Source organism: Camarhynchus parvulus, chromosome 2 (genome assembly GCF_901933205.1).
Source record: "Camarhynchus parvulus chromosome 2, STF_HiC, whole genome shotgun sequence".
NCBI classification, from domain to species: domain Eukaryota; kingdom Metazoa; phylum Chordata; class Aves; order Passeriformes; family Thraupidae; genus Camarhynchus; species Camarhynchus parvulus.
In genome coordinates this window covers 27,322,217-27,858,442 of record NC_044572.1, presented here as the reverse complement: position 1 = coordinate 27,858,442, position 536,226 = coordinate 27,322,217, and the positions used below count along the sequence as shown (strand labels likewise).

General features: G+C 37.5%; 4 protein-coding genes and 1 long non-coding RNA gene across 7 annotated transcripts; 2 read left to right on the top strand and 3 right to left on the bottom strand.

Annotated features, from left to right (window-relative positions):
* Positions 1-6,279: 6,279 nt before the first annotated feature.
* LOC115901488 lies at positions 6,280-16,422 on the bottom strand. The gene is made up of 4 exons (XR_004060552.1): positions 16,280-16,422; positions 13,471-13,739; positions 12,387-12,444; positions 6,280-11,623 (listed from the first exon to the last, which is right to left on the bottom strand). It is a non-coding gene; the product is annotated as an uncharacterized LOC115901488 (long non-coding RNA).
* A 40,009-nt stretch (positions 16,423-56,431) lies between these two features.
* VWDE (von Willebrand factor D and EGF domains) lies at positions 56,432-100,332 on the top strand. Its single transcript, XM_030944037.1, has 31 exons — positions 56,432-56,519; positions 61,786-61,970; positions 63,264-63,495; positions 65,426-65,491; positions 66,228-66,487; positions 67,886-67,975; positions 69,115-69,259; positions 69,933-70,147; positions 70,468-70,541; positions 72,419-72,692; positions 72,774-72,982; positions 73,426-74,411; positions 75,616-75,752; positions 86,246-86,401; positions 86,988-87,092; positions 87,435-87,549; positions 88,873-89,123; positions 89,243-89,462; positions 90,002-90,139; positions 90,715-90,777; positions 92,304-92,984; positions 93,312-93,407; positions 93,497-93,592; positions 94,116-94,211; positions 95,453-95,548; positions 95,885-95,980; positions 96,466-96,561; positions 96,661-96,756; positions 98,022-98,117; positions 98,677-98,780; positions 99,887-100,332. Exons 1-31 carry the CDS (start codon positions 56,432-56,434, stop codon positions 99,905-99,907), a joined length of 5,583 nt encoding a protein of 1,860 aa, XP_030799897.1. The 3' UTR covers positions 99,908-100,332.
* Positions 100,333-105,504: 5,172 nt separating this feature from the next.
* Positions 105,505-113,076, bottom strand: LOC115917381 (von Willebrand factor D and EGF domain-containing protein-like). Its single transcript, XM_030971356.1, has 5 exons — positions 112,846-113,076; positions 109,886-109,981; positions 107,977-108,081; positions 107,473-107,568; positions 105,505-105,917 (listed from the first exon to the last, which is right to left on the bottom strand). The coding sequence occupies exons 1-5, from the start codon at positions 113,000-113,002 to the stop codon at positions 105,808-105,810; spliced, it is 564 nt and encodes a 187-aa protein (XP_030827216.1). The 5' UTR covers positions 113,003-113,076; the 3' UTR covers positions 105,505-105,807.
* A 32,294-nt stretch (positions 113,077-145,370) lies between these two features.
* TMEM106B (transmembrane protein 106B) lies at positions 145,371-162,143 on the bottom strand. The gene is made up of 8 exons (XM_030971592.1): positions 162,026-162,143; positions 158,861-159,082; positions 156,082-156,145; positions 154,603-154,762; positions 153,666-153,806; positions 153,516-153,565; positions 151,841-151,894; positions 145,371-151,115 (listed from the first exon to the last, which is right to left on the bottom strand). Exons 2-8 carry the CDS (start codon positions 159,078-159,080, stop codon positions 150,977-150,979), a joined length of 828 nt encoding a protein of 275 aa, XP_030827452.1. The 5' UTR covers positions 159,081-159,082; positions 162,026-162,143; the 3' UTR covers positions 145,371-150,976.
* Positions 162,144-202,184: 40,041 nt separating this feature from the next.
* On the top strand, positions 202,185-475,779 carry THSD7A (thrombospondin type 1 domain containing 7A). Of its 3 annotated transcripts, none has more exons than XM_030971359.1 (31): positions 202,185-202,300; positions 214,753-214,834; positions 285,600-286,136; positions 358,105-358,936; positions 374,138-374,386; positions 375,904-376,085; positions 377,769-377,837; positions 381,640-381,795; positions 384,183-384,386; positions 405,511-405,702; positions 413,648-413,882; positions 416,868-416,983; positions 419,168-419,300; positions 421,188-421,291; positions 431,685-431,879; positions 434,282-434,545; positions 445,553-445,731; positions 449,543-449,548; positions 450,249-450,382; positions 451,006-451,159; positions 452,008-452,149; positions 452,607-452,722; positions 458,079-458,196; positions 458,756-458,901; positions 459,473-459,647; positions 461,731-461,904; positions 462,895-462,990; positions 465,894-465,976; positions 466,306-466,516; positions 469,931-470,018; positions 471,676-475,779. In XM_030971359.1, the coding sequence occupies exons 3-31, from the start codon at positions 285,965-285,967 to the stop codon at positions 471,758-471,760; spliced, it is 5,010 nt and encodes a 1,669-aa protein (XP_030827219.1). In that variant the 5' UTR covers positions 202,185-202,300; positions 214,753-214,834; positions 285,600-285,964; the 3' UTR covers positions 471,761-475,779. The 3 variants fall into 3 exon arrangements, with proteins under 3 accessions (XP_030827219.1, XP_030827218.1, XP_030827220.1); XM_030971358.1 differs by lacking the exon at positions 214,753-214,834 and adding an exon at positions 249,154-249,279 and having other exon boundaries at positions 202,250-202,300; XM_030971360.1 differs by lacking the exons at positions 202,185-202,300; positions 214,753-214,834 and having other exon boundaries at positions 285,586-286,136.
* The last annotated feature ends 60,447 nt before the right edge of the window (positions 475,780-536,226 follow it).

Genomic DNA, 536,226 nt, shown 5'->3' with positions numbered 1-536,226 from the left:
TCACTGAAGTCAACCTCTCTTCTTATCTGTTCTGTTGCTGAATTACAAATCAATAGTTATTTCAGATTTACCCTAAATACAGTAAGTCAGTTCAAAAATCTGCACTAAATTTTTATTCCAATATTCATCTAAAAAATAATGATTAATGATAATGTAAGAGCTGAAGGAGAATTTGACTGTACACCTTTAAAAGCCATGTTATCAAAACAAGATGAAAGAATTACGTTACCACTTGCTAATTCTCTCCATTCTCATCATCCTTCCATGCTGTGTGGTAACTCAGCTTCAACTGGAGAGAACATGCTGAAGAAAGACTGAAAATTAACTTTCCTCCTTATTGGCAAGGTTTGAGTTATGAGGCTGCCAGATGAGAGGTATGAAAAACCTGGCATAACGGAATGAAGTCCTCCTTTACCTTCAGGACAGGAATCTAGTTTTAATCCTTCAAGTCTAGAGCAAATAAAGGGCCTCAGTGTGTAGCTTTGAGACAAGTGTTTGAGGCATAGAGAAGGCAGGATCACAGCTACACTGTATGCCCCACTTGGCTCCTACCTGCTTAGTGAGAGCTGTCACTAAAGAAGTGGCCTGTCAGGGACGGGTCATGAGGGGTTCTTCAGTGGCACCCACCACTCTCACCTGAGCAGGCAAGGACACCATGTGCCCAGCAGCTGAGCAGCTCTGACTCTCCAAATTCATCCTCCAGCAATGGGAATAAGTAGGACATGTAGAGAAAGTGATCTGAGTGTTGGCTTCAGTCAGAGAATCTAGGCAAACACTTTTATCACAGGGATAGTGAAGAGTGAAGTGTTAATTATAAAGTATGTTACAGCTCCCTGATTTTTTCTTATGTTCTTCCCTTGAAATATTCAATGAACAGCATAAATGTTTAACCAATAAATTCTCTCTTATGTTAATCTCAAGCCACAGTATTATAGCATTATTTATTATATTTCAAGAAGTCAGAGAGAGGGAATTGAAGCACTCCTTCACAAATCACCTATCTTCCAAAAAATAGGTCTCCTTTATTTTCTTGTGACATGACATTTCATGTGATGATCATGAGATTAGATAAGATTTAGAAAAATATATTCTCAGGCTCATAATTTTATTTTGACTATCTAGATAATGTTGCCATGATTTCCATCAATGATTAATCATCCTGTCCACATTACATGCTCATTTGGGCTACCAAAGGAATAAATCATGCTGTTCTCTATGGGGCCCAGTAACTTTCACCAAGATCATCCCACTGATCCTTAAATTTTCTTTCTTGTATTTAGATATAGTGGTCTCAAGTTCCATGGGGAAAAAGTTCCAGCCCTTTTCAAAAAGTTCAAATTTTAGTAAATCAGTGTATGTTTATTTAAACTACAAAAATGGAAAGGCCATTCTTTATTGAGAAATATTCAGAAATACTGGCCAGTAGGTATTAGTCAGAAAGTTTAATTAAAATAAGACTATTTTGTATCAGGTGATACCTTTGATTATTGCTACAAAGCCTCTTTCACATGCTTTTATAAACTTCCACAGTATTATTGCTGGGACTCAGGTGCACACTGCTTTGTGAAAAAAAATATTGCAAAGGATGGGAATCAAACTCTGATTTCTGTATTTATGTAATTATTTACAAAAGTTCAAATACATAGCCTACAGAGGGCTACTAGAAGGTAGTTACAGAATTTATCTGCATAGATTGATATTCTGTAAATGTCAAAGTGTATGATTATCCATTTTGAATTTGAAAATACTGTAAATTTGGTCTGACTATGATTTCCTAATGATGTGTTGTGTGTTAAGAAGTGATAATGGAAGCTTCTTATTTCTATATTGCAGCTTAATGTTTGGATGGCTTAAGTTATTTTTGAACACTTGGAAAAGAGGGACAACGAAACAGGCACACTTCCATTGACCATCAGTGCAGTAATTAAAGTTAAAAGCATCTAAGTAAAATTGAGAAAGAGAGAAGAGGAAGAGAGTTTTACTCAGAAACAAGAATTCAAGAACAGTTTGAAGAGAGCACGTCATCTTCTGGAACTATTTATTAAATATGCAACATCCACTAAAGTCAAACTCTCCAACAAGAGGTCTTTAAATCTGTTGAAGGAGTGCCTGAAATATTGCATGTGGCATTATGGAGAGTGCAGAGAACCCAGGGAAAACAATCTTCTCCATCTGTATAAGATGGAGAAGATTGTTTTCCTTGGGTTCCCTGATTCTTCTAGAAGTCTACTCACAAAGAGGGAAGGGGTAGCAATCAAATCTATAGAAAAGTGGTAATAAGCAAAACTGATGGTAGTTATCTAATTTGAGGGAAGATTTCAGTTTCATTTATTTAACTGCATTCTTAAATAGTAGAATAGTGTTTCCCTCATTATTTCCTTGATACTAACTTGTCTGAAATTAATATAGAAAGGAATAACCATTGTGCAATGTTAAACTAAGATCCTCAGAATCCTCTTTATAAGTTTCTAGTTGCAGGTGTGTTTTGAAATAAAGTCATTCTGAGCTTTTTCTCTTGCACGAAGACTATGTTAATGCATTTATGCATTTAAAGGTGCTGGGAGTGAAAAGCAGAGTAGTCACAGCATGTGCATCTTCTACCCCTGTTTAGCAAATAGTGCCTTAACTTCCTTAAGCTTTTAAAAATTTTCAGAATAACACAGTTTCACTGCAGTGGTATGGCTATTTTCTAAATACAGAGTAGCTCCTCATTTTCATAAAATCTCACACATAAACTTCCTGGATTTGGAAACCATGTATTGAAACTATTTTTTAAAAAAACATTCATTAACTTTCACATAAAATTTGAAACAGCTTCTAAAAGCTTGTATCAGCTTTTAATTCACTGATCATGAGCACTTACCTAAGTCACTAGAATATCTGAAGCAGAAAAGAAGGGGAGGAAAAGACGAAGAATTTCTCTTTTCTGACTTTGTGAAAAAAGTCTGCTTGAAGGTTTCTTGGATTGAGTACACCAGCTTGAAAAAAATAAACATTTTCTGGACTGTTCAAAACATCTAGCTCTTACCAAGCTCATATAGGAAAGTGGTTATGCGTTACATTTATTTTTTAAGCACAAGTGTACTGTTACACTTTCATTAATGAAAATGGTTTTAAACTCTCCAAGAATAACATGTTTGAGAATTATGGACTTTGTTACTGTGTGTCAGCATTTATGTGTTAGCCAAGCTGCCAACACAACCCCAAGATCACTAACAAAAGTCCTGTCACAGCATTTTGGAGTTAATAGTCTCAGCACTGCTTCAGTTTCAACAGGGCAGCAAAGCTTCCCTGATCAGCCTTCCCCAGTTAAATGAGTCGTTTCTCAGACATTTATTGGGGATCAGCCCATTGAATCTAACAGATCTGAAAGCAAAGTTCTCTGGAGAACAACGGCATCCAAACATCTGTTTCTACATCAGAGGCACCAGGTTTATGAAATTAACTTCTTCCTTTTCTCTGAGGTATTGAAAGTATCCTAATTTCCCCAAAAGCTGTTGACATTTGCAATCCTGCTGAAGGCATCTTCTAAAATAATTACCTCATGGTAGCCCATGTTCAAGATGAGATCTTGATATTGCTCAAGAGGTCTACAGAAAGATCTATTTTAAATCAAATTCCTGTTTCAAGTCTGAGACATGCTTACTGGAAACAAACCCAACCTCTTTGTTTTCTGATTAGTGCTATAGCAAGAAAGCATGGAGGTGCCTTGACATTAAATGTTGGTCTACCAACACAACATTTATTTTGAAGCTGCTTTCATAAGTCTAAGTGACAAGGAAAGGCAAGGAGGAATATATTGTTAGGCTTTTTTGCCACTCATCAGGAACAAGAGAGAAAGTCTGAAGAACACACATTTCCTATCATCAGAAGTCTGATCAGTAAATCATACATGTCCCTCAGCCTTAGTGCCAATGCAAAAGTTAATCTTACAGGAATCAATACACTTTCTCAGTGCCTTGTTTTAAGGAGCCTGTTATCCTAGAGAAGGCATCTCCTCAGGGACACAGTACATTATCTTGGCAGACCCAGTTCTCCGATTCCTCTTCCTATTTGATTGTCCATTGACAAAGGGCAGATACCAAATAAAATAAAACAGGGTAAAATGCATAAGTGATTTGAAAGAGTGAAATGTGCAGTTTATTTACACACTCTCAATCCCAGCTAGCATTAGGCATAACTCCCAGAATAAATTAATTTTCTCACTAAGAACAGACTTAAAACCTAATGTCTTTGATATTTGTCATCCCCTTACTTCCTTCACGTTAATAATGTGTGAGAGACCGGAATGTTAATGGCAATGACTCAAAACAATTGGCCATTTGCAAAAGCCACAGAGTGCTCTGCTGACCTGGGGCAAAGTAACACCCACGTATAGAGGGGGTGCACATCCACCAGGGGGCTACAAGCTGGGGTTTGAGCCAACTAAAGGAAGAGGCCAATAACAAGCACATCCTGCAAGGTGAGATAGTGCTTTTATCATGCCAGTGTACTCTCTTAGATAATTGGCTCAGATGCGAGAATTCCTCTCTGGGGAAGTACGAGGACATTCACCCACAGGCCATAATTCACTCAACTGTGCTGATGAGAGGCAGCTGTAATGTCTTAGAAGAGGCCATAAATCATCAAAGACCCCCAAAATGTTACATCATGCAGTGTAAAACTCCTCACCCCAAGAGGAGAGTATGTTAACCCATTCAACTTTGTGTTTTGTGGGCTTTCCCCATTCCCAATGGATAAGGAGTGCCACCATCACTCATCAAAATTGCAACCAAGTCTTCCTGCTGGACCCACAGATGGTAACTATGTATCTTTCTACTCTTATCCTCTCTTTCTTTTCCAGTATACATTTTCTTAAGTGTTATTTTTATGCTTTTTTATTATAATAGTTAATAACAAAAATGTCTACGTAGTGCTTTCCATTGTAACCAAACTGTTCTAAAATAAACCCTACAGATATATATATATATTTATAAACATTGGTCATTCAGTGTCATTTCACTCTAATACACTCCAAGGGATCTATTAACAAGTACCTGGGTTACCCTCCCCTTCTGGGGCAGGTTATGACAAATACTGTATATACAGGTGCTCCCAAACACATCTGCAGCATTCACTACTTCCAGAATAAAACTGTTGAACAGATACCAAGCAGCCTTTAGCTTTTCTTCCAGATCAGTAGTTTAGGTCTTTTCCCTGGGTCTTCAGTTTATCCTGCTAGCTTAAACCCCGTGCCACCCCCTGTGTGCAATGCTCTGAGGTCTCTGACATTTTCCTGTCCCATGTTTCCAAGCCTTCTTGACTAGACCTGTTAGAAGCCAAACATAAATATTATCTATATCCCAACCATATACCTCTTCCTATATGACTTCTGAGAGTACATTTCTCAAATTTCTATTTCTAAAAATAAAATCCTAAACAGTACCACAAAAGAATGAGTGATACCCAGTCTTACAAGACCTACAGTGTTGTGAAACTGTGATATACTGTGTGATGCTAGGAAAAAAGGAAACCACAACATACAAAATAAACAAACAACCCCCCCCACCCCCAAACCCCATCACAATAAAGTCAATAAATAAGTTTATAAATTTTGGGGCCTTTTTTGTTCAATGACATTGCAACAGACAACTATGTGCATGGACAGTGTGCTTGAAAGTGCAGATATGGAAGGCACTTAAGCCTTTGCCCTTCCTGGATTCGAGAGAAGTATTTTACTTGGTCAATCCAAAGTAGCCAACATGACACATTTACACAGCTCCTGCATGTAAAGGTTCTCATTTTGCATAGGCCGTGCCAGACAGCTTTTAAAGGCATAATCAGAAGGACATAATCAGAAGGACGAGTGCATATTTTAACATTTGTTCCAGTACAGGCCATTATATCCCCTTTCCTTCCTTGCCTTTTCCACAAGGTCAGAAAATTTCCTCTGTTGGGAACAGAAAAATCCCTTTGTTATCCTTTGATTTTCTCTGGTTTTAGTTATTTTCACTGGTAACATTTGGTTATTTACTTTCAAAAGTACATAACCATCAACAAGAACAATTATACTCACAGGAAAAACACACAGGAACACAGCTTGTTATGGCTGCCGTGTTTTGACATTCCACTGGCTGTCAGGCGATTGCTGTTTTCCTATCCATCTCTTGAGATGAACATTCAAGAAATAACCATCACAGCTTGACTATCATTTTCTTCATATAAGCAAGTAAGAAGCAAGTTAAAATAACCTGTTTCTCTTTATGAAGTAAAAAATGAGAGGCATAGTCAGTTGAAAAACACGTTATTACAGATAAGTTTATTTTCCAAAGCATAATTTTAGTACAACCTGCATGACAGACACTTCCTTGATTTACTTTTTCCAGCTAAGAAAAGGCCTCTGTGGAGGAAAAGTAGCGCTCCAATGTTATAAAGCTTGATGTTATAAGCAGTTATAGAATAGAGTTTCTGTGTTTCACACACTGTCTGTTGGTTTGTAACTTGAGGAAATCCTGGGGTACTGAAACTAAACTAACTCTTTATGAAAAGAACCATGTACAGGCAGCCTGTAGCCACAGCTGCCTTTCCAGCTATGCACATGCCATTGCCTCTTCCAAAGCCTTCTCCTAACGACTCCACAGCTCCCTCTTCTTTTCACAGTCTCACCCCTGCTTGTTGTCCTTCACCATGGTGTGCACAAAATTCAGCCAGAAGAGTCCCAGCACTTCCTGAGCTGTTACAGTGGTTGGTGTCAAAGGAAAAGAAGGCATTATTCTATTCTAAGTGAAAAGAGGAATACCATGATATTTTTCATTTGGCTTCACTCCTTTATTTAGCATTGCACAGGTCTCTATGTGTCTTTTGGGATGCAGTTAGTGCCTTATTAAAGACAGTCCTTTATTTAAAACAAATTAATATTTTTCTTCCTTACATGAACTAAATAGTGCAATGTTAGCTAACTGCAGTTGTATTATTAAGGTAATAAAATTACCCCACTGCTATCAGCACAACATGATAAGGTACAATTGCTCAAAGCAATACTCAATGGAGCAGAAAAGTATCTAGCAGAAAATTATTTTTTCAGGTTTTTCCAGTATATTAATTTTAATTGCAGTCAATACAAGATTTATTTTATTTCAAACCAACCTGCTATCTTTACTATCTTTTGTAAATCAGGCCTCAGAAAGATTTTAATAAATAATTCTTTAAATATAAGATTTTTAGTACATTGTTAAGTACATTATTTAGTGTCTTTTTATGATTTTGTTTCACAGGAAAGGCATAAAATTTGGTATTTCAAAGGCTCAGTGTGACAAAGATATTATCACTTTCAACAGTACTTAAAATTTGATGACAACCTGAATACTCTGGGTGTATGTGCTAACATTTTCAAATGCATGGGTTTGACATGGAGGAAGAATATAGAAAAGTGTATTTTAGTTGAATATGGGCATAAATTCATGGCAAAGAATGTAATCAAGGTTACACAAGTATTGAAAGATCTTAGATTAGAGTTAGGAGTCACAGGAACACAGAATCAACTAGGCTGGAAAAGAACTTTGAGATCATCAAGTCCAACCTACGACCTAACACCACCTTGGAAACTAGACCATGGCCCTAAGTGCCACATCCAGTCTTTTCTTAAAGTCCTGTGTGTAATTCAAACACTGATTTTAACCTGCATGGTAATCATTCATGAGTTCCAGAAATCACAGCGGACACAGCTAAATCTAACCCAAAGTATAACAGTTTTAGAGATAACATTGAATTTGAAGTATATGGGGGATGGCAGAGGATGTCCTGAGCAGACACCTTGAAATTTATTTTATTATAAAGTTTGTTTTATGATAAAGATATATAGGATAAGTTCTATACATATGCAAAATACTAGCATTAATAAGTTACAGAATCAACTGTTTTGTCTTTATAGAGTCAGTATGTGTGGGTGACAGATCTGAACATACTTTTGCGTAACATTTGGTCCTTCTGGTCATTTATGAAATCACAGTATTTACAGTTAACCTGTAAACCTGCTTCTTCCTTTCAGAATTTCAGAAAGTATCCACATTCTCTCTGCATCTATATGAGCTGCAGTGGTTTTCATAAAGCAGTTTCCAAAGGAACAATCTATATGAGCTGCAGTGGTTTTCATAAAGCAGTTTCCAAAGGAACAATCTCATAGTGCTGCCTAAAACAAAGTAATTCACCTCCATTAAGCCTGTTTCAAAGTACACTGAAGGTAATGGAAAAATAGATCAGTGACATTTTTGGTAATGGCTACTGTGCATTACTCATATGCTGGGCTAAGAGGTGCTCACACTGAAGTTGACTGTGTGCCCAAAGGCTGACATAGCTGTCAGCAGCACTTACAGTGCATTTTCACCCCCCACAATGAGCATGCAAAAGTAAAAAGAATGAAGAGCTTTTGCCTGTATCTCTAACTGCTGAGGCATGAGAACATCACTTTAGCGAGCCCTTGATACAAAAACCACATTCTGCTTCCTCTGAAGTTTAAGAGCTTTGCAAAGTGTGTCAGAGGAGATGGAGATCAGCCTGAATATCCAACATCTCTGCAGGGCAGTCTCCGGCCCCTTTGGACTCTGAGTTTGAGTGTGTAACATTGGGTGTGTAAATTGATGCTAATCTGAGGCCAACATGAAGAGCCTCAGAGCACTCTGCTTGGGTGCTGCACTCTTCCACATGCACCTATGAAACAGTGCAATGGGCAATGATGCAGAGACACAGCAGAATGCCAGTGACACTGCTCTCCTGCTGGGCTCTGCTGGGTGCTGCTGCCATGCACCAAGCCAACAGTGCAGTGCAAGCAGAACTGCTCTCTGGAGAGCCTCTCAGTCTCCGTGTTGTAAAGCAGCATCATCAGCATTTTCAGATCCAGCCACTGCATTGTATTGCTAAGCCTGGGTGGGTAATGGGGGCTTCTGTCTGCACAGCTGGATAACAGCACTGCAGCTGCCTTTCACAACAGCTGCAGCTGAGTGTCACACCCCTGCAGGAATTTGGAATCAAAATATCTGTCCTGCCAGTAGCAGTAATGCTCTTAAAGATGCTTTCTTGCGAGAATGTGCTATTGGAAGAAAAGAAAACTTTGTACTTCTTCACAGTGCTCTTAACAGGAATAGTTGGGTTTGTCTTACTTTTATATATATGGCAAAGGTATTTAGCATAAACAAAGTAGGTAAACAAAATAAGCCAGTATTTACAAAACACTCAGTTTATATTCTCAGGATATTTCTTATTGTATATTTGGGAGTAAAGAGGATTATCCATGCATAGATTTACAGTAGGCACCTTTGTTTCCTTAGTAACCTTTGTACACCAGGGTCTCCAGCAATTGTACTCACCTCACTGCACAGCAACTCTGTGTTTTTTTCCTGACTCTAAGTGAAAGAGTAAAGTTGCCTAAGCCAGGAAATGAGTGTCTGTAACATGTCCGTGTGTCTCACTCTCCAGAGCAGACTAGAACAAGGGGCTATCTCCATCTTGTTGGTCATAATGAAGATATCCACATTTTTAAAGATGAGGTGTCATGCGCAGAGGTTAAAGACAAGTTCATTCCTCTTTTCCTCAGAAGCATTAGAAATGCCTTCACATGTGTTATAAGAGATCAAAATTACTTGCAGGAGTTTGTCTGAAATTGACTGTTCCATCAGACTTTTGGTGCAATTAATTTACCTGCTCTGTGCCTCCTTTTCTCCATCTGTCAAAAGACCAATATCATTCCTTTGAAGGCCTTCCATGTGTGTCCTTAGATTATACTGCCACTCCTATCACTATGGGGAAGAGATAGGAGCAGCTAAAACTTTATCATAATCCATGATTAGTATAGATACAATACTATTATCTTATGATTAGGTCTAGCTCTAACAAGAGCTCCAGATCCTAACAACCTCTGAACTTTAATTTGTCCAGAGCCTTTCATTTGCCATGTACAGAGAAATCACCCTTTACTAGCTGGGTTTGTGTGGCATTCAGGAAATGAGTCATTTACAAGCAGACTGGGGACTTTATCCTTTCCAAACTAAAAATTGGGGAACTGCAAATTTCAAACAGTGTCTGGAGATTTATTTCAATTGACAGGAAGCTCTCTTGAACAAAAAATATGCACTTTTTATTGTCAATATCATGCATAATTTTTATTTTCAAGTGCTGCATCTGGGAAATCTTGGAGAAATGCCATCCTCCACAACAGTGCACACAGGGCCAGGAGATCCTTACATAAAGGATTCTTACTAGTGTCCCTAGCTATCCACAGTGCTATATAGCTCACTGTCTTTGGAAAAGGCAAAATGATCCAATATTCAATTTTCTGTGCTAAATCATTTCCTGGGGTCCATTTACCATGCAGCTTACACACAGTTTAAGTCTAGACATTTGTGTCCAAGTATGGTTCTGGATACACCTCCAAAGCCCTCAGCAATGCAGACTATGACTAAAAAGTGCTTCCCCCTGTTGCACACAACATCCACACACACTGCTTAGAAAAGGAATTGAAACTACCTGATTGTGTGGGGCTTTCAGCAGTCCATTCCCAGTAATCAGAGTCAAGAGAAAAGCAGATGTGTCTATTGAAGGAACAGGGAATGTATGAGGGTTTATTTTGGCACAGCCTGCTGATCCCCAGCTCCTGGGTGCAGAGGACAGGCAGTTTCCAAAGCAAGCTCTTGATGGCACTCAGCATCTGTAGTTACCAGGAGCTTGGTGGCTGTGCCCTTTCTTTTATCCCCAGATATTCAGGGGCTGATTATAAAAAGAATTAGTGATTTGTACCTGTTCGTAAGTAATTCTTAGCAATAGTGAGGGGAATTTGTTAAGTAGAAAGATATAATAATATTGATTTTCATGCTATTTCAGAAACTGGGGCATAAGGGAAAACACTCACTAATATACCAGACAAAGTGCATTAATGTGTTTCTGCTCCATGCTGGTATTTACAGTTATATAAATATATGTTATTTTCCCCTCAATGCTCTATTTGTTAATCTTCAGTGATGCAAAACTGGAGCTGTTTTATAAGCAAAGGTATTCTGGTTTGGAGATCTCTACATTTAAGAGTTTGGTGTGTATATATAAACCATAAAACCATCCATCCAGCCTCTGCTCATTCTGAAGTAGTCAGTGTCTTTGAACAGTCTAATATGGACATCTTGATTCCTAAAAAATAATTACCACATGCAGTACTGTGTAATTTTCTGCTAAAGGCTGAAATAAGAAAATGTTCTACAACAGACTATCTTTCCAACTCCATCAAAGCTCTCAACAAGAGCTAGAGAAAGAATGACACTCTTGAAAAGCTAGAGGAAATGTATGGGCCATGTCCCTAGATCTCCAGTACAGTGACATTTCCCTTAGGATATGCCAGATATCCTCTAAAGACTGGGTGATTCAAAATATTCTGAAATTAATATAACTTTTATTTTGTTATTGTTATTTCAAAATATTTTGATGCAGAGAAAAGCAAAAAGTGGTCTTTTAATTTGACTAACTGGCAGTGAGGCAGATTTAGGTGGCCAGGGACTACCTGGCAGTAGCAGCTGTGGATCCCACTTGCTTTCATGAGGCTTGCATGTAAGAAATCTCCTGTCAGAGTGCTTTTGCTTTCCTTTCAGTGGTTCAAGTTCAGGATCTGAAAATATTAAGCAAACAGTATTTATAAGCTACAGGAAAAATGATCTGGATTCTAGGATTTGCAAAGCTATGCTTATTGTTAATCAACTAGGCTCCAGAAAAAGGAGAACTCAGACATATATAACAAACATTATAAGCTAAAAATATTCTGTCCGTGGCCTTGCTGTGAACAAAGCCTTGCCTTTGCCTCCAAAAAAAGTAGTGTTTTATGCTGCATGGTATGTATGTGTGTGTACTTTAATTTATGTGTAGTTAATTATTTTCAAAGAAGCTGTCCTTACAGGAGGTGAAGCTATAGAAACACTAGAGGGCAGGCACCCCATTCTGGACGATCCACCGCAGCAGGAATGCAGATCTGGACTATTATATCTACAATGAGTACAGCAGACATTGGACTTGAACCAGTTGCCTGGGAATAACTCCCATTGCAAAGCTGAAATTGCAGTCTTATCAGAAAAATCAACATTAACAAGCAGTTTTCAGCTAGTAATGCTGCTTGTATCTGGTGTCCTTGGATTGAAGGGTCTTTGCATGAGTGAACTACTGTATTTTCTGTGATCTGAGTCTGTTATTTACAACTTGGAAGTGAAATTTCTCAATACTGAAACTTAGGGGGAAAATTACTCTTTGGTCTTCAACTTTCACCTAAGGCCACTTAAGACAGGTTTGAGGGTGCAGTGCTCTTATTCCTGCTCCCTACTGTTGAAGTAGTGTTCCTAAATTCTCTAACACAATAAATGTGTGCATTGTGAAAGACTCACCCATGCTATGTCAAATGCTGTGGTTTTCACTTCAGATTGCAAGGACCTCTGGCGTAACCTGTCACAGAATTTGGTAATTTAGCTTCATACTGCATTTGAAAAAGAAAATACATTTTCACATCAGAAAAGCCACCATGCCTAGAACTAAGACAATTGAAGTTAGCTGTAGAATAAACTTTACACGTTGCTTTTAGGTAAGATAAAAATATACCAGTCTAACCAAGCCTGGGCACCACCACAAAGGATGCCATTTTAGGGTTAGGTTAGGGGGTAGGGTTCTGTCTGTGGAGAATTTCCATTCTTGAAAGGAAATAAAATCTTAAAATAAGAGCAGGAAGTCAAACAAACAGTCTGGAAAGGACAGATGATAAAATCAAATGCAATTGGGAAAAAAAAGAAAAAGAAAATATGGAAAAGGAGTCACTACAACCAAATTGGGTGGGATGAAATCAGGTGGAGTGAAAAGGACTAAAATTTGCCGAAATTATACACAATGAAGTCTCGAAATCAGGAACCCAACTGAAGAGACAAAAGAAATCAAAGAAATGAAACTCCATTAAAAAAATTTTGAAACAAAGTGAAAACAATGCAATGGAAAGGAATGACATGAAGTGCAGGGAAATGGACCAAACCTTGTCAAATTCATACTCATTGAAATTGCAAGGTTTCATTTCCTTTGATGAAATGAAAGGAAATTAAATCTTGAAATCAGAGAACAAAGTGTAACAAACACTCTGAAATGGAGATACAATAAAATAATATGCAATTAAAAAAAAGGAAATTTGGAAATGGAATGAATACAATGAAATGGATTGGGATAACATGGAGTGCAGTGAGATGGACCAAACTTTGCCAAATTGATCAGCATTGAAATCATAAGATTGAAATTCTTCATTTCATCAAAGGAAATAAAATCTTGAAATCACAGAACAAAGAGTAACAGCTTTCTGGAAAGAAGATATGATAAAATCAAATTCAATTAAGAAAAAAAAGCAAATTTGCAAATGGAGTGAGTACAAGGAAATGGACGGGGATGACATCAGGTCCAGTTCCAAGTACTGAAACTTGCCAAAATGATACTCACTGAAATCTCAGTTCCCCCTTTCCCTTTCTTTGTGGCTTCTGAGGAAGGTTGGATGACTTACAGAGCTGGTATCTAAAATCAGGAGATTGTTTCAGCCATAAATCTTGTTGGCTTTGGATTGCTGCACTGTAGTTTGTTCTTATGTGAAAGGGCTGTCAAGGCTGGCAGAAAATTTTCCTTGAGTTTCAAAGAAAAATTTTCTCTCTTCTTGATGGAGGATGAACATAATGGCCTGATAATTAATTTTTTCTTCTCAAAAATTGCAGTCCCTGGCAAAAAGAAAAATAAAAACCCAACATACACACACATATACAACAGTACATTTATTACTGATTGCTACTTTCACTCTAACTATACTTGTCTGCACAACCCAGCACTTTCACTGAAGATATGGTTGTTGAAAATATGAACCACTGAAATGGTTGAAAATGTGTACAACCACTGAATGGTGTTGAAAATGTTGAAAATATGTACAACCACTGAAAATATGTGGTTGTACTTCAGTATTATTTTGTACCTGTGCTTAGATGAAGAAGTACTGTTTTTTGGTTCTGTCTTTCATTTCTACAAAGTAACCTGATGAAGGAAGCTCCTGAGCCCAGAGAAAGCCCATCTGAAGTCAAAAGCATGGATGTTAGGATTTTAGACATTCATACCAGCCTGTAGGAACAGGAGCTCTGAATTTTATTTTACCTGTAGTACTCATCACTGTGTAGCAACACAAATACACGCCTTTTTCATGTTTTAATTCTTGTCTCATTAAGCAGTACATGCCTCACAGGAGACTAAACCTGTGCACATTCAGGGCAGCACAGCAGGGTTTGGGGTTTGGGGCACAATGGGGAGCACACTAGTCTCACTTTGTACAAGCAGTAGTGACAAAAAGAACTTGAAGAGAGGGAAGTGTTGAAGCTCTGCTCTCCATTAATCCTGATGCATTTTCATCTTTCTCTGCATTCCTGGGCACAGCCAGGACACAATGTTAATTAGAGCTACCCCATTGCTACACCCTAATGTGTGCTTATGTCCTCCCACGGTGTTTCTGGTCAGCCAGTGCCATGAGCTTCATCTTTTTGCCCAGAAGCAGAGGAAGGCCCTTTCTCAAGGATGCCTCTGGGCAGGATGGAGCTCCATTGGAGCAGCATTAACACCCTAAATAGGCAGTAAAGTATTTCGCTCTGTGTGCAAACTGGACACAGATACTACCTTATCCATGTTTTCTGTTTTATCTCCGTGATCTAAAAGCCACTCCCAGACTGTTATCTTTCTTACACAAGAGCTCCTTTTATGCCCTGAAAATCTGAAAGAAAGACATGGATCATGAGGGTATTGCAGCAGGCCCAAACATAATATAAACATTTTTTCCTGCTCTAATATTCAATGCTCAGGAAACCTGAAGGAAAGCTCTAACATTACAACTTTCTTTTCTTTGTACATATTCATTCTGAGAACAGAATGGATTTTTTTCTAAAAGAAAAAGGATAGGGGCATATGGAAATATGTCCTTACCGACAAAGCTGTGTTTCTGAACAAGGATTTGAGTGGGCAGCTTACTGGAGATAAATCAAGTGCCTGCAAATTACTTCTGGAAGGTCACATTTCTGTGCTCTTTTTTTCAGGTGATTGTAGTTCCCAAGCCATGCTCAGCTGTGCTGTGCTGCCAGGACATGTTCCTTCCAGCCCAGGACCACAAGGCTGGAGCACTTCCAGCTGCAGCAGATCCCTGATCCAAGACAGCCTTTGGGAAGGGGCCACAACTCAGTCTCTACTTCACAGATTATACTCAGGCTATCCAAACACTGAAGCACAACCTGGGCCCATTGCAGCTTAAGAGGAGGTGAGTAGGCTTGAGCGGGCACTTTGCTTCTGCATTCTGAGGTGTCCCAGGCTTCCCATCAAGTGTATGTGGGCAGTCTACAGGCAAACCAGCTGCCCCACCATAGCCAGCTGCTGTGTTTACCTCATCATATAATAAATTTTGGAAAGAATTTGACAGTTGATTCTTTATACATGCAAAGCAGCCTTTTCTTGTTTTGCAGCTAAACCGAGATACTGGCAGACTGACTAGGCCAGCTTTAGGTCCGGGTAAAACAGGTACATGCCAAGGTCAGTGGGATGAATAGCACAAGTGCTTCTGTTCTTCTACTCTGTGCTAAAATTGTACTATCTGAAACTTTGCATTGCTGCTGTTGCCATCATGAAAAGATGATGTGTGCACCTGCCCCTCCACAGGCATCAGGAGCAGAAATGTTCAGCTCTGCAGAGCTGTGTGTCCTTCCCTTCCCCCATTCCTCTCCCCTATACTCCTCCCTCTCCATGGTAATGTTAGTCCCACCGTCTGGAGGCAGCAGAATTTGCCTATGTTCCCAAAAAGACTCAAAACTGCCCAACACTCAAAACTGCCTAAAACTGCAGAGATTGTTTTAAAAGGATAACTTTTCTCCATTTCAAACAGACAGGTAACAGACTACTAACATGTTAGTTGCATGAATGCACATTTCCTCCTTATCTCTTAATCACTACCTATTTTCTCTAGCCCTAGTTTCCTTCCTAAAATCAAGGGTTTGCACCCAGAGTTTCTAAAGCTATGCCATTCTATGACTCTCCATTAATTTCACCAGAGAAAGAAGTCTGTGTACTTTTACACATCCCAACTCTGCCAGCTTTGTTGCCGTTGATTTTTGATGCCTCTGTTTGTTTCTTTTAACTGAAATTTACTGATCCGAATTACCTACAGATGCATTTGCACAGCAGTGAATAAAGATCCCAGAGGGATGCAGGGAACAGAAAAAATAGAGATATGACTCACCCCTCTGTAAAGACAGGGACTTCCAGACAAACTTCATCTGCTGTACCACAGAAGGCTTCCCTTTCCTCTGTTCTCCGGAAAATTAAGTGAAGCAATGGACTTGCAGCACACACTTACTCAGGGAATTGTTTATTCTTCCATTGTACAAAAGAGGTGGAATATACAGTCTACCCATCTGTGTTGCTAAGAAACAGGGCACTGTTGCCTTGGGACTTGATTCAGAATTCAAAAAAGAGAAGAATGTCTCAGTAGACTGCATAAATGCAGCTTGAAACCTAGCAACAAGGCCAGAAGTTCAATGTGCTTCTCTTATATGCTAGAAAACAAGGGTATTAGAAGGAAAATATATGACTGAGGAAAAGAAAAAAGTAATTTGAAAACAAAACAGTGGTGTTCTATCACCAATTATCCTAATAGATGAAACGATGTTTTACTAAACATACTTTTATGACCCGTAAGATCTGATGGTGGCCTGTGCTTTGGGCATGCTCATATTTACTAAAACAACTGAATAGAAAGGAGCAGCAGTATTTACCCCAGTATTTCCTAAATATTCATCTTGCTCAGTATAAGTGACAACACAAGAGTCAGGATAGCAGAATTAATTTCCATTTGTATTTCAGTTTTCAAGCATTCTGCCAACAGAACAGTTTAATAGTTGCTACACACACCTTGAAATGGTCATTTGAAATGGCCTGGATTGTATAATTGGGTGCAATTACTTATCCACATACACATAGACTGTTTTCTCTATTTGCTCATGTGCAAGTGAAGTTTAAATTATGAATCAAAAATACATTATTCACTCTTTCACCTTAACAAATTGTCATTATATGCTGTTGGAAATTACTTTGGTTCAACCAGATATTTCATTGTAAAATCTGTTCTCTCAGGTTGCAGAATGTCACTACACCACTGGAAATTTGGCCAGCACTCCAGCAAGGAAGGACAAGTTTGAACTGGGTTATGGTTCTCAGCTGATTAAACAGAGTTCACTTGGGTTTTTTTCCCTTTCTGATGTTCCATCTTGAAATTCTAAGGAGATATTCTTCAGATTATATTACTGTGCACAAAATGGATTTAACTGGAGATGAAGAAGCAAAATTCAGAAGTACAAGTCACCTAGAGCCACCCAACAGTTATCACATTTGTTCCCTTGTTTTTCTTCGTACAAAATATACTACTACAAAGAAAAGAACAAAAGCTTTCATCCTTAAATATTTCTAAGTTTACAGCACTGCCATGCAGGTCCTTCAACATTTATATTTTTGAATTTTTCAGAGTCAGGACCAAAAGACTATCTGGGAAAATACATTTTTGTTTGGCTGGTTTTAAAGAACATTAAAAATTCTATGAGAGGGTACACCTTTTTCTCTGTCTTTAAGGAAATTTACATTTTTTTCAGGCTTTTAGCTGAAAAGGAGTTTGGAGTTGTAGTTGAGCTTTGTAATAGGACTTTGTATCTGTTCAAGTAAGAAGGATTTCACAGGGATCCTGAAGTAAATTATAAGATATAATTAAATGGTCCTTTGCACGTTTATGCTGCTTAGATACCTACAGTTTTACTGATGAAAAAATACCATCAAACAAACTTCCTTAAGAATTTGAAGACTTGTATTCCATAAGTCATTTGAAGAAATAAAATAATTTCTCATTGCCAGCAGATGGCAGCATGTTACTTACTTTGCAAAATATAAAGGAGTTTTAAAACCCAGGAAAGCCAAAGAGTAAGCCGTTTTGCTCTGCCATAGAATAGCAAGAGGCTTGACATTTTCCTACACAACCACCTCATCTATTCAGCTAAATATAAGCTGTTTGTAGACTTAAATAAGATTTAGGAGATCTTAAGAGTTCAAGCTGGAAAAAGCAGTAAAGCTAGTCAGGATCCTAGTCCGAGCTGCAGAATCGTCTTAGGGACAAGCAAGCACAGATGGAATATCATATCCAGATTTAACCTTGAAAACTGGGGCTGCAGCCAACAGTAGCTGTACTTTTTACCTTGAGAGAAGGTATTTTAGGGGAAAAAAAAGATATAAAAATCCAGAAAGAGCAAAAAAGAAAGTAAAATCTTCCCATTCATTATTTCTAAGTGGCGAAAGAAAAATGGGTGAAGTATATTTTTTTCAGTCACGTCATCAGTCAAACCAAGACTATAAGGAAAACACATCCCTTGACAGGACCATAAGCATGACCTTTGGAGCATGTTGTGTTCTTTGATTTTTTAGGGTTTTTTAAATTTTAATTGTTCTATGGTGTATTGATTCCAAAGAATCAGCAACAACAACAAAAAGAGGAAAGAAATAAAGAAAATAGGAAGTTCACTTTTGATTTTGAAAACAGATAGTTCTTATCACCACTTTCCAGCCTCTGTTAGAAATGGAATATTTTCTTTCCTTTTGGAAAGCTTCTCAGCTTCTTGGGGTAGTGACCTACTTTTTTCCTGGATTTCTGTGTCAGCTAAGAAAAAATATTTCAGGGCACTTGTTAGGGATATGTCCTAGCAATACTCAAAAAAATCAGAAAGGAGACACTAGGTATTTCTGATTAAGTCCTTGCATTCATGCAGAATCTGAGTATGCCCACTGAAGTCAGTGTAAAGGTAATGTGAATCAGAATTAATTATTGAAAACCACTGCTGGAGCAACAGGAAGAAAGATTACATTGCAGCAGTTTGCGTTCTGTATAAAATGCCGATCAGTATGTGATAACAGGATAATATTTCATTGTTCCTTAACTAGGATATGCAGTAGTGTTTGAGGTTAAATGGGGGCTTAGTGTTCCCTTGCTATAACTCATTTAAGTAAGGAACAAGCCTACAGATTTCATAAATCCACTTCTTACTTCTCAAATCTTATTAGACACTGAGTAGAATAAATCCTGGTTTACACTAAAATAACAGTTTCATTTCCTTCTCTCTAAGTAGCTGTTCATCAAACCAGGGAATGCAAGTCTGAAATATCCCAGCTGACTCCAGGATCAATGCCTACAGGTCCAGACCAAGATGACACATCCTTTGTTGCTAATTAGTCTTCTCATTCAGTGTCATGCAAACATAGCTCTTTTGCATTTCAGTGATGGAGTTGAGAAATGCAGGCCAGCTCAGAGCTATTTTAGGCTCTTCTGTACTGCACAAGGGGTTGTGAGGATAATTCCTTATCATCATTCCTTTCACAGAGATGAAGGAAAAATAGAACAGTCTCAAAGTCTTGGCAGGGGCAATTCCTATTTCTTGAAAATGTAATAAACATGAGAAACAGCTAGGATACCTAGAATAACAAACCAAACAATAACAAACCTGAACCCTTAAAGCTAGCATCAGCACTTGTCCAATTTGAGTCCTTATAAATTTCTGGGTATGCCTTCAAACATCTCAGTTATTGCTGATATATTGTAAGATATTGTATGACACAAAAATAAAAGTCTAATCAGGTTTCACTGTGAGAATTACCACAAAATTATTTCTAATGGAAAATTTAGAAAGTGGCCTTAAAATCATAAGAAAAAATATTTTGTTTTTCGAATCCATTGTGATAGCAATCTTTCATTCTGGTGTTTCCAAATAAGAAAGAACTGAAAAAATAAACACACTATAAGTCAGCAGTAGAAATAGCAAAAAAAAATAGCAAAAAATTATCTTGTGATTTGTAATGCCCTTCTACAGCTAAATTAAACCAGACAGCAATTTTCTTCCCCTTGTACTTCTCCTCTCCAGTAAGAGCAGCAAATATAATATCTATATGTGTATAAAATCAGATTGTATTTATTTGGTATTCTTGCACCTTAAAATAGTTATCACCTGTATATATTTAATGTTCTTACACCTTGAAACAATTATTATCCTGTAATCTCAGCCTAAGCCAAGATATGGCCTTAGCCTTTATCACCAAGTTCTAAATCCCTCACAAATAGGATTAAATTTAAAATTGCTGACAAAACCAAAACAGCAAATCTACAAGTGCTGTGGTTTTGAGTCATTGCATTAGTTGCTGATGAAATGTTCTCTTTTCTGAGTTGGAGTTCAGTGGGATTGTATTCTCTGAATTTTGAATTAATAAAAAGCTAGACACTCTAACAGATAGGCACAGTGATTCAGAATTTATAGATTATGTTTATTTGTTTAAATAATTTGACAGATAGGACATCCACAACTACTCTGGGCTGCCTGTTCAAATGCCTCACATGCATACACAACAAGAGTTTAATGAGTTTAAGCACAAGATATGAACAATGTATAAAACATAATGTCATTCCCACCTGCTGAAATAAGTAGGGAGGAGTGGGAAATATTTGTAAATACCCAGGAAAACGAGGGTTTAACCTCTCTTTCCAGACCTTGTCTTCTTTAAACCTCACAGAATTGTCTATCTGTATCAGATATTTATGACTCAGACCAACTGCTACAAATTAAGAGCAATGTGTAACAAAACAATCTCATAGAAATATAGCCAAGAACAACATTTCTTTTTAAAACAAGAAACAGGACACCAGAAGAAATCCTGTTTCTTGATTTAGGTGCTCCTACAGCCAACTGGATTGTTGCAAATTGAATCCTGGGAATCCAACTGTCCCTATACAATACACCCTGTCTCAGTCATATGAATCACTTCTATAGCCAGGCTTCTAACCTGAAGGCACTACAGCACTATGCAGTATAGCTACCAAAATATTCTGTTGGATACATCCTGGTGATTCTTCACACACCACTATCTTTAACAGGCTGCAAACTGGGCAGAGGAGAGAGTGAGCTGCAAGAAAAGCAAGAGGGAGTGGCCAAGTCCCAGAGAGCATCCATAGGCATGGACATGATATGGGAGGAGGAACTGAGACAAGTCTTGATTAGCTCTACCTTCAGGCTTGCAGACAGTGAACAAGAGAATACCTGTTGGTTCTGTCCACTGTGAATAAGTAGGGACCTAATAAATGTTCTGTGCAATTGTCTTTGAAAGACAGCTTCAGTCATTACTTTGTTGTCATTTGCTAAATACAAATAATTTTCTGGAGGATGTTTTTAATAATAGGAAACTAATTTCTTAAACAGCAGACAAAATTTTGTTTTACTAGAATTCAATAATTTCCTAATGAAGTTAATTCTTTAATTATATGTCATTTCCTCTTACAAATTATTTTTCCCACAATCCCCATATTTCTGTAATAGATGAAAATAATTATATTGGCTCTGCTGAATAACTTGAAGTCATTAAAGTCCTTTAGCTAACCACAGTTTTATGAAACAGCCAAATGAACACTGTCTTTGTAAGGAAGATCTGAAATCTCAAATGCTTCATAGTATAAACACAAAATTCTACATTTAGAGGTTAGATATATCAACCAGGACTCTTTCAGGTAAATTGACTAATGATTTTCCAACACACGAAATTTTAAACTGCACAATAAGGAGTTAAATGTACTGAAGTCACAAGAGTCTTTGTTCAGTGTTTCAGAAGTCAAATCAAGTATAATTTGCATCACTACAAAGGTGTTAATAAATATACACTGCTTCCAAAAGCTGAATATAAACTTAAATAGATTGTCTATATGCACAGCTCTAAATCAGATTAATTTATAAATGGAAATCATTTATTCAACCACTATATTATGTTAATATGTCACATTGTCTGACCTGCTATATATTCACATCAAGGTGGATGGAGTTTGTTTTCATTATTCAATATGCTTGGCCTCCAAAAATAAATGGAAAACAATAATAAGTCAGATTGATGTGAGCAGATCAGTGCATAAAAAAGCCAGGCTTTTATTTATTTAGCAATAAAATAATATTCAAAAGAAAATACTTATCTAACAACACCCAGATGTTGCTTTTGTTTTCTTAAAATATCTCTCTGCCAAGCTTTTCTTGTTGTGAAGGGTGTTGGTGAAAGCACCCTCTCACTTATGAACTAAACTTTTGTATTAGTGTTCCCTTGTGACAGAACCATGAAAACACATAGCCTTCACCACCCTTTGCTGAAATGCCAACTTGTTATTCTATTATTTTTTTTACAGTTTTATTTCTTCTTCTGTTTCTATTTTAGTCTCTTGCTTTTTGTCTTCTTTTACTTTATTCTGTCCCACTACAGCAGTGGTAGGATTGTATAACTTCTGTTGGTGGCTCTGCAGAGGTTGGACACCTTTTCTCTTAAGTCAGCTGAATGTTGAGATATTAGAGGCACAGCATTTTTTAGTGAACTGCTCCAGAATTCATGTCTTTATGGCCCATTATACAGGGACTGTTGCAGATGCAGGATGGGAAAGAAAGAAGCTGTTCTTCATAACACATTTGTACTTTGTCCTATCAAATTCAGATTTTTTCAGAGAAAATACCAGATTCTACAAGTCTTCCAAGTGAACACTTTCTCTGTCTGAAACTGTTGAATTTCAATATTTCCTTGTATCATCTCAAAGATGTTGATGTCACGTGGAGCTGGTACACACTACTTTGTACATGAAACTGTGCATCTACTAGAGCTTCACCTTGTATCCTCCTGACTTTTCTCTATCAAATGTCTCACATTAGCTGCTTGGTTCTCACTGAAAGGAGGTGCCACTTGTTAGAGTGATCTGTAATTTGATTATAACAGCAACACACTCAAAAATTTTTGTTTCTATCTACTGTTTTATTTTACAGCTTATGCAGCAATTAAGCACTAATTTGAGAATGCCAACCCCATTGCTTGGTGAAATGCAACCATGTACTTAAGAGATTCCCTGAATAAATATAAGTTTAATGACATAGATAAGAGTCTTACTGAATTGAGATGCTTTTCCTAAAACATGAGCCTGTGTGACACATGATTAAAACCTGCCAGTGCCCATACTTGCTGTGCCAAATCTGATAACAGTGTTCTGTACTTGGTATCTGTGTACGTGCTCTGGTTCCAAATGCAACTCTTGTAATGCAAGTGCAACACCATGTACTGGGGTATAACTCTCAGCTGTCTGGGCAAAAAGATAGTGAAAATTCAGAAGGAAGAGCTGTCCACTGAGCATCTTTATTTCTATGACTTTATAAATGCTATCTGTATAAAAGTAAAGCAGGGCAGCATCTTTGACACAATATTTACAGTCAAAAAAGTAAAGTTAAAATTTTCCACTTCACACCAAATTATGATACTGTCGCAGACATCTTTTTATGAAAATCCTTTCTTTAGGATTTTTTTTTCCTGAGGAGCTGTGATGCCTCAAGAACAAAATGTAAATAATGGTTATCTGCTGTTGTGGAATGCAACAGGTGAGTCTGTGATTGGTCTCATGTAGATGTTTAGAATTAATGGTCAATCACAGCCCAGCTCGCTTGGACTCTCTGTCCGAGCCACAAACCTTTGTTATTCATTTCATTCTATTCTTAGCTTAGCTAGCTTTCTGAGATGAAACTTTTTCTTCTATTCTTTTAGTATAGTTTTAATGTAACGTATATCATAAAATAATAAATCAAACCTTCTGAAATATGGAGTCAGATCTACGTCTCTTCCCTCATCCTAAGACCTCTGTGACCACCGTCACAAGATACATGCTCACATTAATAGAGATCAAATAAAAAACAAGTTTCTATTATAACAAGAAGGTCTAAACCTTGCATGGTTGGCTGACAGACAAACTCCCTTTAGTAAGGGTTGATACAGACAGTTAGTAAAATCCAGGGCAGTGAAGCAAAGCTTATGAGTGAAGCCACAAGGAGTAACCCCTAAATCCAGATTGGGATGTGTCATCTGTCAGGCAAGGCTTATCTGGGTGTGTGTTCCTCATTAGACACAATTTGAGCTGCTGTTCTTTAAGCAAGAGATCAGCTCCAAATATCCCTCACTTTTAAAAGACAAGCAATTCATCTTCTGGGAGGCTTCAAATACGACCCTCAGTTAGAGATATTCTGGAATATTTCCCCAGTGCTTCATCTCGAAAAAATAAATGGTACCAATGAATGCTAGCAATTAATCTTAGCACTCAATGAAACTACTACCAATGAGTGAAGTTACTACATATTAAAAATCACCTGGAAATTCATAACAGGCTTTATGCAGATCTTCTGTAACAGTGATTGATACAGCAGAAAATCAAAAGCCTCTCTGAGTTCAAATAGCTTTGAATCAGGACAATTGAATGTACAGATGAATAAGCTATTAACAGAGCTTTGAAGAAAAACAGCTAGACACTTCCATCTTGAAATGGAGTGGAAACACAATCATTGTCATAAAGTAAAAGGGAAAATAGAAGTTAGCAAAGATGGAAGTGCTCTTTTATGTGCTTCTGTGCTGAGGTCTCTTCACCTGCATGACCTACATATGCACAGTATGCGTACAGAGACACCTGGCTAAAAAGAGCTGTGAGTATAGCCATGCAGATGAGTGGAATAAATATTAATACCTGAAAACCTTATTTCTATTGTTAGCTCACTTTCTCAAGGATAATAGTGTTTGGTTTCTGGGAGGAAAAATGCATTGCATAATGAAGGGGAATTGACAGAGGAGTAGAGACACCAGAGATTTAGAAATTAGCAGTGTTTATAGAAGACAATACATGAATCACAGGTCTGAAGGATGCAGAAAAGTCCAAAGTTCTTTTGGATTATAAATTTGGAGGGCGTAGGTATAATATAAACCTTCATGAGAAATAACTCTGCCTATATTGTCTACCATGATGAGGTCGTGGGGGGAAAATTACAATACCTCAGGAAAGCCAGGATAAAGTAACAGGAAAATCTCTTTTGTCTCCTAATCTCACTCATAATGACAATCATAACTCATATTGACAATAAATTAATTTGCTGACAGACTGATATTGACTTAATTTAAGGATGTTGAGATAGATTATATTTCCACCTCAGAAAATGCCTTTTATTTTTTGGTCAGTGTAGTATTCCTGAGGATCTGCTTCAGACTGAGAGAGACTTGGAGCTGAATGGTATCACTCTATCTCCAGTTGCCACCAAGGCTTACTGCTGGCCTTACAGGTAACAACAGAGATGCTTTTCCTAATCTGTAAATACTGAAAAACAAACCAGAGATGGGCTGAGTTTCTAAATCAGCTGTTGCCATTTCAAAAGAAACACAAGAAAAGCCTTGTAGTGACTTCTCATTTCAGTCTGTCGGTAGTAAAATACCTGCTTTCTGCACAATTTCCAGCTTTGGTGTCTAGGTCCCACAATGTAATTCTGACCTCTAACAAAACTGAAAAAATCAACAGATTCAGAAAAGTTATACTTCCTTTTTGGGGTAGGGGTATTCTCTCACTTCCCCACCTCATGTATGTTGCAGCGTGCCCAGGTCTGGAGACATATTTTATTGATATGATATGTGAAGAGGATTGTAACAGTGTGGTTAAGCCTCTGGAAAGGTCAGAACCTTTAGCTTGCTTAATTCACACCTGGGTCTGTGCCAGGTCCTGCTCATGACACATCTGCAGTTGCAGATGTGATGTTGACTTAGAAATACAGAGCAGAGACAGCATCCACCAAAGAACTTGTTGTGCATCCTCACGCTGTGGAAGGGAGGAAAGAAGGGTGGAGCTGAAGCCATGGTTCCTAATTCTTAGAGAAGTGCTGCAAAGGAAAGCAGCAGAAGAGCTCTTAGCTACTTCACCTAGTGAAGCACAACCACCAAGAAATCATCTTTCCTGGAAGAACCAGGAATAAGAGAATGAAGAATTAATGGGCTGACTCCATCGCTCAGCGAAGGTCGTTGTCCTGGAAGATGGAATTTTGGATCCTCTTACGGAGGCTGTGTCTCCATATGAGTCATTGTAGTGATCTGTTTCCTGTGCCCATTACTCACCTCACTAGAGGCCACAACTTCCCTTGTGCTCTTCCTGTCATGTCTGCCCCAACCGGGCATGCAAGTGCAGTAACAAGAACATGGGTTATGTTGAAGACTGAAAGGTCTTTATGGATTTGTGCTTAAGCAAAATCAGTGTATTCCCAGTCCATGTCTTCAGAATTTGTGTTATATCTAAGTCAAATATGCTTCCCATGTGTTTACTCAGCAACAGACAGGAATTAAACAATATAGTCTTCTAGATCTTACAAACATCTGTCTCCACACAGCTGAATAGACAAGAGTTTCTTAAGCCAACCTATCATAAAATTATGGTTTCCCATGTCAGGAATTAATAGGCTTACTCAAAAAAAAAAAAAAGTACAGATTGTTTCCTATCACACAGGCCTTGCAGCTTCCTTTCTATTGACTAATAAATCCAGAATTTGACACAATGTATTTCAGTTGAATGCTCTTATGTTGCATACATAGAGCTGGTAGGATCATGGTTTTCAGTTCTGTGGCAAAACACAGGTCCTGAAAGATATCTGGAAATCACAATAGAAGCTTTATGTTCCTTTAAAATGCACTGCATTCTTTACATTATGTGAATTGCATAATTTTGAAATAGAAAACTGTCTGTTCCTTTCAAAGTTAGAAAGTTTTCTTGTATCATGATCACTGGAATAGTCAAACCTTCCCTATGTCAAAGACCTTAAAATCAATTAATTTTGTTGAAAGATTTATGACAGGTCACTGGTTCAAGACTAAATTCAGTTCACAGCTGAATAATTCCTGTTCTTGCCTATCTGTGAATGCAGCTGAAATCCACAAAAGCCTTGTGAACATCAGAAAAAGCTTTTAACTCCTCCATGGCAAAGGGCGATTCAAAAATTAGTCCTCAGTAACTAACAGCAATGCTTGGTCTGATGTCAGACACCTGTTAAAAGAGAACTTAATTTGTCACAATAATGATGTATCTGAGATTTGCTTTTTCAACTTCCTGAGGCCACTTTTTGACTTGTTAGCAAAGTTACAAGCATATAGTGTGCCAAGAAAAATACTGTTCCGTACATAAACCAGCAATATTTAGTTTTGTATAAAAGAATTTGTGATATACTGAATCACCAATTCACTATATATATTATATTCTGAATAAGGATATATAATAATTAGTTTAATTATGTAGTGTAACAATATAGTTTGCTTTTTCTAATGACTATTTTTCCAACTTGATTTACAAAATTTAACTGTGCATGTATTTTAATGCAAGGAAAAGCCATTCTGATTTGACCTCTTACGTAAATAGATCTCAAGAACTTTATTTTTTCGTGCTACCTATTTGAGCTAAGGGTTAATAAAATTATTTTATACTGCTTGCAAATTTCTGTTTGAGAATTTTTGGGTTTTCTACATGGTAAACTGTCTTAAGAAAAAGAAGTATCCTCCTTTACAAATGGAGTAAATACAATAAATAAAATACATATAGGATTAAAACCATATTGTATTGCAAGTCTGGGACAAAAATGGGAATGTTAAATTTTGTTTCCAAGTTGAAATCAGCTGTTTGTTTTTATGTGGAAGTGTAGAGGGACCACAGGTTGCCATATAGCGCAAATAATTTAGATTGAGCAGAGCATCATACTAATGCCAGTACAGGGTTTCCAGAACTAGACTCACTGGATTTCAGTTGTCTCTAATATTTCAACATATGGATATTTCTAATGCCTCAGTAAGACATTTACTATCAAATATCACTGAGATTAAAATCTGCACTTTTTCACCAAATCTTATCTCAAACAAAGTCCAGATCCCTGTTAGCATAAAATTGTAACAGCAGCCTGGTGGGGTTGCTCATTCACGTTGGTGTTTCTACCTGTAGTATCTGACTGCCTTACATCTTATTGTAATTAGGCATCCCAAAGTCAGGGTATAGCTGCCTGCATTTTATTGAAAGGTATTTGTCACACAGAATGTCTTGGTCAGGTAATGTAAGTGTAAGCATACATTTAGGTGTGGTCTAAGGCTTTCAGAAAAATTAGGAATATATGCAGAAAAGTCTTGTTTCTAGCAGGAGTAATGTGCTGCATTAAGAAAAATGAAATTAGTTTAAACTGACACTTTCCTTGGTATATCCTCCTAGTATTGTCAGTCCTAACATGGGGTGCAGCAGATGTCTTTCAAATCTCTCTCTCTAGTTGTGCTCAGATGGCTTTCTTTGCTGAATTTCTAGAATTCTTTTTTGAATGATTTAGAAGTCTGGGAGGCCAAATATTTGTTTTAATTACACAGTTTAAAAAAGAAGATTTTTTCTTTTTAACTGAAAACTTGATTTTTTGAGCAAATGCCCTCTAGTCCTTGTTTTCTGAGAATATTTTCCTATATATTTTCTTCACCACACTCAAGTTTGATCAATCCCTTCGTTTCCAAGCAGTAGAGTCCTACTGTGGAACAAAAAGGAATGCAAAGTCCAGGGCAAGGGCCAGGTGCTTTCGAGTGAGTGCTCCCATAAGTATCAGCTGGAAACCCAGGCTTGCACCTAATCCCTAGATCCAGAGGGTTTTCAGGCAAAGTCTTGTTTTCAGTGTTTCTCAGTGTCTCTAATCTCAATGCATGTCTGCTATGCAGAAGACCCTACACATGTTTTTTGCTTTTAGACATGTCAGGCACAGTGCCACAGCCAGCACTGTACCAGCATTCAGCAGCACCCCAGGGTTACCTCCTGGGGTTACTCTGTTGATTTCCAGCAGTTAAGCCTATACCTTCTACCTGTATTCCATTAAGAAAGGGAAATATTTTTGATGGAAGCAGAGGTATTTCTGCTCTCCTGCTGGCATCATACTAACTGAAACAAGAAACCAATGCTGAAGTGATGAGGAATAGAGATTGTCAGAGTTTCAAGGGGCTGTTTTTTATTAAATGTTCCTGAAAATATTTTAAAAATCTAATTTCCATTTGAAATGTTTACATTTTGCATTGGATGAGCCTGATTCAGTGAAACAAACACTGTTTGTCTAACAGGATGTAGACACTTGCAAAGTGTCCTGGTAAAACGAACCCATTATCTGAGAACCATGGGTCCATTTGTTAATCCCTCAGTCTTTCATCTTCAACCAAAGACAATGACTCTGTCCCAGCAAACACTACTCATCCAATGAGTCTTTTCTTTGGGAAAGAGGTTATACAAAAGGAAAAAAAAAACACCTTAATCCAAACCAAACATTCTTACTCTATCAAGTTCCTTCCTGCCATTGGTGTCAATGTCTGTTTTCACTAAATAAAGATTAGATATTACTTATATAGGGTAAATGCAAAATTGCAAGAGACATTTTCAATAAAGCCAGTGTATTTTGCATCTCAGGAAAGAAACTTAATCTGCATTCCATTTCAGTGCAACCCTTCCAAGTAAATTGGTGGAGTTAGGGAGCCAAGATGTGCTATATACCTGAGGCACTATCAAAACTTTTCAACTTGTACATAATACATACAATTTGTGGATCAGCTTTTCTAACATATGAGAAAAATGACAAACATGGCAGAAGCTCTAGAGAATTTTGTGATCAGTACCAAAACAACAAAGATTTAAAAATTAGGTGCTGTGAGTCCAGGAGGAAACCAGTATGAATCTTTTGCCTTCTGTCTTGGTTTCAGGACACCTACCAAGACTTTGGATTGCAGTGAGAGGAAATGAGCTCCACAAGGTAGCTGATTATTTGTAAAGATGGTGCATAAATGCCATTATAGCTTCTCTGTAATTGTAGTGTGTAATGACATGGGATTATGATGCATTTCAGGAAGTTTGTATTAGCAAATACAGGAAAACACTTTCTGTTGGAAAAGAAAGATGGACAATTACAGTTACAGAAATCCAGCCACGAAGGAAATTATTCTAGCATAGTTATTCCTGACTCAGACATAACTATTGTGTAACAGGTCAGAATTCTGCTATTCTGGAGTCAGAAAATTGGACAGATCAGCCCTGCTCTGATGCACTGCTTTGCTGGGGTTTCTTTGCCATGTCTCTGGCCACCATCCTTACTGCACTATGCACTGGCCTCTTGTCCCCTACTGTTTTGTTTTTTAACAAAATACAACAGTCCCTCCCTTCCCTGCAGCAGCAGCCTGGCTGCCCCTTTATTTACTCTTCATCTACAGAGATCACTTGGCTCTGAAGCCTGCCTGTCATGCAGCATGCAGGGACAGAGCTGTGGCTGCCTCCCAGCAGTGCCTGAGCAGCAGAGCATTCCCTTGCCAGCCATTCGTGCCTCTGTTGTCTGCTGAGAGTGGTGAGGGAGAGAAAATGCTCAGCAGGTCACATCAGGCCCATCTGCTGTGTACCCTATAGATGGATTCTAAAGGAATGTGTAAAAACTGCAAACTGTGCAAGCAAACAAGAAGAATTCCTCCTAGGCAGCTCTCCATAGTTCCAAAACCCCTGTGATTTTTGGGTTTTGTTGGCATTTTTTTTAACCTGTCTCTTTGCAAGACAAAACCTGTAAAAGTATAAGAACTTCAGAAATAGACTAAAGTGCCCAGAAAACTTTGGAAGCAATTTCTCAGTGGTAACTGCAAAACTGAGGAGTCTTCTTCACAATTTCTTGTTCATACTGTAACTGAAATATAAAATCTTAGGTTTTATTCTCCATATACAAACAGAAGTGTTACCACAGTTTGAACACTAGAATAGGACATTTGATTTAACATCTACTTGGAAAATGTAAAGCCTGCCATTCAGTTTTTGTTTATAAATAGTGCCAATATAATATATATTTCTTCATTTTCACATATCTTTCCATAACTTTTTTGAATTAATCTTATATTTTCTAATTCTTTGTAAAGAGGAAAAAAAATGGAAGGCATTACACATATCCAGCAGTACAGAGCCATGCTCCAACACTTTTACTTAGATTTATTAAGATTTTATTCTGGATGAATGAGCATTAAAAATTAGTAGAAATTGGTTCTTCATGTCTGAACAATCACACAAAAGCATCCTCTACTTTTACAAAATTGTACAAAAGCATGGAAGAGAATTGAGAATAAAAAGAAATTCCCTGGGAAAAATAATAAAGTCCTTGAGCATCCCCAAAAATAAAATTTCTCTCTTTTTGAAAAGATGATGACGTGAAGCATAGGCCTTTCACATTGCTGTCCTTAAGAATGATAGAATTATAGAATTATAGAATGGTTTGTGTTGGGAGGGACCTTGAAGACTCCAACCCCTCCTGCCATGGGCACCTTCCATTAGACCAGATTGCTCAAGGTTTGCAATCAACATGAAATAAAATCCAAAAGGCTTGCATGCTTCATATACATGATCAATACCATTTCCCCAGCAGCTACACACTGTGCACACCTGCTGTATAACCAACAAAACACACAACAATCTCCAAGTTCACCAGGCAGACACCTCTCTTATGGCACAGAGCCATTCTTCATTCCCAACCCAAATTACATTTTACTGGATTTCAGTTTTTCAGTAGCACACAGACAGTCACCATCTTGCATAATCCAGTGAACTCCACTACTCGTAGGTCTGTGCCAATGCCAGACCTACCATCCATCCAGAACTTTTCTGGTTTTTTACCTCTGAAATGTTCACCTCAGTTAATTGAGGACTTCAATAGTCTTTTAGCAGAGATCTATGAAGAAAATTTTGCAAAAGGCAAAAAAGTTAATAATTTTTAAAAGCAGTCTGTCCTGATACTCACTCTGGTCCCTACTGCAGTCGTGGTAAAACTTGTTTGAATGTTAATGGGTGCAAATTTCTCTTGTCATAAATTAAGAGATGTAAAAGAAAATAGCAGGAAGGGTCTGAAATGATGCAGTGTTTCAGAAAACTGAAAAAGTCATGCAGAGTGGCCAAGATGAGGGATACCAGAACTGATGTTCTCCCATAATATGAGCCTGTCACTGCCTGCAACTGGGTATATCTACAAATAGTAACTTCTCCCATTAATTTTAGAAAAGCCTTGCACTGTTTTTACTTCTGTGAGAAACTGCCTAATCAACAAAAGAAATTGTGACAGAAATCTCATGCTTAAAGAGATAATAGATGAGGTATTTAACATGCACAGCACTTGGGATCCAGTTAAATGAGGAATGTAGGCTGCAAATGCTCAAGGGGATCTATTAGCAACAATGTCCTGCAGTGAGAGTACCCAGCCAGGTAAGAAAATAATTTGTAATAAGGGTATTCCTCAGAAAAAATAAATCATTAATGTGCTCCTGCTGTGCTGGGAGTATTCATGACTTATGGAGAGACAGCAGTGGTAACTGGGCTGGAGGAGTAAAACAAGGAGTCCTATTCACAAGATCGATGGTGTTATTTTATACCAACCAGGTATGGGAGGGAGTAAAACCAAGATGTCTAATGACAGCTCACTAGAGGAGTTATTTATGCTGTGCCAGAAGATTTCAGATGCTGAACTTAAGCAGCCACCCACCAAGGAAGCGTGGAGAAAGAGCAGTAAGACTTGAGACTTAGTTCAGTTTCCAGGCTAAAAAGAAACTGATTTATTGGTTCTGTATAAACAGTGAGATTTGATGGGTGTTTGATCTTTGAGTTTCTCTTAATCAATATCTCATCATACTGTAAAAATTAGAGTTCATCAGAGGCTTAGCACATGACCCAGAAATCTCAAAATTTTGGAAGGGTTCTGCCTCAGCCTCAGTCACTACTCCACTGTACATGACCAAGGGTAAAAATTCAGTTCTAGATTCAAAAACTGCCACGACTTCAGATACTTTTTTCATCTTTTTCAGGCCATATTTCAGAAATCTTTGTGGGTATGGGAGCCAAGTCCCTTGAAAATGAATGGGAGAATTTTTACCAACAATAATGAGCATTTAATCAGAAGCTAAAAGGAAAGAAACTAACTGAATACATCAGCTCTTTCTCAAGTTATACTCTTTGGACAGTAAGAGTCTGTGTAATCTGTGACTGACTTTCTTCTAACACGCTTAATTTTTCACTTCTTTACTGAGGGATGATGTCCTTTGATAACAGAGTTAATGGATTTCCTGGCACTTAGAGACTTTTGAAAATTCTGACTATCTCCTTTGCAGAGAATTACTTAAACTTGTTTAATGTTTACTGAAGGCTTTGAATCCTCTGAAGGAAAGTTTTAGATAAGGTGTTGGGTTTTGTCTCTGATAGCTTAACTTGGGATTTGCCTTGATGCTGAACAGAGCTTTCAAGGGAAAGCTAGAAATCTTCTGGACTTTGGAAGATTCAATCTTACTTCTTAAGCAAGAGAGAGAAAAAAACCTTGGTGCTCATTATTTTCACTTCCCTATGCAGTTAAAATAGTTTAATTTGTAAATTCTGGGAAAACAAACAAAAATTTGACAGCATCTCTCACTAGTATCCTTTGAAAATGGTCCTGGAAGGGAAGAAAAAAAATTTTTGATTTATTCCAGAAGCTCAGAATTTACATGAACAGGAAATATATCCCATGATGGTCTATCACATGCAACTACTGAAAGTCAGGAAATGGAATGTATTACTTTATACTTTTCAACATGGGCTTTAGGAATTTAGAGAGTGACTCTGTATGAAAACATGAAAATTTCTCTTTTCCAGTACCTCTTGAGATTTGGGTTTCTTTTTTGCCAATGCAATAGTGTTGTGTTTTTCCTATTCTATTAATTCATTATTCATTCAGTCAGTCAGTCAGTTATATCAAAATAAATTAGTGTCTTTTTGAAAAATTATAAACAGAATGGAAAGACAGACACTTTCAGCATATTAATTAACTAGTCTAATAAGTCCATTTTATTACTCTCTCAGGTTTTTTTGCTTCCTGGTGTACATTAGGTTACCTATAGTCTTCACCCTTCAATCACTGCATGTGGAAAAGGGAAATTATTGAGATAAAAATTGATTAAAATAGTTTTTTTTTTTGCAGCACCACAATAGGATAGTAGCATTACCAAACCTTTCTGCTGCAAAAATATCCAAAATATCCAAAGTAGATTTCTGGCCTGCATTGATTTCTCCTAAAACTACCCACAGTTATTTCACATTTTCTAAAAGTTACTTGTGTGTAAGTTTTTCAGCCCTTGAAACAACAGCTCTGGTATACTGATTTTGGGGGTGATGTGATCATTTTGGAAAGTTGCTTTGGAGCTTCTGTTCTATTTTCCTTCCTATGTACCTTCTAATCATTACTGATGTAACAGCCCAGTGTCTGCTTATGAGCTCCTCCATACAGAAGAGTCATGGACACTCTGGAGCAAATCAGTGAAGGGTCATGGAGATGATTAAGGGGCTGGAGCATCCAGTGAGAGGAGCCTGAGAGCTGGGATTGTTTAGCCTGGAGAAGGAGCTCAGGCAGATCTTACCAGTGTGTAGAAGATAGATTTCTTCTCCATGCAGTTTCAATATTTCTTCCATAAAGGCTCTAGGGCTGCTTGTGGCAGTTAAAAAGTTTAGTGCAGTTCTGAAGTTTCTAAAACAGTATTCCATCAACATTTTCTTCTATTTCTTGACTCTCTGTTCACTCTTCCACTCTGAAAAGTCCAAGACTCTGCATCAGGACAGTTGCATTGAAAAATGTAAGATATTAATTTAGTTACAAACAAAGCAAACTCTTAATCCATGAGAGTGTGCTGAGGAATGCCTCTGAGCTGTGCCTCTAAAGTTCTGCAAATCCCACAATAAAAGACAGAGTGGAAATAAATATGATTGGACCTTGTAGACTGGGGGGGTTGGGGGGGAGAGCAAGCGAGCAGGCAAGTGAGCTGTATGATTCTTATTGTACTCCAGGAATCTGTGATCAGATGAAAACCTGTAGGCTAAGTGCCTTCTTCTGTATGACTTTTTTAGGGAACAATTGTTTGTAGCTGCATTTGCAATCATAGTTCAACAGACTTTTTCTGTAATCTGAATGCACGTTCAGGGACTTAAATGGGAAATCTCTTCAGAAGCAATTGCAGAACTAAATCCTTAATGATAAAGTTGGAACACAGCTATCAAAAATGATTACAATTATATGCAGAGAGGAGACTGAATTCTGCACTGCCCTGTGCTGTGCAAGGCATAAACCAGACAGCAAAATAATTGATATCTCAGAACCTATCCAAGTTATCTACTATTCATTTTTCATCTATTTTTGGTTTAATTTCTTAATACTTCTGATAGGAAAGCTGTCTGATAATATGCTGAAGAAGTAACTAATGATCTATACTGGAACATTATAAAGGAAATAACAGTTCTACATGAAAGATTCTGCAACAAACATTGTTTATGAAAGTTTTTAAATGGCATCATGAGTGTTACTGGAGAAAAAAGAAAAAAAGTGCAGAATGCTATGAACAAGAAAAGAGGACTGAAAACATCTGTGGAAACAAGTAGCATTTCTACAAATAATATTTTTAATGTCATTTTCCAATTCTTTTAATGTACAGAACTATCTGCTTGAAGCAGTGCAGAAGGGTGATAATGAATATATCCTCAGCACACCAGCTGTTGCTCCGCAGATAGATAGGCTATTTTATGCCAAGCAACACTTAGGTTTATAAGAAACCTCTGCACATGATTTTGGAATAGGTGACTCAATGGGATTCCATTGCCAGGAGCAGGAAGATCAAATATACTATCTCAGATTACAATTACCAACTCATTGCACAAGCAGGAATTAAATTTATAGTCAAGAACATCAGGATGAAGAGGCAATAATCCCACCCTATGAAGCCACCCTGCTGGTTTTTCTTAAGCAAACATAAATGGGTAGATATTCATTAAACTGTTTGGAAAGTGGTAACCTGCCAGCTCCACTGACCACACTCGATTTGGGTGGGTGGGCACCTCAGTGAGAAATCTGATTAGTAGGAGATAGCACAAAAAGCCTCAGCGAAATGTTTTGTGAAAAGAGACAGCCCTGCTGTGCAATATTGTTGTATCTCAGCCATGCCCCGCTGGGATAACAGATAAAGCAGGAGTAGTTATAGCTATAAAAATTTACCATATGACTGCAATGCAGCAAAAGGATTAAACTTCCTTTAGTGACAGCACTCAACTTTAATTGTATCAACATCACCAGAAGGGGAAATTCTGCTGAACAGAGAAAAGAGCCATAATTTTCACAGTTTTCAGTGCTGCTACCAAATACACGGTCCAACTGTGGCATAACCAAGTTCTTGGTCATTTTCACTTTTTATGTCTGAGGAAATATTTGTTGCACATCCAAATGGTTATCTGATTGGTATAAGTATGACAAAATTCACACTGTGAAGGAGTATAAACTTTTGAATACACACACTAGTGTGCTGATGTAAAAGTATGTCTTATGTACTTCCATCTGCATTGTGCTTTTTTCCTAAAATAGGCTATATTATGGTGAAAAAGAACAATTTTAACTCATTTTGTCAAGTACTTTGCCTCAATCTCTTGGAACATAGTCACTTGTTCTCCTGCACTGTCAAATCTTTGGGCTTTTGACACACGTTTAAAAATTTTTTTAAGAAAACAATACAGAAATGCCTTTATGAATGGATATTTTAAAAGCTCTGTGTCCCTTATGCTACTGCTTATATGCCACTAACAAAGACAAAGGAATGACTAAGAAAGACAGAGCCTTAAATTCCTATGATGAATTTTATCGGCTGACACTCAGCTTTCTGGGAATATGAGTAACTTGGTGGGCTCTGCCTGAGTTTCCTTCCTCCTTTAATTGGCAATGCATTGTGACATTTACTCCCAAATTTGATCCAGAATAGACAGGAGCAATTTTATAGCCATACTTTGTTAGGTTCACTCTGAGTGAACCTAAGCTTGATTGAACACTGCTTTATTATTGAAATCCAAAATGTTGCATCAAGGCAAAAACTACAGCAGGCAGAAAATACTCTTAGACATGTCCATAATTCAGTAGAGACAAAAAGAAATACATCATTAAAATTCTGGGACTTTAGTTGCTTCAGGTTGCTCAAGAAAAACTGCCGAGAAAATCCTTGCTGCCTATGTTCAGCCACCTTCTTGTTCTTGCTGGTTTTGGAAATGTTTACCAGGATGACTGGCTTCACCACCTTCCAAATGTTCAAGATTAGGCTGATCAGCTACAGCTTCTGGATCGTCCTTTGTGTACTTCTTGGAAACAGGGGAGACATTTGATTTCTTCCCAACCTCAGGAACCTCCCCTGAGGGCCATGACATTCCAAAGTTAATTGAGACATTGGCCAGCTTCCTCAGCACATCTGGCTGCTTTCCACACAGTCCCAAAAATTTATGTCCAGTTTGTTTAGATGTTCCCTAACCTAATCTTCCTTTTACTAAAGAGAGCTCATTTTGAATGATTCAACCAGCTTTATTTTTTCGATTTCAAACATTCAGTGTCTTCAGTACTTTCTTCATTTATTTCTGGACCTTACAGTAGCTCGAGTAAAGTGTTATCAGTTGTTGCAAAGCAATCTTACTAATGTTCTACAAATATTTTCAGGTTTCTACAAAAATATTCAAAATTTCAAACGCTACAGTTGCATTGCTACTGGAACAAAAGCATTAAACCAGAGTACTTTTCTTTCAGCTGTGATTTCACATTGGATGTATTCTCTGTACAGTAAATATTAAGACTACTTTTCCAATCTGAGAAAATTCATCTAAGTAAAAATAAAATGTATTTAACAATATATTAGCAGTCTAATAGGGCACAATAGTGACTTAAAATTTTGAAAAACATTGTTATGTGTAAATGCAATAATCAAGTTTCATGTATGAGACCTTATGTCTCATTCTGTGGAAAAATTCACATAATTCAATGAACACAAGGAATTGCTTATGGTTTTCTATGAGCTTTATGTAAAAGTGTAAGTTCATTTTAGTTTTAACAATGTGTATAAATTTGATTTTTCTTAAATCTTGAAGAACAGCTATAACTGTCTAGGCAGATCTTAGTGAAAGAAAATAAGGTACTAGAACATACCTGCAAAGTGCTTGTACTTAAATAAGCTGATTATAAATCTGTAGGGAAGTTTTACAGGTCCTCACTAATATAAGTGCATAGAATATATTGTTTTATCTTCTCATGAAGATTTTGTAACCGTAGTCCACGAACTCTAGAGGGGTCAAGGGATTAATAGATAGCATCAAAACTATGTAGAAAAACATTTCTCAGCTGCCTGGGAGCAGCACGTTTTGTCAGCAGTTCGGCACGAAGACGTGTCCGCTGTCCTTGGCTGTGTGTCCACCTTGCACTCTGCAGCACAGCCATTTGGCACTCTGGCTCTCAGTGGAGATGTCCCACACTGTAACTCTGCATGCATGTGTTGTTATTTCAGTGCTGGCTGAAGGCAGTTTGCCGTAAAAAAAAGAGTTCCATAAAAGCTTACTGGATAAACATTCGAGAAAACTTAGATGAGATAGTTGTAAGCCACTGAGACTCATTTGCACTAGAAAATAAAAACATCTGTATTTCTTTAAAAGCTCTGCTATCACAGGTTTCTCAAGCATATGCTCCAGAAAAACATAACAAAACAATAGAAACCAAAAAGCCTGGATATCTGCCATTTCTCATAGCAGTACATTAATGAAATAAAAGCGCCATTTTTGTTATTGGTAGGATGGCAATTTTTTCCTTTTAAAATGTTTTTTCTGTTGTGTATGTTTTTCTGTAAACAATGTAGGAGATAAAAAAGCCTTTCAGTCAGAAAGGTTAATTGTCTTTAGAAGCATTTGCAAACAAAATATCATGAGGAAAATTGAGTCATGTTTTCTCAAGTATGTAGAGTGCTTTAGGCCAGAATTCTACAAAAATGTAAGAAAAACCATTTTGACTACAAACATTCCAATTCACGTAAATCATGTGTACAGAGCTGCAGCAACATCCTGCAATGAAGAATTTCTTTCTCCCCTCTACACACTATCTTCTGAAGAATCCCCAGGCTCTTTAAGAGCTGCCACAAACCTGGAAGACTTTCAACACATTTCACACACACTCAGCCCTCAGTATTTAGATTATTTCACTGTGAACAATTACAGAGTAAAGTATTATCATCATTTAAGAAATGGGATATTTGAAAGAATCTTGCAGACTAAAATTAATATTAAATAAAAATATTGCATGAAATATGTAAGATATATTTTAATCTTGTGACTCAGCTTTAAGGCAAGTTTTTCAGACGAGACTTCTTTTATTACATTTATAGGAATCACTCTAATTTTGTGTGACTTTCTAAAGTAGATCTGAGTGACAGCAATGACCAAAGATGGAGGTAACCCCTCCATGATAATAATAATACTCCATAATACAGTAATTTCCTTTTCCTAGAAAGCAAAACCGTAATTACTCTAATTGGAAGTGGCTTTAATAAAAATTATGAATTCTTGGTAGATGTGAAAATCATTCCTTAGATATTATAGTATTTTAGTAATTTTTTTGTTTAGATGTCAGTATTTAACTACTTGAGGACTTTATTCTTAAGAAAATAAAATCTCATTCTCTGGCAACTTTTTGCATATCTCAAAAGTTCCTTCTAAATAGGACTAAGTAGAAATGCAGGAAGCATGAAGAATGCTGTGAGGATTTGGAGCACAAGTAGCTTTTTGTGAAGGATGCAATTAAAAAACAACTTTAATTATGGTCTTTAGACAGTAATGATGGCTTTGAAACTGTCTTGCTTTCTTAACCAATTCAAATGCAGAATGTTGCTCCAGGGTACTTGTTTTCCTGATCATCTCCTTTTTGGCCATGAGAATACAATCAGATTAAAGGGCAGTTGATTTCCAGAACTGATGAAAAACAGTGTAGTGATGGAGGATTTTACACAGAGCTCAAAAAATGGGCAAACCTGCTTGCTGAATGAAGCAATGTGTTACTTCACAGCTTATCTTGCCATTCAGCTCTTATTATTCAAAAGGAAGTGCATCTCCTAGTCACTGCTTGTCGTTATGACAATGCCAGCAGCAACTGAATTTACTGGGGAGAAAATTTTGTTCAGCCTCTGGTGCCCTTGTAAACAGATTCTGTATGTTGTAGTGATCTTTGCCTCTTCATTTTATGGGTTCCTTTAAAAAGAAAATTTTTCTTCTGTTGTACCATTCAAGGACATGATACGCTTAATTTGAATTTTGCAGCAAATATAACCTTAGAAATATCAGTGGCCAAGTCAAGTCCTTAATCTGTTTTGTGAATCTAAGAATATCTTTTATCTATACATGTATATATGAGGCAAAAGTACACAAACACATAGATGTAAATAAAAGCAAAGTTGTACAAAATACTCTTCACTTATACATGCAGAGAAAAAATTTGGCTTAGGGGTGAATCTGAAGCTGGAGGGTTAGAAACAACTATCAAGTTTTTTGTAGTCTCTACTCAGCCAAACCGCTCTGGCTTTAAGTTCTGTGGCAAAATAAAATATTATGGAAACCTGATTTGTACCTTTGTTTGTAGCTGTATACTTCTCTGTCTATAAAATCTTTTGGTTTTATTCCTGATCTCAGCTTTGGATATACATATTTCAACTCCACTCGGTCATCGTAAACATGCAGCTGTTGTCATATTCATTAGTAATGAATGCATATTCTCAGGTACATTTCTGTTTGAAAATGAGCTCCATTAATTGTTGCTGCGTGTGATTCATGAGAAGAATCTCCTCATTTAGCCTCCTTTGTTAGAACTGTTATTGCCTTTCATATCCAGAAATGGGTGGAAGGGGAAAAGTCAGACCACAGGACATCACTGCATGTGCCTTCCTATCTGGTGTGGGTGGGCTGGCAGTAGGCTCAGAATTTTATTGGCCATAAAGCCAGATAAAATATTCTGAGGGAATGACATTAAAAACCATGTAAAATGGATGTAAAATTCCAGTGAGGTAGAGATAACTATGTTATATTCATTCTAAGGTAGCCCAAAATATCAACATGGACAGGTCTGTAATTATGCTGTAATTAGGTCCCCAACTGTGCCTGCTTTCAACTCCTTCCATTTCCTACCAGGAGGTCAGTGAATGCATGGAACAAGAAAAATCTGGTCCAAATTGGAGCAGATTGGCAAAACTTCCAACAAAACAGTTTTTCCTGACAAAAAATACCTTAATTCCCGTGAAATTTCAGTGAAGAAATAATCTGGGTTTTTGTCAGGTAGGCTGCTTAGGATCCCAGGTCTCCTAAGTCTGTCCTTGCCAACAATTCCATCATTATTTATTCTGAGGCTAAGAATCGCAAACAATTAAACAGTGAAGCTAGAAGTACAGAACTCTTTAGCTAAGTGTAGAGAGTTGATTCCAAATGGCAAATAAGCCCATCCCTAGTAGGATGAGGGAGAGAATCAGAAAACAAAAATAAGAAAACTTGAGAGTAGAGATAGATTCATAGGAGATCGGGGGAAAAGAGGAGAAAAAAAGCAAGTGATGGAAAAGCAAATTACTCACTATCAGCTGACTGATGCTTAGTCTCTGAACAAAGGCAACTTTGGAAAAATTCCCACCAAATTTTACTGGTGAAAATGACATTATATGGACTCTCTGGCCAGCTGGGGAGAGCTGTCTCAGCTGTATTCCCTCACAACCTTTTGCCCATCCCCAGCCTACTGGCCTTTGGTGGTGTAGCAGGAGAGAGAGCCTTGACACAGTGCAAGTGGTGTTCAGCAGCAGCCAAAACATTGATGTGCCAACAACACTGTTTTGGTCACAAATCCAAAACACAGCTCCATGTGGGCTGTTATAAAGGAAATTAACTCAACCCAATGAGACCCTGTACATTAAGATTTTTACATAAGTGTTTGGTCTTGAATTCCACAAAACCAATGCCATTTCAATTATTACTGTTTTCTAAGGGAGACAGAGTGTTTTTGCTAAAATCCTAAATTCCTAGGAAATCACTAGGATGTTACATAAAAACAATTTTGCTAATCTGCCCAGTTTTCACAAGGAAGTGGTGATTGCTTGAAAACAGTGATGGCTACATATTTACAAATGACTTTTTTCTCAGTTGTAACCTCTCCTTCTCATGCATGTTTACCAAAGAGAGAAGTCAGGAAAACATTCCTATATTTGCAGCTTTTAGATTTAGATGTCGTATGCTATTTGCTATTTTCCACCTGCCTGTTTCTAAATCCCTTTTTTGCATACTGTTGAGGTTTGACACTGGCCAAACAACAGGCACCCACAAAAGCTGCTCACTCCCCTGCTACAACTGGGCAGAGGACAGAAAAATTTAAACAAAGGGTTCATGAATTGAGGTAATGGCTGTGAGAAAAATACTTCAAGGGCAAAACAGGCTCAACTTAGAAGTACAAAATGAGTTTATTATTAACAAAATCAGAGGAGGATAATGAGAAGTAAAATAAGCCTATAAAAATACCTTTTCTTGCCCCAACCCCTCCCTCCTTCCCACTGACAGTGCAGGGAGACAGGGCATGGGGTTTTGTTTAGTTCATCACCCAAGATCTTCTTCCACTGCTCCAGGAGAGGAGTCCTTCTTCTGTGAGGCTGTGGGGTCCCTCCCACGGGAGAGAGTTCACTGAGAACTTCTCGGCATGGGTCCACTCATGATCAGCAGCCATCCAGCACCTGCTGACACTTGAGTCCTTCCCATGGGCACACAGCAGGGCCCCCTCTCTCCCCAGATCTCCCACTGGATCATAGCCACCTCCAGGCATCCTCCTGCTCCAGCGTGGGCACCTCCTCCACAGGCTGCAGGAGGATCTCTGCATCCCCCATGAATCCCCAGGGGCTGCAGGGGCACAGCTGCTTCCCCATGGTCCTCACCACAGCTTGCAGAGGAATCCCGGCACCCAGGACTGGAGCACCTCCTTCTCCTCCTTCTGCACTGACCTCGATGTGTCCATGTTGTTTCTCTTGCATGTTCTCACCTCCTCTTCTTCTCTGGCTAGCAAAAACTGTACCCACTTTGTTTTGATTTTTTTCTTAAATATGTTACCACAGAGGCATTACCAACATCTCCAATTGGCCCAGCCTTGGCCAGCAGCATGTCCATCTTCAGAGCCATCAGAGATTGGCTCTGCCGGACATGGTGGAAGCTTCTGGCAGCTTCCCACAGAAGCCTCTGTGGCCCAGCCTGCTACCTAAAACCAGGCCATGCAAACCCAACATACAGATTCAAAGTGTAACAAATAACTTGGTAGTGTAGAAAGGGAAGGAACATAGCATGAGTCATTTCTGCAAAAGTCAGCATGAGGCTTTTGTATCATGGTTTAATAGGACTTAAGTGATGCACTGGCTTTGTACTGGTTTTCATACAGTGGGGACTGTGGGTCAGACTATTAAAGTTATGAATCCCTAGCTAAATATAAATACCTAGCTCTTCACTGGAAGTTAAACAGCTTCTGGGGACTTTAGCATCTTATTCATTTTTGTATGTGTCTTAAACATCTGGTATCATGTGGCTTTCAGATTTGGGATGTTAAGATTATTGTTTTCTTATCTTAAAGCTAAATTGATCCCACTTGAAATCTGGTGAAGGCAGTGGTGCCTAACCAATTTGCAGTTCATTCTCCTATAGGGTCAGTCCTTAAGGGTTCTTTTACTTTCCTGAATTAAGGTCTATTGCACTATGTACGTTCTATGTAACATTTTCTATAAGAAAAATAATGGATGGTTTGTGCTACTAACTACTATTTTGTTAGAGAAATAAAGTTCACAAATGTGTAACAAAAGTGTCACAAATACAGCCTTCAGATAAAAAGTTCTCTGTCAGCTACAGATGCATTGCCAGGTGAGCAGCCAATGACATGGGAAGAACTGATGGGTGGTGAAGTTATTTTGCTGCCTCACACACTAGCTCAGCTTTTAATTCTCTTTATAATTATATATGAGAACACATTATACAAGCAATCAGGCTCAGGGGAACTCCTCTTATTTCTCATCTGAATAAAGTACATTGACATTAAATAACTATCATGAAGAAGTAAGTCATTGTCTCCCACAGGAGAGCTGTTCTTTTATCTTGTCTCAGAGATTGATCATTTCAGAGCCCACAGACAGGTCTCATCTTCTTCACCATGTTTTTTCATTTACATATGCTAATGGCTACTCTGGAGATGGTACCACTTTCCTAAAGCCATTCTTACAGAAAATTAAATTTCTCTGAATTGATTGATGACACAGTTAAAAATGTAACTTTATTATAAGGTATAATTACTAATATGTGAGCTAACCTTGACAGAAAAAGTATAGCATAAGGAGTAAACTTAAATAAGTGCTATCACAAAAAAAAGCAATACAATACATTTATTTTGATCCCTCAGATCCCATATCTGATGAACAAAACAGCTATTCTGTTACTGTAAAGATTAGCAGTTATTCTCCTGAAGGAAATAAAATTAGTCCTTGATTCTTGTAAGTGGAAACATCACTGCCTACTTCAAGTTTTATAAGGGTATTTTAAGCTTTCTAGTGTAGTAGTCATAGATGCCAATACAATTTATGTTGTTGAAAGAGGAGGAAAGAAATATATTATGCAGAAATGCCTCCTTCACTACTATGTAATTTAACGTCATGTTTATTTTCTGTGCAAAGTGCTGTGCATTAGGGTTTAAATTTCTCATATACACATCAAAGAGGAGGGAAAGAAGGAAGTAGTGTCTGTGTGTACAGCTGAATCTTTTACTGAAACTTGTATGAAACATACATGAATTTCCAGAATCCAAAGAATATGTTGGCATGGAGAGGATAAAGTGGCACTAATCCCCATCTGTGATGATTTGTTTGCTGTCTACAGTTCCTATGTTCAAAGCTCTCCAGTTGCCCAGCTCTACAGTTGTGCCGAGTTCAGTAACAGATTCAGCAATATTTCCCTCTTGACTTTGCCAAATGCCAGCTCAGTGTCAAACCACAGTCATATTTTATTTATGTTCAAAAGCTGAGGCTGCATTTTGAAGCAAGATACCACATTACAAGAGATGGGGAAGAGAATGTCCTTAGGACATTGGAGGACTGGAGAGCATTGTTTAGTAAGTCTGCAGTGGCTAGAAGGAAGAGAGGACAGGTTTTAACTTATGTCTAGGGCTTCTACCAATCTGTCATTACATCTATATGTAAATAGCATAAATATATTTGAATTAATCAATGTTGAAATGGAATTGCTCAGACAAAGTACTCAACCAGGCTGGTCTTCATGTTCCAAAGGAACATGTCAGTAGGTCTTAATCTTAGAATTACAGAATTGTAGAATGGCCTGGGTTGGAAGTGACCTTACAGATCATCTAGTTGTAACTCCCGTGCCATGTACAAGGAGATGAAGATTGGACTGTTTCCGTGGTCCTTCATCTGTTCTGTGACAAGACTGGACAATACTTTCCAGAGCTATCCATGTAACCTTTTTTTGTGTGATTCTTAAAGGCTACAAAAAAAAAAAACCAAACCAAAAAAAAACCAACCAAAAAAACCCCCACCACCACCAACCAAAAAAACCACCACAAACACAAAAAAAAACCAGCAGCAAAACCCAGCAATTTTCTTACAGAAGATTTTAAAGATCTTAGCAGAGAATTGATAGTATCAGGTCATGAATGCAAAAAACCACTCCATATATATAAAAATTTATTGTCTGCAATGTGACTTGCATTTAACACAAAACTATGGTATCATCCAGTAAAAATTATGCACAATTGCTTTAGGCAGATTTACAGTTAAACCATAGGACAAAACAATAAGCCTATTATATCCACCAATATCATTAAGTATCTTTTATATGTGAAAGGTACGCGCGTATGCATTTACGCAGACATGCACAAGTATATTCTTTATATGAACTTATATACACACACATGTAAGTTACAATGAACTGCTTCAGACCAGCATTGAATGGAGGCACAGAGATGTAGAGATGAAATTTAAGATGAGAAGAAAAAAAGGAAATGGAATTTTTGATGGGTTTAACTGTTTTCTAATTTGTAAACTAAATCCTAGTCAATGGTCTGGAATATTGAAAATTGCCCAGAGCTTTGCTAGGCAGAACAGAATACAAGGAAGCAGTGGATAGTTTATAGAGCTGGACAAAAAACAAAATGTTTTAAAATTTCCACAGAATGGGGGGAAATGTTCTAAGAAATATTTGGCAATTCCTTTCTCTTCTTACTTTTTCTCCCCAGCAAGCTTATTCTTGTCATTACCATGTCTACATATGTAAGTTCATGAGTACACACATACACACTAAGGAGATTAGATCACTCAAACCAGATGATAAATCCCAGATGCAAGCCATGGATGTTCTCCATTTATACATAAAAGACAACCCCTTGGGGAATCTAGCCACTCTTCAACTGCAAAACATTTAATGGTGCAGAGAGGATGTGGATCTTGATCCTGCAAACACTTAAACATGTGCTGCAGTGTAAGCTGTTAAATAGTCTGAAGAAGTCAAGTGTGTAAAGCTAAGTACATAATTTAGTTGCAAATTGAAGGTTTTAAAACACAGCAGAATGTATTGCTTTTAAAACTGCTAATATTTTTTCCTTAGCAATACCACACAAAGCAGGAAGAGATTTTATAATTACAGCTTGAAAGTCTTTTAGTAGAATTCTTGTAAAACCAAAGATTACAGTCAGAAGGGGCAACTGTCATAACCTTTATGCTCACAGATGCCAAAAAGATGCTGGTGGTCTAGGGATTATCTTCAAATACACAATGCTAAGACTGAGTTTGAACAGCAGGATGTCTGCTCTTAGCATGGCAGCAAGGCTGGAATCAAGGAGGTAAGAACATCACAGAGTCACAGATCTGTAGAAGCAGAATTCCTAGTTCTGCAAAGCAGCAAATGTAAAAGCTCTAGATTAAGTCTGTGTCATCAAAGAGTAAAGAGGTAAGGTCTGACTGATTAGACTGCCTTTGCAGAGAGGGCTTAAAGACTGAATGTTTTAACTCCATTAAACATGCTGTTAATGGGTTGTGAAGTTCAAAATGACCCTTCATCCTCAAAATGAGGATGAAGCTGAGCTTCAGATGAGCTGGCTTCTACATATGCAGCAGTATTCTGAAAAGAGAAGCCAAGGAGGTTATTAAGGACTGGGTGGGAAAGAAATGCTACACAGGACATTTGCTTAAAAATATGTTCTTAGTTCTAAGACTGTCACTCTATGCAAGGCAAATAGCAATCTTTTAGCCTCCACTACATTATATTTCTTCTTCTTGACTGACAGTCCCTTTTTCTATGAACAAGTAGACAAAAATGAACACATTTTAAATCCTGTTCCTTTGTAATATGTGTAAGCATAGACCAGTCTAAATACAGCTGAATGAAAGGAAATATTTCATTGTATTAATTGCTTTTACTTCTAAACAATTCTGAGTGATAATCACATTAGACTAGTAACTAAACAAATCACATTTGCTTTACCACAGTTAAAGAACAGCATTGACCAGGGTAATTATTCTTTTCATTGGAATGCAGAGGGCATCAGCTTGGAATAGTCCTGGTGGGATACAGTAGATGTGTTTGAGATACGTTTTATCCATCAGTCTGTATGTGAAGCTTTAAACTCTGATATTTTACATTCTCACAAGGGACTCATAAGCATTAATTTCCATCACATTTCAGGGCAGGTTACAAAACACATTTTTAACAGGTGTTTGAGGGCTGTTGAAGATACGGGAACTTTTATTGTCCAGTGATTTTCATTGCCTTGGTTTTTGTTTTTATAGTCAAGGACTGTATTTTAAATTCATGATAGTGAATTCTGTGAAAGTATTATATGCAATGGAGAGCTAAAAACACACAAGCAGGACTGAAAGAAAACCCACTTAATGCAAATTCTTTTCCTAATTACTGGAACTGCATAAAAACGAGATAAATCTAGCGGCCAAATTTTATCATCTCAAAGTCATGTAGCTCCGTGGGGCCCACCAGTGTAACAGGGACTATTACAACAACCAACATTTTCCATTCTTTTCAAGCTTTTTCCCTCAATTTGCAATCAGATGTTTATGCAGTTTAACAGTATAACTTGGCTTTGATTTTTGCAGGTTTTTTCTGGTATCTTTTATGTTGATTTCATGTGACAGTTTCAGCAATGACATGCTGAAAGTATTCTCCAAGCCCCTGGGTGGTCTCTGAGCCATACAGAAAAGGAGTTGAAAACTGAACAGTATTGTGCAGCAATAGGCCTAACAGGAGATTATTATTAATAAAGCACATTTATTTAATTTTATATTTTCATAGCTCAGACCTACAAAGATGGAGATTTAGAATACCAATGGCAGTAGGATGCTCCAGTAACAGTAATTCTGTCACTTCTTAAAGCACTGCAGCTGCAAGGGTGATGCATTTTAAACTTTAAATTGAGAGATGGCAGGAAATTGGTCTGTTTTTTAGCAGCACTAGCCTTTCCACAGCTGACAGAAGAGACATAAGGGCTTATGGCTTTGCTCTAGTCACCTATCAAAACCCTCAGGTGTTTGTCGAAATCACATTTCCTCATCAGAAAGAGCACAAGCTGCCGACGTCTTCTGAATATTTTGAAGTTTGAAGGAGTGTTGTATGATACCACGTACATGATGCCTTGACATTAGTAATTATGCAACACCTATTAACTCAGGTTAAGAATATTATCTTTTTTACAGTAAGGGAGGCAAGTTGCTCCAACATGCTGGAGCAAATCTCTGCTTAAGGAACACAAAGAAGGAGTTCGCTCTTAACTCAGCTGCTTATGTGTTTTCTCAAACACAAACAACACTCTATCAAATGTGACAACAGCCATGATTTCCCTTTGTCAGGACCACAGATGTAGCAGCTCTGAAGCCAGACAGGTATGGTACAGAAAGGATGCACTTTTAACTGGAAAAAACCCAAGAAATTATGTTATGAGTATAGGGTTTGGGGAAGGATTAAGGCAAAGACAAATGTTTGCACATAGTTTTTGTAGGAGACACAGTTTGGGGGAAGCAGGTCCAATACAGCCCTGTGATAGCTGGAGAAATGAAGTAGCTGGTTTCTTGGTTTTTTTAAGTAGTGGTAATATCTCAGTCTAGATTTTATTGATAATATTGTTTTATTCATTCTTGCCCTGTGTAGTCATTGGAACAAAACTTGTATCATGAAAGAAAAAAAAACAAAAAGAAGCCATAAGGATTTATTTGTTCCCTCACTGACCATCATGGCTTTCGTTCTCAGATCTACTTATGATCTATTGCTAAAATGACAAAACTGAGATGATTAACAATATTAAATGTCAGAATATAGAAGTTAATTTTTTTATCCTTACTGAAAACTCTGTCTCCATAAGCCATTTAATTACCAGGTTCTGTCCAGTCCCATCTGGGTGCCAGAATAACATCACATTTAATACAGTTCATATCAAAATTCCTAACTATAGAAGAAGAAAGATAGAGAAACAGAACCTTCATGTTACAGTAACATTGAGAGAATTGCCCAAAAGACATACAATTTAAAAAAATTACACAGCATTTACCATAGTTATACTGCCAATAAAATGAGAATTAATATTTTAAACTAATATAATTTTTTTCTGTATCTCTCAGTACAGCTTTCCTTTCATAACATTTCTGTTCCTTCCTATTGTTAGCTTAAGAACCTGAGGTATAGATTCATGAGCCAGCTAAGGTTCCCCATTCAAATCTGGCAATGGTTAGGTAGCTGTTTACCTTGTAATTTTATGCAACCCTTTTTGTGCATCTCTACTCTTTACTAAAGATTAAGAGCATAACAAAAATCATACCATGTATTGCTCAATACCAGTGCCTGACAGGGACCAATACCATCCTGCTTAGAGAAAACAGAACACACAGGTGAAATAATTCCAAGTCATGTTCTCACTTTTGTTCAATCTGATGCTTTGGTTTTCCTGAGCCAGACACTGTAGCTGTGTTTAACACTTCATGTCTAACACTTCACCAGATTAATAGCCCTCAATTCCATGTAATTAATTTAGCACCAGCCTTTTAAATCTGGTGCACTACTGAATTAATATTTTAGTGGATTTTCAGATTTTTTTGTTTTTTAGAAATCAAATTAGCAACACTACTTTGCATTAATTTGTAAAATAGTTTTTGAACATTTTGTTCACTTCTTTAAAACCAGGTCTGTGCTTTGTTCCTGGGTCAATAGACTTCTGTCAAATCAAGTCATGCTCTATTTTTTTTAAGCATAATAAAAACCAATGGTGTTAACCTAAAAATTGAGATGGCCAAACCATCAGAGACAGAAGTTAACAGGACAGCAGACAGAGATTGTCCTTCCAGTTTCTTCAAACTACAGATGATAAAAAGCAAATTATTTTCATAATTTGCTGTGCCAAGAAAATTCTATCTGTAGTGAGATATTACTCCTATCCAAGAGAAAGACTTAATTGTATCTGGAGAACAGACAGGAAATATATTTTCCATGAGAGTGAGGCAGGGGGATCTGTTTTCCTGAAAATACTTAAGGGCCTCAACAAAGCCCAGTGGGAGGGGGAAAAAAAATCACATCTCTCTGTGAGCACACTTCTGTTTTTTCTTGCTGTATAAAGATACACATAAATACAGGCACGCTGGGTGAAATCCTCATCAAAATCCAGTGGAACTTCATGCAATAAAGTTAATTGAGAATCTCTGCTTCTGCTCCTTTAGAGTGCATCTGTTCTTACTGTCCCACCCCACATTAAGTCAATAAATACTATCTCTACAGTGCAGGGAAAGGCTTACAGAAAGCCACAGCTTAGCTCAGTGGAGTAGTTAAAGCTGAGGAACCCCTCTGCACATGCTTGCTTCCTTTTATGATCTTCAGCTGTGAACTCCCTCCTTCAGACACTATGGAAATTTTTCATAAAACAAAGGCAAAGAATGTGCTTTTCCTGGTTTGGTGAATGCATCTTTTTCTTACCAGGGCAGCCACAGGTTATTTGTTTTTATATTCAGGTTTATCAAATACCCTTGGATTATGCGTAGGATGTGCCCCTCATCACGGGTGCCATGTCTGTATTTGGATGCAGCCAGAGGTGGCTGCTCAGTGACCTTACTGACTCACTACCCAGAAAGCTGTTCCCACATATAAAGTAAAAGCTAGGAGGAGAAATGATAGGCCCAGAAAGAAGGGACACAGCTTTTAGCACTAGGATGTGGGATTTGGGAGATTTTTAATCCCCATTCTTCTTGTGGGACTTTACTAAAATGCATTTTAGTGTCTACATGATCAAAGGTTTTGGTACTAACAAAGGTAATCTAAGAAGTTGAGAAAAATATTCTATTATTTGTTTCTCATCTGCATAGGTTAGATATTTTAAGAATATTTTTTCTCATCTGCATCTTAGAAGACCACATAACTTAGTCAAGACTTTTACCCAGTAATATTAATTTTTATTTCACAAATATAGTGGTGAAATACAAATAGTGGTGCAAATACAATAGTGGTTCAAATACAAATAGATGAAAGCCAGTAAGACTGAGTATGAAGTACACTGTTACCTATAAGATCAACATTTTGCACCTTACTCAAGTAGCATTTATTCTATACAGGGAAAAGAATTAATTCTATGGTGGCCTACTTTTTAAAAATTGCTACTTAGTGAGCTGTACACACACAAAGACAAACTGCATGGGAAACAGAAAGAGATTAAATAGTAGTTGAGAATTGTATCATATTCAGCTTATCAATGTAATTATATGTCAGTGCTACATATTTGTTCAGTATGTGTAAAACAAAGATTATTCCATTAATATTCCACTAGCCAAGGGACTTCCTAAACTTCAAAATATTCTGGCCCATTTTGAGTAAATACAGCTGACAGACCATGAATTAAGGATATAAAAATACTTGAGAAAAATAAAAGAGTAAATGGCTAATCCAAAGATGATTAAGTTAATAGAAAGCCTAACACTGATTTTATTTGACTCTTATTAACTCCTGGAGACACATCTCCCATGATTTACATTAACTCTTATACTGCTTATCAAAGCCAAATTACATTAGATTTTTAAACTGAAGTCTTTTACTGCATAAGTCAAATATAGTATATACAAGAGGTCAAATATAAAAGAGAATTAGGGACTAAAACATACCAAAGATGTCATTACTTCTGAAAGTTAAACAGACTGTCAATGCTGAGTACACTTACATGGCAGCTTAAAAAATACCCTCTACAAATTTTAAAAGCATTTTGGAAAACAAATGTCACTCAAAAGCCCCTCAGTTTTCTGAAAAAGCCGCCAGCAGAATAAACATGAGTAAAGTTAACCTCTTGTGATGCTGCAATATTAGCCACAGAATGACCAAAATGAATAAATGTACATGACCATTACCTAGTCTCTGTTTCTCTTTATTTGGTGTCAAAGATAGGAAGGGGTATAGAATCAAATATCTCATTCTGAACTGGAACAAGCAACATGTCCTAGTGTGTCTTCCTATGTTTTAGTGATGTTTCAGGACATTATTTTCAGAGCTGCTAAACCATGTTTTTAAATCAAATGAACCTTACTTAAGTTAAAAGTCACACAACCTACAATTTGAAGGGAAGATTGGAATTTGACTTTAAGGGCAGAATTGATTAGACAAAGAATGTTAACAATTTATTGCTTTAGAAAGGATGACTTCACCTACCATTCACATACATGAACTGGCACAGGCAAAACCAAATTATTTTTACACAAAGAGGGAACTAAAAATATTAAGGGGAAAATGCAAGAGAACTCATCCCTCTCTGATCCTTTTGGATCTGCCCAGGGCTGCAGGCTATCTCTCAGCCATCTGCTCCTTACAGGAGGGATGTTATCTGCTAAAGGCAACTCTTTGCAAACATTCAGCACTTGGCAATACTGCAATAACCCTTTGAAGCTTTGCAGGGAAATTTCTCCCAGCTTCCAAGTTCTGCTCACAGTTTTATTTGGAGTTATCATCCATGCTCTATCTCTGCACAGATAACAAATACAACAACATAGATTTAAAGGGCTTATTCAGATTTACCTTGCCTTACACTACAGACATGCTTAATGGTACGGCATGAAAGAATCATTTAAGAAAGACTTCCATTTGTACTCTTAGCTACACAGTTGGAAAGAAAAGGTTTATAATTAATTAGATATAGTGGGCAATTTTAGCTTAAGCTTAATCAGATTCTTCTCTAAGTGTTTAACCGAGTTTACAAAACCTGGCCAAGAACTTCTGAGTGTCAGAGCGAGCAAATCCCAAAGTGTAAGACCTGGGGATTCATTGTTCAGGACAGCATCCACCTACCCAGCTGTCTTCAACTCTCACCCTCTGCTTTCCCTGCTTGTGCCCTACCATTCACACAAATTACTGATTATTCCAAGGAGCGGACCACAAGTACTGCCTTTCTTGTAGGTGATCCTCTTATTTACCTTCCAGTTGAGGGTTTGGATATAACTAGAAAAAAACATTCATGGCTTTGTCTAGAAACAACTACTTTTAAAACTCAAGGTCATTTTTCATTTCCAGTTTACACCTGAGCAGCTATGCACACCTATTTGTACACAATTTGGCAAACACTGCTGATTGTCCTTCTTAGCATAGTTACCAAAAAAAATCTTTAATCAACCTGCTAGCCACTTGGCTGCTGCTCACTCTGGACTGTTCCCCTAAATGCAATGTGAGATAATGACATCTTGTTAAATAATGTATAGACATGTACTTTGTATACATAAAGTTAATGATCTGAGGTGTACTGCTACAAACATACCACTGGCATGTTAGCAATAGAAGTGTCAGATGACAAAGTGGCTATGTTGGCTGGGTTTATGAAAAAAACTCCCCTTTTTCCCTTGGACATTTTTTTCCTGGGATGCCTGTTACCCATACCCACATGCTGGAGCTGCACAGTCATGAACTTATGCAGATAACCCTTAAACCAGAACAATCTAGTTGCAGATCCAAGAACTTAACATCAGCAGAGCTGCCTTCTTTGTTATCTGAATTTTTTAACTCTATTTTCAGCATTGCCCAAGTGGTGTTCCTTGTCATCCAACACATCTTTTTTCTTCAATTTATCACTGTGCTCTTCCCTGCCTTATGAGACAGTCATGAGTCAGCAAAAGCACTTCTGCACAGGCTTTGTTCAAATAATAAATTTAATTTATTCATAGACAGGACTTCAGAATCCACCTTAAAATAAATATATATTTAAAAGCTTCACCAAACAGGCTGAGATTACTAAACTCTCAGTTTTCAAAACCAAACTTAAATCTTTCTTTCTTTCATTGTTAATCATAAAATCCACTCTGGGAAATGCTGCTTTGTGCTGCAGCATCTAAATGCTCCCTAGAATTGATATCATCACTCCTTGTGCCATATTTTCAGTGGAATATTAAGCAATAACTTGGACTACATAACCATGATAGAATCTTAAATTCTTCAGTCAACACTCTTGGTTTTCCTCCCAAACATCCTGCTATTTAATAATATACACATACAAAATTGCAGTTTGACTTCACATTCCATTGTAAATGAAAGAGGTGTTTTTGGTAGTGCAACACCATTTTACCTAGCCTATGATTTACTTAATTGAAACTACGGAAATTACTGACAGAAACTATCTGAAATTCAACCTGCTGGAAAGCCCTGTTCTCCTATGATAAGCCCTGGAATTACTTTCATTTTCCATAAATTCACTGTCACTGACACAACTCTGTTACCATGAGTGCCAAGTACTACTTTTGGCAAGTTGTCAGCTCTTTTAACCACAATATGCTCTTTCTCTGCTGTCACTGTAAGAGGCTACAAGGCTGATAGTAGCAGAGGGAGCTGGCAGAGGAAAACCAGTCCAGAAAAGATGAAAGGTGCTTGTACTCTAGCAGCCATTACTGCCTCCTCTTTCTATCCCCTGAATGATCCATGACAAAAGGTGTTAATCCTCCTGTAAGTACCACTCCATCATGACTAGCAGGGGTCAAAGAAAGTAGCTTAATGTTTAAATTTTGTCAAAGTTTCTCACATCTCTCTTTCTAGCTCTTGACTTTGTAATTTGTTTTGTAAAATATCTCTTTCAACCCTCTTGTTTTCTTTATAAACATGTGGTTTGGGAAAGAAGAGAAGTAAAGCTCAAACTAATTTCAGTCATACACAGTATTTCAGGATAAAAGTATGACATATCTGCTGACAAATAATGGAGAGAGTTGAATAAACAGTTAAGAAAACTTGTTGTTAAAATTTCCCCGAATTTTTAAGACAGAAGTATCTTCCTTAAACAACTGACAGGATTTCAAGACACCAGATTCAATTCTCAGGCTGCGCCAGCAATTCCTTTAAAAAGCTCACTGCCATCATAGAGCTGAACTGTTTCTTGCAAGGAAATAGCTCAGAGTATGTGAACAAAAGATGACTGAGGTTACCCCAACAATGCTGCTCTGCCTCTGCCTTGACTCCAAGCCTTGATAGCTCTTCCTGCAGGGAAAGCTGCTCTGCAAAAGCCATCCAGGTCAGTACCCCGTGGAAGCCGTCTTTGCTGACCATTGTAGCCTGGCAGATGTTCAATGGAGGGCAGTAAGGTGTGTTTTAGTGTCAGCAATTTTTATTTTTTAAATTTAGGCTTACATATGCTACAGAGATTGTGAAACATTTCTGTGTGCAACATTGGTGCATGCAAAGTAGTTCAATGATTGTGCAACCTCAGGCCTACAGTGGAAAATACCAGCAGTGACAAATCTTATATGCTGAGATTTGTCCTGCTCTTTGTCCTCTGACAGACGTCTCTGAAGAAGAGCATCTCTTAGCAAATCTTGAAGCTTGGGCTCTTGGAACTGTTAAATATTTGATAAACTCAGTCTGCATTAATGGTAATGAAGATTCAATATAGTAACGGTTAAAGAAATATAAAACACTCTTGGTGGTCTATCGACGGACCAATTTGAAACCAGCTCTTCTTCAGCATTTTACTGCACATCAGAAAATAAATACAGTTCTGGGTTGGAGGGCAATAGGACATTGCTTACGATGCCAACCTACTTTGGGTCTGTTTGCATCCCTTTGGGATATGGACAAGCATCTTTACAGAGTCCCTGACAAGAACCAAGGACTGTTTGGTTCGTTTTCTTGCAGAGAGTCCCCACGAGGGAGCCCGGGGCAGGGGATGCCACAGCGGCTGGGTATAGGCTCCCGGCTGAGGCGGCCCCAGAGCCGGGCCGGGGCACGGACACCCCCTCGGCCGGGCCGGGCCGGGGCACGGACACCCCCTCAGCCCCGGCGGGGCCGGGCCGCGCCGGGGCACGGACACCCCCTCAGCAACCCCGGCGGGGCCGGGCCGCGCCGGGCACGGACACCCCTCAGCAACCCCGGCGGGGCCGGGCCGGGCCGGGGCACGGACACCCCTCAGCAACCCGGCGGGGCCGGGCCGGGCCGGGGCACGGACACCCCCTCGGCCGGGTCGGGCCGGGGGCGGGCCGAGGCCCCCGAGGGAGGGGCTGCGCGGAGGAGCGGGGTGGGCACGGGGAGCGGCCACAGGCGACGGGAGCTGCTGGCGGGCGGGGAGCGGATCGAATCGGATCGGATCGGAGCGGCGGGGCCATGCCGGGTGCCGCGCCCGCAGCCCCGCGCCTCTGGCTCGGCGCGGCCGTGCTGGGCTTGCTGGCGGCGGCCGGGGCCCGCCGGAGAGGTAAGGGAGCCCGGGCACCGGGAAGGGCAGGTGAACGGGCCGGAGGGGCGGGCGCGGGCGGCTCCTGTGGCGGGGACAGCGCCGGGCTGCCCCCGGCCCCGCACCGCCTGGAGCCCGGCTGCGTGCCACAGGTGTCACTGGAACGGGCTGAACTCTGTACCTGCCGCAATAGGAACTGCCCTTGTCACTGCGCACTTGCGGGGAAAACCTGCCCAGGGGAGCTCCAAGAGCGGGATGCTGGGTCTCCCTCCCTCTCTCCAGTGTTGGAGCACAGGCAGTGCCTTGGCACATCCTCACCTGGGAGCTCTGCTAAACCCGTGTCCGGATAGCTTCAAGTTTCGGATAGAAAATCTACATCAAGTGTAGATACAATAACGTATTGCAATGAGAGCTACTAGAAAACGTTCTATAAACATGTATGTTACAGTTTCATAAAACTTGTGAGATTTTTTACTACCTTTGCGCAGCATTTCGTAGGATGTGAACAGAGGTGTCTGAAAAGTGTTTTAACACCAGTCTAATGAGTCTATTTGTAAAGATGTATTAATTTGTGCATGTTGATTCGATTTTCTTCATTGGTCCATGCATAGGAGTCACCATGTTCCTGTTCCATGGGATTGCAATACTGTCATTGCTACAACAATTTTGCTCATGTTCTTTTATAGGTCTTATCAAAGAAAATGGTATTTTTTAGGTAGTTACAATAATTTTTATGCTCTCCTTTAAAAGTATTACTCTAAAAAGTTGTTCTGGGATAACTTCTTCCAAAAAGTGAACTTTTTTCTATTCTATTCTTTTGGAAGAGTTTAGATCCGCAAACACTTTTGTTAAATTCAGTCATAGCTGTAATTTTTGCCTTGAGATTTTGGTATGCTGTATACTTTGCAGTCAGTAGATGCAATAAAAAGCAGATTCCCACACGCAGTGGGCACTTACTAAAGACACTGTTAGTTTATCAGGGGTCGTTTGCCAGACCCAGCCTTTGGGCAGCAGGACTTATACACTTGAAAGCTATTTGTACCTAAGGGACTGGATTGCCAGTGCTGCCACTCTGCCCTTGCCTGTCTGTACTCTGCTGTGGCTCCTTTTCCCTTCTCTACTCCAGTTTGTACCCAGCAGTTCTCAGTTCCTTACTGTTCCATTGGGTTGGAAACCTTCTGGACAGGTGGAAAATCATTGACCCCCCTTTTGCACATGGATGGAATAGAGATGTGAAGAGGAAGTTGAAAAGCCCTTCCTTTGTGGAACTCATTTTCCACCCCAGTGCCTCAGAGATAGTCATCAGGAACCACTTTATATCTCTTTGTGGCAAATGAGCTCCTGTGTTGACTTCAGGAACCTCTTTGACTTTTGGTTAAGGTGTTCAGAGGTATTATGTGACTCAGTTTACAGCAGCCATGGTAGAAACCTCAACATGTTTGCAGAGATTTCATCTCTCCCAAAAGGCTCATCCTCTAGCACAAGGCTATCCATGTGTTTAAGATGTTGCAGTTTAGGTTCACATTTCTCAGTATCCATCAGGACCAAGGAAGTCTGGGATGGATCAACGCAAAGCTCACTACACTTATCCTGAAGACAGTCAGGAAAAAGCAAATATGGAATCAAATTCTTCCTGCTGTGCAGAGAGACAAACTGAAGAAAGGTAGAGAGCCATGAGCAGTATAAGGTATTTGTGAAAAAAAGCACAGAATATGATAAGTAAACTCGAATGCTAGGGAATTAGCTGCATATTTTCCCAGGATGGTCTGCTTTTTTCAGCAGACAGTGTTTAGTATCAGGGCCACCAAACAGAATGGGAGAGTTACAACTTTATAGAAACAAGTTTCTCCTAATAAGCTATTGATAACTTTTTGTGTGTATCTCCTAGTTTAAGTGAAAACACAACTACATAGTCTACAAAGGAGACTGGATATCATGGTCTTATTTCTCAAGTATTCATTTGTGTATTTTATAATTGGAATTTCACTATTCTATAGCAAATATTTAAAATGAAACTTATTAAATCACGAATACATTTAAAGGTCCATAAAACTAACTAAAAATAATATTTCCATGTATATGGAAAGGTTTTGTCAAGAACAATCATGAGTAAATGCTAAATTTTATTGAAACTTATATGAGTTTTCTGGTTTATGTCAGAACATGTTAGGATTTTTTGTGATTGTGGATGAAGTCAAGCCATGCCAGTAGCACAGAAATCTTCCCCTAATTTAATGTTGTCACATCCTGGGCAAAGCTGGTGGGCAATCCTGCCCTGTAGGTAATCTTCCTTAGCACTTCAAAGCTATCAGAGCCTGTTTTCAGATCCTTATAATTTTGTCAGATTTGAATCATCAGGAAGCCTACCAGAAAAATGGAGAAACATTATTTGCAAGGGTGTGTAGTGACAGGGCAAGTGGTGGTGATTTCAAACTGAAAGAGAGTGGGTTTAAATTAGATATTAGAAAAACATTCTTTGCTGTGAGAGTGGTGAGGCACTGGAACAGGTTGCTCAGAGAAACTGGCTGCCTCATCCATGTAAATGTTCAGGGTCAGCTTGAATGGAACTCTGAACAACCTGGTCTAGTGAAAGGTGTCCCTGCTTGTGTCGTGCAAGTTGGAACTATATGATCTTCAAAGTCCTTCTAAGCCCAGACTGCTCTATGAGTCTATAAAATTGCTGGGTGTTAGACAGAGGCAAAGCTTTTCTGGAGCATTTCAGCAAAATCACTATTCATCATTCTGAGCATAATATTTGAAAGAATGCTTATATCAAAATCTGTTTTTATTTAAGGCATTCTGAATAAGGAAATCATTATTTCATTGGAAAATGTAGCCAACTCCCTCTTAAATGCTTCTGGTTGGAGCAGATCTGTTCTGCAGGGGTAATGTTTTTGCAGAGAACATGACATTAATTTTTGTGTGTCTGTCCATAAACATGATAATTTATTTGTTTTTGCTGATGCTGAAGTTAGACAGCACTTCAGTTACACTCAGGTGTGCAGAAAAGTTGTTTTTATTTGTGTTATTGATGATGACAGTTATTTTTAGTTGTTTTTCAAAATGAAAAAGGAAAAAAATCAACCAGTGTTAACACAACATAAGATTTCCAAACAATAACTATGAAAATATTAGCATACTTCTAGAAAGGGTAAAAGGATACACTGGATTCATAAAGAGCTGGATGGCCTTTTAAAGTGATATGCATAATAATAAGAAACTTATAATTTGATCTTTAGTAGGATTTATAACCCTATTACAAGTGACTACAGTCAGCTGTTTTAAAGATCTATCAAATGATGATCTAATTAAACTGTGGAGGAAAAGAAAATAAAGACTTGTCTCATGTCTAGCCTGATATATTAATGGAGAAGGTAACAGATATTAATTGTTTCAGGAGTGATTCAGTTACAGGAAAGAAAACTAATGAGGGTGCTATATGAAGGAGAATTCCAGTGAAAAATAGAGAACAGGAAGAAACTTTCATCATGGTTCGTAAACTGCTTGTGCTTTAGCTTGCTTGGAAAACATTTCAATAACACACATGACTGACCTGTGATTCTTCAAGGGCTTTTCTCTAAATTCCAGTGAAGGGTAAGTTCCCTGTAAGGTCAAATTGTATGGACATGAATAGCCCACAGGCTACTACAAGAAACTCAGAAACACAGTGGTGGCACAGTCAATCACTCTGACTTCCAGCTGCCCTTAGAGGATAGAAGATAAAGCTATTGTTACCTGCCTGGGTTGCCTAAAGCTGTATCAGATTAAATCTTTAGTCTTTGAAAGACTGTAGGATTCTCATACTGTGCTGAGAGAGATAAAGTGTATTCCTTCACCAAGGCATCTTCTCCATTTAAAGGTGGGGAATTGCCTGATTTTGAAACTGTTTTATAATTGTGGTTATCTAGAACAACATGAAAAATGTGGAAGATAGTAAACTATTTTATATTAATAAACCAAAATGTTTCTAATCAGTGACACAATTATACCATGCAAAGTATGCAACAAATACAAACAAAGCTGGGAATGAAAGCTGGAGATCAGAGCATTCATATTCAAAATGTAACATTAGACAGCTTTGCTTACAGCTGCATCTTTAAATTCAATAGTAGCATAATGAAGGCAAAAATTAATATTCACCGTATCATTCAGTATAACCCAAATTTCTGTTCACAGCATCAGCTGGTATCTATTTTTAAAAGCAAGGTAAATAGATAGGTATACTTTTATGTCACTTATATATAAATGTTCCCTTACTTGATTTTTCCATTCTTTCACTTCCCAAGCACACTTTCACTTCTTTCACTTCTTGAACAAGAGTGACTATTCAGTATGTTGCATGCAAATATGCCATTAGCCAGAACTTTTGTAGTTACTGTCTTTGACAGAAGTCAACTTACCTGCCAGATCAGACTCAGGAATTCTGGCATTCTGCTTTATTTCTAAATGAGTTTGCATTAAAAAAAAACAAAACCACCAAACCAAACAAACAAACAAAAAACCCCCAAAACAAAACAAAACAAAAAAAACCTGATAAAGACTGCTTCAGATTCTGAACCTTCATTTTATCTTCAGATTCTGAACCTTCATTTTATCAGAAAATTTGAGAGATTTTTCAAGGCCACAGGGTCACCTAGATGTCAAAAAATATGTTTGGCAGTTGTGTTTCTTTATTATAATTTATTATGTCATTCATGCAAATTGACTTAAAATGTGTAATCAAGTATCTATGCATATTAACACACACTTTTGCTGTGTTCTGCATGTATATATGCAAACTGCATGCAACTATCCATCTATTTCTCATCCATTTGAGGGAAATATTTTTAATTTCATGCAGAGGAGTTCTGTAAAATGGTAATCTATTATGAAAAAGCCTTTGGATAAACCTTCTTCCTGAGGTAAGTTTTGTATTCTCATTTATCTGACACCTCATTTGTATTCAGGTTTCATAATTATCAGTAGAACTAGAAAATCAAAATTCATGTAGAATGTATAAACATATTCCTTCCCACTGGTTTTGCATCTAGGGTAAATGCCTATGTGGTTATTGCTGCATTTATTGTCCACTAAAAGAAGGAAAGTTATGACATAATGAATTCTGTTAAATTTCAAGAATGCTAACGTGCAAAGTTGTTGTTACTAAAACTTCAGTATATTCTTTCACAAATTTAGCTTTGCAAAATATTTCACCATATCTTTATTTTCCTTTAAAAATGTTTAACATATTTTCTAAAATACTTGTTAAGCATTCCATCTTGATACTTGAAATGCTCTTGCTCCACAGTTCTAGAATGCTTTCCTGGTGGACATCAGATCCTGCAGAGCCCTTACCGAAGTGTGCATTTTGATTCATCCCACCTCCAGCAATCAGCTATTCAGGATTTAATCTGTGACCATTCCCTGGCTCCAGGATGGTATCGCTTCATGATTTTTGATAAGCCTGCTGAGATGCCAACCAAGTGCGTGGAGGTATTGTTACAAATCACTTCATTCTGAGAAATAGATATTTTGGTGAAGAATTTTTCAGTAGGATAGGTATAAAAAATAGTATGATTATGGGGACTGATGTGGAGCAATACAAAGTTCCTATCTTCTCTAAATACTTGAATATATTAAAATGTGTTAACTGGAAAATTAAGTCTTAGCCATTGAAAATTTTACACTGAATGGGCAATAGCAGAGGATGATAAATTAAATCCCTTTTAGAGCACGCAAAAACTGTGATTTCCCCTCAGTGCTAAAGAAATTTTCTCAGTAGCAGCATAGCAGGGCAATCATGTTGTAAATGGAACTGTGTGATGGTCAGTGTGTCAGGAAGGCCATGTGAGAGCAGTATAAAGGCTTGTAGCCACATGAACCCAGTAATTGTGGAGCTTTTAAAGTCATCATGTCACAGAAAAGAGATTACTCCTAAAGTCACTTGAACTAACAGAGCTAATTGAATATTAGTTGCCTTGTCATCTGCAAGCCTCCAAAGACTCAAGAGTTGCTTGAAATATTTAATACTTCAGATGGCTAGTTCTTTATTTCAGAGCTTATTTGTAGCTTTATTTTGGAGCTTTGTTATATTCTAAGGAGATACATCTTTTTAGTTCCCCTTTTTAAAACATTTCCTTCCTCAACCTAAAAATGTCATTAGAATATTGTAGCCATGATTTTTCTACTGAATTGAAATTTCCTTGTCACAGTCTCCTAAAAAATAAGCTAAAATCCCATCAATTAAGTGCTTTTAAATGAATACAAAGCAGTTCAATCATCCTAGTGGATCAGCTGCCCATATCTCTTAGAAGAAATACAGGAGGTTAGTTGAGCCTTCGGTTGATGGCAAAGGGCGGATAAAAGGTGACAACTTTAACACCTTTAGTTGATACTCAGTGTACTCCTGCTCTGCACAGCATTTGCTGTGCTCTAATAGCATCCCACAGTCACTTACTGTAGGTTAATGGTGCAAAGTAGCTCACTAAGACATAATACAACTGTGAGCTTTTCTGAGCAAAACACTCAGATGTGGCTTCCCGTTAAGTTCCTTAGGCACTAAATTATAGCCTGTCTTTAGAAACAAACACAAATTCACTAGGTTCAGGAAAGGACTCAAGTCTCTTTTGTGTGCATTTGTATTCAGCCTTGAGAAGGAAAGTCAGCAATCCCTCTGTTATACTGGCTGAACTTTGCTAAAAGCACGTGCGAGAAATTAATTACATATGTCCCTCTAATTAAAGCACAGCGTTAACCATTTCCTGATGTTTTTCTCTGGTGCTGAAGATGAATCACTGTGGGACTCAGGCCCCTGTCTGGCTGTCTCTGAGGGAGTCAGAATCCATGCCTCGACCTGGTGAGATGAAGCAGTTAACAGCTTGTGCTACATGGCAGTTTTTCTTCAGCACTTCCAAAGACTGCTGCCTGTTCCGAATCCCTGTCAGGGTCAGGAACTGTGGGGATTTCTTTGTTTACTTTCTGCAGCCCACCCAAGGGTGCATGGGGTATTGTGCAGAAGGTGAGAAAATGCATGCTCTAACTCAGCTAAGTGTGTGTGTTTATGAGTAGGTGTTTTTCTGATTTATATCTGTCTGATATTTGGTGGAGTGGAAATGTCAGGAAATAGTTATGCTAAAATTTCTTGCAATCCTTGCTTTTAATATTGATATGATAAGAGAAATTATCTGAAATGGTGAGGTGGGTTCACTTCACCCCTCTTTAACTTACATGTAGCATTTGACTAATTTTCAAAGACCAGAAACTTAAGAATTGAAATTTTCCATATAATGAGGTGGGGTTATAAGACACATCTAGAAATCAAAATTCAGTATACCAAAATTCAGTGTAATTCATGGCACTCAGACTGTCCAAATAGCCATTACTGAACATGGATAGAATTTGTATCAGAATAAATTTTGTCTTAAGAACTTGAGCAAGCTGTGTTTATATCAATTATTATTTAGCACTGTTAGGAGTATTTTTCTTGTTGTTATTCTTATCATCTTTCTGGAGGGTATACATGTTGTTGCTAGAAGAAAATCCAACACAGAAATGCTCTACTGATATGCATTTATTAGTTCTATGAGAAAGGAGACCCTTTGCAACGTCTCCTACTGTCTTGGGCGCTTGTGCTGCAAAAGTATGTTGGTGTTGGCAGCTCAAAACTTCAGCATTTCATTATTCATGACAGATTTTTCAGATAACCAAGCCAGGGTTAAATCCTTAGAGTTATAAATACTGTGAAACAGTGACAAATTTGTGTAGTAGGAAATCCTTGTTAGCTCATATAACATGCCATTATGAAAATACTAGCAGGATTTTTATACATTGTATGCTGTATTGCTTGGAGTCATGTTCTCTGTTACTGACTACTTTCAAAAGCTTAGTAGCAAATCTATCAGTAGGCTTTCTGGTGACTTGTTGGCCCATCATTATACCTTTAGATCCAATTGTTAAGACATTCTCCAAGGGCTGAGCAAGCATGTACCTGAAACAATGAACTCTTGCACACTAGGACTTGCATTTACTTTGGATCCTGGTACATGATGAGGAAAGAAGATATACAAAACCACAGCTAGACAGCAAGCTAGCAAATTTTTACTACCTCAAAACAAAGCAGGCAAAAAGCATAATTCTGGCTTGCATCTACTGAACGCTGTAAATCTGAAACACATTTTGAGTTGAAATGCACATATTTAAGATGATGTTTTCATGTGAAGTACATTGTACTGTTGTACTGCTTTTTGTATCTAGGTTACCATGTGGCCAGTGTTTTTTCTTGAACACTTGGCAGCTCTAAATACCTGATGCAAATTTTCTGTTTGTCCTCTGCATGCTAAGGAATTCAAACATTATATCACTGAACTGTGGAACAGCAAAATCTGCTCTTTATTCTTTTTGGTGAATGGGATTTCCAGTGTTGCTGCTGCCCTTCTGATGTAGTTTGGGTAGAGTGACTAACTGGCGTTTTCATGTTTAAGTCAAGTTCTATAGCATTCAAAATACAAAACAATAGCAAGGCACAAGCAATTTTTCTTAGGCTTCTGTAAGAAACATGATTTTTTTTCAAAGCAGGTCTGCACTGAATTTTGCTGTCCAGGGTTACAGTTAAAGAATAAGTGTTCAGATGTGAATTTGGAGAGGCAAAATATATATTTAAGAGAATAGCATAATTCCTTTTTATTCACTAGCAACATGTGTAAGTATTGGCCGAGCACATCAGCAGTAAAGGTTGTAGAGGTGGTAGAATGTTCTGTACCCTTCCCCGTAGATGATTTCCAGCACAAGATGTTGTGCTAACTGCTCTCATAGCTGTTCATGGATCAGATTACAAGATTGCTTCTATTCTGAATTTTTGCACTTCAGTTAGTATTTTGTGACATTTGGTCTATAAGAGCACTGCTGTTCATATTCTGTATGTGAATATAAAATGTAAAAACACTTTATAGTTGTTTCAGATGCAAAGCCAAAGACCTGTGATCCTGAGGGAATGGAAATCGAAGGCATCTGTAGCAGTGAGTATTTTGTTTTGATTTTCCAGGTTTTCTGTGCATCTGTGACCCAATAATGTCAGCACTTAGTGATATTCTGACTTGAATAAAAACATGTTCATGTTATCAACAGTATTGCTTGGTTTGTGGTAAAATGAGCAGTTTGGAAGTAATTTGAGACAAACTTGGATTACAAAAGTTCTTTCTCAGAATATTTTGAGTAGGTATCAAAATGTCAAAAAGTAACTGTAGTGATGCTGAATGATTCTTCAGGAGTAAAATATAAGAGAAATCTACAAATCATATTGTTACTTATTCTGTTCCTTTCTAAATAGCCTTTTTCTTTCTCCTTTTTTCTTTTTCTTTTCTCCACTTTCTTCATAAATAGTGAAGTTATTCTTCTGTAAGGCACATTCCTTTGCATGTTGCTCTCTCCTGCCTGGTAAAATAATTAATTGCATTTTATTCTCTTGTTTATGTTTTTGTTTTAGGTTTATTTGGATTGGGTTTTTTTCCTTCTTTTTCTTCCTGTTATCTAGAATGTAATCAAAAGCTCATAGAGAAGTTTTCTCCATTTAATAATTATTAGCAGGAAAATAAACATTTTTCTTTGATTCTCTTAAGAAATTATGTGGCATTTCCACATATAAAAAAGGTAAATTATTTGGGTATTATTTGGCAAAATATATGTCAATGCCATTGTATCAAAATATGATTTTGTGCAGAATAAAAAGCACAGACCATGCTTCTGTTTGACTAGGTAACCTGGCTCCTACATCATCTCCATCTGTGTCACCACCACTTCCATCTGTTCCTGAAGTTGTAGCAGAGATGATCAAAGGCAGTATCTACCTAAGGTGTACCTTTGGTATTCCTTTTGCAAACAGCTCTGTTGGATTCATTGTCACTTGGTCAAGACTTTCTCCTGAAGGTGTCAAAGAAGAACTTACACATGAAACAGCAGTTCGTACCTTCTCACTTCTAGAACTTGATGGGATAAACATCAGACTTGGAGACAGAGTATGTTAAAACATCATTATGATTTCTTTGTGTATTTGTAAATATGGCTCAGTAGGCACTTGACAGTTTTTAGAGAGAGGTCCAGCACCTTCCTGTATAATCTTTCTTGGCAGGAGCCCACTGCCTCTACTTACTTACACCAACTGCCCATATGAATATGTAAATATCACAGGAATATAACTACCATTGCCTACCACTGCCTCTGAGGTTTTGAGACTGATTGTCTTAATGTAGTGCAGTGTCCCTCCAGGAAGATCTTTTATTTGACTAATGTAAATTAAGAGGATTTTTGGATATAGCTGCATCTCAGTGAGAGGCTGTAAGAGACAGACGTTGTGAGAAGCTGTGTTGTTGATTCATTAGATGTATATTTTTCTCTGGATGTGGGTTTGTGTCTAGGATTTATGTTTTAATCTCTGCCATCAAAAGCAGTGTGATGCCTTACCTTCCATTGTACCAGAATGAAGACTTAGGGTCTCATGGTAACTGAGAAGCCTAAGCATTGGAAATTCAATACATCTTTTACCTATATATACACTAAAATACAAGTTAATTTTTCCTGGAGGAAATAAAACAAAAACCATGGTTGGTATGCATATGTGTATGTTCAAGCTGAAGCCAGGTTGCCTGGATGACTTATGGACAGGAATAGCAATTTTTATTTCCCAGAATCATTTGGGGACTTTTGAAGACTTACCTGACGGTGTTGGCTTAGTGACAGTCAGAAGGAAAGGCACAATCATAAGCTACCTCCTGCTGCTATTAATCACTTTTTTTTTCAGGATCAGAAATACTACATGTACGGTCAACACATCTCAAAATGGATACAGCAAAACAAAAACAAATGCCAAAACAAACACCAAACCAAAGCAAAACTACTGTGTCCAGTAGCATGAAATTGGTTCAGTGGAGGGAAGTTGCACTGAATTCCTCATCTTGAAGAAGATTATCCAGATCTATAACATCAGGAAAAATATCTAAGATCTGATGGTCATTAAACAAAATTAAAAAGCAAAAGCTATGAAATACAAAAAAATAGTAGTGAATAACATGTAAACAGGTGTAAAATACATTTTCATAGATGTCATTGGTTGTAGAAATGCTCCAGAAAAGATTTTTAAGGTATTCATTGAATATTATTTGTATGCAGCCATTAGTTGAAGATATCTCTGCACCATTAGTAGAATATGCCAGGAAAATGTCCTAGGGTGCTCAGTCTGTTTCTGTTTTTTTTTTCTTTAGCAGTATTTACCTATTACCAGTGGCAACTGGTACCTTGTGGTGCAATCAGAAGACTGGCCATGGTGAATCATTGAACTGACCATGGTGGCCAAGTTTTGTCTTCATGTGACCACTTCATACCAAAAATATATTCTCTTATTCTGCTTTAACCTGCAGGTCTACTGTAGCAGTTCTTCTTTTTTCATGGAGAAGCCAGATATACAAAGCTCTTCAGTTGAGAGCAAGGAGTTTTTTGCTGGAATTAAGGTAACTTCGTAAAAACATAATGTGGTAGGAATTTTTGAGTATTGCTACAGCAGTCAGTCTTCTGACTAGATAGCACTTAAAATGTAGAAACTGTGAATTAATTGAACCTGTTGTCAGCTGAGGTGGACATAAATTTGTCCAAAAGCAAGAGAGTCACAGTTTGTGTGCTCCCAGGTACTCAAGGTGCAGGAAGGCTGAGTTGGCACCTTGCACACACAGTGCAAACCACACACAGGTTTCCAGCACTGGAGCTGACTGGTGCTGTGCTCATAAAGTTTGAGGGCACAGCCTGAGCCAGCCTGGTCTGGGCTTGGAGAGGGGTAGCTGGGAGATGGGCTGTGCTGTGCCGCCTGGTCAGAGGCCAAGCGCCAAACTAGTTTTAGTTCCTGCTGTGGATAGAGCTGTAGGGACCCATTTGCTGGCCAAGAATGAGACCCCAGTTCTGGAAGGACAGACTGCATGTCAATAATTACATATTGGGTACAGTCCTGCTGACTTAGCCTGAGCCTGTTCCTGTAGGATCAGGGCCCAGGTTTCTCTCATGGAGGTGCAGTTCTGCAGTGTACCCTGCAAGGAGGCAATGTGCTCTCTCTGTTTCCCTGTGAGGCTGCATTCAGGACCCCACCCATCCTACCAAGCTGAGCTGTAGGCCCCTGTTACTGATCTCTAATTGAGTTTCTGATTATCCATTTTCAGTGATCCATACTGTAAGCTTGCAGAGAGGAATCCCAGGAGAAATACAGTGCTTCCAAATTCTTTTGGAATTGTTACCTCTAGGTAGCTTCCTACTTCCTACCTCCCACTCTAGGCAGCTTCCCACTGCCTTCCACCCTCCCACCCACTCTCCACTTTGACAGTACACAAAGCTGTTTGTATCTTGACTTCCAAGGATTACTAATTTTTGTGGTGAGGATGTGGTTTGCTAACTCCCTCCTTTCTAGCTAAGCCTTTTTCTTGCCTTTGCCTTATCCTTGCCCCTTTACCCACCTCTTCAAGACCATGGCTGCTGTGTTTGTATCTTCTCCTCAATATGCTGCTGCTCCTCAGCCCATGTAAATAAGCACTCCTAGCTGATTAGGAAGCAGTGCTGCAGTTTACTCACAAAGATTGCATTTTAAGCACAATTTCTTCTGTGCTAGATACATCCAGAAACATATGATATATCAGAAGATGGGAAGGAATACAGACTGACAATAGAAAGTACCATTCCTATTCCTTGTCCTGAATTTAGCCAGCTAAAAAGTGACTGCAAAATCTCATTAACATTAAGCAGTGTTGATGAAGGTAAGTATTACCTTGATTTTGTTACATTTTTTGTATTTATTTTTGTATATTTTTTATAAATACTGTGCTGGTTTCCTTCTTCAGAGAAGTGATTACACTGTAAAATACTTTCTAAAATGTTAAAGTATTATGAGTGTGTATGATGCTGCTGAAAATATGAAAAAATTACTTGTTGAAGTTTGCAGGTGTTTTGGTAGACACTGATATCAGAGCTACATTCTTTAACTTGAATAGAATACTCTAATACTTGTAAAGTTTATAATTCAGGTAATTTTGTTTATGTGTTGCATTGCAAGTATTATATATGCAGTCATTAAGTCATCATTTTTTACTCTTATAGCCATTTTCTGTAATATTTTCTCAAGCACAAATCCTGTGAACCAGGAGGAGCCTTGCCTATTCAGACAACAATTTTTTTCACATTATCAAGCCTATCATGATTTCCATTTGTCTGTCAAACTGGGGAATGCAAAAACATTGTCTTGGGTGTGTATATGAAGAGGTAGAGAGGTTTTTTGCATGATCAAACCAAACCCAAGAAAAATGCATAATTATTTTAATTTATGAAAGTGTGTGTAAATAAGTTTATTGTTACAGATTCTCCATATGTAGTATGCAGAATGTGGCTTATTTAGAGAAGGAGCTCACTAATGATGTATTTTCTTTAAAACAGGTAAAGAGCAGTTAGGTCTAAATTTGGCTCTTTCTTCTTGTCATGTGGATCTTCTCCAGAAATCCTGCAATGATGGAATCTGTAGTCAAGCTGTAATTTATTTCAGTGCTGTGACAGACTTCATGCAGGATGGAGACAGGATTACCAGAATTGCAGTCGAACCTGTATCCAGTGAGAATTTCCTGTGGAATGGCTATGTTCCAGAAAGCACACAGGTTGAAAATCTTTGTGTTAAGATCTGTAACCTGTCCAGAAGTGTGTCTGGTGTTAGTGAAGCTTTTATTTCAGTTGTGACTTGCTGAGTCACACCAAAATTTCTAAGTGGTTGATTTTAGTTGCTTTGTTTTTTCTTGAAATTCTGTGTTCTTATTTGCATTTTTTGTCTTATATTTTAATATTGAAGTAACTACTAAGATTGATTAAAAGTATAATATAATATACTTATTAGAATGCAAACTACTATCATAAATAATGTAGCTGAGTGCATTTATTTCCTAACGTGACATGTTTTATTTTTTTTTTCTTTGTTTTGAAGATTACAGTTAAGGATCTACCCATTGCCTACTGTTACTCATTTACCGACCCTCATATAATTACTTTTGATGGAAGGTAATTAGTGGCATGCTGCTCTTAATTTTAAGTGTGTTTGGAGTATTTTTGGGTGGGTTTTGGGGAGTGTGTTTTATTTCTTTAATTATTCCTATATTTATTCTAAATTTGTGGTGGTGATACAAGTAAGCTGTAGTTTCCTGCAATTGCACTGAGTGGTTGACAATTTTTTTGACAATAAGGATTAATGTGCTTTAGTTGGTAAAATCTTGCCAGTTATGATGAGGTTTGTAGTATTTGCATTTCTAAAGGCAGGTTTTGTGGTTGTGGCAAGAGAATGAAGCAAATGGATAAGTGGAGTGGTAGCTGTGGAGTCTGTTGACTGCAAAAAATAGAAATGTTCATATATTAAATATGAACCATGACAAAATGATTGACTAAACAAAACTTTTAATGCAAAGATGTTTCCAAATAAAAGCATAGTTTCCCTATTTCTGTGTGTCAGTATCAGAATCCTTGTAAGGATCAAATTGCTAGAAGCTGTCGGCTGTCTGAGTAGCATTTTGCTGCATTTATTGGTGGCATTGAAAGCAACTTACTGACTGCTGTCACTTGCACATCACTGGCCAAAAAGGACTTTGAAGCGAAAACAGCTTTCGTAGCCACAGCTGGTTTTGGTGTGCTTCTTTCTTACAAGATATTACTGATTCACAAAGGATGTCTGAACAAACACAGGCGCCACACCTGGGAGTTTTATGTTCTTTGTTCAGCAGAAGCACATTTCAAGCAGCAGAGTGAGAAGGTGAGGATATGTTGCCTCCAAAAAAGGATGTTCAACCCATACATGAACTTTGACTACTACTACTAGTAAAGTCAATGGGCTTATCCTGATCTTTCTGTTTCTCCTTCAGTAGAAGTTTTAGGGATATCTTAACTGGGCATTGTAACAATGGATGCATTGTGATCAAGCTTTCTCATGAAGCAATGTTTTCCTGCAATGTGATCTGTCTGTAAGCATGATGCTGCAGAGAAAGAACTTTCCTTTTTAAGGATAAATTATGTTGCTACTTTATTTTACAAACTGAGGAAACAAATTACCTACTGAATTATGGACAATCCAATGCAGTCCCAGTAGTGCAGCCATCTGCAGTTTGTCTGCTGCCCCATTATACACAAAGCAAATTGACAGGCTACAATCAACTGTCAAATGCCATTTATAGCCAAGAGGCTATTAAACTTACAGCAAAAGTTTGGGGGTTTTCTTTCTGTTTTTTGCTATTTTTTTTCTTGCTGCTGAATCATTAAATTGGCTATTTTAACCTTGCTTCAGGGGACAGATGGCTAACCCTAAGGAAAAAAAGCAAGTTTGCTATTTATGGTTTTCATCTTAAATGATCATTGGGAATAAGCACTCCCCATCTCCATCTTAATAAAACAGGCCTTTTTAAAAGGATGTGACTTTCTAAATCATTTTGTCAAGGGTGCTTGTGCAGCTTTCAGCAGCTGCCCCCACATGCACACTGCTATGCATCTTATTGCTCTTGCTGCATAGGTGTACCATTGTAGACACACAAAGCTTGAGAAGTACCCTCCGTATGCACTGTTAGAATCAAAGAATAGCAGTAGCTTCATGCTTATGTTTCCATTCACAGCCATTGTCTATGTATATTCCACTCATGATCCTTCTTTTCTGCTGTAAAAACAAGATTTTTTTTTTCAACTTAGAGCTGTTCAGAGGAAGATATGACGGTGTTGGCTCAGGGTAAAGCTGTGTTTTGCTCCTTGAGCTGTAATGTTTTTTCTGACTTGAGAAAATGAGTTTCAGTATCAATGTTCGCCAAATACTAGAAATCTGTTTGAAAATAGGGTTGCTGACATGTAGTGATACTGTTATTTCACAACCAAAGTGATATCATGTGCTATTCTTTTGATTCCAGAGTCTATGACAATTTTAAAACAGGAACATTTGTTCTCTATAAGAGTACATCTCGAGATTTTGAAGTTCATGTTCGCCAGTGGGACTGTGGAAGCCTTCACTACCCAGCATCCTGCAACTGTGGCTTTGTTGCTAAGGAAGGAAGTGATATAATTGCATTTGACATGTGCAGTGGTCAGCTCCATGAATCACAGCCACACTTATCTGTAATAAACAGAGACACAACAGGAAGCAATGTCAGAATCACTGAATCCTACCTAGGAAGAAAAGTAACAGTAAGTGGTAAATAATTGCTTACAGAATAGGTAAAATGAAAAATCAAGTTTCTCATGAGGCTGTTTTCAATCTCATTTTAGGTTCTGTTTTCTTCTGGAGCTTTCGTTCGTGCTGATGTGAGTGAATGGGGGATGAGCCTAACGCTTAGGGCACCCAGTTCAGATTACAGACATACAGTGGGACTCTGTGGCACCTTTGATGGAAATGCAGAGAATGACTATCACACTGCAAGTGGCATGGAAATCCCAAACCATGCTAATGTTCCTTTTTCTTTTATTAAGGAATGGAGGTAAAAAAATGCTTCTCTTGATGAATCAAATGCCACCATTTTTGGTTCTTCCATTTCCTTCACACTCTTAAAAACTTGCCAAAATAAAAAAAAAAGACTTTGCTCAAGTTTAATATCTAAGTTGATATTAGAATGTCATAATTACATTCCATAATTAATATAAGAGAAAATTTAAAGTAAGTGTTTAACCTCTATGATGTAAGTTTAGTTTGATTAGGTTTGGAACAAAGAACCAAGGCATGCCGTAAATGTCCACTCGTCTCAATTCTTTTATAAATTACTCTTGAGGTTTTGTGTTTTAATTGCTGTTTAGATACAATTGTGTGATGCAGAATTATGCTGTAGAAGTATGAAACAACAAAGAACAAAAAAACGTTAATACTTTAGTAACACAAAGAAAATAGTTCAGATGATACAGTTTCACCTTTTCCTTTCCTCACTAGAATTTTACCAGGAGAGAGCTTGTTTGACAAGACACCTGCTTTGTTAACATCTTCTAGAAAAATGTTCTTCTGTGACTGTACACTTGAAGATGCTGGATTATATCAACCAGCAAACAATCTGGAGACAGTTACTCAGTCAGAACCTCCTCTGTCGTGTAAAGAAAGTGAAAATGGTAGATTTCTTTCTTTGATACCAGGACTGGATGTCACTGCTGAGTATCTTGGTCCTGCTGATCTTGTCAGGGGCTTAAAGAAACGTTCGTCTACACATGAAATGGATTCATCTACACTTCTGCAGAGGCAGAATAATCAAACCAAACTTCACAAAAAATCGCTATTAAACTCACGGCACTCTGCCATCTCAGAGGGAAATACTGATACAGAAAGAGAGGGAAGTTCAAGCTTAGACATTAGGAGGAATTCTCACTATTACAGCAGTCATTTTCACAAAACTCAATCTGCTACAAGTAGAGGGAAGCGCCAAAACTATTATGAATACCATCCAGTATTTGTCTTCCAGAGTCTCAGCCAAACAGATTTAGAGGGATATAGTTATTTTTTCCCAGAGGACCATGCCACTGACACAGATGAAAAGCTCCTTCCTTCTTGGCCCACACCTTCAGGCCTTACTGAATCTAGTGCTCTGTTCCTGTGCCAGCAGGCAGTAGCCAATTCCAGCATAGGAAGGTCCTGTGGTGCCCTCCTTGGCCAGCGAATAGGGGATGCCATCGATATGTGCCTTAAAGATCTGCTGCTGAAAGATGACCTCAGCTGGGCAGAAGCTTCCTTAGCTCTGCTGGAGAATGAATGTGAGAAAAGAATTTTCGAAGAAATAAATTACAGCCCACAGGAACTTGAAGAGTCAGTTGAGAGCCTGCTTACTGCTCTGAAGTGTCCCAGTCTCTGTAGTGGTAATGGAGAATGTACCGAATGGGGCTGTGCATGTTTTCAAGGCTACAGCTCATATGACTGCAGCATGCTGTCTGGTAAGTGGGGAGGGCATGAGATTTACTGCAATAATGTTCTCAGTGTTTGTGCAAAATGTATTTTTTTTGGCTTCCTTTCTCTCCTGCTTTTGTACATGAGCAAGGGTTCTCAATTGTTTAGTTACAGTTTACTACAGCTGTAATTATTTTGCATTCAGCCTTCTTGTTTCCAAGGCCAAAACATGAGGTTAGTTTCTAATAGGTCAGATTAAAAAGTCCCTTTGCCATGCAGAGTGTAGCCCCAGGAGACTGTCAGTGTTTCCACATGCTGTCTCCTTCAGGGAAAATACGCCACATTCATCACTCCCTTAGTTTTTTATAGTTTATGTGATTCTGCTTATTAAATATCAGTGGGATGTTTTTGTCTTCAGTGATGTTACATCTCTGTAAGCTAACTGTTAGATGGGATGGGAGCAGAATTGGTAGTCCAAGAAGAAAAAAGAGCTGTAGCAAATAGTGCTGGGCAGGGTTTTTTCCATTTTCAGTAGGTAAGATATTCACTAAAAATTCAGTTGAACAATTACACTGGAAAAGTATGAACAGTACTACTGAAGTCAAAACTCTTTCAAAAGAAAACCTGTTAATATTTTGTTTTGTAATCATGTTTTTGTTTTATTGACATACTTAAGAGCAAATAGAGAAAGAGGGAATAGAATAATAAGAAATGTTTGACTTCAAGAGGAATAAGATGGTTTTGCCTCATAAAAACTGTTTTTGAGTGTTCTGATCTGTCAGTTTATTTCCTGAAGTAACTTCCATCTGAGTTTTTTTTTAGTTTTTTGTTTGTTTGTTTGTTTGGGGTTTTTTACTTTTTAATAAAAAATAATTCCCATATAAATTATTGCTTAACTGCCTCCTTTCCAGTTCCTATTTCTAAGGCCTTAGTTTCATTTCAATTTTATTCTGGAAGTCTAATGTAAAGAACCATAGTTGAGAAAGCAAAACGTATTCACAAGTGTTTATCAATTGAAATTTCTATGCTTCCCAATACTGAGGTTCCAAGAGAAGACAGAAGCCTAGCTTTAAATTTAAAGTTTCAGTGTAACAATGTAGTCTTTCTGTTTATGCTTCCTTTCAGCTGGTCCCAGATTTTCTTGTTTACATAATTTTCATGGTTGGATAGAAAAATAAACATACTGCATGATGTAAATGCATATGAATGAGATTTCATACTAGCATTTATTGTCTAATCTCTGCTTCCAAGACCAGGCCCCAGAAATTACAGAGCTGGAGAATACTGGGCTGTGCGATATTCGACAGTATGACTGCACATCTGTGAGAGTGTTTGGACATGGCTTCAGGAACTCATTGAACCTGAAATGTGAAATCATCAAATTGCAAGTAGGTCTCCCTGAATAGTGACAATTACATTTTAAACTTCTTAGAGAACAAGGGACAAAATGTCAAACGTATTATTCATTGATGTGGGCACAGCCCAATGGTTTAGTGGTAGCTAAAAGCAAAGGCGCTCAGCACTTTGCAGCAAACACTCAAGACTTTGCAAGATTGCCATTTCCTCCATGATAGGAGAAATACAAAACATAATGGGAATGTTCAGCAGCTGGGAGGGAGATAACAGCACACAGCAGCTATCTGTCAGAAGAGGGCAAGGGCAGCCCTATTAGTAACAACCAGCACATCGTTGTATTTTTAAGTGCTTATGGAGAGGAATTGAAGTACCACTTCTTTGAAAAAGGACAGCAGGGTTAAAGCCATTACTAGATTTCTGTCTCAAATCTAATGCTTGAAATAGCCTTTTATAAACATAATAAATCTATTAAGAAAAGATAAAGGCATTTTTGATACATTGTCCATTTCCCAGAGGTAGAATACCATGGGTATTTAATGATATATGTCAGGTTTGAAAAGGAGATTAAAAAATGTTTCACTGTAAACTTAAGGGGAATTTGTGTAGAGAGACTGTTGTTGCTCATTCTTAAAAAGAATTTCAAGGTAAATATATAAGCAATTTACAAGTTGTAGCCTGGAATTAATGGTCAGCATACAATTTTTTATGTCATGTTAGACACGAGAACAAAAAAAACTAAAAGTAAAACTGTATTTTATTGGTATGATGATGGAAGGGGTGAGAGCTGGCAAAAGGGGAACCATTCAATGGGTTCCTGAGACAATAGTTTTTCTTAGCTATTTCCAGCAGATGCGGAAATTATTTTGACAGATTAGGCAATGCTAGCTATAGATTTTTCTTAAACTCAACATATATCCACTCAAGTTGGCTTGAAATGATTGTCAAGAGTAGGTTTACACTCCCCTTATATTAAAAGACTTTTAGACCAAGCTTGCAGTAAGACAATTTTTGGGAGTTCACTTATCACAGTTTGAAATGTGTCAGTTTTAACTCATGGCAAGATATTCTGAAATCTGTCTTGGTGATGCTATATTTGGCTCCCAACACAAAAACTTCCTAATTAATCGCTTTTAATGATGATCTTCTCACTGACAAGAGCCATTTTATTGCTGTTAGTTGCATTTGAGGAGAAAGCTGTGATTTTTTTCCTTGAGAATACAAAAGAAAGGAAGTTTGGGGTACTGTTTTTTATTTGGTTCTGAATTAGTTAATTTAAGGAAATGTCAATGGACTTGCAACAGTACAGAACTGCACTTATTTTGAGATTGAACTTAAATGATCAAAATTTTGTAGAAGAGGCATGTTGGCAGAATTTAGAATTTCTTTTTCTTTTCAATATTTTGACTTTTGAAATGTTAAATCAAACCTATTGTTCGTGGGCTGTCTTACCCAGTTTAGGGTAGATACTTGATACAGGTTTGGGTAGGAAATGGCCAGGAACCTACGATTACAAAGGTAGAGAATTTAAAGGTAGAGGATGAGAGTATGTTTAATCTCTCCAAAACAAAAATGCTGCGTTCCGTGGGTTTCTGGGCTTATATGAATCCAATCCGGCCAGCACGAATCCAAGCCCAGCACGGAACCAGCATAGACGAAGGACAAAAGACAAGGAGCGCTCTTCCTCCACGTGGGTGTAGGTATCCGTTTATTAGCTTGAGACAGGACGTGAGGTGATGCAGCCACCCAGGTGAAGCAAGAGACCCCAGACCGCCTGCTATGGGGTTTTGTCCAGGGGAGAGAGGGCGGGGAAAGAGGACCGTGGCCAATGGGGAGGGACCACCCATGGGACAGCCCACCGAACCAGGTATGGGAGGGGACAGCTAGATGCAATACAACACCTCCACCTTTTCTGTTAACTAAAACTAAAAGGAACTGTACCAGACTATTTCTGCTGCTGATTAGGAATTTGTCCACCACTCATAGTTTGCAGGCCTGTCAAATTGCTTTAGTTCCACAAACTCTGAGCGGTTGACTCCTGTGGTGCTGGAGACCAAACCATTAAAAGCCTTTAAAAGTATGCGGCATAGAATCCCAAATGCTAACATGACTAGGAAAGGAACAACAAGAAACAACAAAATTGTCCTAATTATAGAGGCCCACCACCCTGAGAGTCCCCAGTCCTTAGACAATTTGCAGAACCAGTCTTCGGGCTCCTGCTTGACTCATCCGATCAGGCCTTTCATTTCTCAGAGAGCTGCGTGGACGTTGGGTGCTTTTGATGTTAGGTTCATGCAGCACAGTCCTTCAAATTCCTGGCACTCGTGTCCATGCAGCAGCAGGAGGAAATCTCCTTTGCTGCTGCTGTGGACAGGCATATTGGAGTGTCTGTGCCAGGGTCACCCAGATGTTTGGCATGGCTGAGAAACGATCCACGCAGCTGTGCGACTGCTCAGCGTGAACAGGATGACCACTCGGGCAGGGCTCATCTTGAGGTTAGGTGGGAGGTAGATTTTCTGTTCTACAAAGGAAAACAAACATTTTCGAACAAGACACATACAAGTTCATGGGTCTGCCGGAATACAGCTAACTGGTTTAGGAAGCTTCTTCCTTCTTCTTCTTCGGCGTCTTCTCTTGGAAGCGACAGCTGCTTGCTTCTTCTCCCCATCTGCTGGAGCTGGGTTTTTGGGGACAAAAGGTTTTACCCACTTTTGGGGTATCCATCGAAGGCCTGAGGGGGTGGATACACACGCGTAACCACGCCCCCAGGTGACGAGCTCATAAGGACCCTTGGTTTCCCAAGTTTCCGGGTCCTTAATGAGAACTGGTGGACGCTGTGACAACTTAAACCGGTTGTTAGTATTGAAATGGCGTATTACCGGAGGATTCATGTTTTCAAAGGAACAATTGAGAAAATTGATAGTAAACAAGGCCTTGCAGAGCTTTTGTTGTGGAGTCATCCACGCTGCAGAATTACCCTGCCTGGCCAGGACCTCTTTGAGCGTGTGGTGGGCACGCTCAATCACAGCTTGACCTGTGGGGGAGTGGGGAATGCCTGTCTTATGCTCCACTCCCCACTGCTGGACAAACTCTAGGAACTCCTTGGAGGCATACGCTGGGCCATTGTCAGTTTTAATTTCCCTAGGGACCCCCAATACTGAAAAGGCTTGCAGCAAGTGCTGTTTGGCATGCGCAGCCCTTTCCCCTATGTGGGCAGAGGCATAAACCGCACCCGAGTATGTGTCTATGCTGACATGTACGTATTTCATGCGACCAAAACTGGGAATGTGTGTGATGTCTGTCTGCCACACTTCACAGCTCCCAAGGCCTCGGGGGTTAACCCCAACCCCCAGGGACGGCACTGCCTGAAGCTGGCAATTGGGACAGGTGGCCACAATGGCTCGAGCCTGACTGCGAGTTAGTTGGAACTGACGGATTAGACCCGGAACATTTTGGTGGTATTGTTGGTGGCTTAGCTTTGCCTGCTGAAAGGTGTCTGGAAGGCGTGCCATTTCTGCTGGAGTGGCAAGGGCATCTGCCTTGCGATTACCTTCTGCGATCTCGCCTGGCAAATCGGTGTGTGACCTCACGTGCATCACATAGAAGGGGTGCTCCCGCTGCGAAACCAAGTAAATTAGTTTTGAGAGCAACCTGTGGAGATGCCCATCTTTGATTTCTTTGAGAACTGCCTGCTCCGCCCTGGACACTACCCCCGCCACATAGGCTGAATCAGTAACCAAATTGATTGGCTCTGAGAACCTCTCAAAGGCTCTTACCACCGCCGCGAGCTCAGCAATCTGGGGCGACCCTTCCACAAACTCAACATCAGCTTCCCAATGCTGGGTCTGTGGATTTCTCCAAGTCATCACCGACTTGTGGGAGGCTCCGGATGCATCAGTGAACACTGTAAGCGCCTTGAGTGGCCTAAGACTCCTTTTCTCAGGAGCAATGAGGTGGAATTCCTCGTGGAACAGCTTGTGTGATGGGGCCTGGACTGATACCTGTCCACCGTAGCTGTCCAGGGATAGCTGGAGACTGGCATTGCTCTGGAGCAGGTGGTCGAACCATTTTCTGGTCAACCTCTCGGGAGAGCTCTTTCCCTCCTTAGAAAGGCTGATTGGAAGGTGAATACACTCAAAGTCACAACCGGCCAGCTCACGCAATCTTACCCTGGCCTTCCAGATCAGTTGAGCTATTAGCTCCTGTGGCTGTGTGATGGTTTTGGATCGCTGATGAGAGAGAAAAACCCACTCTATGATTAGAAGTGGATCCTTTTGTACTTCAAACCATTGGAATATCAACCCGTGTAAGTGTGGTAACTTTCCCAAAACAATGAATTCAAAAGGCAGCTCAGGCTTGTAACGGTGAGCCTGCCTCTCGGCCAAAGCCTTCTGCACTTTTTGGAGGGCGGTTTTTGCCTCTGGGGTCAGTTCCCTGGGAGAGGCTAGCTCTCTCTCTCCCTTCAGTAAATTAAGAAGGGGAGCTAGGTCTCTGTTAGTGAGACCAAGCCAAGGTCTGACCCAGTTCAAAGCCCCACACAAGGAATGGAGGTCTGCTAGAGTTTTGGGATCAATCTTAATTTCCAATTTCTGCGGAACAATGGTCCGCGCAGTGATTTGTAAGCCCAGGTAATTCCAAGGTGGCATTCTCTGAACCTTGTTTTCCTGCAGTTGGAATCCAGCAGAGGTTAAAACTTTAACCACTAGGTCAAGTGTGTCTTGGAGTATTATGTCATCGGGGGCACACACAAGCACATCATCCATGTAGTGTAGGATGATTGCTTCCTTTTTCTGGGCGCGTACTGGGGACAGCAACGAAGCCACGTACCCCTGGCAGATGGATGGACTACACTTCATGCCCTGAGGCAATACTTTCCAGTGGTAGCGCTTCATTGGGGCTTTTCGGTTGGTGGTGGGAACCGAGAAGGCAAACCGTGGCGCGTCCTCTGGGTGTAGGGGAATATGGAAGAAACAGTCCTTGATGTCCAGGACAGCCAATTGCCAATTCTGGGGGAGCATCGTTGGGGAGGGCATCCCTGGTTGGAGAGACCCCATGTCCACAATTCTCTTGTTTATTTCTCTTAAATCATGGAGGAGCCGCCACTTGTTCTTCCCTGGCTTTTTTATTACAAAGACCGGGGAATTCCAGCAGCTAGATGTCTCTTCAATGTGTCCTTTGGCCAATTGTTCTGCCACAAGCTCCTCGAGCGCCTCTATTTTTTCATTACTGAGTGGCCACTGTTTTACCCAGACTGGATCATTTCTCAGCCATGTTAACTTGTGGGCGGGGCGCTCGACAGTGGCCGCTTTTAAAAACCCTGGGGTGTTTTAGGGATGACCAATTTGACCCCCCACTGGGACATGGTGTCTCTACCCCACAGGGGAGCTTTGTAATTAGTAACAAATGGACGGACGTTGGCCAATTTTCCGTCTGGTCCCTCAATTTGCACGATGCTCTTTGATATCTTTGCCAATGTGAATCCTCCTACACCTTGAATTTGACCAGCCACAGGCTGCAGATCCCAATGTGACGGCCACAACCTTTCAGGTATGATTGTCACATCTGCCCCAGTGTCAAGCAACCCTTCCACGTGGAGGTGTTCTGTTCCACGCTTCAGGTTGCATCCCATAATGGGTTTGTCCTCGCCAACCACTTCTGCCCAGTATACACCTGGTGCCTTGTCATCTACTGAAATTTCTGCTGGAACAGGAATGGCCTGGGCGATGATTTGCCCCTGGGCCAACTGGAAGGGTGGCTGTGGACAGCGCGCCAGGAGAATGAGGTTAGGTATGTCCCCTCTGATGGTCATGGGGGCCACCTCAATCTCCATAGGTGTGTGTGCAGTGTCCCCAATGACAAAGTACTCACTGTACAATCTTGTGTGATCTGTGGTCAAATTCTGGAACTCTTCTGGCAAGTCCACTCCAATGACCGTCCACTGGGTAGACCTGAAAGCAAAAGCTTTGGTGGTCACAAGCCTGAAACGCTTGTGAGACCACCAGATTTTGCCCTGTAAATGGTTATTTTGTGTTCCCGCATCCCGCTTCCCTTCCTCCCCCTGTCCTGTTTTGGGGGAGGCCTCCCCCTCAGGGAAGCCCGCTGCATTTATGTCGAGGCGCCGAGCGGGTGGGCGCTGGCATCGGGGTTTTTTGGTGTGAAGGGTGTCTTTAGTTGCTGGCTTTGGGGGCAGTCCTGGGCAAAGTGTCCTGGTTTTTTGCATATGAAGCAGATGACGTGTTGAAGTTGCTCTGGTGACATGTGTTGCCTCCTGACTGCAGCGGCCACCGTCTCTGGGCTTGTCAGCGTTGACCCCGTCTCCCGTGCAGCAAACAGTTCCGCCTTCCTAGCACAGGCTTCGATCATCTCTGCCAGTGTAGGTGGGGGGTTGATGGGCAGTCCAAGGAGTACCCTGCTGCAGACTTCATTAGCATTCCTCTGCGCCATCTCTTTCACTATCTCCATCTGTGTGTTGGGGTCCCGAACTTGTCTCTCAACCTGTGCACGGAGCCGGTCGACAAACTGCAAGAAACTTTCTGAAGGAGACTGTTTAATGTCAAGGAAGCTACCACTAGCTTCAGCAGTTGGTAGCTGGTTAAAAGCCTTATGTGCAATATTTGAAACCTTATCTAGAATGAATTTTGATAACACCCGAGCCTGGTCTTCCGGCTTAGCCCACTCCCCCTCACCGCACAGATGTTCATAAGTAATGTTATTATTCTCTAAATCTTTGGCACCCTGGGGGGTTTGTTTAAGTTCTTCCACAAGATCCCTAAGCGATCTCTTCCAAGAGCTTTCCCATAGGTCGAACTCTGACTGGGTAAGCAAGCACCGGAAAAGATCTACAATGTCAGCAGGAACAAATTCAAGAGATGTTAACGTGGCTTTCATCATGCTTCTAAAAATTTCACTATTTCTCCCAAATTCTAATTGACTTTTACATAACTCACGCTTAGAGTGATATGAGAAGGGCTGGTATGTTCTAGGACCAGTCCTACCACCTGTATATTGGACAGGGGCTACCATGGGAATAAATCCTTCCTCCCGGTTTGGGACTCGAGGATTTGTCCCTTCAGCCCCACCCCCATGGGACCCGGTGGGGGGGCTACCCCCTCCCCATGCCGCACCGCCTTGGGGACCAGGAAGGGGACCACCCACTCCCCCACTGCGTGGAGAAGCAGGCAGGGAAACATCCTTTACCCCACCCCCCTGGAGACTGGGAGGGGCTACACCCCCTGCCTCTGCCCCCCCCACCCCAGCACCTTGGTAACTGGGAGGAAGGACCTCCCCTCCCCCTGCCCCACCCCCGTGGGAACCGGGCAGGGCCCCACCCCCAGGCCCTGGCCGCATCCCCCCAGCCCTCGACCCCACCCTCTTGGGGCCCAGGTAAGGGGGTGTGGGCTGTAGGCAGGGGGGCGGGGCAACCGTGGGAACCGGGGGCTGGGCAACCATGGGAACTGGGGGCGGGGCAACCGTGGGAACTGGGGGCGGGGCAACCGTGGGAACTGGGGGCGGGGCAACGGATGATGCAATGGGGGGCGGAGACCCGAAGGGAGGGGGAGGAGCGTCTAGGGGAAGGAAGGGATTGTTGGACCGGAAGGGGTTGGGGGAGGGGACAGGTGGGCCAAAGGGATTGTGGGAAGAAGAAGGGTGAGTGGGGGGCTGAAACACGTGGCTGCCGCCATTTTGTACTCCGGCCATGCGGCCAACAGCATTATGCATGCCCACCATGTGGTCGCAGCCATTTTGGGAATGGGGGGGAGGGCAGCAGCATTGGCAGCACCAGGCACCCCGTAATTGCCGGGAAACACCACTTTCTCTCAGTTCAGGGGCGGAGGGTTTGGGCTTGGGGACAGGGGAAACTGCAGGTGAGATTTCCTCTGGCTTTCCTTTTGAATCTCTTTGTGAAACCTCTTTCCGAATGACCAGGAACACAGGGAAAAACGGAGACACTGTTTTATCTCCCTGTTCAGCCTTTGCTGTTAACACCGCTCCAATTTTGTTCCAGGTAGAGATAGAGTTAACATTGTGCTGGGTAAGCTCAGGAAAATGAAGATACAACCAACGTGCAAACTGTTTCAGAACTGCTTTGGAAACTGTAACCTTTTGACTACTTAGGAGTTTTAAAAGCAGGGTATAAATGCTCCTCTGGGCTACAGAAGAATACTTAGCACCCATTTTTAGCTTTCTGTAGCACGTAAATCTACCTTTTCACAGCCTGTACAAACGAAAACCGAAAGCACTTAGTCCACAGCCAAACCGGGAAAGAATCCAGGCAGCTCCCCCCCCCGCCGCCTCTGCGGGGGAGACGAAGCTGTTTACGTAAGCCCGCGCGGCTTTTTAACAGGGCGAGCAGCAGCTGCTGGGCACCCCCCACCACGTGGCTGCCACGTGGTCGGCTGGAGCTCCTCCGTGCCGGGTGCCGGCGCCGCTCTGGGACCTCCGCTCCCGGCGAAAACACCAGCGGCAAAAGTCTGCCCCCCCCGCCCGCGCTGCCGCAGCGGTGGAACCGCGGATCTCGCCTGCCGCTCCCCAGCAGCAGCGCCGCCGGCCCGGGAGCCGCTCGCCGCGGGCGAACGCTGCTGGAGCCCCGAAGCCGCGCACGGGCACTGGGGGGGGGGGCCGGAGGGGGGCAACCGCCACGCGGAGACCGCAAATCCTCTTCAGGACTGGATTTTCCCTACACCGGGAGCGCCCCCCCACCCTCTGAGGGTCCCCCCGGGGTCCCCTAACAGCCGCGGGGAATACTCACCCCGCGTGGGGACTGTGGCTAGGCTGTGGTGGCTGTAAAAAGTTCCTCGCCGGAACCGGTCCGCCTCGGGCGCTGGGCGGGGTGTCGGTCCAACCTCGGGCTTTTCGCCAGCAAAAATGCGACAAAAAGGCAGAGGAAGGTGGAATTCCCAAAAGCTAACGTAATCCACTAGTGGGGAGTACCAGCCTCTTCGTGGTCGTCGTGGGTGACAAACACGTTGGGAGCCACCTGCTCCGTTCCGTGGGTTTCTGGGCTTATATGAATCCAATCCGGCCAGCACGAATCCAAGCCCAGCACGGAACCAGCATAGACGAAGGACAAAAGACAAGGAGCGCTCTTCCTCCACGTGGGTGTAGGTATCCGTTTATTAGCTTGAGACAGGACGTGAGGTGATGCAGCCACCCAGGTGAAGCAAGAGACCCCAGACCGCCTGCTATGGGGTTTTGTCCAGGGGAGAGAGGGCGGGGAAAGAGGACCGTGGCCAATGGGGAGGGACCACCCATGGGACAGCCCACCGAACCAGGTATGGGAGGGGACAGCTAGATGCAATACAACACAAAAATACAGTTTTATTTCCTTCTGTTTTACATTGAACTCCAATTTCCATGAACCTTATGAGCTGGAATGCTTACAGATCTGAAGGCTTTTTAATTGGTTTTTGAAAGGTTAAGCTGTTTCTGAAAAAATCATCTGAACTTGCCTCCAGCTAGTAACAAAAGGTTTCTGAAGAAGTAGACGATACACGTTTCAAAGGTTACAGTACTAAATGTGCTAAACTCAAAATTACATGTTTAGAAATATTTAGCTTTTATACTTACTTTTGCTGTGAATTTCTTAAATGAGTGTAGGGTGAAAGAAAAAAAAAAGAGTGGCTGGTACAGAAGCAGCACATGTGTCGTTTTAGCAAAAGTGTTCCTTTTTCTGTTTCTTAAAAAAAAGGCAAGGCCTTCACACTCTTCATGTGAAGATTGGGATTGAATAAATGTTTTGATTGGTTCCAGTAACTAAAAAAATGCAAGCTCAGTAAAAACTACTCAAGCTCAAAATCCTTTTTACTAGCTATTCTCTTGATTCTTAGTCAGCCTGGATTCTTAGTTCCATCTCATTTTATTTATTTTCCATATACTTAACCCTACTTCCACATCAATGCTTCAGTCAAACAGTCTTATCATCCTTATTCTGTTATCTTGAGCTTTCAAAATGGATCTTTGGATGGTCTGTCCTCACAGCAGTTTAGAAGAAAAGGCTGTGGGTGTCAAGAAAAGTCAATGGTGTCTTGTTCCATTGAACAACCCCTTGGCTTGTGCAAGGGATAAATGGCCATCTGCCAGTATTGCCCTGGCACCCAGAATGGTTCCTGAGCCCTGCCAAAACCCTCATCTGCTCCTTCGACTAAGGCCTGTCCTGGCATGGGAGCAGAGATGGAGTGGAGCAGAGGCACTTGCATGTCAGATCAGTGTGTTTGAGAATCACCCAGTGCTTCACTCCTGTTCCCTTCCAGCTGGAAGGGCTGTTTGTCCTTGGCAATGCAGTGCCAGAGGGCCGTGCATCAGGAAAGACTTCTCTGCCTGCTCCTCTACAATAGCAGGATTAGGTAAAAATCTGTGTGTGCAAATACTGTCATCTAATTTTGCCACTGCATTCTAATCCAGACACATTAGACTGGTTCAAACACTGTGTAATACATGGGGAGTTTTTCTCTGGTAAAAATTTTTGTGATGTATTTCAGTTTTCGTGATGTATTTCAGTGAAAAACAAATTTTTTGTCTTAACATTCAGTATAGTAATAGACAATGGATTCCTGGAGAACCTCTAACTGTGCCAGCTGCCTTCCAAAATGCCAGGACTGTTGAATGCCAGTTACCAAGTGATGGCCAGCAGTCTGATGTCATGGATGTGGTTGATGACAAACCCATTGCCAGATGGCAAATAAAGGTACTCTCTGAAATTTCAAATATTTACTTACAAATATTCCTATTAAGATGAAAATACATCACATAGATATTATCCTTTATTTAATGGTACTAAAGGGAGAAGTCAACTTGCTTAACTTGGGGTCTCAGTCTTGTCACCTAAGCTTAAGTGTCAAGTATTGTTTGACAGTCTTGTCCTGCAAGGGGACTGGTGGATACAACCTAGGGCCTGCAGAGACGCACATTCTTCAAGAGTAGAAGTTAAAGGCCAAGTAGTTATCCTAGAGTATTTCAAATGACCTTGGATCTATCTTTGGTAGAACTGAGTTGAGCTCAGCCACATGTACAAATCCCTGTGAGCAGATATCTGAGCTCTCAAACAGATGGAGTCAATAAGGTCAATAGAGCTTACACACAATTCAATTTACCTTACATACTGACATCTGCCTAGACTCCTTGGCAGATTTGATTAGATTTCTGATGACGTTTGTGAGGGTTTAGACACCTGCACGTGGGTGTCTATTAATGAATGGAAGCTCATGCTAGCAGACCAGGTGGGTCTATCAATACCTGTATCAGTTAATCCATTTTTACTGCTCACCTTGCAGGTTTCTAATGATGGATTTGTTTATAGCAACTCTAAAACAATGATATTATATGATGGAGCCTGTCACACCTGTGAACCACAAGAATCTGGGTTATGTATGTTAAAGGTATGTGTTTCACTACTCTCTATTATGAAAATATGCAATTTTTTAGGCTGAAAAAAATCTAGAAAAATTAGCAGAACATACTGTTCTTGTTTCCAGCAGGGATTTTCAATGCGCAGAAAGAGAAGCTGGTATGAGGCAATTTTAAATGTAAAAAATCAAACCAAAAGTTCCTCATATAATTACCAAGTAAAACCAAACTTGCTATCAGTTGTTTAGATTTAAAAGCAAGCTTAGTTGTCTAATAGAAGTGCAGAATGATTAGATTTTATTTGATACTTACAAATTCATAGCCAGTTCGATAACCAAAACCATTAATGAATCACATTTTCATTTCTCTGAAAGGAGAAAACATGCAACATAGATGGACTCTGTTATGGTGAAGGAGACACAAATCCAACCAGCCCTTGCTTACTGTGCAGACCTGACTTATCAAAGTTAACTTGGTCAGTTGTTGAAAGTAAGTTCTAAATAGGTATTTTTTAATACCAAGTAGTCAAAAGTCTGTGAAGTTTTAAAATTTATTATAATAATGATGTTTTAATTTTAACTAGGCAAGTGTTTTGACATCTCTATTAGTTTCTGAAAATTATATTGTTGTTTCCAGACCATTTATGTAATATTTTAATTTACTTTCCCTGACTCTTCTGCTGTAGCAATTACAAATAACTAATGAAGATTAACAACTTTCAGTCTAATTAGTACTTTGGAGTCTTGATATTTAGGACAGCTACACTCATATATGTTTGTCTTCAACGTACAGGTGTAACAGGTATTTTTCAACAAATTATTCTGATGGCAAACAAGTGGAGATCCCAAATTAAATTAAATGACATGTCATATTTATTAGACACTTAATATCTGGGCATCATTTACATTGATGGCATAGATACATTGCCTAAATCTAAGTACATCTAAGTCTGCTGTGCTCCAGTCCAGTTAGAAACCACACTATGAAGGAAAAACTTAAGTTTAAATTTTTCATTTTCCTTCTCTGTAGTACAAAGTTCCAACATAGAAGTTGTAGCTCTTTTGGTGCAGATACCAGTCTTTGGATATACACATCACCTTGGTCCCTTCACCAAATTGTATGTTTCTTGGAGCTTTCATATTAGCCATCCAGCCTGTCCTGCCAACCCCAGCCTATAACCTCACAAATACAACCATCCTATAAGTGTCTTTATGAGTGAAAGACTTATGAAATCAAGCCTCTGCCTTGATTAGGAAAAGTCCTGTCTGAATGGGACTTCTGGTGCCTGTCTTGATGAATCTTGTCCCAGTTCAAACTTGTAGTGAAAGCAAAGGTAGATATAACTGTTCTAAAAGGATGAGATGTGAATAGAAGGAATGAAATGAAACTCATCCAGCAGAGAGGGAGTCAGTGGATTTCCATGTTATAGCCATGTTATGGACTGGAGTTCAATACGGCCAAAGTCAGAAATGAGAGAAGAACGAAAACTGGAGGCAATACTCCAAACCTAAGGAGCACGACCTCTTTCTGCAAGGGAGGATGATGTTAGAAATGAGGGAGTTTAGCAGCTGAGACTGGTTACACCTTCTTCTTCCTTCATGGCTTTTGCCACAGTGGGTGGATTCCTGCTTGCAGCAGTCACTGGCTAGCATTGAAAGTATCAAGTGTTTTTCCTGTGCCATTCAAATGACATTAGAATTTTTAGAGAAATAAGTATGTGGGATTTCTTTAGTAGAAAGATACGTTCCTTTTAATTTTTGTAAGTATTTTGCAACTTTTCCTTAGAGGAGGAAAATATCTCCTTTGTTACAGGTAACCAGCCTCCAGTGCTTGAAAATTTTCAGCGTGTGCTGCAGACATTTTATGGAGAAAATTTTTTATATCAGTTTTTGGCTTCAGATCCAGAGGGCTCTGCTATTCATTTCACATTGGATTCTGGTCCAGGAGGTGCCAGTCTTTCCCCATCAGGTCTCCTTTCATGGAAAGCTGTGTCAATGAATGTCCACAAATTAACATTTTCTTTGACAGATGACTGCAATGCCACGACCAAGGTAGAAATAGAGGTAATGGATATTACAGTAAAATGACACTTACTAAAAAGACACCTAACTTATCTATTTTCAGAACTCATTGCTAGTTCATTAAAAAAATAGAAAACTGTCTTATTGGGCATGTCTTGTAGGTCAGTGTAAAATCATGTGATTGCCTAAATAATGGCTCATGTGTGACAAACATTAATTTCCCACCTGGAAGTGGAAGATATCTTTGTGTGTGTGTGGCTGGATTTGAAGGTGATCTCTGTCAAGTGAATACTGATGACTGTAAACTTAACCAGTGTGGTATTGGCAGATGTGTGGATGGAATAAACAGCTATTACTGTGAATGTCCACATGAACTTCAAGGTAAATTGCTGCTTTATTTCCATGCATTTATCATGTTTAGTGATAAATAGGAGTTTTTAATTTTATGTGTAAAATTTTCTTTTTTAAATTTTTCACTGTAAATAACTTACTGTTGTAAGTTATGTAGTATTATGAAGAAACTTTATAGTCTTGTGGTACAGATATATGACATACTTCAAGATTTTTCTTGCATGAATATAATAGTTGTTTATTTTAGTTCATTATGAAAGCTAATTTGCATTGTTTCCCTCTGCAAAGGTAAATTCATCAACACAGGGAAACACAGGAGATTTCTCCTGCAGATAAGCATGTGGTCCCCACAGCCCATCTTCTCCATATTGTACGATAAGCAAAATGCTTGGTATGAGAGGAAAAATGTGAATAGCAAACCTTATCAGCTGTTCCTATTAGATGTACTGAAATGAATGGTTGCACTTTTTTTTTTCTCGGCACTTGCATACATTGTATTTTTATAAATGCACCATCAAAGTCTAGTGACACAATATTATAAAAAAATTTAAATCTGTATTTCAATACAGGTAAAAATTGTCAAGAGGATGTAGATGAATGTGCATCCAGTCCCTGCTTCCCTGGAGTGTTTTGTTTCAATACTTTTGGTTCTTACTATTGTGGTCCATGCCCAAATAATCTTCAAGGAGATGGGAAGTCATGCCATGGTAAAACTATTTGATTTTCAGAAGAGTGGTATTGTCTTACTGTCATTCAGATAAAATATCTTTGATTGTGCTTCATGTTTCTAGCAATAACTTAGAACTCTTTTCAGTCAGTTAAGCAGGGCTCTGTCTCTGCTGATATCAATGTTAGACTCTACTGGGTCAACACAGCTGTAAAACACACTAACATAGAAAAAAACAGATACAAAACACATCCTCATTCTTTTACATTAATAGAGTGGAATATTTTTGGCATTTTTGTCATTATTTTCATAATATGAGAAATTATTAATAAAATAGTTATTGAAAAATATATTTTTATTAGTTTGATTAGCATAGAACTGTTTACCCAGGCCAAGAGAGCTGCCAAACATTCATTTACATGCAATTTCTGAAGAACTTGTGTTTTTAAAATACTCTGCAAAAAACTTTTAAGAAATGTTTTTTAAATTTTATCTACTTTCTGAATTTTGAGTTGTTTTTATGTAATAAAATTGTAACTCTGTTTGTAATTTATGTAAATTTAAAAAAATATAGCTACTTCTGTGCACTGCTAATGTGCCTTCACATTTTTTCAGAAAGCTTTGATGACACTGATGTTGAAAGGAAGGATTCCAGAGGAGAAGTTGGAGAAAATAAAGGTGATTTTTTTCCTGAAGAAAATAGAATTTCTGATTCACATGCTGATAAGAATATAGGTGGCAGATAAAGGTTCTAGTCAGTTTTATGCTATTCACTTTATTTTTCAGTTTGACACAATTTATTAATTACTGGGGTTGTATTCTGATCTGAAAAATGAGACTGAAATGTCAATATCAAAAAATCCCTTGGGTCACTCAAGCGATTTTATTAACAGTGTGATGTATGACACTCTTACAGTTGCCTTTTGTTTTAGTGACCAACCACTGACATAAAATAGGTAACATGGGGATAGGGACATCTGTTATATGAGATAAACAAAAGTTTATGGCATTATGTTGAATGCCATTTTCCTGCTTCAACTCAGAAGAGAGGTGAAGGATATGGCAAGTGAATGTCTTTATTCTGAAATTCTGTAAGTGCTGTTGCTGGCATTTCCAGGTCTGTGCCTGCGGGGGGTTTCACTGTTGGAAAGTCTCATGTGTCTTTTCCCTATGTCTCTGAATTGTTTTTGGGGGGAAGGTAGACTCTCACTACATTGCTAGGGCTGGATAATTCTTCATCAGCTGCAAAATGGTTTGCTTTTCAGCAGTGAGACCATACTTTGGGATGATTCAGTAAAGTTTAACATTTTGTAAACCATTTTCTAGTTATAAATAGGTTAGCGTTTTATTCGTCCACTGCCCCATAATGCTAAAACCCCATATGCAGTATTCTACCAGTCTGGGATTACAGTACTGTACTTCTTTGCCCAAACCACACACTTTCCCTGGGCAGAATATGAAGAATTTATCATTCATTTTGTGCTGTCTTGAATGAGGAGACTGAGTCAGTCTCTGATGTTTATTAAACAGTTGAAACATCCTACTACTAAAACCATGCAGAAAGTTTAATCAACTTTGTTGGAACCCTGGATGCTGAGAATTTTAAACTTTCTGTACTGAAAGCACATAAATTCTCAGCATCCAGGGTTCCAACAAAGTTGATTTAAAAGTTTGAAGAATAAAACATGGTAATACTTGTGCTATGAGTTAGTGGCTTATTCCCCTATAATATTGTCCATGGTGCATCAGTATGTATAAGCATCTACATACATGTGGTTTTATCTTTGCTTCTACTGCTTAGGCAGACTGATGAACCATATGCAATAACTTTTCTTTGAATTCTTTCAGTTACCTAGTTGAAAGGAATATATGGAGCTGATAATCTGCTGACAGTAAATCTGTTTACTGACCTAATATGGGAAATGTCTGCTCCTACAAATCGTGCTTTATCCTAATCTTCCTGCTAAGGAAAGGCCATGGGTAAGGGCAGGAGAGGTTGTAATCAGAATACCTCGATCTTCTTTAATTCTCCCAGTTAGGTTCTACTGCATACTTACATTGTGACATAGCACAGGGAGAGATTTCCTGAAGCACAGAATGAATGGGCTGTATGTTTATCTGTTCAGAAAACATTCCCCACCCTCAAAGGGAAAAGAAGTCTGATGGTATTCACATACTTATCTGCCCTTTCTAACATACTGCAGGTTTTCAGCCATCATCCTTTGAGAAGGTTTTAAGCATGTCAGGTTATATTCCCAGTTCAACAGATGTCCCAAAGAGATTTATTTCTACAGAAATGGTCGGTAGCAGCACACTACCAGTCTCCACAGTAAAAACAATCACTGCCTGGAAGACACCTGATTCTCAGAGAAGTGCTTCTGTACAACCTGTGGTTACTGGGAACATTGCTCATGCTCTAGGCACCATCAGTGGTCACCTTGCTGACATGGAAAACAGTTCTTCAGTACATGCTGTAAAGGCCGCATCTTCAAAGAGCCATGCTGCATCACCTGAGAATAAAACTAGGACACAAGTTGAGGCCTTCAGCTATTTTGAGAACAGCAGGAAGACTTCCCTTAGCAGCACAGCAAGTACAAGCAAAGGACATTCTTTGCCAAACAAAGCATTCAAAGGTGGAAATCCTCAAAGAGTTCTGCACCTATTAACTAAGCATCAAGCAAGTCATTTACCTTTTACCCTTGTGGAAGTCACTGTCCCACCAAAAATGCTTCCTGAAGAATTGAGCAAAACAGTGATTCCTAAAGCAGTGACCTGTTCTGATTTACCCTGTTTTCCTGGCGTTCCCTGTGAGCCAAGGCAGGATGGAAGTGTCAAGTGTGGTCGCTGTCCTTATGGTTATTATGGAGATGGCTTCACTTGCAGAGGTAGTACAAATTATTGCACTTAAATGCTTTGAAGAAAAGAATCTTGAGATGTCTTTATAATATGCAAGTATATTGTTACTGTATTATCAGTGGAAAGTGTGGTGTATTGAATTTCCTCATTTTCATTATTAATATTGGCATAGCCTAAAGGCTTTTAGTTGTATGGATGCACTTAAAAATTCCTGATGTGTCTTAGACTCTGCATTTATGGGCAGCGACATCATGGATTCTCTGCAATCTGTTCACTACATTAGGCAAGACACAATGTGCTGAAATGCCACTTTCATTTTCCTTATTCCTTTCTTTGTTTTCTTCTTTGCCTTTCAGCAAGATGTAGACAACCCTGTGGCAAAAATATGGAGTGTGTGGCACCCAATATTTGTAAATGCAAGCCTGGTTATGCTGGTCATAACTGTCAGGCTGGTGAGTATGCCATGTTAATTTTGCCTGTGGTAACTCATAGGCACAAATTAATGATTTACAGACTGTTGTTGATTTTTTTTTTTGTACAGCTCTATGCAGACCTGATTGCAAAAACCATGGGAAGTGCATTAAGCCAAACATCTGTGAGTGTTTACCTGGATACAGTGGCTCCACCTGTGAAGAAGGTAAATGTAGCAGTCTTTGTTTTTAAATCCATAGCTACCCAAAGTATGCTGTGAACAGCTCCCATGACTGTTCATGCTGACAGCATGAAGGTGTGTTCATTTTACTGTCACTGTAACAGAGCTCTTGAGTTACATTTTGGTGTATGTCCTGATTTTCTTGATACACACTGTAAATGTTGCTTATGGTTGGATATTCCTAAATTTAGCTTTCAGATTAAGTAGAGCAGTTCACCAGTGAATGTAGTTGCCTCTAAGCTAAACACTCCTGAAGAGTGGGAAGCACTGTCTGGAAATTGTGTCAGCTTTCTTTTATTCAAGGTAACCACCAATATTGGGACTCTGTACTGCTGAAGTGAAGTTGTTCATGTTACTTACTTCTGTCAAAAGGCATTGCATGTATCTGCTTATTTTATTTCCAGTTTTTTGCTCACTGGCAGTTACTAACATTTCATTTTTTAAAAAGCATAACCAGTCCATGCATCTTTCTAGAGGCAATTCCTTGAACTTAATTTTGTATCTGCAGCACGTTGTAAACCACCGTGTCAAAATGGAGGCACCTGCTTGGCCAGAAATCTCTGCACCTGCCCATATGGTTTTGTGGGACCAAGATGTGATACAAGTAAGCAAAAGAGAATAAGAGAAAAATATACAGTATTTTTCCTGTTCTTCAGGAGCAAGAAAGCAAATTATGGTTTAAATATTTTATGCCTTCTGTCTAATGCTAGCAAATGACATAATACCTGTGCCTCCGAAGGTGCCTATACCTGGGCTTTATAAACATCAGGCAATATTTGCACATAACTGTGAAAACATAATGCACTATAAAAGCTGCAGATAGTTTATATTTTATTATTCACAAACGTGGAGAAAATTAGTACATTGTGTACGTGATATTACCTTTAGAAAAACACGCAGATGTTTCATATGTCCTGACAGCTTTTTAACTTCCATTAGTTCAGTTTGATTAGATACTGGGGTATATTCAGAAGCTGGTGTGTCAGAAAGACTAGGATACAGGAAAATTGAATTCAGAACCACATTATGATGTCTTTTTTCCTTTTACCTGGCCTGAAAATTGAAAAATTTGCTGTGATCATAGCTGAAAGATTGGAATTATTTTGTCTCACGTAAATTGTCTTTGACATATCAAATCATGCATGCTGCAATTTGGCAACTCCAAATTTTGGATAGATTTTATATGGGTAATTTGTATCCTTCAGAGAATCCAAATTTAGACATGCTGTTTATATATTGTTCACCTCAATGTACCATTGCTTTATTGACCCTGAATTCAGAAAATCCTTTGTCTCCTCCTCAAATCGCAGGACTTCTGGTTTTCAGGTTTTCCCGTTCTAATTTCAATTCTGACAAAAAAATGCTACTCTTTGTGAAGGAGTACTAAAGAGAATGAGATGTTTTCCTGAAGAAGTGATTTATGGTTTTCCCCAGACATAATATTTTAATGTCTTTGCTTGTCAGTCTCATGTTCCTGTGTGCACGCAGCTGCTCTTGCATCACGCAACACAGTCCATTTGTCTCAGTATTGCATTTCTCATTTGGTTTAGAATTTTTATTTAAGCGTCTATGTTTTTAACACTAAATATAACCAGATCATGGATATTTGCATGGAAAGACATTTTATTTACCTTTGTCATCTATGTTTGCTATTATGGGTTTGAGACTAGATTACTCTGTTCAGCAATTCCTCTTCAGATAGGAATTGTATGTTACTTTCAGTGGTAATTTTTGGGAAAGAACTGAAAAACAAATCAAGAATAGTTTGTGATGTATCTCTTTCTTGTTCTCCCACTCCCTGTCTCCTCCCCTGCCTTATGTTTTTTCCACCTTCTTGGATGGCAGTGGTTTGCAACAGGCACTGTGAAAATGGTGGCGAATGTCTCACTCCGGACACCTGCCAGTGTAAACCTGGCTGGTATGGACCTACCTGCAGCACAGGTAACACCCTGCAGCTTCCGTGCTCCTGGGAGAGCATCCATAGGACCTCCCATTGTTTGAAATTCAGAACTGCATGGCTTGGGTGGCAGCAGTGGGCAGTTGCTCTCTATGCAGAGCCCCCACACTCCCCTGAGTCTCTGCAGGTTAGTTCTGCTGCCAGCAGCATCTCTGAGAAGTCTTATGCTGATCGTTTAATTTGGGGTAAAGATTCTATAGGAATGATGTTACCTGCAGCTATCTTAGCTGTTTAATTCCTGTTCTTGAAACAGAAACACATATTTTATAGACTTTATTTTGTTGTTATGCTTCCCACTCTTCCTGACCCTATTTCTGCAGCAATGTGTAATCCTGTGTGTCTCAATGGTGGTTCCTGTACTAAGCCAGATGTTTGCCTGTGTCCACATGGATTCTTTGGTGCCCACTGTCAGAATGGTAATATTTTCTTTTCTTCTTCTCCCTACTCCTTAGTTGACATTATGAGGAATCTGTGAGAAAACATTAAGATATAAAATCAACGATCAAGTCATGTACCTGAGAAGTGGTGTAAAACAGAGATTACACTATTTTTTATATTGTATGGCTGATTCAACAACTGTCCAAGGAGAGTGGAGACTCAAAATTATTCTTGTATTCCACTCAACATTTAAGCAGCTTTCATCCTGTTCTGTTGTATGTTATGTGTAGACTTATCACTTTTGTACAGTTACAGTTGCCAACCTTCACTCTTTTTTTATTTGCTTTTGTCTTTACTATTAATTTTTACACCAAACCACATTAATATGATTTTTAGAAGGCAGGCCTGATAGTACTGAATGTCCATACAAACTGTCAGAATCTTAGTGTTGCACTCTTGTTTTCCAAAAGTATATCACTAAGTCAAAATGCAAACTACGGCCTTTTCCTCCTGTACCTTTTAGCTGTCTGCAGCCCTCCTTGTAAGAACGGTGGTCATTGCATGAGAAATAATGTCTGTACCTGTCCTGATGGGTACACAGGCAGAAGATGTGAAAAAAGTAAGTCAGTCTTAAAATCTTCCTGTGATCCAAAAATAAACAATAAATTACTGTGTAGTCAGTTAAATGTGTTAAACAGCAGATGTTTTTGATTTTAAGGTGTCTGTGAGCCAAGGTGTATGAATGGAGGAAGATGTGTAGGTCCAAACATTTGCTCTTGTCCTTCAGGGTGGAGAGGACAAAGATGTAACACTCGTAAGTACCTTGTAGTTACCAGGAGAACCATACCTTAAAAATAATATGAGACTCAGGGCAACTCTGCCCATGCAAGTAATACAAAGTTAGTGCCAAAAAAAGAATATTTACACATTGAAAAAACAATAGTCTATATCTTGGCAGCAAAATCTAGGATGGAGAACTAATACCATGCAGTTCTTAGGCTAAATAATGGGACCAAAATATCTATGAAATTCTTGTATAGCAAATATTATTTGTTTCTTTCTGGATTCTTGTCTAAATAAAAACATCTGCATTTCTACAAAGAGAATAGTCAAAAAAGTGAAAGACATCCAATATGTGCTGTAGGACATAAAGCCAGATAGAATAGAAAAAGAAGTTCAGTGAAATATTGGAAAACTGGAAACAGTTGGATGTGATGTGAATAAATGATGCAGTGGGCATAAGCTCTTTAGGACAGGTAGAAATTGGACTGTGATGGTTGCACATCTCTGGGTCACATTTTAGCTTAAGAATGTTATTGATGGTGCATAAATAAATTGTGTCAGCATGGATAAAAGCACAGTCTGCATGAAAATCAGCGTGAGGATGGCTAAAGTGTTAGTGTCTGTCAGAGTACCCACCCAAGGCTTAAGAACTGATATGGACAATAAGCTCTCTAATGGCATGGGGGAAAAATAAATTTCCCTATATTACTTTCTGTAATTATTGGAAAGGGGTTGTTTTTTGAAAAAAAAACATTACCAGTATTTACAGGGGTAAGAGATATTCTTGGACACTGTGGAGGAGAGATTTGATTATCAAATAGTCAGCTATGAATGAATATATTTGTGGGGTAGATCATGGCTTAATAAGCGGGGATAAATGTGCAGACAAATGGGGCATAGAAAATAGCTTTGGATCAAATATTCTTGAGTTGATTCATTGGATGTTCAGTTGAATGATAGACAAAAGATCTCTCACCAAGATGTGTGCTTTAGAAAGGTAAATTTGGAAAAAATAAAGCTCTTCAATGATCTTCTCCTAATTCAGTATTTCAGGCTTTTGTAAAAATCTATGACACAGCAGAACCTCTGAATGTGGGTTTTGGTTGTAGGCTTTTTGTTTCTAGTTGTCTCTCTTCTTTAATATCTTGTTGGCCTTAGACGTATATCTGAGTGAAGATGATGTGGCTCATGTATGTGAAAAGCACTCCACCTCTTGTGAGAGCATCCTGAAATCTGAATAAAAACTCAATGTAATCACTTGGGATGTAACCATACTTTTTGGTGATGTTTGTGCAGCAGTCTGTCTTCAGGAATGTAAGAATGGTGGGGAGTGTATTGGACCGAGTACCTGTCATTGTCCTCCACAGTGGGAAGGATTGCAGTGTCAAACACGTAAGAATGATGCAACCTGAAATCTCTTGCTTCTGCACAGCTCAGAATGCTTCAGCCATGCACAGTGCAGACAAGTCCTCCTATACCTTGGATGTAGTTTATCCACATCTGTGTCAGAGGCAGGATAGAGTAGAGATGGCTCTGTTCTGAAGCCCTCCAGGATCTGATGGCACTCTGGGAGCATGGCAGTATGTGTTGGTTTGCTCCAGTGCTGTATGCTGCTGCACAAGCCTTGAGAGGCCATTGTGATAGCTTGAAATAGCAAGATGTGCCAAAAAACACCTTACTCATGTTCTTTTCTCAGTCTCTTTCATGCCCTCAGCATGTTCTCACATTAAATCTGCATCAAAGCAAAAGGGGGATGGGATAGACACAAGAACACTGTTGGCTCCACATGACCTTTAAGTGTCCTTGTACTGAGGGGTGTTACGCTGTGAAAATACCTTGCAAGGTCTTTGTTCCTATAACAAACAGAATAAGTATCTGGAGATAGCATCCACTTTTTCTTCACCAAGATGTGTCCATGAATAAAGCCTGATATGTACCTCTCTTGTTTTAGCTGTGTGCAACCAGAAGTGTCTGTTTGGAGGCAAATGTGTATTGCCCAACGTGTGCTCTTGTCGTCCAGGTTATACTGGAGTCCTCTGTGGGAAGAAAATTCAGGTATGTGTAGAGCCAAGACACCATCACAATACAGTGATTTGGGAGTTAATTAACTAGTGCACCCATATCCAGTGAAGCAGCATGATGTACACCAAATGTGTATTTTGTCTGATTTCTTCCTTTCACTCTGCAGCAAGGGAAAATTAATGGAATTTCTAAGAGCTTTTCCAGTAATTTTTAGGTTCTAATACTTACAGAATTGTTCTCAGCACCAAATGTAAACTTCTTTTGTTTCAAATTAAGCTGATTGTCTCTTGTCATGCAGTAGGAATTGTTAACTATCCTCTTCACAACAACCACTATTTTCTTTTCCAGCATCTGGCCCATTTTAGGGAAGAGTGTCCTACTGATGACTTTCTTAGCTTGCATCAAGTCAAGCCCTGATCTTTTCCCATCTAACTACGCTGCCAGTCAGTTCAAGTGTTACTTGGGAATAACTTTACTTTTTTGTATCAGAGGGAATGATGACCATTTCTCTGCTTTGTCATGCAATTTTCTGTTGGATTCCCTTTCTTGAGTGCCAGTGCTCACTCACTGAAGTAATTTGATTAAATATTTTGCTGCAACTAACTGTTTCGTGATGTCTGAAGTAAAAGCATTCTGCTCCTCTTGCATAATCTATGGTGTTTCTCATCTTTTAATTTCAGTGTATTTAGACACATTTGTGCTGCCAGCAGAATTGAGAGATGGAGTAGATTTGTTGCAGAAATTGAAACAAAGAATTGCTCATACATGTTTTGAAAACATGAAACTACTCGTCCTATATCAATAAGACTATAATGTTTGTAATATGGATTTCCATAGTGTGACCCAAAGAGAGAAATAATTTTGATTTAAAGGTTTTCTTAAATATGTCCTGCACTGAGTTAGTATATTTTTAGTCTCAAAAATACATATACTGTCAGTCAGACAGTGCTGTATCTTACATTGGTCAAAATGGCACATTTTCTTCATTAAATAAAACACTATAAGCCCAGGTTTCACTTAATGTTTTCATTCTGCATACCAGGCAAGCAGAGATTCATTATAATTGTTTAATAAACTTAATCATAATAATGTGTTGCCTCATTAAAGTCTGGTTTTAATATTTGTTTTCTCTCTCCAAGGTACAAAGACATCCTGGTTGAAGAAGTGTGGCAATTCAATTGCAATACTGCATGGATGTATGAGACTTGAAAATACCAAAAGGGTTGAAGGCAATTTCAGAGTCATTTAAATGAAAGGAATATTCAGAAGCCTTATTTTAAATGAGTCATATAATCACAAATGTTGGTGAGCTTCAAAACAACAATCTTATAGTCAGTAAAACATATGTATATTCCTGTAATTTTTTGCTACCTCATGTACAAACCCCACAGCCTCTGATGTCTTCACTGAATTCCCAGATCAGATGACTGAGCCCAAAATCCTGTAGTTTATTCAACTGGACTATGGAATTTCTGTTGAGGGAACAAGACTGTAGCAGCTGTTGGGTGACTCTAGCAAGGAAGGCAGCGCTTCTGCACTTGTGGATGGTACCTCCTGTTTACAAACACTGTTTACATAGATATTATTTGGCTACGGACAGAAGAAAAAGCAGAACTGGTTTTCCTTGTTTTGTATTTCCATCGGCCTTGTTGTAACAACAAGCCAGTAGCAAGGAAGGAGGGGAAACCAGAACTGAGGCTGCGCCACTAACAATGAAGGCAAGGCCTCCTGCCCTGTTAACAGCCAGCCAGATGCAGAATGACTCTGATTTATCTATGACAAGCCTTTGCAGACAGAAGCCAGATCCCAACTTTTCTGTTTTGACTTCATTACTTACAGTCATGAATTTGAAGAGCCAGCTACTGAATTATTCCTGTGTCTGTAAGATTTTTATGCCCCTGTCTGAGATGGCAGTCTGTAATATGAGGAAATTTTGTTCCCAAGACTCTTAGAGAATTTAACAATGCTTTCAGCAATGCTGATTCTTAAAATAGGAACCAATAAGAGGAGAAATTTGTTGTACATCATGCCATCCATACTCACCATGTCAGAAAGTATTTGTAAACACTTCACAGAGGATTTTTTTCCATTACCAATTGCTCCAATGAGCTGTTAGCACCTACCAGCTGCCAGATAGTTTTTTAAAAAATAAAATTCCTACAGAGGACTGTTATCTTCTCCTAGAGCTGAGAAAAACATTTCAGCTCCTGCCATAACAAACATTATAGACACAAACATCCCTTTAGCTGAGACATTGAAGTTTACTGCTTTGACTTTTTAAGCCAAAAATAAACATCATGACTTCCAGTTCTCCTGAGCAATATTCAGTTTATATGCACTAATTTTGAACAGGAAGAAAATAGAGGTAATTTTGCCATTTACTGCCATTCTGGGATGCTGATTACCGAATCATAGCTGTTAGCAGCTCTGTGCCTAGGTTTCTCCTTACCTTTTGATAGTTTCTTAAGTCATCTTGCAAAGTAAGCTGGCATTTTGAGAGCTTAGCATCATTCCACAATGATACCTCATGGATTTCCAAGTGCCTGACTGGTGTATTTAAAAAAGGTCCAATTTCCCACTTGCGTTTTAAATTTCAGTGTTTCCTTAGTTTCTTTCAATCAAGCATTGATGTGGCTGATAGCCTGATGATCTGGGAACCAATACATTGTTTAAAACCTACTCCTCTTGGACATTTCCTTTCCCACATCTCGCAAAGATGTTGATGAACAAAATCTGACTAGCTCTTGGAACTGTTTTGGATACACAAGGTACTGAAGAAGTTTTTAGAGTACAAACACACCAATATCACATAATGTCTTACTGTAATCACTGTTGTTCCGTGTGTCAGTTACAGAGGTCCCATGCAAAAAAGAAAGATAACATCTGTCTGGAGCACTGCTAATAGTACTTTGGTTAATGAGTTTGTGCAATCCTTCACTCACAAAACTTAATCAATACATATATGTGCATTTCTAGTATTTCAGGCTCAATAAAGGGGGTTTTTGTTATAATTGTTAGTGTTTGCTGTTTATTTTCAATGGTTTTAAAGGCAGAAATTATTTCTTTTACATTTTCCAAATGCAAGCTGTGCGAACAAAAGCACATTGAGAGTTTTGCTACAGTAGCTAAAAATGCTCAGTGGTAAGCTGTGCTATTTTTGCTATTTTCCAGCAAGCATATGATGCAGAAAAATTACTAGTACATGCAGAATGCCAGATAGCTACTTCAAAACTGCCCAGTAATTATGTGATTAGTTGAAACTGTTTTGTTACTACATTGTCCATCATACACATGAAACAGAATTCACTGTAATTAGAAAGCGCATGGCAACAATACAGTAAAATTGCCCAGTGTAACAAGATGTGGATTTATATAGAGGACTTGTGCGCAGAGGTTAACAGAACTGCTGAAATTGTAACCTTCAAAAGAGTTAGGGGATGTGGGAGTGGGGAGAAGGGTTGGAGTTGACACATTCCACTCTGGAGGATTGAAGGGCACCTTGTATCAAACTGAAGATTTTGCAGTGATTCTTACCACATTATGCACAACAACAGTACCTCTGTTGAAGTTTCTTGCATGATTTCTTTAGACACTAAAGAGTGCTGGAAAGTACCCATGTACATCATCCGTTTATTACCTGGTTGTACTACAGTTGCTCTGCAAGCCAGCAAAAATTCTCCCAAGTGCACATTGATTTTTGCCCCCGATCTTGAAAAGATCTTTCAAAATGCAGTACAGTGAATGTTCTCTGAAGGAAGGGCTTGTATCACAGAAGATAGCACAGATAGTCATGTTGGCTGTGATTTAAAAATAAAACAAGTGGGCTCTATGGGAAAGGCTCTTTGTTTTCACAAAAGTTAATTATATATTTTCATAGCTGAGAACAGACAAAGTTAACATTTCCATTTACCAAAAGCAACCTCATGAAGAAATATCAGCACAAGCCCTAAAGTAAATAGGTATAAAAACTGAAACTACGTGACAAATGGGCTACACCCACTCCATTATTTGTCCAAATGGAAAAATCCAAAGTTTAAATTCTCAAAACATAACATTGGGGTACATATACAAACCCAAATGTAGAGGTAAGAATGTTATGCTAATAACTAAAGTTGTTTATGCAATTTCTGTCATTTTAAGGTGTCATGTACTGATATCAGGTCATTTTACCAACTTCTGCCCACAGCTCAGTTTAGCTAGCAAATGGTATTTTACAGCTAAACCAAGTAAATCCATTCTTGCCAGAAGCACTTAGAGCAGAAGAGAAAACATTAATAAAAATTTGCATGTAAGTAAACAAAAAAGAAGAAACACCTCACCTTTCCATGCACACCCTAGAAAGACAGAGTATCAGAAGTGCAACCACTGTAAATACCCCTAAATTTTTACAGTTGTTTTAGTGAAAAATAGAGTATCTGTATAAGGTGTTACAGTTAGCTCTAATGAATAAGGGAGCTAGCATGTTCTGTGTTGCTTTTCTTGACCTTTGAGCTGCATGATTATGTATCTCCCCACAGGAAGACATAGCTATCTCCAAAAATTACATGCTCTAACTAGTATGTCCAATCCTCCAGCGAGCAGAAAACAAACAAAAGACAAGAATTACTGGCAATTCTTTTAGTCTTTTTAGTATGTTTAACTGTGGAAATAATAATCTGGGGACACAGACTGTCATTAATAATACATTCCAAGATTGTTTGACTCTAACTAACTAGAAAAATCACTTCTAAACTCACTTAAAGTTTAATTGAATGATAAGAAGAAATATTTCTTAAAACAAAAAAAACCCCAAACCCAAAACCATGAAGAACATTGTAGCCAGTAGATGGTGCTATGTTCAAGTAGTATTTGTGAAATATGCCATTGCATTCTGTGTGGCATCAAATTACTGCTTACTTCAATCATTTCTAAACAGGAAACTAAATTAGCATTTGTTTTGGCCTGTTCAGAAACACCAATTACAGATCTTTAAACGACTGCTTCTGGTCTCTTGCTCCTGACAATGCCAATATCTCTTCCAGCTTCTAGTTACTATTACTGTCACTTTTGTCTTTATTAGTAGAAGTCAGTCTTTTTGGGAATACTACTGAGATATTATGCTTCTTTGGATTTACATAGTACCGATTATTTAGTCTAAATTTTGGGTCTGGTGTAAGTAATTTTTTTCCCATTCATTCCTCAGCAAATGTTATGTCACCTAAGGTATAATATATATAAATTATAATATCATAATGCATATAATTACATAATGTATATCAGCCTAACTCCTGAATTTCTAAATTATGGTATGATGTAGTGGATTTTGACACAGAATTACATCATCATCATCATTATAAAACTACAGAACCGTTGATGAAACCATCTTGTTCCACACATGAGAATCACATTTTCACCAACAGATGTGAAATAGCCAGTGTATCCCAGCAAAAGCAGCACAAAAAATGTGCATTCCTCTTATGTTGTGCCCTGTCCCTGCAGGAAATCCTTCACAACATCTCTGCAGCAGGTTTCCTCTGAGCCAAAGGCAGCAGACTCCAAGGCAAGCCCAGGAGAAAGCTCAGCTATGCAATTGCTCAGAACAGGAAACAGGAGTCTCAGGAGCTAAGCCATTGCCTTTCAATTGCCCTCTGCACGCTTGGGCACCCTCTTGTAGAGAAGATTGGTGACTGAGAACACCCCATTACCTTTGCCTCTTTGCTCAGGGGCTTGTAATCCCAGGAGAAACAGGTCCACCTAAGTCACTGCCCATGAGAGCTACATATTCTGGTAGTTAAACACAGGTAAAATGTTCCAACAAAAAGTAATGCATAGCTAAGATTCTCTCACACACACATACACACACACACAAAAAAAATTCCAGTTACATCTAGAAGACAATGAAAATCAATCTCTCAAAAAAATAAAAACTGATCTGAGCATCATTGGAAAAGTTCACTGATTCAGTTTTTGCATTTTGGCAAAACCTTCCTCAACAGTACCATACAAAAAACAGCACAAATGAGACAAGGAACAATGAACACAGGAGACCCAGTCCATTCTGCAGGCCATTCAAAAGACTGCAAAACCTAAATGAAACCAAACAGGAACATCTCCAGAAGATAATGTCAACATCTCCCCCCACATATGTGATTTGTGACAGGCACAAATCCTGTGCTTTTCCTCACTGCTAGTCTGCAGCCTTCCATTATACTGCTCCCAGAACAACACAGTCTTGAATAGCATAGAATTATCAATGTCTCCAGAAGAAAAAAAATCATTTCCCTGTCTTACTGGGGTAAGGAAGAGAAATAATTGGATGTTGAGAGATGATCAGATAATATGACCTTAGAAGTAGTCAAGATAAGAACCCTTAGAGTATCAGCATGGATTAAGCTTTTAGAAAGTAACAGCAGAATTGACTGAAAAAGTATTGGTGGGGGAGTGCTAGTTGTTGGGTTTTTTTAAAATAACTGTTTAGCTGATTGAGATCCAGATCAGATTGGAGGGGGAGGGACAGGAAGCAGACATAAAGTGATAACCATGATTTAAATAAGATGCTTTGCAGTTTGGTAATGTTCCAGGAAGATGCAAACTCTGCAGGTTTCTTCTTGCAACTGTTTAATCTCAAGGCAAATTATATTTGAACTAGCATTCACTTCTGATGATGTGAATTGAGGGCTTTTGGTTTCATGTGCTTTTAAAAAATGTAATTATATAACACAGTAAGTTTAGTCAAAGGGGAGAAAAATCAAAAAGAAGAGCATAGATCTATTCTGACTTGACTTGAGGAAAATTTTATTTCAAGTGTATCAATCAAGAATAATACTTTTGCTTGTAAAGAAAAAATGAGGAGAAAAGGTGTCGTACACTGCGCACAGTTGGATATTTGTAGCAACTTTCTTACAATCAGCAATACCTTCTCTCATATAGAAAAGCATGTACTTAATATAGTGAGGACAAAAAGCTGTCTGAAATCAAGTTACCATGTTTATTTTAAGATCCCCCACTGCTGCAGACTTCCTCTCTGTATAGTCACATTAAAAAAAATGCAGAAATGCAGATTATCTTGGCTGAAGTTGCTTCATTCCTTCCTTTTCTTTGTACACTGTGGCCCAGAGTATGGCAGTCGACATCTACACACATTTGGGGCGATACATTTTCCTCCGTGCTGGCAGGGCAGTTTGCACACAGCTGAAATGAGACACCAGATACACAGCATATCTTCAGCACAACACAGGATCATTTTTCTTTTTGTCTCACTGCAGTAGCAGAATTGTTCCCTGCTGACTGCACTGGGACAGAATAAATAAAAGCATAATGGAAGAACTGAAAAGCAATGTCTCTCAATTTATGGCATTGTGGCCTTCACTGGAATACAGGCACAGTACGTCTAGTCTTATTCATGCTCCATTTCCCTTTTAAAATACTATAATTTCTGTTCTTTAAGGCACAGGCTTTTTTTGAGATGGATGCCCCCATAAAAGTGAGAGACCAATAAAATTTCCTGCTGAAACTTATTCAAGCCAGTGCTTGGATCCACACCCATGAGGAAACAGTCACCTCATCCTAACAGTGTCTCACATACTGCCGTCTTCTTCCCCCACAAGAGCAGAGGAGAGCTGAGTGGGCACGGTTTCAGCTCTCCCCTGCTACCCACCAGTTCAGCTGACAAGCCAGGGGCAGCAATTTATGTACGAGAATGTACACAAGAAGATGCAGATCTAGTTCGTTTTGATAATTTTGACATTAAGAACCTACCATTACTGCAGCTGCAGGGAGCTAAGTATTCTCTAAGTTCTCTGCAACTCTCACACTTGGCTTTTAATATCATCCTCTATCTCAATAAATTGATGAATATAAACCCATTTTGATGGTCAATGGGAGTATCAAAATATTACTTGTTAATGTTTGCTGGACCATCTACATTGTAGAAGAACTAACACTAGCTGATTTAGTGCCACTGCCATACCCACAGCCATGAGAAAATATCAGATGCAGAGGACTTAATCTAGAGACTCTGAACCCACAATATCCAGTTCAAAATCAATGTTTGGAACTGGATATTGCATGCATGAGTTTTCAGACTCCCAGAGACCAAAAAAGAAACCCTTGCCTTTTGTAGTGTCAGGATTATTGCCTTTAGCATCAGGGCAGTGCTGTTATAAGCATACAAGGCCCAAGAAGCAATGATTAAAGACTTTATAATCACCTGCTTTTGTGAATCAAAGTTTGTGAAAATGGAAGTGGTTGTTCAGCAAGAGTGCTTGTATTAATCCTGATTACAGGCAGCTTTCAGAGTTCTAAGAACACATGGAGTTGATTCTATCAACTTATCCTCAAAGTGAGAAGCAAGTTTAAATTTTACATGTCTATAAAATTTAAAGAAGCTTCTAACCCACACCAGTAGCAATAGTACTTCTGTAATTTTCAGTTCCATATACTGGGGTTTCAGTTTACAAACAGTATTTCAGAAATACCAACGAAACATACCAAGTAAGTAATTTGGTGACAACCAAAATCTGAATCTCTTTCAAAGTGAAAAAGTTATGTGTTTCTGACCAAATTGAACAGCCATCTACTCCCTGTACATACTTACAAAAGCCCCAGTATGTAGAAGCAGCTCTCAGTTATTATTCTAAGGTACTTTCCCTGGAAGCTTTGTTAGGCCCTGAAGATTTGAACACTTTGATTGGTAAATCAAACAAGCAGAGGAAAGGATAAATGAAAAATGTCAGAAGTCATTTACCTAAGTGACATGCTCTACCAACCCATCCAGCTGGACAGCTACAAATCCCAGGAGCCACACAAGCTCCATTATTCCGACAACCTTGAGGACAAATTGCTACAAGAAAAAGAATGGGTAAGTCAGCAGGATTTATAAAACTGATGTAAAAGAATCCTGACAGAATGAAAGATTCAGGATGATACAAGTCAAAATGGCAAAACACATTTTCTTCTAGGCCAGATATTCAACTGGTATAATTCCAAAAGCATTTCCAGGACCATGGAAATGGGAAAAAAAAATAGGTACTGTGTAATGAATCTTGGTTTAAATGTGAACAGCTGTACACCTTAATGCAAAATATTTTCACATTATTTTATCTGTGTAAGTACCCATAATGTAGGTCACTCATTTGTGTAGTAATGTAATAACATTTCCATACTTATTAGTCCCTTAATAAATTAAAAATGTTTTTGTTACTGCAGTTTTATAATTAATATAAATATCTGCATGAATGTAGACACGTACCTTCCTGGCATCTTGATCCTGTCCAGCCAGAAGCACAGAGGCACTTCACAACTCCATTGACAGAGACACATTCCCCACCATTCTGACAGCCTCCTTCACAGCTTACTGTGGAACACAGCATACATTAGGCATTTCAGAAGCAGCATAGGACTTCAGATAATTGTCTTTAAATAGCTCATCTGGCATCAACTTCTTGTTACATGTGCAAAAACTAAAATTTCAACTGTTCAGGGCAAGGCACTGTTGTACATCTCACCAGTAACACCACTATTCATCAGCTACACCACAGGAACTAACAACATGCATATTGGTATCAAACTTGCCAAATCACACTTGGTAGGCCAATAATGTGTGGTGAAGGATTAGTGTATTTCCTTACCTGACAGGACCTACAGGTAACAAGAGGAAGAAGAGAAGAGGGTATTACTTTGACAAATGAAACTACGACTACAGTCAAGTTAAGCAGTGCCCTCCCAAAGGCCAAATACTTGAGTTAGCCTCTTCATTTCAGAATTGTTCTACACATCAAAGCCCTGAAGGCCTCATTAATGAAATGTTATTTATGCCAGACATATGATTGGTATCAACTGTGGAGAGCACAATCACTGTTCTGTACAATCAAATGGTTCCTTTCACAAGTATGAATGTATATTCTATACCACCTTCACTGTACTGAAGAAAAACAACTATTCTTCAGTTAAAAATGGACAGTTTGGATGTCTGCTTGATAATTTGTAGATAAAATATCCAAATCTCTTGTTCAACTACAAGTATTGAGCACAATTTCAGCTAACAGATTTTTGGCACAAATACTGAACATGCAAGGACATACAAGTCAAACCCAGCACAGCTGGAAAAGCTCTTCAGTGTTTGTTTGCATGTTACTTTGTGACACAATGTAAGTTAATGTATTTAATATTGATTGCATTTGATCCATCACAGTGACAGAGAGTAGTGCATGAGGACTGTATGAAAGCAAATATTACTCCAGTCTTCTAGAAGGGCAAGAAAGACCCAGGGAACTACAGGCTGGTCTACCTCACCTCAGCTCCTAGTGGAGTACTACAAGGACTGACTCTGGAAACCATTTCCAGCCACATTAAGGACAAGGAGATCATCAGCAGGTTTCACAGAGAGGGTGACCAAATGCTGGTACAGCTTGCCCTGGGAATTGTGGAGTCTCTGTCCTTGGAGATATTCAAAAGCCATGAAGACATGGCCTTCAGCAGCTGGCTCTAGGTAGCCCTGCTTGAGCAGGGAGCTTTGAAATCATGACCTCCAGAAGTCCCTTCCAACCTCACCCAGACTGTGATTTTGTGAGATTCTGTAATAGCCCATTGCCCCACACCACAACTTTGTACACGTACAACAGTGTTTTCTTGGATTGCCTTTTCCAATCCATGGATATATCCAATAGGCTTCACAAAACCATCAAAAGAGGTCTATGCTACCCCTTCTCTGTCATCTCCCATTACCACTCATCAATACATTGCCACACATATCCTCAGTTACTGGCCCTCAATGTTACCATCTTGCAGATACTACATAAAAGTTTCAACCACTTAATGCAGAAATATATATCTACACAAGCCATCTCAATCAATTATTTAGAAAGAATCTGTTATAGAGCTAAATGGGATATTTACATAGCACATAAAAAGGGTATTTTCCCAGGCAAAAAACTCACTCAGAGTCTCACAACACATTTCAGGACATGTACTCCATCCCATCCTCCTGTAAGCATGCAGATCCTCGAGGCCATGCATGTCTTGATAGTAAGGTCAGAGATTTACAGAATTAAGGTCATTATTTGAAAGTGTGTTAGACCCAGGACTTGAGGCATCCTAAATTAATTTATTCTGCTTTCAAACTCCTTGTCTTTCCAAGCTATCACTTCCTTGGGTTTTACCTTTATGACAGTATCTACCCCCATACCCAGGAGGACATCTGCATTTTCCAGGTCGGAGGCACTCTCCCCCATTTTTGCATTTTGGATAACATGTAGCTGTAAGACAGACAACAAAGAAAGGTTGGATAAATATTGGTGAATCTTACTAAAGTTACTACTTAAATACATAAAAAATTTGCACATCATTATATTTTCATCAGTTTGTATTAATATTTTCTGAGATATACCAGCCATGTCATCTTACACTGCTGATAAGGTGAAATAATTTCCCTTCACAGGGGCACTCCACCACACTAAGTTTTTAAGCACTCAAAACTATGGAATGTTTTGGGCCTGGACAGAACAAGCAGAAGATAGACCTCTATTTAACAGGAACACAGCTGGACTGCCAAAAAAGCTTTTCATAACTGGAGAAATAACAGAAAATATGTGATAAGAAGAAACGATTCAATAAAAAGATGTTGCAACTTGAGAGGCACCATGTGATTCTTAAGATGAAACATCAGACTCTTTAATCTTTACCGGATTCCTACATTCATCTTCAGAAAAACTACATGCTCTGTTCCTTATACCACTTCTCTAAAATGTTTCCAGAAGGAAGTCAAGACTTCTTTCTCCCCCACACTCTTTTTTTCCCTTTTTTTGCTTCATCTGGCTTTTCAGAAACCTTTCTGAAATGTACAGTGTTTGTTTAGCAAGCATCCAAGATAAATGCAACTTTTCTCATAACTCTAATAATCTGTTGGGAGAAAAGCATCTCTGATCATCACAAATCCTGCAACTTTTTCATTGCTGACAGCTTGGACAAGTTTGATAAGGTATGAATAAAAATCTCAATTTTGCAAAATTCTGGATAAATCCATTCAGATTGCAAATGAATTACCTATCATGTAGACTCTTTGCAAGTCATAATCACCTCTGAATCAGCCCTGCTGTCTGAGAAAACATTGTTTATTCACACACAGGTTTTAGAAACCCATCTGTGTCTGGGAGTCTCATCTGAGTTAGATGCTGGTGTGAGGTGAGCTCTCTACTTATTCTTTGACTGGATGAAAAAGATGAACAATGAGTAACATCATCCTGATTTTGTCCTTATATACTTATTGCATTCTCAAGACACCCAATTGAAGAATAGAGGACTTTTCACATTAGTACCCACAGAATGAGTACTAGCAGGCAAAGAAAGGACAGAGATGTATGAAAAAAAAAGTCAGTGCTCAGCTCTCCATAACTTTTACCAGATGCTCTCATTTCTTGAGAAATGCCATACAAGAGCTCCCAATATAAGAAAAATTCTCTTTCTGTGTTATTTCACACAGTTTTCAGTTTTTTTTTTTTTTTTAATAGAACAAGGGATGAAGCTTCATTTATCCATTTTTTTTTCTACATTGATGACCTTATGAGCACAAGGATTCAGTGGTTTCCTTAACAATTCCAGACAGTTCACCTCTCCAGTTCAAAACTGATCTGCCTCTCCACCAATATTTCACCTCTCCCTAAACCCCAAAATGTCTAGGAACCAACAGTTTTTTGAAACAGTTCATACAGCATAGTTTTTAATCTCCACTACACAGCACATCAGCCACACATTATTTGTCACCACCTGCCAGCCTCAGCCTCAAAATGAAACAACACTCATGAACCATTACAGTGCTGAATGAAATTTTCAGCACTCATTTCAGAGTTAAAATAAATAAATAAAATCACATTTTAAATGAAGAACATTGAAAATTAGAACAAATATTGTACAATTTTATCACCTCTTCACATAGGACAATATTCAAAGCAAAGGAGCTCCAGACACAGTGATTTTTAAGCATTTAATAGCCACAAGACCTACAGTTAAACTTTTAAACAAGAAAATTGGAAATTCTATATGTTACATTGAACAGGGTTTAAACTAAAACTCTTCTTCACGATATTTGCTTTTGCATATTAGGTGGCATTTTCAAAAGATACTTTGTCTCTCGATGGAAATCAGCAGGAACAGACTCCACCCTAGCTTTACACCTCCTACCACGGAAATGGGATGTACCAATGACTCTGTGTGTCAGGTAACATCCAGCAAGGAAACAACAGTACTTTTACAAGCATAGTGTATTCCAAATAAAAAGAAATCCATAAAATAACCTACTTTCTACATACTTTTTTGATGCTTTTGTTAGTGACTAGTCCTGACTAATTGTACCTAGAGATACTAATTAAATGTTGCTGTGGCTTAGAATGCTGTCAAGACTCTAAAAGCATTGAAGAACCATCTGGATGCAATCCTGTGCACTGCGCTCTAGGATGACCCTGCCTGGGCAGGGATGTTGGACCAGATGACCTTCTGGTCCCTTCCAACCTGACTGATTCTGTGGTTCCTAAATACTTACAGGGAAGTATTTAAGCATGCAGTTAAAGCAGTAGGAGGAATAAAACACCAAAGCCTGTCCAGCGAGTGACCTCTTACCCAACAACCCAAGTGGCAAAGAGCTCTCTACGGACCCACGGCCATTTCCGACAGCAGGGCTGGCTTGCTAACGTGAGGTGCTCACCCTGGCTTTTTGGCCAGCGAACTCCATCAGTTCGCTATCACCGAGTGTGATACCAAAGAGTGCTTCCTTTAGGTCCTCCCCGGCACCTCACCACCCGCCTCACACCAGATCCAAACCCGATCTCCTCAGCCCTTCCTGCAGGGATTGCTGGCTGGAGGGCTGGCAGGACAGAGAGCGAACCAGCGCTTGTGCCCGTCCCTGCGGGGCTCGGCGCGTCCCGGCCCGCCTGACCGTGCTGGCCCCGGCCCGCCTTGCCTGCTGGCCCCGGCCCGCCTTGCCTTACCGTGCTGGCCCCGGCCCGCCTTGCCTGACCGTGCTGGCCCCGGCCCGCCTTGCCTTACCGTGCTGGCCCCGGCCCGCCTTGCCTTACCGTGCTGGCCCCGGCCCGCCTTGCCTTACCGTGCTGGCCCCGGCCCGCCTTACCCTGCTGGCAGCGCTCGCCCTCGTAGCCCTTGGAGCAGAGGCAGGAGCCGTCGGCGAGGCAGAGCCCGCCGTGCCGGCAGCGCGGGCTGCAGGCGGGGGCCGGGCCGGGGCACAGCGCGCACAGACACAGCCCCAGCAGCAGCCGCAGCCCCGCCATGGCCCGGCCCGGCAGGGCAGCCCCGACTCGTCCCGCTCCTCTCCGCTCGCTGCCCTCTCAGCCCCGCTCCTTCACGCTCCTCTCGCTTTTACCCTCTCAGTCCGCTCCCACTCCTCCTCCTCCTCCTCCTCCTCCTCCTCTTCCTCAGCGCCGGCCTCCCCGCCCGCCGCCCCCCGTGCCCCCCCGGGAGCCCGGGACCCCAGCAGGGCCGGGGCTGCCGAGAAAGGAGGCTCTGGGGTCACCTTGTCACCCTCTGCAGCTCCCTCAAAGGAGTTTGGAGCCAGGTGCGGGGGTCGGCCTCTTCTCCCAGGCAGCCAGCGACAGGACAGGACAAGAGGACATGCTATAAAGCTGCACCGGGGAGGTTTAGGCTGTACATTAGGAGGAATTTCTTCACAGAAAGGGTTTCTAGACATTGGAACGGGCTGCCCATGGAGGTGGTGGAGTCATCATGCCTCTGTTTGAGGAAAGACTGGATGGGCACATAGTGACTTAGTGGTGGTTCGGTCATAGATTGGATTTGATCTTCTCATAGGCCTTTTCCAACTTGACTGGTCCTGTGATTTTATCTGCAGGTCCAGAGGCCTCCAATAGCAGAGGAACAGCCACCAGGTCCAACACCAGGTGTGTTGGACAAGGAGCCCACCTTAGCGCCCAGCCTGCTGGCACGCCTGACATCTGCTGGCCCTGCCACCACCTCCAGGACAGCATAGCTCTGAACTCCTACCCTGTTTGAGACACCACAGACTCTGATTTCTATACATTTCCATCTTTATAGGTGCCAAACATCAATATCATGACATGATATTCAAAGGAGAGTTTCAGAGAGAGGACTGAGCGACTGAACTCACTGCCACCTGACCTTGGAGAGGAATACAAGTCTCACAGAATCATAGAATGGCTTGGTTTGGAAGGGACCTTAAAAATCATCTGGTTCCAGCACCCCTGCCATGAACAGGCACACCTTCCACTTCAAACTGTTATCCAGCCTGGCCTTGATCACTTCCAGGGATGTGCCATCCACAGCTTCTCTGGCAACTTGTATAAGTGCCTCACCACCCTCACAGTAAAGAATTTCTTCATTCTTCTAATCTAAATTTACTCATTTTCAGTTTGAAGACATTTGCCCATGTCCTGTCACTCCATGCCCTTGTCAAAAGTTCCTCTCCAGCTCTTCTGTGATCCCTTTAAGCACTGAAAGGTGCTCTAAATTCTTCCCAGAACATTCTTTTCTGCAGGATGAATAGCCACAGCTCTCAGCCTGCCTTTATAGAAAAGGTACCCCAGCCCTCTAAGCAGACTGCTCTTCTCTGGACTTGCTCCTTGCCATGCTGTCTCTGGGAATGGCTTGAGCACAATTCTGTGACAAAATAGCAATATATTTCAATTTGATCATGAAAATGTTTCTGTTGCAAATAGCACAAACATAGGTGATCAGAAAACATTTTTTTTCTCTCATTATTTCCAATATTTCACAAGTATTTTTTATAATTTCAAAAGTTACTCAGAGAAAACACACACTTTCAGCACCAAGACTCAGCCCAACAAAGCATTTTCAGATGCACTGGAATGAGCAGTAGTGAAAAAGAGAGATTATAAGCACCTACACAAAGTATCTGCAGAAAAATGAAATAAACCTCATCCCTTTTGAAAAACTAAGGGAAAACCAAGTCTTGTTGTTTACTGTGAGAGTTGACTTTGCGAGTGGCATAAAACAGCTTAATTTGTTTTCCAGATGAACCAGGAGTATGATTTGGTAACTGCTTTCACTTTGACTGGAAATTAAAATTTGTATGACTGCCTTGTAATTGACAGAATAAAAGCCAAAGGTACTTCTGTCGTAAAACTGGTTTTAATCCCTTTTCACACCTACAGAGCATGGAACATACAGCTCATAGCAGCAGTAGAATACAAGGCAAATCTGCTGCCAATAGCATGAGGTGCTGTCTGGCTTCTTGCAAAGGTTAAGGCACATATAACATTATCTTTGCAAGGCTGCATTTAGACTTTCAAGTAGCAAAATACCATTACATGATTGAACAAGAGTAACCTGAAACTTCAACACTGAATAATTGCCTAAAACATGCGCAATTCCCTTTTGCTTGTGCCTAGGCAACCAAAGCAACATTTAGAGGATACATACATTTGTCCTGTGCAAAGTCACATAGCAAATATCCTTTCAAGTAGTAATGATGAAGCAAAAAGCCCTGGTGATTTAATTACTCATGCATAAATTGTCATAATGTGTGAATTTGCTATCTAGAATAAGAACATCCAAACCCCATTCCTATTGCAGTTCCAGCTGTGGTGAGGAGAGCAGGATCTCCTATTCTCACATGCAGTATTCCTTCTTGCAAGGACAGGAGTAATAGGATTATGCAGTGATACCACTTTTAGTAAAACTACTTGCCAGAAATATATTGTGGAATAAATTCTTCCCAAAAGGAATAGCTTCCTTTATGCCCTCCCCAAAAAAGCAAAATGAGAAAAGAACTGAAGACACTGAATCTGGGCTGTATTGTTCTCTGAGTATATCATAATTTTACACCTCCTTGACTTTTGCCAATAATTTTGTGCATATTGATTTCTTCACAGAAATATTTTTTCCATTACTGTCTTTCCTCTATAAGACAGTTTTATGTGGAAGTGTGCCTTTCTGATATTAATACCTAGCAACAGCTCCTTCATATAGAATTCTTTTCAGATTTTAAGAGCTATTCTTCATTATACATGATTTTAAAAGCACTATTTATTTTCAGTTCCATATTCCATCTTCTCTATTCCAGCAAGATGACTTTTGGTGGCTCAGGTTAATTAAGACCCCCTTTTTATTTCTCTCCTGCTTTCCTTTGAGGATCTTAAAATAATTAATGCCAAAGAAAATCATCATATTTTGAAATATGGCAAGTGCCCCACCAGAGGGGATAATTAAATGCAAAGACTATATTAAATAAGCTTGCCCAGGTGTTTCATTGAATGAAGTAAATTTGTTTAAACATTATCTTCTGCAGGAAGGATTAGGCTATTTCTCCATTTTTGTGCATCTAAATTCATCTCAGGGCTTATCAAATTTGCTGAGTGCATGTCTGCATTTACAAATGATTGAATCATGTTAACAGAAGTTCTCACTGAAAACAGAAGTGTTTGCAGGCATCCAACATGCTTTAGCCTTAGAAGCACAATCTGATTAAAAACAAAAGGCAAAACAAAACCCAGCAAGTAGTTTGAAAAAATGAAGTTTTTAAGTAGAAAATTAGACAAAGAGAATTAAGATTCATTCACTATTGTCATAATGGTCATATTTAATACTTCTTTTCAAAATAAAACCAAAATAAGGCAGTTTTTGCAGTAGGACATTCACAGGCTCAATTTTGTGTCATCCTCCTGATGCACTGTATCATAGCAATATGTAATAGCCTCTTGAGGGACGCTGCTGTTCACTCCAGAGAAGACAGGGAAGAAATGAACTCTCCATTACAATCAGAGTTAAGGTACTCTGTGGAGTGGTACATTATGAGAATAAGGATGCTCACTGGAGCCTGGGGTTCTGCTCCATCTAAGGCAAAGCAGGTACAAGACTCGGGTCCCCAACAACCCTGTGGGAAGACACCACTTCTGGCCAGCTTAGAGCATGTACATGTGTCTCTTGCCTATTTCAAAGACTTTTATTTCATTTCAGTGTGAAAAACATTCAGGAAGTACATGCTCAGATCTTCGCATGCCATGGGAATTTATGAGCCAGCCAGCTGTAATACAGCGCAGACTCCTCTCAGTAACAGTAACTTCTAAGAAAACAATAAGCTTAGAACTTGGGATACAAAACCTTAGAGGGTGCTTGTGCAGAGGTGATGCACAACCACCTGATAAAATGTCAGTATCCCAATAATCAACTGGAATTGCTGGGATGAGAGGTAATATTAGAAGGTGTGTTACACAGCTGCCTCTTTACTAGCCCTGTGCAGTATTTGCAGTTCCAAGCTCTGGCACAATCATCACTGCACTGTTACAGCTGCACTGGGTGCTGTGCTTAAAAAATGTGTCATCCAGAGATGATGCTTTGTTTGTCAGTGTCACATCACAGGTAGAAACCCCATTTATGAGTGCTTTTCAGCATAACTTGGTCTCTGTTCTACCATGTGTGGGTGAGCCATCAGTTAATGGTACAGTTAAGTAGCATTGATCACAGCTGTATCTCAACTCAAGCCCGCATCAGGGCTGTCAGATAATAGGACTTATGACCAATATCAGTCTTTTTGTTGACAGCTTGAATACTGATCTGTTTTCCAGTGCAATTGGGCTTCAGTGGCATTTCAATGAAAGTCACTTTAGTTCTGCTAAAAGAAGGAAAATTATATATGGCTTTATTTTCAAACATGCCCATGTATGAATTAAGTGAGCAGAAATATTATACATGCACAGACTATGTACAAACATTTATCCACAACTGCCAGGCACATCTCTTCTTGGTGTCCAAAATTAGGGGCCTCTGTGGATTGCATATACAGATTGTCCTCATTAGTGCACCTAGCCCTGGTTCCATAATATGAAACCCTATTTTAATTTATATTAAATTAATACATTAATCCAAATGATGCCAGCCCTGTATGCAACTTCAAAACCATTATTCTAATAAGTAATTTTCTTCATATAACAAACTCTCAATACATGAGCTTTAGTCAGCAAGACTGATGTGCACTGAAGTGCCTGTTCACAGATTTATCTTGCTTACTAGATAGAAACATGAAAAAGGTATTTGTTAGTGAGATACTTCAGAATTAACACTTCAATCATTGCAATTAGTTATAAATCTCTCAGATTCCCAACCTTATGTAGGCATTTGCAATTAGAGTGCAGAATAACTCTGTGCCTGTGGACTCTGGGTAACCCAAAGCAATACAAGAGTATTGTGAAAAGACCAGCCAGGCTCACTCTGAACAGTTTAACTCTCTTTGAAGCTTTGTTCTGTGCAAGTCAAGGTCACCCAGTCACTACTCCCTTTTTGAATCTTAGATGTAAATTGCCTGACAGGAAAAGAAGCGACATTTCTTCTGCCCATTAAAGAGTACTGAGAAAAAAGATCAAGGCTTGTCTTGCTTCTTGGCAAACAGCACAGCTTTCAGCAGGAACCTTAATTTGTTGTTGGAACTGGTTCTATCTTTCAGGATAGTTTGGTGATGTCTAAGAAACCTTACATTTCTACAGAGCCAGCAGATCAGTGACTCTTTATCTTATTTCACAAGCATAAAGCGTTACTTCAAAATTTAAATTCTGTAAAAGAAGGCCCTAACATTCCACTGAAGGCCACCTTGGCTAGTTACTGCAACCAGGAGAGTCCAAATCTTTGCACAAATATAACACCCAATTTAAACCTGAAAGCTTTAACTTGAAAGCTAAGGCCAGATCACCTTAATTAAGGGATTTCCTGCTCATACTGAAGATGTTGAGATCAGCCCCATTCTGTAGATGCACCATCTGAAACATGCTGAGCAGATAGCCATCAATGGAACCCCAAACCTTTGATTAATACTCAAAAATTACTTAAGGACCAAAGTCCAGCTAAAGCAAGACTGCAAGACACTTAATTATCACATCCAGATTCTTTTAGAGCCACCTGGAAACCTCCTTATTTTTGTCAATACTGTAGTATCAGACCCTATATTATGGCAAATAAAAGGGTATGATGCTGCAAGGCTACTTCCAAGATTATCTTGAAATTCTATTCAGCCTGGAGTTTAGGGGACTCAGTATCTCACAATACCATCAAAGCCAAACTGAAATAGTCCTCTTCTCATCTGCTTTTCTTTCTGGATTGCATGAAGTTGGCTTGCAAGTAAATGAAAATTATTCCATTTTTTCACCACTCATGGGCTCTCAGCAATGTCCCTCAGCAATGTCCCTCAGAAATAAATATTGAGGGTTTTTTTGGTCCTGGAATCTTATATTTTTCCCTCAAATAAATTTAGCATAATATTCAGTGAAAAGAGTTACTGAATAGTACTTGGTGTAACTATTGAGTATAACTCAGATACCACTACTGAACACAGTACAAATACCAGGGGCCTAATGTTCTGTAAATCTGAAGTGGAAAGTCCATATTCACAATTCATCTTGATTAACTTGAGAAAAAAAAGCAAGAGGCAAAATACTAATTCTAATATAGGGTTTTTTTTAATATTGAGTAGTGAATTTTAGAGAATTCAGCTTTATATCAATCAACTTCCTGCAGGATCAAGAAGAAGTGATGATTTGGTATATATATAGTTGTTATTGTATCATAATTCCCATACACCCATACACACTTACACTGCTGTAAGTGAGAGAAGACACTACTGAAGCTGTCCCAGAGTAAAATTAGTGTAAGTGGAAGCATTCAGAAAATCATCCTTAAGAAATAAAGATATCACTTTGTCTGCCACAGAAACACTGCCAACTTTAGGGTGAATGTGGCTACTGTTCAGCAGGGCACAGCAGCATTACCCACCAGTATGAAACAGGAAATGAACAAAAAACCCCACATCTAATTGATATTTAAATATGGTAGGATGTAATTACTCATGCTGGAATTCATTCAAAGAATCAGCACTCTCAATGCTCCCTTATTTAAAAAAAGAAAAAAAGTACAATCAATTCTTTACTGTCCGCCAACAGAGAAGACTTAGATTTGGCAGCTGATTGTTAAAAAATTGGTTCAAGACATATTTCTCTGGTTTTCCTGTCATCATAATGTTTATTATGATTCAGATCTACATCTGAACACAGAAAGTGGTAGCTCAGTTAAACAGTACCTGGAAGTTCTTTCTTTACAAGTTTTAAATTAATTATAAATGTTTCCAGCTTGTATTCATTTTCACAGTACTTCTGAGGGAAAATTAAACAGCAGAACCACTTTACAAATGGTGAGACAACAAAAAAGTGCTTTGGCAATTCATATTTACAGCTAAGGTATTGTTTGGGCCACAATTGAAACATGACAGCATGACTAATGGAAATGTGTCTTCATGTGATCTGGGGCTGTCTGGCCAGGAAATTAATAAGTGAAAAGAAGGAAGTCAGACTGTAATTTATTTCTAAAGAGCTCTGTCATTCATCTAAAAACCACTGGCAAGCATCATCTTTCCTAACTGCATAGGTATGAGCATGTCAAGGGAGCACACCTCTAACTTAAACAGAGCTGGAATCTGAGCCCTAGAAACTTAGAAAGTGAGAATTCCTAAACATAAATCCTTAAAGACTACAGAGCAAACAGATTGATATTGAATTAAAATTCATGTTAGCCAACAAACAAAAAGGGAAAATGATCATTAATACCAACGAAAATGTCTCAAATGTACTCTGACTCATATATGTGTAGGTTACAGGTGGAGGAAATTAATATATCCAGAACATTTTAACATTTGTAGGAAAAATTCCATCTTTGTCATTGTTCCTCCTTAAACATCCCATTACATAGGTGATCTCCATTTATTCTGCTCAACCCTCTCTGCCATTTATACACCACTGTGCTCCACTTAAACTCAACCCCTTGATAGACACTAACTCTGATGGATGTTTTTGTCAGCACTGATTGAATTTTAAAACTTGTGACAAAGAGTTAGGAATGTAATCCTAGAAAACTCAAGCAGATAAACACAATTTTTACACTTTTATTTCAGTTTGTTTATTTATTTATCTGTGTGTGTATATCTTTTGAACTCCTAGGGTATGTAACAATATTCTTAATTTCACTTTTTATAAATGCAAAATAGCAACTTTGTACATACATGCACAGCTGGGAACACATATCCATGAAACAGAGCCTGAGGTGGCCTGGCATTCTAGCACAGCCCCAGTTCAAAAATCCTGAAAATCAGTCTTCCAAGACATAAGATTCTCCATTTGCTGATTTAGACATCCCATCTACAAGCACTAACAATGCAATCCCGTGCATTATCTTAGATGATTTAGACATGTGACTTTTTTTTTAACCCATTTCTTAGGCTGTATCTCTTCTGGGAAGCTTCCTTCTCTTTGTTATAAAATTACAATTGCAGTTGTATGAGAATCTCCAGTGTGGAGGCAGGACAATTCTCATTTTATCACATGATCATTTCACTTCTCAATTTATTCATTTTTATTCTTAAGTGGTTTAAATCTAGCACCAATATAGTTGGCAGATACCAAAGTCTGGGATCTTGGTCCCCACAAGTGGTAATTCAACCTAAATGAAAGAGATCTTCCTGCACCCAGTTGCCATCCATTGGGAGACTTAGAAGTCCTTGGGTGAAAATTGTGCCCATTTTGTCCCCATGGGCACAAAATGATGGCATATCTCCATCCTGATCCTACCCAAAGGTGTATAATGGAAGTTGCACCATATAAATAGAACTTAGATGCTGAACAGAAGAGTGCAGAGCTGTAGCAAACACAGCTCTGGCTTGGAACACAGTAGAAGAAAGCTCAGCAAAAATGTTTCAGACAATTTAAACCAAAACACTGACTGTACAAATTTAACTGAGTACACTTGATGAAGATGAGAGTAATAAAAGCCCAGCTGCTTAGCACTTTTGACTTTCAGCTCACACTGCTTGTATGCAAGATGATTTTGGTTCCAAACTGAATGTTGCTGGCTGAAGATTAATAGGTAGGCTGAACATATGCTGACTGTCTTGTTTTAGGAGAAAAGAATAACCAAAGTTGAAAATGTGAGGTCTGAAAACCAGCCTCAATAAGGCAAACAGATCTTAAGGCAGCATCTTCCTCTCTGCAATGATTAATACTAATGTCAAAATCTTTCATTTTTACTGATTTCAGTGATGAAAATTCCAGTCCTGCATTACTAGCCTCTTCTGTGCCTTTAACAAAAAAGCCAGACAATACCAAACAGACCTTCCCCTTTTTTAGGTTTTTAACATACTTTCATTAAGGGCCTTAGCAATTTTTCTAAGGCAAAACAGAATAAAACAGCATAAATACAATTTAGTTAATGTTGCTAGATTATGATATTTCCACCCTCTCTTTAGAATGTTGCCCAGTGGCAACAGTTTTCATTTCTAAAAATAATTTTGTACCTATAATTTTATTTTCCACAATTAAAACTAGTAACAAACATGTCACCAACAGTATTTGCCAGCAAAATCTTTCAAAAGGTAGCATATCTGCATTAAAAAATTGTGTAACATTCTCATACATATTTGCTCATTTTTGGAGATACACTGTTCTGTCTTAAGACCCTATTGTTGACGACAGAGGCTGACAAAAATACTACAGTAAAGAATGTCAAATGTTGCTCTGTGAAGTTATTTTAAGAGCCTGTTAAGGTGGATTGCAGAATTAATGTAGGTTGCAGGAACCTGTTTTAAGACAAATCATTATTAGAAGGTGCTTGACTTAATTTTTATGGGGCTGGTATTTTCACACTTTATACTGCATTAGCTTATGGGCTAAAATAAACCACATGGCTGATGAAGTGAAGATGAAACTTCTTTTTTTCTGTCTGGTAGAATTTCTAGAGTTGGTCACTTGCTTTGAGCAAGTTGGTGTCCTGCTGCCCTGGCACCTTAAATTAAGATGGTCCTGCATGTGCAAATCAATATATATATTTGCAAGGAAGAAATGACAAAACAGGCATGCTCTTTTCCATAAGTCATCCATCCTCCAATTCCGTTTCTTTGTAATGACACTCAGAGGAGCACACGGGCTGCAGATCACAAAAGGGGAGCCATCACTTCCCTCCCCAGCCAGCTCAAGGTTGGCATTCAAGTGTTCCAGATGCAATTCAAACTGCCCTTTACACTTGGCAATCAATGTGAAACATCACTAATGTCTGACTCACTATTAGAAGTGTTTTTACGCTGCAAAAAGAAGATAAGGCTAATGGGAACCTGCACTATCCCAACGGTTCCAAGCACTCTGGGTCACTTCACCCCTTCTTAGCCCTCTGAGCCATCCAGCACCAGCATCCTGCACAAAAACCTCTTGAGAGGTTGGAATCAACCTCTTGGAATCAACCTCTTGAGAAAATTGTATTGATCCTCAGAAAAAAAAACCAAAATATATGAAAGACATTGCCAAAGCTCTATTTGCTTAAACCTGCATGGAATTATCTTAGTGAAAAATTAGAGAAACAAATAGCCCTAAGAAGGGAATGTTTCCCATCATAAAGAAATACCCCAGCAGTGGGTCCCTGCCAGTAGAGACTGTGAGAAAGAGAGGAGGACACCAGCTCCTCTAGAGCACTTCAATCAAAATTAGCAGTAATTCTGCCCACTCAAAAATCACCCCGTTGGAGTCTCCCCAGTGCATATCCAGTGTGCTATGGCCCAGGTACTGGCCAAGAGCAGGCCAGTGCTACTATGTCTGGGCATGCTTGTGGATATAGATTTCATGAGTTACTGTCAGTGTCCCAGTGAGGCTAATCACAGAAATAAAATAAGCAGTATATAGCCAAAGCCAAGCAAGACGGATTTAAAAGTAGTACCAAACAAGGGAAGTTACCAAAATTAAAATTGTAGAAGCATGTGTTATGTTTCTGTTTTGTAATAGTAATAAAAATAGTAGCCCAGAAAAAGAAAGTTTTATTTCTTATTTTCAGTGCTAAGAACACCTACATGGAATAATTCCATATTCATAGTTGTTTCTCCTCTACAGCTATTATCTGTAAGCTGACATGGAAGCCAACACACAATACAGTCTAGTGCAGTGAATGGAGTTATTATGAGACTGTAAGAACTTTTGTCTTCCTTGGAACCCTCACACTAGCTACAGGCAATTATGAATTTGCAATAGAAGGAGAGGACCCAGCAATCTGCACAGCCCACATACTGCATCACATTGTCTCACTGGCACAGATTATGGACACAGCAGAGCTAAAGTGGAGTGTAAATACCTTAGTGTCTTTCTTGCTTATGTCATTCCTGGAGAGCCTTAGCTCTCCATCTGTAGAATATTGTCTGAGCTGCTACAGATATGTCTATTCAAATGTGTCTTAATATTCAGCTGACTGTGCCTTTTTGACATGTCCCATCAAATAGCCAATAATGATGTCTTTTTTGGCATTCCTAAAACTGCTCCCCATGTCTCTCAATTACTTGCCGCCAGCAAAATGGCTGCAGTTATTAGCTTGTGCTTCACTGTGTCATTTGTGTTTTTCCAGTTCAATGTGAAGTATGACTTCCTGCCACTTATTTGCTGATGGCAACTAGCTGCCTTTCCTTCCCCCCTGAGGTTTTGTTTCCCCTCCAAAACATACTAGATTTTTCACTTGCCAGAAGCATAATTATTCTTCACTGTCAGTAAATCCCTCAGTTTCTGTTCTGTTTAGGTTCTGTTCACATTCAGCATGTAGGTACTACACTTAGTAACAAATAAACTTCTAGAGTATAATTAAGAGGTATTTTCAAAGCACCAAATCCAAACAGCATACAATATACTATCTGACATGGTCAAAAAAAGACAGCCATAGAAAAATTACTTGGAACTTATGACTGTGATTTTTTGGTTGTTGTTGTTGATCACATTGGATTGTAGTCTTTGACTCCAAAATACAGTTTCATATTAACATATGCACAGTAATGCTACAAACTGCTTTGGCAGAGGTTTTTAGTTTGGTTTTGTGAAGAAGAATGAGCATTTAATTTAATCTTAGAATCAGCCATAAATAAAGCCTGCTGAAAATCATTCCTGTTTATGTTATTTCCATTTGTCAGAAGAATATAACAATTTTGTAGATTTTAAAAATTCAATCTCCATTAAACACTGGTTACAGAAAAAGTATTTTGTCTATTTCTGGGCATCACATGCAGCTATCTTGGAGTTTCTGATGAAACTGATGTGGGATTGTAAATGTCTAACAATGCACTGAAAATAAATAAAATCCAAACAGTGAAAAAACCCCAAGAAACAAACAGCTGAAGTCGGGATAAAAGGCAGTCAAAGCAGGGAGGCATGTCTATCCCACATAATCCCATGTTCTGGCCTACTTCATTATTCCCTTTACTGTTTTCTGTGCATTGCATTTCCAGACTGTGCAATTGGATGATTGATTGTTTACTGTACATATTACAAGTGGTACTTCAGCATTCTAGCATTTCCTGATCTGTTTAAATGACAAAGTGAGCCCAGGCCTCTCAGTGTTCAGCTTTGAATCCCCCCCTGTGCAGTCATCCTTCCCCTCCATACTCTACTTGGCAAAGTGGCAGCTCTAATCCTTCAAACAACAAATGGGTCTGCCACGATGAATTTGGGATGTGGTGAACCAAGTCTATAGGTGAACAGCAAGAACAGATATGAAACCAGCACAAAGATCACATTAAACATGTAGGTTTGTATTAAACAGTTCCAGGGACTATTACTAGGTAAATGATAAATTCTGTGTTCACATGATCAGGCTGGTCCCTGGCCATATGAGCCAGTGTTCTCACAGGCCACCCCAAGGACACTTACAGGGATGAACTCCTTGAGGACCATTCCCAGCAGGCAGTGTGTGCCCCACCACGTTGGTTTATGGCCTGTTTACATGGGCAGGGTAGGTTATGCCTGTTGGTCTCTTTAGCAGTAAACAAACCTGAATACTTTTAATGCCCTAACCTAGATGTAGCTTTACAGCCTTAGCATCCCCTAATGTACCATAGGGGTAGCTACCCTAAATTCACTATGATCCAGTATGTCACTGTGTTAAGATTTGGACACAGGAAAAAACACAATTGTGATCCATTTCTGACTGAAAGAGCCTTTTAGTTCAGTGGAACAGCAGCCAGCAGTTAAATTTTGCGCCATATGCTATTATATTTGTATATACTGGGTTAGATGTGTAAAGTATTAACTCCACATTATGCTGTCAGGGAAGATTCCTCAGCATTCATTTGATATTATGCACAATGTCAGATTTAAAAGGTTTAGGATGAGAAGTGTGAGAGAAAGTGATATAAACAGATTAATAGAGAACTGTTTAGACCATTTTTATGGTGTATCATCTAAATGGATATTTGTTTCGTTATTATTTATACTGTTGTTTAGTTGCTACAGTATTCATCTCACACTTTTTGTTTGATAGCAAAAATTCAGCCTCTGTCTGGACTGCATTTCAGACTAGAGAGTAGTAAAAATGTTCTGAGTAAGTTTCTTTATTACTATGACTACTTTTAGAGGGACTCCACAGCTTGACATGATTTGGGAAGAAGACATTCACAAGAAACCATGTGGAAGAATAAGAGACCTGTCATCTAGAGAGACCAGCTATTGACCTGAAAATAGAAGCAGGAGGAAAGCACCATTGGACTGTCTGTCACAGCTTTTTAGTTCCCACTTTTTTCTCACAGCAACACATATTCATTCCACTTACAATTTTCCCCTCAAATCAGGCTTACAGTCTGCAGCCTAACACAAAAGCAACACAGAAATAGTTGCAAGCTTTACAAAACAACACAAATTACTCTTCACAACATTAATCAATTGTCCTACATTTTACTGGGGAAAAGTCATCAGCATAGACAATAATCATTAAAAAAAAGAAAACAAATCTGTTTCTCCATCAGGTTCAATATTGCTAAAAAGCAAAGAAATGAGAAAACAAAACCAAGCAATGTGAAAACTGTTTATAACCAAGATAGCTGGGTAAAACAAGCAATTTGAATACATCCTGTAGGCAGCAAATGTCCCTCTAAATTTCCTGCATCTGAGGGTTCCCATGTATATGCAATTCACAAAAAAATCAATGTAAAGCTCCAGCTATGCTTTTTATTGCTCAGCAACTCAGAGAACTTCAGCGTGAGTCTCACAGAAGACAAAGAGAGGGTGAGACTTTTAACTTGGCACCTGTAATTTTACACAAAATATAAAGAAAATAGATAAATTTTAAAATGTTTTCTATTTGTTCCAACAACACCTGAAAAGAAAGGGTTGTAGACTTCAGTTTGAGTTCAGTCCTGCAAAGGGCTAAGAAGGAAATCCTGGTGTCACCTCAGACACAGCTTAAAAGGAAACCTCACATCTACCACTTACCTTACTTGTTCTAGGCTAAGGCTATATATCTCCTCTGAAATAAATGCAGCAAAAATTGGCTTCATTTTTAGCACAAGGAATTAGCACACACTGTAGAAAAAAATTCACCCTCCTTATCTGTATGTGGGGGGTTTGTGGGGGCACCTTCAAGCATTTCCCTGTAATGGTGCCGAAGGATTTTGGTAAGTGATTTTGAACAAGCTCCTCTGAATGAAGCCTGCTGAAGCTAATTGCAACCATATTAAATTAAGAGAATCAGATGGTAAAGTGGGGAGAAGTTAAATTTAAAGCTACGATGGAAAACTTGACCATTTCATTAGAAATTACTATCTATAATGCTGCAAGGGATGGAAAAACCTGGTTTTCTGTTGGCAAATTTATATCTGCTGTCCTAGGCAAAGCCCTTCTTAATTAACCAGGTGATATACATGTAGCCTTTGAAGTCAGGGTATCTGTCTACAAGGATTACTCCTGTTTCTAAAAGATACACTGATAATTAAACAAAACTTTTAGGGCTGGGCATTAAATAAAGCAAGAAGCAGAAGCTCCCTCACATAGCTCTGTTGCAAACAGCTTTCACAGCAGTGAGGGTTCAGCTTTCAAACAGTGAGAATGTCCAAGTGAGAGAATCTACCATTTTGGTACACAGTACCACTGGCAAGAGGGACAGGCAACAGGAAGGAGGCTGGGAGCTGTCCCTGACTGATGAGTAAAGCACTTCCCTGCTGTCTAGGAGGCCAGCAGAAGTTGAGATGGTGACTTTGGGAATCAGCATGTAGTCTATGAAATGGTTACAGCTTCTCACCTGTGGAGCAGAGGCATCTTGTACCCCAGCATGTAATAGGATGCAATTCACAAAATGCTGTCCACAAAATGCACTTGACCTTATCAATGCTCTTGGGCACAAAACAATGGAAGGGCCATGCAAACATGAAAGTGAGGTTAGGAAATTAGCTTCCCAGTTTAAACTGCAAAAGGGTGTATATTGCCCTAGCACTTGCTGCCCCTGCAGTTTGTTGAGCCTTTGATGTAGTTACCTGTGACATCCCACCGTGAGGCGAGGGAAACCTGCTAGGGGAGCTGCAGCTGCTGTGGGAAGAGGGCAGAACTGGTGAGAAACACCTCAAGCCCTTTCCAAGAGCTCTTTGGCAGAGTGGGAGGATGTTTTTCAGAAGGTTAATCAACATCATAGCCCAGAGATCTGGACTTTTACCTACCCCACATAAGCGGCTTAGTCTGAGGGGACTTGGCTATCTTGAAAGATGTGCAAGAAAATCTGACATACGTAAGGGGTGAAACAGTGGGATTGTTTGTGTCTTGTGGTTGAAATGAAAACAAATAAATGAATAATGTTTTTGTTTGTGTTGCATGGTTTGGCTGGTGTAGTTTATGGCTGTCAGCAGCTTGTGACATTGCAGAAACAGTCCTTGTGACTCTCAGGCAAGGTCCAAGTGACAGAGGTGACAGTAAGCAGTGTATTTCAGGAACCTAGTTACACTCCTCTCAGGGCTGCTCACTGCTTCAGCCCCTGGCACAGCACAGGTTGGAAAAGCAGGGCTATGCCCTAAGCCCATGTTTCCTTCAATCTCACACACACATCCCAAGCAATTCGTTTGTGCTTCTCTTCTTAATACTGAAGTTGTGGTGGGATCTGATTAACCTGCTCCTGGTTGACTCAGCAGCTGCGACTTGCACAGTCAAGAGGAAGGCAGGAAGTGAAAGAAATCTTTCACATTTGAGGGAGACTGTATGTTTATCTGAAGCTGGTGTTTCTGAGCTTAAAATTAAAACATGACACCATGAAAAATGTCCATGTCCCACAGTACTTGTTAGATTTTCCATCACTCCACGAATGCAGGAATCACTGTCAGCCCATTTACACCTTTGTGGCTCAGTAATGACAGTCTTTTGTAAGGGAAAAGGAAGAAAAGCCTAGAAGAGCTAAGCCTAGGAGCTAGTCATTACTTTTCTTGTCAGTGGCTGTATCTCAGTGAACTTTATAAGTAATTCATGATGGTCCTTTTGTTTTTTTTACTCCACAGCATAGTGGGACTGTCCATTGAGACTGTGATTCCTTGTTGGGCTTTACAAAGAGTCAATGGTTGACCAAGAAGAGACAAAGGAGGTTTGTGAATCTGTTGAACTGAGGGGCTATTACATTTTTTAGCTAAATTTGAGAGGAGGAAAATGTCATCTAGAATAAAAGGAGCATACTCAACCCATATGTCAAAGCCTAATAAATCCTGTCTTTAATTTTGGGATTGTGAATGGATCAATTAAATGGATGTTACATTCCTGAATGAACCCTTGTAATTTTTATCCATTTGTAGCATAAAAGCATTTTCCTGAGTGGTAACCAGGGGCTCAGAAACAAAGGACTCTTGAGCCCACTTTCATTTCCTTTTCCCAAAGAGCTCAAGTCTGAAATAGCCTTCAGAGTAAACCAGAAATGAGGACTTGACACTTAAGCAAAGTAATAAATGAAGCCTCTCCACAACAGTGGCACTTCTGGCTAAATGATAAAATACATAGACAAAAGCTTTTCATTTGGAGCATTTCATGAGCATATTTATAAGAGGTAAGAATACTTCAGAAGCTGAGAAACATTTTTTCCTCCCTTTCACAAAAAACAGTTCTTCTATAGAACAAAGAAAGTGGCAAGGAACATAATTTTCCTTCCCATTCTGGGGAAGGTGATAGGCTCTCCTCAGAGCCAGGAAAACAGGCAAAGCCAAATGCTGACATGGTGCCTGCAGCACCAATTCACCTGTACAGAGTCACACCATAAACTGAGCAGTCACAAGGCACAGATGGGCATGCCAGGACCAGCATGACTTCACCTTTGCATGGCCAAGAAGAAAGCAGGCTTCATCCAGCAGGATATTGCCCAGAGGTGAAATGTGTTTAATGGAAGCAGCTGGGAAGAAGAAAGGAAAAGCAGTGTGCATCATGACAGTGGTTTTCTGAGACACCTTGTGCCATGAGCTGTGAGTGAGCTGGGTGTGCTCTGCCCCAGCTGCTGCCCCCGACTCAGAGGGTGTACACAGCAGCTCAGGGAGCCACACTTTTCTGAAATGAACCAGGAATGCAGCGAACCCTAAAGAAATATGTCATTAAAGACAGCAACCATGCTCCTGGCACCGTTGCAGTTTCTTTCTGCTCTCCACAACTGATAACACATTTCAAAGGCAGTGATTTCAATTCCTGCTGGTTTTTGACCCTCCAGCTTCCTCTCTCCTCTCAGAGATTCACAAATACCAGCTACCTCCTCCTCATCTCAGAGCTAAAGTTAGTTCAGTATGTGAATATTTTCTCACTGCAGTGACAAACAGGAAAAGTTAGCTTTAATTTTGTTTGTCTGTGTGACTATCTGCTTGCCTGTGTGACGCCATTAACACCCCCTGCTCCAAAAAAATCACCAAGACAATAAAGAATTGCAGCACTTCCCATAACAGATAGGCTGATCAGGGCATTAGGGAAGAAAATTTATTCATAACTTCCATTTACACAGGGCTCTTCCTTAGTGTCCAGGCAGCAGAAAAGGTGGGTTCATTTTCACCCCTCCTTTTTCAGATGTGGGAAGATTACAACATTGAGAAAGCGAATAATTACACTGAGGTCAGTGACCTGTGGAGCAGGACAGAGGAGCTGGGGCTGATTTATACCATCCTCTGCCACCAGCACCAAGTGAACTCAGCAGTGAAGCGAGTTTCAGAAACCAGCTCCAAATCTGGTGTATCAAAGTCACACGAACTGATGAGAGTTGCCTGTGTAGCTCATGAATTAACTTGTTTATTCATGCTCCCTTCATGACCACATCCCTCACCTGCAGGGTGTGGTGCAGAGAGATTTTCAGGTTTTTCATGTTCAGTGAAAATTCTGTTATTTGACTCCTGCATCATGAAGAGTTCCATTTACATAAGGGTTTGCAAGGCATCTCCAAATCAAAATCACATGAATCAAATCTGTGGGTGAAGTAGCTAACAAGTACAGTCATAATGGAACAGAGACTGTAAGATTTTAACTTGGTTCTAGAGAACCAAATAAGCACACCTACAGTGTATCTGCCTGCCTCCAGCTTGCCTATTGTCTTTGAACGTGCTCAACACCACCAACCAAACACAAATAAAACTGAGATATCAGGCCTCTGCAATTGCTGCAGAAATTGATAGTCATGTAAAAGAGAGATGTCAAAAGTATTTCCATCATAGGAAAATCCACCTTTTATGGACCACAGAAGACTCCACACAGAAACGGTCCAGTTGCAAAATATCTAACCTAAAGGATTTACTGATTTATCTGACACTGTAATTGCTGTTTAAAAAATGGAAAAGAGGAAGTTCCTGACAGTGAAATAAGTTTTAAAGGAAGGAGAATTAGGGGTACCTAGATTTCCAGATGCAGCATCCCTCTAAGAAATAGATCCCAAATTAGTCAGTGCCATAAATAATCCCCTAAGAGCCCATGCTTCTGAGATTGTGGCCTCAATTATTTTTGTCATGAGACTTAGAAGAGATTAAGCAGATAGGGGCAGAGCATGCTGATTAAGGAAAAAGTGGTTTGCTCAGCAGATGTCTTGTCAAAACCACGTCCTTTAATCTGAAGTACAAACACACTAAGACCAGCATTACAATGATCTGTTCTAGCCATTAGAACATAGAGTATTCTGGGGCACAGCAGCAGGCAACATGAAGGAAGTGTGGTCATTAGGGCACAGAGGAACTATATGGTAAATGTCTTTCTGTGCAAGGATAAACGTACTTGTCTGGGCAGTTTCCCACCAGGAGGAACTTGGGCACAGCCCTCCCTCGTTGTTAACACTCAAGGGGCATTGTGGTGCCCTGAAGATGTGCCAGGGACAGACTCATCTCTCTGCTTTTTCCAGGAAAACGATGCTCTGTGCAGAGCCCATGAGCCAAGCAGCACTGAGAACAGGACCCAACAGAAACCACTCCAGTTCCTGGGAAGCTGAAGACAGAACAATCTCATCTCTCTCCAGAAAGCATTGAGAATGAAAATATTAACTCGGACTTTGAGCTCAATTCCATGGCTGAGACTTGGTAGTCTGAAGAAATCTGTAGCCTAAGAGACTGAGGATGAGGCTAAGAAAGTGGAAATCTTAAGTTCTGTCAACGAGGTCACTCATGTGACATGTAAACTTGTCTACATGAGAAAATCTTTTGTTTTTATTAGCTGTAATAAAGTGCTTTAAAGTGTTTGTTCACACAAAATTGAAAATAGCAATTTTTGTCCAAGTGAGGGATAGATTCAACTTGTTCTTCCACAGTTCAGAGGAGACTTTGTGCAAACAGGAGCTGTACAGTCAGGAGCCAGAGACTATAGACAGTCTTTTGCAATGTTAATTCACTGTTCAATCATAACCACAAAAGAAAGTAACTTTTTCAGCAAGAGTCCTGGGATAAGAAGCCCATTGACAATTCTAGGGCTTGGTTCAAGCTGGCTGCAGCCGGTACATTGCATCAAGCTAGCCCAAGGAGGGATGGTATTACCATGATATTTTATGAAAAATCTCTTCACCAGGATTTTTTCTCCTGAGAAGCCTCAGCCTCTCCATGTTTTGCTCCTCTGGAATGTGATTTGGAAAATTGTTTACCCAGCATGTGAATTGTTTCAACTTAATGACCAATCCCAGTACAGCCATGTCGAACTCTCTGGTCTGTCATGAGTTTTTATTATTCATTCTTATCTAACCCTCTGATGTCTCCTTTCTCTTTCTTTAGTATAGCTTTAATATATCAATATAATATAATATAATATAATATAATATAATATAATATAATATAATATAATATAATATAATATAATATAATATAATATAATATAATATAATATAATATAATATAATAATAAATCAGCCTTCTATGAACTTGAAGTCAGATTCTCATCTCTCACCTCATCCTGGAGACCCTCAAAACACCACAACAGGATGGAACTTACATTTCTCTGCAAACTCTTAGTCTAAGAAATACCTTTGTTTCTTCCTCCAAATGTAGTTAAATTCTGTGTAGGATTTGTCAGAATTTGCTTGAAGGCTTGAATTTATGATGGGACACTAACTCATCCAAGCACATGTTGTTTAACAATATAAAACAGCATGGGAACCATATCTGCAGTGTGCAGCCCCCACAGCTCTTTAATTTGTCATTTCTGAAAATGCAGATACATGGAAAAGATTATCTTCTGTACAGTATTTTATCCATCATATATAATATTATATAAACCTAGTTCACCTGAGACTTTAAAAAGTAATGATAGTTACCTCTTTTTTTTTATTTAATCTGTTCAGTTTTCTGAACATTAGTTTGGTGGAAATCTTAATAGGATTTGATTAAATATTAACAGTGTATTAGCTATACATGTGCTCGTTCCACCTAAATGTACAATGTCCAAGCGTGCAAGAATGTGAGTGTGAATATTTGAGGGAGTAAACATGTGCACAAAGCAATTGCCTTGAATGCAGGCATGAAATTAAGATTAATAAACAATCAAAACAAACAACTTAAACAAAATAATCAAACAACTTCAGTCTAAGGACATGAAATCCCCACACTGATGAGGTCTGAGAAGCAGGGTTTGTCACACTGGGAATGAAGGCTTCCTGAGGAAAGGCTCAAGGGACTTTTCTGCAGGATGCACAAGATGTGTAAGACAGCACATCCCTCCTGCCACCCCATGTCCATGGAGCACCTGCAGGCACAGGCAGAGCACCTGCTGGGAAAAGGCAGAAGAGTGTGGAAAGCCACAGGCACTCAGGTAGAAGGCTTGAGGTGGAGTGAGATGTATCAGAGCACCCTCCTCATGGGCACTGTGTCTGCACTGAAACTGAAAGGACACTGCCACCCTGGCACTGCCACCCTGTGCTTCTGTCCCTGCACTTCCAATAGGGAATGTGACTGACAAGTTCCCCAGATGAGCAGCCTGAAGGTACATCAAACAACCACAAAGCTAAGGGCTATTTTCCAGCTGTCCAACAGGACTGTCACATCCAGTGCACGAGCAAATGAAATGGGGCAGAGTGTCCAGACAGTTCTTCACATTACATTACAACCTCTGGATATTATTTGCATCCAGCAGCCTCTCCTGTTTAACTCCTCTCCAGTTCCAGCTCTGCACTGCTTCTGAGCAGGAAGCAAATGTTATTGTAGCTCTGGAGGTGCCAGCGTTTCCAGATTACAATAAAGTCCTTGGCAGAGTTATGATTGCCCAAACCAAAAATTTAAAGCTCATTATCTAATCTACAACATTCTTTTTGGCTTTAAAAGAAAAAAGCAACTTCTTATCTTATTTATATTATATTAAAAGTTTCAGTGACATTTTAACATAACATTTGACAAAAGATCTCAACACAATTTCATAAACTTCACAAAGCTCTTAAGAAAAGTTTTTAAAAATCAGATACCTAATAAAAGTTCTTTTTAAATATGTAACCAAGTACATGAACAAAATTTAGAAAAAAATTATTTCCTTGATTCAATTAAATTGTGCTCCAAAATCCCAATTAAGTGAGTTGTCTGCTGATTGTATTGGGGCTTGCACCTAGTCTACAGTTAGTTTCTAGTAGAGCATTTTATTCTGCATTGACTGTTTACCTTGATATTTGCAGAATATGACAAAAAAACATATTTCTGAATGAACGCTTTAGGTTTGCCAGAGGTGTAGAAAAAATTTTGCTAACAATTTTTTAAATTAATATTATTGGCCTCATACTGTTCATGTTTCTTGCTGCAGATTCCAGTACAATTTGATGCATAAGTCATGTATTCGGGTACATGCACAGGCATATATATTCATATGAATAAATAGAATAAATAGAAACAGACAATATAGAAAACAATGTGTTGAACAATCTCCAGCCTGCAAAAAGGTGCAATTTTTTTTTGCTGGGAGTAGCAAAAATTTAATGCAAGAAAATTATTCTTGAGATGGCTTTGTTGGAAAACACCGCAGCACAGAGGGGAAATGAGAAGTTAGAAACCCATAAGGAGGAGTGGGTTTGTGTTCTAATTTCTTTCCTTCAAATCTGTGAATGTGTTTTGGGGATATCAAGTATTTCACTCACAGAATAGAGAAGGTTTTAATGTTTGTTCCTCCCTCCTTCACAGTCCCACTTCAGCTGCTGGCCTGGGCAACCATTGGAGGTCTATTATCAGCTGGTTCAGCTTTGTGAGCTAGGCACAAAAACAAAAATTGTACCTAGACAGGAGAGTGTAAGGACTGTGAGACTGTAAGACTCATTTTATACAGGAACAGATGGAAAGTTTTGTCCTGGATATCCCAGGAAAATGTACTTGGGTTACTTGTATAAACATTAACTTTACTATTCACTTTCTATGAATCTCAAATGACATTTAACCTAGAAACTGTATTTCCAGCATTATCCACCTGACATGTCCAGGCTTATGGCTTCCAGGCACCATTGTGTTTTTGCTTAATATGCCTTCAGATACAGCCTACAAGTCAGACACTTCCAACACACAGGTTATGAATGGATGCTGCACCATTTGAAGGCAGAAATTAGGTCAGAAGAAAGCAGGAAAGGCTGTTGAATAAACTATGTCAGGAAATTATTTGGATAACAACACACTGAGGAGAGGTGATGTATACCAATATGCAGAATCTGCCTTCAGCTTGAAATACTGTCACATGAAACCTTCAGTCTGTATGTCAATTCAGTCTGAGCCATTAGCCATTTTTCCCCAGTCACCCTGTTCTGGGGGGAACATCTCTCTAGAGACAGCACTGGATGATACAGTCATTATTTATCATCATGACACCCCTCCCGGGACTGGTAACAAATGGATCCTGAAAATCTGTCAAGACCATCAGTAAATTAGAAAGATTGCAGAGATAGTCATTATGTAATAACTCTTCCACAAAAATGTAGTTTAAACAATATGATATTAAAGCCTAATAGCCTATTCATCAGCAAAAAGCCAGAAAAATCCTTAGACTCAATGACCCCATCAATGTTTATGTCTTCTACCATGGGCCTTCAGAGCTTATTAACTAAAATGTTTGTTTGTATATGTGTATACATACACATATACACGCCTCTCATGTGCTGGAGGTGAAAATTACAGTGCACTTTTATGCACAGAAGAGAAGCAAACCTGATGGGTGAAGGCTGTCAGAACAGCAGTGGTACTTGGTACTGCTAATGTCTAGTTCATGGTTTCTAATTGTTTTCTAGTAGACAAACCATTCACCAAACACTGGTCTCATATTGTAGTCTTTACCAAATTCAAATGTCCCTGTCTTGGATTGCAATGCAAGATGTGCCATCTGTTAGAACCAGGTGGGGCAGTTATCTTCTGTTAATGGGTCAGCTGATAAAGCCAGGTGGGACAGTTTGCTTTATCTCTTCCACAACCAATCCTCCCTCCAGGAGATATCTTCTGTTAATGGGCCATTGAGTCTCACTGCATGACTGATAAAAATTACATAATCCCATTGTGAGATGCTTCACCCAGGGGGAGGAGACAAGCCTTCCTACCTGGATATAATCTGAGATTTGGAACACAGCCTTTTCCCACTGGATTCCCAGAGGAAGACCAGGCCCATCTACACCACCACTGGACCTTCAGAGGAAACCTTACATCCTTTCTATGGCATCACTGCTTCAACAGAACCACACCTGTTACTCCAGTAGGACTGCAGCCACCATTTAATAGGACTGCTACAAACACCCTGACCAACAGGGTATCAGGTTGTATTCTGACTCTGTCAGTGTTGTTTTGTATTACTGCATTTTAATTTTTATTTTTTAAAATTTTCCTAATAAAGAGCTATTATTCCTACTCCCATCTCTTTGCCTGAGAGCCCCTTAATTTCAGAATTATAATAATTTGGAGAGAGGGGATTTACATTCTCCTTTTCAAGAGAGGCTCCTGCCTTCCTTAGCAGACACCTGTCATTCCAAACCAAGACACTCTATTCCCGATTTAACCAATTTTAGGTCTTCAAAATCCTGGGTTTAGCTATACCTATGAGATTCCATAAAATCTTCAGTGTTTTTCTGTAACCTAGATCCTGCATTCACATATCACAATAGGGACTGAAGCTGCCTGTGGGACCCTGCTCCTACAGCTGAGTAAAATACATTACTTGATAACATCCTTATAGTTTGAGTTTCCAAAATATATTTTAATCAGCATTTTTCAGGCTTCCGGGAAAACTCATGATTTTTCTTCAGATTCATAATAAAATGAATTTTTTTCTTTGGTCAAATGTCAGTCAGCACTGGTAGTTTAATGCTAAGACTTAGGCATTTGAGTAGTAATTTGCAAACATCTACAGATTATAGAGTCTATAAAAAGAAAGATCAAGATATTAAAATTAGAAAAGACAAATGTGGTTCTGGAAAATTACTTTGGACTTTGAATGTTGTACTACATTAATAAAACAGCTCTTCCTTCCTGTTTGTTTTATATTCCTTTTTAATAGAATTAAGTGTGCAAGGGATAAATAATATTTTAACCCCACCAGGAAAGAGCAGTGTATCTTTCTATCCAACTTCTTGGAATTCTACTAACATTATTTTAATTACACTTCTTGCTGCATTTGAATAATTACTTTCCTTATGTCACATTTAATATTTCATTAGAAGGACATTTAATTTTAAAATTACTTAAAATTATTTGCTTTATATTTTTAAGTTAATGATTAAATTGATAAGGAAAACACCAGTGTATTTGTAACAGGCAATGACAAAAAAACTCTACTACCTGACACTTATTTCTATTAAAAAAAAGAAGAAAAAATCAGAATTATTCTATTCAATCTAAGAAAACAACAGCTAAACAATGCTATAAAGTTAATTTTTGTATCTACTTTAGCATTCCTCCCTCTGATACCTACACACAGATAGTTTTGTTATGAGGGAGCTCATTTTCCTTTTAAGGATTTTTTTCTAGTTAGTTAGTTGACAGTGATTCTCTGAACAATTTAATTTCTCCAGATTCTCCTGTTTCCTGTCACTGTCTGCCAAATGAGAACTACAGAATCTAAATATAATAAACGAGAAGCAATATTCCTGTCCAAGATCAAGGTCCAGAAGTCCAGTGAGATGGGTATTCATTCATCTTTGAAATTAATGTTTTCATTTTGGAAAGTACAACACCAATGCAAATCTCATTAGCTGTCCAGGGGATATCTAAAAACCTGTCCACTCTATCAATGTATCAAATATAGATTCAGCATTTCAGGGTAAAGCACTATCAAAAGTAACACATTTGTACATCTTGCCTGGTAATTTCTTTCAGGATACACACATACACACATATATACATACACACATATTGGGGTTTTTTTGTGAGTATGTATATATTACATGTATTACCTAAAGTATATATTATATAAAGTATGTGAACATCATTTATATGCTCTACATTACACATTGTATGGTATATTTATTATATATATAATTTACTTCTTAAACTTTTTTGTTTTCCAGGGGGATTCACCAACACACTCATTACATGATGTATTGCATAAACTCCAAAGTTAATTTGCCATTTAAGAGGATTTTGTCTATAAAAACTTAACATTTCCACCATAACTTTGCACATACTTATATGTCCAGATCTTTCCTAATTATGACTATGCTTTACTGGTTACACAAGGCTTCAATATTTGTCATTTTTAATGCTTTTTTTCACAGGGACACTCAATGTTATTTGGTGAAAGTGCTCACTAATCTCAAGCTAAAGTTGCACCACTACGTGACTAGCGGTAATGAGCAGAAATACAGAATTTCTGTGATGTCACCAATTGTAAAATCAGCTCCAAACTACCCTGATGCCATCATTATTTAGTATTTGTCGCATATGAATGTTTTTCAGAGCAGAATTTGTTTACTTGAGTTAAAGGATAATCACAAAGTAAACACAAAGTATTGTTTATCCTTCAAATTACAGACCTGAAAACATCCTTTTGTGAACAGTCTTATGCTAATGATTAAATTTATTACCATGAGTTTTCAGCATAGAATTCACAAATCTCTACAGTAGTTAGTTCAAATGGACACACTTGGGTAATGAAACCATGAAAGACCCCTGCAGTGCTGCACTACCACAATTCCCCAGAGGTCATGACCACAGTGCCTGGCAATGTGACCACATCAGCCTCACAACAGAAGCTGCCAACCCAGATCCAAGCTTTCCTGAAGATATAATGGCAAAGAATTGGAATCTGGATTGCTGGATATAGTTCATCATACATACATGGACTACTGGTGTTGAACAATTATCCAGAAGCAGTAATGCATGAGATTTCACCCACTTATGTTTCTGTTTCAGTATCACATCATCAGTAGCACAGAAAGGCTCTCCAGAAGACTTTCCCAAAATAAAACAGGAATTCCAGGAATGTATTTAGTGAAGCTAGTCATAAATGTGTTACATTGCCAGATGAAGGCTCCACTGATTACCCTGTAAGGTAATATGGCTAATATTTATTATTCAAATAGTTCAGGAGACTTAGAAAAGAAATAAAATTAAACAAAATGCTATTCTCATCAACCTAAAAGCCCAGACCAGTTTGTCCGTTGTGTGGTCACTGCAAATATATTCTGCAGCAGCAGAGATGTTCTGCAGTGCCTTAGAGATGTAAAAACTATGGAGGAACATCCGACACATAACAAACCTGATTACTGCATTTGTTGTTACACTAAACTTTTACACCCTTCCAGTGAATTTTCGCTACCTCAACTATGAAGAGATAACTCATTCACGCCAGCCGATTTTTTGGAGCAGATATCCATTTTTTTATACAATTAAATGTCTGCAGGAAATAGATGCCACTCTACATACACTGGTACATGTAGCTCTTAAATATAGTCTTGTTCATACAATAGGAAAATTGCTTTTCATATTCTGATTTGCATTAATAATGATGATTAACATGCAGTTCTTGAAAATATTGCATCCTAATCAGTGTTTTTGTAATGAAGGAGTAAGACTATCCAAATTTTCACAATAAGGCAATTTGCTTTTTAAAGGTCACAATTCAGGAGCATGGGAATGAATTCAGGAATTTCTTAGTTTTGACAGCTGGGTCCAAGCCATTAAGCAATATGATATGATTGACTTTAAATAAATGACTACATGCATAATTCAAGTCTACTATGTGAGTGTGCTAAAAATTACACAGGGATGCATGTCTGAGAAATAAGATTTTTCCAGGCATATGTTAGAGACTGAATTTGGGATAGGTTTTTCAATGTATTGTTAACAACTCACTATCTAAGCATGATCATGTGGTAAAACTCAAACAGTCTGAGCAGGTACAATTGTATCTCCTTCCCTAGGCAGCAGCAGAAAGTACATTTTGATGTTAAATATTGATTTTATGTACTTTAAATAACTGATGAAGACATCTCATGAAAAACAGGATCAGACATTTACACCAAGAAAGCACATTTGCACAATGAAAAAGAGATTATCTACATTTTAGTACTCTCTTACACAATATGTATTTAAAGCCATCTCTCAGATACTATGGAGGGAAACATGCAGAGGGGTAAGGTCATGGAGCTGTCTCAATAATAGCATATGTGCCCCTGGGACAGAGTCTACAGCTATAGTTTTTAATCAAGATCATCTCTTAATGGTGTTTTCCTAGTCCAGAGGATGAACAGAGTATCTCACAGAGTACCTCTGTGTCTAGCACACATTTATTCAGTTCTACCTACTGTCACTGTCATATTTTCTGGAAAAATCACTTTGTCCAGGATTCTTCTCCTGGGAAGCTGAGAAGCCTCAGAGAAAAAGGAAAACAATGTTATCTCATTTGCTTCTCCTGTGTTTTGCTGCTTTGGAATGTGTTTGGAGATTGTTTACCAACAGGTGTTCATTGGTTTCATGTGAATTGTTTTGACTTAATGACCAATCAGTGCCAAGCTGTGTTGGGATTTTTCATTATTATCTTTTTAGCTTTCTGTAAGTATCCCTTCTATATTCTTTAACATAGTTTACTATAGTATTCTTTAATATAATATAGTATCTTAAAATAATAAATTAGCCTTCAAGAACCTGGAGTCAGATTCATCATTCCTTCCTGCCACGGGGCACCCCACAAATACAATAACCTGCACTCCTGTTGGTATAAGGGTGTCAGTGGCTGTGCCAGTACCATCCTCTCCCACAGATTTATTGTGACCTTGCAGAGGTCTGGATTTAGGAACAATTCAGACTGACTGAAATTAGAGGCAGCCACGGGTCACAGTGTCAGTAGGGTATAAAGTAATGTTGATTCACAGGAAATCAGAATATTGCTCTCTTTCACAGTAATCTTGAAATTCATAACTGTATAACTAAAATATGTTTCTTGGTAGTAGAAAAGCTTCTCCAAAACCTTTTCTTCTGCCTGGGGTCTTAAATTCACTGCTTCATTCTTCAGGTGCTGGGCCTCTTGCTGCCATTCCAGAGCTGTGGACTCACCCCCTGCAATTCTGCATCAAGGGGTACTGGGAGAAGCAGCTGATGCCCTTGCAAGGTCAATCTGCCATTTTTGAGTCTGTGGAAATCACCTACACAGACACAAACAGGGGTGCTCAAGAACTTTCACTAAATGAAATGCCTCAGTATCAACATGATTCACTCCACTGCTCACTTAACACATATTCAGATATCTTCCATTTTAAATTCTGAAATAGACCTCTGAGTGGGAGCATTTCACACATTCAGAATGAAAGTCATATACTGGATTTATGAGATTGAAAGTCCATTTCATCTGAACAGTTCAACCAGGACAGCCCTATTCTTTCCTGAGAGGTTATTTTTTCTTCTGGCTGCACTTAAATACTGGAGTGAGGTGGGCAGTGAGGGGCTGGGAAGCAGAAACACACTTTTAACCCTCTTTTCTTCTTCAGAGAGCACTTTTCAGCTCCTCAAGCATCACCTGAACTACACCCATCCGACTAAGGAGGCTGCTGCCACTGGCACATGCTGCAGGCTACTGGCATCGCAGGTGAGCAGCACTCACTCACCTTGGCATGTAAGTTCTCTCATTATATATACAAATAAATTGTTAATAATTGTTTATATACAAATAAATTTGGAGGCTGTTTGTTTGTTAGGGTTTTTTAGGGGGTGTCTTAGATGACGGGGCTTCTTTCTGTTTTTTAAATCAAAGACCCTGCACATACCTTCCCCTGGGTTTAGCTGGCCTCATCAAGGTTACTAAGTAACCTTGAGTTGTATTTAGCTTTTCTACGCTCTTTTGAGAAGGAAATTGAATCCCTCCCATGTTTGAGAAGCCCAGCTTTCAGTTTAAATAGGATTTTTCAAGTATTAGCATATCAAACAGTATAGTTGACAAGCATGCAACATAAGATTAGCACATTTTATTTTTTCTAAGTCTTAGCTTCCTTCTGTCCTGCTATTTTGCATTTTTACTGAGAGCAAACCAAAGGCAAGCTTGGTAGCCATCTGCAGGAGAAAGACACCAGGTATATTTACACAACAGCTTCATTTGCTTTCAGGACTCAAAGCGTGGCTTTCATCCATGAACACTGCTGGCCCTCAGGACGTCTACAAGGCAACAACATTTCAGCCCTGACCCCTGAAAATATTTACCAGTACTGAAGAGCTGGATCCCAGAATGCCACAGGGGATGTTAGAAATGTTAAAGAAGCCAGGATCCCTCTCCTGATCATAAATTGTTCAGGGGACATGCCAGGTCATGTAGTATATTAAAAGGGACATGGAAATAGCAACTCTGCCCCATCCCTGGACTGGGAGCAAACAAATGTGGTTGTAGAGAGTATGAGTTTTAGAATCTACATTCTGCAGCAACATTTTGGGCTTTCAAGTCTTTATTTTAACATTTTGTTGCATATTTGATGAAAAGCTCACAAATTTAGTGCCAGTGTAGAAAGTGAAATAGTTGCATTGATCGTCTCAACATGTTTAAACACTCTGAACACACACTTTGGGCACAGGTAAACTATTTGAGACAGACTTCATAATTAAGGAATGATATATAGGATATCCTACACACACACACACACACACACACACATATATATATACATAATGTGTAGGATATGAGCCTCCAAAACTAATAGAAAACATAGTAGGTCTTTACCTGCTTTTTTAGCTATTACCACCTATATAGGTAATCCTTATATCACTCCTCTGACTATACCAGAACAAAAGTCCTGTGGTATAATTGTCATGAGAAAAGACAGACTGAGGCAAATTACATTCATTTGTCAACCTCAACTATATTGCTAGGACCACTAGAAGAATTACTTCCTAAAAACCTCTCAAGTATGACATACATCATTACCTTCTAGGTATCCATAACTGCAGTCAAGTGAAATGTTACATTGCAGCGATGCCAAAGCTCCTTAATCAAGTTCTACTTTTCCTGCATTAGGTGATTCACTAGTTCATGAAAAAGCAGCTCCATTATGGAGCAAGGTCAGCTCCACAGTGCCCATGACAGCTCATTAAACTGTGTGGCACCTGCTACCCATCCACAGGAAAAACACCTCAGCTCTGAGGCTTAAGAAGCAAGGATTCCTGAAGAAAAACAATAAGAAAAAAAAAATCACAACAGAAATGTAGCAGGATTGTTACCTCATCTGACATCAAGAGATTTCTAGCAAAATTAAATGTGTGATTTGGTATTCCTTAAGTTGCCAGACAGACATCACCTTTACACTGGAAGGCAATTAGTGTCATTCATAATCAGTGTACCCAGAGTACTCTCAGGTGGATATGTCCCAAAGCCACATCCCAAGTATGCACTCAGTTACACAGTTATACTGAGATCTGTATGAAATTTTGAGAAGCAAAAGGAAAGCCATGTACAGACAGCCAGGGAAACTTCAAAATCTTTCAGAAGTTTATGTCAGTTAGGTCTTTGAAATGAATCTATTTCAAGATGTCAGATCTTTCAGTAGTTAGACCTCAAAATAATCTGCTTTGGGTGTTACAGAATATGAATTTCTAGGTCTTTAAATTTGTCCAAATTCATATTTGATTATATATTCCCATCTGTTAGTGCACTTATTCACTTTTAATGCTCTTTATACTCCCCAGACAGGCAAAGTGGCATTTGAAATTTACCTGGTAGAATTTCACCTTTGTAGTCCCCTCCCTGCTTTGAATGGAGAAAAAAACCAACACAGGAGACGAATCCAAATAATGTAGCTTGATGTTTTTGGATCAAATAAAACTGTTCACCATTAAAGATACATTTCTGTTGATCTATCTCCAGATCAGTAGAACAAGACAGAACCAGATCTCTCCATCTCTTCAAGCTCTTATCTAAACAAAGGAAAGTAGCGCTTAAAGGTTGTTGTTCTCCCATTTACAGTGTTCCATACAGGGTTTGGACAATTGTAACAATGGTTATGACAACTCTGGGATGGAAAAATGACTCTATGAAAAAGAAAACAGCAAGCATGACTGTAGTTATTTTCCCACCTAAACTTAGTTTAAAAAAATCAGCCTTTCTAAAGAGATTCACAAGCTGAAACAAAAACCCTCTACATACAAAGACCCCTATTTGTTATCCAAACCAGAAAATTGGTGTAGCACTTGTGAATATACAAGTTTTCTCCAAGACAAACATTAAAAATACCCCACTAAGTTGCTTCAAAACATCTGTGTAAAGCTATTGGTAACATTTGAGTATTATGAATGTTCTGAATGTTCCAAAGTCATGTTCTTTGCTGCCCAGTTTTTAAAGATTTGGGTTTTTCAGCAACAATGGTTCCTTGAAGTAGCTTTGCAGACAGCTTTAACTGGGTCTCTCTGGGATGGAGTTAATTTTCCTTACAGCGTCACAGCCATACAGCTCTGTGCTTTGGGTTTGTGGATAAAACAGTGCTGATAACACACAATGTTTTGGCTAGTGCTGAGTAGAGTTCACACAGCACCAGAGGTTTCCTTTTTCATTGCCTCTTCCCCATTTGTGTCTGCCCAAACCTGCAGGCCTAGGCTGTGAGTGGTCAAGAAGCTGGAGGGGACACAGACAGATGCTCCCGGCTGACAAAAGGGCTATTCCATATGGGATCATGCCCTGCAATAAAAGCTCAGGAAAAAGAGAAAGTAAGGCTAATCAGGGTTATAGGGTTTATCCTCCTGTTGTAAACACCTGCCTGCTGCAAGGAAATAAATTTATTTTGTTTTGCTTGTGAACACAGCTTTGCTTCTTGTATTAAAATGTCTTCATCCTGACCCAAGTTTTCTTGCTTGTGTCCCAGTTCTTTCCACCATCCTACTGGGAGGGAAGAGCATATGAGCAATGGCGTGGGGGCTCACCTGGTGGCCGGGGCCAACCCACCACAACAGCCCAAGTTTGGACTCAGTTACTTCAGTAGCTCAGTGAGACAACACTAATTCATTCACATATGGTGTTCAGCTTTCAGATACTCAAGTTTATTACAGACTTAACACAATAAAACATAGTATAAAAAAGTAGATTGCAAAGTCTTCACATCATGGAATGCCAAGTTACAAAAATTGAAGTCATATCCTTGAAAATACATGAAAGCTAGTGGAAAAATATGGTGAGATAGAGGGAAAGCTTGTGGGAGACAGGAAAGAAGGGGAGTAAAATACGAATCAGTTAAAAAAAAATATACGTGATCCAAGCTTTTTAAATAGAAAATTTAATATCATTCTTTGAGTCAAACAATCCTGTCTAGAAACATATTCATAATGAAGTTAGGCCCAAATTTTGAACCTCTGAATAACAAGATCCCTTATGCCCCAGTCAGCTTACATTAACATAGCTTCTGTGTCCTACATGTCATTCCAAAATACTCTTTGACTTCTATAGTTTTTATCATGCTTTACTGGATAGATTGTTTGCTACACACTTACAAGAACATCTTAAGTTACAAAAATAGTTATCACTCATTAGTATTTCTATACATATCTCAAGCTATTATATGCACACTCTGTACATTGCATGTTAACAGCAGTTAAATTTGCTTCCTTAAAACACACAAAAGAACTAAATCACAGTCAGTCAGACCCAAAATACTCAGGCACCATAATACACTTACATGTGTGGTACTAAACATCCCTGCCCATGCAAAGCAAAAGCAGTTCCAGTACCCAGGAAACACATGCATCCAAGTTGTAGGACCCTTGTGATGGCTGGAGGAGAGTATGAGGATCAGGATGTTACTCCCACTAGACTGAAGGGCTCTCCACGTGAAGTGTGCAGATCCCATGCAGACTGGTTTTCCTGGCCAACAGGCCTGCCTACCCATGGAAAAGCAGATTTACATGGCAAAAGCTGTAGGTAGTAGAACTACCCCAAAACACCCCTCTGGTAATGATCACAATTCCAGAGCTGAACATAAAATAGGAAGGTAACTTCTAAGTGGAACAAACACTGGGTGTTTGCCACAGCCAAATAATTGTTCTCAACATCTTTTGGCTGAGATCTATTCCTCCTCCTTCCCAGGGCCAAAAGGAAAAAATGAGACTTTTTGGTGTGACCAGGGCCATCACTAACAAATATTTTTCTGGTTACAAGTAGTCCATTGCTGAAGTATATTGGTTGTACTTGCATTATTTATCCTTCCCTTTCAGTAGTGGAAAGCCTGGAAGCATTACTAGGGTTGTGGCATTTGGTTAGACAGGCAAGTAAAAAATTTAGTTCTTAGTTCTTAGAGGTGCCATTATTGGTCTTTCTCATCTCTTAACTCTACAAGTGCAATTCAGCTGACGTGAAGCTTCCTGCAGCTGCCCAACTCTGGAACAAGTCACCCATTTCAGAAAGAACCGGACAGATGTCTTGCTACAGATTAGGGGGGTGGGAAGAAAAACAAAACCACAACTACCACCCCTCAAAAAAAAAGGAGAAAAAAAAAAGGGAAACCTCAAATGCTGAATAGGAAATAACAGTATTTCTCTTTTGACGCTTCCTGAATATAGAAATTTCTCTCATACCACCCCCAAGCACCATCCTTTCCATCATGAGGGCACAGCACTTCAGTCAGGTTAAAGACCCTCACGGCTCAATCCAAGCACTTAGAGGCTCGATGTTTAAATGGTTCCCTTTATAAACCACATGGTAAAAAGCTCAGGCATGTTTGCAATGTACTACTATGAAAAAATATATTCACTTGCAGAACTGCAAGGACAACTTGAAGCAAAGTCAACTAAAACATATATTCAAATCTGCCAACACCAGGCTGCAAAATATAAACACTACAATGTTAATATCAAGGTCATGCACACATCAGAAGTGCATAAAGAACTTCAAAGTTATACCACAGAGGAAAAAGATACTTATGGTTTGTCTCCACAAAAGATTAGGAATTAAGCAACCATCTCTCTGACATTGAGATGAGTAAAGAAATTATGAATGAACTTCTACAGGCTTTTTCCAACACCAGGAATTCAGGAATGTCAGGCATTTCATCTTTTAATAAGAGTGCTTCCCTTTAAAACTCTCCAAAAAGATATTTGATGATTAGATCTTTGATGGTTTGGATCTTGGATGGTTATTTATTAATTCTTTTATTTCTAAAGCTTTATATTTGAAATGTACAATAACTTTGTTCTCCAATGGTCAAATAGTCAACACTTTTATGCATTTAAGTGTTCCATACTTCAATTATATTTTTGAAATTTTATAGTTATTTTAAACAGAATACATTACGCTGATTTTCAATAGTGCCATTACAGTGCAACATCTGGACTATATTTCTTAGTGTTTTAAGAAATAACTATCAGAGTTTCCATTTTAAAGTGCAACAGGTTTTGGTGAAGGAATTGCTACAAAGTATTCAAGTGAAAAGAACTCTACCAGAAATAAACACACTGCAATATCAGCATAAAGGTATTTGATAGTGTTTGAAGACCAGAGGAAGTTACAAGTGAAATATGAATCACTTTGGAAGACACACATAAGAAAAACCAGGAAAAAGTTTTACTTTTTCAAGTCAACTTTCTGGAGAGAATTGTATTTATTGATTTACAACTGAACTGAAAGGCTTGCCTTTTTTATTTTAAGATCAAGATAAAATGAATGTGAAAAACCAAAGGTCTGGCACTTGGATCTATACTGATACCTTGTTTAGAAAGTTATACAAGTTTATAGTGAGTTCCCTTGCTCCCTTAGCATGTTTCCAAGCTTGGTCACATAAAGCAAGTACAAGTTAAATATTCACACAGATGTTTATCTGTTTATCTGATGAAATGCTATATTAAAATCAGTAGATAAATTGAAATACTTGCCTTATTTGGTTAGTAATATTCTGACAGTTGTGCAAGGGAATTCTAGCACTTGGAACCTTAAGCCTTTTATTCTCCCATTATTGACTTAATTTGTGAATTCAGTGGGATTTTTAACCCACAGTTTGTTTCTTAGGATGAGAACTCTTCATCATTCAGTAAGTCTATCACAAATTGATGTTTAGATATCCTAGATGAAATAAACTGAGATTTATCCTCTCTCTTCTGACACATACATGGAAAGAATAACTCCACTCAATTATTTAATTTAAATCAGAGAATTCCAAGCACTTCATGCAAGGTTAAGAACCACAGATTTAAGTATTGATTTAGCTCAACATGTACACCAAAATTTCAAAAGCCAGTTTGAGTCTCAACACTGCATAAAGTGTAACTTCCCCCTGCCATGCTTGTGCAAAAGCAGCATTCGCTATTGTCATCAAATAATTTGATCATTGTGCCATTCCAGTTACTTTAGATTACTTTTCATCCTTGGAAGAAAAATTTGTTTTAAATCAATATAACTATCTGCCTACAGCTGTTTTCTTCTTTTTCTATTTTGAAATCCACAAACAACAACTCCCAAACAAAAACAACACTCCAGTGTGTAAATATTTAAGCCTAGAGGAAAAGAGCCTGTGTCACTTGCTGGCAGACTTCAGTTTTGATATGATTTAAACCAGAATTCTCTCCTACTTGCCATTATCAGTATATCTTTCTACAACGGGTATCATGAGTTTACCTCTCTGCTTCCAGCCAGCTCCCCACTCTCCTGGTCTTTAGTTATCACCTGTATTTTTACGGGCTATCAGACAAGCTTATAAATGCATTTTAGCAGCTGCAGGACTTAACCTCATCTAAACTCTAGAAAGGTGAGTCAGTTGTGGACTAATTTCCCTCATGACTGTGAGCTGTAATAAAGAATGTTTACTTTTAAGGGCCAAAAATCAAGAATAATCTTCAGAATCTAACTACAATAAGTCATCTCAATTGACTACTCCAGTTACAGAAGTTCTCTAAAGACAAAAGATGAAGTCTTCATCTTATCAACAACTACATGAAACTGATATATGACAACAAATATATGACAGTTGAGGTTCCAAAGGTTTTCATAGACTCAGAGCAATTGACATAGAGGAGGAGGGGTTATTATGGTTACTTAATGTCTCTTAAATCAGTCTTAGACCACACCCACATTTTTCCCCACCCACCCCCGTAGGTCCATCTAAGAGAGGCCAGCAAAGAAAAGAATAATGTAGACATATATCTTCACTGAAGTACTGGAGCATCAGAGATTGTTAGTGGCAAGTTACTCAGAAGCCTTTTTCTATTGTGTTTATTGCCAATTCATTTTGTGTAGCTTATTTCCAGGAGACAGGCAGCACACAACCAGTAATACCTATTTTAAAAAATACATTTTTCATTACAATGCAACAGTTTCAACAGTACCTTCTTACAGCTGCATCCTACCTAATTCAGAAATAAAACAATCCTGATCTAGCTAATTAAAAAGTTAACCCTCAGAACAGTCAGCCTTTAGGAGTCAAACAACTTTGGACCCAAAGTTTATAATCATCATGACTGAAATTACCCCAGAAATACGCATGTGCAAACTGTGCTACAAAAACTATTTTGTGCTGTCAGTCAGTCATCTCACAATTCCATCAGCATGTACTCCTACAGAAAGGATTGCTTCATCTTCCCTTACAGAACTTTGATGTGACCGTTGAGTGCTCTGGAAGTACAGATAACTACAGCATTTGCTTAGTGAGCCTGCGCCAGGAATGAACACAACCCAACGTATTAACACTTAAAAGTTGCTTAGGTACAGAATATATTAAAACAGTAAAAATCACAAAAGTTTACACCAAGCTCTCCAAAACCATGCTCAAAGTTTCCCACCTAGTTTCAACTGCACAATCTTGATTTTAATACCTGCTCTAAAAAGCTTACTAAAAACAGACTGGTAAAGTCTCGTTTGTTTTCTAGAGTCTTGTATTTTTCCCTTGTCAGTAATTGTTGTGGGGGTTGTTTCTTGTTTAGTTTTTAAACTCAGTTTTAAATCTAACAATATATATTCTCCTTATAACATCCCAGAGGTAGCAAGAGGGAATATGAATGAAAAGATGCCAGATTCTAGAAACTGGATATTCAACTATAGTGTCATCCAAGAGAGCTTTCCTGGCTTTCATAGACTGCATGTCACCTCTAATCATGGATAGCAAATAAAGGGTAGAATCCTAAAATAAAGAGCTACTGCCACTGGGTTACTAATAGAAATTTCATACCCAGACACCTCAAAGTAATCTTGTTATTTAAGTAGTAACATTCTGTTTTCAATAGTCAAATATCAAGAACTGAAGTATAAACTGAAAATTTATGAGTATTACTTTTTAAAAATGCTCATTAGTGACACATTTCACCTAAACACAGACATACACACAGTTACTCTAAGTTGATGTACCGCACTGTAAGGAAAAGTCCCAGTTCTGTTCAAGAATCTGATATTCCCCCTCTCCCCCCCACCACACAACTTGACAGAAGTGCTTACAGTAACAGAAAGCAAACAGAAGGGGAAAACACAACATTTAACAAGTGCACCTATTTACAATTTGCACCTTTCCCTCCTTGCATCTAAAGTGTACAGATCTCCAGATTTGCTATGCTGTACATCACATGTACTCTCTGCTCCATGGAACACCAGTTCTGTCCAAAGGATCTCTGCAAGCACCAACTGCAGTCATTCCACACCAACCAACAGGTGCTTTTACTGTGGAGGCTGAAGGACATTTAAATATTCTGACTGGCCCAGCTGGTAGGTCGTGTTTCCTCCACAGTCCACATACTGGTATCTCTCCTGGGATATTTGCTCAGGGTGGCCTAAGTACGAGGTTGTCACTGTCACTCTTAAAAAGACAGAAGAGAAGACATTTTGAGTTTCCTATTCTAAAAATCACTGTGTTTATATTAGTAGGGTTAAGGAAAAGGTTTTGGAACAAAATATGTTTTAAATAAATTTAAGAACATGACTGATTTACCACTATAGATTTTCTCCATGAGAGACATCTGATTCCTTTTCGTAAAGATGCTAAAGCTGAGGTTTACTTGTAATATCTACCACTACAAATAATTCTTGTTGGTGATAAGAAAGCAAATGATTAAACAAGCTACAAGCTATGCTATATCTACTCTAAAGATATTCCCTGGTCCCTCACCAACAAAAGACCCCACCACTGTGAAATTTATGCAATGTCACAAAAAGCACCGTCACAAAGCAGTCTCTGACAGAGTACTAAAACCATGAACTCCTTCGAGATCAAAGTTCTCTGCAAGTCTTGAACAGTGGGTGATACACAAAGTAATTCTAAAGTTTTTGAGACATCAGTAACCCCAATGCCTACAGCCCAGCTGCACAGCAAATACAGTAACAATCAATCAGTCTTTACACCAGAACCTGTCAAAAGACACAGTTCACTTTCTGTAACTACAAAGCTACTACACTAAAAAGCAAGTTGACTTCATCTTATCTATGATGCAAAGACTCCAGGATTAAGTATTTGAATATTCTTTTAATGAGAATTACATGGCTTCTGAAGATGTTTCTCACACATAGGAAGACTACCATACTTACTGCATCATCACTACTATGTTATGTACTTTGATAGACGGTAAAGTACAGAAGTCACTGCAAAAACAAGAACAATTGTTAGATTTACATCAAACTTTTCTAGGGTAATTATCTGAAAAGCAAGGCTTCTAGCTTCAACTGCAAATTCTGCTGTCTGTATACAGAGACTACAGAGTTGCTGGCAATGGCAACAGAATAATTTGCCAATGAGTGTATCACAATGACTGTACCTAGACCCACTGCTACATACACAGTCCTACTTTCACAAGTACTGTCTTCACGTGTGTTTGCTTTCATGTAATGCTGAGGACACAACAGAAGTGTCCTCAGAAAGTGTTCATTCCATCTTCCAGAAATTACCCAAGGTTAATCTGAGCCACTACATTTAAAGCCTGTATCACTTTGTCACCTATTTTTTGAACTCATCCACTTCTATATTATGCAAAATAACCTTTAACCAACATACAGATATTCCAAAGTCAAGGTTATTGTTCTCTTGCAAGATAACATTTTCAGACTTCCATTTTCTGACACATGCCTACATACCAGCCATAAAGAGCACCATGTAAGTGCATACTTTTAACCCCTGCTTCTTAAATCATTGCTCATGGTCAAAAATTTATCAGCTCTAGAATGAAAAGTATGTGATCAGTGCAGTAAGATTGCTTGGCAGCCACCTAAAATATTTGCATTCCTATTTGCAGCCTGTGTCATTCTTTCCCCTGAACCAATGAAAATAAAATATAAAGAGTCAGTGAACTCAGCTTATCCAGATTGTAAGAAAATACAGCATTATCATGAGCTCTTTGAAGGCTATTTTTGAAGTTTGTTTATTCCTCATGCATCCAAAGTGTGAGCAGATTCACAAGATTCAGTGTTTACATAAAGCTAACTTACAGATTTTTAAAAGGTGACAGAGGTTCAACGTTTTCTGTTGAAGTTTGTGCCTTTCAGCATTTCACATATATTTCACTTTATTTCAACAATTGAAAGCAACAGGGTTTTCTCCCATCCCAAAGAGGCTGGCATCCACTAGAACTGCACACAGACCTGAAGCCTCAATAGTTAACTCTTTCTGTTCAGTCTGAAGTTCAGTGCAAGAGAACTAAAATTGAGGTTTGTGACCAAGAGATAATGAGGTTTTTCATTATCAATGTAAGATTTCAGTGTAAGAGAACTAAAATTGGGGTTTGTGACCAAGAGATAATTTGTCTGTTGGACAAATGAACTTCCAGGAGCTATGAATAAAGCCACTCAAAGGGCAGGCCATAAACACTGCTTACTATATACACAACATGTGAAGACAAACCTCTAATTTGTATACCACTAAATACAAATTTCCTTCTACTGCAGAGAAAATTGTGGGAAAGTTACTAGAGACCTTGTTAGGGGAACATACCTGCACTTCCACCCCTAAAGCAGCAGTCCTAACTAGTGCCAAGCCCTAAAATACCATAACAGAGATACCATTTAAAGGGTTTTTAGCCAGGTACAGCAAGCCACTATATGAAACTATTCAAGCAATTGTGATTTACCTATCTTTCAGTAGTACTAAACTTAAACAAAATGCCCCAGTATCTCTTCAAACAGATTCCTGCTAACTTTGGAAAAAGCTGTTCTTAACAGCACTGCAACTTTTAATAAGATCTATGTGATATTTAAAAGTGAGTACACTTACTACATGTAGCTCATTTCATCTTGTATGACTGTGGGCACCATATAATCAATCTAAAAAAAAAACCACGATAAAAAAGCCATGAAAACACCAGTAAGTAGATTTATACATGAAGATTAACACATGCTAACTTTGAAAGCCTAAGCTACTTACCTGTTTCATATCCAGCGGTCCAATGTTGGTGATGTTGTTTAACCGTGCTTTGCCAATAACTGTTTTTGAAAACTGAACTTGGGCTGTGATATTTGCCACTTCAACAGAGTAGTAGTTGTTATTCGTTATATTAAGTGTGTTCTGAAAAAACAAACACAAACCAGTAACACCTATTCATTCTCTGTATCTCAATGAGCAAGCATTTTGAATCTTGTGCATGAGATAGTAATATCAGAAATTCTGCAAGCAGATTTTCCTGCCTGTGAGGACTGCAGACAGTAATAGGGTCACCTTTACTTCTGAGTTTGTTTAGTGATTATATTGAGTAACACAAACTTCTGCACAACTTTCATGGTAATAACCCTCCACTTCAAATACTGCATTTCTTCCTATCCTCAATTATTGCTTCCAAGAAATTTAGCTATCGAAGGACCTCTTTCTCCCATGGCAGCTTTGCTTTATTTAAAATTAAGAACTCCACCAGAAGTCTTTAGGTAAACCTGTATGAAGGTAATTACGAAGAAATCAAGAACTATCTGGGAAGAGCTCCTTGAAGTTTTAAGGTGGATAAGAAAGTATTTTTCCTCAACACCAGTTCTGACACAGGCATAATACCAGGGCAGTAGCAAATAGCATTCCTACATACACACACTACATTTCAGACATATTCCAAAAGTAACACTGAGAACTCCAAAGTTACTGTTCCCTTGAAAACAGAATACCCAGTATCAGCTTGCAACTACATCTCTATTAGCTACAGCTACAGGAACCAGCCCCAGCAGGCTCAGTTACATTTTTCAAACTGGTTACCAACTCTAGTTCTTAAGGCACCAACTAAGCTTTTCAGCCAGACCACAGTTTCTACATACACTAAACTCTCAAAGCAGTATCTCCTGTTGCATTCATGCATTCCAAACACCCAAAAAGTCAGACTCACCGTAATATTGAGATAGATTATCCGCCTTTCCTGTTCGTAAGTGACATAAACTGACTTCACACCAATGTACTGAACATCAATTGAGCGAGGAAACAAGAAAAATACAGCCAGCCCAGAGAGTAGCAAACACACAGTTACAGAGGCAGTCACATAGAGCTTTCTGGAGGAAAAAAAAAAGCACAATTCAGCGTCAAAAGCATATTAAAAAACAATGACATGCTATTTTAAGTGATAAGGAGCAGGACTAGTGAATACAATTAATTCAGTCTATTTCTAGCTTCCATTACCTTCTAAAAAGGGAAAAAACCCCTATGCTGCACTTCACAGCTATGTTTTAAACAGCTGTTACTCTTCCATAAATATCAGAAACCACATTTCAAATCATGTGGTTACCCCAACATTTGTAACTTGCAAAGGAAAAGAGAAGAGGTAAATATTTATGTGCTTCGAAACAAATCCACTTCCTCTTAGCATTTATTTATAGCACAACTTCCATCATTTTGTGGAAGTCTCACAAAAACCACCCAGAACATAAAATAAAGCTCTTATGACAGAAAATCCTGACTTCCAGGGAATGTGTTAGGACTTCAGCTAAGGAGCAGGAAATTCATAATCAAACTAATAGAAAAGGGTGTGTTAGTGTGGGTGTGGTTCTGTGTGTGTGTGTGCATAAGAGGGTGGGGTGCTGGTAGTGGTGTGAGAGATAATAAAAAACCCTCCACAAATAAAAGGATCTACTTCAGCTCCAATTTTGTCAGGATTTGAACACTAAAGTAACATGTTTCATATTTGTACTACCATTACATCAGTTATATTTTCCAGAATAGTATTATGTGAATCTAATATATTTCTTTTACCTGGCACTCTCTTCTGTCTACTACAAAAATATCAAAACATTGAAAAAAATGAAGTAAAAACCAAAACATGTTAGAACAAGAAGCCCTGAGGATTGTTGTGGACCCCCTTAAGTAGATCCTAGAAAAAAAATTAAATATGCTATTATGCTATGCTAAAACTAAATATAATTATGTATCATAAATTGTTGATTTTTCTAGTGCAAATGTTACTAATTAATTTAAGGTGACCTATTTTATAGTAGTGGCTCAAAGATGCTACTGATTAACTCAAACTCTAACAGTGAAGATCTGCTTAGATCAATTAGGATGTTACAGAGATTAAGACATACTCACATCATTACTGTAAACATGAATAGGTCAAACAGTACTCCTTAGCTTTGTACTTAGCTAAGATGTATTGTGATGGAAGTATGCGCACCTGTTAATAAATAACTCAGCAAGAGTTAGAGGTTAAGGCTGATATTACCCACAAGCCCTGTTCTTCCAAGAATGAATGCAAGAAAGCATTCCAGTGATTTTTTGCTTGATTCTTGTTATTGCAATCCCCTTTGAATTGTTGAATTTTAACTAGAAGAGAATAATTAACTGTAGATTCAGGTATCACAAACAGCTATTGACTTACGTTCTTCTTGGCCTCAGTCTCTGATCACTGTATGGAATTAAGGCTACCAGCTGATTTTCCTGCCCTGGAAACAAAAACACTCATTCAGAATTTAAACAAAGAATAAGTGTTGTTGCAGTTCTTTTAAACAAAGAGTAACCGTTACAACTTAGTGGCACCAAAGAATAAACACTAAAGATAAGCATTTAAATTCCAGATAAGGACCCAGGTCGAATGCTACTGTAGCTGATGTCACTTTCTGAAATAGAGCATGGCTTACACAACATCAAGATGAAAAAACACCAAGTCCACAAGGACCAAAACAGCAATAAATTCTGCCTCTGTGCTGCACACATGACCAGAGGCAGTATTTCCTCTGGCACCACTTCCCAGAGAAAAAGAGATGCAGAACAGCTCTGAGCTATTTATGCCAGACCATATGAACTCATAGGACAAAACCTTCAGAAGCTTGGGCAGTAAGAACTGATACAGAAGGCATTCTGCATGTGTTCTTCTGAAAAAGCAGAGGTCAGGTTTGGTTAAAAAAGCCCAACAAACAACAAGCCCAAACAGAAACAACCAAAGCTAACAATACAGGAGATCTGGGCAACACAAGCTATGCATACACAGTATTCTGGAAATCAGAAGTATATAAAACCATATTTATCATGGTGCTGCTGAGCTGTAGCACCCTGGAAGTCCAATAAGTATCTACTGGAATTTCTCCATGAAAGTTATGTCATTGGACACCATTTTTATAGGGCTTATTTTTTAACAGCAGAAGTAAAGAGCACATGCACAAATGAGTAGTTGAAAATATGTGTACTACATCTGCCAGTAGAGCTTTTGCTATTTGTTGTGGAACTGTATGAGAACAGAGGCCTCAAGGCCAAGTCAAATCTGCAATTTTTAAACCAAGTGCAGAATTTGATCAAATCATCACTTAGCTAACCAAGCACTTGGCAATGATTCTATGCTGAAACACTAAGCTAAGCAAAACATGCTAACCAAGCATACAGTAGTATGCAAAACATCAACCTTCAAAAAAGCCTCTACCAATTTAAAACACATTTTCATCTCTACTTCAATGAAGCATCTTCAACCTTTAAGAAAATATCACAGTACTCCTTTCATACATCATACTAAAAACTAAAGCTGTTCAAGTAACAAAACATGATTTCATGGATTTATTATAGTTTAGCCATCATATCATGTATTAATTATAGTCTTACTAGTCATGCTGTCATTCTTAATTTTTCCCTTCTCCCCTCAAATGACCCCAAAACGTGACATTTTTTCTTCTCTAAAATACTAAGGAATGATTACAAACACAATTCTCTTAGCTTTAATAACTCATTTTAAGTTCAACCACACTATTTCATTAGAATTTATACACAACGTGCATGTTTTTATAGTTACTGCAAAATCTTTAACAAAATAATTAACTAACATTTATTTAAGTATTACATCCAAGGATTCTACAGTGAAAATAAGAAGCTTTTGAACATAGAAATCCTGCTATTTCTGCACTTTGAGTAAAACGTGCTATTGATATTAACAATTATTTCAAGTTAATGAGTTAACAGAACAAACTTTTTTACCCTTTCTGGCTAAGGCAATTTTTAGTTTCATAGCTTTTCTAGGTGTGAAATTTGATGAAGTCAGAGGTACTCCAATACATTGTAGTAGAAAGTTTAACACTTAAAACACAAATCTCTTGTGGTATTTGCAACCACTGAAATATTCTGTGCTCCCCGGTCCTTCTACAAAGGCGAGACACAAGTGTTTGTGAACTGTGTCATAACCTAATCCCACTGAAGCACACAGAGAAGGACAACATGGCACAGACAACACTCAAGTTTCCTGAGCTGCTGCCCAAAATCAGTTCCAAGAGCTTTTACACCCAATAATCTATTTTGGGTAAGAGGTCTGGCAAAGGTAAACTTTACCAGGAAATCACCTCACCAGCTCTTCCCCAATCAAAGGGAAAATCTCACAGCTGAAGAAAAATGCTGTGCCTTGGCCCACTTTGCTCTCCTTGTGACTGGTTTCAGATATCCCATGTTCTCCCTCCACAGGTCTCTTCATAAATATTGAGGGAGCTTATCATTTAGGACAGAAGCATAACAAAGCAGCATGTTTTACCAAGAGGAAAACTAAAGGATGAGGGCAAAGCAAATAAAACAGGTATGGAGACTAATGCTGGGTAGCCTACTGCTTCCCGAGGCAGGCAAAGAACCTATATATTTTCAACTCCAAGCTGGAGTTATCCACCTAGCAAACACCAGTGGGACAAAAGCAGGACAAAGGAAAACAAGGGACACAGGCAGCAGTGAGGGCAAAAAAAATTCAATATAAATCACGGAAGAGGGGCTGCAGCCTAGGTCTACTTTTCCATCTCTGTATTTGCAGCCATTTTTGCAGTTATGTATTGATTCAAATAGTTTAAAATACGTAGTTAAAAAAAGATGCAAAAAAATGTCATGAAACTAAAGGTTTGCTAATTTAACTTGCAAGACCTAGGGTTATGTGTGGATTAAAAGCGGAGGATGAAGAAACAGTTGCATTGTACAGACAAGAGGAGATCCAAGTTGTAACAGTCAAGGTGCAACAGCTGACCCGATTTGTTACACTCATCTAGTGTAACAAAATGCTTAGTGCTGAAAAAAAAGTCAAAAAGATGAGAAAACTTCATCTTGACTTGAAAAGCTATTTGTTATGCATTATTACAACTGCATATGGTTATGATGTAAATTTATAGGTTAAAAAAAGAAATAAAATAATAAACAAGGAAACTTACCTCGTGGAATTCTTCCTGTTCCCTGGCAGGTTGGGCAGGTGACACTGTCCCTTCCTGTAAATTCCACATAGGGAAACTGTGACACATCTCCACATCTGCTGTCCTCATTGTGCACTTCTGAGTGAACTAAACCATTCCTCACATTATCAGACACTGAGCTTCCATCATAGCCATCTTCCTTGCATGTATGCATAGGCAGGTGAGAAAGTGATTTTCCCATGTCTGAAAAAAAGTCAGAAGGATGTTTTCAGGGAGAATGACTCAAACATGGCTTGCATTTATTCCTCTGCACCAGGTAACTGTTATTGTGTGGCCACAGTCAGACAAGGCTCAGTTCTCCTTTGTTCAGATCCCTTAGGATCCACAAAGCACTAAGGCCTGGTCAAGCTGGAATCAATCCCAAACTGTAAAGAACCTGAATTAACTGGAAGCTTTGTTCAGATTCTCCAATATGCACAGGTTGGAAGGGGATGGATGAGAGGCTTTAAAGTTAGAACAGTACAACTGCAGGCAAAAGCTGCAACAGCTTTTCAAAGGATTGTTACTGTACAGGCTTTAACACAACACACTAATCTTTGTATTATTAAAAAAAAAATCAACACTGGGCCATAGAAAGCTATTTTGAGTAAATTCTACACATGACAGACCCATTTTAGTAAATTTTTCAGCCTGGACTTGTTTTGAGAACATAGGATTGGCTGTTAGCTTCCAGCTAGAAATATAGACCTCCTGGTATTTAAATTGATGACTCCCTTTAATTCAAAAGAGGACTAGTTCACAGGGAAGTCAAGTGAAAAATGGGAGTTACTTAAACATAGCAGCTGCCAATATATAGCATTTATAAAGACTTGTTTAAAAAATATTTTTGTTACTTGTATTTTAATTTTCCTCATTACTGTAGCTTTTCAGCCATGACATTGAAGGTACCTTGAAACACAGAACATTTGAAACGAAAGTCTGTAAAAAAGTGCAGTAAGCAGAAACGCCCCAATTTGCAACATGTGGGAAAAATCTCCAAGAGAAAAAAAAACCAAAACACCTCTATGGAAAACTTCATTGTTCGTTTGGTTTTTTTTTGTCCATTAAGAGGTATTTTTAGAGTGGCAGCTAGGAATTATCACCCTCATTCACTAAAAGGAAGCCCTAGAAGGAAGATGAAAAGAGGAAGATAAGTCAGAATATTTTAAACCAACTACTCAAGACAGAACAGAAATACCTCAATACTGATTGACAATGCAAACACAACATTAATTCATTACATTGCCACAAAAGCTAGGTGAGTGTGGGAGAAGGAAAGTAAGTCAACAAATGCCAAATCGTCCCAGTTACTGCCCCAGCAAATATGCAGGATTATTTTTTTCACTTATGTCATTAAACCCTTACAAGCAGGAAAGCTATTTACCCTTCTGCTGCTACAGCACTTTTTAAATACTCTAAGTTTAGGAGCTATTCAATAATGGAAACTGTTGAACTGAAAATTAAAAGTACTGAGCTATTGAAAAAAATCCTGAAAAAGCTGCTGACACTGTTGACAATTATTTCTCATGGGGTTTTTGTTTACTTTTCTCCTTGCAGCTGACCTACAGCCTTCAAGCTACAGAACCCGAGTCCTGCAGCTTAGGCAATAGCTGTCACAATTACATATGTGAAAGCTCAGGGATTATGCTGTTCTGCCACCACTTCATCCAACACCTACTGACAACTGAAATGCACCTTCTAGTTTTAGCTTCTTCCAGAAGGAAAAGTTCACACACTCCCTGATCACAGTGTGACATGAACCAAAGTGCAGCAGGCAAGGCTGACTGGGAACTCCTTTCAAGAGCACATCCTTTATTTGAGCTAAAGTGCTAAAGCAGGTGCATCCTTCAATGCCAACTGTACCGGAGCTTCAATAGTTGAATTTAATGGTGCCAGAGACCAGGGAGAAACATCTCACTTCACAAACAGGAAAACACAGAACCATCTTCAAGCAAAATTAGATTCACCAACATGCTTTTTCCCCTAGCCAAGCCTGAACCTTATTACAGTTGGCCACAAATCAAAAACATGTTGATCCAGCACTTAGAGGCTAAACAGTAGTAACTCTGGCAATATAACGTCTCTGTATATCACAGCTTCCATGCTGTCAACAAAGTCAGAAATCCGACCTCATGAACAGCTCTGCTTTGGTGCAGTCTCCCTTGCAAGTGATGCTAGAATCCCCTTGAACTTAGCTGGGATTTCCGTGAATTCACAGTTTGTTAAAACGGGTTTGGTAAATTAAAAATGTGACAAGTGGCTTTTGTTTACGACCGCACCCTTCAACTTGCTGTGCACTGCAGCACAATAGTAGGTGGACAAAACCCCAACAGTGTCACAAGACAGACTGAACCACCACATCCTGAGCTACATGCAAGACTAGAGGGAACAAATTTGTTTATAAACTCAGTGCAACTTCACAGAGTCAAACTAAATTGTTATACTTCTCCAGCAAGTTAGGTTGATGTTCTTACCCTTTATATGCAAACGTAAAAACTTCAGATTACAAACCTACTTCTTTTTCAATACAGCGAAAGATTTCGAATCGCAACCACCGTCTGCCCCATCAGCTGCGCCTTAACGGCGAGCATCAGCAGCTGCTGCGAGGCACAGGACGCGGCAGGGCAAGGCAGTGACTTGGCAGCCACAGGCTTGGCCAGCTCGGCTGGGCACGACCGGCGCTGCCTTCCCCGACCCCACGACAGAGCCGCGTCTCGGACACAGCCTGAGCGCTGCCAAAATACAGGACTCAAAAATCCTAGGGTTAAGGGATTTTCTCGTCCATCAGCACTAGCTGCTCTCACAAACATGGCGAAGTTTACAGCCGGCAGGCTTGGACCAAGGCCCGGCGAGCTCGGCTGCTGCTGGGCTGCCCGGCCGGACCCCGGTCCCCGCTCTGTCTGGGGTGGTCTCGGCACAGGAGCCGTCCCGAGCCAGGGGCACGGCAGGGCAGGGCAGGGCAGGGCAGGGCAGTGCAGAGCAAGGGCCAAGGCGCGGACGGGCCAGCTCAGGCCCCCAGCCCCCCCCACCCCGCCCGCCGCGGGCCTGCCCAGGCCCCGCCGAGGCCCAGGGGCGGCCGCAGCGCCCCCGCTCGGCGCGCAGCCCCCCAGCCGCCCGCCCGCCGCGGAGCGCCCTCCCGTCCCCCACCTGCGGCGCGGCTCCGAGGGCCGGGCCGAGCACGGCACAGCGGCAGAACCGGAGGCTCCGGGAGCGACGCAGCTGCCGGCGCCGAGCCCCGGATCGGGCGTGTGCGCAGCCGCGGGGCGGAGCCGGGCCCGGCCCGTCCCGCCCGGCCGCGGGCGGAGCCGTCTGAGGCTGGGGCTGCGCTCCTGGCCGTGCCAGAGAACAGGTGGCCCAAGGCTCGGGAATGGCGCTTAAACCGCTCTCCCGAGAGATGCGGGGCGATCCCGTATCCGGGAGTGGGACCAGGGGTCGGGGAAAGGGGAATAGGGAGGTCGCGCATCCCCGCTTTGCGGCAGAGGGTCTAAAGGGGACAGGGATCCCATCCGGGGCTTCCCTGGTTCCCGGGGTTCAGAATCCTATTAACAGAATCGTCTGTATTGGATAAGACCTCTGAGGCTGTCGAGTCTAACCCATGACCGAGCCACTATGTCAATTAGGCCACGGCACCAAGGGTCACGTCCAGTCTTTCCCTAAACACCTCCAGAGACAGCAACTCCAGTACCTTCCAGGGCGGTCCATTCCAGTGCCTAATCACCTGTCCTGTGAAGAAATTCTTCCTAACGTCCAGCCTAACCCCCAGGTCAGGTTAAACCCATGTCCTCTCGTCCTGTTGCTAGTTTGCCGTGCTGCCCGCAGCTATGAGCGCCCTCTCCTCCTGTCCTCAGCTTCGTGGTACCTTGTGAGGCGCCATCGCTATTTTCTGTGTCGTCTTTGGTAGCTCTGGTGGAAGTTCCTCGCCCCCTTGTGCTTCGGGAGAAAGGAGATCCTCATGAGAGCAAAGTGGTGGCAGGACAGCAAAAAGAGGTGACCGAAACGAGTGCAGTTTGTACATTATACAATATTGCACATTATACAATGTTGCTTGTACAGCGGATGTTTATCCAGGACATGGGAATGCCATGTTCTCCCAGCGATTTGCCAGAGCAAGATGAAGTGCGTTGGAAATAAGTTGTGATGGCTTTTCTTCTTGGGTCTGCCTCTCGTTCATGAAAACCATTACCTGCTGTCTTTGGAAATGCTCCAGACGACTCCGTGAGGATGTGTGAGCACCAAAGGGATGAGATCTGTGCAGAGGGGGCGCAGCTTAGAAGGAAAGCAGGCAGAAGCTCTGCCTGGTTTGGGAACCTTGACCCAGCTGCAGGAATGAATCAGGCTGGGGGTAATTCTGTGATTCACACCACGTATTGCAGTGCAAGGACAAGCACAGGGTCAGGGTTCGAGGAAGAGAACGAGGAAGAGAGGTTCTTATGACTCGTGGGGTGATCATGAGGCTGGGGCAGGGTGCCAGGCTGCTCCAGAGGCTGGGAGGAGACAGGCTGCCTCCAGCAGCCACCCAGAGCAGGTGCTGCTCCAGAGGCTGGGAGGAGACAGGCTGCCTCCAGCAGCCACCCAGAGCAAGTGCAGCTCCGAGGCCATCTGCAGTACAGCCATGCCTGTGATGTGCACAGCACCTGGTAGTGGGACCAGCATATGATCAGCACAGAAAAGAACTTTTCCCCAACCAAGCATGTGCTTAGAGAAAAGTCTTCATTTATTTTTAGCCAGGCTAATGCAAGCCCATCTATTCTCTTTATCCTTGGAATTTCTTGTTGTTTTCTGGGAGTTTTAGAAGTCTTGGCTTGCAGCAGTCTCTAGCTTTCATTATCCAGTTCAAGTAATGGTGAGTCCTGCTGGCTCTACTTATCTAGCCAGGCACGATCAAGCTCCTGGCGGTATTGGCAAAAGCTGGCATGTTCCATGTCCTTCTGGTAAATCTCCACCTGAATATTTGCCCATCACTGTTCAAGGTTCCTGAGATACCCATATAAAGCTCTTTGTACAGCAAGATTGACTGTCGTATTTTGTGAGTTCTTAACTACAAAACAGTGCATGTCAGTTACCTTGAACAGGTGTCTGGCATGCTCAGGATCAATATGGATCTTGTATCTCGCTTTAAAACATCAGCAAATCCCAAATTTGGGAGGCTTAGGTCTAGCTAGTAATTTCACTGGCTATTAACTTTTGGATCTGGCTCAACTGTACATTGATCCAGGGAGCACAAAATGCACTGTGAAAAATACTTAGAGCTTTCAGCTATAAGTATACTTATAGCTTTTATATATTATATAAAAATACTTATAGCTTTCTCAGAGCACCAAGCCTTTGCCTTTCACATTGCTTCAAATAATAATGGCAGCCAATCATATGGACGTGAATCATCACACAACAGGGGATGTGCCAGAAAAGGTCACGAAAAAAGGTTTTTGGAGTAGCTTTGAGAGGTCCCACTGAGATCTGGCAACTAAATTTTTCAAGTGAAATATTGCTGGTAAATTGTAATTAGCATGGAGATTTTTTATCAAATTAGGATTTTGCACCTTAACCTGCAGTAGTTTTTATCCAATGCTTCCAGCTCTCAAACATACTTATAAGGCCCCATGCAGGCAAGAATATTATAAGACTGCTGGACAGAGTTTTTTCCCCTGCCATGATAGAAGCAATAGTTGAAATCAGTAAGGGGCTTAGAGATAGTTCTCCATTACTGTAGTAAATAGACATGTTTCTGGTTAAACATTTACTACCTGGCAGAGCCCTTCTTCCATAGTTTTGACACAAACAGAATGGTTTGGGGTTTTTATCTCTTTACAGCTGTCATGATGAAAGGGAACATATCTCTGACTCTCTGTTTGCTTTGTGTTATTTTCACTTTGAAAGTACATGTTAAAGATAGCATTGTAGAAAGAGAAATGGAAACACTAAGGATCAAGCTCAGCCATAAATCCTCAAGGTCACCTTGAATATAATTTATTTGGTATAAGCTAAAATCATTCAAGGAAAACACAATAAACAATAATATAAAGGTAAAGTGTCACACTGCCTGAATAGTCTTGGGAGAAAAAAAGAAAAATACGTGGTAAGAAGATGTAAAATTTAGAAGCAGAGCTTAAATATGCTATTTAAACTTAAATAACATATTTAAGCTTAAATATATTATTTAACTTAAAATGTTGCTGAAATGAGACCAAGGTTGGGATAATCAAGACAGGGTTCCTGTGATTATGAAAGAGTATTTTGCAGTAAAGAGATACAGAATGTACAACATCCAATATTGCATGAACTGAATAAATTATATCTAGATGAGGATTGCATGCTTAATCAGAAACACAGAAATTAATCAGCTCAAAATACATGATAGAGGAGTGGCATGCAATACTGGTGCTAGTAGGAGGGGTATGAAACAGAAATACTCAGATGGCAGAAGAAGAGAAGCTGGAATCATCGCCTTTGGACTGAGTTATGGGACAGCTGCAAGTAATATGAACTCTTAGTTCTCATAGATCATAAAGGAGTGCAGTTTATACTTCTGATAGTACATCAGTAAAGAAATTCAAGCAATGAATCTGCTTTAAAGTTGAGTTTTGTGGCTGGGATATGATAAGTGAGTCAAGGCCTTGAAAGGTCTGGAGTTAGCAATCCATAAAGGACCTGATTGCACCAGCATGCAGCCTCCCAGGTCCTGTGAGCAAGAGACTTAGACCCTAGAAGTACCAGTGAAGAATTATATTTACTTCTAATTTTCTCCTAAGATGAATAACAATTTACTAACATTGGTTATCTGAAAAAACTTCAGGCTGTCCACATTTATTTCACCCTTTAGGAATATAAGCTACTGATTCTGTGAATATTGAAGGTAATGAAGCCTGTTTTTCTGCAGTCTCTTCCTGGTTGGCTATTATTTACCTAAATTATATTTTCTGTTATGACTCCAGATACCTAACATCTTCTACTGCAGAGCATTTTGACAGCAAAGATAGCCATGCTCAGAAGTGGAAATTCATAGAAATTTGCTGATTGGATTGGAAGTTATTTAATGTTGGCTTCTAAATGTTCAGTTCCTTGTGTCTCCTGTCTGGTTATCTATTTCTATGAAATTTCTGTGAATGATATTATCTCTCAAACTCCACTGAAGCTGGATAATGCTTTCAAGGTTATTGGAACTTGGGACAGAGAGAGACAGAGATTGCATAAACCTTGTTTTCATGTAGCCTACCAGGCTGTAATCAGATGGCATCCTGTCTGAATGCTGAGCTGGGAACAGAACCCTTTTTTATCTGCAAGCAATCTCCAAGTCCAGAAAAACAAGCAAACAAACAAACAAACAAACAACAAAACAAACAAAATAATATGAAAACTGTAATCCCCATCTCATATCACGTATAAAGAATGGGGGATTATGTCTGTTTGTCTGTTGATAGTGGTAGAGAAGATTCTTATGAGTTCCTGTAATTACTTTAGGTTCATCATTACTTCACTGGGAGTTTTGTATATAAGGAAAAGGAGGCTTTGCAGAACTATTACAGTTGCTTGTGTGGATTGGGTTCCTCCTCCACCTTAAGTAGTCCAGGGAAAACTTTTGCTGCCATGTGGTAAAGATCATGGTTTTTTCTAAATTTCTCTCTAGTTAATGAGGACACCTGAAAGAAAATGTTTGTTCCCTATATTACAGTTTTCTTAGTAAGAAATTTTGGAACAGAGATACAAGTTTACCAGACAAAAATAAGAAACCTAATTTTTAGTGAATTTACCCTTTTTTCCTGGGGTTTTTTTTTTTTTGCAAGTTACCCTAGTCCCAGGATGCACTAGACTGATTTATAAGGGTTTGCAACAGTGACTTAATTTCAGTTTTGTAAAATATGCTAAGTTTCATCATTAAAGGGCAGGCCAAAACAAAAAAAGAAAAAAAACCCAACAAAAACCCCTAATATTAATGTATATTAAATCTTATACTAAGATATACTATCTTAAAAATATATTCCACTGTCTTATGTTGGACTTTTAAAAGTTCAGGTTTGAAACATCCTTTTTCCCCCTCCTAAAGTATAAGCTGTACTTGTGAACTGCTGTTTTTAATGGTATTCTATGGTAAATATTTTAGACATGATACTTGGATGCAATTTGTCACAGATACTTTCAATGCTCTGTAATTTCTGATGGTGGGGCCTGAGCACAGAGTTATTTTTCATGAATAAAACATAAGCAATATTTTATAACTGATGTGTTTCTGATATATTTCACAGCTACAAGTAGCTGTCAGTGTTGCAGCTGCAGTCTTCTGCTGTGTATACTTTACAGCTGCTCTTTGTTCATCACATGTGCACAAACCTCAAATTCTGCATTAGTTGACAAATGAATAAGATGATTGTATTTGGTAAGATGGGTTTTGTCCATTCCTCCACAGCTCTGATGCTGTATAAGAACTGTGTCACACTTGCTGCAATACATGCTTCCTACATCCTCTGGGGAAAATGGCTCCTCTCTCTCCTGTTTACATATTCTCACCTTTCTTTTTGAAAAAACATTAGCTGAATATTGATGAGGAAAAACTAAAACTGACAACAATCCACAGGTCTAGACAAAGAATAAATCTTTGGGTTGACTGGGTGAATGTCCTCGTGATTACACTTTTAATGCTTTTGAATAGCTTCTTTCAGAACAAGGTTTTTATAAATTACATGCAGAACCATTTGTCTTTACCTTAGAGGAGTGGCATTGGGTGGCAGATGTGGCCACCTTCAGCCCTGCATATAGGCATAGAAAAATACTATAGTGAGCAGACCCATAGATCTGAGGCTCATCTAATTTACATGTGATCTGTGCTGCAGTTTCTGATGGAGGAAAGTACAAACAAGAATATTCTTTCTTTATTATTTCTAATGCATGACTTGTCTAGCTTTATTCAAACTGGCTTTCTGCAGAGCTAAACCTATTACTGAGAGGCTTTTTGAATTGTGTATCTCCTCAGGGGAAGACTTCAACCACCAATGGAATATTTGGCCTCTAAGTGTTCAAAGTTATTTAACTTTTAAAAAGAATATGTTTTCAACACATATTTGTGAAAAGTAATGACATATGTATGAGTTACATAAGCCTCTGAGAAGATCTAGTTTCATGTGGTTGGAAAGTTGTGTGAGTGATGATGACTCTCACTTCGCTAACAAAATCAGTATGTCACAATGCAATAAATATATGAGTTTGCTTTTTTTAAAATTTAAGTTGATCAGCACCAAGAAAATCCACTTCTACTTAAAAAGTTCCCGTAGTGTTCTTCTAAAACACCTCGAGAGAAATCTGGTAGCGAGTTCTCCATCTTTCATTGAGGACTCTCCCACCTGCTGTAAGACTCAAGAGTCAATGTGTGCAACCTTCTGCACAGTTTATTCTATTATTTATATAAAGATATTGATTATGGCATTGGTCTTACAGATACATGAAGTACTTTTCTGAGCCACAAAATATGAGAAATGGTACCTGTAACAGACAAGTAAGAGATAACAGAGGGTGCAGCATCAGGAGCAAAAATGTGAACAGATAACATTGAGGAAAATATTTCACATATGCCTAAAGCCTGTTCCTGGCATTTTAGCTTAAGTGTTCTTTATTGTATACATTGCAGCAGTAAATATCATCTTTATCAGTAGCAAATGCCAAGACATCTTTGGTAGCCTGCCTATTGTAGCAAAATGATAAACTGCTTGGTCAACTGTTAAAATCACATTGTGTTAGCCTGCCAGCTATGGTATTTTGAGTGCTGTTCAAAATACTACCAGTGTAATGGTTTTGTCATTGTGGTCATGTCTAGCCCCACACAGCCTCTTCTGCAAGTTTGCCATGTGAAGGTGCCAGAAGATGTGAGTTTTTATTTCTTGGAAAATAGATAGAGGCAACAAGTTCACAGAGGTTACTTCCATTTCTAGACGTTTACCTTTCCAGCAATTACAATTTTTACTTATTACTGACTGGACCAGAGTCATAAAGTTAGTAAGGGATTTAGAAATTTGTGTCTTAGAAATGGAACACCCTGAATTCCCTTGCTCCTTAACAGGGTCTTCCACATAATGGCAATGGTAATTTTTCATTCTTGCCCACTCGGGTGGTCTTTAGCTTTAATACTTCATTTAGAAACAAAAGCTCTTTTTTTTTCCTATGTCCATCTCTTAAAGGTTTAATATTAGAAAATATTTTTTATTTTAAAAAACTGCATACAGTTTGTGAAGGCAAATGAAAATAAATCTGTTTTAAGCAACTGTTCAGGTAAAGTTTATACTCTAAAGTTAATTTTATTTCTTTAGAAAAATGATTTGATAATAATTTTTAGTTGGGATATTTACTGTGCCAAAGTGCTATCAGAGACAGTGTTCATATTTCTGTTGTAATATGCTCTGCAGTATTTTAATGGAATACATATAGAAGAGATGGAACTAGGAATTAATATTTTAACATATCATGACCATCAAAATAATTTGTCATGGAAAAGATGATCATATAATTGCATTGTGATTATCTTAATAAGTATAATTTGTTATGTCTGATTTTTTGTCCACTTTTGCACTTCTTCAAAAAAGGATTCTATTAAATGTTTTTCATTACTGTCATGAGAAGTGCATTGAAATATTTTATTGATAATTTAATCAAGCTATTATTGCATGATATCTTACTGCAAAAGTAGTTCAGCCAGTGTGTTGGGCTGACTCTGGCTGGGTGCCAGGTACCCACCAAAGCCATTCTATCAGTCCCCTCCACAACTGGACAGTGGATTGAAAATATTCAAAAGGTTCATGAGTTGAGATAAGGAGAAGGAGAGTTCTCTCACCAATTATGGTCACAGGTGAAACAAACTGAACTTGGGGATGCTAATTGAATTTATTGCTAACAAAATGAGAGCAGGATAATGAGAAATAAAATAAATTTTAAAAACACCTTCCCTCCACCCCTCCCACCTCCCCAGCTCTGCCTCCTCTGAAGCTCCACCTCCTACCTGTCAGCAGTGAAAGCAGACCGGGAATGAGGACTATAGTCAGTGCATCACACGTTGTTCCTGCCACTGCTCAGGGAGAGGGGTCCTTCCTCTGCTCTGCCATGGGGTCCTTCCCACAGGAGACTGTCCTCCAGGAACTTTTCCATTGTGAGTCTATCCCATGTGGGTCACTCTTACACAGGGTACTTTCCTTCAGGCCCAGGCTGCTCCAGGATGGGTTCCACATAGGGTCACAAGTTCTACCAGGAAACCTGCTCCAGCGTGGGCTCCTCTCTGCACAACTCTGCATATCCCTGCCAGGAGCCTGCTCCAGCATGGATCTCCCATGGGTTTGCCTCTCAGACATCCATCTGCTCTGGTGTGGGGTTCTTCCACAGTCTGCAGGTGGATCTCTGCATGCCCATGATCCTCTGTGGGCTGTGGGACAGAGCTGCTTCACCATGGGCTGCACCAGGGACTGCAGGGGAATCCAGGTCTAGCGCCCGAATTACCTCCTTGCCCCTCCTTCTTCACTGGTCTTGGTGTCTGCAGAGCTGTTCTTCTCACACATTCTCACTCCCCTCTTCCCTGGTGGCAATTACATCTGCACAATAACTTTATTTTTTCTTATCACAGAAGCAATACTATAATTTCTGATTGCCCAACAGCAGGTTGTACTGGAGTTGCCTGGCATGGGCTCTGGCAAACCTGGGGAAAACCTTGTCAGCTTTTCACAGAAGCCACCCCTGTAACCTCTCCCACTACCAAAACCTTGCCACACTAACCCAATACAGCCTAGATGGACCTTTTACAAAATGTGCGTTGCTACAGAATAGTGTCTCTAGTCAGTACACAGTGACAGTGTATTCATTCCTGTAATACCCAATGTAAATTACTTATTTTTAAAGGAAGCAGAGAATCCCATTCCAACAAAGAACAATGCCATTTCTAAACATGATAATGCCATATTAAACTATCCATGTATTTTTTTATTGGGTGATACAGGAGAAAGGTTTAGTTGTTGTACGGCACAGTGGAGATTTGAAGAATACACACTTTAGTTTCTTAAAGATTAAACTTTTGTCTTTTTTTTTCCAGTGAATCATGCTTATTTCCATATGTACATAGTGCTCACAGATCTCTGATTCTAGATAGAGTGTTATTCATTCATAATTGATTGCTTTTCTGTTGCTATGGCTTTCAAAAATTAACCTCTACATTTTCCTTCCTTTTCTGAAAAAGCTGTGTGTAGACACCACAAATAATATGAATTTGTTGCTAAATAGATTAGCGAATTTCCATTTTATCTTGGAGCTACGAGCCTCACAGAGCTTTGGTTGACCTTAAGTGTTGTCTTAGCAAAGGATCCAGTAACAGGATTATAAACCTGCAGCTTAAGATTTGGTGTCTCAGATAAAGCAACAATCATTAAGAATAAGTAGATCTAACTGTACACTTCATTTCTAGATGTTTAGTATGTTGTGTGTCCTCTAATCTTTTAACAACCAGTTTCCCATGGGTATACATATCCTAAATAATGTCACCATAACTGGGAATCTAAAATAATCAGAAATAATTTTATGCCAGTTGTGAATGGAAAAACAGCTGTATAACTTTTGTATGAAGTCTGAGGAAGGTTTTAGCCATGGTAAAAATACCCCTTTCACTAATTATAAGTAATTCAATTAATAGCTAACTTGTTTGAAATTAGAACCAGAGTTGTAATACAAGTAACCTGAACATTCAAAGGAAAATATACATTTATGCTTGTGCATAAGGCAAACAGCAGAGTGGATGACATGAATTGGCCTATATTAGACCATGAGAAAATAAAGGTTAGAGGTGAAGGTGTTTAAAATATATATAATTACTGATTGGGTTGTTTGGAAAGTGTGGGGAAAAGTAGATGCTTGAAGGACAGATTTTATGAATTGAGGAGTTCACAGCTTATTTTGAAAGTGTGAAGATTTCACTGATATAACACAGTCACTGAAATCTGTGTTTCTGAGAATGTTTAACTGCAAAATAGTGTTGTTTGGACATTTCTGTTAGCAAGCGTGAAGAGCAAGAAGATTTTATCTCTCAATTTAATTTAAACATATGGAAAAAGTTGGCTTACATTTTCCCAGTCTGCTGATTTGATTTTCATTCATGTAATTTCATGCTCTGCGAGAAAAATAATGTTCTTCATGGAGGAAATGCTAGGATGAGCATAGGTGGACTCTGGTGGGCAAGGATATCTAGCTAACAACTAGTCACCTTAAAAAACAAGGACAAGAAGCAAGAGCAGCATTAAACACTGGTACAGCAACACTGAGGAAGACGAGATAGCAAGGCAATAAGAAATACCAGGGTCCTTTGGACACTGACTGATGGCCACTGAAGGAACCTCTGAAGCATGGCCTTGAAGAGGTTCAACCAGAAATTTGTTGCTGAAAGAACAAAGAAAGCAAGAAACAAGATTATCACAGAGCTCATGGGGAGGTGCAAGCTTCTAATGGAACATTTGAAGGGACTTCAGAATTCTGTGAAACTTACTAAGGTGGATTGAGGAAATGAACAAAATTTATCATATCACATATAGAAAAGGGGCCAAATGCAGGGAAAGGAAGAGATGGTGAAGAACCAGAGAGGAATGAGTGGAAAAAAGGAGAGGAGAATAAAATGGATCTGTCCTGAGTGAAACAAGCTGCTGGCCAGTACAGTTCCCTGGCTAAACCTTTGGGCTTGATTACCTCAGTGCAGCTTATCATGCAGTTTAAATATTGTTCCCATGTGGATGTGTCTGATTAATAGTAAGCTTTACAACAGACTAGCTGCTGGCTGGGATGAGCATTCAGGGTGCTGACACATGTTCACAGGTCAAAGGGGGGCATAGTTCCAGGGGACAGTGACTGGAGAGGTGGGTCAGCTGGCAGAAGAGCCCATTTGTGTGTCTGAACAGCACAGCTGGAACAGCCAGTGAGTTGAGTGAGAAGGCTGTGAGCTTGGCACTGGAGGGCCTGGGGATCTGATGGTGACTGAAGGGACCATAGACTTGGAACAACAGGCAGCAAGTCTTCAAGCAAGTATTGGGCCTGGTTAGCTGGCAGGTAAGGCATGATCGGGCCACCAGTTTTGTTCATGTTCATGTTAGTGCTTTTGGTGTAAACCTGTGAGTGTGCAGGGGCCAGTGAAGCCACTGCCATCTCCTTGGGTTGCTCTGTGCTGCCAGACACATGTCTATGCACTTTTGGGATACCTGCCTAGCCAAAGTTCTGGACCTGGGAAAGACCAGAGCAGCATACTCAGCAGCAGGAAAATGCCCTGGGGTCTTACAGCCCACCAGACTTAGCTTGCCCCAACAGCCAGCTCCATGTCCTTATATCTGTGTCTTGGCTGTGCACAAACATAAGAGCTACAGGTTGGCAGATGCATTTGTCTATAAGGAGAAGTCAGTATGTCAGTAATTTGTGGCCTTGTGTGGAGGGATAGAATGTAAGAGAATAGTGCAGAAGGTAATCTCACACCTGAGGTGTTGCAGCTGTACTAATCACCAAAGATTAGGAACAGCCCTGCCCTTAATAGGCCACAGCTGTGTCCAATAAGGAGATGGGGGCTACAAAAGAGTGGGTTAGCTGGGTGAGGAGAGAGTTGGAGTTTGTTGGTTCTGCTGTGAGGAGCTGACTATGAGAAATCACCTAGAAGGTATGGAAGATTTGCAATGAAGTAACAACATTTGGTGACTGTGATGTGATCCCATGGTGATTTGGGTAGAGAACTGTAGAGAGAGCAGTAAGGAGGTGATCCTGTGGTGATTTGGGAAAAAGGACTTAAATGTTAAGCAATGTGATCCCAAGGTGATTCAGGAAGATGACTGCAGATCTCAGAGAAATAAGATGGTGGAGTTGGGCAGACCGAGAGCCTGAGAGCCTAAGAATCCAGATGAGCTATAGCCAGGCATACTGGGAGCCTAGAAGTCTGGACAATGTATGAGATACCACCCCCAAGAAGAAGAATGCTGGATATAAGGGGTGGATGCTACACACTTTGCTTATTTGGTGCATTGGAGCAAGTCCTGTGCCCCCTGCCAAGGTATGGCCGCAGTCCAGAGGGGATGCAGGACAGTGCCGGGTTCCCCCTGAATGGCAGTGTGTGCAGCAGGACACAATGGGAAAGTTGCTGCTACATGAGCAGACAATATGTGAGAGAAGCCTTCTGAAACTGTGTAGTGGCCATCTCCACAGTAACTTGATGGGATTGGGCTTTAGGGTGAGGTGCTGCTGGAGATGGAGCCCAACATAGCATTGAGAGCAGCAGGGGATGCTGCCTGGCCCAGACCTGACAGATTTTGATGCCTGGAGCACAGGTGAGCCGCTGGGGATACAATAGGAAATAACATATCAAGTGAAGAACAGATTGTTTCATCTACATGGAAAACAGAGCAGGGCAACAGAGGCTTACAGCGACCAACTAATACAACAGAAAACTATAAAAGGAAGGAGAATTATTAAAACAGCAGTGTGAGCTGGAGACAGAGTAGCTCTATCATTCAGCATGGTATATTTTTTTGCTGATGAAATATGTGCATTTTGTTTGTGAATTGCAACTATTAATCTTTGATTAAGCATAAATGTAAAAGTTTATATTCCATAAGCAGAAGCACACTTGATAGATACTGGATCGATGTTGTTCAAGTCATATAGCTATTGATAAAATTATGTAACTGTTGATTTCTTACTATCCTAATATACAGCCTTTAACTTATTCTTGTGAGTTGCCTTATAAAGTTGTACAACCATTGATATTGTCAATATTTTAGAAGTGTAACTATAGGAGTTTCTGATAGTACGTAATGTAAGTTTGAGTAACGAATCAAGGTCAGTGCACAGACACATTCCAAAGTTAAATAGAAATTACACAAAAGATAATTGTACTGGGTTTACTATCTTTTGCAAAGAGCCCTGCAAGAGATGGTAAACACAACATTAGTTTATGAAAAGTCTTGGGTTGATGTTCTAGACTGTGAAATGCAAAACTAAATCAGAACTTAGAAATGTATGTTGCTGTGACGTGTTTCCTGAACATTTGTATACTGTTAGTCCTAAGTGAGATATGTGAATATGCTATAATGTCAATTTACTTGAACATATCTTTCCAGAGATGCTGCAACTTTGTAATTAAAAGGGGGAATTGTGGAGGGATAGAATGTAAGAGAATAGTGCAGAGGGTAGTCTCACACCTGAGGTGTTGCAGCTGTACTAATCACCAAAGATTAGGAACAGCCCGGCCCTTAATAGGCCACAGCTGTGTCCAATAAGGAGACAAGTGCTACAAAAGAGTGGGTTAGCTGGTGGTGCAGAAAGTTGGAGTTTGTTGGCTGTGCTGTGAAGGAGTCAGTGCTGTGAGGAGCTGGCTATGAGCAATCACTGAGAAGGTATGGGAGTTTTGCAATATGATGACAGCAGCCTTGCTTTTTAGCTTGTTCTCAGGGGTGGTGATAATGATTTTGTGAACATATATATGTTCCAGAATTTGGGAACTTTCTGGAGGTGACTGAAGTTAATGTGTAAGTGCAGCAGAGAAGTATGAAATGACTGTCTGAAGTGTAGGTGTGTTTATAGGAGCCCTATTCATATATTACAGTAGCACATTGATTTAATGTCTTATTTCAAGTCCACCTAGTGGATTTCTGGGAATGACATAGCTTTTGCCATCAATATGATCAGACTGAAAAGTTGTTTTTCTGTCTTCATTTTTATTCCCAAGCGTACCCTTTTGACACTTGATTTGTGACAGCTGACACCTCAAAGCTTATATATGGCTCAAGAGTTAAGCAGCACAGGGCCAGACAGAATGAGCTAGCTATAATCGCTCAAACATACAATACTCTCTGACATGGAGTGTGAAAATCATCAGCTTGTGAAAAGTGTCATATAGAAAAAATAGTAAAATTAAGTAGAAAATTACTTGAGTTTTGACTTAGAGAATGTTACAATTTTTAACTGCCTGGTATATATTTTTCATCCCCTTCTCTTTTCAAGGATATAGTAATAAAAATTTTATTCCTGTATTTCAAATCCACTCATGTCCCTGTTGATGAGGGAAGGGAAGGGCTGAAGTCTTTCCCCTGCAGGTTTCTGGATTTTTCAGCGATGCGCTAGAAGAAGGGTCAATTAAACTACAAAGACAGCCTTTGTTTTCTGTTTTTGCCTGGAAAAGGATAGTTGAAATGAAGGCAGAATTTATCAGGCTTTTTTACCTGGAGTTACTGTACCAAATTTTTATATCTGTTCAAAATCAGTTTGCTGTAAAGCTGTATTTTTCCTGATGGAAAGAAATGTGTTTTGTATCTCAAAAAATCCAGAAGCTGACTTTGAAGGTTTGGAAATGTTTAATTCCACTACTAAGTGTGATCATATACAGATGATTGATCAGATTGGAGTTTGGGTGAGAATGGGCTGCCTTTCTCCAAGAAAACAAATGATGGAACAGATTTTGCTGGTAAAATGCAACTGATGACCACTAGAAATGTACAGATGGGTAAGAGGGTTAGAAGAAAAGGCAACTACATGATTTCAGGTCTCAATATATGATCAGCTAAGTATGTTTTGAGAATAGTTACAGTGATAATTTGGAGAGTGAAACCTGAGTGTATAGGAAAAGATATTTCAACCTCCTTAAACTGGGAAATTTGCAATGATGCATGAAAGCAATTCCCAGACACCAAAATGATTTTTTGTGTCAGAAACTCAGAAGGCCTTTCGAAGAAGCCAAATTTCATAGAATTGCAGGCTCATAACTTTAATAATAGAATCATAGAATAGTTTAGGTTGGAATGGACCTTTAAAGGTCCTGTAGTCCAACCCCCCAGCAGTGAGCAGGGAGAGACCATAAGGTTCCTCAGAGCCCAGTCCAGCATGACTTGGAATATTTCCAGGGATGGGTCCATCCACCATCTCTCAAGGCAACCTGTGTTAGTCTCACCACTCTCTTAATAACAAATTTCTTCTTTATACCTAGTCTAAATCTGCTATTGAAAGATCTCCAGTGGAGCCTTCTCTTCTCCAGGCTGAACGACCCCAGCTGCCTCAGCCTGCCTTCATAGGAGAGGTGCTGCATCCCTCTGATCAATGTAGTTGGCTCTCTGGACTCTCTCCAACAGGTCCCTGTCCTTCCTGTGCTGGGACCCCAAGGCTGGACACAGCCCTGCAGTGGGGTCTCAGCAGAGCAGAGGGGCAGAATCCCCTCCCTCACTCTGCTGCCCACACTGCTTTTGGTGTAGGCCAGGACATGTTTGGCTTTCTGGGTTGCAAGTTCACATTGCTGGGCTATGTCAACCTTTCATCCACCGCTATCTCCAAGTCTTTTTCTGCAGTGCTTCTCCCAGTCTCTTCATCCTTAGTATTCATACCAGGGGCTGCACTGGCCCATGTGCAGCACTCATTAGATTCACGTGGACCCACTTCTCAAGCTTGTTCAGGTTCCTCTGGATGGCATCTCATCCCACCCATTCCCAGACATGTCCATGGCATCACTCTGCTCTGTGCTGGCTGAGGGTGCTCTCAATCCCTTTGTCTGTGATGCTGATGAAGATATTGAACAGTTCTAGTCCCAGGTGGGACTCCTGAGGGACAGCACTTGTCACCAGTCTCTGTCTGGGCATTAGCCTCACTTCTGGTAATTAGCTGCCTCATGCACCAGGGATCAGAGTGAATATGTGCCATTTCTCCCCAAATCAGATCAATAAACAGGTTTCAGTAGAAAGAGACATAAATATACTCTGAATATTTTGTCTCATTTAAGAATGTTTAAAAAGGGATCAAAACCAACCACAGTATTGGGAAAAGGCTTGCTTCCATTCAGTAGGACAGCTATTTTCCATTTTGACCTGCTAAAGAGAAGCCCTATTCTTTGGCTCACTGGCGTCCATGTTGGGAAACTGAGATGTTTTATAATCCCATTGAGATGATATCAATCTTGCTGAAATTTATAACCCAGTAGTGAAAAATACTAATTCACGATCATGTTTTAAAATAAAGCACTAAGGTATTTTGTGGAAGGTTCTGTACTGCAGCTGAGTGCCAGTTGTGCTGAGCACACACCTGTTCTTAAGTTTAAGTTATTTTATTGCACTTCTGGGTTTTACTAAGGGTTACAAATAAGGGTAAATTCTGAACTCTCAAGAGGAGTAGTTTGGAGTTTGCTCCAAACACTTGATATTTGGTGAGCCCCAGGCATCACTCAGAGCGGTAGCAGGTGATGCTTGGGGGACCTTTCTGGCTCTGGACATAAAGTGCATTATGAAGCATAAGTCTTGTTTTGGTTATGGATGATATTCTAAGCACTTTTTAAATTCAGAGTTTAAGTTTGCTTTGAAGATCTCAGGAGAAGCTAAGCAAACAGAAGGAGATTGTGATTTCAATCTCAAATTTGTTTTTTTAAACTTGGAGCCATTAATACAGGATGCAAGACCAAGTCTGCTTGTGGTTTTCATTTGTTTGTTTTTTATTTTGTTGTGTTTGGGTTTTTTTTTTTTCTTGTGTAACTTTTAATTATAAAGACCATACAGGTTTAAATCTTTGTAAGAGCCCTTCACCTTTGCATTCACTAACTCTGCTATTGGCCTGTACAAGTGCAGGCTGAGCAATAGCAGAATACTTCTGCTGCCTGGGGTTAGGGTGACTTCCACAGAGGGAGAATCCTTCTGCAGTGCCCTGAGTATCCCATCAGTGACATCAGCTGTACTTGTGAATCCCCTTTCAGCTTAGTGTATTGGTGGCTTATAGTCACTGATACCCGAGATTGAATGTAGTGGGTGAACTTATCTTTCTTTTGTTTGTTTCTTCAAGCTGTTACAGCTAAATAAACAATGTATTCTTTAACTTTCTAGCCATAAATTGTTTAAACTTGATTATGTTTGCTTTTGGGTAATAAAAAGCTCCCTTAAAGTGAGCCGTGTAACACATATAAAAATAAGAGTTTTCTTTGCAGTCCGATTATGGCTTTGGACAACACTTTAAAGCCTACTAGCAATTGTAAATCAATATATGTCAATTAAATGTACATGTGGCTGCCAGATCAAATTTGTTCTATATTTATTTACTCAGTTTGGCTGCTACCAGTTATTTCACCTTTTATCAAGTACAAGCAGCATGAAGCTAACAATGAAGAATGATGTAAATGTAATGATCCTATTGACTGAATCAGAGTTTGGTCACTTGAGAGAGGTTGACTGCACCTACTGAAACAGAAGATACTTAGGTAATGGACTTGGATGAACTAAATATCAACTGAAACTCTTACAGAATGGACATCATGGTATTCTCCTCCGGAGAATATCTAGATAATAGTCAATTCTTGTCAGTAGCAGTACCACAGCCCTGCTTCTGGGAATATTAAGGTTCACCATAATGGCCTCCACAGCTCAGAAAGTTCAGAAATACCACAGGTAGTTTCACTTCAAAATACTAAAAATAATTTACAGCTATGGTTTTCCTCAGTCTTACAAAAGATACAGCCCATTCTTTCTTTTCCTTTACCAGTTGCATGGCCAGGTTTCCTGTGGCTTTTGGTCCTACCTGTGATCCTACGCTGCAGGTGAACAGTGAATATAGGGAGCTGTCAAGTATAGCTCTATTCCCCCTTAGGAACAAATGGGGAGTCAATACTGCTTGAACTCTGTCTGTGAACTCTGTCTGCTGATGCATCTGCATTGCTTGTATAAATTGTTATTCCTAATAAGTGACTAACTCAGTATCCATTTGTCTACGTTAATGGGTTTATTTCAAGATTTTCCTCTATTTTGAACAATCCTCCAGACAATGGCATAATTACAGGAAGGTATAATTTCTGTATTATTATGGCGAAGTTAAAATGTGTGACGGGAACTTTGGTTCATACACTAGAAGCGCTCTTTTCACTTTGCTTCTAAGATGTGTGGATAAGATTTTCCTCACTTGTTCAATGGCCAGAGCACATGAAATCTCATCTTCCTGATGGAAAAAGAAGTTCAGTCATTTATTTACATAAACACTGAATCACTCAACCATCTTCAATGCTATATTTTTAAAATACATTTATAAGGTAGACTTGTCAGTTTTCCAAGCTTAGAAGATGGCTGCCGGTTCTGGTGCCCCAGACTGACATCCAGCTCATGGCACCAAATTGGTTAGGGGCCTCACACTTCACCTGTGCTAGGACTCAGTCTTTGTTTGGTACATAGGTGTAAATTGAGTAAGAGATGCCTGTATGCAGAGAGAAAGAATGAAATACAAGATCTGGTCGTAATGCTCTTTCTTCAGCACTAGCAAGATACAATCACTGATTTGCCAATAGATTGTACTAGGTGTAATCTAGCTAACTTTCCATAAGCTACCAAAGCAGACCAGTTGTAGTAAAATAAGCTGTTGTCTCCTGAGGATCACTTACATGCGCTTTTGTTTGCCCATGTACCTACAGATACAGTGACAAAATGGTCTTTTTGTTCCTGTGGTTTGCACAGAGCAATGCAATCTGTTCATTGCTATAATGGACATTAATCATTATTCATACATATGTGAGGAGTTTTCATTTATTGGTCAATCTGACTTTGATAAGAGGCATCATTATTACAGTCTCCATGAGTTAATGAAGTGGTAAATGCTTCTGTCACTTGTCTTGGAAAGGAAAGGCAAGGAATGGGGGCAGATGAAGAGAAATTCACTGTTTTTTTTTAATGAAGCCTTTGTAATAATACAATTATTTATATTTTCATACATTTTGCTTAGTTGGTTTTTGGGGGTTTTTGTTTGGGTATTTTTTGGTAAAAATAAGAATTTACATCATCTGATTTCAAAGCAAAAAGACGTGCTCGATATTATATTCACAGAACAAGGACAGAGCAGTGGAAGCCTGCTGACAGAGTCAGATTCAGACTCATGAGAGTTCCTCTGCTAAGAATTAGAAGTCCCACACAAATAGGAGAATGTATAGTATAGTTTAGTTTTTATCTTCTTTCCCTTTTAGACTGTTCTGCCCAGGCTCTCAGCCTATATTCTGACACTGAAACGCTTGCACTTGTACTGATCTGCACGTATGTGAGATGTTACTGTGAATACACAGCCAAAACCTGAAGGGCTTTGAGTCAGTGATGTTCATGTGCATAAAACTGTGCCAATATCTGCAAGATCAAGGCTCAGGGGAGCAATTAGCACAGATGGTTTTGTGTGGTACATGCCTGTCTGTTAGGGCCTGGCCTGAGACCAACAACTCATTTTACATTGGTCAGTGAGTAACGTTTCATATCAGCTGTAGTTTACTTCTGGTCTGAACTGAACTGGAAATGATGAAATGGGATTTGATCTCTTAATGGGCCCACTGCTCTTTCCAAAAATTTGAAATGCTAATACATTATTTTTTATAGACTTATTTGAAATTAATTTGAAAGTCATGCTCTGGCTACTATTCCTTTTATTATGCATTCTTATGAAACATATAGTAAGGATAATTGAACTAAATGAATATTTGAATATTTTCATGGTCTAATTCACTGTAGTTCTCCTCTGACCTGAGTTAGCATGGTTTGGGTTTTAGTATTTTTTTGTTGTTGTTGTTGTTTTGTTTTATTTTCTTTTTTGTTTTGGGCTTTTTGATTTTTTTTGTTTGTTGGTTGGTTTATTCTCACTTTTTTGAAAGAAGGTTTTCAGGTTCTCCTATGTTACACAAATCTTCCTCCTTCCCCAGAGGTGGAGTATAACTTATGCTAGGACTACAGGACCATATTTTGCATGTATGTGGCCTTTCCTTCCTGAAGGCCCAGTAAGTGACTTTTGGTCTCCAGTTTATTCCTTTGAGAACACATAATACTTTCAATGTATAATTCAGCTAAATTAGCAAATCTTGTTTCATTAGAACCCCCTCACTAAATGAGCAGGGAGCCTAATTAGATGTCAGCCCCCTGGGGTACAGCAGCACCTGCAGAAGCAGGCTTAGATCTCAGGTATAAGCCTGGGGGTGATTTATCTCTCCCCTCCCACCCCTTCCCTTCCCAGACTTGTTATTTTACCTTTAAATGCTGATGGATTGCCAGCTCCTGAGCTGTGATGGATTCTGTGTGGTAGGGTGGGTGACAGTGAAGCAGCTGTGTGAGAACAAAGACTGGTTTGTTGGTGCTTGTGTGATTCTGTCTGTAGGGTTTCTTTCTTTTAATTTCAGCAATTTAGACATGTAATATTTTGGCAGTTTTGTAGTGATATTAGACTTTTGCACCCAATTTGGGAGAACAGCAAAATTTTGGTATCTCTTTAAAATAAGAGTATTTATAACATAACTATCTCTGTTAAAAGCACATTTCCACTACTTTTCGTTGATCCACTAATCTTTTTTCCTCTTAGTGCAGGGAAAATAGAGTAACAGAACACAGATGAGGGAGTAAGTGTGTCTGGGAGAGAATTTTATGATGTATTTCCTACTTCCTTTCACTTTGCTTATCTATGTAAAATACTTCCAAAATTCTTTGTTGTCCAGAAACTTTCTACAATACTTTCTTGCAAAATGCTGTTTTCTGCATTTAATAAGGAATAATTCTCCTATCTGTCTGTAACTTTAAGTACGCAATGCTTCAATGTTGGTATTCTTATTTAAACTAAAATGCAAAACTCTAGTCATTCCAAAGACAGTGGAGCCCAAGGGCAAAGTAGTAATTAACTTGTGAAAAAGGCTGCTGGGGGGAAAAAAACCCCTTATATATTTGCATGCTAATGTGAATTAGAAATGAATAAATTTCTGGAATAGCTAAAATATTTTCATATTTACAGCTTTATTCAACATTTGAAATGATGTTGCCAAGTTTTTAAAAACCACTTGGGCTCTCAGCAAGGTGACATCATGAGAATTACTTAGTATTTGTTCTTTAGGCTTCTTTATAATTCTTCTAGTTTTACTTTGTAACTGATTGCAGTAAAGATGTGATCATTCCCTTATTCCCCTTAAAGGTAAACTACTCTGAGAACTATTTGCATGAATCTATAATACCCTGTTGGTATATGGCTTTACTGACAAAGTATATACAAACAACATGAATGGAACTTTTAGGGATTTTTTTTGTATAATTAAGAAAATACCTGAGCTTTTAGCCATGTCATAAAAAAAAAAAATATTATTGGTGTAACTACTATTATAGGGGGGGGGGGAAAGAAAATACAAAGAAAGCAATATGGAGTTAATAGAAAACTCAGTGAATTAATGGATTCTTCTGATAGCAATTTTATATCAAAGAAACAAGTTCCTGCTCTATGGTGGTAAACAAGAAGGAACCACAGAAGTTGCCAAGTTGCCTTCTAATTCTCAATTATTTTTCAGGTAAAAGAAAAAATCACTGAGACTTAGGTTCTTCAGCCTTGGATGTGTCACAGCTCAATCTGAGAGTCTTATCACAGATTGTCTGTGCAAGGTTATATAAATAACCAAGGCTTCAACAGTGAAGTGTATTTTTCTTCCTATTTCTCCATAGTCTGTAACAAATCTACTCTTTTTGTGTGTGTTACTCTGAGTTGAAATTGGATTTTTGATTGCATATTAAATTTAAAAGCTGACAGTTTCTGAGCAGAAAGAAAATCACACTTAAAAGAGGAAGAGAAAGTGGAAGGGAGTCTGTAAAGGGAAGGTTTGACTTTGCCTAGTGTTGGCAAAAGGCCAATCAAACCTCATGTTAGCAGGTGCTTTTATGGTTTGATGCTTTTTCCACCTTAGTGATTTTTATTTATGGAAAAAAAGAAATCTTATGAACTTTTAAGCACTAAACTCTGGTCTGAATGAAAGGTAATGTTAGATCAGATATTGATGTAAAAAAATGAGGAAAAAATGTGTCCAACTCAAGTTGGAGAGAGGGTTTTTCTTACTGTCTTTTCTTGCTGTCTTGAGAAACCAGCTGATTTTTTTTTAACCTGCACTGAATGTGAATTTTCTGGGTAATACTTGCTACAAAGTTCTGCCTATCTGTAGTTTGGTAGTGCACGTGCATGCACAGATGAAGTTTGTGAAGTGTTTTGAAAAATATTTCTGAATGTTCTGTGGATATGGAGATGAATTCTTGCATTTCATATTCAAAGTGTGGTGAACTGGATTCTTCAAAAAGTGTGTCCTTTCCTATTGCTCATTTCCACTGTGAGAAACTGGTGACATACTTAACATCTGTGTTTATCCAATATATCAGGAGATGCTTTGTTAGGAATTACACCTTCTTCAAGAATTACACTTTCTCCTTAAGCAACTCCTCCTGCTGGAGCAGAATCCTTAGGTGTGTTCCAGTCAGCAGAAGGCATGGGTTACTCATTATAATTGGTTATCTAAAGAGCACTGACACTCAGTATGCTTTATGTTCATATTGAACCAGGCAAGCCCAGAAGAGGAAAAGGTTGCAGGAACAGCTGTGTCTAAAGCAGTAAGGCTACATGGCTGGAGGGAAAATGACTGATTGTATCTCTTGCCACTCAGAGACATAAGGAATTTGTTACATTCTTTTTTTTAGGAATTGTTAAACAGGACTGAAGATAATCTCCGTTATTACCCTTTAGATTCACTAATCTTACAGAAAAAAAATGTTTCCTGTGCTTTTAAGATTATTTTGTGTTCAGAGCATGGCCATGTAGTAGAATTAAAGCACCATAATGAACAAAAAATACTGTTTAGCCAAGTGTTTATTGGCAGGATTTAGGAAGTAACATAAATTAGTTGAAGTCCATTGATGCTCTAGGCCATGTTTTGGGATACATTATCTGTGGCAGATTATATACAAGGATGATGTGACTGTCAAGCAAATTAAATGAATCATCTCCAGTGTGTGAAGTGACAGAATAATGAAATTTAAATACAAATAATGACTTCATTTATCTTAATTTAGGGTCTGTACCCTGAATCAGGTGCAGATATGAGATAAAATAGTCTGAAAAATGACACTTGTTCTGTAAACTCTGGAAAATTGTCTGTTTTCCTTTTTTTGTCTGAAGGATACTTAAATACCAATTTTGTTTGATCAGAACAGAGCTAAACAGTTCTACTAAACCTAGATCTGCACAAGTAGTATATGTTTTTAATAGATATTGTTTTTAAAAAAAGCTTTATTTCAAGCCTAATAGAAGCTATTTGACATATTATCAAAAATGTGGTTGCTGTGATCTACTTTGCAATATTCTTGTTAGCAGCTACAAAAACAGTTTGTAGGGAAAAACCTTCTCAAAACTGATTCAGAGTTAAACTGAAAAGTGTAAGCATTTCTGGGTTTAAAATTTGAGCTAAGAACCTGGGTGGGAATATGACAATTCTTAATAGTTGCTTATGGATGCTTTTGTAATTGCAGTCCTGCTGCTTAAATTAACTACAAGAAATTCAGTTAACAAGGTAAATCTGACAAGCGGGTCATACAGAGCCACCTTCTTGATTTTTCTTTCTTTCATTCTTTCATAAATAAATGAAGAAAAATTCAAGCTGTTTGTGCTCAGATCTGTAAGATCATTTGCAATACAAGCGATTGCATTTCAAAAAAGATTGGGGGCATATTTTTGCCCTGGGTTTTGAGGCCAGTATTAACATTTCATAGTTTCCTTAATAATGAAAGGCACAACAGGGAAAACTAGTATCTATCTAATGAAAAAGAATATCTAGTGATTGCTATGAATAAACCAACAGATCTTCTAAAGTGTGTAATGGCAAGCTGCAGAGTTAAATGAAAGCGAGTGATGCTCATTAGAGCCTGCTATGACACCTAGTTAGATTCATTAGTGCACAAGCAGAGGTTTAAACTGTAGAAGACAGGTATCTAGTTTCATCTGCAGTGGGTTGTTAGTGAACAAAAGGAAAAGTTAAGAAAGAAAACAGTGTTGTGAAAGTGCCATGTGGGAAACTAATTAATTACTGGTTGCTTACCTTAAAAAAAATTATCCTTGGACCACTTATATGAAAAATAAGCATCTAAAAATCACAAAATTCAAAATGAAATAATCAAAGCCTCTGAACTGGCTTTCTGATCACTGACAACCCTTTTGCTTTAGGATTACCTGTCTCAAATCCACAAACCAGCTCTCTATCAAGGGACATAGCTAGGTTATCTAAAGGGTGCCGATACTCAATATGCTTTGTGTTCATATTCAACCAGGCAAGTACAGAAGAGGAAAAGGTTGCAGGAGTAGCTGTGGTTGTCTAAACCAGTAAGGCAACATGGCTAGAAGGGAAATGACTGATAAACCAGCTTTCTATCAAGAGGTGATTCTGCTGCTCTTCTTTCCAGCAGGACAGCCTGCAGCAGGACTGTGTGATGATACCCTGTTTTAAAGGATGCTACCAATTTTTTTTTTAATATTACTTCTACCCTCATTTGTGTTGACATTTTAGGTTAGTAATAAAAAGAATATTCAACCTGTTAATTTCTTGGCACTATTTATGTAACTCATTTATTTTTGACCTGGCCAAATACAATGGCCTAGATGATTTCATTGCATTTTTGAGCTGCTAGCTCAACAGCATTGACTTTAATAATATAGCTATGATCACAGCTCCTTGGGACAGGAAGGGAGTTCCTGGGAACTCCTTTCCAAGGGACTTCCTACGTTGGCACCCAGAGGCAGGAGCAGGCTGGGGCACACTCCTTCCTGAGCAGGGAGAGGCAGTCACTGCCTCAGGGTTTCTCAGCTGGAAGGGGGTGGGAAGCCAGGACCTCCTGGACCAGAGGTCCAGGGCACATGAGGTGCTGTCCTGGCTTGTGGTTCCACTGGTAAAGGGCAGAGGAGCAGATGCAGCTCAGCACTCTCAGGGGTCTCTTCCTCAGTCCTGTGTCTGCTGCATCCCTCAGCTTCCCCAGAGGGGATCCCCTTACTACGGGGAGTGTGGATTGGACAGCATCCTCTTCCTCAGTGATCTGATGTATGACTACAAGAAACCAACAGCAGACCCTAGGCAGAGATAGATGAATTTTTTTCTCAAAAATATGTGTAGGTTAGTAAGAAAGTTAAACTGATCTTGGTGCTAAAATATTAAAAAAATATATAATTTTTTTTTTGTGGGGAACCTTGCCCTGCTTACTTTGAGTATTTTCTGGCTAATGTATTTCTTCACTTTTTTAGGGTTATATACAAGAAGATAATGGAATTATAATCAGTGTTTCTAGATTTAATTCCAACTACAGGCCTGCTTTGCAAATGAGCTGCTGTAAATACTGCAGACAAGCATACAGAGTTACATCACTCCTGTAAATTTGTAGAGCAGTTGTCTGTTCTGGGTTTTGTCAAATGGCAGGAAGCTGCTGTTTGGATCTAGCTGCTGGAGTAAGAACCTGTTTTTCAGGAGAGTGTTTTGGAAAGGGTAATTGTGTGGGAAGAGTCGTTTAAGTGCACTACTTCATCATAATTAATAATAACTGAATGAATGAGTCTAGTGAGATTGAATTATTAAGCCAAATTGCAGTACTGTAATGTGCAGCAAATCTTAAGCCTTTCTGCTGGAAAACTTAAAGCTTTTCTTAGATGTTAGAAATTCTGGATTAGCTTCAGCAATGCTGGTGATTTATATAATAACAAAAACCTGAGTGTTTCAGTCATTGTCACATCTCTTTATAATTTATAATATAATTGTCATCAGTCACAGCAGTTTCAAAACATTTAGGTGACTTCTGGGACATCAGGTTTGAAGTGAGGCAAATTATGGGTTCACACTTCCAGGCATCATGTTTTATGAGAGCCTGTTGAAAAAGAAAGGTCACCAAATGCCCCAAAACAAAGAAGGAATTTTAATTATTGGTCTTAGTAAACGAAATAATTTAAGTTATGCAAATTATCTGAGTAGTGTCAGGTTAACTCCTGACACCATAAATCAAACATCTGGGTGAGATGCGTAACCTTGTGAACTAATCAAGGCCTTCACAGAGCTTGAAAGGGTATTCTGCAGCTTATAGGTTCTGAAAATAAGACAATCAGGCTGGGGGGGAGGGGGGCTGCCTCTCCAGACAGCTCTGGAACAAGAGAAACCCTGTGTTATGGAAGCTGAACAGCAGAAGTTTTCTGGGCTTCAAGACTCTCCTCAATGAACTGTTTGCATAGTTCTGAAAAATTCTCATCCCTTTTCTAATCAAGCCAGTACTGCTTTGGGCCAGCAGGTCCTTGTCCCTGCCCATGCATTTTTTCTGGACTCAGCCACAAAGGAGCTACAGCGTCTGATTAGGAATCCAAGCAGCCAGGAAAGAGAAGAAATTAAAAATAATGCTTTATTAACCCAAGTCAGCATGCTGATATGCTGACACAAGTGCAGAAAGACAAAAGTATCTTGACACATGCTTTAGTGTAATCCAAAGGTGAATATATTATGAGCAATGCTGTACTTCCCAGTGGCAGTGAGGAGCTGCTCTGCACATGGATAAAACAGAGCAATTAGAAAGTACCATGTTCCTGTGGTCAAGAGGTTACGAAAGGGATGTAGTCACAAGATTTCTTGGCTTTGGGATGACCACAACTCTGAGAGCAATTAGGACTGGATTTATTCTTTCCAGCCTCTAGCTCAGTGTTCACTGAGCTCATTTAAATGAGAACTCAAATTCATTTGGAAGAGATATGAAGTGTGAACTCATCATTGTGTGCTGCTAACCTTGCCTGAGCATAAACAGGATGCCCATTTGTTTTTCTCATCACACTTCATATATATGTAGTGCCAGAGTAGAGACAAAGTGAATCATTTTGTTGAGTCCAGCATTTCTCTTTTCTTACAGTGACAAACAGAATCTGTTCCCTTTTAATTGTCTGTTTGTTTGGGGGTGGTGGTTTTTTTTTTTTTTTTTTTTTGGTTAGCCTTCAGTTCCTCCAGGAGTTGTCCCAAAACCATGTTGTACTGGGACATTATGCTGCATCTCAAGTGCTTACATGCCTGCTAGATGATGAATCTTGTTACCTGCTGTAGCTGATGGCAGGTGAGGTGCAGAGGGAAGAATGTTTGTACCTCAGTGTGTGATGCTGACCCAAGCAATGGGAGGGACTCCCCACAGCAATTCCTTCGGAGCCTGCAGCATGGGATTTGTTATCCCATCTCTTAAGAGGCAGAAATGTTACAACCATAAAATGATCCTGCTAAACAGAAATATGGAGATAATTTAATACAATATTCTTGCAGAGTGGGAAACATGAATGAATATATAATTTAATATAGGTAAGTGCAAGAATGAGCTGTTGATTAAAAGAAACACCATTACTTCTTGTTACTGGGGATTCAAAAAAATGGAAGTTTATTTCTCTGGGACTCAATTATTCTTTTTTCCTTGACTGCACAGTAAACAGCAGTCTAACTAATGGGCCTGACTCACTTCAGGATAAACAAGTGCCACCTTCCTGTCTAGACATGTATGGTATGTAATGACCAACCTTCCAATTAAATGCCTTTGAAAGCTATAGTTAAAGTCCAGTTTTCAGTTTTACAAAGACCATTCAAGAAAACTAAAACTAGCCTTGAACAGACAATGTGTATCCAAGACATCTTTTAGTGTAGTTCAAAAAGAAAAACAAGAAGAAAAAGTAATTGCTGAATATTTTGACTCAAAATAAATGATACATCTTTTAGAAATATTAAAAGCACGTGGTAACAAAGATGACATTTTCCACCTTGAAGATTTAAAAATAGACTGTTAGGCATAAATCAAAAAGACTTTTAATATTTTAGAAAATAGTATGCCAGCTGACCTCAGACCCCAATGATACAAATTGTTATAAACATATTTCATGCCTTTGAATTGTGCCATCTAGTCAATCACACTTGGAAAAACACATTTTTAAACAACACTGTTAACAGGATTTGACCTGTTTTCATTTTGACCAGTTTTAGAGGTTGTAACTTAATGGGCAGCCCATTTCTCCAAACTGGCAGAAAGTTCAGGGGTTTGGAATGGTTTGGAGATGCAGTTAGATATAACAGCCCACAGATGGAGATGGTGCTTTCTTTTGATATTATTTGGTAATTATGCATACTTCTGTAGATGGAAATTTAAACAAGAAGAAGGTCTCAACAGTTATTACTAGGTGAATTTCTTAAAAGACAAATTTAAATATATTGTAATGTGTTTCCTTTTGAGTTTTATTAAAGCTATTAATATGTTCTTAAAAGATGAATTGAAAGATGAAGTAGATTGTGTAATAATAATTTCAGCTTTGGAGATGGGAAATTACATTTAATTTTAGTATTCAAAAGAAATTTAAATATCATGCTATTTATTTTTTGAGTCATCTTAAGTGTTTGCAATATTTAAGATAAAAATCTTTACTTTTGAAGTACAAATGATAGGTATGTCAGTTATTTGGGGGTTAATATTTGTATATCTATTCTTTATAAGCATAGCTGAGTTTATTCTGTTTTTATTGAACTTTATATCCTTCATGCCTTATAGCTCTGTCTCATAAAGTCCTCTGTCATCTATTCCAGATAAATATTACCCTGTGTACCATTACACACTTTTACGATTTTTTTCTGCATGAAACAGTGATTCTTGATGTATTTCTGCTTTCATTTCATGCTATCTAAGCCTCTATAATTCAATTGCCTACTTTAATCACAGTGCTACCATGAGAGGATAAATTTTCTGTGGTTTATTTAAACTACATTTTAATTTTGCTGTTGTTACTCTCAGGGGGTCTGGAAAGCTACAACTGACACTGGAAGGAAAGGTGATCTAGCACAGGCAAAGTTTCACAGCAACAAAAAAATAATTTTTTTGGTTTTTCTGGTTTACCACTACTGTCTCAGAATAACCACAATGGCATTAGCCATTGTAGGAATTCCAATTCCTACCCATGTAGACTACAGTAGCGCAGGTCTACAATGTTTTTAACACAGATTTGGCTTAAAAAGGAGGAACCAGTTGTAGGGGAACTGAAGGCACGGTTATAAATAATTTAAATGTTGCCTTACAGTAGGGTTAGGGTTCCAAGAAAATGTCATAGTACTGACTTTTCCTGACTTTCAGGGATTAAAGTTTCTAAATAGACTGTCTTTTGAGCAGTATATTGCATGATGTAATGCCTATAGCAGCGCAGGATAAGGACTGATTCTCCCCATGTTGTGGGGAAAAAATAGAGGAGGGCTGTTCAGAAAACTGCTTTTTTTTTTTCCTGTAGAAAAACCAAATGTGAATATTTCAGATAACAGTTTAAGGCATGTAGTAGCCATGTCCCATCAACTTCATAACTCGAGTTGAGCACTGTCCTTTGCAGTGTAACTAATTTACAGATTACAAAGTTTTAACAAGGGGCTTTTGGCCTGGTTTTAGAAAAGAGCCTATCTTCAGGATCTTTTTTCCTTTTTCATATTTTTTAACAAGCTAACTATTTTGGCAGCAGTGTAGGATGGAATTCTGAGAACCCCAACATGGAAATAACACATTACTGTCTTATGGACAATTAGAGGAAATGACTACAAACTTCAGGGGCACTCAGTGGGATTCTTAAGACTGGTGAGCTAGATTTTCATACTTATTAGTTTGGTCATTAAAATGTCATATCAAACCACTTTTTTTTCCTTGTACATTAATAGGCTTTCAAAGTTTTACACCAGCAACAATTTTCTACTTGCAATTTGTTGGGCAAACTATAATTTATGTAACTATGAAATGGTTGAGCTGAATAGCAGCTGTAGGTAAAATTTAGAAAGCCAGATGAAGGTTGCTGCACTGGCATACTGTCCATTATGTGGTCATCATTAAGATTCCAGGACTTAAGAGCACACTCTTAAAATTTGCAAAAATTAAGTGGCCAAGCCTGGCAAAGAAAACAGAGGATGAAGTAACTGAAACTGGTTGCTAAGCTATGAAAAGGCTTTTACTAACAGGTGTATATGAATGTAGGGCATAAATAGCAGCATCTTTGATATAGTAAAGCTATTAATTTCATTAGTGGTTCTTAGCAGATGCAATGCAGGCTGTCTTCATAAAAAATGTTTGCTTGTGGCTAAAGGGTGACTTTCTAGTGAAAATGACTGCTTGGCACTTTGTATTGTTTATATCCCCCTAAGGGCTGTTTCTTAAGTACAATAGATTCCCTTTGGTTTTGTTTTGAAGGGACAGAATAGCCTTTTAAACTAGGAATCTTGAGTGCTTAGTTTGGAGATGTTCTTTTAATTTATTTTTTAAGCAAACACAACACATAGAACTAAATCAAAGTATGTCTTCATATATATATATATATAGATATATATTTTAAAAGCTGTTATTTTAAGCAGCATTATTGAAGGATAGCTATTTGGGAAATTGCTAAATTGCTTTAGGCAACTTCTAGTTCTGCCTAGAAGAAAATAAAGGCAGAATTAAGATTCACAAAAAAAAAATAAATATAGTAGTTCTAGAAACTCAGAAGGTTCCTCATTATCTAATGATATCAGCTGACTTATTTTTCTTAGTTTTTCACAGGTGAATTGAAGGTAATCAGCAAATTAATCTCTGTAGAACACAGAATTAGAATTGATCCGTTTTGTATTAGTAAAATGAATGAATCTTAGTGCTTCCAAAAATTATGGGAAACTCTACTTCTGTTTCATGCTAACTAACATAGCATCTGTCCCCTCACCTCTCTTCATAAACAAAATTTACTTTAACCAACAATTTGTTCCAGAGATGTGCATACTGTGTCCATTATACTTTGTAAATGATGAAATATAATAGACGCTTCCCACTTCTTCTGGGAGGGAAAAATAATAAAATTATTATAATGATGTAAGGAATTCAGTCGTTACAAAGGCTTAAGAGAACATAAAGTAGAAAGAGTTTTTGAGAACTCTACAATCTCATACAAGCTCTTCAAAGATAAGTATGTTTTCTAATTATAATTAAATCTATTAGAGAGACCAAACAGCTGTGTCATACCAAGATCCATTTTTCTCTCATTTGGTTTGTTTGTTTTGTTTTGGAGGTTTTTTTTTTTGTTTGGTTGCTTTTTAAGTTTGTTGGTTTGGATTTTGTTTTGTTTGGTGTTCTTTGTTTCCTTGGGGAGAGGAGTTTGGTTTTTTTTGTTTTTGGGTTTTTTTTTTAAGGGGAAGATTTTGCTGGCATCCATCTCCACCAGACATGATTGTTTGCTTGGCAAGATGAATGCCATCACTAAAATTATCCCTCACTTCCTTCTTCTTCCCTCATATGCTGAGCATGATACCATATGGTAAGGAATATCCCTTGGGTCACTTGGGGTCAGCTGTCCCAGCTGTGCCCCCTCCCAGCTTCTTGTACCCTCCCAGACTCCTTGCTGGTGAGGTGAGGAGCAGAAAAGGCTTTGGCTCTGTGTAAGCACTGCTCAGCAACAACTAAAACATCCCTGAATTACCAACACTTTGCAACACAAACCCAAAATAGAGCTCCATGTTAGATACTATGAAAAACATTATCTCTACTCCAAACCAGCATAATTCCCTTCCTACATTTTCTCTGCAAAAGGACAGTAACTTGAAACCTGAGAGATCAAAGGGAGTCACCTATGAAAGGGACTGACATTTTGCAAGCTGGTTAATCTTGCAAATTGGTTAATTGTACGTGCAAGCAGGTGTTCCCTAATTGGATGCTCAATTATCCATTTTTCTCAAACAATGGACAATTGTGTATATGAAATTAAAGGTTCTATGGACAGTTAACTCTTTCCCAGTAATGAGATTAAACAGAGACCATCTTAAAAGACATCATCAACATTTCAAGGCTTCAGAGAAGTCAAGGGGGATGAAATTCTCTTATGAATAAGCACTGTGTAGTGTTGCCTAACAATTAAAGTATATATGCGGTAATATTAATATCAGAAAGCAGCAGAACCCAATATAAATGATAATTAGGAGAAATGACAGCTCTGCAAAAAGGAGCGATAGCATCATTAGTGCCACTAGGGGCTTTGTGCAGCTACTCTGGGCTGTGCAGCTATAGAGCAGGGAAGGGGGTGGGGAACAACAGCTTTTGATCAGGCCAGAGAGTTCTCTGGAAATTCAAACCATTGCCTAGACAGATTACAATAATTTCCTCATTTTCAGAAGGTTTTACATATGGCTTTTCGATGTGTTTTCAGTCAGACATTGTAAGCGCTTTTTGAAAATAGGACTTAAACTTGATTCTTGAGCTTTTCTTTTGCCTTCTCTCCACATTGTATCAGGACAGTTACTCTACAGCTACAAAGCGATAGCCCTGGAGGCTTTTAAAAATACATTTAACCGAAAATGTAATGAACTATGCTTTGTGGACTAGAAGATAGGATTACAGGGATCCCATTTAATGTTTCTCTGTACCTGTCACCTGAGGATTTTGTCTGCCCTTGCGGGGTTGATGTGAATTTTATCTACATTCATAAACAACTTTCTAAGCTCTGAGGTAAATTTAAGAAGGGAAAAATAAAAAACAACATATAAAGTTGAATATTGTTTTACTTTCTAGCCAATACCATGCACACAACTTTAAACTACATCAAAGGTGAATAAAAGATTTATTTAGAATATATAATGGCCAATACTGCTTCATTTTATAAAAAAAAAATTAGAAGAAATAATTACATAATTTTCTGAGTACCTCAGAGCCTATAAAGATGCTTCTGATTGGGTTTATCAGTCTTGTCAGTAGGTGATGTGCATACAGTGGAATAAAAATAAAAATAAAAGCCTGTAACTGAAGTCAGAAGATCTCAGGTACTGAAAAAAAATTTATGCTTTGATTCTGCTTCCCCTCACTCATCCTCCCCTCTCCTTTCCACTCTGTTTTTCCTGTGTGGGTGATTACTGGTAAGTTTTGGGTAAGTTAGAAGCTGTGGAAAAAGCAAGGATTATCCAAAGTCCCATCCAACCCAGGAGTCTTGCAACGTTTTGAGTTCAGGATGAGAGGCTGTTTATTATTTACTTATGTTTTATAAATCCTTTTTTGACACTTTTACTCCATTTTAGATAACACTACTGATTTCAATTGTAGTGCTTGTGAACAGAATTTCGTGTAGGATAAGGCAGATGAGTTATTCCTGCCTTTTCTCTTAGCTACAACTATAATTTCATTACATGCTGTGACCTTATTGCCTCATTTCAAAACAAACCAGCCCAACTCTGATCTGAAAAAATCTGAAACTAAACCCAAAAAAACAACAACAACAAAAACCAACAAAAACCAACCAAACAAAAAAAAACCCAACAAACCCCCCCCCCAGAACAAACCACCAACCCCCAAATATCCCATTTCTATATTTAGGAAAGTCATATTTCCATAGTCAGGAAAGGAAAATTCCCTAAGGTTTCCCAGTCATAAGAATAGACATGCACAGTTATTATTTCCCCCAAGGGATTTTAGAAGATACAAACATAGCTCTGCAACCATTTCTGCTGGGCAATTTTTATTATGATATATCTTCTTCTGGTAATGCCTCTGTGATACCAGTTTAAAACATGACAGCACTCTCTGTGACAGTGAAATATCTTTGAATACTACAGCACACAATGTTTTTATATTTTACATAGTCCAAAAAATGTGCTAAATACTCCATATCCACATTTCCAAAATAATTCTTTATGGACCATTCTATACCATGACAGTTTATGCTGTATCAGTGATCAAGTCAGCTTAGAAAATGTGACTTATTTTCTGAGGTATTGGAATAATGCTCTATAGAAAAATTCCAAAATTAGTATTTTTGTATGGTATGCAATATTGCAGCCTACTAGAAAATTGTCATATTTTGAAAAAATGAATTATTACAGTAAAATTGATAATGAAATGCAAATGGAAAATTCACTGTGGAAAATAATTCCTATTTTACAGATACGCCATTTCTTGATTGTGTCCCTTGGAATAATGAGCCATTTTTCTGAGCCAAAACCACAGTGAGGTGTGGCCTGCCTTTGGCCATTCTTGAGCAATCCAAGACAGGAGAGGACATATGAAGTTTAAAATTGAAAATTGTTTTTTATATTGTAGTGCATTAAAAAATGACCACTTCTAGTGGCCATGATCATTTAATATGTCTAGTGACAGGATGACTTGGGTAGGTTAGAAGCTGTGGAGAAAGCAAGGCTTGTCCCAAGTCCCATCCAATCTGCTTTTAACCCATAACCATAAATGTTTATGTTGTCAGACCAAATGAAATAAATTTTTATGTAAAGCATGCCACTTATACAGCATCTGCATAGGCATCAGGTATTTCCTCCACTTGAAAAAAATCATATTTATGGCTACAAATTGAAAGAAATGAAAGCCTACATGAACTTTTCTCACCACATCTACTCCCAGGGCCAAACATCATCATCTTACTCCATACAGCTCTAATAAGTGCATTCCCTTGAAAGAAAAGTGGTTTATAGGAAGGGCTCACTGAGTGATGCTACATTTCTTCTTATTGATGAACAAGTGATTTTTTGCCAGGACACTTAAGGATGTTGTTGGGGATACACTTTTAGCTCTTTACAGGCAATTTTGGGAAAATTTTACCCTAGTGTACTTCAACAAGAGTGGATTTTTATAGTTCCAGACTTAGCAATGAATTGTGTCCTTTCTGCCTTTGGTATGGGGCCCTTGGTAGTAGATTCAAGCCTTGTTCATTCTGTCAAAATTTCAGTAATGCTATATGTCTTGAAATAGGATTATCCACATCTTTCCTAAGGGATGATGAGAGTAATGAGCAATTAGTTCACAGAGGGCCAGCTTTTCATGTAAATTTCTTCCTTCCATGTAAATTCTGCTTTCGTTAACAGAAATTGACCTTTATTTTTCAAATTGCCAGCTCCCTGGAGTTTCTCTAGTCTCCAAACTATACTGAAAAAATGAGCAAAGAAAAGAGAATGTTTCAGTAAATTATCCTTTGTCATTTTAATGCCAGTGTAAACATTAAACTGGCAAAAAATTTCTCTTTTTAGTAGATAACTAATGTTAAGAAGGTTCATTATTGTTATTAAATGAAGGTGATATACACCTGGTGTTTTATACAGGCGTTACAAATGTAGTAAAGTTGTGCAATAAAGGTTCTTGTCAGGTTTTATAATGCTAAAGTTGATATGCTTTTATTTGGTATATATTGAATATACAGTGAATGATAGAGCTTCAAATTTCCATGTAAGTAATTGTGAAAGAAGAGCAGGAAGTCCAGTGCAGAGTGAGTTCCTGGAGTGAGAATCCAGGAGCAGAATTTTCTCCTCACACTTCTTATACCTTCAGCATAAAGCAAGGGAGAGGTGAGTTAAAATACCAACATTAACTTGGGATGAAACCATCTGTTTTCTTCCCCTTGTGGAATGATGATCAGAAATATACATCCATTGGATAAAATACATTGAAATCTTCAAGGAATTAATAACATTTCCCCAATAGCAGAGGTAGGGTAGACTTTGAGCTGTCCCATCTCATGGCTGACAACTGATATTCCTACATCTCCAGCTGCATGCCCTCCTGTCCTTTTCATAGGAATGTACTCAAAATACATTGCTGGGAGAGACAGTATGATAATAAGATTTCCTTCAAGAGACCAAATGTGCTTATTGGCATGGCAAGCACAGAGGATCACAGATACAAATTGAAGTGGATGCTCCTAACTTTATTTCCTCTTTCAATTTCTTAAAGTGTCAGTGTTGGAATGATTCTATTAACTTCATTGATATGAATAAAATTTTCATTGCTTGTTGCATAAAGCTTTTAGCAGCAAGGCTTGCAGGCCTTAGGCAAAATAAATTTACCTCAGAATGTAAATCTGCATGGGGATTAACAAAATTAAATATTATCTCATTCTGTTCTGAAACATTTTCTTCCTACACTCACATAAATGTTGTTCTCAGATCCCAGCAGCCCCTTTGTGCACCCCATTGCTGTTCTGCCCTTTCATATTGATTGGCAGTCTGATTTCAGGACCTTCTTTCTCCCCTTCCTGCCTGGTGTCTCCAGCCTTTCCTCCTGTCCCTACAAAGCTTTCCATATTTCTTACTCTTGATAGCTGTAAATATTTATTGCTCTGATCATGGTTGCTGGAGTTAGTGGTAGGTATAAAATATCATGATATCTTTCTTAATAGCTGATTGAAATATCACTTCTCCTAAGGCAAGCCTTTATGGCAGGGCAGGACTTTCCTCAATGACTGATTCATATCCCAGTACTTTTAAGTATTCAGTTTTCAGAGAATACACAGAAAAATGGTTTTGAACAGAAATGTCAAAAGTCTGTTTTAATTCAAATATATTTTATATAATTATTTCTAGCAGACCAAATGTGCTGCTAACCATTCAAATGACGTCCTAGGAAAAGAAAGTTCTCCAGCAGAAGCCTTTTTAAAGATGCTAATTTGTTAGAAAAACTAAGAGATGGAAGGTTTCCCAATTTGTATATTTTAAATATGACAAAAGACATTTTTGCTTCTGAGGCAAAACCAGAGGCATCTATAAATAGATAGAAAAATAAGCATTATTTCATGTTTCTTCTGTTTTAGGACATCTGGCCAAAATACCAAGGGAATGCCTTCAAACTGCCCTATTGCTTACATTTGCAAGGAATACTCTGTGAATCAAAAAAGAAATTACCAGATATTTGATTTTGTGTTAGGGATAATGTTTCACATAGAGGAAGGAAAAGTACATTTATTCAGTAATAACTTGTTTATGATTTTAAAATAAAGCTAGGAGACAATGGTTTGGAAAAGAGCAGGTAAGTCTGAGCTGCATGTTAGGCATGGACAATGTAAATCTGTCTGTGCTTTGTCAGTTTTGCCTTAAATCTTCTGTGTAATCAGTGGTGTAGTTGTGTGTGTTGTCTGTGTCCACATGGTGCTAGAAAATTAAAGCTTTCTAGACTGAACAGGAATGCCAGTTAGGGTCTGCTGTGCTGGTGATTTCTCGAGTACACTTCTACTCACTGGAATAACTAATTAATGTCACATGAAGCATAGGATGTGTAAAATAGTGACAACTCAGTCAATTTATCACAGCTTTGCTGAACAGAGGCAAGAGCTTCCTTACTGCTCTCCAATTTGTTGGATGGTTTAGTTCCTTGACTATGAACATGTATTTTCAGTTGTCAAGTCTCTTAGGGATAATTTTTTCACCATTTATTTTTTGCACGATCACAAAACTTCTGAAAACTTTCAGAAGTTCTTAACTGATTTATGAAGATATTTCTTTAAACTCCCACAGAACACTTCAGCCAATTTCTTTTAATTACTCATCCTTGATTTGCTCTAAAGGGTCTGAAAAAACCCACACAAAATAAATTATGAGCACAACTTGCAAGGCTGATATATTTGTTTAGAATGTGATGGTGATTCTGCGTCCTATCAGAATATTACATTTCAGATATAGCTGCAGCTTGTTTCTAGTGTGAAATGAGGATTCTTTCAAACAAGAATATCTGTATCCATGAGATGCTTAAGATTATTTACGTTATATGCATTTTTTATAAGATACATATATGTGTATATGTATGTATATAGAGAAAGAGCACATAATTTGTGCAGTGAAAAAATAGAGAATAATTTAAAATACAGATAGTGTTAAGGAACATACTGGTAAACCTGTCAAATAGTTTAAGATTAACAGAATAAGTAGAAATCCTAGTTTTCTCCTTTGCTGAGATGGAGGACAAACCAGAGCTTTTGGAAATGAAAGGGAAGAGTTTCAATCCAGGCTACCCTTTTTGCCTGTTTTTCCCCCTCTCAGCCTCTCTCTGTGCTGCCCCTGACAGCTTCAATTCACGGCCTGCTTCAGAACAAGCCCCTGTGGCTGTGCACAGGCCACATGCACAAAAATATTATTAGTTTTCAAATATAGCTAAGAAACTTCATCTCAAGCAAAAGTCATTATGGTCAGAGCAAAATCCTAATATTTGGTATTAAACATTTCTTTAGGTAAGGCTTGGGAAACTCAGTCTGCTCTGTAGGTAGTGCTGATACCCTTAAAGGCACCACATGACCAACTTGTATGGCCAAATGGGATAGAAATTATTTTGACCTTTATCTTTGCCCTTTCAAATAGAAATAGGAACTTTAGAAACAGGATGTTTTACTTTGACCATGTTGATTTTTGTAGGATTTGTCATGAGTACCTCATTTAGAAGAGGGATGAGTCATTTCGACTATCAATTTTTAATACACTGAGAGATAAGGGAAAAAATCCCAAAAATAAGACTTTTGCTTTATAATATTAAATTTGGTGTGATTTCTTAAAAAAAGAAATGAGGAAAGAGTAGTGAATTCATGAAAGGTTAATAATATTTCTGAGAGGTCTGAAGAAAAGAAGGCTAAGGTGGAGGCTGTAATTGCCATCTTCCACTGCTGAGGGAGTGCTTACAGGGGACTCAGAACCACACTCTGCTCAGTGCCCCGAGAAAGGATGAGAGGCAACAGATCCCAGCTGCAGCAAGAGGAATTCTTATTAGGAAAATAAAAGCATTCTCTACAATAAGCAATAGTCAAAATTGAACCATTTCCCTAGAAAAGCTGCAATTTCCATTCTTGGGGGTTTTTGGAACTAGGCTGGAGAAGGTGCTAAGGAAGCTGATTGAGCTTTGAAGTTGTACTGCCTTGAGGAGAGAGTTGAACCAGATCATTTCTTATCAACCTAAATTATATTGTTCAATTATATTGCTGATTGTAGATAGTGATGTTTCTAAGTCATAGAAATGATGTGGTCCTCCACTTGAAGTGTTAGCTTTGCCCTTGTGATCTAAAAATTAAACAACTTAAACCTGATTTTCTCCTAGAGTTGCAGCAAGGTTAGGAAAGGCAGTAGTTGTGTGCAAAGATGTTTCTACATAACATACTGAAGCATTTTAAAGATGATTCAAGGTAGAGTGCTCAAAAAATCCAAATGCAGATTTTGAAAAAGAAGCCACATTTGCTATTTTGTACATCAGTTTTCCTAAAGCTAATAAAAATCACAATAATTTTTTCTAAAATAAGCTTTTAATAATGGATATCAAACTGGTAAGCCTGGTGATTATTTAGTTTACATGTAAGTAGCTACCATTTGAATATTTCTTAAACAAGTTTTGTCAACTCAGTGTCTTGAACAGTGATCCTGCTAATGTGATAGAACAGATGCTATTATTGGATTTATAGAGCAGGTTTCTGTAAAATTCTGAATGTTGCTGTAGATTGATCACATAATTGCAGGACATGCAATCAAGCTTACAATTACTCAGTCATAGGTATTGGGGCTAAGCTTATATTTAGACAAGCATTTGACATATCAATCAATACGATACCATGAAAGATTTACTGAAGTTGATTATACCATAACTCATTTTTGCTATGTGAAAAATGAAATAATTAGGGGAGACAAATAGAAAAAGTTCTTTTCTCCACTTGGACTATTTAGATTCCACAGAATGTCCAGTGATCCTTTAGGAGTTATGAATAAATGTTGCGTCGATTCACTCAAAGTGCATGAAGGAAAATAAAACCTAAATAAAAAATATTTTGCTGCAGTAGTTACTGCAAATAAAGATAAATCTACTGGAGATATCAAGACAAGCCTATTAACCAGCAACTTTTTCTGCTTACTTCAGAAAGGGTATTAAACCACTTTAAAACATTAAAGTGGTTTCAGTACTCGTCTGCCTGGTTTTGCTTCTCATCCATGTCCTGAAGGACAAGAGGTATGAAAAGTCTAGTTTCTTTTCCGGGCTTGAAATTTCTGACATCTAGAAAGGAAAACCAAATATTTCCATTATCTAGAAAGAGAAATGTAAAAATGATTGGAAAAGCTTTTCATGATATAAAGTGAATATTCATCTTTCTAAGATACAGGAAAATGTATGAGCTTTTGTCATTGGCTGTTTAATAATTCCAGACATCGATGATTTACGCCAGACCTGGAGAGCGCAGTGTTTGCCTGCCATCTGTCCCAGCTAATCTCCAAATTCCATCTACAAACGTGGATGACTTACAACTTCCCTGATTAATGTCATCTATCATTTTCTTCATAACACGGAGCAATTAATCTCGGCTGGTCCCAGGGGTCCGCCGCAGTAATAGGTTTGTGGGGGGTAGAAACAACCCGCAAAAGTCTGTTTGGAAAGAACACCCTTTAACACCCTTTCCATCCTTTCCTCACCCCCCGCCCCACCCCCTTTATTCTTCTTTCCTTTTTTATTCCTTTTTTTGTGTGTGTCTGGTTTCCCTCCCCCGTCTCGCTGCTGTCTGACACCCGTGACGGGGCTCCCGGAGCTCCCTGGCCGCGGCCGCGGTGCCCGCGGGGCTGGGCCCGGCTGCGCGGTTCGCACTCCGCACCCGCGGGGCAGCGGGCAGGTGCCCGCACGGCCGGGCGGAGGAGGACACACGGGAGAAGGAGGCGAGGGCGGCCGCAGCTGCATTGCGGATGGAGCCGCTGGCTCCCGGGGAGGGGCGGCCGCGTGATGCCGGGGGCGGGTGGAGGCCCGCGGAAGGCGGCGTGGGCGGCGCGGGGCACCGGGGGCGCGGAGCCTCCGCCCCGCCGCAGGAGGGAGGCAGGCAGGCAGGGAAGGAGGGAGGTGCCGCCGCCGCGTCCCGGCTCGGGCAGCGGAGCGGCGAGGGGCGGTGAGTGCGGCGGGCGGGCGCTCACGGCAGCCGGGGGAGCGGCGTCCTCCGCGGGGGCGGCGGGGCGATGCGGGGATGGGGCGGGGAGTTGCTTGCGGGCGGCCGCGGAGCCGGGTCTCACCTGCGTCCTCCCCTTCGCCCTCTCCCCGCCGCTCGGCTCGGTCACAGCGGACCCTGCTCCTCTGTCACCCCCGCGGGTGCCCCGGCGCGGCTGCGAGCGCCCGGGAGGTGCCGCGTTCCCGCAGCGGTGCGGCTGCTCCCGACGGGAGTTGCGAAGGGGCCGGGCGGCGGCTGGGAAAACTGTTTGCTCAGGGTTCTTGTAGGTGTCACGCAGAGTTTAGCGCTCTCAGAGCGGCTACTTGGCTGTGGATGCACTCTTGGTGGGGAGGCACAGCAAAAAGGCGTGACGTGAAGCCATGCCTATAAAAAGTAAAAAGGCCGTCGGAAAGGGTTTGCCCAGCGCCCTGTGAGCGAGCCTTTGGCCCGGGACTGAAGCTGTCAGGGTGCTTTGTGAAAGCAAATAATTGCTATTTTAAGAAAAAAGCCTCTCGTTTGTCCGGTTAGTTTGTGCGTGTTGTAGGAGCGGGGCTGTAGGTGCGCCCCTTAAACCCGCAGAAGTGCCCGGGAGCGCTCAGGGCTGCTACTGACGCGCTTGGGCTGCGTTTTGTAACGGGACCAGCGGAGCTGATGTTGCAAGAGTAGCGAAGAGGCATCTGTAAAGAGATCAGAGGGCATGGCGACAGTCTTATATGGCATATGGTTAGATGACTTCTGGAGCTCTCTTAACCAAAAGGAATGTAAAGAACAAGGTATAATTAAAAAAGAAAATAACTCTTGTAGTAAAGGCTGTTGGCATAAAGTTAAATTCAAGTAATGGGTGTTTCCTTTTAATAATTCAGTCTAAGTGAAATGTAAGTCTGTGTTATTATGGAAACTGAGGAAAGTGGTTCTGGGTCATGAGTGTGGCTTTCTATGTTGTATGAACTATTTTATGTCTAACACTGAGGTTGGGAGGCTTAATTCTGAGTGAATTTTCTGATGTGGCTACATTTAATAATTTATAAATCAGCACTAAGTTCAGAGAAGCTGCACTGAAGAAAGTTGGTTTAACAGACTTCTGCTTCACTGTGAATGTCCACTTTCTAAAGACTGACAAGGCCATCCTTTAGTTTTAATATGTGGAAGATAACATATTAAAATAATTTGCTGCTTATGTGTAGGTCACAGGACCTATGCTGTCCTTTCCTGACTTTAGTTCTCTTTTTCTAAAGACTATTGAAAAAGCCATTTTTTCTAGGAGGCCTCTTTGAGAGTACCTGGAAGACAGTCAGGGACAAATGTTATAAAAGTCACTTGAAAACATCACGCTGTGCTTTGGGAGCAGGTGATTTTCTTAGGTACAAGTTGTCCATGACTTGTTCCTGTTTCAGCTATACTATTGGCTTTATTTTGGAATGACTCACTTTCTCCTAAGGCCATTGATATAATAGGAGACAATAATTTAAAGATTTTAAGACTTTCTTAAAAAAATCCATATTTATGTGACTGGTTCATTTTGTGAGGCCTGTTCTGACTTGAGATTCAGAAGGACTGTAGAGATGTTTCTTCTTGTTAAGTTATCAGATGTTTCATTTGTTTTATGGCACTACTCTGGAGTAATGCAGGTTTTCTGGTGAGATGGTATGGGCTCTTATTCATCACTACTTTGTCTCCTTGGAACAGATTAAGTCTTAATATTGTCAGGGGCTTGCTAAGGAATTTAGAGCATCTTTAGCAACTACCACATTATTTCTGATGTTTTATAATTCATTTTCTAGGGCATTACAAAATACCAGAAATTCTAGCTGTGGTTAGGCCCATGGATTCCACATTTATCTTCCCACATTGTGCATTTTATGACAAGGAGGAGTAGTGGGAGGCTGACAAAGTGATAATACTCTGACATAGCACTTCTATAGGCTATGTATCACACCAGTGTACCATATATTACAGCAATCATATGTAGTGTGTCTGTCACAGCTGGCCAGAAGAGCTGGGGGGAGGGATTGCAGTTGGGCCTACATCCAAATTCACAATAGAACAACAAAGTCTTTATTTGGATCCTCTTGAAACACTAATGTGGGCAGTAGAAAAAGGGATAACTTTATTGATTAGATTGTACTTGATACTAAAATTTTTATTGAATTAAATAATTCAGTTGAAGTAGTAAAATCCCATGCTTTCCATTCTTTGTAAATCCATAGGTCAACGTGTGTAGGGTGAAATATCTTTTCACTTATGTCTTCCTGGCTGCTTTAAATTTTAAAGGTGTAAGTAATTGGTTGATAACACTTAATTGATAGTTAACCAATATCCCAAATGTATCAGGAAAAGAAAGAATTATAGTTTTTGTTTTAACCGCTGCAAAGCTATATTAAATTGATTTTTATCTATAACAGTCTACCTTTTCTAGCTCTATTTCATTAGACTGACAAGTAAATGTGTAGATAATATAAAAGATATCCTAGAGTTTCTTATTTTAATAATTTGAAAAAAAAATATCTTGCTTCTTCATTTACTTTATATTGTGCTTGAGACTTTTACATGACAGAGGTTGAAACCAGGATTGGATGTCTTGTGAAGGAGATGCAGGAAAAGATGAGCTAGAATGCTAATATTCACATAGATCACAGGTTTCAGTCTGCTATGATGGACTGTGATGGTGTAAAAGTTACTCTTCCTTTCAGAAACAAAACTATTAATGAGCTAAATATATTCAATATCTTCTTTGAACTGTTAGTTTATCTTAAGCATAGAATGCCTGTCAGAACTGTGACCTCAACTCATATTACCACGTACAAGGCAGGTATCCAAATAATATAAAAAGTGGTTGTTGCATTTATTTCAATTCACAGACCATGAGCAATTTTACAGTAGAGTCAGTTTGCTATTTAAATTTTGGTTTCAGCAGGCCAGTTTTTCTTAATTGTGTGTATTAGACCACTTGGAAATAATTTGCATACTACAAGTAGAAAATTACTTTTGTAATATATGAGTATCCACTTTAACTTTCATATGGTTGACTGGTGGTGTGTGGATATATAGTAGCTTTCTTGAAATTTATGTATGAAGACCAAGTCTCTCTTTCCACAGTTGTCCTTATCTCCTCTGTCGTATATTTGGCAAAGATGTTCCTATCCAAGTAGCTGAAGTTGAGGTCTTTGAATGATGTTGTAATTAATTCAGTAGTCCTCATATTCATATATGAATGTGTAATCTATATTAGATTTGTTTTGTGATAGAAACTTGGGAGAGAAATAAAGGAAATATTCACCTGGATGGTCATATAAAGTAGCAGTGGGAAAAGCAAAATATAACTTTATGATGCATGTGTAGAGAGGGTTCTGAAAGATTTGGTACATTTAATAGTATAAACTGACACTTTATGATGAGAGGAAATGTTCTGATCACTCATCTTCAAGAAGAAATAACTGAAACTGGGTCAGGTGCTGTAAAGGGTTAGTAGGATGGTCTGGTCATAAGGAGATAAAAGAGGTCCTGATTTGTTTGACCAAGTCAAATGAAAGCTATGTAGGACATGGACTCCATCTGCAAACTCAAGAGAGCATCAACAGAAGGGAAGCAGAGGCTTTTGGTAAAGAACATTCTCCTGTCAGGAGAACAGCTAAGTACTACCCTTGAAAAGATTGTCTTGCAGAAATTTGGAGAGCATCTTCCTGTAGGAACACATGGGTTGTGAAACAGGAGTTTTGAGATGGAGTTTCTCTATTTTTCCAGAAGGGATTCTATGCCCAGGAAGTGTTTGTATTTAACTTCTGTCCGAGCTTTAAATGTCATGCCATGCAGCATGCCTGTCCAGCTCCCCTTTCAGGCTGTCTATAATGAAGCTTCAGAAACTCTTCATTGGTTTTGGTGCTTGCCAACATTCAACCCCTCACCCCTTGAGTGATTGTTCTCCTATATCAGCTTTAAAGTCCTTGCTGCTCCTTAGCAGGCTAAAGCTGCACTGTGTGCAGCCTGCCTTTCTATTCTTGATTCTTTTGCATTTGCTTTAGCAGCCTTCTGGGCTGGCTGAAGTGGGACATAAATCTCTTCTGCTCACTCACTCCTCAGCCTGTTCTTAGGTCTGTCTCTTCCTCTGAATGGCTTTATACACTTGTTGGGGTATTTGTTGTTGATTTTTTCACTTTTTGAACTTTGGCTGGGCCCTCTTAGGGGGTTGTTTTGCTGGGGGAGGTTTTTTTGGAGTGGTTTTGTGTTAGGGAAGAGAAACTTATTGGATTTCTTGGTTTTTGTTTATTATTATCTTATTTAGAGTTTTGTACCTTTTCTATACTAGGCTTGAGTGCACTGGAAAAGCACTGCAAAAATGGCTAACAATCTTCCTTAGGAGGTCTTTTAAAGCTAAACTGTCTAATTAAGAACTAACACGTAGATTATTTCCCCTTTTAACTCAATGACTGATCCTCAAAAGCCCACAATGCAGATTTTTCTACTCAATTACAAAATGCCACCCAAATCCGTAACGAAAGAAGAAGTAGTATGAAGAAGAAACCCAAGATGACACCCAGTGTCCTCCATCTTGCTTCCATCCACAACATACTAAAAATCCCAAAACCTGAATTTCTCACCAAGTGATACACCTACACTACTCTCTACAATCTACTTCACACTTTAGTGGATCCTAGTCTATCTTGAAGTTTCGGAAACTTTCTCCATGAATGAGGGTCAAAGTCAGTGCTCCCCTGGGAGCCAAAGCACCCCAGAGCAGACAGAGAAATATTCCTGGTGCCCTGGGTTTCCACATACACTCTTATAAATTTCTTCTGAAAACACGTAATATTCAAAATGTTTTCAAACGAGAGCTGTTTTGTAAAGGAGTATCAAAAAAATGGGCTTCTGTCACCCTCACATACCAAGAGCAGTGAGGAAAGTGAATGTAGTAGTTTGTGGAGCTGAAATTCTGCTAAAAATGACAGAATTTTAAAATAAAAGTTTAGAAGAGCTTTGGTCTACTGAATCTTGTTGGCCTTTTTGTCTCTCATTTTGTGTTGTGTGTAAGAGAGCGTAATTTTGCTTTTGTGTGGCATGCCAGCATCTCTGGTGGAACTACTCACATTTCAGATAATAGCACAGGCTTCTGTTTATCTCTCTCTTGTTCCTTAGAGATGTCTTTTGGATTAATCCATTAACAACCATAGCAGAGTATGTACTGTACTCTTCCTACTTCAAGTCAGGATGTCAAAGTTTGGCAAACTCTGCTCTGTCCCTTGGAGGGTCCTTAGGTAACCTGTGTGCTTTGGGACCATTTGTTTGTCTGTTTGGGTAGAAAAAGGTTTACTTCTAATGAAATTTTATTTAGTAGAAAGATACTTTACATGAGTAATTTTAAGTAGGTTCCAGCTGGAGAAGGTAAGTCTTTCTCTCTTTCCTGGCCCAAGACCAGTGGTGGTGGTAGCAGTATGGAAGTGGGAGTCTAAAAGTCATCAAAGAGCTGAGTTTGAAACAGGGGTGTGTTCACCCCAGCCAGAGTGAAAATAGCTGTGAGACCCATATTTATACCATGGTTAGGAAACTTGGATGATTTTTTTTTTCGTTATGTTTATGAAATTATTTGCCTCCTCTCTGGCTTTTTGCATCTGTAGTCTTGATTACTGTCCACTCTTTTGGTTTTATTTTTAAGTAACTTCTCAATTTTTCTTAGTATTCACTTTATTCCACCTTATGTCTATTCCTACTCTTATGTCTTTTAGGTCTGCAACTTCAGAGGCAGTGGAAAGCTTAAATTTGAATTTTTAAACAAATGCATCTGCTGGGTGAAAATTCTAAGTGTGTAAGGTCTAATAGAATTATATTGAAGTATACATGGTTAACTTACAAGTGCCTGGTTTTTAATAATACTTCTGGACAGAAATTTCATGGAGTCTTTAGCATTACTTTAGCCTAAAATTCTAGCTAGGTAGGTTGTAAAATTATTTAATTTAAGGTAAATTACCTGAAGGAGGAAAGAAACACATGGTTCTTGCCTCAAGTAATGTTCTACATGGGGTCTTTACTACACTAAGATTGAATTGTGTTATCTATCAGAAATGCAGATAGTTCTATTGAAATTTGTGATGTCCTTGGAAGGCAAAACTACATTTTGTAACAAGAACAAAAAAGGCATTAAATGAATTTACTAATTTTAATTTTAACAACTGTTAATTATATCCTATATTTATTGATCTTTCTCTTTTCTTTGTGTTTCTCTAAGCTTGATGCTTTTTTTTTTGTTTGTTTGTTTGAGGAAAGAGAATAAAAGTGAGGAGAAGCCTACCCCAGATCAGTCAGTAACAATTTTGTCATTCTGTTATCCGCTGCCTTAATGCATGTATAGTTTTATAGTCCTACTTTGAAATTAGCCAATAAATTAAAAAAGCTAATCAGAAATCTATATTTTTAAAAATGAGCATTATAGAAATGTGCTTCTGGGTGCTGTGAATTTTCTTTTAAATATGTGCTGGTCAAAGTACTTTGATTCAAAAGGCTTCTCCTGCTTTGCTTTCAGGGGGACCTAAAGTATAAATGCAGCATTTTATATTCCTCCCAAGTCATTAAGAGTTCAGTTTGGTCACTGAAGGGAGATGTATTCTCCCATTGACTTTAATATGTGTAAGACTGGATTCCAGTAGTCCAGTAACTAAATAAGATGCTAGTGTTCCTCCGATTAGATAAATACAAAAAAGATTAATGTTAAAATAATTGAGGACAGATCAAGGCATTTTGGGAAATCCACTGCAGTGACAATGTGATTATGTGGATTATCAGTTGCATGTAAATCTTACTAAGGATGATGGATAGAAATCCCAGATAGAAACAGTTGTAACAATATACCTTTTGTGGTCTCTGAAATTAATTTAATAAATGTTTTGGAGATTGACTAATACACAGATAGTGACCTTTTTGTTTAGGTCAGTGCGAAGTCAAATATATCTTGGAGATTAGTATTGATCAGAATAAAGCCAAAATCAATCTTGGATTTTGAGGATCATTACACTTGGAAATAGGATGCAATACTGCAAATGTTGGGTTGTGGAAGGCTTTTACAGTAATTATGGGAAAATAATCTTTTACAAAGGTGCAGTGTCTAAAAAAGCAGATCAACTCTAAAAGGTTAGTTATTTAAATAAGTAATAAATTCAGCTCCTTTCAGCTTTCCTTAGTTTGAGAGATCATATCCAACAAAAAGTTGTTTTTATAACCATTAAAGTTGGTAATGAAGTTCCCTTTTGCTTCAGTGCTGGAAGGATTTTGCCCTCCCTGTTTGGAAGCTGTAAACTGGTGTTTAGGAAAGATTAACCTATGTTTGCTTAGGAAAAGGTTAACCTATGTTTGTTTAGAGAGTTGTTTTTGTTTGGTTGATTTTGGTTTTTTGTTTTGTTTTCTGTTTTGGTTTTGTTTTTTTCAAGTGGTAAATTCTTTTCTGTCTTGACTCTTTTCCTTAGATGTTTTGGTGAAACTTAATTTTCACCAAAACATCTAAGTGGGGGAAGTACAAATGGAAGATGTAAATTACAATACAATGTACCTTTGGAATATTGCAGAGCAAGTATAATCAATTTAAATGAAGGGGAACTAGTGTTGCTTGCTATATCAGAAATCTTTGAACAGAACTTTTAATTTTTGTCTTTAATAGATTTTTTTTTTGTTGATTTTGTCTGGTATAAAGTCTCTGGCTTCTGTAGCTCATTTAAAAGTAACCTGGTGGAAATTTTTAAGGATCTTACCTGAGAGTTTTCAAGAGGAGCGAGTCTGTGAAGATCTGAATTGATGAAATGCGTATCCTGTATTAAGTGAAATAGGGCAAATGGTATTTTGTAGAAGATTCCTATGTAAAAGATAAAGTTTCCCCCCTTATTTTCAGAACCTGTTAAAAAATAAAGGTTGTTTTGTTATTTTCTGCACAGAAGTCATCTTCTGTTATAACTTTTTCTGCAGAGAGCGCTGGATGATGTTCTCCACAATTAATTGCTACAACTGCATGTTATTATACCTTGTGCTGTCACCTAGGCTTATATATTGAAGTTCCAAAAACTATATGTAAGCTGATGGATTATTAAAACATATGCATTTATATTTATTTTAAAATGGATACGTATTTCTAATCTTAATCATGTGTTTGAATGCAAATAGAAGTCTCTGTGTCTGTGTGCGTGTGCATGTGCATGTTTCGGGGACCATGTATCATTGTCCTTGAAAATGAAAGCCCTATATAAATGCAAGCTATGGATACTGGAACTGATCTTCAAAGCTGCTCCATTTAAAGATATTTAACTATTAATAATGAGTTACATTCCAGATCCATTAGTTCATATTCTGAGAGATCAAAGTGCCAAGATTATAGATAGCAGTTCTCAGGCTGTAAAAGTCCTTTTACCTGAGCAGCTCTTCCTATCAGTGGACTTCTCTTGAGTTTCTTATAATAGCTATCCTCAGAGAAAATCTGTGGTGGGTATATTAAGAAATTTGCCTTATTTGTACCTGAAATAAGACTTTGAAATGTATTGCAGAATACATTACTGCTGAAATGTAATGCAGAAATCTAGAGAGGACTAATATATGCCGGCTTTTGCTGCAATGATATTTGCTTTGGCGGAATCAGCCAAAAAAAGACAACAAATCACTAGAAACGCCTCATAAGTGATTTTCAGAATAATATTGATTAATAATAAGAATGAAGCTACCTTTAAAAATATCTCAGAAAATGGGACTTTTAGTGTAGAAATATCGTTCTTCTTACTGCTATATTTTGGATGAAATTTGCAAGATTTTCCAATGGACATTCCCACATGGGGGAATGGGTCAGTTTTACCAAGTAGAGAATGTTTGTCCCCAACTGCTGCCCATTCCTCTGGTTCAAGTACTAATAAGAGAAGATAGTAGAATTGAGTTAAAGAATTTTCATTGTTTAGGTTGTCAAAAGAAGGAATTAGTGTAGTAATTGTATTATAATAGTAAATTTACATATTCTGATTTTCGATGCTTTGGTTTTCCTTCAAGGAAACTAACGGATAGTGATCAGTAAAAATTGTGATTTTTCTGTTGTGTTCAACCTTTATATTAATACTTGTTTACTCTAGCAATTATTAAATAAAACACATAAAGCACTAATCTACCTTGAGCTGACTGGTGAGCCCCAAATGCCTGTGAATTCTGCATATCAATCTTCTCTGAGTATGGAATTCAAATGCTAATATATTTAATATGCGAGACCTTTAATGCAGAAAAAAAATATTGAAAAGTGATGCAGCTACCTGATTAATTGATTTAGTTAGTTTTGAAGAGCCCACTGAAAATGGGTCAGGCTTGCACTATTTGAGCTGACTTTGAGAAAGTTTGGAGGCAGTAGGTAACTTGACCTATATTTTTGAACTGGGACTTTTAGAAACTGGGCTGAAGGAAAAATCTTGTAAACTTCTTTTGATGTATGGAAATATTGAGGTTTGGACACTGACTTAATCTTATTCCAAAAATTCATGTATTAAATATGCACCTGAGTTGAGGCTACTTTATTTCTTCATCTGAGAGTTTTAAGTGAAGTTCATTATAATTTTATCTGTGTAAGAGCAGAGGAGGCTCAAGTTGTATTTAGCCAGGCATGTTCCTATTAAAAAGGTATTGTATGTCTGAAAAGTGGTTCCTTCTGATTTTTAATTGTTTGTTGCTTTTTCCAGTAGTGGAATTGAGTATTTTAGAAGTAAAACATTATTTTTTGTTTTTATAAAGATTAAGAATGTTACAGAATTGATACTGTGTTGCAAAGTGCTACTGCTTTGATTGGTGTCACAAATCTCCAATAGTGTTTTGATCAGCTCGGTCTCTGGCTATGTTAATATGCTACAGTTTCTCAGAAAACACATCACAGTCCACATCCTTTGCCTATTGTGCTATTACCTGTTAATCACAGAAGAAACAAATTGTCTGACTTTTGAGTTGGAAAGATTTATGGAAATTTGTCTATTCTTAATGTAAAAAATCCTTGTGAATAGCATTAGTAAAAGTGTGATGTTGGGGATGCCTGCTAATGATGTGACTTGGTGTATTGCTTTTTTAATTACTGTCTCTACTTTTCCCAAGTGGAAATATGGCCACCAGAATACAAAAAAGTTTGAGAAAGAAGAGATATTTACCCTTAGTTACTGCAGTTTTTCTTTTGCTGATCTAGATTGTCCTCTTTTAGTTTTTCCAGATCTTTCAAAATCCTGAACTAAGTCCCAATAGCTCTTATTTGCTAGGATTTCTGCATGAAAGAATGACCTATAATTTGTTTTTCTTATATAGGAGACACCTGTAGAGTTCAAATAGATTTAGACTTGGGCTTTTTGGCACTGACTACCACTAGTATTCTGATGTAATTCAGTATTTTACATGCTGACTTAATGAGGCTTTACAAGTTTCCTGTGAGTATGTACAAAGACCACTCAAAAACTGAGGAAGGTGGGTGTAGAAATCATCCAGCACACAGAAAATGATGGCGTGATCTGATCAGCTGATACCAAAGACATTGTATCCTTTTGGACCACTTTTATACTCTCTTTACACCATTTGCAATACTTTAAATGATGCTACTTTCTAGACAAACATCTTCCAAGTAACAGATTGTAACAAATGTCGTTTTGTGGGTCTGTGTTAGAAGAATGTAGTGGTTTTCAGATAGTTTTGCCTGCCCCATTCAAGTTTTTAGGAGCACTTGGGACTATCACTTTTTTCTTCAGTTTTCCAAAAGAAGCTTGTCAAGACATGAAGAAAACATCTTAACTCTCTGTCGTGATGGCAGCAGATTTGGTGATGTAGCTGCTTAGTGAAATTGCATATTCATTTGAAGGAAATTTGGGGAAAAGAGCAAGTATTTGGCACAATTTTGCTACAATTAGCTTGCTGGTGTCAATTCTTTGTATCAGAGTAGGAGTTTTACTCATGGGTAGCAGTGGTATTACATGGCTCCCATCTGAATGCTGCAGGGTCTTTGTGTATGCTTGAGGCATAACTTGTCATAAAAGTGCTACTGATGAAACAAAAGCCCTTTCCTGGTTTTTTTTTTTGTCCTTATTGCCAAATAAAAAGTACAGACAATGAAGACTAACAATGCTTACTGAAATAATGTAAAAGAAAAATCAAGCTATTCAACTAAAGTAATTAGAACATTTTTGTTGCTTAACTTCTGTGATTTTCCTTTTTTTTATTTTTTTTTTCTGTGTAATACTGTGGATAGCCCTACAAACAGTTTCCTAATGTAATATCTTTATGGACTGAAGCACAGTTTAAGCGTGGCAGGCAATTGCAATTCAGTGCATGTGGCGTGGGAAGAGTGACTTTGGGTAAAATCAATTTGTGAGGCATTTTAAAAATTAGCTTCTGTCATTTTTGTTTGCTTCTTCCTCATGAACAAAGGAGACTTTCTTTTGGAAATATAAATGGAGATGCATGCTAATGAGTAGAAAATTCCTTCATGAAATCCAAAAGAGGGTTACAATACCAAGAAGAACTGAGATTCTGGTTTCAAGCTTCATCAGCTGAAGGATGCTGTTTGAAAAAAATTCTGCCTCAGGTCACAGCTAAAACATTTATTTAACTAGTCTCATTACAAAGCTTTATAGACTTCAAGAGAAATTAATAATTCAGAAGGACATCTGTTAGTAAATAATTTAAATAACCATTTTTAAGCTAACAGTCATTAGTTACCTGTGTAATATTTCTGAAGATCAGTTCTCCAATTGATAACAATGTGTGGCAAGACTACAAGAAGAGAATAATTTCATAGTCTTCAATATAGGAAAGACATTCATAGTATTTAATGATTTATGCTTTACTGCCTTCTGTAATCCTCATTTTTAGCATTTGACCTTCAGAGTATATTGTGACAATGAATTGCACAAATCCAAAGCTTCTGTAAAAAACCTGTTACTTGCATTTGAGACTTGTGAGTAATTTTATTAGATGGCCTCTAGTTTGTGAGCCTCAATTTGTCTTTCATACCTTTGATTTTATGGATTTCTGCTCTAGCCACTCTGTGTGCATTTCTCTTTCATGATGAAAGACACTTTTTTTAAATCTGAAAGTCACAGTATAATCTTTAAGCATCCATGTTGTTATGCCCTAATGTCTTTTCTAGTTCTTCTCTGTAATGGTGTAAAACAAACAACAACCAGAATTCGAGCTACTTTCATAAAGTCACATTTTGAGGATTCTTGGTTTGCTATCAAAATCTTTTCCAATGAAATCTCACACTCTGTCCCATTGCCAAAACAAATAGATTTTTCTGTGCAGCTGGATATCAAAGAGGCATTTTCAGACTGCTGTTCTTGATGACTTTAAAATGCCATTTTTATAAGCTGGTGTAGAGCCCATGTCTGTTTATTTGTGATTGGGTTTGTGTGTGTGTATTTTTGTAATACATCACTTCATGTTTATAGGCAGTGGATTTCACCTGTAATTCAACTTTCCACACTTGTGTGAAAGCCTTCTGCAGCTTTGATCATTCTGAATTATTAGCAGGTATGTTTTTCCTTCATTACCAATTTTTGAACAGTTAGTTTTCTTCACTTACATGTGGAAATGTAAATATCTCTATCTACAGATAGATTAAATATATTACATTTTAGAGATTATATATCCATATTATATATTTATACTTATGTGATATGTTGTAATGAATGAATACATTACCTTTGTGAATGCAATATATGCTTTTATTCCTGTATAATTTCTGTCTTCTATTGTAGTCTTTGTGCTACTGTTAAATACACATGCAGTAGATACTCATAACTGGTCTATTTATGTTGAATAAAATACTATTTTTCACAGAAGTGGCTGTATATGCACATACATGAATTCAAATACTCCCATATTTGGTTTTACCATCAATGTAAAAGCACAATCATGTTTAATCTTAGCTTTCCTGGTAATTTTCATATGTTCTGCTTTATCCTTATGCTGCTAGTTTTGTAAAATTGTCAGAGACAATTCCTAATTTTGTAGCCGTTTTTTCTACTGTCAAAATTATGTCAGTGTTGCAGGGGAGCTCATCATGGGGCCCCCAAATCTAAGACTTACACCGAGATGCTTAAAAAAAGCAGCTGGCATCACAACTAATTTTGAATAATCCCACATCTGCAATATAGATTCACCTGGAGACAGGAATTTTTTTTTTGGAACGGAGGCCCTGGAATATAAAACGCAATTATTTTTATGAAGTTTAAACTTTGTAAAGCTCTGGCTCTGTGGTTTTAACTTTTGCAGCAGTGAGATGGAGCAATTGTGATTCACAAACTATAATATTTTTATGATATGATATATCATATTATATTATATTATATTATATTATATTATATTATATTATATTATATTATATTATATTATATTATATTATATTATATTATATTATATGTGTCATGTCATGTGTCATGTCATGTGTCATGTCATGTGTCATGTGTCATGTGTCATGTGTCAGTGTCATGTGTCATGTGTCATGTCATGTGTCATGTGTCATGTGTCATGTGTCATGTGTCATGTGTCATGTCATGTGTCATGTGTCATGTGTCAGTGTCATGTGTCATGTGTCATGTGTCGTGTGTCATGTCATGTGTCATGTCATGTCATGTGTCATGTGTCATGTGTCATGTCATATGTCATGTGTCATGTGTCATGTGTCATGTCATGTGTCATGTGTCATGTGTCATGTGTCATGTGTCATGTGTCATGTCATATGTCATGTCATGTGTCATGTGTCATGTATATGTCATGTCATGTGTCATGTCATGTATGTCATGTATCATGTCATGTGTCATGTGTCAGTGTCATATGTCATGTCATATGTCATATGTCATGTGTCATGTGTCATGTCATGTCATGTCATGTGTCATGTGTCATGTGTCATGTGTCATGTCATGTGTCATGATGTCATGTGTCATGTGTCATGTGTCATGTGTCATGTGTCATGTGTCATGTCATGTGTCATGTCATGTGTCATGTGATGTCATGTGTCATGTCATGTCATGTGTCATGTGTCATGTGTCATGTCATGTGTCATGTGTCATGTGTCATGTGTCATGTGTCATGTGTCATGTCTTATGTGTCATGTCATGTGTCATGTCATATGTCATGTGTCATGTGTCATGTGTCATGTCATGTGTCATATGTCATGTGTCATGTGTCATGTGTCATGTGTCATGTCATGTGTCATGTGTCATGTGTCATGTGTCATGTGTCATGTCATGTCATGTGTCATGTGTCATGTGTCATGTGTCATGTCATGTGTCATGTCATGTGTCATGTGTCATGTCATGTGTCATGTCATGTCATGTGTCATGTGTCATGTGTCATGTGTCATGTCATGTGTCATGTGTCATGTCATGTCATGTGTCATGTCATGTGTCATGTGTCATGTGTCATGTGTCATGTGTCATGTCATGTCATGTCATGTGTCATGTGTCATGTCATGTGTCATGTGTCATGTGTCATGTCATGATGTCATATCATGTGTCATGTGTCATGTGTCATGTCATGTGTCATGTGTCATGTGTCATGTGTCATGTGTCATGTGTCATGTCATGTGTCATGTCATGTCATGTGTCATGTGTCATGTGTCATGTGTCGTGTCATGTGTCATGTGTCATGTGTCATGTGTCATGTGTCATGTGTCATGTCATGTGTCATGTATGTGTGTGTGTCATGTGTCATGTGTGTGTGTCATGTGTGTCGTGTGTCGTGTGTCATGTGTCATGTGTCATGTGTCATGTGTCATGTGATATGTCATGTGTCATGTCATGTCATGTGTCATGTCATGTGTCATGTGTCATGTGTCATGTGTCATGTCATGTGTCATGTCATGTGTCATGTGTCATGTGTCATGTGTCATGTCATGTGTCATGTGTCATGTGTCATGTGTCATGTCATGTCATGTGTCATGTGTCATGTGTCATGTGTCATGTGTCATGTGTCATGTGTCATGTCATGTGTCATGTCATGTGTCATGTGTCATGTGTCATGTCATGTGTCATGTGTCATGTGTCATGTGTCATGTGTCATGTCATGTCATGTGTCATGTGTCATGTGTCATGTGTCATGTCATGTCATGTGTCATGTGTCATGTGTCATGTGTCATGTCATGTGTCATGTGTCATGTGTCATGTGTCATGTGTCATGTGTCATGTCATGTGTCATGTGTCATGTGTCATGTGTCATGTGTCATATGTCATGTGTCATGTGTCATGTGTCATGTGTCATGTGTCATGTGTCATGTGTCATGTGTCATATGTCATGTGTCATGTGTCATGTCATGTGTCATGTGTCATGTGTCATGTGTCATGTCATGTGTCATATGTATCATGTGTCATGTGTCATGTCATGTGTCATGTGTCATGTGTCATGTGTCATGTGTCATTGTGTCATGTGTCATGTCATGTGTCATGTCATGTGTCATGTGTCATGTGTCATGTGTCATATGTGTCATGTCATGTGTCATGTCATGTGTCATGTCATGTCATTGTGTCATGTGTCATGTCATGTGTCATGTGTCATGTGTCATGTGTCATGTGTCATGTCATGTGTCATGTGTCATGTGTCATGTGTCATGTCATGTCATGTCATGTGTCATGTCATGTGTCATGTGTCATGTGTCATATGTCATGTCATGTGTCATGTGTCATGTGTCATGTGTCATGTCATGTCATGTGTCATGTGTCATGTCATGTGTCAGTGTGTCATGTGTCATGTGTCATGTGTCATGTGTCATGTGTCATGTCATGTGTCATGTGTCATGTGTCATGTGTCATGTGTCATGTGTCATGTGTCATGTGTCATGTGTCATGTGTCATGTCATGTCATGTGTCATGTGTCATGTGTCATGTGTCATGTGTCATGTGTCATGTGTCATGTCATGTGTCATGTGTCATGTGTCATATGTCATGTGTCATGTGTCATGTGTCATGTGTCATGTCATCATGTGTCATGTCATGTGTCATGTATCATGTCATGTCATGTGTCATGTCATGTGTCATGTGTCATGTGTCATGTGTCATGTGTCATGTGTCATGTGTCATGTCATGTGTCATGTCATGTGTCATGTGTCATGTGTCATGTCATGTGTCATGTGTCATGTGTCATGTGTCATGTCATGTGTCATGTGTCATGTGTCATGTGTCATGTGTCATGTCATGTGTCATGTCATGTGTCATGTGTCATGTGTCATGTCATGTGTCATGTGTCATGTGTCATGTCATGTGTCATGTGTCATGTGTCATGTCATGTCATGTGTCATGTCATGTGTCATGTGTCATGTCATGTCATGTGTCATGTGTCATGTGTCATGTGTCATGTGTCATGTGTCATGTGTCATGTGTCATGTGTCATGTGTGTATGTGTGTGTCATGTCATGTGTCATGCATGTCATGTGTCATGTGTCATGTGTCATGTGTCATGTGTCATGTCATGTGTCATGTGTCATGTGTCATGTGTCATGTCATGTGTCATGTCATATGTCATGTGTCATGTGTCATGTGTCATGTGTCATGTTATGTCATGTGTCATGTCATGTGTCATGTCATGTGTCATGTGTCATATGTCATGTCATGTGTCATGTGTCATGTGTCATGTGTCATGTGTCATGTGTCATGTCATGTCATGTGTCATGTGTCATGTGTCATGTGTCATGTGTCATGTGTCATGTGTCATGTGTCATGTCATGTGTCATGTATGTCATGTGTCATGTGTCATGTCATGTCATGTGTCATGTGTCATGTGTCATGTATGTCATGTGTCATGTGTCATGTCATGTGTCATGTGTCATGTCATGTGTCATGTGTCATGTGTCATGTGTCATGTCATGTGTCATGTGTCATGTCATGTGTCATGTGTCATGTGTCATGTCATGTCATCGTGTCATGTGTCATGTCATGTGTCATGTGTCATGTGTCATGTGTCATATGTCATGTCATGTGTCATGTCATGTGTCATGTGTCATGTATGTCATGTGTCATGTGTCATGTCATGTGTCATGTGTCATGTGTATGTCATGTGTGTCATGTCATGTGTCATGTGTCATGTGTCATGTGTCATGTGTCATGTGTCATGTGTCATGTGTCATGTGTCATGTGTCATATGTCATGTGTCATGTGTCATGTGTCATGTGTCATGTGTCATGTGTCATGTCATGATGTCATGTGTCATGTCATGTCATGTGTCATGTGTCATGTGTCATGTGTCATGTGTCATGTGTCATGTGTCATGTCATATGTCATGTCATGTCATGTCATATGTCATGTGTCATGTGTCATGTATGTCATGTGTCATGTCATGTGTCATGTGTCATGTCATGTGTCATGTGTCATGTGTCATGTGTCATGTGTCATGTCATGTCATGTGTCATGTGTCATGTGTCATGTGTCATGTGTCATGTGTCATGTGTCATGTCATGTGTCATGTGTCATATGTCATGTGTCATGTGTCATGTGTCATGTGTCATGTGTCATGTGTCATGTCATGTCATGTGTCATGTCATGTGTCATGTGTCATGTGTCATGTGTCATGTGTCATGTGTCATGTGTCATGTGTCATGTGTCATGTGTCATGTGTCATGTGTCATGTGTCATGTGTCATGTGTCATGTCATGTCATGTCATGTCATGTCATGTGTCATGTCATGTCATGTGTCATGTGTCATGTGTCATGTCATCATGTCATGTGTCATGTCATGTCATGTCATGTCATGTGTCATGTGTCATGCATGTGTGTGTCATGTGTCATGTGTCATGTGTCATGTGTCATGTGTCATGTGTCATGTGTCATGTCATGTGTCATGTGTCATGTGTCATGTGTCATGTGTCATGTCATGTCATGTGTCATATGTCATGTCATGTGTCATGTGTCATGTGTCATGTCATGTCATGTGTCATGTGTCATGTGTCATGTCATGTGTCATGTCATGTCATGTCATGTCATGTGTCATGTGTCATGTGTCATGTCATGTGTCATGTGTCATGTCATGTGTCATGTATCATGATGTCATGTCATGTGTCATGTGTCATGTGTCATGTGTCATGTGTCATGTGTCATGTGTCATGTGTCATATGTCATGTCATGTGTCATGTCATGTGTATATGTCATGTGTCATGTCATGTGTCATGTGTCATGTGTCATGTCATGTGTCATGTCATGTGTCATGTGTCATGTGTCATGTGTCATGTGTCATGTCATGTGTCATGTGTCATGTGTGTCATGTCATGTGTCATGTGTCATGTGTCATGTGTCATGTGTCATGTCATGTCATGTGTCATGTGTCATGTGTCATGTGTCATGTGTCATGTCATGTGTCATGTGTCATGTGTCATGTGTCATGTGTCATGTGTCATGTGTCATGTGTCATGTGTCATCATGTGTCATGTGTCATGTGTCATGTGTCATGTGTCATGTGTCATGTCATGTGTCATGTGTCATGTGTCATGTGTCATGTGTCATGTGTCATGTCATGTCATGTGTCATGTGTCATGTGTCATGTGTCATGTGTCATGTGTCATGTGTCATGTCATGTCATGTGTCATGTCATGTGTCATGTGTCATGTATATCATGTCATGTGTCATGTGTCATGTCATGTGTCATGTGTCATGTGTCATGTGTCATGTGTCATGTCATGTGTCATATGTCATGTGTCATGTGTCATGTCATATGTCATGTCATGTGTCATGTGTCATGTGTCATATGTCATGTCATGTCATGTGTCATGTGTCATGTGTCATGTCATATGTCATGTGTCATGTCATGTGTCATGTGTCATGTGTCATGTGTCATGTGTCATGTCATGTGTCATGTGTCATGTCATGTGTCATGTATGTCATGTCATGTGTCATGCTGTATATGTCATGTCATGTGTCATGTGTCATGTCATGTGTCATGTCATGTGTCATGTCATATGTCATGTGTCATGTCATGTCATGTGATGTCATATGTCATGTGTCATGTGTCATGTCATGTTGTCATGTGTCATGTGTCATGTCATGTGTCATGTGTCATGTGTCATGTGTCATGTGTCATGTGTCATGTGTCATGTGTCATGTGTCATGTCATGTCATGTGTCATGTCATGTGTCATGTGTCATGTGTCATGTGTCATGTGTCATGTGTCATATGTCATGTCATGTGTCATCGTGTCATGTCATGTCATGTCATGTCATGTCATGTGTCATGTGTCATGTGTCATGTGTCATGTCATGTCATATGTCATGTCATGTCATGTGTCATGTGTCATGTCATGTCATGTGTCATGTGTCATGTCATGTGTCATATCATATGTCATGTCATGTCATGTGTCATGTGTCATGTCATGTCATGTGTCATGTGTCATGTGTCATGTCATGTGTCATGTCATGTCATGTCATGTGTCATGTGTCATGTGTCATGTGTCATGTCATGTGTCATGTGTCATGTGTCATGTGTCATGTCATGTGTCATGTGTCATGTCATGTCATGTCATGTGTCATGTGTCATGTCATGTCATGTGTGTCATGTGTCATGTGTCATGTCATGTGTCATGTGTCATGTGTCATGTCATGTGTCATGTGTCATGTGTCATGTGTCATGTGTCATGTCATGTGTCATGTGTCATGTGTCATGTCATGTCATGTCATGTGTCATGTGTCATGTCATGTGTCATGTGTCATGTGTCATGTGTCATGTGTCATGTCATGTCTGCCCTGCACTGGCACAGCACAGCCCCAGGCACTCCCTGGAGCTCTGTGCTGCCCCTGGCCTGTGCTCAAGGGGAGGGTTAGAGCCAGGTCCGAGCTGCTCCCCTGCTCTGCAGGGTTACGATTTCCACTCTTTTGGTGTCTTCGTGCAATCGTAATGCTGCTGAGCCTGTCAGACACTGAGAGGGCTCCACCGAGGGTGTTCCATGTGGTTGCTTCTTGGTGTGTTTGGATGTGCTTCCACTCTAGGAATCCATAAGCTCATTTAAAGTACGGCTCTTAGCCTGTGGTGGGTAAGGACATCCTTGTTTGTTGTTTTTCTTGCAGTTGAGTGTGACAAAGAGCCTCTGTTTGTTGAGTAAACTCAGTAAAGAGTTCAGCTGTGTCTGAACAATGGTATTAAGGAATATCAGGCTCTCCAAACAACCCAGAAAGAACTATACCATTTTTTTTCCAGCTGAGAGGCTGTATTAACAAAATAAATAAAACTGAAGGAAAAACAATTACCTCCTTGCTTAAATAAACTTGGAGAGTTTTTAAAAATGTGTTTGGAATCTGGATGTCACATTTAAATCCAATTAGACCTGGAAAGATGCATGGGGAGATTGAGCAAATGTCTCCCAGTCTGCCTTGCACTACAGCGCTTCCAGCAGAAAGTTGTTGCAATGAGAAGCAGAGTTTGGATGAATTTCTCTTCCTGTTTTGTTTTTAGTTTTATTTATTTTGGGTTTTATGGGTTTTGTTTTGTTTGTTTTTTCTTCAGAGAAGTGTTTCTTAAATGCTGTTTATATGCTGTGACCTCCTGTGTGATATTGATTATAATTAATGTTGAATTAGGGTGCATCTGCATTTAATTTGAAAAAGAATGAGCTGGAAAGTATTGCTTAGGCTAGGAATTGTATTTTGTTTTCATGCTAAGGTATGTTGCTTCTTGTTAGGAGGAGAACCAAATGTTTGCATGTGTCTTGCAATGGCCCCATTTATTGGATGTGAGTGCTTTTATCACAGTTTAAGCAGTGAGGGCAAGGCTTAGTCTAAAGATATTTGATAACAGTAGGAATTAATGTAGGAATTATCTTGATTTAATCTTGCCTGTCAGCTATGAAGAGTTGTGCCTTGTGGTTTGCTCTTTATTAATTAGCTTTTGTCTGGTAAGCACAGGATGGAAAGTTACTCTTGTAGACAAAGTCAAAACCTCAGAGGACTGAGGTGGTGCTATTTCTTCCCCCTGGCCTCAGAAGGAGCCAGGATAAGCAAGAAATGGTGCCTGTCTTCTTCTGTGTTGCTGTTTCCTCTATAACTCCTCATCTGAAGGCAAAATTCCTGGGAAAAGTAGACAAATTCATAGGAACTTCAGTTTTTCTCGTCTAAGAATCTGATTTATGTGAGAATACTTTTTGTTTGTTGGTGTTAGAAATAACCAAAATAATTAAGACAGAGGAAGACTCTGTGAGTGTTTTTCTGTGAGAGATAATTAAAAACTAAACCCGTGATTAAAATTTAGTGGTTGTTAAAGTACATTCAGTCAGGTTTGCAAGAAGAGGAAGGATCTAGCATTTTTATTCCTTTTTTCCTTTTAAGTTAGAAATTGTTTTCCTGTATGGATGGGCATTTTTCTGCAAGAGGTGGTTGTTTCCCTGCATTGTATACCATATCTGCTGAAACAGACTTGCTTTTCTGCGTGCTTCTGCTTCTTCTAGTCTGACAAAAATAAATACATTACTTGAAGGTACAAGGTGACACATCCTTGGGGTCCTTTCTACATAAGATTAACATCCACTTTCACTTTAAGTCAACCAGAAGTCGTACAGAGAGTGCTGTGCACTTGTTAAACTCTGGATGAGACCTGAACTACTTTCCATTAGTAAATTATTCTTGTTACAGGTTTTTCTCTGGCTTTAATACAAAATAGGATTAAAACTGCTGAACTTTAATCTTGTTATAACATTTTGTTACCTCACATGGTTAGCTGACTCCAAGTTAAGTATTCTGTGGCAAGATTTGTCCATGCCCGGTGTCTCTCAGGGGCCAGTGTTGCACCACTGGTCCTCATCAGCCCCTTGCTGTGAAAAATGTTTCCCTTTCTTGGTTGCTCTAAGTCATAATGCCTTGATTTTAGTGTTTTGGTTGGCCTGTTGCTCGTGGCACTGCAGGCAGTTCCTGGGGCAGCACATTACTGACGAGCCCTGTGTTGGAAAGCCCTGACCTGCTCCAGTGCCGCTCCCCATTGCTGCAGGATGGAGCTGATTGAGGCAGGGACCCTGGCTCCAGCTCCAAGGGGCCAAGCAGTGGCCAGAGCTGCATCTGTATTCAAGCTCAGTCACCTGAGCAGGGCAGGGACACCTCTGGCAGCTTCTGCACCAGCTGCTGCTCACGGGCCCTTGATGAAGCTCACGGGAGCGAGCTGTGTTGTGTACCCAGCGCACAAAGCAGTGCCCATGGTGTGGCTGTGCTCCCTGCAGCTGCCTCCCGTGGGGACCAGGGCCCTTCTGAGCCCCTCTGGCTGGCAGAGATCTCACTGCTCTTAATTGGCATCCCGTGGCTGGCTGCTGCTCTCCCCATGCCTGCAATGCACAGCACGTCCCTCTGCAGTGCCACACTGCTGGGCCTTGTCATGCTGACATGGACCCTGTCCCTCTGGGGGTCCTATCAGCACTGCTGTCCTCAGGATTGTTTTTCAAGACATGGTTATCAGTTTAATTTGCTTAAAATTTGCCATAAGGAAAAATAGGCTATGAGGTCTTTCTTCCTGGGAGGAATTTGCACCAGGCAAAACCTGTCACAGAGCATTTGCTGCACACTCTCACACTGGGCTGCTAAGAAAAAGAGCAAGTGAAATTAACATAGTTTATGTTGCTGTTAAAATTTCACTCCGTTATTCTGTATCTTACATGTGCTTTTAGGAGGACCAGATTCTTTAGGAACCAGGCTGGTTGGTGCTTTAAATCCTGAAATCTCAGGTCTCTTACACCTTTGTCTTGCTGTAGTTTTGTTGTTGCATAAAATCATGAATTTCAGTGGGGAGTAAGAAGAAAAGTAGCTCTCAGCATATGGAGAACCTTTCCCACAGCGTGGGAAGCCACAGAATAGATGGATTTAATACACCAGGGTGAACTTACTGACCCTGATAAAGACTTCTTCTGAGCCCTTAAAGTCATCTTTAATGATATGATCAGTTTTAATACTTGGTGGTGATTATGCAAATTTAGGGACTGAAATAATGCATGTTATAAGATCTAGAGCCGCTGTATCTAATACTTTTGACTAGATCTGGCATGAGATAAAGTTTGCCTACTTGGACTTTCTAGAAGCACTGTTTGCCTGCTATGTGCTGACAAGAGCTAAGGAGTATTTGTTTTCCCCTGGAATCTCTTAAGTTGCTTGTTCTTGAATCAGTGCTGGGGAAGGAGCACTACTTCATAACATAGAGAATATGTATTTGTTCTAAAGGGTAAATGTGTGATTTTGGAACTGTCTCTTTTTGAAGACTTTTCATCTAATATTTAGTACTCAATGCAAATTTAATAACTAAAATTTATTTTGTTTGAATGGGCATCCCACCAAAAGAGTAACATAAATAACCAGTTATTGGTGTTCCATAGGAGGATCAGGAGAGGGAGGATCTGTAAGGCTTGGGATTTTTTATTGTTTTCTTCTTTTCTTTTTCTTCTTTTACCATCCATGGTAAAACTGATGGTATGCACCTTAGGCAGGGTGTGTTAAGCTGCCAACGGATCAAAGCCTATCACTGTTTTCAGTAAAGCAACTTCATAATTTGCAAATATTATGAATTATTAATAGTTATTACTTTCTGCTCACTTCTGGATTCTGCAAGGATTTGTCACCAAAAAAATCCCAGTACAGCAGTACTCTTTAGCAATTCCACGTCTGATGTTCTGTTTTATATTTGTTAATATGTTTTTCATTAAAAACTCATATTTTATTACAATAATTGGACAATATTAAAAGCATTTCAATTATTTGCTGTTGAGATTTTGCTTTTTATATAATTGTCTGTATTGTTGACCTTTCTATGACATTTTCAGAATCAGTGTCACACTGAGTACAGATCTGTGGGTCATCTTTCTTTGGTTGGCTGGTTTTGTTTTAAAAGCACCATTAGCTTTGTCATTTTACATTGTTTTACTTTGTTACTGTTTGGACCTTTCCTTTGTTAAGGCAACACTGGGGAGCTCTCTTGGCATTTTTAATACTTTGGGATGCATGCTTTCTGTTTCTGAAGATCTAAAAATATTGTACAAATAGTCATTATTTAATAAATTTTTAATAACTAGAATGTAATAATCACTGTAAAACACTGAAACATTGTTCTACTTCCTTTATATGCAGGAGAGATACTTTTTGAAAACTTCTGCCTTTTGTCTCCTAAAGAAAACTTCAGCAAAAGATAAAAGCTTTTAACTCTGAGCTCATTGCTTGGTAACTTAGGTGTGCCTTTTATTTGACTGTGAGAGCATCAGCAGAGCGTGTAAATTTGTGAAAGGTGATGCTTTCATGACCAGACTAGCCAGGAGGGTTTCAACCATAGCCGTAAGAATTCCCGTTTGGGTGGGGGTTTTTGTTTGGTGGTTTTTTATGTCTAATGAAGCTTGATCCAAATAGATCTGTGTTTGTTTAAGTGTAAATTGAGCCACGATTCATCTTTTTCTCTAACTGCGTTGGTAAATTGGGTTTTGTTTGAAACTGGAGTATAGAAAGAGTAATGTTGAAGTGTTTTAGGATCTGCTCTGTGAATTCTCTTTGAGGTGATTAGAACAGACAGCTCCTGGCCCTGAAATCAACACAACTACAGAAAGGATTTTGGTTACTAAGAAATATCACAGCGATAGAAATGTTTCCTTTAGATAACAGACAGGCTCCTCTTAGTTAAGAGGAGAATTTATTTAAAACATATAATTTGTTTTAAAAGGGATAATGTATATTCTCGTCAAGACCCTGTGGATATTTTCATCACATTATCTAAATATTTGGGAATCTTTAGGATTGTTGGAAATATTTTGGATTATTTTATCACATTCTTTTTATGTCTCTTTTTAACGTTTATAAATAAGCATTATAATATTTTAACTTCTTAACTTCTTTGAAGCATGTCCCACGATTTCAAGTACTCTATCATGAACTTCTAAGGAAATTGTTTTATTGTTAGGGTTTAAACACTATTCACTACTATTCTTAATCTCTCTCTGTCATTCTTGGGTGGTAATTTTTTTACTCAGGGAACTGAGCTTGGGTGCTACAACTGAATATTCATATAATTAGTGCAAGCCCAGTCTAATTTTATTTTCAAATGTTTTTCTTTCCTGTGCTGAATCATATTAAAGGAAAACCACTGTGAAATAAACCCAAAAACTTGAAAAAGAACATGTCAGTTGGTCAGAGCAGGGTGCTGATAATACCCTATCATCATCAAGAGTGTTTACTCATCAAGAGTAGATCTTATGAAATCTCTTATTTGGGATTTGAGTAATATCAATGTCTATGAAAAATGTAATATAAGAAATTGTTAAATACTTAGACATCGCCATCATTTTGAGAAATGTTGTCATTACCTGTGGGACTATGGGTTGGCATGAAAACATTTATTTGATCATTTTGGTCTGTAATGGCTTTTAGTTTATGAGGAAGCTGCAGTGAGCTGTTCATGCAGCAGTACCTATTGAAATGTTTCACCCCAAAATTGCCAAGTCTGAGATGTGGCACTGTGTCTCTAATGGTAAGCTCTTTCAGAGCAGAGAGAGGGGGCCCTGGGAGGGATCATCCAGAGGAGATGTTGGGGTCGGTGTGGGTTGGGCTGTGAGGTCCTGGCTGCCTGTGTGGTGCTCCTGGCAGGAGCCATGCAGCTGCTCCAGAAATGACATCTCTCACACAAACTGCTTTCAGGTGATTCACTGTTGAGATGCCTTTGGGTCCCTGGTGGAGCTGCTTGGCAGGGCTTTGGTTTTACTTTGAAAACAAGAGCCCTTTCTCTCCAAGGTATAAATGACAAGTTGATATTGAGGCAGAGCCTTCAAAAGTGTGTTTTGTTCATCAGCTGTCGGAATGTGTGAGGCTTCCTCCCTGAACAAATGGTAACAAAACAGATAAAAGCCCTTACGTGGTGTTTGATAACATCTTTGAAGGTCTCAGGAGGCCTGTTAACAGTTGGTTGTATGTGGGATTGTCTTCCATATAGTCCTTCAACAAAGAAGTTATAAAAATAAATCCTATCATTTTTTTGGAAAGGAACATGAAAATGAAGGTTTCTAAGAACCCATGAGCAGTCTGTTATAACAAATGAGTGCCAGGAGATGTGGGCTTGCTTCAGGGTCTTTGCTACCACTGAGCATTTTAAGTATAATAATTTGATCATAAAAGGAATAAGTTGAAAATTGTATCAGAAATCAGAGAGCAGTTGTGGATATTATTTGTGTTTGACTGACAATGTACCAGGGAGAGAATGTAATGATACACCCTTCTCATTCAAAGGCTTTATTTTTAGTCTTACTTTCACAGCTGTTTTCATCTTCACCACTGTAAATCATTCATATATCATAAACAATTTAAGCTGTGCTGTTTGTTCCTGGAGTATGAATTGGAGTATAAAATTCACTTTATCATCCTACTGGTATCAATTTAATACCTACTGGTATCAATTTGTCCTTAGGCCCAAATTCTATTTGATTCTCAAGCTCTGTCCTAAGTAATTAGCAGTATGAAATTATACCTTCCTAGTGACTGAAAGACTTTCAATTTTAGTTTAATTTAGATTTTATTATTTGATCCTTTAATATGTTCAATCTTTCTCCTTTTGTTGCTTTAAAACAAAGGTGTAACAATCTGTATTTATATGAAATCTTACGTGAATTATCGTAGTTAATATTGCTAAATTCTAAGGCTTCCCATGATTGCCAAAAACGTTGAAAGATTGTTGTAAGTACAAGCTTTGTCATAAAACCTAAAGCAATGCACAAGTGATTTTGAGTACTTAAAAACTAAATAAAATATCCCATTGTAAATTTTGAATTCCCAGGTTGGGACCAGGATATTGAGCCAATTGTTTTCAGACTGGCAATTGTTAAATGCACATCACTAACAAGAATACTGCTATTACTTCAGGAATTACACTGTAGCCTATTTTTGTACCTTAACTCTTTTTACTCTTTCCACAAGGGACTCAGAATTTCAATTTTTAGATTTTCTGATTTTTAAAAAGTGTCCTCTTACAGGCTGGTTTTATTCCAAGGGCTTACAAAGAGGGCTTTTACTGAATCCTTTTCCTTTACTGAATCCGTTTTTCTCTGTTGTCACTCAGGAGCAAGGTGATTTTGCACACCTCATCTATAGCTAAATTTGAGAAGCATAAGTTACATTTTACTGTTTGTCAATACTGTTTTACAGAAGTTCCAGTTATTGTCCACAGAGAACTCTCCTTGCTTAATAATAGATTTAGAAACTGTCATTCAGCTACCAAAAAGATGTTCAATTTGAATCTTTAGAAATGGGCCACCACAAATAAATTTAATTAGGACATGCTGTCCCAGAAAAAATTCCTGCTTGACTTTGAAGATCTGGAATAAAAGTAGTCATTAGGCAACAGCCAGCTACAGGAGAGAAGAGGCAGCAGGTTTTTTGGTTGTGAGTTTTGATTTTTTAAAATTTAAATCACAATGTTTGCTTATTTTTTTTCTTGCATGTTGATATATCAGTTCAGAGTATATCACAGTTCAGCATGAATAAAACTATTTTAAAGTGATGGAAAATGGGGTGGTTGTTGAATGTGGTACTAGCAACACTGAACTAACAAGCAGTAATAATATTACATGTTATGTTTTAAATACTTTGTCCTCTTCCCCATCCTTTTTTAGTGTTTCATTACATGTAATTGAAGAAAAATGGTCATATGGCACAAAAGCTGTCCTGAATGTTGTTTAATCAGAACGTGCTGTCTTCTTTCATGCCCTACATTTTAATGTAGACATAAACTTTTCAATGCAATTTAACTATAAATACTGATTTTCATTCATTTTCATATCAGAAGACAAATGGATGACACTGTAACTTCCACTGGGTGTAGCTCACTAGATTTTATTTAAATCCACCTTCTCCATGCTGTAGCAGTAAAGTTCTTTTTGATAGAATAAGAATAATTTCTGCATTTGCTTTTTTAATGTTTAAAAAAGCAATCACCTGCTGAGATTGTAAGGGTAATGACTGACTTTTAGGAGAAACTGAGTTTGTCATATCTACCTCTGAGTTGCATATCCTGTGTCTGATTCCCTAGTCGATGTGAGTTGATAAATAAGAGCTTGATTTTTGCTTTGTATTTTTTTAGGTTCTGTCTGCCTTTTTATTTTTGTTAATGGACCTGCCATGTTCCTTCTTCTTCTCTGCAATTTCAAGTGGAGATAATCTCATAGCTAAATAAACTTTTTCTAACTCATCCCAAACACTGAAGACATGGTTTGTGTTTGTGCCTGTATGCTCAGAAGAAACAGTTGGAAGAGACCTATAATGAAAAATATCAGGAGAAGAATAAGTGCAAAAGTGAAGGGAGGATAGGAATAGAAGTAGCCTGTCTAGTTGCAGCTTATTCAAACTCTCAAATGCTTACCAGGAAAACTTGAATGCCAATTTTGATCCAAAAGTTCAGAGGAGCAGGACTTGTGTGTAAAATCCATGGAGTGATTCCACTGCCAGTATCTGCAGAGGAGGTGGCAGGCAGATGGGTGATGGAGCATTGAAGGAGAAATGACATGGTGACAAAACTTGAAAGGTGTGGAGGACATAATCACCTTTGGGGTTTGTGGAGGATGTGCTGTTTTCTCTGTGAGTTTCTGACAGTGCAGCACAGTGGAGAGTTGTAGGGATGGGGCACAGGTTGAACAGAAACTCACATAGCTGAGTCTGGGCCTGAGCCTAATTATTTATTCTCTAGGTTTTAACACTTACCTGGAATAGCAGGTCCAAAATAGATCACCAATAGGAAAATTACTTCTAGCTTTTTTCCTCCCTTATTTTGATCACTGTGGTGTTTTTGAAACTCAGAATTTTTTATGGAAACTAGATATCAGTAAGTGCTAAAATAGCTGTTCCTGAGCCAAGGCTTCACACTCTGTTTTACATCCCAGACTTGTAAGGTGAAGTCTTGCTGTGGTGGGGTAAATCTCTGTTGGTCCCTTTAGAGGAGACAGCATCCTTCCTTTTCATGCCAGCTGAAACCAAAGGAAGGCTGGAGATCTGAGCGGGGCAGGATGATAAATCTGGAGAGTGGGACTTGCTGCTTCTCCTGCCAGGATAGGGCCATTGTAGGGGACTCATTCTCTGAGGAGATGCTCCTGTAGTAAAAGCCATATGAGCTGAAGAGAAGCTAAATCCTTAGTGACTCCCTCTTTGCAATGTCCCTTGACTAGGTAAGGCAACAAAGCTTCGATGGTTGTATTGCTGGAGGTGGAAAAAATACCAGAACTCTTCTGTGACTTGATGATCTGCTTGTTCCTAAGTACACTCTTCTGCCTTCATGGACTGTGTCATGAGTAAGCAGAGTAAACTGAGCTAGTTTTTAATGTCCTTCAGCACGCTGGCAGAGATGCTTCACGAGATCGTGTGTCTGGATAGCTTTCTTGAGAAGTGGTGCTTCTTTCCAGTGCTAGTGGCCAGTAACTTTATGAATTGAGCTTCCAAAATCAATCACAAAAATCAGAATAAGCCTCAATGGGCTCTTCCAAACAGCTCTTTTCAAGGATATGTTCCAGGTGTCCATATAGATAGATTATTTTAACCTCTTAGTACAATTAAATGCTTATATTCAGTTAAAGCCATCTAATTGAATTCCTACTAAGTCTCTTTTTCTCCATAAAATTGTAATAGTACATCTTGACTTTTATTTTATTGCAGTCTGGCTTATTTCAATTGAACTTAACTTCATTAGAGAGTGCTTAACTTGGGTAGAAGCAAAGCTTATTTTCTTACTTGTGTTAATATGGCAGTAATAATTCACTGAAAAGGCCTAAACCTGTGAGGATGAGAACAAGGTGCAACGTGAACTACCATGTTGTAATTTAAGATTAAGAATATGTAGCTTTTAGACATAGATAGTTCCATTGAATATGTGCAGTAGGAAGGCCTGGAGGAAGTTTGAAAAGATAAATTTGCATGTAGTAGAATATTCAAAGGACACATTGTACACATCAGCTCACGCTGCCCTTGGTTTCAATTTTCATCGCTGTTTATTTGTTGCAGCCTTGAAGTCAGTGGAAAGTGCGACAGCTGCACAGGACCCTGTCTGAGCCTGGCAGCCAGCACTGCTCACAGGCACCACAGCTATCCATTTGTTCTTTAAACACCACCTTTTGTGTCATTCACATTTCATCATGACTTTAAAATGACTAAGAGAATGTTCCAGCAATTCACAACTTGTGTGTCACTCAGTAGAATATGGTTATATTTGGGCTGTAATTGTGAGGTAGCTCTTGTAAAAAATCTTAGATGGCAAGATTTTCTTGGATTTCTTCCACGTGGAATCCTAACTGTGACTTAAATCTGTATTGCATAAGATTTGTTCTGTGATAGATTAATTTCTTAATTGTTTTAGTTGCATAAAACAGATTTATTTTCCCCTCAGTCTGTCCAACTTCCTCATGGCAGACAGGAATTCTAAGCATTTGAATATCCTGATATAATATCCTTTTGAAAAGGATTGAAGTGTCAAGTTGAAACTTTTATAGAGTTTCTTTACTAGGCTATTGAGCATAAGACTGATACATTGCATTGTGTTCCCTTCCCTGGAAGTGTTTCAGGTAACATGGTTATATGCAAGGTATATTAAGCCCTAAGTAATACAAAGGAACTGAATTATGTAGCTAGCATTGGTATTTATTCCTTGCTTGGTCAAGAAATTTGGTTAGATGCAAGGTATGTATAGAGCCACGTGCAGTACAGTAACACGAAGCATTTTGTTGTCATTGTCACTAGTTGCCCATTGGATGGTGTGAAGGTTGACTTGGATTCTCATAGTTATCAATCAAACTTGTCAATAATCTCATTAAATAGATTAAAATAATGCAGCATTTTGTGGAAAAGGACTGTGTGCATTTGTAATGGTAGGCAATCTCTAAAATAAAAAGTAAATAATTTGAGATTTAAAATGAAAATTATTGTGTAATTTTTTTGTTACTATTAAAAACTATTTTTAGATGCATACTACAACTGTCTTCACTAATGATTCCTCTTAATAGAAAAACAATAAAAAGATACAGCCCTGCTCTAGGGTATTTGAAAATTGCCTCAAGTTTTCTAAGTAGCTCAAGGCATTTTGACATGGTAAGTCTAGGGATGTTTCTGTTTTCCATTTGGCAGTTTCTCTTACAAATTCATGTCACATTTTGTATTACATTTGGTAAGATAGAATATATGTTTTCTCTTTTTATATATTCTGTGTGAATAGGCGATACCTATCATTTAAGAGATAATAAATTATTATCTGTGAGTAAAATTTATCTTCTAATACCTCTTAGCTATTTGTGATAATGTTATGTATGTCATGTTATGGCGGTTATAGATTACTATGATGACAAAGGCAAATAGAACTTAAAATAATTCATATGAAATAAAAGAAAAAAATTAGATAAAATCCAAGAACTCTGTCCTGCCATTTAAGCAGATTATTTCATTTGATGTTCAATTTCATCACAGAACTATTGAAGTCATCTTGCAGGTGTATCTAAGTGAAAGTTGGTTAATAAATTTTGTTGTGGTCTTTGACTTCAGCTTCATGTAAGAGGCTGCGGATTTTTCCACAGTGATTTTTGGGAGCTATTCACATCACTTGCATCTCATATTTACTTTAGCTACTATGTTTGAAGTCAAGAACCTAACTTTTAAGGAAGATACTTTTGGCTTGCACCCTAGAGGAGATTTACTTGTGTTATATGTGTTAGCTAGGCAGAGTGAACAGCCTTCATGGGCCAAACTGCGTTTTCATGGTCATTCAGTCAGCTTCAGTGCACTCAGCAGTGCTGCATGGGTACAGCAGAGATCAGAATTTGTTTAGTGTGCTCTATTAGCATATATTCTTTCATTGAGAATAGTAGCTTATTATATTATCCATTCCTTTCATGAAATCACAAGGATGTCTGTAATGAAAATGATCATTATGGGATTTCTTTTCATGCCTGGTGAATTGTTTATAAAGTGCTTTGTGTAGCCAACAAAAACCCCTCTCACTGGGAGAATTGATTTGGGTGAGTATGCTAATTCTGAGGCCAGAGTAAGACTGTATGGTCATACTAAGCAGTTAATTTTTAAAAGGAATTCCAGTAAAGTATGTAATGTAATCTAGGCTGAAGATGTGAGCAATACCAGATACCCACCATAACTGGAGAAAATTGCTAGGGGCAAAATTCTGTAGGGTAAAATGGGGCAATGAGCTTTTCAAAGCCTTCCCTAGGGAGAGGAAAAAGAAGACATTTGGCCTAAATTTACATTCTGAGAAAGAGAAAATTCATTGTAATTTCTTCCTATTAAATATAATGTTACTTTTCCAACACCTGTTTGGAACCTCTGCTCTTGGAATTAGCAATTAAGAAACTGTAGATAAGAAACTGTAAATACTGCAGAGACACTGGATATGGTAGCATCCGAATTTGAAAGTACTCAGTCTCTCAGTACGGAGATTCTCAGGCTTCTTTTTTACCAATACTTGAGCTATGTGGGTTTTGATGTAAACATCTGGTTTTGTATGGTTTACTAGTGTTCCACACACCCTTGCCTTTATATAGAATTTCTTCTAGAAGATCCTAACATGTTTTGTTAAACAAAATGTGACCGTTCTGTACATAAGAAGAATGTGAAAATGAGAATGAGTGTTAAAACTATTCATGTGGAAGCCTAATCTGAATGCATGTTGTGTGAGAGAGTTGTGCAGTGGTTTCCCTGCTTTCTGAGAGGTAATTACCATGGCAGTTTGTTGTTAGAACACTTAGAATGTGTATATGAAGTCATCATTGAGAGATTTAAAAAAACTCCTGTTAAAGCAAGTGAAGATTTGTTGAAGGAGTGAATCTGCAGGAATAATTCCAGTGTCAACAAGACCTATTTGGTATCAGATTTTTCTCTGTGCACTATGGCTGTGGAATGAAACCCTCCATGGGTTTCAGGGACCTTGGCCAACAGTTCCATACAAGAGAGCTGAGCTGTGTTGCAAGTGGTCTGACAAAGTGTCTTTGTTGTAGAAAACAAGACCACATTATTGCCTGAAATGGGCGATAGATGTTGAAAGCTTGGTCATACTCAGGTCTTGATTCAGAAGCAGTTTTGAAGAAATAGTATTTATACTTCCTGTTTAAGCTCATTAAGTTATTTTTATGGCTATTAGTGTGTTTTATTCAAGGTGATGATTTTGTGACAGCCAAGAACATTTTTAATTTAAGGTTTGATTTTTAGATTTGTTCAAAGAATAAAGGGCATCCTCTTTCAGCTTGGTGCACTTGTAGATGTCAGGAAATCAGAACTAGAGGAACATCCATCCTTGCTTTCAAATTTACCAGTGATTCAAACACTTTCTTTAGTGATAAACCTTCTGCTTTTGTCCAGAGGACTTGTATCCATAGTTCTGATTGCATAGACTAAGAGAAAAATATTTTCTGCCTTCATGGAAGCATTCTGCAGCATAAAATGCTACGCTTAAAGAGGTTAGCTGATTGTAGTTGGGATAGTCGTTCCTGCTCTTTCCTCTAGTGAATATTCAGTATTGCCTTACAAAACTGGCCAGATGTCCTTGAGCAAGGTCCCAGGTGAGTGACTCTGGATTTTGATCTCTGCTGCTCCAGGGGAATACAACTCCTACTGGAACTTGTAGAACACAACCTGTTTTGTTTGTGCAGTTGATTCTGAATGTTAATGCCAAGATCTTAATGGATTAGAAGCTTCCAGGGAGGCATTAATGTTTTGTGACAGGAATTTCTTCTGCAGAAGATGGCTCCACTTTAGGAGATGTTAGGTAGGCGCTTCAGCATGTGTTTCATTTTGCCCTTTGTTTTACTGTCCATCATCTTTGCAGTAATTTGTAAAAAGCTTTATGGACTTCCTTCCTCTAAAGGAAAGAGTGGAGAGTAAAATAATATGTTGTCTGTAGGAGGCCCTAATTTGTGTTTTCCTTCCAGAATAGTGATAGTCTTGGGATGGAAGATGAGTTAAAATATTTAACATGTTCTACATGATACAGAAGGAAATGCTTATGTAAATGCCATGAAACAGTATCAATTATTAAAACTAAGGTATATGATGAACTGGTCATGCATAAAACTTGCTTCAGGCTTTACTGTTTGAAATAGCTGAATATTTTCATTATATCCAGAGGTGTTGTACATGATTAACTTATCTTTTTTTTTAACTCTTGCATTTAATCAAGCAATTCTTTGCTGAGACAGTGGTCAAACACTGGAACAGGCTTTGTAGAGAGATCGGCTCTACCATGACACATGACAATATTTATGAGGCATTTGAACAATGCTCTTAAAACCATATTTTACCTGATCAGCCCTGAACTGGTCAGGCAGTTGGACCAGATTATCATTGCAGGTCCCTTCCAGGTGAAGTAGTGTATTCTATTCAAACATGAGCTGTGAGTTGGGTCTGCACTGAAAGTGTAAATTATACCTTCATGTTGATGTATCTGCCATACTCCAGAGGGTCTGGAAGTGTCATTCCTTCTAAGTGTAGCTGAATGTTGTCTGCCTGATAGCACTGGGAGCACAAGGTTGCCCCTTGGAATTGTGTAACTTTCTCTAGAAAGTGGACAAACAAAACACTTTTGGTTACAAATAAAATTGAAGGCAAAAATGTTCAAAGAGGATAAAAACAGGACCCTGAGAATGAGATACCTTTTGGGAGACACTTTGGCCAGTCTTGTGTAGAGTTGTGGGATTCTTATTTCCAGATAGAGGCTGAACACTTGGCCTATTTAAATAAGCAAAGCAAAGGTAAAAATCATATATGACTGATACATTCAGTTTTATCTCTGTGTGTACGCATCTGTATTTACCAGCATTAGTTCCTCTGTGTCTGTAATGAAAATTTTGTCGGAAATTCCTGACATTTTGGCACATTAGACGGAGAAGTAGTTTGGAATTCCAGGTTCTTCTGCTTTTGCAAAGAAGTCCATGTGCTCAGTATTTTCAGCCTGTCCAGAACATGCCAAAGTGTGTGCTAGATTTCTCTTCAGTGAAGCAGAAATGACTGTTTGTCTCTAGGAATGCTGCAATGAGAGGAATGTGTTGGGTGTGGGACTTGTTGCACTCCTTGGTGGGTGTATGTTGTGAGTCCCAATCATACTTCAGAAGGGCTTTTCTTATGAACCCTGGATAACACACAATCTAATGCTACTGAAGAGTTGTTCTGGTTTTTTTTTTCTCAGTAGTAGTCTATTACAGGGACATAAAGCAGAATTTTGTCATTATCTACACTTTTTCTAGCTTCATTCAGCTCCAAAAATTAGGAATTTAGACCTTAAAAAAAGAAATGTCCTTGCTATGTCTTTCTATGTCATTTTGCTTTTGTCAGTGAAAACATGCACTGCTGTGTTATTATTTGGCCTGGGCATTTCCACAAATTATATGGTGCTGTCACAATTTCTACTAACTTCAACAATTTTTTTCTTTTAATAGAAGAATAGAACCAAATGACCCTTGACCCACAATTTTTTGTCATTGTTTTATTTTGCACGTCCCACACATTAGTCAGCTTCCAGATGTGCATCAAATTCTTGTGGTCTTTTGCTGAGCCACACATTTAAAAAGGATTTCAAATTTTACTTACTTTTGGGTAATGGAATATAACACTATATGAAGTTTCATGATTTTTAAAAATACAACTTCTGCAAGCTCAGCTGGCATTTGGATTTACATTCGCTTAGACACAAAAGTATACACCAAAAATGTGGAGAATAATGTGATCATTTAATAGAATTAAAAATTCTTAGATTCAAATGCTTTTCTATAAATGGGATTGTAGGTTGCTTTTTTTTCTTTGCAGTTTTTAAATTTAATTTTATTTTTTTAATTGAAGAAATAGCTCATTTATTTTTATGCTGTTTCCCTGGAGTCTGGCTGAATGAGAGTCTTTAAACTGCTTAAAATGCTTCATTATAGTCATCTCTGCTACTCTCTCCAGTGTGTTTTAGGATGAAGTGCAGTTGTGCTTTTAAAAAAGGTAACATGTTTCCAGCACAATGAAGCATAAACAAAGAATGCTTAAGTGGAGATTATTTTAAAGTTCTTCAATGCCAATATATTTTTTTTCAGCAATAATCATTAAATAAATAGCCAATAAACAAGGCTTAGCAATATGCAGACCTTCAAATGAAAAAAAAAAAAAGACAGCATGTAGAAAAAAGGATGAAAGAATATGGGAAAATCACAATCAGTTTGTAGTAAGGCAATGTATGTGGCTTTGACCTCTTACTTAAAAGTTGGGATTTGTTTTAGAAATTATTTATGCATAGTTAAGACTTTGGGGGTTTCTATTTATTTTGTACATGGAAAGGAGGTGAGTTGGGGAAAAGGAAGAGGGATTTCTTTTCTATTTTTAAAATCTGCATCCATCAGTTAAGAGCATGAAACATTTTGCAGTGTCTGTAATTTCAAAGTGATGTGTCTGCATTTTTTTTCCTTCAAGAAAACTTGGGAATTTGATGTATATTAAGAGAACTTCTCTGCCCAACACTGTTCTAGAATGGATTTCAGTACCTGATATTTTAGACACAAATGCATTTAATTGGAACTGTTCATGAGAATACTTCTCTCTCTTAGAATTGTTTGATTCTTTTTTTTTATCTTTTCAGTGCTACATCTCTACTCTGCTTCTGCAGACCAAAGAGTTCCTCCAGCTCCTGACAGATTTCTGGGCATTTAGAGCTCTTGGTCATTCCTATGTGGCTTAAATGTCTTTGTATAACTTGTGTATCTTTACTATTTCCTTGGTCTTTTGCAGATTTTTTTTACTTCTTAATGTGTGATTTACATGGAAAGGATGTTTAAATAGACTTAATGACCTTAAATGACCTTGATATTTCCCTGCCCGCTGAGGTTTGCCCATTTTTCTTTCTATCTTCATCTCTATTTGTACCTTCTATCACATATTTTTTAGGCTTTTGTTATTCCCTTTCCTGGCAAATTCACTTTGTTATTTCAATTTTAATGTTTTAAAATGCTTCCTCTGAAGATAAGTATTGTGTACCACTTCTGTAGAAAAGAATAACCATATAACAGTCTTGCATATCTGAAATCAGTCTTTATCAGTAACCTCAGAGACCCTAAAAATGGGATTTAAACTTTTTTTATTCATCACTGGTTTTAGGATTAATTTTCCTTTGTATTTGAATGTTCAGATTCATTTGTATTCATGGTTGTCAAGTTTAACTAGATAAAGAACACTTTTCTCAGTTTACAAGGATATATTTGACTTATCTTTACTAATCTCAAGTCCCATTTGTCTTCAAGTCTCCAGACATCATGATCTTTATTGTAAATTCTTTCATTCTTATTTTAGCAGAGTTAGCATATAAAAAAAGTTGCTGCAGGCTTGTCCTGAAACAGCAATGACATTGGTTTCCCAGAACCTCTGTGTGAAGCCGTAGGGATCTGCCTGTAGGGAGCCATGTATCTCTCTGCCTTAATCCTTTATTAAGATCAAATGGGGCAAGGACTTCACTCAGTATTAATACTCTTACTTTTTGAGCCAGAAACTCTCCATTGTATCACTGTAATAATTTTACTGAGGGCTCCTGACTGATTGCAGCCCAGAGGCCATCCCATGCTATGCAATGATTTTAAGCTTTCTGTAAATCTGCTCTGAAGTCTGATCTTATTTCTTTCCTCTCTTTGATTATCAACCATGTGATTTGAAATACTTGAAACATGGTGGGCCAGCCTTTGCTTATTTCCACCCTTATTCAAAAATAATTAGGTGGGAAAGACATTAATGATGTTAATAGCCTGGGATTTTTAAAGAATGCTGCACTGGAATGGAAATTGTTATTTCCCTTAGCTTCTTACATAAAAAAACAAAACAAAAAAAAGATTTTTAAGTAAATCAGATTGCTAAGACAGTAATGTTTACACATTACCAAAAAAGAGAATTCTGTACTCTTCAGTTTTCAACTTCTTTATCGTTTAGAAAGGAGCAAGAACTGTAACAGTTAAGAGTTAAGGTTTTAGCAAAACACATCAGCTTGAAGACATTAAAAAAGAAACCTCAAGCAAGTGAAAAAAGGACTGATATAGGCTCTCTTCCTTGTATTTTGCTTCTTGCCAAAATTCTGTAGGTGTAAATAGGTCTATTTAAATTCTGCTTACCAAGGTAGACTCAGCACAATAAGTCCTGTTTGCCTTTGCTGCAGCAGAGTGGATTTCAGGCAGGCATCTCGAGGTGGAATCTCCACATCACCTCTTTGTTGGTGAGCACTGGGAGTCCTCCCTTGGGTCTTGCTTGGTCTGATGGAAGAGTGTGTGGGGACCATCACTACAAGAGATGTTTGGGTACAAGAATGCTTGTTTACAAACCTATATATATATAATAATAGCTATGTGATAAAAGTACTAGAACTACTAGTTCTTTTAGCATTAACTGAACAGCTGCAATAGACATTAGCTTTTGAGTTTGGTCAGTGTGAGCTGAAATTTTCTGAGAGCCATGCTTTCTCTGTTTCCATATATAAAGAGAATAGCAAGAAGAGGCTGTTTGAGAATGTTCATTTTGTTTGTTGGTTTGACTGTAGCTTTCTTTTTGGATTATTCATATTTCCAGAGGTTATACCACTGGACATCATATGGTAATATTCTTCCTCATCTTCTACAAGTTTCTTAAAAATATTTGAATGTCCTTCTTGATTAGATTATGTTATTGGATTTAGGTTTAAAGTGCAGTCCCATACCTGCAGCCCTCTTAAGTCAGAATGCCTTTGCAAAGTCCATATGTAAGTATTGCTAATTCTTTCAGAATTGATAATGTGTCTTAGTATCTTTCATAAGGAGGGATCTGTTTTTGTTGCCTGCAGTGCTGGTGTGCATCACTGAGTTAGCATAAGCACCACTTAGAGCTGGAGGAGACAAAGAGGCACTTCAAGGTGTCTTCATTTTTATTCTAGATGTCTGCTTCCAGGGTGACTGGCCTTGTTCATAAGCTGCATTGCCTAGGAGGCTGTCTTAGATAGGCTGTCTACCTTATATGTATTTTTAAATAGATTTTTTTTGTATGATAAAAGGTTAATCTGAAGACAGGAGTGTTCAGAGAGTGCAGCCTTCACTTGACAGTTTTAAAATTTAGGGGAGCCCATTGCATGAGTGCTTGGTTTAGATTAGGTTCAGCCTTATCCCAGGAAATAGGGAGATTATATAGCAAAGAATACCAAGTACTTTCCAAGATGCTGGAATATAAATGTCCTGATAAGAATGTATGGGTGAGAAAGATTAATGCTGGGGGGTAAATCTTTTCACAGAAGCTTGACATTTAAACCTGATCTGCCAGAGAACCAGTCATGGATTTAAAATCCAAATGTCACTTTTGTGCTTGTGGGTTTGTTTCTTTATGTTGTGAATACCCAAAGCTCTAAAATATGTAATCAAATTTACTACAGCAGTAAAGTTTGGTGGGTTGTTTTGTTTTGTTTTGTGGTGGTGGTTTTTTTTGTTGTTGTTGTTTTGTTGGTTTTTTTTTTTTTGGTCGAAGTAAGGAAATCATTGTAGTGACTACTGAATTGTGACTGTCAAAATCAGGAATCAAATTAATGCAGGTGGAATGCACTTTCTGGAATCAATTCTGGACCTTTTCATTGTTCCTATTTGGATTTGCATGGTTAAGGCAGAATATGTGTCAGTCTGGTTCATAAACTTACACAAACCTGGATATCTGTGGTTTTTTTGGATATTTTGGTTTTCTTTTGATCACAATGTACCAATATATTCCAGCTATCAGTGTGATTGTAGAAAGCAGTGAGTACTACTCATTTTTTCTGGGTGATTTACAGTACTTTCTTTATCAAAAATGGCATAAATTGAAAATCTTTAGGGAACTCAGTGAGAAGTCTAATTCTTTATCTTCTTGGACCTGCGGTACAACTTGCTGGAGTCCAAGCATTCCCAGCCACCACTGACACCTAATACAATGCAAAACCCAAAGCTGAGGCCAACAGGTTGGCCAAATTATAATGCTACCCACAGTGTCTTGCTTGCTTGCTAGTAATTCCCAATCCAGAATATCTATGCATAGTTTGTTTTAGGTAATAAGAATATTAATCTGTAAATGAACCACTGAGATGCAAATATAATGTGCTGAATAAATATAAATTATTATTCATTAAAATGCAAATGCAGATAGGCACTTTAGAGACAGTTTAGGTTGTCAAGATAAATGAAATAAAAGTCAGGACATCAGTAATTAGATACTTACAAGAGGTGTATAATATTCTACCACAATTGTTGGACCAAGACTATATTCCTTTCCTTCAGCTTTATGTTGCAGCCTCACAACCGCTTTTTTCTCCTATGACTCTTTAAAGTATTCAGGTACTGCAGCTCATACTTAAATTTTATTAGATGTATTCTAAAGATAAATCTTTCTGTGGCAGTAAAATTTAGCTGTATTCCTTCCACTCACCTTAATGAATTTTGCAGTTAAATCCCTGTGTGCCATGTAAAAAAACCCCTTATCTCAGTTTACAGAACAGTGTGAATGGGAATATTTATTTTAGCACTTGATGAGCATATGTTTTCTAGGTTTACACAGGTTTTATACTTTCAGTTCAGTGCTCAGGTAAACCATTAAGCCATCTACACGCAGATGTCAGTCAAGTTAAGGAAAATGACAATGAAATGTTGTGAATTTTTCTTCTGAATGATATGAAGGGCTTGTTACAGTAAGCACTTGTAAGGGTGTTGCTCAGTTAAAGAGGATTTGTAGACGCTGTTTTGTGTTTAAAGTGCTATCACAAATTGTGAACAACAAAGTTTGGGACTTTTGTGACATGGGCACTACTATAATATGTTGTTAATAACTTTTACAAACCCTTTGAGGTTATAAATTTGCAGTAGTCTACTAATGGCTGCATAATAACAGAGATTGCACTTGATCTGATAACAGGGCTGTTTTGGCTCCATTGAGACATATCTGTGTGTATGTGTACTCCTGCATCATTAATGCTAAGTATAGTCCCATGTCAGCATTTAACCCTTCATTGTCTTGTGAGTTAAAGCAAGTAACATAAAAGTAATTGTATGTAATGTTAGTTAGTGATCTGTTGAACCCTTGAATCTAGATGAGAATAGAATCCAGATATAAAACGAATATTGGTACCCTATCTACTAATAACCATATCCTAAAGCAAATTAATTTAGAAACTATTGAAAATATGACTTTTATGTTTTAAAATGAATTTATTACTTTTTTTAATGAGTTCAAGTGATAGATTTTCATGGTCTATTGAAGAGTTTCTTGTGGTCTTTTCTTTAGAGGCATAGTATTGTTAAATTTGATCAAGTAAGAGCCTCTTTTAGGTGTTGTGTCTATATAAGAATTAATTGCCTTTTAGTAATTTCTGTTTGCACTATGATAGCACTAAAATGTGAGATTATTTTAATGTCATTAGAATTAATTAACATATATTTGGCAAATATAAATTATTATCAAAGTCCTTAGTGAATTCCAAATTATGTTCAAGTTGCCCTGCTGTGAGTGTATTTTTCAGAGGGCAATATCCAAGATTTTTCTGTTTGTGTCAATCCCTGAAGCATAATGTGAAACAACCATTAGCTAAAATCTATGGGAATTGTTTTGCTGTTTCCTGAAGCCAGGCATTCAGTGGCATCAAAACCAGATATAAAGTAGATGAGATAGTGATCTGGAATTGTAATGATGTGAGAAAATGAAAAGGTACAAGAATTAAGTGTTTCATAGCATTACTCTGGTTAAGTACAGGAAAGGAAGAGGAAAAGGAGAGTTGCAATAAAATGCTCTGTGTAAACACTGAAGCAGGAGTTGGATGATTGCCCTCTTCCTTTATGTATGTGGACCCTTAGAGTAACTGGGTTGGTGGTGTTTGTAAATTTTCATACTGATGTGACTCGCTGTTTGCATCTCTGCCTGCTATAAATAAATGCCCTGGAATAATAAAAAAGATGGCAGATCTCCTTTTCATATGGGGGTATATTTTGCTCGTTTTCCTTAAAGGGCACAGTGTGCTGTAAATGATAGCAATTCAATTCTCTGCATAGTGGTAGGAGTGGAATAATACCACTCATGAAGGCTAGAAATAAAAATCCCTGTCCCCTCCTCTTATGAAGAACACAGAACATGGATAAAACTTCATTTCTTCCCTTGAGTTTACTTCTAGTAGTTACATCAGGACCTAGAAATACTTGTAACTTATCATTGACTATATATTACCTTTTTACTCATTCATCTAACACCTTCATCCATCTGCCATGCTGTTGTCTCTCCTTGTTCAGATGAACTCGTCTCTCTAAAAAATAGAGTATTTTATAGTGGATTTTTAAAAATTTGTATTCTTTTTCATTTTGATGTCATTTGAAGATGCTTAGGTATGGCAACCAGTAATGTCCCTATTAGGCATGCTTGGGCCTAAGGAGTCACAGACAGTGTTAATAAATCTAAAGAAAACCTTCCAGTGCCAATGTGTTTATAGCTGTGGTGGGGATACTGTGATTTAAATTTATTTATTTAATGTGAGCCTTGCTGTAAAATTGCTATTTCTGAGCTTATTATTATTCTGTTCTGATATATATGTGTGTGTTATGATGTAAAGTACATTTGCAGATGGGAATATTAGATAAAAATAGTATATACACATAGTAAATGTCAGAAAAGACACAAAAGGAAAAGAGCCAAAGGGAATTTGGTCTCCTTACATGTCTGAGACACAATTTCAAGACAGATTAACATATGCAAAATTGAGATGAAGAGCTGTCTTCATACTTCAGCTTGGGTTTAATTACATAAATGATTCTTCTGATGAGCTGGTCGGGTGTAGAGCAGATAACTTAGAGAGGAGGTTCCCAAAGGCTTGGAAACTTCTCACAGAGTATTCCAAGTGTAATGAAAAAGATCACCAACTCTGTTACACCCAAAAGAGGAAAAGGAGAAAGGGAGCTGTTGAAAATGCTCTCTCTCTGTGTGTGGGCATGCTCTGGACATATTTTACCTCAGAAAACTAGGATTTCTGTCAAGAGGGATTAGTTAAAATGAATTGCATGAGCTGTATATATTCATACAGTTCAACTCTATGGAAGGTGAAAACACTAGATATAATCTAGGACTATTTAATGGATCTACATAACAGTTACAGAATGCAACAGTGTGCCATTGATATTATACTGCTGATATAACAGTTGTTATGGAACAAGGTATTTTGAAAATAAATATTTTCTAAACGACAATGTACATTGGTGGGAAAAAAACTGTATGGAAAAGAACTACTCAGCACTGACCACTTCTTTTGAAAATCAGCAGTCATTAATCAAACAAACATTGAAAGACTATGTTCTGATTGAAAGCGAGGTTTATGAAATGATGATTGAGAAAAAGAAAAAGCGAACTAGAATGAGTAAAAATAGTGTTGAAATTAGTTTCACAGTATATCAGCTGTCAGTAAAATACTGTGAGGAATTACTTTGTAGTTTACAGGTATTTTCATATAAACTGATCAGAAAGTTAGCAAGCACAACTAAAACAAAACTACTACTTAAAAGCTTTGCCTTTTGCAAAGGAATGTATCCTCTTGTAAACAGGAGGTCATCGCATCAAGACTACTATAAAAAAGTTTGTGGAAGGTCCCTGTTTCTTGAGTTTATATATTTTAGTAATTGCAACTATCACAGTAATCAAAAAAAGTCTCTTTTTAAAGTCTAAAACATTCATATTAACTGATAAACTTCAGTGTGTTAGAATAGTAAACTGGGATATTCTGCCATTCTAGTTTTAATAGTCATATATCTGTTTGCAAGTCAACAGGATTCATATGATATTTATAAGTTTTGGATGCTGTATTGGTGTCATGGTGTTTCATTGTGCAATCTGTTGCAGATTCTTATAAATGACAGCAAATGACAGCCCTTCACTGGTTATGCATTTTTTCTGAATGCTGTTAGTGACACCACTCTTTATTAATGGAAGGCTCAGAACTAGTTTTGTTTTTTTAAAAAGTTAAAACTCAATTATGTGTCAGAAGGAGGGCGAAATCTACATCAACTGTTTGTTGCATTGGATCATTGGAGCTGTATTTGTCACAAGGGTTGGAATTGAGCCACAGGAACTTGTGTCCTTCTGCTTTTGCAAATATGTCTCATTTTTAAATACTGTTGTCGTCTGAGATTTAATAGACCTAATTGGCCTTACAGATGAACTCTGAAGAATTTCAACTTTGAACTTAGGAAGGGAAAAGAATCTGAACTTTCTCTTGTTGATAATTATTTCCCATGTATCAAATAGAAAAAAAAAACATAAAGAGTTACAGTTACTGAATGTGAGTTGTATCTTATTTCTCAAATGTAGATTCATTTATTTTGAAATGTCAAGAATAGAGAAACCACCCTCTAGCAGAAACTTGTTTGTGTGGTATGGGCTTGTCAGCATTTTGTTATGATTCTGTTCTTCAGGCTATAAAAATTTGCTTTAAGCCAAAAGCTAGATGTGGAAATATTAACCTTGTGATAAACTTGATTTATCAAATTTGGCTGAATTTGGCTTTATTTTGAATAGTTCAGAGGTTCAACCAAAAAGAAATTTGTTTCTTTTGACCATTCTGCTGTGTGCATTACTCAAATTATTGCTTGTGTGTAACTGGCTGTTTCATGCTGCTTATGTGAAATTCTTGGAGTGTTTACTTTATGTGGCTGCCATTTTTATAGATGGATAATAAACACTAATATATGGATGAGATATCTCCCAAAATAACTCATCTCAGTTAGACTTCCTTATTGCTCCAGCTTGGTCTAAAATTCCCTGAAGCAGAGTAAATGTGTGTTACGGTTTAAACCTGGTGGGCTGCTCACTCCTTCTCCAGTGGGATGGGAGAGAGAATCAGAGGGGTAAAAATGAGATAACTCATGGATTGAAATAAAGACAGTTTAATAGGTAAAGCAGAAGTGTTGTGCAGAAGCAAAGCAAAACAAGGAATGCATTCACCCCTTCCCTTGGGCAGGCAGGTGTTGAGCCATGTCCAGGAGAGCTGGGCTCCATCATGTTTAACCTTTCCTTGGCAAGAAAAATGCCATCACTCCAGAAGTGCCTTCATCCTTCTTCCCCCAGTTTTATATACGTGGCTGAGCATGGTACCACATGGTGTGGAATATCCTTTTGTTCAGTTGGGGTCATCTGTCCCAGCCGTGTCCCCTCCCAGTTTCTTGTGCTTCTCCCTGCTGTATGAGCGGGAGAAAAGGCCTTCACTCTCTGTAAGCACTGCTCAGCAATAACTGAACCTGTCATGTGTTATCAACACTGTTTTCAGCAAAAATCCAAACCACAGTCCCATATGAACTACTGTGAAGAAAATTAGCTCTATCCCAGCCCAAACCAGTACATTGTGTTAATTCAAAGAAGACTAAAAGCAAAGTAAGATGAATTTTCACTTTGATTACTTACATAGGTTTGCTGCTGAATGAATGTATCTAATTCATGCTGCTACTGATGTAAAATAAACCCCAAATGATATTTAATTCTGTTTTCCAATGGGCTTCTTGCTTCAAGTCCTCAACTAGGAGATGGCATACTGATATACAGACCAGCACTGCTTTTGGATAGTACCAGACAGCTCCTTATTTTAAAATTTCTTCATGAAGGAAAAGGGAAACAGTTTTTGCAATGTGGGATTTCAATAAAATGTTCTTTTTTGCAATTATGATGATGCAAAGGATACAATTGTCTCCTTTTGCTGCCATTCTTTTACAATAATCAATATGCAACCATAATATTACAGCTTAAATGTGAAGAGAAGCACTTTGTACAAAAAGATCTGCCTTATGTTAAAACTTCTTTGCCTAAAGTTTTAACTACACATACATTTCCTGAGCCTGATTTATCTTTATTGATTTTTAACAGGACAAGCTAAAATAGGGTTGGAAGCTCTCAAATGATATCAGGTATAATCGTAGAATTTTCTCAATGCAGGCAAATATGTGCAGCTAGAGGAAAAGTCCTGATTGTGGTCCATCTTCTTATATTCAACAACTTCTATTTTTCTGTGTCCTTAAGACATCTGATAGGATGTTAGTTGTAAGGCTGAGGGTTTCACTGAACTCCAAATAAAAGGAATTGGGACATAGAGCAAATGGAGCAGAAGAGAATGGCTAACAGTTGCTATTTTTTTTTCTGTTTAGCTGGCATATTTCTTATATTTAAGGAAATTTGGAGCTGTGATTGTATAAATGCAGAATCATCCTGCCTGTTGGTGCCAGTGTTCTGTACTTAGTGTACTGGATTACATTTGTATTGCTTGGTTGCTGGGCCAATTACTTTGTCAGAAGGTTGGACTTTTTTTGATTTTTAGTAAGTCTCTGTAAAAATTTAATACACATTGTTTGGGGCTGTAAGGCCTGAGAGGCAAAAGATGGTGTATATTTTTTATTCTTAAAAAATAATTTCATACTGAAAAATATTTTTTAATAGACTTGGAAAGGCATGGGCAAGACTAAACCATGATTCAGAGGAATGTCCTTTTAAATTAGAACTTTGAGATGGATATAAGTAATGTGATCAGATAGCATAAATAGGAAAAAAAATGGGAGTAGAAAAGGTCCCAAACAGATGCCTGGCAGCAGTTTTTCACAGAAACAAAAAATGTGTGGAATGTCCTAGACATGATTATGCAACTGAGAGGTAAATGTTGGGCTACTTAGGGAAATTCAAAAGTATCCAGGGGCACGTGGGACACAATAAACTTTGAAATGTAGGGAGCTGTTTAAATATGCTTCAAATATCTTCAAATGTTCTTGGCTATACAGATACTGGCACTGAATTAACCATCACTTTTACATGGTTTACATCACCACTACCTCTCCTTTAGTGAATCCTCAGGGGAACTCATATAGGTAATTTGTTCAATTTTTGCCTTCTTTTGTCTGCTTATTTATAGGTTGCTTTGAATTCATTATATGGACATTTCCCATCCTTATGGTATTGATTTGACATGCTCTGGAATCATGATGGTTGTGAAGTCCCTGGCTGGCAGTGGAGAATTAATGTTTGGTGTGGCAGAAAGGTGCGTTTAATCTGTGTTACTCACTACTTTCCATGTGGAGCTTGTTTCTTTCCTAAAACCCCTTTGAGTCTTCTTACAGAAAATTTGAAATATCTCGAATCAATAACAATTATCTTTGCCTAAGATGTAATTTACAGATAGAACTGCAATCTGCATGAAGCAGTTCCACAAGTAGACTGCTAAAATGGACATGATTCTTATGTGGATATCAGAGAGCTGCAGTTTATCTAAATGAAATGTAGAGAATTTAAGGTTTATATTTTTGTTCCAGTTATAAATATGTCTGAGTAAAGAAAGCTAGGAATGCTTCTAGGAAATAATAGCTAACTTGCTATTGTGTACTTACAAGTCAAAAATTGATTGTGAAATTGCACAATTCATCACAAGTGAACCTATCTGTGGGTAACATATCTTTAACTTAAAATGTAATTGTAGGTAACAAAATTATGTTGTTCTTTTCATCTGCAACTTATTTGTCTGTATAGTTTGACCATAAATCCTACAATGATCAAAGTTGCAAAGATTAATTTCTGACCAGGATAGGAAAGAATCTTTCCTCTGAAATAGCCTGGTTTTTAGTCAATTCATGGCCTTTAGGGACAAAGCTAGGAGTTTTTTGTGGAGTCACTATTTTAACAGTCAATAGGCTGACTAGTTTTGTGCTAATTATGTTCCAGTCTGTCCAAACCTATTTAATCACTTTTACATAGTGGCTTCTAATTTATTTGCTTTTCCACTGTGACAGATCTGACCTCACAGTAAAGTGTACACATTACTTTCATAATCTGCAAGCCACCGGTTTTTTCAAAATTATTTGGTTTTGTTCAACAGATTTTGTACAAAATTCTATGAAACGGGGAAATTGTGGGGCAAAAATCCTGAGGTAGGCAGATATGGCTGGATTGTCTAAAAGTACTAAAAAAGCTTAAATCCTCTCAAAAATCACAAACAACCTTTTTATATTAACCACATAAAATATGCAGAGCGTATGGTGTAGCTGATACATTATTGACAGTTATTTGTCTTAACAGACAGATGTGCTGTCATTCAAAATTTATGCCAGCAAAACAGTGCAAACATTAAAATATTTTTTTATTATCCTACATAAATCGTACATCTAACATGCTGTTATGAATATTCTAAAACTTTGCTGATTGGTTTTGTTTTGGGCTTTTTTTTTCTTGTTAGAAATAAGAAATAAAAATGAAACAAAATGTTAGTGATTGCATGTTAGAAATTGAAGTTGAAATAAAGCCAGAATGTTCAGATATTATCGTGAGAAAGGGAGGGAGTACTAGTCTTTTTGATTTTTATATACAATATAGAAATAATATAGGAAATAATTGGCACATTATCATAATTGCATTTGTGTTCATGATATCAAGGTCAAACAAAATAATAGTAACAGTAGAGGGATGTCATTTTACTGATTCTGGCAGATATTAATTGAGGTTACAAGAATTTGGTGGTGCTGAAAAGAGACAGGTGAATATCAAACCCAGAGGACCTTCACTGTATTGCATATTCTTTACCATCTGTTTTGGGAATTCCATATTCAGCCATGGACTGGGAAAGGATGAAAAGTTTTATTTCCTTGTTTTCCATTCACGTCTCTAAAAATGCTGCTTTCAAGTTAATATTATTATGGCATGTGTATATTTTTAATTTGAACTTAAAAGTTTGCATTTTTATAACAGCAAAACATGTTTTCTATTAAGTGTTTATATTTTGAAGCACTGAACTCTTAATTATTTATTCTGGTTCAAATAGTATTTCCTTGGTCATTAATGAAAATAATTAATAGTTTCAGCAATGAGTGTTGGCTGTTTCTCTCTCTTGTCTCTGAAATCTTTTGTAATAAGGGGAACCATTTACTTTGCCCTTTTAGTGGTAAAAAAAAAGAAGTAGTTTAAAAGATTTATGCCAGTAGAACATGTAGAGTATTAAATGAGCTTCACATTGGTCCTAAATAGATATTTAAGTGAACAGTATTAATGGATGTTCAAAGGCATTTTGATTAGTTCATGCAACCAGCTCAACTTCCTAATAGGGGAGGCATGGTGATAAATGTGTTAAAAGAACTCTGTTGATTAAGCAGTGTTGCTCTTTTATGCAGTCCCTGGCAGTGTAACAGCATAGGAAGTATAAAGTCAAAACTTTACCAGCTGAGTCAACACAAGAACATTTTGTTTGGGTTTTATGTAAAACTGTTGTTGTGATAGTTAAAAGATACTGCTTACTAAGTTCTCCAATATCACTTTTTGCTTTAATTAAATTTTCTACATGTTAAATAAATATTGGATGTAAGTTTGAATTGACAGTAAAGTTAGAAAATCAAACAGTGTGTGTCTTAAATTAAAAAAGCAATGATTGTTTTCTGAGTCCAACTGGCTGATCTGATTTAACTAAAGCTTTGCAAAGATGTCATCTTGATAGACATATGGAGCTGGAAAACATCATCTGATAATTTGTCAAATGCACATATGTGTTTAAGATCTCAGAATGGGAACAGTTTTTGCTTAATGAGAGAAACTCCAGGCTCATTCCTTGATACATTTGACCTCAGCTGATCTCTCAGAACAAAGGGAGCACGGTGAGAGGTCCAGGGAGCACCCTTGGGTGCCTTGGGTGTCCCTCACAGCCCCAGCAGCCATGCAGGGGTGGGCACTGAGCATTTTGGGCTGCTGGAACTAAGGCATAACAATGTGACTAAACGCTCCAGTCTTAGCCCTTAAAAGATGAAGCAGTGTTTGCTGAAGGTGACCTTTTGTCTGAAAATGAACTGCATGTGTTACAGTGATAGTAAAACAATGGTTTTCCTATGTTATGGAAATTTTCGGTCTTTTTCTTTGTGCTACAGAGCACAATGTCTTCAACAGGGTGTGATCAGTGGCAAATTTATGAAACTGTTTGAATATGGCTATGCTAAATATTTGGTCTTTGATATTGAGAGGTTTTTAAAATTTGTTTCAGTCTTGTGGGTGGTGTGTAAATAAAAGGAAAATAAATGTTTTTTTCAGATCACCCAAGAGAAGTGAGAAAATAACTGAAATAGCTGGATGTTTCTGTTAAAATGTGTCAGTGCTTGGCTAAAATTATGGCACTTATATAGATTTACATTTTGAACCATGAAAAAGAAAGCATTTGGGTTCCAGCTGGTAATTAACCCCTACCACTTTTTCCCTGGCCTCAGCTCCTCTGGCAGGGTATGTATTCTGGAGGGAGGACCTAATTTGTCTTTTATCCTCTCTAATTGCTCCTATAATTGGGTGTGTATGTCTATACCCACTGCAGTGATTGTGGCCCCATCTCCATCTCAGGAAGATGATGTTACTGATTCACATCTGCCACACCTGGCACAAGGATCTCAGTTTGGAGTGAAAGTGGAATTTTCCTTAAATTTAGTAGAATGTATGGAAAAAGAGAAGAAAGGACACCTAGGGCTTTTGTTGTTCTGTTGATTTATTTTGGTTTTGCCTTTTTTGTTTTGTTTTGTTTTTCTTTATTTTTGTATTTTTCCCGGTTTCTCTTATTTATTCTCTGGGAGCCTGTGGCAGTTGGTGTTGCATTTACACAGATCTGAGTGACATGACTTTTGGCCATAGGCTGCATCAAGTCTCACTGCAAATATCTGATTACCTCCTGACCAGCAGCTAACCCTGCTCTCCAGCTGCTCAGTGAAGAAGGATATCTCCTATCCAGCCATTAATCAGTGTAATCTGCTACTGGCCTTCTCACATCAGCCCCGTGCCTTCACCACATTCTCCCTGCTTTTATTCCTGCTTTCCCCCTGCCTGTCAGGGACTCTGAGACCTGGGAGTCCTCCCAGCTTCCTATTACATTACTTCCCAGTAGCTGGCAGGAAGAATTATATAGTTATCTGAGGACATTGCTACAAGATGCATTTAATGAATGGCCAGGCTGTCAAATGTTTGAAATTGATGTAGGAGGAATGTTTCTTGCCAGTTTGAATAAGTATCTGAAATCTGGGATTTGCAGTAAGTGTACAGGTTCTCAGCTTGTCTGGGCAGCAGCTGCCTGCCTGCAAGAGCTCTGGAAAGGGAAATTAAGCTGTGGAATGGCTGTGCTTGTAAAAAATGTTAATATTTGCCTGCTGTGTTGCTGACAATTTTAGTTCTTCTTGTAAAATGTTCCCTAATTAACCACTGGCATGAGATGCTTCATGGGCATTAGATGTCAAATTTTTCAGAAAGAAAGGAAGAAATATTTCTCATCCAACTGGGAGGAATTGGCAGCTGTGCCCAAAGTCTTGATATTGCTAATTCAGTTCTTTAACTGAAATGCAGAGTCAGATTAAGGCTTGTGAAAGTTGCATGATAATTTAGTTTCTTTCTTATTGGTGTGACATGTCTGATACACAGCTCCTCTGATTCTTTCCTCTGTACTTTTATCTGGGTTTGCATAAAGATGCTGCTTGAGCTGAATCACATTTCCCTTACCCTTACAATTCTCCATGAGCAATGCAATTAAACAGCTCATGTAAAATGGTATATTAGTAGGATTTGGTTTAGGCCAGTGTTTATAGCACTCAAACCAGTGTATCTTAGGCCTATCCTGTGTTGACATAAAAAGCTCACGGAGAACACTACATTATTAAAGGTATAGAGCTGCTGTAATGTACATAATAATATGGTTCTCTTGCACCCCTTGAGAACTTTTTCTCTATATAGACACCTGCTTTGTGTAAGAGGGAAACTTCTAGGATATTAAGCATGCTCACCTTGTGTTAATACTTGAATTTTGGTGCCAGAACTGGTATTGACAGTTAGTCCATGCTGTAACATGCGCCTCATGTTTCTAAAATAGTGTTTTTTCTGCTTATTAATAATAGGTACTTTAGTGTTACTCTAAAATGTAAAATAGAGATGGTTGAAAATGATCTCAGGTGGAGTAATTTTCAGAGAGAGAAAAGTCTGGGGACAGCAGAAAGCCTGATATGGGATTATTCCTCCCAGATACAAGAAAGTATTCTAGTGAGATTCTCATGGATAATACTTTTATAGAAATAAGATATTTTGTAGCAGCCACAAAATTAAGACTTCAAAAATGAAGGCCATGGGCAAAATCAAAACTGCTGCTTTGCTTCCTTCATCTGCATGCACAGGTTGTCAGTATTCTAATGCATGGTAGAAGCATGATTCCCTATTTTCTGAGGAAAAGGGCTTCCATGTGCCTGGAAGTAGTAAAGTAGCAACCAGCACTGTGGAATTGACTTTTCAGGATCAATGGTTCTTAATGACTAAATTGATACTTCTCATTGCTCTGTTTCTTAGTGTTTATTATATGCATAATGTTTAGAGAATATGTGGATATAATAAGTAACATAGTTATTAATAGTTATATATTGGTTATTAAAATATTATATAATAAATATGATTGCAATATTTAATAAGTGTGTTGTAAACTACATAGGCTAGTTGAAAAATAAATGGTCTTGAAACTTGGAAGCTGTTTCTAAGAATGTGTGATGACTTGCAGATTTTTTAATTAATTAATTGAAAACTTCATCTTTGTTTACTGAGAAATGTGTCTGGATTAGTAAAGATGTGTAACACACTAAAATAAATTTTAAAATTATTTTCTATGTAAAAGGTTTAGAACAAGAAAGATTTCTCTTGCATTACATTTGCACCACTTTTTATGTTTTGAATAACAATTTCAGATACAAAGTGACTCCTCAGAAATACCATAAAATGAGAAAAGCTTAAGGGCAAGTTGTGCTGTTAGTGAGTGATGATACTTCTATCTGGCAGTTCAGTTGGCTTGAATAATACAAGGTTTATGTGATTTATTATCTTACAGTGCTGAAGTAGTCTACTAATACAAATGTTTCCATTTAAAAAGAAAGTGAACATGCTAAATGGAAAAGATAATGTTTTATTAATTTTTCTTCTTGGTTTTATATTCTTGTGCCCTGCAGCTCTAGTGCAGCTGCTGTAAGTGCAAATGCAAATACCAACTTCCTTAATGGGGTAATTAAAGGCAGTGGAGGAAAGTTATGTAATGGATACTCACTAAGTGTAAAATGTATTCAAGCCATACCATATGATATTTTAAACAGTGGAATTGTCTCCTGAGGTTGGAAAGACATTGTATATTGCTTGTGAAATAGTTCTTTTTTTCTGAAACTGAATGTAAAAAAAGTAAAAGGCTCTTCCTTAATTCAGCAGAATCTAAATTCTTTTTCTTCATTTTACTTGAGTAGGGTAATTTGACATTTTTTCCCATTATTAACCCAGCTTCCCAATATAGTTAAAAAACAGTGTATTGAAATCCTGACTAGCAACTGCATTATTAGGAAGACCATTATGGAAAAACAGAGTCCAGGAAAAATGCTTTGTCTTCAGATTATGTCCATCATTGCTCTGCACATCTTTGTGTAACTGAATGCATCTGAGGACAGACTACAAGGACACAGAGCATTGTGTAGTTTAGCAGGGGAAATAAAAGCTGTTTAACATGTTCAGAAATCTATGATTAGATAATTGAAGGCTTTTCTTTTCAAAACTACTAGGTTTTGAGACTAGACTTTGTCTTTTTAAAACTACTGTGCAATATTTTGAGACAGCTTCCAGTACGCTGGACTTCACAAATCTTTCCAAAGACATAGTATTTGGCTTACTCATTAGAATTATTTCCTTTTGTAGGAAAGTAAAAAATAGTAAAAATGAAGTGTAATTCACAGTGTAACCACAGTGATAGTTATAAATATATAGAATTCAGTGTACATTTGAAAGGAGGTTTACTACATTTTAAAGAACAAAGCATAAACTGGCTCTGCTATTAAAATGAATGTATATGGAACTACAATATATTTCAGATGAATTGAATAAAAGTTTGGGCAAAATATATAGTATGGCCTCAAACAGAACCAAGGGAAGTATAGACTGGATAGTAGGAAAAACATTTTTCATGGAAAGGGTTGTCAAGCATTGGAACAGGCTGACCAGGGAAGTGGATGAGTTGCCATCCCTGAAGGTGTTCAGGAGATGTGCAGTTGTAGCATTTAGGAACGTGGCTTAGTGGCGGACTTGGCAGTGCCATATTAACAATTGGACTCCATGGTCATAAAGATTTCTTCAGCCTAAATAATTCCCTGATTCTCTTATGAAGTCTTAGATTATGGTAATGGAAGCCTTGGAATGGGTGCTCCCATGGCACATGAAACTTGGTCTTTTTGCATCAGGAGGGATCCAGTTTGAAATGTTTCAATCCTGAGCTAACAATATCAGTGTCACCTACAGTTTTTCCTCTCTTTCCTGTCCTCAAACCACTCCCCTATCCAAGTTCATTTTTTTTATTCCTTACCTAATATTCTAGTCTGGAAATTTATTTCTACTACTGACCATCATGTGTGTTTATGGACACAGTGTGGGAACAAAGGGAATCTGCTCCAGGTCTGCCTTGCAGTGACAAAATTAAGTGCCAGGAAGGTCCATGCTTGGCTGCTGCACCAATGCTTCTCATGCTGGCAGGATTGCACCTATGTAATGAGTCTCATACAGAATGTGGAGTGCAGTTGGTGTAATGAAACCTTGATTGATGTTCTGTGGTTACTGCCTCTGCTAGGAATTCCATGACTTGTGATTCTTAAACTTTTATTAGAATTCTAAGAGTTCTTTTCTTGCTTTGAGTAGATCAAAAGTTGTATCTCTGGTGCCAGACACTCTCTGCTTGCTTCAAACTCTTCTATCTTGAAAAGGTATTACAATAGAAATTTTTAGGGAATTCATTACCAGATGTTTATTTGTTAAATTGTGGGTGTTCTGGGTTTTTGTTTGTTTGTTTAAGCTAACTTCTTATTCCCCACTCCATAAATAGAACCCAGGAAAAACAAACCCAAGTCATGACTACACAAATCACCCAAAGGAATATTTTTGGTTGCAGAATAGCTAGATTAAATTAATAATGATCAACTAAAATATAGTTTTTCAATGGAAATTGTTAATATCAAGCACAGGCATAACTCTCATTAGCTATATATTTAGGACTAACATTTTAACTGCAAAGCTTGTTTTATACATTACAGAAACATTCCAAAGTATATATTTTTATTTTTATGTAGTCTCTCATAATTTTATTTTGTTACTGTAGGAAAAATAGGATTGTGGTTTTCTCTTTCTCTTGGAGGATGTAGTTGGTGGGAGGATGCAATCAGTTGGTGAATTTTAGTGCTGATGCATTTCTTATTAATCTCTTTCATGGGCTTTTCTTACCTATCATGGGAAATTTACCATTGCCTTTGTCTGTTCTTCATGAATGGAGAAGGTAAATCTTCATTTCCTTTAAAAAAAAAGTCTGTCTGCAGATTTTTAATTTTGGAAGTATTTCCTGCTTACCTAAGCTTATTTATTGATCTGATTCCTCCATTCCAATGGAACTACTAGTTAAGATGTTACATTGATATTAAAACCTGTGGTTCACTGTTTCCACTTGATAATTTTGCTAGGTTTGCTTGTTTACTTATTTTTTTTCATCATTTCTCTTCTGGAGTTTTGCTGAGGGCTTCTGCTAGCATTGAAATAAAGCTGTTTTGAAAATCTGTTATAAAAATATTATTTCTGAAGTCTTAAATCTCATCTCCTCTAAGGCTGCAAGATAAGAGTCTTTTAGAGTCTGTAAGATAAGAGTCTAACAGTAGTGACTCGCAAAGACACGTGCTGTTGTTAATCCAAAATGATGAACAGCATACACACCTTGTCTGGTATTATTTCAACTGGACACTCTTAAAATTATATCACACTGTGATTATATTAAAGTTATCTGATTTTATGAATGTAAAAAATCTGATTGGTATAGATGCTTTTGTTTAATATATAGATATTTAATATGTATTTAATTGTGACCATTTTTTGTCATGCATAGTGTTAGATATTGCAGTTGAAATGTTCCACCAGTGGATTTTTTTTTTTCTTGTCTTTTTTATTTTTAATTTTTTATCTTTAGGCCTTTACCTTTAGCTGAGCTCCACTTTGACAGTGTGGAGATGGGGTTACTGTGTGCCTGGAGTTGTCCCTGCGTGCAGCCAGGGACAGGGCTCCCCTGTGGTCTGTAGGGGCTGTTGTTGCCACCACTGTGCATTGAGCACTGGGGACTCTTAGCAGCACCTGCTTCTGTGCTGGCTGGCTTGTTGTAGCACTTTTCCTAAGACCCTTGTGAATCCTATGGGGCAAAAAATTACACAAGATTATTGTCAGTTTGAGTCTACCATATTGAGGGTTTAGGGTTTTAAAATATTTTTTGTGTTTGTACTTCATATCTGGAATCTGCACTCTTCTCCACAGGACTGACTGCTAACAATTTCAACTCTATCATAGTTCTATTAGCCTTCAAATTAACTCAGAATATGGTGCCTTTCCCCACCCTCCCTTCCCAGAGATGAAGTCTCTCCAATGTTTTTAATGCATTTCCTCACCATCACAGCTGAATACACAAGCCAGGAGTTGTGTAGAAAGAGTTTAATGCTTGTAATAAGAATAATGATTTTTAAAAAGTGCTTGATGGGACGTATTTTCCCTTGAAAAATATTGACTGACACTTCTTTGTACCTTGTCTTTAATTCTGTGTTTTCATAGAATCATAGAATGGTTTGGATTGGAAGGGACCTGTCCTGGGGTGTCCCAAACCAGGACAGGACCTTAAATGCAGGAATCCTGAAGATCATCTAGCTCCAGCCTCCTGCCATGGGCAGGGACACCTTCCACAAGACCAAGTTGCTCAGAGCCGCATCCAACCTGGGCTGGAACACTCTTAGGGATGGGTGCCCACAACTTCACTGGGAAATCTGTTCCAGTGTCTTACTGCCCCCAGAGTGAAGAATTTTTTCCTAAAATCTAATCTAAACCTACTCTGTTTGAAATAATTCCCCCTTGTCCTGTCACATTTTACTCACTGAAATAGCCTCTCTCCAACTTCCCTGTGGGCTCTCTTCAGGTACTGGAAGTCTGTGATTAGATCACCCCAAAACTTTGTCTTTTACAGGCTCAACAATCCCAACTCTCTCAGTCTTCCCTCATAGCAGAGGTGCTCCATCCTTTAATCATCTTGGTGGTGTCCTCTGGACTCTCCCCGACAGGTCCCTGTCCTTCCTGTGCTGGGACCCCAGAGCTGATGCAGCCCTGTGGGTGGGCTCTCACCAGAGCAGAGCAGAGGGGCAGAATCCCCTGCCCTGCCCTGCTGCCCACGCTGCTCTGGATGCAGACCTGGACATGTTTGGCTTTCTGGGCTGTGAGTGCAAATAGCTGGGTCAAGTCCATCCTCTCATCCAGCAGCACCCCCAAGTCCTTCTCATCAGGGCTGCTCTCAACCTGCTCATCTCCCAGCCCAGCCTGTGTTGATACTGGGGGTTACCCCCACCCAGATGCTGAATGTTACACTTGGTCTAGTTAAACCTAAATTTTATGTATTTTATAACCTATTTTATATGTTTTGTATATGCCCTCTAAGGTATTTTAATTTTATCTGATAAAGGTGAGTAGCCAGGCTTTCATAGGACATGGGAAGTGACTAGGGGAATTCTAAATAGAAATTTACTATTTGTCTAGAAGTGAGAAATTAAAAAAAAACAAACTATGAAGGAATATGCATCAACTGGATTGAAAAATTTGTTATTGGTCACACTGCAAAAAACCCCAAACCTGGGATCATTGTTGAATTATGTTGTTTATGTTGTACAGACTTGTTTTAGGAAACAGTGATATTTTATATTTTACATAATAGACTGACTTTAATTTTCAAAATCAATGCCCATGAAATTTGCAGTTGATAACTTGTTTTTTAGAGTTGCAGAATAATCTAGACTGGCTGGTAATATGGATTTATGGTAAAGTAGGATTTGGTCTAACAAAGTCAAAATGATGCCTCTAGAAACAAGAAGTGCGGGCCTTATTTTCAGAGAGCTCATGAATTCTTGACTGAAGAAAACAGTGACTCTAGAGAGGGCTTAGGGAGCCAGAGAAGAAAAAGTAACTCCTCAAGAGCCACCAGTTTGACAAATATCAGTCTCTGGCTGTGAAATAGTGCAGAAAGACTAAAAGTCAGCATTTAGTAGAAACACTAAAAGACATGTTTTAATCTGTGAAATCAATACTGGAAGTATTCTCAGTGATTGATGCTGATAGTTTAAAAGCTTGCAGAAGAGCAGGAGAAGATGTAGAAAAATATCACATAAATATTGCTTGAGGAAACTGCAAGACCCCCTGTTTATTTCATTGATAGCAGTCTTTAGTATTACTTGGTATAAGAGGCATAAATCCTTCAGATGGGGAATAAATATTGGGGGCTAAAAATATTCTGTTAAAATAAATGTGCTTTTGAAAACTGGAATGGATCGCATGTAGTGATATGGAAATACCTGGTGGGGTTTAAAGTTTGGTAATAGCCAAGCCAAATCTGGTCCAGTAAATCCTAGGAACATGTGAAACTCTGAGGCAACATATTTTGCAGGTAGTCAGAGATGTGGTGTGAGGAGTACAAGTCCATCTGTGTAGTAGTGGACACAGATAAACTAGGTTGAGATTTGATAATTCCAAGGCTGAGCTGAGATTCTATAGCTCCATAATGTTAATTTCATAAATCTCTTCTTTTGGTGAAGAGTTTGATTTTTTAATTATTTAAATAATAATTATTTCAGTTTGTGTCCTTTTAAAATAGCTGATGGAGTTTGTTTTGGGAGGGGAGTGTTGTGTAAAAGGTATAGGCCAGCTTTTGGGGGTAAGGAAAGTTCCATCCCTGACAAGTATCTTGGGTTGTGCGCTTTGGTTATGATCAAATGGGGGAACTTTAGGTATGATGACAATAGGTTCAATTAATATAATAAAATCATTGCCTTGCTGGGTGATAATATACCCATATTATCCCATAGAGCCCGACCCTAAGCTCAAACCTACATTCCAGCTTGGCTTCAGAGCATTTTTGCTTGGCTGTGGCAGCTGTGTTTTTCTGCATTTGATTGTTGTTGGCAGGTTGCAGAGGCTGTTCTCTTCTCTGCCTGGCCAGATCTCTACTGTTGTCTGTCATACTGGAAGTGTAAGAAAGCTTCAAGATGACCTGGTAACTATTACATGTTTATAGTCCAAATTCTGTAAATCTTTCTCAGACCAAAACAGTGATTGGCTGGAAGGGGAGCTTATGAAAAGCATGAGAACAGGGAAGAGAGTGCTTTATGAATGGAGGTGCTGAAGAGCTGTAATTACCATATAAATAGGATTTTTTTATTGTTACAGAAGGAAGGAACATATTCCAAATCTGGAAGCCAGATAACGAGTCTAATCTAATTTAGGTGTCTGTAGCTGAGTTTGTAATATGGCACTTCTTCTATATTCAAAGTGTATTTTGATATTTTAAGGCAAGATTCTTCTGACTGCTTTTAGAAATATACTTCCAGGCAAGATAAATTGTATCTTATTGACTAGGTCTTTATTGACTGTAATGAAATATAGCTGAAATGTAGTTAACATCAATGGACACTGATGAATCCTATTCAAGATATGTATTCAGAACACCACAGGCAGTGCAATATTGCATATTTCCATCAAAAATGCATGTACTTCTGAAATAGTTGTGAGAAAATTATACCCGTTCTTCCCAGCCTAGCAGTATGAAAGTTCATGCACTTGATTAATAGAGAAAAAGAAATCAAATGCATTGTATGGTTGACTGATTTATACTGAAAAATGCTCTTTATCTTTGAACTCTCAGATTGCAGGTCAGGCTGGATTGTGTAACTTTTGTTTCAGAACATTCGGTGCAGATGTGATTGAACAGATATGTGAAGAAAAGAGTTCTTTCAAAGAAAAGCTGAGCAGATTTCTTTAGCCATTGTCTATCCTGGATACAATTAATGAAGGCTTGAGAAGCAGCCCCAGTCCTAATAAATTGCAGTGCCTTTAACTGGTATTTTGCAGGGAGAGGAGGTAAGTTCTGATGAGTGGTTCTGACCCATCTTCCTCAGCTTTCTCCCCTTCAGAGTTATTTTGCCTAAGCTTTCTTTTTGTGTTTGTTCATGTACCTTTCCACACAGATGTTGAGGTTTATTTATATACTTCAAAGAAATAATTTTACAGGAAGTACAAGTATTTTAAAGTGACTGCCAACATACCCAGGTTAAACTAGACATTGTTCTTTTAATCCTTGTTAAAGTTGTTTGATTAAATAGTGAACTTCTATAAGCCTTTTATTGGTTTTTACTTTTAATGTAACTTGGATATTAAATTTTAATGAGTTTGTACTTTTTAATGAGAATATTGAGATCTTTTGTATGAGTTGAAGTGTTGATACCATGAATATGCAATATATTAAAATCATAGAGCTTTGGTGACTTAGTGAAAATAAGCAATGGGATGCTGCCAGGAACACTGTGTTTTTGCATCAGCTGGCAAGTAGGCTCCTATATCACCTGAAGTTTTTAGTCAACACATTTAAAATTTAAGAGAAATTATTAAAATGCATGGAGGAAAGTCTTACAATGGCCTTCATGGTCAGTCTTGAAACAAATAAAGAAATGTTTTCTTCTTTATAATAATATTGAAGTATTGAAGCATCTGTGTTCTTTCCAATTTTGTGGAGAATGTAACTGTCAATAAAGTTCAAAATGCAGGACTGAAGCAGTTGAAAGAATATTCATGAAAAGTACAAGGCATAAAATCAATGGACAAGTTGAGGTAGCTTTAAAATGTTTATGGTAGTAGGTGAAACAGCGAACTTTAGAATTCAAGAATAATAATTTCTGTTGATTTCTGCTCTTTTGCTGAATAGAATAAAAGGATGTGAGTCCCAGGTGATCAGGCATGTATTGACCACTTGGGTTTCTTCTGCTGTTTTGAACTATTCATTTTAACACCTTTAGCTAATTGGATGTGTGAGAGGCTATAATTAATTTAACAATTTAGATATGTTTTGTCAGAGAGTAAGGGAAACTTCTTAAGTGCTTTGTTGTGGTATGTGTCCTCCTGACCCATGGAAGTTCTGTGGAAATACTGTTTTGAAAGCTTAAGAGCTTTGATAATGCTTTGTGTTAATAAATCAGCTCATGTTTGTATTCAGAACAGTAATTGGAAGTGGAAAAGGTCTCCTTTTTTGGTAATTAAAAGTGCTCATATGCTGTAGTTTGATGCAATTCCTTAGTTGTTCTATTCCTGCTTTTATACAGTTCCTGCTGGAATTTGCAAGGCCAAGAATTTATTCCAGATTCTAAGGAGTGCTGAGTCTTGAAACTTTGCTTGCTGCACATACTGGTAACACATGTATGTGCCCAGAAGGGGATTTGGGACTAGATTTGCACACTGAAGTGTAGCACCATTGTCGCCTTCAATAGCTCTCAAGTATTTAACCTCCCTTTAGAAATGAATAGATGTTTAGTCATTAAAAGGGAGGTGTCCTGTTGTGTACCTTGGCACAAATTTTCATCCTGTCTGTGTAAGGAAGTTTGGAAGAGTTGAAGAGTTTAGCAAACAAGCAGAGCTGCCAAGAGCTTTGTGCTTCCCAGGACATGAGTGCACCTGGCAGCTTTGAGAACCTGGCTGAGGTGGGTGATGCTCAGCCTGCAGGTGTGTTCTTGCCCTGCTGGGGATGTTCTGGTTTGCTGTAGACATCTGCTCCTGGTGCAGTGCTGAGCTCAGGTGCTGACCAAGCCGTGCTGCGTGGTGGTGTCACATGCCCCATCACCCTCAGATGCTGATGCCCTAAAAGCCATCACAAGTTTCTGATGCCCTAAAAGTCATCACAGGAAGGCACATGATGCTGCCTTCCTCCCCAGCATCTCCCTCAGTGGCCAGGCAACCACAGTGCTCACCATGCCACCACCCTTCCTCATAAATATCCATCAGAAAATTCTGCTTTCGAGCACTTTGTTTATAAACACGTGTAAAGTTGTTAAATATGCATAAGGTAAGTTAGTTTCTCGTAATAACTGGAATTGGAAATTAATTGAGAAAAGTAGAATGAAGGCCTAATAGAGGTGGAGCATATATTTTTGCAAAGATTAGACTAAAAACTTTTAACTGAAAGATGCAAGGAAGTGTAAACAAACAAAGGAAGATAGTGCAGTTGATATTTTATTGTATAATCCAAATTACTGTCTTCATGTTATATCGGTAATATGTTTGAAATTATTCTTGGAAGCTTTGTTTTGGTTTTTTTTTTGGTTTTGTTTTACTGGTTTTAGAAATAAGGCAGATACACACTGAAGGACAAGGAAACAGTAAATTCCAGCTTTTGTCTGCCTTACAGTGATTGAGAATGCTACTTCTGAGTAGCTTTATAGAAGCTTCCACTTTATAGAAGTATCCCATTCAGATAGTATTTCTTTTTATTGGTTTTTCAGTGATTAGTCTTGGCTTCCATGTCTGCCAAATAGCCTCTCTGAGGAGCCTACATATAGGAAACATGAATTTTTATATAAATGCAGAGAAATAACCAGGAAAATGAAATAATAAACAAATCTTCTTGCAATACAAGGTGAATTACAAAATAGCTTTAGAGGTATTGATTATACATATTCAGTCTGTAATTAATCTCAGACCTCTCTTGTACAGCTAAATATTTTCTGTTGTAAGGTCTGTTATATGGATAGAAAAATATGTATCTAAGTTAAACATTGAGTTATCTTATTTTTGCTTCCTTTGGTAATATTTAATGGCTTCTCTTTGTAGTTCATGTTAGCTTCATGCTTTTTTCTGTTTGTCTGCACAAAACAAGATCCTGCACACAGTTCTATAACTGAATCTCAAGGAGAAGCAGGTCCACGGGTGCTAGCAATGAAATTAAATCTTTAACACTTTCAGTATATAGTTTGCTTGGAATATAAATTAATTAAAGCGCTATGTAATTCTGTAGGACTTCTGGTTTATGGATAATAAATCCATATCTGTATTTTTTTATCTGTCTTCTGTGTTACAGTGATTCCTCAACTTGCTGCTCATATATATTTTTTTCAGTAGAATCATAGAAGTGAGGACTACAAATAGACATTCCATCACTAGCAAGAAATCTGTATGGATTTTGATTTCTTTTTAGTGTTATTTTTTTCCCCAGTACCTCTTACAATAAATAGTCTGGTAATATGTTCCTCTTTTGCATTTATCTGTAATTTGAAGTGTCAGTCTGTCTTTTCAGGATTAGGACATGTGTTCCATTAACTTTCATGCCTCCCTGGCAGTATTGATAATGAAATGATAGATGTTGAAATAACAATGAGAGATAAGTATGAGAACTCTCCAGGAGCACATTGTACTAACATAATGCCATACTTGATACTTTAACTGTCTGATATTTTTCTTACGCTGTAAACTAAAAAAAAAGCCAACAACAAACTCTCGGTAGAATGATGCAGTTATATGAATCCATTTTAATTTATATGTGCTCTCAAATACTAGTGAAAGTATTTATAAGTTTTATAGAGAAGATATATCTTAAGTCATAATATTACAATTTATAATTATGAGTTAATAAGAGTTTCAAGCCCTTAATAGAGTCAATTTTGCAGTCATCTATAGCTTAGGACTCACATTTTGCATAACAAAATTTGCCTAAAATACCTTTAGTGACCTTTACTGGGAGATTTTGCAACAATGCATTTGGATTTATTTAAACTTATATTATTATTTTGAAAACAGTAGAAGCTACTCATATATGAATTTCTTAAACAGCAACCTATAGTTTCAAATGACTGAAGACTGAAACATTACTAATATAATTTCACTGTGGTCAGAATTCTTGAGATGCTTTGTTAGAATAATTAGAAACCATGGATTTACAAACAATGTATCTTTATACAGATATCCTCAGTGAACATAAACTTTATTGTAGTGCAGAATCATGGGTTCTGAGCAGCAACACTGACTGGTGCAAGCCATTTGGCTTTTCTGTGAAATCCCATTCCTGAGCAACTACCAGCCCTGCTCAGATCTTTCTGTCTTCAGGCTTTCTTACCATAACATTGATCTATTTTTTAGCTCAAGACAGCATTTTAATAACCAGGCCAGTGCTCTATTCTAAAATTAAATAAATAAATCCATTTTAAAAGCAAGCTTTGGACAACTTTTTTTTTGCTACAGAAGATGTTAGAAACCTGAACTTCCGCAAAACAGTTTGAAATCAACACTGTTGATTTTGCATAGGTTATATCTGCTGAAAATAAACAAACTACAGGTCAAAAAAGTAAATCTTCTGAGTATTAGATTTCAGAAAGAAAATATCTGAAGTGTGTTCAGACTAATCTTCACAGTAATTGAACATTATTTACATTCTTTTATTCTTCAGAATACACTGTAAAACAGTAAATTTTAAAATGCTGTGATGGCAAGTAGGAAGTGTTCAGCCTCTTTAGTCAAAATATCCAAAAATAACCAATAATATGACCAGCTTATGAGTTGTTCCACAAAAATAAGGTTATTTCAGCCATTGTTTTGGTTAATTTTTCCTCATTGTCTCTTTCTTTTCAGATGATCTATTATTTTTTGGTAAAAGGAAATTCTAGGGTCTTATCAAACTGAAAACATTGAGATATGACAGTAGATCAGTTCACTTTACTATAACGCAGCTTTTCTGTTGCAGATTTATTTGTGCATATTTACTTGAGCTTGCTGGGTATTAGAGCCAATATCTAAGCAGTCTACTTAAACATAGCATGTTCACCTCAATCTGGAGAAAATAGGTCGAATTCTGACATATACTGTGGCTTCATTAAATTAGAATTCTGTCTTTCTGCTGCCAACAGATTGATGACAAATTTAACTTGAAAATACTTCGGGTTCATCACCTTTGCTAATGTTGGGAGAGCAGCTTCAGTTTCAAGCTTATTGTAAAAGATAAGGATTGTGTTTTGTGCATTTCTCTAGCTGTGTCACATTAAATGAAAAAAAGGTTTTGCTCTGCTTCACTTTAGAAAATGCATTGTGTATATCAAGTTCTGTTGTTTGTCACCCTAAGAGTAGAGTGCTGTCCATTGGAGTCAGATTGCTGCCAGGGTAGTATGACCCTTCACCAATGGCACAGGTAAGGTGGAAAGATGTCCTTAGCTGGGGAGTACTGTAAGGTATATATGTAAGTGTAGTGAAGTCCTGCTGTATAAAGCCAGGAGCAACTTCTCTTATTGTTGTTATTCTCTTCCTCTGTCAGTGCAATAGTGAATGGAAAACAGGAGGTAGAAACTAGAGCAGGGCAAGAATAACCCAGACATTGGTCTGAATGATCTTGGAGGTTTTATCTTGGTTTGGCCACAATGATCTGCTTATTTGTAAAGGGGCAAACCTTTGTGGCTTCACTATGAAGAAATGCACTGTCAGCTCTAATAAAAACTATTGCTCTCAGAAATTACACAGAATGACTGTAATAAAAACTCTTCATGTCAGAATATGAAAATATTGCTTATTTGTGCTGAAAATAATCATATTCCAGATGTTTTATACTCATTCCAAACATTATACTTACTTCTGTGTACTGAAAATAAGTGCTTGACAACATATTTTGTAGATAAGTACATAGTAAACCTTGCTTCTCTTTCCCCCATGGTGTATCACAGATGGAGTAAATGGGGCTGTAACTCCCCTGGGTTCTTACAAATGCACTGCCTTCGTTCAGATGCTGGAGCTGCATCATTGCCTTGCTACTAAAACTGTCCGAGTCAGTCTGGCATAGTGGATGCAAAGCCCTTCCAGATTAAACTGACAGCTTTGCTTAAAATCTCTTTATGGATTGTTAATCACCAAAACAGAGGCTATTCTGCAAATATTTACTGGGCTGCAAGTGTTCTTATGGCTGGATAATCTGGTAGATTTGAAAGGCAATGGTGAGCAGCTATTGTGAATTGGTGAACAGCTATTCTGAATTAAGAACCACATAAAATACCAAAGTGGTAGCTATAACAAGAGTTTTGACTTATCTAATTCAAATTCTTGTCTTTCAGCTTGGAATAAATCTCTCCCTGGAGTTCAAGTAAAGATTTCACGATTTATTCTTAGAAGGATCATTTTTAAATGACAGGAGAGAGGATTGAAGTGAATGAAAGCTTTGTTTAGAAACATTTTGAATGTGTTGAATTTCCTTTTTTATTTATGATGTATGTTGAAACACGGAATGCAGTTGGAATTCAAGAAAATCTGTCTCTACGTCCACCTTCCTTGTTTTATTTTTATCACACACTAATATGCAATAGGTGGATCTGTGAAATCTGTTTTCAAGAAGATTTTTTTTCCTCACTTTTTTTTCCCCCCAGAGGAATTTTCCTCCCTCTTAACTGTGGTTTGGTGTTTTGCTACTTACATAAGTTGGTATAATAACATTTAAGTAACCTATTAATTCAGTTGAGGAGTTTGTTTCCTGTCAAAGGATTTGTTTTTAAATCTTGGGTCTTACTCTTCCCTTGCCCTATGACAAATATATAGAGGAAATTAATGTTCCAACCTACTTGGAAAGCACATTTAACAGGAAAGGGAGGGCTATTTCTAAAGTAGGAAAGGAAAGTGTTAATTGTAATAGGATTTTGAAAAAAAAATAAAAACTATACAGAATTAACCTGTTGTATAAACAAAATTATATAAAAGAGATGTCTAAATAGAAGAAATGCAAATTGTGATGTATAGTAAGATACATGTTTTGCCAGTACTCTCATAGGTTGTATAAATATGTTGTGTTATTTTGGTAGTTTCTGAATCCTAGTGCTGACTGAAATATCTGGGAACTTTCATCTTTTATAAAGTTTAACATGCACAAAAAAGACATTTTTATTTTTGAAATTATTAATTTAGCTGAAGCATTTTCTGGGTTCAAAATCCTGCATCACAGACACAGAAGTCCCAGCTGAAAAAAATCTAATGGCAGAGGTGAGGAAGCAGTTGAGGGATGCTGGAATGATGGAGTTCTTATTGCAACCATGTGGCTAAGTGCTTTTGACTCAAAGGGATGTCAAGTGAATTCTTTAACCCATACAAATGGAGTGCTCTTACAACTTAGGTCCTCTGTGCCTTTTCAAAGTGTGAAAATTTCTGAATGACTTCATCAAATTTGAAGTATTTGAATTTTCTCAGTTTTCCCTACATGTTTATCAAACTTCCACTATGGTTAAGGTAGCAATTTGGAATCAGGCACAAAATAAAAAGATGTTTTATGAAAGTACTCTTAACATAACACTTTGTGATAGAGCAGTATCTCCTCTGAAGCCAAAGTCCAGCCTCTCTAGCACACTGCAGGTTTAGCTGTGATCTGATGGAGAGTGGAAGTTTTCCTGATGCATTTCCATTTCCAGGCCCCCTCCCACAGAGGGCTCTTTTAGCACAGCCCACACTCTTGCTTGCTGCTGCTGCTGAGTCCCTTCAGCTCGTTCCTTGTCCCCCAAGCCATGGCAGAGCAGGACCCTCAGAACTCTCATTCTTGTGCACTGTTTAGTGAGGTGTTTCAAACTTACTGTTATGGAGTTATTTTTGTGGCTCTTCTGTTTTGGACAGCACAAGTGTAGGTCTTGCACTTTTCCTGTGCTGATTTCCTGATTCACAGTCTGTGCCAGCTCCCACTAATGTCAGGACTGGGGCCATTCCAGTAATTGTTTTGGACAGAGAGCAGAGGAGGAGTCCTCCATTAAGCTCGTTTTTCAGCAGATTAACCTTTTATTTGCTGGTCTGTCTTCTAATTGCATTTTTGTTTACATGACCTGTAACTATGAAGTTTACATATTACAAAATTACTTTGATCTTAACTAAGAGGCAGTGTGATGGAGGCAGACATACTCCTGGAATTTAAGCTTCCATACTTCTGTTGCTACCAATCTCTCCTGTTTGGGATTTGTAGTTGGAGAGCTATATTTTTAATAAGCTGTCAGTCTGACCAGCTATATGTAGTGAATCTGGAAGTAACTTCTTTCTAAAGTCTTTGTTTTTCTTTTTTAACCTTTGTTAACGAACTGTCAGGTATAGTTGGGTTAATGGATAAAGGACTTGTAACTGTTATCTTCAGTAATACTTAGCGTTAGTTGTTTTATTACCATTGTGAACAGAGTGGATGAATGTGAGATAAATCTTGTACCTGTTTGAAGTGGGAGGGGTTCCACAAAGATGTTCAGTTTACCTCAAAATGTGCTTCTTAACGTAGTGTAACTGCATTGTTCCCCTTTTAAATTAAAGGCACATCTGAAATGTGAATTTCACAAAAATCAAGGGTTTTTGCAATGATTTTAACATTTTAATTTACGCTTAAATATTTATGAATTGGGTGATTTAAATATATTTCTCTTTGGGTTTAAAATTGTAGAATTGTATTATAATGATAAGCATTACTTAGGTACAAGTTACACTTCTGATACTGTAGTTCACATATTTTCATTTGCTCCAGTAGGAATTGATGTGTCTATTAATGTTGTGATTTAGAAATGATGTTCCCACTGAAACATCCCAAAACATGTGCAGCTTTTATGAAAGTTTACCACTAAGCTAATATCACTATTTGGAAAAAATAAAGACAACAATAAAAATGTAACACTGCATTGTGTCAAACATGTGATCTTAAACTGCAGTTGTTTCATTTAGCATTTCATCTCTAGAGTGGAAATTACATTAGGCCCATTACTATTGTATGTTGTATCATTCATCAGTCAGCCACTTGTAACAGTGCTTTTTTCCAGGTAACTACAAACATGAATACCTATTTTCCTTTTTTTCCCCTTTCTGTTTTGTGGGTTTGTTGTTGTTTTGTTGTTGTTTTGTTTTCGTGTTAATTAATTGTTTCAAATATGGAAAAAAAAATTCGTGGGCAGTTTCAAATGGGTACGAGGGCAGTAGATTGGCCTGAACCTGGAGAGTGGGAAAGTGAACAATGGAGGCATGTTTTCATTAGATTAGAAATATTATTCTTTGGAACTCAAGGTGCAAATTATCCTGTGCCATAATGTTCTTTTCAAACACACAAGATAAAATTTGCATATCTAAATTGGATCAGCTTGAATGGGTTTCCCTGCTGTCTCATCCCCTCAGCTACAGTCTTTCAGAAATGGCCTGCAGGTGGATCCAAATAGTAGTTTTTAAGTCTATTTTTCAGAGCATCTTTGAAATATTTTTTCTTTTAGTTTTATATTGATTTCTTGCAATGAACATCAGCAAAATTTCTCCTATGTCTCATCTAAATATAATCTACATGATAATTAGAGGTTTAAATTTAGCTGTGCTTACATTGGTTTTAAGAATAACAAATTAAACTGAGTCAATAAAATCACAGTTGTTTCATATTGTTAAAATAATAACTTTTCCTTTCCCCCTTTGCTTTCATCTTAGAAGTAGTGTAATGTTTTATTATAAATGTGACAAATTTTGCCATCCAAGGGAAGACCCTGCAAGCAATCTTGTTCTTCAATGCTGGGCTTTTCTTCTGTTTTTTAAAGGTAGACTCACTGATACTGTACTGACTTGGATTTCTGATCTCCTTTCCATAAACTCTCACAACTTTGATAATACTTTATTACATTAATCAGGATGGAAATGTATATATTATTTTCACCTCTACTAAAACAATTGTATTTTAATAGATTTTTATCAAGTATGAGTACCTCATCATGATCTGCAGCATCCTCATGAGGGAAAGTGGAGGGGCAGGCACTGATCTCTTCTCTATGGTTAGCAGTGGCAGGACCCAAGGGAATAGCAGGACACTGTGTAAGGGGTTTCTTAAGCTGAATATTAGAGAAATGTTCTTATCCAAGAGGGTGGGCACTGGATCAGGCTCCCCAGGGAAGTGAACACAGCACCAAACCTGGCAGAGTTCATGAAGCTTTCAGGCAATGCTCTTCTGCACATGGTGTGATTTTTGGACCACAGGTTGGACTGTGTGCTCCTTGTGGGTCCCTTCAAACTCTGAATATTTTATTATTCTATTATTTGAATTAATTTCATCCAGCTGTTCAATTTATTTTTTGTTCATTTGGTAGTATGACTTCTTCTGGCGTATCAAGGAGAAATAGCAAAATAAATAATTTGACTTCTGTGGACAACAGGACTACAGCTCAAAGACAATATTTTATTTCCTGTAAAATAGTTAGGAAGTTTTAAGGGTTATAATTTTACAGTGTCTCTCTGATGAATGTGAAAAAAAGTAGTATAATCTTAGCCTTTGCTGGTGTCTGTACCAAGGAATGGATGACCTAAAGCTTATCCCAGTTCATCTGTGTTTTACTGGCTGTGCATGTGTATTAACCGCCAAATACTGATGTAAGAATAAGGAGTAAGCTGTCAAGATGGTCCTTGGGCTCCATTAAGTGAACGAATAGCGCAGAAAAGCCTCTGTCCAAGGTGCTGAGGGTTAGTGTTCATCTCAGCATTGTAGGACTGTACCTCGTGTGCTGAGGGGCTGGCTCAGAGCATGACTGTGCTCGCCTGCCACTATTGTGCTTGTCTCAAGGTTATATTCTGGATGGGTTTGGGGTTTAGAGACATTTGGTTAAGGTTGGGTTGGGTTTTGAAGTTTTGTTTCTGTTTTTTGTTGTTGCTGTTGTTTCATTTGTGTTTTGATTTTGTTTCTAAATTTCTTACCTGGTGTGTGTAGAATGTCAGGGTGTTACAGAAAAATCAGATTTGGTTTGCTAGTTTTATGTACAGGTGACTAAATCTCAACATTATAAACTTTCTCAGTTTATCTACTGTCCCTAGGTCAGGTTGGTGTTTCTTTTTCTTTACATAGGAGGTCTGAAGACTCTATTCAGTTCTATAAATCATTCTCATTTATGTATTGTTGGAGTTTGTTTCTCTTTTTCTTGCCCAAGTAATTTGAAACTTCATGAGAATAGGCTGGCATTACTGCTGTATCGCATGATAATGATACTCATATTTTAGTCAGAGAAAAACCCCACCCTAATTACTGTTTCTGGATGCAACATTAGCATTGCATGGTTATTTGAAGATCACAGTAACTGCCTTCTCCCATCTGGATGATGTTCAAGGAGGTGTGATTTGCTTAAATGCCAATGACTATGTCTAATTCATGGAGCCTACACAGTTATGTTATCACATTAAGAGATTAATGATACTACTTCTGCAAAAACACCTTGGATATCATTGGTGTGGGGAATAAGGAATAAGAGATATTCCAGTGCTTGTTCTTGGACTGTAGGATTAGTTCTCTTGCTTTAGGGTTTTAGCAAATGCAATAAGGTCTAAATGTTATTTCTGGCATGGGGAACTAAAAAATACCAGCATCTGGGGAGAAGATTCTGACTGTGTTGTGATGGGAAGAGGAGGAGTTGAACTCTAGGCTGTTGTGCTCGATTTGTTAGTGGACCAAAAAGGAAGGAAGGGCTCTGTGCAGGAAATCTCACTTGTGCAAACACAAACACGCATGTCTTGAAAGTTACCTGACACATGCCCCACTTAGCACTGCAGTGATTTGGCACAACTGAGCTGGGGAGAGCAGAGAAGGCAGTGTTCTCTCTGGCTGGTCCCAGAGTCGGGCTTTGGGCACTGGATTAGTGACAGCCTATGCTTCTCTAGATTTGGGCGCTCTGCATCTGCAAGCTGCTGGGTCTGTGTCTAACCTGTACTTCCCCACAATCTCTGTGTGTATGTGTGTGTGTTTGTGTGTGTTAGCCAGGCAGCCACAGACGACCAGTGAAATCAGCCCACACTGGCATTGGGTTGCACCTTTACTGACTGTCAGGTGTTATCCTGGCACTTACTGATTCATGGCCTGTACTGATGTTCATAACATTTTAACATAAAGCACATTTCCAGATGTGACATCATGGATACCATATTGTAGTTCTGAGAATAGATTGAGTAGAACAATATTTTTGAATATTGTAAATGTTTAAGTTCATTTATATACCCACATATGTTAACATAATATGTTCACCAAACTATAAGTGTGGTGTTTGGCTTTCTATGGGGAGTCTTAGGCAATATGCCATCATAGTTTAATAATCTGTAATGAAATTGTAATGAATTGGTAAGTTGTAATGAATTTCCTTGCTGTTGTCTCTCTGATTAATCCTTAGTCTTTTAGATTGCATTTACTGTTTATAATCCAATGTGTTTCAGTAGAGCAGACATAACACTTTGTGCTAAGTGTCATTTCTTATCTTTTAGTTCTTAGTGTTTACCAGCAGATAGAACATGGATTATTAATTCATTAGGGAAAATCAGGATACAGAAAAGTTAATTAATAATGAAAGAGTTGTTTCTGTGTAAGACAAGAAATATTTTCAAAGTTTTCCAAGAACCTTTGTTAAAAAATGGTGTGTGTGCTTTGCAAAGAAGCCATTTGTTCTGTGATAGTGAAGCTAATTATTCTCAGCACACTCTAGCTATGTCAAATTACAAAAAGAACATCAGACTCTGTATGTTGTAGGAATTAAAACACCATCAGTTGAGTTAATGAAGAGCATACAATGAATATGATCTCATTTTTTGCAGTGCAGTTTAAGTGAAAGCCTTTTAAGAACTGTTGCAAAAATCATAATTTAGGGGGGGAAAGAAACAATAAAACAAATGTTTCCTATCTGTTTTAATTACTTTCTGCTTAGAGGTATGCATTAGGTTTATTTATTGTTTGATTTCAAATTATTTCTCTTAAATGGTTTAAGAATACAGTGGCTAATGATCCATTCTGAAATCAAATGAATAGAGTCTTCTGTATTCCATTATACAAAGCCAAAGAAACTCATTTTTGATTGTTTCATTATGATATTGTGTGAAGATCACTACTTGAAATTATAGATTAGCATAAGCATGGGAACCTGAAACAGAATATGAAACACAGAAGAGAAAGGGAATTAGTGCAATTTTTTTTTTTCAAATGGGAAAAAAAAAAGAGTGGATTTCTGAATTATGTACAAACCATGAATGTAATGAAAATGCTATCCCCTATTAACATTTCAATTATTTTTCCTTTCTCTAGAATTCCTTACAAAGACAGCCCTGCAAAAACCTCCCTGTAATAGATCTCCTTCAAAATTTTAAATGTTTGGTGGAAAGAAGATATTTATTTCGTCCTGACCAAAGATAATAGCAATTTTCATTGTGCATATATGTGAGAGATTGGAAGATTTTTTTCCTCCTTTCCACCAAAGATTCAAGGTGTGTGGTTCTTTCCTGTGTCAAAATTATGTATGCACTTAGAAAACTTAGGATATGAAGTCAGAAGCCTGAACTCTTAACAGAAGCAGGGAACATCTTTTATACTTCACCAGTCCCTTCAGATATGAAAATTAAGTATTGGGAGTTTAGAGGAAGCCCTGTCAAACTGCCTATCTGCAAATCAAGAATATTTTTTCTCAGAGATCACTGCAATCAAATAACTCAATATAATTAAGTTTTATATTTTAAAAAAATCTTGATTCACAAGGTTGGAAATCAAGCATTTTGTTGGCTGCCAGTCAACCAGTTATTGACAGGGAGGGGATTTGGTGTAGGCATATGCATGTTTAAAGTGTTTGACATAATAGCTCTTTCCTGAATCCTGTCAGTATATTACTTTGCTATGGCAACCCTGTAGCTTTACAGGAGATGAATTTATTGAATTGCACCCTCCTTAAGCCTTACTGAGGTACAATGTGTCCTGCTGTTCAGTGAGTTTCAGTATTTAAGATGCAATCAGAGATCATAAGATATTTAACTTCCTTTAGATAAGACCATGTACAATAATCAGATTTGGGCAAACTTCTACATTGTTATGGTTTTGCTTGTATATCTGTAGAAAGAAGAAAGGACCAAAATGATCTGGGATTTAACATTCAGTTATCCTCCAAGGTTTCCAAAGCAGGTTGCTTATAATGGTTTTCTAACAGCTTTTGGATGAAGCAAAATATACTTTTTGTTTTCTTCATATTTCTTTGTGTGAAAATCTGAATTATTTGGTTTTGGAGTTCATAAAGAAAAAATACTAAGTAGTAATATACTAGAAATAGCTTTTGTACATATTTAAGGATTGAAAATACCTCTGAGCCAATCTGTCTGATGGACACATTAATATTTCAGCATATGTAGAAGTGTCTGCAGGAAGTGGGTGGAGGTGGACCTGGTGGTGAGGGTATTTTAGCAACATATTGCAAAATTTGCTATTTTCCTTTCACTGTGTGGGATGTCTTAGAAAAGTAACCTTATACTTAGGCACTGATATATCAGCCAGACAACTGAAGTTGTCTGTTGTATCTGTATTTATATATCTGGGGGCTAAGAGAATTTAAATTGTGTTAGTATCTAGTTAACATATTAATTTTAATATATGTATTTAAATCATTAATATGAAAACATAATAACTTATTTTTTTCCTATTGATACATCTAGGAAACAGGTTTTTATGTGTAGTTTGACTTCTGCTTTATACATGATGTATCTTTTTATTTTTTTTTCCCCACTGGTAAATCATGTCTATCTCTTTACCTGAACTAAGATTGTTGTTTTACCTGAACTCAGCATCATTCAAGCATTGCCATAGTGGTTTCAAAGTCACACTTTGAATTTCTAATGCTCTCCACCTCACTTTATCTGTGTAAATTAAATTTCCTTGTCCCGAGGAAATCATGCTCTATTCATCTAACTGGACGGTAACGACTGAACTGCATGCTGATCTAGAGACAACTGCTTTGCAGGTTTCTATAATATTTCAGTAATAGTTCAGTCGCTGAGAATCTCCTCCACACCATTTCTTCCTTCAGTGAGCAGTATATCAAATGAAGCTGTCGTATATTCTGCAGGGAGCGTATAGATGCCACTGTTGGTTATTTAGACTACAGTTTGTTTGGAATCTCACAGGAAAAACCTGTGGAAGTACCAGAGCTCACACTAACAGTTAACTGGAAAACTTTCAATCCTATTTTCAGATACCCAAATGTGATAATGATTGGAGAAAACACGTTATATTGTCTTTTGTCATCACAGGGGAAAGCAATGATGCCAATTTTATGAAGATTTTTCTCATCCTCAGAGTTTCACATCCCCTTAAGCTTGGCTTGTTCCCTTTTAATGAGGCTTTAGTTGTAATGCTAATGCTGATAATTTAGGATACATTTTTCAGCAGCACACAGAATATATTAAATGCATTGTGATGTATATGCAGAAAATTAAATTATATGTAGTCATGATATCAGGTATCTTGGTGCACAGGTTTGGCTACTTGCTTTATTTTGCCATAGAAATATCGGTGTAATGAAATAGAGGTGAGGATGGTGCTCAGCACCGGGGGGGGAAGAAAAGGCAGCACTTAGGAGAAAGGGAGTTTTTGTTAACACAGCTCAGAATTTTGCAGTCTGTGTGTTCTGAAATGATAACTTGCTTTGATTAATATACACTTAGAATTTGCTAACTTTGTGGCCTTCCTTATTTAGATTTACTTTTTGCATTGTAGTTTGCTCCAGAGTTGACTTTAATGAGTGACCTATAGTTTTCAATAGTAAGATTGATCAGTAGGAACAGGTTTGCCTTCCATCTCCCAGTTAAAGCAACTACCATGTAATGGGAGTATGATAGATGGAACAGGACTTGTAAAGTTTTAGATAGTATTACAGAGGCCTTATTACAGTATTAGTATAGCATTACAGGCTTTATTTTGAGATACCATATTTAGGGCTGTAACTTTAATGATAACTTATGTTTCTGCAAAGTAATATTATTAATGATAAAATGGGGTTCTATCTTAGAGTTGATTAAGTTAACAAATCCCAATTGAACCTTATTTATTAATTTAGAATAGTTTAAATCTCACCTCAACTTACCCTGTGTCTGAATGGTGTGGGATACATTAATCAGTTTACTGAAGTTACATTCCTCTTGTTATTCTTCTGTTGAAGCCAGCACAAAACACACAGCTGTACTTTTGGCCAGCTAAATTAGGACTCTTAAGAAATTAACAAGTCATTAAAAGCTATTTCCACCTATATTGTGTTTGTCACTACTACTGAGCCTGTGCATTTCTGGAAATCACTGAGTGTAGTGGTTAAGTTAAAAAAAGCTGCACCAATGAAACAACTCACTAAAGAAATCAGCCTTGTTTAATTTTCTTATTAATTTGTATTACTTAACTAATTTGAGAATTGATAACAGAATGTTTGAGTGATTTATGGCCTGAAAAAGAAGACCAACGTTTCCCTCTTTGAAAATGGAAATTGGCTTGTCAGACATTTAGATGAAGAATGATCAATCAATAGGATTTTAATAAGGAAAAGCTTTAAAATTGACAGAAGGTGGCTTTTGTTTAAGGTGATTTGGTATGTGCGTATTACTAAGCTCTCCTTGGAGAGGATTTTCAAAAGCAATAATGGGCACTGATTTTCTTTGTTTATTTCATTCTCTTTCTGCTCCCCTTTTGCCAGGGATTTCAGTACTTACCTCTCCATTGTGTCTTTGAAATCTCCCTGCCTGCTCTTCAGGTCCTGAGAATAATTTTGCTTATTTGCATTTAAAACTATGAGTTTTAACCACTGTTTTTCTCCAGTGAGTCTGTTCTCTAGACAAACATTTATTTTCAGTCTAAGTGCATGCTAGACATGGGGGCTAGCTGTTCTCATTGATTTTAGGAACACAAATTTCAAAAGTACATGCGTGCATTGGAGGAACAGATTTGACTTGGAAAGATCCATTAAAATACTCTATTTTGGTTACCTCTTGGAAAATCTAGTATATTTGGCTTGGAGTTAAAAAGTAAACGGCAATTATGATCAACTGGATTGGTTGGTTTTGTCCATTAGTGAAGTCCCTGTTGGGCCTTCTGAAACTGAAGTAACTATAGTTAGATTAAAAAGTCTCCATTCTGTGCAGTCTGATTCACATACCTGTACAAACTGTAGATCCACAACTAATGCATTGAAAGAATAAACGGTCTATAGCACACCCACACAAATTCTGGTTGTCCCTACTTCCTTGCAGTCTTTTTTTTTTCTCCAGTTAGGTTTCTTATCCTGATTTCAGCCTGTTTTCTTGGCTCTTTGTATCACTATTTTCCAAGCTTTCTATCCTAGTGACTTAGAGGCCACCATTATGTTCCACTTTTGCACCCAATCTTATTTTGTTTCCCCTCAGCACTCTGTAAGCAACTGTATACTGGGATCACAATTACAGAGGAGGTTCCAGTGTGGCATTCACATTCTCTGAAAAAATTCCTTCACCCAGGGTTTTTCTCCTGGGAAGTTGAAAAGCAGCAAGAGAGGCCTCGGAGAAAAGGAAAACAATTCTTATTTGCTTCTCCAGTGTTGTGCTTGTCTGGAATGTGTTTGGAGATTGTTTACCCAAAGGTGATTGCCTAATTGGATTCTGGTGTGAGTTGTTTTGACTCATTGGCCAATTAGGGCCAATGTTGGGACTCTGGAAAGAGTCATGAGTTTTCATTATTATCTTTTTAGCATTCAGTAAGTATCTTTTCTGTATTCTTTAGTATAATATAGTATTCTTTAATATAATATAGTATAATAAAGTAATAATTTAGCCTTCTGAGAACATGAAGTCAGATGCAATATTCTCGTTGGTGAACCTGTATTTTACAATAGTTCTAGGTTGTGCAGGCTTCTTTTTGGAGGTTGTGATGGGAAGAGCACACTGATCATTCCCAGCACAAATGATGTTTTTTCCCCAAAACAGGGGTTGCCAAAAGTTTTTAAGTGAAAATTTCACCATTTCCCTCGTGCTTTTTTTTTTCCCTTTTTCATTAAGGCAGAAAAAGTAATGGAGCCAGTTTTGATCTTCCAGTCAGTTCTCATCTTTGGATAGGATCTTCTTCATGTGGTTGGCATTGAAGCCAATGTAATCTGGGCAAAAAGGACAAGGTTAATTCACAGTTTAAAGCCAGAAAGTAAAATTAGGCAGTTTAATCTGACCTTCTTCAGTTCTTGGACCATTGCATTTCACTGTGATATTGATCTGTTTAGCCCAGTAGCCTTTGGTTACATTACCAAGTCAAAACTAACATTTTTCTTGAAAACGAAGATGGTAAATACAGTTTTTCATCATGTATCTTGATCCAAAGCTGAGTGCCATCCTTGATAAATTCATTGATTTCTTACTTGAATTCTTCTACCTTGATCTCCCAGCAATCATTTCTAGACATCCTGTCTGTACCTCAGTGGGCTCTCCTTACAAAGAATACTTGGTTTCTGTGACTATTTCATGCCAAGGATGTTGATTTTGTTGCCTACTTTTTTTTTTCTTTTGCAATTGAAAAACCCACCCTGTACCAATGAAGGAATGACTAGGAAAATATCTAGATTAAAAACCAAACAAACACCACCCTTTGCTGTCCAGTATAATGAAAAAATAAAATGAGAACCTTAAAAAAAGATAGATCAGTCCAAGAATTGCTATCTTAACTTAAAAAAGCAAAGAATTTATAAAACCAGAACTAGATGATGAGATGTTTCTAATCATTCATGTAAGTAGAATCTTCAATAATTTTTCAAAAATAACTTTGGCTTGTGGCAATTTTTTGTAGTAGTCTGGAAACACTGAAGAGTTTGTGTGCATTATTAATATACTCCAGTCACTTTGTACATGTAATGCTTTCTTACTTCTCTGCAGCTCACACATATAACTCTTAATGTTCATAATTTTTTCTCCAAATCCATAATCTAAAAGAATGAAACAAATTCAACAGACAGGCATTGTGATACCTCTAATGTTTGCAAAAACAGTTATTCTGGGAATACCATAAATAATAGTACTGCTTGTATGAAAGAGGCTGGGTGGCTTTTGCTTGTTTGTTTAAAAATCGCAAGTTTACAAAGGAGATGTGGCATAAAAACACTGAAAGGGTAAAATCAAGACCTCTTACCTGCTTTGAAAGCAAAATAGAAATTTCCAATAGCATGACATGGTCGAGTGTGACACCTAGAGGCCATATGTTTAGGATTCGTAAACAATAACTTCAGCTGCAAGTTTTGCACAGCATGTGCAATTTTGGACTTAAAGACTGGAGCAGGTATATTTTGAAAAATTAGCATAATTTTTTTTAGATTTTTCGTTTTAGCACATTTTTGTGGCTTCCCTGACTAGGATCCTTAGCATTGCTATAAAGAAAAATAATAGACTCCTTCTGAATCTGGTAACGAGTTCTTAATGTTGTGCAGCAAAGATTAAAATAGCCATGTGCAGCTTATTCCATCCTGAAGTACTCAATATCTAACAAAATTTTTGCAGGTCCCATCTGAAGAGAATTATTACAATATGCTTGCAACTGTACTAAAATGTCTTCATGAATGTCAGGCTCTCACACAGTGCAGAACTAGAATTTTTGGCCCATGACTTTGTCATGGAATGAAGAGAACAAAAGCTTATTTTAACTGCTATGTGAATTATTTAGATCATGGATATTACGAGGAAATATACATATAAGGGAACACACTGTACCTTCCTAACTTCTCTAAGTTAGGGGAGCAACCATGTCGCTGCATCCTATGAAATGGATATATCCAAGGACATCCTACCTCATATGGCAACAGAACCAGATCAGCGTGTTACAAATTTAGAATACTTATCAGAAATATTGGGTACTCTATTATCCAGTGGGCATTTGCTATAATAAATTCATTATAACCATAGAGCTAAATGAATCAGAGATAGATGACTTAGTTGTTTTTGGCAATATTTGTTATTTTCATACCTAAGAAGTGGGGAAAGGTCTTGCAGCTCAACCAAAACTAGCACAGTTCAGATGAAGAGGACCTTCACTTTTCTGCACAAGAAATAAAACATTTTTCACTCTTTAGAATTTGGGCTATTCTAGTATTCATTCTGGAGGGTTTTTTTGTACTAGTCTAGTATTTATGCAGCAGAGATGGTTTTCTGGAGTGCAGTTGTAGAATTTGTAAAACATCTTATATAGATCTATAAAAATTGCCTGAAACTTCTCTAAAGGTTTCTGTTTTGACCAGTCTGAAATTGAAGGCAGAAGAAAGTGATGCTGAGCATTGCTCTTTGTTGTGTATTGCTTACTCTAGCAACAAATGTGTGTATATTTTTAGTAATCTTTGCATGCTTTTTGGCCTTACTATGTGTAGAAATACAACATCATCAGGATATAAGGTAATATGATCCTCAAGCTTTGATTCATGGCTTTTCATAAAGAGAAGGGTGTGAGCATGGGACTGCCTGGTAGCAGAGGAATACTGCCAGCCTGATTCTATATTGAAATATGTATCTTTTCATTTCCCTCTTCAAAAAACAAAAGGTATTTCATGCTTACTTTGTCATCCTCTAACTCTTTAATGCTAGGAAATGTGAGCAAAGTTATTGGAATATTTCATGACTAACACTTTGTCATTTTGATAAAGATCTTTGAGGGTAGTCATACTTTTTGAAGAGAAATGAAATTTGCTAAGTTGTCAATGATTTGTTTGAGTAGTTTACAGACTTCTTGTAGTTGTTGTGCCTCAAATAAAATGATAGGATTATTTAGTTTGGAAAAGATGTTTAGGATCATGGAGTAGTCACTAACCTATCTCTGCCTAGTCCACCACTAAACCATACCCCCAAGTGCCACCTCTACATCTAAATATATAATTCTATCTCTTGAGGCTCATAGGTTGGTGCTCTAAGAAGCAACAATTGCCCTATTAAGTTTGTGATATGCATACTAATGTCAATTGTAGTTTATTTCTATGCTTTGTCTAGAGGCTTCTTCTCAGAAATACTTAACCATATATTTGGGAATGTCTAAGCCATAAACAACCAATAAATTATGATTGTTAAGTATATATTAGAAGATTGCCAGTAGGCTGGAAATAGTGCACTGGAGGGAGGTCCCATGTTCACTGTACCAAATGGGAGAGGATAACAGGGCATCAGGTACACTGGAAATGGCTAACAACAGCATTCCCAGAAAGGGATGCTGACAGCCACTAAAACTTAAAATCAGGATATATTCCCTCTTGTTTGAGAAGTCTAATTCCTGCGGTTAGTTTGGTGAGGTTGTTGTTGGTGGTGTTTGTCTTCAGGCACCAGCCTACTCTTTGGCCTGGGGAATCACTGGCCTTTCCCTATCCTGAGTAAAAGATGAGTGCATGTAAGGCATAAGCAACTGAGTCCCAAAACCAGCTCTTCAGAAATCCTCTTTTTTTCCAGACACACAAATACTTTTGCATAATAAATATTCCTTGCATTTTGTCTCTGCGACCTATTTCTGAACAATTTTAATTCACTATATCTTCTGTCAGAAAATAAAGTGGAGTTATTATTTTGTGGTTCATTGATTTTTTTGACTGATAAAATGGTAAAACCATGAAAAGTAAAGTGAAAATATTTTACTTTGATAATCTATATTTTAATGGTTTTGAAACATGCAGTTCTATAGTTGCACAAATATAAGAAAATATTTGAGTGTTTGTGTACATGTGCTTACCCTCTCTCATGATGCTGCTTTGTTCTGCTGTCAAAACCCACTTTGATTCATTGTGCCAACTACATGGATGATCTGTTCCCTGATGATGTTTCCAGATGATCTGAGTCACGTACAAAATATTCTCAGAGGCTTTCTTTATACATTCATTAAAAATTCCAGATAGAATCCATTGTATTTAATAACTCTGAAAAGGGTGCCTTTTCCCCTACTCTCTCTATAAACTTGAGTTTTCCTCTCATGCATAGCTCTGGCTAAAAAGCCAATGTTTATTCTTATTTTTTCAAAGGAATATATAAGCTACATATGTTTTAAGTATGCAAGTCAATACAGCTATTGTCATAGATTTCCTGAGGTTCTTAAAACTTCTGTAAACCCTTAGATTCTTAATCCTACTTTTCATAAATTGTGAAGCTGGCATTATTTTTATTATGTCGAATATTCCCAAGTACCTCTGCACAGTTTGTTAAATAATGTGCGTGTGATTAAGCACATTAACACAGATGTACCTTTAAAATTGATGTAAATCAATGAACTCAGAAAAAATTTTGGTTTATATCAGTGTTCTCTCTAGTACAAGGCAAAGGCTGAAGAGGAAACCATGCTTTCTAAAGCTAAAACAGCATGATGTAGAAGTGAATAAAATGTATCTCCTGAAGTGCTTTTAGCTGAGGGTACAAGTTCTGGATCAGGATGCTATAAATTTGTTAAGATCATGGCTTTCTATGTATCCCTTATCAACCTATAATCTCCTGATTGTTGCCTGTTTTTCAACAGCTGAGGAACAGTAATCCACACTTGCTTATCTCTCTTAATCACAGCCTCATGGTGCTATAGCTCCCTGAGCCTTTAATTCCCTCTTAGAGACGTAACAGAGTGGAAAGTAAACAAAGACGAATTTGCAACCTTCAACATTGCTAATTTGCTCTGATGTCAGAATATTTAAACAGGCAAGGACTTGGGAATTATTTGATCACAACTGATTTTAATCTAATGCATGTGAAAAGGCTGAGTCTGGGAAGGTTGTGCAAAATGACAGGCGTCCCAAGAGAGGTTGACTGAAGGTTTCTTCTTTAAACAACAATAGCTCCATCATTTTTCAACTCTGCATCCTGTGCTCTTACTGTGTATTTTTGTTTGCAATTTTAATATAACTTTCTGAATATGATATTGGTTTTCTTTAAAATTCCTCATTTGCTTCGCAGTTTATAGGTGTAAGAAGCCCAATCTTTAGGCTTGTTAAAGTGTCTGTTCACTGCTTAGTGGGTGGGAGAGATAAAGATCCCTATTTAAAAAGCTTTGTCTCTCTCCACGTTTTTGTACCATCTTGACAGCCTAATGTAGCCTGCATACTTTCATATGTAAAATGATTGATAACTTGATCTTCAAATTATTTTAAATTACACAGTTGACGTTTATGCATGTATCTATGTGTACATACTTGCTGGATAAGAAAGGATGTTATCTTCTTTTATATATTATGTGCACACTTTGCCTACCACAGAGGTGATGGGCTTACACATACATACACATTATCATACACACATATTCATCTTTCCTCAGAGCAGATAGCTGTATGCCATTACCTGAAATAGATTTGATAAATATATGCAAGACAAGGTAGTGTTTTTTAATTTTTTTTCTAGTTTTTCTTCAATTTCCCTTCATATGGTCTTAATTGTCTGTTCAATGCATCTGTAATCACTTATTTTTTTGTTGTTTACAAAATGGTTAATGCAGCGTACATAGTGTTACCAGGACAAATGTCTGATGCTCTCTTAATTGTTATATATTGTTCTGTTTATATCTGTTCTGGTCGAATGACTTGTGCTTCTGAAGCATGTCTGATGATGATTTCTTCTTTTCTTCTTCGTGTGTATCATTTGGGATATTCCAGGGAGAGACGTGTCTGGGAAGCCAGCCTTTTGCAGTCACTCTCTGCGCTGAGATTACAGCGCTGGGCTATTTGTGTTTCTCCTCATCCCTGTTTCTCTGTCTCTCACTCTCTCCAGCTGGTGTAAATGACTGCTGCTGCCTCCCAGAGCAAGATAACCTGCTCAGTCAGCTGGAGCCCCCTGCGGACAGCTGTCTCGCTTTTAGCTGATGGAAAACTGCTATAAGCGCTGAATGGAAGAGCGTGGAGCAGCGACCATACCGGCACGAGGAGCTGCTGCAGCAGCAGCAGCCGGAGCCAGCGCCAGCGAGGACTCTATTGTTCCCTGGTGTTAAACAGCTTCTCCTTCCCAACTGCCATGCACAGCGGCGGGAGAGAGCTTTGCGGTCCCTTTCTTCCCGCGAAGCAATTCTGAGGAGGGGAGGATCGTCTGAGGAAGGTTCGGTGGCGGTGCTGCGGGTTCCGGAGGCGGCTGCAGGCGGCATGGGGCTGAGCGAGGGGAGCGCTCCGCTGCGCCGCGGGCCGGGGGCTCCTGCCGTGCCCGCCCGCTGCGGGGCGGCTCTCGGGATGCTGCTGATGCTGCTGCTGCTGGCGAGCTGGGACACCCGTGCACAAAGTGAATTTCAAACTTCGTCGGTGTATTTGTGGAAGACTGGTAAGTCAGGGTGCTGTGATAACGCAACAGCAGCGTGTCGAGTTTTTGTTGTAAGTAATGACCTTTTTGTGTGCTTTGTGTATGTGGAGGGAGAAAGTTAATCTAAATAACTAATGTTTGCTGGCAGGATTATATGAGGAAAATAGGTCATTTTACAGGATTCCACCATCCAGGCAAATATTGCAATTAAAAAACTCCACATTTTAGTCTGTGGCACTGTTACTTGTATCTCTTATATATTTTAATTCTGTTTAGCAGCTCTGTGTTGTACATAAAGGTCAGAGCATTAGTGCCTGTCATCAGTGAGAAGGAACAATTATTACAATTGGAGTCAGCATTGTTAAAAGTGCTCTAAACATACTGAATTTTCACAAAGAAAGATGTGATTCAGCACATCTAATCTTTGTGTCCTGTACTGACATGTAATATATTCAGTGTGGTAATTGATGGGGAGTTGGGTTTGTTAAATTTAGGTTTATTCCATGGTATATAGGACACGTGAAAGCTAATGATGGATTAGGTGAAATAATCCAAGTGATGCCAGATCTCATAACCAAAGAGCCAAAGGCAAATAGGCTATGTGGATTCAGCACCACAGTAGATGGATAATTTCCCCTACTTTGATCCTAATGAGTTACGTGTCTGTTTTAAAGATTGCATAGTCATAACAGTGTTTCAACATTAACTCTCCGTTAAAAACCAGTGGGGGAATTTTCCTGTGTCTGTTAAGATATTACATTAATTCAGAACTTAAGCAGTGATGAATATGTACATTTTAGTTGTCCTGATACAGTTGCAGTTCATATGTAAGTAGACTCAAACTCTCATTTAGGAAATTTAAAAATTTCTGACTGGGAAATATTTCACATTGCCTTTGGCAGTTAGCTTCCTTTCCTGTGTGTTGCCAGGAACGAAACAATCCAAAAAGTAGTAGATTTGTTTATAAAGTGGTTTTTCATTAAAGGATATTACAATAGGAGAGATTGCAAATTAATCATTTGTCTGAAAAATAACTTGGAGAAGACAGTCTCTTTCCTAGATGGAGGAACACTGCTTTCTGCCACAGAAGCAGATCAATTTACAATTACAGTGATATCCTGAATTTTTTAAGAGGCTCCATCTATCCAGCTGCTCAGAGAGGAGATTAAAAGGAAATTCATTTAAACAAGAAGACAAGCTCTCCAATAACACTAGAAAGAGAAATCTGAAGAAGGGAAAATCCTTTGCAACTTCCACTTCTGACTGCAAGATGGGTTACACAATGACAGTGACCTTTTTTTCCCTTTAAATTGTTGACAAATTAAAAACAATTTACAGTTCCATTACAGATCTGTAAATGTTCAACACACACTTAAAAAGAGGTGATATATATGCACAGGTTTATGGAAAGACACAGTAATAATATAACATTTTCATAAAGCATTTCACATTTACCCTAAGTTGCTAGGCATCAGCAGAATAAACTCTCCAGCATTTTATTATGTCTCCATTTAACAGTGTAATGGTTTGTATTTAAAAATGTTAAAACAGTAACGTAGTTTCAGGATAATAATAATTCTAGTGAACTACTACTTAAGAACACGTGCAATCAGTTTGCTATGCACTTAACTCCACTTACTTTGCACATGGTACACGTGCTCTGAAGTCATGTCAGCTAAACCAGCACCAAGGAAACTGTGTTGGCTTTTGTCTTCACCCCCTTTCTCCCTTCCTGGCAAAGACTGCTCTTAAGAAACTTCTGTGTAGGACAGGTATGATCCAATTACTTTGCCTGATGAAGAGCTAGCTCTTCCCTTCATCTTTTCTTCTGTGACATCTCTCGCCTGTTTTGCCTACAGTAAGAAATACTGCAGCCATAACATCAGTGATGAAATGGAAACAAGATGAAAAACAAGTAATGAAAAACAAGAGTGGCTCCTTGCAGATGATGAAAGGCAAGATGCAGTGAATAAGACACTGCATCTGTGTTTGGCTCCAAATTAAATTTTTGCGCTCTTTTTCTCAGCTGTGTATTGAATTCTTTTGTTTTCCCTCCCTCCAGTCGTGGGAGGATCTAGAAAGTGAGCTGGAAGAATTGCTGGTCAGTGGTCTGAAGTGACAGGTAGTATGGGATGTACAGAGTTCAGCTAAAGTATCAGAGAGAAAACCAAAACTGAACAGTAGTGAGCTCATGCACTTCAGATGATATTTTCCTTCTTCTGTGAATGAGAGAGGTCAGGAGAATGTGGCTGAGACTTTGTCAAGGCAATTAGCTGGATTTTATAGGCCTTTTGGGACCTCTTATGTCCATTTTTTGAGAGCCACGCTATTTTTGTATTGAATTTAGTCTGTCATCAGCTTTTCTAAGTGCTGTTCATGACTTGCATCTGTCTTGTTTTTATTTCTAAAGGTTTTTGAAATAATGTCTACTCTGTGTCTTCTATACTGCTTTACTGCATTATGTTTTCTTAAGGATGCCCTTGACAATAATCTGCAAGGACTATGATGTTTGAGTTGAGGCATGCTTTGTTTTATATAATAATAGTTTCTTTTTTATGCTTTCTTATGTTTATGGGGTTTGAAGGGGTTTTTTGTTTTGCTGGAAAGAGGGGAGGAGTGTTCTAATTCAAATTTCAAGTGTTTGCTTTCAATCCATGAAAAGCTCTCAGAGGACCTGATTTCCTGTTTACTACCATCCTCCAGTCCACTGCCATAAAAATCTGAGGTTTTTGCAATACTCAGTTTATCCATTTGGGGGTTTAGTTATCTTTCATTCAATATATACTATGGTGTGAATAATCTGCTTTGAGCAGGGAGGTTGAGCTAAAAGTAATCTCCAGAGGTGCCTTCTAATTTCCACCCATCCTGTGATATGGGTGCCATCACTAAGTCATTTTTACTTCTCCAGCTGAAACTGCTTTGAAATTTTGGCTTTTGTTACTTTTTTTTGATCTCTTGAGAGAATGGGTATTTGATGTTCTGGTGTGTTTAATGGACCTTCAGAGTTTTGAATCACATTTAAATGAGCATAGTTGATTACAGCTTCAAGTGATTAAACTACATTTCTCACCAAACTTTCTCATTCCATTCTGTGCAGACCTGGTGTATGCATTTTATTCAGTTACAAATACACAGTTGGTTCATTTTGTGTGGTCACTGGGAAAGCCATCTCGGTTTTTTAACATAAACTAAAGCAAAGTGATGAAACAGCAAGATTCCCAGTGTTGAGTCATGGTGTGGATCTGATTCATGATCTGAGCTAGACAGCAGCAGCTTTTAGCCACTCATGGAAGAGAAGTTGTGAAACTGGGGACTGGTGATTATATTGGTGTGGGACAGACACAGACTGCCAAGTGTTGAACTATTTATGTTGAAAAGATGTTTAATGGCATGTTTTGTTCGTGAGTAATTTCCTTTCTCCGATTTAACTGATTTAATTTACAATGAGCAGTTGTTTGCTTCAGTTTCTACACTGCTGCACTGAACTTCTGTGAGTTTCTCAAATGCCATTTTTATTCTACCTTAACTTTTACGATTTGCTTTAGAATTTTGCTGAATATTATTGAATTTAATCTGAAGGGGAGTTGTCAAGACTGGAAGAAGGCTCTTCTCAGTGTTGCCAAGCAATAAAACAAGAGGCAATGGGCAGAAACTGATGCACAGGGAGTTCCATCTAAATACAAGGAGGAATTTCTTTACTGTGCAGGTGACCATACACTGGAACAGACTGTCCAGAGGGGCTGTGGAGTCTCCCTCACTGGGGATATTCAGGAACTGTCTGGGTAATCCAGGCAATCCTGTCCTGTGTGTTCTGGGATGACCCTGTTTAGGTGGAGAGGTTGGACCAGATGACCCACTGTGGTCCCTTCCAGCCTCACCCATTCTTTGATTTTCATATTCAAAGACCCTTATGATCTTATGATACTGCTCACCGTGGGCTAAGATGTTGTTGTATCTGTAAGTTCTGCAGTGAACAGTGTGATCACTGCTGATTCCTAAATGAAGACACCCATGAAATTTTCACTTTTTTCCCTTTACATGAAGATGCATATTTTTCTTAGTCTCTCATGTCATCATGCAGGACATGTATTTACCATTCCTTTACACAACTGACTAAACATAGGTGCTTCTTGCCCCGTTTGTCTCTTTTACTTCTTCTACCCTCTCCTTCATGTGTTTTGTTTAATGAATTCACATGCTGATCTGTGATGTGCTGTCAGTGTTGGGTGTAATGCTTGCCTACAGTTATTATGAAATCTCTCTCTCTCTCTCTATATATATGTTATATGCTGAATAATTACTGAAGAATGCACAAAATCAGCAAGGTTTGATTACATTAAAACAGCTTGAAATAGTGCACATGACACCTTTGAAGTGGAAGATGCAGCATTGGGTTAATATCTCTGTAACAAAAAATCCAGGAGGCAGTGCCTTTTCCACTATTATTTGTTTAAAAGACTTGATCAGATCTCAGATAATATAGGTTGGTGTAGCTCTGCAGAATTATTTGAGATATCTGCAACTGTTGATACTAAGGCTTGGTTATTGGTATAACAACTGCAGTTGGACATTTCCCCTTCTTTTTAAATAAGGGTAGAACTTGAACTAGGCTTTCTGTGGGTAACAGTGCTGTTTTAAAATTAAAGTGGAAAGAGGAAAAAGGCCTTGTTTCCTGAAGAGAACAACTAAGTATCTATATTTTCCTGCTTGTGTTGTGTCTCCTAGGTGAGAATTGGTCCTTAGATGATAAATTGTTCAACCTTTGTTGCAGTCAAGAATTAGAGGAAAGGCAGTAATATGTGTGTAGGCAACATACAGAATATCATAGTACTTTTGGGGTAGTGGAGGCCTGGAGTGAAACCAAGGGGCCAGGTGGTTTCCACTGGGGCCGGAGGGGCGTTGCAAACTCTGCAGGCAAGAGCTCTTTTCAATCACTTTTTGATCTTTTTCAAACAGTATCTGTATGTGATTTATTCTTGTTCCATTGCCTTGGCAAGAGGGCTACACAAAGGCCTTCTAGTTCCAGAGCCTGTAAACAAATGTTTTCTGTTTCAAGGCGTTACTTTGGGATCTTGTAACTAAATCACTCTTCACTGCTTCATATGAACTTGGGTCTTAATATTCTTCTGATTTTCAGCCTCTTGGTTTCCTACTTACCCATGGAGAGTAGCAAATGCAACATCTGTACCATTGCATCCCTGTCAGGTTTTACATTCTAAGGGCCAAATCTAGTTTAAAAATAGTTTGATTTCAAAAGTGGAATTTTCAACAGTTCTGAAATTCCTTTTCTAACATCTTTGGTGCCTAAAACTCATAAAATCACAGAATAAAAAGTCTATTTTATTTTCCCTCTGTATGACCCTAGGACTGTCCTATTTTCACTGCACTGAGTGTTCCTATCTCATATTAATGCCTGAGGAGGACAGAAGTCCTTCCTAGGACTGGCAATCCAGCAGGCATTTCAAATTGTACTTAAATATACACTGACAGGAATTATCAGAAGGGAAGAAGGAGAGAGAAAAATTACCTAACCAAACCTCTGATTAAAGCAAGCCTCTCAAGGGCTGTGTCATCTTGTTTGTTGGAGCTGTTCCATTATATAGGCGAAACTCCCCCATTTGTTCCAGTATTCCTTCCTTTTTTTTGTTTGTTTGGCTTTTTGGTGATTTTAATTTTTTTTTTTTTGTTTTTAAAACCTGAGTAAAGACTCCTTGCAGTAATTGCACCTTGAGACTGAAGACAGATAAGCCTGTGTCAGTAACTAGGAAACTCCTGATTTTAAAGAGATTATGAAGAAATGATCTGAAGAGGAGGATTAGATGCTAGGGAAAATGCTAAATGAGAAAAAGATGTTTTATCTTGAGGCCTAACTGTCAGGAAGGGAATTCACATATGATGATGAAAGAGGGCAGTGAGGACCTCTTCAAGGGAAAATTAAGCCCTGGTTATAGCATGGTGAACTTCAGCTGGTGCCTGCATATCCTTGAGGAGATAGGTCTGTCAAGATTTTTAAACTGTCATTGATTGTAAAAGGTGTTTTGGGGGATTCATCTTTTTGATTCTCTGGTCTTCAGTTACAGAATAAGATAAAAGGAATATTAAGAAAAACTGTATTTCATCACCTTTTCAAAGAATAAAAATTATTCAAGCAAAATGTGCTAAAGAAACATTACTGCTAAATATAAATGATCCTCCAGGATCGAATCTGATTAAATGTTGGTTACACATACATTGCATAAATTCATATTAATTAGAATTTATCACTTTTATTACACTCTGTTATGTGCATCTAAGCAACCGCACTCTTTGCTGTCATCTCCCAGTTAAATCTGATTTTATAGTCAAATAGGACTTGTCTATCTGGGTCTTGAATAAGGACATATTCATTTTCATTAGGCATGTTCATCACTGTTGCTCTTTGCTCTCATTTATAAAATATCCTTTCAGATACTTTATTCAAAAGAAATTTTGCAAAGCATGTGTTAAGTCTTTGATTAATACAAAAGACTTGTAGTGCAGCCTGGCAACAGAATATTTGGCAGAGATGCAGAAAATGGGTTCTTTAAGGAAATTATTTATAAATGTTGTTTAGTATTCTGTCCTTATTTAACAAAATCAAAGTAAATATTTAAATGTTTGGATAAAAATGTTGTGCTGTGAAATTCTTTTTCTTATGCATCTACTTTTCCATATTTGAAGTAGGAAAATAGGAATGTGTGGCTGATATTATAAACGTCTAGTTAAGATAAACAAGTATTATATGCTAGGGTAATGGTTGATTTCACTTGGAGGATGGCATTTTGAAGCTGTCAGAAAAGTCAAAAATGGTAGTTAGTAATGTTGTACTGGTAGCAGAGGATGTCTGGATTGTTTTTAGCGAGTGCCCTGAAGTGCTTGTGCTAACTGGATCAGCTCAATCCCTCAGCTCATAGGGATGCTGCAATAGGAGAATGCCTCATAAGCTATGGGTTTTATTCTGCAGGCTGGGATCCAGTTTTGAATTAATTCAGGTTTTTTAATACCTTATAGACCAGGGTTTAACTTTACAGTTCCCTATTTCACTTGATGTAATTTTCATCCTGTGTGTCCACTGAGTTTTTCAGATAACAGAAGTGTGTATCTTTTAACACAATAACTCCAGATTTAACAGAAAGCCCAATTCCCGTAATAGAAAGCACAGTATTATCAAAGACAAGTAAGAATCAATATTTTGAGTTAAAATTTTCAATGGTATAAATTAAATTGTTCATTAAACTTTGTATTGTAAGTAATTTCTGGGGTAAAGGAAAATACATATATTAATCCTGTAATGTCCTGGATTCACATGTCTTTTTTTTTCTTCTATTCTTCTGCGGTCTCTTCAAAAACAAGTCCTCTCTTTGTAACAGGGCAGAATGACCTTTTTTCTGGATGCATGTCTAGTCAAAATCTCTGTTTCTCTTTCATAGACTAGTAAAGCTGAAAAAAGTGATGGGTTCTTTAGGTGGGTAGAGATATGTTAAAATTCTCGATAACGGAAGTTTAAGACCTGGTGGGTTTGTGTAGCGCCACAGAGAAGATGATGGGCTGACAGAGCCCACAGTGGGAGGCAGCAGTAGCATTGGCTTGGGTTCTAATTATGGCTTCTTCTTTCTTCTTCTGTCTGTTTCTGTCTGATAAGGCAGAAAAATTATATGGAGTCACTAAAGTAATGGAACAATTAGAAGAGAGAACCATATAGAGAAATCCTAAAAATTCATATTATTGGGTAAAAGTTTTCCTAAATAATCACAATTTAAAAAACTGTATTATATAGATATTAAAGCTTAGTCAAATTAAATACAAGCACTTTTGTTACTGCTAGCACAAATTATTCTCCCCTAGGAAATCCCATCTTTGACCATTTTCATATGAGTGCTGTACAGTGTTAAACTTATCAGTGTCTGGAATTTCAAACAAAATCCAACAGCCATTTATTGTTGCAATCAGCATGTTCTCAGCATTAATTAGCACTGTGAGTTTTGGTGCTGCTGACATTGCTCAAAGTCATCAGTAGACCACAATAGCTGGAGGTTTTGAAATTGCTTTCTGTACTTTGTGAGCATTGCCAAGATTGTTTTGACAATTTCATGTCTGTGGAATAGAGAAGGGAAATCTGGTGTGTTTGCATGGATTCAGGGGAGGAGTGCCATGAGATGCAGGCCTCACTGAGTGGCTCAAGTGGAGGTTTCTTGTGTGATCCCTTGTGAATGATGTTGCTAGAAAGCAAGCTTTCCAATGTCCAAATACCAGTAAGAGATTTCCATAGATATTTTGAGGGGGAAAGAGATTGTGTGACCATTCCTCACAGTGTGTATTATATAGAGTGAGTTTGAGGGTACTAATTGGAAAGGGTTTCTGATGTAGTGAGACAAACATTTTTAAGATTGATGACATCCACTAATCCAATAAGAAATTTCTTAATGAGAGGCATTATTACTTTCCACCTCCTGTATTATGCAAAATGAAATGTTTTATTGGTGAACAATAGTATAACTCTCCTTATGTGTGCTGGGGAATAGCTATATTACCACTGAGCCATTAGAGAAATAGAGAATAGAACAGAGAGAGATTGTTTTATAATGACTTGTGTTTGTACAATGCCTAGCACAACTGAATTATCTTCATTTGCTAGTGTTCCTATGTTCCACAGCTTTATACAAAACAACATAATTACGACTTGTTAAAGATGCTGTTTACAAAGATCTGAAGATAATTTATTAACATTCTAAATGAGCATCCAAATAACAAGTGCCAAAAGTAGTTCAAATAGATGATATCAAGATGCTGTACTAGAGGATACTGGAGGAGAGAATTATTTTCATAAGAAAATAACATCATAAAAAACCTTGGAAAGCTGATTTTATGGGTGATAGTTCCAAAATGCATTGTTGGGAGAGGATATTGGGAGAAGAGGCATGTTTGCAAAAGTTCCTGAGTGTTTCTGCATTCACAGATATAGCAGTGATGCCTTCTTCTTGCAAGCAGCAAAACTCTTGTTTTGAATTTTATGTGAATGTGCTTGATTATCCTAAAAGATCCCTTGTGTTGTGTAAAATTTTGCTTGTTTTGCAGTGTTCTACTGGTGGTTTAACCAAATACACGTTGTGAGGAATGTTTTGCTTGATTTAATTTTCCTGTGGTTTTCAATCAAAATAATTCCTGGATTAGAGGAAGAGGGTAAAGCAAGAAAGGGAAAAAAACATTAAAGTAGTCATAAGACTGCTACATCTTGCAACAGAGAACATAAACCTTATTTGCAAAAGTTGTATTATAAGCTAATAAAGAGGCTGGATCTTGAATCCAGTCTCAGTTCCGCACATGACTTGCAGAGGTGACCCTGGGAATCTGCTTGTCTGTAAAGTGCCATTTACATGAATATAGTTTTCTATAGGTCTGTGCAAAATCAGAACAGAGGAAACTTTGAGTCTTGAGGTTTTTGATACAGTTGTTAGACAGTACCCAAGATACCAGTGCTTTAGCACACTCATAGTACGTGGCATATGCAAGCAAAAATGGATGTAGGGGAGAAGACCAGGACACTTGAGAGAAAGGAAGAAAGAAGTTAACATGAATGGAGAATTCAAATATGAAAGGCATGTGGTAAGCAACCAGCAGGTTTGGGTTTTTTTCAATGTTGAAATCAAATATTTAAAATGGAGAGAAATTGACTGAGATTGAAAAACTCAGAGGGCTGAGTGAAGGGGCAAATTCTTGTATGAACAGATAAAGACTTTTTAAGCTAACATGATTTTTCTAGTGAATCAGTCTGGAAGCTATTTTCATGCCATATATAGCTCTATGTGCATTCTTGCATATGTGATATGTAGGTGATGGTCTAAAGGCACTGTTGAACAATGCTGTATGGGTTCGTTAGAACTACTTTAAAAAAAGTAAAATTATCTAAGTCATCTTCTTCCTGAACAGTGGCACAGCTTGAATTAGTGGTCATATCTAATAAGTCTATTTATTCTATACCACTTACTCCTTTTTAGAAATTCTACCTTCATGGCTAGTGAGCTTGCTATTTTTAAGAGATATACTTTGAAGACTGTCATTGAAACAACTTTTTTTTGTTCTTGTTTATTTGTTTGTTTTTGTAATCCTAAATGAAGTTCGCAGTCAGCATTGCTTTTTAGATGGCAGTTGTTGGAAGGACTGACTTGTTCCTGTAAGATGTGCTTGGTGCCATGCAGGAGATAATGAAAGGAAGAGGAGGAAGAGTTGATAAAGTGACAGAGCATGTAAGGAAGATTTGTAGTCTTTAACTTGACAAGGATGAATGACTCATGACTCTCCATATTTCAACTTGATATATGGATGACAACACCTTGGGAGCAGTTTGGGTACCTGAACCATAAAGCTGGGAAATTCAGGTTATTTTCTGTGCTGTACTTCATGTCTTTGTAGGGAGCTGCAGGAGAATGTTACTGTCTGTGCTCTCTGAAACTTCACAAAAGACATTTCCTGACAGATTTGAATAGGTGATTTATATTTTCTTCCCCTCTGTGTTAACTATACTTTAAAAGCTTTATGGAAGAACTCCAGGTGATGAGCACATGTACTGATTATAACTGAGTCTTGGGTTTTTTTGTCACAGTACAGATTTGAGCTATTCTGCCAGGTATACTGCCAATTACATGTGATAAGAGGAAATTTAAAATTGTGAGTTTGTTGTAAAACTATAGTACAACTTGTTTTTTTAGCTAGTATCACTTTTTTTGCCTTTTTTATCTTAACTCTGCAAGAAGTTCATTTTATTGCTCTGAGGATGTGATGTAGTGAATGCCTTCTCTTGAAGTCTCTGAATTTTCTAGATTATATGCTTCATAGTTTCTTCTGAACAGTATACTGCTTAGTTTCTCTCTTAATGGGAAAGTAATAGTGTTTAAGGGTCAAGGTCCACAGAAGCCAAGTTGGGCAATAAAGATTTTACATTTTGGATGCAGAAGTATTTTAAAGAGGTATATTTTGCTGAAGCCTCACATATAAAAGGAAATTGATGGATAGAAATGGAGTGACAATTCAGTGAACTAAAAATTCCTGCCATGCATGCAGAAAAAGTCTCTTGAACAATCTGTTGCTTACATAATGTCCTCATCACTCTCATTTAAGAGTGATAAGAGTATTATAACTCTCATTATACTGATAAGAGTATTATTTGGAGACTAGAAAGAGACAAACCAGTGAACTTGTGTCTCAGAGGAAATGACATATTTTTGCTGTTCACATGTAGATGCTATTATTTGGTGTAAGCCATTTTAAGAAAGATGGTAGATAATTTGCTTGTAAAGTAACTTATGTATCTTTTACAAAGGTTGTGAATGTGCCTTGAAAATTTGCAGGTTTAGTTTATTAAAGGCACTTTTCAGTATATAAGCCCATGTCCTTCTGAGTATGTTGTTTCTCAGACAGTATAACACACTGCTATCCAGAAACTTGTTGTTATTATTTGGTTTTATTTATTTATTTGTGTGTATGGAATACATTCTGTATATAATCCCATGAGAGTGATAAGTAGCACAACTAGAGGCAGGTGTTTATTAACAAAATATAGGTTTAAGGAGAAGGTGAGATGAAGAAAAGGTACAATTTAATTAAAAAGAAATTGTTAAAAGGAAGAATAAAGAATTAGTTTTCAGTCTTGTCATGCCTGTATTAGTTGCTAATGCAATTCTGTGTTGCAATTTCACTCCCCTTTAGGACAGACATTCATCACATTTTATGCAAATATTACCAGAGAGAGTTATTTTGGAAAGAAAAGACAAAATATATTAAGAAGCCATAAAAAAGATGCCCTGCTTGCTGTATAATGAATCAGATAATACAATGCCTTTTTGTTAACTGTTTGTTTTTTTTTCATTGAGAGTATGTGAAAAAGAAACAAGCTATCATTAGCTAAGGCTTATTAAATCTTCAGAATGTTATTAAAGTAGTTTAATCTAGTCAGGCATATCTGAAAAAACAATGAAACAACACCAAATATATAAATTGGAATGTAGACCATAAAAGATATCATGCCAAATAAAAAATGTATAAATATTTTGTGTTCTATCACTTCACCTGTGTCTGGAGCTGAGGCACAGAGTTCACATATTTTGCTGCAATTGGTTATAAGGGAGGAGTCCACTTGAAGTAGGACTGCTGCTTTTGGTTTTGAATTTTTAAAGTAAAGATGAAGAAGGCTCCCTGAAGAGAGAAATTCATTAAGAAAGCCAAAGACTTTTTGGAGAATATATTCTATTCAGGGTGGTTTTCTGTTCCCCACTTTGTATGTCTCAGAGCACACTAGAGCTTCTAATGAAAAAATAATACAGTTCATTAATGTGGAAAAACTTCTGAAAGTAGCTACAGTCTCACAGCATTCTGGGAATTAGTTTGAACATAATTGGTTGGATGTCAATATTAAAAAGCACTCTAATGAAAACGAGAATGCTCAAGCTATGATAGTTTTCTGCTTCTGATGAAAAATTTAATGAGGCTGAATAATTAACCCCTTTTCTCTTCTTTCTTCCCAACCTGCCATGTCTTTCCTAATTTCTGCTTTACAGTTATTCTAAATATTTTAAGCAGTAGAGTTTCTGACTGTAATAGAAAGGCTGCACTATTGTTTGTATGTCACACTATAGCTAGTTTGCTTTTTTTTTTAATCCTTTTTACCTTCATGGCTAGATTACTCAAGTGTAGTTTGTCAGTTGTCATGCCCCTCAGCTATGACTTAGCTGAGCTGTGCTTCATGAAGTCTAATCTTTCCTGATAAATCCACTGACTAGTGCTGTGCCAAGCAGCACAGGACCTGCCATTCACATAATGGTTACTCTAATTGGTTTAATGTGACTTCCAACCTCAGGCTGAGAATTACTTCCTTCTGAAATGTGATCATTGCCTAAATACATACACTTTCCACTCACTGAGTTTACTCCTAATCACTTATTTAATAAAGTTATGAAGCACGTGGAAGTTCTTTCATGCAGAACCTATTAATAAAAATAAGCAACATAACAACCAAGGAGAATAAAACAACGCACACAAACAGAAAAGTCAAAAAACTACAATGTGGACATTTTCCTCTGATATCTCAGTTGCCATTAGTTTGATATGATATGCATTGTTTTCTTAAAGATACTGAACTCTATGTTAAGTATAATAAATATATTGAACTCTATGTCAAGAACGGATAGATGAGAAATGAAACATTTTGACTAGTTCTTTAAAACACAGTAGGTTTTTGTATAATACAGAGGTTTTACTAATTTTTCAGATCTATCATCTATGATTATTGTTTTTCCATTTATTTTTGGTACATATGATAGTCTTTAGGTCCTCATCCCAGTTTCTCACGTGGCTTGTATTACCACTTCCATATCCTTGCCTTCTTTTGTTTCAGTGGGCTGATGGATGCTCTATGAGAGATTGGTGTGGCCTGGGTCTGTTCCAGCTGCCTGTTCAATAACTGCTCAGTATTCTGGAGAAGAAACGTGTTTTTACTGCCACAGGCCTCTACCTGCATCAAGAAATTGCGGTTCATCCTTTTTGTCACATTGTGTTAATGTACTTCCAAAGAGAAAGATGAACCATGATGGTCTTATTTATCTCATGCTATCAACATCTGAAAATTTTTATCAAAAGATGAATTGAAATTAGAAGACAAAGCTTGAACCAGTTGGGTGCTTTTGTTAGTGATATTCTAGATCTGTATAAGTTACAAGCCCTGAATATCAGGCACATCACGATGGCAATGCAAAACTGGATTTTAATATTCAGCTACCTCTGTGGAGACATTTGGTGCTTCAGAAGGCTGCTGTTCTCTAGAGCCTGGGGCCTCAAAGATAACCTGGAATGCCAGATAAGAAAATTGATAAAGCTGTCAGTGGTTTGCTGTGCTCTATTTCCCAGGGTATGAGCCGCCTTGTCACATGTGATACTCATGATATCATCCAGTCTATGACATTGAGAGATCACAGTTTTTTCCTCATCTCCTAAGAAAGTGAGAAACTTTTAGTGTAAGCTTAATAAACAAAATATGACAAATATCTATACTATCTGTAAACAGGAATTTTTACTTTTTACCGAATTCCATTTCATTCAACAACTGTGTGAATTTTTTTCTTTTCATCACAGTCAAGAGAGAGGTAAATTTGAATCTTTCTAGGAACAATTTTAGTTCAGCTAACTAACTGTTGTAATAACAGTGTGCATATGTTTGATTTTTCCATTGGGAAGATAAAATTTCTTGGTCCAACCTAATATACATTTATCTCCTGTGAATTTAATGTCATGTCTCAAGGTAACAGTGCAAGTGCTCATCATTTTTATGGGATAGTAAAGGAGGAAATAGTCTCCATGAGACATTCCTAGATGTTTTCTTTTTGCATTTTAATATATATATTTTTAATAAAAATTAATCTTCTTTAATATGTATTTTGTAGTATCACTTCATGCAGCTCAATACACTGAGACTTCCTTTGTTACATCCATTAGATTTTAATATAGATCACAATGATGGGGCTTGCCCCATCACAAAGGCATGCTTAAACTATCTTCTGTCTTGTTGAAATTACACCTGACTTTTCAGAAGCTCGTGCACTTCACTTATATTTTTTTTTCAATTTCATTTAAAGGAATATGTCTTAGTTGCTGTTGCTGATACAATATACATTCAGAAAAAATGCTCAGTGCCAATATTTTTGTGTTTAAACCACCATGTTAAAATCTACTTAAAAAGAAAAAAAGCTATGAGGTGTGTCTTGTTCCCTTTTCAGAAGATTCTTGGCTATTAAGTAGCTTAGCCTGTATGCCTTAGTTAAGGAATAACATCTAATCCTTGAATCAGAAGGGGCTGGAAGCAGAAGATGAAATTAAGTGACAGTTTTTCTTCTTGGTTTAGAATAATTTTTGGAAAAGGTAACTCCCGTATCTTTCAGGAATATGGATGCCTGTTAGAATCTATTCTGAGCATAATGCCAATGTAGCTTTATCAAGCAGACCTGGTAAGAAAACAAATAGGAGTTTTAGATTAACATAAGATATTCTTGCATCCTTTAATTATTCAGTTGTCATGAAGGATGTATTTTTTAGGTGTGGGGGAAGTTTAATATAGATTTTTGATAAATCTTATAGTTACTGTATATTTGTAGTTAATGGTTCAAGATCTTAGTTCTTCTGATTTGTGTGCACAGCCCATATCTGTCTCCTTTTTGCTTCTACCAAGAAAAATGTTCTATGGAATTGAAGTAATGAAAAATGCTACTTGCTCGTGTAATTCTTACCACCTCTGAGGTGCTTTGGATTTGTAGGAAAAAAAATCAAATTTCAGTGCAGTGTATGTGAAAAGGAATTTACTCCTTGCAATAACAAAGTCTCTGTGAATTAAGTTTTTCAAGTATAATACCCATAATTTTGAAATCTGGTAAATGAGTACCCATGGCTTGGCTGTTGGCAATGATTTTGTGTCTAAATAAGCTTTTCACAGCTATTCTGTTTCCAAAGCAGAGAATGCTGTGTGTGTTTAAAAATAACAGGTTTCAAGAAGAGTTTCAAAATGAGAACAAGTTGTTTAAAAACCTTCATCATGGAAAAGCTTTCAAATTGAAATTTACTTCATGGTAGCCATTTATGAGTCAGGCAGTTCAGAATGATTCCAAGCTGCTGCTTTTATCTGCCTTGACAATAATGCATCAATCTGCTATGCTGGTAAAGATACAGAAATTGATCCCAGCAGCACAGAAGCAACACCCATTTTGATTTTAAAGGTCATGCTTGTGCAATGCCTTTTGATGAATTAGTAATTAAGTCATTATTTTTTGATAATTTTGGTTAGCCTTTGTTTTTGTGAAGTATTAAGATGATTTTGCTTTTCCAATTTAGTATCCTTATGTAGCTTTTCAGTACAATTTGGAAAGGTAAACAATCCTTCTGCTGCAGGGATGTAACAAATGTGTAAGCATTCTTGTAGCTCTAAGATTGCCTGCAGTTTCACTGCCATCCAACTACTCACACTGGCTAACACTGTTCACACTGGCAAGTTTGTTTACCAACAGGAAATTGGATAAGGCATTTTGAAGTGTAATATTTATGCTCTGCCTGGTGTAATTAAGAGTTTCTTTTATTAGACTATTTTATTATTACTCATGTGCTTGTAAGAACATATTTCACAAGTATAATCTGGTGCTTCTCTGTTTTTAGAATATTCCTAAATACTTTGTTGTGATTCTAAGTAGCCTCTTGGAAATTACTCTGTCATTGTAGTGATGCCACAGAATTACTTAATGTAGTTTTCTTCAGAAAGATCTTTGCTGTCTGTTTCTCAGTGTCAGGATTTCTAACATCCTGACAGATTATTGTAACTCAGCAGATGGTCTCAGACTTGATCTTTAATCAGTGAACTCAGACTGAAAGTTTGGCGTTTATCTGCTCCATTCTTAGCTATGGACTAATAGTGGGGCAGATGGATTCACCCTGTTCAGTGGAGTTGTCATAAAGAGTGCTCTTTGGAACAGTAAATGTTGCTGTGAAACGCAGCTAGTGCTGCTGACATGTTGGATTGTTGTACTTGACTTTTGATATCTTTAAAGTCCTCATTTGTGAAAATGACAGTTTTATTCCACTTTGCACAAAAGACCTTTACAGTTTTCAAAGAGAGGTCAACTAACCTTGTTTAAGAAAAGATGAGCACCTGAGCCCAAGTAAGGAAACAGATATCTGTATTTTGCAATAAATATATTAAATAAGGAAATTCCTTCATGTGGGTTTCCAGCTTAATTACATATCATGTAATATTTTTATTGCTTGTATTAAACTTTTCCTGAACATTTGGAGCAAACTGTCTAAAAGTATATTTTTGAAGAGTGTATATTGTCAAAAAAGTATATTTAAGATTTGTTTTTTTTTTTTGAGAAGCACATATGTTAAAGCTGTCAATACAATGGTTGGTTTTAAGTAAAGCTCACAGCACTATTAATACTACTTCTCAGCATGTTGTTTTCATATAATGTGTTCTCTTTGTGTCAGAGTATTCTGCCATTAGTTCAGTGGATTTGGTGACAGGTTGTTATAACTGCATTTCAGAATATAGAGATAAAATCATGATCTCTATAAATGCATATCTCTGTCAACCAGAACTAGTTTCTTCTCTGAGTGTAGAGAAAATTTTCTTCCTGACAGTTTTTTAAAAGTTTGTGTTTTGTTCGTTGTGAAAAACAAAGTTTCTAGGTAAGAGGAAGAAAAGAAATATTTTCCTGATCAAACCTCTATTTTTAGGTGTGTTTCCTTTTTTGGTATCTTGATGCCTCAAGTATGAGCCCTAATTTCATCATCATAAATTTTGATTCCTGAACTAATCTATTTTTCTTCAAAGCTCTTGATGCTATCCCTGCTTGAAAGCGCAACCTGAAATGATGCTTTCTAGATTTATTCCTGGTGTTTAGAAATAACATTGTTTTACATAGTGAAAAGTAATTAAGTGATTCTTAAATGAAAAATACAAGGCTTACATGAGACTTTCTTTTTTGTTGTTTTGGGCAACGTTCCCTCAGTAAGGAATTATCAATGGCAAATCATTTTGGTAATTATTTGTGATGGATTGGACTAATTATTAGTAATGGTTGCATTTCAACTCCCTCTTTCTTCCCCCTAAGTATAGTATCCTGGATATTCAGTGTTGAGAACTGCTTTAGAAAAACATGCCATATGGTATTGCTTGTCTTCCCTGATTGAATGTAACAGCTGTAGCACCAGCTGTTACTTTGCAGATTCCTGAGTCGACTGTATAGATTTCATCTGCAAGTGCTCAGGCATTCATATTTGTTTTCAGGATGTATTGTCTGAAAATTAGATGGAGATTTATTTGAAAATATGAGACATCCAAGTATGAATATTGTTTAAATGTAAGAGTATTTTCAGTTAGCAATCCAGGACTTTAAATGCAAAATAAAAGCATGGCATTTTCTGGCATTTTGGTAATGCATAACCTTTGCTGGTTTTTTTTCCAAAGTCGCACAAATAGAAGTAATCAATTATATCTCTTTAAAAAAAGTAAATCAAAAAACAAACCTCTGTATGGAATCAGGCTACATGTATACCTTTTCCTTGTAATATGAACTCATACAATGAATAAATGTTACATTGCATAAAATTTTCATGCTTGAATGCTTCACATTTATTAGGATTTTAGAGTTACTAAAGTATTTTAATTTCATTAAAATGATGAAATAATGCTTTCCTCAACAATGTAAAGACTTGGTTAGAGTAAAAGCTATGAGGCTTTTATTGACATTTAGAAGCTTGTTAGTAACTGGATCAAAATAACAAAACAGTTTTCTGTGTCAGAGTTTGGATAGAATTCATATTTATTTATTTAAAGTTTCCAGTAAGTATTTCTTCTATTGCATTTTGCTGGTGAAAAGGTCCCAGCAGAACTAAGCAGGTACTTTGGAATGCTGGAAAGAGCAGGGTATTCCCAGAGTGACTGTTAGAACACCCAAAAAAACTTGAGATGCAAAGATTCAAGGAAGTAGTTTGTACTTTCCAGTAGTAGCAGATAGAGTGGTATTCACAGTCCTATGGGAAAGACTATGATGTATATTATTGGTTTATTAGTGTGTGTTCCATCTTCTTTTGCCCCAAACTGGTGGATGAGAGTCTCTGTTCCCTTCAGGTGTTTATTTTGTGGCCTTTTGTATCCCTGCCTTACACGTGCGAGTGTTCTGACTGCTCTCTGTCTCCCACAGAGAAGGGTGTATGCTTTCAAACATTCACAGTCATTCTGGCTGGATGGGTTATTGATGAAATTGCTGTTCAGATCTGATGACAATTTAATACAGTACATGATAAGTGAACTGAGTGACCTTTGCTGCAATTGATGTTGGCCTTTCTCCCTGTTAAGTGACCGCCTAATTTATCTAACTTAGGGGAAGTACTGTGATTGCTGCATAAACTGTCTGGGACAAAGATATCTACCATTCATCCTGGAAAGGTTGAGTGGACACTAGTAACCAGAAAAGGTCAAAGAGCCTGATTTAAGATTGTTTCATTTTAGTGCTCTTTTTCGGAGGTGAAAGTATGTGATGTAGCCAAGTGTCTACGTCCAGTGTAGGTGAGTCTGGTGGAGGCAAACCAGTAGCATAGAAGACTTTAGAGTGTCTCCCAGGCTGTCAGTTTATAGGTATTAGAACAAAATACAAGTTACAGACTTAGACTTGTCTTCAATTTTCACAGAAGACATCTAACTTTTTAGTTATGTTTGTGTACAAGTTAGTAAAGTTTGTGTACATGTAGTTAATATTTCATAGAACCAGACACAAACCTTTAGTGAAATCTGGTAGATATTAATCTATTAAATGTGATATTTTGGTTAATTTAACAGGCTATTTTTTGCAGAGTTTCTGCTGTTTCAGAACTTACCTCATTCAAATGGCATTAGCTACCACTCCTATGCTGAAGCTCAAAATTGTTGAAGAGAAATGGAGAACCATCAATCTGCATGCTTTTCTTCAGCATTTATTGTTCTAATCCACAAAGATTATTTTCTGTTTGATTATTCTGAATTTTGGAGTGTTTTAGCAGGAGAAGCTTAGCACAGTGATGTTACTTCCTGCTTTCTCTGTTAACCTGATTGCATTAGTCCATTACTTGTGATGCAGGCATACAGAGTGCACAGGAATTTCCTTCCTACTAAGAATATTGTATCATATGTTGGGACTTTTTTGTCATGTATGATAATGCCCTCTCACCTCCTCTGTTTTTAATTTTATTTCTGTATTTCAACCTGAAACATTTGGAGATAATTTTTTTGGTTAGATTTAGTTCTAAGTCTTAACCATGGCTGTTGGGAATCCTGGGGGTTAGCAAAATGACACCAACATTAAAGTAGACGCAAACATTGTTTCAGAATCATCTAAGTGACCAAGCCTATTCTAACATGAATGTATATGCAACTCTTCATTCTAGGCACCCAATTTTCTAATATATTTAGAAGTTAGTCTGTTTGAACAGTAACTATGGATATCAAATTACTTCAAATCATTGAGATTTTATAATAAACTTATTTTTTGTATTTAATTAGGTAAATTTCAGTGTGTGCTTCCATAGCACTGGTGCATTAATGCAGAGAAGGCTCTACTTACACAGCTGTGAGATTTGGGTCTCCTTGGGATTGTCCTGACTCGACCTGTATGAAGTGCCCTGGAGGTAGAAACGGAGTCACTTTGATTTCTCATCCTTCTCTTGGTCACTGATGAGGCGTATGTAAACACAGGGCACTTCAGTCTGTTTCACCCGGTTTTTATTTTACTTTCACTCATTCCACAGGACTGTAGACACACGTGCATGTGTGTGAACAAGCTTGTTTACCCAGGGCACAGTGTGACTTGATTGAAGTTTCATTACAAGCTTGTTAACAGCTAGGTTAAAGAGAGTGTGTAGACTGTCTGGGATTTAATTAGTTCCCATCAGCAAAATTATTAGCACAGTAGGTCAGAGTTACTCCTGCCAAGTGAGAGCTTCAATAATCAGTGCAGTATCTGGGTCAGAGACCAATCCCATCATAAAAGCTGCGATTGCCTGGGCCTGGAGGGGCAGGGTCAGAGCCAGTGGTGCTGCAAGCTCAGGATGGGGAGGTGCTCCTCATCACTGATAGCATTAAGTGCTGAATGTTAGCTGTGGCTTTTTTTTTTCTAATGTTTTTGCTGACACTCTGGAATACCAGCCACTGTCAATGTTCAAGCATGAGGCAGCAGCTTGCATGATGAATCACCACCATAGGAGTAGTGTGAATTGGGATGTTTTTTCTATGAAAATTTAGCTCTAATAAGGATCCCATCACAGAAAGTAGGAGTTAACAGTCAAAATATTAGAAGTTGCTATTCAATTAGCTAATCTGTCTGAATTTGCTCATAAGTTTTTCTTCATATTTAATTCAAATGGAAATAATCTGTTATTTTACATGTGTTACCTCTTTGTTCTGAACCCATGCAGGGCGTCTTTAATGCTGAAGTGTGTTTGGTGAAGAAAGTTGACGAGGCTGAGAAACAATCCTACTGATGTGTCTTTAAAATGTCTGTTTATGCAGTTTACCTAAGAGTAATAGGACAGAAGGGAAATGAGAATGGGGACAGTTGGTATCTAAAGCTTTCCCATTTTATAAAGGACAGCTGTAGTATTGCTCCATCTGCAAAGAAATTCTGCCAATAATTCCCCCAGAACTGTGGAAAGAATATCCAGCTCAGCTCCAAAGCAGAACCACTGTCATACATAATACATCGTTTCCATCAAGGTTGTTTTCTTTCTGAGAATTACATGTGCACTCACAGGAGAACATTTGTGCATCTTCTGTAATAAACTGAAACCTAAAGGTATGGTTTTGTTTCCAGGAGGGAAAATGTGAGCTAAGTTGCATGCCAAAAAAATATTGTTGATCATAGTTTTGTGGAAAGCAAAAACATATGGTAGGTGCAAATAGATAATTCAAGGAAATACTTCCCTGTTGAAAACACACTTTTTTTTTTACTTTGACTCTTCCTATTCATTAGAAAAAATTATCAATATTTTTCCAATATTTAATGATGCTATGAAAATATGTATGCAAATCTGCTTCATATGAACCTGTCTGCCCATCTTACTTTGGTTTATCACTGTAGACTAGAAATTTCAAGATGTTGCAACATCCAAACTTTTACTGCTGCCAGTGGAGATGTCCCAATGCCTGTATATCAGTGTAACTGGTTTTGTCTGAAAACTGAGAAATTTTTTTACATTTACAATTACTCATTTCAGAAGAATAATATTTATGTATATTTTGATTTATCATTCTGTTCTTTGTTTTATGATGCTTTGAATACAAATACATACAGTTCAGATTTTAGGGTTTTTTTCATAATTTTCTTAAAAAGTAGGTGAATAAGACAAATCAATTGGTACTGTTTTCCAGGACAGTGTCAATAGAAGTTTCTTTTTGATCTATTAATAGCAATGTGGTAATTTGAAACTGTTTGGAATATTAGGATTTTGTAAAAGATAAAGTAGAACATCTTTTGAAAAATCATAAGCCCTATTGTAATTAACCATGGATCTGCATCCAAACATTTGAGGTTGGTTTATAATAAGTTAAACCTTTTAGGTGATGAACCCACATAAGACAGTGTTTAAACAGAAAAGTATGCTGTTAGCTCTTCAACTGCATACACATTTTTTGCTTTGTTATAAAAAAATGTTCTTCAGAAAAGGCTTTTCTTTCTCTGCATCAGCCAGCAGTCTTTGCTGTACTTTGTGTTTTCGGTTTGCATTCATAAGTGGTATTTTTTTATAAGGCTTAAAAAGTCACATTAAAAATAATGGAAAAATAATGATTGTTTTGGTGCTCTTTGAATTGCTTTTGCAATCTGAACCCAAATGTTCCAATGACAGTGCTATCTTCTCATCTTTTCTTCTCAAAGCATGTTTATGGCTTTTAAGAAACAGGAGAAAGAAACAAATATCTTTAGATATTCACACATTATTTTTTTACCCAGTTATCTAAATCTCTTAAATTTTATATTTTCTGATGGTTTTCTAGTCCCAATGTATAATTCTAACACTCAAGAGATTTTTTTCTTCCCCGTTTATCACAAATTTGCCACAGTCTTGCAGCAGTATTAGCAACATTTAGTGTAACATTAGCGGCATCTAAATTAGAATGGTTTTATTTGAGATTGTATTTCCTTAATAGCTGTACAGATGTTTTCCTTGACTGGTCTGGAGTATATTAAGGCACTATTTAGGAGACTTCTCCTTCTAGTCCTAATGTCTTATGCTTATATGGTCCTTTTCTCTTTGGGCTGGCATGATCTGCTCTCTGACACTGGCTGGTGCTCTCCTGCTTCTTGACCTTGCTTTTCTTTGCCACCCTTATCACAGTGCTGAAGGTGCACTCTGCAGCTTTCACCTTCAAGGTCCTGTGCTGCTGGTGCTTCTTTCTTTCCACTCTTTAAAGCTTCATTAGTTTGCTAGGGAGCAGCTTAGGGCTGAATGGGAAATGGGTATCATTCCTTTGTTATATGTTGGTTTTTTTCACCTGTTAGTGCTAGCAATGAAGCCAAGGTCTGTTAAAAGGCAAAGTTTTGTGCCATGTGTCAAAGGGCTTCTAGAATTATTTTTAGTAAGTGTATCTTCTTAGTTGTCTTCCTCACATTCATCTAATTGCTTATTGTATGACTGAAATAATGTAATAAATAAGAAATGTATTAGTGATACAGACCAGAACTATAGGACTCCTAACATGCCAGTCTGCATCCAGTCCTTGTAAAAACACAAATATTTGGAACTGCTCTTTTTCTTACAGGCAGATTTTACCAAGAGTTTGGTAATGGATTACTCCAATAATGAATGGTACTGGAGAAAATAGCAAATGCTGTAAAACTAAGGAGTGCATTGGTATAGTAATGATACATAGAACTAACTTACTTTGAATATTGGTTGCAAATGTTGCCCTGATGTTGTTTTAAATTTGTCTATTCCTTACACTGCTCCTCACGTAACAATATTTAGTAACCTTTAATTTTCTTGGTCATGTTGGAGTTAAAGTGGCCAAAGAATTTAAAATATATAGTAAGTGAATCCTTAGAAAAAAAAAAAACAAACAAAACAACAACAACAAAAAAAAAAAAAAAAAAAAACAAAAAAACCACAACTCTATTGTGGGCCATGTGTTTGTGTGCTGGATCTCAAGCCATTATTAGGGTTCATTTCTATTTTCAAGAGGAAATGTTAGAAAGAAAAGCCCTTGAGTGGAATAACCAAATGGGTTTGCCTTGCCCTATGGTTCTCGTACTTTACATTTCTCTTTCCTTCCTCAGACCAGTGCTTCTTGTAGCATATGTTTCTTCTGTTATCCATTTCTGTAATATTGGACCTAACTGCATTAAATAATCAAATGTAAAATTTAAATCTGGAAGACCTTCAGAGACAAAATATTTCCCAAAAAATGTGTAAATCGGAAATATCCAGGAAGGAAACCCACAAACTGCTGTCCCCACTGAGGGTAATCAGGTAGATGGCTTTTTCATATACTGGCCACATTTCAACATTCTCTTTCAGTTGTATATCAGTTCTTCTGCATTTTTCACTCAAAACCAATCAAACTTCTATATCAGTCTTTAAATTCAATCCTACAGCTGGAATAAAAGATCTACCCTAAATTAATCTTTTATATCCAGTATTTTTTTATATTTCTTCTCACTGTATGACCTGATCCACAATTAAGCCAGTGTTTTAATTCCTGACCCTCAATCTGTGATGCAAAACAGCAATTCAGAGAGGAGTCTTGTTCTGCTTGCCATGTGCTCACACTGATGAGTAGTGCCAGCTCTTGAGTGAACATGGCACCATGAACTCCAGTTCATCAGTGTCATTTGGGCTAAGAAATTACTTAAGAGAATTTCTGTCAGTGGCTGTGGGGCCTGTGCTGGCAGCGTTGGGCAGAGCATCCCTCTTCCTCCCTCCCTGAGCCATTATATAATTGCCTGCTAGATTTTCAGCTCTGTTAAGAATATGGTGCAAGCCAAGCTTTTAAATAGTTATAGTGGGCATTCAGCAATGTGTGAACAGAGTGGGAGAGCCCTGTCAGGCCATATTGTATGCTTTGACATGACTGGTAAATTGCTGCTGCTCTGGAAGAAAACCTTCCTCCGTGCTTGAGTTATTGTCCCCAACTCCAATACCAGCTTACAAAACCCATAGGTTTTGTTGAGACATGGCAAGTAACAGCTAGGAGACTTCTGGCAGCAGTGGCATGACATCTTCCTCTGCCCCATCTTCCCAAAATCTAAACTTTGCTTAAGGGACCACAGGTGGTGAAGGGGACTGATGACAGTAGTGGCAAGTGATCTGCTTTGTTAGACATTTGGGATGTTTGAACAAGTTTTGTCTTCCTTTCTGATTTTAAGATACATTTCATTGACTATAAACAGCAGGTTTTGGCATCCTACGTTTCTACAAATACCCAGCAATGTACAGAATGTGAGAAAAATGCTGTCAAAAACTGGTCATGCTAAAGAAACGTGTAGAAGAGAGAAAGAGAGATGAGAAGACATTTTACTTTACATCCTGAGTAACATATAAAAAAATACTGCTTAATACTGAATATATTATTTAATATAATGCTTTTGGCTTCAAAATTTGTTATCCATTTAATTACAGATTTTCATTCTCAGGATAACCTTAATCAGATATCCAAATACTTGAATGTAACATGAAGGAAGTAAGATTTTTAATATATGCAGATATAGGAGATGGGAAATATGGGAGCACAATGAGAGACAGTCAGAAGTGGGACAAAAGAAAGCATTTGACTGCTGCAAGATAAATGCTAGATGCAAAGGAAAACAGGAATTTGGAGATCCAAAAAGAAGAGCAAAGAGAGAATGAGGAGGGTTAAAAAAATCTAATGAAAAATTTACTGTTCAGTCTATTGACCCCTCAGGCTGCTAGAGTTGATTTGCTTGATAGGTACAGAAAAAGGGATAAATTCTCAGTCCCAATTTTGGATTTTTGATGTGGATACCATGATGAGGCAAATTCTTTTAAGCTCTCTTCATGGAGATACTGACTAGAATTAGATGACTCTTGGATAGAAATTATACCCATAAGTTGTGCCTTTTTCTACTGTAAATTTATTTTCTTCATGTTGTCATGAAGTATACGAGTAGCACTGTTGGCATGTCAAGACATCTGTAGCATTCTGTGGTACAATTACAAATATAATGCAAAAGAAGACCTTGAAACTACAATCCTGATTACAGCTTGGCCTGTAGTTGGAGACCAGTAACTAGCAGTGTACCACAGGGATGACACTGGGTCCTGTCTTACTTATTAATGATCTGAGTGAAGGGTCAGGGTGCACTCTCACCAGCTTTGTTGATTACACCTAGTGTGGAAGAGTGTCTGGGATGCCAGAGGGTCACACTGTCATCCAGAGGACCTTGACAGGTTGGAGAAATGTGCTGCCAGGAATCTCCTGAAGTTCAGCAAGGGCAAGTGGAAAGTTGGCATCTGGGGGGAAACAACCCCAGGCACCAATATTTGCTGAGGCTACCCAGCTGCAAAGCAGCTCAGCAGAAAAGGAGCTGGGGTTCCTGGTGGTGCCAAACTGAACACAAGCCAGCAGTGACAAAGGAGGTCAGTAGTGTCCTGAGGTGCATGAGGAAGAGTGCTGCCAGCATGTTGAAGAGGGGGATCCAGTGAGGTCTCTTCTGGAGTGCTGTGTCCAACTCTGATGATTAAGGGTCTGGAGCATCTCCTCAGTGAGAACCTTCCTTCATGCCTGCATATATTTTTTGCTACACACTGCATATCGGTGTTTCTTGCAAAAAATATGTCTGTAGGAAAGTTCAAAAAAGTGTATTTCCTGTTTGTTAAATTGTGCTTTGGTTTCTGATGCTTTTCAATGAAAAACTGAATGCTTGTTGAATGGGATTTTGTGCAGCTCCAAAGGATTGCCTTGGAAAAAAATGAAGACACTTAATTGAAGTGTAACCCCTCCCCTCTTTTCAAGGACCTTCTGTTGTTTTATTTCAATGCTGATATTCAGAGAATAACAAAAATAACTGTATCTGCAGTAGCTCTTATTTTGTAATCTGGAAAGATGCTTTTCCAAATTAGTTTAAGAATGCTCAAAAATCTGTTTACTACAGCTGAGAAAGTATGATTAGAAAAACATTGCTATTGTCAACCACAAAGTCCTCCTTAAGTCCATAGTCAATTAACTGCTGATTTTAAACTGATTTTAAAGAAGACAAACATAGTTTATGTATCCTTTGTACATAAGAGCTATATAACTTTACATATTGGTGTGTGTGCATTTATGTATAAAAAAGTATGACTGCAAGTTGCATTTGTACTCCAGTGCAGAGGTTAAGGTTTTGCTGTTAGATTTTATTTCTAATTTGCTGTAACCAGCTTTATTCCAAATTTACTGGTCTCTCATCGTTTTCAAGAATTCCAAGTGCTATTTTAGCACTGTGACAAATCTTCCCAACTGCAAACTAGAAGAAGGTAAGCACATTCACCATTTATAGGCAGCACAACAGGACTACTTTTAGATCAGAGTCTTAGCAATATGTTAGTAAAGTAAAAAAGCAACTTCACTATTAAATGCAGACATAATAAATGCAAAAAAGGAGTATAAATATTGGAAGTATGATGTGACCTCAGATGTGTAGAGTGTATTGGAAATATGGCAAATCTATGCTCATGTACCTGCCTTACCTGCTTTACCTACTGTAGTCTTGTGAGTTGAAAAACAAAGGCTTCACTCTCATTACAAGCTGTGGTTGATCTAGGGAGTTTCATGTATCTGGCGAAATGTTTTCCTCTGAATCTGAGAAATGTGTGATGCACGTTACAAAAATATGTGTGTGTGTATATATATATATGTATACATAGAAATAGCATATTCAGGATTAGTTATACACCATCAATATTAACATACTATATAACACATTACTATTTTTAAATATTACCAATAGAATAAATATATTCTATAGACAACATACTATTATAATACTATATAAAATTTTTAATATGAAAAATGGTTAATATGTTAGACATCTTACGTATAGCACATATGTACATACATGGCCACACATGGCAATGCTTGATGCATTTGGTTTCTTGACCAGTTCATTTGTTTTTCCTTTTAAGCCATCAGCTGTCGGTGTTATAATTCTTCTGTATGGTTATAAATCTTTCTCATTTGTTTGTTTGAGATAGGACTAATTAAATTGCAAGCTTTGTGGTTTGAAAGATCTGTTACATTTAGTGAAGTATTCAATCAAATTTTTTGTTCTAATGAGATGTATGCAAGTGTCAATTCTGTCTTCCACTTTCTTGTTCCTTCAATATCCTTCTGTACTGTGACAACACCTCTTTTATCCTGGTTGTCTGAAGTTTGGCTTGTATCAGCCATCATTTTTGTATTGTGCTGAACAGATAGGAATCCCTATTATTGTCAAACCCTTCTCTACAATACTTAACAGGGGCTGTCTTTATCAGACTACAGTGAAAGCTCAGCTGGTGTGACTTTTTTTGCTTCACAAAGCCCAGTATTTTAATTTCTAGCTCATTAAAACTATATTGTGATGGCAATTCTGACATTTGTAATGTATTCTGTTTTAATATCTGAACATTCAGTTCTAGGGAGCAAAGTCAAAGCACTGTAGAAAATTGAATTAGAAGGAACATTTAGTTCAGCCTTGGAAAGATTACTTGGTTTTAAACCTGTGTTAGTAGAGGTTTCATGATATTCATGGGCAATCTGATACTATGTCAACTGTCTTTCTTTTACATGACTCATTAATTTTATAATGTTTTAACTTCCTAATGTCTAATCTAAGTTTCTGGCAAGCAAATGAAATTAATTATTTGTGCTATTTCCCATGGGCAACTTTTAAAATTTTCTCTGTGAAGCAAACTTTTTCTTCTGTGGAGTGTTTTTTGCCATAATTAAGTCTTTTTTAAAACCAAAGATAGTATTTTTTTTCAGTCCTTACAGTAGGTTTTTTTGGTATTGTGCTCGTTATCCTTGTTCTCTTGATTCTGTGCAGTAACTCTGGTAGAAAGAAGTACTAAATAAGCTTTACTTGCATGATGTAATTTGATTTATGTTTCTACTGGTAGCTGATGAAATAACTCTGTACAGAAATCAAGGACGTATTCTGAGACATTTCAGAAAAAAAGTAATTAATTTGGTTTGCTATTCTGAATGTAGACATAAAAATGAGCAAAGCCTTTTTGTCAGAACTAAGAGTCTTGTGGGTAATACTGTATAACAGCTCAAAATGATGATCTGTCTGCAGACAACTGACTCCCACAAAGAACAGGAGAGTGGAAAATAAAACTAGAGTTGGGAGGAAGACCATGCTCTGGATGATGTTGCTGGCAAGGGGAGTGGAGTGACATAAACAGGAAATAGAAACTATTCTCTGTGCTTGCTTCTAGAAGATATGACATTTTAATATCTTGTCTTTCACTTTGTAATCCACCTTCTGTGGGAATGCCCCATAATCCTATCAGGAAAATAAAGTCTACGGCTGGAAAAAATGGAGCAAATTACAGCTGGATGAGTATGAGGAGCTTCCTTTTTGTTGGCCACCATTTGCAGAGAACAAAAAGATGTGTCAGGGAGAGTTTTCCAAATTTGACTGGTATTGAGTGAAAAACTTGTGAGATTTATGAAAAATGTTTTGAAGAGGAATAGGATGACTCATGTACTATGCTTTGAAGGATTGATTACTTCCACTTCATTAGAAAAATAGGCAACAATGTATTACTTGTCATTTCAACATTGTATTTTAATGCTTTAACATCTGTTCTTTCAATTGCTTTATGCACTTAGCATTATGATTGATTACTGACTGTTACATCCATCAGCACCATAACAATGTTGGTCAACTTTCACAGCAATTATTAGACTAGAACTAGTAAATAAATACAGCTACCCTAGTGTTTTAAGTCACAGAACATGTGATAATCTCTAGCAGTAGTATGAATTATGAAATTCCATAATTCGGTATAAATTATGAAATAAAAGAGATGGAGTATTATTTATTTGTATGTGTTGGAGATTTGACTGAGGAAGAATGATCAGGCAGATTAGAAAGTTGTATTCTCAGAAGAACATGTTTTGGGCAGCATGTTTTATTTTGAACCTGAATGAACAGGATAGTGCTTCCATTTTATGCAGTCTTTAAGTAAGAAGAAATTGCTAATTTTTTTTCTGCAGCTGACAATGGAAGGAGAAATGTCACCTGGAATGAATAATTTCCTTTCTGCAGCCTGACCTCCTCCTTCTTAGATATGACGATTATAAATCACTGAATAAAACAACATGAAACAACAGCAGGGATCCTTATTAATAACAACTTTCAGCACTCTTTGCAATCACTCTGAATGCAAATGACGCTGTAGAAGTGTAGATTTTTTTAAAATCTGAAATTTGTGTTTCCTGTTAGCTCAGAAATTTGCCTGGATTGAGGGGAACTTTCAGGTGTTAGATCTTTTGGTTTGGCTTTGGGAGTGGTGTGGGTTTTAGTTACAAGCATGTTGTCTAAACTTCCAGATGGACAGAGGAGGAAAAGGGAATGTGAGGCAGTAATTCTGTGATGAGAATTAATTGAGATTGAACTTTTAGTTAATGATCTGGCCCTTCTATTTCTTAGACAAAGTAAAAGAAAATGTTGGCTTAGTTTTTGGTTTGTGCAAGGTTTGTTTTTTTCTTAAAAGCTCTAGTTTTTGTTGGCACTGATTTTTTTATTTTTCTGAAAAATGCCTACGTCTGCAATGAGAAGTCCCAGCAAAGACGGTGAAATGGGCAGAAAATACCTAAATAGGATAAATTTAGCTTTCCTGAAAAATTTATCAGCAATTTTGATTTTACCTTTGTCTTCTGTAAACCTTTCCTAACATTTTAATTTAAGGATGGTAGCTTGGGAGACCTTTGTTTCTTAAGAGGAATATCTGTTAACCAGGCCTGGTACTACAGGATACCCGAGGTACATTTGCATTAGTGTTTTAATTTGGGACAGGAATATGATTTTTGTGTGGAGTTATGCGTTGGTCTCCATTTGCTGTGCTTCCCTTCACACTGGAAATCACTGGGTGCATATCAGATTCCTTTGGGTGAAACTAAGCTGAACTGAGCTGTTTGGGAGTGCAGCAGGATTTGTCTCCTACTCCAAAATGGATTTTGGACCATGGAATGAAACCAGAGCTGGTCCTTGAACACATGGGTTTCTGTGTTACGTTGACACTGCTTGCTTGGGAACCTCAGTTCCACCCTGTGTAAAAGTAGCATTTACAGGACTGGAATGAGGAATTCTGTTATCACAGTAGACTTCAGTTTCTGAGAGGTTTCTTGTCACTTTTTGTAAATGTTTGGGTGCATACTATGTAGAATATATAAAACATATATTTGTATTTACTGGGGAACATGTTATTTCCTTCCCCATTTGGTCTGGATTGGTTTCAGTGTGTGACAGTTCATATGTGATTGCAAAAGGATGCCACCACCATTCATAGACTTACAATCATTTTCTTTCTTTCCAATTTGGAACTCAAATGTGGTTAACAACTACAAGGGAAGGCTATTTCTATTAGAGATCTGATTTTAGCTGCCCTCTTTGGAATGAGAAAGAACGAGTTTATCGAATAAAACAATTCACTCACCAGAAACATGCCCTTTTAGTTGACTTCAAATCATACATAAATCAAGGACAGCTCTGGGAAACAAGTTTTACTGACTGAAAACTTTACTAGAAATTACTAAGTGGTTCTGAGTTGCTGGTTTGAGGTAGGGAATCTAATCTTGTCATTTCTGTAGTATTAGATAATGATGTAAACACTAGCACAGCTATTCTCCATGCAGAAACACAAACTGCATTTAGTTTGTATTAAATTCATTTTAGAAAAAACAAGAAACTTGCAGGTATAGAATGTTGTTACCCATCTAAGTGCACTTAGGTAAATTAGAGGGGCTGGCTGACACATTGAGTGGTCCTCAAGTTTCTAAAGATGCCTGTGAGTTGAAACTGCAGTTCAGTGTGTCAAGCAGTCTTCCTTACTTAATAGCAGTCCTTACTTTACTTAAAATACAGTGCAGTATGAACAATATGAGCCCCAACATCAATTCCTGGGATAATGTGCTTCACAGTGAACACCAGCTACAACTTGAGCTTCTGTTTGCCATACTTCGAGCCCAGCAGTTCAGACAGTTTCCAAACCATCCAGAAGTCTGTCCAGTTCTCATCTTGTTAATGAGGATCCTGCAGAAGTCAACATAAGTCTTCTTGAAATCAAGTTATATTGCCCTGTTTTCTCCTCATGCACAGGAATGATCTTCTCTTGGTAAATCTATTTTGAACTTTCATGATACTGCCTTATTATCCTTACTGTTCTTGTGAGTAATTTCTCAGAAATGTGCTTCATGACCTTGGCTGTGACTGTGCTGTGGCTGGCCAGGCCTCTGGGTCCCTGGATCTGCCCAGCTGTTACCACTTCTCCCATTATCCCCCTCCAGTTTTTTTAATCATAAACAAGGCCTTGAAGGCGCAGCAGCCTGTGTTCAGCACCCCCACCTAAATAATCTCTAATTCTATGGATTTTCATATGTCCAGTTTCTTTAAGCAGTTTATGGCTTGTTACTCTCCAGTTTGGGCTGTCACACTTCCCCAGGCTTGCTGTTATGTGAAGAACAAGACAATGAAGTTTTGTTGAACTGTGTCAGTCATTGCCAGATCATCCTTCACTAACCAGCCCACATCCAACCCACCCAGATCTTTGAGCTTGCTTTTGCTGCTGACAACGTATTTAAGTGAGTGCATTTAAAAGATGTCGCATACACAGCTTACACATGTTGGGCTGTACTTTGTGTAGAGCACATCTTGTTTTGGAAATTTGTGAATGTTTTTAGTATGTTCAGCCAATTCTACAATATATAGTCTTTATGTCCAGCACTTAGCACTTAACTGAACTTGAATGTTAGGGTAATATTTCACTTGATTATTAGGTCAATATTTCTCTTGTGTACCTCCTTTGAAAGGTATATTAATATTTTTATACTTTATTCCTTCTCTTATCATTCCAATAATATTTTGAATGTCTTGCAGGTCTCATATTGTCTCTTTACAAAAGGAAAAGCTTCCTAGGTAAACATTCACTTTTATTGTAGACAGTAATATATTATGTTCATTTAATTTGAGTGACAGTTGCATAATTCTGTTTTCTTGACAAGTCCATGAAAATGGATGAGCAGGGTTTATATTCAAGAAAATAATGAAGTTCCTCAGATTTTGAGTAATGATAGTAAAAATCCTTTATTGTTACAATCTATATAACAATGAATTCAAAGGTTTTCTATTCATTTGTAAATCAGAATAATAAGCCCATTTATAAAGTTCCATTTCCTTTTATCATTGTAATTATTTCAGCATATGAAACTGGAATAGTAAAAATCAAGCTTTCAGGAGGTTATTAGTGATTTAGCAATGGCTGCACTTGACTTATATTGCTCCTACCCAAAAAGCTTGCAATAGAATCCAAACAGAATGATTTGTATTAACATTTCTCCTAATAAATATGTAAATATGCCTGAGCTGATTGAATCTGGAAATTAAAATGCCTAAATATGTTATGATACATATAGGGAGACTGAAGATTGTGTTCTCCAATATAAAATGAGAAAAAATAGCTGATTAAGTCTGAAGGTGAACCCAAGATTTAAATCACAACTATTTAAGTATTCTGTTCAATTTGTTTGGTATTTCACTTATAATACAGAAGAATTGGCTTCTGGAAAAATATGTAGGAGTTGGCTGCTTAAGAAGTTTTATATTCAGATGGATATTTTCCTATCAAATCTGCCTTCCTGTGTCTCAAAAATCTCCAAGCACAGACCAGGCTGCCCACTGGTGTAAGAGGAGTACACATGTTTGGCTGCTCATTCACCAGACACTCACATGGTCCATTATTTTATTTGCAGTGCTGCAAAAGCAATATTCAAAAGAGGCACAGCTCTCTGCCCACCAGCAGCCAGGCACCTGTACTACTTGTGGTGAAGCCCAGCAGTTCTTTGCTTTAGGGAAGGCTTCACACAGGGATTGTAATTTGGTTCTTGTAGATTTATGGTATCTGGGCATGGACCACATGCTTGTGTTGATATTATTCAGTAGTTCTCTAAAGTAAACTCATCATGACTCCTGGAAAGAGTAAACTTTATTCTGGCGAACTCTGTGTATGCACTCCCTTACAGACACTTTGTCTCTAATTGCTAAAGAACTGTCATGTCTATGTTGGTGATTTTTGAGTTAACATTGCAAGAGGAAAAAACCCTCTCAGAAGTTGAGTCATTTAATTATCTCGTGTGCTGCATGAATAAACATTCTAACTGTGTGATACTGCCTGATCCTAAGAGAGAAAGAGGTCAGCATTTTCAGGCTCAAATTTCCTAGGCTGGTGTCTTTCAGAGTGAATAGTGTTTGGTTTTGAAAGGGAAATAGAATCCAGTATTTATAGAAAAATCTGGATTTGGTAAAACAGTATGTTTCTCTATGCTTACAAAAGGGGAATGCAGTGAATAAAAGGTGATGAACTCAGTTAAACTATGCATATTTAAATAGTATTAGGATCAATTTCAGTATTCCCTTGGAGTATTAAGAACTCTTTTCTTTTGAACCTTAAATTTTATTTATAACCAGCACTGGGACAATTCGATGGAGTCTATTTTTTGAATATCATCATAGTTGATGCCAATTTAGGACAATTTGGAGCCAAAGGATGGAAAGGGGAATCATTAACACACATACACAGAAATCAATCTATGGTATCTGTTTGCCAGCTGACCTCAGGCCAAAATAGATTGAAGATCAAAAGTAGTCAAAAGGGAAATTCTGTGTCATTATGAAATGCTTCAACTTGTCTTCTATTATGTGAGTAATGAACCTTTAGTTTTGGATTAGCGTGTTTACAGTTGCAACTTGATGTCCGAGTCCCAATTATACATGGTTTTGATAAGCAGAAATGGTTTAGACTGAGAAGCAACTGGGAAATGTTCACTGTCAGTGTAAATATTATTTTAGTTCCAAGTACAGAGAAACAGAAACAAGTTTTCAAAACTGGATGGTTAATCTTGATCAAAAGGCAGCAGTAAAATAGAATAGCTCCAGCTTTCAGCCATCTGATAGAAATTATTCTCTGGAATATTTGTGCTTGAAATGTAAATTTTCATTTTGTCCAGTTCACCTAACTATGAAAGAATTTCAAGAATATGTGGAAGGATGTAATTTACTGGCAAATTATCAGTGAAGCTGACAATGAATGATTTTTAATCAGACATTTGCAGAAGCTATAGCTCAAGCTTTGTAGTTAACCATCGACTTTGCATTATTGAAAATGATAAAATTAATTTATGTTGAGTGCTCTTTTTCCCATGGTGACTGTTTCTAGTAGTGACAGTTATTCATTTGTTTTTCATCAGTGTTTTTTCATTTTGCTTGATGTCCCAGAATTTTAAAATTTGGCAAACTGCAGTGATGATGAGATGAAAAGCAAGTTCTTATCTAGCCTTATGATCTAATAGTACTAAAATATTTTAATTTTATTGTATTGTTTTCTGTAACTATATTGCCCAACTTTAATAATAGAATATATTGATGAGAGGTTTTTTCAACTTTCTTATGTAAGAAGAAAGCATATCTTTTGAACATTTTAATTAATACTTTAGAAGGTGGATATTTCTATATAGTAAGGCTGTTTTGGTATAGTTACTATTATATATAGATATGTGTGTCTATGCACACTTATGATTTTTCTCTCCTACTTTCCATTCCAAAGGTTAAAAAAACCCAAAACTTTCAATTATTTTCAAGCAATAAAATAACTGTTCCCCATAAACAATCCCTTCCTGCCCCCATTTTCAACCCCCAAAATACCAACATGCCATACCACTAATTTTTTTGGGTTAATTTGTTCTCCTTATCCAACCAAAAATAGACAAACAGGAATTTAAGATTTAAATTCGGCACATATTCAGGTCATGTGCTGATGGTGGGTATCACCTCAGCTTCAAGAAAGTCAATTTGAGCAGACTGAGGTTAAGTAGCAGAGTATCTGGCTCATTACCTTGTCCTGGACAGAATGGTCAGGGGGGGTCAAAATTAGATATCCTAATGTGGATGCACACCATTGAAAAGCCATGTTTTTAACATGTTAATTGAGCATCTGATAGGAACTCCAGCTGTAGATAATATGCTGTCCCCTTGTGGCATGCATTGCCTCAGAGAGTATTTGTGCTTTCTAGTTATGTGGACATAATGTAGAATAGCATTAATAGTAACATTTCCTTTTGAAGAATCATTATATATATAGTTAATTCTACCCACATTTAACCCTCTTTGGTCACTTTAGAATTGCCTTTAAAACACACCAACTTGACCTGTAGTTTTCTCTGTTTTGCTGACCATTTTGTTTGAAAAGCACCCAAACTACTGTTATGTCCGTCATTACAAAAAATTTTGAAAGAGGTATGTAAAACAGAAGAGTAAAAATGTTTTATCTGCAGATCTTGGATATATTTTAGCATTTTGACATGAGCTTTCTTTACTACTCTTTAAACAAGTGCATTGCAGTAAAAGGAGTGAAAGTGTAAAAATGTGAATTGCTATCTACTGTGGAAAATAAAAGATAAAAGGTGAAGACAATTTCTTCTTTGCAAGGTTGCACTATCACCGAGTAAGTAATCATATATTGACTGGAATAATTCATTCCATTCTGCCATACATTTCTTCAGAGCAGAAATGTAAAGTCATTGCCTTCTGACTGAGATGCTCAAAAATCTCTCCATAAGCTTCAAGTAACTCAGTGGAATAAGAAGCAAAATACTTTTCAAGAGAGAAAGAAAATGTAACAATTTTGCTCCAAATTTGAAAGTCATCTTGCTGTAATACCAGCATTTTGTTTTGACATACATCTGCTTATAACTCCTGGTGATTTGTGACACCTCTGTCATAAAAGACTGTAATAAAACTTGGGGGTTTTATTGCAGTTCATACAAAAAACAAGTCTATGCCTGCTCAGGATTCCTGTAGCATTGCTTCTGAGTACTATTCCCAGATTCTGGAATTGTAGGATATCTTTTGTCTAATAGCTTGGTACATTCCATTTTGATATGTATGTACATTAAACTAAAATATAGTAATTTGTCAATATTCTTATTTCTAAGTGTGGGGTTTTTAATAATTGTCCAACATCAGGTTCAGCAGTGCTCATACTACAGGTACTGTAAAACGAAGGTAAAATATCACTAACAAAATAAATTGTTAACTTTATCAAACAGGCAGGAAGATATCTTTGTTTTCTTTAAGTTTTTCTAAATTTATTTGCACAAACTTCTAGATTAAGTGATACTGATGATAACTTGGGGCATTTTTCAGAGTTTTGTAAACTTTTGGATAAGAATACATTTGTTCAGAGAATTGGATTTGATTGATCCCACCTCTGCTGAAGTGGATTACATTCCCCTCAATGGCTTACAAGTGGGTGCAGGATTTACTGATATCCAAAGTTTAGGCTACCATTTGCCTATTTCCTTCATGGTCACACCCCAATTTTGTTTGTTTAGTTGCCTGTCCATGGCTGTCTGGAAAAGTCAATCTGTATCTGAATACCATGGGCACAGGGAGGCACATATGGGATGAGAAGGTAAAATGTGTTGGGAGGATTCAGGGTGTTTGCAGTTTAGATCTGGATGTTGCATTGAGATTTGTGAAAGCAGGGCTGGGAAAAGCCCTGAGAAGGAAGAGGCTGGCTCAAGTGGATCTGCAAGAGTGATGAGGATGCAGAAGGCTGTGTGATGTGCAGGGTCAGGGACTGCATGTATAACCAAGATTCTGGAGAGGGCAGAACCATATGCATAGTTTTAATAAATGAATTAACACATTTTATTGATTTTCTTTTTTACTCCCTGATATTGAATTAAGGCCCAAGTGCACAGGTTTCATTATATGTTATCTGTACTTATTAATTATTAGTTGATCTCTATTGAAAACAAAAAAATACTGCTTCCATGTGGTTATTACTGAAGTTACTGCAAATATTTTCCATATTTTTAAATCTTTTTATGACTAAAAGTTTATGACCAAATATTTTAAAACCATTGGAACAGTATGGATGCGTGTCCTTTACCCCTGAAGAAAAAAGACTTGTGAATTGTCTTATTAGTCTCTCATTGAATGATTACAGCAGTTGCTTGACCTTGAGAGAAATGGGACACTGCTGGCGTTCTCCAGAGGCTGCTGTTATTAGTGCTGGCTGACCTCAGGGAACTGGGTGACCTCCATTTCACCTTCCAATCTCCCAACACCAAAACAAAGCTGTATTTTGCAACACCATGTGAATAAAAGACAAAGGATGGTGGTTTTTATATCTAGGGGAAGAGTGAAAGAGTCTGCTGTAGCTTTGATTAAAAAGCGCAAGGCAATATAAATATGTCTTGTAAAAAATGAAAAGACTAGACTGCTCTACGCACTTTGACACTGATTTCAAACTTGAGGTTTTCACTTAGAGCACAATGGGCATAAACCTCACTGTATATGCTACAGTTAGTGATATTTTTAAGGAATAGGATGGTCCATAATGTCCTGTCTCAATTAGAGAATCATCTTTCCCATTCCATCCATTCAGTGCAGCTACCCCATGCATGCTGTTAAACATTCACTTTTTAAAATGGCGTTGGGCCTTTTGGCAAAGGGGCTGCTGTTGACTTGAAATGTTAGGCCACTGTTATAAAATCCAATAATATTCCACTAATGCTTCGGAAAAAATTATGACTACGTGACTGTTGCTATTTTCAGCTAACTGAAAAAAAATTGATTAATTCTTTTCCTAGTTGCTATTGATAATGTTTTGGTAGAAGCTTAAAGTCTTTCAAGTTGAAAAGAAAGAGCAAACTCTAGCATGTTCTTTTTCTGGTCAGTGACTTAAAAGTCATGCTTGGCTTGCAGCTGGACTGATTCTGCATCTATCCCAAATAAAGAAGATAAAAAGTAATCATGGTGCTATTTAACATACCATTTTGGCCTCCTTTAACTGTAGCTGTCAGTCTGGCAGGATTCCAAAAGTTATTCAAATATGCATGGATCAGATTCTTGGGAATTGCTGTAGGCTGACAAATGCTTACCAGTTCTTTTAGTGTGTAACTTGCAATTGTTGTGAAATGCAATGTATCTGAGAGAGTGCTTCATCACTATATTTTCTCTGAGAAAAGAAATTCAGCCTTTCTGCCTCATTATTTTGGCTAAAGACCAACATACTTAAGACTGAACTACAGTGCTAGATTATATTTTTTATGAGAGGTGCTTTGAATCAGGCATCTGAGTTTCAGGCAAACAATGGATTAACACATCCCAAATCTGCTGCTATTTCATTTCAGTCTGATTAACATTGCTATTTATCAGCATGCTAAACAAACTTAATTTGATCCTACTGGTGGAAGAGCTGATTTATGTGGCTATTCTTTAGATCACTTTAGGTAAGTTGGCCTTCCTTCTCAATCCCAGAGAAGAGAAGGCAAAAAAAGATGAGTAATGGGCTTGGAAGGCAAGGATGTGGTGGTGGTGAACCCATTTCTGAAGGTATCTACTTTTGTGTCCTCTGCTGTACCTTACAGCCTGTTACCTTCTTTCTGGTGCGCTCTGGGAATGGTTCTAAACCATTCTATCTCTAATTTTAATAGCTGCATACCTGGAATTCACTGAAATAGATTCCTTGCTGTGAAGCAAATGATGTGTTGCAGCATAATGTATCACAAATGTGTTCCTGCTAAAAGGCATATTTTTGATACCTGCAGTCTGAAAGCTTTGGTATTTGTTTACATGCATGCAAAGATAGTCTGGTAATTTTTATTTTGTGTATATATGTGTGTGTATATATATATATATGTGTATATATGCCTGGTTTTGTTCTCCCTTAAATCACACACACAACTTAAACTGCCTTTTCTTTCAGGGGTCGTTGCTTGTATTGTTTAGAGTTCAGTGAGATGGCAATCTTGTCAGAATATTGAAGCCAGAGGCATTTTCAGATTGGAATGGATTCGGCTAATCAAATAATAGTACTGACTTTTTTGACACTGAAAAATTATGATATATTGTACTATAAATTGTACTTTGGCCCAGTACTGACTAACACACCTAATTGACCTTGGGTCATCTAATATTTGTAGGAGTGTGAGAGGAGAAAGGACTCCATATTTGAGAGCAACTCTTTATCAGAGGTTTGGAAGATTTACTGGCAGGTAGGGTATAGGATGAAGAGAGTTATCTAATTCTTGTTGTCCATAAAGTGTATATATTATATGTTTTTCCATTAATACCACTTTCTGTTGCTTTTAATATTTTAACCTTCATCTTTTATAATTTTAACCTCTGTCATGCAACTTAAACTTGGAATGAATCCAAGTGGCATCATGGTTAAGTCATGAATGATCGATTTCATAACTGAAGCTTTGGTAGAAAAATAATTAAAAATAATTATAGAGGCATGTGTATGTCACTTGGATGATGTAATAGCTAGTCCTCTGCTATGTCAGCCTACTGTGCAATTTAAGAATTTTGGATCTTGAACATTCAACCAAGGGTATGGGGTCTGGGTTTTTGTTTATTTTGTGGTGAATTTTGTTTGATTTTCTAAATTTTATTTCTGATCTTAATTATATCTGATAGCCAAGCTGATTTTCTGAGGACGTGGACCTTTTCCTTGCATTGGATTTATTGATTGTTCTTTCTGTTAAAGATTTGAAGTAAATTATTTGTAATATGTGTTACATCTTGCTTGTGTATTAGAATTTTTAATGTGTAGAAAGTCTGGCATGAATTAATAGAAATGTTGTCACGCACCTGTCAGATACTAGTAGTTTATCCATTCAGGTGTCATCTGTGACACCACTGCATTCCAAAGCCTGTTTATAGTGACTTTTCCACAGTGAACTGCAATTGTATAATCTGGAAAATAGGATGAAAGTATCAAAGATCTGATATTTTAAGAAGGAATTGTGAAAGGAGCAAGTACTCAGGTCAGTGAAGTAGTACAGTGGGCTCTGAGAGGGATCAGACAAATACTTTAATACACCAAGGGAAGAGCGCTTCGCCTTTTGACATGGGTGTCTCCAATGACTGTCTAAGGAGAAAGACTGGAGATCCTGAGCTCATTGTGGAGAGTGCTTTAGAGAAGTAATGGATCAGAGAAAAGGCAAGTGTTAAGTGTTGACATGTTTCTTTGAATTTCTCTATCTCCTGTGTTAGATATTAATTATAGGTGCATGTGGGCATATGTGTGTGCTTCAGCTGTTACCTAAACTGGAGATCTGAATCATAAGACAAGAATACTCCTGGCAGAAATGTAGCTCTGTGTGTCTGAATTACTTGGCAGCATGAAGGGTTTGATACTGGCTGCAGTTTCTGGTCTGTACAGCTCTTCTCCTGTGATGGTGTAATGTCCATTTTTTCCACATGCTAAATGGCTATATAAACACAGCCTAACTTAGGTGTCCCAGATGTAATGGCAGTACAAAAAAAAAAACAAAAACCAAAAACAAAACATAGTTTATGTGATAGACTTCACCAGCCCTGTAAGTCTATGATGTATATTTAGAGACTGGGACACAGCCAGATCCTGAATGAAAGCTGTTGATAGGAATGGGTGGAAAGCGTTTAAGTGTCTATAACCTCAGCACTCTAAAAAATGGTACAAACCCATAAAATGAATTCCATACCCATCATCCATGTCAATTAGACTGGTTGCTAGAGTCTAGAAAAATATGGAAATTAATACTATTTTATCTACAGACTCTTATTGTCCTATAACAGCTGAAATCAATGGCCATGGCATGAGCAAGGTCCTAAGGCTCTTACCAGTGAAAATATTAAAGGTTACTTACTTTACAAGACTGGGGGAGGTGGAAGTCAGCAAGAATGTTTGCCCTGGAAGAAAGCAGAAATAGGTTTTTGTTGTCTATGGCACAAGCATACTGAGTGTACAAGGAAAAAAAAAAGCCTTTTGCCAGGTGCTAAAAAGAAAAAGGCATGTAGGAGAAAAGATTTCTCTGATCAAAAGTCTTGCTGGAGAAAAATGAGGGACTTGTAAAGAATGAAATAAATAAAAGTTTATCATACACAATAGAGGGTGAAAGAAGGCCTCAAAGGAATATAAGGCAACTGTAAAAATACAGTCAGAGAGACAAGGATATTCTCTTACTTTGTGGTTTCAAGTTGATTAATCGAGAACTGTATCCTTCCAATTTTCATAGTAATGGCAGGAAAAGCTCTGATAGCATGATATAAATCAAAGGACGTGGCTAGCAATGGGTACATACTACAAGTGGTGGAAAAAAAAGTTTCTGTGGCAGATGGCCTCATGTTTCAAAGAGTTCACAGGATCAAGAGGTTTAGACACTGAATCACTGCCTACTTCATTAGGAAAATCCTCATTGCTTCTCTTGAACAAAAATGGAAATCTTAATGGAAACCTCACAGTATTCATCCTCTTCATTTCCCCTGCAAGTTTTGCTCATTCCAGAATATTTAAATTTGGTCTCAATTTATTAGAAATGTAACTAATATTAAATATTACTAATATTACTAAATTAGTAATTTATTAGTTTCTTGTTGCTAACCCAGTCCTGAAATACATAATTTCATAATGCTGCAGCCTTTGAAAGCATGCTAACAGTGTGTATTTGAATTCTTACTATGTGTATTCACTCACACAATCCATTTACCTTTTGATTGTTAAAGCTGGTAGAACAAAATGATTTCTGGAATTTCTTTACTTTTCCCACAGATTCACTTACTTACAAATGACTTATTGAAACTAAAAGCAAGAGAGCTACCGTGCCTAATATAGCAGTAGACATAAAAAGCCTGCAGCTGGAATCAGGCTTGATCTGGTTGTTGATATATCTACAGTATTTGGGTCACAGTATGGCCACAATGAAGTCAAATAGTCAAATGATAGTGATAAGAGAAAGACTAATCACTTATCTAAATACAATTGAAAAGATGGCTTATGTACAAGCTACTGGTTTTCTGCCCTTTGATAAATGCATGTAACTTTTTTTTTTTTCCTTTTTATCTGAGGCTTAATCTGCTAATGGTCTTCACAGAAGGTGATTACTTTTTAGCTTGGTACAGATTTGATTGGACTTGTGTTGCAAGTGCAGTGAGCATAGCCTTTGGGACAGAGTCAGATTGTCAAGTCAAAGTGTAACAATCATCTAATGGAGTATATTTTTTCCTAATAGAAGTCTCTCTAGATTACCTACATTCAACATAGCCTCTTGTGCAGATTCAGCACTAGAGCTCTGAAGCATTGTTTAATATAATAAAAACATGAGTGCTGGTGTTGAGTTTACATTTTTCTTTGCTTAGAGAAAATGCATGTATGCTTTCTGAACATGAGGCTGACACATGCAGAGCTTGAGAGTGATCACAGCACTACTGTTTATGTGAAAGCTGCACAAACACTGTTGTCTGATATATGACTCACTCGCTTGTTTACCCTTCTTTGCTCCCAAATTCAGCACTTTTAACTACAATACAGGCATGGTTTTCCACCTTTTTGGTAGTGCTTATAAAACATTTAAGATCTGCATTTTGATTGTCACATAAATCAGAATATTTTTCTCAAATATTTAGATTGGGATCCCAAAAAGCAAGCAGTAAATGTTAGCAACAATATTTAATGAGTACAGAAATGCCGGAAAAGAATGTTATGTATAAAGAAGCATTTTTGCACATTGCTTTTCCTTTATTTAGACTTCTGGGTATGATGATATTGTGATATGACTGACATTGTGTCTGGTTTTGAACTAAATGTGTAGGTCACTGTAATATTTTAAAAATGATGGCCTGTCTAGTGATTTACATTTTTTTTCCAATACGAAATGTGTAACTTGTGAAGCTCTTAAAAACTTATATAGCACAGCTATGACATTTAACATCCAATCAGAGATCACATCTGATATTTAGATTGATTTCACCATCAATATTCTGATGTTTGGGGGAAAAAAAAGAAAAAAGAGTTAATAGAATTAATTGTTGCAGCTGCAAAAGAATAATGCTTGAGGTTTTGACTATTCAAAGAAGGAAAAAAAATAAAGTGTAGTAAAAAATTCATATACAAAACCAGTTCCAGTACATTGAATAGTTTCTGAATATATTCTGTAGCTGGAATTTTGTCCCATTGCTGCCAAATTCAGGATCATGGTTGAAGTAACAAAACATTAGGAATCTGGCTTGAAGGTTCCATGTAGCCACTAAAAATGTGAAATTAAAATGGAGGTTAAAATATTTGTATTTTGTGTGGCAATACAGTTGTATTAATCAGGTTCTTCCTTCATAAAGCAAATGAAGAGAAACCATTCAATATCTAAGACTGGTGCATCAAACATGTACTTGTGAGCCTCAAGGAGATGTTCAGCCCCCCTTGCAGGAAGGGCTTAAATGAGGCTGCTTTGCTCAATCAAGAAGTGAAACTTTAAAGAAAATGTGTTTCATGTTGTCCTTGAACACATTTAAAAAGAAAAATATCAGAAAAATTTGTGTGAAAATAAACTGTTACCTAGTGCATTAACAGATCAAAGATGGAAAAATAGATACATGTATATATGTATGGTAACAAATAGAAATGGAGAGGGAGACTTGGAAACAGGTTTCCAGTTTTCATACCAATAGTAGCAGTTTGGCCAGAAGGCCTAATTCTTTTCAGAAAACATCATAAATTTCAGAAATATTTTAGTGCAAAAGAGAGTTAAAATGATGACACAAATAAGTTTGTTTTCAGCTCTCTTACCCCCTTGTTACCAATTGAAAAAATAATTATTTTGGACATCAAAAAAATCTGCTAGAAGCAACAAATTGTCATTTAGATGTATAAATGCCTCAGGTTTTATATTTTGTGAGTTTTGAGGGGTTCTATAGAGCCACTCTAGAGAGACTCACAGCCTGTGTAACTGCTTTGAAACACAAATTGTGCTCCCCACTACATCTTTAGTCACTGCTTTGCTCAGTGCTACCCTACCCGCTGAGACAACCAGAATCCCAGTGTGCTGATCAGCAGCACCTTTTCCAAGTAACTCCATTTGCCTCTGCTTGCATCTTCCACATAGGCTAAGCCACAGTGCTACAAAGAAATCCCTTGACAAATATATCTGCACTTACTCTCTGCTATGTTGGGTGCCTGTCTCCTTCCCCTTGTGCAAAGACCTAGAAAGTCTCTGCACGTCAGAATATCACTGCCCAGCTTATCAAATGAGAGAGCCCTTTTCTGAAAGGAGGATGACATCAAGAATTAGAGAGTGTTGAAGGGGCTGATTCAATGCCATGCATTTGTCACAAGGCAGTTCTCTGACATGTTCCCTCTTCTCTGTTCCTCTCTGTTTTCATCTGCTCAACAGTTTCAGCATCATCCATCACAGCTGTGCAGAATGGCACCTCTTGCTTCTGGCCCTTCTCACTCTCGCACTTTCCCAGTGCCTTTTGCATTTCCTCATTGATTTCTCAGAGTGATTTAAGCTTTGTTCCCTGGTAAACTTGCTTATCCACTGCTATTTCAGCTGCATGTTTCTGATCCCTTCTTTACTCCCCATGTTTGTATCAGTATAGCCTTAGCTACCTGCCTTCCCAGTATCGCTCCCTTGAGGAGTTTTACTTAAATTCCTGTCACGTGGTGACAGGAATTACATTGTACACAGAAATTTTAAACTTCATAAACATAGAAACATCATGTTGAGAGTGAGTTGGTCCTCTAATTTGACTGTGGGCATCCTGTAGGGTGTTTATCTTCACTTGTTTTTCAGGAATTCCAGAGTTAGGAATCCTGTGACATCATGAGATAAAGTATTTCAGTACTTCTTTACCATTTCTGTAAGATTTTTTCCCTAAATCTAAGCTGGTTGGTGCTGCAGTTTAACCACAATCCTCTCCTCCTGCTCATATTGCAATGTGAGGAGTGTAGCTCATCCTCCTTGTCTTCAAAGCCTGTAAAGGCTCCCTTCCCTTCCCTTCCCTTCCCTTCCCTCTGAACAAACCCTCTAAAAACTGTAGCACTATAAGCATTGCACCATTACACAAAGTTCCCAAATCATTCATTAATGTCAAGAAATAGATATATTCCATAGAAAAGGATTATTTTTGATCGATGGTAGTTTGATCATAAGGAATGTTATCTTGACTGTTTTCTATCATGGCATTCCTTTATATACCTCATTATACATTTTGCTTCAGCTGATAAGTTTTTAAAATCTTGGACTTATATTTTGTCTTCAAGGCTGTATAATAGGCATGAAATGTCAGTTAAACACGCCTGGGTTTTTTATGATTTCCTCACTACAGTTGTACAAAGTTCTTTTGTAAATAGGCTTAAGTAATGCTGTAGACAAAACAGGATATTCACTTAGACTTATCCTTTAAATTCTTGTTGTGTAGATGAAGTATCTACATTTTTTTATGGCTCATAGAAGCCACTAATTAAGTAGTACACTAATAACTTCAGAAATCTATTCTGTTGCTCCAACAGTCTTTGACTGTTGCTAATTACAATCTCATTAATCCCTATTTTACTGTCAAAACATGTTCATGAAGTGTTTCTTCTCAATATGGTTAATATGTTTTCTATAGTAGAAATCTCATTGGGGCTTGAGTTTCTTTTTCTTTCACAAACAAAATACATCACAACTGTTATTAATTTCCCCCTTTCCCCCCCCCCCATATGATTCTTTGACATTGCAACTTAATAAATGAAAAAGTACAGATATATAGATGAAACTTCTCTTTACTCCAAAGAATAAACTCTTCTTCAGGTACAACAATCTTCTAATTTATTCAGTCTATTTATTAATTCCTTTTAGAGACTGATTTAGTAACTGTTTTCTTCTCACTTTTTTTCAACTTCTATGTTTCCAAGTTCACTCAGAAAAAAAAGAAACATTCAATGAAAGAAAAAGCCTTCTTAAATACAAAAAGAGAATGGCTGATCTGGTATTTACAAATATATTTATTAATGCTTTTAAATAGAAGCTATATGCAAAAAGCAGTATGAATTTTATGAGATCATGAAACATCAAATGTTGCTACAGGCTTGCAGTCATGTCTAGCAAATAATCATTATTCTGAGAAAGGGAATGTGCATTGATGTAATCACTTAGAATAATCTCCAAAATAACTCTAATCCTGAAAATAACTTTTTTGAATTTGTAGAAGGATAATGAAAAAAGAAGGAACTATTAGGTGAAGTGCTTATAATACAAAATCAGAGTAGATAAAATACCCTAAACTCATGAAAGTGATGAATTTATAATTGTTAAAAAAGTTTCTTTAAAAAATAAAAAATAAATTTGAGAAATGAAGTACACAATAAAAGCTATACATGATGGTAAGCCATAAAGATATTTTGCAGAAATGTAGGCACATAGGCACTTTGAAGTGGGATTTTAAATGCAGGTTTGGTTTTTTTGCTTTTTTTGCCTTTTTTTTCCCCAAAAACTAAATAGATTCCAACTTTCTCATAAAAAGTAAAAAAGTAATGAAGTCTGAATTCAGAGGGGCAATTTGGAGAATATTATCAGAAATGTCATTATTGCTCAGGAAGTAGAAGTGGAGTTGTTATGAACTGAACCAGGATCTAAGGGATGGTAGTGCCTGATATATCCACTGACCTGAGAATGTGTTCAGCTCCCTCATTTTTCTCTTGTTCCCAAGACTGTGACTGATAGATATATATTTATTTACATTCCTCTCTGTGTCTTAATCCAATAAGGTATCTGAAGAATTAAAAATCCCTCCTTATGGAATGAAAAAGTAGTTTGAAAAATAAAAATCTAAAATATTTCTTTGGCTGGATCAATTTCATGTAAATACTCTGATATCTGGGGTTTTTCATAAATGCCACCCATGCAGTGGCATTGTGCAATTATTGGACAAGGTGTTCATGATCCCTTTTAAGTTTTAATCACAGTGGGTACTAATCAATTCTTTATGATTTATAAAGAATTGATTAGTACTCACTGTGATTGAAAACTAAGATGTCATAAAAGATTTTTGTCAATGTTATTTTTTTATTATTTTAACTATAATTTTACTTCATATAATTCAGAGCAAAATTTTATTTCTGTGCCTGATTTCAACATTTTGGAATTTCAGAAGCCTGTGGAAGAGGGAACAATGAATGTGCATTTAGTTTGTCTTCTAACATTGGTTATGTAGTTTGGGATTTTTTTCAGTGTCCTGAACTGAAAAGAAGCAACAGAAGTATTTGAGGTTTATAATATGATAGCAGAACTGACTAAGAGAGAATGTGAGATGCAGATTCACATTTTAGGGGTTTGGTTAGGTTTGGTTTCTTTCTATGGTAGAGCTTTCCATACTATTAGGCAGATTGCCTAGGTATTAAAAAACAGCATTTTGTCCCACCTATTTTTGCCTGTTTGATGAAATGGGAGTGTGTGTGCATATATCAGACTACCTAGCTAAAGAAATAAGGAATGCTTCAGTATTTGATAAAAGGGATCTCTTCTTTTTCCTCTTTCTGAAAAAGATGTTTTTCAGAAAGGTTGTATATAATTAATTCATGTGTTTGCGATTCTTGGTATAATATTATGCAACAAGAATCAGACATCTCATTGTACCAGCTGGGTGTTTCAGTCCATGGGAACTGATGCTGTTCAGCTTATGCTCAGGCTTCACACATGGAGTTGGGTGGCATTTCATATGTTGAGGAAGTAGGGACAGTGGTTCTTCATTCTTTAAGGGGTTTTTGGATGTGCGTGCATAATTCAGTTCTTTCTCATTAAGCTTTTACAGTGAAGAATCTCAAGGTTTAATATTGTTTACTCTGGTCATTCTACAGCAGTTTGTAGATGGGCAACAAAGTTGATGCCTTCCTGATTTTCTTCAACCATCTTTTTTTGCGTCTTTCAAAATGACAGTATGCAGCCTCTGTTAAAACAGGCATACCTTTCAAATGCACATTTATCTCCATGTTATTCACTGTACTTAAATGTGCAGGGATAAGGCTGTGTGAAAATTACAATCTATTGCAGGGTTTCTTACCTTCCTAAAGCCAAAAAAGAAAATTCTAATAAAAACAGATGATAACTTATTTTGTGCTAAGAGGTAGTCACATTTTAATATGAAAGAAGTAACAACAGGCATTCATAAGGTGACAGCAGTATCCAAACTGAAAAGTTTTGGTGATACTTGTGTAAGTAAGGTGGGCAAAGACATATCACATGCACTTAGTGGCATATGACAGGAACCTTGTGCTGACACTGAAGTCAGAGTGAATCTCGGTCATTTTGCACTTCCATTCTAGTTTCACACATGGTGTTTCACAACAGGAACTGACTAATGTGATAACCTCACGCTAAGGTGCAGTATCAGCCTTGAAATAAAAGGTGGAGTGTGCTGAGCTCCCTAAGGGTGCAGCCAATTAGCACATTCTGTAATGGGGTCTTGCTGTTATGGGATGAGAGGTTTATTCCCTTCAAATGGAAAAATATTCAGGCTCCTTAAAGATTTGCTGCTTGAGAGCTGCTTTATATTTTCTGAGTAGGGAACAATTAGGCAAAAAATTTTGTCATGTTATAAAGCCTTAAAATTCTGATTGTAGGTAGAGCTATGTGAGGTTTGTTTTCATATTTATTGATTAGAGTGATAAATAAGAGTAAATTATTCCACTGTTTAGATCTGAGGGAATTTTTGCCATCTTCCTACATAATTTTCATTCTTTTGCCTCCCCTCTCCCTTAATTAATAGGGCATATCCAACCAGTTGGTGTTTTGTATACGCGACACTAAAAGTAAACTAAATTTTATCAAAACTTGATAGCATATTTATATTTTCCCATAGTTACTTGATAGGTGCATATGCACAGGTGTAAATGTATTTAAAAAACAAAAAGAAGCAGCAGCCCTGGAAATGTCATCTGTTTCTACATCATAGAAAGACATTTAATCTAAATCTACATAATAATGAAGAGAACTGTTCTACAAGTATTTATCTTGCATATGATTTACTGAAATATCCAGAGCTAAAGAAGAGGAAAGCCTAGAGTAGCTCTGGCTGTTTTTCCTTTGAAAAAATAAGAACTTTTAGGAAGTTTTCTTTTAGGCTTTCTTTAGAGTTTCTATATGCAACTGATTTTCCTCTGAAGTCATACTTTCTTCATAAGATGCATCTTTTCATGCTCTTCCACCTCACACTTCAGCAAGAATTTTTTTTTTATGGATTTAATGAAGCATACATGATAATTTGGGGTAGAAGGAAGAATTCTATCAGCATGGATGTTTATAGATGCTGATTAAAAAAAAGAGCATTCATATAAAATAAAAAAGAAGGTGAATTTAACAGAATATCCTTTCTGTGACCTTGCCTGTTTCTGGATGCCTGGGGAAGAGTATGAAATGAGGACAGTTATGTACAGATACCACCTCTAAATACTATCCTTGCCTCCAGCAAATTGTGTCTTTCTAAACCAATGGTAATCCTTTCTGTGTAATAACTACTGTGAATTTTTTCCTCTCTAGCCATGTCCTGCTGCTCTTTGTGCATAACCACCTACAATAAGAAGTTTCAAAGTTGTTCTTACATGTTTTGTGAGAAACATCCTGTTTTGTATGATTTTAATTTCAATTTCATTCTACTTATGTTTGAAAAACCTCCTTCATTTATTAGAAACTGTTGTAAATTGTCAGTTCATGAAAATAAGGCTTGTCCAAATCTTAGCATCATGGGTCCCCACCACCTTATTTGTATGCAGAAGTGTAAATGCTAATCCCAGTGTGGGTCTCCAACACCTCAGATCTATGCAGTTTTTCACAGGAATATTGTGTAATTATAAAACCTGTAAAATAAATAAAGGTTTTTAAAGTTCTTTCCTTTAGGGATTACTAGCTCTTCTAAAACACCAGACAGTTAGAGAATGATAAAATTGTTGAGGTCAAGAGCTTAGTAGATTTCAAAGTAATAGATATTTATTCATTAAGGAGATCAGTCACAGGTAAAATATGGTCATATAGTATAGAATAGAAGCATTCTGTTATAAAGGACTTACAAAGATAATCTATTCTAACTGCCTGACCACTTCAGGGCTGACCAAATATTAAAGCCTATATGCTGATAACCCAGCTAGTAATCTAGCCTTTCACAGGGAGCAGACCTCAGGAACATCACAACACCCTGACAGGGACAGTTTGAGCGTGTAGGTCGTCTCTTGTCCCCAGAGTTGGATTTTTTTTATCTTGTTTTCTCTTTGGTTTGGTATGGTTTTGGTTTTGTGTTGTTTTATTTTGTTTTCCCACAGCCTTAGTGTATTTATTTAGGCCACAGCTTCCAGGACAATGATAAAGTTTACAGTTGTGAAGTAGATTGATTTACTAGCTGTGCTCTTACTGTGCTTTCTGGACTGGTTTTGGAGGATTTCCCTAGGTCACCATTCTGACCTTGGCATGATCATCAGAGCGTTTCTAAAATAATGAGTGCAGAGGAGCATGCAGTCCTTCTTGTGTTTCTGAAGGAGGACATCAGCAGAAAATACAGGGAAGCTGTGACGGTGGTCACAAGGGTTTTTGGGATGAAGGAAGAGACGAGATGGGCTCCATGATCAGAAGGCTTGATTTATTATTTTATGATATATATATCTATTTAAACTATACTAAAAAGAAAAAAGAAAGGAGTAAAGTGTAACTAATTAAGTTAACTTTACAATAAGTAAAGAATGAATACACACAAGCTGGCTTTGACAGACTCCGCAAGCCAGCTCTGCTGTGACTGGTCACTGAACCAAAACTTCCACAGGAGACCTATCACAGACCCACCTGTTGCATTCCACAGCAGCACACAATCTATTGTTTACATCTTGTTTCTGGGGCCTCAGCTTCCCAGAAGGAAAAAATCCTAAAGAAAGGATTTTAGTGAAAAGGATGTCTACGACAGGAAGCCTCTACGAGGAGTTGCTGCTTAGCATTGCTTGTTACTGTCCAGCCACCTGCTAGTGCCTTTTGGGGCTCAGCTTGCAAATATGGACTTCATCTAGGACATTTTCTGTACATGGTTGAAAAGCTGATGTCATCACTAATGTGATGACATTTGGGTGATGAGCTTCCCAAGTGCTAGCTCCCTTAGTCAATGGGTGTTGGAGATCTGCCTGTTGTGAGCCAGACTTTTAAACGGTGATGTAACAGTGAACCCTAAGGAATCAGAAGAGTGAAGAGAAGGCCTGAGATGCATACAGTCAGTTCAGTTGCTTCCTTTGCTCTTTACTGGCATTTAAAGGAAGCTTTTTTGTTTAATCCAAGATCTGCAATGAAACTTTGACTACTGAAAAGGGCTTTGTTGGGGATGTTAAGGAATGGAGGAAAATAAAGTTGTCATGGTTCCATATGCATGAGAACAGTATGGCCTAAGTCTTCTCTGAGATGTATGTTTAGAAGAATGTTTTCTGGCTAGGGATTTGAGGGAGGGTGTGCATCTTTGAGATGTGGCTCAGTGCCCTCGACTGCCTGTTGTAGTAAATCAAGGGCCCAGAGCTTGTAGGGGTTTTCAGTCACCTGAGAGTGGCTCGCGCTGACTTGTGTTTGCTGCTTAATGTGTCTAAAGCCAAACTCATTGAATGGCATCACCCCTCTCTGCAAAGCCTCCAGTTCCTCTCTTGCTGTGCATTAGGAGTGTTAGCCTGTCATAAGATGCTTCAGTAGGAGCATTATGTGAACACTGAAGTCACTGGTCTTTCGGCTTAGGTGGCATAGGAATGTGTTTAGAGGAGGCAAAGGCTTGTTGGATCATTTTTCATCTTGAAAATCAATCAAGAGATTTCATTTTGTCACACTGTGAATGCAGTTGTGTATTTAAGATGGAGGTGTACTTGGGATTAACTTCTGAGAACATGACTGACCTACCTATTTTGTCCATCTCTTCCATGAACTACTGGGAAAAAAAATATATCTTGTACTTGGTTTCTAGACCTCTGCAAGCATGTGATTTCAGATCAAGAAAAAATTCCCTGTATGGATATTAATCATCCAGCATCTTGGACCTCTTGAAATATACAGACAAAAGCAAACTAGCTTGTAAAATTGTTATATACATGTATATATGTATATATACACACACACACATATACATTTATACATATATACATATATATGCATGTATGTGTGCTCCTGTGAGGCTTTGATGGTTGCAACCAATGGATTGTAGCTGTGGTCTTGTGTCTCATCTGAAATATATTAATGGAATTCTCTTTGATTGAGAAAATAATCTTTTTAACCGACTGAAAATGCCATTAAAAGTATGAAACGTCTTTTGAAATGTTTGTTCTCAATATGCACGTATCATGGAAACTTTTATTGTATTATCTTGACTTTGAAAGTAGTTCTGACACATAATGCACTGTCAAAGAAATGCATTGTGTATTTCCCGTGAACCAAAAATGCGCTGAGCTGGAACGTGAAAGCCCTTGGTTTTGTCACTGATCTTTTGAATTCTGTGTGTTGAAGCAAATTTTCAGGGATCCAGTTCTGTGCTGTGCTGTTAGAAGTAATAAATTCTTAGATCACAGTATTGTTGCAGAATATAGATTTTTTTTAGTGTGCAGCTGTACCTTTTTCCATTGCTTCCAGTTGATGTTGGTGGGAGAAAGGAAAATTAATCTTGTGTTCTTCAGGATGACGTCGTTGTCTCTGGGCAAGTAATTTTCTTTGCTCCCCATCAAAATTGTCAAGCTGCAATCTCAATGTTTCCAAACGCTGTAGCCCCAAAACACTTTCATTTCCATTTTTAAAATAATTCCCTGTAGTGTTCACCATGTTTTCAGTTAAAACTCTAGGAGGTCCATATGTATTAAAACCTCATTAAAGGCTAGAGTAATACCAGGAATAAGTAAGCATCGTTGAATAGAAATAGACTGCATGTATTGAACAGATGGGTACCACAAAGTAACAGAAACAGCCTTCCTCCCTTGCCACTATTGTATGTGTGGTAGAAATCTACCCTTTAATGTCCAAAAGAGGGGCTATATATGCCATTTATATTGAAATGTTGATGTAAAGCCTCAGTTAGGACTGAGTTATTCTTAATAGATTTCTTTTAAATCATGCAGTACATTTGTTGGGAATGCTTTGTGCCATCTGATAAAAGAGTATGTATCTGAGTAATGGGATGGGGAGGGAAACATCCTTATTTTTGTTCTTGAAACTTCTAGGGTTTTATGTGGTGACAATGAGTCCATCTTTCTCTGCTTTGCAAGTGTTTTATACTTTGCAAATGTTTCTTGCAAACCAAAATCAAGACATCGGCCTGATGGTTTTTGCAGCACAATGGAAATATGGACATCCCCTGTTAGAGAAACATCTTTAATTATTCTTTTTTTTTAACTTTTACATTTGGTAAGTTTCAAAGAAACATAAAGAATCTGATGAATAATTAGAAGAATAATTTTATTTCAAACCATTCCAGATAATTTTTATTATCTAAAGAAAACCTAGGGTAATTTTATGGGAAATCTCTTGCGTTGGCTTATTTCTTGTCTGCGGGTTGCGTAATACAGTTGACCTGTGTAGATGTTGGAAGTGAAAATCCTGTTGGCTATAAAGAGCATTTGAAGTGAAACATGCAAATAATACTAAATTTACTTGGATAAGTGTTCTATTTCTTTCAGAGAAAGTATGAAACCTGATATTCCTAATTCCTAATAATAGAGAAAGGTCTTTTAGTGTTGTGATTAGTGACTGAAACCAAGGTCTTAAAGGCCACCAAGGAAGTAATAGAATCACTGTCTCAACTTCTATTGTTGGATTTTAGCTATTAGTGTTTGAATTATTGAAAAAGCAAAGCATTAAAAGAGCTGGGTTTTTTTTTTCAAATCTCTCGCTGTAATGTGTATCTCCTTATTTAAAAATCAAAATATAGGTTCAATAAGAGCTACTGATCTAAATAAATTTAATTCAAATTTATGAATCAGTATACTCAGTTACTTCATAAACTGGTGTTCTCTGCAGCTTTAATACTGGTTTGTAGACAGCATGTGTTTTATTTTATGTTCCCTTAAAAGGCGAGAAAGCAAGTTCACCCACTAGCATGTTTCAAACAGCTTTTTGTCATATTTTACTCTGTTAACATAGAATCATAACAGATTATTTGAATAATATTAATAGACTGCTTCAAATTAATTTATTCTGGAAGAATGCTTCCTGATCTAGTAATGGTATTTTTACTCTGAGTTAGCATCTAACTTAAATTTAATTCTGGACTTGCAACAAGTGTCTTAATTTGAATGCTTGGTGAGGTGCTGTGGTTCAGTAATGGGATCTGACAAGACCTTATAAACCACAGCTTTAAGGAGACAGTAGGAAAGATGAGCAGCATGGCACCCATATGGCCACTCACCTAATCACCGATAGCTAACACGGGATCATAAGAGATGCCATGGCTGTGGCAAACTGCCAGGGATGCTTGGACTATGGCTCATCTGGCAGCAGCAGCCACTTCTGCGAATGCCTTTTGCCTGTGGGTTAGGCTAGGATGCTCCTTGGCTGTAGCAATGCCAGTGTGACTGGAGGAAGGCCAGTCTCACATCAGGGGTGTGAGCAGCATTCCCCCTGCGCTGCTGCTGCCGGGCAAGGGGTGGGCAGTGTGCCTGCACAGCCAGCACTGCTCAGGCTGGAGTGTCTGCAAGCAGGGGGTCAGGGCTAAGTGAGCAAATGCTTGTGTGAACATCTTTAGGTGTTCTGCAACAAAATACTGAACTATTTTTTGTGGATTGCACAATTACTATCTGTTTTGAAAACAATTAAAAATTCCTGCCTAACTGAAGCAAGTAGATTTTGAAACAGTTGAAGACTTGCTACCTGCAGTAGCAGCTTCAGAAATAACTAAATTAGGGGGATTGTGTTTGTGAAATCCACTGTTTTTATTTCTTTTCCTTTTCTGGTTGACTGTTGAGACATTTCTTCTTGCCTTTCTTATTGTTGCAGTACCTAAGTTGCACTCACACTTCTTATTGGCTCTTCTCTACAGTTTTCCCTTTTTCTGTTTGATGTAAAAATTTCCAGGAAAAACCACCAAAGCAAGCAATCAAAGAAAAACATTAGTCCAGTTAACATGCTTACAGTCATCAAGTTGTTTATTCTGCGTGTGCATTGTACATATCTCAATGTAGCCAATGTATCCCCTGAGCCCAATCTGACCTGTGAGCTCTGTGGAGTAGCACCTGGACACTCTAGGTCTCTGGAATCACACAACATCTGGCATAGTAAGGTCAGGTGTGTTTGAATCTTAGAGAAACAAAATTATCGTAAGTAATGGAATGTATCTTCCAGAAAAGCATCTAGTTTCATTCTCAAAGTTTCTAGGGAGAGAATTCTGTCTTCCTGGTGGTTTGTTTGAATGGTTGAAAGAAAGAAGTCTCTTTTCTGATTTGAGTTCCTTTTTTATTTTACAATGGCCTGCCTGATAAGATAGATATAAATGGTCCTATGCTAAACTGGTGAAATTCCCTTTGACTGGCATGAAGTCAGGTTTCTTATTGCTATAAACGCCTTTTCTGGAATATCTTCATTGCCTTTAAAAATCTAAACTGAAAGGAAAAATGCAGAGCTTACTAATTAAACAGAATGCTGTGATTTGCATATAATAATAAGATTCCTGTGGTTGGGAGTATATTTTATTCTCTTTGCTACCCAGCTGAATTTTGTTTCTTTCAGGGTTTCAGCTCATACAGGGTTGAGCTTTCCTTTGCTTGCAATAACCTGCTGTTGAACAAATAAATGTGCCCTTCTTAAAGTGTGACCATTTTCTAGATGACTGTGGCTATTTTTAACTTAAAGGAAAAGAAGCATCCTACATAGTACTATAATAAAGTAAGAAGAGGGACAAAAAGGCACTGGAATCGAAAATTCAATATTGGGGTCAAGGTAGGCAAATTTAGGCTCCTGCATTTGATTTATAGTTGTTTTATTATACTTCCCCATGAGGCACTTTTTGTTATCTAATAATAAAGTTTATATTTTAAAAAGAAGCAAGAGCTTCTCCAATTCTCCGGTAAAATTGGAATTGAGTCAAATTTTACATTATGATGGAGACTTAGGTGAAATTCAGATGTGTCCCTGCTTGAATACATTGCCTTTTCCATAGTGCATCAGAAGAAAGTGAGGGAGACTTTATGACTGCTAATGTAGCCTGGGTGGATAATTACCTATTGTACATCCTCCAGAAAAATAAACAGTGGCCATATGATCACTGTCAATGTCCTTTGTGACATTGAAATTCCCATAACAGGTTTTTTTCTTTGTTTCTGAGCCCAGTGAACATTTTGATGTTGATAAGTTTTTAAAAATTATTAGGGAAGGTTCTCAGTCACTCTTACCCCTTTGTAGAGAGTCTCCTTGAGACAAAATGACCTTTCTGTTTTTCAGGGCCTTTTGAAGATATTTCTGCATAATTCAGGCCGATAAGTATCTTTGCATCACGTACTTGGCAAGGGGGCCAGTGTTTCTTTGTCCAACACTAACCTTCCTTCTCTACTCATTATCTCTGGTGAGGGCTGTTTTAATTGAAGTTATCCCTTTGGAAAGATATCTCCAGTGCAGTTCATTATTGATTTTGAAAGATCTGACCTGTTAAAATTTCCTTGCCAATGAGTTAACCTTCTTTCCTGAAGGTGAATTAAAATAGAGAATGACATTTCCAATTTCCTAAGTGATGTAGCCAAAGGAGCTGTGCTAAAGTGGTATAATGTTATCTCAGTCTTTTAAAAGGATAGGATTTGTTATTTAGCTTAGTGAGACTTCTTGGGATGTGCCACAATAGCTTCCCCTAAGGTACTGTTGCTTTCTGGAATGGCCTTAAATAGAATATTATTATACCATAAAAGGACACTCTTGGATTTTCTCTCCTTCTTGAAGTTCTGTTTTAAGTTACACAAGGCATTCAGGTATAATCAGTCATTAGCAAAATTGAAGAATGTGAAGTAAACTATTTACCTACCTGGAAATTTGATTGACCTGATAACATAGCATCATTTCAGCAGTTTTGATGGACTGAATTCTGTGGAAAATTATTATCTCAATAATTTTCTCTCTTAAATCAAATTTGCAAAAGGACTGATCCTTCACTATTTAGAAAATGATTATTTATCTAATACTTTGAAGTACTGGAAGGCTTTTTAGAATGAATAGAAGTATACATTGCTCAATGAAGCTTAAACTATGAGATTTAGCATTTGTGGTAATCCGTAAAAAGTACATTATTAAGATTTTTCAATGTATAATTTAGAATTTTTTTCTGCCATTTTTTTCTGTCACATTTTTTCTCTACTCAACTGGATGTAATAATTACAAAAAACATTTAGGAATTAGTTTCTAATGTAGTTAATATTTAATGAAGTGTGAGTATGTGTTGCACATTTAAGTTTATGGTAATTGTCTGTTAGTTAATTTTTAAATTCTATAGATGGTTTTCATAATAAATTGTTCTTCCTGTCAACTTTCTGATGCAGACTCTGTGGCATGGAATTAAATAGCCATTTCTAGAAAGGTATAGACTTTATAAAAAGGCCAATGATTCATGGATTCCAAACCTTAACAGAGAGCACTTTCTTGCTGTCTACTTTCATAAATGCATAATGTCTTTAAGACTTCATATAATGCTTTAACCTTTGGCCTAGTGAAGTTAGAAAATTGAGGAGATTCTGGAAAATACATAACCAAATACTGCCTTTGTGACTTTCGAGTTTCAAATAGTGTGTTTCAATATGTGTGTTTCTCAGAATCACAGAACCGGTGAGTTGGAAGGGAGCAGCAGAGGACACATTGTCCATCCTGCTCAAGCAGGGCTGCCTAGAGTCAGTTGTCCAGGACAGCTTTTAAGTATCTCTACGGATGGAGACTCCCAGTCATCTCTGGACGGCCTGTTCTAGTGCTCAGTCCCTGTCACAATAAAAGAATTTCTTTTCTTCCCACCCAACAACTTGTGCACTTCCAGTCTCTTTGCTGATAGGATGGTGTAATGACAGAAAAGGCTTTGACTCTGTATAAACACTGTTCAGTAGTAATGAAAGCATCTCTAGATTATCAGCATTATTTTCAGCACAAATCCAAAACATAACCCTGTGTGAACTACTATGAACTTTGAAGGAAATGAACTCTTTTCCACCCCAAACTTGTCTTCTAATGTCCAAGGGGAACCTCCTGTGTTTCAGGTGGTGCCTGTTACTTCTGGTCCTGTCACTGGGTACCACTGAAAGGAGGCTGGCTCCATTCTCTTTGCACCCTTCCTTCAGGTCTTCCTATTTTGTGGAACATTAAGTACTGCCAAGTTTATCTCAACAGCTGATGCAATAGTCCCTAAGTTTCTGCTGACTGTGAGAATTTGGCAACAGTCAGGATCAGATTTAAAGCATTATTTGTTAAGTATAATGGCCTTTAAAAATCTTGTAGTAATATGAATATTACTTGCATTTGCATGCCTTTCACTTAGAGATATACTTGGTAGAAGAAATACTGTGTGGTTTATCTTTACTGGATGACCTTCTAGAATTGTGGCTGGCTTTCTGGAAGAGAAGAAACCAAAGGATTATTTCCTTTCTCCCTCTCTCTACGTATTTTAATAGTAGTTATAACTGCCTATTATGTTTTACTTTATGCTAAATTCTCTGGAAGAATTTCTCTTTCCTGTAGAGTTTTTTTTGATCTCCGCTAGAATTCTGCCAGATCTACGTATTGTCAGAATTTTAAAATAAAATTTCTTTTTTTTTTCTTTCAAAAATTAAACCTGAAAGAATTCCCTTGGTAAATATCTGATCATTACCTCATGGTACATATTATGTGAAATTTTACTTGAACAATGTCTGATGAAAATCTAAGGTTTGCAGGTTTCTTGAATGCTGAATGAGGGTCTAACAGGAGAATAATAGGGACAAAAAGTGGTACCAGAGGAGTAATCAATGACATTCCTCACTGCTAAATTCACTGCTTTAGCACCGTTTTCAAAGAAGTAGCAGATTATTAGAAAAGACAAAAATTAATTTCTTGGTTTTGCCTTTCTGGAGACAAACATGCAGTTTGCCCTGATACCGTGTAGCTTTGCATATGTGAAGTCTCCTAATACATCCTTTGCCTCTCACCTTCTTTTAACTGGGAGGCTTCCCAATACAGTAATCAAATAAATCCTTCCAAGTCTCCAGAAAGTTTAAGATGATGCTAAAGAAAAACATTACCTGCCAAGAGAAAGAGCAAAAAAGCTTTTAGCATCTGCTAAAAGATTTTGCTGTTACTTATAAATAACCTTTGTGAAGTAACTCTAAAATTCAAAAGTAGTACTAGCAGTGGAAAGGAAAGTGGGTTTTTTGCTAGGAGAAAAGACTAAAGCAAAGGTTAGGTGTTGTGTTTCTGTTTCTTTAATGGGTGAGAGAAATTTTAAGATATCTCCTAGATATTTCTGAGAGTATTCTTCTGGTGCAGTCCTTAAAATACATGTGTACATTTAATTTTTCTGTAACAGTGATTCATTGCATTTTAAATAAGACATCTTGGGTTTTGTGATAGATCAGTGTGATAACATCAGCTCAAGTTCATGTATTTTTAAGTAGCAGTCCCTGCTGTGATTAATGGGGATTTCCGTTCAAAAGTCAATGTTATGATATACTCTGCCTTCACTAATATTTCATATTACTTATTTTTAAAACCAAAATTGAGAAAAGTACTTACACAAAGGAGTTTTTTTAGATATATTTCTAATATCACAGAAATAGACAAAACCACTTATTTAATACAATTTTGCAACACATTTTCCAGATGGAAATAAGTGACTTAAGTAATAGTCACTTTCTTGAACTAATTATTTCTCCCAGTTATGTCTGAATGAAAATGATTGATTACAGGGCAGTCAGATGAAGACATTGCTTATTTTGCATACATTGCAGTGACAGGTGTCATATGGTTCTCATGAGATTTCTTCAAAACTAATATAGATCTATTCTTCTCTGATATACAGTGGCACCTGTATTTTGAGCATATCCACAAGACTTAGTTGCCTTGTATTCACAGAGTTTTGAGTACCATGTCTGTGTGATGAATGCACCACAGTTTTAAGGGAAAGTTGCCATTTTAAATGGAAAATGGATTTCAAAGGAATTTGGCAAAATGCAGATGATAATGAATAATAAATGAACAGAGGATATGCTTGGGAGAATGTATCTCAGCAAGACATAAAGTCTTAGTGCACTTCAGAAGAGTTATGACTGAATTGTTATTTCAGCCCAACAATGAGGCAATTTAAATAATGAAATATTTAAAGGTAAATAAAGATAATTATATACATTTGACCCTTTGCATAATTTTCTGTATATGCAATTTCATTAAGCTTTCTTTGCTCCAATGAATTAGAAGAAAGCCAAAAGGATGACAGGTCCATTGCATTATTTAAGTGATATTCATTAAGTTCAGATCTGCTATTTTATTTCATTCCATTAGTTGCAAAGAATGCTATAAAGAATCCAGAGATATGAGAAACCTTCTTATTTGATCTTTGAAAATCTGTATTAACTCTCTTGTGGCCAAGGAGTCAGAGGGAAGACACAGATGAGAAGTGTACATGCTGTGCTCTATGAATAAGATTTCTGTCAAGAGTAAGAAAAAGTATTAGTTTATCATCTGGGCTTCTTGCTGTTTTATTAAAACACACTTTTCAACACAACTGGGATTTAGAACAAAACTCCAGGGAAAAATATTGAGTAAACTGTGTGCTTCCAGAGACAAAATGACAGAACATGTAGTCTTACTGCTATTTACTTATTGCACACAGGTTTTCATTAATACCTGTAATGGGCTTTAAAAATTCATTTTGTTGTCCTTGCCTTACACTGAAGAAGCAGAAGTGCAAGGTGACAGAAGTGGTGTACATAGATCATCCTGCAGGCTAGTAGTAGTGGGACTGAGAACCAAAATCTCTTTATGACTTCAAGCAGCTGAACTGTGATGTTTTCTTATAACCAGCTTCTGGCTACCTTGTCTGACATCATACCTTGCAGGAAGTCTGACCTTTTAAGCAAGTCAGTGTGCAAAGATACTACATTTAATTTCTGATTTCTGGTTCTAGTAGCCTAGCTGAAAAGCTGTAGCCAGTTTCTGAAAAGCTGTATAAGTGAATTTCTTCATTTCTCAGTGGAGGAGGTTTTTGACTTTTTTGCCCTTGGCTAATGTGAGCAGAGCCTGGAATTACAAACCACTGGGCTGGCACAAGCATGATGGCCTGTGCTGACAGGCGTTCCCTGTGGTTGCTGCAGCCTCACAACTAGCACTTCTGGCCATCAGCACCACAGCAGGAGGCTATGATGAACGAGGGAAAGAAATCAAAGGGCAGAAAATGAAACAGAGGCAGAAAAATAAAAGCATTCACTTGGTCTTGATGAAAATTGAAACAGATATACTTTTTTTTTTCTTAAGGCATCAGTCTGTGTGCGCTAAAGAAAATTGCATTTAACAAACTGAAATGCGATATTATTTATGATAGAAATTAAATCTGATTTAAAGTCTCTGTTACCTCTTCAATATGACTAATTATCATTAGATTACATGAGGCTGCACAAAAATAAACTCTCCTAACATTACTAAGAAATTGGTGCTGCAACACCTGCTGATGCCCGAAGTGTCATGACAAGGACTAGTAGTGTGTTTACAATAGATTTAGCTGGGATTCATTCTGATAAGAAGTAGAGGGTAAGCCACTATTAGTTAAATTAGTGCAAAAATCTGCATTTCCTCATATGGTTAGTGAGAACACTCATTGACAGTGAGATTTTCAGGTTTTGTGAGATGTTATCTCAGCAGTGTTTCAGCTAAAATTTGCTTTAAGATTTGTAGATAAAATGAATATAAAATGCTTATAGGAAGAAAGCAGTGAATCTTTGTTCAAAACCAAGAAGAAAACTTCATCTTAATCTCTACAAATGAAATCCTTCTCTTTACTAGGCATTGGATTCTGAATTGATTTTCTCAGTAACCTATCTCTTAAAATAAGATTCTGACAGAGACGGAGCTGTAAAAGTCTACAGGGACACAAATAAGAATAATTCATGGTGATGTTTTATGTTACACACATTATTATAGGGCTTTCATTGTAAAATGGTAATATTTACTCATGATTACAGTCTGAATAATAATTGGGAGTAACTGCTGTTTTCATGGATTTACTTGCATTGGCCCTGCTGTTCATGGGATTGGGTTTTGTTTCATTTTTCTTTGCCAACTGTATGTGGAAAAAATAGGTTCATTCCATTTGCTTTCTATCATTAAATTTCTGGTATTTCTATACATTTTTATCATTACATTCTCGCAATGTAATGATAAAAATGTATAGAAATACAAGAAATTTAAAGAGCAGTAAATTTAGGCGTTTCTAATATGAGTTCTAAAACTGATCTTAGAAGGTGGTGGAACACATGGGTTTTCTTTATCTGATGTCCATGTATAAGTGTTATTTATATGAGAAAGTTTGTACCAACATGTCTGCTGTGGTGTGTGAGCTGGAATTGATGGGAAGCTGGGTGGGTACCAGGGAAGACATCATATTTGCTCACCATATTTCTGTACCCTCTTCAAGCTCCAGTTCTTTGTTGCTGGGGTAGGTAGGTCTTTGGCCTGACTCGGTGCAGCTGCCTCACAGGGGAGAGGCAGAGCAGCTTTCAACTGTGGATGATCAGAAGAAAACCAAAACAGACGTGTGGCAGAGATACAAGCAAAGGTTAATAAAACCTTTCATCCATCTTACAAAGCCTGCAAGAGTGTTTGCTATGTATGAGAATCATCATTTTGTCAGAAGAGCGTTATCTGCTTTTCAGCCACCAGCGTGACTAGAGAGGCAACATAAGGAGAGCAATGTGAGGAATATGTTAGGATGGTTTAACACCACCTCTAATGAAGCTAAGAAACATTTATGAACCAGTTTTATATGTAAACAGACTGTTGGCTAGAAGAAACTCTATTCAGTATCAGAAGTATTTATTCCAACATGACTAGAAGCTCAAAGCAATGTAATTGCTTTGTAGAACATAGAAGCTCTGTTTTTCTTTAAACCATGCTGCTTCAATTAAATATTCCTTTTGTGTGTTCATTTAATATTCATTTTGTCTGCTACTGCTATACTATGTAAAGGGAAAATGAACAGTGAGAGGAATTTGTGCTAAAGAAATTTGGAGGAAGAACTGTTTTAAAACTGAATAATGTTTTGGGAATTAGCTTAAGTTTATTATAAGCCTAAAGGAGAGGATTTCTTTCCAGGTGATAACAACAGCACAAAACCAGAAATGTTCTGCACAGTGAGCTGTCAACCTTTCATGTTTGTTTATGTGCCAGGATATACTTCAGAAAAACATGTTGCACTAGTTCTGCAAGCTGAAGGCTCTTGATAGCTTCGGTGCAGATAGCAATTTCCAGCGTGTTCCGCCACTGTACAGTCAAATTACTTTGGGCAGAAATGTGTTATGAAAAGTGTGGATCCTGATGCAGTTTATTTTAAAAATTGAAAGTGTACAGCCAGAGCAACAAAATAAATATTAAACAGTGACAAGTATAAGAAGGTGGTTGAGGGTTTTTTAATATAAGTATTGAATTAGGTTCTCAGCCATGGCTGTCTAGGGCAGATGAAGAACTAGCATTATATTAAAAAAAGGAGAAAATTTTTGAGAACATTTAATTTCTTTATGTTTGTTTTCCTTTCCTTTTCTTTTGTATTGTAGAAATAGATACTCTTTCTACCTTTCTATGTTTATAACAAATGGGAAAAAGAGTCAATTTCTATTGTAGTTGTCACAATATTAAAGCACAGAAAAAACCACAGAGCAGCCAAACAACCTCTCTACCAAGTGAAATGTAGTGTTAAAACTGCCATGAATTACAGCACAAGAAACCACATCAACACTGGGAAATCATGTTGCATTCAACACTTTTGTTGGGGAATATAAAACCTTGTCTTAGACTCACTAATTTTCTGACATACAAAATTTAACTTTCTCTTTCTGGAGGAAAATAAATATTTGGCTCTAGTAATTGTGAGATTCTAATATGACAATGCTGTTAGGGAAGCACTGAATATGTGTTATGCCTTTTGGAATGTTGATGTCAGAACTTTAAAGGGTATGGTTACTCCTAGGTTTGTATCATGTGTGTTACATTAATGATTTTTAAAGAAATTGGAAAATAGATGGATAATGTTAATTACCATACCATGAATAGTATCAGGAACATGTGTGAATGTATTTTCCCAATGGATATTTGTACAGGAAAAAAAATTAAAGGGCCCACATTTTATTCAGTGCCTTAATAATTATATGTACATCTAAAAAGGTAACTAAGATACTGAGTTTGATATGCTTTGATTTGCCTTTATTCCACTGTTTGAAGTACTCTGGAAAGCTGGGGAAACAATGTGGAGTTTATAAATTAGTTTTATTTACATTACTTGTTGATGACATTTTTTAATATTTCATTGTTAATATGAGAAATTTCAAAAACTTGTTCTTCAGATTCTTAAATTCTTTCAATTGCATTGAGGCTTACACTCTTCCTTATGCTATTAGAAAATGAAAAATGGATCTAAGAGTTAAATAATTTGTAGGCCTATTTGATACTTCATTATATTCCTCTGAATCACAGGTGTTATGTTTTATTATGTTAAGAATCCCTTCTGTTTTTATGTCTCTTCTATATCCTAAATCTCTTTTCTTTGATGCAGACACTGCCTTGCATGTTCTTTTCAACCTCTGAAAGAGGAGCCAAGAAAGACAAAACCATTAAATAGAAACGGCAGTCAAGGTGATCCATAGCACTCCTGGAGGGGAAAATTTGCTGGCAAACAGAGCAGGCAGCAAGTCATACAGCACCCAGGGAGCCCTGCCATGGCTGGGAAAGATGCAAAAATAAGGTTTTGTCTATCAGTGCTCTTCTACTGTGCTGGCACTCCCAGTAGTATAAATTATAGAATCTGTCTGTCCAAATGCGGCCAGCATGTGGTGTTGGCAGCATGACAGACTCTGTATTAAAAAAAAAAAAAAAAAAGAAAAAAGAAAAAAAACATAGAAGCTCCCAGTAATTGATCCAGAATAACAGCATTTTGCTGTATTACCTTTTGCTAATGTGACAGGCAGTGTGTCTGTATCAGTGAGATTGTTCCCTGTCTAGACTTCCACAATTAGCTACTGCCTGTGATATAAATACTTTGTTGCAGCAGCGGTTGTTTTTCCTTTGTGTAAAGCAAATATAAATAATACAGGTATACTGTACCAAGTTACAGACGTGCTTATTATATTTTAATTCAGCCAAGCAGATCTGCAAGTGATTTTGGCAAAGCTCTGAAGTTGCTGTATTCTTAGTGACCTGCTGTTCACCCAGCTCTTTGACCAGCTCCACTACCAGGAGCTGCAGTTTGCATTCAGTGTCATTTTCTGAGTCCTTCAAATACTTCTTGATCTGTGTCTTTTTGACCTCTCTTGAGATTTACTGCTTAGGATTGAACTCTATCTTGTAATACTTGTGTTCTTCTGACTCAGCCCTGTATCACCCAGTTAACCTTTTTTGCCCTCTTCAGAACCTTTTCATGATACAAAGAAATTTGAGGTCTCCAATATTAGGTAAGGTTAGCTTGTTTCTGAACTTAGAAAAAGTAGATTTTTGCTAATCAGTCTCTCAATAGTCCTATTAAATACAATCCTCTCAAAATGCTGGAAACTAAGCTGCTCATTGTCTCATGCAGTCTGAGTCTCTCTCCCTGGCATTAAACTGTTAATGCTACTTACAGGCACCAAACCAGTAACACAAAATGGGTCAAAACCAATTCTCATGGAAAGTACAGCAAAATTCAGTTCAAATCAGTGCAACCCTCATTTGTTAAAAATGCAAGTAATGTCTTGCTCAATGCTTTAAGATGTGTTTTGAGTTTCATGTTTGAGGATAGTTGGGGAATTATTTTGTCTTTGTATTTGTATGAGGAGAAGAGCTCAAGGGATTTTCACATAGCCTTATTTGTCCTGGATCAGAGTTCAAAGTAAGTTCTTTTTAAAACAGAGATAATTTAAATACCTGAAACAGTATTAAAATTTACTGTATTAAATATACTATAATAAATACAATGACAGCTTACTTTGTTCTCAGCTGCAAAACTGTCAGTGCTTTAGTGGGGGTTTAGTTTTATGTTTTCGACTCCATTGTGATCAGTCCCTGAAATTTCAGAAAAAACTTGCATGAATGGTTAATTCACTTATGTTCCTGCTCTCTAAAAAAATAAATCTTAATCCTTTAGAAGCTTAGAGGGAATCTTAATATTGTATTTTACAGTAATCTCTTTAGAAGACAAAGAATTACCAATGACATTTTAAACTCAGTAAGACTTCAGTGACAACTCACAGAACAAAAAGAAGCAAGCTTCCTATTTATTTCTCTAGCTGCCGTTTGTGAAACACTGATTAAATAAAGAGTGGATAAATGATAGTATTTTCATGAAACAAGTTCAGCTCACTACAGGCAAAGTATGATTTGTTCATCTAAGTATGTTTAGAACAAATCCAAAGAGAAGCTATTTTGCATTCACTGCAGCAGCCTTTTTTCCCCAGTGTGAAATGGTTTGAGTGCACGTGCATCCCATTGGCAAGGCGGGTCTGGATCAGCACACAGCAGGGACAGCACAGTGTCTGTGTGAAGACTGCTTCACTGGGAAAGAGAGAACCTAAAGAATATTCATAAAGGCCAAATTAAAATATTATATGAAGCCTTGATTAGGCTTGACAGGTTTCCTAAAGACATCCTTGTTGTTACTAGTGCTTAACATCAGCTGAAGATTTGTGAAAGGGCAGCCACCCCCCACCTCCTGCAGCCTTTAAGTAATGGTGGGTGAGACTCTGCACTGTGTTCTGCTGAACTCTGTCATTCTGAGTTGCATATGTATGCTACTTTAGTTTCTGTGAAATTAATTTTACCCCAAAATTTCATATTTACAAACACAGTGGTAAATGTACTACCCATAATAATGATACAATATAAAAAGCATAGCGGAGGTAACCTCTCTGTGATTTTCCCATAATTCTGAGAATCATTCAAAACTTTAAAGTGGATTAGCAATACTTTAGGATTCATGTCTTTAATTTTTTTGAAAAGTCACAAAGCCCCTTTACTCAGCTCAGAGACATTTATTTTCCTGTTTTCCTGTGATTAATTTAAAAGGACAACCATGCCTCACCTTGGAGCTTGCAATGTTTTTGGGGCCACTTAAGTTAGAAGTGAATTACTTTAGACTCTTGATAATTGGGACAGAGATGGGTAGTTGTAAGGAAAATTGGAGAGAAATCTCTCCCTCTCTTTTTGTGATGTTCACATACAAATGCATGGCAACAACATTCCTCAGCAAGTGGTAGGGCTTGACTACAGTGACTTGTGGGTACAGGGAAATGTGGGTAACTTAACTGAAGATTTCAAAGTACACAACTGAAAAATAACAGGAATATTGGTTAATGGGATATTGGTTAGTGGATGGCAGAAATTGTTTTCAAAAGAAAAAGAAAATTGGTATTTCTCAGTATAATTTTGGTCAAAGCAAGTTTCTATTAATACAGTTAGAAATACATAAAATTATAATATTTTATTATTTAAAAACTAAAGAAAGAAATTAAATATCAATTCTCCTTCATCCTAAATAAGATGAATTAATTAAACTGTTGAAATTGCTTGGATATTCATAGGTGTTTTGAAATTAATTAATTGGAAATTAGCTTGATACTCTTGCTCTTAATGACTGCTGAGTGTGGAAGTGCTAGGGTTGAGGTCTTTTTTCTTTATGTTTTTTCTTTTTTTTCCTATATATTACATAATCTCAAAGGGAAATGTAGCTGGTCATGAAGAATAGTATCAGTTGTTTTTGGTTTTTTTTGTTCCTGTACGTATTAGAGCATGCATTAAAAACCAAATATTCATCCTTGATTCTATCACATAGATAAAAAAAAAAGGTTTTTAGGTTTGTGATTAAAGGTTTTCAGATTAAAAGAAACACAAACAAGCAGTTGATTCGAGCATGGTGCTGATAACACCAAGGCTGTGGGCTTGATCCCCATATAGACCATTCACGGAAGAGTTGGACTTGATGATCCTTGTGGGTCCCGTCCAACTAAGAATATCCTGTGGTCCTGAGCATAGGAAAGAGAAACCATTTGAGTGAGAGGAGGCTATGGCGGGGAGTACATGGCCAGGACTGCAGGGCCAGAGGCATTTCTGGAGGCCAGGTAGCATGGAAGAGTTTCCTGCCATTTAAAATCAGGGAAGATTTAGAGGGCAGGGAAGAGGCTTAGAGAGCAGGAAAGAATTATGTATTTGTGTTTTGGTTTTTTGTTTTTTGCTTTAACACCTGCCCCCTGCCCCAAATTTTAAATTTCTGCGTGAATGAAATTTGGTTTGGTCAAGTGTGGAAGCACTTTAGTTTTTTGATGACGCTCACTTGGGACAAAGCCTAAACAGATCCTTGCCTCAAAGCTGTGGTTCCCTTTTAGACCCTGTCATAGTCATGTAAAGAAGTGTGCAGTAGAATGAAAATTTACGCTTCTTTTTTTCCTTGCAGTCTTTTTCTCTAAGCAGGTTATTTTGTCTTTAAACTTAATAAATCAGCCTAATGTAGATAAGAGGGAGGGTCAAATACATCACTAAGAGCTCTGTGTTAACATGCACCTGAACACAGAATTACTGAGCAGCAGTCTGCTCAAAGGGTTTCATAAATGTAGTTTGTTGGTACTCACCTGTAATGATTTAATAAAATGTTTTAGTACTTCACAGGATGAGCAAAATAATGCAATTTACTACATGAGCCTATCTGGGCATCTCATCATTGTTTTGTATTCAGTTCTAAAAACAACGTATTTATAATCTAATGAAAGAACATATTTTTTGTCCAGTTAGCACAGTCACATAACAGTTTTTGTTCATATTTACATTTCCAAGGGCAGTATTTACTGCATCAAGACTGAGATTCTTACAATTTTCAATAGTGTAAACCTGCCTTTGAATTGGATTGAAGATGTTTTGATGTTTTTTGTAAAAAAAAGCATTTTTTTTAGGTACGATGTGGGTTTTTTGACTGTTGATGAATGGAGATGTGATGGAGTCCCAAGTGGGCAAATTTGTCATCTGGGGCACAGTAACAACCTGATCTTTAGAAAGAGGGATTTTTTCATTGAACACACAAACCGTACACAAGGTGTAATGACATGGTAAGGTAGAAATTCATAGTTTGCAAGATGAGCAATTTATTTCAATTATGAGTGTTTTCTGTATCTCTGCTCTAATTGAAGATTTTCTGCAGTCTTTTTTTTTAAAAAATGGCAGGTGTTCAAGTGGTGTTTTGAGGAAATGGCATCTCCCAACTCAGTGTAAATACACCCAAATGAAATACAGCAATATTATGTAATTTGTGGAAGGCTGGTGAGATAAAGTAGTGCAGTCTTGCTGAAATGGAAACTGAAATGTGTTTATATTTAATATGCATTATTTTTTCTGGATAGCTAGATAGTTCTTGGCAACTATAATTCAAACTTAATTTGCAAAAAATGTGGGGGATTTTCCATGGGCTAAATCTGCCAGCTGCTATGGCTATTTTCAGCTGGCTAGTGCTCATTCTCAGGGTTTTAGAACTACAAGTGAACTGTTCAGACACAGTGTTCACTTAAAAAAGAGACAATGAGGAGCAGAGGCTGAGTGTATAGCCTATCTTCAGCCCATTCCCAAACTGGTACTGAAGTTAATGTTGGATGAACAGATGAAAATTGTGTGGAAGGCAATGAGAGTTTTAAAGCTCATGGGAATCAGTAATAAGATCTGGCCACATATTCCTTCCAGTCATTCAATAAGAAGATGTTGTAAATAATTTGTATCTGCCATAGTTCATTACGCTTATTCCTGCACAGTACCAAAATGATGCTGTTAACCTGCTTTGAAAATAGTAAAGGCTCAGCCTAGCGTCTTCAACAGCTTTACTCACAGAAATAGTCTTGTACTGGGGTCATTCAGGTGAATGAGGATTGTGTGGCTTGGCCCCAATTTCTTCATAGGACAGAGACATCCTCAGTCAGAGGAAATGTCTTCTGTGTGATCAAGTGTCTGCAGATAGACAAGTTTTCTTTGATAAATAGCTGCAGGTTTTTTTCTGAATTGCTTTTTCTTTTGTTCTTATGTGGTAAGTCAATTTACAGTGTGTATGACGGGAGATCTTACAAAACCTTTAAAAGTGTAGGATTTTTTAACCTCTGGCTTGTGAATTTCATGTTGAACTGGGTGAATATTTCAATTTTTAATAACAGAAAAACTACATCATCTTTCAAGGATATAGCCTTTTATTTATTTTTGTTGACATTTATTATAACAACATGTTGCATGTCAAATATTTACCCTTAGAACTTGGAGATTTAAGAAAATGATAGGAACAAGTTAGGTGTAAATTACTCCTGGGGACATTCCAATTGGGCACAAGAGAAAACTCTTACAATGAGAACAATCAGATGTTGGAATATTCTCCCCAAGGAAGTGATAGATTCCTCAATATTGAACACCGTTAAGTTACAGTTGGACAGGGTGCTGAGCCATCTTGTCTAGACTGTGCTTTTGATGAGAAAGTTTGGACCAGATGATCCTTGAGATCCCTTCCAACCCTGTATTTTATGATTCTGTGATTCAATAGCTTCTGTTATTTGGAGAGTTACCAGCTGGTATGTCTCTGTCTTCAAGAGCTTATTCTATTCTATAATATCACAGATTGTGTGGAATGAACATTTTTTAACTGGATTTTAATTTTTATTTTAGTTGTAATAAAGGAAAGACTAGAAGTGGCCTCCTTGAAATCACCACTGTTTTTCAAAATGTATTGTGTAGTTGTTCTCATTTTTGCATGCAATATGGAAGGAAGAGAACACAATATTAATTGGCATCAAGGTATTAAGTGTAGTGCAGTAGAAATGTGAAGGAAAAAATTAAACAGTCCAGGAAAAGTTACTCAAGTAGATGAGCGAGATCCAATTCATGCCTTCAAGGGAAGAGCTTTGGCTCCTGCCTTGGCAGCAAAAAACTAAGTTGCAAATGTGATTTCTTAGTTCATAGTTCTCTAATGTGATTAATTCATGTGTGTGTTCAGGAGTTATTCAAGATTAAATATTCAGTTTGTCTGGGATAAAAAGTGAAATGTATCTCTAATCATAAAAAGATGAAGAGAATGAAGATGTAGAGTATGTAGATGTAGAGTAATCCCATGCTTGTATTCTCAAAGTGTGAGTTTCTCCAAGGATGAAATTCTTAGACATACAGGAAATGCTGAGAGCTTGTTTTCGCAATATGGCAGAGAAATAACTTGAGTGAGCAACGTTAGCATCTTCTCTTGTTTTCCAGGTCCATGGGGGAGATGCATGGGAGACGAGTGTGGCCCAGGAGGCATCCAGACACGAGCAGTGTGGTGTGCCCACGTGGAGGGCTGGACCACGCTGCCCACGAACTGCAAGCAGCCCGAGCGGCCGGACAACCAGCAGAGCTGTTTCCGTGTCTGCGACTGGCACAAGGAGCTGTACGACTGGCAGATCGGCGGCTGGAACCAGTGCCGGCCCGTCCTCTCCCGCAGCCATGAGAAGCCCCTGGAGTGCCTCAGAGGGGAGGAAGGGATCCAGACAAGGGACATCACCTGCATACAGAAGTCCAATGGGGTTCCAGCTGAGGATGTCATCTGCGAGTACTTTGAGCCAAAGCCGCGGCAGGAGCAGGCGTGCCTCATCCCGTGCCGGCAGGACTGCATCGTGGCCGAGTTCTCGCCCTGGTCCGAGTGCTCCAAGACCTGCGGCAATGGGCTCCAGCATCGCACCCGGCACGTGGTGGCTCCGCCTCAGTTTGGTGGGTCAGCTTGCCCCAACCTCACGGAATTCCAGATGTGCCGGTCCAGCCCGTGCACTGTTGAAGAAAGCCTGTACAGCCTGAACGTGGGACCATGGAGCGCATGCTCGGTGCCCCATTCCAGACAAATAAGGCAAGCTAGGAAACGAGGGAAGAACAAAGACAAGGAAAAGGACAGAGAAAAGGTGGTTCGAGATCCCGAGGCTCGCGAGTTAATTAAGAAGAAGAGGAATCGTAACAGACAGAATAGACAGGAGAACAAATACTGGGACATACAAATTGGGTACCAAACAAGGCAGGTCACGTGTACTCACAAAAATGGGAAAACTGCTGCTCTGAGGTAATCACCATTTATGTTTGCATACTTTAATTTTTATCTGTTTAAAGTAAAACATGCAGAAGTGGATTCATTTACATAAACCCAAATCTCAAAATAGAGTTCATGCTATTTCCACTTCTACATCCATCATCAAGCTCAAGTGTTTTCTGTTTTGTGTTTTGTGAAACATGCAAACTGTGCTGGTGATCATACTAAGCATCACGTACATGTGCACCATTAAGCTGTGCTAGTCCCTAGCCTCTGTTTTCTTAAATAGATTTCCCCCAAATGCTTGAAGATATGTATCAAATGTCAGCTTTGTTTCTATGGGCTCAGGCAGGTGTCTGATCTCTAACAAGTCATGCATTTTTCTAATAGGTGATGTAGAGGATGGGCACAAAGACTAACAGGAAACTGGACTGAGTCAGACTTGCAGTATAAAACAAGAGAGAAGGATGCATGAGAAAGCAGCAGCAACTTATTTTGTATTATCTTGTATTAACTTATTATTGTATTATCTTTGATTTGTTTTATCTGGCATTCTCTTGCTAGCTCATGTATTTTTCTTTCCTATCCCCCAGAATGTTTTTATTCAGCTCAAAAAGTCTTCTTTCAGTCTAGTCTTCCTTTCTTTGATGTGATTCTATTTCCTGCCCTCTCGCTCAATGCCTGATTAATCAATTTTACTTCAACTGTGAAATGACTAGGATATCTTGCTGAATGAGGCTGACAGTCATTGCTGCTGTGTTAGTGTTTAGGAACTTCTTTCAAGGTATTTTACTTTTGAGTTTTTGTTGTGCCATTTAAACATTCTATCACAGAACATGTAATTGCTTCCACCTTTTCAATTAGAAACCCAATAATATCTTTTTTTTCAAGTGTAGAAAACTTTTTTTTGAGTATAATTCCTTTCAAGAGATGATCCAGCGGTGACACAGGAAAATGATGAGCTCCCTGGTTTAAGGGAAGAACTGGAAGGCTTGGGTTGTTCTGTTGAAGAAGGGACATATGGGTGAAAATGTGAGTGAAATGCCTATGAGTATGTAACAAGCCATCACAAGGAAGAATCGAGCAATTTATTCTCTATATTATGGATATATTGGAAAAACAATAGTGGGCAAATCACAGCAGTGCTGAATGAGGCTGGGCTTCTCAATACTGGGAATAGGAGACTGGAGAAAATTGCTTGGGCCATGTGTGGCACCTCTATCTTCAAAGGTTTATTAGCAAAGGCTAGAAAAATGCATGTGTCAGGGATGACACACCTGGAGTAGCTCTTGATTAGGGAAGAAGGACTGACTGTATAGACTTTTTGCAGTCTCTTCTAGGTCTGGTTTTCTTTAGTTATTTAAGATTTTGATCCACACTTTGGTGAAGGTCTTCACAAGAAATCTTAAAATCAGCAGCTCAGGCAGTCCCAGGTGTTGGCTGCAGCACAATCTCATTGTTGGTACAGAAAAAATTGCCTTTACTGCTTCCTTTTCCAGCCTCACATCATGCAGCCCTCACTGTGCCTAGCCCAGGAACATCATTAACCTTTAAATACAAGGAATAATTTATTATACATCAGTTGCTTTCAGATAGCAGCCAGGCACTCTTTTTGAAAGTCCCTAAGTTTTTGAAAGGTTAAGAAAATTATTGAGTAAAAAAAAGGGAGGAATGACATAGTCATGCCAAAGCTCTGATAAATGGTAAAAGAAAGTAAAAATATAGTTGGAAGTCAGTGGCATACTTTACTCATCATCTTTACGCTCACTCTTGAATTCACTTAGATCACCAGCACTGTCTTAAGTTCAGATACCACAGTGTCTTGTGCAATTTCAGGCTGGTGCAGGGAAGTGAGTGAAACCTTCTTGCCTAAGGCAGTGAAACAATTGATAATACAGTGTAGGATCAATTCTTCAAAGAGGTGAAAATTAAACAAATGATGCAGTGAGCATTTGTATATCTTATGGGAAAAAAATTATGTTTTAATTGCACAAAGTATTTTGAGTAGTCTTCACATCAATTTTAATAACGATTTTTTTTCTTGTTTACATAGTATAAGCAAGAAAATTTGGTGAAATGACTCATGTGAGAAATTCTGGTGCTGGTAACATAGCTTTTAGAGACCAATGTATATCAGCTGTATATCCTTTTGCATCATTTATGCTGCACCCTTCACTAAGCAATCAAATGCTTTATTCTATGACTGCCATTTCAGAATCTGAAACAATAGAATTATTTTTCTGCCCAGGGTGTCAATGCAGCCAGCTCAAATGATTTTATAATCTCCATCACATAGTAACTGTGTTACTAAATAATATAGACAAGTAAGGTGACTGGAAAACCTGCCGTTCTCATGTGAAATGCTCTTCAGCTTAAGTAGTCCATTTTCAGTGAGTTTTGACTTTAGCAATCAGAAACAATCAGCCCCCTGGCAGCATGACTGAAAGAAGAATAAAAACCCTCAGGCGAGTAATATTTTTTGCAGAGATAGCAAAATTGATATATTATAAAAAGGGTTTTAAAAAAAGAACAACTTTCACAAGGGTGCTACAGAGGAAATGGTTCTGTAACGCTGTCAGCAAAACTTCAAAAAGGCAAAATTCTCTTGACATACCAGCACACCAGGCGTGGTAAAGAGAAGTGAAACAAGAAAATCAAAGTTTAATTTATATACTTTATTGCTGAGTGAACAACAGATAGTCTCCCATGAAGGATGAAATATTGGATTTTGTATTGGCCGTTCTGCAATAATGTATGTGTTACATGGCCTGTGTTTGCTTCGTGTTCCCCTTAGTCTGAAATTCTGGTGCACTGAAAATATTTGAAAAATAGAAATGTTGAAGGAAAAAACAAATTCAGTAATTAAAATTGGCTTATAAAGTGACTTTTCTCTGGATAGCTAACAAAATCTGGACAGCGCTGCTGTTAGTGTAGAGGACAAAACTTGATTGTCTGAAATGTTTCCTCTCTTTATCAAAGAGAGCTGTTAGACAACAAACTGGCAATGTAGAGAAACATAAAACATATGAAGAAGCTGATTTTGACTTACAAACCTGTTTGTCCTATTACAAGTTGTGATGATTATGCCTCATGTTAAGCCTATAATTTTCTGTTGTAATATGGACTCTGTTGCAGTTGTGTCTCAAATATTTAGTCATAATTTTCTTTGTGAGCAGACTTTTGTGGGACAGTTTAGCAAAAATGTTTGGCTGTTTTGTACAAATTGTACAAGTCTAAGAAAATATTTTTTTAACTGTTTTTAATTCATACAGCCTTTTTACTGAAATGCTTTCTTGGGACCCCAGTAGATTGGGAAATTTGGAAGGACTTGAGCACAGTCATTTGCGACTGTAAGAATATGGAACAGAACTAGAGTTTTCTGAACTGTATGTTTCTGTGCTTCAGCAAAGATTTTGAAATCCAGTGACAAAGCACATCATGTACCCCTGAAGCAGCTGCTCCATAAGTGTGGGGACAGCCTGTCACTGCTAAGAGTCACTTAACTCAAATGGCTGGAAAGGGGGTTGTAGTTAAAGCAGTTCTTCAAGGATATAACTGCCTCTTAAAAAAAAATCCCAGGAATTTCTGCACTATTTCCTTTATTTTTCTACACCTTTTGGATATTGTTTGTTATCTTGCTTAGTCTGGGACCAAAACATTTCTGAATGGGGGAAGAATGGAGGAGACCACATAGGAAACCATCCCCAGCAGCTCTGGTTGCAGTCCCCATAAATGGTTAATACTCTCTTGGCATAACCAAGAGACCTGCATGTGAAAATGAACATTATTGGTGACCTAAATGACCTGAAATGAGAGTTCAAGAAAAAAAGTAGAATTTTATAAATATTCAGAGCTTTTATTTCTTTGTTAGAATATAACCATATGCAATTACAATCATGGAACAAAATTATCATCTTTGGTGTGTTACACCTCTGTTTATCTTAGAAAGTTATTATTTTTTAATTATTTTAATGTTCTTCACTAATTCTGTGCGTTTTTTAAATATCTAGAAAACTATATCCACATCTTGTAACAAATTTAACTCTTGGAAGTTTACATAATCTCATTGCAGTGCTTTACTAAATTTCAAGTTTTGGAGAGTTTGAGCTTTTATTTATTTCAATACTATAGTTGAGAGATGAGAGATGAGAGTAGGAGCAAAATTATTGAATTGCCTTGCTCATGTTGGGCATATATAATGTTTAATTTTTCATCTTACTTCACAAGGCATGTATCTGCTTAAAGCAGAGTCACAATATTCGCTACTGGCCACAGGTGCTAAGCTAAGTAACCAGAAATGAAGGAATTTGGGAATGGCCAGTTGAGTATTTAGACTGATGAGTGAATAATACCTAAGATATTGTCAGGAGAATCAAGGAGAGAGAATCTCCTCCTCTAGAATGGCATTTTAGCTTTGTTTTCCTTTCCAGGTCCTCATAAAACAAATGTCTGTGTTCACTTTATGGACTTTCACTCCTATAAATTATGAACTGTATGAAGGAGGAAAATAAAAAACCAAGCCAAACCATCACAAGCCTGTTGCTTTATTTATGCCATTGATTTGGAAAGCAGACAAGTCACCCAGAGGAATATGCTGTCAGCAAACAGAGAAAAGATTCAGACACACAATACAGCGGCACAGTTTGTTGAACCCTGTAATGTATCCCTTGCTTAAAAAAACATCTTAAGAGATTCTCTGTACTTCTCTGAGCCCCTCCATGAGGCAACAGGCAGAAAGGGAGATGTGTGTGAAGGTGGCAGGGGTTAAGGTAGAGTAACTTCAAGGAGATGAGCTGCAGAAAGGTGAGGGAAATAGCAATGCAGAGAGGATGGGTTGTGGAGATGAAGGAGCATGAACAACCTTTTGTTTGTTACTGAGGACCAAATGAGAGCATGTATGTCTGCCCCTGCTTTTTATGTTACTGTACAGGCAGCTCTACTGCTGTTTGTAGAGGAAGCCTCCAAGCTCACCATACTGTGAGGATGTAAAAGCCATAAGTGGTTCACTCACAGAGCACCTGTAAATATCACAAACTTGGATAATGAGCTATATACAGTCATCTTGATTCATTAATTTGGAATTATTTAGAGCACATTCTGTTAATAAATAGAGAACAGGCAAGAAGAAAGTCATGTTGGATGAAAAACTTCTTGATAACTAAAAACTACAGGGTTATTTTTCAGGTGCATTGGGATAATAAAAATGTAAACTCTTATTTTAGAAGCAGGATGCAAACATTGCTTTCCTATAGTTTTCCATTATGCCTTTAGAATTTCCATGAATTTGAAAGTAGAAGCATCCTGTAGTTTTTTAATGTGATTTTGGTGGAGACAGTAATTTCTGTGGATATGCATAATATTATTCAATGGGTGTTCCTTTCTATTGTAAGTACCTGCTCCATCATCTTACTGAGGCTGCTGTTTTGACAGTGTCTTGTCAGTATTGCTACACATTTGACATACCATGCCCAACTCTAGATTTAAGATGGAAACGTACACACCGTGCTGAATAATTGAAACAGCAATGAATGATTCCTTTTTCTGCACCATATTTTAACTCCTTTCATACAGTGAACAGTTGTTCTGTCATCTAGATGTATGACATTTATATATTTCTGTGCAAATCATCAAGATTGGGTGCCTTTCTCATATATAGTTTTTACTCAAATGCATGTAATCATCTTCCTTAGCAAAATATAATAGGCTATAATGTAATGAGGGCTGTACTCTATGTTCTGATAATCTCTTGTGGCAATAAATCCTATGAATGAATAAATTATTTCCTTGAATGAATGCAGTGTTGAATTTTCAGCTTCAATCTAGAGATTATGTTGCAGAGTGGTAAATTGAATTAGGCACTGAGATCTTTAATGAAGATTCTCCTACACTGTACTTTTATGCAGATTTTCTGCTTCACTGTCAGTTAATGTTATTTGACCTCAGTGTGACAAAATAAATGTTAATCAAGGAGTATTTTTCAAAATTTTTTATTTCCTATACTGGTATTATATCATAATCTGTAAAGAGTCCTATAGGGAACAAAATAGAATGTATTACTTTTTTAGATTTATTTTGTGGTTTGTTTCTTTTTTTTTTTTAATTAAACTACTAAGCGTAGTCTGGGACTTAGAGTATGCCCTTGTTTCCTCAATCAGCTTCATAAAGTTATGGTAAGGGAGCCTGTGAATTGAGCATCCTCCTGGGACATATTGCCCCTCAAGGTGGAAATGCACAGGACTCACACACAGAAGCCACAGGTTCCCAGAACATCAGGGTTGGCTATTTCAGTGCCCAACTTTCAGCAGTCTCACTGGAAATAAAATGCGTGGCTTGTCTCCTAATACTGACCACATTTTTCCAAGTGCTGGACAATGCAATGGTACTGCCAAATCTAAGCATCAATACAGGGAACAAATCTGAACTAATGGCTGAAACACAACTAATTCTAGTTATATAATTTTCAGTAATATATTTCTTTATATCTAACGTTAATACTGCATATTTCATTCACAAAGTTTGGCATTTAATTTATTTTTTCTTTGCTGACAACCCTGTGAATTTAGCTGTTATTTTCGGTCAAAGTAGATTCTGATTAATGCTATGTAATGAAAATTCCCACTGACAAAGGGAAATTACTCCATAAAGCTTTAATAAGTCATCTCTGTAGATGCTTGCCAAATAAACTGCTCTGCCAATTTCAAAATTATCTGTAGCATGAGATGTGCATGCAGGTCACTGTATCACTGGGCTGTGAAAGATAGCATTCTCACTGAGACCTTTTGCTTTCTTGTCTCCTCAGACACTCATGGTATCTGCAACAGCCCCACAGCAGCTGTTGTTGACTCTTGTTTGGTATAGTAGCACCCCTTGTTGCTTTGCCCGTATTTTTTCTGGACACAGTAGTTGTATGTAACCTCTATCTTTTGTAGTGTAGAAAGCCTAAGTGGTTTTGTTTATTTCAAAATTGTTTGGCAGAATTAGTTAAACTTGTGAAAGGATCATGGGAAAATAGTCTTGTGAAAAACACTTTAGTGGACAGTATTGGAATTGTAAATGAATAGAAGTGAGCTCATTGTTTGTGTGATTATAATGGCCCATTATACCGGGAGGTACTAACAGTGTCTCAGAGCAATGTGCAAGATGACCAACACTAAACAGTGCAGCTGTGTGGAAAATGAATGAGGACTATGTCATTTTCTACAAGGAAAAAGTACATGCACTGTATTTTCACTGACTTCTTTCAAGAAACAAGTTGGTACCAACCATAAACTAAGCCTCTTAAGGATGACTAGACTTCACAAATGACATTTTATGTCTTCAGAGCGTATAATGGAGGTCATCTAAGCTCTGGATTTAAATAATTCTATTATTATTCTTGCTATCTAGTACCTGCACATTAAATAAAATTTTTTAAATTTTGATTTTATTTGAGAAAACATCCTTTTTTTTCTTTAGGTGAAAGACTTTAGGCAAAGGTCTCTCTCAAAATCCAGCTATACTTGTGGTCCAAGAATAGCATAGAGTTAATTTGATTATTTTACTTCACAGGTAAAGCCTCCAACAAGCTGTATGAACTCTGAGGAGAGCACTGCGTGGAAAATAAATAGCTTGTTGTAGCACATCAGGACATTGTGCTTTTACCCATAACTCCAAAATCCCTCTTACTCATACTGAGTATGTCTTAAAGTTCCCTGTTGGTCAAATAGACAGCAAGGAGAAGACACTCCACATGCAATATTAAATCTGGATTTAATTCCAGATAACACAAAGGATTAATATTCAGCATGAATACTGCTATGTTTCCCCAGGCTTCCTGCCCATGAGTGTGATCATTCAAAGCTAAAATTGCAAAGTAGAAAATTGCACACATGGGTCCTTATAATTCAAAGGTTGATTTGACCTTCTGACCTAACCAGATCTTTTCTATGAGGTAGTTCTGTTAAGGATGTGAGCATCTAGGCTGTAGGTCTGCCCATGGGTCGTCAGATTTCCCAGCAGTTTAGGCCTGAGCTTTTCTAGGATGTGATGCTAATGAGTGGTGTGGTACAGGTTTTACCCCTTCCTTCACTGTAAGGTTACATTTATGAGAAGCAGATATGGTCTTTGCAAACTGTTCCTTATAGTCTCTAGTCTTATAGCAATTTACTGAGATTAAAAAAAATCTGAGCAAACTGGTGATATTCTCTCCACTGGGAAAGGCAAAATATGCTTGTATTCAGCTCCTACTTTAAATTATTTTCTTTGTCTTAACGATTCTTTGGGAGTTGGGCCAATGTTCATGCATGCCTGTACGTTGTTTTGCAAGGATGCTGCCCAGCCTTGTGGCTTGTTATAATGTGATTTACAATCGCTATTTTCAAACACAAATTTGCTTACTGACTCTTTTCCTAAAGATTCCTCTAGTTTTAGTTTGCCCTTCAGTCAAAAATGTCAACCTTTGCAAGCCTGCTTCTGTGTATTTGTGTATGTGTGTAGTTTTGGTTTTCAAGTGCTAAACGAACATGTAGTTTTGGTGTTCTGCAATTAATTTGTTATTGTTCCAAGTCTTTCTGCAGAGGAGTTTGTTTGGTGAAATGGGCTTGTATGTCAGCAGTTCTCATCTTGTGGCTGGTGGTAAAGGTTGGAAACCATTTTTCTAATTGTATTCAATGAAGTAATGTTTCATGAGATCAGCAAGAATTCAAGAGAAAATCCTATGGTTCGTGATGCTGTGGCTGATTGTGGGAGATGCCTGATGGTGTGCAGGACTTTGCAGCTAGGAAATGGTTAAATTATTCTACTCTGAGGGAGCTCACTGTGGACTTTTTTTTTTTTTCAATCTTCTAGGTAGTTCTTGCTCTTCTTTCTTATTATTTAGATGAAGCCTGTTACAGCATTTTGGATTTCCTTAGAATGTTGATTGTCCTTTGATCTGAAACCTTCAGAAGCAGCTACCTTTTTCTGCTGAACTGCTGAACCTCCTCTTATGATATTCAGTATATGTTTCTTCAAGGCAGATAGCCTAGTTTTGGATTGCATCTTCTTCAGTCCTCTAAAGTTTTTTATTCATTCATTCAGTCAGTCTTGTTTGTTCAAAACATAATTGGATTCTGTCGGGGTTTTGCTTTGGAGAATGAAAGCAGAACTGCAAAAGGAATAATGAAGGTCCTTCCCAGTAGGTGGGAAAATGGAGCACATTCTGACTCCACAGCTCTTCCTGATCTTGAAGGGCATGTGGTATCTCATCACCGTGACACTATTTAGTATGAGAGAGTCAAGAGGAGGAGGAATGCCATTTTTCCCTAGGTTTTGTGTCTGGTGTCTAACAATATAGATGTCTGTTGAGGATCTCTTAATAATTCTGGCTGTGCTGAGCTCTCTGACACTCTCTGTGTCTGCTTTCCACAGCAGTGACAAGAGTAGGTCAGTCGTGCCAGGACTGGAGCAACTGGGCAGATCTGTAGGTACTTCTACAAAGTCTAGAGTGACAGGAGCCAAGACCCTGTGGACATACATGATCCACTACTACACCAAACAGTCAACTAGGATTTAAAAAATCATAGTTTTTGATTTTAAAAAATGAAAAATTTCATTTAAGTCCTTTTCAGTCAAAGCCCTGTCTTTTGTTCCTTCTGAGTGCCAAGAGCTTATGTTGGCACCAATCTCCTGAACTGTAGCCATGTTATTAATTTAATAATGGAAATCTCTGTATGTAATCAAATGGAAAATCAGCTAAAGAAAAAACAAATATATCAGAATTCTGGGAGAATGAGTATAGTGAATGAAAGTAAGGAAAAGTAACTGAAAATTTCATTAATGAAAATCAAAGCTGAACGTGGATAATGGGAAAACCAAAGTTGAATGTTGATAATGGTGAAGGAGTAGAGGCAAAATAATGCAGACAAAAGTTTTTAAAGAGACTATTTAGTTTTCATTAACCTTGCCAGTTGGGCTCCATTACTTTACATCTTTACATTATAGTCAAAACCAATAAATAGCAGTTCTTGTTACGTATCAGTACTGAGTGAATTAATTAAATTTATTGTAAAGGACATGTTCTTCACTGTTCAATTTTAGATTAAATTACAAACTTCACAGTGTTGCTCCATTACATTTGAGCATGAAAAGCAATGTAACAGGAAAAGCACAAAATCGAACTTCACAATGGTATCTCCTCAATACCTTGTGTTTGTGACTCCTGTTTCCATTAACTAATAGACTGTTGAGATACAGTAATGTGCAGATATTTTAGGAGTGTCCTCAGCATGAACATTGAACAGTCCTCAAATCCAGACCAGTTTTCATCTCAAAGTTGCACATAGAGTCGAATGGATGTGTAGTTGCAGGATATAACTGTGTTCAAATAAAACAAGACCAAGTGAAAGAGGACTCATGGACCTAACAATGAGACAGTCAAGGAAAGCTCTTATAGAGGTGTTGAAGCTCAAAAATGCCACAGAGAAAGCAAATACAGTTATGCAAGGCCTGAAATCAGAAAATGAAGTTAACTGAGCACTTTTAATGCAAAAATAACTATCTACAGTTATGGGTCAGTAAAAAAGGTGTGTAATGCATTGTTTCTAAGATGGTGTAAGTTCCAAAATCTTATCTAGTTTTAGGATGCATTTGTCTTAGTTCATGGAGGTGAACACTATAAACTTTTCCGTGCAAGATTCAGCTTGCGTTCCAAAAGTTGGTAAGCCATAGTTTGCTGGAAAACCAGAGCGTATCTTGGGATAGTGTGACTGAGTACCTGCTGTCTTTCCATTTTTGCCCTCCATTTGCTACTGCCAAGGCAGCTTTCCGACTGCATGGATTATGAGTTAGTTAATAGTTAGAACCTCCCAGCCATTCTGATGCTGCTCTTCATCTTTTCTCATTAATTTTTCTTTCTAATTACTAGTCCAGTCCGATATGGACGAATACCAGCAAAAGCAGAAAATCTCTTAGTTGTACAAGTTATGAATGGAGTATGCTCATGCAGCAAAGAGTCCTACTGCCTAGTTTAAAACCTATTTGTATTTTGTATTCATATTGCATGAATTTAGAGATCAGTCATGCTGTCATGCATTACCATGCATTTGGCTTCATGAATGCAGTATGCACAGCTTTATTTATTGCAAAAATCTATCAGAAAAACCCATTTCTTGTCTAGTTGAATTTGTAGAGGAGAAAATTCCAATGGTCTCTTCCATGGCTTTTCTACACAACCTAAAAGACAACTTTTGAGGCTGGGATTATAAACACTCATACAGATCATTGGCATATAAAATCAAGTTTTCCTGATTTTTTAAAGCTGTAAAAGTATTTTTCATTCTCTAATAGATTTTTAGGATACTTCAGAGATATTTTTTTTTCTCCTGACTTAATCTAATCTTTTCACACCTTTTAAAGCTTATTTTTGACTGAAGAGAGTTCCTTCAACTGCACAACTTGCTCATTTGTACACAGGTACTGTGGTGTAATTTGCTCCAGGCTTATGTGTCAACCTTTGTTCTCCCCATGTCTTTAGCCTTAATTATCCCATAAATTACTTCAAAATCCCTAGGCGTAACCTTCCTATTTTTAATTCTTAAGTGATATTTAGTTTTTATTTATTGCTGTAGAAGCACAAACAAGGCTATGGAACGTGAGTAGACACAAATTCTTGACCACATGTCCGCAGAAGAGGTTGAGCAGTAATTATGTTCTGTAGGTTGTCCTTTGAACCTTTTTCTTTACTTCTTTGGTCTAATCTATGTCTTTGACGTCAGGAATAGGTTTATTGTTGACTTAATAGCAACAGGGACCATTCATCCCCTGTGATGTATTGTTTTGTTTGGGACTGCTTTCTCTTTCCATCGTGTCATTAAAGTCCTTTTATACTTTGAGTTTCATTTCCCCACTATATCTAACTGTTGTGTGAAATAGTACTTTCTCAAACCACAGCCTTAGTTTAATTTATATAATTCCTTCTTCCCTGCCAAAAATCTTGGGGCATTGTCCTTTGAATATATTCACTGGATTGAGAGCAAGATGCTGCAGCCTTTGTATGTTACCCCTATGCTGCTGCTTCTTGTATCCAGTTGGCTCTGTTGACTTTTAACAGCATTTTTATGTAATTCATGCTTTTCTTTGAGCTTTCCAAGCAATTATCTGGGCACAGCTATATGGGTTGATAGTGGGGACTTATTTGTGTCCTCCCTGTGCTTCTTGAATGGTTAAATTTGCATATATTGTCTACTAAGACATTAATCAAGGGCATGAAGATGTTTGGTGCAAAACTTCTAGTGAGTTGGGCGGTATCAAGAAATGAATGTTAATTGTCTATTTTTATTTTCTGTTGTGTTACTTGCCCATTTGCCTTTTATCCTGTGAGAAGATTCACCCCAAGTCTGCATGGCTAAACGAGACACATAAATCCATCAAAAATTGCAGAGAGCTTTACTTAAAAGTAAGCTTTGCTTTCAGTTATTTGTGGAGATCAAATCTGTGGCACTAGGTACCAGACTCAGAAGAAACTATTTTGTTTAGCAAACACATTGCCAGCTTTTGATTTAGAATCAGTCTACTTCTGGTAAAATAAAGTTTTAACTATGTGATTTTTCCCTTCCTTACTTGGGTAGAGTACAACACATATTCTTCTGCTGCCTGTAATATGAAGGAAAACTCTTGATAGTGGCCATTTCCAGTTAGCTCTCACCATTTCTCTAGCTTGCTCAAAGAAAACCAAGTGTTAAAAGAATAAACAGCAGCTAATTTGCTTGGGCAACTCCCCTTTTTCTAATTGTAGTTAGCCCTGCCCTCTCACAAAATAATATGACAGTATGCATAACAGAAAAGAGTTGTGTAGTGGTGACTTACAGTATCAGTTTCTTGTTGGTGTTTATGGAGTACTGCAAGTAGCACATGGTTTTAATAAGCAAATAAAGAAAAAAATATAGCTCATCTTACCTCTTGCTTGTCTCCCTAGTAATATTTATGTTCTGGTTACAAGAATTTAAGAACATCCTTGTTTTATATTTAATTTTCAATTATTTTATTTCACAAGTAAGTATTTTAAGTGAGGCATCCTTTAACTCTATTGTTTTATTTTTGTTAAAGATAATAAATAAACAATGAAGTTAATAACATGGTATAATTCTGTTTGGGTCTTCTTCATGCCTGCATATGGAAATAATTAGTAACAAACATTAGCATTTCTCATGTAACACTTTTAACACTTCTCCCAAATAAGTTTTGAAACAGGTGCAAAGCCCAGGGACTGTTACACATCATTAGTTACCCTCTTCCCTCTTCACCAAAGCTACTTTGTGGTGGCAATTCTGGGCATGTTCCCTGGCAATGTGCGTCTATAATTAACTTCAGCCCCAGTCACAGTGAGTGTGAAGAGGTTGGTTTACTCTGCCCTCAGATGTGTCACATTGGATGGAACTTGGAAGGGGAGGATACTTCATCTGTTCTACAAAACAATTTGCAAATACTGCCCATGTTAGAAACCATAAGGAATGTGTCTTTTCTCCAGTCACTAAGATGTGTCTTTCAGGGATCAATGGGTCTATATGTTTTGTCAAAGGTACAGAAACTGATTTATTGATTTTGACAGTACTGTAGTCCTATCCCAGATGGGGCTACATGTAGGTGAAAAAGCCCATTATTAAAAAACAATTTTCTCAAAAACTCTGAATGTCTTTCTCCACAAACAGGATGTAGTTTTTTGTCCTAAAGCAGAATAAAAGATGACTATCATGTGTTAGGGTGCATTAGAAATCTCCTCCTGAGTAATCCCCTATGGTCTGTCAAGACCAGCACTGTCTCACCTTATTGTCTCCAGTGGTAGAGGGAGATGCAATTTAAAGACCAAAAATATGACACCTGACTGTCTTTTGTAGTCCATTCATTTTGTATTTCACCAATATCCAAAGTAAATGTATTAGGGATGATGGCTCACAGATTTGTCAATCTCTGTTTGGTCATGCTGACACTGTCTCCATAACCAGGATCTTCTGCTAGCAAGATGTAGAATTGGTCTGTTTCTTGTGCATATTATGCTTTCATTTATGGTGTTTTTAAATCTCTCTGTTTCATCAAGTATTCCTAGTTCTATTACAAAATTTTGTAAATAGAGGTTCAAAATCATGTTGAATGTATGGGTAGGACCCAATTTTGTATAGCAGTGAAATACTTGTAAACATTAATTTCTCTGTATTATTTTGTGTTCTTTTAAAGGGAAAAATCAAGCCTTTGTAGTATAGTTTATAGGCCTGGTATTGAACAGAGTGCTGCTTGCAGCACCAGTAAATATTTTTCCTGTCTATTTAACTGCTTCAGAAGCCAGATTTTTATTCTAACCCAGACATGATAAAAAAAGAAATCTATGTTGTAATTGTAATTAAGGAGATAGTTATGTTTTATTTAACGGTAGTTTACCTTCTCTATTTCTCATTTTTCTATTGTGAATCAAGCTTTAAAATAGAAATGTTAGTTTTTACTTAGAATATAAAATTTAAAATTTTATGTTCGAAGTAAAATAGAAAGAGTAAAAGTCTTTAAAAAGAGTAATTTAGAGGGAGAAAATCTTGCTGACAGCCTATGTAATACACGAATAGGGCAATCAGATAGAAAATGGAAATTAAATGATGGCCTTCATAAGGAACAGGAAAAAAGTACTATGGGTAGCAGGGCAGACTTCACTTTAGGTTAGAGATCATTCCCTGTTTGGACCATGAGGCATCACTATGGCAACTTACCAATGATAAACAAAGTTATTAGTGGCCAAGGATTCAATATGTTTGCCATTGTGTTTTTAAACCATTTGTAGTCTGGAAATTAGGACAACATGACACTGAGTATTTTTTTCTCAGCAAAAACTGCTTTAGTCATCTCGGTTTTGAATTCTCTCTTACTTGGAACAAAGTTCTAAAAGGAAAAAAAAGAGTATACCTAAAAATAAAAGAAGTGAAAAATGTATGTATTTCCTCTGTTATACCTCCATACATGTAGGAAGACTTAGACTTTAATTTTATTCACAGATATGGCAATATTTTGATCACAGATATGGCAATACTGGTAATTTTTACTATATCTTTGTCTGGTTTAAGTAGCTTTCGTCAAAAGCCCTTTGGCTGACTATTTGGGATCAAATAAATGTGGAGTAAAACTTAACAGATTTTAAAATATTTACTGACTTTCATGTAACCATTGACAGTGCTTTTGCTGTAGGAGTTCATGACTGTGGATGTGTGTGCTAAAAGCTGTAACGCTCTCTCATTGCAGCTTCTGCAATCAGGAAAAGCTGCCCATCACATTTCAGTCCTGTGTGATCACGAAGGAATGCCAGGTGTCAGAGTGGTCGGAATGGACCCCCTGCTCCAAAACCTGCTTTGACATGACAACCCCTAAAGGGAATCGTACAAGATCACGGACCATTAAGCAGCTCCCCGTTGGCAGTGAGAGTGAATGCCCACAATTAGAAGAAGCAGAGCAGTGTGTTTCTCAAGGAGACGGTGTAGCACCCTGCATTACGTGAGTTCGTTCATTTCAGTTCTCCACTAGTAAAATGAACAGTTTCAATTAAGCGTATGAGGCTGGTAATGGAATATCAACCAAACCACTATTAAAGAAATAATGGGTAGGACTTTACCTTTTTTCTTTATCCCTGTTTATTCAATGTTCTTGAAAGCCCAAAGTCTGCAAATAGTTCCCAGACTAGTGCAGCCAGTTCCTTCTCTAAATATAGTATATTTTCTTTTCATTCATTTCAGTTTTTAAAAGACAATATTTGCACATACGCAGAGTCATGCAAGATGAAAATAAATTAATTGTATTGATTTGTCAGTGATCTTTTCCCTATGTACCATTTCTACCAGAATCATTGTTTTCTGAATTTCTTGTCTGTTTGTGGACCAAGTGTTGAACACTTGATAAACATCTAGTTAGCTAACAGACTATTTTAGTGAGACTTGTATTCAGGACAAGAAAGGCCCTAGATGGGAAGTGAGAGAGGCTAACAGTGACAGCAAATAAACCTTAGGAGAAATGACAGCTAGCACTTTACAATTCAAGAGATTGCTGTAATCCTTATCTAATCAGAATTAATATTAAAGTCCCAACTGTGTTTTTTCTTTATCAAACGAAGAATAGGGTCTGGAGAAACGTCACTTGATATTAAGCATCTTTGACTGTGATATATATTTTTCATTTAAGAGTTGAAATATCATCCTTCTTTATCTCCAGCTGCATTAGGAAGGACTTTGCTGTATTTAACCTTGAAGTAGTTGTTAGGTAGGGAATTCTGTGGCATTTCTTGAGTTCATAATCCCGATTGGGTTTTAACTGTGAGTCAAAGATGTTCTTTGCTGTGTATTCACTGATTAGGAAGCTTCCAGCTTCTCATCATTCATCAGTACCCAGCAGGGATGCTTCAGTACTGCAGAATGATCCTCCTTTTAACTGTGAAAAAGAGAACTTACTGAAAAGTTTTCCTGAAGTCATAATAAAAAATATAATCATAGTTTCGCCTTGATATCCAGAAGAAACTTTTTGTTTCAAAGATAACAATAGGCTTTTGGGTTATTTGGGTGGAGGGAGGGGTAGTTGTGAGGTTTTTCCCTCATTTTCTGGCTCTTATGTTTCTCAGCATTCACATCTCTTTCATATTTTGGATTTTTTTTATACAAATTGTAAAGCTCTAAGCAAATGCTGAGAGTCACAGTCTTGAAAGTTACCTGAACATGGACTATATGTCTCTGTATATCAAGTTTTTCTCCCCTCAAATAAAACATTTATATATGTGGTATGTTTCAGGAATTGAACAGAAAAGATCCTCCTAAAGAGTAACAATTTTAAAAATTAAATAGTACAAAAAGAGTTTACATATGCATAAAATGTGAGATTTAATGCACCTTTATGTGCAAGAACTTGCGGTGCTCAGGCCTTTTATGAAATTAATGAGGTACTGAGGTGTTTCAGCTTGTGTAATTGAATACTGTGTGAGATGGCTTGATGATTCCTAGAGACGCAATTAACCGAGTGTGGTGCAGGTATGGCTGGCGCAGCACTGAGTGGACGGAATGCCGCGTGGATCCTCTCCTCAGCCAGCAGGACAAGAGGCGGGGGAACCAGACAGCGCTGTGCGGAGGCGGCGTTCAGACCAGGGAGGTGTACTGTGTGCAGGCTAACGAGAACCTCCTCTCCTACCTAAATACCCTCAAGGAGAAAGAAGGTAAACTTGATTCAATTGCAATTAAATTAGGGCGAAATCAGAGCGTGTTTTCTTCTGTCTTCTGTCACAAGTGCCTCCTTACCTTGTGAGTTACTGCTATTTTTTAAATTCAGATGAAAATGCTTAACTGCTGTGGCAAAGATTTCATTCTCTATGCTGCAAATATAGATTCCAAATATAAATTCCTACAAATTACTGTTTCTTAGTTTCTACTGAAAAATACTGTTCAGGACACCTTTTCATAAGAAAGAACGTGAAAAGGTGGGTCAGAAGTCCTAGACTTGGTATTTTCATCTACTGTAAATTTCTTGTGTGTCCTTCATCTGGGTGATGAACTTGTGCTGTTTGATGTGCAGATGGAATATGCAAATTCTGGCATGTAAGCTCAATATAGAAAAATGCAAAAATATTATTAGATTTAATTTGCAGAGAACTGATTTTCTTTTTTCCTTTATTTGGTCAAATTTTTTAGTAGCTTTCAGTACTTCAGGCCAATATAATTTCATGGGTTTATTTACCTAACTGAAAGAGAGAAGAGATTTTTCCTTGTCACTGTTAACGCCTGCACAGCTTCTTAAGAAAATAGAGAAAAGCTTAGAACAAAAATCTTTAATTCATTTGGTAGTATACATGTTTTAGAACAACACTTGAGTAGCTTACATTACATCTACTTCTGTATCGTAATGCCGAACTAGAGATTCAGAAATCAGTGAATTAAGCTAAATGCATTTAACTTTTTAATTAAATTTTATCCTCTACCTATTTCATGCAAACACACAGCCATATACTTCAGGAAAAACAACATCAATATGCAAATCCTATGTAATACCACATTTTTGTCCAGGGCTGGCCAAACAGCAGACTAACAAGGTTCCTGCTGTGGTTTAAAGGTACTCTCAAACTTGCCTTAGAGGTAGAGTTTGTGGGGAATGTTAATGCCAACATCCATTTCAGCGTGACTGCTCAGATCAGTAGGGTGTGACTGGTGAGCTCTGCAGCCCCACATCTGTATTTATTAAAGAAGAAGCTTTCAAGCCTCTTTGTCTTATGCAAATCAGCTCTGCCCAAGGGCTTTTAATAAATCGCCTCTGCTGAACAAAGTTTAGACGCCTCTGCTGCAGTGTGAACTACAAAAACCTCCCTGCTAAGGAGAGGTAACAATAAGACCAGTGGCAGCTTACTGTTCAGAATGATGATTAGGATTTTGGTAGGCTGTGAAGTCTCGCCAGATTAGGCGTGTGTGAAATTTACCCTTATCAGACTGTGACAGGAATACATGGAGCCCATCAGGAGGTAATCTCTGCAGGCTCCTGAAAGCTGATTAAAATGTAACTAGTCTTTGGATGCATAAACATGAGAACAGTTTTTCAAGAGCTCAAACTGGGGGGTGAAGTGCTTCTTAGTTTAAAAAGGAGCTCTGGGCTGTTTCCACATTAGGGGACAGATTTTCAGAAGAGGCACTGCTCTGCTCATCCTCCCTCTCTCTCCCGTCATAGAATAGAAAACAATGAGTAATTTGAGGATGGGAAAAAGCCAGGGCACACACCTACCAGATTATGCTATGGGGAAACGCCTTCATCTCAGTGTAGTTTACTGTTGGTTGTAGCAAATGCTGTCTTGGTAAGGCTGATTTAAAGACCTCCCTTCTCATATACTCATGGTGGCGTTTCCCTGTTATTTCAGAAAGTCAGTCACAGAGCAAGTCGAAGGCTAGTGCTGCACCTCTGCTATCAATCACTTTTGAAATAACAGGTAGGTAAATTAAAGCCTCCAACCTGACCTTTTGGTTAAGAGCATGCTAAGGAGGCCATGCCCTTTTGGGGGACCTTGTTTGCTATATGTGTACACTTACTATGTTTATGTGGCTCTGAAATAGTTAAATGGATTTGAGCATTCTCAGGAAATTTCAGATCAGTTTGAAAGTGACAGGCCAAAATTGAAACTAAGGAAGCTCATGAGCCAGCTGGGATGTGGGAACAATTGCCTGCTCCACTCTTCAACCATTTTAGCTAGTGATTGCTTTTCCTCTCACTTCTGAGCATCAGGAATTGTATTTCAGCTTTCATCATAGCTGCTGTTTCCAGTCCCTTCTGTAGATTTAAAACACCAAGTTACGCCTCTGGTAAGAGTTTGAACTTCTAATACTGAGCTGAACCAGAATCCCTCACACTATTCAGGTCAGTAGGAAGAAGAAGGAGCATTGGTTGTAGTAGTTAAGCAGTGACAATCAAGTTCCTGGAGGTCACAGTCATGCTGCCATTTACTTGCCACTGACTTGAATTGTTTCATCTCTGTTCACCTACTTAACTGGTTTAGTCATGAAGTTTCTCTTACTGTATTAGGTGGACTGTTTCATCTTATTCCGAGTACCTTTAAAACCCTCGATGTAGAATAAAGAGGAAGAAAGTTCCTTATGGGCATAAATTTATTCTACATCTGCAGATACACATTTGTTGCCTTATTAAACACAGAACTGCTTACATGCATGGAATTGTGCCATTTCTCAGAGCATAAGGTTCTGAATTATCTAATGTTTTTGATAACAGAATTCAGCATTATAGAAAATGAGAAGAAAATGTTATTTACTTGTTGGTCTTAATGTGTTTTAGGCTTGGGTTTTTCTTGGGATTTTTGAGTGAGAGCACTTGGAGAAATTTCTTTGTGTTGTTTGCTATGAAACCAGTGTGGCAAATCACCAGAAAGAGAAATATGAAATTGTGTCTGCTTATAGTGATACAGTAACATATAAATTCAGTCTCCTTGCTAGCTTGGTCATTACTGGGCACTAGTCTCTTGAGGGTCTTTAGAGAAAGATGGAGAATTTTATGTCTTGGTAAGAGTAGCAAATGTATAAAAGCAGAACTGTTTTTTTTTTCCTTTTCAGTTGTTTTTAAAATGCAGTAATTCAAGGAGGTGTTTTCCAAGGATATAAAATATATTCAGCTAAAATTTCCTAGTAGTGAACATTATTTCAGGAATGGATAATTAAATCTTACTTTATTTTTTAGGTTACTAGCCTCGAACCTGAAATTCCTTGAAAGCTGAATCTAATTTATTAGTTAGACTGAAGGAGAAAGAGAGATTATCAAAATACATTAACTTTTCTTTCTAATTTTGGCCCAAAATTTGGTCAAATTTCACAAAAATCTTGTAGTATTGCACACAGTCTAATTGGCATTCAACATTACTTCCAAGGAATAAAGAACAGTCTTTAATGCTGACACAAGAAAGTATGAAAGGACAGAGATAAGACAAGGTTTTAAACTGTAAATATATGCATCCAGTGTCGTCTTATGTCAGAATGCCTTTGCTAAACAATACACGTCAAAGCCTATGCTCAGTCATACTTTTGTGATGCTGAAAGAAATTAATTTAAATTCATGGGAACGAGATGGTCATAAGATGCCCAGACAAAGCTGTTTTCTTTTACTGTCATCTCAGGAAAAGAATTTTGACTAATCCTGCATGAAATTCATCCTAAGTGCTCAGTGATGAAAACATTTTTTAATAACCTGAAATAAAACTTTTTTGTCCTATGGTTGAATTATTTTGTTGTAAAAACAAAATATAAGAGATAGCATTTGTACATCACTTAGTGTCTAAACACAGCATTTGGAAAGCATTTTTGGCATATTTAAAGATTTATTGTTACCTGTGATATGAAAAGACTGCTACTGCTAAAAGTTTCCCTATGGAAGATCTTTGTTATTTTTCTGAGTAAAATTCCCTGAACTAGTGTGATGATGAGTTTTTTATCATGGTGAAGGCTAGAGGTGAAGCATAGAATTCCTCAGAGCACTTTCTTTATTTCCTGAAGCAAGACTGTCTCAGGGGGATGATTGGCCCTTAATTTCAACTGCCTCACTTGGGCAATTCTCCAGTTAAGGTTAAAAATGTATGGATAGCAGTTACTTACTCTTTTTCTTTTTTTATTAGAAACTATTCAGTGCAAATTCAACAGGCAAACTATGTTTACTTATATCCATTTTCTACACCAAATAGGCATATTCTGTTGAGTATCATGCGTGTTCATGGTGCATGTCAAAATTACTGTCAAAATCAATAATATGTCATAAAAATTAATTTCAACATACCACTATGCAAATGTTGGAATATTAGGCTTTATATTATTTTATTTCAAGAGATTGGTAAACTAGAGACAGTAATCTTAAATTACTGTCTTCATTATGTGGAGCAACACAGTGTAAAACTGTGCCAAAGGAGGCAACGTTGAAAACCAGAATAGGATGAGGATTTTGCATTCCATTTTCCCCTTAAAAAAGTGAGAATTGGATGCTTTTTCCAAAATTGTAAAGATCATCTGCTTAGAAAATCTGAATGGAAAGACATACACGCATGTCTACAAGATTGACTGTACTTTAACAGCCTGGTGTTTACTTTCACATTCTATAAGTGGTTATTGATCTCATCTTTCAGACAGATATTTTGTCATATACTGAATCTATTTATTCTGAGAGTCTTTCCATCAAAATTGTGGGAAAATTAATGATGTAACTTCCCACAGGGGAAAAACCTGAATAGAAGGAGAGTGTTTTAAGTTAAGGAATTTTATGTTTCCTCAATCAACCAAAGTAAAATAATGTGGCAGACTTCTAGCAGATATTCTCTGCTTACTATAATCTATAATATTTTGTCAAGTCCTGTATTATGAAAGAGAATTAAAATCTTACTTTCAATTAAGTAGTACATTTTCAGTTTGAGTTCTTTGCCTTACTCTGGCACCTTATAGAATTTTCCTATTACTTGTACTACCTGTAAAGTCAAAAGAATAAAGTATGGAAGGGGAAGGGTGATTTTAGTTACTGATCTTTAAAGAGCAGAAGACTCTGCCTTCACATGTGTCTCTATAGATTAATAACAGTTTAAAAAATAACTTGTGTAGTTTTTACAACTACATATACATTTGATGTATACATATTTATTGACATATATATAGCAAATGCAAAGCATATATATAGCTCAAACAAAGCTTTTCTTGAGCTCAAGTTGCTGCTGCACAAATCTTACTGCTGAGTGTGCACCTGATGGTCTTTAGAGTAAAATAAAAAAAGTTTTTGCCAAAATCTTAGCTGTGCTTCAGGTTAAAGCTTAAAAATAATCTTTTAAATATTAATTACCAGGCCTTTGAAGTTATAGTATCTTATAGCTTACATATACCAAGTGCAAAGGGGTTTATGCAGCTTTGTGTTCAGTTTCTTAAGAGAAGAAGTAATGACATAACAGGACACAAATTTATGTAGGATGCAAAGTGAAAAATTGTTGTAGTGGTATAATTTACCCCTCAAAGGAAAGGACTGGGTCTGAGGGGGTGCTGCAATATCTACAGTCTCCCCATCTCTATATAATGGGATTTGACTTTGTTCATGCAAAGAGTAAACTGACTTCCATTCAACTTTTTTCAAGGCAGGCATTTTTCCATCATGTCATCAGATTAAAATGATGAGAAGCAGCCTTTCAGACTAAAGGATGGTTCTGTCCACTTAGAGCTGAGGATCATGACCAGTGACATATGAGAAATGTTTTGTTTTGACAGCTTCAAGGCCAGTAGACCGTAAACTGTGTACAGGACCTCTTCCCAGCACCTCCCAGCTGTGCCACGTTCCCTGTCCTACAGAGTGTGAGACCTCAGCATGGTCAGCCTGGGGACCGTGCACCTATGAAAGCTGTGATGACCCTCAGGCCAAGAAGGGTATGTAACAATTCAGCAGAGCCTTTTAATGGTGATATTTACTATTCCTAAGTCACTATGTTATGCAAGCACATGAAATTTTGTACCAAGAAGTGTGTATCTAGTGCCTCTGGGCATCAAAATAAAGTCCTTGAATTAGGACTACATTTGACATCACTGTTACATACCAAAGGTAGCAAAAATGTAGCCTGCTTACTAGGCTCTCAAGATCAGTTTGGGTTTTTGCAGGTCAATTCCAGTTTCAAACCTTCCTCTCAGATTGAAAGGGATACAGTTTGTGTGTTCAGATCACAACTTTGGCACTGTCACAAAAGGAGGATAGAAGCCTCCTTTGAGGTATGCAGTGTACAAGGCAATCAAAGATTTAAAGTTCAGTAATAGCTTAGGAATTCACCATTAGACCGTAAATCATGATCTGGCAAAGAGATGGCACCATTCACTGTTGATATGAGATGCTGTTTTACTTATGACATATGTGCTGGTTTCAATTTCAGCATGTTTTACAACTTATTGCCATGCAGAACAGATTGTAGTAACCTGACATCAAAATAGGAAAGCAAGAATACTGTGACAGGGACCTCATGTTAGAAGTCTGTGAGCTTCTGGCTGTAAATGAGAAAAACTGGCCTAGTCATTGCTGCAAAGAGATTATCTGATAAAATTAGGAATACAGACTTGGTTTCTTGATTGAAAACAGTTGTAAGAAGGGGCAGCCATATATGTCCACTGGAAGGAGCAATTGTGATTACTATGTTTACTTAGCTGGATATTTCTGGTATACTGCTCACTACACTTCTGTCTGGGCAGCAGTAATACAAGTTTTTCAAAGCTGGTTTTTGGAACTGTGACCCAACCTTGATCTGTTCAAGAAGGAAAAAGTAGCTCAGTTGTGCAAATCTAGCAGATTAAGTCTCATCTGAGTACAGCTGTCAAGTAGTCTGTTATTTCTGTTGCTGTTCCATCACTGAAAGATTTGCTACATTTCCAGGGGTAAAGTTTAGGTTTGTGAGACTGATTTGGACATCTGTCTAATAGAAGTACATTAGGATGCACTTTGTGCAAGCTTTTATTCCTGCACACATGAGCAGGGATCTTTTCTCAACTACCAATGTTTTTTTATCTGGAAATTCTTACATTTTATTTTATAATTGCATTGACAGTTCTTCTGAGAGAGTGATGTGAAAATTGTGCAGGCACTCCCACTTTTAGCAGCATGTCTGTCTACATATTTCCAGATCATTTGCATCCTTTGTTGCTGTAGATATTGGAGTTCTTTATTTTTGAAATTGTATCAGCCTTTTGTGTCAGGCTTAGTAAACCTTTTGCACATAATTTGGCTGAAGTCTTCAATTTAGAAAAAAGGAGAACAAACAGCAACTGAAGATAAATGGAATAGTATTTTTAAAGTAAATAGTATAATTGAATTAAGAGGCATATCTTCAAAGAATCAGTTCTTGCACATGTGTGTGAAAACTCTCCTGTTCCGTTTGTGTCTTGGTAGAAATGACAGAGTAGATTATATGTAGTATTTTATAAAAAATCTGTTTATTACTAGCTTGCCTGAATACTGATATAAAACAAAAGAGATTGTGAAAAGATGTGAAAAGAGAAACTATTTCTTGAATCCATTTAGTTTGGTTAGGTTTTTCTGACTGTATTTAGTCTCTTTTTTTTTCAATGAGCCATCCTGAAAGGAGAGAGTGGATTGCTTTTGGTTGCTGGCATTGACCCGGTAGATGACACAGTGCATAAATGCCGATCAGTTTATCCATTCCAAAATGAGTTTAGGTAGTCTTAAGGAAATTTTTAGATGCTTGCAAGGGAATATTATGATGTTTATTACTGAAAATGTATTCACAGGTTTATTTTGAGTTTGTTTTCATGCTTTTCTTTTTCTCACAAGTTGTCTTTTTATTCTTCCATTTTATTTTGGAGGGTTGGAGGGGGAGCGAGCGTTTGTAAGCTGATTTCACTTGATAATCCATTTCTGTTGGAACATACCTGAGAGGAAAACAAACAACTTATTTGAGAAATGGTGACCCAGCAATGTGTTCAAGATTTATAAAATGAGATGGATCTTTCAAGAGTGATGCTCAGGAAATGATCCTGTCTCCTTCCTGGAGTCCACATGACTATGATAAAGAGAGGTTTAAGGCAAAGCCTCCTGAGCCTGAGGAGGCTCAAAACATTGAAACTTGTAAAATTTTATTTCTAGTCCTTTTTTATTGAGTTCTTCTACCCAAATATCTAAAGTGCATTGTTCTGCTGAGTGTCTGTGGTATGTTTCACAGAGAAGATGAACAGAACTGTTCACTCAGGTGTAGACAGATAAAAAGTGCTTCACTTCACATTTTAGAGTTAAATTGTTATTTTCATGGACATTTCAGGCTTTAAACTAAGGAAACGTCGTATCACCAATGAGCCTACAGGAGGAACAGGAAACTGTCCTCACCTTTTGGAAGCCATCCCATGTGAAGAGCCCTCTTGCTATGACTGGAGAATCACAGGGCTGGAGGAATGCATTCCTGACAATGAAAAGCCATGTGGCCCTGGCACACAGGTTCCTGTTGTCGTCTGCGTCAACAGCGATGGTAAGATAGATGCTTTTCCCTACAGCCCACGCCAGCCAGAGGGAAGATACTAAGATGTGGTCCAAAAGGGTACCAGTTGTTGTTCTAGCTTTCTTGATCCTTAAATTCAAGCTGTCTGGAATAGGTATAAGTGTCCATTAATACTGGAGAGGAAGAGTAAGACCTCTAGTTGCTTTAGGACCAAGCTCCTTCACCTACACTGTGTAGGGTTTCAAAGCTTCACAAAGTGACTTAGAAAAAATTAAATAGAAAAGAGCTATTGTTTGCCAGTCGATCAGATTCATGCCTGCAGTGGCTTGACTGAATTCCCTGATGTAATCCCACTAACAAAGCTGATCCTCTGAGCCTAGAAACAAATAAAATGTGAGCAAAGTAAGATGCATTGCAGTAAGTGTAGCTGGAAGAAAAATAATAATATGTTTATTAAAAAGGATGGTTTGATGGGCATTACAGAGTTGGGTTGACAGTCCAAGCTGTCTTGCTTCTTCAAAAGGTCAAAAAAAATACAACCATTGTTCAATTATCTTCTGTGAGACAAAACATATCTTGCATGACACAGTCATAAAAGCCAATTTTGAAAGCTGCTTACAGGATACTTTAATCTACTGAAGGTTCATGAATTACTGTTGTGAGAATAGTCTTTATTCATTAGCAATATTATAGTCTAGAGCAGCAGATAAATTAAAATAATTGTATTGACTGCAGTGTAGTATGGTAAGCAGCTTCTCAGTTCCAACAGAGAATTAAGTAAGAGGACACATCTGATGAGTGTTAACAGCTGCAAAAAATATTTTGAAATTAGATCAGTCAGAAGTAATAAGAACTGATTATAGAGATATTTAAATCTTGAGCTTTCCTGCTGAAGACTTTAGGTTGTAATTGAGTTTTGGGGATTAAATTGAAATGCTTAGGGTTATAATGTAAGCTTTATTTTTCTGCATACACCTAAGAGATTTAGTAACCATCTTTACAGCTCAGAAAGAGATTAGTCTAGAATTACAATATTCAATCTAGCATATTCTATATCCTTAACTCAAAAAAATTTCCCTTTGCAATTTGATAATTTCTTGGCAACAATGCTGAAACTATTTGTAGGGGTTTTTGTATACATATTCAGATGAAAAATGGCCTTTTCCTTGAAAATCAAGGTGTTTCCTAAATAATTTTGAAGACACTTTAAAATCTGTAAAACAAAAAGACTATTTTTTGCTTTGCTAGATTATGGTTAGTTTGGCTTGCCTTTATTTTGAGAAATTGTGTTTTCTCACACATCTAACATAATTTCTTTCTAAACTGTAGTTTTGTAATTTATATTGACTATAACTTATTGTATATTTGGAGCATGCTAGTGATCCATTAAACTTTGAGATTTTTATGTGTATGATATTTTTAATTGAAGCTTACAGGATTTGCTTTTGGCAATTCATGGGCTTTGGTTTTGGCCAAATTTGCCTTTGAAGACTTGTGTTTAACTTTATTACTCCCAGTATTGGGTTTTTGTCTCTCTGTCTTTCTGAATTATATGGCATTATATATTGCTGTAAATATATGGCCTTATACATTGCCTATATCAGTAATCTGCCTCAGAAAGAGTGAGAAGTCAGGGTTTGGCCTGTCAGTCTTTAAGATTGAAGAGCTGTGGGCTTAGCTTCAAAGAAAGGAGAAAAATTGCAATTATGTCTTGTTTTGTAAAGATCTGATCATCCAGCCATCCAGTCACAAAAATATGTGTTCAATTACATTTGAGAGAATGCAAAAGCAATGGAGAGTAATGTAATGAATTGCCCCAGGTCTTTTGAAATTCCTTCTTTGAAATTCCTTCCTTTAGTAAACAATTTTCTGTGTACTTCACCAGTACTTCACTTCTTCTGTGTACTTCACCAGCAGTACCAAGTGTCTTGTGCTTTGCTCTCTCCTCAGAAGGATTAGCATGATGCCGTAGAAGCAAACAAAGACCCACCAACCTCAGCAATTTCCCCTCCAAAACTGACTCTGCTCAAGCATCTTATCACTTTGCCTCCCACAGCACCAACCCACTAGAAATCCTGTAGACAACTCTTAAATTCTTTCTAAACATCACCACCAATTCCCAGGTAGTTCCCATCTAGTATTTTGGGCTCCTACCCTGGCAGTCAAGAGAATCTCTATGGTGTCCTTCAACCAAAGTTGTAGGTGTCTAGATTCTGCTCTGCAAAATACAAGAGCAACATTTTGCAATCAGGCAAGTTTTTCTTTAGCCCCACAGCTTCAGGCTAGTTCCAGTAAAATAAAGTTTGGAGAATGCTACTCTTCCACTGTTGAAACATCATGGTGTAAATTATTCATTGTAAGGAATTTGTGATACTCAGTGTTCTTTGAGCACATCTTGGGGAAGACTGCACTGTCAGTTAGACACTGTACCTTTATTAACAGAGTACATAATTTGTATCATAATCATGTGTTGCTATATTTTTTATCTTAGTAGCACACAGTGAATTTAATTTCAGTTTTACAGGTAAAAGGGACCATAAAAGAAAACAGTATTGAAAGCATTAACTATTGCGTAAGATTGCTGTTCCTCAAACTAAACTTTGCTTGACAATGTTATCTTCCATCTCTTTAAGTGTTATTATTATTATTATTATTATTATTAGGTATTAAGCCTCCCTTAAATCTTTAGGTGCTTAGATAGGAAAGTTGAAATGAAGGGACTTAAATGTATCCAAAAAAAGAGCATATTGTGCCCTTGGCTTCTGCTTTATAAAATGAAGAAGGCTGATATTTCAGACTAAGCACTGTACCCTAGATGGATAAAGCTCTGTAGCTTTAATGTAAAATAAATCCAACACTGATTTGTAGCTTCTCTTTCTGTGCACCGTTGCATCATTCTATATATCTTAAGCATGAATAATTGGGATAATATGTCTTAACCTGGATGTTTGCCTTCTCAGATAGAATCAAGCAGCAATGTTTGTGAAGTTGTTTCATATAATTGGAATTATCTTTTCTCTTCGTTTTGGTCTTTAGATAAGAGTCATTACAGCCTTTGAGACAACAGCAAACAATAAGGTATCCTCCTGTCTCATTGCTGGAGGCCTGTGATTGTCACTCTTTCCACAGTGGATGGCAGTAATCAGAATTTTCATTCATGCTGAAAAAACATGACATTCCCCAGGTTGTCATTGCAGAGGCTATAATTAACTTTGATGTATTTTATTATATAAATGGAACTTCAGTCTTTTACCATGGAAAGAACATTTTCTGAATATATATTCTTAGTAAATCTTCCAGGAAATTTTACAATGGAGTCTTTTAGGGGAGAAAAACCACCTTTTGGTTATGGAAGCTTCCAGACACGACATAAAGTGATCAGAATTCCTTCATTGTATACATAATTTTAATAATTAGGCATCAGTTGTTCATGTTCCATTCTACAGATTAACTTTTGGTAAGGATAGAATGCCTTTTTAAAAGGCATTAATATTTTTTGTTGTATATGCAATATATGCAAGGCATATACACACATTCATGCACACCCACACCTATGTACATACTATCTGTTATTAAGTGTATTAACACAGTTCACACACAGAACAGTAATTTTAGAACAAATGAATTTGTTCTCTTTCTCTGCAGCTATGACAGTCTGTGAACAATACAGTTTCAAAAATATCTCTGCATTATTTAAAGTCCACAGTGGGAAAGCTGGTTGCTTCTCCACTTTGTTAACAGACATAGTTGTGCTACTCATATGTAATAAGGAAATATAATTTCTGACATAAAAATCTGCAATATTAACTACTGATTAAATGCTTTAAAATGCTTGTTCACTTATTTTTTTCATTTTTGCTTTGGGCTGAAGGCTGTAGCTCAGGTACTGGCATTGTCTGGAGTGTCCTTCTGATCGTCACACAGTCATCTGAAATTATTTGCTCATTTTCTAAGAATTTGTAGATAATAAATTGGTTTACATCCTTTATAGCATGTTGGGCTTCGTACTGCTTCATGTGTTACTCCAGACAAAAGAGATCTCACTTTTGAAGTGCAGATTTCTTCCAGATCTTGTTGGAGTCACTAATTTTGGTTACAGTAGCTCTACAGGGGACGGACAGGAGTGGACTCATTGCCATCTTCTGCCTCACAGCTGAGAGTCTCTTGCCTTGGAAGAGGGAGCCATGGCAACATCAAGGCTCTTCGTTTATATGCAAATTCCTACAACTCTATGAAGTAGCAGAATTGCTGCTGAAGTTATGTAGGCAGAGGTGCATGCTGATGTAGCTGAGTGCCACAAGTTCCTTTCTGGCACCTGTATGGAGGTAGTTGACACAGGTCTGTTTTTTCTGACCTGTCACTGACACCACTGACATCAGTATTTTCTGATGCAAATGTGAGGATTTTACCAGTTCTGCAATACTGGAGGCAAAGCAGTAGTGCTGGTATCAATTAAAAGATATAGAAGGTAGATTGGTCTGTTTCGTTTAGACACATTACAAACTAACTAGTTTAGCTACTTTGTCAAGAGCTGAAGCACTATTATACTGGTCAAAGTGGAACAGAGGACATTTCCAGGATACCTGTCCCTTATCTGTATTTATTCTCAGTTAGTGAGACTAACAAAAGACACCATACTTCAGCAATAAGACATCCTATGCTTTATTTGCCTTACTGTTTTTCTCAAGAGTTAGAAATATTTATTTCTGAAATACCTCTTTTCTTATTTTTGTTGAATTCTACTTTAAAGTTAATCTTACGAAACTTTTTCTTCTAGTTTAAATTTTCTTCTATAGTTTCCTGATCAATATCTCAATTTCCTTCCTTAATTTTTTGGCTGTGGTTTTATATCATCTTACCATAAGCAGGTAATGAAATATGTCAAATAAATTTCAGGAAAAGCCAAAGTTTCGCTGGTGCAACAATTTTTATTTAAATTATTTTGGCTGGTTTCAGAATTGGGTCTTTCAGTATATTTATGGTTTGAATCAAATGCTGAGTAGTCTTCTGGTCGTCATTTATTTTCATGATGGGAAACAATAAGAGATTCAATGGACCTGAGCATAGGTATTCTATAGTGTGCCCATATGTAAAGAACCTATTCTTCTGACATTTCTATTGTGCAGCTTTATGCATTTGATGAAGAAACCATCAGACTGGTTGGATTTTATTATGATTATTTAGAAAAGAAAATACCTCTTTATGTCACTTTATGACTTAGTTCTTTATAAAGAATGAAGAGCCAGATTCAAGTTCAAATTACATTGAATTATTCAGTTATGCCTGTAAGAAAACCCAGATCAAAATCTGGTCAATGCTCAGCAGTCAATTAGCAGAAAAATACAGTAGCTAATGACAGTTCCTTTGAGCTCATAGTGCCTTATGCTTACAGGAACTTGGTTATGTTGGCATTAGTCATCATTTCCCAATCTTTGTTTCCTAGCTAATATCATAAGAGCGTTGCTTTAAACTGTCCTTTGCTGTTGACAGCTTTTTGGATGACCATCTGAGGCATTTAAATCAAATGTAAGATGCACACTTTGTTCCTCACCGTAAGTACATAGGCTATGGAACTTATACCAAAGCTCTTCCTTCCTTTCCTTTGATTTTTCTGCTAGCATAAGGAACTACTGAATATGTTTCTTGGATGCTTGGTATATTTACAAATTTCTTAGTGAAGTAAAAAAATTCAGTAAAATAAATTGAATTTAAAGGACTTTAAAACTGATACTCTTGGGCCATTATATTTCACACCACTGGATTTTTAAGGAATTTATTTTTAAAAATATTTGTTTTATTTAATATGAAGGAGTATCAGGAAAAACAAGGGTACAGTATACTGCTTAAACTATCTCTGAAGTCTCAGAATAGTTTGATAATTGATAACTCTTCTGTCAATAAAAAGTCAAATTTAATTGATGATACCAATTCCTTTTTATCTCTCATCTTGATATTAGGAAAGTGACATCACTACTGATTTTCATTAAAAAATGGATGCTTTTAGTATTTATGTAACATGTAGTAATTTAATTATATGGAAAGAATTTAATACATAACTTTCTTTGTCCATGTCTTTAATAGTTTGCCTGCAATTTGATGTGCTGATTTCAGTTAAAGGGATAACTAAAACAAAACCAATGTTCCATCTGCACAGTCCAATAAACATTAGCACTTACCATATGTGTTTGAAGATGGAGTTGCACTTGGTATGGACAATGTCTAATGAGACATTAATGTCTATAAATAATATAATTAAGGTAAAAACAGGTGGGCCAACCTAATTACCAAAATCTTTGTCTAGTGTAATAGATCATAATGTGGCTGTCTGGTCAGGCAAGTTTGGTGTATTTTGACCAGTTTACTTCTAAAATGTAATGCTGCATTATTGTAAAACTTTTGGACTTCTAAGAGTAGAGGCTGGCTGCTGGAGTGGAAAGTGCTAATATTTTTAAAACATATCCAAGAGAGTGCAATTTTTTATATAATCCATATTATTAGTATCTTTATTTTGTTTTTGATGGCATGAGTAGGATACTGCAAGAACTGCATGTGACTAAATTAGAAGGGAGGGATTTTGATTCATGCATTTTGATTTGTGTAATATTCAGCAATGAAGGAACCCAATTCTGATTAGACTCCAAGCTTCAGCATGGTAAGAATGCAGAGAGGGATAATTGTAGATATACTTCATAACAATTGGAATTTCTTTAGGAAGGTCAATTTAATGTAGCAGAGTTTTTCCATTTATCACTTCAAATTATGCTATTGTGAGGCAAGAAAGAAAAAGGGGTTTAGGGAGTTATGGATGGATTATGGAACAGGATTTCTAGAACTGTATTGAACTCTTTTGGTTTTGGGTTTGTGTGTTAACTTGTTAACTCCCTAGAACATACCCAGAAAATATTTGAAATATTTTTACAAAACTTATTTAGAAGAGATAATTTTGCATCTAATTCTGTTATATATAAAAATAATGCTATAGAGCTATACATTGAGTACCACTTTCTCAGAAGAATATATGACAAAGCACTAGTCATTAATCTTTATGATAAAATGCTCTAAGACACTATATTCTCACTGGGTTTGATGTGAGTCAGTTTTCCATCTGAGAAAATGTTGCACAGACCTATTTATATTTTACAACAACTTGCATATTATGGTCCATTTTCTAGATAAATGTTACCAAATTTCAAAGCTGTGAAACCACTGTTTTGATAAATGGTGAGGATAAAGCCCTCATCATGAGCTACTCATGTTGAGACAGAATAAATGGGAATTTTACTCTCAGTACTTCCAGCCTAGAGCAGCTCATTGTCTGACCTTTCTCATAGATCATAATTTGTGTTGAGTACCGATTAAGGAAAAAATCACCCTTATCTGCCAAAAAATACTTGATTTTACGAGACAACTGTTCCAGTGACCACTTAGAGCCTTAAGATGATATGTGTCATTTTGCAATTCTTGCAACTCTTGTGCATAGCACAAGCAGCAGCTTCACTGGATACTTCAGAAACTTCAAACTAAAACGTGCTCAGACACAATGATTGCTCAAAATCAAGGTAACCATTGATACCAGTCTCTTCAGTGTTCCCAGTGAACTCTTTCAGATGGTGGAGTGCAGGTAGTTTGTGACTACATAGCCACAACCCCAGCAGAGGGAAATACAGATTTATATGTGGGACTTAGTGAAAAAAGGCAAGACAGGAGAAAGAACTGTAATGTTCTGGCCAAAAAATTGGGTTCAAAGCTGGGGAAAGATAGGATTTGATCCTGGTTTCCTCCAGGGCAATTTTCTGAGACTAAGTAAAGAACTCAAAGTTATAAAATGTCTCTACATGACAAGCATTAGGAATGAATTTGGTGAGGTATTTAATCTGCTAAGGGTCAGCCCATGGGAGGATTTGACAAGCAGCTGGAAAGAATTTGGAGGGATGGGTGAAAAGGACATTGAGGTGACAGACTAGGAATAATGTCTGGAGAAAATAAGGCTGGATAAGAAGCCAGAGAATGGGGGAGAAAAGAAAATTCATAACTTCTTGGGCTGGAATGCAATGAATTTTAGTCTGCTTCTGCTTTTGTCTCATGAGAACAGACACAGCAGCAGTTTCCAGCATCAGTGCAACACCCATGGCAGAAATACTATTTATCATTTGACTTCTGTTTTAAACTAGAAAACTGGAAAGAAATATTACATCAAAATTTCATATTTTAGTTTTCAAAAGAAAGCCTTCAAACATTAGGAAATTAAGTTTGTCCAGTCCTTTTGTGAATACATCAGAAAGAAGAATTTAATTGTGCCAACATGACATTTTCTCCACAGAATCTGCCACTTATTTGTGAGACAGATATATCTCCTTCGGTGATTAAGTGGGCATTTTGTAGTAATGAATGCAATATCTGTGAAACAACTAACCTTAGTTGTCCTATTCTTCAGGGTTTAATTTTGCTCTGCTTTTGTTCAGCATCAGCAAAATATAAATAATGCTGACCTGCCACATCTTCAGTGTTATGAAAATAATGCTGTGCTGGTGGGCATCTGATAGTCATGACAGAAAGATCTTAGGAAAAATGCCAATTCCGTTTTAATAACACTTTTAATTAGTGTGTGGTAAATAAAACATTGGATCATGACTTGAACAAAGAGAATAAAACTAAAAATACCAAGTAGCTCCCCATTAAGGAGTTTCCAATCTGTGAACTGAAAGTGGAAGGGACCCAGTGGAAAAATAATAAGCATGTGATTGTACAGTTAAAAAAACTGCATTATACAAAGGCATCTTTCATTTTGGCATTTACTCTTTGGTTTCTTGATATAGTTTTGGGGGATTAACTTGTGGATTAAGTATGTAAATCTTGCCCTAGGAATTATCAGATATTTGTTTCTAATTTTATTTAGACATCCTTTATTGATACTGATACTATTTTATGAATAGTAAATTGCTGCATTAGTGTTTTCCAGAGAAAAGATATTAAGCAGAAAATATATGAAATTTCTGGTTCTGGATGCCTCAGAATTGAGGTTTTTTATTTAAAGAGGGGAAAAAGAAGAATTACATAAGCTAGAAGGATCTTCTGTATTGTGGGAGGCGTCTAGAAAACCAGTTGTGAAAGAGAACCTTATTTTCAGGGTACAATTTATTTCTTTGAGTAGGTGTCAATCTACAATGAAGTCTCTCAGGCTTGTGTGACTTTAGGACATTATCTTGCATAACTTATTAACAGAGTAAAGAGGCTGTAATGTCCCTAAACTTGCAGATTCCTGGGGTTTTTTTGTTCATTTGTGACAATGCTATTATATGTCCTTCCACAGAGTAGGTTTATGAGATGTAGTGGAATTTACCTCTGGTTGTTTTCCTGACAGTTCCTTCTCTGAATCCATACACGTAGACGTTAGGAGAAACAAAAAAGTCAAAAGGATGGGTTAGTTTTAGTCTTCTTGGGAGAAAGACTATGCAAATGTTTCCAAAAGAGAAGATTAATTCACAGGCTGAGCTCCCTAAAGGCATGCTGTGCCTTCCACTCATAATGATGAGATATTCATTGCAAGATGGATAAAAAGGTGTTCTCCAAAGACTGCATTTTATCTGCCACTAGTAGGACACAGACAAAAGCATCCATGAAATTAATTTAAAAACCATTTCTCAGAAATGTGTAAACATGACAGTGGCAGTGATCTCTCTTACACCTCTTGGGTCCTATGTTTTAACTGTGATTGAATTGAGCTGTCAGATTATATAGAGGGTGACAACTCTTTACTGCTGCAGCTGGATGAATAATGCAAAGAAAATATTTGCAATCATCTTTTGCCATATAAAATAATTTTTCTTATTCTCTTAAACCCCCTTTTGAGCTACATGTGTCTTTGTGTGGCAGGAGGTATGACAGTGTATATGAACACACAGTTGTTAGCTTGCTGCAAATTCACAGTATAGTAGTGAAATACTAGATAATTGACCAACTGAAAAATTCACTTAATATTCTGTCAGGTGCAGAACATTAATCATTTTCTTCATCTGTGAGGTAAGATTTTGCATTACAGAGGAGAATAACATTACTCTGTTGGTGGCCAAATTCTAGGAGAATACTGAACTGCTGAAGTATTAATGAACCCATTTATGATGCAGCTTTTTGTAGTTTTTTAGCTTAAATGTATACATTTATTAACCAAAGATAATGTTTATGCTGAAAATGAGAAGCTTGAAGTTAGTGAAATCTTCTTTATTGAAAAACCAGGCCATTTAAGGTAGCTGCTGAAAATATGCACGTTATTACCTCAGTGTAGGGAATCATTGGAATGATTGTGATGAGCACTGTCATTCTACTGACATTAGTGGAACTGTCACATTGTTTTCATGCTACTGCTTTTCTTGCCTATTATTTCCTTTTTATGCTTCTATTCCTAACTCATATCCCTAGATGTTAGTCTAGTTCAGCACATCAGAAATATCTTTTCTAATCAAACTGGTTTGAAGTCATTGACATTCCAGTCCCCTTCCCAAACTTGTTCTCCAGGTTATTTTGACATTATTGGATGGGAGGGGGAAATGTGTAAAATAGCACTTACAATAAAATACCTGTGAAAAGGCTTTTACCTGTGAAATACCTTTTAAAAGGCTACAACAGTCTATGTGTCCACATATGATGAAGTTAAAAATTTGCTGAGAATACTCAGCAGTGAAAAAGTAGTACAATAATTTTCAGTGCTTAATAAAACATGGGGGTTTTAAATAATCAAAAAGACGCATTGTAATAAATGCATGTTGTGTTTTGAAATCCATGTATTTTAAATCCTACAGTATTCAAATAACACCATCACTATTTCTAAAGCCTGTGGAAAGACTTTTCTTGACTTTTAAACACAGTAGAGCTTCTTTAACATTTTAAATACAAATGGAGGAAGTATTTTTAATCTTTTTTCTGGAAGTCATACTTGAATCTAAATTTTTCACTATATGAATTGTGGCTTGATTGGGAAAAGTTTATGAGAATAAACTGATCTTGGAACTAGCTAGCTACTATTGGAACTAGCTATATCTTTTTAAGGTGGCTTGGTGCTTTTGACAAGTGTTTTTAGAAATACAATGGGAATTTTCAAGTGATCTCATCCTCAGGGTTCTCACTGTCCTCTTTTTTCCTTTTAGCTCTGTCAGCACTTTTCCTCTCCTTTCCCCATCCTGCTAAAATGGCCTATTGGTTTGACATATTGATCCCAGCTGGTCCCATGACTAATATTGATTTTATTCTCAATGGGACCGTAGCCTGTCGTCAAACTTATTTTTTCTTTCATATCAAGATGACATTTGATTGGCTTATTTGACACTAGAAAGCAACTCTGCTTGGTTATGATCAATACACTTGTATTCTCTGTTCCTTATCATTCTCAGTAAGACTACATTAGCAAATGAACCATGAAAATGTTTCAACTACCTGTCAAGCAGTAGGAAAATTTTACTCCTGTTGTTAGGCAGTGTTTGGGTACTCTGCTGGAGTCTTTATTAGAATTATTGAACTTCTATCCCTGTGGTACAAGTCTACTATAGCATCAAGTTAAAAGACTAGGAGATTTTCAGCTAAAGGCATATCATGTTTCAGTTTTTGTTTACTTTGCTTATATGCATGAAGGCACTTCCCAGAGTTGATGCAAATTAACTGCAAAAATAATTACTTAAACTATATTAAATGTGTCTGTGAATCCTCTTATTCAAAGTTAAAGTGTTCTTAATTCTATTTGTCAAGAATTTTCTCTTTCTGAGTAAGATAGCCATACAAAATGTTAATACAGTTTAACTAATCTCCTTCAAAGTCCCAGTTTAATTAATTTGGATTAATTCTTCAGTATCCCTGTTTAGGTCAGGCTTTTTCACAGATACTGACTCCAGTAGTTCATTTACAGCCTATTTCATGCTATTGAATATTGAGTGCTATCAGAAGTAGTGAAGAATCAAAGAAGTATCATCTGTAAGAAGAGTTTTCCATTAGTCTTTGATGCATATGATACAAAATATGCACTGAGTACCTTTCAGGGTTGTGTCAGAGATAAAAAGGCTGAGTTACTTCTTAAACCATAGTGCTACAACACAGCCTGAGTGTCTTTGTGTGTGTAGTGAAGGAACTTGCCTCATCTATGTATCTATTTTTTTTCAATTTTTTTTAACTGAGACTCTCGCTGGTAGCCAAGTTTGCTGTATGTTGTATGCCTGGGGGAGCTGATACTGTGGCTGCCATCACCCCCACCACTTAGAAATAGAGAGAAAATTGGAAAAATCTTTTTCAATACTTTCTGAGCAAATCTGAATAAATCTAGCAAAATATAGTGAAAATTTAGAAAGGGCATAAAGGAATATGAGGTGAAGTTTCAAAGTGGCTACCACAAATCTTAAGATGGCAAAAAGAGAACAGTTATTTTTCACCTTTCTCAATCTCGTTGAGTAAAGAAGTCAAGCCCAAATAAGTTTTCCCTTTCACAGAAAAAAAGTGCATAGTGTTCTTTTGGTTTTGATTTTGGTTTCTTGGGGTTTTCTTCCTGAGTTTTCTGTATTTTTCTATTTTAGCATAGTTATGGGATATTATTTTTTCATACTGCTGTTTGATCTGGCCAAATGTCACTGCATTGTAAATAAAAATATATTATTTGGGTAAAGAAGTACTATTTCTTTCCCTGGTTTTATTTGTGTCTGGCAAATTTAGACTCTGTCTACATGACTGTAATCCTGATAGATGACTCTAATATAAATGAAGGTACATATGTTCTGTCATTACCAGACATGAAAATGGGGTTACTGGAAACATTAATATTGTATCTGAAGGTGTTAGTTCATTATGTTGAACCATTATTTTTAAGTTACTGCCAAAGAATATGCAAAGATGTTTTCCAACTGAAGCAATTATAGCAGGAAATACCCATCTTAAAAATATGTCCTTAATTTTTGTGTCAGAGTTTTCCCTTTATTGTTACCATTATTACAAGCTATGGGGTGTTATTTTGGTTTTGGTTATTCCTGTAACTGTTTTGCATGTGGTGCAGGATGAATTAATCATCATGTATTAAGGAATACTGACCTGGATTTTTTTATCAGCAACTCACTTTTCTTGAAATTTGTGTGATCGAAAATTTGGATGAATTTAAGGACAGAGAAGAAAGCTTGTAACCAGCACTGTCTTACCTCTGGAGCAGAATGGCTTTCGCATTGTTCAGCTTTCCTATAAACCACTTGCAGTGCTACCTGCTTCTGCCTTTTGTCTACACAGTTGGTGATATGCTGTGTTGGGCGAAAGGTTAGCAAACACATGCTACCCTATAAGCTGTAACTGAGCTCATTTACTGGTTTGGTTACAGAGAAGGAGCTGAAGTGTTCAGGTACTATGTTTGAAATTATATTTCTGCATGAATGTGGGAGTTCCTGAAGCCAGTGTCATCCCACGCATCAGAATTATTTTTCCCATAAGGTGAATAAAGAAGAAATTTGCATATAGCCATTAACAAGAAGTTATTGCTTGTAAAATGTGGTGTTTCATCTCATTAAGGAATAGAAAACAATAAAAAGATCACTTTTTTTTTTTCTTGAGTGTGTTAACATGCTGTTATCTTTGATTGTAAAAGCCCTGGTTATGGTGGGTTTCTAAGCTCCAGCTATTTTCCTTTGTGTACTACTACTTCCTGTCATTGATAGTCATTTGTCATTGCAAATGTTTGCTTTAAAAAAGTCAAAATCATATTTTAAAATCTAGTGTTTTATTTTAAAAGGTATACATATATCTTCCAGTATTTGCATAGGCAAAGGACAGCAGTCAGTGGCCTTTTCTATAAGTCTCTGGTTTATCTGTGCAGGAAGGGTAAAAATGTAAATAAGATGATGGTACCTGTGCTTGTGCTCTCAAGTTTCTTGTTAAAAAAAAAAAAATAGAAACATACATATTTATGAGATTCACAGTGGGTTTTTTGAGTAAGTGGCCGAAGTGTCATGTTTACCATTTTTCTTTCAGTAAGGAATAAGTGCATGATACTACTCTGAAAGCAAAACCACAGTAAATTTGCACACACAAACCATCAAATCAAACAGTTTACAATCCTGCAATGTTTACATATCATTAAACTATTAGACCAACTTTCTGTCATTTCTGCATAATGAACAGATGTGAGTAACCAGTGTATTTGTCTTCATTGAAATCAGTGCCGTTTCTACTTAGGCTTCTTAGAAGAAAATTACTTCAAGAATATTAACCATCAACTAATTAAGATGTACTTAATTAAATGCAAATGCTACTTAGCAAAAGTAATTGAGAGAAAGGCATGTGATTAGGGAATTAGCAGCTGATTTAACACTTGGAGCTACAAGCTAGGCACCTAAGCATTAGACAGGAATGTAAAAGCTTCACTCGATAATAATAATACAATGGAAAAATACACAGTCTTTTCACATTCAGTTTGTTGGAAAACTTAGGAGTCAACAAAGTAGGATATATTGAGGTCATAATCTGTGGTTTATGTTACTTTATGTTTGATAATTAGAGAGGTTAAAAATTGTTCCAAATGTTGAAAATTCAACGATATTTTTTGACAGTCGATTCAAGAACTGTAATGGAAATTAATTACTAAGGTAATAGAAATTAATTACTAAGGTAATTAATTACTAAGGTAACTGTTGCTGCTGTTTCGAAAGACACTGCCATTTTACTAACATTAAAAGGTTTTTTTGGAGCAGGTATGAATAAATACCATCAACGTGATATGAAGGATAGTGGGATTAGTAAAACATTTAAAGTTTCCTATTGTCTATCAAAATATGTGCTATTTGCTAGTATTGAACTGACAGAAGGGCAAAACTTGTTCTGTCAGTCAGATACTGCTGCACGTGCTGGTTTTTTTCTTCCAAATACTCTTAAGATTGTTGAGCTAAACAAAATGGTAAATGATGAATTTCATGTAAATATTATCATTTCTCCTTTCTATTTGATTAGGTTTTCAGAAATTAACTTCTAAATTCTCCCTACTGAAAAATCTGGGTCAGCTTTTGAAGTTGTGTATACATTTTAATTAGAGACACGTGCTCTAAGACAGTGTTCCTCAGAGAACTCCTCCTGTATAAGGAAAAGCAAACAACAAAACAGAATTGTCAGAAAAAAAAAAGGAAAAAAAATCAGTCTGGGTTCCTTTTCTAAACATTTTAAAAGGAAAACATCACACTACTTCTGGAGCTTCTAGGTTTGGAAGGAAAACACAATTTGCTGTCACCTTCATGCTAGGCAGGCATGATTTTTCCTGTTGTGGTGAAGTTTGGTAAGCAGTTAGTGATTAGAAAGAGATGCAGAAGTATTAGAAATTAAAACATTAATTTCAGTTTATCCTGGTGAATTATTACTATCTTCTCATTTGCAGATATAAGGTGTCCTGGCATGTGAAGACGTATGAGGTTTTGATAAGTTAGATAGCTTTTCTGTAATGTGAAGAATTTCCATTTTGCATTAGACTCATCATCCAATGTGTTGATCAGGTTATTACTAAAGAAAATCTAATACAGAATTTCACATTTGGATAGATTTGTACGTTTTCCTACTTATAGATTTTCTCAAATTTTTAAAAAATTGTCTTTGGGGTCATTACAGTTAAACTCATTAACATTGCTTCTCTACTCTTACAGTGTAGTCATGATATTCCTGTAACTTTGAGGCAGGTGGATTATGGACTGATGACTTTTTAGTGGAGAAGAATATGGTTTACTAACTGTGACTGTGGTAAAACTTAGTTCCAAGTGAAAACAGGAGTGAGCACAGAGAACAGATCTGATTTCAATAAGTTTTGAATATAGATAGGCATATTTTGTTCTTGATGGGCAGAGTCCACACAGGATTTTTGGCTCCTCAGCCAGTCTGACACATTTTGAGGTTAACAAGGGGGTCAGTGCAAGGACAGGTATAGGTCCTCATGTGAAAGGAATGCATATGGGAAACTGCATAGGAGTTCAAGATAAAGAACATTCTCAGCCATTTCAGCCTTTACAACTCATACTAGAGGCACTTCAATACTTTCCTGTTGATTATTTTTCTACACAGGAAAGGAAGGAAACAGTCAGTGGCAAGCAACACAGCTCAATTTTGCTATTGTGTGAAGTAATACTGCATTTTTCTCCTGCAGCCTCCATGCTTAGAGGCATTACTGAAGGCAGTTAAATAATGACAAGGCCTCCCTCACCTACAATCACATAAAAGTTGAGCTCTGGATTGCTTTTCCAAATATTTCAGCTGCCCAGCATTTTTCCAATGGATGACACATCATGTACAAGATACTGGTAAAATATACTTTTTTCCTTCAAGTTGAAGATATAATACTAAATCTGAACATATTGAAACAAGCAATAAGTAATATGAAGTCTGCAGTTCACTTCTAGCATTTGGGCTCAGTTGCTGTCATTACTTCTTTTATGAACTTTGAAATACAACTTTAAAATTTGTTTTACCAATGTGTGATATTCCTGTCCTTCACTGATTACCCACGCATGTTAAAAATAATGTTAGCCATTAAAGTTCAAAAAACTCTCTTGATTTAATTCCGCTTATTTTTATTTTATTGTCAAAATTTACTTAGTTTATATCAGGCTATAGATCACTCTTTCAGAAACAATTTCCTCGTTTAGAACTGAGACCAGGCTCATTGACTTATTACATAGGGCTCTAGCAGCAACTTTATTTTATGCTGATTTTTTTAAAGTTGTTCTCTATGCCTCATTGAATCTTGCGGTGATTTTACTGTTCATTTTAAGGCTTAAAAAACATTTTTCTCTCTGTTAAGCACTTGCCTTCCCATTTACTACAGGTCAGAATTTGACAGCAATTTTTTACTGTGCACTGAAGCATGCACCATGTTAAAAGATGCACAATAAGCAAGAGGGTTTCTTTATCATGTCTCTCTAGTGATTCCAGCTCTAGGAATGCTTCCCATTGGAACTTAAAGCATTTTACAAGAAACCTAAATACCAGATACATTTTACAGATGAGTAGACAAAACCACAAAGGGCTAACATGATTCAACTGCATTAACCACACAACATGGTCTAGCTCAACTTTTAGCATTCAGGCTAAATTTTCACAGATACAATGCCTGCTTTGTGAATGTAATAAAACAAGAAAGGTGATATGAATACTGATATTATTAATCAGTTTGTCCTGAATGCTAGTCACAAGCTACCTCTCTGATCTGTAAAAATTTGCCTATTCTGTAGTTTGGGATTCTTTTTTTTTGTTGGCTTGGTGGTTTTTGGTTGGTTTTGTTTGTTTGTCTTAAAACAACTAAATAGCTGTCTAGTTCAGTAGTGGCTCTCACGTGGGCGTATTTTTCAGGAAGTCTTTGAGCCAAGAAGTTGGCCAAAAGGAGGTCTTAATGTAGTGACTTGCTCCGCTGATTGTTTGGATGGATCCAGAATAATTATTTGATAAAGAGATAGGTATTCAAAAGACTATCCCATCAGCACTCCTCACTGATATAAATCTGTAAAATAAATCCCAGGAAAGGTTTAAACAATTTTTGACATTTTAAATTTTTGAAAAAAAACCCTCTTTTGCCTCCTGCCATTTTTATGGGCTGTTATTTCCTTAAGTGCTATTTGGAGATTTTAGTCCAAATTGTGTGTCTCTTGCCTAAGAGAGAAATATAATTCAACAACATAGGCATTATTTACAAATATGGAATATTGCTAGATTCCATTGGTAGATTTTAATGAACAAGTCAACTGATAAGTGGTGAAGATTTCTCTTGACGGAAATGTCATATTCTGTTTTCATGTCTGTGCTTTCTACTTTTTTGTCATTCTGTTGTTTAGAGTATACACCCAGGGCAGACACCTTTCAGTAATTTTTTTGGAGTTCTGTCTTCAATACTTATGCAACATAAATTTATACCCATAATGTTCAAATAAAACCATAGAATCATTGAATGTTTTGGACTGGAAGGGACCTTAAAGGTCATCTAGTTCCAACCTCTCTGCCATGAGCAGGGGCACCTTCCACTAAAAGAGGTTCACAGCTCCCTCTAACCTGGGATGGAGCATCCATCATGTCTACAGACAACTTATCCAGTGCCTCTCCTCCTTATGCAGTAAAGAATGTTTTCTTTAATCTTCTCTCTTTTAGTTTAAAGCCTTTCCCCCTTGTTCTATCATCACATGCATTTTCAAAAATCCCTTTTTATCTTTCTTGTCAGCCTTTTTCAGGCACTAGAAGGCTGCTATAATGTCTCATTGAATTCTCTTCTCCAGGCTGAACAACTTCAATTTTCTCAGCCATTCCTCATGGGAGACATATTCCAGTCCTCTGCTCACCTTCATGGCCCTTCTCTGGACTTGCTTCAACACTCAATGGCAAACATTTTCAAATGGGACTTTTTCTAAGTAGTCTTTACACTGGCATTGTTCCCAGCTTATGGTTGAGTGGTTCCTGGTGGTTGACTACACTACACCCTTTAAAGAGGAAGGCAAAAAAGGTCAAGTTGTTCATAAAATCATTAGTGGAATGTCAGAAACAATTTAGTATAAATAAAATATTTCCCTGAAGATAAGAAGTACTCATTATAAGACATTTCTTCCAACTACATTTCTATGCTATTGAATTCATCAGATAAGAATTGGACCCATGACAAAAACGAAATGCCAGTATGTAAGATAAATATCTCTAGAATGTTTTCTCTGTAAAAGCAAAGAAAAAATAAGGCCTTTGATTTTGGGAGAGAGTGAAGGCTTGGTTTTATTTGAGGTATAAACTCAGACTGAAACTAGGTCAAAAGATTCTTCATTGTGGGACGAAACTAAGCTTGAGTTTAAATTTTAAAAAAATAAATTAAAAGCCAATAAGTGATAAATAAGGTCAGTATAGTGTTGTTTGTTTATACTGTGACACACTGTTGTGATAGTAGCATTTCTTGCAAAGTGTGCATGTGTCCTAGCGGTTTACCTTATTGAGTCTTACCTAGCAATGGAACAATTTGAGAGTAGGTTTCACCTCTTTTCTAGCTTTTTCTTCCTGTTTGAAAAAGAACCTTAGTCCTCTCCTCTATCTCTTGTCCTTGAGCCCAAACAAATGCCCTTCTGATGAAGCAGGAAGAATTCCCTCCTGCACTGATGTCAGGGTGTGATGACCTGCAATATAAGAGAAGGAACAGCGGATGCAAAGACTGAGTCCAGTGAGGGAACCAGAACCTGGCATGGGAGAACCACGAAGCCTTTGGCAGGGCTCAAATTTGTATTCTAATATGGGAAAATATAGCTGTTGAGACTGACTTGATCTCAAAGGTCTTTATAATTCAGATGACTATGACTACTTTAGGCTATTTTAAAAAGCATGAGCTGCAGGATTTTCCCGGGTTTTCAGAACCAGGGAAGATTGATGTTTGCACTTCTGTTGTGCCTAAATATTCTGTATGACTAAAATATTTGGCACTGTTCAAAAGGATCTAATTTTGAATGGATGGCCTTCATCTTTAACTCTTTCACAAAGAATTTGATTAACACTTCTGGGATCTGATTTAGTACTAAAACACCTCCTGGATTCAGGAACTCTGTTTAAGAGATTCTTATTTAAAAGACTGTAAACTTTGAATAATAAAAATGTAGTTTATGTAGTTTCTGTTTTGATTAGTATTTGAATAAATTCATGATTATACATCTATTGAACAATGAAGTGTAATCTGAGACTCAGTAAAGCAGAATTTTTACATATATATCTTCATTTATAATGCGCTCAGTTCTTACTGAATTAGCTTTCCGAATCCATTGTGGTAGTTACTAATAGTAACTGATGCCTTTATGATTCAATTACAGGGTATTTGATCAATATATCTAACAAATATTTTGTTGTATTGAAGACTTACATTCATTTGCAAATATTGATAAGACATTATTTTGTTGACACTGGCTATTAAAACAAAGGGGTTGACATGATGGGTCTTAGAAAGTGCATAATGTAGACAACTCATGTTTTGTCCTGTCAGAATAATGTAAAATTCAAGAGTGCTTCAGTGGATGAATCATAACAGAAGGTTTTATACCCAAGTACAGCAAAGATCATACAGCACAAAAGGCATTGAGATGCTTTGAAGTGTTACCCTTTTTAGAAAATAATTTTTAAAAAAGTTTTATATTTACAAATGAGCTGGCTCTTTCATTCCTTAATTATATGTGGTTGTCAAGGCCTCAGAAGTCCAGTATGCTATTAGATGCAACATTTTCAGTTCATCATAACAGGCATTATGTTGTGCAAACAAGTCTAGAATTCTAAAAACTGGACCTGAATCTTTCTCTCTTTCATTTTTTCCATTATTTGCTCCAACATGAGGATTTATCACGGTACTTACTGATACCAGAATATGTGGTCATTCATTCTTTCCCCCTTAATAAATATAACTTATTTGATCAAGAAATCATGTCTCCTCACAAAACTATCCATGTTGTGATTAAGGTGCTGTTTGGACAGATCTCAGCCATAGTGGTCCCACGATTATCTGATTGAAAACAAAAGCAACCCTGCTACTTAAATACTAGCTGATATTTCATTAAGAAATTCACACCAGCCTGGATCTTATTATTTTAATGAAATGTGTACCTACAGAACACAAATGCATAGATCTTGTTATACCTCCATGACACAGAGAGTGATGTGTTGCTGATTTGCTAACAAATGAAGATCTTTCTAACCAAACAACAATCTGACTGTAATTTACTGCATATTTTGATGGATAGCTGCAATTCAAAGGATGAATCGTGGATTATAAGCTGGCTAAATTAGGATGTTTTTCCCCTTCTCCCACAAATCTGCATGAAAACTGGGTCATTTCTATACATACATCTCTATGTACACAGTTTTCCATAGGGTTGTTATATACTCTGTTACATTTGGGTTTTGTGTGGGATCATGTATTACAAAACAAAAGCCTAAAGACCATCCAGACTGGCATTCACTTAATGAGACTATCGAATCAACCTAGGTTTAAGTATGCTCTTCTAGAATATGAGGCAGAGGAGACAAGTAATAAAAAAATCTATTTACCTTGTTTGTACACAAGAACAGAATCTAATTTATTTGTGCGCCCATCTGGACTAGATTGCTCATTTTAAGTTAATTTAGCAAATGATAGACTGCTACGGCCTTTTTTTTTCTTTTTTCCCCCCAGGAGAAGAGGTTGACAGGCAGCTGTGCAGAGATGCCATCTACCCGATCCCGGTGGTGTGCGAAGCGCCGTGCCCCAAGGACTGCGTGCTCAGCACGTGGTCTGCCTGGTCCTCCTGCTCGCACACCTGCTCCGGAAAAACCACAGAAGGGAAGCAGCTGCGCGCCCGCTCCGTCCTGGCCTACGCGGGGGAAGGTAAGGGCTCGCCCTCTCCTCTTGGATTGTCAGTCCTCAACTGCCTCTGTAATGACAAAGTAATTTCTTGATCGACAGAAACAAATTGCTAGGTCACATTGTGGGGTTTTAAATATAGCAAAATTGTTTAAATCGTTATTCTGCATTTACTCCTGGTACCTAAAGCTGTTTTAAAGAGGGTTTATTTTGCTCATTTCAGTTACTATATTTTTTAGTGTACGTAATGTTAGTGTTTCCATTTCAGATATATGATTTTCTTGTTTTCATTAAAATTAAACAAGACAAACTTTTCATCTGATACAGGTTAACAACACTAATTAATGTCCAATTTGGAAAGATATAAGTATCCTGAATGCTGAAAAGATGAGAATTTTAATGATGCAAGTGGTGTCCAATTTGGAAAGATATAAGTACTCTGAATGCTGAAAATATGATAATTTTAATGGTTTAAAGGTTAGCAAAAGGGTTTTGTAGTTTCTTTTCTCTAATTGGTAACTTATGTTACCCCACTAACATTGTTATTCATAGAAAAACTTTAGGTTTTGCCCTACAAGTCTCGACTCTTGATTGGTTTCCATTTGTTCAAGTGATCCTTGTGCAGTGTCTGCAGCATATGCAAAGAGAAGATGCAGCTGGAATATAAAGGAGAAGAGAAAACAAGTTTTAGATACAGGTTCATGGCTCTTCTTTGATGATTTCCCATGGTTCCTACAGCTCTTTTTGTTTTGGTTTTAAGTACTTGGAGAGGTGGCTGGGTTATAGAGGAAATGTATTCTGTATATAACATGGTTCAAAAATAGCCATGCCAAGAGTGCCAATACCTCGTGCAACACCAGGAACCAGGAGACATAGCCACTAAAGAGTTCTTGGAAGATGTTTACTCAGATATATTACTGACAGAAAAGTTAGATGCCTCAATATTAAAGGATTACATGCACATGTTAGTTCTTCTTTTAAACTATTGAGCATTTTATTACTTTATCTTAAGATCACATTTAGCTGAAGAGTGAAAGCTGCAAGGTATGGAAGCAGTGAAACAGAGTAACTATATGCTTTGCTGTTTGCAGACACAGCTAACATTGCTAAAAGTGTACTCTCTATTTGGCAGAATTTGGGTGATTGTGAAAAAAAATAGCAGAGCACTTTCAGCCTTTTCTCTGAAAGGAATCTTTGCTAGAAATGTAAGTTGCAATCAGAACTGCACTCTATTTTAGTAGGTGATGCAAATAGTAAATTACTTAGATGATCTAATGTAACAAAGTAGAAACCTTTTTGAAATTATAAAAAATTTGGTTTGTGGGGTCCCTTTTATTTATACAGTGTGTCAAACAGACTCATTTTGGTGGAAACACAGAGACATATAATTCAAATAAACATATATTCATGTGCTTCTTGCTTGTCCATGTAGGTCAAGACAATAGATTTTCTATATACTTTTGTAATTTTCCTGGAGACAGAAATTTAAATCCTGATAATCATGCCATAGAAGTCAAAACCTAAATTACTGGAAAAATTATTCCACTTTCTTATGCTTAATCTTAAAAAGTAAGCATACTTCTTATTCTGACTTAGATACTTAATACAACCTAGGTTAATTTACAAGGCTGCAGATGCAGCAAAGCTGTTCAGCATCACCTGGATTTTGGATATGTGAATTTTATTAGTATTTGTTGTGCAGTGATCACAAAGACTGACAGATCTCAAACCACAGAGGCTGTAGTGAAGAAATCCCTAAAATAAGGCTGAAAAACCTAACTGAATATCTGGGTGTTGTAGTGCTTCAGCTTTGCTCAAACCCTGCCTTCTTTCCCACTGTTTCAGATGAAGTTATTCTGTGCTCTTTTTAAGGATGCAAGCTGCTAGGTCTGCCCAACTTACCCAGGAGTGCACTCACATCTCATCAGATCTCTTCAATATAGTGCTCCTTTGCACTCCATACAAACTCAGAGAATGAAAGCATCTAAGTAAATGAAAGAACCTTCCAAGGTTTAGGGGATTTTTACAATTTTAGCTAGAAAGTACTTTCTACCTTTTCTTGTATTATATTAAAACATTTATCAGTTTAACTTTTTTTCATGCTTCAGTGGAATGAGTTATTTTCATCTTTCTCCTCATACTCCTGTTATGCCTCTTAGTCATTTGTTACATGACAAATAACTGAATGACTTTTCACCTCCAGAATCCCATGACTGAGATCAGCTGTGTTCCCAAAACATAAAATACTGGGTGCTGGGAGGTAATTTCTTGTTCTAGGAGCACAGAATATATTCATGTGTTTGAACATCTGTATTCCACTGATATAAAAGGAAGCTTCACATGAACATTTTTTGGAAAACATGGCAGTTCTCAGTTACATTCAGAACTTAGAAAAAATGCACAGAACTGTAGATGGAAGCTCTGCAAGCATCATGTAAAACTAAAAATTTCAAGTCTCATAAATGTAAGACCAATAATTCCATCTACACATTAAAGCTGAGTTCTGAAAACACCTATCAGTTCTGTTCAGGTGAACAGTCACACAATTTTCTTTTGGATTTCTGAACCTTTTCTTGAGCTGTTGGTATGAGAGACAGACCAGCCTAGGTAAGCTATTCCATAGTAATTTCTGTATCCTGTTGCCTTGAGTTTTTTTCTCAAAACACAATGGGACAAATATATTGCGAATAAATATATACTATTCCTATTGTGTATCAGGACTGGATATTAATTAAAGATCAAATATGCAAGACTGTTGCAAATCCATGAATAAGGCTAAATTAGTATTCTAAAATGACATAAGGAGTCCAGGTGTGAGTCCTTGATCACACATATCCTCCTGCTAGTCATTCAGTGCGCAAGCCTAGAAAGATCAAAGCATTGCAGGCATTGCATACGCAATGAAAACTGCAATCCATCAAAGTATCTGGTACATTTAATTTTCATTCATTTGCGTACTTAAACATGAACACCCCCTGAAATATTTGAGGCTCTGTAGATACATGTGAAATAGGTTTTTTATCTGGCTCTCAGATGGCTTTTTATCAGGTATTGTCTGTGATTGTTCAGCTTCACTCCTCTTTGAAATGAAAAATACTATATTCTACCATTTTTCTTGTTAACATTGGCATATAACTGTCTGTAATAGAGCTATGTCATTTCACACCTAAGAAAATTTTTTTCCTCTTCGTACCAATCTATCTCTGCTGCTGAATTGGTTTGAAGAAACCATCAAGGTAACATGACTGGCCACCAGGAAACAACCACAGTCTAATAATTTTTTTTAATTTGATTTAGAATAGGAATAATTCAGTAGTATTATAATAATTCCTCAGTGTAAAGAATAGGTTCACAGAAAAACTGTAAGCTGTATGTAAAATACAACAAATATAAGCCATATGTAAATTACAACAGTGACAAAGTTTTCTAATGAGCTCTGGGATACCAACTGCCCCTCCAGCACTACACTGATTTCTGCTTGAGCCAGGAGCTGACCTCAGTTGTACCACCCTCTCATCATCATTTCCTCATTCCAAACAAGACCGTTTTCATGTGCTCAAACCACATGCTGCAGAGCCTCAAGCACAGTGTGGTCATGCACATCTGGGATGGGCTTATTTACTTGCATTCAGTGAAAAGAAAGGAATCTCTTCTCAAGATAAAGACTTACTGTCCTTTGTGAGATGACTCCATGTGAAAATGAGTGTCACAATAACAATTTTTTGGTATTTTTTTCTGAGATCATTGTCCTCAGCTTGAAGGTTTGAAAGGCAAAGTGATTTATAAATTTGCCTGTCTGTGAGACTGCCTATAGTGTTAGCTCATTTGTGTCACTGTCAAATCTATCTTCATGGTACAGTGAGAAATTCAGAAAAGTCACTGTCTCAAAATACAAAATGACAGCAAAGGACGTAGTGATGTTACCTCATACAGTTGTTCTGCATAAATCCAGTAAGGTATTGTATACAGCCCAGCCTATCTCTTGAATGTAGGGTGTGTTTACTTTTGGTTTATATTCTGTTTAATATTTCTGTTCTTCTTTTTACTCCCTGCTTACAATAAATCTTATATAATGAGTAGTGTGCACTAAGACTATTTCACATTACTACTGGACCTGAGACTCAAAAGTACTAAATTAATATTAGTTTTTCAGTAAGTAATAAATATGTAGATTGATTCTGTTTTGATTATATAGTGCCATAGACTGGAAAACTGGTGCAATACAGCATAACAGTAATGTTGTGGGTACATCCTAAGTTTTATCAGTAAAACCAATTTTGGAAAAGTAAAGATTTAACACCCCACCTCCCAAAAAAACCCCAAACCAAAACCAAAAAAACAAAAATGTAAAAGAGGAAAATAATGCAAAGAGGAAAATAAATTAAAACTTAATTTATTAAAATGAGAGGGAAGGGAAAAATTTTATATTATTATTCTCTTAGGGCAGGCTCAGCAGCTTTACTATGGGTGCTACATGCTCATAGATCAGCAAAGTGTAATGTCAAAACAAAGTGTAATGTCAGAAGGACTATTTGGCATGACCATATAGCACAGAGCACTAAAAATCACAGTTAGATAGTATAGAATATCAGTTATCCATCTCATCAGATATTCTGTTTGACAGGGACCAACAGCTCTTCTCATCTATCTGCAAGACGGATTTATTGAATATGTAAGAAATATCTGGATCAAAGGAGTTTCTTAACAATACTTAACAGATTATTGTTGATATGCTTTAAAATTTTATTCCTGTTAAATTACAATACAGTTTGGCTTCATAGTTGCAAACAAGAAGTTATGCTTAGGGGTTTTTTTAATTTACTCTTCCTACATTTATTGAGTTTGTTTTTAATTTTTGTATTTTCCTGGCTTGAAATAACAGTGTTTGGTAATTAAATCTGAAAGCACAGAATTGGGTATTTATTTCAGCAGCAAATTGCTCATTCACAAAAGAATAAGTTTTGGAGAACATGAGGTTTTTCATGAAACAGGAATAAAAAAACCCACTTAGTTTTGGAACTGCACAACCTGAATTTTCAGGCAAGACTTACTAAGTGACCTGACACCTGTGTGAGAAAGGTGAGCCAGGGCAGGGTATGTTACTGTGCTTCTTTTGCTCAGGAGCCTATCACCTCAGATTGCTGAGTATAGTGAGGGTCAGGGGTTCATACTCTATCCTGGAAAAGTCTTGAGGACAGACCTCACATTCACCATGAGCCCATTCTGCATCCTGACCTGTTGTGTATTTCAGACAGGTCTGCTTGGTTTGTGAAACTGATATAAACCAGGGGAGGAAGCATCAATGTTTGCAGAACAGGAACAGTCTTGGTTCTGACTGTGTTTGTCTCAGGAAGTGCAGCTGCCTTGAGAAGTGCCTACCTCCTGCCTACAGCAAAAAAATGAGTAACACTCGTTTCACTCACTAGAATGCAAGAGGCACTTCAGTCACATCTGTTTTCTCAAACTTTGAAATTATTCCAGCTGTTTTGAAATGCATTTATAAAACTATATGCCTTTGCAAAAAGAGGGGATATCAAAATGATTAATTAAAATGATCCTAAATGTTTTAAAATGTTTAACATTTTGAAATTTCGAAGTTATCAAGTCTTTGTCACCAAAAAAAATTTTAAAATCCAATCATTGAATATCCTAGAGCAAGGTGTCTTACCCCTTTAGCAGCTCCAAACCAGGCAGAAAAGCAATCTAAGTGTATGACAATTCTGTCAACTATTTTATGAGCAATATGCAAGTCTCTCTGCAAAACTAGGCTTTCCCTTCCAAGTCTACTTTGCTTAAAAATCCAAACCCAAAATTAAATACTTCAGCCCCAACTGGTTTTTGTATCCTTGAAATTATTATTTTTAGTACTGCCAAGAAATTGTTTACTGTCATCTGATAATTTATTATTAAAGGATGTGTTTATTATTGTATGTCCCCTTTTCCTATATTCTGATTAATTCAAATGTCTATTTTATTTTTTTTTTCTGTGATACTCATTAACTTTTACATTCCTGTCAAACCTGTCCCCTACTGGGGATATGCTCATAAACTTGTTGCCCCTACACAGATGTTGTAAAGGGCATCTCTAACTGCCAGTTCTCCAAGCCCTTCTGCATTTTCTGTACCTAGTTAAATTGGAGGAAGCACAAGAGAATGCTGTTTTCCTGCACAGAATGGCACATTGATTTTTATTTTAGTAGTATTATTTCCACATTTTGTTCAGTCTTTGCATGTTTTTTAACTGCTGGTTTAATCTGAACAGAACTGGATTCCCACTGAGCTGCAGACATTCATGCCCCAATGTTTTTCATTTACAAGTCAATGTCAATCTCTTTTTTTCCCCTGAATATATATTCTTGTGTAGCTGCCGAAACTGAACCTAAGTTGTCACTTTATTCTCAAATGTCTTAAGAACTGGTGCCTGTGGCATTCAATATTTTAAACATATTTTCAATATTTTAAATCTATATTTTAAATAAGAATTCTTTTGTACCAAAAAAATATTCAAGTTATTCTTTAATTAGATTCACATATTTGTAGGTTTTTCCAATCCCCCTTTGCAAAATTTAAGATTAGCTAGTCTGTTGCATGACATCTCAACTAATATGATGTTTCCAGTTGCTTGGTTAAATCAATATTTTTAGGAAAAAGCCAGAAATTAAAAATATTCCTAGAGAAATAAATTGTGAATTATTATTTTATCTTGTGTTTTCATTAGAATGAACCTTTTCTCATGTTTGCTGCAGATCTAGACCATGCAGAGCAATTTGTTGTATAAAGTATTTTTATACTGGCAACTTGACTTTCTGGCGTTGGAATATTTGAAACATCCATTGTTTCTTTGGTTACATGTACTTTTTTTGTTTAATTTTAACAACGGGTGCTGAAATCCCCTTCCCTCCCCCATATCTGTAGAGCAGACAGTCAACCTGAAGGTCAGTGCTGGGGTATAAATAATATACTCTACAACATGCATTTGGTGGGAGCATACATTTTAGAGAAAAGTGGTATGGATCATCAGCATTAACTAATAAAAAGCTCCTCTTTCAATTGTCTCTCTTACTTTTCTTGTCTTTTAGGAGAGGCTAAAATGTTGTTTCGATTTTTTACTGCCTTTCCATCAGTTGGAGATAGGAGTCCCATTGTTCCTTTAGGCCAGAATCTCGAACCTAGATTTTAGTAACACCAGATATTTAGCGGGCATGATGTCTGCTCACAGGGCTGGACATGGAGTAGCCTGTGATCAGCTCTGGTAGGAAAAACCTCTTCATTTCTCCTGGAGGACTGGGAGGCCAAAGTGGGTTTGAAGTGCTTGAATATAATGAACTGAACATACTATCAAAGAAACCAAGCACAACAAAGATAGCTTTTCTTCACAATCATTGACACTTGAGTGCATTTTAATCTTAACCTGCAATAGCCTTTGTTATCTTAATCTGGACCTGGAATTGCCAGCTGTGCCATCCTCTTTGGTTTACATAATATGGATAAACATCCACTGGGACCTAGGACAAGAGCTCCAAAAATCTTTTCAATTAATCTGTGAATTAGACATAAACAGAGGTCTTTACACATGTATAATTAGAATAATTGACCATTTCTTCTGTCTAGAGCCTTCATACATCCTTATGTGTTCACTTGCAGTCTCTTCTAGAGAACCCTGAAATAAAAGGCTGTTGATCCCTCCAAGCACATTAGTATTATAGAAGTTATGATTATTTTGTTATCCTTTTGGTACAGACTTACATACTGTCCATGAACAGTCTGTTCTATGGGACTTGTTGATCAAAATTTGTCAATGTTGGGCATATGAAGAGGAGGAAAAGGGAACAGCATTTCTTTCATGTAATCAAACTGATAATATATAACTAAGAAAACTTCAAAGTGGGTTTGTGGTATGTGGTTTTTTTAAAATAAAAGTTATATCTCCTTCCAGTGAAGGGTCTTTTTCCCTCTTTCATTGTTCCAGGAGGAGTACAGTGCCCGAACAGCAGTGCCCTGCAGGAGACACGCAGCTGTAACGAGCACTCCTGCACTGTGTACCACTGGCAGACTGGCCCGTGGGGACAGTGCATAGAGGACACGTCTGTCTCTGCTTTCAACTCCTCTGCCAGCTGGAACGGGGAGGCCACCTGTTCCGTGGGGATGCAGACAAGAAAGGTCATCTGTGTCAGAGTCAACGTGGGACAAGTAGGCCCCAAAAAGTAAAAACCTTTAAAAGTATCTTCATGCTGTAATTATGTTTGGATTTTACTGCTTTGTATTTTTATTGCCGATGTCTGCTTGCAAAGGCAAAAATACCCTCTTCTGTGTGTTCTCATGAGGGGACATTTAATCTTCTGAAAATACAAGACTGGCACAACAGGAAGACTAGACAATACCTTTCTCAGTATGGATTTTAATGGATGGTATTTACAATGGTGGTTCTGCTGACAGCTAAATAAATCCAGTTGTCTCCTTACCACCATCAGGTTGAGTCACAATCAAATTCTCGGAGTATGAGTGTGAAATGCAGAGCAGCACCATTTCCAAGATCGTTGTGTTGCTTCCAAACAAGCAACACATTGTATGGATTAATGCAGTTCCACTCAAAAATAGTGATATTAATCTAAATACACTAAACCCCTTCTCAGAACCAGACCAAGGAGCTGCAGCATAGTGAAAAATGGCATTGCATTAATTTGAAACATTAGTTTGAACATTAGTTTGACAAAATTTGTGGGTTTTTTTCACCACTTATGTGGTTTTTTAAAGTTATTTCTTTGGCCCAATGATTTGGGTTTACAGTTTTATGTGTTACCAGGGTTAAATACAGATTAGCTGCTAGTAAAATGCATTTGATAACATCTTTGTAGGGATTTGCAGTCTGTAAATATATCCCACTCAGAACAGATTCAAAACTCTAAGAACTGGTAGCAGAGGTCATTTAGAAAGTTCATGAGGCAGCTATTTTCACACGGAATGTTTGCTTGATGCCTGCCATTTGCTGTTTTATTCGACTGTAGATTTAAGCCTAATTTACTTTAAATGGAAATGTGGGGAGTAATGTCTGCACATTCAGTAATCTAAATTGTTGTATATCTGTATTAAGTTGCTGTTCTATTTAGTCATGATAGAATTATCTTTTGTTTGGTACATTTATATTAAAAAACCCCACAAACCTCTAATGATTTATCATCCTTTTTAAATCTACTGTAGATGCCTCTACATTTGATTTGATGTTAATTTCTGGGAGGACGACTGTTTTATTCTTTCATAAGTGAATCGTGTGAAGTGAAAAAAGGTCTTGGTTGTTCCTTCAAGTCGTTGCATCAAAATCACTGAATCATTTTTAAAGACCGAGACATTTAACATGAAAATGTAAATAGGAACCTTGTTTTAAACTCCCCTTAATAAAAAGGATTACTGTGGTACGATACAATCAATATTATTGGCCTTATCTGCCTCACAAGTTACAGACTCCAGCATGTATCTTTTCTGTTTAATTTGACCTTGAGTAAGGACTGCAAAAAAATCAATACTTTGCTTTAAGCCATATATAGTAAATACAAACAATATAAAGCATAGAAACGGTGTTCTAATTGAACTAATTGCCTTGCCTAAGTATCTGAAGAGCAATTGTAGTGTTTAGCACTCCTGAAAGATGAAGCTCTCTGTGAAATGGTGAATGTGTGTATTTCAGATTGTTTTGTATGCTTATAATTTCTCCTGTTTTTAAAGGGAAAAGCCAGTGCAAGAAAAGCCATTAGCAAGCTACTGTTCAATGCTTTTCAGAAACATTTTTTAATTTTAATCTTAAAGAAAATTTCTGACAATATCGTCAGTATATGTGATTGGAAGCAGAGGTTTCTTTTAAAATGTATCTGATCATATCTAAACACACCCTTGCATATATAATCTGATTTTATGAATCACGTAGAACTGAGGCACAAGTTGACTTAAAATTGTAGAGAGAACTTACAGAGGGGCGATGGAGGTTTGTGTTGCTATAGCTGTATTATTTAATGTTTTTTCACATTGGTGGGAGGGGGAAAAAGAGAAGGGATGGAGATCCCATTTTAAGAGGGCACCAAGGAATTGGTGCTCATTCATAGTAATTGATCACATACTAAGAACAATATGTGAATTGACAGGAAAATGCAGAGACATCTGATGGAAAGCATGCACAAGCAATTATTGTTGAAGAGTATGTTCCTATAAAACTGCAAATCAGCTTTTGTCATCCTCACATTGCACAGGCATAGTCCTCTGCTGACCATGGAGACTAGATTTTCCTGATATTTTACCATTAGACTTGCCTCTCTCACCTCTCTGGTCCCAGCTGCCCTGGACTGAAAGGAGGAAAAGCTAATCATAGTAATGTTTTTCTGTAATGATCCAAAAGATCTCAAACATGGATGTTGTGTTTTTCTTACATCTTTACATATTCTTCAGACAGTCCACAGTCTGTATGTTGTTGGAGCAATAGAAATTTTGAAATTATTTCAAATATTTTCAGTACTTCTGCGAGAGTTATTGTATCATTCTGAAACAAGTATTGTGGCATAGAGAGTTTTTCCTTGATGAAAAAAGACAGAATCCCCACAGAATGGGAAAAATGACCTGGGTAATGAGTCCCATATGTGGCAGTCCAATAATCCTTTTTATATGCTGATCAAGTCTCTTCCTAAAACAAGTAAGGTTTTCTGCCTTTTCTGACAGTCTTTCTCAGTCTCATTGATCTGACAGCTTTAAATCCTTTTCTGGTTTCTCTCATAATCACAGCCAGCTTATACCTATTTGTTCCTGGGTTGGCAGTGTTATTTATTTTAAATATGCCTCCTTCCAGAGTTTTTATTTATGATAAAGTGATAAAACCTGAAAATGTATTTTACTAAGCTAAATGGGATGGCTTTTCTTCATAATTAGGTGAAAGCTTGAAAATTACCCTGAAAATACAGAGTCTAGCATGGTGAGTGAGGGATGATGATTATTTAAATCCTGAGGTGCAGAATACACTAGATTTGGCTTGCTTTCACCACATGTATTTCATTGCTACTAGTTTTTATAGCTGTGCTCCATCCTGGTGAATTCTGGGCAGCAAGCACTGTCCTCATGTGCCTACAAGCATTGAGTACGTCACACAATTCACTACTTCATTGCAGAGTGATTGTTTATTTGATAGTGCTTCTTTGTGATTTTTTTGTTAGATGCCCTGAAAGTCTTCGACCTGAAACTGTGAGACCTTGTCTGCTTCCCTGTAGGAAGGATTGCATTGTGACTCCATTCAGTGACTGGACACCATGTCCTTCTTCATGTCAAGAAGGTAATTTTATCCATTGCATGTTAGTAAATTTTAAAAATGTAAAAGATGGGGAGTCAATTACTTGCAATCACTTTTGGCAGAATGCTTATGCACATCTCTTTCTGACAGAGAACATGTAATATCTGGTACAGCTGCTGCAGGGAGGACATAGAACTTTTGCTGAACAGTTATTTCTATCCATTTTCTATATGCATCTGTTTGGATTTTTTCCCACATTTTGCCTAATGTCACAAACTCCTATTTGCATCTTACACTGATAAAGAGATAACTAGTTACAAGGTAGACACATAGCTGTTATCATCAGCTTGTCATCTGAACATCAATACTTACACAGTGTTAGCATTTTAATTGTCAGATTATGAGATGGGGTTTGGAAATACCTAAGTTTATGCTGTTTGTTCTTCAGAAAAAAACCTGAGTCTTTATATACAAGGAGATAGGTATGTAGCTAAGTAGATATGCAGTTGTACGTAATTTTGTCTGGCTGCTTCTGCTCCAAGGAAAATTGAAGGAGAGTTAATAAAAATCAACAGACTTTACATTGATGTGAGTGGTCTGATTTAAACATGAAATCCAACACCATTTTAATACACTTGGCAAAGCTCTTTAAAACTGTGCAGGTCTCCCCTGAATTTTTATTACAACAAAATCATACATGAAGTTAGTGTGATGACAGGCTTAATATTAGCCACATTTTATGGTTTTTTTCTCTTCTTGAGCTTAACATGAGGCATTTTTCTAATATGTACTATTACAGACAGACTCTATAATACTCCCTCTTCCACAGGGTGCTAATCCCTGTGTGGGACATGGTGATTACTCACAGCTACTCACAGAATGTAAAAGATATTGTTACATCAAACATCCAGACTTGGGCTGTCACGGCCAATTCTTTATGCTTGGTAAAGGACACAAGCATGAAGGCATTTTTGCAGTAATTCCTATCAGTGTTCAATGCATTCTAAAAAATAAAAAAAGGGGTTAGGAAGACTAAATTCATAACCTTTGAAAAACTGGGGAATTGAATCTATGAAATAAATATTCATTATTATATATGTGTTATTTTGCAGCAGTATTAATTGTTCTTTCTGAAATATTTTTGTTTGAGGACATCATACTGAGTGAAAATGCCATCCTTTTCTGTTCCAGTTTCTGTGGGTTTTAAGAAAGTTCTTGATGCAATAAGCATATCTTCCTGAATATTCACCACATACTATTGTACAAGCTTCTATAAAACAGTATATTTGTGAACTATGAGTGTTTTGTGTATTCAGTGAGACCATACTACAAAAACAATTTATATTTCATGGGGTTTACCCATTTGTGCCAGCAAGCAGGTCAGTAGCTTTGCTGGGCTGCACGTCTGTCTTGCCCCTTGTGCCAGCTCCTGGCATCTCCTGGAGCTGTTTGACTGGGGAGTGAAGGGTTTCCTCCGTGCTGAAGAGTGGCCAGGTGGTGGAGAGCCACCGCCGGGATTCTCCTACTGCTCACTCCTAATTACAATTGCTTGGCTGTGATCCAGCATGCTTCTGTGATCAGACAAGCTGCAGCTGCTGTAATAACCCACCCAAAGCTGATATCAGCCCAGTCAGCCAAATGTCTGCTCCACTGCTCTCTGTGAAAAAAAAAATTAAAAACCTCCAAGATTTTTCCCTAACATAGGCATTGCTGTGGAACTAATACAGATCTGTAGCTTTTCTCTCAATTTTCTGCCTGAAGAACCGATACCTGAAGATGACTGAAATCAAAATTCCTACAGGAACTATTTACTGTTTAGCATTAATAATGGATGACCATAATAATTAAAAACTGCAAACTGTAAAGGAATTCTAGAGTGGAATTTCTGTTTCTAGTTTTACATGCAAATGTTTAGAGCAAGCTTACACCTTCAAACTCTAAAGTGTAGCAGCGAACTAAGCTGGTTTAATATTTGCTCTCTTGAACTGTTTATTCACTTCAGATGTCTGTTCACTTGTTCAGTATTGCTGGTGTTGCTTTCTGTTTAGTTCTGCTTTCTGCCTTGAGATGAAATTGAAGTGTTTTTTCTATTAGGCCTAATTTTTCTGCTTATGGGCAAAATAGCATGTCAATGTTATGGCAATTGGTTCAAAAACCTTGTTTTCACCCTAATTAGTTTCAACCTTAAGTAGCAGCAGTAGAAACCAGCTATTCTACTCTTTTCAGGGGGTGTCACAGTAAGGAAGCAATCCCGTCACCGAGTCATCATCCAGCTCCCTGCCAATGGTGGTCGGGAGTGCCCAGACTCTTTGTTTGAGGAAAGGGAATGTGAAGCTTCTCCTGTCTGTCATAGCTACAGGTATGTGAGACAATCAACCAGAAACAGCTCAGATATGATTTTTGAACTTGTACAACCTCTAGAGCTTGCTGAATTCCATTACTTAGCAGTAGATGTTTTTCTAACATGCTCTATTTAGAAAAGGAGGATACACATCTGAATCAAGGTTTCACAACAGATATATTGAGCCAATAGGGAATCACTGGTACATTTTGTTCCAGCTCCTTGGAAAGAACATTGCAAGAACTAAGAATTAATTTCCAGAACAAATTTTTCCTAGAAACTGTTTTGACATTCTAAACACGTAAAACAAATCTTTCTAAATATCCAAAGTGCTGAACTTCAAGCTTATATGTTTAGGAGATCTGATTTCTGGTGCCATATTGTTCAGCCTACCATAGCCTTCATTTTTCTATCCCTGTAAGCCCTGAGACAGTCCAGTGCTGAAGATATCCCCTATATGTCCTGTGTCCTCTGCATTGCCCTGATCTTCACCACAGAATGTTGAGGACTATTCCAGAAGGTGGAACAATTTTTGCTTAAGAAAATGTTTGGGTAGTTCTGTAATATCTATCTGAGTGTGTGGGAAGGTCTAGACATACAACAAGGACTTGTTGATGGAGACAAAGTTTAGAAAATTCTGGTGCCATTAGTTAGATTTACTTGACAAAATAATAAAAAATATTTTTTGATGAATAGTAACTCCCATGAAACTACTATCTGTTGTGGAGGTACAAATAGAATTTAAGCTTAGTTTAATGAAAAGAAATTGGGATTAAAGAAATGTGTTTCTTTCATCATCTCAAGAATTATCTTTGCAAATTCATTAGGAGATCACACTCTGTGCAACTAAAAGATATGAAAAGATTGAAAAGAGCATTGGGGAGCTACAAAATCAGTACTCTAAACACCAGAGAAATAGAGCTCAAGAACTTTTTATAGTCAAATTGAAGTTGGATTTTTGTCTTTTAAATGCTGGCTGCTTCTCATCTCTTTAGTATCTTCCATATCTGAGCTACATGATAATGTGCTGAGCATAAGAAAGAAGAGTTGCTAGAGAGTGGTAGATGAGGTCATTTATATTTCATGACACGAACTAATACTAAACACATGTTCCATATATTTCCTTTAGCATCTTTCTGACCTGCACACATGCTGCGACAGATGGACTCACACACTCAGCAGGCTTGTGCCTTAGTTAGTTGCTGTCCCATAGAGGCAGGTTGCAATGAAACTCGAGGTGCAAAACCATTGAGATAGTTTAAAACATGCAAACTGCTGATGGCTGGAGCTGTGGATTATTTTAGAGTTGTGACAACAAACAGACTTGGCTGGATTTGTTATATTTAAGGGGTGGGGTATTCTGCAGCACTAGCAGGGAACTTAGTAAAAGTTTCACAGCAGTTTATATTAATGATGGAATAATTTAAGCAGCGCAGTATTGTATTTGTTATTGATGGTTTTTTGCAAGTTCTTTTTGTTTGTGTTTTATTTTTGATATGGTGGACCCATTCTGTTGGCTTTCTTGGCTGGCTCCACATTTGTAAGGTGTTGCCACTCAGCAACCCAAGATCCCAGGAATTTCCTGAGGCACCCTTGCAATCACTCAAGCCCATTGTCCCAATACTTTCCTGCAGCTACCTTTCCTTTCTGTTTCTTATTTCTCCTTTTTTCTTTCTACCTTTGCTTCCTCCTTTCTTCCATGTGTTCTTTTAGGCCTCATCCTAAAAGAAGAAAAAAATTTAAGAGAATAGGGATAAGTTTATGGTACTGTTACTGGTTCTTTTGTGAATTGCCTGTGACCAGTTAATAAAAATAAGCAACAGCTTATGATGGTTTATAACTATCTAGCTGCCTGAGGTTTGATGGCTACAAGGTTTAGATGGATTTCTTCCCCTCTCATTTCAGGTGGAAGACACACAAATGGCGCAGGTGCCAGCTGGTACCATGGTATGTGCGCCAAGACAGTCCAGGAGCACAGGAGACTTGTGGACCTGGGCTACAAGCAAGAGGTTAGACCCTTTGTTTCTGTCATTTATTCTCAGAAATCTATACATGCACTGGTGTGGGAAATGCCTTACATTTAAGGCCTTGTAACCTAACATTAATTTAATCTGTCTTTATGTGCATCAGCAAAGGAAAATACTGAAAGTGCTCAGGGCCATGTCTCAGTATGTCTGGGGTCTCTGGCAGTGTGGAGATCTTACAGACTCTTCTAGCACTTGTTCCCTGATGCAATTTGTGTCTGTGACCCCTAATCCTTTCTCTGCACATCTCCAGGAGCATTTTGGCTATTTCTTCTCAAATTAAAGTAGTTACAGAGAGCAAGGGTAGCATGACAGATTGAAGACTTTGCATTTACACTTTAGAATTCAGTGCCAGCCCATTTCTCCAGGTTGTGAAGGTCCTTTGAATGGCAGTCCTTCCAGGTAGGTACTGACTGCTAAAACTGTCATTGTCCTCAAACTTGCTGAGCATGCTTTCTGTACAGGTTGTTAAAGAGACTAAACAGAACTGTGCCTGGAGTTAACCACTGAGGTGAAACAATCTTAGCCAGCTGCTGGTTAGACTTCTAAACCACTGACCCTTTGAGCCCAATGATCCAGATATTTTTGCACCATTTTCATTATATAGTAAATAATTTTTACATCCAAATCCAGCTTTACTGTCACCTGTCTTCATAGAGAATTTTGTGGCTTTAACAGAATTGTGTATGTGTGACTCTGTTAAATATAGCCAGGATAAGGGCTTTTTTAGGTGCATTAAGTACATTCAATAGGAAAATAAGTGCAGTTCCTATTTACTGTTATAGTAATTGAATTGCTTTGAACTGCTGGTCAACCTTGAATTCCAGGAAGGCTTTTCTCCTTTGTTATTTCTGAGTGCAAACTTGTATTTGTTAAAGCGCTATTGGCTCAGCGGATTGTGCCATTGCCGAGGAAGGACATTGCTAACTGCAGAAGTGAAATGTTCATGTCATTAACTTCCTTGCAGTATTAAAGGAGGTCATGGTGTACTTAAAAAGTTATGGAGTAAATCTTAAGCTAGTAGCTCCTACCACTTACTCTGAAAGTGTCACAGGAGATCAATTTAGAGCTTACCACAAAATGAAACCTTAAGGCATTGCCTGCTAATACAAAAGACTTCTGGCTGCGGTAATTATTTCGAAGGTCTATCACAATGGAATCTATTTCTAGTAGCTCTAGAGGATACATTCAGCTTGCACACTGAGAAAATAAGATTTCTGTCTTTGATGGTAGGAATTCAAATAGTAAAAAGTGTTGTCTTCTGTGCTTACATGGTAGTACCTAAATCCCTTGACTTTGTCTCAAAGTCAGTTAATAAAGAAAGATAGTTAATAATAGTGCATGCAGATTGGATTTTATTATTCTTTTGTGTCATGAGAGTTTCTTTATATTTTCTTAAATGTAATTCCAAACATGTACAGGGCACGCATATATATAGAATAATACATGATCTTGAAATTAATGGCCAGGTAGTTTTCAAATCTGTTAAAAGAGACTGGCAGAATTTCCCTTTGGTCCTACACAGACTTCGATCTTGTGAAAGATGATGTATTCAAGCAGTAATCTTGTTCCCACAAGCAGATAAAATGCAAGTAGCTCTCCAGTGTAATGTGGTCAAGTGGTAGGATGAGTAATCCTTAATTAGGAGCCCCTGGAGCAGCGAAGCCTGAAGAAAGCTGGTGTTTTTGATAGAATTCTGTAAATGTTTCTGGGATCAATTGTTAGAAAGGAAGATTTTTGTTTACTACAGCTTTTTGTCAGGTCTATCCCATGTATAAATTCCATTGTAGAAATCACAGAGCAAATTATTCAAGTTGGAAAATGGAAGCTTATTTGTACCTCAGTCCAGATATCAAAATATGAATCTAAATGTTGTTTAGGCTGCTGCAGTGTTGAAAGTTATAGGCAGTAGGACAGAGGGGGTTTTGGCTGATATTTTTTCCCATTTATGTAAGTGATGTAAATTAACATATAATGTAAGTTTCCAGCTCAAGTTTATTATGTATCATGTCTCAGGGTTGTAATACCTCACAGTGTGTTGACCATATCTTTTATACTGAGTAATGTAAATTGATAATCTGTGGCAGCTAAACGCATTAGTACAGCTTTTCCTTAGATTGACAGAGGTAAACTATTTTCCCTTTACAATGAATATGACTTGGAAGTACAAGTTGAATTTTTGCACAAAAGTAAATTTGACTTTGGAAAACACACTTCTCTAATTCCAGAGATTATCAGTAATTTTTTTACTTCACACCTCAGAAAAATGCATTTTGAACAGGAATAGTTTGTTTTATTTGATAATATAATTTATCTCCCACACAGGATATCAATTCCCTATCCCCTCTTACCTTTCAAATTCTGCCATCAAAATAGCCATGTGTGAATTTTAAGTGACACACATTTTTTTTGTTTGGCCCCCTGCACAAGAGTTGATTTGATGTGAGGTGCTCACTGAAGGGAGACTGACCTGAAAGCAAACATCTGCCTGACTGAGCTGTGCACTGGACAGTATTAGAGAGATTTCACCTGTTCCTGAAGGAAGACTTCAGAAGAAGTTTTATCTCCTCTCCTTGTTAATTCTTGGCTCCCTTCTGCACACTTGGCTACTCCTAAATAAAATTTCTACAGGCTGTGGAAAACTTTGCATAATAATATGTCGCTAAAAAATTCTGTACTATAAATAATTTCTTTAATATGTGATGTAGATACAGAAAAGACTGAGCTACTACTGTGCAGTTCTTTTTAACCACCCCAAAATCACAAACATGAAATATGAAATCCATTTGGTATAACATTCTGGTGCTGCATTTATGATTGCTACTGTAATACAGATATTTTGATCAGTACATTTAACTGTTTGTTGGTGAATTCTATACAAATATTGACCATACTGTGAAAATTGTTGACATACCAGCATTTTTTTTCCAGTTGAGAAAGAGTTCCGTTTCAAGTTTCTGGTGCTCATGCATGCAGAAATCACACATTGATCCATCTGTTGGTGCCAATTTGCTTTTGATGACAAAGCGAAACAATAATCTTTGAGAAGTAATCTCTGCCATTTGGTTTCCCATGCACTGCTCTTTCATTTTGTGTTGATACTCAGTAGAGCAAGTAATTCCATTCTTCTTTGTGGAAAGAGTTCTGAGTTCCTCTTTTTCAGTGCAAGAGGATGTTGCCATTGCTATCAGCTTGTCCTGTTTCTGATCTGATTGCCCACACGCAAACACTGTAACACATAGATTATTAGCAAATGTGTTAAATGAGAAAGTATAGGAATGTACGCCAGGGAAAAGGCACATCTGACCATGCATTCATTAGCAGTTTATTTTGAACAAAATAGTCTGCTACTGTTAATGTTTTAGTTAGAAAGATAATTAAATCTGAAGGAAAAACTAGAAGATAGAAATCATTAGAAATTACTGTTAGGTGTCTGATCTTAGGAGTCTCTGAGTAACTAGAACATATGCATGCCTTGCTTTGCATCACAGCTTTACTATTTACACTTCCATTCTTCAGCTTTTTTTTATCACATTTTGTCCTTCTTGGCTAAAGAGATACTTGGGTGAATCATAAAGTTTAGAATAGTGATTCATTGTTAAAGACAGCTTTGTTTCTATCTGTCATGTATAATGAGGCTTTTGTTACAAATCATGTCAAGTTAAATGAATGTCGTAAAACTGTAACTTGGGTCAATGCAGAGGAAAGAGAATAAAAGAGTGGTTTCTGAGTTTTGTTTTAAAAAAAGATTTTCTCTAAAAGTATATTTTAAAGTGTTTGTTAGCTATTCATGCAAATAATGGGCAAGTATTTATATCTAATCCTAAGCACAGTAAAATAGCATTTAATACTGAGTAGCAAATTCATTGCTGTAGTCATAAACTTTATTTGAAGAAGGTTGGTGGTCATGACAATTGTATTGAATTCCATGATGAATGAAAATCTGAATTTATACCACTGATAAAATGTCTTCTAACAGTGGGTAAGCAGAGCAGGAGTGTATTACAGAACTGAAGCAACTTAAGACTTCTATCTTTTGTTCAAAACCCTCAAGAGGAGATGATATGTGTGCATCAGCAAGGAGTTTGAAACTTCCTTTTGACCCTACCCAACAAGAAAAGAGAGAAAGCCGTATTTGACTGCAACAACATTTATGTTTATTTTCATAAGCTGTTTCTCAACTAACAACATTATTTGATTAAATACATTGATGAGTCATCTGAAATCCAAGAGAGAGAGGCACAGCGGTGGCAAATATAAAATGCACCCCCCTGCCCCCCTCGCAAGAAAATAAAAATAAAACAGCCACCAGGCAAAAACTAGACAAGAGAATAAATGCTTAATAAAACCAAGCTACTAAGTTTGAAATTGTGAACAACTTAGGCAAGTATGCATGATGGTATGCTCATCTCCTAAATCTGTGTTAGTAAATCTCAGCTTCAGTGACTTGTGAAGGAACTTAGAAATACAGCTCAAATCCCTTTTGAATTGTATAGGAAAACCTAAGAAAGTTAATAAAACTTGTTTTGCCAGTAGCTCCTGCAGATGTAAGTAGCGCTTGTTGGGCTGCATCCCAATGGTAATCAAGAGGACATATAGCAGATGAGAAGCTTGAGTGCCCAAACTGCAATAACTGAATCACATCATGATGTGTATGGGTGGATGCACATGGTAAGGGCCACCCCAGTGACCGAAAAGAGATTTGCAGAAGGATGCACAGCCTGCAGTCCTTGCCACCATGAATCTTCCTCAGAGTTTTGTAGGAGGAATAGGATAAAAATTGTGATGTCAGTATATTCTGTAATAGCAAGAGGACGTTTATTTGTAAATTTAAACAGAAGTTAAAGTAGCCTGGCTGTCAGAGAAAATACCTGAATAGCTGTGCTTTATGTCACTGAGAGCTTGCCTTTATTGAAGACCTGGTTTTGAGCTCTCACTGTCCTTCATTCACAGAGTGTTTGTAGTTACTTGAAAGAGGAAGGCGAGGAAGCATCCCAGGATGGCCATGGGCACACAGAGAGGCCTTGCAGCCTTGTTAGAGCCATGGGGAGGCTTGAAGGCAGAACCAGTGGTCAAAACCTCTTTTCTCACTCCATAGCTAAACAGGGACAGCAGCCTCCCTCTGCAGGCATCACTTATGGAGGCAAGGGACTTTGATGTGTGGGTGTTACATGCCCGTATTGAAAGCACAGGAAAGAAGTCAAAGTCATGGAGTGCTGCTCTTCATGGAGCTATAAACTTATATTTTAATGTAATTGAGCCTCAACAGATGAGAGTGCTCTATTGCCTGGTTTATGTTTCAGTCACCGCAAAGTACAGTGATCAGCTTCAGGAGTCATAAGTAAGAATTTGGACAACTGCTCAAAAGCAGTGTTTACATGAGAACCTAATTTTTTATTTCCAAAAAAAGAGCCACAATCTCCATACAACTTTATTTGGCAGAAATACATTGTTATTGTCCTTGGAACATAAAGAGCACTCAGTCTTGTATTTTCACAATATTACGGGCATGTGCTCCTTCTTAAGATATTTTGTGGTAGGAATATTTTGTCACACTGTGTCTAGTCTGCTGTGTCCCACAAAGAAAGAAATAAACATAGATGAAATCACAGCTTAGACAACATGGATAGAAGGCATAAGAAAACTTAGTGTGCTGAAATAATTTTTGTTTTCTAGAACTGGGAAAAAAATATTTTTGTTGTTAGAAATAGTTAGCAATTGAAAAAAAATGCATCACAAATGTATTGTAAAAGAAAGGACAATAGAGAACCTTAATTTAAAAAGAAATTTTTAGGTATAGGAGGCACTGAATCTCACACCTCAGTGAAATATCAGTGAAGTATGCTAATGATGAAACACTGGAAAGGTTTTTATATAAACTCACACATGACATGACTTGCTAAAACACAGTCTCAGTGTTTCATTATGCCAACAAGAAATATATTAGCCTATAGTCTCCTGTGGGTACTTGGTGGAAACAATGCTATCCAACAAAGTTTTAATTACATCAAAGTCCCTTGTCTATAAAATTTAGACTGCTATTTATTTCACACCTTTCTTCTGGGAGCTAATCATTGTTAAATACCAAAACAATTTTATAAGTGAATGGTTTCTATGTTAAATTTGATTTTTCTGTTAGCTGTACTCTTGTTTTATGTTTTCACTTAATAATTACTATGTTTAATTCAGTAATGGAGGAACCATGCTCTTTCCACTTACAGGTAATGTCTGTAATAAATATAAGGTGGTTGTAGAAGCAAAATAATTAGCCTGGTATGATATAGCTTTATAGTAGCTGAAGATACTTCTCTGTGTAGTGAGTAAAACATCGATCTCACCAACCTCTACTTAAACACCCATAGGTTTGATCAAAGAGGCAGGGCATGAGTTTGTCCAGGGTAGCTTGTGAGTGGAAAAAGTAACTCCTCTAATGGTGAGAGCATTTCAGATGTCAAGACTGGTAGCTGGCCAAAGGGGTGTATTAATAGAACGTATGCAGTTGACAAAATCCCTGCTTCTAATAGTGGAAAAATACACATTTTTCAGCAGTCATAAAGAGTATAAACCTTGATACCCAAATCTGGACAATAACAATAGGAAAATTGAGTATAGAGTAAATCACCCAAGTCTTATCACTAGAAGTAGCTTAATAGTTATGGACAGGCACTGTGAAAATTAAGATTTGGGAATTGATTTAGTATGCCACACTGTACTCTAATTTGTGTTGTTATTAAGGTGAAATATTTAGGTCTTGAGAATGAAGTTTTCCTTCTTTGATTGCTATGGTACAACTGGCAGTTAATCTGAAAAAAACCAAAAGTGTTAATCCTCAGGGGAACTTTTCACCTGAGTCTGCCAGATGTAAATTAGATGCGTTAATATGAGTCTGAAAAAATTTATGACATAATGGGTATTTGCTCATGGAATAATATTTTATAACTAGGAAATATGAGGGAATGAATATTGGCTTTAGAAAAAGTCAATTTCGCTAGAAAGAAAGAATGTTCTTTGGTGGACAACATTTCTTATCCTATCCAAGAGCTAGATGGAGAGGCAGTATGTAAAATGAGTATTCAACTTTTGAAGAAAATTATTAAAGGATATTGGCTAGTTAGTTGACTGTCTTTTAGTCGTTGGCTAGGTATGACTAGGTTGACTGCTAAAAATGGTGGCCTGTATCTCCCTGAGAATGCAGTGAAGATAATGCAATTAGTTTTGCTAATGTGTGCATATAGCAAGGCCAAACTCAAGACAGAGGATTTAGGTTTGACCTCTGTGAATTTCCACATGGTAAAACTAGTCTGAACTGTGTTTTTACCATAGGGATATTGATGTGTGCTATTAGCAAAGAAGAGCATCTCCCAAAAATCCAAAGCTATAGCCTAGGCTTCTATTGGAAGATAGAAGTTTGACTTGTGTTTCTCTAAAATATTTGTGTAGTCTTAGAAATCTGATAGTATGGATTTTCAATTTTTAGATATTTGATTTTTCTCACTGAAGCACTGTAATTATATCTGAAAAAAAATATTTCCTCATGTAAACTACACTAATAGTAATAGGATTTGACAGAATAATTGTATTAGACAGTGTGCAGCTGGCCAGTCCCCCAGTAAGCACAACTTAGTGCAGTACTGAGCCTATTACAAACAGCCCTGCTCCAAAGGGCAGTTAAGGATCAGGGAAGTTGTTTGCTCAGTATCTCAGGAAAAAGACAGCCCCCTCCCTCTCAGTGTTTTACAGTAGATGTGTGGCAAAAACAATTCCCTTGGGACCTTTGGGTGTGTTTTAGTAGGGACATGGACTTGAAATGGAGCACATGGGTCAGCAAGTTCAGCTTCTTAAGTCATTATGAGGCAGAAATTTAGTTTATAATTGTAAGTCTAAAAAGCTTTTTAAAGAAATAATCGGTCACTAGACCATTACAATTACCTTAAAGCAATAAATTTTAAAAAAAAAGTTCCCTTAGCTATGCTTTCTTTTTTTCCTCCAGGAGGAAATAGTTATAGAATCATAGAATATCCTGAGATGGAAGGGACCTGCAAGGATCATCGAAGTCCAGCATCTGACCTTGCCCAGGACAGCCCCAAGAGTCACACCATATACCTGAGAGTGTTGTCCCAATGCTTTTTGAACTCTCAGGCTTGTGGCCACTTCCCTGGGAAGCCTGAGAGACCACTTCCCTGTTTCAGTTCCCAACTGGGTGAAGAATCCTTTTCTAATGTCTAAATTAACACCCCCTGATGCAGCCTCAGGCCATTCCCTCACATCCTTTGAGTGGGCTCCAGAGAGAAGAGATGGGCACCTGCCTCTCTTCTTGCCCACTTATAGGCAGTTTTCTCTTTTATTTTGAAGTGTTGTGCTCGTACTCCCCTTTTCTCCAAGAGTTGAACTTGATTTTTTTTCAATTCATGCTAATAAAGCAATTATTGTCAAGGCAATTGAAGAGCTATGTTTAAACTATGGAGTGTAATATAAAAAGCTATATTCCTTCATATGAATACAGATTATTTGGATGCAATGCTACTGCAACAATAGGTGACCCAAATTATTTCACAGTCGAGGTGCTGTATCTACTGTGTGCTGTCAGATGCCAAGAAGCATAAATATAATTCTATTGTGTGAATAAACAACTAGAAGTTTCCTATCTTGTTACTGTATAGTAAGTCTTATGATGTTTTGGGGAAGGAACTAAAGTTACGTTTGTTGAGCTTTGAATAGATAAGCAACCATGTTTAAAAAAAAACAAACTTGAAAAACAATTATAGAGCATTGTTGACTTTCATGAAGGGGTAGAGTGCCTCCTCAGCAAGTTTGCTAGTGATACAAAACTGGAATGAGTGGTTGATACCCCAGAGGGCTGTGTAGCCCTTCAGAAGGATCCAGACAATTGGGAGAGATGGGCAAAGAAGAAGTGTCTGATAGTCAACAAGGGCAAGTGCAGGGTTCAGCTTTTGGGGAGGAATAATGCCATGCACAAGGACTGACCTCCTGGAGAGCAGCTCTGTGGAGAGGGGTCTGCAGGCCCTAGTGGACACTGAGATTTCCATGAGCCAGCAATGCCCTTTGTGGCCAAAAATGCCAGTGGTGTCCTGGGATGCATTAGGAAGAGCACTGCTGGCAGGTTGAGGGAGATGATCCTGCCCCTCTACTCAGCCCTGGCAAGGCTGCACCTGGCATCCAGGTCTGGGCTCCTCAGTACAAGAGAGATATGGAGCTCCTGGAGCAGATCCAGCTGAGGGTGACAATGATGATTAAGGGACTGGAGCATCTCTCTTGTGAGGAAGGGCTGAGGCCTGTTATCCTTGAGAGGACTGAGAGGGGTTCATATCAATACCTGTAAGTATTTGAAGGGAGGATGTCAAGATGATGGAGCCAGGCTTCTCTTGATGGTGCCAAGTTTTGGGAAAAGAGGCAACAGGCAGAAACTGAAGCATGGAAAGTTCCACCTGAACTTGAGGAAGAGTTGTTTTACTGTGAGGATGACTGAGCACTGGAACAGATTGCCCAGAGAAGTTGTGGAGCCTCCTTCCGTGGAGGTATTCAAGAGCCTTCTGGGCACAATTCTGTGCCATGTGCACTAAGACACCCTGCTTGAGCATGGACCTCCAGTGGTCCCTTAACATTAACCATTCTGTCATTGTTAAAGACTATATTGATGCCCTCCCTATTCTTTGTAAATCCTTATGTTCCAACTCATTATTTTTGTGTGACTTGATGTTTCCTTAAGGAACTTGTTTTTCTTCTTAAGTGAGAAGCTTTTATTCAGGACTTGGCTATCCTGTTCTATAAAGTTGCACCCCTACTGGCTGATGATCTTTCCCTAGGAAACACACTGTATTCTTCAAATCTTTTTCAAGACCAAAAGTTGCTGAAGAACATCAGGCAGCAATACTGTTGTAAAGGGTTAAGTGGTATGCAGAACTGAAATATACTTCTAAATTTTAAGTCTATCCATCTTTCTGAAATTCAATCTGCTGATAAAACTTTATACCTGATACAATTAAGTTACTTAAGATGATATTGCAAGGTTTTAATGTCTGTCTGAGATGTAAATTGTGTCAGTGATATCAGGAGAAATGATATGTAAAGTGGACAGGTGTGGATAATATGGTGCAACCTTTATAATATTTACAGTTGTCTGTAAGTTTTTTCCCTGGTAAGTCCTGATAAATTATTTTAAACAAAAATCTTAAGTGAGAAATGACAAATGTATTAATTCAAGGTAAAACTGGTGGCAAATATTAAGTTGTCATATAGGTATTTCGGGCTTTCAGTCTGATAGAATGATAGAATATTGTAGACTTTATGTAATTGAATAAAGAAATTCATAAAAAATTTAAAAAAAGATTATTTAGACTCCATCTCTTTTTGCTTCCAGCAATTACTTGTCGCAGACAAGATGGAGGACAAGCTGACATCAGTGAGTGCCTTAAATACTCTGGCCCATTACCACCCTTGACACAGATGTGCCAGATTCCCTGCCAAGATGACTGTCAGTTTACGAACTGGTCAAAATTTTCTCCCTGTAATGGGGACTGTGGAGGAGTCAGGACAAGGAAACGCGCTCTTGTTGGTAAGAGTATCAAGCAAAATAATGCTTCTTTTATTTATTATTGATAATGTTTTGTTTAAAACCTGAGGACTTCAGAGGTTCCCTTTTGACAAGTGTTACAGTGGCAGAAAGCAGATCCAATGTCATGCTCTGTATGCTGCTGGTGGAACAATACCCAGGAGTAGAAACGCGTGCCATATGTCAGAGACTCTTGATATGGGTAAGTGGCTAGGGAGAAGATAGGAGAGCATAGAGGAATACTTTCCCCCCCTAAATATAGTGCACATAGTAGGGGGTTTTGTGTTCTGTTGGGGTTTTTTGGTTTGTTTGGGTTTTTTTGTTGTGTATTTTTTTTCTTTGTGTTTTTTTTTTTTTTTGACAGACAAGTCAGCAATCATCTCACTTTAACAGGATCAGATGTTAACCTACTTGCCTTCCTCTTCCTGCACCTGGTCTCAGCTAAAGCAGGCTTCCTTCTCTCATAGTTTTCTTCGGTGCATTTAAAGCTACTGTGGCAGCTGAGTGGGTTTCAGCATTTTGCTATAAACCACCATTTTCAGCCTTAAGCTTTGGCTTACCTCTTTTGAACTTAGCTTGTCAGATTTGTGATTAAGCCTGTCCTTTTTCTGGCTGAATATTTCCTCTCCCAGTTCTTTCTTTCGCCATTTTTCATTGTCTACATCCAGCACCACAGACCACATAAGGCAACACACTGGCTAATTTTTTGCCTTATTTCTTGAGATAAGTAATAATGCTCTTTTTTTGTGTGTCCCAAGAAGGCTCTTTAAGTTTTATTTAGCAGAATAAAAAGATTTACCAGTAATGCCCTTCCCACAGACTTGTCCTAGTCTGGACACTGTCCCGCTTTCAAACATTTTTTTCTTCAACTTCTTTTTAGTCTATTGTTTGTTGGTTTTGGTGTTTTTTAAATTATGTTTTCTTCTGCATAAAGTGGAAAAAAAAAAAGCCCTGCTTCTAAATTATAATTGAAACCTCAGCAGTGAGGCTTGGCCTCTGTCACAGCACTCTTTGCCAATTAGTCTGTATTGTCTGTGGTGCAGGAAAGCTAGCTAAGGGGGGTGCCCATTAGCAGGCTCAGAAAGAATGTGATAGGATCCAAACCCTATCCCTGTCTCCATCCCCCTGTAAATCAGAAGACCAGTGGAAAATGAATAATTCATGGTCTTCAAGAAGCCTCACGGTGACTGTCTAATAATTCCAGTAAGCTTTATGTCAGGTTTGCTTGCACAAGGGAAAAAATGAACAAAACTGACTAACAGTATTTTTCCTTATTTTAAAAACAGAGCAAGAAAGTACATATTCTTCCTACCACAATATTAACGCTTTGTGATTCTTCCTGTCTTCATTTAAGTTACCCCTTCAAACTTGCCAACTCTATGATATGTGATATGGTGTATTCTCTGTGGCAATGTGTTACCCAGACTATTTTGTAATGCTTGTCTTGGAATAAATTCATAATTATTCCTGGTAAATACTTCCAGAGGAGAAGCATACATTTATTAAGAAATTGTGTTGTAAAAAGAATGAGAAACTTTTCTCCAGGCATCCATTTTCTATTCTACTATTCTAAATGAAGACAGTAGCAAATACAAGAACTAAGGTTGTTGCTGCAATGTCCAGTGCCTTGTTTTGAATAGCGAGGAAAATGCTACAGAATATTACATTTACAGTAATATCTAAGTAACAGCTACTTAGATACTACTTAGTAACAACCACTACTTTTGCAAAGACTACTACATTAATTTATATAAAGTGGTATGGAAAGGAAAACTAAACAAACTTTACCAAAGAGAAGATTTAAATTTATTTAATGGAAACGGAAAATTGAGTGGATGGCTATGCTACAGTTCAGGTAAGAAAGCAAGAACAGTATTGAATGGAAACAAATTCAGAGAAGGAGCTTATTCTATTTGAGGAGAAGAATGGTAATTATGAACAAATGTATGATAACAAGTGATTAAAGAATTCTGACATTTTGAAAGAAGGTACTAGTATAGTTAAGATGCATGTTACTCTCATCTTGATTTCTTCCTTCAACTTGAAAAAAATTGATCCATATAGAAATCTTGTTATTGAACTTCACACTGCTGATGAAATAGCAGGAAGAGAGTGTATCTGTTTAACTGCTAACTTTTTCAAACTTTACTCCTGAAATATTTTTATCCAAATTAAATATAAATTACATCTTCTTTTTTAAAAGAAATTGCTTTTATGCAAATTGTAGGTATCCACTACTTTAGAAATTCAATTCAATAACCTAATTTAATAAAGATTAATGTAGCAGGTGTTAGGTGTATGTATGTATGTAATTGCAAGCACTTGTTACAGAAGCCTAAATTAAAGTTTTGGGACGTAAGCTGTAGACTGATACAAACTTGCTAATAACAATTTCTTCTTTCTAGGAAAAAGTAAGAAAAAGGACAAATGTAGAAATTCTCAGTTGTATCCTCTGATTGAGAATCAGTTTTGCCCGTGTGACAAGTACAGCGCTCAGCCTGTGGGAAATTGGTCAGACTGTATTTTACCAGAGGGTAAGATGGAAGCACTGCTGGGAATGAAGGTCCAAGGAGATGTTAAGGAATGTGGACAAGGTTATCGTTACCAGGCCATGGCATGCTATGACCAAAACAACCGACTTGTGGAAACATCACGATGCAACAGTCATGGTATTTACAAACATATTTTCTTTTATCTGTTTACTTATGTGCTTTAAGTTTAACATAATATATGTACAAGTAGAATTAGCAGATTAATATTTATTGGTTAGGTTGCCTTTCATCCGAAGATGCCTTCAAACCTAGCATGTTTTTGCTGACTTTTCAAATAGTAAAATTAAGTAAAGTAATGGTAAACTACTAATTAGGTATTTTAATTGAAAGAAAATTAAAATTTTGTTATTATTCCTGATAACTGCAGTTAGAAATTTGAGAATAAAGCCATTTAGAAGAGGCAAATTTAAAAAAAAATAAACAAACACAGGACTATTTTGGAAAGACTGAAATTATTTCCACAGATTCTTTAGATAGCTTTAAACCCTTAAATAACCTTATCTCTACTATTTTCTCTGTGTAAATCTGTCATGTGTAAAACTAGGATGATTAAAGACTTTATATTCTTTGTATTTACATTGCCCTAGGAAGGAACCATGTTCCTTCCTAAACGGGATACATCTGTAGCATTAGGATCAAAACTGGCAGTTTCTGGTTTTCAGTGAGCCAGAAATGTGCTAATTGACATCAGTGGAGTTTTTGTCTTCATTTTTTTTCTGCTTGCAGTGCAAACTTGTATCTGAGCAATTGGTATGAAAAGCTGGGTGTTAGTGCCATTAAAAAGGTCCATCTAAGTTTAATTCACATATTTAATTCTACTTTCAAATGTTAAATTAAGAGAACAGAAATTTCATTTATTTACTTGGATATATTTAAAGTAGCTAATCAAAGAGATTGAATTAAATAAGGCAATTTTAATTTGCACTATTAATTCTAGTTTAGAGATATGATAAGCTAGAAATTCAATGTATCAAGTCAAGGTGTTAGCGTATACTATGTTAGAAATTAATCACTTTTCAGCATTAAGTTCAGGTGAACTTCGAAAAGTAGAAAATTGTAAAAGCATTTCAGTATGTAGGAAAGTAGAAGTGATGGCCCACTGCCAATCAGTTTTCAATGACTTGAAGAATGGGCACTGCCAGCTTTTGTGTCAAAAAAAAAAGGAAAGAAACTGTTTGTCCAAGAGCATATTGTTGGTGTTGTATGTGGTAAGTAACATGCTGCTGCTAGGAACAACTTTTTGTATAGAGCAAGTATGGATGTAGCTGCTTTCAAGCCCTGGCAGGGCATTTTAAGGTGCAATTCCATTGCAGGAATCAAAGAAATAGAAGAGGAATAAAAAAGCCCTAAAAAAGTGTATTTTAAACTATCGTTTACCCTTATATAATTCTCTCTTCATGATAGTAATTTCTGATCCAATAGATTTTATCAGGGAATGTGGCCTACATTCACAGTGACCACAATGTATAATAATCCAGTGGAAAAGCTGCTAACAATGTGTTACTGTTATTCCTGCTATAGCCAGGGCTACTGTTTATATGCTATTAGCATTCACAGGCATCCTTCCAAAAACACAGTATAGCAATGCTTTGTTGTGCTCTTTCTTTCTCAAGTTCCATCTTTTTTTTTGTCACAGGAGGCTTGAAGTCTCTTTTAACTTTGTAAAATGGAAGTGTTTGCTTGTCATCACTGTATTTATTGTAGGTTGGGAAGCTTGAAACCTTTGTTTTTAGGTGTTGTTTTCTTTTGAATTCTTTCTTTCTAGATCAGTTCACTAAGATGTCTGGTTCCTTGATATTCCAGTACACCACCCCCCACCTCACACCCCTCCTGTGGGTGTTTTCTCATCAGTTCCATCTGAGAGGGAGAGTACACATTAACTTGGTCCATGCTATAATGCGTGAGGCAGATAAAGCTTGGAATTCATATTGAACTAATCCTGTATTCCTTCTACTTTCCTAAAATTCTTTGACAGGAGTTTCATGTATACAGGGAATGAAGAATCTAACAAGATTTTGATGATAATGTTTTAAACTGATGCTAATGAATACATCACTAAATTTATGGTTTCCTTTCCAGTAGATCCTCTGTTATTGATAGGTATTGTACATAGACATAGTGTAGGCTTACATAAAGCTTACCTAATTTATTGTTTGCCTTCAGCATTTTTCCAGGTTTAGCATATTTTTGAAAATACAAGGGAGCTAGAGAAAATTACATAGCTTTTTCAATCTAATTTCAGTATATGTTTACTGCCTTTTCTGAATAACTAATTTGTATTCATGGATTACATTCTGATGATTTGTTTTATTTTTTGCAAGGTGTACAAACTTCTGCTTTGCCAGTTAAATCTTATTTTGTATTTTCCCAGTACTTATTTACAATGCTTTTCTTGTTATTCTCATGCCCTTGTTGTGTGACAGTTTTTCTGTTTGGCATCTTCTCTAGGTTTTAGTATGCTCTTTGTTTTGGTTTGGTTTGGTTTTATTTTGGTTGGGTTTTTTTGTTGTTGTTGTTGTTTGGAGGTTTTTTTGTTTTGGTTTTTTTTTTCCGCTAAGAACAAACAAAAAAGCTATATGATGCCAAATCAACAAGGGACTTCTGTAGTATCACAACAGTATCCCACCTGCTGGAAAATAAAAGTGCCTTGTAGCTTCCCATCAATCTGCATCTGGCTTTTCAGGCAGAACTTGACAGGACACATAATTCAAGCCTGCTTGGGTTATTTTTGTAAATTTTAATGGAGGATCTTATTTCCCTACAGCAATGATTTTTCACTAATTTTATAACTGATTTTTCCCTGGATTTTTCACTAATTTTTTTAATTGATCTAAAGTGTTGTCAGGTTTTTCTTCTATGTTACCTGTTCTACTCTTAGTTCCTGTGGATCTCTTATTTCTTTTCCAAGTAATATATTATGTAATTGCAGTTTTTATAGAATATGATTTGGTGAATTATCTTGTACTAGGAGGGAAATTAAGACCAACGTTTAACGGAAGATATTTCCTGTCTGGTATCCAACTTGAGCTTTTGTTGCTTTTCACACTGTGAAATCCTGAAATGGGAAGTGGAGATAATTGAACTTCTTCAGCTGTTACAACAACCTCTAAATCTGACAGGAGGGACAAAGTGCACCCACAATGATGTTATTAATACATCATGAGATATGTTTTGTGATATATTCAAATAATGCAAGAAACTCAAATAGTGAGACTTTCAAAAGTTTTGTGTAAATATTACCATGTAAATTTACAAAGCCATGAACAGGTCAGTGTTGTAAGCCATGTTGTTTTTAGTGGAAGAAATGAGAAGACAGATCTGCTCTGCTGTGCCAAAAAATTCATAAGCTGTTTGTTTTGCAAAATGTTACTTGCTTATCATCACAATTTGTTTATTACCAGAACCAGAAGAATAAATATTTCAGGGCTCTCTTTCCTGCATCTCATGTTTCAAAGATTTAAGAAGAGTTAACTAGCAGACTGTTTCACAGACACCAAGGAGCTAAAGGACAGATGTGACACAAGGACCATCCTAAATTAGTATACCCATCTGAGTACTCTCGTGATAATTTTTGAAATTTTGGGTGCAGTTATAAAGTCCCAAGTGCAAACAAGTTTCTCAAGAAGACAGGAATGACTGTGAAAGAAAAGGAAAGGCAAAATATAGTTAAGTAACTCTATTGGTACTGCTAGGTTAGAACTCTGGGAAAAAGAGGGCAGAAGTCCTTCTGCAGAGGGTCCTTAGCTTTCAGTAGCTTAACAGGTGCTTCAAAAAAATCCCAAAGAAAGAGTTTAAAGTAGACCTCAGTTTCAGCTGCAGAGAGACAAGGTGGTTTGCTTTTTCCTTACTTTGTTTTTTATCTGTGTTATATATGCCAAATATTTTGACTTCAATTTTCAAAATATTTAGTTTCTCATTTAAGTTAAATTTATTGTTAAGAAAATTTACACTATTCAGCAGCCATTTGAAACATTCTGCCACTGATATTTTCATCCATTCCAGTTCTGCAGAGTGTGGGCAAGAGCTAAGAGCTTCCAGGTGTCAGCAGGTATGGGAACAGAAGCTAAAAGGGGTAACTGAGCTGCTCTTTAACTGTTTCCCCTAGTGGAAGACACATAAATTGCCCTTTCTCAGCTTCCTGCTTTTCAGTTCTACATACATAATTTTATTAGAGAAATATAATAACTTATTTTGTTAATCAAATGTGAGAGGGTTTTTTCTCCATTAGAAAAGCCACAGTTGTTTTTCATAGCTTTATCCCTGCCATGAGTTGTGTACTAGAGCTCTGTGGATAATGACATGTGTCTGCCAACAATCTGTTTCCATGTATTTTTGAAAAAATTGAGATCCTCTTCATTGTTCCTTTAAATTGTACCTTGGAATTTTCATGACAAAAGAACCAAAAGCAAGCCACTGCTGTGCCTATGAACTAAACTACTTGCTCTTCAGCATTCAGTTTTTCTCCACCATATATCAGTTATGAATCATGACCCACATAAGCTGAGTGGTGGTTGTGTTTGTGTGTGCCTACTGAAGGCAGAGTAGCATGGCAGACAGATGCAGCATTTTTATATAGGTCGTATCACTCTGCTTAATTCATGTCCGTTTACTGTTAAGACCTAAGGCACAGTCAAGCAGTCAGGATAGTTTGTCTGCTGCCTTATTAGTGTGAGATTATTTCCCCCTTCAGCATTAATTAAATGAGATGCATTGATTTGTGCTGACTCTACAAAGCCCTCTGTGGCTACAAGGCTTATGTGGAGGATTAGAGAGGAATATCTGCATATCAGTGAATACTTTTGCAACAGCTGCTAGGAGTATCAATGTGAATGGAGGAATTTTGTATTTAATTGCATATATGTGCAATAAAATAAAATCTTGTATGGTATAACAGAGTCTATATAGTCCAAGATGTCTGTCACAGCTTGCTTTATCCACTTTTATTAGGATTGTTAGATGTGGTTTTTTCATTCTCAGTAGTCTAACCTGAAGCAATGCAAATTTATACAGAAAAAAAAATCAGTGTTAAAATTTAATTGGGACTTTCTGTTGAATGTTTATTCAAAAGTAAATATATTTCCCCTTGGAAATTCTAATCTAGTATGGTAGTAAGCCTAGGCTCTCAAATTGTTATTAAGATACTTTACTGTTTCATAGCCTGTATATTATCTCATACTTTAAAAAATATATATATATTTATGTCATCTGTTCTCTAGCAGTATGTTACCTATTGCCCTGCACCAGAAGTCCTACCTTAGGCCTCTGAATTCTGGTGCTTCTACATCTGCCTTGTCAACAGGATATCAGTCTCAAAGCAGTTATCCATCAATACAAAGAGCTGTAGTTAGTTCACCAGAGGAAGAATTACTGATGCAGGAGATAGTTAAGCATGAAGAATTGCTCTCAGATTTTGAGCCTTTGAAGGGTAATCCTGAAAAAAAATCTTATTGTCTTCAATATATCTTTCCATTAATCAACAGAAATATGAATAGTCTCTAGAAACACATATCTTCTGATACAAATGAAATGCAAATAATTGTATATTTCTTTGTCCTGGAAGATGAGATCCATGAACTTTGTATTTTCTGGAAAAAAAAATCTGTGAGAACAGCATAAACCATTTCTTTATTTGAAACATAGCATGACATTTAGTCATGAAAGTAGGAGCATAATTCTGCCAGTCCTAGGGACAAGAGTTCATGTAAACATTTTGTGAGATGTTTATGTTTGCACCCTTCAACTGGAGTAGTCATTCTGTTCCTACACATTGCGCATGCAGTTTGTGGGGAAAAGTCTCAAATCCACCTACTTATCCTGCTTTGTTATTAGAGAAAGCGTGAAGTCCATTAAAGTCCTCCCTTATAAATTATCCATCTCATCTGTTAATTACTTTGCTCTGGGAGTCCAGATTTTATAGCCAATTAGCAGTGGGACAGTAAACTTTTCCCTTTTACTAATGAGTTCAGTTCATACTCCTAGTGGTTCAAAGCCATTTGTTAAATTGTGGTTCAGTAATCTTTAATGACAGAATAGCCATGTTCTCACTCATAACAGACAACTGCCCATTTCACAGCCTTATAGGAGCTGAAATAACTGAGAAGCTCCTGCCCTGGGAGCAGACACAGGCCCTTAGGTATGGGCAACTCTTTCCAACACCTCTCTGGACCATGCAGGGCTGTACCCTGTACCACGTACACCACGGTCCCATCTCTCCAACGTCCCTCAGATGTTGTGAGGAGAAGGAAGTGATGCAGTGAAACACTTCAGTCAGGATGAGAAACAGCAGGCAAAAAGTGAACTCCTGATGTCCACAGAACATATCTTCAGCCCTTAAAGTGCTGGGTTTCTATTTCACTGTCCCTCCTTCATCTTCTCAGTTCTTCTTCATTGACATTTCACTGCTCTCATTCTTTCCTTCTCTCTGCCATTACCTTGGTAATTACCTTGGTAATTTCTTGCTTCTTTGAACCTCAAAGCTCTGGTATGACTTTTGGTGCAATTATATTAACCAACCAGTCTGTGTGATATAATTAGGTGACATTCCACCACAGAGATGTTTACCCACACACTAGAGGCTTGTTTCTGTAATAAGGTTCGATACTAACACACACACAGGGTTGGTCTAGCACAAGCAGCAGCTTTTCAAGGGTGATTTGATCAAACTGAAAACAATACAAAAAGTTTAAAAATGGCTCCTTCACGTCCTTTTTATGTCAGAAACTATGTGTCTTCATCACCAGTCTCATTTGCATGTAGCATTTCTGGTGACTTCATTTCAATACTTTTCTATATAACAGCATCCTGTCTTTTCACTTGCTAAAATTTTTGCAGTGTGAACAGTATACAAGTAAAACCATCTGAAATTTAACAAAAACACCAACAAAACAACCAAGTGTAAACTTTTCAAAGTTCCTGAACATCTGCTTTATTGGATTTAAGAGAGGATTGCTATGAACTTACGGAGATCATCCTTAATCACCCTAAAAGATATGCTGACTTCATACACAAAGAAGGCATCTGAGGTGATGACAAGTCCAGAGAAGTTTTTCCTGAAAAGTACCATTTGATAGGTACTAAGAGGAGTGGAACAAGTAATTTTCAACAAGTAATTTATTTTTTTAATTCACTCTTCTTTCTTGACTAAAGTGCTTTCTGTAAGCAATTTGAAGTGTGCTTCTTCCTCAGTTCTAAGGGAGTCCAGTAGAATAGCTAAATAGTCTGTTGAGCAAAATACTGAGGCCCCTGAGAGGAAATACATGCCAAGGGATGAATATGCCAAAAACTTTTTGATGTCAGATATAACAAGGTCGTTTTCATTCTGCATCCTAATTACATATGGAATACAGATCAGAGAGCACAGTGTTTGTATTTCTTCCCTTTGTCCTCTATTTTGATTTGTGAGAACATTCTTCATTACATTTCACTCTGTGGCCAGAGAATGCCAGCGTAACCTCTTGAGAGCATTTTGTTCTGTTTGTGCTTCACCAAGATATTACTTTTGGCAGGATGTTTATTTCTTTTCTCCTCTTTCTTTGTTTCCATGTAGTGTCTCCTTACAATTTCTTGACTTTGTGCTCTGAGCCATTTATTTCCTCTTCCCTCTCACTGTCTTTCCTTACCCTTTCCTTATTCCTCCTTAGTCCCTCTTTTGTTTTGCATTTCCTCTGTTGTTTTGAATTCTGACTCTTTGCCATGAAAAGTAACTTCATTGAATTGTATCCTGAGTTGGCAGGGATCCACAAGGATCACAGAGTCCAACTCCTGGCCCTGCAGAGGACACCCCAAGAGTCACACCATGTACCTGAAAGCATTGTCCCAATGCTTATTGAACTCTGTCAAACTTCGTGCTGTGAACAGTTCCCTGGGAAGCCTGTTCCAGTCCCCAAACACCCTCTGTGTGAAGAACATTTTTCTAATATATAATCTAGTCTTTATGTTCTTAGATATAGGCAAAAATTATTTATTTTCTTTTCCATCTGTTTGGAGAAGCTGTGAAATTCCTTTGTGGGCCCCTTAACTGTGTGAGTATACCAGTGGTTAGGAGTTTTTTAATGCTTGTCTTGCATCTTACAAAATAATAGGTGTTTTTATCTCTGCTCTCCAAAAATGCTCCACGCTTCCAGAATCTCCAAGTGATCCTACTTTGTTAGAGCTCCTTTTTGGTGCTTTCATCGATTGACTTCATTCTTGTTCTCTTCTTAACATGTCTTTTCCATTCTTCTTGTTCAGCTGTTTAGCTTTCATATGTGGAGTCGGGGTCTTGATGCTTTTCTGAGAAAATAGGAAAGAGGGAGGGGAGAGCATCATAGGCCAGACATCACGGAGATGGCACAGGAGAGAGCTGTGGTGAACAGAAGCCATTCCATGAAGCTTGCAGCATTAAGGAGCCAGTATAAGGTTGCAATTCAGTATTCTTTCATTATAGGGTGTGTGGATACTGTCATCTGGACCACTGCATCCTCTACAAAATGCATTAACATATCAGCAGGTTGCAGTTTTCCATGCTATAACTCTTAATAAGACTCTATATCTGTAGTAGGATGCTGTTTTGCCTTTTTTGCACTCTATGGTAAGGCAGTTCTAGTGGATGACTTCAATGTTGATATTTCATGGATAGTATAAAGGTTGCTCCAGTGATATGGCTTCATTTGATAATTTATGGAATCACTTGGAATATAGCTCAGGGTAATTAAAATGTTGCCTGGAAATTGCATACAGTATAATGTATTTGATACAACTTCTGTCTGCAAGATTCTAAATATGTTGTTAAACTTTTTGCCCTTGTTTGGATGAATTGAAGGGAAATGAAATAAAATAATTTCTAGTTTGTCAATTATTTTAATTTAGTATGTTCCACACAGGCTCCTTTTGGTAGGCTATAAATTGTTATCAAAATCCCAAAATACTATGGTATCCCATAGAAGATCTTGGCAAAGACTGGGAAGATCTTTTTGAGAGTTACTAAGACAAACTCAGAGGTCTTTGGACCTTAAAATAAAATCTTCCTGAAGCAGCCTGTACTAATTCAAGTTACCTGCTTAAGGATATTTAAAGAAACTTGAATTTGGGTTTTTCAGTCCTTAATTACCAGAGATAGACATTTCACAAATGGTAAATGGCATAACTGTGTTATAGTAGAAAGATTTCTCCAGAAAAACAGTATTTAGAAGTTATGTTGAAAGTAAAAGCAGCATTTCAGAATCACAAGAAATTTCACTGAGCAATGAAATTTAAACTTAGTTCTATCAGACAAGAAATATCACTAAATATTTTTTGTTTGAAGGGAATTGTTTCTTTTAACTTGCTTTGGTTATTTTCCGTTTTCATTCAGTAGCTTCCTGATTGTGTGAATACATGGTTTTGTATAGCACCTGAGAGGACTTGTTGAAAGCTCATTTCTGGTGCAAGTGCAGACTTTGGTATTTATGCAATCAAACTTCAGTACAGGATGGAGCTCTGAGATAGGGTGCATCAGATTTCTAGGACTCAGAGGTGTCAAGTAAGGTGAAACGTAATCAATTTTGCATCTACTACTGCAGGGCAATCTATGTCAGCATCTCTTATATGCAGGGATGTGATCCTCAAAAATTTATTTTGGCTAACACAGCCAAAATACACTTTGGCTAACACACAGCCAAAATTCTTACACTTTCACTGAACTGGTTGCTCAAATAGCAACAGATATTTAATAAATATGCTTGTAATTCAAGGTAATAGTATTCTAGTCATTTTAAGGAAGACATGTTTGGTGAGCAGTAGTTTCACAGTGCTCAAGTCCAGGATGTGCTCTTTATATTTATTTAAATATTTAACACATCTAAACAAAGTAAAACCATACAAAATAAAAACATCACCTGAATAACAAATTAACTATATCTAAGCCAACAAATTAACCAGGAATAGGTATGTAGAATTGAAATCTAAGTGGTTTGATTCTTTACAAACCTTGAGATTTATTGTTATTGGTTCCTTTTCGAAGAGACAGAACAACTTTACTTAGAAGCATAGGTTAAAAACAATTCAGCTCTGATGAAAAGATTGATCCCCTTTGAATTTAAAAAATTCTGTGTATCTGACAAACAGTTGAAATATTTGAAGCCTAGTGAACCATGGTAATCTTTTGAGGATGATCTTAATCAAGTATGGCCAATTTTGCAACTGTTTTTATTAAATATTTCAATGAAATATCTTAATACAAGTTTAAATCCACCAAGGTTTTTAATCTGCAAAGTGAATATTGGCTAATGGTAAATACTTTCAAGATCTGACGCAGGAAAGGGGAGAAGAGGGTTCAGGATATAGTTGTAGTAAACATGCAGTTAAGGCCAGCTTTTTATTTGATGTATTGTAGCTTCTCCCTTAAATATTGGAATAAATTACACATATTGTAGAGCTATGGCATATGTTGCTTTTGAAAGAAAGACATTTTCACTTATTCAGTGAATTGAGGCCTCATGTTACTCCCTGCAGACCATGTCATACCCCCTTCCAACCTCTCTGGACCAATGACTTAACCAAAACAAACATCTGCTTTTCCATTCAGTGCAATTATTCAGTGTGCTGCTGGGGGCAGATGGTTGTCAATCGGCAGATCATTAATGTGGTAGGCTACTCTCTCTTTCTAGCCTTAGAAAGGTCACAAGGTGTTAAGTTCCCTTGCTCCGGGCTGGCGAGATGCATTTCTTCTCAGTTGGATTTTTGATGTATAACTGCAATTGAATTACTTGATACAGTTGTGGAGTATCCTTTAATTAAATATTTTTTCTTTTTAAAAAAATTACACATACCATTTTACAGAGTAGGAATGATGCCGCCAAGAGATGGTTAGTGTCAATTACACTGTAGCTGTCAGAAAGTTTGAATGCTGAAATCTGGAGAGTGTGAATCCTAATCAGATGGGATGATGAGCAGTGAGAATGCTCAGCTGCTACTCTAACAGTCTCCAACTATATGTGTCAATTTTCTGCAGAATTTAATTTATCCCTAATGATGAAGAGATCTCTCTATTCACACAGTCCTGTCAAGTCAAACTTTGGAGAATCTAAATGAAGCAGACGAGGGCTTCAGGGAGAAGTCGCAAACTGACATGCTGAAAAGATTTCACTTTCTTTTCCATTCATCCAGGGTACATTGAGGAAGCCTGTATTATTCCCTGTCCCTCAGACTGCAAGCTCAGTGAGTGGTCCAACTGGTCTCGCTGTAGTAAATCCTGTGGGAGTGGGGTGAAGGTTCGGTCTAAATGGCTGCGTGAAAAACCCTACAATGGTGGAAGACCCTGTCCAAAGCTAGATCACATCAACCAGGTAATTTGATTTATGTTTACATTATTGATATAGATTTTTCCAAACTTCAAATAACCCTTTTATCTGTATTTTTTGTTGTAGAAAAATAGTATAACATAAGGAGCAGATGGAGGTAGAAGGAGTATGTGTTGGTTTAGAGTTCCTCAGGCAGTAAATGATCTGTCTTAGTTCCTCATGTGCAAGAATTTTGCATATTTTGTGAACTGCAGATTGCAGACAATATAACATGCTTACATGCAGATTTTGAAAACTGTGTTTCCAAAGATTTCTAACCTGAAGGGATTCTCCAAGAAAGATGGAGAGAAAATTTGTACAGAGCCATGCAGTGACAGAACAAGGGGGAATGGCTTCAAACTGAGAGCAGATTTATATTATATATTAGGAAGAAATTCTTCACTCAGAGGGCTGTGAGGCCCTGGAATGGGTTATGCAGAGAAGTGGTGAATGCCTCATCCCTGGAGATGTTCCAGGCCTGATTGGATGGGGCTCTGAGCAAACTGGTCCAGTGGAAGGTAGGGGGCTTTGAACTAGATGATCTTTAATATCCCTTCTAAACTTCTAATCTTCTAATACATGACAGGGGGTAAAATGTCTTGTTACAGTTGCTCAAACTGGCAAGATTTTAGTGTCATTTCCTGATCATCTTAGATCAGAAAACAAAACACTCAAACAGTCATCCCCGTGTCCCTTAGTGGGTTCTCCTCAAGCTGGAGCTTGACCTTCTTGGGTACTCCTGCCCTGGCAGTGCAGTTCAGTCACAAATGCAATTCTCCCAGCTGTCCCACAAACTGCACTTGCAGTTTGGAGCAGTCTGACCATACAGTCTGGATCCTCTTCAAGTGAAACTAAACCATAAAATGTGATCCAAGAGCGCCCTGGGAATGCTGGAAGGCTTGGACAGCTAACAAGCATTTAGTCTTTGGGACCAAGTTTAGCACTAGCCCAAGTTAAACCCTGAAGTTTCTTTCCTTGGAGAGTTTTAGAAAGGAAAAACATTCCTTGTGAATTAACTTATGCTCTTCAAAGTTGATTTATATTCATATTAATGTTGAATTTAATTTAGTCTGCAGAGGCATGTTAAACAACCACATGGTCTTTTCTGTAAATATTCAAAGATTTTTTAAAAAAAAGTGCTCTCAATTTACATTTGAATAAAAATGCATGTACTTAGTATTATCCTATTGACATTTTGCTAAAACAGAATGAAATGGCTTGTTGATCTAATTTTCTACTTTAGGGGATGTAATTAGTTCTAATTTAGAAAATCATAAGTGTTTAACCGCAGCTAATAAACCAAGTTTGTGATCTACTTTAACAAAATACGAACTAGAATGAGGGTTGCTGGATTTGGGTCAGCATGTAAATATGCTTTAAATTAGGGGGAACGTGTTTCAATAGGAGCAAATTATAGTCTATACAAAAGTCTTTTTCCTTCTTTAATATTCATGTAGTACATAATAGGCTTGTATTTTTCTGCATCAAAGGTGGTTTTGCTGGAGGTCTGTTCACCACTTCTATGCAACACTATTGCCCTCTGCCGGTACTTTGACTCATATGATGTGTGGTTACATGGTCTTTGACAAATAGCTGATTCCAAATGTAATTATTGTAAAAAAAAATTAAAATATAGTACTTTCATGAGAAGGACATTCCACAGATATTGTAAGGATGTTGAAAAATATAAATCCTTTATTTTTCATTTTTAAATACATTCCCTTTCAATTCAGAAACATGCAGAAAAATGCACGGATATTCCAAGTTTGAATTAGTTATTTAAACTAAATATGATCCGCCATTCAGCTGGAAAAGAACTGACTTTTCAGAGTCATCATTCAATAATCATTCAATATAATGTGTTTAAGTTACATATTTCTTACTTAATAATGTAACACTCTTATTTGCATACATATGAGCCATAGTGGTAAAATTGGATCTTTGCTGCCCACAAGTATGTGTACTATGATTTACAGAAGAACTGTGCTGTAGGATGACATCTAGGAATTATGACCCTGGGGAAAGACTACAACATGCTGCCTAGCCCAGGGAACAGGAGGTGGGAGGGAGGATGCTGGCAGTCTGCTAGTACATACATAAAGGGCTGTTGCAAAGAAGGAGGAAATAATCCATTTTCCATGGCCATCATGGATAGGATAAAAGCAGTGGGCTTACACTGCTGCAAGCAGATTTGGGTTAAGCCTTGGGAAAACTTTCTAATAGTAAGGCCAGGGAAACACTGAAATAAAATCCTTAAGACCTTGTTAAGAAGTCGTTCAGTGTCTCTCAGGGCTGACATGTGTGCCTGTGATTTGAGGAAGGATGAGCACAGTGAAAGCTGGATGTGTCACTCAATGTCATGCCAGGGTGGTTCCCAAACCACACTCCAACTGAATAAAGCTTGCTTAGTACTCGCTTCAATAGGCTAAAAGACATCATAATTACAGTAATAATGGAGTCAGGTTTGATATAAAATCATGTCAATGGCCATAAGATGGTTTCAAATGAAGGGACTAATCTGAGACTGTTAGAGAAATTAAGGACATCCATCTTTTCATTGATTACAAGCATTATTTTCCCCCTTATCAAGAGCAGGATAAGTATGCAATTCTTATACCACCAAACTGCTGTGGCTTGCAGTCATAGCTACAAAAATGCCAGTAAGGTCACAAGAATGCCACTCACATGTGCAATGCAATATAAAGTTCTCCTCTGGCTTTCTGTCAAGATATCAAAATTTTATGTTACTGCAAAAGCTGTTGAGTGTGTGGGGTTTATGTATTTCTTCTTATGCTAACCAGGGTCAGACATATAGACATTTCCCTGAATTAAGGCTTTTCTCTTCTCATTTTGGAAACTCTGGAGAAAAACTCTCACGAACAAATTTTCGACAGAGTCCAGTACCTTCCCTAAGATGCATTTTCACTACACACTTCTATGCCTTTTATTGTTAGTATATTTCAGAGAAGGCCTAAGTACGTTGACTACGCTGGTGGTCTTGTGCATGGGCTGATCAGCTACACAGTGATATGATATCAGACTACACATTTAGTGTCCAAGGCATTCTATTTTCTGTGGTATTTTGTTGCAGGTTAACCATCAAACATCAGCAATCTTTTTCTACTCAAGAAGGGTTGCTGGAAAGAAATCAAGAACTTCTTCAAGACAAGTCTTAGATTTTTCAGCAGTTTTGATTTTGCTGACTTGATACCTAGAATGATATGTCAAATTTGCTGGTATAATTTCAAGGCAATGGACTTTAAGTAATTTATGCATAATTAAGATATTCCATGAAGGACATAGGAACTTTGGAAGGATGAGAATTGACAGTTCCATTTATTTGTTTGAATCTATTGCACCTAATGCTGTCAGAAGAATTTCAATTGATAAAGAAGTTAAGTGTCCTCCAAAAACACTGAGGATTTTCTCTTATCTAAAAGAGACTGGATTCCCTACTGTGTAAAAGTTTCATGCTCATTATAGGCAAAAAGGGAAAACAGTTCAACTGTCTAACCAAGAGACTAGGTAATATACAGTTTCTTCCCACCAGCTGTGATTTATAAAATTTATTTTCTTCCAAGGGCAAACTTTTTGCAAATTACCTTATGATAGCAAAGGAGATCCAAGAGAAACAAATAATGCCCTTTTTCTTTGCAGAACTAATAGAATATTGTGTATAATAAAATTTTATATTGTCTATAATAAAATTCTGTCTAAATTGATTCTGTTTAAATAGTTATGCTTCACTCATACAATTCTAACTTTTTCTCTTTGCTTTTTTTTCTTTCTTTTGGGTTCATGAAAATACTTTCTTCAGGCACAGGTGAGTGTTTATAAAATAGATGTTTAAGCTCAACATGTTCTTCTTGCTCAACATGTGCTCTCTGTCCTATTTTTTGTAATGTGTGTTTGAGTCATTACATGGAACATGTAGAAATTGCTATGTGAGTTGCCATTTAAAAATTTGTATTCAAATCTAAACATAACACTAATTCTGGTACACACATACATCAGAAGGATTTTAAGCATACACAATGAATAAATAAAGTGAATCAATATATATTAGTATAATTTCTCTTAAGGTCACCTCTCCTTAGTGATACAAAACCCTCACAACTAATAACTGGGATAATAATTTAATAGTGGGATGGAATCATAGAGAAGAGATGTGAAGGACAGAGCTAAAGTGCTAGCAGAGTTTTAAGAGCATTTTTTAAAAGCTGTACTCATGAGCTAGCCTTGTTACAGACTTTATGTTAGTTCTGTTGATGTTTTTGGTGGAAATGGCGCAGCATGGGCTTAGTGGCAGAGAAAAACAGAGAATCCAACATTCAATAGCTTCTATCTTTTTGTTATTTCAGTAGTTTATAGTATTTAATCTGTATTATTAATATAGTGTCTAAATCATCAAGTTCATATTTTTTATTCTTCCCAAGAGCATTAATGCCTTTTTTCTGTATGATCACTTTTGCATGTTTATCTTACTTGTGTGCACCAAAATTGACACCGACTGTGGATTCCAGGTGTATGAGGTAGTCCCCTGCCACAGTGACTGCAGCCAGTACATATGGGTAACTGAGCCCTGGAGTGTCTGCAAGGTGACCAACGTGGACTTAAAAGAGAATTGTGGAGAAGGTGTTCAAACAAGGAAAGTCAGGTAAAACAATATTGCTCCTCCTTCACTTTAAAGAACCTTCACTTTCAGTTTTGGCTGTATTTTATTTGATGTAATTCTATGTAATGCCTAGTGTTGAGTCCAGACCTGGAGCCTGGATGATATAAATCAAAATAGATTCAGGGAGTGCAATATGATTCTGTCTACTTGTTATGGATATAGACCTTGATTCCTAATTTAATCTGTTGGCAATTAAAAGGCATCTGTGTAAATTAAGGATTACTACTAAGAATATAAAATTTTTGAAGTTGTAATAGTTCTGGATTTAAAGTTACCAGCTGAAGAATGCAAAAACTATGTCTAAACAATAGGTGATTTGCATTATTCTGGTTTAGAGGTCAGCTAATGTCAAGCAAATCACCTGCCCAGGGGTTCCCAGGAAATCACTGATAAAGATTGTCTAAATTATGTGCATGCCTTTATGTTGCTGTCATCTGTGAAAACAAGGATTGTTTTTGACTCTTTAGCTTTTCTTGGGTATTCATAGATCAATACCTATTTCATTTATGTGCTGACAAAATGTTAAAATGCCTCAGAATACTGTAGAACACATACCATACAAAATCCATGGCAAGTGAAGTTGATGTGCAGTTCTTTTTTCCTAGGTGCATGCTAAACACTGTGGATGGTCCTTCTGACACAGTAGAAGACTATCTGTGTGATCCTGAAGATATGCCACTCGGTGCTAGAAAATGCACACTGCCATGTCCTGAGGACTGTGTTATGTCTGAATGGGGGTCGTGGTCTCAGTGCTCTTTGGTAAGCAGTATATCGAAGTGCCACATTTATAGTTTTGGGAGGATACCTTAAAAGTGTATGTATGATGTGTTTTGCAAAGATGCTGAACTGATTACACCTGTAAATATCTATATATAGTGTCATCTTTAGGGTTGTTTTGTGTTGGCTGCAAACGAAATGTGACAGTACTTTCCATTAAACTAAATTCTTCCAGAACACAGACTAAAATGTCCCCAGTGGTCGCTCTTCCCAGTGTGGGGTGCTTTCTGTGTGGTGGAATAGCTTTGGCAGTGGCATGTGAGTTTGTCTTTTAGCCTAGCTCTGAGGCTCTGCATAGCAGCACAGTCACTGAACTGAAAATGTCACTATCCTGATACGAGTGAGTCTGCAGATCAAGACTGAGTATAGAAAAGTAATTTTGAGTCTCCTCTCCCATTCCTTCCTGACAGGAATTTCGAAAAGAAATGTAAAAAAAAAAAAAAAAAAAAAAACCAAAAAAAAAAAAAACCCAACAACAACAACAAAAACCAAACAAAAAAAAAAGAACCACCACCAAAAAGAAAAGTGCTTCAGGACCTCTGAGAGGTTTTGGTGCACTACATTATAACATTTGGAAAGTTAGCATCTCAATATCCTGTTTATGAGTGAAATCGTTCCAAAATACTAATAGTGAAATATGCATTGGTTAGGAAAATAGAATGGTGTTACCAAGTTAGGTTAAAGAAAAGGGTTTCTCTTATACAATAGCAGGAACCTGTTATTTTACACTTGTGTTTTGTGAAGGGATTATTTAAAAGGTTGTTGTATTGCTGCATAGAGAGCTATCAGGGTGTCAAAATATTTAAGCTGTTTCCAATCTTACCTTCAAGCCATGCAATGGAAGTAGTGTCCGTGAAAGGTCAGCAGAGTGCCTTAGACAACCAGATGATGGAAAGCCTTGTCCTGCTGCCACCGAGACAGAAGCCTGCACTTTGAACAAGAACTGCTACCACTATGACTACAATGTGACAGGTATTTGTGTTATAGTGACAGCCTGGGATCACATCTTACAGATCATTTCCATTCACCTTACAGGATGGATTTTTCTGCTTTCCATTCTTACCCAGATGCAGCTGCGGAACTTGTACGGAAAGCTGACTCAGGCTGTTTGATAAAATATTAAATTGAGTTTGTGTGTGAAATGTGCATACTGTAACTCCAGGAAAAGTATTTCTCATATAATTTTGTGATTTACTCAAAATCCATGCAGACAAAACCAAATACGCACTTTTCAGGAAGGTACCATGGCAATGACGTTTGCAGTAAGGTCACTGTTTCCAAAAATGTGTAGCAGCTGGGCTCCGCGAGCCTTTGCATATGTAAAAGTTCCTTGTGAGGGTTGCTTTAGGCCATCAGAATTAGGTGGGAGACTGGATCATTATGAATTCTATCTGAAAGTCTGCAATGCTAATGAATTCCTCCTTTGCAGACTGGAGCACGTGTCAGCTCAGCGAGAAGGCTGTCTGTGGCAGCGGTATCAAAACGCGGATGCTCGATTGCGTTCGCAGTGATGGCAAATCAGTTGACCTGAAATACTGTGAAGAGGTGAGTGGGTACCTGTGAGAAAGCTCCCTTCTAATTGTGCTAATTAATACTGAGCCAACTGAGCTGTATGGCATCTTCACCAGATGTTTTGCAAGACTATTCATGGATTGTTAAGTACCTCTGAAATGAACCGAGCCATCAAATGATTTTTATACTATTTCCTTTGGTTACTTTTAAGTGCCTCTGTGAACATATGCTAATTATTATGTCCTGAAGGAAATTACTTAGAAACAATAATTAATAAAGTAGAATAAAGGTAATAAATCTCAATCAGAATACTAATCATAACTCTAATTTGATACAACTTCTGCACGGAGTCTTGGACACCTGCCAGTATTAATCATTTACTCAATGTGTTGGAAAATATTTCTCACGTGTCATTCTGCAGCTGGGCTGAATGCTAACTTCTTGTATCCAGCTGTGTGATGCAAAAAATAGCCAAGCTAGTGTGAAAAAATGTGCAGCATGAATGTAATATTAAGTAGGAGTGTATAAGGAGAACTAGCAAGCAGACAGGAGCCCTTAAGTTTGAAAGAGCCATTTTACAAATGTTCAAACTAACCTCCAGTTTGACAGCACTGGTTTCCTGAAATTTTGTGCATTGATCCTAGTGCTTTCAATTGCATGGAGTCTGTAGTATGGAAAAAACCATGAAAACCAAAACAACCAAAAAAAGCCCCAGTACTACTTTAAGGGCAATCCTACATGCATTTCTAATGGAAAGTAACTGCACTTCTTTCAGCTGCCATTCCCCCACCACCATCACATCAGAAATAAAATAACTGGCAATGGGGAACGAAGGGGGAAAGGCCCCCATAGCAGTTTCGGCACCAACAGCTTTTCTGTGGGTCCCTCCTGACAACTATCTGCTCTCAGGATGTGCCCATAGAAAAGAGTCTCATCAGAAGTGAAGGGAATCAGGAAACCCATAATTTATTTTGAGCTATAATTTTGTAATGGTGTATCTGACCTATTTAAACTTCTCCTATCTCCTCCAACATCCTGGATTCCTGAATCAATAAGTTCTTATCAAAGGCAGAGAGTTTTGGCTGAGACTTACATCTGTCCCATGTTCCTCCTTCCCTCATAGTTCTTGGGTTTCTGATAAAGTCTAATAATTTCACAGAATCATAAAATGGTTAGGGTTGGAAGGGTTCTTAAAGATCATCACCCTAAAGATCAAAGCCCCTTCTGTGGGCAGGGTCACCTTTCACTCTAGCAGTTTGCTGAAAGCCTCCTCCAGCCTGGCCTTGTGAACACTTCCAGGAATGGTACAGACACAAAAATTAGGTCTCAGGAGAAAAACTCAGGGTATGACTACCCTAAGTCATACCAGCAAGTTGCTGTGAAGTTAATAAGGCAGTGCATTAATGCTTTTATAATGTTTTAATGTGTTAGAAAAGAAAAGGAATGTCTGTCATTTCTAAGAGGTTGCAATATTGAGTAATTAATACCCACACATGATGTAAAATATCCATCCAAATAAATATTTCAACAGAAAGAAATATGATTTATTTGATTTTATGGGAAAATATATTTCTTCTACTATAAAACCAAGAAATTATTCCTCTTCAGCAAAGATTTAAAACAACATTTAGGACTGATTACATTTTACACTGAAATCTCATTTCAGAAAACCTCTGGAGTTTTTCTGCATTTAAGAAATGGAAATTTATTATTCAGAAGAATAATGAGGGCAAGAATATAATATCTCAAGAGCTACTTGCTGTAAATGACTGGCCAACAGACATCACTGCAGTGATGTCCTGGATTTATCAACAGATCATATAGAGATACATCTTGTAGAAAGCTCTGATCCACTCCCTAGTCACACAGTTAAGACTATTTGTTGAATTATGGATGTGTAAGCAGCGGTCCAACAAGGTCAAAGGCTGATCCAATAACTGAGGAGTAAAACCTGTTAACCTGATTAGCAGGAAAGCCAAGCTGTTCAGATCCTAACAGACCCTTCACTCTAAAGATGTGAAAGCCAACTCTGTGACCTTGCAGGTCACAAGAGGAGAGTATTAAAGAAATTATCAAAATGCAAATTCATACTACACACTTCTTGCTAATGATCATTCACAGTGGGGGTTTCCACTGTGTTTTCACATTATAAGTGCAGTACAGAAATACTAAGTGAAGTTCAAAATAAGGTGCATGTGGTTGGAAAATTTAATGAATAGGAGAAATGTGAAGTAATTTTATAATGATCTAGTCAATGAATTTTTTCTGGGCCATCATAAAACTTTGTACTAGATGCATGAGTAAAGATTTGCTTACTTTATGTGTAGATACATATACTGAATTATGTTTCTTATTATTATATGCAAAGAAGAGAGCTCATAATAGATAAACCTACACTGATCCCTAAGAAATTAAGACTCATTATTGTAGTGAGCTTCTGTAAAATACATAGTTCAAGAAAGCAATAAAGCCATATATTAAAAAAACCCTTGATGCTGAATTTTGTCTATAACCATCTCCAGGTATGAGCATCAGCAGAGTTAAATACTAACATTCCATCTGAGCCCCTGTGTTCTGGTTTCCTTATGTGTCCGTATGATCTTGTGTTTATGTGAGTTGACCAGCTAAAGAAGGTAGCCAGTCATCCTGATTACTGCCAAGATAAAACAATTTCCAGAGCTTATTTCCAAGTCCTGGTTATGTTAATGTAGTTCTCTTCAAACTCTCAAAGCATAGTAATACCTGGATTACTTGGTTTCTACTTATGACAAGAACGTGACTTCTCTTTCTTTGAATATTTAAAAATCAAATCACCTAAAGCAAGCTGATCCTGTTCATATTCCTTTTTATAGACTTATTTTCATTCATTTACCATTAATTAAAGATGAGAAAAGCCTAGAAACCAGCAGTTGTGTCTGCAATTAAGCTGGTTTATTTGTGAATAGTTTGCTTGTCAGATTACATGATTAATCTCCAGCAGCAGAGTTTAATCTTTGGTGCCAAACATTCCCATAAATAAGTACAGATACTTCTTGTGGATCACAGGATTTAAGGAGCATGCTGGTGTGGCAGCCTGCTGCCCCTGGCATGTGTGACCAGAAGCACAGAGCGCACGGGGGTGGCTTTCAGTACTTAACGTTGTTGAGTCAGAAACCACAGCTCATCCAGAACAAAAGCTTTAGGGTCAGGGAGCTAATGAACACTTTTTCAAATATTTTCTGAGCTCTTCAAGTTGAACTGTGATTCATCAGTTCAAGGAAGGAGAGGGATGAGAATGTGTGAATACTATTGAACTGCAACCTGTCGGTTGTTCCCCAGATCTATTTAAGCAGCACTTCAGTATCTAAGACATGCAAATAGGAGGTCACTGTGGGTAATCTGGCCTTCTGCTTTCTCCTCTTCACTGTTAATATCTTTCTTGGGCTTTTCCCTCTTGAGCTGCTAAAGTCCAGCTGAGAAGACCAGTCTTGAAGAGAGCGGTCATGTTTCTATAATTGGCAGAAATAAATTCAGCAGACTGTAAAGCCTTTGCTCAGAAGGTTTGACCCAAATATGGACTTCAAAGAGGGCTCTCTAGCTTCCTAATCATCCAAATTCCAGATTATCCAAAGGTTTCAGGTGTTGTCTGTGTGTGATAGCTGTATAATCAAGGCTATACTGAACCACTGAGAAAAGCCAAGAACTCATTCTTTGATGTATAAAAGCAAACAGAGGTCTAAACCCTCATCTGTCTCAATAAATGGTACTGTAAATGCAAATTTAAAGCTTGGTGAGTCTATCATGAGGAGATATTTTCAGTACTTGTGGTAGTTTATTTATGGATGGCATGTTAATGTTGTGCCTAATTATTGCTCTATGCTTGTGTTTAGAAGGAAAGAGTGGGTTTATCTCCTTTTTAAAGTCTTAAATGCTGGTTTTGTATCATTAACTTTTACAGTCATTAAAATTAATAGGTTTTGAAATGTCTAGTTTGCTTTTTTTTTTAACTAGGTGGAGATTTTTTCTAGTTAAAGATATTCACAACTGCCTAGGATTCTGAAATGCGTCAATGATGATCAGGATCTACTGGTGAGGTCCAGTGAAGAGGACAGTCCTTTGTGCTGAAAAGCTGTAGATCTGTTCATGTTGGCAGGACTGATTTTCTTTCACACTTTAGATCATACACCCTGTTTAATTCAGCTGTGCAGGATGCAGGTGTTATTACGCTAATATTTTTGCCATCAGTCACATTTAATTTTGCATCATATATTCTCATGTGTGTTAGTGAGAATATCTCTTTCCTTGCATGGATAGGGAAAATCTGCAGTGTGTGATTTTATAAGAACATAGAAATGGCTGTCCAGGATCAGACCAAAGGAGCATGTAGTTCTTGTGCCATGTCTTGAGCATCATTATAAAACTTCCTTCCATTATAAAAATTCGTTCTCTGGGGTGGGGCATTAGGCTGAATCATACCTGGGGGGAAACTGAGAACAGAATATATTTTTGGGAAAACTTGAGTCTTGAGACTAATTTCTCTGTCCCCTTCACTCAGACCCCTCCAGAAACTGAAGCTTTTACTTTACAGATGTTAGAGGATTCTGTTTTTTTGCAAAGTTTTTCAGAAAAAAATGCACAGATGTATTTTTTTTTTAATCATTGTCAGTGTCATGTCAATATCTTTGTATGGATAGCATGATTAGAATAGAATAGAATAGAATAGAATAGAATAGAATAGAATAGAATAGAATAGAATAGAATAGAATAGAATAGAATCGAATAGAATAGAATAGAAATCATGCATTTATATAGCACATTAGGAAGAAAACAGGAGGGACATAAGCAGATGCCCCAGGAAGAGTAAGAAGCACAGACATACAAGAGTATCAACCTATTCCTTTCGCAGCTTCCACCTGTTTTCAGCTCCTGAACTGCATTTGCCTGATGGGTTTTCTATGTGTTTAAACCTTCAGATTTCTCTTCCATTAACTTGTTCAGTCTCTCTTGAGCTCCTGTAAACTTTCAGCTTCTGCAACATCTTTTAAATATCTAGTACATGTTCATCCTCCTCCTTTTGCTGGTTTTGAACTTGGCTTCTAGTATCACTTCAATTCACTTATTAAGAGCTGTTCAATATTTTTGCATTCCTCTTTCAAAATACTTCATAAATGATTTTGGCCTTCATCTGTTGTAAAAAGTAATAGTGCAGAGATTAAGCCCTCCATTTATAGGTTCTCATTTAGAAAATGATTGATGAAAATGGGATTTGTGCATGTATATGAAGAGCAGTATAGCCATTAGGACTGTCTTGAAGTGAGAATTTTAAACGTCTTAGTCACTTTACTTTTTTACCTTGCACTGATGATACAGGCCTCGAGTTTTGTGCTAACCATTTCACATTTTCTTTCAGCTTGGTTTGGAAAAGACATGGCAAATGAATATGTCCTGTGTGGTGGAATGTCCTGTGAACTGTCAACTCTCTGACTGGTCTGCCTGGTCTGAGTGCTCTCAAACATGTGGCCTTACAGGTCAGTACGTGTCTTTGGCATATTTTAAAGACTGAGACTTTCTCCTTCAGTTTATATAAGTATTTGAAATAGAACCTGTATCTCAGTGAACCTGGGTAGCATATGTGGGAATCAGACAATTATGGGTTGCACATTTCTGTGTTAACTGAGGGAAGAACACAGCTTGCTGGCCTCTTCTAGCAGCAAGCCCCAGATGAGGAGCAGGAGTCTCCACTGAAATGGAAAAACATGTTGTCACATTCATAAAGAATATTTTTCTTCAAGCTTCTGAACTAGGAAATTACTGCTTTTGTTTGCTGTTACAGGAGCAATCCTAATCAGGCATCCTCCTGCGCTTCTTACACTACAAACAAATGACAGAATATAAAGTGTCTGACTTGGAAAATATGAATCCACATAACAGACAAGAGATAACAGATCAGCTTTATACTTCAATTTGTCAAATCTGGAAAAAAATGCTTTATTCAAACACAATGCTTTTCAGCAAAATAGAACCATCTTGAGGAATAAATCAGTCTAACCATTTTGTTATTAGTTATATTGCTGGTTTTTGTTACAGGAAAAATGATCAGAAGAAGAACCATAAATCAGCCATTTCAGGGTGATGGGAGACCTTGTCCTTCTCAGATGGAGCAATTCAAACCCTGTCCAGTAAAACCTTGTTATCGATGGCAATATGGTCAATGGTCTACATGCAAAGTAGAGGTAAAAGCCATATGGGACTTAGAAGTTATGGGAAGTGTGGATCCAGGCATATTTGTGATATGCCTGGATACCTCCTTATTAACTCTTTAAACAATTTGTTTCTACCTCTCTTACACAAAAAATAAGTTTAGTTTTTTTCCTTAGATTTCATATTTATCAATAGATGCAACAGTGTCTTACAGATATTCAGAGTATAAATGTAAACTTTGGTACCTGAGCAGCATCTTTGCTAATAATTTAAATACTTCTATTGTAAAAGAATATAATCAGAAATATATTCACATATTAGAAGAGATCTTCACTTGGCATACTGCTCTCTTTGCAATTCAAAGACATAATTAGCTCTGTAATTTAAGTTACCAGAGACCAGAAATTTTGGGTTGGGTATTTTTTTTTGTTTCAGAAGTAATGAACCATGTCTTCTCTTTTTTTTTTGTCTCCTTTTTCTCCTTATTGGAGTGAATAAGTAGTTAAGAAAAATAATAGGGGATAGAATGACATGTAACTCAGATCTAGTCTTTTGACACTTTCTTCTGTTCAGTATTAATCAATATATGTTCTCCTTCTGTAGGATGCTCAATGTGGAGAGGGAACACGAGTGAGGAACATCTCCTGTGTGGTTTATGATGGATCCATTGAAGATGTTGGCAAAGTAGTAGATGAGGAATTCTGTGGAGAAATAGAGCCTATTATAGATGGTGACAAGAAGATAATACTTGAGGAAACCTGCACTTTCCCTTGTCCAGGTAACAAAGCTGTTCAAATAGATGTTGCATTTCAAGATTGCTTGGGTGTCATTATAGCTACTGGGGCCTAGCATTAGCCACAGGCAATAAAATCTTTTTCATCTGCTTTACTGATTGGATTCGTCTATCAAATGACCAACAGAATTACTTTTTAGGAGTGGCTTCATGATAATCAATCAATTAGAAAAAATACTAGATTTTAAATTTATAAAAGACATGAGCTCTCTGTCATAGATTGTATCTAAGACATATATATTTTTTTCACAAAATCCATTGAAATAAAACCTGTATTTAACTCTATAAGAAAGGGTGTTGGTTTACAGATTAATATTAGTGTTAAGTGTGTAGACTATGCAACAGCTTTATTAATACTTTTACCAGTGGCTAAAGACTTGATGCCTTTTATGGGTGTCTAAGGTAGATAAGCTAAGATCTCTTGTTGTTTCCTTTAGAGGTTTTATTCCAAATGAAACTAAGTTTTTGATCTCTGAGAAAACATGAATGCCTCTAGTTGTTTAGCTCTCTGGATGTGACATGCTCTATCATTGCCTTTGTGAACTGAATCTAAAGGAGCTGTTTTGAATGATCAGGTCCATGATGTTCATAATGAGAAGGATTAAGAGCATATAAGAGCCATTTAATTTCCAGTAAAAACACTCCAGTTCATCCAAACACTTTCTTGTAGAATTTGAAGTATATTGCTGTTTTTCAATAGCTATTAATGATGAATCTTGAGAAGAGGTGATAAACTCCTTCAGTTCTAATGTAGCTGTCGTTTCACACCAGTACTCTATTTTCATTCTCTTGGAACTCTCCTCTTTCCCAGAGTTTTTTCCCCAGTTTATTTCAGATTGGACTGAAGGCAAAATTGTCTCAATAAATAGAAATTAATAAGAAATCGAGAGATTTCCATCACTGCTTTGTACATTGCATTCCAATTGCATAATTTTCATGTACTTTTACTTCTTAAATGGAAACTGGAAGAATACAGAGACTGTAGTTATGTTTTCATATTAATGAATTTTATAAAAAATATAGCAGCTTACTGATTGCTTTAAAATTTTTGCTGAGCAGGGACCTGTTCTTCAACAATCTCACATTTAGCCAGCAAGAATAACTGCCCTGTGGGGATGTGCTAATGATACGCTCCAGCTAATGTTTCCAAAAATCACTACTTGTTTTCCTATTATGTATACATCAGTTCGTCAATTATTCATTTCTTTGCATGCTTTCCTAAGGTTGGCAAATAAAATTCCTTCATTAATCAGGCATCCGGTCAACACAGTACTGATTATATCTGTCATCAGTATAATGCAAGGTAGCATGAATTTTTAATGGCTTTCTCTCTGAAATAATGAGAACTAAGAGGTTTATTTATGAGTTTGTGCACAGTCTAGTCCCATTTTCAACTGCAGTTTTACCAAAATGGTTTCTTTGTGTTGTGCCTCAGATCTTCCTTAAATGTTCTGTAGCTGATTGTGCTAATTAGCGTCATTAGTGTAATTTTATTTTTCAGTTTTACACTATAGAATTCTACAGGTCTATTAGCCTAACATGAAATAGCAGGAACAGACATTTTAATTGTGTTCCCATTTCCCTTTCTTGTAAAGGATTTTCCATCAGTTGCTTCTATGTCTATTTAGAGAAAGATAAGCAATAATTTATCTTCTTAATACTAGACAATGTTTTCTAAGACCAAAGAGGAATTTAAAAAATTATGTAAATTTACCATAAGACATAAAATGCACAATATATTAAAATGTACAAAAATCTAGACATTGGGTAGAGCATTGCAAAGAGATTTATAATGAGGGTGATCTCATGGGAATGCTACAAGAAACTAAAACTGCTTTAGAACAAACGGGCCCTTGTACAATCTTTATAATATTTTCTATGACACAGACATTCAGAGAGTATCAAACTCTTATGATTTCTACCTTATGAGTCAAGTTTAAAAAGAGGAAAGAAAGGAGCTAAAAAGAAGAAAAATTCAGAAACCGTATTTGGACATTTTAAAGACATATTCAGTGTAAAAAACTTCGCATACAATGGTCATTCATCTTCTAAAACTGCTCTTTGACAGGGGACTGTTACTTGAGAGAGTGGTCAGAATGGAGCCTTTGCCAGCTAACCTGTTTTAATGGTGAGGATCTTGGTTTTGGAGGAGTACAAGTCCGATCTAGAGCAGTGATCGTTCAGGACTTAGAGAATCAACATCTTTGTCCAGAACAGGCTTTGGAAACAAGACCATGCAATGGTAAGCACCAAAATATACTTAAAGCTGGTTCCTGTAAGAAAAAAATACAGAAAAACCATAATTTTGTTTTCTTTCTGTTCACGGTAGCAATTTTAGGCAAATGCAAATTTGATAAACAGAAATACACTTAAATTGTTGTTTTCCATAGATCAACCATAAAGAGAAAAACTTTCAAGTGTAACTATCATGTGCTACCCTCTAAAATGATTCTTTTTAATAATGACATTTCTTTTTATATGGGACAAAGGGTTTCCCTATACACTTAGTAACATTAACAAAAAGAAATCTCTGAGTTTTGATTCATAACCAGATTTAGATTCCTTTCTACTCTTTGAATTGTTGATTGCATGACAATATCATTAAAATATCTCAGCCATGCTTACTACTGCTAGTAGACAAATTGTCTAAGAAAAGTAGTTTCCTGTATCAACTTGGCCATTCAGAGGCTGGATCAGACAAAAAGGAATTTTATATTTATGATAGAGAGCTAAGGTGCAGAAGGACTCCATGTTCCAGATATCCCAGACCATATGAGATGTGCACAGAAGAGCTGAGACATGAAGCTAGATGCAGCCCTAGCCACTTCACCAAGCACTGGAGCACTGGCTGAAGCTCAGTGGTACCAGGAAAGGAACCTGACCCCTAAATGAGTTTTGCACAACAGATGGGCCACAACCATTATGAGCTTATTGGAAACATTTCTTGTACCCATTTACTGCATTAGCCTTGCTCATAATCCTAGTTAGTGTCTCAAACACAGCTGGTCTATTCTCCATGTGTCCAGTAAGTGCAGGAGACCCTGGGAGATCCATGTGTGTGGTTCAGTGCTGGATGAAGGAGAAAGGGGCATACTTAACAGCTGTACAAGTCATTAATCATAATGAGTGTGGCCACAAAATGAGTATGGTCAGCTGATGAGCGTGGTTGCTCCCCGTGGTAGTCTAAAACCTTGTCATTAAATGTCTTGAAATGTGAATGTTCTCTGTGCAGATGGGCAGTGCTACGAGTACAAGTGGATGGCTAGCCCATGGAAGGGATCTTCTCGAACTGTGTGGTGCCAAAGGTCAGATGGTTTAAATGTCACAGGTAACTACTCATTTGATATACACAAAAAAGCCTGGAAAACAGGTGGATAATGTGTTTCCCAACAAACAGAAACCCCCCCCCAACCTTCCTGGATATGAATCAAAATCATATTTTTGCATATTAAAGATGTTGTTTGTTTTCTAGAGTCATGCAGCATGTAATGCTTTTGGTAAATATAAATATTATCTCATGTAGTGGACCTGAAATGTTTTACATTGTATATGGTTGGGTTTTTTTATTACCATAGGCATCTTTACACTTCTAAATGTAGGGTTTCAAGCCCTACAACAAATACACTTTTTATGTATTGCAGGTCATTTCAATGCCTATACAAAGGCAGAGAAAGTTGCACAGTTTGATAGTATCATCCATATATGTTACAAAATATAACATTTTAATAAATGTGCTAATATGAGTTTATTTCTTTACTTTGATGCCATAAATCTGTATCAGGATACATAATGGACTGCTATGGGATGTTGTGACTTTTTGTGCAAGCCAAAGCACAAAAGACATGGATTAGGAACTACTGAGATCTCAGAAGAAAACTTTCATATGAGTCTATTTATATGGATTTATATGTTGGCAAAGACTTATGCATTTATTTACATAATTTTTGTGTCAGACCAAGTGATAGTAAAAGAATCCCAGAGACTGTAAAAATATCCTCAATGCCAGCTGTTGTCAGGTCAGTCACAGCAGAGGGGCTGTTATTTATTGCCACCACAATACTTATTCATGGTGGAGTCCAACACTACTGTCTGTTGTGACAGTAGAAATAAAATATTTGTGTTATTTTTACAAGGTGTTGAAATAATAGCTCAAAGTCTCTTGCAACCTTGTGTAGGACTATTAAAACACATCTTGTTCACAAGAATTGCAACAGGTCATTATTCATGCACCTTGATTGCTTCCTGCTTAGCTAAGATCTTTCTATGGTAAGTAAAACTATAAGAGAGAATTCTTATTGAGATTAATATAGGACATTATCTATGAAAGGTCCTATAGGATTTGGAGTAAATAGCATCTTGGAGATTACGACTCTGAGATGTTAAAATCAGAGTATATTCATAAATCACAGTCACATGAAAATAATAATTTATTCTGATGTGATTGAATACAGCCTTGTGATAAATGTTAGGAAAGACAAGAGTATGGCTCTGTATTATTGGCAGATTTTTCATAATGGGACCTCCAAGGCAGACAAACCTGAGACCTATATTGTATCACTTTTTCTTCAAAGCTTATTTGTATATATCTTTTAATCTGTGATAATTTTCTGATTTCAAAGGAAGGAATATTCCAGAACATGCAATCACTGGGCTCCATGCAACACAAAACTATATTTTTCATATATTTCTGTTAAATGCAAAAATATAGTTTTAATGGATTTTATGATAGTTTTCAAACACAGTACTTCTATTGTACTAATATATAATGTAGAGGGAACTTCTCTACATTAACTATACAGTAGTGAACCAGATTTTAATTTGCATTTGTACATTTTCTAAAAGTGTTTTGTATAAACTACAGTATTTATGAGCTCATTCATGTGATAGACGCACATACATGATTTATTTAAATTGAGATCACCTATTTTGATTCAGAAGCAACCCATATCTTCTATTACTGTGTCTTGTCAGCCTTATTCTTGCACATTTGGATTCAACATAGTGTATTTTAATTCAGACATTATTAAATAATTATTGTGAGTTCTGTTGGTATTTTAAGGTCTTTTTCTATTTAGTTGCTTGCATAATATCACTGTGCTGAATAGTTCTTTTTTACTTGAAGGTGTTATTTCCCATGGGCGATGAGGCAACTCTTTCCTTCTGCTTCCTTGGATGACTGATATTTTATTACATAGATTCCCACAGGCATGTGATTTGTATGCTAGGATGTATGATTTTCTTTTCTGGGGGTGGGGAAAACTTATGGCAACCAGCAGGGTTTTCTTTGTTCTTCACCAGCCATCCTGTTAACACTTGGATCTGCGTAACCACAACTAACTGCATCTGCTATGGTTGTGACCAACCTCAGCTATCAGGATTTCATCATCACATCACACCAGTATAAAAATGGTATTAATTTGGGAGATGCATGATAAGTTGTCCTGTAGCAGTAGAAATTTTAAACAATGTGATTCATATCCCTCTTCTATAAGCTAAAAGGAAACAAGTAAATTCAAACTGATTCTAAATGTATTTTAAAATAATTCTGGCTGAAGTGATAGGGAAATCCTGATGGTGTGTACTGGTCCATAACAATAACTGCACTATATATAAAGCTGTAGAAATGAAAACTAGGCCTGTATAAAAAGGGAAAAAACTGAAACCCACAATATCATCAGTATTGTAATATTCAGTACATGCTTTACTGATAAATCTGCTTTCCTTCGCAAAATCTCAGACTAACATGAAGCCTTGATTCATAAAGGCATGTGTAAAAGTGACCCAGTAGCAGCAGAAAACAGGTATCCTTTCATAAACAGGATGAGCAACTTGTTTTTAGTTCAACAGGAAAAGATATAAATAAAAAGGTGGTTTTATTTCTATTGTGACCACAGATATGTAAGTCATAAGGAGGGCCCTGTAGAACCAAATCTGTTCCCTTGAGTACAACAAAGCATTTAAATTGGTTTTTTGGGCAATCCAAAAAAGGGGAAAACAAAAGGCTCCATTGCCAAATATTAGTTCTCTAAAATGCGCATGGAATTAAATACATTTGCTGTATCCTTACTCTACATATAAGAAAACACTTGTTTCCAATTATGCTTCACCCTGGAATAAAAGGACTCTTACATTCAAATTAGCAACAAGATTGTCATCCATTATATAATGCAACAAGTAATTTCATCAGTGGTGAGGTATTACCATGTGAAAATATGATTTTCTGTCCTACAGGGGGCTGTTTAGTGATGCGCCAACCAGATGCTGACAGGTCATGTAACCCACCGTGCAGCCAACCCCACGCTTACTGCAGTGAGGTATGTGCTACTGCATTGGAGCATAGAACACCCCCAGGAGGCCTTCCCACACATGTCTTGATTACAAAGATTATACCAACAAAAAGTATTTTCAGTGATTTTACAAGTCACAAATTTGATAAGACCCACCTTGCACCATTTCTACCTTTCAATTAGATATTACATAGTTGATATGGTATGAACTTGCAAAAAAATATACAAAGCGTTTCTCTTCTGGCTAGCAGCCATCAAAACAGTCTTATCTTCCAGTCATCCATGTTGCTATGCTTTATGGCTCACAGAAAACCTTGTTTTTCCACTACACCTTGTAAAACACTTGTTCCCTGCAGACTAGGACATGCAGTTGTGAAGACGGATACACTGAAGTGATGTCCTCCGATGGCACACTCCAGCAGTGCACTCTCATCCCGGTGGTGGTCATCCCCACCATGGAGGACAAAAAGGGAGATGTGAAAACCAGTCGAGCTGTGAACCCTACCCAGCCTTCCAGTAACCAGACAGGACGAGGAAGGACCTGGTTTCTGCAGCCTTTTGGGCCAGGTGAAGTCATGCAATGAGCAGTTCTTAGTGCTAAGTACTGCTGCAGGGTCTGGCATTTATATTTTTGTATACCTAGGAAGACCAGAAAAACCCTTGACTGTTCATTTAAGAAGGCAGACATGTACTCTCACTGAAAACAAAGGAAGATACATAAGTAAACACCTAGCCCTCTCACTACTCCATCAATATATTTAGAGAAATCATATATTGCAGATTTCCTTTTAGTCATTCTACCTGTTAAAATTCACAGAACCTATTTGAAATGTGACTGCCAGTTTGCTGCAAAGATGCAAGCCAATATATTAAATGGTGGTGTCTTAACCAGTAATTCTCTTGACAGAGGAATGAAAGGATAGCACTGAAGAATGCAAATAGTAAAGGCTTCTTAAAATTTGCAGACAAAGCACAAATTGTAGGAAAATAATTGGTATAGGTATGCTAATGCTTTTCTGACATCCATATTTATACTAATTCATGTTAGTCAAATGCTAACCATATTACTGATATTTAACATAGGCCTGCTCTAAGTCTCTACGAGCAATATTTGCTTTTATGATGGACCGTGTTTTTAGAGGTGGGAAAAAACTTACATGCAAGAATGACATAAAATATAAGTTATTTAATAAAAAATACTTCATAAAGTCCATCATATAATCAGATGTCAGTAAATATTTTTAGTCCTACTAAATATTTAGATTAAAAAATTAACAAAATACTTTCACATAAGAGATATGTTGCTTGTCCAAAATATTATTAATATGAAAGAGGGCAATTGGTTATCATCTTCAGTGTCTCTTAAGTCACATAGGGCTAAATATACTAACATACTTGTGTATTAATGTGGTCATTTATTTCTAAAGGGTTTTTTGATTCTTCCTCATTTCTAAAGGGTTTTTTGATGTTTTTAATTGCAGAATTGAAAGTAATATCTTTACATGCATAATCCATAAGGTATTTCAAGTTGAGATTTATAAAAGTATTTCTAATATGCAGATTAAATAATATTTGGGCTAGAAATTAGAAATACTTACATTAGATCCGATTAGTCCTACTAGTATTTACTATTATTTGTATTTTGATATTATATTTGATGCCTGCAATAAAATGGTCTTTACTCCAAGTACTTTATTCAACAATAAAAAATAGAAAATTAAACTTTTCTGGTCCTCTTTTAAAAAATAGCATCTTTCCAAATATGTTATCATTTACTCATTTTAGCTAACCACTCCTGAAATTGCCAGAGGGCATTTTGTAGCATGCAGAGTGATAGCAATAAGCAAATATCAGACAGTCACCTTCAACAGTTTAGGAATATGAATGCTCATGTGAGCTCAGGGAGGGTTTTGGAGCAAAGTACATTTGAGAAACTTCATGAAATCTCACCAGTTTTATGTAATTCGAGTTGGGAAAGAGACATAGCTCAGTACAGATAATCTTAATCATACTCAATAGAACTAATACTTTCTGCAGTGAAGCTATGAGCAAATGTGAGAGAAAGTGAGTATTTTCCAATTCTGATGAGATTTAGGCTTGATTGTTTTATTTCACGATTGGATATATATTGGAAAGGTTTGGGTTTACTCTGGCATGATTATTTTTTTTCCTCACAGTTTCTAAGTCTAGATTTAAAATAGGTCTTTCATTTTCTTCCACAAATTACATTGCAGCTCCAGAAATGAAGGTATTAAAACTGTCCTCTTCAGGTGTCTGGGCTGAGGTATTACCACAAAAAGTTGAATCTGAGATGCCAAGTCCCTTGCATACTTAGAAATAATCTGTCCAGAGAGAATTCAGAAAGCCTGAGTCAGAGGTCAGTAGGTGCATAATAGGAATGACCTCATTAGCAGAGTTCCTTGCTTTGACAAAAACAAATAAATCTGTATACAAGACATTGACAGCCTTTTTTTCAAGGAGATGTTACTATTTTAAAAGAAGCCAACCTGAAAAAAACCTAAGCCTCTTACATTTACCAATGGAAATAAACTAAGGAGAGAGGAAACTAACCTATTTAGCAGTACTAAAGTCTGAATTCTTCTCATTGATATTATTGTATCATAGGATATGTCAGGTCAAATCTGTTGTTCCATTAATCTTTAATAGATCAGTTATTTCAGTTATGTCAGTTATTATCAGTTATAATGTTTCATTAGGTTGATTAAGGTAATGAAGGGAAAATGTTCTGATATTGATTAGTCTTGAATAACTTGTCCACATGGCAGCAAGACTTTGCATTGCTGCAGAGCAGAAGGCCTGAGCTTAACTCAGGCATAGCAATGGAGAGCACTACTGTGTAACCAAGCAATCTTAATCTAACTTCTGTTAATATTATTGTGGAAATAAAAACTGCATTGATGGTGTCTTTTGGTTCTGAAGAGCTAACAAGAAGCGCTAAGTGTTTGGTCAAAAAAATTTTAGCTGTATTTCCTTACATTGAAAATACACACAACTTCATGAAATAAAACTTGTACCACTTGAATATGAAATAATTCCATTTTATAAGGGTGATTTTTTTAATTGTCAAGGAGATGCAACAAGGCTAGCTAATCCCCTGGAAAACAATGCTTGAAAAAGCCATTTAGAAATTTGAAAAATGAGTTGGATAAAACTAGTGAGTCAAAAAGCATGTGCTCTTTTAGTTGTGATGTGATCACTTGGGGGCAGAGCAAAACCCCAAAGACAAAGCCACATCATTTTCCTCATAGACATGGGTGCACCTGAGACAAGAAGGAGAGTGGTATGTATGCCCAAACCTCCAGGGACATCATGTCCAAAATACAAACTGCACAGGCTGCACATAAATACAGTCCTTATCGACACACAGTTGTTTTATTTAGGAGCATGGGCTGGGGTTTTTTGGTGTATTTTTATTTTGTGAGGAGAAGCTATTTATAACAGAAAAACTTGCATTTAGTAGGGAAAGAAATTTTAAAATGTTGCTATTTTTTGCAGTAGTAGAAGCTGTGTATGTGCAGCTAAGGGATGGATGACGTACAGCATGCTAAAGACATTTAAAACCATACAAGTAAATAGGAACAAGAATTAAAATAACAGACAGATTGCTTTACCAGAGCTAGAATAGAAAGTGATACTAAATGAGTCCCAGGCTGATGCACTGCCCTGTGATCCCACTGAGGGATTGCTCACTACCACAGGGCCCCAAAGCTGAGTTTATGGGTCTCTGACCTGCTGCCTCTGCCCCAGATCTCAGTTCCATTTGAATTATCCTGACTCCAACTGAAAAGCAGAGCAGAGAGAAGTCATTGCTCAGTTATTTAACAATATTTACTCTGATTAAACTGTAATTGCTAGTCAAGACATTTATTTTGGTTTATTAAAGTATTTCTATGCTATATCAGAACTAATAATTCAACTAGACTAACTCAAACACTACTGACTAACATTCATTCCTTTTAGATGGGAGGCTGAAGACCTGGGTTTATGGTGTAGCTGCTGGTGCATTTGTTTTACTCATCTTTATTGTTTCTATGATCTATCTAGCCTGGTGAGTTCTTTAATTATTTATAAGAAAACAGTCCCCTCACAGACTGTAATGAAAATGTTTACATCAGCTGCTGTAGAAACTGCAGACCCTTCTGTGAACTGCAGTGTTTAATTTGCCTTGTCCTTTTGTCCAGACTCCGGTTAGCAGATTCTGGTTACTCTCTAGATGATGGATCACCACATGCTCTTCTGAGGGTATAAGAACTTACAAACATGGGGTAGCTTAGTGTACAGCTCATTTTTGTTCAGTTTATCTTGGTTGTTATATACAATGTCTAGAATAATTTTATTGTGTCTGTATCAAAAAATGCTGAGAGAAATGGCACCAAGGACATTGAGTAACCAGACAAATAATATTTTATATCTGACAAGATATAGAGATACAGAACCAGACAAAATCTTAAAGCTTTCTCATCTTTTTAATACATGAAAGAATTCTTTTTTGAACAAGTCACCTTTGAGAATGTGCTCCCTGAAGTTTTCTAGGTCCTGTTTGGAATTTCTGATCCAGCTGTCAGTACAGGTAAAAGGTGAGGGAAGTGTAGTCATATACATCAGGCTCTTGGCTGTACTGCATTAGTAGGCATTTGGGGAGCTTCTGGGTATGTTTGCCATTCAGTAAACTTTGCCCAAAACCTCACTTCTGTCTAGGTAATATAAAAATTCATTGGGGTTTTTTGGTTGATTTTTTTTTTGTTTGATTCATTATTTGTTTTTTGTGGGTTTGTTTGCTTTGTTGTTTATTTTGGTTTTGTTGTTGTGGTTTGTTTGTTTGGATTTTCTTTGTGGTCTTTCTGTTTTGATTAGTTGGTTTGGGGGGGTGGGGCTTGAGGAAAAAGGAAATCCATTAGCATTCAACAACACTGCAGATTATTTGGACTGGAAACTGTGGCTACTGCAAGTGATTGTAACAAAAAGTTTTGTATGAAAGATTCAGATGTGAGCAGCCTAAGCAACATGGCTGAAATAAGATTTTGGATAAGACTGAGAATGCACAGGCCTGATTTAAAGAAATGCTTACATTACACTCTAAAAGAAGATTAGCACTAAAGCACGGATAAACATTCATTTTCCTTTGGCCTGGTAATTTTTTTAAACTTTATCAAATGGATTGGAAATACTGCTGGATTAAAATCTAATTCAAGGCTAGACAAGGAATATTATGTCAAACAACCATATACCTGCTATTAATGACTGGTTTGATTATAACATCTAGAATTAATTGTAGGCATTCCAGCAAGTATAATGAGATAGAACCAATCAAAAGATGGATCTTTCCTGTGGAAACCCTTGATGTGTCAAGAGCAGTTTAATATTTGAGTCACGTAATTTAAAAGAACCTGATTGCAGCTTTGATACATGACCAAATATTGGATGGCAGGCTCTGAATTCTTCTGAAAACTGGGTCATGTTGCAGGAGTACCTGCCAAGGATTTCATCAAGTCACATCAGCATCATAACAGCTTTTTTCTGAACAACTGAATTAGATATTGCTTTGCATTGATAAAGGGATAATTAGTGATCCCAGTGAAGGTTTTAAGGTTATAGCTTTTATAAACAAACAACTGAATGCATTATCAGCATGTTCATCTTTCATTTAAGACTTTTGTATGTTATTAGTTGCTTTTTTCTATTTACAAATAATCTTATTGTTTCAGCAAAAAGCCAAAGAAGCCCCAGAGAAGGCAGAACAACCGACTGAAACCTTTAACCTTGGCTTATGATGGAGATGCAGACATGTAAACTACAGCTTCTCATGGTGACAAATGGAGTCTAAACTATAGGAATGAAATCAGAAGGTGTCCAAAGCCACAGGGATTTTCTATGGAGTGGATTAAGTGTTTTGAATTTTTCTTTTTTGTAACTGCACCACAGATAAAGAAGGATGGATTTCATAATGCCTACTGATATTCAAGGTATTATTGCTTTACTTTAGACCATCAGCACCAAGAAATCAGGCAGAATCACATTAATAGACTGCAGTTGGAGATTTGTGGTGTTTCCTCAGTCTTAGAACTGAGCACCACTTCTGCCTCCAGAATGCTGTATCTGACATAGTATTAACACTTGGAAGCCCCTGCATCATTAACCAAGTATAATCAGTACGCATGAGGAGTTTGTACCAAGCTGTCTATGACTCTTTATATTCAAACATAACATATATACTCGGTTGAACCATATGTATTATTCTATCAGATTATATATGTGATGGAGAGCATTTTAGTGCTTAGTACAATATTAACTTTTAACTGGGATTAACCCACTGAGCAAGTTCAACAGTTTGCCAGTTGATGATAACTTGTGTTAACCTGCATTTCAGAGGGCAATGACTCACTTGCAAAATTCTGTCCTGTTACCACTCCAAATTATAAAGGCCTCATGTGTACATCCAGAGAGGAGGCGTTCTCAGATTCACTATTTTCTAGTGGTTGGTGTCTGGAAAAAATACCTGCTGTAAATGTTACAATAAGTTTCTACTTTCTCTAACTCAAACTGTTGCCTGCATCTTTTTTGCTACATGTAAGGCAAATTTTTGCACTATATTAGTGCAGCATGATATGCACTTAACTAGTATTGCCATAGAAACTGCCTCTTTTCAGAAAGGATAATGATGTATCTTGTGCAAGGAGTGTCAAGCAGACAGGTCTTGAATCCTGAAGAGAGTAGTGTTCAGTTTGGACTGCGACGGGATGGAATCAGCTACGACGTTTGCTGTACACACACCGTTCCTCATCACAGCAGCCATTGTACTCTACACCATGGCAGTAATACAACTGTCTAGTTTCTTGCCCCATCTACCTATACTGGTATAAATTGTCCTGCTGGTTTCTAACTGTACTTTGTAGGTTGTTTATGACTAGATTTTTTATATTTGTTAACTTTGTTAGAAAAAAAAAGAAAAGAAAAGAAAAGTGGTTGCCCTGTAATCCTGAGTGACATACTTCTTGTCTAAAAAAGTGTTCTGATTGTTCAACTAAAATAAAATGGTTTTACTTTTCTTTCCTTCTGTTAATGAGAGCTCTTTCACTGTTACTGGCAGTGCAATACTCAGAGATGTTTTGTCTTTTCTAATTAGGATAATTCAACAAACTCTTTTAATTATTCAGTTAAACTTCTGAGTGTACTGGCAAGTAAACAATAAGATCAATAGTTCTGCCATTTTAATACTCATGACTTTAAAAAAAACTCTGGCAGTATGAAAACTCATTGTTAACCTCTTCCATGCTTATGGCTTTTCAGTGTTAGGCTTCCAAGATGAAGCTCATTGACTTGCCACTCATGTGACATGGCTGTTACGGATGTGCTCCATGACCTGAGAAGGGTTATTCTCCTCAAATGGCTTCTGTGTGCAGCCGGAACGTACAAGTGACTGTGCCACTACTAAGCAATACAAAACTTTATCAGGCAACCTCTCAAAAAGAATTGTTACATAAAGTTCAATATTGGGTTCTCAGGTCTTTTTTATAACCTAAACCACTTCTGCCTACTCATCACTCTATTTACTCAAGAAGCACCAGTTTTTGCACACTGAGTGAAACTAGCTTTGCAAACTTTGGCCCAGATCCACTAAAATCAATGACAAGACTCTCATGGACATCAATGGGTAATATCCGTTCTTAAAAATACACACCTTTGTTCTATGTAGAATAATTCTTGAAACCAATGAGCATTTTGTGGATATTCAAGAGAGATTATGGTCCTACTTTAACTTAGCTGCCATAATACCAGTGTGGTGTTACTGCATCAAGAATATTACCTTCATCCCACTGTGTAGGTTTTCCCCAAATGGGAATGATGAGCAGAGGAATAATGGTAACAACATTTGGTGCAGGTTTAATTTCTCATTTTATACCTTGATCCAGTTGCAGCTGATGAAGTTTCATGGCTGCCTGCCACAGCAGTGGTTCATTCCTATATGTGTTTGAGGACTTCAGGAGTATTCAGTCTTACATCATTTTGTAAAGATCCATTGCAAAAATACCAATCTTGATAATTTTAATTTTCAGCATTCTTGAGTAGAAAGCAACAAAAACCTGCTTGGTTCCTCTTTTGTCAGATATTAAAAAAAAAACATGGAAAAATGATAAAGTATTAAAGAACAATAACTACATGGGGAGACAGATTTTAATAATGATTTCTGGTTTTTAAGAAGTCTGATTCTGTGTTGTCGAATAGTTTTGAACCAAGAGGGCATTGAGGGAACAGGGTTTCTTTCACTGGCAATGAGTCATCTTTATTTATGACACTGGCTGGTCTTAGCAGGAGCTGCTGCCTAGTTCTTGCCTTGAAGAATTTTATGTCCTAAATCTAAGTATTTATTAACTTAAAGTTAAAGGTATGCCATCTCCTTTTCCTTACCACATTTAATGGATAAACAGAGAGATAGGAGGGTTTTTAAAGTCTGTTTGGCCTTTGCAATCCATGCAAGTATTTTAGTATGTGTTACACTTTAATCAGTGAATATCTGGTGCCCATCTGCATCATACTAGGGCTGCATTTAAAATCTAGAGTGTGTTTTTATTATTATTTTTTCTGTGAACAAAGTGCATGGAAATTTGAAGCCAGAGTGGCTTCCCTCATTATCAAGGAAAAAATACTAGGCTGTAAGGGAGGCTGAAATTTTATGTAAATCTAAATGTTGCAAAGGTGATTAAGCCCTCTAGCATTGAAACAGAAGTAAATAATCTGTGAATTATCCATATAGAATGAAAAGCAATTTGCTTTAAAAATCAGAGTGCTTCTACAAATCCAGTGCCTAAAGCAGCCACTACTGTAGATTATTAGTTTGTGAAAGTAATGTTTCCAGTGATCAAATAAACATTCAGAAAATAGCAAAGTAGATATTTTCCTGTCAATGTGGTGGTTTATATTTTTCTTTTTTAAACTGTAGTTTCTAGCTTACTGTGTCTGCTTTGAGTCCTGGAGCAGTTCCTTTTTGAAGCTTTGATGCAACTGCACAAGCCTGTTTATATTTGGTATAAAGCATCAATTTTGAAACCCCCTTCCTCCTACCAAAATGTAATAAATTTTTTTTCCAATCTTACAATTTGAAGAGAGCAATTTAAAAACTCTATGTGTAAATCACTGTAAAATATACTTTGAATTAAATGGAAATCTGTCTTTTTACCTTATGTAAATCATTAAGAGTTAAAAGTTTATTTTGCCTAACTTAATTTACTTGAATATTTATTTTGTAGAACGAGGAGGCAGCTGTCTGAGGAATGTTTACTTTTTTTTTGTTAATGTTAATTTGTAAATTGTGTAATGCATTTTTATTTTTTAAATTATGTACATTTCTTTTTTAATGCACAAAATGTTTACGTACAGCTACTACTGCAAATTTGTGTATATTGTCACTAAGCTTTATTCAGTTAATACAGATGATGGGAAAATGTAACAAGTCTTACATTTTCATCTGGGTTATTTTTACATAACTGATGTATTGCTGACAATAAATATAAACACAAAATCATTTAATGTCTTTTTTTAAATAAATGTAGTATTCTATGCTGGGATAGAGTAACAATAAAAGCCAGATCCCTAAAATATGACCACCTTTTAAATAGTCTCTTCTTTTTTTCTGAAAGGCATTAGCAAACATATTCTCGTTAAAAATTAGTCTTTCCATTTAAAAAGAAAAATTCTTTCTGATGCTATGGTAACAATCAAGTCTGTTGCTACAGTCCTAGTTGACCTGGAAATTTACAAAACATATTTTGTTGACTGATAAATACCCAATAAATGAAATTTTAAAAAATAAACTTTTCTTCCTTGCTACTTTTATATCAGAAAAAACATTTTTGTAGAAAATAAGGGGTGAATCAAGATCTTACTAAAGGACATCTATTCACTTCAACTCAAGCTGTATCTGTTGCTGTCCCTACACAAGAAGAAAAAGAGCAAAAGGGGTCACTTTGCACTTTTTCATAATTGCTCATATTCCATCTGTGTGCTCTCCAAAACTCAATTCTTTTCATGTCCAGTTTTGCTGTGTAATTTACACAACATATCATGGGGGTTTGTCCTGTTTCAGTAGCTATTACCTCCCCAGTAACCTTTCCAAGCTAACCCCTAAAAGATTTAAACACAATTTTGAGAGCACACAACTCTGATTTTCAAGGCATTTCAGGATTTTCACAAGTAACTCCTACCTACATTTTCTCCTGCTGGAATCGACAGAAAAAACCACAAAAGCATTGATCTTGAACTCCCACCTAAAACCTAATAGAGGAATAGAGGAATTTCAAGATCATTTAAATGTGCTTAATTCAATACAAGCAAAAATCTGTAACCAGTTAAAAAACATTTGAGAGAAGAAAATTTAAATTCTAGAGCTTTATTGTTAAATAGCTAGAGTCTTCACATTTAGTGAAGAAAATGTGGTAGGATTTTGGCAACTGTTTGCAAGACTTTTGAATTAATGGGAAAGGGTTGTCTTTATGTTAAAAAGAATCCCAAAAATCATTAGAGGAGAGTATGATTTTCTAGTACAAGTGTGATGAAAGGACATGAAGTGAGGGGTAAATCAAGAGACTTAGGTACGTTTTGTTAATGTTTTAGCCTTCTAGTAATGTGAAAACTATTCACATTACTAGAAGGAATACATTAGAGAATCTAGAAAATCTAGAAAACCTGGAAAATTATCCTGCTGAAACAGAAGTGAACTTGAGCAGCTTGAGCTGTTTGGCACCACTATCAGTTTAGCTACAGAAAATGGTATCTCTAAATCTGATTGTTTTTTGGGGTGTTTTTTGGTGGGTTTTTTTTGTTGTTGTTGTTTGTTTGTTTGGGGTATTTTGTTTTTGTTTTGTTTTTTGTTGTTGTTTGGGTTTTTTTGATACGGGAAAGCTGTCTGTCTATCCAAAAGCAGGTAATGTCCAGGCAGATGAACAAACACTTGCATTTTTTTGGGACAGAGCAGGGATGGGTTGGGTGTGTATGTGTGTGTATCTTAGTCTCTGCTTGCCCATTCATTTATTTTTCAGCAGAGGCTGAGGGCGTATCATTTTGCTTACCTTCATTCGGGCAGTGCCCCTGGCTGTGGAGGGCATTTCCTGTGGGAACATCCTGGTGAAGCATCTCTACATCCTTTTGTAAACAGGCATCTTTTCTGAGTCCTACTTAAACAGAAAAGTGGGGAGGTCTTGGGATTTCTGCTGATCAGAGTGACCCCAAGATGCATTAGAAAGTCTCTTTTTCCAGCCCAGCAGTCGAAGAAGGAGTCAGGATTCTTCTGTTCTCGTTCTCAAGGTTGTTTATCGTTTCTTATCTATAAAATTCTTTCTCTGGCCTGCCCAGGTCTGTTCAGCAGGTCAGACAGAGGCACACTGATGCCCTCAGGGCGGTGTTATTTTTTATAGTAAAAACTACTTGTACATTATTTATAATAGTTTCCCAATACCTATCACCTATGTTAGACAATGAGTTTCTACCTTAAACCAAGCCAAAAGTGCCAGCATCACCCAGAACATGGAGGTTAGGAAGAAGAAAGAAGAAGGACAGGGTACACCCAAATTCCTCCATCTTGTGACACTGAGCCCCCGTTCTAAAAACCCCAAAAATCTATTTTTCACCTCGTGACAAACTAACTATTATTTTACTTAAACTTTCTTGACTTGTAATTCTTCATACAAAGGTGATAATTTGCTCCATGGGTCAAAATTAAAGTCACAGGTGTCTTGGGCTCTGTGCCAAGGTCTCTGAGCCCCTTGGCAGGGGCACGAGCCATCCAGTGTCGCAGACATCTCTTTATGAAAAATCTTTTCTCAGGATTGTTCCTGCTGAAGCTGAGAAGTTTCAGCAACGAGATGTAAACAATGGTTATCTGCTGCTGTGGAATGCAACAGGTCTGTCTGGATTGGCCCATCTTGGATGTTTATAATTAATGGCCAATCAAGGACCAAGCTCTCTTGGACAGAGTCTGAGAGAGCTGCTTTTGTTATCATTCTTTCTTTTCTATTCTTAGCTTAGCCTTCTGATGAAACATTTCCTTCTATTTCTTTTTAGTATAGTTATAATGTAATATATATATCATAAAATAATAAATCAAGCCTTCTGGACATGGAGTCAACACTCTCATCTCTTCCCTCAATCAAGAACCCCTGTGACCACTGTCACAATCCAGGACAGCCAGAGAGATGTCCTGAGTTCTGACAGGAAGGCTTACTTCATGGTACATCTTAAATGGCATTGGGCATATGCCATTCCTCTTTGTGCTGTCAGGCAGCTCTGTCCTGGGACAGGGCTGAGCCTCATGAGAGCACAGCAGTGTCAGGGTGATAGGTTTTTAACACCAACCTGTGGCTAAATCCACAGCCCTGACCCTTCCAGCCTGAAGAACAAGCCATTTCTGGGACTGATATTCTGAGCTGCCTTGGCAAGTTGATGCTGTTGGATGCTGCCTAATGCTGCTTGTCCTGGTTTGGTCAGGTAACAGCTCTGCTGGAAAGGGGTGGGTGGAAAACGTGCTGAGCACAGCTCAGCTGCAGACCCTGGCACTGAGGGAGGCAGAGCACACAGCTTGCATGGACAGAGCTCAAAGGAGGTTATTGTACCCCCCACCCTCCAGCCTTCTTAAGGCTCTGCTGGGAGCCCCAGGACTGATTTGGACCCCCTTTAGGCAAGGGAAAAGCCCTTTGATTTGTCACTGTGGTGAAGGTAAAACTTAGCCACAGGATCATAATCCATGATCATAGCTCTTGTTGTTTTCCATTTTAAAAGAAATCTCATTTCAAACTGCTCAAGTACTAAACCTGTTTGGGTTGATGTATCTAAAAATCTTTGTTTTTTCTGAGAAAATAAGATTTGGTACTTGTCCATTTATAGATGAGGGGTTAGAGGCTCCCATGTCTGTTTTAACATTTTGTGGACTTTATTCAGAACTTAGCCCTTAAATTTATCAGAATTATATCCTGAAATTGCAATTATAAAATTAATGAGGTTTTCTTTTATTTTCAAAACTACCCTTCAGAGTATCATATAATACTTTAAAATGGCAAAAAGTTGTTTCTCAATCAGTTTTGTTTAGCTTACAAATAAAAAATGTTTCATCACAATTTCAGTGTTGCATTTCAAAACAAATATGATTTTTTCCTTCTCTGAATAATTACAATTAGAAAGCAAACCCTCTTTCTTACCTATACATGTCAAAATGTGACTTAATTCTCAGCTTCTTAACTCCTTCCAGTGCTGCTCCTTAAGATATCTATAGGGAAATAGCAATATGGTTTGAGCCTGGGACCAGAATTTAGTTAACAGTTCTGTGACTGGTGGTCCAGTACTGACAGATTATTTTTAATGCACTGCCCAATGAAGTCCCACAAAAACCTCTCCCAGGCTGAACCCAAACTAATTTACACAACCTGTACCATGTAAAACTATGAAATTGACATACAAGACAAAGGGTTACATAAGGTGTCTTGCTTTCCTACTCTAACTCAATTCCCTGAACAGCTTTATTCCCGTGCCCCCATTGTGTCTCGATGCTTGACACAACTGCCAGATTTCAGCCTTATGTGGAACTTTTCTGATTTGCACTGAGTGCTATCATAGCCTTAATTCTCTTTTGATGTGTCTTCTCACTCTTAAGATTGCACTGAGGCAACAAGAGTTGCCAGTTGACAACTTACAAGTACATGAAAACACACTGTCAAAAGTAAAAACGTGCATGTTTAAAATGTGGATTTTAAAGCTGAAGCAATTTTTTCCTCTCTTCCTGCAACTAAAGAAGCAACTTAGAAACCTTGAAGATACCAAACTCTATGTATTTTAATAATGTCATTCTATTGTTGTTTACATTTTTCTCTACTGTCTCCCTTTTATACTCATTTTGTGCAAATTTTAATTGTAAAATCATAGTAAGGGCTCTCTCTTCTGTGTGTATTAATAGGAGGGAGAAGTCTCTCTTTGAAATCCTAACTGTGATATGACAATAAACAATCATTAGCATAAGCTCAAATTCTCATTACCTATTATTTTTCCAAGAATTCCAGGGTGAAATCTTGGCGTGCTAGTTTGGAAATATTCTTAGGCTGTAACATCCCTGAAGAGTGAATCACCACAGGAATCAAACAACATCCCTATTCCATGAGCAACTCTGTGGCAGGAGGTTATTCACATTTCCTGTTTTGGAATGTGATTTTAAACACACATGGATGTTCTGCTTTTAGTTACTTTATCTATAAGCTATACCAACAACTTAAAGCCATGGGTAGTACAGATGATCTTGAAGTATATTTAAAATAGTTTCTAAGAGGTGTCTAGCATCATCCATGTGTTAAGAGAGATGTGCTCAGGTAGATATCCTGTATGCAAAGTCAGGAGTGACATCTCCATACATGTATCTTTCAATTTTGGATCTCATTTTCAGTTTTGATTTTCCACAAAATGCAATTGTCATAATTTAATTTGGTTTTTACTGAGATCATAGAGATTAAAACACTTCATGTACTCAGTACTGAGGAAAATTATTTCTCAGCCCCAGGTCTGCTCCTTTTCAGCCAGAGGGCTGAACCCATGTAACCTCCAATTTGGTTATTAGTCCCCAAAACATAAACTAGCAGTTATTAATAAAGGCCCTGTGATCTACTAGCAAAGAAACAATTTCCCATAGAGAGTCTGACTCCCACCATAGTCTGAAAAACTGGTAGGAAATCAAGTTCCACTGATTCAGTCTTACCTGTTTTTAACAAAATAATGTTGGTGTCTTCCTTACTGCTTTGTTTCTTCAATCTTCACAATGAAGAATTCTGTAGCTCCATTTTGTGAGAGGAAATTGGTGACACCAGGATTCATTCAGCCAAGGAAAGAAAAAAATAATTAGCTGGCAGTTTTGTGACTGCCTGAAGTTGAATTTAATGAACTGCAGCAAAAGCTTTCTGGAACATTAGAGCAGCAGCTGGAGCTAAATCCTAGATTTCTGTCTTAAATGGCCTTCACTTACAAGTTGATGAGCAAAACATTAGTAGCAGTCATTTGTTCAGTTTTACAGAAATATAAAAGGAAGGTTTGCAGCACAAGTGAGAAGTTAATTGTCAATCTCACACACTCTCCAATCCTATTGCAGAACTGCAGTGCTGAAAAGCCAGAGCAGAGGTCTAATGGCCTAAAGACTGCAAATGGGCTCCTTCAGAATGGCAAAACATTATTTACATTGAAAATTGCCATACTCCATCTGTCTAACTGCATTCACTTTGAAATGAGGTGGTACTGCAGTGACAAGGCTTTCATCTGCCACCTTAGATCAATGAAATGGCAGTACAGTAGGTTTCTCCAGAATACCTCATGGGTCTCATCAAAATGCTGTGCCATGACATCTTAAAAATGCCTTTATGTTTAACAAATTCTTATGAGCTATGGAGCTGTCTGCTATTATTTAAGGATTCATATACCAATAATAACATTATAGGGATTATAAGAAAATAATAAAAGTGTTAATACCATTTATTATTACTTGATTTACATTGTTTAAAGCTTTTTTATGTTCTCCTTAAGCAGTTGTCAATTAGCATGCAAAGCATCCTGGGCAGTGTCTGCTTAACTGCACTGAATTGTGTGTATAAAAAGAAATCACATATCCTGCAACAGGATTGGGAGGGTTGTTGGTTTGCTGATTTTTATTTTTTTTTAGTAGTAGTAGGGGCACAGGGAAATTAAATAAAAATACACTAAATTGCTTTTAAAGAGGGAAAACATATTTTAAAGAATTCTCTAAATCACTGTATTCAAATCACTTTTCAAAAAAGCCTCCCAGATCTACCATTTACCATACAATCCCTAAGGGCAAGGAAGTTCATTGTGGTCTCAGTTTCTCTGTGGAGAGTTGGCACAATCGATGTCTTCAAATTCTCAGAGTCTTTTTCTTTTCTTCTTTTTCTTTTTTGTTTGTTTGGTTAGTTGGTTGGTTTGGGTTTTTATTTGTTTTTGTTTGTTTGTTTTGGGAGGAGGTTTGGTTGGTTGGTTTAATTTTGGGGTTTTCTTGTTGTTTTGCAGGTGGGTTTTTTTTGGGGGGGGGTGGGTTTATTTGGGTGTGGGAGGGAGGAGAATCTTTCCAATTGTTCTATTCATCAACATTGTACATATTTGACTGTCAGACACATGTATCCACATCCATGTGTTTTTATTCTACATCCATGTGGTTTTTTCTTATTTATTATTTATTCTGTAAGTCTTTTAACCCAGGTAAACCAGTTGCTAAGACCATCATGAGAGGAGAACAAGTGGGAATAGCAGGAAGGGTTCCACATGTCTGCATTTAATTTGTACAGTAGGACCACAGTTTTATAAAGATAGCAGTAAGAAGCAGTGGTTCTGTGCAGAATATTGTTTAAGACTCTAACATGATGATTGCAGACCTGGAGCTGGACAGAACTGGTTTTAGAGATAACAAAGAAATAGTGTCTAACATACACAAAAGACACCAGATGTAGTAAATTTGGTATAATATGGAACAACAGACCAATGCAGACAGAGCAAAAGTGTAAAAGGATTTTGACAGACACATAAAAATGGCCCCAAATTGATCCTAGAGTGAGGACTAACACAAAAATCATATTCCTCACATTGAAAAACTCCAGAGGCTGGCAATTCACTAACACCCCACCACTGCCACCAGTATGAAACCCCACCAATCTCAGCACCCAGAGGAGCAGAGACATCCCTAACCCTGGGAGATAGGCACTAGGGCGTGTGTATAAAACATTTTAACTGCATTAACCTCCTTTTTTTAAACAGATCTGGACTAGCAGTGGTTAGAGTGCTTCACTTTCAGTTATGGTAATAATTTTTTAACTTTACCTATATAAGAAGCAAGATTTTGAGTGTAACAGCTCTACAGCAGCAGAGAGAATTCTGGGGTTGATTGATGAGAAAAAAGGATAGATGACTTTTTGAGTTATATGAATAGACATACATTAATCTTCTCTTGGTACATCAAGTTCTGAAAAAGAAAGAAAAAAGCCTTGAAAGCTAGATACACTCTGGCTTCAAATCATTAGAAAAATGTGTAGAAATGAAAGAAAAGGTTGTCATTACCTTGGAGGCATATCTTGCTATTTTTTAATTAAGAAATTCAAACTAGTTTTATAGGATAGTTTAATTTAGAACAGAAGAAAAACCCCTAAATTTAGTAAAACTGCATTATGTGCAAAGCAATGTGATTAAAGGAAAGAATAACAATTATAATTATTATAAAAATATATTAATATTTTTGATCATGAATAGGACTTTTATCTGAATCATAATGGCAGAAGTTGTGTCACAAGGCTGACCAGGTGCACTAATTTTGTTCTCCAATATACCAATGAGCTAGAAAACTGTTCAATGTGGACAGACAGCTGGTTAATGCTAAAAAATACTGACTGAGCAGACATGGTAAAGAAGCCTGTGGGCTAGCTATGGAAAATATTAAAATTATGAGTAACTGGAACAAAAAAGTGCCTGAAGTGAACTAAAGAGTAGCTGCAATTAACTGCAAAACACTTCAAGATAGAAGTAGGGGAAGAAAGAAAAGCAAGGGAAGATATGTCATAAAGCAACAGCAAAATCTGACATGATCAAGAACGTGACAAAGCATGTGCTGTGATGCTTCCTCAAGAGCAGAGTAGAATTATTTTAAAATATCTTACATTTGTTATAGCTAATAGACAAATAGTGCCTTTAACTACAGCTCAACAAATGACTGGTGAAGACAGGGACAGAATAAGCAAAGAATTACTTAGCAGTTGTACAATGTCTTATAAAACAACTTACTAGCAAAAGATATTAATGAGTGGAAAATCTGAAGTTAATCTTTAAAGAATAGTAAAAAAAGCAAAGTTTTCACAGCACCCTGGCAGGCTTTTTAGTTGCATTTACACTCTCAAGCCAAATATTATTTGTGTCAGGACTCCCTAGGCCAGCAGTTGTCCACCAGCCACTGTATCTGGCAGACTTAAGTGGCTTCAACTTTTATGATGGGGCCCAACTTGTTTTTGAACTTGTGCCATCTCTTAGCATCTGCTGCCCTCCTGGTTCCAGGGTGGTGGGTTAGGGGCAGATCTGGGGTACAGTCTACAGCAGGTACCACTGCCAGAAATCATACAAGACGAGAAGCAGGGGAGCTGGGCAGTCTTCATTTCCATCATTGTGTGACTGTTCCCTGAGCAGCAAGGATCACAGCACACAGGGAAGCACCTGAAACATGCCTGCCAGCCCCACAGCACGGAGAAATGAGCCTTGGCCTGAAGAGAGAGGAGCAAGATTCTTATGAAAGGAGGATTTGAAAGAATATAAATGTCATAATGTAAATGAGGGGAAATATGAAGAGTCTAAAATTCCAGCAAGTTCAGACATTCAGTGTTCCTTCAGAATAAGGCAAGAAGAACATGTAACTCAAGTGCATGTAGACAAAAACATACTTTGATATATGGTCTGATATATGGCCTTGAAGAACATCAGGGCAAATTTCAGCTCCAATATTCATGATTCCTACAATTAAAGGCCTCTACAGGCAGTAGAGAAAAGAAAGCAGTAGAAGTCCCGTCTTGCAAACTATTCAAACCAAACTGCCTACAGCAGCAGGACATTTGCAGAGACAAACAATCCTGCTGGCCAGGGAGGGCACCCAGCTCCCTCCATTAGGGAGTGCTGTGCTGCTGACAGGCCAGGTGGTCCAGGCCTCACCTTTATGACAAGTTGTTTTGCTTGCTTATACTTTCATTGATCTTTATGCAATTTAATATTGTCTTAAAGCTCCAGCTAAAACTGGAGACCATATATTGACTTTCTAATTAAAAAAAACCCTGACAGATTTACAAAATCCTTTGGTAAAAAGCCTTACCTTTTGAGTTGTAGGCCCTTATCTCCATCTATAAGCATGATGCAAATTTTCTGTAGACTTTGGTGGTGTAGTTGCACCTGGATGTCTTCAGCAAAACCAATACCTATTTCATAATCTTTCAACAGCAAACAGAGTCAGGTTTCTGTTTCTTCTCCACAGAAAATCACTACATTGCTGCAAGATGAAATAGCTCAACCACCAGGTTTGGCTTCACCACCTATAACCAGAGCCTGCATGACTTCCCAAAACCCTCTTTAGCACTCAGGATTCTCATGCACTGGACTCCCAGGCACAGTACCTCGAGGTAAAATTGGATTTGTAGCCACAAAACAGGTCCAATCAGTTTTGATTCCCAAAGTTCCCCTATGGTTTAATGAGAACAGGGCCAAAGCACAAGGCTTGAGCACCAAGTTCTGTGTATGTGTGTACAATGATATGAAGCATGGCTGGGTGAGCCTATGGAAAACAAACCACAGCCACAACACTGGAACAATTTATAAGCAATCATGCTGTTAGGAAAGGGTAAAAAAAATAGGGAAAAGCAGCAAAGTTTATTTGCATAGCAGAGGGCCTGAGCAGCAACCCAGGTCTTCTGAAAGCATGTAATAGCAAATGATTCAAAACATAAAAAAGTCAGCTTCACTGAAGTGGGCATAAAAATAACTCACTGGTTGGCCTGGCTCACCAACCTAGATGAGACATTTAAGTAAACATATAAACTTTACAAAACTTCCTAGCACTAAACTCCTTAATTATTGCAATTTCTTCTGTTTCATAAACAAAAGCTGAAAAAAAATGATGTCTGGGTACATGGCAAAACAACAGAAATTACAAAAGCAATGACAGGTTGTGAGGACTTTAAATGACTCAGGAGATCAATTAATAGACAATATGTGAAATGAAGCAATACAAAATAATCTTTTTCACAGTTATCTGCTTTGATCTTACAGCTTGCACTAGAAGCAGCAGTTCCAGTGAGTACAGGGCTCTAAAGAGCAAAGAGTTGCAACAGCATTATGAGATTGTGCAGCAAAAACAGCTAGCCAGAGAGAGCTCCCACATTTGCATGTTTATCTTGTCCAGTGCTAACAACTGTCCAAGAAACAATAAAAAACCAGAAAGAAATGAGAGTATTCACAGAAAATGGGCAAACTGGTGTGAAAACCCACAAGCAGCTCCTCCCAGGGCAATACCAGAGAATTTCAGATTCATTACAACACAGAGTCCACCAAGAATGCTATGGTATCTTGACAGCAGTTTGATTTGAAGGCAATAAATGAAGTATTTATTTCAACTACAAGGGAAGAAATAGAAAAACACAAAGGTCATAGAGGATTTGATATGTCTGATTTCATATCATCAATTGTAATTCTTAAAAGATTTAAAATTTTAAAAATAAATGAAACATGCCTCCTTGGAATATACATACAGTAACATAATACTGTAAATATCTATTTTTCTGCTCACTTTTATAGAAGAGACCCTTGATATGTACAACATACATTTGCACACCACCTTGTAAGTGAAGTAGCCATGGCCTGGATGCTGTGGAAACCCAGGGAATATTTCTCTGTCTGCTCTGGGGTGCCCTGACCCCCAGGGCAGCACTGACTTTGACCCTCATTCATGGAGAAAGTTTCCTGGACTTCAAGATAGACTAGAATCCACAAAAGCGTGAAATAGATTATATATAGAGTAGTGTAGGTGTATCACTTGGTGAGAAATTTACGTTTTGGGATTTTTAGTATGTTGTGGATGGAAGCAAGATGGAGGGCACAGGGTGTCATCCTGGGTTTCTTCATGCTTCTTCTTCCTTCTTCCTTCTTCTTCATAGGTTTGGGTGGCATTTTGTAATTGGGTAGAAAAGTCCACATTGTGGGCTCAGTGGGATCAGTTATTGGGTTAAAAGGGAAAATAATCTAGGTGTCAGTTCTTAATTGGAGAGTTTAGTCTTAAAAAACCTTGTAACAAGACATTGTTGGCCATTTTGTGACTTCTAATGAAAAGCTGCTGAACTCACAGTGGTGAGACTGCTTTACTGATAAGAAATAATAAACACCTGAGTCCAAACATGAACTACTGTCCCAAGTGCCTTCAACCCAGACCCAGAGAAACTGATAGAATGCCAAGGATGGCTCACCCTGCAAGAGTTGGGAATTTCCCAGGCAGTGCATAGATGGAGGCACCACGAGGCCTCTCTGGCACTGAGGGGTGTTTTGGTGCTGGTTAAAGGAGAGGCAAGAGATAAGTGCAGCTCTGTTAAGGCCAGATGTGCCACATTGGTTGTTCTCAGCTCTGGAGAAGACACCAGTCCATGGGCCATCATTAGTGCAGATGTATCCACAAGGGCTCCAGAGGGTGCTGCTAATGGCTTAACTACTCAGGGAAGTGCACCTATGCTTCCAGGTGTCACTGTGGTACTTGAGATGCTGCAAAACTAAGAGAGTCTGTTAATATTTTCTTAGAACTTCATATATATGTTCTATAGAACTGTTTGACTTTTTGAAAATAACATGTTTATACTTCTGTGTGTTTTTTCAAGTACACATTGTATGGAATTGCTTAGTTTCCTTTAACCAGTCCAGTAAAACCAGGTGGCCCCATCTTTTTTACTGCTGTGAAGGTAATAACACCAGTTATTAACATCCCATTGTGTAGACTCCCAATGTTCTTGCCTTAGAAAAAGAACAAAGACTCAACAGTTTCAAACATTTTTCCCTCTTCCATTAAAAGCCCCCTCTAGTCTGAGGTAAAAGCAATTTAATAAAGCCTCCTTCTGATGTTTACAGCTTTAAAAAGAAGAAAGGATTAACTTCAGAAAAGTTTAAAAGAACACAAAAAAAATGGGGGCATGTTTTTCTGTCACTTTTTGTGATGTCCTCTAAACACCTTCACATGTCATCAGACCAATTAGCCAAATGGAGACCTATGAGTGAAAAAACTGAGCCAGAATGACTTCATTATTTAGCAGGAATAGCACCTTTTCAAACAATACCATCCAACTTTCATTTATTTGCATCAAAGAGGGTCTTCAAACACATTAGATTATCAGCAAAGAACCATAACTGACGAAAAAAAAGTGATGGACCAACAAAAAAGGATTAATCAAACAGAGGTGCAAATGAAAGCAATGAATCTTTGGCAACAAGCATTAGTCTTTGCATGTCAAAACACGAATGAGGAACAACTTCACAACATTTTTCAAGTGTTAATTATCACAAACTTTAGACTCCTGAAAAATTTACTGATAGTTTAGAACTGATCTTCTTGTATATATATAAAGTTATGTGTATGTATATATGTGTGTGTGTGTTAAGACATGTGTGTACCTGGAACTACCAGCATGTTACATTGTCTTGGTACAAGACCAGGGAGGAAAAACAAAGGGTTGCCTCAGAAACCTTCCTACAAGTATAAGGTGGTTTTAGTTTGTGTATTCCCACATCCATTGCTGGGGGCCTAGCTCTGGAAACCATACTAATAACACCATTAATAAATTGTAACAAATAAATAATACCATTAATGACAAATGGATGTCGGAGCAACTGCACACAGGGTACCAGGTATCTGAGCAAGGTACCAGTGAGCCAAGACATACTTTTAAACATAAGCTATAAGATAATTTTTGAATATTTAAGGCCTTAATTTGGATTTGTGGATGACAATACATTTTCAAAGGCTTCCCCTTTGAGGTCCTGACTGTAACAACCACATTTTCACTCTTACAAAAAACCAGAGAGAATATGACACCTAGGAACACCCAGGAGGTACCCAGGTGCTCTGCCTTGCATCTTTGAGGGGCTGAAAAAAGTTATGACATCCTCTGGATAAGTATTTGTTGACGTGAAAGACAATTATTAATTTTTAAGTTCAATGTTACCATTATGAGCTCTGCTTTTGTTTAGAATTATTTTTGTCTTATCTTAAACATCAAATAACATCTCTCTCAGAAATGGAAGTACATTCACTACAAGAAAAGTAACATCTCTTTTTAGTATCAATGCTAAGCACAGTTCAACTCAGAGTGAAACCTCCCAAGAACTAAGGTGGACACATTCAAACACATTACCAAGTTAAAGAGAAGAAGAAGGTCTTCTTCTCACAAGAGGTCCCTGTGGTGTCCTGGGAAGGTGAATTTTCTACGTTTAGGTCAGTTAAACCTGCTCTTTACCAGAGGTTAGATCTAGGAAAGTGAATGATGAGCCTGCAACAGAGACCCATATACAGAAGAATAACTTTGATACCTTGTTTATAAAACCAGATTCTGCCCTATTTTTACTCCTGGAGTCTACAATTATTAACACTATTACCAGAGGTTTTGTTACTCTCTCTTCATGCCCTTGCTCCTACAATGCAACAGCTGCTTCCAAATCACTGCTCAGTGATGGGTATGAGAGCTCCTGCACTGAACACATGAATAATGAACAAGGCATACTTTTTGGATGAGAACTACAAAACTGAGGTGTCTCTCCTGTCCTCTGCTTCTTTCTGGGTTGATGTTATTCCTACTTTATTATTGTCCCTTCAAAGATTTTCTTTGGAGAGAACAGTGGAATTAAATTACTTCTCTATTTTTGGCTGACTGCAAAGCTGCTGTCAAGTAACAGTGTCACCAATCTCCCTCACAAACTACAGCAAAGAGCTTCTAAGACAAACTTTGCCCAGCTGATTTTGTCTGGCAGCGCTGATGCTGAAATGTGCACTGGACTTATATAGGAGGAGAGAAGAGTATTTGGCAATAGGCTATAAAATGAAGAGACAAAGCTCATGAGATTGTAGCCAGTGTGAGCTTATATGTTTTGAGAATGAAAAAATATAGAAAATTCGAATGGAAATGAACACATGGGTAATCCCAATATTTCATATTTTGTTATTGGAGAGCCTCATTACCTGAAAAATATTGAGTCTTTTATTGTGAAAACACCATGGCTGGCTCTGAAAAATCTTATCCCTGTATCCATCACAATCTTCAGGTGATGAATATTTTGGATATGACAACATGACTTTTTTTTCTGGCAAAGGACCCACCTAGTTTAACCTACTCTTCCCACCTAGACACAATACCTGACTTCTTACAACCCATCAGCTTTTGTGAACTTCAGCATCAATTGGCAAGCTGTGGGTCTGGCAAGAGCAGAACTGTTCCTTTGCTGGAGCCCTGGGGAACTTTCATTTAAAGACAGAGGAATTCTCTCTGCTGCTGTAACATGGCAATCCTGCACTTGGTAGGCAAGATGCAGAGATGAAAATAAAAAAAAAAGAAATAAAATGTAATAAAATAAAATGTAATAAAATGTAATAAAATAAAATGTAATAAAATAAAATGTAATAAAATAAAATAAAATAAAATAAAAATTGTAATAAAATAAAATAAAATAAAGTCATTGTGTAGGGAGGAGGTAGGAGATATCAGCCAGCTCTTTCCCGGTGATAACACCGCCTTTTGGAAAGTCAAACAGGAAGCAGCACTCGGCAAACCCTGTAAGTTTCGGAGCGCTGTGAGTTTCCCCCGCGCGGGTCCTGCCCGGGTGCCGCTGTCCCTGCAGTAGCGGGAGCGGCCGCCAGGCGGCGCTGCGGGCGGGAGGCGCGGCCGGTGATTCCTGCCGGGAGCGGGGATGCTGCTGTCACACCCGGAGATGCGCGTCCCGAAAATCATCCCAAAAGATGCTGTCTGTGTAGCAGACGTAGAAGTAAAATCAGGGCAATGAGGAGATTTAGAGACCCGGATTACTGCGCTGGGAAGGTCCCATCGGAGACCAAAATTTCCTTTTTTTATCCCTGCTCTCATTTGCATCTCTTTGTATACAACATTGCACTCTCCACTACAATACATCTGGCACATCCCTGCTCTGCCAAGGTTTTCCCTGGCTTTAGCTGTCACCGGTGCCACTGCCCCAGCCTTTTGTGCTGCTTTTTTTCCGATTTAGCACTCCTAGGAACGTGGACACGAAAAACTGCAGGATATAGATCTCCCATCTTGTGAAAAATGCATATTTTATAATTGGCTCTTCGCAAATATTAAAATGAATATTATATGTGTTGTGTTAGAAAGTAATGCTGCATTAGTTCTCTTAAGTAGTGTGGTAAATATAGTTTTAGGTTATAACAAAATGTTAAAATAGAAACTATGCCATGTAGGATACTTTTTATTCTAAAGAAAGGACTCGCACTGAGATAGCAGTCACAGGCCACCTAAATGTTTCAGAGAAAGGGAATTTATTGCTCCATTATCAGGAGAAACGAACTTCTTCCCGCCCCACACAGCCAGGATGATGCCATTAGGCTTATGAGGAAGAAGTTGACACTGACCAGACAGAATCCTGTATTTGAATGGAATTTATGCATCATGTATGAGGGGTATGAATATGCAACGGGCTAGTGTTTTTAAGGGTTAATCCTTTGTTAATGTGTGTCCTTCTTCGGGCTTGTGCTGCCCAGAAAAAGGTACCTGGATGTCGGTAACTCTTTGTTTCTATTTTCCCATATTGTCCTAATTCAAATTGTCCAAATTATTATTATTCTAATTGTATTACAATTTTTATAACCATTTTATTACTATTAAACTTTTAAAAATTTAAAAACAAGTGATTGGCGTTTTTCACACATCTGCTATCAGATATAGATATGAATTCAGGGCTGAACAGAGGGGATTAATGGCTTCCTTCAAGCTCTTATTCATGCAGCCCCGTGTCTCACTCACTGCCAGCATCTGCAGCTGAATCGTGACACATGGTAAAAGTCTAATGAACACACAACAGGTTTTAAAGAAAGTTTCAGTGCTATGAATAAGCTTTAAAATGAAGCTGAAAGTAAAGTGACAAGACAGAAGGGAACAATACAATGGTGTTTTCTGATGAGATGATTCAAAGCACAGTTCGTGCTGCTGATGAAGAGCAGGTACATACAATCACATGCACCAGTGAGCAGCTTCTGTAAAAAAAATGGAAAAAAGGAATAAGAACCAGAAGCTTAATAAGTTTTTCAAATATTTTCAGGAAATGGAGTCATAAAGGCAAAAGTGAATCCTGGGTAAAAAGACCAATCCTATGCAGGGAGTAGCATTCTTGCAGAAATTAAAATCTGCAGAGTGATTTTGTCTCTCTTATTCCCTGCAGAAGCTCAGCAAAGAGGACAAGTGGTACAGGAAAGAAGCTGAGACACAACCATTTGCTACACATACAACAGTGAGGCCTTTCAAAACAACTGTCTAGGTTTCCATTAAATATCACATCTGGTTTTTGGGTGTTGGGAATGATACAAGTGAAATACAATCATTCCATCATGCACTTATTTTGATACTTTGCCCCCTTTGGATGAATTCTCAATGTTTTATCAGAAATTCAGGGTGCCAATGCCATTCTCCACTTTATCTCAGTGGTCCTCAGTTCTTAGCTGAGACACCCCAGTTCTGACAGATTAGAAGTCTCTAGCCCAATTTGTACAACGTGAGGCAATCTTCTTCTCTATTTCTTGCCTAAAAAGATAATGGTGTAACTACTGTGTATAGAAGTCAGGATTTTTTACACCCTCAAATAGGCAACAGAGAATATATGCAGTAACTTTTCTTTATTCCTACTCCTTTCTGGACAAAATTAACGGTCACCACTTGCTAATACTATTTATATACTTTGCTTGATTATTTCAATGGTGAAAAGAATTTAAAGATAATTAGAAAAAAAGATACAAACCAAAAAAAGAAATATTTCCTTAAAACTATTACAGAAAGAATACAGAGGTGCTAAGATGGTTTGCAGGTCTGGAGATGAGTCCTGGGGGACAACACACTGACCATGACTCAGCTGCAGACCCTGGCAGAGAAGCCAGCTGCACACAGGGCTGCATTAGGAACAGCTGGAAGGAGGTTATTAGTCTGCTCCTCTTGGCACTGAATTTATCTCTACCAGCTTCTCAGAATCAGAACCTAAAGTAGTAAACAAGAATGACCTGATTCTTTATTAGTAATAAATAAACATATTCTTCTATTCTATTGCAATCTGTATGGACTAAACCAAATTATTATCATGATTGCCAGTGTTTTTTGCTGTCTATATTAGGTAATTATCATATTATCTTTACCTGTCATGAAGGACTCAGCTTTCAAATATTTAATTAAACCCAATAAACAAATATTATAATTTAAAAAATCCTGTACGTCTCTTGAGAATAAATTCAATACTACTCTTTACACCCTTAAATATACATTCAGAAAATGCAGGGGATGTAATAGACTCATGTTAATCTTGCTGTTAGTAAAGCTGATTGTAGGCATGATTAAGCTGTGATACTTATTTATGTGTCATGAATACTGATACTTCTACGTCTGAACCTTCTCTGGATGAATGTATTTCTAGAAAAGGCAAGAGAGACCTTTTCCACATCATATGTGCACCCAGTACCTTACCCACACCTGCCCACCATCCTCCTAATATACACTGCTCAATATTTTTGTCTTTTAAAAGTCCTTGAAAATAAGCTGGTTGGAACTGAAAAGTCATCTAAAAAGGAATGAACAGTCATTTTGGTAAAAACTCGTAGCTTCTGTGCACTGTTAAACCACCTGGAGCTCCAAGGACAAAGAAGCTGTTCTGATGGTCAGCTTGTCAGCCCCTATCCATCCTGTGAACAAATAGCACATTGGAAAACGATTCCTTTGGCACTGGCTTAGCCTCTCTCTAAAGAGGAGACATAATAGAATATCATAAAAACACCCTCTCCCAACCTCTCCTGAAATATTGGACACTCAAAAATCTACTTGCTTTTCCTTCGTAGCTCTCACTCTATTTCACAGGACTCACAAAAGCACGCTGATGATGACTTGATTCTTTGTACTCCCTCTTTTCACCACACAATGCCCTGTCCATAAGCAAGAGAATACCAGGCTGGGGTGCACAGAGAAGCTGCTGTGCAGGGAGCCAGAGGCTGCATGTGCAGGGCAGGAGCCATGGCCTCATGGAAGCTCGGTTTGCACTGAAGGTGCCTCGAGGGCCTGTTTGAAAACAGGCTGGGCTCCTCCAAGGGTTAGAGCAGGCCAAAGGTCTGAATCCTTCCTCAACTTACTGGACAAGTCTTACTCAGAAAGAGTAAATTCAATCTTCTTGAAATTGCCTGTGTGATTTTAATGATGGTGGTGCTCTAACTTATCTTCAAAAATTGTTGCTTAAAAGGATTATTAATCGTACTAAGGAGATTTTTTTTTTCCTCAGAGGTGGCAGCAAGTATTTATGTGAGGGAATGAAGTGTTTCTTTGTAGTCAAGCATTTTGCTCTGTGTGTGTTATATCAGTAAACTCAACCAGACTTTCCAGAAAGAAATAAAATATCAGGATTGCAGTAGAAATTCTCAAGGGGAATGCTTAGCCTGTCTATTGCTTAAGGATTCTACTGGATAAAATATGCTGCAGAATATGTAAGAATGTAGGGCATGTTCAGGCAAAAAATACAGCTTATTGTTATTATGATTATTAACATATGTTTTAGGCAAAAAAGGTAATAAAATTGCTCCGCCTCTATATCCCACAATAATAAATAAAATACTTTACCACATCTGACAGAAGGGCTACCTCAAATACTTCTTTCTTGTAATGAAAACCGATGTCAAGGTATTAAGGTGCTCTTTATGACAGAGCAACAGCCAGATAAACTCAAATACATATATATTCACAAACATTCCTTGGAAAGCAAAGAATCTCCCCCGCAGACATCCTCAGGAAATCAGGCACCCAAAGCTCTCCTGCTTGTGGAGTTCTTTTATCCCAGGGCCCCAGTGAGGATGGCTCTGGGACTATACTTCCTCCATTCTTTGGCTGGACAGGGATGTACCTTGAAACATTATTCTAAAAATTTCACTCATCACTCAGTTTCATAATACACAAGAAAAGATTAGAGAATCCATGATTTGGACAACACCCCCCACAAAAACAAAGATCATGCAGACAGATACCCAACTTTTCATTCCCTTTTTTAAGGCACTTGTTTTCTTACTGAGGTTAATTGAAAAAGTGAACCAGAAAAAACTACAGGTGCTCTTCAGCATTACCTAAAGAGCAGAAGAGGTAGTTTTCCAATATTAAAAAAATGTATGCTTATTTACAAACCAGCACAAATCAAATTCCAAATGCAGCACACAACTCTATGTCAATGATGGATGCTCACCATCAAAATGGAAAAAGAACAACAGTACATTAATAGGCAAAATTGGTATTTGTATTTAAAAAAACCCGTTACATGATATGCACTGAATCTGTCTTAGTAATATTCAATAGACCAAAATAAAAGTCAGAAAGCAAGGACACCTTTACCTAATGCTTGTAACTACCATAGAATTTCCACAAGAGAGCAGCATATACTTGAATTTGAGAAAGAAATGACATAGAACTGCTCTTTTCCCATCCTTTCCCCTCTCCCATTATTATTATTCCACTGCAAAAAGACAATGAATGCAAACACACCCAGGCTGTTGGTACGACAGCAGTCCCTGAATGTCAGGGAAATGCCATCTCACTCCAAGCTGACGAAGTAGAAGGTGGCCACATGAAACATGATAACTACTAAGAAATTATATATTAAAAATTATAAAATATGGCTCACCATGAAGCTTCTGAAAAACATATTCATTTATAGTAAAGGGATATTTTTTTGTTAATGGATCACAGATGGAACACTTAAATCCATCTTTAGGGATATATATATGAAAATATTTTGAGGTGGTAAAACTCATTATTATTTCAAGAGCATTGTAAAAACTAAGCATGAGTAGAAAAAGATTTTCTTCATCTTCAATTAATGGAAAAAAAATTTTTTCCATTTTACTATGCTGGGAGCTTTACACTAGTAGCAGACAGAAGTAGGAGTATTTCTACAGGCTTTTTTTCCTATAGAAAGAAGAATTTTTATCCTCTTGGATATCAAAAATCCAGAAAAAATTTCCAAACTTTTATAGATGTCTTTAGCTGAATGCTTTCCACACTTCCATAAACCCTGTAATTCAGGTGAGAACATTACTGGTCTCTATATAAACAATCATAATGTCTCCAATGCCCAAGCAGAACTGCAGAAATTCATCTGCCACTTTGCAAAAAGAGGGACCAGAATTTTCCACGTTAAAGCAGAAATACTTGCACTAGCATTGAAGAAGAAAAGAAGTATTTTGGAGGACAAGTCCGTTTAGGTTTAAAAACTTGATTAAAACTCCTCATTTAAGGAGGAGATTGTGTGGAACACAGACACTTTAGCTGGTCCTGTTAAAGGGGCCATGACCAGCAGTAGGGTAAAATCCTTTCCCTTTATAATAAAGAAGCCAAAATATCTGACTGCTCCCATCAGCATCCCCTGCCAGTGAACTGTTGTGCTGAATGCGGTTTCCACCAGTATCACACTCTGTGAAAGGCAGGCTTCATTCAACAGAGATTTAGAAAGTGCCAGAAGGCCAAAGGGACAGAAAAAACACCAGGCACACACTTAAATTCAAGCAGTGCTTGGGGGAGAAGGATATTTGTATAATTCAGAAAGTGATGTAGAAAACAGCTATCACGGGTGCCAATTAACATTAAATCAGTTGCAAAACATCTACAGATATCACACAGGCTCTTCCTTCACTTCAGTGCATCTGGAAATCACCGTATTTATCATTATTTGGGCAAGATGCTTGCTCTCCCCTCCCTCCTGGCCCTGCATCTGGGGAGACAAGCCTTCTGCTATATATGTCTTTCAGATTCTCTCTTTGATATTAACTTATAGAATAATGAAAAGAACTACTAAGGGACAATCATGCAGGAAACAAAACAAGGATTTCTGATCTTTTTCTCCCCAAAAGCAGCAAAGAAATTGTGCTACAAGAGGTGGGTCATCAATAAAGAAGAAGCCATCTGGATGGCTCTAGCTGTTTGACTAGTTTTTGTCTTTCTGAGGCTAAGTCTCAGAGCCTCAGAGACAGCCCCATCAAAGAAATTTGCGGCAAGATTGATACTTGAGCAGAAAGCCTGTCACATATAATCTTTTTAAAGAAACCAACCATGCAAACAACTGCAATTTGCATCTTCCAGTCTAAAGATCACATTTAACTGTGCCAGAGCAGCCTCATAAATGAACAAATAAATAGTCTTATGTATGATTTTGTTTTCTTGCTATATCCTAAGTATTTTGGACTTCAGACTTCAATAAATGGTCACTCTCCATCAGTCCAGGATCACTAATGTGACCCAGAGGACTCATGTTAGTCCTCAGCTCTGTGGGTAATTAGGCTGCGTCAGTCTATTAAAGATAAAGATCACGGGAAAAAAAACAACCCAACATTTATAAATAAGGCCTTTGGATACAACTCCATCAGAAACTGAGTGGTTTTTTCCTTATAATTACAGGTTATTTAAAACAACAATGACAAGGATTTAGCAATGATTCATGCAATCTGTCTTCCTATTCCTTAAATCAATTCAAAGATGCAAAATTCAGCTGTTCTTCATGTGCAAAACAATAGAGTCCCAGAGATTTTTTTTTCTTTTCCATTAATCTTTATAAATGTAGTTTTATTAATACCTGATAAAGAAGCACCATTTTTATTAGCATCATTTAGATGTCCCTTTGTGCTAGAATGGTTTATCTGCAAATGTAATCTACTGCTCTTAGGAATCTTGTGGTTGGTGATGGTTCCTGCTCCTCATAGTCCTTATTTTTGCTGAGAAAAGCTCCATCACTAATTCTAAGGAACTTTATGTGAAGGGTTATAATGGTTTTGCAGTCTTTAGTAGTTTATCTCACTATGCTGTTGTTCATAACACACTGCAGGCATTTGCAAAAGACGTGAGTGCAAGAGAACTTTGTTACTTGGCAAATATATGAGGCTGGTAGGTTGAGACTCATTTCAAGACAATCTATGAACTAGACAGAGCATTGTAGGAGAGCACTGTGCATCTGACACTTATGAAATTGCATTTTAGGTAATGATACACTTCCCACCTGCCTAATATCTATTTTCCAATCAATTCCAATCTGCTTTCCTGGACAGTAAAAAGGTTTGTTTCTTCCTAACACATACTTTTCTCTCACTCTTACCTTTCTTGCACATAATAGGCTGAAGAAACATTAGTAGCCATATTTCAACCACACCAGTGATCAAGTTTATTTTTTCTTTTAAAAAATCCCCACTCATAAATTGCCAGCACACTGTATTAGCAAAATTTTTTTAAAAAAAGTTATTATATATAAGGAAAAAAAATAAAAATAAGAGCCAAAGATAATGTTATTAATTATCTTAAAGGGAAGCTTCTATGAGGAGTGGCTGAAGTCATGATCTGTTTAGCCTGAAGAAGAGGAGACTGAGGGGAGACCTCATTGCAGTTACAACTTCCTGTGAAGGGAAGAGGGGCAGGCACTGATCTCTTTTCTGTGGTCAGTGACAGGACCCAAGGGAATGGCCTCGAGGGAGGTTTAGGTTGGATATCAGGAGAAGGTTTTCCACCCAGAGGGTAGTCAGTAGCAGGGGCTCCCCAGGGAAGTGGTCACAGCACCAAGCCTGACAGAGTTCAAGTGTTTGGACAACACTCTCAGGCTCATGGTGTGATTCCCAGGGTGTCCAGTGCAGGGCCAGGAGATGGACTTTGATGTTTGTGCTTCCCTCCCAACTCGGGTTATTCTGAGATGATTCTATGATTCACAAATAATAGAAAGTTTTTATGACTGCATATTATATAGTTTCAATTTAGCATAGGATTCAAAACCTGGAAATATTACTACTTTATATAACGCAAAAATACTCCATCAAACCTTTTTCAAGGGAGTCTCATGCGAGTCATTCTTGTGACACTTTGGAAAGATAAGGACTTGAGGACACTAATTTTGCTCCTATATTTTACACATTTTGACCACTTTCTTCAGGGGAGATGTAAAAAATGTGCCACATTATATAAAAAAACATGGTACATTCCCAGGTTTGGACACAAACGACAAGGCATATTTTACATATCGTTCATGCATAATTTATATTATTTTGAGGAACTTGGTCCTTTTCCTTGATACAGCATAGCTGGGTTATATGAACCATGAAAAGAAACTTTAGTTATCATTCAAATATACCTGATATCCTGCTAGGTGGGGACCTTGTCTCTCTGTCAGATATTTTGGCCTCTCAAGGTTAAGGTCCTGGGGATTCTGCCAGAAGGCAGGTGCTGGGCTGGCAGACGGTGTGGTGTGTCCTTTCAGGCGTGGGGATGTTGTCCTTCACTTCTTCTGAAAGAAAAATCTTCTCAATAGCTGTGCAACAAACTCTTTTACCTTGCCTTTTTCTACTGAACAAGGCAGTAATCCTGTAAGAGGCCAAGAGTTCCTTTGGGATCCATTCCCAGCCAACCTTCCCCAAGGCGGTTCATGGGCTCATGACCATCATGACTTTAACTTTTGTTCTTCTTTATGAGGAATAGCAACAGAATTATGCTACATTCTTACTCCATCCCTTTGACAGAGCAAAGTATTCTCCCATTTGATCAAATACACGATCAATTTTTGTGTTTCCTTACTTCCCATGCCACATTCCTGATCCATGTATCTAGCTGCTAATCCTAGCCAACAGCAAACAACAGTAACTCTGTCAGAAACTGGATTAGCAGCAAAGCTCTGAGCTTGGTTTGTAAGGAGATGCTGCCTAGCTGATCTGCAGTTTCCCTTTCCCTGCCCTATTTAGTTTTTCAAGTGTGGGACATGAGAACAAGAACAGATGTATGACCTACTCATAGGCCATCTTCTTCTGGAAGAATTCAAAGGGGCAGCATCATGCAAAAATCATGGTATTGCATAAAAAGAAAAATTACATGAAGTGACAGAATAGAAAATATTTTAAATTATTAGAGAATCACTTTTCTTACATGTCTGTTAGGGGACAGGGACTGCAAAGCATCAGGGGACAGCTGCAAGACAGGAAAACACAGGACTGTCTTTGAAGTTTCAACTAGTTCATTTCTAAGGGACTTTCTTTACCATCATAGTGTTATTTTTAAGGGAAGGAAAAGAATTTCATGCCAAGTGATTTATAGATGGAATTATTTCTACTTGCAGAAATGTGCATTTTTAAAGTGGATCTCTCTGATTTTCCCATTACATCTGCCATTTCAGTACAACTCCTGTCCTCTGTAACTAGACCTCTTGTTAGTATGGCAAGTAGCCTGAGAGCAATTTCTGTCTTTTTCCCACTATCTGCTCTCACCTCACTGATTTCTGCTTAAGGCAACAGAACTACCTCAGCTGTTAAAGACAGATGCTCAAATAATCAAATACCTAACCAGTTATACAAACTAATTTCATAAGCAATCATAATTTCCACCTCCTTTTTCAGAAACAAGAGGAAAAACTTATTTTCGAAATAGAAATGAAATTGCCTGGCCATGTGCATTTTCACTTTTTCAAAGTAATTATTAAACTGCTTAACTCTGGCAATTTCAAACCTCCTGCTGTGAGAAGCAGGTATAGAAAAAGGAAGAAAATTCTATTATGAGTTTCTAAAAGGACAGGCTTGAAGCAAGATTTGACTACAAAAGCCTGCATTCCCAGCTGATTCTCAAGCCACGATGGCTATGAGGCTGCACCTCCCTGATGCTGATCTGCCTACCACTGGTACAATATGTACATCCAGAAGTGCCAATGGTATATAAAAGAGTGGTTTCTGCAATGTTGGAAGAAAATAAGTCTGGATACCAGAACTTCCTTTTTCTTTTTTTCTTTTTTTTTTTTTTTTTTTTCTTTTTAATAAGCACAATGTAAGAAAAATTCTCATAAATGGAACAAATGAAAACTTAGTAAATAGGCCAGTAGTCTCCCTTACATGGTATAATTATCATCAAAGGAGAACACTGTTCAATTACAACACAGTCCAAGAATTTGTAGGTGTTTATTTCACAACCCCCAAAATACTCCAGCATATTATCTCTTCCTATGGATAGAAGATTGGGGTAAGGAAGAATAAATGTCTTGCCTTTGGAAAGAGAAGATTGTTCATAAAGACTAAGAAAAGAGTCAATTTTTCCTACTGTCTGAGATTTTTTTAATAAGGCCATTTTCCCCTCTTCATTTTGCATTCTTTTTTAGCAAGTCTAATTATCATCCTTTGGCTAACACTATATTGAGCCAAATTAAAATGAAATTAGATTGGACCTAAATATTTTTCTTACTTCTTTTTCAAAGCTAAAAATTAAATTAGGAAGATACAAGTACTGAAAATACAGGACAGAATGAGCATCCTGAATTTCTTTATACCTCACAAGACAAAGAGCATAAAATATTAAAGAAATGCCTAATTTTCTTTTACGATATATATTTTGGTAAGTACATCTTGTCAGATTTACTTTCAAACAGGAAGTTCAACATGTTTGCAATATTCCCTACTGATTTACACAGGGTAGTGTAAACTACAGCCAAAGGAGCTCTCTAAAGTCAGGATTTTGGCTCATGTATAGACCAGTTTCTGTTCAAATGTTCTTTGTGAATAATAAATCATGTGAATAGCATAATAAAAATGAGCCTTCCTCTGGAAGCACTTGTATACTATAACTTCTTTCAGAGAAAAATTACTTTTCTCTTTGTGAATCTGGTAAAATAAAGAAAAATAGTTAATGTTTCTCCCTATCTCCACATATTTTATGGCTAATCATTTTAATTTTCATAATTGATGATTAGAACTATTTAATGAAAAACAGTTTCTTATTTTACAAGAACCGTTTGGAAGATTAGCAAATCAGAACACTGCTGTAATCAGAATGGCAATGACTATACAGAACTGGCTCTGAAATTGTTTTTAAAATGGAAGTCAATGAATAGCAGTGATCTTCCAGATATTCTTTTGGGAAAACACCACTGTATATTGGCAACACTCTAGAAATCTACCCAATATACATGGGGTGGCAGGAAGAAAGTAAAAAGCAATATCAAGGTTATCTCCTTACAATCAAGGTTGGAAGGAGAAACTAAAATTACTAGAGATGTGAAAAAGCTCACCAAAATGCAACTAAAAACCTTGATTGCTTGTAAGAGAAAATTGAAAGAATGGGTACAGTCACACTGGACACCAGGAATACCAAGGCCATTAGCTCCTTTTATGTTGCCATGGAAAAACTGTTTGTTGCTAAAATTGCCATCTCTATTAATGAAGCATCACATGCCATTTCTATAGAAAGCTATTAAAAAAAAAAAAAAAAGCAAAAGCAAAAAACCAGCACTACAAAAAGAGTGAATAGGCAAACTGTGGCAAAGCCAGTTAGCTGCCAGCAGGACTGCTGCATGACAGAGCTGGGAAGCTCCCATAAATACCCAGTGGGTCTGGCTGAGGCACCAAGCACATTCATTTCTTGGAAAGACTGTGTAGATGTGAAATGTAACTCATCCTTGCTGCCTGCTTCTTGGGAGAAGAAAAAGGAATCCAGGCTGGTAGGAAGCAGGGAGACTGTGCACAGGGACAAGCCCTGGAGACCTCCATGAGAAGTTAAACAACTGGACAGCTGGAATTGTGGTTTCTGTTTCCCCTTTCATAACCTTCTCTTTCCTAACTTGTACTTTTCAAACTTAGACCTGAAAAAACTAATTTTTGATTTACAATTAAGCCTGCCTGGTGTTGGAGGCAGTGGACATAAGTCTGAAACCTACAAACTTTCAGTGTTTCATACAGATGAAGCCAGAAGGAAGGAATGTGCTCTCTGCAGCCTTTGCTTTCTAATTGCACAGAAAGACTTCAGGGACCTGGCATGATGATTAGGAACAAGTGCACTCCAGCAAGCACAAACCAACCCCTCCCTCTGCCATGATCAGAGAGCTGAGACAAATCCCATCGCTCTCAGGAAATCCTGAGGCATCACAGCAGCAGGGGCAGACAAGATGATAATGAATGGTGTAGAGAAGGGAAGGTGGCAGTTCCTTGTTAACAGAAAAGGGAGAGATAGTAAACAAAAGGAAAACATGGCAAAATTCAAATCTGAAAATGATTTTTGTTTCTTCACGCTGTGTTTTCAGGCAGACCTGTAGTTCAGGCAAACTTGTGTCACTGATTTTTGACATTAAAGGTGAAAAGGAGAGATTTAAGTAAATATGTTGGATAATTTTACAGCCACGACAAGAAGTTAATGGTGGGGAAATAAAAATGGAAAAGTTATTTTAGTAGGATTATGTATTTGTGAATCCTTCTGTTATTGAATTGCTTTGTTTGGGCTTTTTGGTGTTGAATTACAAAGTTCAACATGTATGAACATGTAGTTACATGTAAAGTTTTGCTGACTATTATTAAAAAGGCTGCTTTTAGTCTTCCATGTATATTCAAACTACACAGTCTTCCAAAGACAAATGCCTTAAAAATAAGTTCTCTAGTTTGTCAGTTACAAATAAAACTACTCTGCTAAAAGACAAAAATAAAAGGGTAGGCATTAACTTGCCAGCCATACTATCTACAAATAACAAACCTAGGAATAGAATCAGGAAATAATATAGATTAATATTCATAGCATTAAAAAATTAAATAAAACTATTATGATTTTTCACCGGTAATAGCATAAAAAGATGATAATTCTGATTTGGAAGATGGGTATCTTAATAATGCAGTGTAGAAGTTAATACAAAGGCAAAACTGTCAGACTTCTGCATCAATATTTAAATTCCTCTTAAGAAGCATTACTGACTTTAGTAGTCAGTAGTAGCCACATTTTAATAATTTGACCAAATTAGCTTTGGTTTTGCACATAATCTCAGAATTTGATATTATTCTTTTTTTTAAATGGAAATAGGTGACTTTAAATTAATGAACAGCTGTCATAACTCAAGTAATAAGAGGCTGAAAAGGGCAATAAAGGACTGTGCCTCACAATTTTCACCAGTGTTCCCAACATTACTTGCATTTACAGGGAACAATGTTCTTGAAGAACAAGAGATTTGGCTTTACAAGCTGAAATTACCTGTAAAGCAATTGTCTGACAACTTCTGAAGGACTCTTAGAAACAACACAATCACTTTTTAAAGGTAGAACTGTGGATACTTTGTAAGGAAGACATTTAAGATCTAGATAAGTTTCTCAATCATGGGACCAGTCCCCAGTCATTAGGAGATGGAAATAGGAATGGAAGCTGCAGGCGTGCAATGGGCCTGGAGACCATTGCCACAGGTGCTTTAAAAAATACATAAGAAAAGACCTTAAAAATAAAGATAAAACTGGAAAGCATATTTTGTTTACATTAATTCATGCTCCTAGGTTGTTGAAAACAGGTGGTGGGATAGACATCGAGTTGCATTTTATATGAAGGCTGACAAATTTTTTGATCTTTACACCTGTTGTTCTGAAAGCAAAGAAATGAATTAAGCACCATGTACATGTAATAAGAACCTGTATTAATAATGGTATTTTATTTAACTCCTACTGATTAGTTGAACTAATGAAACTGAATTCCATAAAGAAGAAAGTATTAATTTAGTATGTATGAAGATCTGCATTTGTGGTTCTTCAGAGGAAAAATACATATAAAGGATGAAAGCAGTGATTCTATGAAAATGCTAGGACACAGAAAGATTTGCTGAATAATGTTCCATTACCTAGGAAAGAAAAAGAATATTCCCTTCATGACACATACCCAGTGAATTAAATTGCTTCCAGTAAAGGAGTCATACACTATACACAGTCCTGGACAATGCTGAATGCAAAAACTCATGGCATAAATCAAGAAAAGATACTTGGTGAACAAGAGCATCCCAAAGATTAAAAGAAAGACAGAAAGACACCTCTAGACAGACATTTCTAAAGAAGTGCTAGGAAAGATGGTGAAAGTCTGGAATTCAAATAAAATTATATGAAAACTTGCTTCAAAGGGAGAAAAGGTTTTTTGCTTAGGAGTTAGCAGGACTCACTGAAAGAGCTTTAAACTAGATTTGAAAGAACAAAGGGATTAAACAAGGCTCACCAGAGATAAGCCTGGGGGCTGCACACCGATATTTGAGGGACAATATGCTAGCAAGGTCCTTTTCTCCTTGTTCTTAATACAGGACCTCATTGTCCTGTGATATGTGATTAGAAAAGGCTATTACTGGTTAAAAAGGATTCATTTTCTTATGAAGTAAAAACATACAGATAGGCTCAGCTGGGACAAGTTTATGGAAAAATTAGTACCCTCTTCACTACTTTCTGTGATGATGCAAAACTTCAACTGTTACATAAAAGTGTGAAAACTAAAATAAGTTTATTTACTGACACTAAGGATTTATATGTAAGGATAGGAGACTAAAATTGCAATTCCATCCCAAGCTTGTACATGAAATATCTTGTATTACTTTCCTTAAGTCAAAAGAGCCATTATTAGGAAAGCAGTTCTTTGTGGGTAAGAGTGGCAGATGGTGCCTAGGAGTAAGTGGTGAGCAATTTACAGTAAACAAATTCTTTATCTCTGACGGGTCATGGGGAGAACTAACATGGTCCCCAATTCAATCAGGGAATTGTCTGGAAAACAGTGGCATTCAAATGTACTAATCACTGAAAAGAAAAACAAAGCCAACACAAAAACTTTAGATCACCAAACTGAATCTTATTTTTTCTACAGAAATTTGCCATTCTTCTGGGACTGACAGCATGACGCAATTTGTAAAGGTGCTCCAGTGTGCTCAGCATCTATTGAGAGCCCTGTTACAGGCTTAGCATGACTGAAGCAGTCAAATTTAATCCAGGTGTTTACTGGCACATCTCAGCTATTGTTAGTAGCTTTATAGATGGGCTATTATGTGCAAATAGGAATTTATAACCACTTTAACCAGGAGTCTTGCAAGGAGGCACTCAACACAGATCTGGGTTTTCCTTATGTTTTGAGAAGATGAGGAAACTTGTGTCAAAACCCAAATCCATCTCTTTGAGTAAAGCAACCCTAACTAAGGGTGTGTGAGTGAAGTTCTTCTGGGATTTTTCTTTTGCTGCTCAGACACAATGAGCCCATATTACCTGTGTCCATCTGCAGTGGAGCTCTGAATGAATTGTGGCAGAGCTACAGTCACCAAATGCATCTTCCTGTCTTTTAAATTTGGACTCAAACAGCAGTCTGTGCCTAGGTAACTAGTGCCACTAGCTATGAGTGGAATATGTATGTGCTTTCTCAAGCAGATTATGGGCCTGCCAGGCTGCAAATGTTACAAAATGATGTCTGGCTCTTTAAAGTAGAATTAAATAACTTTGCATGGAAAAATAATCTATTTATTTTTAAAATTAGATGTAATTATTCTGGAGATGTTTTTAGCTTGAAAGAGAAGTTGGTAATTCCATCAGTTATCTTCTCTGTAATTCCATTTATTTTTATGAAGGAACAATTCTAACGTTCATTGAATAGACACTAACAAACTACAACACATTACTTCTCAGTTTATCTCATGCACTTTTAAAAGTCTCAACTCTTCCTGGTAATAAAACAACCATCAAAGCTTTTGTAGAATGTAGTTAGTCATTTCCCCAGAGAAATTACAGTGCCTATCACTGGCATCAAGACCAAAAAAAATCACTTCTCTTCCCTCCCCACCACCTTGAACAATGAAAATATATGATGGGTTTTAAGTAAATAAATATTCAATCCAGTACTTGAATTCCAAGCATCAAAGAAATTGTCATCATCACTGATTTTCTCCATGTACAACAGTAACAGAAAAGAAAATTCAGCAAGCAGAGTTGAAGAAATATCTTGGGTTTTAATCCTTTGGGTTTTTCAAATCAGATGCAGTAAAAATTATTAATAAAATAACATTTATCCTGGTCAATTTTGAATCTGAGCATTCCTGTAGTGTTTCAGCCTGAACTGCCATTTATCTGTTTTGTTTTGTTTTTTCACATTAAAAAATGTACATTTTTACATTTTTAACACTCCTTAACTTCTTTGGATAATCCCACTTAAGGCCTTTTTAGCAAATTAAATTAAACTTGTCCATCTGCATCTGTGCTTAAAATGAAGGTAATCATCACTGAGATCGTGTTTCAGACTAGGCTGACATACAGAGCTAATACTCTGGACTTCAACATCTCCAGTGGCTGTGGAATAATACTGTGAGAAGGACCACTGTGAAACAGAATCTAAAAGCTGTTCTTGTATGTGCAGTGCAATGAAAATATTGTCTTCAGAGAGGTCTGGATGTCCCATCCCCAGTGAAGTTTAATGTTTGCTTTCCAATGTCTGAATAACACAGCAATGGCGAGGAAAAAGAATAGTGCAAGATTTATTTTCCTTTTAATTAATATCTGCTCAAGAGAGGTTTGGAACATTTAAGACATTGCAAACTATCATCTTTGTTTAAAGTAAACAGAAATAAATCCAGGGCATCAGGTAGAATTTAGATAAATTATTGCACTTTTGAATCACTTGCATATAACACAATTCTATATGCCTTTTGGGAAGTTATTCAATAGTTCTTTATGAAAATTGACTTACATTGTTTCAAGTTTTCTTGGTCTTTTGTCAGGTACTGATTTGGTATTTCCTGATATTACAAATTACAAAATAAATTATGTAAAACACGAAGTGAAAAATAAAGCTAATTTTTACTGGAATAATAAATTAACTGCTAATTGGAAATAATTATCCAGTTGCATCCCATTCTTGGCTAGAAAGTACTAAATAACCTTGGGCAATTAACTAGAAAATATATGAAATCATTGTTTATTGAGGTCAAAGATGAGAAAAAACATAGGAAAAAATAGTGAAGGTTATTTAGAGGAACAACCATTACTGATATATCAGATTCAGTCACACAGCTATTGTTTTGAGAATTCTAGGGAAGTGATGAAATCTCTTCACATGACCTTTGCATCCCACAAAATAAAAGAACATTTATTTTTCTGACAGAACAGTGTCCCTAACAATCTACATAGCAATATTTCTATATATTTCTATTTATTTCCATAAGGAAATGCTTATGTATACACAGCTTCAAGAGGACATGTGGGCAAACATTTCATTATCAGGGGTTGTTTTACCACGATATACATCAACCCCTACTAGTGGTAGCGCTGTTTGTGAAGTACAAATTCTATTTATTCTACATAAATATATTTATTCTGTGAGCTGTAATTATTGAAACATTATTCCAAATGAGATTTCTGTGTATTTTAAGTTCTGTAATTCAAGAAAAACAGAGTCACATGGCAAGGATGAAAGCAGGTTAGTTTGCTTCAGATTATAGAGCTCTTGAATCTATAGATGTTTCTCAGAGAAATACTCTGTACAGGTTCTGCCATGCCTATCTACACCTTTTCTTTTTTTCCTAACAAAAAACATGATACATTTTCAGGTTCAAGAACATGAATTTCAAGATTTCTTTGCCTGGATCCTTCTTTTTTTTTTTTTTTTTTTTTTTTTTTTTTTCCATTTTTGGGCATAGCAGCCAGGAATCCTTGACTGCCCCTTAATGAATGATCAAAGCCTTGTAAAATACTCCAGACTAGCTGCCATAGAAATGGAAGTGTTCAAATTACTTCTTAAAACCCTTGATTATGACACACTTCCATTTTATACCCTTGTAGGTCAATTAAATTTTTCATGTGGGTTGTTTACTGAATCACAAACAATTTTCATTAGATTTAGGTTTTTGCTTTGGTTCTGCTTTGGAGAGGATGTTCATAATGCTCCTATGAGTAAATCTCTAAAAATGAATTCCTGTTGATCTTTTTCCAGTTATGTACCATAGCTCAGTATGCAAAGCAGTTCTCTCTCTCACACACATATTTACATGAATATTTCTGCCTCTTTCTCAGCAGCCAGGGCCCTATGCTATAAAAAGAAAAGAGGGATTCTGAAATGGCTTGTTATCAGAAGCAATCAGATGAACTTATTAATATTATTTATAATTGCTGCATTGTTGCCTGAGGAGCTGGTTGCCAAGGGAATTATTAAACCCACTGATTTCCACTTTTGCAGAGGATTTGAGAAAATTGCTTTTAAAGGAAACATCTTTCATTTTATCCACAAAGTAGGAAAAAAGCTAAAGTAGGCAGAACAAATAGAACTTCTTTAAGATGTCTGATAGAAAATTCCCCTGAGTGGAAGCTTCAAATGGATACAATAAACCTTAATTTTAGAGGGATTTTTGGAATCCACAGGGTTCAAAGGAAGAAGGATGAGGGGTTTGAGTCTCCATCTTGCTAATAGGTCTGCAACAGAGTGCTAACAATAACCAGAGATATTGTAACCAGCTGTTCAGGAGGAATAACAAAAAAAAAATATCAGTGTAAATGTGCTAATTCATTACTGACATACAAATGGTTAGAAAAAGAAAAGATAAAACACACCACACCACCATCTTTTAACATCCTCATTAAACTCTTGCCTGTGCATCCTCTGTGCTGTCCTCTATAGACTCCATGTGTGCTTCACATTTGATTCAGGTTTTTTCTGAAGCTTCTCCTAAGGCACACAAACTGGCCCACACCAAGATTAAATTTCTCTCAGTGTACTAAGAGCCAAGTTAGCAGAGAGCAGCTTCCAAAAGCACCTTCAGCTACAACAGCAGTGCCATCACACACTGCTTGCAGTCACCATATTTCTTCATCCTCCTTTGTACTAAACAGTAATGAATCCTTTCCTCAGTTCTAGTCTCAATCTCACCACTGACCCTGAGAAGACACAACTGGATTGGGATTAGGTACCAAACCCTCTGGAACTGAACAAATTCCAGTTCTATTAATTTAGTGAAGGCACTCAATTTTGAAATACTCCCGTAGCCCTAGACCACAGGTCACAAGAAGCAAACAAACGGTTTCAATGCAGCACAACATCCACCCTTGTGTGCACCTAAATCCCATCAGCTACTGACTCCAAAGGACCAGCTATTTTAGAAAGAGTAAATGATGAAGCAGAATATAAAAACACTGCAGACATGATTAGTAGTTTGAACATTGCTGAGGAGGTTGAATCCGAGAATCAATGCACTCAATAACAGGAAAGGTAATTTTTTCCCCTTTGTAGCCTTTCTTCTATTTTCAGCATTCCTGCTTATCTTTCCACACTCTTTTCCAGTCTGTGGTTGTCTTCCACTTCAGATCACCTTTTCTGCTTCAGAATTGGAGGTTCTAATATAAAAGAGCTTTTGTGTGGTTTGAGAAGGAATTTGTTTATAAGCAGCTTCAAATTTTATTCCTATTTAAAATTCTAAGTCTTCAAATTCTGACCATGTTTTGATCAGCAGCTGCCCTTCCTAAGATATTTCACCTTGCTCCACCCAGATTTCCACATTCTAAAATGTAAGCAGGCTCTGCATCTCCGTGTTGAAACATTTGATTTTTGCCAAAAACTGATACATTTTTCCATTGTCTCATGGCTAGATATAATGACTTGAAGCATGGTCCAACATCAGGTCTAAACTAGTGAATCATTTCCATACAAGAAAGTGGTATAATTTCTGTCTGGAAACACCCAGTCTTAGCAGAAAACCTGCAAAATAAGCCACAAGTATCTTTTCTTAAAATTATGTACACTACTGGGTGATAACTTGATAACTATTATTAGCAACAACTGTGTGGAACTAATTAAAAAGTATTCTAAGAGTGGATTTACCAATATGTAAATACATATTTTCATCACACCACAAAGTTGTCATCATATTTTGTCATTGAAACAGACAAAGCCAGTTCAGGCATGTTTGCAAATGTAACTTCTCTTCTACTAGTTATTAATTCTTAAAATTTACAAAACTGAAATATCAATAATTTCATTTTGTTAACACTGCTGTTGTTAATTGCTGCTGCAATAAGCAGGGCAAGTATGTTGAAACATATTACTCAAGCAATCTTTGATGAATGTTGACCCACAAATATCTCTTGTTTTATTCTATAATTGCAGAATGGTTCAAGGACAACAAGGATTAAAGTTTAGAAAATGACTGCAAAAGCATTTGAAATTATGGTATATTATAAAATATTTTGAAATTATGATAAAATAATGAATTTTTACCTAAAGAATTACTACAACACAGAATATGCAGTATCAACATAGGAAAAAAGGTGATGATAGTACACTTGACGGAAGAGTTTACATATTTTCACAGACTTGATAGTTTGTGAAAGTCAGTGAAACAAACACTGATATTCTTTGTCCTTTTGTAAATTAACATAGTATTAAAGATGTATTTATTTGCCTTCCTATCCTCTTCCTTATATCAGCATCACTGAAATGTAATGTAAAATCTTGGTTCCACATTATGAAGCATTAAGCAATAAAAGGATATAAAACTTGTCTGCTCTTCATTCCATAAATTACATAAAGAACATTTGCACCAAAAGGTAAGTTTATATTAGACCTAAGATGCATCATAACAGAGGAACTGTGCTGAAGCATGGATAAAAAATGTCTATAAAGACCACAGGCAAAGTGTTAGTAGAAAATTATTTCTGAAACCTTGAAGTGTGTACAGACTTCCAGAGAACAATTTCACTATGTCCTAGCTTAGATCTACATGATGCAAAATCTTCATTATTGCTCAACAGTTTACAACATTTAGAAGCTTTTTAGTTTTAGCTGTAAAAAGTTTCTTTTTGCTCATGGCTTAATGGCAAAAATGGTCCTTGGTAGCTGAAGACTTCAAAGAATATCTCTCTATGTGTGTGGTGAACTTTCTTTCCTCTTTTATATTTGAACTTTCTCTTTTTTTTCAATTTTTGAAGCTGAAACATCATTAAGAAAAGACAATTTAAGTACTTCAAAAAGACAAATGTTAAATAATTCTCACTGCTCTCAGAATCTTCTATTAACACAGTTATGATCTCTGATAGCTCAAAGCCAGATGTTTTCCAGTTGGATGAGGGTGAGCACAAAGCAGAATTTGATGTGACTAATTAATCTTAAGGAGAATATTTCTAAATCTTCCAAGATGCTTAGAGAACTATTTCAACAATTTAAATAATTCCAACAATTCAATCTATTAAACAACTTCTCCTTTGCATCTGCTTCCCCTATGATATTTGACCTTTTTTTACACAACTGTTTCTCCACTTCCAGTAACATCCCTTTACAGGGCAAAACACATATCTCACCAGAGCAGCTCATGAGTTATTTAAGTAGGATTTGTGCCACGACATATTTCTTTTTTTTGTCCCTATGTTGTACTAGTGATATTTCTTGGAGATAAACATAATTGTCTTGGAAGTTTTTGATTTGGAATTTCTTCATCTGATAAGAAATGGTCAAATAACCTAGACAAAAGTTTCAATAGAAATATACTGGTTTTACCCAAAACTCTGTAGGGAAAGTCCTCAAAGTAAGAAACGATAGTAAGCAACTCTGGGTTATTTAAATATTTTTTTTCCACTGGATTATCAGAGAATGGATGTAAATTTTTCACAATTCAGAGTTTTATTGAGGTTATTTAGATTGTTCACGTTTGTCATTAACTGTCCTGGACAGTGAGCAACTTTTTTCTACCACCACCTGAAAAGACAAGTAAAGTTTCTCACTACTGGGGGACAGAATCAAACATTGAAGCCCATAGCAGGAACCATTGAACTCCTGTTTTCAGGTTGTTCCATGCAATAATTGCTAATACTATTGGAAATTTCCTATTGGTCACTGGAGCAGTAAATTCAATGCTAGGGTTTTCTGTCCTTTTCTCCTGCAACATGGACCAGAACTTTGTCATATTTCTAGCAAACAGCTCAGTGACTCTCATTCTGAGATATATTTTGTTTAGCTAAGGCAAGGTTTTGTTTTCTACTTCCATCTGTCTAGAAAGTGTCATGAAATATTCATGCAATAGGAATTTGTTTCAAAGGCAGGCTACATGCCTTATTTCTGAGTCACTAATTTTACCAGAAGCTGGAGTGCCATAAATGAAGCCCTGTGTGTATAAAAGCTCTGCCTTAAGATTTTGCTATTCAAGAGTGCCATCTTTGTAGCTACAAAAGGAAAAGGAGTGACACTCCTTCCAGTTATTTCTTACAAAATGGAATTTCCTTTATTGTCTCTAAGTTCCTTTTGTTGCTTTTAGCCCACAAAGCAAAAAAATAGCATTATAGGTAATCTGAAACAGCTCTTTGTTAGGAAAATGCATAATCCTGAATAAACAAGGACACCCTCTCTCTTTTTTCTGTTGAGCCTTTCACTCTATGCCAGCATGAAACCCAGAGGACAAGCGATGACTTCCCTGTACTTACTGTGTACACACACTTACAGAGTTTCCTCTGTTACAGACCTTTTATAAAAGTTTAATTCCACCAAATTTCCTATGTTTATTTCCCATAGAATGAAATCCAGGTTTGGAAAGAGTACAGCTGTTACGTCTTCTATCACTTAATCTCAGTGGGTAAAATGCCAAAGACCAAAAAAGAAAATAGATGGGCGGAAAGCCTTTCAAATCTCAGGCTGAACAGGCCTGTTTGTTGGAACCAGCTAAGAGAAAACTGTCTTGACCATTTTTAATTACATTTCAGATATTTTAGAGAATGAGCAAGGAGGAAATTAAAACACTTCTAAAGATTTTAAATTATTGATTTAAGAAAAATTAAGCAAATAAGTACTGTACGTATAGTAAAGGCAATCTACCGGCCCTTATATCCTCCAACATTTTGCAGAAATACACTACATTTTTTATTTTGTCAACAATATAATTCTGTCAATTATAGAATTTTCCCATATTCTGAAGAACAGGATTTATCCTGATAATAAGCTAGAGAAACATCCATTCCGCTAAGTGAATTTTTTAGAGTGTCTCGCATGTAAGACCCCTTGACCGCAATTAAAACAAACATGAAAATACTAGTTTCATAAAATATTTAAAACAATCTGTCTCCTAAAATGTATTGCTTACTATTTTCATCAAAGTAGCCCCAGAACACGCTGCTAATGTAGAGGTTATAGCTCATTAGTTATAGCCACTTTTGTGAGGTAGTCCACAAATACAGAAAAGATACCTTCAAAAAACCCCAGACACTCTCTGATGGTACATGACATATTGCAGTATTTCATTTCAATAAAACACTGACTAAATTAAAAATACATGTTCAGGCTCAGCAGTGTATGTTTTGTACTGGCCAAGTTGAAGAGGAGGAGATTTTAACAGACCAAGAAGACCCTGTGCAAGCAGCTCCATCTAAAATGTGTCTCACAGCGTGAGCTCACCAGGACACAAGCGGTGACTTTGTGTGCACATCTTGCCTTGCACATCAGGCTTTGAAGCTGCTTAGACTCTTTTAATGCCTTCTGACAGCATGATGATCTCCCTGGCAAACATGTTCTGTGCCGCTTATCTTGCCAGCAAGGCTAAAGGGGAGAAAGGTTTTCTGTTTCTTCCATCAGTTTTTAGTTATTTTTCTGAAAAGTGAGGACTGTGTCCTCTGGCTGGTACAAACACGGCTCAGCAGCACATGGCCTGTGGCAGGGAGAGCCCCTGGCATGGCTCTGGCTGGTGGGATCACATTTTGTGGGCTTGAGGGGAAGTCACTGGTGACTTGCTGAGTAGGAGGATGAGCCTATAAATCAGTAAAATCCTTTTCAAATCTCTTTAAAAATTGAAAAAGTTTAATTCCCTAACAGAAAAATTAGGGCCACAGATGTTAGAAGCCTGCCTCTGGGGATAACAGGGTCTTTTTCTCCTGGGCATCATGTAAACTTGCAACATCTCTTCGGCCTGGGCACTGCAGGTCTTTCTAATATGATTGCTCTTATCTCCCCTACGTACCAGCAGCAAGCTTTTTAAAATGCATATACACAAAACTGATTCTCTACAGGGATTTCTTTGAAATCTGACACTTTCCTGCACTGAAACAAAAGACACATACACAAATTCCTGTTGCTCCAGTTTGACAATGTTGTGCCCCTTCTGCGACTGCTGATTCTTTGTGATGTCTCTGAAATAGCACACATGGCATAGCTCACCAAACCATAGCAGGCAGTAAAAAACCAAACATGCAGGAAAACAAAACCCAGACCTACTCTAGAGCTCGATTATGCTGACCTAAAAAGCCTCCTACTATGTAGTTCTTGCATTAAGATGTAACTTTGCAAAAATCATTCCTGCTGGGTTATAATGTGCTTATTTTTTGTTATTATTTTTTTAAATATCCCACTTGTCAGGGAAAAAGCCATGATGTGGATGTTGGAACATTATGAAAATGGATTCATAAGCCGAGTCTGTCTGCCAGGCTATTGCTAAATTCTGTAATGAGTGAGAGACTCAGCATGTAGCCAACCAAAACTGCTTCAAAAAAAGAAAATAAGAAAAAAAAAATCAAGAGAATAAGGGAGAGAAAACATTTTTAATATCTATTTAATGATCATGGAATTACATAAATGTAAAATCCCCAGGGCCAAGGAAAGGTCTTGAGTCAAATGAATATCCAGTCTGGTAAACCAAGACAAAGGGTTTAATGTCAGTCTCGTGGTGTCCCCACCACAAACACCAGATGAGAGCAGGCCTGTGAACCATGAGCCCAGAAAGATGTTTCATGTTGTGCACTCACTGCCAGCAGCCATGGCTGCTAGAGCCTGGGCAAGGGTAGGACAGGTAAGATACGGCCATAACTGTGCTCACAGTGTCAGCAAGGATCCCTGTGACCTTCAACTGACTTTAGAACCAGGGGTAGAAAGCCTTCTCTCCTAAAACTCACTGCACTCCTTTTATGTTTCATTTACAGCTTTTCTGGTGGGGTTGGTGGGCTCCATCTCTGAACTCTCCTCTCTTGCACAAGGTACCTGATGCCTGGCGGCAGAGCACCCTGCAGGCTCTCTGTCTCTCACAGCTGGTTTTGCACTTCTCTTGTAGCACACCTTGGCAATCTATTCACTCTCCAAAACTGTGTATCAAAGCAATTAATCCCTTCTTTTACCTCTTCTTACAGCAAAGGCTTTGGCATTACTGCATTGTCTCATCTAAGGCAAAATCCTGGTCTTACAGTGACCACAAAGAGCTTTCCTAATTCTGAAAGTTGCCCTTGAAGTGTTACTAATTTGTCATCCATTTACCTTCAAACAGCTAAACTTCTCTATCAAACACAACAGTACAACAATAAGCAGACTTTTAGATCAATCTCAAACAAGGCACAATAAATCCAGGGGTAGAACTGAGACTAGTTTAAAAAACATTCTGGAAATTGAAACTGGACCAATGAGTTGGCAAACAATCAACATAAATGCCCATTAGATCAATTTACAGGACACTGGCATGTGTACAGTAAGATTTCTAATGCCTGCTGTGGCATAATTAATAAAGTATGCCTGGAGTAAAAAGCAAAATATAAGCAAAATATAAAGAAAGGCCACTCCCTCCCAATTAGGTTGGAAATAAGCTGTGTAATATGCTGGAAACTGCAGAGTACATCTCCAAGTACAAATATGACAAAGTGAGGAGAAACCTTGCACTGTATTTGATCTCTAAACTTCAATGACATTCTAATTAGACAAACCATGCTCTAAATGTTTTCATTCTGTCTCTTGAGTGCTGATTTGCATTTTAGCACAGCTTTTTGGGTTCTCTTTCTCCTAGTGCATTCCCTGTTCATAACCCTCCTTCTTCCATAAAAAGGAAACTGATTACTGATGATTTGCCAGCAATGTCACAGAGCTGCCCATTAGCCACTTTCCTCAATGGTAAAACACTTCCGAAAACATGGCAATGTTATGCCTTACTGAATGCCACCCAGGTGTAAGTCAGTCCTGTAACTAACAATAGCCCCACTGCCATTTCCCGAAGATTCTTAAGAGCAGAAGCTGGAAGAGAAACACAACAATGTCACTAACTGTTTTTTTTTTCCACCAAAGTAAGGAACCTAAACCCAGAAGCATGAGTGACTGTGCCATTCCAAGAGTGTTCTAGATAAAATAAGAAAACTGGGGTCACTACTCACAGAGAGCAGTAGCAGTATCAGTGCTTTAAACCTACCACCAAGCTTTCCTTATGGCCCATAAGTTCTGCATTCCTTGTTCTGCATTCCATAATCACTGATTCATTCTTGTTAACCTCCCTCTGGGTCTGTCTGAGATGACATCCAGACAATAGCACTACCTTTATCTTATCTCAGGGTCCCACTGTAGGGGTTTATCTTACAGTCTAAGTTCCAGATATCCAGGGAGGCATATTCAGAGGGGGCTGTGGTGGTCTTTGGTGATTGTTGATGCCATCTGTCCCACAACTTGGAGTGCTCTTTGTTTGACTGGTGATACGTGTGTGAACAGTTACTTCTGTACACTGTTTGTCGCTGTGGGAATTTTTGTCTGGATGCGTTACCCGGATGTGCTAACCAGAACTCACCTCCGCCAGGTCTGGAGTTAGTGCCAGCCTGTGGCTCTATTCTATGCTTATCTCATGGCAAAGTCCTTCTGGGACCTTAACAGTGTTTGAGACAGGCCAGTGTGGTCTTTATGTCCTCATACTGTGTGCAAGCTGTAAGCGACACTGCCATCCGCCGTTCGTCAACTGTGTCAGACAGGAAGACTGGGCATCAGTCGGGAAAGGCACTTCTCTGCCACAGATCTTAGACACACCATGTTAAAAGACACTTAAATACAGACTTGCTTTATACTTCTTCCTATCATATTATTTTACCAGACTTCTCCACATCAGCCCTCCATGCAGACCTTCAGAATATGTGACATTGTACGTCCACTAAGTTTCAAAACTCCTTTATCTGTGTATACTCTGATACAAAACCCTAAAATGTCTTATCAATGTGTCATTGAGCACTTGCCCCACTCCTCTGCCAGCAATTTTCAGAGCAAGAAGACACAGTCTGGTGATTTGCCTGAGAAGAGGCACGTTGGAGGAGCACCTACATCCCTTCATTGCTCAGGGTCAGACTCCTCTCCCAGGACCACCAAGAGGTGAATGGTTACCCCAGTTTCTTCAATTCACAGTCACACTTCACCACAGCACTGCAATTATTCCTCACACCCATCAGTTCAGTGGCATGTCAGAGAGTACAAGCATTTCCACACTCCAGATAACCACCACTAGCCTCTACCACCTCTTAGTTACAACTCCACCAAAATTATCGTGCCTGAACTGCCTGTCTTGTGTCTCATGAATTTAGCTTTGTGCAGCTTCATAAGTGGCCTAGAATTACCTTAAACCATATTAATTCTACATTAATAAAGTTAATGGTCATCTAGGATGAGGCTTTCAGGGTTCTTTTCATATTTGTCTGTTCAATATAATATTCATTTTATTGACACTAGATAATTTTGTCATAAGAATCAGAATTATTTTTTATATCAAATAATCACTTTCTAAGAAGTAAGTTGCCTACTTTTAATTTTTTTTATGTCCACTGACATCAACTTTTAGTATATATTACTTATGATCAAGTATTCAGAGTTCTTTCATGTAGTCTCAAGCTAAAAATCCTGAGGAGAGCTACTTATTCAGAGCATTTTGCATTGAGGGCAGAGAAAAGTTGTTTAAGTAGCATAAACTAATCCAAGAACTCAGAAGTGAGATGAAAATGCTTGTGATGACCTTTCACTTTGTACAATAATTTATCTAAAACAAATGTTCCTTTAATTTGCATTATAATGGCAATCACAGGAAATGACTGGCCAGCTCTCAGAAGTTTATCTGCAGTAATTAAACATTTTCTACCCCAGAATTTCTCATTTCATCGATGAAGCTAAAAGTGCAATTCACTTCATCTAGAAATGCACTTCCAGAAGGTCAAAAAAGAAACTTGTGCCATTTCCTTCACCTTCTATTAAAGATGTATCAAACTACTCATGAGCATTCATAGTGTATATCATTGAACATGAATGGGCTCAATGACCTGTGCAAAACAAGGGTATTGAGCAACCCATTAGACATGCTGACAAAACCACAATATTTGGGTCATATTATACAACATAAAAACAATTACTTCAAAGTTACGCTCAAAGATACAGCTTACTTAAAACTGCAGACAACTTTTGTTCTTCAGGAGTCATTTTTCTAATACAGAGGGATAAATGAATTTTTGTTGGGTTACCATTACATTTAAATGTAGTCATGAAGTCTGCCTTACAGCATTGAATAGCCACAAGCTACAAGCTGTATTTAGAATTTAGAAATAAAAGTGCCCACAACAATTGTTGTGTCTTTTTTTTTTTTATTTTGCTCTTTTTTTTAACTCAAGAATATTCTGAGTATTTAAACCTTCCAATAAAGCTTTTTTTCTTTTTTTTCTGTATTCAGTTTTCAGGTTAAGCAGCAATCTGATATTAGGAAAAATCTAGTTTTCTCATAATTTATGACAGAAACTTCATCATGGAAAAAAAAAATTAAAAAAACCCAAAGAAATGTTCTTCATTCTAATCAGGCTCAGACAAGGTTTGGGACATGAACAGACCCCACTGTACAAGAATTCCGCATTTAAGAAACTCTTTCATGCCAAAATATATCAACCTTTACCAATCTAACTGCTTAAGGACATGAATGAATGAAAGCAAAAAAAGAAATCTCATTAAATGCTCCCAGCAGCTCCAAATCATTATGAATTTTTCTATACAACATCCAATAATTATATTAGTTTTCCAATAATGTAGTCAAATGTCTCTCATTACAACTAATTGAAAAAGTACAACAGATTACCCAATCTTACTATTTTATGAAAAGAAAATCTTGTTTGTTCACCTCTGCAAACTATTGAGTGCATTGACATACACAAAAAGTCACAAACATGTCAGGACTTACCTTACTATGGGTTGGAATTCTATTACTGGATAATCCTTTTTATATAAACTCCCAAAACTTACCTACAAAAAGTTTGCAAGGCCCTATATCCCAAATAATTATTTTATTGCAATTATAAATATTTCTAGCTAGCAAGTCTAAATACATTGTTAATTTTCTGTAAGCAGGAAACTCAGAAACTTTACTGGTACTCCTGAGACTTAAACTGTCTCTGACTCTCAGGGTCACAGTTCTCCTGACAGCCCCATTAGCTGCATGCAAACATCTCTCTGAATAAAGCTGCAGGCAACAGGATGAGGCACAATCAGAGCTGCACAGTCTTTGCCACTGGCATTGAGGAGCATGCTGGAGGAAATCCAGATGAAACTTGCAGGGTTGGCAGCCAGTCTGGTTTCTCCCCAACAGAACAATAAAACTCACATTACTATTGCTATCATTATTACTGTGGTTATCCAGCTAAGTAGAGTTAGATACTCCAGAGCTGTGTGGAGCACTGGGGTGGTAGCACAGAGCTCACAGAATCAACTGTGCTGGCTGGGGCAAAGTCACCCTTTCAGCCTGGGCACTGGGCATTTTTGCTCAGCAAAGTATCAGCACAGTGAAATCCCATCAGGGATTTCCATCCCATGGTTGGGGCAAAGCTGCCCTTTCAGCCTGGGCATTGGGCATTTTTGCTCAGCAAAGTATCAGCACAGTGAAATCCCATCAGAACTGTGAAGCCTATTTGGAGGCACACAGCTAACAGCCATTTAATTCTGAACTCCTGTATAGTCCTCAGCAGTTTATTTTTACAAGATTGAAAAACAAATTGACAAAGAGAAAGCTGAGGCGATAAATAAATATGGGGGTTTAAAATGTCTATAATATGTCTTCACCCAGAGGCTCCAAACTCATAATTGTTTAAAACCAGACACAGAGGGGAGTGCAAACCCAGGTGGGATTCAATTATTCATGGCAGCATTTGGAGTCACAAGCATGACACCAAGGCCTGCAACCAGAGAGAGTGTACAATTACAGCTCTGTTTTGACACCATCTCCTGGACATTGCCCATGTGTTTCAGAGACTTCAGGGCTGGAGGCCACGAGGAGCATATGCTTCCTATTGCTTCACACACTTGTGCCTATGGGCTAGAGAGCAGTGGGGTCCCTGTGCTCAGCTATTTGGTGCTGAAGTCCTGCCCTTCATGTGTAGGGCAGCAGGGACATCTCTGAGCAGCTAAGTCCAAATACATCTCACTATTTCAAATACCTGGCAAAAAAAAAGCAGTAGAAACTTTGCCTTTGCCTGTGAAACAGCCTCTCCTCTAATAAGCAAAAGGCTACAATAATAGGATGTCTGTAGTAATATCAATAACAATAATAATTATGTTGATAAAGGAGACAGTTCCGCAATAAATATTATGATGATTAATTTTCCAGGACTTTCAAATGGCCATTTCAGACCACTGTCTTTATATATTATGGATGCTGCATATGTGTTATCATTGATTTTTTTTTTAAACTTTGAGCTTTTGAAATATTTATGGTTTGAATCAGCAACAGACACAAAATATGCATGGAAAAATATAGCACCAGGGACACTGGTGATTATTTGAGAAGGGCTTCATGGAAAGAGGTACAATTATTAAAAGAGTTGCAAGACATGAGGGCACCACAAACATAATCACACTCTGTGAGGAAAAAAAGTATTTTGCAAAAGATCCAAAAGAATTAATCCTAAATCTAAATTAAGCTTTCCTTTCTTCTATTCATCATTCATTTCTGCCCTGACAGCAACTCTCCTACTTTCCTGATTAGTAAGTAAGGTATGAAAAACAACAAATTTATTTAGAAAGATGGGAATTGGGGAAGGATAACAGCCCTGCAATAAGACAAAAAAATTTTAATTGTGTCATAACTCCCTATTAAGGAACCACTGTTTGCCATCCTGGCTGCTTCCATACATGCATTACTTGTTTAATATCAAGTGCAAATATATCACTCAGCAATAATCTATACCCTCAGAAAATTAAACCTGGGAATGGCTTTTCACTGACAGGCTGGACAGATCACTCCAAGTACTTCTTTTGTGTCTGCATCCAATGTAAATGTTTTTCAAATTCTTGAGAGAAATGGTAGTTATTTAAAGGTCAGATAAGTAGAAAAGTAATGAATACAGTTAAGAGACTTGAAAACCATCTAAACCAAACCTGAACAGAAAAGATGGCCTACTAGAGCCATAGCAAGAACACAGTTAAGCTCCACTGCCAAATATAAAAATGTTACTAGGTCCCTCCCTTCTATGTTTTAAATAATTCAAGCCATTTGCAATGTCCAAAACCAGCATTCAAAATGATGGAGTGTGTGTCTGTGCACATGCATGTCTGTGTTTCTGGGGGAGGAATAAAGCTTGAAATAATAAAAAAAAATACTTTGTTCTCTAATTTGGCATTTTCTCTAAGTGGGGCAGAGAGAGTCACAGGAGTAGAACAAAACCTGCAACCAATACAATTTCAACTAATAAAAAAAGAAAATTTAAATTCTCCTTATCATGAAAACAAGTGATTTAAATGTTGGCAAATTGAATTATTTATCAACAGTTGCATGGCTTCACAGAATGAAACCTAATTCAATGCTATTCTCAAAGAAACCTTATCCCTTTCTTTAATGCAAAGATGGGAATGAAAATGAGTACTGTACTGACTGATAAAGGGGAGCTATTGCTTTCCAATAAGGTAAATGGCACAAGCCTGATCCCAGAGTAATTTGGCATAAAACTGGTTTTCTGGGTAACATGAAAAGGACATTGTGTAAGGAGCCTCTTCCCATTGATTCATTCCCTCTTTTCAGGCTCTGGTGCTGCTGAAACAGATTGGCTGCTCTAGCACAAACCCCAGTGACATCTGATTCACACACTGGCAGCCAGTCAAGCCTATCTGGTCGAGCAGGCTTCCGTGAACTGGGGACTTCAGGTTTGCTCCACAGCGTTTATCAGCAGTTTTCATGCTGCTGAAATGATCTTGGCACTGCTGCTCACAGTAATCCCTCACCCCTTCGTGCCACCGCTCCTTGCAAATGCAGCTCTCCTGCTCCTAGGTGTGTTATCTCAAAAGACTTCAGCCTAGCAAGGCTGTGCAAATGATCAGTTAAGTTGGGAGTCCTCAGACAATTTGGATGATGTGCAAAATCAATGCCCTGTAAAAACTAATATAATTTTTTTAATGCAATTAAGTTAACTACCTGCCTATTTAACCCTAGCATTTAAATCCATCAAGGCTTTGGAGCCTGAAAATGGTCAAGCACTTCAAACATCACCTAAATATATTTCCTCTGGGTGTTAGCCATCTCCTAAGGTACCAGGAGGCCTCTTTGAGGGTTCAGCTGTCAAAGAAAACCCAATATGTTAGATGCATGTAAGAAAGATGAGCCACATGCTTAAACACCTGTTTGGGGTGGCGGTCTGTGAAATAATGCAGCAATTTGTTGTATGGACACCTATAATTGTGTCCAGAAGCTGGATTAAAAAAAGATGCCAAATGAAACAAATTGTGTTAACAGCATGCCTCAAAATATCAAGGGGTTAATGTCTTGCAACTTATTCCCTGAGGGAAGAAAAGGAACCAGTCCATATCTATATATAACCATCAGCACGTGGTATGGTGTTTTGCATGATTAATTAGATGCTGTCCAATAAGACTCAAAAGAATAAAGTAAATTAAGAGCAAAACCAGAAACTCTGGGGAGTCCTGTAAATAACTGAGGATGAAAGCATAAGCTCATTCTAGGCATTTATTAAAGCATTTATCTATTTGATACATAACCATCAGTTCTACAAAGCCAGTCTGAATCACTGCTACAACCAAGATGTAAGCAACCTTAAACAGGACCAGACAAACTCATTCAAAATTACAAAGGCTGGATGAAAAAAATCCCCATGGGTCAGTGCAATGTCAGAAGAAGAGGAAGGATTTGATATGACTGTGCTGCAAGATACCCATGCTCAACACACATCAAAGAACTTCACAATTCAGCATTTTGTATCAAAACGGCCAGAGCTAAAGAATGAGACCTGCTTGAAAAAGATTTCTGCAGCTGTTCCTTGAAATTCCACATTGACAATTTTATGATCTCTTTAATAGCAAAAGAGCTGGAAGAAAAGAGGTAGAGTAAGTCCAGCCTTCAAAGCAGAAAATGCTTCCGTGTTAAACAAAAGATAGGCAGTATATACAAAAAGTCTCTTTGAAAATAACCCTTAAACTCATTAATATTGTGTGTGTCATTTAAAGATCAGTGAAACATGTAAAAGGTGATGGCAATGTTCTACCAATAAGAGGAATTAGGTAGTAAAATTCTATTTACTTTTCAATAAGAAATAATTTATTGCTAAGACTGAAAAATGAACAGAAAATATTTTTTACATACCAGTACAATTTGTATACTCCTTCAAACAAGATATACTGTTATTTAATGTGGTGATATTACAGATCTAAGGCTTGTCAGATTTCTCCTATTATCAATCATTAAGGGCAGATCAATTGGTCTTTCCAACCTTTGAGAAAATACAGGGAAAAATCTCAAATATTTATCTTTATGCATGAAATATTCATGATAATGTAGAGAACATTTTGGAAGGAGTTTGAGATCTGATTTAGTACCACTTTGTATCATCTAGTAAATGTAACAAAATGAGTATCTATGAGTTACATACATAGCCAGTGTGACAGTGTGGTAAGGTGTAGCTCCTTGCCAGGTCAAGAGAACTCTTCAGCAGTTGCAACTACTTGGATTCAGCATTTCTGTACTGAAAAGAGAGTCTTTAGATGATGGAGAGACTATGAAAGCAAGTTCGCTAAGTCCTTTCATTTCATCTAGTGATTTACCAGACTTTTTGGCATGGAATCCAACTTTTCTTTGCTGTAATAGAAACCTGCACCCTCTTGTCTTTGTAAAAAATTATCTTCTTAATCAAAGCCTTTTTTTACTTACTGTACTAGAACTTAAATTCAGAATTAAACCAATCACATCTTGTATTAACTGCAGATATTCTGACTTAAAGATTGCCTCCAGTCTGAAACCAGAGCACACTGCTATCCTTCATTTGCATGCACAGTATTTGTTTGACATTTCTGGTTTCTTCTTGCCTCACATAATGTCCTGGTATACTTACCATAGGAAACAAAAAATTCAACATTATGTGATATTGATGCTATTCAGTATAAAAGGACTTGGGCTATAAGGCACAATCACAGTCTGAACATGATCTAATTTAATACAACGTCTCCATTATGCAAATAGTTTTTTATTTTGTACTAAATGCATGATCCTATGTAAAAGCCCTCAGAAATTAATCAATGTGGGAAAATTGCTTGGGTTTTTTATATGTTATTAATTTAAAAACATTGCCCTGGAATGGGTTCAAACACAAGTATACATTTTCACGATTTAATAATGAAAACCTGACTGCAGACTTTGTATATGACTATGGTGGCTCTTCATGCTATGCTCCTAAACAAAGCCAGAAGTCACCACTAGGCTGGCATTCCTATTGCAGTTCCAGGTGTAATTACATTCTGTGTACATGTGTACATATTTACAGGATAACAGGCATTATGAGAAGGTGGACTATAATTTACGAGTTTTTAATGGAAAATATCCTTTATTTGAGAGTTTGTTTCCAGTCAAATTCTGTGTGAGAAACTTAGACCTCAGTGATGATAAGCTTCAGGGAAGTGGTACAGCAATTAGCAAGTACACGAGCTAGTTCCACGGGGAATTCAGAAATAAGAGCTTTCCTGCTGGGATAAACAGAGGCAGTATTGAAATCAAAATGTTTTGTTATAATACTTGATGCTATTAAAATCAGTCTCTGCTGAATTCTCTCATATGGGAATTAAAATTCTTTTGTGTGTAGTGACTCGCAAAATTAAGAAACATCTAAGTCAAAATAGAAGCCTGAAGTAATTTTATAGAATAAAACTTAAAAAAAAATCAGAATCACATCAAGAAACAGACAGTGCAAATGTTTCACCAATATTGCAAGCAAGCAAATTTCACATCTCTGTGAAATTTATGTGAAATTTAAATAGACATTTGCTATATGTTAGAAACAACTTTCTCATTACAGCAGTCCTATTATTGTATAGAGTGCCTATGGACAGACATAGTAAAAATATGTAAATTTACTATTTACATACCAAAGAGAGTATGTTCTGCCTTTAACCATTATGCACCTCTTTGCTTACTGTGTATAATTAGCATAAAAATTGTTGTCAGGTTTAGTTACTTGCTTTGCTATAAATGTAAGTTGAATCAACACGTTAAATTAGGTTTTAGACAAGAAAAGAAATGGAAGAAGCAGTTTTTAAACATAGAAGAATTATTCTGAAGCCATTGAACAGCTACTATTATGCAGCAATCTTGAAAAGGCTGATTTGGCAATACAAATGTTCTTTGCATATCCTCTAAGGGACATAAAAACCATTTCCTTCAATTAGCAAAGTTAAGCTGGTAAACAGCAGGAATTTGTAATGTCTTTTTATGCCAAATGAAAATAATTTTAATCTGATTAGAGTTCTGTCATAGTACAACTTCATTTTATGACATAAATGTCTAAAATATTTTTAATGGGAGTTTTATATGGGTTGGATAGGTGTCATGACATATCTACTTTTTCTTATTATTAGAAGTTCTGCAGGAGCAGAACACTAAAACTTTTCCCAAGTTCTATGTCCCCAAAAAGACAATTGTATTAATAAACTAAGAACTTTCCTAGGTAAAGCCTATGAGAAGACATATGACCCACACCCTTCTGCCATGGTGATGTACTTACAAAGACATAGGAAATCAGCTTTTTGCAAAGGACATGAGCATAGAACAAGTTAGAAAGACAAAACAAGACAGCTGGTACAATATTTGTCATATGAATGGCTTTGTTGCTTGCCATACCAACACAGGTTAACTCACTGGAGTTCCTGGTTTGCTCATTCCCCTCTTTTTTTTTATCACAGCACCTTTCTTGACATCAGCATGTCCATTGTGCTTTACTTCAGTGATTTCTTTTTTACTTACAGTGAATTTTTCCAAATTCACTGCTTCTATTACCTGTGCCCACATAACTTACCTCACTCTGGCAGAAGGGGAAGAATATACAGCCTCTTCCTCATGAGGTAATCAATAGAGCTTCAAAGATTAGCCAGCCAGCAAAGGCTTGTAAATGCACGTCACTTTTGCCTTCAACAGCCCTCAGTATGTGACATTTGCAATGCTTTTAGTTTCAATTGACCTGGCCCAGGGGAAAGATGTCAAAAAGCTTCTGATGAATTGGAGCTCCTGAAGTTACTGCTTCACTGGAGGATTACCACACTTTCCTTGCATAAATACTACACTCTTAGTCTTTATTACCATTTATATACATCATAGATGAACTCTCTAATAAATGATCTTCTAAAGGTGAAATATTATTTGCTACAAATTTATCCATTTTTGTTAGTTTGGTTTACTTGGTATTAATCAGTTGTTTCATCTATGGTGAGAGATAAAATGAAGAGATGCAAAAATAATTACCTTGATGGAAGTAAAATAAGAAAAGAACAATAGAAGAAAAAGAAACCTTTAACGCTGTTCTCTTGCACACTAGTCATAAACTCAGAAATACTAATCCCTTCAAAGGTTTATCTTGGAGACTGCCATGTATCATCTTGCAAGTTTAAGCTGGTATGGCTTGTGATAAAGTCCAGAGGTCAGTGACTTTTCAAAAATACAGAACTGGTGGTCAGTAGAGCAGGACTCAAGCACAAAAGCATTGGAAAAAGTTCTTGAAGTCCTTATCACTGTCAGAGTTAGTGACATTTAACTGGGTCAGGTGGAGCTTGTGGAGCTCAAGCTAAGTCTGTATATGTTTGAGCTGAAAATTTAAGGAGAGGGGCAAAAAAGTTAAAAAACATCTGAATCTAAACCCTCAAATCTATCTCCATTGTCATGTGTTTCTGAAGGCATAAAAAATGAATCAATAAACTCAAATATTCAAATTGCCAGCACACTCTGAAACAGAGTAATAAAATCTGCTATTAATTTTTAGAAGCAGGAAAGTTGCACTCTAAGTCATATTTAGAAGGCAGGACCTGTCTGAGCCCCAAGAGCTCACCTGGACACAGAGCCCAGGGCAGTGCCTGGATTCTGCTCAAAGCTGGGCAGCTGAATGGGCTGTGAACCTCAGGGTCTTGCACTGGAAAGTGACATCTTCTCTCACATTCCCAGAGGGAAAACAAATACACTTGGACTTTAAAATGGAAGTGTTTTATTACCTTCTCTATTTGCACATGCAAGCTGAAAAGTATATAAACATGAAGTACTTATCACAGGATAATTTAGATGGGAAAGGAGTTCAGGAGGTCCATAGTTGAGACTCCTGCTCAAAGATGGGTCAGCTTGAGATCAGACCAGTTTGTTCAGGGAATTTTCTACTAAGAATGGAGACTATACAAACTATAAAACTGAAGGAAACAAATACAGATTTTTCTATATGTGTATATATAAATAATACTATATTAAATTAATACCTAGAGTTAGAAAAGCAGCTGCTCGTTTTCAGAAAAGGTTTGAATATCAGGTGTTAGGGGATACATATGCTAAACACGTCTGTGATGAAAAATTAGAATTCATTGTAAGAGAGACAAACAAAAGTGATGCTTGTCTCCTTGTGCCATAGATGAAACAGTGCTCCTAAAAGCAAAGCAAAAACAATTTCTAAGTGAAATATAATTCACAAACTTTATAATAATTTGACTTCTAATGGCACTTTGCTCCTACTAAGAAAATACCTTTACTTAAAAAATCAAGATCTTTAAAATGTAGTGGTACAAGTTCAAATGCACTGATACCAAAACTGTTGCTTAATTGCTGCAACTCTCTAGCTCTTCACTGACACCTTGGGCAAACAGTAAATTGACTGTTCCATTTTTAGGGGCCATGATCATGAGGTGCAGTGGTATTTCTAATGGTATGTTTGAAGTTTGTTCCTTCTGATTTGCTCCTGTGAGATTTCAAAATAGCAAAGCTGCAGTTGTTTTCCTTGTTAAAAGGGTTATATCTTCAGCCTTCTCTCATGGCTGAAAGAAGGAGAGTTTTGCCCTACTGCAAAACTCTGCTAATCTCTGCTGGCTAACAAGCACTGGACAGCAAGAAGGTAGGAAATGATTTCAGCCTCAGTGTCTTCTCAGAAAACACATGGAACTGTCGTCTTTTGCAGTAAGGGAACCTAAATCAAGTGAGCCTGAATGACTTCAGCAATGGCAGCATGCCCAGATGAGGAAATCTTTGCAAAAAGGACAATCCCAGGCTACAGGGCAGAAGGAGCGTGGCTGTTCAAAAAACTGTATTTAAATTGATACCAGAGACCAACAAGAATGAGAGGTTTGTGTGTTTTTCCTTCTCTAGTGAGACTCTACCTTTACTTGAGCTTCAACTAGTTTTGGGGTCTAATGCTACACAGAGTTCTATCCCTGAAGAAAAGTGGAAAGAAAACAGGCCTGATATCCACATCAACAAAACATCCTAATCAGGTGTGGGCAGGAAAGTCTGACCAGATTGAGAATGGAATGATGAGATTACCAAATGTGGATTTAAAGACATAGTTGCCAGTTATTAATGGAAAAACTGATAGTTCAGTTTAAAGGACCTACTGTTACTTCTGCCAAATTCTCTGCTGATGATGCCAGACTTTCACCACGATATCAGTTCTGCCCCGCTATAGGTAATTCACAGTTACTGATGCTCCAACCACTGCTGGACTCTGGCTGAGGCACTGAGTTACCAGACAGGTCAGCAGGCTGCCTTACATCCCCCACACTCCCTGGCTCAGGATAACAAAGCAGCAGCCACGACAGGGCCACAGCACAGCTCACTGCTCCAGCAGATCCAAGAGGAGTTACTGCCACCAACCAGCCAGGGAGACACTCCCAGGGCTGCAAGGAGCAAAGCTGCTGAATTCCAACCTAGTCCACTCCTCAGAAAACACCTGCAAGGCAGCAGTACCTGCATAAGGGTGGTACTGAAGATACTTAACAGATTTGGTCTGTCTCTGAAAGTTTTTTCATTATGAATAACTGTGTGGAGATGACCTACAAAAAAACCCAAAAAGATTATTCTAAGAATCTTTCTTCACATTGGCACGGCTGCAATAAAAGTGTGTGTCAATTACTGTGTGTAGCCACAAGCAAAGGAGTGTTTGCAAGCTCCCTCCCGGGAAATGAGCTGGTCAGAAGAAATTTTGTAACTGCTTGGACCCAAGGCCAATATTGACTGGGAGGAGGTCTGTCATTTGTGCTCCACCCTGGCTGCAGCCGGTTGACTCTGGTTGGATGCCAGGCACCCACCAAAGCATCTCTATCACTGCCCTCCACAGCTGGACAGGGGAGAGAAAATAGAGCATTCATGAGCTAAGGACTGGGAGAGATCCCCCACCACATAGCACCATTGGCAAAACAGGCTAGAATTAGAGATAGTCTATTACTAACAAAATCATAACTGGACAATGAAAAGTAAAATAAAACATTAAAAATATCTTTCCCCCACCCCTCCCTCCTTCCCAGCTCTATCTCCTACCCCAGTGGCACAAGGAGAGAGGGAATGGGGGTTATGGTCAGTTCATCACCCGTGGCTTTGTCCTGATGCTCAGGGAGAAGAGTCATTCCCCTGCTGCACTGTGGGGTCCCTCCCGTGGAAGACAGTTCTCCACGAACCTCTCCAACGTGAGTTCATCTCACAAGCAGCAGCTCCCTGTGACCTGCTGTAGCATGGGTCAAGTCCTTCAAGGTCAGGCTCCTCCAGCATGGGTCCCTCTCTCCACAGGTCTCCCACAAGGTCACAGCCTCCTGCCAAGCCTCCACCTGCTCTGCTGGGGGCCTCCTCCCCGGGCTGTGGGTGATCTCTGCATCCCTGTGGACTTCCACGGGCTGCAGGGGCACAGCTGCCTCACCATGGGCTGCAGGGGAATCCCAGCTCTGGTGCCTGGATCGTGTCCTGCTCCTCCTCCACTGATCTTCATGTCAGCAGAGTTGTTTCTCACATATTCTCACCCTGCTCTTCTCTGGCTGCAATTACAACTGTGCTATATATATCTTTTTTTCCTCCTTCTTAAATCTCTTATCACAGAGGCTTTACCACCATTTCTAATTGGCCCAGACTTGACCAGCAGCACATCCATCTTCGGAGTTTGCCAGGGATTGGCTGTCTTACATGGAAGAAGCTTCTGGCAGTTTCTTACAGAAGCCACCCCTGTAGCCCCACCACCACCAAAGCTTGGCCATGCAAACCCAATACAGTGGCCTAAATAACTTAAGCATTCAGCAATGCAGTCCTGTATTCCTTTCTCTCTTAACAAAGGCCAAAAAAATACAGTTGAATATGTAGGGATGTGCTAAAAGAACCTGATCCAAGCTATATCACTTCTTCAGCCTGGCTTTTCAGGCTGTTGTCTTCTGAAATGAAAACAAAGCTTTGGGGAACAGGAGTCTTTTCTCTGTGCTGCTGTCCCATACTGCTGGCAGCTGCCTCATCCTGCTTCTCTGAAAGGTGACAATTCCCCTGGCTGGTCTAAAAAAGGTTTTATCTGCAAGGAAGAAAAGGTACAAACAAACAGTTTTGTTTTGACTCCAAATCCTAAAAGTGGGAATCAATGGTGTGATTTCACACAGATTTACATAGGCAAGCTACTTAGCAATTAAAGATAATTCCATAACATGAGCAATGCAGCTTAAAGGGTAGGTTCAGCAAGGCCATGTATTGTCTACACTATGCTTGGATTCAAAAAAGACTCAAGGTACTTTTATGGAACAAATGTGGGCTGAAAAAAGCATTTTTCACCTAACCACTTGGCATTAAGTTAGTAACTAGAAATGAATATTGTATTCCTTTTCAGGGACAAAACATTTCATAATACTGCAGTCAATTCAATATTTGAAAGGGTTTGATGTATGAAGATATAAAGACATTAAAAATTCAACCAGTTCCTAAAATATTTAAGAAAAAAGTTATTTCATAATACATCTTTCACAGCAAGATGTTAAAACAGAAGTTTGGAGTTTGAGTCAAAAATATTCAGATATTGGTGACTGAAACAGTGATCCTTAAAATAAATACTAAAAAAACTGTATTTTAACAACTAAAATGAAAACATCCTGAAGTCTTTCTTCTGGGTAACATTATTGCTATACTCTATCTTTTACAAATCCCATCTCCTTAGCTGCTAATTAGTGTTTCTTATTCCACAAGGATTTTAAGCTCTTGCAGAATATTGTCTCATGTAGCCTTCCCAACTTCGGATGATTCAAGTTGTCTTTGTATTTTACTCTTTCCAAGCCACTGCTTGGAATTGGCTGCTTTTAACTCAATGCTACAGCCCCAATCTGCAGACTCTCTCTTGCCAGAACTCCCGCAGGTATCCCTCCCATGAACAGAAATGAAAGCTTTGACACTGATCTGGGGAAAACTTTTCAGAGCAAAGTAGTAAGTAATTTACCACAAGTTATTAGACTTGCTACATTGGTGCTTCTCCAGACTCCTTTTCTCCATTATGAGAATAAAGATGTTTCTCTCAAACTCTTTCCAATTGTTCAGTCACAGGGCGAACAAAAGATGATTTCTCTTGGTATCTCTCTGCAAATTTCATCTGATACAAATGGTATGATATTCACTGTAAAACCTGCACTACTTCATGCTGTAAAGAGATATATTTTTTTCCAACAGAAACTCACAGAATATGTAGCAGGGCAGTGAAAACACAATTTTTTTTCAGTTATATTTCCTTTTTTGTGTGACTTCCAGCTGCTGGTGCCTTGCTAGAACATGACAGTCTGCCCTGCTTTACCTGAAAGAATACAAGAAATGAGGTGCTATCAGCTTGTTCAGACACACTTCCCTTCTACCATAAGATGGCAGACATAGTACATAAATTTTCAGTAATATACTGAAAATTGCAATTATTAGGCCAATATGTATATGATGTTCCCTACTGTCCTTACTGGCATGAACCAGAAAAAAAGTGGTCTCACTGTACCATTATCTGCTACTGCATTCATGGCATGCTATTAGTTCATCACTGCAGCTCTTTTAAAACAACATGACTTGGCAAGAAAAATAAAATAATAAAAATTTGATCAGGCATAAAATTACTGTATTTTTGGTTAAAGTGCATAACATTAGCACAGTATAGGTAAGATGCAGCTTTTGCTTTTATTCAGCTGCTTTGTATGCTGTAGGTATAAATGAGACTTAAACCAAGCATCAAAACTGAACCTTTCAGACGTTAATGTGATGATAGCTGTGTTATTATGAGCCTAATGATATCTACTGCACACAAGAATACATAGGTGTCATGCTGGGAAACCAATGATCTAGCTCTCATTCTGACTGCAGGCAAAGAATATCTCATCAAAGCTATAAATTTCATGACTCTGTTCCCAAATTTAAAACCCTTAAGGAAATGGCTTTCATGGTTCAAGAGTTTTAAAGGGTTGCTCTTACTTGGCTTTGTAACAAGGAAATTAATAGTTCTTCCAAACAAATCAGAATTATGCCATAGCTGTGTGCATTTTCATGCTGTTGCCTTCAGCATTTCACTTCCTTCCCCAGATAGCATCACTGCAGAATCCACACTGAATTCACTATGGGGAAACATTTATTACCTGCTATGATTTCACTCTACAGCCTTAAATAGGTGATAGAAGTCGTTTGCTCATTGTAAAAATTGTTTTCATTAGGTCATGTGAAACAGAGTCAGTTTCTAATCAATCTTCACTTTTCAGAGTAAAACCAGGGTAAAACCTATCCAGCCTAATGTCAGGGAGAGTTAGTTTCTGTAGAGTGATGCAGAGCAACCAACCAAGAGGTAGCTTGCTTATGGGACTGCAATAAGAAGCACTGAAGTGAGATACTTCTCTGTCAGCATGGTTTTCTCCCTTCAAAAATTCCTACTGTGCAAATATTGAAGCTTCTGAGAGGGAGTAATCATGTTAAATAGTTTTCTTAATTTACAGGTATAGAAATGCTTTCCAATGAGCAGAAAATGAATATTGTATTAGGGTTAGCTGCGGTATGTGACACTTTGTGCACATAAAGTACCACAATTTGTGCTGTTCAGGACAAAGATCCTAAATGAGCACCAAATGTTCAGTGTAGCAATACACTTCAATGTATCATTAAGACAAAACCAAAATACTGTAGATTCTCATTAAGTCATAATAAGTTACACAATCACTGGGATTAAAATACCAAGATATATTTGCTTTTGTCCAGATTCCTTATGACTGCACAACATTTGAGATCCAAGTATTTCAATCCCAGTGAAGCAACAAACAGGAAAGTAAAAGCATCTGCTTCAAAAGTAGCTTTGATTTTTTAGCTCATGTCAATCATTTGGAGTCCTATGTTTAATGTAGGAATACAGCATTCAGAGTAAGAATCCTGGCCTGACAACAATTAGGTAATGTACTAAAGAGATTCATTTCATAACAAACTACTGCACATATATCTACAATACAGCATAAGCCACATTCTCATAAATCAGAAATATTACCTGAAGTAAAGAATTTCCACACCTCGAACTTTTGATACTCCCATGAGGGAGTGGAAAGGTTAGACATTAGTTTTTAAGAACAAAAATTATAGTAATAGAGAAATCTGCTCTTCTTTGGGGATGAAGTGATTGTCTGTAATAGAAAACAGTGTTGGAGTCCAAAAAATTCTCCATAGCCCACTGTTCCACAGGAGAGAAAAGAGCAAACATGGAGGACTGAACAAAAACCAACAGCAATCCATCATTAACTGCACAAAAGCAGTGAATTTGCTTTAATATGAGGAAAATGACAGTTTTTCCTCAAGCACAGAAAACATAATTATCCCCTAAGCCACTCTAAAATAGCTATCACTAATGCAATCCCGAAAACTGCAATTCCCAACTGGGGAGCATCATTACTGTCATGCATGAGAGGGATGCAGTGGGAAATAAGTAGTTCTCCATCTAGACTTTCAGAACAGCATGTAACTCTTAGTATTAAATAACAGAATAGAGGGGAAGAGAAATAAAAAGGACATAATAACTGACTGCTTGGGCACATGTACAGAGGGGTGTCTGTGTGTATTTGCATACAAAATATATTGCTCCACAAAAGTGACTGCAGTCAGCTGAATTAAAGCTGTCTCAATTTTCCTCTTCCCATCTCTAAGCTGGGAGTTTATTCATCTGATCTTTTTCAGATAAGCTTTGAACTTCATTCTCCAGGAGCTAGGGTGTTTTCAGTATCCACACTAGCTTGTGTTTGACTGCAGCATGGACACACCTTTAATAAAAGTCACAATATTCTGTATCAGGTTTACACCTTAGTTCTGCTGAAGAGTAACACTCAGAAGCATCATTGTCAGAGTCATGTAGCAGTGCTGCAGCCACCTGCTTTACCCAGTGTGTTGTATCAAAAAATCCTCTGGACACTGAGGAGAAAAAATATATAATGAAAATGTAATTCTTACTGGTAGTTTGAAAACTCAAGAATACACAAAAAAAATCAATCCAGCTGCAAATTTTAACTAGAACAGAATCAAAATAAATGAAGCTACCTATTTGATATAGCCTTTATCTGACTCATTTGATCTTTATCAGTTAAACATCTCTCCCCCTTTGTTAAGGAAACATGTCTATAAACAAGTTATTAAAATCAGTTTCTCACATTTTTCTGCCAGGGATGAAGGTAGGACTGCATTTCAATTCAGCCACTTTGTCTCAATTTCCACCCCAGCTTTTACTTATGGTAAAAGTACTGGTTATTATTTTTCAGTGAAAATGTCTAAATTCCCATGTTTCCATTTTGAAGTAAATAACCAAGAGACAGATTATCAACACTGACTGTAGACTTTTGGTGACATACTTTGGAGCTAGCTAAAAGTATGGCTTATGTAATTATACTTTCACAATAAATTTTTGAAGAACTTAGAAGATATGGATATACTCCTTTAAAGCTCATCAGAGTTATGCATCAAATGGAAGCAAATGATATCTTTCAATATCTGAACTGTTGTTTTCACTCAGGTGTTCAAGAGCCAAGTAATGCACTTTCATGCAAAACCTGAACAGTAAATAACCACCCTTGTCTTCTCCCACACCTGTACAGACCTGGGCTGTCACACAGCTTAGACTCACAGCAAATGGACAAATGTGCTACCATGGACTGAAAGAAAGTAAGATTATATAAAGATTCAAATATTTTTCACAACTGAGGCCCTATCGGTTAATTTCAGGCCAATTCATCTCAATCAGTATCTCCCCCTGTCATTACTTTCCTTTGTGTAACCCCTATGTAAAACTTCATTCTCTTACCTTTTTTTGTAAGTTACCAGTCCTGTCCTTCAATGTTCAGAGGCCTTTCGGCCTGTTCCACTGGACACCCTGCTCCTTCTTGAGATCTTGATGAGGACTAAGCTTTGAGAACTATGCTTTTCTGGGTTAGCCTGCAGAAATGAGCAGCATTCCCTTTGCTTTCACCTACCCTGTGATCCTTCACGTCGCTGCACAGAGAACAGTCCCTAAGGTCCTGCATGGCAAAACTCTGCTTCTGTCTTTCCTAAATCTGTCTCTTTCACTGCAGCGAAGACAAAATCATATGGCCCCTCCTCTATGAGATGGCTACAGTGTTTGATCTGCACCAAATGAACCAATGCTGAATTTATTTCATATGTTTATTTACATGATAGCTGCATTCGTTAAAATGAGATCTAGTGCTATTAAACTCTTGTAGAGTAATTGTGATTGAAAT

Bases quoted from the DNA above. Each gene is read 5' to 3' on its own strand.
- VWDE (XM_030944037.1), top strand. From the start codon at position 56,432: ATGCCGGGTGCCGCGCCCGCAGCCCCGCGCCTCTGGCTCGGCGCGGCC. The intron at 70,148-70,467 runs GTTGAAAATCTT...TTTGTTTTGAAG, and splicing joins ATGTTCCAGAAAGCACACAG to ATTACAGTTAAGGATCTACC. The intron at 95,549-95,884 runs GTAACACCCTGC...CTATTTCTGCAG, and splicing joins TGGACCTACCTGCAGCACAG to CAATGTGTAATCCTGTGTGT.
- LOC115917381 (XM_030971356.1), bottom strand. From the start codon at position 113,002: ATGGCGGGGCTGCGGCTGCTGCTGGGGCTGTGTCTGTGCGCGCTGTGC. The intron at 109,982-112,845 runs GTAAGGCGGGCC...TCTGTCTTACAG, and splicing joins GGGCGAGCGCTGCCAGCAGG to CTACATGTTATCCAAAATGC. The intron at 105,918-107,472 runs GTAAATGACTTC...GTCTCATTTCAG, and splicing joins TGGTAGAGCATGTCACTTAG to CTGTGTGCAAACTGCCCTGC.
- TMEM106B (XM_030971592.1), bottom strand. From the start codon at position 159,080: ATGGGAAAATCACTTTCTCACCTGCCTATGCATACATGCAAGGAAGAT. The intron at 156,146-158,860 runs GTAAGTTTCCTT...TTTTGTTTCCAG, and splicing joins AACAGGAAGAATTCCACGAG to GGCAGGAAAATCAGCTGGTA. The intron at 153,566-153,665 runs GTAAGTAGCTTA...TTTTTTTTTTAG, and splicing joins GACCGCTGGATATGAAACAG to ATTGATTATATGGTGCCCAC.
- THSD7A (XM_030971359.1), top strand. From the start codon at position 285,965: ATGGGGCTGAGCGAGGGGAGCGCTCCGCTGCGCCGCGGGCCGGGGGCT. The intron at 374,387-375,903 runs GTGAGTTCGTTC...AGTGTGGTGCAG, and splicing joins GGTGTAGCACCCTGCATTAC to GTATGGCTGGCGCAGCACTG. The intron at 377,838-381,639 runs GTAGGTAAATTA...TTGTTTTGACAG, and splicing joins AATCACTTTTGAAATAACAG to CTTCAAGGCCAGTAGACCGT.